Below are 413,682 nucleotides of genomic sequence, written 5' to 3'. Positions count from 1 at the left end.
TTATTTTCTTTGCCAGTTTTTCGACTATTTTCCCCAGTTAACGATATTTAGAAATTCTGAAAAAAATCTGACATATTTCGGATACTGAGCCATGTGTTAGGGATTTTTGTCAGATTTTTCCGTTGGAAACTCTGCTCGTGAAAAATGAAAAACCAACGAAGAAATCTACATTTTCTCGATTTTCTCGGGTTATTCATTTTTCACCGGCAGAATTTTCAAGTTAAAAATCTGAAAAAATTCATGAACGATACTGACAACAATCTATCGCTATTGTAAAAATATAAATGTGCTCGCTCCAGAACTTCCACGTGGTATCTGGATTTTCTTGAATTTTTCGAGGTTTTAGATTTTTTGCAAGCAAGATTTTCTATTTAAAAATCCGTAATAAATTGCGGAGGATGTGTGTGGGTGCTGGGGACGCGTCTCAGATTTTTCTCGGAATTTCTAAACACCGTTAACCAGGGGAAATCGGTGGAAAACTGGTTTTATTTGGTGAACACGTATATGTAGTTCGAAAGTAATTTCAGCTGAGGTTTTTGATTTTTCACCCGCAGGATTTTTCGGTTAAAACTCTGAAAAAATTCGTGAACGATACTGACAACGATATATAGTTACTATAAAAATATGAACGCGATCGCTCCAGAACTTCCATGCGAAATCTGATGCGATGTTGGCTGTACGATCAAAAATTGTCATATCGTATAATATATACATATATATTTTATAATGTGATCGCTACTTGTCTTCTTTACTTTGTATTTATTAATTAATATAACGTACAAGCAAATAACTGTCTATATATATATATTTATTATATAATAAATATATATATATATATATATATATTTATTAGAATTTTTTTCAAGCACCCGTGTAACAATTAAATATATATAGTGAGGTCTGAAAATTTAGTGTAGCAGTGGAGCAATCGATTGTTATATATTATTTGTCATTTTTATTGTCTTGTTGTTTTATTGTACTGACCAGGAACAGTCATATCTATTTGTAACCTTAATATATCAGTATATATATAATATATATATAAATATGTTATATATATACTTTTACCGCTTTCACTGTTCTTTTCGATTGAACATCGATTATAATAAACGATTATTGGTTTGTAGTACAAGTCCTTTATTCCCTTAATGAACCATTGTAAATTAAACATCGCTATCTGGTTTACACTACGCTTTATTTCTTCTGTTCTACTCAAGAAAAAATTCATGAACGTTCTACAGCGGGGAACAAACAACAGAGAATTATTTCAGAATTTTTCGTCGCGAAATGGAGTCTAGAAAAAATTCGCAAGTCTTCGGAGTACCGGAAAATCGGCAATTTGATGTTTCCGGATTTTTAAAAAATGCATTATGCAACAAAAAATTCTGAAATAATTGACTGTTGTGCATGCTATTAGGTAGAATGTTGATGAATTTTTTCGTAATTTTTGGTTGATCATTTCGCGTTCTGGGACGTGTGAATAACAGACACGTTCTTCTCTATCAATAATATCGTTTATTAATTAACATGAATTATGTACTAATCAATCTTTCGATGTTCCTAAAAATGTTGAACTTAGGCCATTTATCAATCGTGGGCTCGTACATCATCGAAGCGATAGTAATTTCTTTCGTTATAAAGACGTTCAGTTTTATTTACCGTTAGCGACTACATGTATCTGGAAAAAAGTAACAATGTCGTTTCTTAAACAATGAATGTTTAAGTGAATGTCAACGAGAGGAAACAAGAAGACGTTTTTCTTCGTTCAAATCACGATTACAATGAATAAGCGTATAACTGGCACTCTATGTATAAATTGATAACTTCTCGCTAAAAGGTATATATACATATACATATAACATATGCGTGTGTAAAAGATTATCATCCCTTGTCTCAGCGAATAAGTGAGCAATTTCGTTTTTGTTAATCGTTGATCGATTCGAGAATTTCATTTAAAATCTACCTATACATATATATATATATATTATACTCGAAATTATTAAGTACCCGTTTTCTTCTTCTTTATGCAAATCATGTTCCAGTAAATATATACATATATGTATGTATATACGCGTATATATATTATCACTAGGCTAAGGAATATGTTTATGCAATTTTCAATTTTCTTTCTCGATCTTTCCAGGCAAATTAATTTTTCAGCGGTGAAATAAATTAAATTAAATTTTCTGGTCTAATATAATACATACAGAGTGGTCCACGCAACTTGCACGCCTATAATAACTTCCAAACTATGCGTCGCACGAAAAAGTTTTGTATACAGAAGTTGCACGGTCTGAAGGGGTACATTATTTAGTATATTTATTCTTTTTACAGACGGACGCGTAAAGGACATATGAAGGTCAAATTCATTTTTTCAAATGCAATGAGGTATTTTTTAATACATCAATCAATGCAGCTGGACATTCATTATAAAAAAGTACTAACCTATGTATGTCGAAAAGTTAGTAGTTCAGGAGATATTTCAATTTAAAAAACTCTATAAATGGTAATGGTATTTTAGAGTTATTTAAATGGAAATATCTCCTGAACTACTAACTTTTCGACCTACATAGGTTGTACTTTTTTATAACGAATGTCCGGCTGCATCTATTGATGTATTAAAAAATACCTCACTCCATTTGAAAAAATGAACTTGACCTTCACATGTCCTTTACGCGTCCGTCTGTAAAAAAAATAAATACATTACATAATGTACCCTTTCAGACCATGCAACTTCTGTATAGAAAACTTTTTCGTGCAACGCATACTTTGGAAGTTGTTATAGGCGTGCAAGTTGTGTGGACCACCCTGTATACAACGGTTTTGAAATTTGTAAAAATATTCACAGTCGTCGTTTTCTTTTACGGTGGGAAAATACCGGGAAAGCTTGTCTCGCGTCGTGTCAATTGTTTTCGAGAGTTAGTTATTTTCATTTCGGAATTGTTAACGATATATCATTGTTACGAGCAAATACGTAACTGGAATCTCGTTGAAATTCTTATCCAGTCGAGAAGCAGTGTAGAGTGTACACTCTGCACTGTAGTATGTAGACGTAGACCATAAACGTTTAGTATCGTGAGCTTCGCATACCGCTGAAGACGAATTCGACTGAATTCGACATCGTCTTTTGGCACACACGTCTTTCTAGAAAAATCGATGTGATGTCGGTGATGGACAGAAACAAAACAATTGTTAACAGTTTAAGCATTGTACGAGGTTATTATATCAATTGAAAATTATTTAAAACAGCTCGGAGAGCAAACGGTGAGATTTCAGTAAACATTAAGTTTATTCAAAATTAAATAAAAATGTTCAGCAGCGATTGTGGGCAGCAGGAGTTCAATAAAAATTTATTTCATCCCCTAACAGTTTTCTTTTACAGCTGAAAACAACATAACACTGTTTTTAGATTTCTCGAATTTTTCACTGTTTAAATGCATCAAAATCCGCAGTCTAATTATAAGTATAATGAGTCACGGTTCTTTTCTGCAATTCAAAAAGAACGGTGACTATTACATAATAATTCTTTCGTTTTTTCACACTGAGAAAAACAGAAAAATGTCTTTTCGTTGGCAATGAAAATGTCGACCATCCCTTCCATCGAAGTCTCTCCTCCATTCTTTAATATCCTCCTGTTCGAGTCACTTCCGTTTTTTCGCGCCTCTCACATTCTCTTTCTAGTTTTTCGTGTTATTTATTTGTAATGAATGAACCGAATGAGCTACGTACAAGTATGCATACTAGACCGTTTACGATTAATGTAAATATATTGTCGGATATATCAGAAATCGGTATTGTTTATTCGTAATACGTTTGTGGTTGGCGAATCGATTGAATTCACTTCGATTAGCGAACTATTGGATTGGCAAGAAAGTAGTTTCGGTATTTTTGCAATTTGTTTATTCAAGCAATGAACTTTAACGATTAAGATATTTTCCATTTTGCTCGATGATATCTTTTGCCAAAAGGAATAAACAAGAAAATATTTTATCGATGAAAAGTTCATCGCTTGAATAAAGGAATTCGGTTTGATTTCATCTGAAAACAACGCAAAAAATCACTTTCTTGCCACAACCCAATATAAATTTTCAATTTTCGTTAACACAGGCAGAGAGAGAAAAATATTTTCCTCTAATAATTTAATAAAACTTTCCAATAATAATTGCAGGAAAAGGGAAGAAATTATTTATTCACATTAACTAGTAGAAACTGATCCTTCTAACATTTCCAGAGAACTGGAGGCTGTTGGATTGAGAATTTTCAGTACATACATTTCGTAAAAAAAAATTGTAAATATTCCTTCCGTCTTCCTGTAAATCAACCATGATAAAACTATAGCGAAGCAGCACCTGTCTCGACAATTATATAAATTATATAGGTACATTAACCGCTCTTAAAAACATTAAAAATGATTAAAAACTAGTATACAGCAGTTTGCAGTAGCTTCGTAATCGTGAAATGAACATAAAACGCTCTAATATGTTACAGAATCAACAGAAAATCACGTTACGGCGTCGAATCGCTTTATGCCTATAAAATGCAGCAATTTGCAATGCACAGGGTGTATAAAAAAGTAATGGTCGTTCGTCGTACGAGTGAATGCTACATCTCTGGATTGGAGGACATTTATAAAAGAAGCTTGATTGTTAGAAATTTTTCAGAATCTTCTGTTCCTCCGTTGGATCCACAGCGTACTGCCATTTATATAGCGAATACGTACCCGGCGCGGATGCAGATCGAAGTTTCGAACCTCTATGATCAATAGTTGAGGAGCTATGGTCGCTTAAAGTTGAGCATATTTCCAGTTTCCAGTTTCTTGACAGGTAAGGGCGCCGCCATATTGGTTTATAGTAACGGTCGCACGCCGCGCCGTCGTCACTACAAACCAATATGGCGGCGCCCTTACCTGTCAAGAAACTGGAAATATGCTCAACTTTAAGCGACCATAGCTCCTCAACTATTGATCATAGAGAATTGAAACTTCGATCTGCATCCGCGCCGGGTACAAATCTACTGGATTACATACCACATACATCATGATTCGTAGGAGAAAGGTACTAATTTTGAGTCTGGTAAAGTATTTAAAGTTTAACTTCAACTTCAAATTAACGATCTGAACAGGCAGGGACACGATAACGTGACACGGGCCAGGCGATAAATGTCCTTTTTCAATTTTCGTTTGTCTCGAGGCACGCAGACGATCATGTTCCGTCTCAACGACACGGTCAGGTGGACTGTAAATAGTGTATTTAGGCTTTCGTCTATACGTACAACTCCACGCAATGAAATTTTGCAAAAACTTCAGCAGCTTATACAATCTCGATAACTATTTGTTCGCGACATACGGTTTCTTTCAAACTTGTTGTATGCTAGATGAGTGAACAGTGTCGATATAAAAACAAACTTCGACAAGAATTTTCTTCGGTATAAACAATCCTGTGGAAAGTTTCTCTCACAAATGTCCACCTATTCAGAGATGTAGATTCACCCCTACGACGGATCACCATTATTATAAAACATGTACATAAAATATGTACTTATACATATATATGTATATAAAAAAAAAGCTTGGAATTAATTATTCAAACTATATGTTTCACTGTTCGGCAAAACAAGTAACGAGTAAAAAATAAGAAGAAACGAATACAATTTAATTGAATAATTCTAATGCTTCTTCGATTAATTTAATCGTTTCTTTTCTCGCGAACCACAAACATATATATGTATATATATGTATATTTCACGTTGGTAGCGCAGTCACTATATCTCGCGACACAGTGTTTCCGATGATCGTTCCTCTCCATTCAACATTTCGCCTAGCTACGTATATACAGGACTAGAGTCTTATTTTATTTATTATTCCGCGTGCCTGTTCCGTATACCTCCGGAAAACTCCGTCTGTTTCTCAGTTGTTCGTTCGCGTTATTCGAAACTAAGCGAATTCAACGCAACTTTCACGATATCGCGACAAAACGAACCGCGTTCGACGGTGCTTCTTATATTTCAACATTATACAACATGGAAATCATTTACTGGAATTGAATCTTCAAAATCAATGATCAACTTTCAGTTCGACAACTAGCTAAAAATGCTATCGGCGAAGCTAATTGATAAATCAAAAACGCAGTCGTTAAAGTTCTCCAGTTAGGTCGTTGATTGATTCACTGGTTAATTCACTAGTTCCGGTAATTATTATACAATATTCAATGATTCATTTACAAAACACAATTGAAAAACATTACGCAGTCACCGAGAGAGCAGGCAATGAAAATTCTGAGCATTATACGTGTCACCTTATTATTCTAGGAGTTTAAAGACTATGTCTAGTTCATTTTTACACGTCGATCTCGAGCACTATAGTAACCGCTTTCTTGGATATCCTGTAGTTTCACATTCTCTTCGATCCTGAAGTTTCATATTCTCTTCGCATGATTCACAACAGGATTGTACAGATCACTGTGTTCTCGCGTTGATCGTTTCTAAAAGGTTTGTTAATTAATTCGATGAATTCAGTGAATTCATTCGTTTCTCGTGTTCGAACACTCGGAACAGTAATTATTTAACAGTTGTCGTTCACGTTACCATAACCACTCCTCAAGAATGATGATTCGCGTGGTTCAGCCTATCCTTAAACGTTAGAACATTATTGTACCAATTTCAACGGTTGAAATTCTCTTGGTTCGACTAATCTAAGACAGTTACGGAGCGGTAACAATGGAATGAGCTTTGTAAATGTACAGATACACACTGCTGCGCGAAAGAAAGAAGCACCCGGTCGCCGGCAATATTGTAAACCTACCGAGCTCTAAATGTAAAGCCGATACATCGATATACATGGTGCCTTATTAAAATATTGTAACAAGATTCAATTTATTTGAACTTTGTGCGGCTCGTATTATAATATCACTGCTACTCAATGTATTTATTTAATCATTAACCACGAAAGCATCTTTATCATTTCAATAATTGTGAAATCAAGAATTTTGAGCCGTTCACGTGACCGGTGGTTAGGTTTAGCGTTAATAGAAAAGCGCGAAAAATCAAACAAGAGCGCGGCAAATTTCGAAAAAGGATTCCGCTAATCAGTGGCGCACCTAGGGTGGGGGGGAGCCAGGGGGCCAAGTCCCCCACCAAGAAAAAAATGTTCAGCTTCCAAAATTAAAATCACGGAATAGCCCTGGGTACCGTTGATAGATATTTTGGCTTAAAAAAAAGGTTATCACGCAAAACCTACGGCTGGGTTCAACTCGCCCCCCCCCCCCCCAAGATTACATCCTGGGTGCGCCACTGCCGCTAATTATCTAATACTTTAAATGCAACAAATCAATCATCGTACAATACAATGTCTACGTAAAGATATTGTTTGTCATTATCTATTATCTATATAAATAAAAATCAAATGCCGTTCGTTGGTAAGCGCATCACTTGAGAACGGCTGGACCGATTTGGCTAATTCTTTTTTTAAAATGTTCGTATTAGTCCGAACTAGGTTATAGGATAAGAAAATATCTTATAATTATGCTGGGGGTGCTTCTCTCATTCGCACAGCAGTGTATAACGAAATATAGCAGTCAATGTTATTCCGTGAAGTTTCTCCTATCGTTCTTCGCATCGGATGGAAAGAATTTAACGTAGGATTATATCCAGCATATTTTCTTCTTCGGAGTAGATTGATTGTCGTGTCTAAGATTCTGGCCAATAATTAATTAATTAATTCCTGCCAATGGTATCGAACAATCTGAATTCGCTATTCACCGGTCAGAGAAAGCTCTACGTTCGAAGGGATTTCTTTGCGAAACAAGAACACGCAAGGACTCGCAGGTATTCCTCTCGTACGCATTTACATTTTTATCGCTAGACTGCGGATCTTTATGCAATTGTGGCTCTTGAAAATTTTCAATTCAGTACGATTTCCACTTGTTTCAGTTCGAGAAAGGTTACTACTTCGGAAAATAAGGTTATATTTGATTTGAGTATTTTAAAGTTCGTCTAGAAGAATTGTAAACTACATAAACATCCGCAGTCTATTTATCGTAGACAGTTTGCTATAAGATGGCGAACAGAACCGAGGAAACAGAGGAACAAATTTTTCGTCATGGTAATGGTGTTTCGAACGATTACTTATTCCCTATCAACCTAAGAGAAGCGATCTTGAAGGTTTTGATCAATTATATACATTACTTATTACATATATATATTTATATATATATATATATATACATACATTAGGGTGGCTCTTATTTCCGATTTTTGAATTTCAGCGGCCACAGATAATAGGAAACGGATTAAACGTTAAAATAATGAATTTGATGCCGATAACAATCGTTTTTCGCGAATATCTTCCAAACTATTTACCACGTCGAAAAACATGTTAAACGAAACCTGTAGATCTGGCCAGGCTGCGTCTTTTATGTCCTATCACTTTTTTTCGTAGAACGAACGGTTTTCGAGAAAATTGAGAAAAACTTCAGCAACCTGTCACATACCTCGCCTGGCCGACCCGCAAATGATACGTGCCTGATATTTTTCTCGATTTTCTCGAAAACCGTTCGCTTCACGAAAAAAAGTGATACGACATAAAAGACGCAGCCTGTCCGGATCTATACATTTTGTCGGACATATTTTTCGATACAGTCAATAATTTAGGAGATATTCGAGAAAAACGATTTTACTTGCATTAATATTCATTATTTCAATATTTAATCCATTTGGTCCGACGTTCTTCTCGATTTTCTCGAAAACCGTTTGTTCTACGAGAAAAAGTGATAGGACATAAAAGACGCAACCTGGCCAGATCTACAGGTTTCGTTTAACATGTTTTTCGACGCGGTAAATCGTTTGGAAGATATTCGCGAAAGACGATTTTATCAGCATTAAATTCATGTTTTAATATTTCCATTAATTTTCAAGAGTAAATAAGAGCTACCCTAATATACATCGATCACACGTGAATGGAAAATGTCAACAAGTTGTCCATGAACGGACATTTTCGTAAGAAACTGTTTTCCCTAAGCGCACAGTTTCGCATGATCGACAGACTCTGTTTCTATACGCCCTCTTGGTTTCCATTTTTACAAAATTACAAACTCTCGTAACGAATGAATTCGAGAATATTGTTCGACACTGGGGCAACAGCAACGATATACGTCGGAACGAAAATGGTGCGCCATCTTGAAACGTTCCCTCGCGAAGGAATGAACGAACGAATGTCTTCCCTCGTATAGTGTCGTTATTTCTTCTGTTCTGCTCGAGAAAAACTTACGAAAAAATTCATAAACATTCTACCAAGTGGCACGCACCACTGTGAATTATTACAGAATTTTCGGTCGCGGCGTCGATTTTGAAAAAAATCCCGAAGCACAAGATCGCGATAGGATCCCCAACCTCGCTACCTGGGTAGACTACGCACGAATCATCCTCTGTTTCTTTTGTTCTGCTGGTCGAAAAATTACAAAATAATTCATGAACGTTCTACCTAATAACAGAGACGTCTGTGAATTTTTTCAGAATTTCCGGCCGCGGCGTCGACATTGAAAAAAATCCGGAACGTAAACTTGCGATAGGATCTCCAACCTCGCTATTCGGGTTAGACTATACACGAATTATGATTTATCTCTTCCGTTCTGCTCGACAAACAATTACGAAAAAATTCATGAACATTCTAGTTAATAGCGTACATAACGGTGAATTATTTCATAATTTTCGGTTGCGAAATGAATTTTTTTAAAAATCCGCGAGCGTGAAATTGAGACGGTAACACTATGCGAGGGAAGACTGCAAAGTCTAGGGTGTCTAATCGATCGTAAGGCAATTGCTTGACAAATTCATTAATTGAATCTCCGTTGACATCAGTGTAACGAGTAGACTGCGGACGTTTATGCGATTTTACAACTAGAATCAACTAAAACGTTATTCTCAGTGACAGATAGACGGTGAAACATCTTTAGATCAGAATCGAATAAAGCTAGTGCTGGATTTCATTAAATTAATTTGATATTCCGGTAATTAATTTGATATTCCAACAATGAATTTTTGATATTCATCGAACATTTTCGTAAAGATCCGCAGTCTAACAAAAGAATTTAACAGGACGATCTTTATTTTACTGCGCTGACGTGTCGCACTGGCTGTGATATATCGCCTAACCCGAAGTCCGGTTGCCATAATCGCGCGCGGGTTTCTTAACAGCTAGTTTTCCCCTTGGCAAGTACGCCATGACTGTTTTTCCCTTAAAAACTGAACGATTGATCGGCCGACGACGATTCTTCGAACCGAACTGTGTCTTTTTCTCGATCCTAGATTGATCCTAGATCAACTGAACTGTTTCTTTCCGATTCTAGATCGACTGGACTGTTTCTTTGTCGATCGTAGATTGATCCTAGATCGACACGACTGTTTTTTATCGACTCTAGATTGATCCTATATCGACTGAACTGTTTCTTTTTGATCCTAGATCGACCGGACTGTTTCTTTGTCGATCGTAGATTGATCCTAGATCGACCGAACTGTTTCTTTTCGATCGTAGATTGATCCTAGATCGACCAAACTGTTTCTATTCGACCCTAGATCAACTGAACTGTTTCTTTTTGATCCTAGATCGACCGGACTGTTTCCTTGTGGACCGTAGATTGATCCTAGATCGACCGAACTGCTTCTTTTCGACCCTAGATCGATCCTAGATCGACATGACTGTTTCTTTTCGACCCTAGATCGATCCTAGATCGACGTGACTGTTTCTTTTCGATCCTAGATTGATCTTACATCGACTGAATTCTTTCTTTTTCATTCTAGATCGACCAAACTGTTTCTTTTCGATCGTAGATCGATCCTAGATCGACCAAACTGTTTCTGTTCGATCGTAGATTTATCCTAGATCGATACGACTGTTTCTGTTCGATCGTAGATTGATCCTAGATCGACGGGGGCTCTTTGTCGCAACGATGCACGAATCCGTGTTGATGTTGGGGTCATCCGCTCGAGTGCTCCGGAAGCAGTATGCTAACTGATTTGCGATTCGCCGATCCGTTGGTGATCACGCTGGTCGCCGCGAGCGCCGACGGAGGCCGATGTGATGGAGCGACGACGCGCACTTCCGGTCTGGGCGACGCCTCCCTCAGAGGACTGCCTAAAGAGGTTAGGTCCTCTCCGTTCGCCAACGCGGACGCTCTGGAAATTTCAAGTTTAAATTAATTTTTAAAAATTAGGAGGAATTCTTATGATAATTTTATTTTTGGTTAACTTTTATAGAAAAGTAATTTAAGATTTAAATTGAAGGAAATTGCAAGTTTCATTATTACAGTATTCAAATTAAGGGGAATTGTTATAATGAATTTATTTTAAGTTAATTTTCATAGAAAATTAAGTGTTTAATTCAGAGAAATTTCAAGTTTAATTAGTAAAGTATTTAATTATTTCGAAATTCTCGAAAGTCAGTTGCAACTTAAGAGGAATATCTATAATGAATTCATTTCAAGTTAATTTTGATAGAAGATTTAGGAGGATAGTAAGATTTAAATATTGAGGGAAATTTCCAGTATAAATTGAAGGGAATTTCAAGTTTAATTAGTGAATTATTCAATTACTTCGTAACTCGAAATGCAGTCGCAAATTAAGTGGAGAATTCTTATAATGTATTTCTATTTGAAGTCAATTTTTATGGAGAATTAGTTTCAGACTTGAATTGAAGGAAATCGCAAGTTTTTAATTGAGGGAAATTTCAGTTTTTACTAGAAAATTCTCGCTGAATCCGATTTTTACCGACTCTCGGAAGAGTTTAGACTAATTCTTTTATAAAATTCACGTGTCTCGCGACGTTTCGCAAGAAAAATCATCCCACCTGTGTTGCGGAGGTGGCGTGGGCGTTCTCGACAGAGGGAAACTGGCGACTTCTCTCGTCACTGATAGCGAGCGAATCGATCCAAACGTTTGGTCCGGGGATAAATTCGCACCAACGCTTTGCACCATCCCGCTACTGAAACAGATCAATTCATTCGTCGTCTCAACTATTACTTAACTGTTCTCCATTACTAAACGTTCTTCCATTAAGAAGTTCCTGAGTTTTTCTCATTTGTGAAAATTAGAGTTACCATAAAACGTATTCAAATTGCGAACATTTACGTCGCATAAGTCGTGAAACAATCGCATGGTTAAATTTCAGCTTGGGGAGCTGGGAATTTTTAACTTTTTTTAATGTAATCCTGCAGATTTCACCAAGTTTCAGTGTTATTGTTAGTATTTTAATCCGAAAAGTCTACATGTCATATACAATTAAATATATGTGATTAAATTGGCATTACTCTGTTGCAAAATGAAAATTATGGAAAAATAATTGTACACGCGTCGACCAGGATACCAGGGAAGGAAGGCTCGGATCAATACCCTTGCCAAAGCAGGTAGGAGAGCTTCTATAGCGATTCCGTCTGGTCTCGATGGAAGGGAAAATACTTGGTCGAGGTATGTATAGTTATCGATATACAGGGTGTTCAAACTCGAACACTAGAACTAGAATATCTCTCAATCATCTCCTCAGATGCCAGAATATAGAATTCGACAGAAAATAAGATTTCGTTTGATTCCACTGTCTTAAAATTCCTCTACGAAAATTGTAAATTGAGGCTAGTCACAGGGTAAATTAGACTTCGCACTTTTCCGGGCATTTTCCGGTCTCCGATGCTTCCTAAAATTCGGAAAAAATTGTGACAGATTTAGGATCCCAAGGCGCATTTTCTAGAATTTTTTCCGATTTTTCCGTCGCGAACTGTGGTCGTGACAAATGAAAAACCAACAAGTCTAACTCGTCACTCCTCGCAGCAGAAAATTCGGTTTTTATTGTTTTTCACAAATGATCTCCCACAAGAAAAATTCGGGAAAAAATGTGACATGTTTAGGATCCCAAGGCGCATTTTCTAGAATTTTTTCCGATTTTTCCGTCGCAAATTGTGGTCGTGAAAAATGAAAAACCAACCATATTTTGAAAAATATGTATATTTATCGAATGCTCGGAAGAGTGTCACATGTATTTTTATAATAGAGAGTTAGGCGGTAGAGGCGGCCCTAAAAATCATTATCGCTAAAAATACATTCTCCGTTTCATTCATAGTGAATGTGCCGTGCTATATTCAGCAATGGGACAGACATAGCCTGGATAAAACAGACCATCGGATATCCCCTACTTAACTCTGCTAATCGTAGATATACATACATACTCTAGTTGTAATTCGTTAGTCCCTGGCCGGTGCTATTCTTGGTCTTACGTAAATCGTCATCGATCGTTGATTCCTCGATTACCTCCTCGATACAACCTTACAAGATTTTTCAAGGTGAAACGTATTTCATACAAACAGCGAAACGTTTTTTAAAATGACTTAACTTGAGAAATCTGTGTTTTTCCGATATTTTACGGAGTATGTATTTCATTTTTCACGACCACAGTTTGTGGCAGAAAAATCTGAAAAAATTCACAAAAGTGCGCCTTGGGACCCAAAATACGTGACATTTTTTTCCGAATTTTTCTTGTCGAAGATCATTATCAAAAAACAATACAAACCGATTTTTCTCGACGCTTCTGCTGCGAGGAGTGACAAGTTACACTTGTTGATTTTTCATTTCTCACGACGCACAGTTCGCGACAGAAAAATCGGAAAAAATTGTAGAAAATGCGCGGTGAAGATACCGCGAAGATTTGGTATAGCAATCTCACCTGACTGAACCCGACGTGACCAAAAACGGCATGGGCGTTGGGCAAGGACTCAGTGGTGAACTGCTCACTGAACTTCGTGTACTACTTAATACAGAGTGTGGACATTGAGGTGGTCCGACGTGTGTACCGCCAGCAGATGCACTTCCACCTTTACTCGAGGAACGTCCCTTCAGGCAGGGAATTTTAGACCATCCGCTTGCATCTTTGCCAGTCATACCTACGGAGAAACGTTCACAATTATACATTATCTCGTTACAGTACGATTCCGATCACGATTTCATGTTCGAAAACCGTCCAATTAAAAACAGAACTGGCCTCCCTCCTCCCTGTGTTCCAAGTGTTCTTCGCAAATATAATACGACGTCGTAAAGACGTCCATTTTGGGTCTGAAAGTCTTAATTATATGTATTAATGACGTCTTAAAGACTTGGAGACAACTTACAGGGTGACAAGAAATAACGGAGTTAAACATTTCTTGTGAAATCGACGAATTTTGAAAAACCAAATGATAACAACCATAACATAGACCTTTAGTATTCATATATTTAAGAAGTTTCGATGTGGCCACCCTTTGAGCCGATTCAGAGGCTCAAACGTGTTTTGAAATTTTCGGCTATGGGCCGCAGCTCTTCTGGCGTCATTCGGTCCCACACCCGGCGCAGAGATTTTTTCAGCGACTCGAAACTTTTATGGGGCTGAGCACAGGCCCTAGCCTCGAAAATCGACCAAACGCTGGAGTTCATAGAGTTGAGATCCGGTGAGTACGGCGGCTATTCCGCAGATGTGATGAAACCTGGAAAATGGGATTTGCTACGGTTTTCGTGGATCAAGGGGTCGAAAATCAACCAAGAAGTGTATCGACGGGACATTCTCGAAGCCGTGGTACTTCTGTGGGGCCCAACAGCACCTCGGCGATCCGGAATGGACGTTACTGCAGGATTCCGCGCCGGCCCACAGAGCGAAAACGACTCAGGAGTGGTGCAAAGCCCATTTTCCCGGTTTCATCACATCTGTGGAATGGCCGCCGTACTCGCCGAATCTCAACCCGATGGACTACAGCGTGTGGTCGATTTTGGAGGCCGGGGCCTGTGCTCGGCCCCATAAAAATTTGGAGTCATTGAAAAAATCTCTGTACCAGGAGTGGGACCGAATGACGCCAGAAGAGCTGCGGCCCATAGCCGAAAATTTCAAGACACGTTTGAGCCTCTGTATCGGCGCAAAGGGTGGCCATTTCGAAACTTCTTAAATATATGAATACTAAAGGTCCACATGTTATGGTTGTTATTATTTGGTTTTTCAAAATTCGTCAATTTGACAGAATTATGATAAGAAATGATTAACTCCGTTATTTCTTGTTACCCTGTGAAGACGTTTTCTTCAAGATGTCCAAGGACGTATCTTTCGAGATGATTTAAAGACGAATGTTTAACGTCGTTTTAACGTTTGAAATAAGACGTCTGATTTCAGAAGTCTTTTTCGAGACGATTTGCAGACGTTTTTGGAGACGTATTAAAGAACTTTTCTTCGAGACGTCGTTTTAACGTCGGGGACAACATCCTCTCCGGTCCATCCTCGGGCGAGTAAACGGGATCGATTGCAATGCTGTTTTGATCGTGTTGGGGGATGGAGAGGGTGGAAAATGGGTAGAGGAAAATTTGGAAAGCGACGGAAACGATAGGTTTCTACGAATGTTAGAGCGAGATATCGTAAGATCGAGGGCAACAGATGTCATGGACCCCAACGCAACGGTGCGGCGCGGCGCTCGGCACGGCGCATGTCCTAGTTTATCAAGCACGTAGAGCCAGTGCTACAGAACGGTCTCGTCCGTAGAGAATCCATTCTCTCGCGCAGGTCACGTTCAATCATTTCTAATTTCAATGTGACTTTGTCGAATCCCGCAGTCTTATCTAACGTAGTCTCGCGTAATCAATCTTCCATGCTGCTAAACGAAAAGCAGTACATTTCGTTCTTCAATTTCAATAGCCTGTACATATATCGTTCTCTCGGCAACAAATAGAAATATATAGGTCATTGATTTTGAATTTTCAAAAATTTCTTCATCAAATTTCTTCAGTCTACATATTATATTTCTTCATTTCGGAGGCATTGATACGGATTTTAGAGAAAACATTCACAATTTAGAAGTATAAGATATTACTTTATGCAGTTAAAACTGATGGGAACTGAAAAGGGACTTATTCAAGAATGAGAAACAACAAAATCACATAAGCTACCATTTATTATAACAAAGAAACCTTAATTTTTCCCCTAGACGCGCAGTCTTTGAGAAACTTGATTTTGAAAAAAAACATATTTTTCAACTTTAAACAAATATTGTGATAGTTGTTATAAAAGATATTGGATTGTTCTTTGCAGCAAAAGGTTCTGTAGACTTTCCCGAATACAGTGATATCCAATATTAATACATTATGAATGTTTAAACATGTTTGAACAATCGTTAAAGATGGAGAGACACCACTTTTGCACCAATTGTTGACGATATTTTTGAATTTATCTCAAAAAATAAGGGTCCAGTGGAAAATCGAACTATACCACTCGATAGAGCACACTTTTATCTTGAGAAACCACTCTTTAAAGTTTGCAATATCAACGTTTTTTCGAATCAAAAAGCAAAATATCTTCGCCCGACATGAGGCGCGGCGAACGGCCGTACTAATGGCGAGCGCCACTGGCGGCAACTCATGTCGAGCGAAGATATTTTGCGTTTTGCTTCGAAAAAACGTTGATGTTGCAAACTTTGAAGAGTGGTTTCTCAAGATAAAAGTCTGCCCTATCGCGTGATGCAGTTAGATTTTACGCCGGACCCTTATTTTTTAAGATAAACTGAAAAATATCCCCAACAATTGAGGCAAAAGTGGTGTCTCTCCATCTTCAACGATTGTTTCAACATGTTTAAACATTCACAATGTATTAATATTGGATATCACTGTATTCGGGAAAATCTACAGAATCTTTTGCTGCAAAGAACAATCCAATATCTTTTATAATAACATCACAATATTTGTTTAAAGTTGAAAACTTTCTTCCAACTGATCTATTAATCGGGAACTTTTTTCCGTGTAACATTTTGTTTATTTTCTCGTTTCTTTGTTATAATAGATGGAAGCTTATGCTATTTTGTTGTTTCTCATTCTTCGATAAGTCCCTTTTCAGTTCCCATCAGTTTTAACTCCATAAAGTAGTATTTTATACTTCTAAATTGCGAATGTTTTCTCTAAAATCCGTATCAATGCCTCCGATCGGAGACATTCTGCCAGGGGTTCTATGTATAAACTTTCTTCATTCTACATATAATATTTCTTCATAACATTTCTTCATTCTACATAGATACATATTTCTTCATTCTACATTGTATAATATTTCTTCATAAAATTTCTTCATTCTACATATAAGAAGGCTTCATAAAACTTCTTCATTCTACACATAAAATTTCTTCATTCTACATATGAAGTTTCTTCATTTTACATATAAAATTTCTCCATTACAATGTTCTTCTTCGTCATAATTGAACAGCGGATTTGACGCGTTTACGTGTCACTTAAAACAGTAAGAACATTGAGAGAAAAACGTGAAAACATGTGGACGTTCTTTTTAATCAATTGAAATTGTCTACGTAAAAATGAATGTTTATTCAATTTCGTTGCCATGCGAATGACGTATAAGCATCTTCTCGAAGACATTTTACAGTTTTCTAGTGCCAAACGTTGATCCAACGGTAGGAAGCCCATCGGAAACGTTTATTACGGAGTGCTCCAGTTCCCGTCAATTGCTTTGAATTCGGGACGAGGCTGGATCAGGGTTAGGGTAGCTAACTGGATTGTCGGAATTCGGGCTAATACAAGTCTATCAACTTATTCTGCCGATTTGTTCGACACGTTCGAACGCTTCTATGTGTATGTATCTGTAGAATGCATATTAGAAATATTTGCAATGAACGTAGAACTCGTGCGAACAACAGCTGTGTTTGAAAATTTATACGAAGCGATGATTTTTTCGCGAATGCACAAATTATAAAAATATTATATCAAAATGATTGGTCGACAATTAATTTTGTTCGAAATACGTTCTCGTTGAATTGTACAAGTTTATTCTTCAATGTAAAATGTTCATTTGTAGGTATTTCAATTGGGAAAAATATTTATATGACTACGAGATAAACAGTTGAAACATTTTACGAAAATATGATTATTAACGTTTCTCACGTTGCGCCTCGCGATCGGTCGATACGTAACAAGAGAAAGCAAGGTATAATCTGATAGTTCTTGTGTCGTGTAAATGTGTTGACGCCTGTAAACGTGTGTGACGTAAAAAGTAACTTTCTTGCTTGTCGTATACAGTTTTCATACGAAACTAACAGTTAAAGTTAAAACGCCCATATTTACTTCAATGTTGAATAACTCGAATAAAAAAGATCGCACAATATTCAACAACCACACAATTTACACAGGAAAGATAGCCCTTCCAAAAATTTGTTGCTCCCCATGGCAACAATTTGAAACAGGACATCTGAAACTAGAGGTTTCAGGCTTTCGAACCATTGTTCAACGATATCGATACGACAATTTTTGACGGAGTTATGATCACGTGAATGGGGAGCAATTGTTCGGGTTCGCACAAGTGATCCCTTAATTCTTTTGAGGGGTGTAGAAAAAATGTAGAATCACAATGCCTGCTGTTGCTAGGACATTCTACATTTTTACTACTATTTGTATACTGTGTAAATATAATTTAAAAAATGTAGAATCTCAATGCCTGCTGTTGCTAGTACATTTTACGTGTTATTAAGCGTAGGTAATTCTTTTATCTCGACGTACCCAGCATCTTGACGCCCTGGACAGGACTCAAGGGATAAAAGTCTCCGTGAAGCGGGCAATGGAAACCGACCCTTCGTTCCCTTCTTCTCGCCCTCCTGGTGAGCATGCACAGTAACACGCCTAACGCGAGCATAAGTGCGCCCACCACGATGCAAATCGGCCCGAGGATTCGCGAGTTTCCGGTGAACGCGATCCTGGCTGCGTACGAGTCTTTGTCTTCGTCCTCGCCGGGTCCGCGATAGGATGCAGCTGCAACAAAAAGAAAAAAAAGATTGTCCATTTTCCAATTTCTGTCGACTTTGAAGAAAGTGGAATGAAAATTGTACAATATTCGGTCGAATTCTATACCCTTAGGCCAGTAGCGCGTTATAACTGGTTGGGGCCTTGGGCAAAGTAGAATTTAGAAATTTTTTAGAATTAGAAAAACGTAGAATTTGGATTTTGGATCTTGGTTTGTGTTCGGAGCCCCGGGCATTCGCCCAAGTTGCCCACAGGGAAACACGCCACTGCCCTCAGCCTTCTTTGAACATTCTCGCAGCAATAAATGCATAAAGAATCGCAGTCTTCTCTTCGTTCAGCTTCTCAAGCTTCTCTCGAATTGTACGGAACAATCGAACACAGTGTAATCCAACCGCAAGCTTGTAATTTAATCGAACGAAGCGCGACTGAATCCCTTTAATTTCTAATTGGAATTCGTCGAGTAATTCAATTGTAATTCGGCGCGTTCTGATTCGAATAATTCAGAGATAGCGAGAATTCGTGCGATGTCGCAGAACGTTTGTAATGTTTGTATAGTGGTCGGATTCAACGGATTCAACGGATGACACGGAACGAAAGGGAAACAGGACCGGTCTTCTCCGATCGAGAACGCCGGCAGGCAACAAAAAGAATACAGAACGAAGCAGGTTGGGGAGGACTGACCGGTTTTAATAAATCGGTTGGTAACAAGACTCTCGTACTCTCGAGAAACTCCGGCTAATAAGTAAACGACCAGCTGTTGCCTACTGCTCAACACAGCCCAACCTTTCTCTTCATCTTCTTTCTTCATATCCTTTCCTTCGCGACGTAAACGCTACATTGCCATTCTAGGGTTCGATCACCTCAAAAGTGCTTCTCAAATTCTTGCACGGTGTCTAGGCAATTGATCGCTTAGCCTGACAGTTATTTATTTAGTGTGTTGTTCGAACAATCTGTGCAAAGTTTCAGCTCGATCGGATGACAGCACAACTTTGAAATTTTATAAGTGTTTTATTTGAAACAGTTTATTTACTTCGAAGGGAAGTTTCTCGACTGCTACTTACTTTAAACAATTTTGTTTACTAATTACAATAAACATAGCTCTCAAATGTTGTGATTTATATTTATGGAACTTATATTTGGTTTTACCTCTAAACAAGAAGAAATTTTAAAAACCCTTTGCACTTCGAATTATTTCTCAATTTTGTTGCCAAAACAACTCCCCACTGTTTTATTTGAAACAATTTATTTATTTCGAAGGACAGTTGCTCGACTGCTACTTATTTTTCAAACAATTTTGCTTACTAATTATTAAACTGCGGATCTTAGAATGCATTTATGATTTCTAAAAATGGTCGAAAAAATGCTGGAGTATTATATTTGACATTTTATTCATTTCGAATCTACAAATGCTGTTACCAGTGAATATAGAATTTTATTTTGTCCCACTTTTTTCAAGCTTGTCTAGAAAATTCAATAAATTCAATAAATATCCGCACTCCACTAACTATATTAGCTATAGCTCTCTCAAACTTTGTTGTAATTTATATTTGAAAACCGTTTCATTTACATTTAAACATTCTAATGATTAATTAAACGTTCGTAGAATCGTTCCTCTCGAACATTCACTTTAGTTAGTCGTTTATAATAATTTGTGTCGACGTTCCAAGGTCGTTCAAGGTTATTTATCGCTGTTCAAATATTACCTGTGCCCCCACTATCAATAACGCAGACGTTTCAAGCACCCAATCAACCGCTTACCACTCTAGACACGTTCATTGTCATTTTCATAGAACCATATCGAATTACTTTGCAACGGTACATGACGGTGGAACAGCGAGAGAATTATTCAAGCGGTATAACCTATTCGAAATGTTCTGTATTTATTGTTTGCTACATCTATATAGGAGACTCCCGTACAGAACGATAACAATTGACTGAAGTACTCAAGTCACTGTATAAAAATCATTATTGCAGAATCTTGTTAAATTTTCCAGCAATTTTCAATTTAGTCTACTCAATTTTTCTATAAACGCATCAAGGTCCGCAGTCTAATCATTAATGTCGTTAAACGATTGTTCGGTCATTGTGTTGCGTTCGAGGACGCCAATTACTTTTTCCAACGCGCACGTGCACCGATGTAGTGATTTTCGAGGAATCGATCGCGTCTTGTAACGTGTTCGACTTACTTAGATACATACAAGGTTTCCTATCCGATATTACTAATGAAATTCCGAGAATACGACAGAGGCTTCTGTCGGATCAGTGCTAACTGTCTATCTATGTATGGAAAATTATTCCCATCATCCCGGAGCACGTGTTCCTATCGTCGGCCGCTAAATATAGCAACGTCACGACGCGTTTCACATGTTCCGTAATTATCATGTAAGCTTCGACATTAATTATAAATTTTTCACGCGGTATTATTAACATTTATAAATCACCAAAAATTCTGAAATAATTCACTGTTGTGCGTGATATTAAATAGAATGTTCATGAATTTTTTCGTAATTATTTCTTCAGCATTAATATTTGAAAATTCACAAAATCATTGAAGCGACCGAGATATTTAATTCGAAGGAACAAAACATTTTACGTAACGACGAAACTTGAGCAGCGTATGCCGAAGGAGTTGAATAATACTTTCGCATGATCTTCTCGTGATGTAATACGTTACGGCTTCTGGGAATACTTCCTCCTATGTTATGTGTGTTCGCAACGCATTACTTAACTAAACTCAGATGTATACAGTATGCAAACACGTGAAAATAATTCGATTCTGAATGATTTCGCTATTCTATAAAATAACGAGAAATGAATACGTTAATAGGAGCAAGTAAATACTAGTATACATATGTACAGTGTATATGTATAGCATACGGTGGGTAGAAACAATAAGAAGGAAGTATACGAACCAGTGAGCACAGCGCCAACAAGCATGAAGAGAAACCCGAATGCCGGAAGAGCGATCTGGCAGTTCGCAGCTATTACGACTCCGGCTACCATCAGGCCACCTTCTATTTTCTCCACCCTTAACCGCGATATGGGGGTCGGACATTTTAATTTTGATCCGAGGCTACCACCCAGCGTACCCTCCTCAGCCGCCATCGCGCCGGGCCTGAAACAATTCATCGAAAAATATAGATGTAGAGACAAACAAATTCTCCACAAGCTGTTCTCCACAAGAAGTGTTTTCATTACTTTATCATTATTTTTTATCACCGGACGAACAATCGAACGAGCAAGATTTACAGAACGCATAAACTCTTAACGTTGATTCAAGGCCGCACTATAAAAATTATCTGCAAAGATTGCAAGAAATAGAAACGAAATATGTAATCCTCCCCTTTGATATTGAAAATTGTTGAACAACTTTAAAAATCGAACATGTCAATTTATTACTCCTCGATTCAAATAATTAAGGGAAGAATTTAAATTGTTGAGAAATAAGAATTGTCTGCATCGATTGCAAGAAGTAGAAACGAAATTGAACGTTATTTGTTTTATTTCTTCCGTTAATTATTTTAACAGAAGAGCAATATATTGACGTGTTGAATTTTTAAAAATTTTCCGACAATTTTCAATTTTGCTATAAATGCATCAAGATCCGCAGAGTCTAATAATAATCAATGGAAATTTTCAAACTGAAAATACAATATGCAAGTCTACGAAACCCTTTGAAATATATTAGATAACGAAGAACGATTTATAAATAATACATTTATAAATAATAAACATGTTTATATATTATATATCACGATTCCGAAAAAATAATTGTGAAAAAAGAATTGAAAAAAAAATTGGGCTCAGCCGGGATTTGAACCCGGGACCTCTCGCACCCAAAGCGAGAATCATACCCCTAGACCACTGAGCCGCTCACGACTGCTGTTCTTCTATAGTCGTAGTCACGACACTCTTTCACATTCGATTCTACACTATTTTATTATAACTAGACGCTAGAATTTTTATGCATTTATGGCTTACGAAAATGTTGAGAAAATACTGGAATATACAAATCGACGGGATTTAGTAAGATTTTGATTTGTTGTGGCTCTACAAAGGCACACAAATTCATATTCATAAAAACATTTATTGTCGATAACATGAATTAACTATTTTGAAAAACATTTGCAATATCATTTTTATGCACGTTGAAAGAAGGTTATTCTGTGAATGAATTTAAAAGATTTGTTATGTCACACAAAATATAGAGAAAGTGGTGAAAAAAAAATTTGGGCTCAGCCGGGATTTGAACCCGGGACCTCTCGCACCCAAAGCGAGAATCATACCCCTAGACCACTAAGCCAATCGATTTCGGTACTCCAAAATATTGTATATATCAGGAAAACGTGTACCACAAATAAATGAAACATTAAAATGATTAATTTAATGCTCTTACAATCGTTTTTCTCGAATATCTTCGAAACTATTTACCGCGTCGAAAAATATGTTAAATAGAACTTGTAGATCTGGACAGGCTGCGTCTTTTCTGTTCTATCACTTTTTTCCGTAGAACGAACGGTTTTCGAGAAAATTGAGAAAAACGTCAGCGACTTGTCACTTATCTCGCCCGGCCGACATGCAAGTGATACGTAGCTGACATTTTTCTAAATTTTCTCGAAAACCGTTCGTTCCACGAGAAAAAGTGATAGAACAGAAAAGACGCGGCCTTTCCAGATCTACGGGTTCTGTTTAACATATTTTTCGACGCGGTAAATAGTTTTGAAGATATTCGAGAAAAACGATTTTATCATGCATTCAATTAATCATTTTAATGCTTCATTAATTTCGTCCGTCGTTTTTCTCAATTTTCTCGAAAACCGTTCGTTTTACGAGAAAAAGTGATAGGACATAAAAGACGCAGCCTGGCCAGACCTACAAATTTTGTCTAACATACTTCTCCACGCGATAAATAGTTTCGAAGATATTCGAGAAAGACTGTGGGGGTGCCGTAAAAGAAATTCAAAAGTCTGAGTCTAATATTAATTCAGTTTGAACGTTTTCAAAGAGATTTTATATACGGCTGTTTCCAAGGGAAGGCCGTCCGTGAAACGGATAAATGGAAACATGTGTATGTGATTTCCGTGCGTAATTACAGAATTCTCGATTTTACAAATGCATTCATCCGCGCGTCACGCGACGCGCTGCGACACAAAGGCAACGCGACACGTCGAAAGAATAAACGCGGCATCATAACGAATGCAACAACAAGTAAAATGACCTTGCGCAAAGAGTGGCCACAGTATAAACGGGTCGACGACCGTTCGGCACGGCTCGCAAGATGCAACGAGGAACGCCTTTCTACAGCCTTGACTGCAACCTCCATTACGTTGCTGCCAGCTTCGTCGTCACGTGTAAACGTGCACCGAATGACGTATTCGTTGTCGTTGTTCAACGACGCACACTAAGCGAGCCTAACGCGTTAGTAGCGGTGGAGAACTATCGATAATTATCGGCATAACGCTATTACTAGGAAATAAGATGGATTTGTAATTTTACACAGAACATATTTCTTTCAATTTTATATATTTATACGTCAGAATCTCCAACAACCATGAGCTTCTGTTGAAAAAAATGAAAATATAACATCGTCTTCTTTAATTTCACACGATCTGTTTGAATTTTATATATTTATACATCAGAATCTCCAACAACCATGAGCTTCTGTCGGAAAAATTAAAATTTAACATTGTCATCTTCAATTGTATATATTATACATTGCTGCTTAAATTTTATTTATTACGTTTATTTATATAATTGGTGATTTGGCGAGAATTCTAAATGTGCTTGCAGAGGGGGAAATTCGTTTAGGAGATAAAATGGCCGGTTAGATGAATCGCGATCGACGTGACCCCGTTGCGAGGAATCTCGACGAGATAACCCGTGTACCCGCCTTTTGGCTCGCTCTTTGCCCCATTTACTCGGATGCGTCGCATCGCGACGTGTCGGTCAAGCGACAAGAACATTTTGTACAAATACATGTCTCGCCGATATCGACAACGACGAGCTTTTCATTTTGAATATAATTGAACAGGAAAGTCTAGGACGCTATAGGACAGTCTAGGATGCTATTGGAACGCTACGGAACGGTCTACGACGATCTAGGATGCAATTAGAACGCTGTACAGTATTTTATCGATATAAGTCTCCAACACGGGTCTGCCAAGGGACACTTATACGCCAGGCATACTATTATTTGACTTTTGCCGAACGTAGAGAAGGACAAGGTCAAGGATCGGCGTGTAGGGAGAGTGTTAGTGGGGTAGATCTCATGCGACCTGTGTATTGCACCACCACACACAGGCGCATCGACGGGCATTGCACATGCCACCTGACAGAGTTGGGCAAAAATTTAATCAACGATTGACGACTAAATTTCTACTTCAATCGTTAATCGTAATTTACAATTAATCTCCTCGTTAGTCGTTATAATTGTGGTTAACGATTGAACACTTATTAATCGTTAATTGCGATTAACGATTATGAATCGTCAATCGGATAATTGATTAATGATTAACTGATGAAATTTCGAAATGAAATACGTAATCAGAACTGTATGAATACTGAAAAAGATGTGAACTAAGTTTAGGTGTATTGTCGTTTGGTCCATAATACAGATTCTGTTTACGTGCTTTTATGTTTTTTTTCTCGTTGATCCCTTTTTTTAATCAACGATTGACGATTAAATCAATCGCCGATTTTTCGACGATTTCTTTTTTTAATCGTATACATTCATCAATCAATCATGATTAACATTTTAATCGATTAATGTCCAACTCTGGCTGTAGAATACTGTAGGTAGGATGCTGTAGAATGCTGTTAGGCTGCTGTAGGTAGGATGTTGTAGAATTTTGTAGGATGTTGTAGGTAGGATGTTATAGAATGCTGTTAGGATGCTGTATGATGTTGTATGATGCTGTAGGACGCTCTGCTGCGGGCTTTCCACCTGTTTATACGAAGTATACAAAGCCTCCGAACAAAATTCCCGTTCTATTTTTCAGTCTACCGTTTTGTCCTTTTTTTTTTTTATTTCGTTTCATACATCGTCGTGGAATTAACGAGGTACCCTTTCATTATGCGAAGGAAGAGGTCGGGTTCTTTGCTTAACGAAGAGCGGGTAGCTCGGTCGACGTTAATTGGGCGACGGAAAACCTCGAGAGCTTTAACTCTGTCGCGCAAAACCGACGTCCCCTGCTCTTTTCAACATCTTCCTAGCGAACGCCGCATAATAACTGGCGAAGATGGTGCCAGTTACCGAATATTTAGGAGAAAAAGCAATGAAATCACGCCATTATTTCTTTCGTTCTCACGCGTAGCTTCATTTGTTTCTCAAGTCTTCAACTATGTTTCACCGAACCCATCGTCTCGAAACTTTCAGGTACATTAGACTGTCAATAAGAACATTGTTCTTGAATTTTCTGGAGAAATTAATATTATTTTCCTACCCTTCATAATTTGCTTACAATTCTGAAAAAATATATATGAAATGCAACAGCTAAGCTCGAGTATTTTCGAATTTTTTCATCTCGATATGTTGATTAAAAACCGAGAAAATAAATGAAACTTTCAGATGTATTAGATTGGTAACAGAACACTGTTCTCGAATTTTTTGGTAAAAATAAATTTTTCTTTCCACCCTTCATAATTTGTTTACAATTCTGAAAAAAATATATGAAATGCAACAGCCAAGCTCGAGTATTGTCGAACTTTTTCAAACTAATATCTTAACTGACAACCGAGAAAAAAAAATGAAACTTTTTCAGATATGTTAGATAGGTAACAGAACACTGTTCTCGAATTTTTTGGTAAAAATAAATTTTTCTTTCCACCCCTCATAATTTGTTTACAATTCTGAAAAAAATATATGAAATGCAACAGCTAAGCTCGAGTATTCTCGAATTTTTTCATCCCAATATCTTGACTAACAACCAAGAAAAAAAATGACAAAGTTACTCAACTATTATCCTCAAATGAAGAGATAGCGACTTCGAATTCCGGTGGACCATTTTTCAAGCTAGAAGCATCGTTTTCATCCATCGGACCATGCTTGTCCAATAATTTATATCCTACGGATAAGTGTCTAGAAGTGTCCGATCACTTTGAACGTAGCCTAATCGGAACCGGTTCTATCTCGACCGCCGCGCAACCAGAAAAGAGAAACAAACATACCGAGCAGGGTTGTCGCTGGGAAAGTGCGACTTGTCAGTGTGGAATGGCGTGCCGAACGTCATCACCGAGCAGGTAGACAATCGTTGCGGTGTTATTCCAGAATCCTTCTCGTTCCCGGCCGACAGTCCACGGCCGCCGAACAGTTCGGCTAGTCAGCTGATCGCGCGATGCTTCATCGCTTCGCTGACTTTTCGCATAATCGGTGAAATCTTCTTCGTGGGAGCCTCCTCCTTTCCCGTGGCTCTAGCCTCCGCAGGACTGTTCAAGTTGCAGTAGACACGGTTATGTCTGTTTCACTTGGCACGCGACTAGGTATCAACCTCTTTGACTGGCTTGAAACCTGTTCCGAATCTTTTAGAACACCACTAGCCAGCCTACTTCTATCAGGCACACTCTGTTTCGTTGTTGTGTGTCACAGATTCGTGTATTTCTTGCACTTTCGCACGGGAATCCTGCCGAGACAGACTAAGATCGGGGCATACACACTCCGTTTCTCTGTTGCGTGTCACAGATTCATGTATTTCTTGCACTGTTGCACGGGAGTCCCGTGGAGATGGGGTTGGATCGGGTGCACACAAACAGATAAATGTATTTTTTCGCACGGGAATCCCGTGGGGATGGACTTAGATCGTGGAGATGGGCTTGGAAAATTTTTTCGCACGGGAATCCTGTGGGGATGGACTTGGATATCGGGTCGCAGAACTGCTTGGACCGATTAAACGGCACACAAAGACGTCACGGAAACCAGAAGAGACGCGCGTCACGGGTAACGGGATCGAGGCGCGGTCGTTAGGCACGGATCACACGCACTGGGATTTAACGAGGCGACACTGGATCAACGGGAGTGCAACGACCTGTCGATCCTTCCTTGTCTTCTCCATACGACCCGTCCGACATTTCGTGGCTGTTCCCCGAGGAAGCGGAACGGAAACGCGAGAGTGTTGGTGTGTGCAACGGCTGCGTGTGTGTGTATGTGTGTGTAAAAAAAAGGCAGGAGACCCGACGAAAGCCGATCGCTGCCGAGACGCGGCGGAAACGAGGAACCGACTCTCGTCGCGTTCAACATCCGACTGGCTTCGAGGAAAGTCGGCCTGCCGATCGCGTCACCTTCCCCTCTCCGCTCCTCTCCGCTGTTCCCCGCGAACCTCCCCCGCCTCTCGTGACCCCGCAACGACTACACCGGAGGCCGGACGCGCCATCGCGCTGCCTACCGACCGTGTCACTATCCTCGAACCCTGTAGGATCTACACCTGCGCTGTAAGCTGTGGATTGTTGTAGGCCAGGGGTGGGTATTTTCGTCGGAATTGAAAGAGAAAGAGATAGTGTCCCCACCATATTGGGAGCAGTGTCACCCCGCTAGGATCCGTCGTCGTTGCCATGGAGAAAGGACGCGATAAGTACGTTGGAAGTTAGTGCGCAACTGCGCAGGCCTCGCGAGCAGCGACCGAGAGGAGCGCCATGTGTACAGGACTAGTGATGGATGGAAAGGAGTGTTTTGGGCGGGGGACGGGAGTTTGAGAGGCCCCTATCGTGCCCACCCCTGATTTAGGACGAGGTAGGATGATCTAGGTTGGAGAAGGTAGGACGTTCTAGGATGATCTAGGGAGATGTAGGTAGGACGATCTAAGAGGAACTAGGTAGGACGATAGGGACACTCTAGGACGGTAGTATGTGAAACACGGGTCACATGTGATCCAACTCTCGGCACGCTAATGAGCTAAACAGGGACCAATAAAATCGGCTCCTGAACAGAGGTTGTTTTAGTGGATATGGGCAAGGATTTAGTCCTGTTTCCACCGTCTATCATCGTTGGCGGAGCCGAGGCCCACTCTGGAGTGACAATTACCTATAAAGACATATCTCTATGAAAGACAAGAACAGGCGTGGTAGTGGGCCTCGAGGGACGAAGAACTAAGGAGCTATACGAAAAGTGGAGGCCCTTGGTTCTTCGTAAGCTCGGGCATCAACTGCTTAGAAGAGGGGCGGTCCATTGAACGTCTCGGGGGTGAGTGTTTACGGGGGTTTGTCCTCGGTTTTAGCCTCCCCCTTAACAAAAAAAAAAATAAAAAGAAAAGGACTATTTAGGACGACCTAGAGGTAGGACAATCTAGGACACTTTAGGACTATTTAGGACGACCTAGATAGGGCGATCTAGGACAGTCTAGGACGCCTATAGGACGTTCTAAGACACTATAGGACGCTGTAGGACCCTATAAGGAATAATCTGGGACAGTCTAGGACGGTTTAGAACGCTGTAGGACGCTATAGGACAGTTTTAAGACTGTCTAGGGCGGTTTAGGATGCTATAGGACGTTCTAAAACGTTTTAACACCTTCTAAGACGCTACAGGACGTTCCAAGACGCTGTAGGACGTTATAGGACAGTTTTAAAACTGCCTAGAACGGTTTAGGATGCTATAGGACATTCTAAAACGTTTTAGCACCTTCTAAGACGAAACAGGACGTTCCAAGACGCTGTAGGACGTTCCAGGACACTATAAGAAGGTTCAGAACGATCTAGCACGATCTAGGTACCTCTATACTCTACACCAGGGGGTTCCTAAACTTTTACTCAGGTGGGCGAAACGTAATATTCTTATATGAAAAAAAAGTGTTATGGAAAATTACTTTCGAATCAAGAAAAAGTGTTCGACACAAGAGAAAGATTTGTACTACTTTCAGAGCAGAATCGTTGTGTATTTATCGTTGTGTATTAAAATTACATTTATATTACAATTCTTCAATCGACGACAGCTAACGATAACCACTTCGCTACCAAGGACGAGTTATCTCGCGACGCAGTACCGTTCGTACGGCGGCCACAGACGAATTATTTTTTTTTTATTGGTTATTTTACGTCGCTCTTAATTGCCAGGGTTTTTTCGCGACGGGACCTACAGTTTTTATAAGGTGGGTTCCGAACCACCTTGGACACCACAGTTGAAATGGCACATACACAGACGAATTATCTCGCGACGCAATGTCGCTTGCGCTACGCCACGGACGAGTTAACTCGCATGTGGCCATCGTACGAACGGTATTGCGTCGTGGGATAACTCGTCCGTGGTAGCGAAGTGGTTAAAAGGATACAGCATGACCCACCGATGAAGCACTTAGATGATTCTCGCCGATATACATACACGTAGAGTGAATCACCGAGCTTACACACCTCAAATATTTTCCGAAGTATGTATGTGTATTTTTTTTTAGACGTTACTCAACATTATTTGAATGTTGTTGAATCGCTGTGCTGTTCACGTTCGAACAGGAGAAGAATATTGTTGCGTTCCAACTAAAATTGTTGTCTCTCAAACCGCCAAGTTGTTGTCGCGACATTTTTACGTTTGTTTTACATTCGAACAATTATTATTCGACGACAGTCGATAACGATGTACACAATGTGTCAGTCGCTTAACACGTCAGAGTCGTAGCAATGAATACGCATAGCACTCTCAACAATAGTCGAGATTCACGAAGACAATCGCTATTATAATTTCTCATTGTTCTCGGTCCGAGTTACGTTTCTCCATAATACAAAAATCCAAGTGTTTCTTCAATCCTTCTCCTTATCGGTTCATAGCGAAAGATCCACCGCCGACTATGTTCCACACCTCTAGATTAATCCACTTGACGATCACGTAGAGGAAGACTAACCGATTGATCGTGCAGATAATATCGAGAAGATCTTTCTCGTCGACAAGGAAGTCGTTCGTTTCGACAATGTCTTCCGTTTTTTGGATCCTCTCCGAACTGTTCAGCTGTTGCATCCAGTGCTTGATCGTTTCGAAGATCGAATAGATCTCGCCCATGATTCTCGAAACTAGGCGAGGAACGAACGACCAACGGATCACTGAAGTCCATTCGGTGTACGTCGGTTCCTAGTCCCAATGCCAACGTTGCGTGTACATATACGTACCTTCAGTTACCTAACTGCTCTAGAATCGTCATCGGTCGGAAGAGTTTCGTTTGTTGCGACATCTCAGCGTATATCGATAGAACCAGTTGCATCGAACATTTAAGACGGTAGACTCGTTTCCAGGATTGTAAGGGTGCGGGATTTGCGTTCTCATTTCTCGGTAATAGAAAAGAGTGGGGTTTTTCTTACTTAGATCACAATCAAATCTTTAATTTCTCCAATCGAAGACATTGCCACAATCTCTCCTATTCCAACGACATTGAAATATGTTGTGAAGGTCGCCGTTCTGAACAACGTTTCCCTTTACAGTTTTTGTCTATCGGCTTTCGATTACGAGATATTCGCTAAACACTGTTTGACCTTCAATATGTTGTCAAGATCGAACAGTTTTTCACGAATATCTCGTAAACGAAAGTCAATAGCCGAAAACTGTAAAGGGAAATGTTGTTCAGAACTGCGAGCTTCACAACTATGGTTGTAAAAAATGAAAAACACGAAAAAATCGAAAAAATGCAGATTTCATGTAAAAATAGGTCTCGTACCATTTCGGAATTAATTTAGCAATGAGATATTGTCAAAAGTATTACGCTCAAATTTGTTCAGATTTTTGCGAGTGGTGCAACAATGTTGAACAAAATAAAAACCACTTTTTTCGGCGTTTTTCCTAAGCTATTAACCATGTTAAGAAAGAAAGTGAATGACTGTCCGCTTATGAGAGATTGCCTAGGACGTTGACACCGAATCATTCCTATAAATAAGGGCCACCGCGATGCATTCTGGGACCCGAGAACCTAAAAATAGCGGGAACGGCACGAGGGGACCAAATGCAACTGCTGCGATTCGTTCTCGCTTCTCTAACGCATTTTCTAAATATCCTTTTAGAAAAGAATCTACAGAAAAAAAACTAATTATTTTCTCATCGCGCGGTGGAATATTTATCCATTCAAGTATATTGAAAGTTTCAGAGAACACAGTTTCATTCTTTAAAGAAACTCATTTAAATCCATTCTTCGATCATTAGAAAACCTTGAGGTGCCTTCGAGATTGACGTTGCACACTCTTCCGAGTATCTTCCGCGGAGACCTTGACCTTCGCATTGAAATTTACAGCCGGTTCAAAAGAATATGAAATGTTAAGCCTTTCGAAGAGCGGCGAGCACTGTAGTGCAGGCAGGTGCATAACGCTTAGAGCTATTCTTTCTATGAATAGCGCAGACTTTCAATGCGTCCACGCTAGTTCATGGTTACTAGCGAAATCAGTATTCGTCAGCTGTTCTGTTCGGACTGTATCCGATCTTTAATCAGCTCTGGACTATTGTCTCTCTGATTTACTAGACTACGGAAAATATTCTCTTCATGCGAAATGAAAATGTTTCGCAACGATTCCGGGCAGTGGAAGTTAAATAAGAATTTATTTCGTAGCTTCGAAGACCTTTTACATTAGGAACGCTCTGGCAATATTCTTCGATTATTCGAATCTTTCTGTGCGAAGAACCGAGCAACACGCAGCTCTCCGTTCTATCGATCCGCAGCAGCCGGGAGTTGCCTTCCTCTTTTGTCTCTGTTCTCGTTCTCTTTTCGTCTTCCGTCTTGCACGTCTCACTCTCGCTCATCTATTCCAGCTACTGCTTCGTCTCGTTTCGTTTCAATGTCCCTTACTTTCTCTCTGTCTTCCCTCCGAGCTATCCAACTTCATTTCAACTCGTATTCCGTGCGTTTCGTTACTGTACACATGCTACAATTTTCAACAGTTTCGAATGGAACCAAGGAACGATTTCTTCAATTCTATAATTAATGGAGAAGGAGAGAAAACCAACATTTCTTTAGCGTGAATCGTAATGCTAAATTGAATATTTCACTGGTGATAATTCGACTGCGGATATCTATACGCAATTATGGCGTTTGGAAATGTTGAAAGAATTCTAGGATATGACATACGACGAAATTTAGTACGATTTTCATTTATTTCAGATCAACAAAGGATACTACCACCGGGAAATAAGATATTATTTGATTCGAGTTTCGCGCGAGTAAAATTCGTCTACAGGTATTGCAAATTGCATAAACATCCGCGGTCTAGTGATAATAATTCAATGGTCAATGATATTAATGTGAATCGAGTCTAATCGTTGATTTACTTAAATCAAACCTTTAATTTCTCCAATCGAAGACATTGCCACAATCTCTCCTATTCCAACGACATTGAAATATGTTGTGAAGGTCGCCGTTCTGAACAACATTTCCCTTTACAGTTTTCGTCTATCGGCTTTCGATTACGAGATATTCGCGAAAAACGGTTTGACCTTCAATATGTTGTCAAGGTCGAACAGTTTTTCACGAATATCTCGTAAACGAAAGCCGATAGACAAAAACTGTAAAGGGAAACGTTGTTCAGAACGGCTACCTTCACAACATATTTCAATGTCGTTGGAATAGGAGAGATTGTGGCAATGTCTTTGATTGGAGAAATTAAAGATTTGATTCAAGTAAATCGTCGATTAAACTCCTCCCCTCAAGCTCATCGTTCCGAACAACATTTCCCTTTGTGACAAAATTGTCAACTATTATTAAGATTTTTTCTGGATTTAAAATCTTTAATCTTACAAAAAAATGTTGGTTTTCTTTTGACCTTGTTTGTCAAGTTCAAGGTCAATTTTTCGGGCGGCTCATTATGTCATTTTCGACTAAAGCGGAGATGTAGAATCGCGCTATATGATGTCCGCGATATTTAATCTTGTAACACCCTGTACATATAGTTGCATATGCTCCGTGACGTAATTGAAACGTCATCAAGCGTCGAATAGGTTAGCGCGTCTGACGTAGTCGGTGCTCGATGAGACACACGCGACACTAAACCGAACGACGTAAATATAGTCGGAGACGCGAACCACCTCCCATGCGTTCGCGCAAAAATAAATTCTCCCCCATGGTGCCTGCAATCGATGACGTCACACTCGGTCAGAGTTCACCGGTCACCGACCTACGTCGTCGTTCCAGTCGCCTCTAGCTGCCATCACAAAAGGTTGGCTACTCGCGGAAAACGTTTCATACTATGTAAACAACCGTGCACGAAGACAGCCCCGACTTGCACTGCTTATCGAACGTTAGAGCGTCCACTTACACAAATTGTTCGGTATGAAGGGAACAATCGTATGGTGTCATTTTCTTCGGGGCTATGATGGTGGGCAGGGAGGATTTCAAAAACAAACTAAGTTTTGGTCCTTAGATCTTTTTTAGGTGGAATTGTGCATATGTGCAATTAACAATTGCAACATTTCTTTTAAGGATGATCTGGAGGTATATAAAAACGCAAGAAAATTCTTGAAAATTTGACAAGATATAATTCTGACTAAATTAATGCAATTACCAAAGTTTGGATTCGATTCACTGCACCGTTTAAGAATTATAGCTACTTAAAGTTTGCACATTTTAACACGTCTTCTTATGGAGAATTCGTAAAATTCCACTTCACACACGAACCCTATTTAAACCTTGAAAAAACGCAACTAGAAACTCCAGTTTTTTTAATATATAATAAAAATTATGTAATTAATTATGTTCAAAATTTATTAGGATTCACTAAACAGTTGCGGAGCAAAAAATTATAAACTATCGTGTTGTCCTTCTCGCCAGCATGGAAGACCACTGAATATAGCTACAATCAGAGGGTACACTTATTCGCAAAAGTCACTTACAATTTTTTATAATATGAAGACAATATGATTAACAAAATAAATATAACATGAAATTCACTAATTAAACGAAAGCTTTTTAAATTAATCTATTTTTTTAATGCAAAATATACTCATGAATGGCTTTCATTGCCAATATATTGATGTGGATTTCGAATTTCTTGTACTTTCGTCTCCCGTCGTACCTCCAGAACATCCTTAAATAGAAATGCATATTTTTTGTTGCATTATTCCTCTGTTCATTCTACGTAAAGACTTATTAGGGTAACATGCCAGAAAAATGATCAGTTCTCGAGATATTTTCAAAGCCTGTCTTGTTGTTTCCTCATTCGTTATTCACTATCCGGTAAATAACGCCTCCAGTCAAACTCCGACGGGTCCGATGAAGAAGTTTACCGAACAGCCTCCGACATATACAGTATATGTATGCCAATGGCCATAGACATAGGCATACAATACAATGTGTATATGTACAGTCGGAGACAATATTAAGTGGACACATACATATATTTTTTGAAGCTCGATTTCGCGGAGAAAAATTCTGAAATAATTTACTGTCGTGTGCGCCATTAGGCAGAACGTTCCTGAATTTTTTCAGAATTCTCCGCCGAGAAATGGCGTTTCAAAACAATCCGAAAATCTGCCGAGCGCCGGTAAATCGGAAATTTTGCGCTTCCGGATTTTCTGGAGGATCGATTTTGCGACGGAAAATTCTGAAATAATTCGCTGATGTGCGCGCCAATGGGCGAACGTCCACGCATTTTTTTAGTAATTTTTTATCAAGCGGAACAGAAGAAAAGACCATGATTCGTGTGCGGTCTACCCCGGATATCGAGGTCGGGGATCCCATCGCAATTTCGAGCTTGCGGATTTTTTAGGCTCTGTTGACAGTTTTTTAAATTGCCATGAATGTGCGGTGATGGCTGAAGGTGAACGGTGAGTCGATGACTGAGGAGTTGGTAACGAGTCGCGGTGAAGTTGTTCGACGAAAGAAAGTCGACTGGTTGGTGCACGCGAATGTGTTGCGCGGATAACGCAATGGGTAAGAGAGAGAGTGCGATGGACCGTGGAGCAACGACAGGAAGCGAGATGGGGGACGTGGGGAATATAATGAGGGTGTGTAGCGTTCGATGTTTACTTACTTACTTGCTGTCGACGTTCCCTAGCTGACAAGACGATGACGACACGTCGCTGTCATTGTCGTCGTCCTGGTCCGTCGGGGGTTGTGCTGCGGCATGGCTCCTGTCGCCGGTCTCCAGGTTAGCGACGAGGGTATACATCGACGGCGATTTTAAATGAATGGAAACCGCCCTGTCGCGCACAACATTGTCGGGGTAAATTGTCGTGCAACGATCGAAACACTTCGCGATTGTTGTCTCACGTTTCGCGAGCTGGAAACACGTAATTCGTTCGGTTTAAGAGCTGGGCCAATTTCCTGCAGAAACCCTTCTACAACACTGTCGCGAGTAGCGCCCTCGAGACATTAATGGAAACTCGTTGTGTACATAATAGAACGCCGTGGCGCCATCTCGATGTTCACTGTCGAAAACACTTGGCAGACTGGTTCTTCGGGTTCCGCTCGGTAAAAATTTACGGAAAAACTCGTGAATATTCTAGCTCAGGCCAGAGCACTGCAAATTGTTATTCAAGGGCTAAAAAAATTGGTGGGTGTATACTGGAGAATAATCCTCTGTGTCTGTATTGTACAACAGAGAGGATATGAGAGTGCTCACGCCCGGGTTTTGGCCGTGCCCATATAGTGCTGCCCCCTACTCTAGTACTTAGCCTGGATCAGCTCCTACATCATCTTTAGCATGGACAAGATCCTACATCATGTTTAGCCTGGATCAGATCCTACATCATCTTTAGCCTGGATCAGATCCTACATCATCTTTAGACTGGATCAGATCCTACATCATCTTTAGCCTGGATCAGATCCTACATCATCTTTAGCCTGGATCAGATCCTACATCATCTTTAGACTGGATCAGATCCTACATCATCATTGGCCAGGATTAGGATATACAGTTTATATTGTTTTATATAAAATATGTAACTCTAATATACAAATCTCTAATAATATAAATTATATTCATAGAAGTATTTTAATTTTTCCCGAGCTTTTGTTACAAACTCTAGTTGTAAAAAATAAAAAAGCCGGAAGATTTCGAAGAAACACAGATTTTATATCGAAGCTTAAAAGCGACCATCTTGGAAATTAATTTAATAATGAAGTACTTACATAGTTATATATACTGTCATCAATACTATCTCCAATTTTTTTCATATTTTTAGGCACAGTTAATATTATTGATTAAACCAAATTGAAAACCAATTTTTTCTACGAAAATTTAGAAGAATAACTTTAGGGTTACCCTGAAATTTTCAGAATATGTTTAACTGACACAAATCTATAAAACGTATTTTTTAAATTTTAAGTATAGATAGACCCACATTAAAAGTTGTAAAACGCAACTTATAGTATTTTTTTTCTACAATTCTGATCAATTGCAATTTTTGAAAAAATTTCTTTTCACATTCTGCAGTAAACTATGTACAGTATAAAAAATAAAATACAGTAGTAAGAAAATAAAGAAAATAAAGTGTACAGTAAGAAAATAAAGAGTACAGTGAGAAAAAATAAAGTACAGAGAAGTAAGAAAATAAAGTACAGTGAGAAAATAAAGTGTACAGTGAGAAAATAAAGAGTACAGTAAGGAAATAAAGTACAGTAAGGAAAGAAGGAGTACAGAGTAAGAATATACAGTAAAGTACGCAGTAATAAAATAAAGAACAGCAAGACTAATCGTAATTACGAGCGGAGGTGAGTTCACAAACACCGACAAATCTCATTACTCTCACTAGTTTATTATTCCATGTTCAGTGATTCGAGAAATTCAGTATAAAATGCAATATTACTTTATTGAAAACAAGATAGAAAAATGACATAGATTGAACAAACGGGGTTGGACTAAGATAATGAGTACACAATCAGCTTTATTACTCCACACAGTCAAGAACAGATTTTCATGAGCATCGTTCACCGAAGAAGAAACTGTCCCGATCGATATTTACAAAGAAAAGTACGTGTATACAGTTAAACTAAACAAATGATTGTCGAATGTATAAAAAAAAAGAAACTATCTTAACAGAAACTTGTATAGCACAGAGAGGAGGTATATATTTTCGATGCTTTTCTCTAGACTGCGGATGTTTACGCATTTTCCAATTTTTGTCGACAAATTCGAAGAAAGTGGAACGATATGAAATCATATTCTCAATGGGAACAGCCTTTGTAGATTCAAAGCAAATGGAAATTGTACAAAATTCTATCGAATTTTATGAAAATTCCACGCTTTTCCCAACTTTTTTGCAAGCCATAACTTTTCAAACTTTCATAGACGAATTCGAAGATGTGGTAGTCAAAATTCGATTAGATTCTGTCAATTTTATATTCCACGCTTTTTCCAACGCTTTCGGAAGCAATAAACGCGTAAAGATCCGCAGTATAATGATGTCGGAAACTGGTTCGGGAGAATTAGTACGCAAAGACGATTCATTTTATAGGACGAATATACAACGATGCTCTGGCGTATCGAGATACACGTTACTTACAACATTCGTACAAGTGCTTAAACGCTAATTTCCGGATTCCTTAGGAAATCCGTGTCCGGGGTATCGCTTAACCGATAAATTGACTATTAATATTTCCGTAGAGAATTTTACAAATCAGTCGAGACACGCGCACGGAAAAATGTTCTCGACGAGCCTAATCGTATTGAGCTCGCGCACAGTATGCATATAATGAGAAAGGGATTTTTTCGCAGTTTTCTTCTCTCTGTTTACAGTCTTCCCTCCCATAGTGTTACTATCTCAATTTTACGCGCTTGCGGATTTTTAAAAAAATTCATTTCGCAACCGAAAATTCTGAAATAATTTACTGTTGTGTATACTATTAAGTAGAATCTTCATGAATTTTTTCGTAATTGTTTATCGAGCAGAACAGAAGAAACAGAGGATAATTCGTGCGTAGTCTAACCCAGATAGCGAAGTTGGGAATCCTATCGCAAGTTTATATTCCGGATTTTTTTCAAAATCAATGCCGCGGCCGAAAATTCTGAAATAATTCACTGTTGTTTATTCCTCCTTGTAGAATGTTCTTGATTTTTTTAGCAATTTTTTGTTGAGTAGAACGGGAGAAATAAAAAGGTAACACTATGCGAGGGAAGACTGTATTCAACGGAACATCCTTCCATTCTAATAATTGCATTTGTCGGCCAAGTTCGTTTCACCGACGTAAAATAAATACAAACACTATGACAAATATCTTTAAACTTGGCGGCCGACTTTCCGTATTTTCTACTGTTTTTATTTTTCCTTTTTTTTCTCGTTTTTATTCTACGCTTCGGTCTCGTGTGTACCTCCTTAATTATTGTATAATATGTGTATATATTTATACATATTACAATAACGTTAATATGTATACATATATATACATATATATGTATATATTTATATTCTGTATAATATTAAATATAATATAATTACATATGCGGTAACTCTCTTTGTTACGTGGACAATAATTATCCGTGCGTTCCACGTTTGCTGTACCCTTTGTTTTTTTTTTGTTTCATTCTCTCTCTCTTTCTATATATTCTATATACTTTTATTTATAAATTCATATTTATAATATATATATATATATATATATATATATGTATATATATATATGCGTGTGTGTGTATATACATATATATATGTATTACATACATATACGTAATACATATATGTATATAGTGTCGATAATAATACTATTAATCGTTAATGAGGATGGTGGTGTGACAGTGACAACGATGAGGATGGTTTTAGTGTTCGTACAGCTTTTAAAAACGAATCACTTTTTCCAAATTCGACCCAACAGCTAGAGTTTTCTCTCAGACGTTAGAAGGATTGGTTTACCAGCTAATGTGTAAATAATTCTTTTTTGGAAATTGTTATCGGTCGCAATTGGGAAGGAGAAAGTGAAGATGACAATTTATAAATTTTTCATCTGTGCCCTGTGATGGAAATTTCAATTTTTTATTTTGTGAATCTAAGTCGGTTCTATAAGTGTACAAAGTTTCATCGAAATCGATCGAAGCTCCTATGAAATAGAATTGATTGGAAATAGGAGAAATTGTAAGAATCTGCGATTTCAATGAATCGAGAACTCTGAATTCAATTATTTTCAGATCTTACGATACCCGTAGCCTTATTCATTATTTAGAGTTACGAAATACATGTTTGAAATTTTCATTACGGGCACGGATAAAAAACATTTCAAAATCGAGATCTTCACTATTTCCTCCGCGATTGTGACCAATAAGAATTAAACAAAAAATTATTTACACATTAGCTATTAAACTAATCGTTCTAACGCCTGAAAGAAAACTGTAGCTGTTGGGTCGAATTTTGAAAAAGTGATTCGTTTTTGAAATCTGTATGAATACTTTGTACACCGACTGTAAAACGCGTCTTAAATAACTCGAGCACGACAGACCGCATTTACGGTAGGACCGTCCGCATTGTTGCGAACGAGGAAGGAGCCGCGAATGTTGCCGTCTCTCTCTTTCTCTCTCTCTCTCTCTCTCTCTCTCTCTCTCTCTCTCTCAGGATTCATTTTACAACTAACAATGATACGAGTCCGTGCACATGGGACCAGAATCGCCGGATTAACCCTTTGCCGTATTTTAACGAGTCAGACTCGTCATGGAGATTTTAACAAAGTCTAACAAATATGAATACCACGCGGTTTCTACTTAGATGAAATGAAATTTGTTTCGTTAGAAATATAACCTTTTTTTTCCCTTCTACGATATTTTTTGGGGATAAAGATGTTGCAAGGGGTTAAGAAATTAATCGTATTGAAAATTTCTTTTACGGGACCACCTAGAATTGCTGCAGATAATTCGAAAAAATCTGTGGAAGGTTGAACGAGATGGGGTAATGGGAAAACGTGCCCCAAATGTGGATTAAATATTAACATAATTAATTTAATAATCCTAAAATCATATGTATCTTCAAAACTATTCACCGGGTCGAAAAATATGATCCTGAATTTAAATCGTTAAACTTCATTCAATTGAAAACTTGAAATTTCCCTAAAGTTAATGTTGAAATTTCCCTAAAGTTAATGTTGAAATTTCCCTGAATTCAAAACTTGAAATTTCCCTGAATTAAATGTTGAAATTTTCCTCAACGTAAACTTCAAATTTGCCTCGACTTCAACTTGGTAAACAGTTTCGAAGATATTCGAGAAAAACGATATTATGAGCGTTAAATTAATTATTTCAATGTTTAATCCATTTGGGGGAACGTTTCGCCGTTTTAGCCACTCAAACTTCGCACAGATTTTTTTTTCAGTTATCTGAAAGAATTCTGGAGGGTGCCATGAAAGAAATTCAGTAGTTGAAAGATTTTCCCCTCGATTGACTCGTCAATTTTCTTCATCCGGCGACTCTGCATGGGACCGAGAGTCGGAACCAATTCGCTGGAAGAAATTGAAATAAAGATCGCGTCGAAATTCACTTATACCAATCATTGTATCATTAGTATAATGTGTGTCGTTCAATGGAGGTGTGTAGTAACAGTTGAAAAAAATGATAAATGCCCTTCAGAGTCAACAATGGCCTCAATCAACAATGGCCACCGATAAACAAAATCGAAATCGACGATATCGCACGCGCGTCAATGATACTGGCAGTAGTAAAACGTTTACGGTGTGTTCGATAATAAATAGACTGCGGATGTTTACGCATTTTCCAATTTTTATCGACGAATTCGAAGAAAGTGGAATCGAATGGAATCTAATTTCCGGCGGTGGTAGCCTTCGCAGATCCGAAATAAATAAACATTCTATTAGATTCCGTCCCATTTTATATTCCACGCTTTTCCCGACATTTTCACGAGCCGTAAACGCGTAAAGATCCGCAGTATAGTAATAAGTAGACTAAAAATAATGAACCATATGTATATGTATAATATTTATAATAAATCTATATATATATGTATATATATGTACGTATATATATATATATATATATATATATATATATATATATATATATATAGATTTACCGTGTTGCAATAGAAAAGTCCTCGCCGCGTGTAGGGACGCGCAAAAGTGCTATACAGATTAGGTGTGCACGTCCGACGCGTATGACGACGCGACGACGCGACGTCGCTCTCTTCGCTGTGACTCGACAGGATTGTTTCTTTGCAACGATCGTTGCGATTGGCTAAAAGAAAGCTCTTTTCTGAGATCACCATCGACAAACGGCTGCGCTTGTCGGCCGGAAAACCTTGTTCTTCTCTGTTCTTCTTTTTCTCGCGCACCTTTGTCCCTTTTCTTTGTCCCGACGTTTGCTCTTCTCGTGCGTAAGCCATTCCGAAACATTTTACATTCGTGAATCTCCGGTCGATGTTCGTTGAATGAAACGTAGATACAGTAACGTCGCGTTCTAAGTCAATTCTCCCGGTCTGTTGTTGCGAGTTACACAAGTAAGTAAACGCTAACGCGCGCGTTTTAGAACGACAGTAATGGTGTTTTACAGATATTTAAATCGAAATATATCTCCCGAACTACTAACTTTTCGACATACATAGGTTAGTACTTTTTTATAACGAATGTCTAGCTGCATCGATTGATGTATCGAAAAATACCTCATTCCATTTAAAAAAATATCTATGACCTTGAGATCTTGTTAAAAAATAACCTTGAGAAAAATTTTTTACCATCAACAAATTCGCCCCTTGAAACAGTACAAGTTTGTTCTGTGGAGATTTTTTGTACGACTAATAATAACCGAGATATTTAGGGTGTTCCCGTTTAAATGCCCCACCCCCTATATATAACATACGTTTACATAAACTATAGTTAATATATCGGAAATCATTTCAAGTGACATTTCAAGTTTAAATAGAGGTGAATTTCAACTTTAAATTTAGGGAAATTTCGAGGTTAACATAGTGGGATATACTGTCCACCGTTGAAACGGAACATTAGCGTCGAATTCAATGAAAATTGTCTAGAACAAGTGTTCTTCTCGAAAGATGAGTGGAGGTGACATAGATCGGTCACCTCCCTCGGACTTCGAACGGGACATTACTGTATCTCTCGTTGAAACGGAACATTTGCATCGAACACAATCAGAATTGTCTAGAACAACTGTTTTCCTCGAAAGTATGAAGGAAAGTGACATAGATCGTTCACCTCCCTCGGCCTAAGAACGGGGCATTACTGTATCTCTCGTTGAATTTGCGTCGAATACAATCAGAATAGTCTAGAACGTTCTTCCCGAAAGATATGGATGACATCGACGAGCCACCTCCTTCGGACTTAGAACGGGACATTACTGTATCTCTCTCCTCCTCCTCGTCAATTGTCCTGGTAAACTCGAACTCACACTCCTCGGCGGACAGTGTCTTTCTACAAGGGGTCACGAATCACTACTCCCTTCCCAGGGTCGCTCGATCTATTCCTCCTCCTCGCTCTCCTCCGTGGGCCCGTACATGTTCGCCAGCTTGTCGAATCTGGGTCCCCATGCCGTCAAGTACTCGTACTCGTGCTGCTCGTCATCCGTCCCTGAAGCCAGCGAAGACAAAGACCCAGCGATACTTCCACCGCCCTCGTACGCATAATTCCTCAGATCATCAAACGGCGGAGCGTTCGGATCACTGTCAGCCCTCTTTTTATGATCCTCAATGAAAATCCCAACATTCGGCTCGGGTCCCAAAGGATAGAGCACTTTACAAGCCGGCAGTTTCCCCATTTCGGGAATGGGTCCTCCGATGGGGATCTGAAGCGGCGTGATATCAAAAGCAGTCATGTCATCCTCTCCACCTCCCTCGTCGTCATAATTAATAATATTCTCCCTGACATCGTCGTCAGGGCCTGGGTACTTGATGTGCGCCTCTCTCCTCCTATTGTACACCACGAACACCAGAACGAGGACTAGAATGATCAGCAAACAGACCAGAATTGCTGCCAGAGCACCCATACTCAGTTTCAAAGTCTGTCCTTCTTGAACAAGCTCGCAATTCTCGCCCCAGAAGCCTTCCGGACAGATGCATCTGTATCTGAACCTGGGGTCCTGATTGATGCACCTTCCGCCGTTCAAGCAGGGGTAGTCGATGCACTCGTTCTTATCCATACAGCCCTTATTATCCGGCGTGGGGATCCTCCCTTCGCCGCAGGTGCACTCGTACTCGTTCCAGAGGTCGATGCACTCGTAAGGATCAGCGCAGATCACGTTGGCGCAGGGTTTATTCGAAGGACAGTTGCGCTCCAGATTCCTAGCCATGGTGGCCTGGCCCCATTGCGTTCCATTCATCGCCGGGGGCAGCGGAAGATGCTTCCCTTCGAGTCTGATATCATCTAAACAGCCTTTCTGATAATCAGCGTACACCTCGAAGGTCCTAACCCCAGTGTACTCCGCCTTTCCGCTGGCATAAACGCCTTCTTGCTTGTCCACTAACAGCCACTGGTGTCCCTCGAATGAGAAAGTCTCGTTGAACCTCCGTCCTTCCCCTCCGTCGAGCTCGAGGGTCGCTGCCGACCCGTATCTCGATACCCTGACCGTGTGCCACTGGCCGTCATCCACCGCGATAGCCGTCAGCCAGATGTCTCGCTCCTCGGTCCTCAGGCTGTTCAGATTGTACCTGAAGTGGAGCTTGCTGTCCTTGATCTCCAGGATCGCGTACTCCCTGTTGTGCTGGTCGCTGACTCTGAACAGTTCTCCGTGGACTTCCCTGGTCCGGAAGCGTAGCTGGACTTGGGTCGAGTATTTGTCCGGTTCGAAGGACAAAGCGTACTTCACGTAGCTCTGTGGCTTGAACATCGTTGGGATTGTCGGCGTCATGCAGCCTGGACCGGTCCAGCCAGGGTTGCACTGGCACCTGGCTTCGGTGAAGTTGCCCACGCAGGTCCCGTGCTCCCAGCAGCGGAAGGTGGACTCCTGGTTGTTGCAGATCTCCTCGGTTTGGGGGCACCCTGCCACGCTGTTCCTCGACAGACCCGGGTGAGCCAGATCGTAAAGCTTGCTGTTGTGGAACAGATTCTTGATGCAACCGTCGAATCCCTTGCCGACCGGCATGTGCTTCCACTTGTAATGCGTAGGATCGAACTGCTCGACGTATAAACCTCCGATTTGCAAGGGCGCATTCACGTTGAGGTACTCGTTGAAGGGCGGAATGGTCCCCTGAGCCTGGCAACTGGTGTCGTTGAACTCCGGCGGGGTGCCGTCTTCGGGCTCCGAGATATCGGCGGATTTACAATAATCGATGATCAATTTCACCGTCTCGGTGTTCCAGAAGATGTCCAGCCTGTGCCACTCGCCGTCGTCCAGCGTCTTCTTGGGCTTGACCTTTAGCTCCAGAGTTCCCGACCCGAAATCAATTAGCAATCTGGGAATTCCTCGTTCCAGCTCCACGGAGATGAAGTCGGAGACCATGATCTCGTCGGTTTCCGGAGGAACAATGGGTCCGTTATATAACAGGAGCCCGTCAGGCTTCTTGGTGATGAACTCGAAGCTCAAGTGACTGTTGTCGCACATTTCTAGGGCCGGATACCAGGCCCAGCCGTTCCCGCGGAAGCTCCTAGCGGTCTGCTGGCACCTTGGGCCGTTGTATCCTGCTGGACACTGGCAGGATAGTCCGAATCGTCCTTCCACGCACCTGCCGCCGTTGTAACAAGGGCTGCTGCGACAGGACTCCCCTTTGCTGAAGTTTCTAGCCCCGCAAGTGCACTCCGCGATCACGTCTACCCTCACGCTGACCAACGCTGTCTTGTTAGCGTTCACCATGTAAGGCAGACTGCTGATGTCCAAGGTGTTCGTGCAGCTGCCTTCGCACATCTCGTTCTCGTAGTAGCACTCGTCGATCCCCACCATGGTTATATTGATCCCCACTTCCTTCTCTATCTCCTCCCGATGCATCAGAACGATCCCATTCAGCCTGACCGGTTTGTAATAAGGAGACCCATGAGCTGCGAACCTAACATCGGTCAGAGGAGGGTGCATTCTTCGCAGCTGGACGCTGAACACGTCCACGTTGTCCCTGTCGATGCTCAATAAATGCGCTAACTTCTCTCTAAACAACTCTGCCTTGCTCCTGGACAGCGTCTGCGACTTGTAGTCCCACACCCGGATGAAGTCCTCGTCCGTTATCCCCGAAATCCTCACCGACCCAGAGTTCAAAACCGCCTCGTGCGGAATAGTCTTCACAGTGACCGTCACGTTCGCCGGCACGTCCGTCTGCGTGTGCTTCCGGTCGTAAACTTTGAATCTCAAATGGTATTTCCCATCAGCTGTGCCGGAAATCATGTAGATCATCCCGGTATCCTCGTCCAGTTTGAACTGATCGTGCTCCAGATTCTCCCAGTAGAATTTCTTGTCGGGTAGATCCCAGTCGTCCAGGTCGTAAACGTAGACTCTGCCTATCTCGGTGTCCGGAGACTGTCCTGCATAGTTGTAGACGAAGATGTCCTTGGATCCTGGCTGCATCTTGTTGTCGTTAGTGTCCCCGATGATCACGGTTAGCGTACTGGTCCCGGACATTGACGGAGCGCCGTCGTCTTTGATGACTATCGGGATCAGGTACTCCTTTTGTTGTTCCCTGTCGAAGGTTCTCAGGGACGAGACGATCGCCATGCCGTCTCCGTTCGCTCCTTTTATGTCGCTCTCGACCTTGAAACTGGCTCTGATCACGTCGTCCGCTTTCGTGTCCATTCTGAAGGTGAAAGGAGACCCGTTGCTCTTCGAGCGGTCGTCGTCGTCGGTTGCCGAGATCTCTACGACCTTTTTAGGCTGCAGGTGCTCCTGGAGAACCGGCCGGTAGTCTTTTAAGAAGCGAGGTGGGTTGTCGTTTATGTCCTGCACGATCACTGTCAGGGTGGCTGTGGCGGTTTTTGGGGGAATCCCGTCGTCTATCGCTAGGATTTTCACTTGGTGGCGGGGCGTCTCTTCGCGGTCCAGGCTACGCTGGATGGAGACCGTGCCGTTCTCGTTTATTGAGAATTGACGCTTGCGGTCCGAGGACCTGTCGATCGAGTAGTAGACCTTGCTCTTGCCGCCCTGGTCTGGGTCTGTTGCTGTGAAGGTTTCTAGACTGTTTCCGATAGGGGTGTTCTCCAAGACTGTGGTTTCGATGTTGGCTCTGTCGAATTGGGGCTGATTGTCGTTTATGTCGCGCAGTTTCACCACCACCCAGGAATAGGCGACGTGGTACTTGTCGTTGTCGTTGTCTTCACCCTGGAAAAACCAACGTTGGTGATACGGTGAAACGCCCTGTGCCTTTAGGAGTTTTTTTTCCATTGTTTATTATATCGGCACACTGTGCCGATACGTCCGAACTCAAATACAAAACGCAATTACAAACTTGTACATAATAAACTAAACCGCAAAAGCTAAACCTTATTCTAGGGCACAGCCTAGCTGGAACCGCTTTAACATCCAAACAAATATAATACCATGAATCTAACCTAAAAATGAGCCTCCTCTCTCACTCTCAAGCTAGCGCGTAAAACGCCCTGTGCCTGGACACATCTTTTGCTACCTTTAATTTGATCAGCTTAGATAAAGAAAAATAATCTTTTCAAGAGTTCTAACATAAAATCCCCGATTTCGTAAAGTAATTTGAAATCCCCAAGTTAATTTTTTAGACGAAGTCTAGTTTAGAAACATGGGTTCACTTTGAATGTTTTACCTTGTCGTTCACTTGTATCCTAAATCTGAAACCATTGCTTTGCAGTTGGTCCTCGTAATCCAACGATTGGACGATTTTTAGGGAGCCCGTGCCGTCGTTGTTTCTCACCATGGTGAACTTGTCGGCACCATAACCGCTGCTCTCGATCACCTATTAGAATTGGAAGCAATTACTATCGCTGTAACGTATCAAATAGTTGTTCTTTATTATTTAGAGTATTTTTAGGGGACATTATAGAGAGGGAACCTTGTATTGGAACTTGTTGGTTTCGTCTTCGTCGTGAACGGTGACCGTGAGGATTGGCATTTCAGGCAAATCTGGACCTTCCGTTTCGTCCACTTCGGTCAACCATTCCTCCTTTGTAAATTGCGGAGGCATATCGTTTATATCTTTCACTCGTATCGACGCTGTCCCCGTCCCTGAAAACGAGAGAGAAACATTTTCATTCGTTATCTTTTTAAGTGTAAAAACTGATGGCTATCTCTGGACCGGTGGACTTTTCTAAAAGAAACTTGATTGTTGTACATAAGAGTACCAATCTAAATACTAAGTACTAAGTACTAGTTCCGCGACGGAACACAGATGATTCTCGAAAAATCATAATAAACAATGTATACGTACCCTTTAACCCCCCTCCATCCACCGCGACAACCTGTATAGAATAATCCGGTGTACGTTCTCTGTCCAAACAGCACACCGCAGTCTTTATCACTCCAGTTTCCGGTTCTATTTCGAAAATCGGTGAACCAGTCTCTTCCTCGATAACATTCTTCTCGATCGAGTAAACTAGCTTAGCATTCGTACTTTCGTTCGGATCATCATAGTCTACTGCTGTCATTGTCATCACAACCATTCCTGAAACAAATATCAATGAAAAGAGATCGTAAAAGTTGTTCCTTACCAAACAAAGGGAGACATCAGTCCTGGTAGATTTATTAAATAAAGATTTCATAACGTTTTCTTCATATTTTTACATGGTACTGGTTACTGTGAGGCTGGTATTTATCTATCTATATAAATAAAAATCAAATGCTGTTCGTTGGTAAGCGCATCACTTGAGAACGGCTGGACCGATTTGGCTAATTCTTTTTTTAAAATGTTCGTATTAGTCCGAACTAGGTTATAGGAATAGGAAAAATTGGATAAGTATCACGGAAAAATGGAAAATTCGGGAAAAACTAAAAGTGCTTTTAGAATCATATTTCAATACAACAACAAAAACGAACGTCGCAGCTTTTAATCAATATTTCAATAGAACGTCGCAGCTTTTAATCAAATTTCGATGAAATTTACATTATCGACGTCTGTTTGGATTATCGACATTATAAACATACCACTAACCCTCTCGCGAACGAGCTACAACAACGCTACTCGGGAAGCGAGCGAGCAACAACTCCCCTCTAGTTATTTTATAAATTGAAATAACTTAAAAGTTGCAATAACCAGCCACAATGTCTATAAACTACTCTCATACATTCTATTAAGACAAATTGGAATTATTTTTCTTTTGCTTGTCCTGTAAAATTTCAATTTCAAATTTGTTGTCTACAGTTTGACCAATTTTCTAGTGTTCTGTTTCCTTGTTTTCGTGCGCCACTGGTGTGTTCGCAGCCTAAATGTTCTCCAAAATGTGTTCAGTTAGTATGAATCGATAAAACGGTATACCTGCTGTGCCATTTTCCGTCACATTGCCGAAGTAAACTCCTTGAGGGAACGTTGGAGCGTTGTCGTTGATATCTTTCAAGTTCACTTGAACATCGGCATATCCGACCAGACCTTCGCCTCCTTCGTCTTGAGCAAACACAGTAAATCGCCACTGAGGTCTTCCGTTCGGTTGATCCCTATCCAATGGCTGAAAAAATACAATAACAAATTGTATGTTTGTACGGAACTAACACTATTCAGAGTATCTAATAAAAACAGAGCTGTTCAACATGAATTTTTCGTTTTGATAACCAATATAGGCGATTCTTATAGAATTTGATGTGCTTTAATTCGCATTTGAAGTGTTCGCAAAGAACATTTAACAAAATAAATGTAATACGAACCTGTAGAACATAAATTTCTCCGCTGGTACGGTTGATATCGAACTTGCTATTCGCTGGATTGTCAGGATCGATTCCCTGACCCGTTAAGAAGTAAACAATACTTTGTACTCTGTCCTTGTCGCCGTCGGAAGCAGTGACCTGTTTGGAAAACAAGAAAATCAAAATATATTTTGGTATGTTATTATGTTTAATGTATTGTAATAGCGACTATATACAGGAGGGTGTCCGAAAATTCCTTCAACAGCCGGGAATGGGAGGTTCCTGACGTCATTTGAAGCGACATTTTCCTCAGCAAAAAGAAAAACCCGGACCAATCAGAGCGCTACCTAGACGCGAGTCGGCACAGTCGACCCAACTGTCTATCGGCCGACCTGATTGGTCCGTGTTGTTCGGCAATAACTCCTAAAAAAAGAAAATGTTGCTTCAGGAACTAAAATGACCTGAGGAACGTCCGATTTCCGGCTGTTGAAGGAATTTTGGGACACCCTGTATATGAAATTATATGGGAATTGTTTGGTTTTACCCCTAGGACACGTTTCGGCAACATCCTATCGTCTTCCTCGGTGATCTGCGCCCCGTAATTTGGTCGTTCGAAGACAGGTGGATTGTCGTTTACGTCCTTCACGTGTATCACGACCGTTGTATGATTTTCTTTCAAGTTATCCGAAGCGGTAAGACGAAGCTCGTACTGTAAGATTAAATAGATATAAGTAGACTCATGCGTTTATAGGGAAATTCGCCAATATGACGAAAAACACTGCAGACTGCCCAACTTTAAGCAAGTATAACTTCTGAACCATTGATCCTACAGGATCGAAACTTCGAGAAAGGCACAAATTTTGATTCCGGTAAAGAGCAGCCCCAACTTTGTTTGTAAATAATAACAAGAAATAAAATAGTTTCTCCTCTATTAACTCTTTGCACTCGGAGCAATTTTAACTCGAAAATTTTACATTTCTTTCGACCTAGAATATCCTCATTCTCTATGATTTTTTAAATTTTGTGGATATGAAATTGGAATAATACTTCATGCAATACCTAAATGTTTAGTAATTGATTAGACACCGACATATTTAATAATGTAAACAATATTTTGACTAAGACTACAGCAATTTTTAGCGGCGCCTCAGAGTCGCCATTCGAGAGTGCTAAGGGTTAAAATCATTAAGGGAAGGAATAACATTCGTTCTAGTTTCTATTCCTTTGCATCGATGCAGACTATGTATATTTATTTTGTATAAAGATCCGCAGTGCAAAGCGTACAATAGCTGTCAAGTTGTAACAGATAGAATTGATAATTATTTTTAAACGTATACAGAGGATTATACAGAAAATGGTTATATAAAACAATTTAATTGTCTAGGTATCTCGAAAGTTCGTCGGTTAAAAAGGATTAACCAACGGAGAGTGTGTCCTTAATTCTTTTTGTCAGTGTTACAGTCAGTATTTCTGTTCGCGTTTCTATCTTTTACTTCAGTCACACACCAATACATATGTATTAAAGTACTAACCCGTTTTCTCGTCTCGTAATCCAATGCACCTGCGACGTAAATGGCGCCGGTCATATTCTTCACAGCGAAAGCTCCGCCTACGTTACCGCTTGTAATCTCGTATCGAATACGCGAGGCTGTAAAACGCAGAAAAACATTTCAGTGTTTTTGCAATTTCAATTCTTCCATTTCTATCCTTAGCGGTGAAAGAAGCCTGTTAATGGAACATTATTGTTTGAACAGTTGTTCAAATTCTTACGTGAAAAACAAGGAATGTTACTCTATCGATACATAAACAACTTTGCTCAACTTTTTAGCCAGCCATTAGAAAAAGAGAGAAGTATTCTCTATTATTACTACACAGCGGATTTTATGCATTTACAAGAACATTAAAATGATTAGAAGATTACGAGAATATTAGATTAGAATAACAGGAGAAGAATTTAAAAATACAAATAGTTCTATTATTTTCAATCTATTAAAAACATACCGAGGAAGAAAATAAATTTCCATTTCACTCGAGTTTGGTGCAATTCAGGCATAAAATTCTGGACTGCGGATTTTATGCATTTATAACAAAAATGGGCACGTACAATTTGAAGCGCAGTGGTTATGTTAAAAATATTTAAGAACATCAACGTATTAGTTTCAAGTTAATAAGATAACGAAAAGAAGAAAACAATTTTTATTTGGCTCCTGTGCCCTGCAATCGATACGAACATTTTTTTATTTTGCATAAAGATCTCCTGTCTAATTATTACTGGACTGCGGATTTTATGCATTTATAACAAAAATGGGCACGTACAATTTGAAGCGCAGTGGTTATGTTAAAAATATTTTAGAACATCAACGTATTAGTTTCAGCTTAATGAGATAACGAAAAGAAGAAAACAATTTTTATTTGGCTCCTGTGCCCTGCAATCGATACGAACATTTTTTTATTTTGTATAAAGAGCTCCTGTCTAATTATTACTGGACTGCGGATTTTATGCATTTATAACAAAAATGGGCACGTACAATTTGAAGCGCAGTGGTTATGTTAAAAATATTTGAGAACATCAATGTGTATTAGTTTCAGTTTAACAGGATAACGAAAAGAAGAATAGAATTTTTATTTGGCTCCTGTGCCCTGCAATCGATACGAACATTTTTTTATTTTGCATAAAGATCCGCTGTCTAATCATTACATATGTAACATTGGATCTTGACTTACACTCGTCGTGATCCTTGGCGGTGACAGTGAGAACAGTGTGCTGAATGTCCTCATTCTCGTCTACTTCAGCCTCGTAGAGGCCTTTGTCAAAGTAAGGCGGATTGTCGTTCTTGTCAGCTATTCCAATTCGGATGAATTTCGTAACTGTAACAAACGGAAAAAATCATTGTGTTAGAACAACTTTTCAATTTGGGAAATGTCTGTCGTAACATACAATGTCGTAGAGAAATCAGTGGAATGTAGGTTCCGCGAAATTCTTTTGGAACTGGTGAAACTAGAGAAAGCTAGATTTCATTCCGATTTCTTTCTCCAAACCCTGTTGCAGCTTTGCATTTTGTTACACACGTAACATTTTAGTATATTTCAATTATACTGGGTCATCCGTTTTAAACGGTCAAACGTTAACCAGCCGTAGAGGACTCCAAATGGAACAACTTTTACCCCTATCACTTTTTTTGTTTCGGCCTTGATTTCCAGATAATTGCAAAAAACCATCATTTTTTGAGTTTACATAAAATTAAATATCTCAGGACTCCAATAATGAATTTCGATGGTTTTTGCTTTGTTTAGTTGAAAATAAGTAGGGGCATCTTTTTTATTGAATAAACTTTTTTGTATGGCCTTCGGATCATGGTTTTTTGGCGTGGGGCACGCCGTGGAGCCTGAAAGAAATAAGTTGGAAAATGGCGGTGTGCCCCATGCCAAAAAAACCATGATCCGAAGGTCATACAAAAAAGTTTAATCAATAAAAAAGATGCCCCTACTTATTTTCAACTAAACAAAGGAAAAACCATCGAAATTCATCATTGGAGTCCTGAGATATTTAATTTTATGTAAACTCAAAAAATGATGGTTTTTTGCAATTATCTGGAAATCAAGGCCGAAACAAAAAAAGTGATAGCGGTAAAAGTTATTCCATTTGGGGTCCTGTACAGCTGGTTAACGTTTGGCCGTTTAAAAACGGATGACCCTGTATAATTATGATTATAATTATAAGTATAGTAGAGTATATTTCAATTTTATATTTGTATAACGTCGCACATTGTTTCTTGCTACTTTCTTCTTCTTCTTCTTCCTACTTCTTCGACTTTTAGAATTCTTTATAGACGACGATTATCCTAGATTTATAATATAGAAATAATGATTATTGACAATTGACGTTTAGAGTTAAAAGGAAGAGAGCTGTGCAGAGCGCAGTATGCTCCGTCGACAGAGAATGTCGGTTGAATCTCCATTTTCAGGGAATTAGGATTCACGCGGACTTGGCTAGAACTAGCAGAACTGGCGAGACGCTTTGTTAGAAATTGCTATGTACCGTTAATAGGCGGATTATTAAGATGGATTCCCGCGTCAATGTAACGGAAGTAGGAATGCTTACTGCTTGCAGGCAATTTGCCACGGTTTGAGTTAGGGTAGCGGCGCAGTGTCTTCAGAGAATCCCGAACGTTTAATTTCCCTGATTTTCTCTTTCCGCGATATAAATACTTGGCATACTTGAGTCCAAATAAGAATGTACTTGTTCTGAAATTTCGCAATGAAAGGGACTATCACATCGTAGATGTTTAAAAAAGTGTGGTTCCATTTTCAAAAATGAAGGTGACCTTGATATCTCTAAAAAGAATGACAAAAACAAACATTTTATGGAGCCCCATTTTACTATTCAACTTTGTCTTGAAGACATTTAATGTATCCTTGAAAACAACAAAAATATTTGAGGTGATAACGTCACATGAGTCACCCTGTATGTGTGTATAATGCTATAGGTACGTATAATTTAAAATTTTAACGATGTTGCGTGGGACAGAGAGATAAATTTTCACAGAAACCAGCGTTAACTTTTAACGGGGCGGCAATCCATATGGGGTATATCTAAATGGCCGGCGTGCGTCATGACTATCTATCTATTCAGAGTGGTAGATGTTTAAAAAGAGTTACGGCCAACCGTTCGCTAAATTTACAGTGTATGCGAGTCGCTTCGTTACCAACAAAATAAATACCAGTCGATATATACGTCTGCAATATACATTTATATTTATTCCTTATTGTGTATTTTATATATACATTTATTCTTTATTGTCAAAGAAAGAAAAGGATTGTATAGGATCTAAGAAACAGTACGGAACCGAGCGTTTTTCTTAGATTAAACCGGCGTTATTGTTTTTCTATAATTATAATTGGTAATTATGAAAACACAAGAGCGAGCGGCAGAGAATAACGGTGTTATTTACGATCATAGTGCATCATAATGTACAGTGAAAATTAATGACAGAGCAGGTGCATATTATGTATGTATCTTGAAGTATTAAGCGCGCATCTTAAGAGACCATGTTCCCTTCATGGGGTATTTAACGAGCGCCGTAATTCTGTTACGTTTATTTATTTTGAAACGACGACAGATTTTCTTGGAGTAAACAAATATATTAATAAGGTTCGGGAACGCGGGGTGACAACGGAAAATTCTGGAATAATTCACTGTTATGTATGCTATTAAGTAGAATGTTCATGAATTTTTTCGTAATTGTTTGTCGAGCAGAACAGAAGAAATAACGCATAATTCGTGTGTAGTCTAATCCAGATGGCAAGGTTGGGGATCCTATCGCAAGGTTTACGTTTCGGATTTTATATATCATACAGACGTCTGTGTTATTAGGTAGAACGTTCATGAATTGTTTTGTAATTTTTCGCCTAGGAGAACAGAAGAAAGGGAGAATAATTCGTATGTAGTCTAACCCAGGTAGCGAGGTTGGGGATCCTATCGAAATTTTATGCTTCGGGATTTTTTTCAAAATCGACGCCGCGGCCGAAAATTCTGAAAAAATTCACAGACTTCTGTGTTATTAGGTAGAACGTTCATGAATTGTTTTGTAATTTTTCGCCGAGGAGAACAGAAGAAACGGAGAATAATTCGTATGTAGTCTAACCCAGGTAGTGAGGTTGGGGATCCTATCGAAATCTTATGCTTCGGGATTTTTTTCAAAACCGACGCTGCGTCCGAAAATTCTGAAATAATTTACTGTTGTTTGCTCCCCCTTGTAGAACATTCATGAATTTTTTCGTCACTTTTTCTTAAGCAGAACAGGAGAAATAAAGGGTAGTGTAACCCACAGACACTGAGGTCGTGCACTTATTGTGTATCGTCATCGGGCGTGGCCTTTCATCGGCCCCGTTACGAGAAAACAATCCCAACTTCTTTTCGATTATCGCCGATGGCCCTTCCAACTCGTTAAACTTTTCTCTCTCGCCGTTCTTTCGCGAATCTAATGGTCGATACGAGAGATACCGCTTTTAGTTTAACGACATTTCGAAGTTTGCAAAAGTAGACTGGTGCTAATTGTGAGTTCCCGGATTTTCCAGTTTCCTAGAACTAACTAAAGAAATAGAAATCTCATCGCGGCTCCTCTAACAAAGCTTTACGGATCGGATAATATTTATGCAAAAAGAGAGTCGTGTATGAACCTAATTCATATCAGAATCGATCCAGACATACGAAATTTGCCGAGCAAATCGAGCACAAAAGTCGTCAACAATTTAGCTCGTTCTCTTCGAATTTCTCATTCAGTCATCAGGGTCTCTCTCTCTCTCTCTCTCTCTCTCTCTCTCTCTCTCTCTCGAAATCCACTTTCGCAAGTTGAGCGTCAGAGCTTCGACTCTCTCGAAACTTCCCCCAACATTTCCTATCTCCGGCGCGAGTCTTTCAAACAGATCCGGGTCAGGGAACTCCAAACTTGACGACTCATCTTCTTGCATAATGCCGCCTAATTACGGCCGCATTGATCGAATGAATTAGGACACTGTAAAAGTGTCACCGGCTGCCGACGCGTGCTATAGTAAAGCCATGAGCAGCCCTCTCTAAGGGTGAAGAATCGACTACCCGGCGCACCTCTTACGAGCAAACTTTTTAACGGGACCAATTTGGAATTTTAAACGCTTCTCCACGGCGCCCGCTGGTTTGCTGATTCTGTTAACGTCTAAGTTTTTTTTTTGTTGAAAACTGTGCTCGTAAAAAGTGAAGAAAAGACAAACAAATCGGAAATATTCAGATTTATCGAAAAAATGCTATTCTACTGTCTAGTTCCCTAATAAAGCACTATAACGGGCAGTGTCGTACAATTTTCTCAGATTTTTTGCTGAGAGATCATCGTGAAAAACAATAAAAAACGAAGTTCTTCGAAGCTGTTCCTGCTCACAGCAGCAACAATGAAGGAGATTGTCTCATTTTTAATATTTAAGTTGCCCTCCATTTAAATAGTCAATTTTCTCCCAATTTAAATCTTTAAATTTCCCTCAGTTTAAACTTGAAATTTCTCTGCATTCAAACTTGAAATTTCTCTCGATTTAAACTCGAAACTCCCACAATTCAAAACTTCAAATATCCCTAAATTTAATATTGAAATTTCCCAAGTATTCAAACTTGAAATTTTCCCTTAATTTAAACTTGAAATTTCCTCCGTAATCCGTCCCCGCAAAGTGAATTGCGAACACGCGAATTTGTTTTAAATATTTATAGTGTAATAAGAAGAAAATGTTTCACATTTTACGACATGTGAAATTCTTTTCCTCCATGACTGCAAATTACGTTCTGCCACATGTATCCGCAGTAATGGATGTAAACACGTGTCTCCTGTAATATCGCTGTGTGAAGTAAAATTAATGTCGTGTCGCATAAAGGTTGAAAATTCAGAATTCTTCGCGCGCTAGTGGTGGACACGTTTCCATATTGTAGAGAGCAATGAATCCTTCGTTGTCGCACATTTTTCTTTTCTTTAACACCGAACCTACCACGTGGGGTCAAATGACCCTCGGTTCTTGAATCTTGTAACTGACGAAGAAAATGTTTATTTTGCATAGAGATATCCGCAGACTGCTAATTATACAATATTTTATTACTTGAGAAATGTTGTACAGTGGGTGTAGAAAATATTCGTACACTGATAAATTTCAAACAAAACTGTGAAATTGTTGTTTATTAACTATTTTTTCTGTAAACAATGAATACGTACATATTCTGAGAAGTCTATAGAATAGATACAATGCAAAAAACAATTAATTTCTTGATTAACTTGCCAATGTAATAAGGAAAAACAAAAAATCGACGGAAATACACCAGCAAATAGTATTCGTACACTCTTTAATTCGAACTACGTAGGGAACAGTTCTTAACGCGAACATACCATGTAAACATAAACAAATTGCGGTGTAAGTATGATTGATCTCCTCAGTATATTTAGAAACGTTGTTGGCATCAATAGCATTTCAAAATCCCGAAATATTAAAAGTTATCGTTGAAAAATGGGACGGAAACGTGCGGAAACAACGATAGAAGAAAGAAAAATTATTATTAACTTGCACAATCAGTGTAAAAGTTTAGCAGAAATTTCGCGTATTGTAAGTAGACCTCGATCTACTATACAAAGTTTAATTGACAGGTATGGGCTACGAAAAAGACTACAAAATAAATCAAGAAGTGGACGTCCACGAAAAATCAATGAATACACTGGTAGAGTTATTATTAGAATGGTAAAGACAAATCCAAGAATAAGTGCAATAAAAATAGTTGAACACATTAAAAATAATTTAAACATTGACGTATCTGCTAGTTCTGTGCGCAGTTTTATACGAAATTCAGGATGTCGCGGACGGGTGGCCCCATAAAAAAGTTTTCGTAAGTGAAACGAATAAGAAGAGAAGACTGGAATTCGCAAATAATAATGCAACAACACCAGTGGAGTACTGGAATAAAGTGATCTTCACAGATGAAAGTAAGTTCAACATTTTTGGGTCTGATGGACACTGTACCGTTTGGAGAAAAAAAAATACAGAATTGAAATCACAAAACTTAAAACCTACAGTCAAACACGGTGGAGGTTCAGTACTTGTTTGGGCTGCATGAGTGCAGCTGGTGTTGGCGCATTAGAATTTATTGACGGAATAATGAACCACAGGGTCTATATTGACATTTTGAGACGCAATCTTGATCCTAGTGCAGAGAAAATGAATATTAAAGATGATTTCGTTTTTATGCACGATAATGATCCGATGCATACTGCGTATAATACCAGAATGTGGATACTACATAACACACCGGCGTATCTGAAAACTCTGCCACAATCTCCCGATATCAATGTTATAGAACACCTGTGGGATTATTTAGAACGACAGATATCAGAAAACATGAAATGTCTTCAAAAGAGAGCTTAAAAAATGCACTGAAGGAAGAGTGGAACAAGATCCCACAACACGTGACCTCAAATTTAGTAAATTCAATGCCGAGAAGAATTGCAGCGGTTATAAAGGCCAAAGGCTATCCAACCAAATATTAATTAACTATTTTTTAATGTCACATTAATTTACATTACGTTTTTTTTCTCAAATTGTAAAAAGTTAGAAACTGTACGAATACTTTTTATTGGTGTATTTCAGTCGATTTTTTGTTTTTCCTTATTATATTCGCAAGTTAATCCAGAAATTAATTTTTTTTTGCATTGTATCTATTCTATAGACTTCTCAGAATATGTACGTATTCATTGTTTACAAAAAAAGTAGTTAATAAGCAACAATTTCACAGTTTTGTTTGAAATTTATTAGTGTACGAATATTTTCTACACCCACTGTATACCCACGGTAGATATCATAGCATGACCGCTACTTGTTATACTGCTAGACGCGTTTCAACGAATTAGGTTCATGTAGCCCAGCTTGCTATACGGAAACAACCGGAACTTCCGGCGCGCGAATTCTGCGATCCTAGCGAAACAGCAACACAGAGAAAATACAGACCGAATTTTAGACATGGCGTTTAATTAAACTCCCAAACAGAAAATCCCAACATCCAATTATTGTTACAAAAAGCGTGACGAAATTGTTGAGGTTTCTCAATGAAAAATGTATGTTGGTCATTAATTTTCTCATCTTAGATAAAAAACGAGAGAAAGTGATATTTTTTGTCCAATGAAACAATCATGGAAATAGATTCTAGCACGATTCTACAATTTTACAACTTTAAAACTTTACAATTCCAACTTTTTACAACTTTAGAATTTTACAATGTAACAATTTCACAATTCTACAATTGTGCTTCAACTTTGCAACTTTAGAATTTTTCCAATTTCACAATTTTACAACTTTAAAAGTTTACAATTCCAACTTTTTACAACTTTAGAGTTTTACAATGTAACAATTTCACAATTCTACAATTGTAAAACTTTGCAACTTTTGAATTTTCCAATTTCACAATTTTACAGCTTTAAAACTTTACAATTTCATCTTTTTACAACTATAGAATTTTCCAATGTAACAATTTCACAATTCTACAATTGTAAAACTTTGCAATTTTACAATTTTCCTATTTTACAATTTTGCAACGTTCTGAAAATTTCATTGGAATTAGTTAATTGGTTTACGAATTCTAAACGATGAAAAGTGGAAGAAATTGGAATTTTTCATGATTTTTTCTACAACTGCCATTTTCACCACTCCCAGTGGCGGAGTCAGAGTTGGAGCCCCGGGCAAAGTTGAATGCAAAGCACGGAGAAAGGAAAGAGACGCGCGCGGTCGCTTCTCGCCAGGAAAATTAAATGTCGGGTAAACGCGTTTCACGCTACAAAATCCTGTCTCGGAACAGTGGGGTATACTCTTTTTGTTCCCACTTCATTTGTTTATGTCTCACGTAGAGCGAACTCTACGCACGAAAAAGAGAGAGAGAGAAGGTCACAATTCCTGCAGATGCAAGAAATCGAGCAGCGGGAACACGCTCTAAGGATTACTGTATGTACTTCCATTTTTTTTCGTTTTTCATTTATTCGGAAAGATTTATGCATATAACATGATGAAAAATATCAAAAGAATACCGAGCCCCGAAAGGAAGGGTCTAGCTCTCTGTCGAATTACCTTGAATGAAGAAAAATTACAGTAAATCAATCGAGGTTTGGAAATACGTGTTTAAACCATCCGTGTTTTAATTAATTTAAACTTGAAAAATTTTCCTCAAATCAAAACTTGAAATTTCCCTCAATTCAAAACTTGATAGTTATCTCGATTTAAACTTGAAATTTCCTTCAAGTAAAAACTTGAAATTTCTCTCGATTTAAACTGGAAATTTCCTTCAATTCAAAACTTGTAATTTCTCTCGATTTAAACTTGAAATTTCCCTTCATTCAAAACTTGATAGTTATCTCGATTTAAACTTGAAATTTCCCTTCATTCAAAACTTGATAGTTATCTCGATTTAAACTTGAAATTTCCCTTCATTCAAAACATGATAGTTATCTTGATTTAAACTTGAAATTTCCTTCAAGTAAAAACTTGAAATTTCTCTCGATTTAAACTTGAATTTTCCCTCAATTCAAAACTTGATAGTTATCTCGATTTAAACTTGAAATTTCCCTTCATTCAAAACATGATAGTTATCTCGATTTAAACTTGAAATTTCCTTCAAGTAAAAACTTGAAATTTCTCTCGATTTAAACTTGAATTTTCCCTCAATTCAAAACTTGATAGTTATCTCGATTTAAACTTGAAATTTCCTTCAATTAAAAACTTGAAATTTCTCTCGATTTAAACTGGAAATTTTCCTCAATTCAAAACTTGAAATTTCTCTCGATTTCTAACTTGAAAAATTTCCCTCAATTCAAAACTTGAAATTTCTCTCGATTTAAACTTGAAATTTCCCTTACTTCTAACTTTAAATTTTCTTTTCCTTCCAATTTACGCTTATTGTAATATAAACGTAATAAAAATATATTATAGCATTTCTGTTTCTTCGTCTATAAAGCCCGTAAAAATATTTTTTTTTTTCTATAACATATTTAAATTTTATCAAAATCGGAGAGGAAGTCCAACTTACAAATAATTACCAAAATTTCTTTTCACATCGTGTAGTAAACCAACTGTGCTAACTTTCCGCAAAATAGTCCGAATCGTATAGCCCAATATTAAAAAACTTACCGTGTTTTTTAGAGCGTTCGAATATTAGTGAGAGTCACTGTATATCAGAGGAAAGAAAGGCTAAATTGATTATCAAGTCATAACTTGATGAACGAACAGCCGCGAAGACCGCAGAAAGTATGAGGAAACTAAACGGGTCGCAGAAGTTTCCGCTAGTCTCGCTCCATCTTCGTCGCCGGAAGATTAATTTCTCAGGAGGATCGAAACTTTAACCTTTACCGTGTTTACTCAACTTAACGGTAATTAAAGTTTACTTCATATTAACTTAAGCTGCGACGCTTTCGAATTCAAACTAATTACCCGCCAGCGGAGGTTATTATGTACTCCGCGTCTCTCCGTTTACTTGTTTAAATCTAAACAGCAATATTGTCGCACCAGCTGCCGATATATTTCGAAATTGATTATATTAGACTGTGATCTTCGCGCAATTATGGCTCCTGGAAATTTTCAATAAATGCCAGGATATGAAACGCAACAAAATTTAACACGATTTTCATTTATTTCAGATCTAAGAAGGCTGCTGATTTTCTTCGAATTGATTATATGTATTTGTAATCATTCAAAATGTCGGAGTGAAATTTCGGTACACGGGATCGTTCCCAGGAGAATTGTCGCTCGTAGCTGATTGTTCATTTATTATTTTAGATGAATGACCAAGGCTCCGAGCGGAAGAAACTTTGTAATTCAAGCCACGGCTTCCCCGTCCTCGCATAAACAACGGTTCTTTGGTTCCTTTATGGCTGTCTGCGAAGAGCTGTATCGTCTCCCGTAATTTCTGCCGTTACCGCGAAACTCCGTGTAAACGCAGGGCACGTCGTAAAGTTAATTAATATAAGCTACGTATAACGCTCGTAAACGCTTAAGCACGGCGATAAACCGGCGGAAACTATTCCTGAATAGATTGTTCTCCATTAGCTATTGGTTGCGTCGAAAAATATGTCAAACAAAACCTGTAGATCTGGCCAGGCTGCGTCTTTTACGTCGTATTACTTTTTCTCGTAGAACAAACAGTTTTTGAGAAAACTTGAGAAAAACGTCGGACCAAACGAATGAGACAGTAAAATAATTTAATGCCAGTAAAATCGTTTTTCTCGAATATCTCCTAAACTATTGACTGTATCGAAAAATGTGTTAGACGAAACTTGTAGATCTGGCCAGGCTGCATCTTTCACGTCCTATTACCTTTTTTCGTAGAACGAACGGTTTTCGAGAAAATTGATAAAAATGTCAGCCACGTGTTACTTGCGGGTCGGCCGTGCGAGATGAGTGACGCGTCGCTGACTTTTATCTCAATTTTTTCTCGAAAACCGTCCGTTCTACGGAAAAAGGTGATAGGACATAAAAACTGTGGCCTGTCCTAATCTACAGGTTTCGTTGAACGTATTTTTCGACACGATGAATAGTTTAGAAGATATTCGAGACAAAACGATTCTATAGGCATTCAATTGACACTAACATAAAGTTATCAAAAATTAGCTGTTGTTTTATAGGGTTTCACTTCGCTAAATAATTCAGTCAGGATCAAAACGAATATCCCTAGAAAGTACGGAACGATTTACTACGTTTCGTTCGCGCGCGTCGAGAAGTGGTCTGGCGTTGAGTTTTCTGGTCGGTTTTCAAATAGAGCTCGAGCTCAAGCTCGTAAAGCACTGGCACACGCAATTCAGTGCACCTGATTTTAACGATCTCGTCTAAAAGACAAGCCCGAGAGTTTGTCTCTCGAATGATTATCTAGACTTTGGCGAATTGCAAACGGGCGTGGCCTCAGACTACGTCTCGAATTTATGAGCATCTCGGTAGCGCTAGCAACAAGGTTTAACAAATACGCAGGGATTTCGATGACGCTGCCCCCTGACCTCGATACCATTTCAGCATTGGTGTATTAATTAGGGTGGCTCTTATTTTCGACTTTCGAGTTGGCCCATATGATCAAAAACAAATCTGTGCAATGTTTCTGCGAGATCGGGTAATGGATTAAACATTGAAAGAATCAATTGAATTCTGATAAAATCGTTTTTACTCTCGAATATCTTCGAATTTCTATTGAACGCGTCGAAAAATCTGTTAAACAACTTGAAATTTCCCTCAGTTTAAATTTGAAAATATAAATTTCTATAAAAATTAACTAATCAAACTTTTTATAAGAATTCTTCTTAAATTTTCCTTAATACAACCTTGAAATTTCCCTCAATTCGAAACTTAAAAGTTCCCTCGATTTAAATTTGAAATTTTCCTAAATTTACACTCGAAATTTCCCCTTAATTTGAACTTGAAATTTCCCTCGATTTAAACTTGAAATTTCCCTCAATTCGAAACTTGAAATTTCCCTCGATTTAAATTTGAAATTTTCCTAAATTTACACTTGAAATTTCCCCTTAATTTGAACTTGAAATTTCCCTCGATTTAAACTTGAAATTTCCTTGAATTTAAACTTGAAATTTTGCTAATGAAGGTTCTATTAAAAAGTCAAGGTGACCTCACCTTGGAATGTCTATCGGGAAAAATAAAAATCCCACCACATGATATCCCCGTCGGTACTGAACAACTTTCATCTCAAACATTTTTGCGTATAATCAATATTTTTGGAGATATTCGTCTGTAACGCTTTATAATGTTCACCCTGTATAATAGTACACGTAACGCAAGCAACGTGCTGTATATTCTCTATTGTTATTTGTGGAGAAAATTGTGTGAAGTTGCCCCCTCTATCAGCTCGAGTTTTTTAGGTCGGTTCGTCATGAATCGCGGCATACACAACGAGAACAAAAGATTATTGTTGCGTGTTGTTGCTCTCTGCCATTATTTTTAACTTGGACTGTTGCTCGAACGATGTTCGTTTTTTGTTTTATTGAAAAATAGCTTCTACGATGTCATATATTGTATCTCGCGACGAGATACATAGAGATATAATACAGGGTCAACCGTTTTTAAACGGCCAAACGTTAACCAGCTGTAGAGGACCCCAAATGGAACAACTTTTACCCCTATCATTTTTTGAAATTATCATTTTTTGAGTTTACATAAAATTAAATATCTCAGGACTCCAATGATGAATCTTGATGGTTTTTCCTTTGTTTAGTTGAAAATAAGTAGGGGCATCTTTTTTATTGAATAAACTTTTTTGTATGACCTTCGGATCATGGTTTTTTGGCGTGGGGCACGCCGTGGAGCCTGAAAGAAATAAGTTGGAAAGTGGCGGTGTGCCCCATGCCAAAAAAACCATGATCCGAAGGTCATACTTATTTTCAACTAAACAAAGGAAAAACCATCAAGATTCATCATTGGAGTCCTGAGATATTTAATTTTATGTAAACTCAAAAAATGATGGTTTTTTGCAATTATCTGGAAATCAAGGCCGAAACAAAAAAAGTGATAGGGGTAAAAGTTGTTCCATTTGGGGTCCTCTACAGCTGGTTAACGTTTGGCCGTTTAAAAACGGATGACCCCCCCTGTAGAATACATAGAATATATTTATTTATTTATTATTTGTGTTTTTTTAACGTCGCATCAACTGCTATGGCCATTAGCGACGGCATAGAATATATTCTAGAGGTAGAATATAAAGAGTTATTGACCGCTATGTTAATTGTATTTCGTTCTTTCCTTTTTAAATATCTTCCGTGTGTGATAATTTATGATAAAGCGGTGTATGGTGTGCGGCTTGAAAAATAATATATGAATATTTCGAACGAAATGCGACGAATGCAATGCACAGAATCATTTCGAACAATTATCATCGTACCGATTGAATTGTCGTTGATATTCCGTGATAATCTTGTTTCAGAGAGTGGTGAAATATCCTGAACAAGGTATTACGTTTATAACGTGCGCGTAATATTATAACGATTTATCCCGCAGCAACCACGAAACGTGGCAAAAGACTGGTACAAAAGCTATTACGGCAAGTGCGCGTCCTGCTAATTACACTAATTACCGGCATTGTGAAATCCTCCCCTTTGACCGACAGGGTAAGCAAACCGAGTGTTAATTAAACATAGGCAAATTATGAGACCACCTCCGCGTCAAACGTGATTATCAATTGGCCATTAATATCGGGTAAAATATCAAATGAACAGCTCACGCACGGATAATGCGGTGAAGATACATCGCGACCCACAGCCGTTCAGAAATTTCTCTCAATACGTACAGACTAATTGTAAGTTTTATCAGAAATGTAAATTGCTATGAGCCAAGCTTAAATTCAGGGAAATTTCAAGATTAAATTGAAGAAAATTTTTAATTTAAATCCAGGTAAATTTCAAGGTTAAAATAATTTTCAAGTTAATCTTTATAGAAAATTATTTTGAGGCTTAGATCGAGGGAAATTTCAAGTTTAAATTCAGGGAAATTTCAAGTTTTGATTGAGGGAAATTTCAAGTTTTGATTGAGGGAAATTTCAAGTTTTGATTGAGGGAAATTTCAAGGTTAAAATTATTTTTGAGTTAATGTTTATAGAAAATTAATTTGAGATTTAGATCGAGGGAAATTACAAGTTTAAATTCAGGGAAATTTCAGGTTTAAATTCAGGGAAATTTCAAGTTTAAATTGAGGGAAATTTGAAGTGTTTAAAGAATATTGGTCAAGAAGAAACTGAATTTACTGATAAGTAGACAGCGGATTCTATGTACATATTTACGGCAAAAGTGGGTAGATGCAATTTGAAATAGCAAAAGCTTTAGAAAAATGTCAAGTTACTGTTCCCATATTTTGGTAGGAAGCACACGACATTACTACTACATAATGCGCAACTGTCACATTTCACAGAATTCACAGAACATATCACGGAATTCTCATAGCAGACTATGATAATCAGATGCATTAACGGAACAGAGGGTTGTGGGCCCTGTTCCTTTACCTTCACCGGATAGTTAAGATGCTGTCAAACTTGCCCGACCCGTTGTCCCTGGCAGGCGAAACCTACTATATGTAATACTGGTTTGCAGAGATGCGGGATTCCTTGTAAACATGAAACATTTCTCGACCGCGCGATCGTCAGAGGAACATCCACCGAACTGACACGCAACATTTAATTGCATTAAATACTAAACACTCGACGAGTATGATTTGCTCTCGAAGTACACATCGTGTGAATATTAATGCTCAGAGATACAAAAATAATTGAAAAATTACTGTACGACAAACCACACCACGCTGAACGGTTACAAACGTCTTTCTGATTATTGAAATTACGATATTTATACATAGAGAGATTTCTGCAATAACATATTTTCCATTCTCTTCTATTGCTTTTTGCCAATTTTTAGGCGACTTGCCATGTTATTCAATAAGCCTATGAATAAATATCTGAATTTTATCTTTGAATTTTCATTTCAAAACGCTACGAACTTTCGTTCCAACCTAATATAATACAATTCTAACGTGTTCTGTATTCGTACAGCAATGTAACATTGTTTTGTGACCGAAATCATTGAGATTATTTCTGCTGAATGCAGTGAAACAATATAACATTGTCAATTATATGTATGTATATGAATAGAATGAATTTAAGGACAAAAGTAAGAGACTTTTTAAGGATTCCACAGACAGAATGTGTACAAACACGTTTTTATATTTATAGTCTAATCTCGATGCTGCACTCAATTACTGCTGAGCTTTTGTGTTTCGAAGTGTTTCGTGTTTCGATATCGATGTATATATATATGGAATATATGCGTGCTCGCGTTTCCCGCGTGATCGTTTGATCACTTTATTGACAGCTGTGCGACACACAGACCGCTGGTGAATCGAAGCTCTGTAATCAGGATTGAAACCTTTACTTAATGACTGTTGATTCGTAGCTACGTTGCACAACAACGTGTACGGGTACGTCGGAAACTAAATTGCTTTGAGGTTCACTCGCCAAGATTTGTTTAATAAACGATTTACCGTTCTATTGTCGCTTGAAATCAATCTACTCTACTCCAAGCTGAAAGCTCGCATCGAAAGATAGCATAATCAAAGAGAGTTCGGTATCGAATTCATAGATGTCTCATTATACAGGGTAACAAGAAATAACGGAGTTAAATATTTCTTATTATAATTCTGTGAAATCGACGAATTTTGAAAAACCAAATGATAACAACCATAACATGGACCTTTAGTATTCATATATTTAAGAAGTTTCGAAGTGGCCACCCTTTGAGCCGATTCAGAGGCTCAAACGTGTTTTGAAATTTTCGGCTATGGGCCGCAGCTCTTCCAGCGTCATTCGGTTCCACACCCGGCGCAGAGATTTTTTCAGCGACCCGAAACTTTTATGGGGCTGAGCACAGGCCCTGGCCTCGAAAATCGACCAAACGCTGGAGTTCATAGAGTTGAGATCCGGTGAGTACGGCGGCCATTCCGCAGATGTGATGAAACCTGGAAAATGGGATTTGCTACGGTTTTCGTGGATCAAGGGGTCGAAAATCAACCAAGAAGTGTATCGACGGGACATTCTCGAAGCCGTGGTACTTCTGTGGGGCCCAACAGCACCTCGGCGATCCGGAATGGACGTTACTGCAGGATTCCGCGCCGGCCCACAGGGCGAAAACGACTCGGGAGTGGTGCAAAGCCCATTTTCCAGGTTTCATCACATCTGTGGAATGGCCGCCGTACTCACCGAATCTCAACCCGAAGGACTACAGCGTGTGGTCGATTTTGGAGGCCGGGGCCTGTGCTCGGCCCCATAAAAATTTGGAGTCATTGAAAAAATCTCTGTACCAGGAGTGGGACCGAATGACACCAGAAGAGCTGCGGCCCATTGCCGAAAATTTCAAGACACGTTTGAGCCTCTGTATCGGCGCAAAGGGTGGCCATTTCGAAACTTCTTAAATATATGAATACTAAAGGTCCATGTTATGGTTGTTATCATTTGGTTTTTCAAAATTCGTCAATTTGACAGAATTATAATAAGAAATGATTAACTCCGTTATTTCTTGTCACCCTGTATAATCGAGCGTTTAAAAGAATTAACCCTTTTTGCACTCGAATGGCGACTGTAAGGCACCAAGTAAAAATGGCCACACCATTATTCAAAACAGTTTCAATATTATTAAATTCGTTTGTTTTCAAAATTGTGAAAAGCTCAACTGTTACATGTGAGAAAACTGGTTAAATTGCCTGTGCACAACGTAAAAAAGATTACATAGAAGAAAAATGTTCTGGGTTGAAAGAAATGATTTTGATTTTCGAATTAAAATTGCTTCGAGTGCAAAGGGTGAACAAAAGATGCAGATGGGCAAAAGCGAATTTTTCAACAAGTCACACATCTGCAGCATTGAATTCGCCGTTGTTTTCTGATGTTTTTAAGACAGATTTATAATCAGCGATCCGAAAACCCGTCGGAATACCGATTTTCAACAAAGTTCGAGTTTCTCTTCGATTTTTGTCCACGTTTTCGCGATTCTGAACCACTGTGCCGACGCGTTCTCAACAATTTACGGCTGCGCTGCTATTCTCCCACTTTCCGGTAAAAACGTGAAAACCATGAACGTACCTATACACATTTCAACGCCCGCGCTTTTTTAAGCTAAAACACATGCACTTGCTATTTTTAGTTAATGTTCGACCCAGAGTTCTGGAAATTTTCCATTTTATTTCGAGCGGTGCGTGGCGAATACGGGAAACGCATATTTCATCTGATAAACCGAAAAAGGGTAGAATATGCCAGCGAAAACTGAAAAGCTATATGCACACCATGCGCATTAAAGTGCATCAGCGTTGTAACATCCACGTAAAAGGGAATGTGTGCGTTCGCAGTTTTTACAGTTCTCGGCTGGCTCAAGTTTTGCTCGCGATAAAACTGGAAATGTAGTAATTAGATATTGTTTGTTTCGAGAAAGTTTCGACAAGTCAGATTCCAGTAACATTATTTTACATCCACTTGAAATATGATTCAAGCGAAACGAAAATAAATTAAATATTTATTGCGTCTCATTTATTGAACATTTGCGTAATCGAGTATTCCATTTTAACATTTATTTATATATTTTTAAAACTATTTGAAATATTACTTGAAACGTAGCGAAAATAAATTAAATATTTATTGTGTCTCTCTCATTTATAGAAAAATTGCGTAATCGAGAATTGCGTAATCGAGTATTCCATTTTAACATTTATTTATATATTTTTAAATCTACTAGAAACATTCATATAGAAAAATTGTGTAATCGAGTATTCCATTTTAATATTATTTTACGTCTACTTGAAATATTAATTGAAACGAAACAAAAATAAATGAAATATTTATTGTGTCTCTCTGTCTCATTTATAGAAAAATTGCGTAATCGAGTATTCCATTTTAACATGTATTTATATATTTTTAAATCTATTATACTAGAAATATTTATAGAAAAATTGTGTAATCGAGAATTCCATTTCATATAATATTATTTTACGTCTACTTGAAATATTAATTGAAGCAAAGCGAAAATAAATGAAATGTTTCTTGTGTCTTGAAAACATATTAGATTTGGAATAATAAAGTCACGATAAATATTGTTGCATATCCGAGTTTAATCGGACGCGTCAGTTGGACGGCATTATTGCACATTCATTCGTGAAATCCGATTTGTTCCGGCAAAACTGATGCGCTTAATTCAACGAAATCCTAAATTCATGATCGTAGATCCTGCAGATATCTACATATACTGTTTATTTCACGAGAAATTGGCCGTTTCAGCATGAATTTGCCGCAGCTAGTTTCAATCCTAACGTTTAACGTTGGAAATATTCGTGGGTTTCCCGTTGCATTTCTAGTTTCAGGAAATCATAGCGGACAGCGGATTCTATGCATTTATGAGTAAAATGAGTACAATAGGTGCAATTTGAAATAGTACAAACATTGGAGGAATTGAAAAATACTGTTTCATTATTTTAGAAAATAAATGTCTGTTTTAGTCGAGTTTGTTGCAATTCAGGTCTCATCACATCCCTCAATTTAAACTTGAAATTTAGCTGAATTTATTCTTCAAATTTCCCTCAATTTAAACCTCAAATTAATTTCGTGTAAAAATTAACTTAAAAATTATTTCAACTTTGAAAATTCCCTCAATTTAGATTCTTAGATAATATATCAGTCTCTAATATATTCTATTTTAATTTCTAAAAGTCATTTTCAACTTGAAATTTCCCTAATTTTTAACTTAAAATTTCCCTAATTTTCAACTTAAAATTTCCCTAATTTTCAACTTGAAATTTCCCTCAATTCAAGACTTGAAATTTCCTTAAATTTAAAGTTGAAAAAATTTCCCTAAATTTAAACTTGAAATTTCCCTCAATTTATTCTTGAAATTTCTTTAACTAAAACTTGAAATTTTCCTCAATGTATTCTTGAAATTTCCTTAAACTTAAACTTGACATTTCCCTCAATTTAGACTGAAAAAGAACTTCCCTCAATTATACTTGAAATTTCCCTCAATACAGTATCTAATCTATTCTATTTCAATTTCCAAAAATTATTTTCAACTTGAAATTTCCCTCAATTTAAAACTAACCGTACAAACCGGTCAAATGGCCGGTTTTACCTTTCCTATTTCTTAATTATTGAAATGATAAAGATGCTTCCATCAGACGTACTTCTATGTCAGTCACGATCAACGAACTTCTATATATGTATAATCACATATTATTATAAAAATTGTGAAACATCTCTAAATAAATTCAGTCTTGTTCTTTTCATAAAATAATGCGTATCCGACAGATTTCGTAGCCGGAACGGTTAGTGTTAAGTTAGTTAGTAAGAACGGTTAGTTGCTTTTCATGTTTCTTTTCACATAGATAGAAGATAGTCTGACGAGAAAGACGATAAATGGTGGACACGTTACCGCTGTCGTGGAATTAAACTTTCCGTTCGTTCCGTCTCGCGTCGGTGACTCTGTAGATTTGAAATGCATAAAATTTTACGCGCCTCGAGGAGAACGGAATGGAGAATATCTTGAGCGTGTGGCACCACTCCTCCGTCGAATTTTGAAATTTTATTAGGGACGTTGGATCGACAGTCCGGACCGTAAAATGGAAATGGATTCCATACTTGCGTTATCATGGGATTTGTGTTATGGAACTTCTTGGTTCATTCTGCGAAATTGAAGAAACGAATATATATTTCTGTTTCAACTGTTACGGGGATAGACTCCTTTTTTGCAGGATTGCAAAGGTGCGGGATTCGCCTTCTCATTTCTCGATAATACGAACACGGGGTTTTTCAGTACTCAAAAACGCTAGATAAAAGATCGATTTAGGGCGCTGTCTCCCACCAAAGTCCTATTTTTTCGTGTACGAGGCGTAACTTGCATTATTCAGCAGCGTACTTTGCATTATTCGGAAGCATACAACTACGCATGCAGCTATTTTCATAGCTACGTGCTGCCGAATAATGCAAATTACGCCTCGTAAACGAAAGAATAGGATTTTTCAGGGAGATAACACCCTGGATCGATCTTTTATCTAGCTTTTTCGCCTACCGAAAAACCCCATTTTCGTGTTATCGAGAAATGAGGAGGCGAACCCCGCACCCTTGCAATCCTGGAATAAAGAGTCAGAGAAATGTTCAGAACAATACTTTTAATTTTGAAGTCGCTCACATCTGATTTAAGTGTAATATGGGGATAAACAGCCTAAACTTTGTCAATCTTTTTATAACACACAAAATAAACATTTACCAAGTGAATTGAAAGAAATAGGAGCTGCATAAACAATTTGTTCCCCCTCTGAATCATTTTACAGGGTGACATGAAATAACGGAGTTAATCATTTCTTATTACAACTCTGTCAAATTGACGAATTCTGAAAAACCAAATAATAACAACCATAACATGGACCTTTAGTATTCATATATTTAAGAAGTTTCGAAATGGCCACCCTTTGCGCCGATACAGAGGCTCAAACGTGTCTTGAAATTTTCGGCAATGGGCCGCAGCTCTTCTGGTGTCATTCGGTCCCACTCCTGGTACAGAGATTTTTTCAATGACTCCAAATTTTTATGGGGCCGAGCACAGGCCCCGGCCTCCAAAATCGACCACACGCTGTAGTCCATCGGGTTGAGATTCGGTGAGTACGGCGGCCATTCCACAGATGTGATGAAACCTGGAAAATGGGCTTTGCACCACTCCCGAGTCGTTTTCGCCCTGTGGGCCGGCGCGGAATCCTGCAGTAACGTCCATTCCGGATCGCCGAGATGCTGTTGGGCCCCACAGAAGTACCACGGCTTCGAGAATGTCCCGTCGATACACTTCTTGGTTGATTTTCGACCCCTTGATCCACGAAAACCGTAGCAAATCCCATTTTCCAGGTTTCATCACATCTGCGGAATAGCCGCCGTACTCACCGGATCTCAACTCTATGAACTCCAGCGTTTAGTCGATTTTCGAGGCCAGGGCCTGTGCTCAGCCCCATAAAAGTTTCGAGTCGCTGAAAAAATCTCTGCGCCGGGTGTGGGACCGAATGACGCCGGAAGAGCTGCGGCCCATAGCCGAAAATTTCAAAACACGTTTCAGCCTCTGAATCGGCTCAAAGGGTGGCCACTTCGAAACTTCTTAAATATATGAATACTAAAGGTCCATGTTATGGTTGTTATCATTTGGTTTTTCAAAATTCGTCGATTTCACAGAATTATAATAAGAAATGTTTAACTCCGTTTATTTTGTCACCCTGTATAATCGTCTTTTTTAAAGTCGTCAGATATTTTCACAGTTTTGTGTTGCATATGTTCATTTTTCTAATACAGTGCATAAGTGCATAAAGATCATCCGCAGTCTAATCATGAATCTTGCGAAGTAAGACTATAATTTCTGGAAGTAAACACATTCCGACGTAGATTTTCTCGAATAGAGTTTCGGAATCGACCGTGAAACGTTAATCGACACAGAACACGAGATTGCACGAGCGTTCTAATTACCTTCGAAACGAGCTAGCGAATACGAATCGACCGGAGTTACGTTTATGGTTAATATCCCGCCGTCACTTTCGAGTAGAGTTCGCAAAGTTCTTCGGGCCGGGTTGCACCTTCGCCGCGAGCATAAATATAATAGCATTGAAATTATACGGTAGAGCAAGGAGAAGCATTTCACAAGTGGTTCAGAATCGCGAAAACGTGGGCAAAAGTGAATTTTTCAAACTTGCTCGAAAATGAATGAAATCTCCGCGAATAGGTTCTTACACGTACAGACTAAGTTTTAGCATAAATATAAATTGCTATAGGTCGCACGTTATCTTTTAGAGAAGTTCGAAGACAAGAAAAAACGCAAGTCCAAGAATGATCGATCTTCAAGTTTAAATTGAGGAAAATTTTTTTTCAAGTTTAATTTGAGGGAAATTTCAAGTTGAAAATAATTTTTAAAAATTAAAATAGAATAGATTAGATACTGATATATTTACGAATCTATATTGAATGAAATTTTAAGAATAAACAGAGGGAAATTTCAAGGTTAAAATAATTTTCAAGTTAATTTTTATATGTAGATAAAACGTGAGATCTAAATTGAGGAAAATGCAAGAATAAATTGAGGGAAATTTCAAGTTTAAATCGAGGGATATGTTGAGAAATGTAAAAGTTACAACAATAAATAGACGCGACATTTTTCGCGAGGCAGAACCTTTCCTCCTACGATTTTAAGCGTTGTTCTTAAGGATCCACTTGTTCGACTCTTCTGTTCTATCTTCCACCATTTTCTTTTACTACCTCTCAGCTACGATGATCGCGGACTTACTACTTGTGAGTTTCAGAAAAAGATCCCCCTGCTTCCCTGCGAGGACCAACTTCATCTGAAAAATTCTTCTTAACTCTTTTATCTAACTGTCCTCGTCGAAGAGCTTCGGTCATCGAACGCTGAAGATCAGCCCCTTGGACTGGATCGTAGCTCGTTGTTTGTAATAGCTTCTCAGAGATCGATAGAATCCTATTAGGTAATGGGATATCGAAACGTTTTCAGTTTGAATACTACTGCAAGTAGCATTGTCGTGATTGCAATATTGAGCGAATCGAAATCATTCCGAATATATATCTGGAATGATTATTTTTCTAGTATGGGCGATTCCACGCGAAAACCGACACTTTTTCGAGTAAAATTTAGGGTTTTGTTGAAAATTAATTATGCTGTAGTAAATTGAAGGAAATTTCAATTTGAAATTCAGGGAAATTTTAAGTTTAAGTTGAGAGAAATATCAAGTCTTAAATTCTGGGAAATTTCAAGTTTTGAACTTAGGAAAATTTCAACTTTAAAAGGGAAATTTCAAGTTTTGAATTGAGGGAAATTTCAAGTTCAAATTGAGAGGAATTGCAACTTTGAAATGAGGGAAATTTCATGTTTTGAATTAAGGGAAATTTCAAGTTATTAATTAAGGGATATTTCAAATTTAAATTGAGGCAAATTTCACCTTTAAATTGAGGGAAATTTAAAGTTTTGTATTGAGAAAAATTTCAAGTTTTGAATTCAGGAAAATGTGAAGATTAAATTAAGGAAAATTTGAAGTTTTGAATTAAGGGAAATTTCAAGTTATTAATTAAGGGATATTTCAAATTTAAATTGAGGCAAATTTCACCTTTAAATTGAGGGAAATTTAAAGTTTTGTATTGAGAAAAATTTCAAGTTTTGAATTCAGGAAAATGTGAAGATTAAATTAAGGAAAATTTGAAGTTTCGAATTCAGGGAAATTTGCCAGATAAGGATCGAAGGAGGCCGTTGAAAACGTTTCTGGTCATTTAGAGTCCACCGCGGAATTCTATCAGGCTAATTAAATAACAGCAATTTATGCGGTAATGTTTCAACAACAGTAATTGAATTAATCCTACAATTACCCCGTCAAAAGCAATACTCACTTTACTACACTTATCTGAATGATTAATTCGCCGTTGAACTACGTGTTTGTTAATCATCCGTGAATTTGTGGCGCGATGGCCAACGACGACTAATTGCACGCCCTGATTCATTTATAATCGTAGGAAAATGAAATGAGAAAGTGGACGGTGCGATTAAAAGTTACGAACGATAAATAGTGCGGGAGTCGGTCACAATTAAAAGTTTCGGACGCACGATGTTACACGATTTAGGTACTCATTGCCGTCACTCTCGTTTACAAAAACTGAAGAACATTTTTCACTATAATTTATGAAATTATTAATAGCTTCTACGCTTTGAACATTAACACTGTAAAAGCGTAATAGATTATATTACTTGTTGAAGAGCATATCGGGTTTTTCGTGAAGCGACTCTCAACAACGCTAATCGTCGCGAATAATTGATTATTTCAATTGATTGTTTACGATTATTATGGCGTATACACATTTTCGAAAAATATTAGAACACAAAATTCAATCGAATTTGGTGAGATTTTAATTAACTTTCTATCTGCGAAGGTCGTTGGCACTAACAATAATAATCTATTTGATTCCGCTTTCTTGAAGATTATAACTATAAATATTAAAAATTGCACGAACATCCGGAGTCTACAGAGGAGGGAAATTTCAAGATTGAATTGAGGGAAATTTCAAGTTTTGGATTCAGAGAAATATCAAGTTTAAATTGAGAGAAACGTCAACTTTAAATTGTGGGAAATTTCAAGTTTAAATTGAAGGAGATTTCAACTTTAAATTGAGGGAAATTTCACCTTTAAAATATGGGAAATTTCCAGTTGGAATGTGGGAAATTTCAACTTTAAATTGTGGAAATTGCAAGTGTTTAAAGAGCAATTATTGGTCAAGAAGAGACTTAATTTCCTGATAAGTAGACAGCGGGTTCTAAATAAAAAAGGTGCATTATTTCAATAAACCGTAAAACCAGTGGCTGCGGCCGATTTTACCCATGCTTATCGGGCTATAGACTTTACGATTAAATCTTTACCTTCCCGTTCGATCGATATTTACGAGCGTTTCCCCTATTTTACGAAAAAACGTTAATGTTCCTCTGGTAAAGCCGCTCATAAATAATAGGTCGTTAGCTGTCTAGCCGTATCGCATGCGCAAACACACAAGATCCCAGACGTTGAAGAATTATCTACCTTCCAGCTGACCGATTTACGAAGATGCTGAGATAACGATATTATCCAAAAAGCAATAGACAAAGAAATTGACAATATGATGAATCTAGTATATACACTAACGTTGAAAAGTATCTGGACACTTGCGAAATGTGTAACAGCAACGCATAAAAGTGCTGAAGCATCTAAAACAGTAACTAAAATCATAAATTAATTTTTGGGAATTAAGCGGAGAACCACGTTTTTTTCCCTCATTAATTATAAAAAGAAAATTAAGAGGAATTCTGTTATAATAAATTTATTTCAATATAATTCCTCTATAGAAAGTTAATTGAAATTCAGGGGAATTTCAAGTTTAAACTAGAGGGGTGTTGTTGCTCGCGAGAGGGTTAATGGTACGGATGTTATTTGGTGTGTGACTCTCCAAGAGTCACACAAAGAACTTCCCGATTAGTTAGTTGTAGTATATTATTATCATTATTAAGTGTACATTTTAAGAAGATTATACGTTTTCAGGGAAATTCAATAGTTTCCTACTTAACAAAATGTTTGCTATATGGCGTCGCATTAAACGAACATCGTAGGCTCGTTGCTCGCTTGGTTCCTTGTTATAGCATACTAATGTTGCAAAATAAATTGTCTCAATTAGTTTTTCGCAAACGATACAACTCATCATTATCCGAGTTTGCAGTATTGATCTTGGTTTTCTTCGATACTGTTAATTTAAATTGTCTCAAAATATATAAACCGCGTTCAATTTTGAAACTCTGCACAGTGCTACATACAACATTTGTAAAGTTCGCCTTTCTGATTTTTTAAAATCCAAACATACTTTCTCGTATGTTTGTCCCTGACTTTTATGAATCGTAATCGCTTCAGCTGGAACCACTGGAAATTGACTACGTGTGATTTGATATTTTTCCTCACTCGACATATTTACTTGATTCGACATTTTTATTATTGGTGTTAAATTTTGATCAATATTTGCATTTTTCATATAATCACGATAAGGCAGGGGTCGGCAACCTGCGGCTCGCGAGCCACATGCGGCTCTTTGGATGTGAAGCTGCGGCTCTTTAGTTCCATACGCAAATATTATTTATTTTATAAAAAAAAAACATTTAAACATCGTTCTGAACTGATTAACGAGGATTAGGCACCGATTCTATCTCTCAGCCACTTGTACTCGCTTTTCACCGCACCCCTCCCCCGTAACACGCGTCGTCACTGTCGTCAGTCCGTCGGAAGCTCTCGAATGACGCCGTCGTCGCATGTTTCTATGTAGGTTTTAATTCGCTTTCGACGCAAGACAATTTGGCGTCTTCACCAGTGCTTTGGCTGAGACGTATAGTTTGTTGTTTCAAGTAAAAGAGTTAGAAGCGAATTATCTTCTCAAAGTTGTGTATGTACATACATACAATATACATATATATTATCTAATTTGTTGTGAAAAACACTACTTATATTTGAATAAACAGATATTTTTTCTTATGAATAAATATGAATAAATTATTTATGCGAGTACTATTTATTGTTGGCAAGAAAAAATTTTGTGTCTCTTTAAAAACTTTGAAATTTTGTAAATTGTAATTTTTGACTCATCCGACTCAAAAGGTTGCCGACCCCTGCGATAAGGGGTTCTTACTTTCACTCCTACTCTGGCCAATTGAACATCTAACCACAATATAGACGGAATTTTAGTATTTTCTTGAAAAGTAATAAATTTTAATATTCCGCTTGTGTGCTCCATTAACCAATCCGTTTTTAACATCAATGTTATTAATAATTATCATATAGTTTATATTAATTTTCAATTTAATCTCAGTTAATAATTCGTTTTGAACTGATTGTTTTTTTAAAGATTGTAACATAAATTTTTTTTTGTACTTTCATCGATATTCTTTGAAAATGTATTCTCGGGAGTAGAGATGATTAACTCACTCTTGCATTGGGATAATTTTCGATTATTGTATGCGGAATTTTTGTGTAATTACGTTTGTTTCTTCGGTGGAAACTTTCCGTTCTCTCGTATAAATTGCATTGTTGAATGAACTTCTTTCGAAAAAAAACCAAAAAAACTAAAAAACTACATGACCAAAATGCACCAAAATCTAATCAGCTCTAATTTACAGCGGGCACATCGATTGCATCATTCATCATCCTGATCGCGTTGTTACTTTTTCTGAGAACGTTAACGAAAAATTTGATAACATACAAACGGACATACGCACACACACACACGCACACACATACGAACATTTTGCTGAAAATAGTCTAAAATGACTGCAATGACCATGAACCGTGAAGATCTGCTAAAAAATCGATTTTCGATTTTTGGGGTCATTACAATAACTTCCCTATAAAATCGGGAAGTTAATTAATTGTAAAAAGAATTAAGAGAAATTCTAATAGAAAATGAAATTCAAGCGACAAAATTCTCCCACATATTGTTCCTACTAACTTAAATTACGTTTCGTAGAGGAAACGGAAGTGTCCGGATACTTTTGATACGGAATGAAATTCTTTTCAATTACGGATATAACTGGGTGAACACTATCCACGTTCGCAAACATTAATGCTAGGAGAAATAACAACGAAACAGAGAAAAAGTCGTATTTTATTCAGTTGCCGGAGGACTTGGCCGTTGCTGAAAATCGATTCTCTCAAAAATGGAACACGTACTGCGAAAGAATGAAATTTTTCACGATATATATCCCATGAATTTCCATCCTAAACTTTATCTGTATATTTCCCGAATAAAACTAAGAAAACAGAGTTGGAAAAATACGCGCTGTGTTCGAAATTTAAAAGTCGTTCTACGAAATGTCGAATAGAAAAACGATATATCGAATCGATCCTTAATTTAATGTGTCGATGATAGAAAAATTATTGAAAAGTTTTCTTCGTTGCAACATCCTTTTCTACCAGGAAAATTGAATCGGTAAATGATTTGGGAGAAGAAAGCAGAGAGAGGAGAAGAATGAAACACACGAGCGCCGACATGACAGCTTGATGACACTTGTGCAAATTACCCGGGTCCAGAAAAACTGAATTGAAAATGCTAAAAACGCACGGAACTTGGCGGAAAGATGTAACACACGGATTCTAAGGCAGGTCTTGTAGCAGGTGAAACCAGGATGGATGCTAATTAGCGTAGAGGGTGGACGGAAAAGCGTAAGTGTCATAATCCGGAAGAGTTTAAGGGGATTAAATAATAAAACACGCTCGTTACACGAACAACCTTTGCCTCTGGTTTTGCTGTACACTATTTCTACGTACATAGAAAAATTGCTCATGAAATAGTTTCTCTCGAATATCATCTAAACTATTTACCGCGTCCAAAAATCTGTTTAACAAAAAATGTAGATCTGGACGGGGTGCGTCTTTTATGTCCTATTACTCTTTTTCGTGGAACGAATGGTTTTCGAGAAAATTGAGAAAAACGTAAGACCAAATGAATGAGACGGTAAAATAATTCAACGCGAGTAAAATCGTTTTTCTCGAATATCTCCTAAATTATTGATTGTATCAAAAAATATGTTAGACGAAACCTGTAGATCTAGACAGGCTGCGTCTTTTATGCCGTATTAATTTTTTTCGTAAAGCAAACGGTTTTCGAGAAAATTGAGAAAAACGTCAGCCACGTATCACTTGCGGCTCGGCCGGGCGAGATAAGTTACGCATCGCTGACGTTTTTGACAATTTTCTCGAAAACCGTTTGTTCTACGAGAAGAAGTAATACAACATAAAAGACGCAGCCTGTCCAGCTCTACAGGTTTCGTTTCGCATATTTTTCGACGCGGTGAAATGGTATAGAAGATATTCGAGAAAAACGTCAACAACGATTTGTTCATTGTGCAAGGGACACGGCGTTCATATTTTTCTCAATTTTCTCGAAAACCGATTGTTCTACGAGAAAAAGTAATAGGACGTAAAAGACGCAGCCTGTCCAGATCTACAGGTTTCGTTTAACATAGTTTTCGACGCGGTGAATAGTTTAGAAGATATTCGAGAAAACCGTCAACGATGATTTGTCCATTGTGCAAGGGACACGTCGTTCATATTCTTCTAAATTTTCTCGAAAACCGTTTGTTCTACGAGAAAAAGTAATAAAACGTAAAAGACGCAGCCTGTCCAGATCTACAGGTTTCGTTTAACATACTTTTCGACGCGGTGAATAGTATAGAAGATATTCGAGAAAAACCATTTTATCATGCATTCAATTAATCATTTAACGTTTTCCCGTTATCTGTGGCCGCTGAAACTTTGCACAGATTCTTTTCGAATTGTATTTGTAACAACTCTGGGAGGTTGCCATAATAGAAATTCGAAAGTCGAAAATAAGAGCCACTCTAATGTATATATACATATGACGAAACATTCGAGAACTTTTATCGACGACCTGATATAACTCTCTCATGAATGAGTGGTCGTTGATTTAGTTATCCGAAGCCCGGGCACCGAATCGATTTGGTTCGCGTGTGCTCGTTTTTCCAAAGAAAGATAAAAACGAGAAACGGAACATCGTAAATATCAACCGGAAATGTTTCGTTTCATCAATCGCTAATTAAATTCGCTGCACGGTACTCTTCCATTACACGCGTACCGTTCCGGCGAGTGTTTCTTCTCGGAATTATTCGCGTGCATAATATACACAGATATTCGATAAAAACTGTTCATTAAAATGACTCGTTATTCGGTGATTTTGTGAAAAATAACACAAATAACATACGGTATCGCCTATTTATTTCAGGCTGATTTTATATCTAGAAAAAACAGCGGATCTTTATGCAAAATAAAAATTTTCCCCCTGAATTGCAGTAAATCAGAGCGACGTAGAAATTTATTTTCGCTCTTAATATATTCCCATTGGTTAAAAATAATACGACGGTATTTTTAAATTCGTTTACAATTATACAAATTAATGCTTCGATAGAAAAAATGGTTAATCCAGCAGTAAAGTAGTGCCTCAACAAAACACGAGAATGCGTTAACCCCGTTACGATAAGTTTCCCTTGAAAGAAGGTGAATTATTGCAAGTGCGCCAAAGAAAAGAGTTTTAAGTGGGTCATTAAATTATTTCGGGAATCTATAAAAGATGAAAGTCGTTTGGTTGCTCGCGTTTCGTGCGCGAACCATTGTTCGCGATTGTTTTATCGAAACTTTCAATGGTAGTTTTGGAAAATTAGTTGGCCATAACGTTCCTCGTTATGCTCTGTATAGCGGAGCATTGAATTACTCGAGTATCGGCAGTTGTACACGATGGTTGCATGTCTAGACCAGGCCTGGCCAAAACGAATGGTTTCACGGGCCAATTTGATGATGCGTAACGTTACAGCGGGCCGCACTCTAGTAAACAAAACATGCTTTTGAAAAATGTATTACAAATTCAAAATGAACAAAACTTTATTTTTACACGTCGCATTTGCGCATTGTAACAAGGACACATGGAAATTTTCGTTATTCGCCCAGCTAAAAAAGAAAAGATGTGAAAAGTTTAAATTTAGGGAGAAACTACAAGTTAAAATCGAGGGAAATTTCGAGATTTAAATTGAGGGACGTTTCAAGTTTAAATCGAGAGAAATTTCAAGCTTTGAATAATGAGAAATTTCAAGTTTATGTTAAGAGAAAATTTCAAGTTTAAATTCAGGGGAAATTTTAAGTTTAAATTAATAGGAAATTACAAGCTTACATTAAGGGGAAATTTCAAGTTTAAATGAAAGGAAATTTCAAGTTTAAATTGAGGAAAATTTCAAGTTTAAAGGAAGGGAAATTTCAGATTTAAATTGAGGAAAATATGTTAAAATCGAGGGAAATTTGAAGTTTAAATGAAAGGAAATTTGAAGTTTAAATGAAAGGAAATTTGAAGTTTAAATGAAGGGAAATTTCGGGTTTAAATTGAGGAAAATATCATGTTAAGATCGAGGGAAATTTTAAGATTAATTTGAGGGAAATTTCAAGATTAAAGTGAGAGTAATTTCAAGATTAAATGAAAAGTGGTAAAAACGGCAGTTGCATGCCGAAAATCCTGAAAAATTGTAATTTTTACCACTTTCGATCGTTTTATTTTTGTTTTATTTCAATCCCAATGAAATTTTCAGAACGTATATAATTTATACGATTTTACAAAACGCATCTTTGAAATTCTCGTTATTGTCGCAGCTAAAAGTCAATTTTTACTATTGTTCTTCACAATGCATTTTTGCAAGATATTTATTATACATCGTTTATTAAACTAATCCTTCTATCCTTACAGAGAAATTGAAGTCGTTTGGTCGCGATTCATAAAAATGTTATTATTTATACGTGGTAGCTAGTTGAATCCACGGCTTGATTCGCGAAAAGTCAAATATAACGAAGGCTGGAATATTAACATCTGGGACTCTCATACGCGGAGTGTCAATAACGTTTATCTGGGTCACTTTTGAATGGACCGAACAACGAGTTTGCGACGTATACATTCTGCACGTACATACGTAATGCGCGTACGAAACAGGACAGCGATGGCTAACATTTCAACCGAACTAGAATATGTTGCTTATGCGCACGATGCAGTGACCAAATTTTCTGTTATTGTGCAACGGCACACATCCTGGCCAAATATGTACACGTTCCGTGGCAACTACGGAAATAACTGTCTCCGAGAACACGAGAGAGAGCTTAGAGCGACGTTCGAAAGACGGATTCTGACAGCAAATGCTCGATATTTTGGGAGACGCGAAATTTTTCAAAGTTGATGCATTATGAATTTATGACTGGACTGCGGATTTGATGTATATTTATGACTGGACTGCGGATTTTATGCATTTATGCCGAAAATGGATTGATCATATACGAAATTGCAAGGACAATAGACTTCTTCTTCAAATTATACATTAGAAGAGGAAAAACATATTTTTTATTCACACTCCACTTTCTACATTCTTCTACAGCAATTTTTATTTAGCATGAAGATCCGTAGTCTATTTATGAGTCTCCTATATACCGACTGGGTTAGTTATCGGAAAAAATAAATCAATAAAGAAGCAGGGTGGATTATTTTATCGAAAGTTTTGAACAGATTCAGACCTTAAACGATCGATATGTTATGGTAAATGTAATACCCGCATCGAAACTTCTGAACATGTTTGACACCTCTAGTAAAGTATTGGTATTTTAACTTTAAAACACGTAGTTTAGCATAATGTCTTGATAACTCGCAAAGTTTCCCGAACTATAAAGTTACGTGCCATTGAAGGTCCCGAAGAATTTAAATCAGGTAGACTGACATTTTCCAGCCCACGCGTTTCCATTCCAGTGACTTCGGACAAATATTTGCTTAATATTTGTTTGAAATAATGGAGAAATTTCTATTATTCGTATTTGGGTACTATATGTCGTTCTACGATTATACATATACATATACCCCTACAGATTGAAAGTTCTAACTTGAGAGCTTCAAGCTTCACACATTTTGGTTGAATCTTTTCAATCATTTAGCTATTCGCAGAGATCGTTTCCCCTGTATTCGCTTACACGTTGCACGTGTTTCTGTTTTGACAACACCGATTTGCTACTTCGGTTTAACGTTAATTCCCTCTGACGGCAACGGTAAACATTTTCGCTATCTCTACACGCTCCTGCGGAATTCTTTAACGGACTAAAGACCGTAATTTCAACTTATCTTTCCGCCTCGATCAAGTGACGCGCCGTATTCGTCTATTTTCGCCCCTGCATTTAGGTTTCAACCCTCCACCATTAGTTTCAGAGGAGAAAGAACAATGCGGGAAGAACCTCCAGAGCCAACGAAAAATAAAGTAGACGGTAAATCACTGTGTTGGACTGTAAAACGTTCCGCAGCTTATTTTACCGTGTTGGTTCTGAATCGAATGCGATGGATTTCTGTGTTTATTTATTTATATGCGTCATTGTTACATATTTATCACTCAAACTTAAATTAGAATCACTTTATCATGAATGAACCAAACGTCTTCAATTTCTCTGTAATCTAGAAGGATAAGTTTCGTTAATGACGTCTAATAAATATGTTGAAACAATGTATTTGATCGGAATTGTGAGAAACAATAGTGAAATTGATTTTTACTACTTTTTAAGCTGGGACAATAACGAGAATTGAAAATATGTGTTTTGTGAATTCGTATAAATTACATGCGTTCTGAACATTTCATTGGGATTGGTTAATTGGTTTGTTTCCCTGAATTAAAAACTTCAAATTTCTCTCAATTCAAAACTTCAGACCTCCCCAAACTTCATCTCGAAATTCTCCTTAATTCAAACCTTGAAATTTTCTTCAATTTAAACTTGAAATTTCCCTGAATTTAAACTTGAAACTTCCCTCATTTTAAACTTGAAATTTCCTTCAATTTAAACTTGAAACTTCCCTCTATTTAAACTTGAAATTTCCCTGAATTTAAACTTGAAACTTCCCTCATTTTCAACTTGAAATTTCCCTCAATTTAAACTGATACCTCCCTCTATTTAAACTTGAAATTTCCCTCAATTTAAACTTGAAACTTCCCTCATTTTCAACTTGAAATTTCCCTCAATTTAAACTGATACCTCCCTCTATTTAAACTTGAAATATTCCATAATTTACATTCTTAAATATATCAGTATCTAATATGTATATTCTCTATATATCCAAATTTTAAAAAATTATTTTGAACTTGAAATTTCCTTCAATTAAAACTGCTGTGAGAAGGAAAAACGTCGGAAAAATTCCATTTTTATTGTTTTTCAAGGTGATCTTCTGCAACAATAAATCTGAAAGAAATTGTTGACACTGCCCGTTATAATACTTTAACACGGAAGTAAACAGTAGAACAGTATCTTTTCTTATTTTCGGGAAATCTGCATTTTTCCGATTTTTTTTTTGAGGTTTTTCATTTATCGAGTGGTTAAAAAACTTCTACGGTAATTTCTTCCTCTCGTCTCGTCCCGTCGCCATGTATATAACATACATATAACTTCATCGAATTGAAATAATGCTTCGTACCCTAATTCTTATCGCGATTACGTACAAGACGCGGCGAAAATCTATGCAAATCTGAGGGAATTCCGGGGGAACATATAGTAGAAGGAATAAGCCCTGAAGGAATATACCCTTGATAAAAGCTTTTAATTCGCAAGGGACGAAACTCGGGAACGATGCCACTGCGAAAAGGCGATCGAACAAGTTACTAGTTGCCAGCAAATTCAATTGCTAACATTTCAAAGACATTCTCTATCGAGGAAACCTGCATAGGTATATCGATAAATTCCTCGAAATTGAGAAACATGGACAACTTTCGATATGTAATTGTTAGACGGCGGATCTTTGTGCAAATTAAAAATGTTCTGTATTGATCGTGGGAAGCAGAAGTAAAATAAAAATGGACTTTTCCCTCTAATAACTTTGTTACATTTGAAAACATTATTACAATGTCCATAATAATTCATCGTTCGAATACTTTTGTGACATTCATTTAGCCGATGTTACTACGAAATGTTTCACGAGTATTGTTTATGTTATCAAAGACACTTTAAACTTAACATGTATAATCATGATACTTATACGTTACTATAGGAATAAAAGTATTTTATTCGTGAACCTCTTCATTGCGTCCTAGATCGATCTTTTATCTAGCGTTTTTGACTATGTACCGCGAAACCCCCCAATTTTGTATAATCGAGAAATGAGAACCCGAATCCCGCACCCTTGCAATCCTGGAAAAAGGAGTCTACTCCCTTGACGTCCTGATATTATTGAGGAGAAGCAGAATCGATTGTTCGGCCTCGTAGAAATAGCGAATTTCTCTCGATCGATACTGGATACAAGAATTTCACTTACAATTAGAGGCAGTGCGTGCGAACCTTGTGTTCTGCAGAGACTAGACGACGAGAAACTGGACATTCATGGGCGGAATCGCTCAGTGTTTACTGTGAACGTTGACTGCAGGCATCGAGATCAAAGTAGCTAGATTATTGGCTCGAGTGTCACAGTCAAAACGTTTGTCGCTACTGGAACGCGTTGGACGAACGCAGAGATATTAGTAGAGATCTAGCAGGATAAGCATGGCACACGACATTTTTTATTAAAACCGTGTGCAAAACAATGCTTCTAGGTTGAAAGATAATCCCCCGAAAATATGAAGTCGCTAACCCCTTATTTAAGGGTAATATGAGGGTAAACAGGCTAAACTTTATCAATTTTTTTTCTCAGTTGTTAATCAAGATATTAAGATGAAAAAATAACGGAAGTACTCGAACTTGCCTCTTGCATTTCATATATTTTTTCAGAATTGTGAGCATATCATGAAGGGTAGGAAAGAAATATTTATTTTCTTAGGGGTGGGGGTTTGTGCAAGCAACCCTTTGAGTAAGACTTACCAGAAAATTCAAGAACAGTGTTCTGTCAGCTATCTAATATATCTGAAAGTTTCAAGATGATCGAATTGGCGGAACATAGTTAAAGAATTGAAAAACAAATGATATTATGACATTATATTTAATACTAGAATATACCTATACAGCGCAGTAGACAGTGGAACTTGATGCAAAATCAAAATTGTCTACCCGAATTACAACAAACTGGAATGAAATAGACATTTATTTTCTTTCTCGATACGTTTCACAGGTTGAAAATAATGAAACAGTATTTTTCAATTCATCTGATGTTTTTACTATTTCAAATTGCACCTCGTTTTTCTTGTAAATGCATAGAATCCGCTGGCTACTTATCGGGAAATTAAAACTCTTCGTGACCAATGATCACTCTTTATAATTTCCTTCAATTTAAACGTGACATTTCCTTCAATTTAAACTTGAAATTTCCCACAATTTAAATCTTAAATTAATTTTCTACAAAGTTCACTTAGATCAACTTTATCAGAAGAATTCCTCTTAATTTAAAAAAATTAATTTGTATTTGAATTTCCCTCAGTTTAAACTTGAAATTTTCTCTCAATTCAAAACTTAAAAATTTCCCTCTATTTAAACTTGAAATTTCCTCATTTTATATCTTAAATTAATTTTCTACAAAGTTCACTTAGACCAGAAGAATTTCTCTTAATTCAAAAAAATTAATTTGTATTTGAATTTCCCTCAGTTTAAACTTGAAATTTTCTCTCAATTCAAAACTTAAAAATTTCCTTCAATTTAAACTTGAAATTTCCCACAATTGAAATCTTAAATTAATTTTCTACAAAGTTCACTTAGATCAAATTTATCAGAAGAATTTCTCTTAATTTAAAAAAATTAATTTGTATTTGAATTTCCCTCAGTTTAAACTTGAAATTTTCTCTCAATTCAAAACTTAAAAATTTCCTTCAATTTAAACTTGAAATTTCCCACAATTTAAATCTTAACTTAATTTTCTACAAAGTTCACTTAGATTAAATTTATCAGAAGAATTTCTCTTAATTTAAAAAAATTAATTTGTATTTGAATTTCCCTCAGTTTAAACTTTAAATTTTCTCTCAATTCAAAACTTAAAAATTTCCCTCAGTTTAAACTTTAAATTTTCTCTCAATTCAAAACTTAAAAATTTCCCTCTATTTAAACTTGAAATTTCCCACAATTTCAATCTTAAATTAATTTTCTACAAAGTTCACTTAGATCAAATTTATCAGAAGAATTTCTCTTAATTTAAAAAAATTAATTTGTATTTGAATTTCCCTCAGTTTAAACTTGAAATTTTCTGTCAATTCAAAACTTAAAAATTTCCCTCTATTTAAACTTGAAATTTCCCACAATTTAAATCTTAAATTAATTTTCTACAAAGTTCACTTAGATCAAATTTATCAGAAGAATTTCTCTTAATTTAAAAAAATTAATTTGTATTTGAATTTCCCCACGATTTTGTTTCGCACACGGTTTCAATAAGAAATGTCGTGGGAGCCGCTGGACTACTTTCCAATCCAGAATAAGCTGTCCAATGAAAATTGTCTACAAATATATACATAAAAATGTGCGAACGAAGAATACAGGAGAAGATTTTGCACCGTTCGAAAGTTTCAAAGGTAGTATACTATGTATGTACTATAGCAGCGTTGTTATAGATACAATATTTACATATACGGTCGCAAACACGTGAACGATCCCGTAGCTATCGCGAGGAATACGAGTGCCGGAAAGGAAAAATGGATCGACCGACCAACAAACTGATCCCTCCTCGAGATCGTTGTCCCACTCGTATCCGGACAAACGTGAACATATGAATGATTTATCTCGCCGTTTGAAAGTCGTCCAACGGATCTTCGGAGAGCATTTCACGTCGATTTATCGCCACGTTGCGCTGCGAGAGCATTACTGCACATTTTTTCAAAATGGTTCGCATGGCAACCATGAAGTTCGAAGCAACTCAATTCCATTTTGAACTCGATCCCCATTCAATATTTATTCGCTTATTAGTTACCAGTGTTGGGCAATAAATAAATAATTATTTAAATAAAAATTTAAATAACAAGTTATTTGTTATTTGGATATTCAAATGGTTTAATGGCTTATGGACTGCGGGTCATTATGCATTTATGGCTTATAAAAATGTTCAAAAAGTGCTGGACGATTAAATTCAACAGAATGCAGCACAATTTTTATTTGTTTCGGATCTCCAAAGGTAAAAAGTGAAAATTGCAGCAACATCCGCAGTCTATAATGACTAGTATCGACCAAATCAAAATCTAATTTGAATTACTTCAACAGTACTTTCTTCTTATAAAATCTTCAAAGCGTGTCTACTTCTTTCGTAATAAGCCAGCATTTAATATCGGACGCTATCAAATAAGTTTCTTAATGAGCTACTTTAAATGCGTGAAGCACTGCGGGAGATTTCTTTGTAATAGTTAGTCTGCGAATACCTCTATTTAAATATAGATTTCTCGTCCATTGTTTTACGAAAACGAAACTTACCGAGAAATAAGGATCCTTTATTTTCAAAATTATACTGAGAAATAAAGATCATTTATTTTTAAAATTACACTGAGAAATAAAAATCCTTTATTTTCAAAATTACGCTGAGAAATACAGATTCTTTATTTTCAGAATTACCGAGAAATAAAGATTCTTTATATTTAGAATTTTACTGACAAATAAAGATTCTTTATTTTTAGAATTTTACTGACAAATTCTTTACTTTCAGAATTACTGAGAAATAAATGCTAATGCTTGTTGATTTTCTATTTTATCTTCTGTCGATGATACTTAAATTTGAGAGAGAGAGAGAGTTGCACTAAATATTTCCACGGTAGTTGATAAAATGAAATTCAGTTTCAGACTGAAGATCAGCTTCGATGAAGACGCCACTTAGGCAACGGACTCGATACACAACAACCCACTTCGTTGCTTAAGCATGCCATATATCTTTCAGCTACTTGAAAGACACCGCGATAAACCGAGTATCTAGCCCATTCTGTTTACGAGAAGTGCACTTTTATCGCTGCATCGTCAAATTAAATCTCGAAATTCTCGTTTAAGAAACCTACCTCACTATCTGGGTTACACTATGCTTCATTTCTTCCGTTCTGCTCAAGAAAAAGTGACGAAAAAATTCATGATCATTATACAAGGGGGAACGAACAACAGTGAATTATTTCAGAATTTTCGGTCGCAGCGTCGATTTTGAAAAAAATCACTAAGCATGAGATTGCGATAGGATCCCCAACCTCGCTACCTGGGTTAGACTACACGCGAATAATTCTCTGTTTCTTCGATTCTGCTCAGCGACAAATTACGAAAAAATTCATGAACGTTCTACTTAATGGCATACATTACAGTGAATTTTTTCCGAATTTTCGGTTGCGAAATGAATTTTTAAAAAAATCCGGAAGCGTAAAATTGAGATAGAATCCTCAACCTCATTATCCGAGTTAAACTACACATGAATTATGCTATATCTCTTCTGTTTTGCTGAACAAAAAATTATGAAAAATTCATGAACATGCTGCTAGTGGCGCGCACAACAGTGAATTATTTCAGAATTTTTGGCTGCATACTCGATTTTTTAAAAAAACCGGAAGCATAACATTGTGATAGGACCCCTGACATCGCTATCTACGTTACACTATGCTTTATTTCTACTGTTCTGCTGGACACAAAATTACGAAAAAATTCCTGAACATTCTACTGAATGGCATACATAACAGTGAATTATCTCAGAATTTTTGGTTGCGAAATGAATTTTTAAAAAAATCCGGAAGCATAACATTGTGATAGGACCCCGGACATCGCTATCTGGGGTACACTATGCTTTATTTCTACTGTTCTGCTGAACACAAAATTACGAAAAAATTCCTGAACATTCTACTGAATGGCATACATAACAGTGAATTATCTCATAATTTTCGGTTGCGAAATGAATTTTTAAAAAAATCCGGAAGCGTAAAATTGAGATGGTAACACTATGCGAGGGAAAACTGTATAGCGAACGACAAGCAAAGCAACGAAAATCAAAGGCCTGCACATCTACAACGTACACTCAAAATGTATGGCAGTGCCTTCGCCGGCGGCGTGCATCGTAATTACCAAGCAGAATTGATTTTCCGTCGGTTGAATGGAACGATATCCCAATTGTGCGCGTACACCGAAGCTAGCCGGCCGAGGTGTCGTTGTACACGTACAATGTATACACCCAGCGCCTTTTCAAAATAACGTCGGGACGTCGATCGATGCCACACGCGGGAACTACGGATTCCACTTGCGTCGCGTCGGTTCATGTTCAACGAGTGTCCTGTTTTCGGCGGATAAACAACCTAACGAGAATCTCATCGTTTACGCCATTTTACGTACACATTTTACGAACACAAGGCGCATTTTAGAGAATTTTTTCGGATATTTCTGTTGCACTCTGTGGTCGTGAAAAATGAAAAACCAACAAGTGTAAATTTCGTCCTCGCGGCAGAAACATTGAAATAATTCGGTTTTTATTGTTTTTTGACGATGATCTCCCACAAAAAAAATGGAAAACCAACTAGTGTATCTTTGTCACTTCCTACAGCAGAAACGTCGAGAAAGATTCGGTTTTTAGTGTTTTTTTTTTTTGGACAATGCACTCTAACAAGAAAAATTCGGAAATATGTGACGTATTTTGGATCCTAAAGTGCATTGTACGGAATTTTTTCAGATTTTTCTGTTGCAAACTGTGATCGTAAGAAATGGAAAAGCAACAAGTGTAACTTTGTCACTCTTCACAGCAGCAACGTCGAGAAAATTCGGCTTTTATTGTTTTTCACAATGATCTCCCGCAACAGAAAAATCTGAAAAAATTCCGTAAAATGCACTTTAGGATCCAAAATACGTCACAATTTTTTTGAGAATTTTTCTTGATGGAGATCATTGTCCAAAAAAAAAACACTGAAAACCGAATTTTTTCGTGTATGCTGCGAGGAAAATGCTGAACGGTCGCCGAGGAAAAACGGCTTGAGAAATACTCAAAGCGCATGTATCGACGGCCTCATATGAAAATTGCCTACTTCCAGAAAAGTATGAGAAGTACTCAAAGCGCATATATCTTCGGCCTCGTATGAAAATTGCATAATTCCAGAAAAGCATGAGAAATACTCAAAGTGCATAGTGGATACATTATATCTTCTCTACAGAGAGATTGTATCTTACAATCTCGTCGCGAAGAACGTTGATTCGTTTCCTCTGGAGTGGCACTATACAGATTGCAAGCTACATAGCCTGGAGTTCAGATTTTATTAAAAGCGCGGAAAATCGGCGAAGAACAAGCTCGTTAATTACGACACGATCTTATCTCCCAAATGGCTCGAAAAGTCCCGGACCATTTTCCGGCGACCGAACCCGAGATCGTGACATGAAAACTCAACAACTCCGACGCGACGCGACGGGTAGTAGTTGTTTCTTGTGCTCAGACTAAAAAGGCACACCGTGTTTCCACCTAATCCTGCAGGAATACGCCTAAAACCGTGACACGTGACCGTTCAACAAGGCTGTATCGCGACAAGTATGCGTCAATATCGTACATCACGATGGTTTCTCCACCTACCTAGGTAAGTGCTGTTGGTGATAACCCAGAAGAGTTTTAGCGGATCAACCATTAAACCACTTTCATCACATAAACAGCTCGCTGCAATGAGGAACCGTAGCTGTTGTGCGGTGCCAGAAGGACGCGCCGATTCGACCGCGAAATGCCGTACAAATCGTGAACCGTGAACTGCGGATCGTCGTAAATCGTGATCCTTGAACCGTGAATCGTTGTAAATCGTGAACCGTGAACTGCGAATCCAGAAGTCACTGCTGGCAACGACACTGTAACGATTCTTCCACTGGCGAAGCGTCAATCCTTTTCGACGGAATCACTGACACGCGTTCACAATCTCACATCACCCACGATCATCGGTTCGCACCGAACTCGAAGGAGAGCCGGATCATCCGGTGCACTGCGACTATCCAGCAGAAAGGGAGAGAGAGACAGAAAGAAAGGCGGTAGATAGGAGGTCAGAGAGAAAGAAGGTACAATCGCACGTGCGAATATGGTTCCGACACGCAGAGTATTCCAAAGTGTTGCAGGGAGTCCCTTGAAGGAAGTACGGTACTCGCGTACTCTTTGCGTTACATCGTCCACTGTGCACTAGCAGTGTGTCCGCACTGTAACAGTAACAGTAACGATACTGGAGCGCGTTGTATTTCTTCAATAACGTTAAATAATGTTGTGTCGCAGTTTATTCTTTGATGGATTCCTGAATCGCAGAATGTTGTTTTGCAATTTATTCCACGGTAGATTTTCCCGTATCACAAAATGTTGTTTTGCAGTTTATTCTTTGGTGAATTCCTGAATCGCCGAATGTTGTCTCGCAGTTTATTCCACGGTGGATTTTCCTGTATCACAAAATGTTGTCTCGCAGTTTATCCCGCGGTGAATTTTGCTCTGTCACAAAATGTTGTCTCGCAGTCTATTTCGCGGTGGATTTTACTGTATCACAAACTGTTGTGTCGCAGGTTAGTCCACGACGGATTACTGTATCGCAGAATGTAGTCTCTCGCTTTGCGTCACGTCGTTCACCGTACACTAGCAGTGTGTCACCACAGTGTGTAACAGTAACAGTAACGGAGCTCGTTGTATCTGTTGAACAATGTTGAACAATGTTGAATAATGCTGTGTCGCAGAACGTAGTCTCGTAGTTTATTCCGCGGTGGACTCCCGCAACTGAAAATGTTGTCCAAGTAACCAGTAACGGCAATGGAACTCGTTGTATTTGTTGAACAATCTTGCTGGATTTTTGTATCACAAAATGTTGCGTTGTTCCGCGGTTTATTCCTGTATCGCAGAATGTTGTCTCTTCGCATTCACTGTCATCGTCCACTGTGCGCTAGCAGTGTCACCACAATAACAGTAACAGTAACGACAACGTAGCTCGTTGTATTTCTTGAATGAAGATTAACAACTTGAATAATGTTGTCTCACAAAATGCTGTCCCGCGCAGTTTATTCCGCGACGGATTCCAGTGTCGCAGAATGTTGTCTCTTCGCATTAACTGTCATCGTCCACTCTACACTAGCAATGTGTCACCACTGTAACAGTAACGACAAAGCAGCTCGTTGTATTTCTTGAATGAAGATTAACAACTTGAATAACGTTGTCTCACAAAATGTTGTCCCTCGCAGTTTATTCCGCGACGGATTCCAGTGTCGCAGAATGTTGTCTCTTTGCATTCACTGTCATCGTCCACTCTACACTAGCAATGTGTCACCACTGTAACAGTAACGGCAATACAGCCCGTTGCATTTCTGGAATAATGTTCAATAATGTTGTCTCACAGACTGTTGTCTCGCAGTTTATTCCGCGATGGATTTTCCTGTATCACAAAATGTTGTTTTGCAGTTTATTACGCGGTGGATCTTCCTGTATCACAAAATACTGTCCCTCGCAGTAGTTTATTCCGTGGCGGATTTTCCTGTATCACAAAATGTTGTCTCGCGGTTCATTTCGCGGCGGATTTCTGTCTTACAAAATGTTGTTTTGAAGCTTATTCCACGGCGGATTTTCCTGTATCACAAAATATTGTCTCGGGGTTCATTCCGCGGCGGATTCCTGTCTTACAAAATGTCACAAAATTGTCTCTTTCACCACAACAAGAGTAACAGTAACAATACTGGATCTCGTCGTATTTCTTGAGCAATGTAGAATAACTTGAATAATGTTGTTTCGCAGTTTATTAGGCGGCGGATTCCACTATCGCAGAATGCAGTCTCGCGACGGGCCGGTGCCGACGAATCAGTGCACCCTGCACGGCGCCTGTCATCGACATGTTTTTATCGCGGTAGATTTTCCACGGTGAACGAACGAACGAACGAACGGACGAGCGAGTCAGTGTGCGCGCCAGTGAATGTCCAAACTGAGAGAAAGTGGAAAGAGCAAGGGAAGGGTGAAGAGGAGGAGGTGGAGTTAAGGGTGGGGGTGGAGGCAGCGACGCTGAGCGTCGGCGTCGACGTTAGCGTCGGCGTAAGCCCGCTGTGCGTGGACCACTGAGAACTGGCACTGGAAGTAAGGGAACGAGTATAAGGGTACGAGTATAAGGGTACCGTACCCTTGTACGGTTTATATTGGTACCGGGGGTGGACACTGCTAAGGGTACGAAACGAGCCACGAGGGGTACGAATGTACGACTAGGCCAGCGGGTATACTGAAGTTGCAGGTCGAGCCCCAGATTTGCGCAGCCGCGCAAATCAGTCGGGGCGCACAGTCCACCCTCTCTCAGTCGATATACCGTGTCACCACAGTGGTTCGGAATCGCTAGAACGTGGACAAAAATCGAAGACATACTCGAATTTTGTGGGTAATTGGTGTTCCAAGGGTTTTCGGGTCGCTGATTATAGATCTGACTTGAAAATATCAGAAAACAACGGCGGATTCAATATTTCAGATGTGTTACTCGAAAAATTGAGTGAAATTTCAAGTTTAAATTGACGGAAATTTCAAGTTCAAAATAAGGGAAATTTCAAGTTCAAAATGAGGGAAATTTCAAGTTCAAAATGAGGGAAATTTTAAGTTAAAAATGAGGGAAATTTCAAGTTGAAAACAATTAAAACTAGAGGGGTGTTGTTGCTCGCTCGCTTCGCGAGCTTCGCAAGTAGGGTTGTTGTAGCTCGCTCGCTTTGCGAGCTCGCGAGAGGGTTAGTGGTACGGATGTTATTTATATATAAAGAACTTCCCGATTAGTTAGTTGTAGTATATTATTATCATTATTAAGTGTACATTTTAAGTAGATTATACGTTTTCAGGGAAATTCAATAGTTTTCTACTTATCAAAATGTTTGCTATATGGCGTCGCATTAAACCAACATCGTAGGCTCGTTGCTCGCTTGGTTCCTTGTTATAGCATACTAATGTTGCAAAATAAATTGTCTTAATTAGTTTTTCGCAAACGATACAACTCATCATTATCCGGGTTTGCAGTATTGATCTTGGTTTTCTTCGATACTGTTAATTTAAATTGTCCCAAAATATGTATATAAACCGCGCTCAATTTTGAAACTCTGCTCAGTGCTACATACAACATTTGTAAAGTTCGCCTTTCTGATTTTTTAAAATCCAAACATACTTTCTCGTATGTTTGTCCCTCACTTTTATGAATCGTAATCGCTTCAGCAGTAACCACTGGAAATTGACTACGTGTGATTTGATATTTTTCCTCACTCGACATATTTACTTGATGTGATATTTTTATTATTGGTGTTAAATTTTGATCAATATTTGCATTTTTCATATAATTACGATAACGAGTTCTTACTTTCACTCCTACTCTGGCCAATTGAAAATCTAACCACAATATAGACGGAATTTTAGTATTTTCTTGAAAAGTAATAAATTTTAATATTCCGCATGTGTGTGCTCCATTAACCAATCCGTTTTCAACATCAATGTTAGTAATAGTTATCATATAGTTTATATTAATTTTCAATTTAAAATTTTAAAAAATCGAAAAAAAATTTTTTGTGTAATTACGTTTGTTTCTACGGTGGAAACTTTCCGTTCTCTCGTATAAATTGCATTGTTGAATGAACTTCTTTCGAAAAAAACTAAAAAAACTAAAAAACTACTTGACCAAAATGGACCAAAATCTAATCAGCTCTAAGTTATAGCGGGGCACATCGATTGCATCATTCATCATCCAGATCGCGTTGTTACTTTTTCTGAAAACGTTAACGAAAAATTTGATTACATAGAAACGGCCATACGCACACACACACACACACACACACACACACACATACGAACATTTTGCTGAAAATAGTCTAAAATGACTGCAATGACCATGAAACGTGAAGATCTGCTAAAAAATCGATTTTCGATTTTCGGGGTCATTACAATAACTTCCCTATAAAATCGGGAAGTTAAAAAATTAAGATAAAATAGATGACATACTGATATATTTAAGAATCTAAATCATGGAAAATTTCAAGTTTAAATTGAGGGAAATTTCAGGATTAAATTGATGGGAATTTCAAGTTGAAAATGAGGGAAAATTCAGAAAACAACGGCCGATTCAATATTGCAGAAGTGTTACTCGAATAATTGTCAGGTTACCTCGAAACACTAGCATCCCCATATTTTTTGGGTCGCTGAATATGAATTTGACTTGGAAATTTCAGAAAACAACGGCGGATTCAGTATTGCAGAAGTGTTACTCGAAAAATTGTCAGGTTACCTCGAAACTCTAGCATCTCCATATTTTTTTGGGTCGTTGAATATGAATTTGACTTGGAAATTTCAGAAAACTGAATGGCGGATTCAATATTCAGCGACACGAAATCGCCGGAGTGTTAATTTTTAAATAAATTACAGTACTAAACAAGAGACAGGAAAACGGGTGTTTCGCGAAAGACTATTTTCAAAGTTTTAAAATATTTCTATGCTATTAATTATTATATATACACGCAGCGGAAAGAACGCTCTTCAACGCTATATGTCTAGTTTCGCTGAAATGATTACTCATAAAAAAGTATTATGAGCCAAACATCGTTAATTTCAGGAAGGATTCTTCGCTTTCATTTTTCGCTTGTCTTCAAATTTCGCTCAAAAGATAATGGGCGACTTAGAGCAATTTATATTTATACTAAAACTTAGTCTGCACGTGTAAAAACCTATTGCCAGTAATTTCATTCGTTTTTGAGAAAGTTGAAAAATGCACTGTGTTAACTAACGCGACACCCGGTACAGAGGGTCGTGTCGATGAACGTTGACCGCCCCCGCACGCTTTTCATCCGCCTGTCACCCTGCTGAAAGTCGGCGTTCGACTCGCAACATTGAAATTGTCGAATTTTTCAACTCGTGGTGCCACGCGGACGTGTTTGTCTTCCGGCGAAAAACTTTCGGTCGGTCACCCGATCCGCAATTGTTAACGTACGAGCTCCTACAAGTATGTACGTCAACAGTTGTTTCAGAGTATCAGTGCATTTTCCGTAACTAACTACAAAATTTTGCAAGATAAAATCTGTTGTTGTAAAGAAAAACGCTGCACGTGTCACAGTACAATTTCAAAACATGTCAGTTTACGCAATAGAGTATATAGGATTTATGTATTTACGTATTTACCAGGAAAAATGTCGTGAAAACGAATTCGAAAGGCTCGGAAAATAATAATGTAATTTAACCAATTTCCTATGTCGAAGAATTAATAATCAATAGACTGCAGATCCTTATGCATTTATGGGTACATTAAATAGATGAAATTGTAAAAATGGTTAGAAAATTGAGGAAATTGATAAAATTGAAGATTGTTGGAATATTGAAAATAGAAAGACAAAAATTAAAAAATTGAAAATGCAATTTTTATACTGCATAAAAATTCGCAGTCTAGTAATCAAAACTCTAAATAGCAATATCTCGAAATCGAAAGTATATGCGACATTAAAAGAAATTAAATGAAATTATAATTCGCGATGTTACAAAATATTGCAACGCTGAGAAAATATTTGGCGATAGATTTGAAACTGAGAATATCACCCATGAAACTAAATGAATGAATGAATAGTTAATACCCCATGATAGTGTACTCTCCCGTGAATAATAATGCATGGAGAATGTAATTTTCCGATGCAAATCGCCCTAAATCCTCGGAGAAGAAGCTGGCCAAAAATTAACGTGCATTCCAAGTTTGAACGACATCTTATTCCTCGTCGCCGGATCGTTCCAGTTTCCGAGAAACTAGAAAATCGACGAGAAAGGTATTATGGTCAGCATTGTTACCCCAGCTGTATCGTTCTCTGCGATACGATTGAAAATCGATCGCAGGTCGTTGAGTAAACGTTGCGAAAAAGCCCCAAGAGTCTATCCATCCATCTCAAGCCATCGCGAAAGTCAACCATGCTTTACTACGATACTCCCGTCTCTTGTTTACCTTCAATTCAATTTTAGTTAAAAAATTGTACGTACACTACCGCGGAAAACTATCCGGACACTTGCGAAATGTGTAACAGCAACGCATACAAGTGACTGAGGCATCTAAAACAGTGACTAAAATCGATCTTCATCACTTTCTCATGGAACATCTAACGTTTCATGTGAAAAACTACCTGCGTGAAAACTCACCAATATTGTGGACTAAGAAATATTAAATTTAGGGAAATTTCAAGTATATTGAAGTCAGGAAATTTCAAGTTTTGAATTCAGGAGATTTCAAGTTCAAAGCGAGGGAAATTTCAAGTTGTGAATTCCGGAGATTTCAAGTTCAAAGCGAGGAAAATTTCAAGTTGTGAATTCCGGAGATTTCTAGTTTAAATTGAGGGAAATTTCAAGTTTTTAATTCCGGAGATTTCTAGTTTAAATCGAGGGAGATTTCATGTATTGTATTCAGGAAATTTTAAGTTTAAATTGACGGAAATTTCAAGTTTAAATTGAGGGTAATTTCAAGTTTTGAATTCCGGAAAATTTAAAGTTTAAACTGAGGGAAATTTCGAGTATTGAATTGAGGAAATTTTAAGTTTAAATTGACGGAAATTTCAAGTTTTGAATTCAGGAGACTTTCAAGTATAAATTGAGGGAAATTTCAAGTTTAGAATTCCGGAAAGTTTCAAGTTTAAATTGAGGGAAATGATGAATTGAAGGCGATGAATTGTACTACGGTTTGTAGAGGAAAAGGAAGTGTCCGGGTACTTTTGAGGGGTAGTGTACGTAAACAACGTTATGTTGTTGGACTATGGCGTGGAAGCTGACAACAGGGACACGACAACGCTGTGACAGGCAAGACGTCCCTATAGTCGGATGTCCCGTTACGCGGTCCGAGAACAATTTCATACACGACCACGAACCACGATCTACTGGAGCCGAGACACAGAATGGTTCTAGACAGTGCCCAGTGATTATCACATAAATCGCGGTGAAATGGATTGACTGGCGTATTTCCTGCGCACAGATTATGTCGAGTGTTGTTTCGCATTCTACGCTGCGTCGCGACGCCCAACGCCGCGACACGGTCCAATAGGAGATTGACCGGCCCAGATATATTATACGTATTATATCTATGAATGTATGTATGTATGCAAGATGTGTGTGTATATATGGAATGTATGAATATTGTGTATGTATGTATATATGTAGAATATTCTACATCGATGAAATTCGGACCAATTTTGATGGTGAAAGAAGATGGTGAAAACTGCCCTTACAGATTTTTCTTAAACTTGAAATTTCCCTCAATTTAACCTTGAAATTTCCCTCAATTTAAAATTGAAATTCCCGTCAATTGAAACTTGAAATTTCCCTCGATTTAAACTTGAAATTTCCCTCAATTTAACCTTGAAATTTCCCTCAATTTAAAATTGAAATTCCCGTCAATTGAAACTTGAAATTTCCCTCGATTTAAACTTGAAATTTCCCTCGATTTAAACTTGAAATTTCCCTCGATTTAAACTTGAAATTTCCCTCGATTTAAACTTGAAATTTCCCAATAATTTAAACTTCAAATTTCTCAAAAATTAAACTTGAAACTTTTCAAAAATTAGACTTGAAACTCCTCAAAAATTAAACTCAATTTAAACTTGAAACAATTGTTAAACATTTATGTATTGCATGCGGTATTATATGTCAATTTAAAATTATTCTAGGTGGGAAGAAATGTTTGCCCAACAAAAAGCCCAATTAGTATTTAAGAAATCCTCGAATGCAGGTCGGTTCAAAAACTGCGTTTTATCCTCGAACTAAATCTCCAAAATAAAATTACCTCTTTAAAATGTACACCTTGGGATGTAACAGTTGTCTTCTTCGGAGAGTTAAATGATTTTCACGTTGAACGTAATTATACTTATCGATTTAGTTCTGCTTGTTATAACAGCAGAAGGAATGATATAACTTTCCAACTGAATCAAAGTAGTAAAAGTTCGATTTGAACATAACAAGATTGCGATCAGCGGCGGACCGTTAATTCTCGGGCCCTTCTTATGTTGTTAATTTGATTGAAAAAGTTAAATTTCTTCGATATTGTAGCGTTCGAAAGATTCTTTGGTAGGAACGTTCATGGTAATCGTTGACTTTTGGCGCTCTACGAAAAATACTTCTCTCTATTCTACATATACGGGTATGGTGCTTCCGAGATTTTACAAGGAAAGCGTTTCTCTTTGTAAAAGCGTAATACTTTTGATACTTTTGCGATGGGCACGTCTTACGATACCACTTTCGACACTTTATGAAGGGTTCTTATGAAGGTAAGTATGCTCGAACTACTTTTCTATTCTTCAAAAGTTCCAACTCGTGATAATGTATTCCTAAAACTCCAATACTTCGCGTCTCTCGTCGTAAGCGATTCTATTCATTGTCATATATGACAGAGGGTTCTATCATCCGTGATACCGTTATATGTATTAATCCTGTAACGAGTTACCATAAAAAATTAATAAAAATGAAGTTGCTCGATGTTTCTTTCCGTGAAGAAGTCACGTTGCACTTTGTTTTGTTTTCGTGGAACAAGTAGATAGTATTTAATACTTTTTTATTTATACATTCGGAGAAGTAACGTGTAAATATCTGAAACATTTAATAACTTCGAAATAAACGGGAATTATATTCCAAGTTTAAATTGAGGGAAATTTCAAGGTGAAAATGAGGGAAATTTCAAGGTGAAAATGAGGGAAATTCCAAGTTGAAAATGAGGGAAATTTCAAGTTGAAAAATGAGGGAAATTTCAAGTTTAAATTGAGGGAAATTTCAAGTTGAAAATGAGGGAAATTTCAATCAGATTCGTAATCATCGACTCGAAAGCCCTCGGAATACGGATTTCCAACAAAATTCGAGTATATGTCTTCGATTGTAGGCCACGTTTTGGCGATTCTGAACCACTGTGCGTCGGAAATGCGGTTTTCACGTCTGACGACGTTGACGGGAACAACTGCCGACACAATCCGGGCCAACTGATCGAAAACTCCATTACGCAACCAGCCCCCAGACAATTTCGGCTGCCTCTCTGTGTTCGGCACTCTCTCTCCGATTCGTTGCGAGCAGATATACACGAAGAGCAGAGAATTAGCCCTGCACGGTGATCATCGGACAAATGGTAATCGGATATCGTCCGTAGGATACGATCGCTCGAATAATTGTTCCCTATTTAATCCGAGAATCTCCGGTCTGGTATTTGTCTGAACGATTTCATTGCAGTTAACTAGCACTTAGGCAAATGGTGTCCCGTTGCCAAGTACAAATTACTTTTCGAGACACTAATCCTGGCCACAGTGTCCAGCAGTTTCTACGCTGAACACTAAGGAGGCTCTCACACGTTGCCGACGTTTTTCTCGAATGTCTTCTAAACTATTCACCGCACCGAAAAATATGTTCAACAAAAAAAGGAGATCTGGACAGAGTGCGTCTTTTCTGCTCTATTACTTTTTTTCATAGAACGAACGGTTTTCGTTCGAACGGAGACAGTAAAATTACTTATGTGCGAGTAAAATTGTTTTTCTCAAATATCTCCTGAATTATTGATTGTATCAAAAAATATGTTAGACCAAACCTGTAAATATGGACGGGCTGCGTCTTTTATGACGTATTAATTTTTCTCGTAGAACAAACTGTTTTCGAGAAAATTGAGAAAAACATCGGACCAAATGAATGAGACAGTAAAATTACTTCAATGCGAGTACAATTGTTTTTCTCGAATATCTCCTAAATTATTGATTGTATCGTATAAAGAAATATGTTAGACGAAACCTGTAGATCTGGACGGCCTGCGTCTTTTATGTTGCATTAATTTTTTTTCGTGGAACAAACTGTTTTCGAGAAAATTGAGAAAAACATCGGACCAAATGAATGAGACAGTAAAATTACTTCAATGCGAGTACAATTGTTTTTCTCGAATATCTCCTAAATTATTGATTGTATCGTATAAAGAAATATGTTAGACGAAACCTGTAGATCTGGACGGCCTGCGTCTTTTATGTTGCATTAATTTTTTTTCGTGGAACGAACGGTTTTCAAGAAAATTGAGAAAAACGTCGGGCCAAATGAATGAGACAGTAAAATAATTAATTCAATGCGAGTAAAATGGTTTTTCTCGAATATCTCCTAAATTATTGATTGTATCAAAAAATATGTTAGACGAAACCTGTAGAACTGGACGGGCTGCGTCTTTTATGTCGTATTAATTTTTTTCATAGAACAAACGATTTTCGAGAAAATTGAGAAAAACGTCAGACCAAAATCCAAATCATAGCGCCACACGATCTATGTCCAAGAGCGGACCCAAGGCTTAAATCAAGTCTTGACTGCTTTATCTACATTTTTGCGATGAATTCGGGAATGTGTGATATGCGATATCAATGAAACGATGAATAATAGACTTGGTGTGAACGTTACCGTTTCGTTTCGGCCCCGAAAAGTAATGGTAGCGTGGTTGCGAATCGGAGAACAGCACGTTTTCTTACCTGCAACAAAAAAAGAACGCGATTACTGTAGATTATGTCGCTCGATCCGATGGAGGGTAATAAATAACTTACTGGACAAAAGGGCTTTAATTTAATACTCCTAAAATCGTTTTTCTCGAATATCTCGAAAACGATTTATCGCGTTGAAAAATATGTTAGACAAAACCCGTAGATCCGGACAGGCTGCGTCTTTTATGTCGTATTACTTTATCTCGTAGAACGAACAGTTTTTGAGAAAATTGAGAAAAATGTCGACCACGTGTCGACCGGGAAGATAAGTGACTGACGTTTTTCTTAATTTTCTCGAAAACCGTTCGTCCTACGAAAAAGTGTGATAGAATATAAAAGACGCGGCCTGTCCAGGTCTACACATTTTGTTTAACATATTTTTCGACGCGGTGAATATGTTAGAACATATTCGAGAAAAACGTCAACGACGGGTCGTATAGTACAAGCGACACGTCGTTGACATTTTTCTTAATTTTTTCGAAAACCGTTTGTTCTGCGAAAAAAAGTGATAGGACATAAAAGACGGAGTTTGTCCGGACCTACAGGTTTTGTTTAACATATTTTTCGACGCGGTTAACAGTTTCGAAGATATTCGAGAAAAACGGATTATCTCCATTTGATTATTTTAATCCATTCGGGGCACGCTTCCCCGTTATCTGTGTGCGCTGAAACTTTGCATAGATTTTATTTCGAGGAAAAACGAAGCGACGAGATGGGACGATCGATTTAATCCGTTTCAAGATCTCTTATTCGCGTCCACCACTAATGAAGCATCAGGATTCGGGGTCATTGAGATAATTTAATTGTTCCGTGACATTTCTTCAAGCCGGTTGACGTTTACGAAGAGGCTGATTACGAAGAGTTAATTTCTCGATGGAGTCGGATTGCTCGCCGGTAGAAAGGCGGTTCTTGTTAATCGGAAGGTAAGAAGACTCGAATCGTCCGAAGAGAAACGTTTATCGTGGATTAACGTAATACAGTTGGGGCTAAAGAGGCTTCTTACGAAGGGAACGATCGTCGATTTGTACATCGTTAATCCTGGAGCCATTAGGGAACAGCAAGATGAAATAATCTATCTTTTCAAGATTTCGATCAACGTTTAATTCGCTTCCGTTTATCGGGATTAACATAATTTTCCTCCCAGAAATTCCTTCTTTAGGTTTGGGTTTCACAAAACGTTTTTCTCGAATATCTTCGAAAATGTTTACTGCGTCGAAAAATGTGTTAAACAAAACCTGTAGATCAAGACAGGCTGCGTCTTTTATGTCGTATCACTTTTTCTCGTAGAACAAACGGTTTTCGAGAAAATTGAGAAAAACGTCGAACATAATGAATGAAATATGGAAATAATTAAATTAATGCTGATAAATTAGTCTTTGTCGATTTTCTCGAAAACCGTTGTTTTACGGAAAAAAGTACAACGACACGAAAGACGCAGCCCATTCAAATCTACAGGTTTTGTCTAACATATTTTTCGACGCGGTAAATAGTTTCGAAGATATTCGAGAAAAACGATTTCAGGAGTACATTAAATAGATTAATATAATATTTGATCCATTTAGTCCGACGTTTTTTTCGCTTTTCTCGAAAACCGTTCGTTTTACGGAAAAAAGTGATAGGATATAAAAGACGCAGTCTGTCCAGATCTACAGATTTTATTTAACATATTTTTCGATGCGGTAAATAGTTTAGGAGATATTCAACCTTCCTTGAATGAAAGTGAAAAATGTGAACGCTATACGTATCATAAAGATTCACTTCATTATACGTAGCTACACTAACTGCGTACGTGTCACATATTACCTAAATCTAATTGGACACACCTGCAAACAGAATTAACCGGATACCCTGGTCCTATGTCCATTTAACTGATTATATTCACCCGATACAATCGGTACAAACAGGTAAATTGCAAACCTGTAACTATAATAATAATGCAAAATAAAAATTTCCTGCATCGATTGCAACAAATAGAAATCAAATTGCATGTTATTTCTTCCCTTAATGATTTTAATAGAGGAGAAACAATTTTCCTATAAATGCATGAAAATCCGCAGTCTAATCATTAGACTGCATTTGTAGGAAAATTTGGTTCGTTTCCAGAGTATTCTCTGATACAATATAGGTAGAAATAGAATTACTTCGAAAACTTCGTGAAACGAGGAAAAGGAATGAAATAAAAGTATGCGAATAATAATAATGGTGGATAAGCAAGAATTTTCCGCGACACAAATGAAAACAGTAGTCTTCCGTGTACACAAAGTGAAAGGATAATTAAATACCAATCTAATATTCATTACCATATTGTTCTTCTATACATATAACTATGTCACGTGTTCCACAGTTCGACTCGTCCTGTTGTATAATAAATGAAATATTATGAATTCAACGCTTTCAGAGAAATGCAAGGAGATTACATATTAAACGCAGCCATATTAAAATTTTCTCGTTAAATAATATTCTCTTTATACTTCATTGGCGCCCGGACCTCGTTTCAATTTATCATCCTGAACGTTTTTTTCAAGGCTCAAGGTGTCAACAAAATATGCAAAAAGTTTCAAAAAGAACAGTTCAAAGTTTCCGCGCCCCCAGATAAAGGGAAAACGTGCCCCAAATGGATTAAACATTAAAATAATTAGTTGAATGCCTATAAATCGTTTATCTCGAATATCTTCGAAAGTATTCTCCGCGTCGAAAAATATGTTAAACAAAATCTGTAGATCTGGACACGCCGCGTCTTTTATATTCTATTACTTTTTTTCGTAGATCAAACAGTTTTCGAAAAAAATTGAGAGAAATGTGAACGACGTGTCGTTTGCACAATACGACCCGTCGTTCAGGTTTATCTCGAATATGTTCTAACATATTCACCGCGTCGAAAAATATGTTAAACAAAATGTGTAGACCTGGACAGGCCGCGTCTTTTATATTCTATCACACTTTTTCGTAGGACGAACGGTTTTCGAGAAAATTAAGAAAAACGTCAGTCACTTATCTTCCCGGTCGACCCGCGTGTGATACGTGGTCAATATTTTTCCCAATTTTCTTAAAAACTGTTTGTTCTACGAAAATAAGTAATAGGACATAAAAGATGCAGCCTGCCCAGGACTACAGGTTTCGTTTAACATATTTTTCGACGCAGTAAATAGTTCGGAAGATATTCGAGAAGTGTGTTTCATAGAAATTCCAAAACGTTCGACAACCGCTCGAGCCGAGGGGGTGGTCGCCAATTCCCGGAACGTTTTCATGAATTTCGAACAATTTCCACAACCGGCGCATAGAAACGCGACCGTAGCCACGTGTTCGAACACCGTGAAACGACCCGTATAAACGAAACATTTTTCCACATTTCCATCTGGCCGAACGCCGAGGGATTTGCGGCGCCCACCCGAAAACTCTACGGATACGATAATATGAGCATCGCATATATGATGATAATACCTTCCTCGAGCGTTTGCACGTGCTTGGAATACGATGCCTTGCCGTCAGACGGCTGTCTAGTCGATCAGTTTCTAGGTAATCGAACGCGCAATTGCGAATACTGTGTTACATCGTAACACAAAACAATGATATATTACACTACCGCTCAAAAATATCCGGACACTTCCTGTTTCTCTAATAACCGTAGTTTAAGTTAGTAGGAAAAATATTTAGAAGAATTTTGTCGCTTGTAATTGTTATTATTATGTATATTGTGGTGTCATAGCACAATAGAATTGATTTCTATGTACAAATCATGTAATGAAAATGAGAATTTACCTCAATTTAAACTAGGAATCTCCTGAATTCAAAACTTGAAGAGTTGAACTTGAAATCTCCTCAATTTAAAACTTGAAATTTCAATGGATTTAAACTTGAAATCTCCTGAAGTCAAAACTTGAAATTTCCCTCAATTGAAACTTGAAATCTCCTGAATTAAAAACTCGAAATTTCCTTCAGTTTAAACTTGAAATCTCCTGAAGTCAAAACTTGAAATTTCCCTCAATTGAAACTTGAAATCTCCTGAATTAAAATCTCGAAATTTCCTTCAGTTTAAACTTGAAATCTCCTGAAGTCAAAACTTGAAATTTCCCTCAATTTAAACTTGAAATCTCCTGAATTAAAAACTCGAAATTTCCTTCAGTTTAAACTTGAAATCTCCTGAAGTCAAAACTTGAAATTTCCCTCAATTGAAACTTGAAATCTCCTGAATTAAAAACTCGAAATTTCCTTCAGTTTAAACTTGAAATCTCCTGAAGTCAAAACTTGAAATTTCCCTAAATTTAAACTTGAAATCTCCTGAAGTCAAAACTTGAAATTTTCCTCAATTGAAACTTGAAATCTCCCGAATTCAAAACTTGAAATTTCCCTCAATTTGAGCTTGAAATCTCCTGAATTAAAAAAACTTGAAGTTTCCCTCAATTTAAACTTGAAATGTCCTGAATTAAAATGGAGGGAAATGATGAATTGAAAGCTTAAAGAGCTCCAACGACATTACTATATGAAAATTGTCTCGTCGAATTGAAACATTATCGTATAAATCATTATCTAAATCTTTTTGTTTCACCTCCTGTCAAATTTACTTTCCTGGATTTACTCAATTTTCGTATGAGGCCTAGGAAATGGATTATGTTGTTGATTAAATTGGATACGCTCGTGTATACGCGATGCTCTTCGGGAAGTTGAAAAGCTACTTAGAAGATTCCTGTTGGAAAATTCGATATCGGTTCCAAGTAAATCAGTTCTGTCGCCGACCGGATGCAGTTGGGTAATCTATACAATAATCTCGATACTCGCGAGATCGCATGGTCCAGTTTTCGGTATAGCGAAAGTTAGTTGAGGAGATTTTTGTCAGTTGGCCGCCAGCAACGAAGTATTGAACGAAGTTTCTGTGCTGTTCCGTTAATCCGACGTCCGAATTTCATCCTACACAAACTATCCTACATAAATATCCGCAGTCTAACCATTAATTTAATTTTCGATGTTTTCCATTCTCTACCACAATATAAACAAATTAAAATCTACACACACTGTGTTGACAGAATACAATGTATAAAAGCAACGGGTTTTCCAGACAAACGCTCTCGCAACGATACAATAAATAAAATAATGAGATGCAGATGGAAACGAAGAATAAATAATGAAACATAAAACAGTTAATTACTATTAATATTTGTTGCATACAGCGCAACCTTAAAACGAGTGAAATCATGTTAACATAGATATAAATGTTATATAATATGTTAAAAATGTTATACAAAGAACGTTCGAAACATTGAAAAATATTTGTCATTCCAGTTATTATTAATAATTCCTGAATCTATGTATTGTGCAATATTTTTCACATACTGCAGAATTATCGTCGACAGTAACGTGTCTGACATTATTTTTCCAATTAAATTACCCACATTTATTTCCCGAATGTAACGATACATTTTTATCATTTATTTGTTGCTCGTATTAATATTCGATGATAATAAATTTTCGTGTTTTTCTTGTGAAACGATATTTGTGCAAAATAACGCGTAACGCATTTTCATATCGAAACGGTTTCTGATTAAATTACATTGAAAAACAAAATTTTATAAATCTTTCACAGAGGATTACGCGGAGCGAGATACCTGACGTAATTTTTATTTAATTGTTAATAAATCTTAAGCTGCGTTAAGAAATGTTTGAAACAGATTAATCCCACGCTATGGGGGAGATGATGCGATTATTTCATATCCGATTACTTCATTGTTTCAAATATCCAGTCGATGGAGAATTCGAATAATAAAATAGAAAGAATTAAATAGTGAAACTAATTGTTAGATGGAATATAATAAAATAAAAATGTTAAAATTGAAAGATTTAGGTAATAAAACCAATTATAACATTTCATTGTTTCAAATATCCAGTCGACGGAGAGTTCGAATAATAAAATAAAAGGATTTCGATAATAAAACTAATCATATAGAGGAAAATAGATGAAATATACTACTATGAAAAATTATGAATTATTTATTACTACGATTCGATTTATTACTACAGTCGATAATTTATGAAATGGTGCGTCGAGAGATGGTCTTTTTAACAAATTGAATTCGATTGGCTTACCATAAATTTAGTTTATCCTCGCGTCGGAATTGATTTTTATCATTGATAGCCGAATCGATTGCGTGGCGCGCCCCATTTTGTTTCTGTGTCCGATCTAATACAATGTCATTTGATTAATGGACATCATTTACATACTGATACATCACCGCGCGGATCTCGATTGAATTATCTGCTACACTCGACACGTGAATTGAACAAGGAGATCGGACGTATCCTTCCAAATCAAATTTCATGGAAATTAATTGATCAGCAGCGTTAATGAAACATTTATACCAAAATTAACTCACCTCTTATTTCTATTCGTGACGCGCTAAACTCTGCTAATTCTACGCCTCTGGATCGGTGGACTTTTGTCAGAGAAATTTGTTCGCGATGCACGGTTTCTTCTAAAAATAAGCTTTAACAAGAATTCTCTTTGGTATAAACAATTTCGCGGCAAGTTTCTCTAACAAATGTCCACCGATCGAGAGGTGGACACCTCTACGACGGATCACCGATACTTTTTATACACCCTGCACATTCATGATAGTAAATGATTTTCTGGATGAGGAGCCGGAGTGATTTCAATTTTGAAAAAAAATATGGTTATATTCCTTGAAGTTTCCCCTTTAAAACGAGCCCTTGAAAAAGATGGTGTTCAAGGAATATAACCATATTTTTTTCAAAATTGAAATCACTCCGGCTCCTCATCCAAATAGACGTAAAAAAAGAATTTGTTTCCATTTTTTGACATAATAAAGTTGATTTTCGAGGTCAAAAAAATTATTTTGTAGTAGCCCAATGCTTCCCGAATAAAACAAAAAAAAAATGTAGCTTAATCGGACAAACAGTTCCCGAGATAAAAATTCGTAAGCGAGGCTCGTTTTCGCCGAAATGGTAAAAAATTGAAAACTTTGAAGGCCTGCCATTTCTAAAAAAATTCGAAACCGGCAAAATGATGACTTAAACCCCCCTTAATTTCTCATGGACCATATTGTAGTCCATCATTTAGCCGGTTTCGAATTTTTTTAGAAATGGCAAGCCTTCAAAGTTTTCAATTTTTGCCCATTTCGGCGAAACGGGCCTCGCTTACGAATTTTTCTCTCGGGAACTGTTTGTCCGATTAAGCTACATTTCTTTTTGTTTTATTCGGGAAGGATTGGGCTATTACAAAATAATTTTTTCAACCTCGAACAACATATGTATTTCATTTAGAACAAAATCGACGATGGTGCCTGCAAAAAGTGATCGATTCGGCATGGAATGAGCCTCGCACGTTAAAGTCCGGTGAAGTTTGTCTACCGGTTACATTTTATGGTTGCCAGAGGCAACGTAATTCCGACGGATACATTATAATACATACATACATGCATTTCTAAACGCTGCTCCCGGATTGAGCAGATTGTGTTCTTCCAAGCCGTGTGCCATCGAATCGCGAGAATCACGGAGAGAGGCGCCCGATTGCGTTTCACAAATGCCACCGCCGCCCCACCATCAGAAATGTTCGATCAACCGAACTAATTACTCGAGTTCGAGTATAGCCGAGCAAACGCGGTCCGTTTAGATGCAGAATTCGATACGCGTGCGTTATTTTCGCGCTGGGTACCATTCTAATTTCGAATACTGATGAAACCTTAGCCTCCTCGAATGTCTCACCGATGAACTATGGAATTTCTTCCATTTTCATACCTAGAAGTTAAACTTGTGAAATTGTAAAATGGTGAAATTCTGAAGTTATAAAATACGAAAGTTGTATAGTTGTAGAATTGCAAAATTCTAATTTATTTTATATTTATATGAATTTTTTACGAGTTCCGTCCAATTTTATGCGGTTTATATATAGTTTATACAGTTAATATTAATTCATTAGACCGCGGATCTTTATAGATTTATGGCTTACGAAAACGTTCAAGAAAGGCTGGGATATAGAATTTTGTAGAATTTCTATTTGTTTTTAATCTACAAAGTCTGTTCCCATTAAAAATAAGATTTCACTTGATTCCACTTTCTCTCTTGAAATTCGTCTAGAAAAATTGTAAAATGCATGAATTATCTTGAGAAGGCGGATCAAGTAAAAGACGGATCAAATTCAAGCCGAATCTCGATTAGAAGATCGATTAAATTGTACAATTTTGCACAATTAGAATAAGTTATACTTGCAACAAAGTGTCCACATACGTCTGAGCGAACACGATGAGCGTGTATGCTCGCGAAATAATTTCGCAGAGTAATGCAGCAGAGTTGGAGAGCAAAAACGAAATAATAATCGTATTCGTTTCCAATTAAATATAGTTTTTCCATATCCGTAATCAAGCTTACATTATTTACACGAATGGTGTATATGTACGCATACTTTTTTTTTCTTTCTTCAAGTTTTCCTGTATTCTCGTTTCTACGTCGGAGATGAGAAATAATTAAACTCTTCCAGTTATTGCCCTGAAAGAAACGGAACGAGGGTGGGGAATAACACTCGCTCTATTCCCAAGGACACTATACATTCACAATAATACACAAGCTTTAATTATTATCTCTGGGCAACGGTTTTCCGAGTTGTTTATACCAAGCTTGAGAGATGAAGTTTAAAAAAAAAAAGAAGGCGACGAGCTACCGGTGTACTAACGTAAGAATGCGACCTTAATTGCGGTGAAAATCCGCTCGAACCCAGATTCGAAAGGTTCTTACATGTACAGACTAAGTTTTAGTCTGCATATTTTCTATTTTAAATCAATAACTTAGGAATTAATCGAAAGTATATATCACATGTATGTTATTTAACATAGTACAAACTACAAACTAGTATGTGTAGCACCAAAGATGACATCCAGTTTATAGTAACGACAGAATAACTAACTAGATGTACTAGATAACAAAACTAGATATACAGCGTCGAAGAGCGTTCTTTCCGCTGTGTGTACATATAATAATTAATAGCATAGAAATATTTTAAACCTTTGAAACTTGTCTCTCGCGAAACACCTGTTTCCCTGTCTCTTTTTTCTTTAATGACGACTACAAAGCGGAGTTCCCGAGAGTTCACGATGAATTTTGCGTAGAAATATTCGTCAAAGCCTCCTTAAGATGGCTGCGTAAAAACTTCTTGCGAATACTTGCAAACATAAAAGTTGCAATAATTTAACAATTGTTTCAAGTTTAAATTGTGGAAAATTTCAAGTTTAAATTGATGAAAATTTCAAGTTTAAAACAATGGAAGTTTCAAGTTTAAATCGAGGGAAGTTTCAAGTTCAATTTGAGGGAAATTACAAGTTGAAAATCATTTTTAAAAATTCAGATAGAATAGATTAGATACTGATATATTTAATAATCTAAATTGAGGGAAATTTCAAGTTTAAGGTGGGGGTAATTTCAAGTTTAAATTGAGGCAAGTTTCAAGTCGAAAATAATTTTTACAAATTAAGATAGAGTAGATTAGATACTGATATATTTAATAAGCTCATTGAGGGAAATTTCAAGGCTAAAATAATTTTTAAGTTAATTTTTATACAAGGTTAGTTTGAAGTTTAAGTTGGAGAAAATCTCAAGAATAAATTGAGGAGAATTTCAAGTTTAAAAATTGAGGGATGTGATGAGAAATGTAAAAGTCACAACAATAAATAGGCAACACGTGGGTAACGCCCGAAATCGTGAAAACATGGCGAAAACACAAGGAGCACTCAAATTTATTTATAAATTAACACTCCGGCGATTTCGTGTCGCTGAATATAGAATCCGCCATTTAGTTTCTTCAAATTTTCAAATCGAATTCATATTCAGCGACCGAGAAAATATGGGAATACTAGATTCCAAGGTAATCTGACAATTTTTCGAGTAACACCTCTGCAATATTGAATTCACCATTTAGTTTTTTCAAATTTTCGAGTCAGATTTATAATCAGCGACTCGAAAACCCGCGGAATGCCGTATTTCCAACAAGATTCGAGCATGTCTTCGATTTTTGTCCACGTTTTCGCGATTCCGAACCACACTGTGCGTCGCGTTGCCGGAGTTCGAAAAGAAAAGCGACGAGTCGTCGGACCATGGCGATCGGGATCGAAGGTTTCTCGCTTCGGAACTGAGTTCCATCGCTATAAAAGCGGAAAAGTTACTTGGCTTAAAAGCCGCCGCCGTTGCCGCTGCCCGGAAAAACGAATGACAAACCGATCCGATGGTAAAAATCGCAGGGGATAACTTTCTCAGTACATAATTCACCGCATAAGTTCCCGGGCCATCAAACTCTCCGAAAAATAGGTCGCGGGAACAAATATCCAAAAACACTTCCATCTTTTACGATGGCCGGTCGCTGGTCGCGGCGTTCCCGTAAACAGGAGAGACCAAAGGTTGCGGAGATTGTTATGCAAATTCATGCTCACACCCATACACGCGCGGCCATGTCCGGATAAAATAATTTCAAAGCTTGAAAAGGAATTAAAGAGCGAGTCACGACAAAGCGTTTCCCGTTGAAAACGTTGATCCTCGGAAAAAACGACAGACAAGAGTTTTCTCTTCTCCGCGACGACGCAGCTGCCAAGCTAGAATGTTTTTTATCTATCCTTTCTCGTCCTTTCTGCCTTCTTTCTTGTTATTAACTGCGGACAGTTGCTTCAATTTTCATTTACCGTCCTTTGTCGGTTTCTTGCGAGCGACTCGTCGCGATAACTGAAGTTCTCTTTGCAACAAGTTTTATTCGGAAATCAGGAAAAATATTGTTTTTCCTGGCTCGAGCGCTGTCGTAGGAGCCTACATCAAATTTTTCATTTTGAGATTATTTTTGATCCTTTGTTAAAGAGATCCGAAATGAAGCGACGAATAATATTAAATATTCTATATAATTATTTTCATAGTAATTCAATTAATAAATGTATCATAGTATTATGTTGAATAAATCAATGCGTGCGGATGTTCATGGTTTAAAAATTATTCTCAATCTCGAGTTTTATTGTCTATTTTTACGAAAAAATTAGATGGCGAGGTGGTCTAGGGAGTGCTCGTTAACACCGTTAGCAAAAGGAATTGTTATAAACATTAAACAGCCAGAAATAATAAGTTTATCTGTGAATTGTATCGAATAAATGAATGCGTGCGAATGTTCATGGTTGAAAAGTTATTCCGTATCACGAAAACTATTAGCCACTTTTACTAAAAAATTAGGTGGTCAGATAGACAAGGGATTGCTTGTGAACATCGCTGTAAAATAGAATTGTTATAAACATTAACCAGCTGGAAATAATAAATTTATCAATAATTGTCACGGCGATCGACATCGATCGATATTCGGCGGAGTGGGGGGCGCCGCTCGAGCTCGGCGGCTCGGCGAGAGCTCTCCGTCAGTCATTCACTCAGTCGGGGCGGGGGGACCGCACTGATGCCACGGCTGTGGTACTGTGGTACTAAACCATACCCCCACCATAGCCTACTATTGCCCCTCCGTTGTTTTCCAACGCGCCCGCGCGCTACACTCACCAACTCACCAGCGTACCTTTACGGATACAGTAGAGTGATACGCTGATGAGTGTAGCGCGCGGGCGCGTTGGAAAACAACGTAGGGGCAATAGTAGGCTATGGTGTGGGGGTATGGTTTAGTACCACAGTACCACAGCCTTGGCATCAGTGGGGGACCGGCGTGAGCGGACGTGCTGCGGGACCAGGAGCAACCAGGAGGGACCAGAGGTGGACCAGAGGTCATCGACAATTACCCTGGCCTACCTTCAACTGTTCATTCAAGGAACAACGGTAAGTTTGATTACTAATAGTATTTTTCAAACCTTCCTTTGTCTTTTCAAACTTGTCCTTCATACTTTTGAAATTTTCATCGAGACTTTCGATGAAGACTATTGAGTCTTCTTCAAATTTATCAATTTTATTCTTTATAAAAATTACATTTTGAGCGCCCCACTCGTATGCAGGATTATAATTGCTCTTGTGAGCTGCCTCGTTGGTTGTTTTCGCACTCGTGTGCGGGGTTATAGTTATTCACACGAGCTGTTTCGCTGGTTGTATTCGCACTTCTGTGCGGAGTTACAATTGCTCTCATGAGCTGGTTCTCTGATTGTATTCGTACTCATGTACAGGATTACAATTGTTCTTGTGAATTGGTTCGCTGGTTGTATTCGCACTCATGTGCAGGTTTATAATTGCTCTTGTGAGCTGCTTCGTTGGTTGTATTCGCACTTCTGTGCGGGGTTACAGTTGCTCTCATGAGCTGGTTCTCTGATTGTGTGTGTATTCGCACTCATGTGCGGGGTTATAGTTATTCTCAAGAGCTGGTTCTCTGATTGTGTTCGCACTCATGTGCAGGTTTATAATTGCTCTTGTGAGCTGCTTCGTTGGTTGTATTCGCACTTCTGTGCGGGGTTACAATTGCTCTCATGAGCTGATTCTCTGATTGTATTCGCACTCACGTGCAGGATTACAATTGTTCTTATGAATTGGTTCGCTGGTTGTGTGTGTATTCGCACTCATGTGCGGGGTTATAGTTACTCTCAAGAGCTGGTTCTCTGATTGTATTCGCACTCGTGTGCAGGATTACAATTGTTCTTGTGAACTGGTTCGCTGGTTACATTCGCACTCGCGTGCATGATTTAATTCCGTATTCAAGTGCATTGTTTCTAAATACGATTAGTGTGTTTCAGCTAGATTACAACAGCCGGCTGCCAACGAAGACGACACACCAACGAAGAGGAAGAAGACTGCAGTGTATTTTTAAGTTGGTTATATTATATATTATTTGATCTACATTATTATTAAGATTGTATATCTTCGTTGTAAATATGTCGAGTAATTATTGCCGTAACTTCACTTTGCACGACTCGTATTTTTGACTCCGCCACAGCCTTCTGCTGTGTCGGACCTTGCTTGCATGTACCAGACCGGTTGGAGCCGGTATTCGGCGTCGATACATTGAGAGGAGTGGCTCAGTGAGACCTGTTCACTCGTGTAGCCATGCTACAGTGTCCTCTCTATTCGTCATCCTACCCCAGTTCACCTCAACTTGTGTTGCTTGGTGACAGGTAGTTGGTAGAGAAGTGGGATATCGTTTGAACACTTCTCACTGTCCATTTCTCTTGGTGAAGACACATCGGGTATCGGCTCTGGCCGGGGCTGGGCTGCAAGCATTGTACGCGCCGCGTCACCTTCGAACCAGAGCCTTCTGCTCTGGTTCGCTCTTGTTTCTCACTTTGAAAGAATCAGAGCCTTCTGCCTGATTCGCCTTTGATCCCCCGTGGATCAGAGACTTCTTCTCCGATTCACACCTTTTGCCCCGCGATAATTACTCGGCATTCTTGCGTAATTTAGTATTAAGTCTGTCGTTGTAAGAAAGGGAGCCAGAAGGAATATTGCATTCGTTCTGATTCCCTTTCGGGTCTCTCGTGCAGCAACCTCCTCGTGGTGAGACCTGGGCAATCGGTATTATCCTTTATTTGTAAGAACTTCTAGTCTCTTATGAATAAAGGATAATACCGAGTTAATAGCTGCACATTGCACATGTACAATTTTCGATTGTATTGTGTACTAGAATTTAAGACTTGCGAGATATAGAAACATATGTATTTCATTAAATTGTACATATGTGAATTTACTTTGAGGTAGCTTGCTGTCGGCCAAGGGTACATCAATGCTTTCTTCGTTTACCCTTGGCCGGCCTTGAGTTCGTTATTTCAATCAGTGATCTCGACAATTTGTATTTCTCAATTTCCAATTGTTTGCATCGGAACTTTCACAAGTCCCGCTTCGAAACATTTTCATATCTTGTCTGAAATTGGTATTCCTCCGATCGGAGGTCCCCCAGGGGCTCACTAACGGATGGTGCCGTGAGTGAGTACGGGGTGTCGCGTCTCCGGGGCTACCCGAATCGCCTATAGGCCGCACCCGTGTGCGGGGTTAGTTTGGCTCTCGTGAGCTGGTTAGATTTGCACTCGTGTGCGGGGTTAGTTTGGCTCTCGTGAGCTGGTCTTAGGTTTGCTCTCGTGAGCGGATATTAGGCTTGCACTCGTGTGCGGGGTTTGTACATATGTAGTGATATGTATGTCTAATCATTATTAGTCTGTTTTAGTTAGAATATACCAAGAAGAGAGGTCACACCTAGAAGAGGGGACACCCCGAGACGAGGCCAAACTAAGAAGAGGCCACCCCGAGATGACGGCAAACCAAGAAGAGGACTTCCCAACAAAAGGACATACCAAGAAGAGGATACATCGAGAAGACTGCATCATATTATTAAGTTAGTTTTATTTGCCGAGCAATTATTGTCTTAGCGTCACCCCCGAACCTGAGCCTTCTGCTCAGGCTCATGTTTCTTCTTTGCGAATCAAACCTTCTGCTTTGATTCTTCCCTCTTGTGCGATTTAGTTTTTTGGTCCACAATAATTGCTCGGCTTGCGTGCGTTAGCTATTAAGATTGTATATCGTCGTTGTAAATATGTCAAGTAATTATTGCCGTAACGTCACTTTACTCGACTCGTTTTCTTGATTCCGACACAGCAGAAGGCTGTATGCACCAAACCGGTTGGAGCCGGTATTCGGCGTCGATACATTGAGAGGGGTGGTTCATTGAGACCTGTTCACTCGTATTGCCATTCTCTCTGTTCGTAATCCTACCCGAGTCACCTCAACGCTTTGCGTTGCCTGGTGGCAGGTAAATAGTTGGCAGAGAAATTCTCTGTTCGTCATCCTACCCGAGTCACCTCAACGCATTGCGTTGCCTGGTGGCAGGTAGTTGGCAGAGAGAGATGGTACATATTACGTTTGAACACTTCTCACTGTCCATTTCTCTTGGTGAGGACACCAGACCCTTCTGCTCTGGTTCGCTCTTGTTTCTCACTTTGAAAGAATCAGGGCCTTCTGCCTGATTCGCTTTTGATCCCCCGTGGATCGGAGACTTCTTCTCCGATTCACACCTTTTGTCCCGCAATAATTACTCGACATACTTGCGTTATTTAGTATTAAGTCTGTCGTTGTAAGAAAGGGAGCCAGAAGGAATATTGCATTCGTTCTGACTCCCTTTCGGGTCTCTCGTGCAGCAACCTCCTCGTGGCGAGACCTGGGAAATCGGTATTATCCTTTATTTGTAAGAACTTCTAGTGTCTTATGAATAAAGGATAATATCGAGCTAATAGCTGCACATTTAATGAATATGTTGATTTTCAGTAAATTCTATTCCTATACCTATTGTCTTCCATATCGTTTCAACGAAAAAATCATTTTGTTAGTATTCTTCATAAAAATCGAGTCTCTGCAAAATTCTCAGGTGGTAAACAAATTTTACGGGCGGACTTGAAATCAGCGAGATGAAATCTACAGGAAACGATGTACAGCATGTCGAGAAAAAAATCTATCCGGACATGGCAGCGGATAAACCACAATTCTCTGAAAATTCTGCAAGTTTATCATAGATTTTCAAGGTGCGAAAACGCGTTCGTACAATATTGTCTCTATTTTTCTCCATATTCTGCAGTATTTCAGCAAGAAAATGGTCGCTCTATCTAATTTCTATGACAAGTTCTTTAACTTTCAGACAGAATTCATCGGTTTGTCCCAGTGTGCATCGCGTCGAAAGATGACTCGTTCCACAAGCAGCGTAACAGCGAGATAATATTATCCTTGAACATTGCACGAGGGAAGAAGTTAAAGTTTCCCATGGATCTTTTTTCTCTCGAGCGTACTCTGCCATTCTTCGTACGGAAATTCACCGGGCATGTTCGACTGCAATAACCTCGCGACTGCACTCTAAAAGTTATTACGCTGAATTACATGTTACACTCGTAATCTCGGGGATAATGTAGGGAAGTAGCGTGAAAAGCAAATAGAAAAAGACCGGACAGACAACCAGAAGAAATAATGCGCTGCATTTTCCTCGTTAAATTTGAATTTCTAATCGAAACGAGCATTGTTAACATGGACCTATAGAATCTTTTAACAAGCTTGTAGCACTTTTGAATTCGAGTTGAATTTTAAAAAAGCTTTTAACAAGCTTCTAAGTTTCGTGAGTAGAAAGAGCAGCACTCTCTAGTTCACGACACTTCTGTGATCAGATTAAATTCTTATCGGTTAATTCGTTCATTCTGAAATGAACGTGTATCTAAATACACGAACGAGCAGGACAAAAATCTTGATTATTAGATATACTAGAGTAATGAATGTGATTTTAACAAAATTTGTAATGAAGTAATAGAAACGTTTTGGACTTCAAAAAGTAACAGAGACTTTCCACTGTTTCGCGAAAGGAACGCGAACATCGTTGGCAGGAAAACATTGTTTACCTTGTTAACGGCGCGGCGGTGTGATACAAGTTTTTTTCTTCGCCCGGGTTACCTGTTAATCCGGTTACCCGATTCTATTCTCGATAAACGCGTTGCAAGTGCTAACACGCCATTGGGATAAGCCAAGGTTGGTCACGTATACAAAAGTTCCGCGCGCGCAAGGAAATTTTCAAAGCTACATTTTCAGAGGATTCTTCGCCCAGCGGAGATTACGCTACCTGGTAATATCATTGCCGGCTTTGCAACCGCAATTTAGAAGTCTGGACGTGCGATTATTTGTTTAAGGTAGGACGCGGAACTTTTTACCGTATAATTTACTAGTTTCTTCTAACTATTTTTCACTTTTTTACCAACAGTTTTAAAGCTTTCTCTATTATACATATGTAATTAAACTATTCCGTGGCGAATGAATCTTGTGGGATGGGAATGACACGATACTTCATTTTTTATGAGCACAGTTTGCAACAGAAAAATCTCAAAAAATTCTGTAAAATGCACCTTACGATCCACACATTGCCATATTTTTTTCAGAAATTTTCCTTGTGCCAGATCATTGTGACAAAACAATAGAAATCGAATTTTCTCGACGTTTCTGCTGTGAGGACTGACAACTTATATTTGATGGTTTTTCATTTTCCACGACCACAGTTTGCAACAGAAAAATCTCAAAAAATTCTGTGAAACGCGCCTTGGGATCCAAAATACGTCACATTTTTTTCAGAATTTTTCCTGTGGAAGATCATTTTCAAAAAACACTAAAAACCGAATGGACGTCTCTGCTGAGAGGAGTTGTCACTCCCAAGTTACACTTGTTGGTCTTTCATTTTTCACGACCACATGTTGCAACAGAAAAATCTCAAAAAATTCTGTGAAACGCGCCTTGGGATCCAAAATACGTCACATTTTTTTCAGAATTTTAGAGAGCATGGGAGACCGCAAGCTATAAGGCTGACATTTTTCTCAGATGAGTTTTCCTTGGTCGTCTTTCGAATCGTTCAATATTCATTGAAAAACCTTTAAAGGCAGTTTACACCATCTAAATCAGCTAAGCCATTTTGTGTGTATCTTTAGCGGGAAGGAAGAGCTCCTCGGAGTAAAGTTCTAAGGTGGGAGCACACGGTTCGAAACCAATTCCAATAATGTCGAATGGAACACGGAAGGCGAAGTTGATCGGAGAAGCCAAGGGCCGTAGAATGTCATCAAGTTACAGCGTACACCTTAACTCAGGCGAGAGGACAGGGAATGAAACCGCCATTCTCTATTTTAACAAGTTGTTTCCAGTATTACACGATAACGTAGAGCCCGTTACGAGGAAACATACGATCGGCAACTCGTTGTCTCCGGAAACTGGCCTTAAGCCACTTTTATCTCGATCGATTTTTCCATCCTCCGTGTAATCAATACGATTGAGAACTGTATTCAAAGAAGAATTTAGTGACATTTAGCGAAAGAGTCGACATTCTCTAAATGTCCATCAAACATCGAAGCTGGAAAGATGAGAATGTTTGTCCATAAAAACTATTATATAATGAATACGAAGCCATAACGATAGACATTTGGATTGTAAAATTTTTCAGCGAAAAATTTCTTGTTTCCTCCGAGGTATCACGTTTACGCTATTTAATATTTCTTCTGCCCCGTTTTCTGCAAATGAAACACGAACGAGTAAAAAGTGATGTTGATTTTTCCATTTTACAGTCACTTCTTAATAACTTGGCTTTATCCAATGAAGCGAGTTTTCGCACAAATTTATGTTTTAATAAGGGAACAACGTATGTTAATGTGATCTCTTCGTAACGAAACACCCGAATTAATTAATTAGAAAGTGTTAGTTATAATTTATATATTTTACACACCTTTGCTGTTGCGTCTGATGTAAGTAGAGCAGGATGAATTTCTGAGATATAATACTAATTCAAATATTATTAATTGTAATTCAATATGATTATGTTGAATTATTAATATAGTTGAAATTAATGTCGTAATTGTAATTACATGAAACGATACTGAATACCACATTAGCATAATTAGTTCTGATCCATACATTCATGTCACTCGATTTGGCGGACCGCAATATTTTTAAACTGGATTTAGGTGTATGTATACATTTATTAACTGAATATTGGTTTGCCATTAGTCAATACGGATTAAAATTAATTATCTAGTTCTAGCAGGATAAGCATGGTTTAACAACCCCACGACATTTTTTATTGAAATAAATTTGATTTAAGTTAACTCTTATAGAGAATTACAGTTCAAGATTAAATTAAGGGAAACTTCAAGTTTATGTTCAGGGAAATTTCAAGTTTAAATTGTTGGCAATTTCAAGCTTTGAATTCAGGGAAATTTGAAGTTTAAATCGAGGGAAATTTCAAGTTTTGAATTCAGGGAAATTTCAAGTTTAAATTGAGGGAAATTTCAAGTTTTGAATTGAGGGAAATTTCAAGTTTAAATTCAGGTATATTTTAAGATTAAATTGAGTATAATTTCAAGTGTGGAATTTAGGGAAATTTCAAGTGTGGAATTTAGGGAAATTTCAAGTGTGGAATTTAGGGAAGTTTCAACTTTTGAATTCAGGGAAATTTCAACTTTTGAATTCAGGGAAATTTCAAGTTTAAATCGAGGGAAATTTCAAGTTCTTAATTCAGGGAAATTTCAACATTAAATTCAGGTATATTTCAAGTTTTTAATTGAGGGAAATTTCAAGTTTAAATTGAGGGAAATTTCAAATTTAAATTGAGGGAAATTTCAAGTGTGGAATTTAGGGAAATTTCAAGTGTGGAATTTAGGGAAGTTTCAACTTTTGAATTCAGGGAAATTTTAAGTGTAGAATTGAGGGAAATTTCAAGTTTAAATCGAGGGAAATTTCAAGTTTTTAATTCAGGGAAATTTCAACATTAAATTCAGGTATATTTCAACTTTTTAATTCAGGGAAATTTCAAGTTTTTAATTGAGGGAAATTTCAAGTTTAAATTGAGGGAAATTTCAAGTTTTTAATTCAGGGAAGTTCAAGTTTAAATTCAGGGAAGTTCAAGTTTAAGTTGAGGGAAGTTTCAAGTTTTGAATTCAGGGAAATTTCAACTTTTCAATTCAGGTATATTTCAACTTTTCAATTCAGGGAAATTTCAACTTTTCAATTCAGGGAAATTTCAAGTTTAAATTGAGGGAAATTTCAAGTTTTTAATTCAGGGAAGTTCAAGTTTAAATTCAGGGAAGTTCAAGTTTAAGTTGACGGAAATTTCAAGTTTTGAATTCAGGGAAATTTCAAGTTTTTAATTCAGGGAAGTTCAAGTTTAAGTTGAGGGATATTTTAAAATTAAATTAAGCGTATTTATCGCATATGTCAGGCATTCGAATTAATAGTAAACATTTATAAGTAACGTTCGCAAATATGCACAAAAGATGCTACCGTGCTGTCTACAAAAAACAAAGATCCGGCCGGCAGTAATCCACAAAAACGTACTAATGAAAAACAAGATTTTAATCCGCTGTTGCTGGACTGCGGAAGAAGCACGTTGACGCGACAGAAAGACAAGCCAGCCTCAATCTCTGGGAACGATCGCAGGGTAATATTTTTCTAGCTGTATCCGCATCCCCGGAATTAAATTTACTATCTCTTTACATGTTGTTCGTCGGATTCGTCCGTATTTAATCATTTTCCACCGTATACAACGAAACGACGTTTATCGCGCGTTAAAAATCAAGAGGGAAATACTCGACAAAAACCGACTGGTGATTATTGCATAATTTTGAAATATCTATGGTACATGTGGCTAAACACTTCCTAATGGAACCTTCAATAGCAAATACTTAAGTATAAATTGAAGATAATTTAAGTTTAAATTAATTTTTGAATCGAGTTTGGTCCAAATTTTCCACTGTGGGCCGGCATGGCGCGCCAATTTCTGCAAAGTACTAACTTCAAACACAGCTGCCATAGGTAAAAAATTGTCGCAGCGAGTTCGTGGGGTACTTAATCGAATCGGCAGAATCTCTGCTTCAATCTGACGTTCGGATCATGGTATTACGATCATTTCTCGCCGAGATATAGCGAGTTAAAGGAAAAATGAAAATGGTGCATTTTTTAAGCATATTTTCAGAAACACCTGGCACATCGAAATGTTAATGAAATTGAAAAAACAAAAGGAGTGTCTTGAAGAGAAAGAAACGCTCTTTCTATTGCTCTTTTGCGCAAGATTCTACGATAATTTTTTCGCTTTCTGGAGCCAGTTAGAATTAAAAAGCCCATACTTACTTCAATGTTGAATAACTCGAATAAAAAAAATCGCACAATATTCAACAACCACACAATTTACACAGGAAAGATAGCCCTTCCGAATGATATTAACGCGATTTATCAAAAAAATTTGTTGCTCCCTGTGTGATGTTCCAAAGTTACGGAAAATTTTTGTTAACCGTCAATGTTGTCTTCATCTCGCTATAACTTTGTAAAAAACCAACATAGCAACAATTTGAAACAGAGCATGTGAAACTAGAGGTTTCAGGCTTTCGAAGCATTGTTCAACGATATCGATACGGCAATTTTTCACGGAGTTATGACGGAGAATGATGAAAAACTCAGTCGACAATGATCAAAAACAGGACAATTTTTCGTGAAATTATGGAAATTTCGACCACTGGAGTTTCCCATTAGCGTGCATTTCTCTTATCCCAACAAAACGTATCCGACCGGCGCTCTCCACAATTTTCCGATATACGTAGGTATGTATGTATTCAACGCGGAAGCGAGAGTATAATCGGCTTTGAACTCTCTTTAATCTGCGGCAGCTCGCGTCTCTGAATATGAACCAGCGAAGAATCGAAAAAGCCTTGTAGAGAGAGGATCGCCGTAGACAGACGCGAGAATTCATCGATTTCGAAATAGCAGGATAAACGTTACACCCGATAGGGTAGCAATCCGCGCATTATCCGGAAGCATGCGAGAGTAGTATGCGCATGTATCTCTGTGCAGCCATCTATCGCCCTCTTTTCTTCGTCTGTCACTCCCCAGTGATCGGCATCGATATTGTCGCCGGAATTTATGGATTTCTAGGTCAATACACGGTGACAGGAAGTACGTGCAATAAGAGGAATAGTGCCCGCGGCCCATCTCCCCGGAAATCAGTGAAACCGGAGAGAGAACGTCGCTCCGCAATTGCTTCGCTTCGCGTCGACAGACAACGCCGGAGCTCGGTAATCGCGGGCTGAATTAATTCCTGATTTTCTGTGCCGATCGAAAACTGGGCCACAGCCTTGTTGTACCGCGTGTAACACGTTGTTCTGATTCGCTGCTTATGCGATTCATACGATCACTGACAAACCAATGCTTTCTGTTATGTACAGATGTATAAAAAGTAATGGAGATCCGTCGCATTGTGGGCCAAACCGACGAAATCTGTGTCAAAATCAAAGAACTTTCGATAGAAATGAGATAGAGCGATGTAATTTTTTTAAAAATGAAAGCTGGGACTTTGCAGAATATGGGATAATTATGGAGATTGGGGTACCAACGTTTTTTAACCTTGAAAGAATATGCTATACTTGCACAATTTCAAGAAGATTGTGGTTTTTTTTAACGTGCGACACATCATTTCCCGTAGATTTTCTCGCGTTGTAAAACGTTAAAATTTGGAAATTCCAAAGTCGCAAAGTTGTAATATTATGAAATTGCAAAATGATGAAACTGGAAAATTCTAAAATTGTAAAATAGCGAAATTGTAAAGTTCTAAAGTCGCAAAGTTGTAAAAATGTAATTTTTCAAGTTCAAATTCAGGGAAATTTCAACATTAAATTCAGGTATATTTCAACTTTTTAATTCAGGGAAATTTCAAGCATAAATTGAGGGAAATATCAACTTTAAATTCAGACAAATTTCGAGCTTAAATTAAGGGTAATTTCAACTATTGAATTGAGGGAGATTTCAAGTTTAAATCGAGAGAAATTTCAAGTTTTGAATTTAGGGAAATTTCAAGTTTAAATGTAGTTTAATGTCATTTCCATCGGTTTGATAGTTCTACACTTACGATTCAATGAAATGACGTTTCTTCACACGTCTGTAAAATCAACACTTTTTAAGATATCAGAAGACCCCAACATATTTAAATTTCAAGAAAACCCGAATAACCCAGTAGCGTTCCATCGTTTAAATGTTGAAAATAAATTTCCCCAACTCCGGACACGTTGTGATTTATCAATTTTTTAAGTTCTGCCGTTTCCGGGAAGGAACTAGTGGCGTTTTAGACTTGTCCGCGTCATCTGTTAAAGATTGCGGACAAAATTGCGGGAAGAGACCTCAACGACAGACTTTCCGAATGGACCACCGAGTCGAGGATATATTTTGGGATGTTCTCTGTGAAGGCTTCAACGTAGAAAAGCCGGAAGCAAATCGACTGCACGCCCGAGTTCATTTCTGTTTAGCTGCTTCGGAGGCTAGAATCGAATTCACCAGCCGGTGCCTTCGAGTTTCATTTTATTTATTCGTGTCGCGAACGCGCGTGACTCGACGCTGGGAATTCTCTGCGATTTTAGCGAACGAGGAATTCAATCTTGGAACACGTGAAACAGTGGGAATCAGTGAGGTGTGTCCAGTACCCCAGGTGCTTTATTTACAATTCTATCAACACTTTGAATTAAACGGACCGAAGATCTTTCTTTCGGGAACGGAATTGTGGTAAACGTAACCGATTGACGCGTTCGCCGGATTAAGACGGTCATTCCTGCGTTTGGAGTGCATTTAATATTTCTTCAAATTCCGAAAATTGGTTTTTCTATTAGGCGAATACGATGGCGCGCGAGGTAGCAGAAAAACTCAGTAGTATAAGTGAACGATAAGCCAGACGCCTGAGAACTTCTCGAAAATTCAGTAGTACAACTCAACAAGAAGTCGGACGGTCGAAAATTTTTCTAAAAACGAGATTATAATTGTTAATACTATAATAATAATAATAATAATTGAAATTTCCCTTGATTTAAATTTGAAATTAATTTTCTATACGAATTTCTTTTAATTCTTTTTAAAATTAATTTACATTTGAAATTCCTCTGAATTAGAAATTAATTTTCTTTAAGAAAATTCCTCGTAATTCTTTTTAAAATTAATTTAACCTTTGAAATTTCCCCCAGTTTTTCAACTTGCAATTAATGTTCTATAATAATTCCTCTTAATTCGTCTTAAAATTGAATTAAATTGCAAAAAAGTTTCCCTCAATTCATATATATAAACTTGAAATTTCGTTAAAAATTGAAAATAAAAAAGTTTTTATATCTTTTGAAATCATTTTTCAATTACTGTTTAATTTCTGTTGTCTTAAAATAAAATGTAAAATTGTTCATTTGTTACTTGTTTAGTGGTTTCTCAGATAACTTAAATCACCGATGTGTTTGGTTAATTTCTCTGTATTTCCTGAAACGTTCATAATGTGAAGAATAAATGTGATTACGTAGTATTACTCTGCTGGCAGGCCTGGCGAAGAATGAACGTTCAACTCGAAAATTCATTATCGTCGGTTCATACCGTCGCGTCGGCTGTTTATATGGATTTCGTCGTAAATTGCAACAAATGAACCGTGCGCGGTAGGAAAGTCGGCGACCCGCGTGATCACTCAACTATTTAACTCATTTTGACCGCGATTGGTAGGTAATGAGTTTCGTCGGTGCAATAACAGGACAAAGTGTGACATCCCTGCATTCGTTGCTTAACGAGAGTAATTGTTTCCGAGCGTCGTTACTCGAATCCGCTTCATAAAATATCACCACGTTCCCGTCGCCACAGTGGTTTAGAATCGCCAAAACATGGGCAAAAACGGATGAAATTTCTGCCAATAGGTTCTTACATCTGCAGACTAAGTTTTAGCATAAATATAAATTGCTATAAGTCGCCCATTATCTTTTAAAAGAAGTTCGAAGACAAGTAAAAACGCAAGTCCTGTAATGACCGCGCTTCTTCCTGAAATTAACGTTGTTCGCCTCATCATACTTTTTTAGAAGTAATGATTTCAGCAAAACTAGATTTGTATACAGCGTCGAAGAGCGTTCTTTCAGCTGTATGTATATATAATAATTAATAACATAGAAAAATATTTCAAAACTTATAAAATTGTCTTTCGCGAAACACCTGTTTTCCTGTCTGTTTTCTTCATTAACGGTGATTACAAAGCGGAGTTCGCGAGAGTTCGCGATGAATTTTGCGTTGAAGTATTTGTCAGGGCCTCCTTAAGATGGCGGCGTAAAAATGTCTTGCAAACGTAAAAGTTACAACAACAAATAGGCGACGCGTTGGCAACCACCGAAATCGTGAAAACGTGGCGAAAACACAAGGAGCACTCCAATTTATTTAAAAATTAACACTCCTTCGATTTCGTGTCACTGAATATTGAATCCGCGATTTAGTTTTCTGAAATTTACGAAGCACATTCATATTCAGGGACTGAAAAAAATATGGGATTACTTGATTTTAAGGTAATCCGACAATATTTCGAGTAAAACGCATCTGCAATATTGAATCCATTTGGTTTTTAGAAATTTTCAAGTCGGAATCATATTCAGCGACCGAAAAAAATATGGGAATACTATATTTCAAGGTAATCCGACAATATTTCGAGTAAAACGCATCTGCAATATTGCATCCATTTAGTTTTTAGAAATTTTCAAGTCAGAATCATATTCAGCGACTCGAATACCCTCGGAATACCGATTTTCAACAAAATTCGCGTATGTCTTCGATTTTTGGCCACATTTTGGCAATTTTGAGCCACTGTGCGTCGTTTTCTGTGAGACATCGATAAAATCGAATCAAATCGATCGCAATAGACTTTCTCCACCTTGAATTACACAGGATTTCGCATAAACGCGTGCGAATACCCCGGGAAAACTGAGTGTCCTAACGAGAAACGTTCGAGTTCGCGTTTTATCGATCGCGAGTATGATTTATAGTGGCGGCTGGCGATAGAAAATCCGAAAACGTCGACAACAGCGGAAAGAATTTGCTCGGAACGAAACGTCGCCGGAGTACATCGTACTTTCTACATTCTCCCTTTTCTATCGGTAATATTTATCGCAACGATAAATTCGATTTTGAGACGTTCCACGCTCGAGCTGGAGCGTGTAATAAACTGGAGAGCGAACGACGTTCGTCGTTTCCACGTATGTACATAATATGTCAGACCTTATACATACACTACCGACCAAAAGTTCGGAATCACTTGCATAAAAGTATACAACCATCCCAATAGTGATTTTATATAAATGATTACTCGACTGCGGATCTTTATGCGAAATAAAAAATGTTTGCATTCCTTGATGAAAAAAGAAATAACACAAAATGTTAAATATATTGCTCGTAAGTTTTTCGACAAGTTCATCTTTCTTGGTTGTTCTAAAGGCATTAGGTTCTTCTTAGAAACCTTCTGTTCCTCTGAATTTACGCATTGAATCCGAACTTTTGGCCGGCAGTGTATGTACACGCTGGATTTCGGGAAATCATACAGTCGGTACTTCTCGGGAATTGAACCGAGAGCCTTGACTGCTCTCCAACTCATTAGGCCTAATCCACAGCTAACGCAAACTTACACGGGTACACACCAAGCATTGTCAATAACGTGATACATCAGCGAAGAACCGATCGATATAATCAAAGCTTATCCTTTCTTAGAGAAATCAATCAATTCCTAGAACTCTCTAGTACAATTCTATTTCTGAATTTATGTTGATCGTGAATTGTTGTACACAATTGTATGTATCGAATAATATACATCTTAAATAGAGCAGGAAATCTAGCAGGATAAGCATTGTATTGAAGCAGTGTGCAGAGCAATGCTTCTTGATCAATGACACTTGACATTTTTCTCAATTTAAGCTTGAAATTTCCGTCAATTTAAGCTTGAAATGTCCCTCAATTCAAACTTAAAATTTCTTCCCGCAATATAAACTTATTATTTCCCTCAATTTAAACTTGAAATTTTCATCAGTTTAAACTTGAAACCTCTCTCACATTAAACTTGAAATTTTTCTCAATTCAAACTTGCTGTTTCCCTCAATTTAAACTTGAAGTATTCCTCAACTTAGACTTGAAATTTCTCTCAATTTAAAGTTGAAATTTTCCTCAATTTAAGCTCTAAATTTCTCTGAATTTGAACTTGTAATTGCCCTAAATTTAAAGTTGAAATTTTCCTCAATTTAAGCACTAAATTTCTCTGAATGAAAACTTGTAATTCCCCTTTTAAACTTGAAATTTCCCTCAATTTAAAGTTCTCTGAATTTAAAGTTGAAATTTTCCTCAATTTAAGCTCTAAATTTCTCTGAATGTAAACTTGTAATTCCCCTAAATTTAAACTTGAAATTTCCCTCGATGTAAACTTGAAATTTCCCTCAATTTAAACTTGAAGTATTCCTCAACTTAGACTTGAAATTTCTCTCAATTTAAAGTTGAAATTTTCCTCAATTTAAGCTCTAAATTTCTCTGAATTTAAACTTGTAATTCCCCTAAATTTAAACTTGAAATTTTCCTCAATTTAAGCTCTAAATTTCTCTGAATGTAAACTTGTAATTCCCCTAAATTTAAACTTGAAATTTCCCTCAATGTAAACTTGAAATTTCCCTCAATTTAAAGTTGAAATTTCCCTGAATTCAAAACTTGAAATTTCTTTCAAAAATGTCGTAATTTTCGAGGTGACAGTGTACATAAACTGAAAGCGCTAATTGCTATGTGTAACGGGGCCTTTCGCGCATGCTTCGATGCTCGGTAGAAAAATTTCTTCCTTCTGGTTTCGCATGCTTCCTCTCATCGGTGATCCTGTGACCTAAATTTTTTGCTAGCGTCGCGTCCGGAAAACGACGTTAAAAAAAACCCTGAATAAAACTAGAGAAGACTCCAAAAAGTCCAAAGATTCAAACGATTGGCTGCAATGAGACTTTGCTACGGTGAGAGCCATTTCAATTGCAATTAGGAACGTGTGGAAGCAATTAAATCGAAGGAGGAAATTATAGATTCATTAGAGAAACCAAGTAAGTTCTCCATTTTCCTCGAAGTCAATCTATAGTTTGAAAGTGCCACAGCTTTTCTTAGCGTCTTATGGTTCTACTTTATACTTTTCATATACGTGTTTAATAGTTTCTTAAATAATCATTATTAGACTGCGGATGTTTAATGGAATTTTTCATTTTTCCTGACAAATTTTAATCAAGTGGAATCTTGTGAAATGTTATTTTCAGTGGCAGTTGTCTAGCGTTGTTTTCTAGCGTTTTTTTCAACATTCTTTCAAGCCATTAATAAATAAAGATCCACAGTCTAATCATTATGGATCTGTGTTTACTCGAATGCAAGCACAGAACTATCAATTTGAATGTTCATCTCTTTCCAACCACTCAATAGCTGAATAATTTCGAATCAGGAATTTTCTTTTGTTGATTCATTCGTTCTTCCAGGCTCCTTTGCCGTTCGATCGTACAAATTGCATATTAATTGTAATATGAATATTAATGCCGAATCTTCCAGGTTAACTTCGATTTATGTAACTCGGTGGGAAAGTATATGCAAGCCTATACAGGTTGATTCAAAAAGTATGGAGAACACTGAACTTCCCCCAGAATTGTTCCAAATAATAAAAAAAGATCATTGCAAAATTTCAACGCCCACAGATAACGGGAAAACGTGCTTCGAATGGATTAAACATTAAAATAATTAAATGAATGCGGATAGAAACGATTTACTTGGAAATTCAATGAATTTGTTCTTTCTGTTACAGAGCCGTAACTATACTAAGTGTATAAAGACGACTTTCTTCATTTTTATCGACTATTTCCTGAAAAACGTTCGGAAAAGCCTGCGTCACCTATTCGCATAACGTAGAAAATCATGTCGAAATGTAATCTGAACGTGCAAATGGAAAGATTATGCCGCGAGCTAAAACACCGAACGAGCTATACGTATTTCTCCGTGAAGCCTTCAACGCTTTATGCAAAGTAATCTCTATTAATTTTTTCCTTTTAATGGAAAGTGAAACGGGGCTGGTGAATTTTAATGAAAATCTGCGATGAAATATTCGCCCCTGAATTTAATGAAAGCCTCGGCGCCGTATTATTTGCCATATAAGGTAAAATGAAACGTTGATTGACTAAAAGGAAGCTGTCGTTTCTATAAAACCAATTATACACTATACAGCAAACTAAATGCACGTTTTCATATGTTTCATAAAAGTGACGTTTAAAAATATTCACCTCAAGGTATAATAAACAGCACAATGTACATTCATTTTCAATTTTGCTACTTAATTTCTATTTCCTCCATAATGTGTACTTCAACGCTATAAATTCGTCATATTTTTCACTCTAATAATTTTTTCGTTTCGAATCCTTTCACACGTTTTTCGGAGCGACACCTTTTTTATCGTACAAGTCAAGTACAGTCTTCCCTCGCTATGCTTCATTTCTTCTATTCGGCTCAAGAAAAAGTGACGAAAAAATTCATGAACATTCTACAAGGGGGAACAAAACAACAGTGAATTTTTTTAGAATTTTCGGTCGCAGCGTCACTTTTGAAAAAAATCCAGAACATAAACTTGCGATAGGATCCCCAACCTCGCTATCTGGATTAGACTACGCACGAATTATGCTTTATTTCTTCCGTCCTGCTCGACAAACAATTACGAAAAAATTCATGAACGTTCTACTTAATAGCATGCATAACAGCGAATTATTTCGAAATTTTTGGTTGCAAATTCGATTTCTAAGAAATCTAGAAACATAAGATTGTACATAATAGGATTCCCAACCTTGCTATCTGGGTTACACTATGATTTATTTCTTCTGTTCGATTGAACAAAAAATTACGAAAAAATTCATGCACATTCTGCATATTGGCATGCATAACAGTGAATTATTTCAGAATTTTTCGTTGCAAAACCGAGTTTCGAGTTTCGAAAAATCCGTAAGTCTTCGGAGTACCGGAAAATCGGCAATCTTATGCTTCTGGACTTTTGAAAAGCAGATTTTGCAACAAAAAATTCTGAAATAATTCACGGTTATGCGTTCTACTAGGTAGAATGTTCATGAATTTTTTCGTAATTTTTTCTCGAGCAAATAACTCGTAAACAGATGTGTTTACTACGTCGAAGTAGTTACAACTCGAGTATAAAGAGCGTCGTTATTAGAACAGGATACGCGTGCAACGCGCATTCGAACTTCAAACAGCGACAGCCGCGCTGGGTTTCATGTTGTTCGCGTTGCCTTGCGTGTATCACAATGACAATTAATAACAGCAACTGGACAAGTACCATTAAGCCGTAACGTTACGAGCTTTCACGGGGAAGTCGGCGTTTCCATGTGCATGCACGACTGCAGAGAGCCGTTACGGTCAGCCGTTCAACATAAGCACACATATAGCATCACCTTTTGCGTTCCGGCACAGCAAATGAACATCCAGGATCAAACCGACCTTCTCGTCCCTACTGTCCAGATACACTACCGCTGAAAAGTATCAGGACACTTCCTTTTTCTCTCCAAAACGTAGTTCAAGTTAGCAGGAAAAATATTTAGAAGAAATTCGTCGCTTCTAATTATTATTATTATGTATATTGTGGTATAGACACGACTATAGCACGATAGGATTGATTTTTCTGTATAAATGATATAATGAAAATGCGATAATATAATTTCTGTCCGCAAATACGAAACCTAGTGGAACGGTCTCGGTGCTCGGAAGGATTTCAAGTTTCGCTTTGTTCCGTTTCTAAGGTGCGTAGCGAGTTCAGAGAATTTTTGAGATACTAATAGGATAAAAAATTGATAGAAAGATTACGTCGACGAGTCTCGTATTTAATCTTAGTCCATATCGGTGAGTTTTCACGCAGGTAGCTTTTCACTTGAAACGTTAGACGTACCATGAGAAAGTGATAAAGATCGATTTTAGTCGGTGTTTTAGATGCTTGAGTGACATTTATGCGTCGCTGTTACACATTTCGCAAGTGTCCGGATACTTCTCAGCGGTAGTGAAGGATGGATTGAAAGCAATTGATGATAGAAAGCACCGTTTCTGTCCGTAATAATTAATTTACTGAGATTTACGGGTAAATGATTTAAGGGTAGCGAGAGTATCGCAATATTAATTTCATGGAACTCGTATCGACTCTCCTGGGCATCCGCCAACTCAAGTGCAATTAGCGAGTTTCTCTGGATATATTCCGGTCAGTTATGCGGTGTTACGCTGCTCTTCCGGTACGTCGAACGCCATCGTTGCAATCCTTTCCGTTGCAACGTATCTTCGAGATGGGATCCATTTAACCCACTCGTTACTTACTCTTATTTAAGCTAATGACGTGTACAAATTCTGCAGCTAATTACTCTGTTCAACTGTTGATTCCTGTTTGATCGCGACACCGCGATCAATTATCAGAATTCGATAAACTACGGATTTCGTAGTTTATCAGCATTCGATTAATTATTTTAATATTTCATTTATATTCGCTCCGACGTTTATCGCAATTTTCTCGAAAACCGTTTGTTGTACGAGAAAAAGTAATACGACATGAAAGATGCAGCCGGTCCAGGTCTACAGGTTTTGTATAACATATTTTTCGACGCGGTAAATAGTTTCGAAGATATTCGAAAAGAAACGATTTTATGAGCATTAAATTGATTATTGCAATGTTTAATCCATTTGGTGCGACTTTTTCTAAATTTTCTCGAAAACCGTTTGTTGTACGAGAAAAAGTAATACGACATGAAAGATGCAGGCTGTCCAGATGTACAGGTTTTGTATAACATATTTTTCGACGTAGTAAATAGTTTCGAAGATATTCGAAAAGAAACGGTTTTATGAGCGTTAAATTGATTATTGCAATGTTTAATCCATTTGGTGCGACTTTTTCGCAATTTTCTCGAAAACCGTTGGTGCACGAGAAAAAGTAATACGACATGAAAGATGCAGCCGGTCCAGGTCTACATGTTTTGTTTAACATATTTTTGAACGCGGTAAATAGTTTCGAAGATATTCGAAAAGAAACGATTTTATGAGCATTAAATTGATTATTGCAATGTTTAATCCATTTGGTCCGATTTTTTCTCAATTTTCTCGAAAACCGTTTGTTGTACGAGAAAAAGTAATACGACATGAAAGATGCAGGCTGTCCAGGTCTACAGGTTTTGTTTAACATCTTTTTCGATGCGGTAAATAGTTTCGGGGATATTCGCGAAAAACGATTCTATTCGCATTATACGGTTATTACTGGGGTGTCGTTGCAGTAATTCTTTGGTCGACAGGAGCAAGAGAAAACACGCGGCTAGAAATGCACTCGACGACGCTTGCGGTACGCGCGTTGCTCGTGTTCAAAACGCTAGGTTCCGGCACACTTACGCGGCTTACGAGCCGGAAACCGCAAGGTGCTGCAGACAGCCAGCCTAGTTCCTACCTTCTTGAATTCTACTCCGCGATCAATAATTTCCTAACTGTCTCGCCTTCTTGTAAATAATCGAAACATCCACACGATAAACATATAGATTGTTCCTTCTTTCATCCTATAAAGTAAAGTCCTTTCTTATTGTAAACTTCAAGTTCATCGATTAACCGACAATTTTCATTTCTTTGAAATATCTTTCGATCGGTGTTACAAATTCTCTTTTAATTGATATAGAAAATATTGCGAGTAGCCAATATTCTATTTTGCAGACCGAAACTCTGGTTCGGACCGAAGCAACGAATGTGTCGTGTTATAACATGATTGCGAACTATGTGGGTAATTGCAATTTTATCAACGCGATTGATTTTCCTGGAACATGCACGCGCACGTTCCAATTATCCAATATTTACTACGGACTGGACATTTCTGCAATGGAATCAATTAATAAATCACTGTTCCGTTAATACATTAGTTCTAGTCAAACTGGCAATCAATCAATTTCGTCGCTCCATTGATATACTGCTGCTATGAATTACTTAGAAGTTCGTACACACGAACACAAATTCATTTTCAACATTTTATTGGGACAATAGACGTTCGTGGTCCATTCTGAATTTTGCAACTTCCGCAATTAAAACGCAGAGTTTGCAACGAAAAATTTTGAAATAATTCACTGGTATGCATGCCAATAAGTAGAATGTGCATGAATTTTTTCGTAATTTTTTGTTCAACCGAACAGAAGAAATAAATCATAGTGTAACCCTCTAGATAGCAAGGTTGGGGATCCTATCACAATCTTATGTTTCTAGATTTTTTTAAAAATCGGATTTGGAACCAAAAATTTTGAAATAATTCGCTGTTATGCATGCTATTAAGTAGAATGTTCATGAATTTTTTCGTAATTGTGTGTCGAGCAGAACGGAAGAAATAAAGCATAATTCGTGCGTAGTCTAACCCAGATAGCGAGGTTGGAGATCCTACCGCAAGTTTATGTTCCGGATTTTTTTCAAAAGCGACGCCGTGGTCGAAAATTCTAAAAAAATTCTCGGACATCAGTGTTATTAGGTAGAACGTTCATGAATTTTTTTGTAATTTTTTGCCGAGAAGAACAGAAGAAACAGAGGATAATTCGTGCGTAGTCTAGCCCAGGTAGCGAGCTTGGGGATCCTATCACAATCTAATGCTTCGGGGTTTTTTTGAAAATCGACGCTGCGCCCGAATATTCTGAAATAATTCACTGTTGTTTGTTCCCCCTTGTAGAATGTTCATGAATTTTTTCGTCACTTTTTGTTCAGCAGAACCGAAGAAATAAAGGATAGTATGAAAGAGTGTATCAACAACAGGTATGCTGGGAATGGGCAAATAACAGCCATATTGGTCAGTGCGGATATTGAGAAAATTTCCCCGCTAACACGTCCCAGGACTCGTTCGTTGGCTGCGATTTTATCGGCTTGGAAACCTCGGACCGTGCAATGGTTCGTTAAATTCATATCCTTCCTGCCTATAGCTAGTTTTGCCCTTTTATTCAGACCGGCTCGCAGGCGCATGTGGGCTCGCCTTTATTCGAGCACACGATGATACTTGGTCGCCCCGATATAGGTCACCGGATATAATCCGGATTTTTTTTTAATATCTCGTTTTCCGTTCCCAAATATTCATATCCGCGCCGGATAAAATGCGATTGTTTGGATTTGACACTGGAAATATTCGGATCGATGGTTATCGGTTTATGCACGGCCATTATACGGATTTAAAAGGATGTACCTAGAACTTCTAAAAATGACTAATAGCCTTTTTGAATGTTGGTCAATTGAATGTTAGTAATTTGCCCAGGCGATTCAAGAAATGGAATCTACGGGAAATTTCCACATAAAAAGAGCCCCCACTCGGCACATGGAAAAACAACTTTAAAAATTTCAAAACTTTTCTGCGAAATTTGAAAAGCACTGTAGCTATACTTCCTGTTTCTCTACGCTTCTCGTACCCATGCTTTCAGTCGAGGAAGATTTCTCTTTCTAAAACTTACTTGGGCTGATGAAGGTAGATTTCTGTTTCTTAGCCTTTTTTGAATTTGATTAAAACTACAACTAGGTTCAATCAAAGCGATTTTCAAAATTAAATCTGTATGCCTTGGTCAATGTACAAACATTTGGTGTTCAACAGGTCAGGAAAATACTAACGGTTCAGTGGTAAAAATTAAATATATTAACAGTTAGTCAACTAACCCCGGTCTCCCCTACCCGTCCAAATGATGGGTTCTCATATATTTTTACATTTGCGATTACATACCACCATTTTCAGTATTTTCAGTACCATAATTTAGCTCCATATCTTTTGGTGATTGTTCGAGTTTTTGTTGATCGCTTGTTAAAATGCAAACGAGTAGCAGGAAAGAGGAAAAGCTGACGAAGGAGATCGTATCACGTCACCGCGCCACCTCATAAAGAAACTGCCGTCGAAGACATGCCGTAAAGACCTTCCATTTGAAACCGGGACTTCCATATTCGCCCGATCTAGATTTCGACGATTATTATCTGTCCCTGAATCGAAGACATACTCGAATTTAGGTGAAAATCGAGAGGATTCAATTGCAGATGTGTTACTCGAAAAATTGTCAGATTACCTTGAAATCTAGTCTTCCCATAATTCTTCAATAAGCCCCTTTTCATTTCCCATCAGTTTTAACTCCATAAAGTGATATTTTATACTTCTAAATTGTGAATGTTTTCTCTAAATGCAAGGGGGTTGTATCGGCAGAAATTTCATTAGTTTTTGAGAACGTTTAAAAATTCACTTTTGCCCTAAACGAACGCATTTAAGCATTTAACACTGCAAAAGATCATCTTTCTGTTAGCGAACCACGCCGAGCACTTCTTTTATGCAGATCGTCCTGAATTTAGAAAATGGTGTTCATTATACTCGGCTCTTTGTTCCTACGCCCCATTTGTTCGATTTGAATGAACGCCTGACCTACCGCTACTTAGTTTGCATAGACTAACCGTGCATTTCGATTTCACGATATGCGAACAGTTCCTCCGATAGACGTTCCTTCGAATTCGAATTCGAATTCTCTAATCTTTGGAACATTCGACTAACTAATATACGAGACGCTGTTACATTTTGTATTTCTTAATTATCGAAATTATAAAGACGAATTAGAAGTGATTAAATGAATTTCTTCATTCAAGCACGTGTCGTTATAAAAATTGCAAGAAATTCCAATAAATTCAGTGTTGTCATTATTATAAAACAATGTATTGCAGTGGCATTTTGTGCTCGGTACGGTTAGTGTTAATCGAGTGGTGATACAATCGTTTTTCTCGAATATCTTTTAAACAATTCACCTCATCGAAAAGCATGTTAAACAAAACCTGTAGACCTGGACAGGCTGCATCTTTTGTGTCGTATGACTTTTTCTCGTAGAACAAACGGTTTTCGAAAAAATTGAGAAAAACTTCAGACCAAATGAATTAAACATTGAAATAATGAATTTAGTGTTCATAAAATCGTTTTTCTCGAATATCTTCTAAACAATTCACCTCATCGAAAAGCATGTTAAACAAAACCTGTAGACCTGGACAGGCTGCATCTTTCACGTCGTATGATTTTTTCTCGTAGAACAAATGGTTTTCGAGAAAATTGAGAAAAACGTCGGACCAAATGGATGAAATATTGAAAATGACCGGTGTCGCATTTTTTACTTTATAATTATTGAAGTTGTAAGGATATAACTCCATTAGAAATGACTGAAAATGAATTTCTCCAATCAAGCACATATGTATCGTTATAAAAATTGAGAAATATTTCAGTAAAGTCAGTCTTTTCATTTTTATAAAGCAACGTATAGCAGTGACATTTTGTGCTCCGGTACGGTGTTAAAAATTGCAAAAATATTTGCTGTCGGATAATTACTTTACGCGAACCTATGATATATGACATGATGTAATTTGCACGTCCCTGGAACGAGGTAATTTGCGGTTGTCCGAATAACGAAAATGTAATTAACACGAGAAAATTATGCAAACCCGGATAAATATTCGGCATACCTCGAATAGCTGGAACGCTAATATGAAAATCGGTCAGCGAATTAACTGTTATAGGCTATAGAAATTCCCCGGAATATTCTCAATATCACTGTGGTTCGTGCAGAAGGTCTATGTGATACTAATTAGTAGACTGCGGGTCTTTATGCATTTATGGCTTCTGAACATTCTCAAAAAATGCTAGAGAAAACAAGATTCCACGGCATTTAATTGGATTTCTATTTATATTCAAATCTATAAAGGCTACTACCACTGAAAATAACATTTTGTTTGTCCCCTCTTTCTTAAAATTTGTCTGAAAAAATTAAAAATTGCTTTGGCATCCGGAGTCTACTTATTATAATCGATATATTATACTTTTTTACTAAAAATCTATCGAGGTTCGCAATCGACAAAAATTAATGGAATCGAGACGAACGTTGGGAGTCAAAAAATGATTATTTTTCTACCGAAAATCATCGTTTCATAGCAAACTTTGTTAATAACAAGATTTCTTTCATCTCGCACGTATCGGGTTGGCAAGAAAGTAGTTTCGGTATTTTTAGGTGAAGTAAAAACCAATATTTTTAATCAACCAATGAACCTCAATCAATCAAATTTTCTTATTTATTCTTTTTGGCAAAAGATTATCGAACAAAATCGAAAATATTTTATTTATTAAAGTTTATTGCTTGAATAAGAAAATTGGTCTACGTTTCACCTTAAAATATGTACCCCGAAATTCCATACAAATTTTCTTATTTATTCTTTTTGGCAAAAGATTATCGAACAAAATGGAAAATATTTTATTCATTAAAGTTTATTGCTTGAATAAGAAAATTGGTCTACATTTCACCTTAAAATATCCCGAAATTACATACAAATTTTCTTATTTATTCTTTTTGGCAAAAGATTATCGAACAAAATCGAAAATATTTTATTTATTAAAGTTTATTGCTTGAATAAGAAAATTAGTCTACATTTCACCTTAAAATATGTACCCCGAAATTACATACAAATTTTCTTATTTATTCTTTTTGGCAAAAGATTAATCGAACAAAATCGAAAATATTTTATTCATTAAAGTTTATTGCTTGAATAAGAAAATTGGTCTACATTTCACCTTAAAATATGTACCCCGAAATTACATACAAATTTTCTTATTTATTCTTGTTGGCAAAAGATTATCGAACAAAATGGAAAATATTTTATTCATTAAAGTTTATTGCTTGAATAAGAAAATTGGTCTACATTTCACCTTAAAATATCCCGAAATTACATATTTGCCGACCAAATACTTTCGCAACGACAATTACAGTCGCGATTCGATTGCAGTTCCGCGCATTCGGCTATAAATTTTCGATAAATGATCCTGAATTGTTCCTAATTGAACGGTGCAATTTCAATGACAACGGGGCCTCGGATAACAATGAAATTGGGTTCGAATTTTGCAACGGAATGCCGATTACAAGCTTCAACGAAATTGTACGAACTGGCACGAGAATAGTCATCAATTGCGTCAGCTCGCGACGCAAATAGCCTATCAAATTTTCCATATATTTGTCACGTGCTATACACTTTGGCAAATTAGTGTCACCGATTCCGCCCCGGCGCTGTTTATAGACTTGTATCGAAACGAGAGGAATAGTTAACATAAACCACCGGCCAAAAGTTTGGAATCACGGCGTAAATTCAGAGAAACAGAAGGTGTTTCTAAGAATAACCGAATGCATTTAGAACAACCACGAAAGATAAACTTGTCGAAAAACTTACGAGCAATATATTTTACATTTTGTATTATTTCTTTTTCCATCAAGAAATGCGTATTTTCCTTCGAATTGCTCTTTCATTAAAGTCTTGGCAGTCCTGGTAATTATTACAGTTCTTCGAATGCTTCTAATTTGATATTTTTCCAGGCTTCTTTTAGAAGCTGCCAAAGATGTCCCTTTGGAAAAGTGCATTCCGAACATTGTCTTACACTGGATGTAAAAACTATACAAGAGCATTGTGGACATGAAGAAATGCTGAAATCTGTTTAGAAATATTCTTCAACTAGTTAATATTTCATATTATAACGTTGGATCGTTTCAAAATTGATCGATATATTCGATTTCTACAAAAATCAGCAAGTGATTCCTTTTGGCCGGTAGTGTAAAAACAAACAATTAACTTGGTTGATTGTTGATGATCGATCGGTCCCGGTGGAATAGTACTACGGAAAGATAATTAATAATCATTAGACTGCGGATTCGATGCATTTCTAACAAAAATGAGCAATTGCGATTTAAAACAGTGAAAATATTAAAAGATTTTGAGAGTATTAATATATTATTTTCATCAGATTAAAGAGATTCATGAAGAATATAGATTTATATTTAGCTCCTGCATCTTGCAATTGATGCGGAAACTTTTAATTTTTGCATGAAGATCCGGAGTCTAATCATTAGACTGCGGATTTGATACGTTTATGACAAAAATGGGTACGTACAATTTAAAAGAGCGGACGTATTAAAAAGATTTAAGGATATCAGTGTATTAGTTTCACCTTAATAAGGAAATTAAGCTTGATAACAATTTTTAATTTGCTTTATGTGTCTTGCAATCAGTGCAAACTTATTTTATTTCGCATGAAGATCCGCAGTCGAATAATCGTTTAGGTACAGTCACTATTGGGATGGTTCTCCTTTTATATTTTTTTCGAAATTCATACTCGAGCGTCTCGCTGTTCTCTTTATCTGTTTTACCGATAACTGCCGCAATCCTGGTTCGTAAACTGGTACATAATTCGAAAATCGATATAACACAATGCAGCCTATTGTGTTGCACCGATTCACGCAGCGTTGCTACCTATCGATTTTTAACGATTGTTTCATGCAAATTCAGGATTGTTAAGGCAGCTGAGAGTTTGATTGTACAAACGACCGAAAAAAGTAAAGTTTCGAGTAACACCTCTTCTGCAATATTGAATCCGCCATTTAGTTTATTGAAATATTCAAATCAGATTGATAATCAGCGATTTTTATGAAAAATCTTTGATTTTTGGCCACGGTTCCGCGATTCTGAACCACTGTGCGTCGTTTAACGTCAGCGAGCTCTATCAGTTATTATGAGAATTCGTTGTCAGCCGCACAATGACCTACCAGAATCAAATAATTGTCCGTAGCACAAAGGGGCGCCGCGCTGGCCGGGGGATATTGAGTACAGTATAATCGTAAACCCTCTGTCACGACCATAAAGTGGAATGCTGTGTAAGGTGACGAAATATAAAAGATGAAAATGAAATAGCCTTGCGAAGGGAAAATGAAAAAGATTTCCGCAAAAGTGTCGCTTTAACACTAGCCGTATCTCGACCGTTGATATGAACGGTTTAACATTTTTTATTTTTTAATTATTGAAATTATAAAGGTGCACCCCCATCAGAAATTATTCAATAAATCTCTTTACTTGATCACGTATTACTATAAAAGTTGGGAAAAATCTAAATAAGTACAGTCTTGTCATTTTGATAAAACAATATACATATGTATATCCAACACATCTTCTTGCTGGTACGGTTAGTGTTAAACTTGAAATTTCTCTGAACTGGAAACTTGAAATTTCCCTCAATTTAAACTGGAAAATTGCCGCAATTTAAACTTGAAATTTCCCTCAACTTAAACTTAATTTAAACTTGAAATTTCCTTCTTGAAATTTCAAATGACAGGTTTCAGATCTTCTATTTTTTAATTATTGAATACATATATGAAGGTGTTTCCATCAGAAATTATTCCATAAAATTCTTTATTCAATCACGTATTATTATACAAATTCTGAACAATCTAAATAAGTTCAGTCGTGTCATCATTATAAAACAATGCGTATCCGACACATTCTGTAGCCGGTACGGTTAGTGTTAAAACGTATCGAATCTTGTTCATTTAGGAATGAAATGCTGTTGTAATCGTAAGTCTAGAATAATTCTAGTACAAGCAATCATGTTCTTCCTTAACTTTACGCTCTCTTCATCGAGTTCGTATGCATTAATAGGATAAAGTGCGCGGAGTCAAATGTAATTACTAGTAAGAAGTAGTTCGGTTGAAACAGGATGTTGTTAAACACTTAAGTTTAAGTAGTTGAGCTTAAGAAAGTTAGCTTTCCGGTGAGAAACAACTCGTGTCCAACAAATTCGCCAACTAAAATATGGACTAGCATATGTGATAGTCAATTCAAATACAATATCTTAAGAAATCATTTGAACAATCTCCTTTGTAATATTTCAATTGAATTCAAATAACTCCTAAACTAGTTAAACCAACTAAAAAAAAAGAAACTAACTAAAAACAGCGTGTACCACGTTGCACACAAATTTTACACAAGTAAAATTGTTGTAGAATTGGCTCGCGTAGATCGAATACATATTCCCTCGTTAGTTCGTGAAAGCGAAACCGGAGAACAGTTCGTTACGATTGCATCGATGAAACTTCTGGGTACAAACATAAACATCAGTCTCTGCTTTCTTTCTTGTTAACTGTGAATCATAAAATGTAGATGCATGCGTTCATTAAACGCAGAGAATGTTGTTCGAACTACCGACAAGTAATACAATGTATTATTTATCACAGTTTTTCCAACACGCTCTCGGGAACAACGACCGAAGTTTGTTCGCCGATAAAGCTATTCAAATATAATATGTATTCGCTTCCAAGCGAGAGAGAGAGAGAGAGAGAGAGAGAGGGGGGGGGGAAAGGATAAAACAAGGCGAGAGTCTGTAAATTGCATTTTTTATGCATTTACGAAAGCAGGAACCAGTGAAAATTTTCAGTTCCACGCTGTCAAAGTTCGCTATGCTTCCATTTCCGAATACTCGACCTCCATTCGAACGATTGGGACTACGTTCAACGATTCAACCGGATAATCTGAAACGCATCAGGCTACTACTACGTACAGGGTGACAAGAAATAACGGAGTTAACCATTTCTTATTAGAATTCTGTCAAATCGACGAAAATTTTAAGAAACCAAATGATAACAACCATAACATAGACCTTCAGTATTCATATATTTAAGAAGTTTCGAAGTGGCCACCCTTTGAGCCGATTCAGAGGCTCGAACGTGTTCTGAAATTTTCGGCTATGGGCCGCAGCTCTTCTGGCGTCATTCGGTCCCACATCCGGCGCAGAGATTTTTTCAGCGACTCGAAACTTTTATGGGGCTGAGCACAGGCCCTGGCCTCGAAAATCGACCAAACGCTGGAGTTCATAGAGTTGAGATCCGGCGAGTACGGCGGCCATTCCGCAGATGTGATGAAACCTGGAAAATGGGATTTGCTACGGTTTTCGTGGATCAAGGGGTGAAAATCAACCAAGAAGTGTATCGACGGGACATTCTCGAAGCCGTCGTACTTCTGTGGGCCCAACAGCACCTAGGCGATCCGGAATGGACGTTACAGCAGGATTCCGCGCCGGCCCACAGGGCGAAAACGACTCAGGAGTGGTGCAAAGCCCATTTTCCAGGTTTCATCACATCTGTGGAATGCCCGCCGTACTCACCGAATCTCAACCCGATGGATTACAGCGTGTGGTCGATTTTGGAGGCCGGGGCCTGTGCTCGGCCCCATAAAAATTTGGAGTCATTGAAAAAATCTCTGTGCCAGGAATGGAACCGAATGACGCCAGAAGAGCTGCGGCCCATTGCCGAAAATTTCAAGACACGTTTGAGCCTCTGTATCGGCGCAAAGGGTGGCCATTTCGAAACTTCTTAAATATATGAATACTAAAGGTCCATGTTATGGTTGTTATCATTTGGTTTTTCAAAATTCGGCGATTTGACAGAATTATATTATAATAAGAAATGATTAACTCCGTTATTTCTTGTCACCTCTACACCTCTGGATCGCGGTATTTGTAAGAGAAACTTGCCGCGAAATTGTTTATACCAAAGAAAATTCTTTTCTTTTCTCCATTACTGCGTTAGTATACACCCTGTACGTAGCGATTTTGATTGTTGAGCGTTGCGTTGCATCGCGGAGCAGATTTTCTCGAAATTGTCTCGGGAAAGAGATAATATAGCTGACATATATAATGCCGAAATTATCTGATATAACCATTTCCGAGTTCGTGGCCGTCGGCGATCGAACGCCGGAAAGCTATCGCTGCTGACGCCAGGATTTTAGTTCGATGTAAAAGATCTCTTCGTACCGCTCTTTCGGATCGTTCGTTCCTTTTATACAAAGAGACCCGACTACGACTTCCACAAAATTACTTCTCGATTCGTTCGCTAATGTCGCCAATAATAGTCGAAAATTAGACAGCTGGTCTTTATGCAAAGTAAACATTTTTTACCTGAATTTCAACAAACTAAGGTGGAACAGGAGTTCACTTTCATTCTTGGTATGTTTAATGTACAGTCGGTCACGAAAATATTCGGACACCACTATAGTTTTCACTATTATAGTCCGTGCTTCATAAATTTATGCAATAAGAACAAAAAGAGGTTTCACGTATGTTACTATGCAGTGTGTAGTTAACATATACATAAGAGGTATTTATTTACGATAATTGATTACATAAATATTAAAAGAAAAATGGAAAGTATGCTTTTCATGTCACAAAAAATATTCGGACATGTAGGTTGACAAGAATGTAATAGAATTTAAGAATTCTTCTGATATTTTTACTCTTTCAAATTGCACCTATTCAGTTTTGGCATAAATGAATCAAATCCGCTCTTTGGTTATAATTATCATGAACGTCCATATGATTTTATGGTTCATATATTTCCTTGTTGCAGGAAAATTAACGTTGCTTAATGCAAGCATTCTGGTTTGTTCATTAATATATAAATATTTCGCTATGACAAATAGTTAATTCAAAATTCAAATATTTCACTATTTCAAATATTCAAATATTCCCAAATATTTAATTCAAAATTCGAATAATTTGCTATTTTAATTCGAAGAAATATTTTCAAAGGTTTAACTCTAAATTCGAATATTTCACCACTTTAAAAATATATAATTATTTTTAAAATTATCGTGAGCCTCATTTTCATTTTTTGATCGATATATTTCCTTGTTGGAGGCAAATTAACGTATAGTTCTTTTATATATACATATGTAAATACGATAATTAAACATAGATTTTCTATTATGCGTTATGTTATAACGAACCCTCTTCAGAATTTCGTTAATTCCATTTATACATAGTTACATTCACAACGAGTAACGATCGCGGCGATTGCAATAAAATTGGACCATTTTTTTCATACGATTTATGTATGGGGTTTCGAGATATAATATTTCACCGGGAAACTTTCAAATATTAATTAGCTGCGGTGGTCGTTTCGCAGAGTATTCTCTCCACGTGGATGAACGAGATTTTCATACTGAAATACTAAAAGCATCTAAAAATTCCTACCTTGCTTGAATTATAAAAATGTCGGGATATTAACGGCCGCCATTTCGGACGCGTTCTTTAATATTCCATCTCTATACGTTTGATCGTACAAATTAAATAAGCATTGCGGTTTCCTGGACAACATATGCATTAACAAACGCTGAACCTACCGACCATCAAAAGTGACTAATGTGTATACGTATTATTATTAATAGACTGCGGATTTTATGCATTTATGACAAAAATGAATGGGTGCTAATTCGAAACAGTGGAAAGGTAATTAACCTTATTTCAAGTCATTTAGACTTGAACAGTGTCGATATTACTATTTTTAACGTATACAAAATATTAACGTGAAAAATAAACTGTTACTCAGCTTCCGTAGATCGTAATTAATGTACAAAAATTTTATTCACATATAAAGATCCGCGGTCTAATTATAAAAACTAAGCAGATTAACTTTACGTACATTTTGTGCGATTTTTACTTTACTTTTTTTAATCCTTTCTTATTTTTGTAAATTATACCCTTGTAAATTTTAACCTTGATTTTAACCCCCATGAATTTTATAACCCCCAAATTTATCTAATTAAATTATAACCTTGTAAATTATAATTTTTGTATAATACGAAGCAGATTTGTTATTTGTAAATTGGAACCTTCTACTAAACCAAAGAATAATTCTTTCCCGTTACAGAATCTGTCTGAATCTCCAAAAAATAAATTAGTAAATTATGTTCACATTCTCTCTGTGCATAATTAAAAATGACGTCTTCTTCAATCATATCTGCTACTTGTTAAATCATTTTGTGCTGCATAGGTCCATTACTAACTTAAAATATATTTTTTAATCAACAAAAACCAACTGAAAATAAGAAGAAGAAAAATAGGCGATTTAGTATTTTGTCCAGCTGAAATGGCGTTCGAATACTTTCGTGGCTCGCTGTGAATAGTTGGCGAATAGCGTCGCGTCGAATCGACACGGAAAAGTTTAAAAAACAATATATTGGTTATACAGTATCCGCAGGATTTGTTTTAAAAGTATCATTTCCGAGGAAAACTCGAAACGGAGTTACATTTCGCGTGATTCGCCTCGAAGTTTCGAAGAAACGATTACACGTTCGTACAATTGTAAAAGCTGGATCGTGCGGATATCGTTGAAAGCTTGTAGGAATTTCAAGCGAGAGCCAAAAGAGTGTCGGCGTAGAAACGGACGTGCGACAAGAGAATCGGGAATTCGGAAATCCGGCCTGCGCGACGCGGAACATCGAGTCCGTAATGTAACGCTCTCGAGGACGTCGAGGATCAATTTCAAGATAGCGCATACCAGACATTTTTTTCCAACTTCTTTAGCTGTACGCCGGCAGAAGCGAGACGGCATTAAACTAGACGACGAAAGTTATCGCGTTCCAAAGCGCTATAGCGACGGCGGGAACAAGAAAGGAGAAGAAAAGTATAAAGGAACGAGTGAACTCTGGCTACGAAAGCTCACATACGTCCGAAGCAGCAGCCTCTCGCTTCGACTTCTCTGAAACTTATGACGGAAACTCGGTTTACTCGCGAAACGTTCGAAAATGAAAGTTTTCCCCTATTCATTTTGAAAGAAACATGGAGAATTATCTCGACGAATAAGTGAAACATCGAGCTGTACCGTGTACCTATTCCCGAAGTAGGCGTAATTTCACGAAAATTATACTCGTCTCGGCTATATTGGATCGCTCGATTACTCTGAATGCCGATTGTTAGCTTCTCCTCGTATATCTCAAAAGGAGAAAGCATTTCTGGAGAACGTACTTTTGCATTTTTATCGTAAGATACTGTACCCGATAGCCAATCTCACCGGCTAAGAATCTACGCCCTCGACCGAGATTCGCAGCCATAAATACCAGAACTACGGACAATGCTGAGCAGATAATGTCGTACGTTATCGCGTCGCACCGGAAGTCGCAAAGGGTCGCGCGGTATGGTGACCATCAGAATTCAGACATTGTGGCTCCTGCCACGAAATTCTGTTTCCTCTTACGCTCCTGCTCGTTTACTCAGCCTTTGCTTCAGTTCTCCAAACAATTCCGTTCGCTTCACCCTTTCCTCTCAACTCTGGTTCGCTATTAACCAGAGCTGAGCTAAAATTTCGGTTTTAAAGCCATCTTATTAGAAATTTTTATTTAAATAGACTTTTTTAACCAACTCTGCTATTAACCCTCGGACGACAGAACCTTTTCGCACTTTTACAATTGAGGTTCTTAATGTATTATCATTCTCAGCTTTATTCAGGTGGAGTGGGGCACGTCCGTCTACGGGGCAAGTAAAAGAATTCGACGATTTTTAAATTTTACGATCTAACAATTGTACAACTTTAGAATATTACAACTTTACAAATTTAGAACTTTACGATTTTATGATTTCACAATCTCACAATTATTAACTCAGCAATTTTACAATTAAAATTAAATAGATTGGACAACGAAGGAGCTTTTACTGTATATTGATATAATATTGATATACACGGTGTCCCAAAATTCATTCAACAGCCGGAAATGGGATGATGTTCCTGAGATCATTTGAAGCAACATTTTCCTTTGCAAAAATGTTATCCGCGGCTTTGTTTAGGAGTTATCAACGAAAAACACGGACCAATCAGAGCGCGAGTTAGCACAGTCGGCCCAAATCGGAGACAAAATCAAAGAACTTTCGATAGAAATGAGGTGGAGCGATGAAATTTTTTTTAAATTAAAGCCGAAACATTGCAAAATATGGGAAAAATAGGGAGATTATGGTAAGAACGTTTTTTAACGTTGAGAAAATTCGTTAAACTTGCACAATTTCGAGAAAATTATGGTTTTTCCAATACCACGCGCGGAAAAAATTTTTTTTGAACATGCCGTACTTCATTTCCCGTAGATTTTTTCACGCTGATTTCAAATCTGGTCTCAAAATTTGTCTGCGACCTCAGGATATTGCAAAATCGATTGCTTGAAATTCTACATGTTTAACGAATTTTCTCAAGGTTAAAAAACGTTCGTACCATAATCTCCCTATTTTTCCCATATTCTGTAAAGTTTCAGCTTTAATTTAGAAAAAATTTCATCGCTCTACCTCATTTCTATCGAAAGTTCTTCGATTTTGAATCGAGTCTGGCCCAAATTTACCACTGTGCGCCGACGCGACGAACAGTGGGCCAAACCGACGAAATCTGTGTCAAAATCAAACATGTAGAATTTCAAGAAATCGATTTTGCAATATCCTGAGGTCGTAGACAAATTTTGAGACCAGATTTGAAATCAACGTGAAAAAATCTACGGGAAATAAAGTAAAGCATGTTAAAAAAAAAGTTTTCCCGCGCGTGGTATTGGAATAACCACAATTTTCGCGAAATTGTGCAAGTTTAACGAATTTTCGCAAGGTTAAAAAACGTTCTTACCATAATCTCTCTATTTTTCCCATATTCTGCCAAGTTCCAGCTGTAATTTTAAAAAAATTTCATCGCTCTATCTCATTTCTATCGAAAGTTCTTTGATTTTGTCTCCGATTTGGACGAAAGGTCCCACTGTGCGGCACGCCAACTGTCTATTGGCCGACTGTGCCAACTCGCGTCTAAAAGTCGCGCTCTGATTGGTCCGTGTTTTTCGTTAATAAATTCTAAACAAAGCCGCAGACAACATTTTTACAAAGGAAAATGTTGCTTCAAATGATCTCAGGAACCTCCCATTTCCGGCTGTTGAAGGAATTTTGGGACACCCTGTATTGATACATATTGTTGATAAATTGATGTGACATCGATATTGATATTGATTTTCATATTGACATTGACATTAATATTGATATAAAAAATATTGTAACTAAAGACGAAACCCAAGTATTATATATTCAATATCCTTAAACTGAAATACTATGTTGAAATACTATTTCCAACAATTCCTGCATCAAATGAAATATTTTTTTTCTTGAGCGTTGTACGCATACTTTGAAATAAATGGGATTATTTATCATTTACTATATCAAATACTGTTTTATCCAGCTCTGACCCTTGAAAGCATGGTGATTCCCCGTCCTTGTCTCTTGTCCCGGGCTCGGAGTGGCGCGGTAGCTTCTAAAGCCGATGCTGCGTAACTTCGTCGCCTTCCAGGCGACGAGATAAACATGAAATTGTATGCGCAACCCCGGGCCGAAAGTTTCCTGGCAAATCGTGCTCTGGGCACGTCGACGTAACCCTTTCGTTACCCTTTGTATTCGAGCGCTATGCCGGACAATCGTGTCCGGGCAAACACAGTTCTACCGAGCAATCTCCAGGATCTTTCCCCGCGGACGAGATCAAATCAGAAACCCCAGAGACGTTGAATTTAGTGATATTTCGCGCGAAAAAGGCGATTTCTAATTAGTTTCTATTGCTCCCTTAAAGTTCCATCAACGTCGAGGTTGAACAAAATTAATTGTTTCTCCATGAAAACTAAAATTAATACGAAGCCAAAAATCGCTTGTTTTGCTTCCAGTTTTCTCCTGATTACCCTAATTTAATATTTCTTCTGCTTCTCTTCTTCTATAAATGGAAAACAGTCCTTTGGGTTAAAAATGAACATTTAACGAAATTAATGCTATCTATATACGTTCGTAGAATTGCTCTACGTTAATTATTATACAGAGTGTCCCAAAATTTCTGTTACACTAAATTTCTATTTATCTCGGATCGAAAAAGGCTACTACCATGGAAAATAAGATCCTGTTTGATCCGAGTTTCTTAAAACTCGTCTAGAAAAATTGAACGAAAAATTGCATAAACATCCGCAGCCCGACTATAACCTTACTGGGACGCGTAACAGTTATCGTAACAGTTATTTTGAAAACTGTTTCAACCCCTTGTGTTTGACAGATGAAAGCGCATTTGGAGCATAACTCGGCGAAAGGAGGTAGATCTAGCTTTAAAGAGATTGGAAAGGCAGTGGTTTAGAGAACGGTCGAGCTGCTCCAGTAAAAACATTGTTTCCGCCCACAAAGCTTGCGGGCCTTCAGCCAAAGACGGAACGTGTAGTTTCCCTCCCTCCCTCCCGTGTTCCCTTTTTGTTTACCTTTCTATCGGTAAGAATGTGCTAAATAGAACGAACGCGGGGAAACAAAGACCAAGAACAACGAATTAGGACAGACTCTCTCTTTCTTTGCCCTAGCTGGATTCACTGGATTCTCGTTAGAGGAGCGGATTCGACTTTTCCCCACGGTACTGTACTGGAATTATTCGGAAAAAACCCCTATCGTTTCCCATGAAAAGGTAATTTCGCTAATTTTGTCAGTTTTAAATTCGAAAACGACGCGAGAACACGGAAAAAATTGCATATTGCGCGAAGTTGATCATTGATTTCCTTCGATAATCCTTCGGTCATCGCTTTCCTTCGATAATTTTGCTGTACCAGGAGAAAGCATGGACATTTTCTTCTATGTTGCAATTTTAAATGAAAGTATTAGATGACGTAATTGAGGGTGACTTGTTAGTTTACAATGATAATTGTAATTAAAAAGCGTTTAGCCATGTGCCATAGATATTTCCACACAAGCCTCGATTCAAACCTGAAATTTCCCTCTATTTAAACTTGAAATTTCCCACAATCGAATCTTGAAATTTCCCCGAGTTCAAAACTTGAAATTTCCCTCTATTTAAACTTGAAATTTCCCACAATCGAACCTTGAAATTTCCCCGAGTACAAAACTTGAAATTTCCCTTAATTTAAACTTGGAATTGCCTACAATTCCTACTTGAAATTACCCTCCATTTAAACTTGACATATCCTTCAATTTAATCTTGAACATTCCCTCAATTTAAACTTGAAATAATTGTTAATTCTTGCAATTGTTAAACCTCAGTTGAAGTCTTGAAATTTCCCTCAATTTAAACTCGAACTTTTGCTATTATAGGTTCCATTAAATAGTGTTTAGCTATGCACCGTAGATTTTTCAAAATTACGCAATAATTACCGGTCGGTAATGTGTTAAGAAGCTAATTTGAACTAGTTTTAAATTTGAGATCATGGAAAATCTGCATATTGCTGTGTTGATCGGTATTTTCGTTAGTTCTGCTTTTGATATTTCGGTTCCATTCACGCCCTATCGGAATGATCTCGAATCCATCGGTTTCCATCGAGTACCATGAATGGCTGTATGCGGCGCGCGAGCACAATCTTTCGCGTCAGCTGCAGACCACAGAGCCATTTTTTGGCGTTGGTTTACAGTTTACACCGCAGCGCAGACCAGAAAGTCCTGTGCGTGATGCGGGACGAAGCGCGCGATTAGAATCACTGGCTGCCTCGCCGTTACGGCTGCACACACGGTTTCGAGAGCAGGTCTCGTGAAAACAGCTACGAGATATCGATTCCATCCGCCGCAACTTCCGCGCAGCAGCCGTGTGTGCAACTCTCTCCCAACACACAGTGGTTTAGAATCGCCAAAACGTAGGCAGAAATTAAGCAAACTTCTGTCAATAGGTTCTTACACGTACAGACTAAGTTTTTTAGCATAAATAGAAATTGCTATAAGTCGCAGATTATCTTTTGAGAGAAGTCTCAAGACGAGCAACAACGCGAGTCCTGGAATGATCGCGCTTCTTCCTGAAATTAACTTTGTTCGCCTCATTATATTATACTTTTTTATGAGTAATCATTTCAGCGAAACCAGATATACAGCGTCGAAGAGTGTTCTTTCGGCTACGTGATAATATAAAAATTAATAGCATACAAATATTTTAAAACTTTGAAAATTGTCTTTCGCGAAACACCTGTTTTCCTGTCTCTTTTTTTCTTTAACGATGATTACAAAGCGGAGTTTGCGAGAGCTCGCGATGAATTTGCGTAGAAGTATTTGCCAGAGTCTCCTTAAGATGACCGCGTAAAAATTTCTTGCAAATACTCGCGAACATAAAAGTTGCAATAGATTTAACAATTGTTTCAAGTTTAAATTGTGGGAAATTTCAAGTTTAAATTGATGAAAATTTCAAGTTTAAATCGAGGGAAGTTTCAAGTTCAATTTGAGGGAAATTACAAGTTGAAAATAATTTTTTAAAATTCAGATAGAATATATAGATTCGAGATACTGATATATTTAATAATCTAAATTGAGGGAACTTTCAAGTTTACATTGAGAGAAGTTTCAAGTTCAATTTGAGGGAAATTACAAGTTGAAAATAATTTTTAAAAATTCAGATAGAATAGGTTAGAGATACTGATATATTTAATAATCTAAATCGAGGGAAATTTCAAAGCTAAAATAATTTTTAAGTTAATTTTTATGCAAAGTTAGTTTGAAGTTTCAGTTGGAGGAAATCTCAAGAATAAATCGAGGAGAATTTCAAGTTTAAATTGAGGGATGTGATGAGAAATGTAAAAGTTACAACAATAAATAGGCGACGCGTTGGTAACGCCCGAACTCGTGAAACCATGTCGAAAAAACACAAGGGGCACTCCAATTTATTTAAAAATTAACACTCCGGTGATTTCGTGTCGCTGAATATTGAATCGGCGATTTAGTTTTTTGAAATTTTCGAATCGAATTCATATTCAGCAACCCGAAAAATATGGGAATACTAGATATTCCAAGGTAATCCGACAATGTTTCGAGTAACACATCTGCGATATTGAATCCACCATTTAGTTTCTAGAAAGTTTCAAATCAGATTCATAATCAGCGACTCGTAGACCCTCGGAATACCGATTTCCAACAAAATTCGAGTATATCTTCGATTTGTTGGCCACGTTTTCGCGATTCCGAACCGCTGCGCGATGTTCGCGCACCGCTACGATGCTCTGCTGTGCACGGCATCGAACCAACGATACTTCTTTTGTATCTCGGTGTGTCGTTTCACGGTTTGATTGGCAGGCTTGTTTCAGAGACAAAGATTTCGGAACGGAGGCTCGCGGCGTATTATTAACCCGTGGATGACGTGTTCCCATTCGAAGTAACTTCGCTTTAAAAGTGAGCGCATCGAATGTACTGAAATTTCTGCGACCTTTTCTACGTGTACATTGCTTTCCCTTTTTCTTTTTCTCCTCTCCACAACATTCAAACACGCTGCAACGGTGCGTTCTTATTTTTCGCGTCGCTGTCTGCTCCGAGATAGAAGCCGCTCCTTTTTTTAATTCTATAGATTCGAATGAATACAAGCTTACTCGCATGGAATAGAGCGCTGCGACGACACGCTCGAGCAACGGAGGAGACGGGGGTTGAACGCGTTGTTCCTTCTGGTAACTAATTAGGAGAATGTCCTTGCCTGGCCAATGAAATGTCTGGCGATACGGTGAGTTTTAACAACGGATTTTCTATGCATTTATAAGAAAAATTAGTAGGCACCATTTAAAATAGTGAAAACATCGGAGGAATTGAAAAATACTGGTACTGAACTTCCGAAGATGCCCGTGATCTAAAATGATGATTGTCGCAAGGATTTTTGGCGACTTGATATGCATTTTAGGAAAAAATGTCATTTAAATATGTTTAAACCATGAAAAAATATTGTTAAAATCATATAGAGGGAGTTCCCCTAGCCCCAGACGGCACCTAGTATCGGACATTAGCTGTATCTCAATAATCTGAAATGCAACAAAGTCGTTTTAACCGTCAAAACAAAGGAAAGGCTAAAACAAACGACGTGCGGAAATTGCACGTTTCTGTAGCGTGAACAAAGCCATTAAAATCATTCGACTGTTAGCGTTCGACGTGAAAGCAGTGTATCGTATAAATTATAAAGTGTTATATCTATCAAATTGTCGTGAATAAAAGACATCTGATCAGTGTTATTGTAAATTCTGGAAAGTACTTTTTCATTTACTTTTTGTTTTTTCTATAAAGTGAACTGCTTTTCAGAAAAATATTATTTTTCAGTGCGTTCACTGTCCCCTAGTATCGGACAAAATATTGTCCCCTATTATAATTATCGGACAGTAACAAACTCATTATTGTATGTTCGTATTTATAATAATGTTTATTATCTTACTTTCAGTCGTTAAAAATACACCTAAGCAACGACATGGACATCAAAAAACGAGGTTTATGGAATGAAAAGAAACTTCAACATTCGAAGTTCGTAGTGAGAAAAGTCCAAAAGCATTAGACGTGCATCCACCTAGTACCCCTGCTGCTGATATTTATAAATCTATTGTTGAAAATACGATAGTAATTTTAAATGTGGCGGGCCTGTTTCTGGTGAGTCGGAAAGGTGGCCAATCGGAGTTCGCGCACAAACCGTTGCAAATCGTCGGCCGTTCGAAATACTGACTCACGTAAAAACGCTCTATATGAAAAGACGTAACCGCGACCACGTTTACAAAAGGTTTAATGAAAGTAAAAGTAATTAAGCAATATTATTATATAAAAGAATATTTTTAAGTTAAAAGTGTTTTGATTAAAAGTACTGTAAAGATACAGTTGTTTGATTTATTAATGTACATCAACAAAAATATAAAGCAGTGAAATTAAGCACGTGGCGTCTATCTCTCACCTCCACGCAAATAGAATAATTTAACATCTATTTTAAAATTGTCTCCGTTGCCTGATGCAACAAAAAAGTGATCAGAATCAAGAAAAAGAAAATCAGAAAAGAGTGAAGTTCTTACTTCACAATCTCATAAATTATTGGTCGAAGAAAAAGAAAATAAAAAACGGATAAGAGAAGAAAAGAAGAATTTAAAAAGTAACTTTAAAACAACGAATAGAAAAAATAAAATAAAGAAAACTCGAGCAGTGAAACCGGAAAATACAAACGAGGAGACAGTTTGTGTGGTTTGTTTGGAAACCAATAATGAGGACTGGATACAGTGCTCAAAATGTCAAGAATGGGCTCACGAAGCTTGTGCCGACATCCCTGAATGTTTCGACGACTATATTTGTGATCATTGTAAATTATTTTAAAAGTATTATGCGTTAATTTACACATGTTTACTATGTCCGATATTAGGGGCCATTCTAGACTCACTCTAAATCAATGACCTATATTAATGTTAATGTAATTTAAATATTATAATAATGTTGGTTTATTTGATAGTTTACTTTGATTTCTATTACTGTTATCTTGTAATTAATGCAAAAGAAATAAAAATAAATCAATATTCCTTTTATTTATTTAAGAAAAACCTTAGGTGTCCGGTACTAGGGGAACTCCCCCTATGTATGTAAACCATACAATAAGAAATTGAGAAAATAAAAAATAATGCATGGAAAAAAACTTCGTGATGGGTAGGAGATTTGAACCCTACTATTACGTCAACCTTTCCTTTTCATAGACCGAACGAGCTAGCGAAAAATTAACGCGCGAGTTAATTTCCCCGTTCGAAACGAGACCGAACCGTTTCGCGAAAGATTGTACCGCGCGCCCCGTTCTTCTCGAAACATCGAAAAGTCCGGAGAAGAATTGCATTTCGAAAAATTTGCCCAGACCGAAAGTTATGGTTGAATGAAAGAGCCGCAAAACGCGTTCAATTGCTCGCAATCTTCCACGCGAAGGGCCACACAAAGGGCGCGGCGGCCTACGCTTTATTCTGGTCTGGAAACGCGATTTTAAATTGGCACTTTCCCTATTTCAACGGGCTCCTATTTATCATTCCCGGTTGAATAGGATCGAAATAGCGATTCAGATTCAGCGCGACGTCGTGCTACAGCAGAATTGCATTTTCGTAGCTCGAAACGTGTCGCGAAATCGTAGCCAATTCAAACCGACGACGGATCCTCGTTCGCAGAAATATTACACACTTCATCAGCTTCCATTATTTACCCGAAAATTACTCCATCAAATCTGCTGAACGTAGTTCTGTCGAGACGATTCAGATTCTACACTTTTCTCTCGGCAGAACAAAGTGGTTGTTGTTTCATCTCATCTCGCAATCAAATGTGGCAACTTGGTTTCGATATCTGTTTTACTGTAATTTCAATCATTACTGATGTTTCCTTGACTCCCCTTTGTAGAAATCGCAATGAAAAACGCATCGTAATTATGTATTGAAGAATACAAAGAAAAAATATATCGGGAAGCAAGTTGTCACAATACTCACAATCCAGATGAAACAGGCACACTATCGGCAACTTTGTTTTGCCGAGAAAACTGGAGAATCGTGGAAGCGGAAAACCACCGTAACGCATCGGTTACAGCGGAAGAAAACTTTAATAGAAAAGTTTGCCCGATTCTCGGTGAAAATTGAAATATAGACCTTGAAGAATTCCGAGGTTGCATGAAATGCACCGTCGCGCGTTGGTGCACGTTTTTCTGATCGAATGGCTCCGTTTCTGTATTCCGTTAACGTCGCTCGCAGAGCTCTTGATGCCGACGTTTCAGCTTTCCGTTTCGTTTCGCCTATTTTAACAATTTCAGTGCGTTTTCGAATTTCGATAGACCTACGATTTTCCACAGAAATTCACTGTTATTAGTAATACGCGTTATTAAGTATAACATCATAAATATTAAATATGTCGGCGTCTAATTTAAACTTGGAATTCCCTCAGTTTATTCTTCCAATTTCCCTCAATTCAAGCTTGAAATTTCCTACAATTTATATAGAAAATTAACTTAAATCAAAAAAGTAATTTAAACTTGAAATTTCCCTCAATTTTTCTTCCAATATCCCTCAATTTAAACTTGAAATCGCCTTCAATTTATATAGAAAATTAACTTAAATCAAATTTATTATAAGAATTCCTCTTAATTTCAAAATTAATTTAAACTTGAAATTTTCCGCAATTGAAACTTGATATTTCCCTGAATTTATACTTGAAATTTCCCTGAATTCATACTTGAAATTTCCCTGAATTTATACTTGAAATTTCCCTAAATTCATACTTGAAATTTCCCTGAATTTATACTTGAAATTTCCCTGAATTTAAACTTGAAATTTCCCTAAATTCAAACTTGACATTTCACTAAACTCAAACTTGAAACTCCTTTCAATTTAAAGTTGACATTTGCCTCAATTTACCCTTAAGATTTCTTTGCGTTTTGAAATTTGATAAATCTACGATTTTCCGCGGAAATTCACTGTTATTAATAATACGCGTTATTAAGTATAACATTATAAATATTAAATATGTCGGCGTCTAATTTAAACTTGGAATTCCCTCAGTTTATTCTTCCAATTTCCCTCAATTCAAACTCGAAATTTCCTACAATTTATATACAAAATCAACTTAAATCAAAAAAGTAATTTAAACTTGAAATTTCCCTCAATTTATTCTTCCAATTTCCCTCAATTCAAACTTGAAATTTCCTACAATTTATATAGAAGAATCAACTTAAATCAAAAAAGTAATTGAAACTTGAAATTTCCCTCAATTTATTCTTCCAATTCCCTTCAATTTAAACTTGAAATCGCCTTCAATTTATGTAGAAAATTAACTTAAGTCAAATTTATTGTAAGAATTCCTCTTAATTTCAAAATTAATTTAATCTTGAAATTTCCCTCAATTGAAACTTGATATTTCCCTGAATTTATACTTGAAATTTCCCTGAATTTAAACTTGAAATTTCCCTAAATTCAAACTTGACATTTCACTAAACTCAAACTTGAAACTCCTTTCAATTTAAGGTTGACATTTCCCTCAATTTACCCTTAAGATTTCTTTGCGTTTTGAAATTTGATAAATCTACGATTTCGCACGGAAATTCACTGCGCAAATGTTTAATCTTTAATCAACCACTTCGCGAACATTTTGTGTACATATATCTACAATAGATTTTACACATATTTTAATTATTAGTGTAATGCATTCATTTTCGATTACCGAATACGTTCCAGAAGAATTTGAATGCAATATTTGGAGCTTCATGCACGTTCAATGCAGCTCGTTTGAATTCCCAAATCACTAAACCTATCCCATATACTTGCTGCTATTAATTAAACATATTATTTCTGGTTCTGTCTTTCATGAAATACATCCGCGATTTAATTATATGTATTATATTTTTACATTCACGTGAAATTGTATTGTGTAGTGATTATATCATTTCATACGAATAGAATAATAATGTAAATCGGGGCACGGTGAATGGAAAATTCGAATAAATTCGATTCTTTTCCTATTTTGCAACTTCAAATTGATTATCTGAAATTGAAAAATTGTATAATTCTGAAGTTGTAGTGTTGTGAAATTGCAAACAATTGTAAGATTCTAAAGTTGTAAAGTTGTAGAATCGAAGTATAAACAATTTCGCGGCAAATTTCTCTTAGAAATGTCCGCGGCGATCCAGAGGTGCAGATTCATCCTGTACATCCTTTCGCAATAAAATGATTTCCAACGCGCGGAGATGAATTTCCGGGATTTCCTTTCTCGCGAAATTTCCATAAAGTCGAATCGGTAAATCGAACGGGTGAAAGCTTCGAGAAGAATAACGTTTTCACACCGTGTTCGTGTATGCATTTCGAGCATGGTTTGCGTTCTAGTGAAACGAGATCCGCGCGAGCAGACTTAATGGATCGGTCGTCGACAATTGGATCACGAACAGAGGTTACGTCGCGCCGGATATCATTGGCTGCAACTTAAACTAGCGTCCCGCGACGTAACCACACCCGACATGAAAAACAAAGAGATTGGACGTGAGATGCTCGCGCGAACCTCTCTCCCTGAAACGAGGAATTACTTTATGTGGTGTCGACCCGAATCGGCCGACTAGTCCCCAGCCCCCGATGCGTATCCCATTAAGCTTAAGCTTTAAGATGAATTCTGTGCGAAAATCAAAGAGCTTTTCATAGAAATCAGATGGAGCGCGATGATTTTTTTCTCTATTAAAGCTGAAATATTTCAGAATATAGGAAAACTAGACAGACACGAACGTGTACGGTACGAACGTGTTAAACTCGCAGAATTTCAAGAAAATTCTGGTTTATCCGATGCCATTAAAATTTTAATCAAGATTCATTGATTAATGTGTACGAGTAACAAAGGTAATCATTGAAAAATCGACGATTGGTTCAATCGATTGATGAAGTTAATCGTCAATCGTTGATTAAAAAAATAGATCATCTAGTGAAATGATTTGTTCGTTGAAATAATATGGAACGCAATAAGAATAAAAATGAACAAGTGCAATTTGAATAAGTAAAAATATTCAGAGACTTTGACAGTACTAATGTATTAATTTTACCAGATTATAAAATGATTAATGCAGAATATAAATTTATATTTAGTATTCAGATGAATTCAGATTTTGACCGACTTCTATCAATCTTCCTTTTCGGAAAACTGCAAGGAATTCGTGGGGGAATTATGTTCGGCTGAATTAAACTCATTTCTCTGCTAGATTTGAGAGACACATGAGGTAAAATGTAACTCGAACTATGTCTCTATCTTTGCCACACAACATTTTCAAGTACCCAACATACTCGCAGCACAGAGTACAAACAACTTCAAAGCTGCCGCGCGAGGTTGCCACTGAAAATGCAATCTACAGAAATATGGAAAGTTATTTTCGCTATATTCTGCTTTCATTTCGTTAGTAATGTAAAACAAACGAAAACATATGGAATTGGATGTGGAGAAACGAATATTAATGGTCGTACCATTTATTTTACACATAAGAACGTTGTATCCTTTGTCGAAATTAACCCTTAGCACTCGAATTGTGACTCTGTGCCCTGTGCCGCCATTAAGAATTGCTGTACCATTATTCGAAATATTGTTCACGTTATTAAATATGTCGGTTCTAATTTAAACTTGAAATTTCCTTTGATTTATATAGAACAAGCCTCTAGCTCATCGGGAAGTTAGTTTAAAATCAATTGCAAAATTTGCCACCGAACAAACAGACAAACAAACAAGAAAGCGAGCTAATAAAAACGTGGTACAATTAACTTAAATCAAATTTATTATAAGAATTCTTCTTAATTGTCAAAAATTAATTCAAACTCGTGAAATTTTTCCTAATCTAAAGTTGAAACAATAATGCATATATCAAACTCAAATTATGATGTATAAAATTACATTAAAATGTTGTATTCTTTGTACCAATTTCAAACCCATACAATTGAAAAAATCATAGGGAATGGAAATATTCTAGCGAGGAAGAAATGTCTAATTTTCGAGTAAAAATAGCTCCGCGTGCAAAGGGTTAAAGAAGATGTAATATTTATAATGTATAAAAGCAAGTCGAGAGACGATATCCTAAGTAAGTCTTCTAAGTATATCTAATTATGCAGGAAAAACGAAAACACGCTCTAACATGAATTTAGCTCCGGGTATCATCCGGGTGGAGAGCATAAGCGACAGCCTCGGCCGTTTAATTACTGTTCATCCGGAAGAACCAATTAATTACAAACTCTACTACTTGTTTGATATCACATCGAAAACTCTAATTACGTTCGAAACATGGACCGTGTAAATTTTACAACACCTCTAAATCGTCGTACTATATTTCTCTTCGCGCGACTCCAAGGCACGATTTAACATTATTGTATTTTATCAGTTGTTAACAAGTGTCTCAGTTTTTTCGGAAACCGTTTTACGAGCTATTTCATGTTTTGAATTAAGGGAAATTTCAAGTTCAAATTAAGGGAAAATTTCAAGTTTTTAATGCAGGGAAATTTCAAGATTAAATTTAGGGAAATTTCACGTTTTGAATTCAGGGAAATTACAAGTTTAAATCGAAGTAAAATTTCAGGTTTAAATAGAGGGAGATTTCAAATTGAAATTGAGAGAAATTTCAAGTTTTTTTAAATTTTAAATTGAGAGGAAGTTCAAGTATAAATCGAGAGAAATTTCTAGTTTGAATCGAGGGAAATTTCAAGTTCAAACTGATGGGGAAATTTCAAGTTTTGAACTCGGGAAAATTTCAAGTTCACATTGAGAGAAAAACGATTGAATTTTTAAAATCTTGCAAGTAATTACAAACTGCAGCGAACTGTGGAAATTTTACAACGCCTCTCTTACAACGTATCTCTTCTAAATCGTCGTATCGTATTTCTCTTCGCGCAACTGGAGGACACGATTTAACATAATTGCATTTTACCCACTTGTCATGAGGCAAGGAGCGATACGGGACGAGAGAGGGAGAGAGAATATTCCAAATTTAACCACAATTCTCGACGTCAGTCTTCGCGTCGACGTGTGCACCACCTTAAAACTTCGGGACTGCATTTACATGAAACCGATATCACATTCATACGATTAGAATTCACCGCGTCAAAAGACGTTATTACTACCGCGAGTTCGCACGAGGAGAGTTTAATTATTGCTGGCAGATTGCTTTATGGAAATTCTATTTCGTTGCTGCGGGGAGAGCTTAATTAGGAGAGGAGAGATAAATTTTCTCTTATGTATCTTTAGTGACCTATCAACGATACTTAAAGAATTTTTCAATATCTTAAAAATTGTAGATTTTACAGACGTGTAAAAAAACGTATCACTCTTTTTTCATTGAATCATAAGTCTGGAACTATCAAACCGATGGAAATGAGTTTTTGGGAGCTTGTAGTGGAAACATAAGAGCGCTACTAACAATGTTGTTATTTGAGAAAAATGTTTTTGTCACCATTTACTTGGTAATTGTTTGAAACGAATGCCGTATTTTCATAGCGGGCGACTTTTTAAAAGATTCAACAAAAATGAGGATACAGCCCCGAGCGTCCCCTTTGTGGAGCTGTTTTTAAAAAGATGGACATTTGAAAATTGGCGAAATGAAAATGATTTGAAGCGAACGCTGCAAAGCGATATACAGCCTCTGACGGCCGAACACAGCTGACTGGATCGTGACATTTTACTGGAACTCTTTAACCATAAGAGATATTAGGAGGAAATCTCCACTAAAATTCATTATAAAATGATTCTTATCCGCTGATAATTCTCGTAATAAATATGTATTTTTCGTAATCATGTTTCTAATTAATTGTTTAAATTTTGCTGTCGAATTTCAAGATTTAAATTGAGGGAAATTTCAAGATTTAAATTGAGAGAAATTTCAAGTTTTAAATTGAGGGAAATTTTCAAGTTTTGAATTAAGGGAAATTTCAAGTTTAAATCGTAGGACATTTCAAGTTCTGAATGCAGAGAAATTTCAAGTTTAAATTGAGGGAAATATACAGTTTAAATTGAGGAAAATTTCAAGTTGAAATCAAGGGGAAATTTCAAGTTTAAATAAAAGGAAATTTCAAGTTTTGAATTCAGGGAAATTTCAAGTTTAAATTGAGGGAAATTCCAAGTTTTAAATCGAGGGAAATTTCAAGTTTAATGTGTGTAATGTGTTTCAAGTTTTATTGTTTCATACAAATCTGTCTCCATCTAAGATATGCTACATCACGTTTCCGCATTATGAAAATAATTCCACAATCGTATAAAGCTTTGCGAGAGAGCGATCGAATTCTATTGGAAATAAACGACGCTGTTTCCTCGAGCTGTTTTAAGATTCTGTTCCTGGTTACACATTTATCGGTTCGCTGTAATACAGTATTCAGTTCCCTCGATAACAGCGCTGTACTTTGCCGTAGAATTTTCAATCGCGCATGTCATTTGCCAGCGAAATTATCCGCACACGTGTGTTCAAGCATCGAGAGCTGATTGGTCACGATTATCTAACTTTTCTCTGGAAACAACATTTATACCGTAGTCCGCGGTGTAAACCAATTGTTCCCTGTTTCGCGTTAAATCGCCCGTATAATTTGCAACTTCCAATTTCGCGTAACTCACATTTCCTACTAATTAGAATTGCCAGAGTTGAACCGCGCGCAATTTTAAGCCCGCTGATATTTCGAAACTACAACCTACGGAATTTATCATCATTATACTTTTAGGGGGAGAAGTAATAATGTAATATTCGAAACTCTACGTTCCATAAACATCCGTAGACCGTTTCAAACGAAATTCGTGTTTCTACTTCTAGTAAAATTATTTTACGCCCAGCGCACGTTGTTGAAACTGTCATTTTTATACATCAGGGAAATAAACAGACGTTATCCAAAAAATTCTGGTCGAAGTTGTAAAGCTTCGCTCAACGAAATATGTAGTATATCCGTTTCTTTGGAATTTTTACGAGAAGAATTGTCACAGCTTTACGGATGCTGGAAAACCGATTACCCAATTTTTGAAGAAAAGAATTGTTACAGTTTTTCGATTCTGAAGAACAATTCTACTTTCCAATTTTTGAAGAAAAGAATTGTCGCAGCTTTCCGGAAGCTTCTCAGAAAGTATTTCATTTTCAAATTTTAGAATTGTTGTGAACCTTTACGGATTCTGAAGAACTTTTATTTTCCAATTGTTTAAAAAAGTATCACGGGTAATCAATTCCAATGTAGCCGATGAAAAAGTTCCCGAGAAACTTTTTCGAGCCATGATTTATGCTCGACATTATTTACGTGCGTTATTTTGTAGGAAGCGTTACAAATTATACAATATAAATTGCAATAATAAGGTTATATTAGACTTGAAGTGAAGATAAAACAACTATTTTTAAAAAAATGACTCTGTCAACGGGTTGACGTATTTTCACTGTACAAGCAACATGAAAACTGATGAAGTTGTAAATTCAACCATCCGTGCAAAAATGATTGATAGATGTCGGTATTCGGTGAATTGACAAATATACTTCGACCGTGTATGCGCATTGATTTTTTGTTACAAATATTTTCATGTACCCACTATTTTCATAGTCTTTCGATGTCTGTATATGTAGACATATACATACACACGCATAAACATAGAATATCTACATTAAAGATATATTTTCTACATATTTCGCTCTATCAAAGTTACGAATAGACTGCGGATTTTTATGCAAAATAAAAATGGCCTATATTGATGCAACAAACAGAAACCAAATAGGATGTTACTTCTTCCCTCAATGATTATTAGACTGCGGATTTTTATGCAAAACAAAAATTATCTGCATCGATTTGCAAAAAATTTAATGTTTTCATCATTACGAAAATTATTTAAAGCCTGCAAATATTCATTTGAATCACTGTAGGCTTTAGAAACCAGAATTGCATCGATTAGAAACTAAATTGAACGTTATATCTTCCCTTAATGATTATTAGACTGCAGATTATTTATGCAAAATTAAGATTGTCTGCATCGATTTGAAAAATTGAATGTTTTCATCATTAAGAATATTATTTAAAGCTTGTAAATATTCATTTAAATCACTGTAGGCTTTAGAAACCAAAATGGCATCGATTAGAAACTAAATTGAATGCTATATCTTGCCTCAATGATTATTAGATCGCGGATCTTTATGCAAAATAAAAATTATCTGCATCGATTTGCAAAATTTAATGTTTTCATCATTACGAAAATTATTTAAAGCCTGCAAATATTCATTTGAATCACTGTAGGCTTTAGAAACCAGAATTGCATCGATTAGAAACTAAATTGAACGTTATATCTTCCCTTAATGATTATTAGACTGCAGATTATTTATGCAAAATTAAGATTGTCTGCATCGATTTGCAAAATTGAATGTTTTCATCATTAAGAATATTATTTAAAGCTTGTAAATATTCATTTGAATCACTGTAGGCTTTAGAAACCAAAATGGCATCGATTAGAAACTAAATTGAATGTTATATCTTCTCTCAATGATTATTATACCACGGATCTTTATGCAAAATAAAAATTATCTGCATCGATTTGCAAAATTGAATGTTTTCATCATCACGAAAATTATTTAAAGCTTGTAAATATTCATTTAAAACGCCATAGGCTTTAGACTGCTGTAACGACGTTGGTATGGAATTACGCCATAAGATTGCACCATCGACAAAATAATCGACGCGAACTAAAACTCATTCAACTTCTAGCTTTGTGCTCTAAAACGCAACGAAAATTCAGTGGAACAGCCTTCGGAAGAGAGAGAGAGAGCGTTGCAACTTTCCTTTGAGTTCGTACCGTAAGCGGATTGCAAAGTGCGCAAAACTGCAGTTAATTTGCGATTCTCTCTCTCTACATGTTATCCCTGTTACCGAATTCCTGAGGCTCCGCGCAACTATTTTTTTCTCGTTGTTTTCCCTCGTTTAATAATCCCTTCAAAAGCTGCACGCAAAACATTAACCCGACTACATAAAAGATCTTGTTTTTTAAATTCGTGAACGCGTGGAACTTACTTAAAGTCTAAAAAACTTGCAATTCTGTTCAATTCCAGTTCTTGAATTTTCCTCGATTTCAGCTTGAAATTACCCTAAATTTAAACTTGAAATTTTCTTCAATTCAAAACTTAAACTTTCTCTCAATTTAAACTTGAAATTTCCTGAAATATCCCTCAATTTAAATCTTAAATTAATTTTCCATACAAATTAACCTAAAATAAATTTAATATAAGAATTCCTCTCAATTTCTTCGACTGAATTTCGAATTCCAAAATAATCGAATACAATATAATTGAATTATCATACTTCCGACGAAACCACGCATTTTAACTACGAAAATTATCCCTTTTTCTGATCTTCTTGATTTTCGGATGGTTCGTATTTCTCCGCAATAAATAGGAGAATTTCCTAGCAAGTTTCTGAGACAATATCTGGCCGTATACACAAATTCGAGAGAGCAACTTACTTAACACATAACTGCTGAAAGTCAACGGTCCATGGCTGAGGATTTTTTTAAAGATAAACAATCATAAATCAACAACTCATCCTCAATAATATAATCCAATAATGTCCTTCAAGATTTTCAAGCTTCCATTTGGTACAGCACAATTGTTGAAAATCCTATAACCTAATTTTTCTTTGCACACACAGTCGCTATACATATACCTTGATAGTTTTATTTCATTCGTTTTGTTTCTGCCATATTTTTTCCCTTATATCTCGTCGGCGCTATTGGTCTAGTTTTGTTTCTATAGAGTTGTCGCTATGCGGCGCTGTGTGTCTGTAATTTTTCTTTGCACACACGCTATTGTATATCTTGACAGTGTTGACAGTTTTATTTCATTAGTTTTGTTTCTGCCATATTGTAATTATTGTATTCATACGCTAAGCTAATAAGTCTATTGTCACTTAACACATCCTGGAGAGTTATTCACTGCTGAATGCTGCTGAACTATAAATTCATCACCATTAATAGGCCACCGGTAGGTGAAGTGTTTTCCCTTTCGTTCATAATCATTCAGAATTCAGAAAATCTGGTTTCTCCGTTCCGGAGATATCTAAATTTTCAATATCTCAAACACATCAGGAATTCTGATCTTCTTGATTTTCGAATGATTCGCATTTCTCCGCAATAAATCGGAGAATTTCCGACTAGTTTCAAAGAGAATACCTGGTTTAACTACGCGTTCAAGTTCGAACAATTAAATCCGACTTGTCGGACGGAAGTCAAGCATTGAACTAGCATTAGAGGAAAACTCTCGTCCGTAATACACAGTCTTAAATCGTGCCGGGACGCGTGAAAACCGTGAAATGATACGGGCAGACGTAAGTTTCGGTAAATACGGTGCAGAATTCGAAAGCGGATTCCGTAGGTTAACCGTATTTATTGGAACGCTGGTCCAAGTTGGACAATCTGGTCTCTCGTTGCATTATGAGGAGGGAAACGTGGTTAGATTTCGGGTTGCGTTTCTATTGCTGCGACGGCCTCGGAGGACTCGCAGCCGGTTAATTAATTAACAACCACCGACACGGGATTATTCTGTATTTTACTGGCTGATTCTCCTACGATATCGGCAGCTCTTCAAATGTTGACGAATCTCTTCGACGCAGAACATTGAAGAGACGAAACACTTCTTTCGCCGTTTTCATCGATGATTTGACCGACAGAAACTTTCGTCGACGCTATGTTTTTATCTATACGGTCATATCGTCGACAAATGTCTTCATCGACACGGTTTGACCGACACCAACACGGTCAAATCGTCGATGAAAGCTGTGTCGACGAAATGAGTTGTCGACCAACCAAGGCACAGTGGGGTATTTCGCTGAAAAACGGGAATAAAATATTGTAGCGTTATTTATGGGCTCACGGTCCCAAATAAGTAGGTCGTTGGATTCGTCTTGACGCCAGCTATAAGATTATGAAATAAAAATTGTACTTTAACATTTAAAAAATCAAAATAATTCTTATTTTTTGGCGAAAAAAATTTTTTTTTGAAATTTTAAATATATAATTTTGTACATGTTTCAATACTGTTCAACTTTTATTGGAACCATTTTCTCGTCAGATTATCAGAACTCTTGAAAAGTAGTGATAACGGAATGCTTTGATTACTATGTACCGAGTTGAGATAGGTGTACAAACTCTTCACAGATTTTATTCTGTTATCATCTAAATTAGTATTGTTATTAATATTTCAACATTACCAATCATTCTGTAAGTTTTTTTTCAATTTCAAAACTTTATTGACGATTTTGGTATACAATTGAGCTGAATTGAGCACTCCTTCTGGTACCATTACATTCTATAAAGCTTTGCGATCATAGTCCAACAAAAAAATCTTCCGAATTCGAGAGTTATAACTAATTTAAGTAGAAATGAGCATGGAAAGTCGCAGCGTACGCGTAGTACACCTGCACCGCAAACTCTCGCGGTCGAACGCGTTCGCCCGATTCTCTTGTTTACATTGTTGCTGCAAAGAAGCCTTCGATTGCCTGTTCTCAAGAACAGCTTGTAATACGGACGTCATCAATAGACTTCTTCTTACTTCTGACCCTCTCATATCAAGCATGAGACCAAGTCAAAGAAAAAAAACATTACCGTTTTTAAAAGAGTCTCTGGATGTGCATACATCTCGAGCAGATGAAACCGAAGAGGAGATATCATCGTCTGAAGAAGAAACTTAGGATATGTTTACTGAAGAAAATTAATAGTAAGAGTTTAAAAATTTCTTAAAACATATATTTACTTATTAAAAAGTTACGTGATCAACATATTTGATATTATTAAAATAAAAAATTACACCATTTCAACGTAATTATCGGTGGAAGCGTTCCAAACCATTTTGACTGAATACTGCAAGGAAACGATTGAATCGAAGGCTTCTTTGCAGCAACAATGTAAACAAGAGAATCGGGCGAACGCGTTCGACCGCGAGAGTTTGCGGTGCAGGTGTACTACGCGTACGCTGCGACTTTCCATGCTCATTTCTACTTAAATTAGTTATAACTCTCGAATTCGGAAGATTTTTTTGTTGGACTATGATCGCAAAGCTTTATAGAATGTAATGGTACCAGAAAGAGTGCTCAATTCAGCTCAATTGTATACCAAAATCGTCAATAAAGTTTTGAAATTGAAAAAAAACTTACAGAATGATTGGTAATGTTGAAATATTAATAACAATACTAATTTAGATGATAACAGAATAAAATCTGTGAAGAGTTTGTACACCTATCTCAACTCGGTACATAGTAATCAAAGCATTCCGTTATCACTACTTTTCAAGAGTTCTGATAATCTGACGAGAAAATGGTTCCAATAAAAGTTGAACAGTATTGAAACATGTACAAAATTATATATTTAAAATTTCAAAAAAAAAATTTTTTCGCCAAAAAATAAGAATTATTTTGATTTTTTAAATGTTAAAGTACAATTTTTATTTCATAATCTTATAGCTGGCGTCAAGACGAATCCAACGACCTACTTATTTGTGACCGTGAGCCCATAAATAACGCTACAATATTTTATTCCCGTTTTTCAGCGAAATACCCCACTGTGCGAGGGTAACCCCCGAAATTCTATTAACTAGTTACGAGGTAAACATACTAAAAGTCCCTACTCCTAGAAGGTGAGCAAGGGGGCACGTAGAAGGTCCCCTTTTTCGGTTTTCCGCTTATATCTCGGAGACTATGTGTCCTAGCTATAAGACCATTCTATGTATACAAAATTAAAGCTGACAAAACGTGCCACAAGATTGATTCTATTCAGTTTTCCGCTATCTCGCATAGATTCCGAGATATCTGCACTGAAAGTTCACCAATTGTGAAAAAGAAATTTTTGCCTGATTTACCTAGCTAACTCTTTAGCACAATTAGTGAACTTTGAGCGCGGATATCTCGGAAATTATGCGAGATAGTGAAAAACTGAATTCAATCAATCTCGTGGCACATTTTGTCAGCTTTAATTTTGTATAGAATGGTCTTATCGCTAGGACACATAGTTTCCGAGATATGCGCGGAAAACCGAAAAAGGGGACCTTCTACGTGCATTTGAAGTTGAAATTGAAGTTGAATTTGAGAAATTGATGTTGAAACTGAAAAATTGAAGTTGAATTTGAGAAATTGATGTTGAAACTGAAAAATTGAAGTTGAGATTGAAAAATTGAAGTTGAATTTGAAAAATTGACGTTGGAATTGAAGTTGAAGCAAAAACACTAACTCGAACAAATAATAATACCAAAGTGAACTTTGAGCGCGGATATCTCGGAAACTATGCCAGATAGCGAAAAACTGAATCCAATCAATCTTGTGGTACATTTTGTCAGCTTTAATTTTGTATAGAATGGTCTTATCTCTAGGACACATAGTTTCTGAGATATAAGCGGAAAACCGAAAAAGGGGATCTTCTACGTGCCCGCCTGCACCCCACTCACCCTCCTAGGAGTGGGGACTTTTAATATGTTTAGGAGGATAGGGCCCAAAGCCCTGGATGAATGGTTATTTTCAGTGGGTGTGGGCGGAACCGAACACCTGTTCTCTCGTGTCCCACACTACCCCCATACGGGGGTATACATAAATGTATTTTCTTCCACTCATCTTTAAATTAAAAAAAAGCTGTGTAGACCCATTTAGGGGTCTGGGTAAGCTTAAATAAAGATAATAATAATAATAATTGATAAGTCACTTACCTGAATTGGGCTGTCCATTGCTGTTGGGTCGCGCCGAGGGTGCACCGTCTCTAGCTTCCACCTCCAAAGCGTACGCCCCCTGTTTCTCTCGATCGAACACCACTTTGGTAAAAATGTCGCCAGATTCCTGGTTGATCTCAAAATAATTCAACCCCTCGTTCCTGTCGCTATCCACCACGTAGTACGTCACCTAAGACACAAATCAATCCAACGAATATAATTTTTCTGATCTCTTCTACCACAAAAATCTTCGTTGTTTTCAGAGATACGTTAACCCTTTGCAATCGGAATTAACTAATTCCATTCTATTGATAATTTCTGTTTATTTCGTGGGTATGAAATTGATAGCACACCTCATACAATACTTAAATGTTCCGTAATTGGTAATGATGAATCGAGAATTGATCGAATAATGGTACAGTAATTTTTGTGGTGACTCTGAGTCACCACAAAGAGTGCTAAGGGTTAAATGTCTCGAGGACCAAATGTTACAGTCCTTGATTAAGTAATCGATTAATTTATACATATTAATTTTAGTGACTAAAGGCTTCGAGTTTTACGAACTGGTTCGGGCGGTAATAATAACAGCGAATAAATATATCTTCAAATGTCTTTGCATTGAATAATTGATGAATTTTTCCATATTAATTTTAATGATTAAAACGTTCGGCTTCGAGTTTTACGAAGTTGTTCGAGTGATAATAACAGCCAATAAATATATATATATACATATATTATATTCCCGCAAACAGCGATTAATATTCACCCACGATGCATTATTTCCAAAACGAGATTGCAGAACATTTTAAATTACACTAGAAGCACGGGTCGCGCGATTAAATTTAATTGTGGAATTTTGCAGTATAATGGGATTACGCGTCGCAAGAAACTTACACGATATTTCCATCGCAGCCGTGTTATTGACAAATACAATTTCGGAGAGCTGAAATTGACAAAGTTTTGGCCCGGTATAATTATATATCCAACTACCCAATCGCAACTATGATACTTATTAGGAGAAACTGTGTAATTACCACTCGTATTCAAATCGATTCCAATTAGGAATTTCAACACAAACTACAACTTTCCAAATGGATTAAACATTAAAACAATTAATCTAATGCTAATAAAATCTCGTTTTTCTCGAATATCATCGAAACTCTTCACCGCGTCGGAAAATATGTTAAACAAAATGTGTAGATCTGGACAGGCCGCGTCTTATATATTGTATCACTTTTTCTCGTAGAACGAACGGTTTTCGAGAAAATTCAGGAAAATGTCAGAGATACATCACTTTATATCACTTTAGATATTTTTCTCAATTTTCTCGAAAACCGTTTGTTCTACGAAAAAAAGTAATTCGACATAAAAGACGCGGCCTGTCCAGATGTACAGATTTTGTTTAACATACTTTTCGACAGGGTAAATAGTTTAGAAGATATTCGAGAAATACGATTCTATCTGCATTCAATTAATTATTTCAATGTTCAATCCATTTGGTCCGACGTTTTTCTCAATTTTCTCGAAAACCCTTTGTTCTACGAGAAAAAGTAATAGGACATAAAAGATGCAGCCTGTCCAGCTCTACAGGTTTTGTTTGACGTATTTTTCGACGCGGTAAATAGTTTAGGAGATATTTTATGAGCGCTTACCTTATTGTTCGGGTGAGTGCCATCCTTGTCGATGGCGTTCACTTGTGTCACTTTAGTGCCGATTACTTCGCCTTCGAGCACGGTTTCTTGCTCGCGTTCGGTGAACAACGGAATTTCGTCGTTAACGTCTTCCAGAATAATGTAGATGGTCGCTTCGGATGCAAGTTGCTGGGCGCCATTGTTCTACGAGAGACAATCGTGTTTATCAGTAGATTAAACTCTACTTTGTATCACTAATTACTAGACTGCGGATGTTTATGCATTTTGTTCCTTCCTCGACACCATTTAAATGACGCCATAAATATTTTTTGTGCCATTCAAAATAAAAGAGATATTTATCGTAGCCTACAAAAAGGTGGGTTTAATTTAAAACAGTAAAGAAGCATTAAGACGATATAAAATTGTTAAAGCAGAAATTTCATTGATTTCTGAGAAAGTTGAAAAATTCACTTTTGCCCACGTTTTAGCGATTCTGAATCACTTAAGCCAGTCAAATGAAAACCACATAGTAGAATCGAAGATATTAATTACGTACAAAACTGCAGTAAATCGCGTTAACGGGTTTTTGCTTTTGCGAAGCACCAGCAAAACGTAATATTAGACACAGCCATGAAATTTCACAGTGGACGCATCTCCCGGGGAAATTTTTGTCTGGATGCTCCTGGTTAAATAACCAACCTTCTTTAATCCCTTTAGAAACTGGGAAGGTAGCAACTTGAAAATCCGCTTACGAATCGTGGTATTATTTATATTCTAGACTGTATCTTATACTTTCGAGGCACTAAACACCACTGCGCCACGATGGTGCACAGTCTTTTAAGATTTCCGTATTAACGTCGCTTCTTAAGAAAAACGCATCCTTCTCTTCTAATTGCGAGTTTCAATTATTCATAATAAATTCCGGTCTACGAAAAAGTTCCTAGCGAAAGAGAACACGAAGTAACTCTTTTTTTTTAGTTCAAACTCTATACAGATCAAATTTTAATGTATTTTTAACGCGTTAATATTGGAAATACCACGATTTTCTTGAAATTGTGCAAGTTTAACAAATTCTTTCAAGGTTAAAAAGCGTTCGTACCACAATCTCCATAATTATCCCATATACTGCAAAGTTTCAGCTTTTATTTAAAAAAAATTTCATCGCTCTATCACATTTCTATCGAAAGTTCTTTGATTTTTATACAGATTTCGTCAGTTTGGCCCATAGTGCGGCGGCGCGGCGCAAAATTGAAAATTTTCCGAATGACAGATGTTGCTGATTATGATTTCATTGGGATATGATGTACTTGGAAATCAGTAGGTGTGGGAAGGGAAGGTACATTAATATGTGAAAGTATGTAGAAGAATTTACGGATTTTCGTAATTTCCAGTGTTGAAAATTTTCAATTTTGCCCCGCCTCCAAAAAGTTTGTATTGTATTTAAGTTCGTGTGTATTCACGTAAATTAAAGGGAAGTTATTTCATACTTTTTAGTGCGTTTTATTCGAAGTCGGTTTAATTTGTTTTTATAAAATTTTTTTCACAATTCCGACCAAATGCATTTGTTCAACATATTTATCACAGACGTCGTTTTTACTAAACTAGTTCTTCTAGCCTTACAGAGAAATTGAGACCGTTCTGTCCATTCATAAAAAAGTTATTCTGATTTGGATTGTGCGTGGTCCAATTTAAAATAGACTCGAGGCGAAGAGAATTCAGAAACACCAGTGTGCATATTACTTTCAGCTCGCTAAAATGATTACAAAAAGAAAGAGTAAACATTTTCCTTGGCCTGTGATTTTTGAAATCGCTGCAGGAGAGAAAAGTGTTTATTTTGCATAAACATTCGCCGTCCGGTGATCAATAACGTGCGTAGATGTATTCTCCGGAATTTCGTGTGCGGTTTGACAGAGACAGAGAGAGAGAGAAATAATATGGAACCATAGAGAACGAACGCTTTTCCTCGAATAAACCGCAAAATCCAGGCATTAAATAGGCGTACATACCTCGACTCGCACGGTTAAGTTGTACTCCTTTATGCTCTCATAATCCAGGGGATGGTTAACCTTGATGTCTGCCCACGTGACGGACTGCTCGCTGCGTTGCTGCAGGTAAAACGTGTGAAACTTGTTCGTCTGTGCCGTGGAGCCGGGCATTAGCCGGTAAAACACCGTCGGATTATTTTCGATCCCCGAGCTGTCGACACACACCAGAGTCACGTGTTACAAAATCCCATCCGGTCGTTGATCCAGGCTCCATCTGCGTGTGGAGTCGACTTAACGAACGGAAACGGGAAAACGGAAACAGAAACGAGAACGGAAATCTCCTAGGGTAGACGTTGTGTATGTATAAATCGGAAAATACATCTGTCTAGGAACAAATTTACCGACTAGAAGAGATATAACTAGATAATATGGAATTGTGATATATCAGTACACCGTCTCGGGAAACGAAACGTATCACCATGCGATTCGCCGACTACGTGTCGTCCATTTTGTATACTGCGCCCTTTCCTCTGTATCTTTTCTACTTTTTCTTTTCCCCTCGCTCGCGAAATACCTTCTAACGCTCGCCTAATGCTCAACTACACTTCCCGTCGACGGAGCCTGCCTTTTTTCTTTCGAAAATACAGTCGAGTTTCGATCTAAGTCGCTGGGGGGTGCGCGATCTTAGACGCTTAACGAACGGAAACGGAAACGAGAACGGAAATCTGCTAGGGTAGACACTGTGTATGTATAAATCGGAAAATACATCTGTCTAGGAACAAATTTACCGACTAGAAGAGATATAACTAGATAATATGGAATTGTGATATATCAGTACACCGTCTCGGGAAACGAAACGTATCACCATGCGATTCGCCGACTACATGTCGTCGATTTTGTATACTGCCCCCTTTCCTCTGTATCTTTTATACTTTTTCTTTTCCCCTCGCTCGCGAAATACCTTCTAACGATCGCCTAATGGTCATCTACACTTCCTCGACGTCGGAGCCTGCCTTTTTCCTTTGGAAAATACAGAGTTTCGATCTAAGTCGCTAGGGGGTGCGCGATCTTTGTCCCTTCGTTTACTCCTTCCAGTTTACATCTATTTTATTCGACCGAATCGAAGGATACTAATTCTCTTAAGAACCTAGGCGTACTATAAGCTCGAGAAGTGTTCGAATTTTTAATTAATTACTCGATTATTTACTAGTTTTATTACTTTCTTTTTTGTAAGCCGACCAATGGATTAAACGTTAAAATATTTATTGCTGATAATAATCGTTTTTCTCGAATATCTTCTAAACTATTCACCGTGTCGAAATGTATATTAAACGAAACCTGTAGATCTGGACAGGCTGCGTCTTTTATCTCCTATCACTTTTTCTCGTAGAACAAACGGTTTTCGAAAAATTTGAGAAAAAGTTGGACCAAATGGATTAAACATTGAAATAATGAATTTAGTGCTCATAAAATCGTTTTTCTCGAATATCTTCTAAACAATTCACCTCATCGAAAAGTATGTCGGACAAAACTTGTAGATCCGGATAAGCTTCGTCTTTTATGCCGTACGACTTTTTCTCGTAGAACAAACGGTTCCCGAGAGAATTGAGAAAACGTCGGACCAAATGAATGAAATATTGAAATAATTAATTGAATGCTCATAACACCGTTTTTCTCGAATATCTTCTAAACTATTCACTGTGTCGAAAAATATGTCAGACGATACCTGTCGATCTCAACCGGCTGCGTTTTTTCTGTCCGATCACTTTTTCTCGTAGAACGCATAGTTTTCAAAGAAATTGAACTACAAGCCCGAGAAGTGTTCAAGTCTACAAGTCTTGTCGCGTTAAGCTCGAGAGTGTCTCTGCGTGTCCCATTGTATTCTACATCCGAACAGAAGATTTAACACCCCATTGAGAATTTCCATTAGATTTAACAACCCATTTAGAATTTCCAAATTCGAAATATTTCAATCAAAATATTTTTAGAACTTTTTTAATAATTCCGAAAAGAGTTTGAAAATGCACGACGCGTAGTTTGAATTCCTGGGCCCAATAAATGAAATACATCGAAGAATATCGTGTGAAAGATTATATGACTAGACTCCGGATGTTTATGCAAAATAAAAAGTTTGTATAAATAAACAAAATAAAAATTGCAAGATACGGAGCCAAATATAAATTTATATTCTTCGTTAATAATTAAGATATAGGAGCTGAATATAAAAATTTATATTCTTCATTAATAATTAATATACAGGAGAGCTAAATATAAAAAATTTATGTTTTTCGTTAATAATCTTATAATGTGTGGTGGAATTAATATATTACCACTCTTAAAGTCTGAATATTTTCGCTGTTTTAAATTGCACCAGCTCGTTTTTGTTATAAATGCATAAAATCCGGAGTCTACTGCTAACGACATAAATTCTGTTGAAGCAGAGAATAATTCTAACAAATGACATCGATCCGCATATCCTCAGCGCTGCAACCTCTCTCTGTGTAAAGTCGGCGATTTTTCGGTGTAATCTTGCAGCGACCAGAGAAATCGGTCGAGGAGATTCATACACGAGGAACCCACGGTCAGCTTAGCGAAAGTAAATCCAGCTTTGCATTAATTTTTCGACGATTAATATACCATTTGATGTCGACTCCCGAACGAGAATGTTTGCAGCCTCGGAACGAGTCCAAGAGATATTAAACGTTTTCTCACTAAAGAAAATCCTAAAGGTCGAGAAGGAAAGGGAATTTCTATTCTCCTATTTCCCATTCGTCAACTGTCCGATTTGTTCTTTAAATATGTTTCATTAATTTGTATACAATTGTAGCGTACTACATTAGGGTGGCTCTACTTTATTCTTGACAAAAATGTTTTTAATGCTCATAAAATCGTTTTGTCTCGAATATCAACGAAACAATTTGCCGCGCCGAAATATATGTTAAACCAAATTTGTAGATCTGGACAGGCTGTGTTTTTTTATATTCTATCACTCTTTTTCATAAAACAAACGGTTTTTGAGAAAACGTCAGCAATGTAAATAATTGAATGAATTATTTCAATATTTCATTCATTTGGTCCGACGTTTTTCTCAATTTTCTCGAAAATTGTTTGTTTTACGAGCAAATTCGAGTGTTGAATCGAGGGAATTTTAAAGTTTAAAATTTGAGGAAATTTCAAGTTTTGAATTAAGGGAAATTTCAAGTTTTAATTGAGGAATATTTCAAGTTTAAATTGTAGGAAATTTCAAGTTTAAATTGAGAGAATCTTCAAATTTTTGAATCGAGGAAAATATCATGTTTAAATTGGGGAAAAGGTTTTGTGTAACATATTTTTCGGCGCGGTAAATTGGGGCTTGTCTTCCCGTTATCTGTTGGCGCTGAAACTCTACACAGATATTTGTTTTTTAATTATTTAGAACAACTCTATTGATATTGCCACAAAAGAAATTTAAAACTCCAGTTTAGAATTCCAATCTAATAGTGAGATACGTCCAAAAAGATTCTCAAATATTTACAAAATCCATGTAATCGCACTTTAGTCGGTAAACGATATTTTCTAATCAAATAATCCAAACAAATATTTTTCACGCAGGTAAATATCGGGAAACTAAACTGAAGAGTAATTTTAAGGTTTGCTAGAGAATCTTTTGAAGCAGAATAATTGTTTGGAGAGAAAACAAAGTTAGAGCGAACTACGGAGATTGAACTGGAAACAGAAAAATTTTACGTTTGAATCCTTGATTCCTGTTTAATATTGGATTTTAGGAAAAATTTCTCTCGTCAACTTTCCTACTGTACACATACGATATGTGCAGTATGTATGTACATATAATACATATGTAGTAACGAGTCGATGTTTCGCGTCACTATGTTTGCACAATGACTAAAATATACAAAAAATCCCGTGACAGAAAAAAAGATTGGCAAACACTCCGCGTTTCAATGATTCCAATTGTACACATTGGAGAGAGATCAGGAATTTTGGATTTACCGGCGATATAGCAAAGATGTAATTGTTATTGTTAGAACTAGACTGCGGATCTTTATGCAAAATAAGAAATTTCTACATCAATTACAAAAAACAGTTGCCACCTAGAAAATTTTTGTTCTCTAATTATTTTCTACAGTTGAAACTAACACACTGATGTCCTCAAATCTATTCAAATCCTTTTAAACAATCCCTTTAAATAATTCTTTTAACAAATTCATAAAATCCGCGGTCTAGCTATAATTTTGCTGATACGAGAGTCCACATCAAGTGTCGAATATACATCGTTTTGTAGAACTGACAAGAACTTACTTAAATTTTTCACAATTTCTATAGATTGAATAATTTCTGATGGAGGCATCTCTATAATTTCAATAATTAAAAAACAGAAAAACGTGAAAAAAACTGGTCGTTTGACCGGTTAGTGTTAACGTTTCCAGAATCGCGGAACACATTTACGATTTGACAAGATTTTCTCGCGGAACAAAGTCGCAAGATAAAACAGTAGAGAATTAAAATGAATCTCCATAGAATATCGGAAAGTTCGAATTGAATTTACAATTGGGAAACGTGCGAGAGACACTCTTGTAACTCTTGTAGAGTTACAGGTAGAAACACGTGTACTTATTGCTAATTAGCCTGCGGATCTTTACGCAGTTTGACGTATTCCAAAAATGTTCAAAGAATGCCAGAGTATAAAATTCCACACAAAATTGAACACGATTTTCATTTATCCCAGACGTGTACAACATTTTAAGTATGCCTGGTTTCTTGAAAATTGCCTGCGGAAATTCAAAATAGCACAAACATCCGCAGTCCACTGACACTATTAATACGAAAGGACAAATTCCGACGATTTTTTCCTAAACACGTCCGGTCGCGAATCGACCTCTCGAGCTGCTGCGTAAATATTGATCAATAGGTTTCAAACGAGAAACTGTTCCGCACTGTTTGCACGCTAAATCCTTTGAAGAGTATATTGCAATAGAGAGATTCGGTAAACAACGTCCCAACAGATAGCACTCGACCGAAAAGGAGATACAGAGAGTAGAAGAAGGACGATACGTTCGGTGTACATCGGATTAGTATCGGTTAGTGAGCGTGACCTTTCACCTCGTATCCCCACACACAATTTCTGCAACGTACACGTGTGATTTAATGTAATATTTACCCTCGATTGCACACTAAGAAAGCGAGAAAACGCTATCGAATAATTCCCATAACAACGGAACCAGATCGGATTAATTACGACAGAAACGAGCAACGTGAACCTGCTGCAACCCGCAATCTGTGCTTCAACTGTCCCTGAACCATGGTGCGTGGTGTTTGGTAGCCGTGTATGAGCGCGATCATCCTTAATTCATCTTAATAATCATCGTCTTGACTCGACGAATCAAACGAGACGGAAAATCTCCGTCGTTGTTTTCGTTTGTTGCACCGCTCGGATTCACTTACTCGCGACGGCCGAGTTTCGAAGGCTGCGCCCCCTCCACCAGGGTTTCCATCTGCTATGTAGTCCCGCCGGGCCCCTTACCCTTCCGCCCCTCTGCCAGCTGTGCTGCGGAGCCGGCCTTTGCTTCCCCCACTCTTTCCACTAACGCGTACCACGTGGAGCAAGCTAACGTGTGTTCCAAAAAGGAGTTATCCTGGGTTCGTCGACAACTCAATTGCCCGACACTGTTTTCATCAACGTTTGGACCGACAGTAACTTTCGTCGACGCTATGTTCTCATCTACACGGTCAAATCGTCGACAAATGTCTTCATCGACACGGTTTGGCCGACACTAACACGGTCAAATCGTCAATGAGAACAGTGTCGGTCGAATGAATTGTCGACCAACCCAGGGTAACCCTCCAAAAAGACCGTTTTTTTTTTTGCGTGACCCAAGCCAAGCCGTCCGTGGCGTCGCGTGGTTCAGAAGAACACCCGTTATTTCCCCTACCAGCTCCCACAGGCGGAAGAGTGGGGGAAGTAAAGGCGGGCTCCGCAGCACAGCTGGGTGAGGGGCCCGGTGGGACTTGCAGATAGCAACCCTGCTCTCGACCCAGCAGTTCGTCCTAGTTCGGAGCCCTCAGGCGCGTTCTATACTCATTAGATAAGAACATGAGTGGAGCTAGCTCGCATAATAAACCAGACGGGAGAAATGCGAAAAGCGAGGCCCCGCCTGGCCCTCCATCGAGCCAGAAGTTGAGGGAGGAAAGGGCGTAAGTCTTGGACGTGTGGTTTTCTAAGTGGGTACATATTGGGTTATTGGGGAAACCGAAGACCTGTTTTCCCCCAGGTCCCACACTACCCCCTCCGGGGGCCCTTAAACTAAAATGAAAGCGCGTTGCATACTAGCTAATCGTGGCGCCTAGGAGAACTATGGCCATGAGCCAAGAACAGGGGTGGACAGAGCCCGAGAAGCGAGACGGTCAAGAGAAATGCTGATAGTTGAGCCTTCAGTGCTCTTAAAGGGTGGGAATTACGTCTCGCTAATGCACGTTTGGGGCCCCTACGTAGTCACAATCGTTAGATGAAAGATCAATGTAGCGCGCATGGTCCCCAGGGTGGCCTAATTTTGGGTTTTCGAGGCGTAATTTGCATTAGTCGGTAGTATGACACCGCCCATCTGTATCCCCCCGAGTCCCACACTACCCCCCTGGGTTTTACGTATTTTTTCCGCACGTCTTCGAAGAAAGAAAGGATAACTACGGCTGCCACAAGGAGCGAGACGCGCGGCCGGGTCGAGGGGGCGTAGCCTTCGAAACTCGGCCGTCGCGAGTAAGTAAATCCGAGCGTTGATTTATTGCATGACGCAGAGCCGAAGAACTGGCGGCCCCCATGGTCCCTATGAAAGAAATACTTTCCCCCCCACCACGTTCGATTGGTAGCCAATGATATTTCCCGCCTCTGAAAATAAAATCAATGGTGGGGGTCGTGCAGTCACGGTGGGGAGCAAGTTCCCCATCTCCGGAAATTTAAAAGTTAGGACTGCTGCTCTGAAAGAGTGGGCAGCAAGTTCTCCGGCTCTGCCATAATGTATCTCTTGGAAAAAACACCGTTTTCAAGATTTCAACTTACTCTTTTGTTACCTGATCTTCGATTTACTAATCGTGTGACAACAGTTACACCGTCGAAGTCAGTTTTCTATAGCAACGCGACAAAACATTTATAGTATATAACACTAATGGAGCATTCACTTTTTACTTAACCTCTGAGACTTTTGGTCTGCTAATCAACCTTCCCAAGACGTTCTAGCTAACTGTTGAATGTCTATTTTATACCAGGGTGGCTCTTATTTACTCTTTTCAACAATTTTTCAGTTGTTCCAAATAATTGAAAGAAATCTGTGCGAAGTTTGGGCATGATCGAGTAATAAGAAAACATGTCCCAAATCGATTAAAGATTAAAATAATTAATTTAATACTTAAATATCATCTAAACTATTTACCCCGTCGAAAAGTATGTTAAACAAAACCTGTAGATCTGGACAGCCTACGACTATTATGTTGTATGACTTTTTATCGTAGAACGAACGGTTTTCGAAAAAATTGAGAAAAACGTCAGACCAAATGGATTATGAAATAATGAATTGAATACTCATAAAATCGTTTCTTCCGAATATCTTCGGAACTATTTACCGTGTCGAAAAGTATGTTAAACAAAACTTGTAGATCTGCACATTCTGCGTCTTTTATGTCCTATTACGTTTCTTCGTAGAATAAACGGTTTTCGAAAAAATTGAGAAAAACACCGGACCAAAATCCAAACATTTGTTCTGAAATTTGGAAATTGAAGTGTGGTTTCATTTTGTTTTATCATTCATTAATGAACGTTAAATTGCCATCAATTGAAACTTGATGATTCTCTGAACTCAGAACTTGACATTTCCCTCGATCAAAACTGAAAATTTTCCTCAATTTAATTTAGAGTTAATTTCCTGTAAAAATTAAGTCGAATCAAATTTTTTATAAGATTTCCTCTTAATTTTCAAAAATTAATTTATAATCGAAATTCCCCTCGACTTAAACTCGTAATTTTGATCAGTTTAAACTTGAAATTTCGCTCAAATTAAATCGTAAATTGATTTTCTATAAAAATGAACTTAAATCAAATTTTTTATGAAGATTCGTCTTAATTTTCAAACATTAATTTATAATTGAAATTTTCCTCTATTCAAACTTCCATTTCATTCTTTTTCTTTTCTTCTTAGAAGTTGCACTTGAACTTTTCACAGATATTTCTTGAATTATTTGGAACAACTCCGGGTTGTGCCACGAAAAAGAGAAATTCAAAAATCCAAAATAAGAACCACCCTAACGTTATACAGAGCTTGCCGCTGATTAGCGCAAAAAATGTCCGACCGGCAAAAAACCACTACGAGTAATTATATATGATACTACTCTCCCGAATGTAAGGCGAAATAGAAAAAAAAAAATATTTCGTGGTCGAACGGAAAAAATGTTCGATTACAATCGGGAGAAAAATGAAAAATCAAACGATAAAAACGAAAATGATTGCTCTCAGTAAACAGTATACGGTAATCTACCGCAGATATAAGCAACTGACAAAACATGCCCAAAAATTAATACGGCATTCACGTAATGTACAATATACGTATGTATGATGTATTTCATTTACACACATACATATACACATATACATATATCTGTATATATATATAAATATATAAATATATATGTATTGTGTTGGCACGAAAGTTTTCGAAGCGTTTTTAGATTTAAAAATTCAAAGATTACATGATTTTCCAATATAACATGGTTCTATTCTGTTTTCTATTACTTTTTGCTACATATTTTTCATGTATCTTCTTACCATGTCACTGAATAAACCTATGAATAAGTATCTTAATTTTATCATTGGACGTTTATTTAAAAACGCCATGAACTTTCGCTCCGTCCCAATATATAATATAAATATATATGTATATGTATAGTTATATAACCATGATCTATTTCTTATATGCAATATACATATACATATATATCTGTGTATATGTATATATAAATATATAATACTTAAATAATACATATATAAATATGTATGTATATGTATATGTATATTATATATATATCCATGATATCTCTATACTCGATGCAAAAATCTCGCAACGAATTGGAAACGAAAAATGTTCGGAGAACGGAAAACGTGGCGGACAAAGCTTGTGTGACAACGCGACGCAAAGCATTTTCAAAGGGAAACCGTGTTTATAAACTGTATCTGATATAACTCGAAAAATGCTGAGTTTCAAAGAAATTCAAAGTTTTCAAAATATTGCGTAGGTCGAAACAAATTGTTACTCGATGCGAATGCTCGGCGAACTGATTCCAATTAAAATGTTCGAAGGATTCTATGATATGGAATTCAACAGAATTGAATAAGATTTTTATTTGCTTTGGACCTGTGCAAAAGCTGTAACTATTAAAAATAGGATTGTATCTCATGACTAGACTGCGGATCTTTATGCATTTATGGGAAAATTGAGTAGATGAAATTCAAAATTGTAGGAACATTTTTCAGATTGTTGGAAAATTTTTAAGAATGTTGGAAAAAGTTTAAGATTGTTGGAAAAGTTTTAAGATTGTTGGAAAACGTTCAAAATTGTTGGAAAATTTTTAAGGTTGTTGCAAAATGTTCAAAATTGTTGGAAAACTTTTAAGATTGTTATAAAAAGTTCGTTGGAAAATGTCTAAAATTGTTGGAAAGTTTTTAAGATTCTTATAAAATGTTTAAAATTGTTGGACAATTTTCAAGATTGCTATAAAATGTTTAAAATTGTTGGAAAATTTTTCAGATTGTTGCAAAATGTTTAAAATTGTTGGAAAACTTTTAAGATTGTTATAAAAAGTTCGTTGGAAAATGTTTAAAATAGTTGGAAAATTTCGAAGACTGTTGTAAAAATTGTAATATTGAAGATGTCAATATATGAGAGAGAGATTTCTCATATATGTATTAAAATTATTAATGGAAGAAATAACATTGAATTTCGTTTCTATTTCTTGCAGTCGATGAACAATTTCTATTTCGCATAAAGATCCGCAGTCCAATCACGTATCGCGAGAAAAACGAAAAGATTTTCAGGGAAAAGCTTTGATTCGCGTGTCACAGCGTCGTCGCTGCCTCTTGCGGTGACCATGGACCACACCAAAACGAGGACGGAAACAATGAGAGATAAAGAATTTTGAAAAAAGCCAATCCGGTGCAAGAAACGTACAAAACAGAAGAAAAATTCATGGAGAAGAAACGGAAAATATGGGGTGTCGCGCTCAAAAATTCGACAAATTCAGGGATTAACGTATTATGTATAATAATCGGTTCGAGTACCGTGTTTAAGGGAAGCATCTATTTGTAAAACATGCCCAAAAAATTGTTTACGGCACACACACACTAACGGTATGAATTCCGCGGCTAATTGCGACTTTCGCAGTCATCCACGTGATCGCTAAAATGAATGTAGTTCTGTATTGTCCGCATATTTTTCTGCGTTTTGCGCGCGCGACCGATTACATTCAACCGCCATTCGATTCCCGATAAGATGATCGCATAAAACTAATCAGAAATGGGACGTACCCCGCGAAAATGGACACTTTCTGGAGTAAAATTTAGGGTTTTGTTGAAATTGAATATGTCGTAGTCTTTAGTAAGCTATGAACGTATCTTAAAGGATTTTTTGATATATTAAAAATTGTTGATTTTACAGACGTGTAAAAAATACGTCAAGTTCCGTTCAATCTAAAATTGAAATTTTCCGAAATTTAACGTTGAAATTTCCCTACATTTAAACTTGGAATTTCCCTCAATATAACTTGAATTATCCCCAATTGAAACTTGAATTAATTAAAAAGGTATAACAATCAATTGGCGCTTCTCGCGTTTAAAACAATTGCAAAATAAATGGTGAAAAAAATTTTTTTTCAAATAACAACATTGTTAGTAGATACTCTTATGTTTTCGCTACAAGCTCCCAAAACCTCATTTCCATCGGTGAGATAGTTCTAGGCTTATGATTCAATGAAAAAAGGGGGTGACACGTTTTTTCACACGTCTGTAAAATCAACAATTTTTAAGATATCGAAAAATCCTTTGAGATCCGTTCATAGGCCACTAAAGACTATAACATAGCGCGGCGTTTTTTTCGGCATTCAAATGAGCGAAAAACGCATCGGTTCGGCGCGCAATTGACGCATCCTGTGTGAAAATGAACGAGCTCTCACAATTGATTCGCTCGTCGTACTCCCCCATATTTTCTTCTTTCATTCTTCGTCCCTTCAAATGAATACTCGTGCTCACCACCCGACGTGTATGCGTGTCCATCTGTGCGAGTGTGTTCGTTGTGTTGTCACGGTGTAGTAATGGGCGTTTGTTTATTCAGCTTGGAAAATCGTATTAGTTAGTGCAACTATGTTAAGTATAAAAGGTTTCAAATAATCCATACATTTTCATTGGCTACATAAGGATTCATACAATCGCATCCTATAACAATCCAGAAATAATTTCGCGTGCGCGCGCGAGCACGAATTTTTCGAGAAAATTTCTAGTTTAAGGGGGTAGTTTAAGCAGAGTGGATTTTTTCAAAAGTCAAAAACGCTGGATAAAAGATCAATCTAGGCCGCGACCGCTGGGAAAGTCCTATTTTTACGTTTACCAAGCATAATTATCTACTATTCGCCAGCGTAATTTGCATTAATCGGAAGCACGCAGCTGCGCTTATAGAGCTTTGTATTACAAATTTCAAGATGGGACTCGATGGGACTCTTTGGGATTTTCTAGTTCCGCATTGTTAAAGTCGATGCATTGGACTTCAAATTACAAATTTAAATCGCGGAAGTTTCAATAGTAAATTAATTTTTGAAAGTTAAGACGAATTCTCTTATAAAAAATTTGATTCCAGTTAATTTTTATAGAAAATTAATTTAAGATTTAAGCTGAAGGAAATTTCAAGTTTCAATTGAAGACAATTTCAGGTATAAATTGAAGGAATTTTTTTTAAGTTTAAATTAGAAGAAAATTTCAAGATTAAATTGAGGGTAATATCAAGTTTAAATTGAGGGTAATTTCAAGTTTAAATTGTAGGAAATTTCCAGTTTAAATTGAAGGAAATTTCAAGATTAAATTGTAGGAAATTTCAAGATTAAATTGAGGGTAATATCAAGTTTAAATTGTAGGAAATTTCAAGTTTAAATTGAGGGTAATTTCAACTTTAAATTGTAGGAAATTTCCAGTTTAAATTGAAGGAAATTTCAAGTTTAAATTGTAGGAAATTTCAAGATTAAATTGAGGGTAATATCAAGTTTAAATTGTAGGAAATTTCAAGTTTAAATTGAGAGTAATTTCAAGTTTAAATTGAGGGTAATTTCAAGTTTAAATTGAAGGAAATTTCAAGTTTAATATATGGAAATTTCACGTTTAAATTGAGGGAAATTTCAAATGATGAATTCAGGGTAATTTGAACTATAAATTGGGGTGAAATTTTCTAGTTTTAAATCGAGGGGAACTTGAATTCTAAATGTAAATTTCAAACGGTACTTCATTAGAGTGGGTCTTTACTGTAGCTGTTTCGATAAAGCTGGCACAAGTAAACGTAAAAAAAGAACTTCCGAAGGCTACAGCGACTTAGATTGATCTTTTATCCTATCGCTTTTATTACTAAAAACCCCATTGCAATCCTGGAAACGAATCTACCCCCGTAAAGCCCATTACTACCACCAGGATCAACACGTTCACCTCTCGAACGTCCGCCGTGTATCAATGTATATAACTCTGTACGTATAATAAACGCTTGAACGTGTGCGTGTACATGTGTATATGTGTGAACGTGTCTGAGAAACCGGTACACAATATCAATTAACGTGCACAAGAACAATACTGCCACGAGATTGCGTGCAGGGCGGGTTCGTGCAGAGCCGCACGGAGCGTTAACACAGTGTGACAGACCTGGCTTTAACAGACACAACTTTAGCCCCAATGGACACGTTCTCTTTACAGAAGGTTGGGCCATAGACTATGTGGTCCCATACGGGCGGATTATTCGCACGGTCCACAACGTCAATCTGAACCTCCACCGTTCGCGTCAAGGGCGGGTAACCCTTGTCTTGGGCCGTTGCTTCCAGCTTGTACATCTCGCGCTACACCGCGTGTACAAACAAACAGGAACAAAAAACAATGGCGTTAGTGTCAGTCGTTACGACTTATGGCAGTTGTTTTGTTTTGATTTTTTTTTTTTTGTTTGTTTTCATTTTCTTCGGAGAAGCACTGTTCTTCTCTCTCTCTCTCATTCTGTATTTTTGTTTATTCTTCGTTGTAAAACTTCCGTTGTTTCCGTTCTTCTCGCCCGTTTTACAAATCTGCCAGCCATTGCTTTGCACCCTGGTGTTGTAGCTTTTCTTTATTAGAGACAGTTTTGTGTCAATTGATTTATGAAATTGATAAACCCCGGAGCCTCTCTGTCCGCCTTAGCTGCTGCTTTCTCTCGGTCTCTGTCAGGCTGATTTGCATGATTCACGGCTCTAAGAGTCTTAGAGGATAAGCAAAGCACGACTAGGGATCGCTCTCGCCGCTTCTGCACCTGCTTATATTGCTCGTGAAAGAGAAAATAACAACCCAAATAACACCAGCTCGAGCTATCATCCTCGCCTAACCTATACGGATCATCGCGCTAAGGATAATCCGGCGTCTCTCTCTCTGGGCTTTCCGAAATCTCGTACGTATCTGAAGATGTTTTCCGCTAGAATCGTCGGAGCCGATTCGCTTCAGGACACTTTGAGACAATCCTTTCTTTTCTATCGGGCTCCTGAATGAATAATACTCCGGGAGAAGAAGATAATACATGTTTTGTCTCTCGTTTGGTAGAATGAACTGAAGAGCATGAGCATTTTCATGTGTTGACATCTTCTGACGTGCCTGTTTGCAGAATTTACCGAGTATCGTCGATAATATTTACTCCAACTGAATTTTAGGAATGAAAATGATAGCACAAATGGCAGATTTACGCTTCTCAGTTGTTTACAAGTGACTGAAGACTGCAAACGTTCATTGGAGAACGTAATTGATCAAGTGGGAGCAAGCTTGTTTCGTGCTTATTTAAGAAAAGAACAGTCTCAGTTGCAAATAGTTAATGTAATGCTGATAGAATCGTTTTTTCCGGATATCTTCTGAACTGTTTACCGCGTTGGAAAATTTGTTAAATGAAAACTGTGGATCTGGACAGGCTGCGTCCTTTATGTCCTATGACTTCTGCTCATAGAACAAACGGTTTTCGAGAAAATTGAGAAAAACGACGGACCAAATAAATGAAATATTGAAATAGTTAATAGAATGCTCATAAAACAGTTTCTCCCGAATATCTTCTAAACTATTCGCTTCGTCGAAAAGTATGTTAGACAAAACTTGTAGATCTGGACAAGCTGCGTCTTTTATGCCGTATCACTTTTTCTCGAAGAACAAACGGTTTCCGAGAAAATGGAGAAAAACTTCGGAACAAATAAATGAAATATTGAAATAATTCACAGAATGCTCATAAAATTGTTTTTCTCGAATATTTTCTAAACGATTTGCTTAGTCGAAAAGTATGTCAAATAAAATCTGTAGATCTGGACAAACTGCGACTATTCTGCAGTATGACTTTTTGTCGTAGAACGAGCGGTTTTCGAAATTGATAAAGTGGGAGCTAGCTTGTTTCGTGCTTGTTTAAGAAGAGAACAGGCTGCTCTTTACTTTACCGAACTCAAAGTTTGTGCCTTTCTCCTACGAATTATGATGTATTTCGTATGTAATCCGGTAGATTTGTACCCGGCGCGGATGCAGATCCAAGTTTCGATCCTCTAGGATCAATAGTTGAGGAGCTATGGTCGATTAAAGTTGAGCAATCTGCAGTGTTTTTGACAGGCCCCCTTACCTGCCAAAAATCCTCAACTTTAAGCGGCCATAGCTTCTCAACTATTGATCCTAGAGGGCGGAAACTTCATCTGCAGCTGCCCCTGGTACAAATCTACCGGATTACGTACCAAATACATCATAATTTGTAGGGGAAAGGTACTAATTTTGAGTCGAGTAAAGTAAAGTTTACCCAAAGAACATACTAAAGTATGGGTCCTGGAAAGAAACTATTGAAGAACAATATTGAATTACGCGAACATCATAAGTTGTAAATAGAAGCCGAAAAGTTATGAACTTGTTAAGAAATCCTGAGAATTGCGGGGAATAGAAGAGTTCTGCGCGCCCACAAAAGTTAACTGCCCGTGAGAAACGTGCAATATTGAGAGCAGCATCAAATACGAGGACAGCTGCGAGACAAATCGCTGAAAGTGTTGGCGTAAACGCTAACGGAAAGAATGTACGTCGTGTTTTACAAAAATGCGAATGCAGAGAATAAGAATTGAAGAAGAAAGCTTGGTCAAAGAAGTAGCGGACATTTTCAACATTATTGAAAATTGTCGGGGACAGGTTGCCAGAGCTGGACACCAAAATGGCAGACAATTCCAAAATATTAACGACTGAAAACAGTGCATTTCGGACGAATGGGAGAATATTATCCAAAAATAGTATTCAAAATCGTATAAATCTTGACCAAACCGAATAATCGAAGTGATTAGATGTGAAGGAGCTCCTGCAAAATATTATTGAGCATTGATCTTTATCGATTAATTCTGTGTGCTATCATTTTGTCCCTCTATATTTCGTTAATAATTTTACTTCTTTAAATCAAAATAGAAAACGCATTTTTGTTTGATTTCATTCGTGTATGTTAAGACAGGCACACCGAAAATATCTGTATAAGAGAAATAGAATTTCTAACGTTTAATAAACAGAAATTACATTCATTTCAAAGTCTGCTATCTTTTTCCATCCCGGAGATACAAACTCGTGTGTATCGGATACTCTCAAACGTTCGCTGGAAAATCGACTCCGACGAGTGGTAACAATTATATAACATAAGTAAGGGATAGAACAGTAGTGGTAAATAGCATAGTAAATGATGGTAGTAGTTGTAGTAGTAGGTAGTAGTAGGTAGGAGTGTCCGACCAATCAGCGATCTACCGCGCCGCGCATAACCATGCATGCTTTAGCTCCCATGGAAAATACATCATGTATGCGTAGAAACAAACAAAATGTACGAACAAATGACGCATATAAGCAAACAGGGTTATTAACGATACAAAGAAACCCAATTACGAAGAGAAACTGGATAAGGAAAGGACGAGAAGGAATAAAGAAAAGAGCAAAAATGAAAAATTATATGGAAGAGAGACAGGAAACTTGAAATATAAATTAGGAATTTATAATTTATTCGTTAATATTTACTCAATTTAAACTTGAAGTTTCCATGAACTCGGAACTTGAAATTTCATTCGATTAAAAACTTGAAATTTCCCACAATTTAAACTTGTAATTTCCCTCACTTTAATATTGAAATTTTCCTCAATTTAAACTTGATACTTCCCTAAACTCAAAACTTGAAATTTCCTTCGATTTAAAACTTGAAATTCCCCTGACTCGAAACTTGAAATTTTCCTCAATTTAATACTTGCTGTAAACTTGAAATTTCCCTGAACTCAAAACTTGAAATTTCCTTGGATTTAGAACTTGAAATTCCCCTGACTCGAAACTTGAAATTTTCCTCGATTTAAACTTGAAATTTCCTTCGATTTAAAACTTGAAATTCCCCTGACTCGAAACTTGAAATTTTCCTCAATTTAATACCTGAAATTTTCCTCGATTTAAACTTGAAATTTCCCTGAACACAAAACTTGAAATTTCCTTCAAGTTAAACTATTTACCACGTCGAAAAATATGTCAAACAAAACCTGCCCTATTACTTCTTCTCCACAGTCCTACAAAATAAGTCTCACTATTCTCAATATATCTCGAATAAAAGTCTACTCTTGATTAGTATTTCAAAAACTTTATCTTACAAATGGAAGAATTTATTCGCATGATGAGGTATGCTTTAAAAATAAAATAAAACCATTTACTATTTTCTATTTCGAATACTATTTTGCCCAGCACTGATGTAAAAGAGTCAGAGAAGAAGTTTGGAGGGGGGGGGGGGAAGAGAAAAGACGATACAAGGAAACCGAATTACGACGAAAAACTGGATTAAGAAAAGGACAAGAAAGGGAGGAGCAAAGAGAAAAATTAGAACGAGAAGGAGAGAGAGAAAGAGAGAGAGAGTGAAAGAGTGGGGGAAAGAGAAGTGACAAAGAGGGAGTAGCACTGCATGGCACGGCACGGCATGTCACGTGTCTTGTCTCGGTCATGTCGTGGCATACAAACCTGGCTTTCACCGACGTCACTACAGTACCCACTGTGACATTTTCTTTGATGTGAATGGGGCCGTATACATTCTGATCCCACACAGGTGGTTTATTGTTTCTGTCTACGACGTCTAACTCAACGTCCACGTCTGCGGACAAGACTTGCATCCCTCTGTCGGAGGCCCGTACTCGCAGGCGATAGCTGTCACGCTAGTGGCAAAACATTCGGCCGTCAACTCACAGGACACTTTTTCGGGACTTTGTTGTTGGCGGATGAATTTCATTGTTTCTTTTTGATTCTTTTTTTGTTTCTTTCCGTTACTTTTTTTTTTGTTTCGATTGTTTTTGCTTTTTCTTTTTCGTTACCGACGTTCTTTTTTTTTATCGAGGAGATATAAGTCACTCAGTGAACAAGCGCGGTTACCAACGTCGCGTTCGCTGATTCACCTCCGAGGGAGGTTTATTCTTTTGTTTCTCTTTGATCGCGACAACGAAACGAAAGACATAGAAGAGAGTGAAGGACCGTACAGTCTCGTGTGTATCCGCTTTAACGTTCCAGACCTCTTTTTTTTTTACTCGGGATTGATATCTGTCTACTGGTTTTTAACATTTAACTGGGTCTTTTTCCAATGTAACATTGGTCTTCGACGACACGTCTGTCAATTTCTGAAAGATTCCCGTCGTGCTGTTGGGATCTCTGGATATCTGGATCGATTCTTTTTTATGGAAAGATCGTGTTTGATTTTTCGATGATGATACGTGGTCCTATAAAGCTTCATACTTACCAACGGATTATCTTTTTTGAGTATCTACGCGTATGGAGAATGGCAATGTTCATTAGGGTGGCTCTTATTTGTTGCAAATAATTCTAAACTAATCTGTGCAAAGTGTCTCAGTTGCAAATAATTAATCTAATGCTGATAGAATCGTTTTTTCCGAATATCTTCTGAACTATTCACTTCGTCAAAAAGTATGTCAGACAAAACTTGTAGATCTGGACAAGCTGCGTCTTTTATGCCGTATCAGTTTTTCTCGAAGAACAAACGGTTTCCGAGAAAATTGAGAAAAACGTCGAACAAAATAAGTGAAATATTGAAATAATTAACAGAATGCTCATAAAATCGTTTTTCTCGAATATTTTCTAAAATATTTACTTAGTCGAAAAGTATGTTAAATGAAGCCTGTAGATCTGCACAGACCGCGACTTTTACGCAGTATGATTTTTTGTCGTAGAACGAACGGTCTTCGAAAAAAAATTGAGAAAAACGTCGGACCAAAAGGATTATACATTGAAATAATGAGTTTAATGCTTATAAAATCGTTTTTCCCGAATACCTTCGTAACTATTCACTTCGTCGAAAAGTGTGTCAGACAAAACCTGTAGATCCGGACAGGCTGCATTTTTTATGTCGTATCACTTTTTCTCGTAGAACAAACGGTTTTTGAAAAAATTGAGAAAAATGTGAACGACGTCACTAATCTTGCTCGGCCGACCAGCAAGTGATACGTGGCCAACATTTTTCTCGATTTTCTCGAAAACCGTTAATTCTACGAGAAAAACTGATAGGGCCTAAAAGTCGCAGCTTGTCCGGATCTACAAATTTTGTCTAACATACTTTCCAACACGGGAAATATTTTCGAAGATATTCGAGAAAAACGATTTTATCAACATTCAATTAGTTATTTCAATGCTTAATCTGTTTGGAGCACTCAAACTTTGCACAGATTTTTTATCAATTATTTTGAACAACTCTGGGGGATGCTATCAAAGAAATTCAAAGGTCGAGAATAAGAGCCACTCTAACATACATACCTACAGAGATTTAAAACTTTCGAAATGGGGAGAGACAATATTACGTTACACGTTTTCGAAGCGAGGAATGGAAAAGCCTAATAAAATTGATTAATCTTGTGTGTGCCGATAACGTTTCATTTTTACTTAGTAAGAAGTCGATGTTAATAATTATCTAGCGAAAAGATTTCGAAAAAGATCTGTTCTTTTCCTGAACACCTTGCCCTACGATTTATTCTTCGATTTCAGTGATTAGAACTTTTCTTGTAGATCGTAATTCAATATTTCTACTTTAAAATTGAAATTTTCAAGTTTTAAATTCAAATACTTTATTACATTTTTTAATTGAAATTTTCGAATTTCAAATTCGGAGTCAATATTTTTACTTTTTCGAATTCAAATTTTCAAATAGTCAAATAAGATAATAATAAGATTTATTGCAGTTTAGAGGGCGAAACGTCGACCGATTTTCACGAAATTTTCTGGATATGTTTAATTCACACAGATTTACAAAACGTATATCTTCAATTTTTAATGTAGGCCCACAGAAAAAAATTGTAATATGCAGCTTTTTGTATTTTTTCCACAATTCCGATCAATTGCAATTTCGGAAAAAATTTTTCTTCTTATCCTATAATATAAACTAATTGCTCTAGCTTCCCAAAAAAGTTCAAATCGCACAGTACAATATTAAATTAAAGCTATCGTCTTTTTCAGAGTAAATTATATCACGAACATATTGTAATCCAAGGGGTTAAAGTTGGAAATCGTTATCGGCAAACGTTATCGGCATAATTGTCGTCCCGACGTCAAAAAGAGGTCCTTCACCTGCGGATACGCCTCAAGACCAGGACAAGAGAACGAACAAAAAATCGCGGTGACGCGAGTGTACAATTATCAACGAAACAAACGAAGTTTTTATCTTTCTCGATAAAAAAGGAAACAAAACAACAATATAGAGCATAGACATAAAAAAGAGAACCGAATAGAAACCCGTTTTCGAGAGAACGCGCATGGTAAAAATCAAGACAGAACACATATACAGTCGGTGCACAAAGTATTCGTACAGATTTCAAAAAAACGAATCACTTAATCAAAATTCGATCCAACAGCTAGAAGAATTTTTCAGACGGTAGTTAATGCATAAATAATTGTTTCAAAAAATTCTTATTGGTCGCAATCGCGGAGGAAAAAGTAAAGGTCCGGATTTTAAAATTGTTTAACCGTGCCTGTAATGAAAATAAGAAGAAAAAAGACGTATTTCGTACGTCTGAGTCAGTTTTCGATACACGTAGAAAGTTTCACCGAAATCGGTGAATCAGATTCTTACAATTTCTCCCATTTTGAATTGGCTGCTGTTTATGAGTTATGAATTATGATGTGTTTGGTATGTAATCCGGTAGATTTGTACCCGGCACGGATGCGGATGGAGTTTCAACCCTGTAGAATCAATAGTTGAGGAGTTATGGTCGATTAAAGTTGAGCAATCTGCAGTGTTTTTGACAGGCCCTTACATGTCAAAAATGCTCAACTTTAATCGATCATAGCTTCTCAACTATTGATCGCAGAGGTTCGAAACTTCATCTGCAGCCGCCCCTGGCTCAAATCGACTGAATTACATACCAAATACATCATAATCCGTCGGAGAAAGGTATCAATTTTGAGTCCGAAAAGTAAAGAGTTTACCCTTCCATTTCATACGAACCTCGATCGATTTCGATGAAACTTTCTACACCCGTAGAACCGACTGGGATTCACAAAATACATTTTTTAACATTTTCATCACAGGAACGAATGAGAAATCTTGAAATCGTCGTCTTCGCTTTCTCCTCGGCAAAAATTGCGACCGATAAGAATTTAAACAAGAAAATTATTAAGTAAACCAATTCTTCTAAACGTCTGAAAGGAAGCTTAAGCTGTTGGGTCGAATTTTGGGAAAGAGTGATTCGTTTTCGAAAGAATACTTTGTATACCGACTGTGAACTTAAAGAAGAAAAGTAATCGTTCTCAGAAAGAGATAGAGATAGATAGAGAAAGATAGAGAAAGAGATAGAAAGAGAGAGAGAGATAGAAAGAGAGATAAAGAGAGAGAGAGAGCATTATGTACACAAAAAAGAAAAAAAACAAGAGTGACGTTTCCGAGTGACAAGTAATAATTGAAAACAAGTTCGAATTAGAACAACAACAAACAGAGGCGAGAACAAACAAACGAATTCGAAAATATCCATAATGAACGTAAAATTGAATTGTTTTTACACATAGTTGATCAATTTTGATGAATTAGTCAATCAGTCAATCGAACGAGAAAAAATTGCGCTCTGTATGATATTAATTATAAATGACAACGAACGAGAGAATATTTATTATACGCGTATGATTTGTTTCTTTATCTTTTTCTTTCTTTTCTGTAGATTTGTTTTCCTTACAATATAATATTTACAATATAATTTAACGAGAATATATTATAGATTCGTTGTTACGGTTAATTTTTGCATAACCTATATTTATCGAATCGGAATATACAATATGTATACTATATCATACGCGTATGATCTGTTTGATTGAATTTTCTTTTCTTTTTCCTTTTTTCTGTTCTTTTTTTTGTCTCTGTTGCGCCCGTATACAACATTCGTATTTCTATTCATTTATCATTACATTGATAATATGTTATATTATAATACCCGTGTTTTCTCGATGCGAAGTGTCGGAAAACGCAAAGAACGAGTAGCGAGTTTTTCCTACTTACTGGAAAACAGCCCTTTACATTTTTGTCATCGTGAAATCCGAAGAAAGTAAATGGTGCAATGAACACAAACATAAACAATAAGAAAATCTGAAATTAGTTCTCCTTTTTTATATACGAACAAATCAACCAATGCAGGCAATTGATTTTGATTCATGCAAGGCGAGAAGAATGCGTTTATAAAAAAAGTATAGATTTTTCTTTAGGCGTCGGGGATCATTATGGAATTTTGTCGGGGTTTTCGACGTGAGAAAGAAAGAAACAGAATAGACATAGATATACAGATAGAAACTAGTAGAGAATAGCGGAAAAGAGAAAGAGAGAGAGAGTTAAATTAGAAAGCTCAGTGGCCATAGGGATACATAGAGAGAGAGAGAGAGAGAGAGAGAGAGAGAGAGAGAGAGAGAGAGAAAGAGAGAGAAAGAGATAGAGAGAGAGAGGAGAGAGCTGCTGAGATTTTGCGGATTTTGGAATAAAGGAATCGGGTTTTTATTAACCGGAGTTTTTTGTTTACAGAGAGAAGGAAAAAAAATGATGACGACCCTTCGTCTGATTCTTTCGTTTTAACGACACTCAAAAACCGATGGACGTTTACTTTTTTTTTCGTTTCATTTGTACGGTTTTTCTCATCGTTTTGTGTTTATTTATGGATCCGCTTTTTATTTCGCTTTTTTCTGTCCCAAAACGACACTGGTATGCCGCCCCAATCACAGAAGAAAAAATGTCACACCACGGACAGATTTCTTATTTATTGCGCCCTCGGCAAAAAATTCTTGTTCATTATTTTTTTTTTTTTGGATTATTGTCAGTCACGTCGTGGTTTGAATTGGATAAAAGAGGAGGAAAGTGGGGAAATGTGTTTTTTTTAGAAGGACGAGAAAAGAACAGAGGAGATTACAAAATGCAAAAAAGGAAAGAGAGAAAAATAGTTGACTCGGAAAAATCGAAAAGGAAAAGCTCAAAATGTTTTAGTCACCGTTCAGCTTTACTGGAACAAAATGCAAACTTTTTTTAGCTTTTTTTCATCGGCTCAAAAGATCATTTCCTTCCTGAACGTCCGCAAAAATCAAAGGAAAATATTTTGCGGGGAGAGCGGTCGGTAGACAGCGGATTTGATGCGGAAAACGTTTATGACGAAAATGAATAGGTGCAATTTAATGGTGAAAGTCTTTTCGGGACATTCTAGTTCCGCATTGTTAAAGTCGAGACTTGAAATTTCAAATTACAATCGGAGAAATTTCAATTTCAAATTAATTTTTGTAAATTAAGGGTATTTATTATAAAAAAATTGACTCAAGGTGATTTTTATAGAAAATTAATTTAAGATTTAAATCGAGGGAAATTACAAGTTGAAATTTAGGGGCATTTCAAGTTTAAATCGAGGGAAATTCCAAGTTTAAATTTAGGGAAATTCCAGGTTTAAATTGAGAGAAACTCCAAGTTTAAATTGAGGGAAATTTCATGTTTTGAATTGAGGCAAATTTCAAGTTTAAATTGAAGAAATTTCAAGTTTATATTGAAGAAATTTCAAGTTTAAGTTGTGGTTTTCAAGTTTAAATTGAGATTAATTGCAAGTATATGTATATTCAGGGACATTTGAAGATTAAAATAATTTTTCAGTTAAATTTCAAGTTTAAATTTAGGTAAATATCAACTTTAAATTGATGGAAATTTCAAGTTTAAATTTAGGGAAATTTTTCAACTTTAAATTGAAGAAAATTTCAAGTTTACATTAAGGAAATTTCAAGTTTAAATTGAAGGAAATTTCAAGTTTATATTGAAGAAATTTTAAGTTTAAATTTAGAAAATTTAAAGTTTAAATTGAAGGAAATTTGAAGATTAAATTGAGGGAAATTACAAGTTTAAATTGAAGAAAAATTACATGGTTAAATTGAGGGAAATTTCAAGTTTTAATCGAAGGAAATTTCAACTTTAAATTGAAGGGAAATTTCAAGTATTAGATCGAGGAAAACTTTTCAATTTTAAATTAAAGTTTTAAATGGGACTTTGTTAAATCTGTGACAGCTGCATGCTGCCGAATAATGAAAATTGCATTGATTTATCTAAAATGTTTATTCCGCATGAAGATCCGCTGTCGAATCATTAGTCACGATGCAAAGTAGAATGAAAATTGAGAACGAACGAAAAATACTGAATGGAGAAGAGAAAAATTCAAAGTAAAAATAGAGAGAGAGAGGGGAGAGAGGAGGACGTGACATAAACAGAGTAGATAGAGAAAGAGAAAGAAAGAGAGAGAGAAAGAGAGAGAAAGTGAATGATAGAGAAAGAAAGAAAGACAGAGAGAAAGAGAGAGAGAGAGAGAGAGAGAGAGCATGAAGGATAGGAATGAGAGCGAGATCCGTTCCTGTAAAGGAATCAAAAACACATTCATATAAAATATGCAAGCATTTTCAAAAATTGTTTATGTCTGATGCACCACAAAATGCGTAGAGGTTGAAGTACACCGTACGTGGGGCTCAAAAAATGTCGTTCCCACCTGCTCCTGGAAGTTCAAAAAACATCACTTCCCTTTTGAAAAACATTCACATTAGTATTTCAGTTTTAAAAGGAGAACAATATGAAAAATAGGTGAGATTGATTAGTTTCTTTTTTTCGAGAGAGAGGGGTGGTAAAAGTCGACCGTTTCCCTTCCTTTTGCTCTGTTATTCGTTTTGTTCGTTCCTTCCCGTTGTTTCTCTCGGTTGTGACACGTGTGTCCAAAAACAGGTGAACAAAAAGATTCTTTTTCATTTTGCGCAGACGTCGTTCTCCTCTTTTGGCTAGGTTTGTTGGAAAATGAGAAAAAGTGCACACACTCGCGAACCGTTTCTTTTCAGTTTTTTTGGTGAATCCGTGGACAAAAAAAAGGAGAAACCAAACGATTTCGAACGGTCGACGAATCGAATCGAAGCTCAGTGCGGACAAACAGTATAACAAATCATTTTTATCCATAAATATTGCTAATTTTCATTCATTTTATAAAGAAATTTCAATTTTTGTCAAAAATTTTCGGAATTTACTAGAAAAATTCAATATTCGTTTGTATCACGATACGAAATATATTTCTTTTGTAAAAAAAAATGCGTATTAAGATGGAAAATAAATTTTTTATACCAAAATTGTTAATTTCTTGTCGAATTTCTGAAATTTATTGTTCAACTTCATTTTTAGCGAATAATTTTGCGGATAAACAGTGTTTCTAATCATTTTTATGCAGAAGTATTGTTAATTTTTTTTTTTAATTTGTTGATTATATTGATACATTTAATTTCTAGCGAATAATTACCATTGCATATACATTAGTAAAGAAATTTAGATTTTTCGACAAAATTTGGCCACCTGAATTCAAATAATATTAATCAATTAATTGTAGAGCAGTGTTGCAATAATAATTCTGTATAATGGAAGGTGCTGGCCAAGGTATACGCATTCTTTTTACAATTAAAAAAGTAGATTTATTTTTAGTATACATATTCAACGGTGGTTTTATTTATTATAATTGCATATAAAACTTCTAAATATTGTTAAGCGGGTAGACTGGTTTCCAGGGTTGCGATGGGCTTTCTCAATAGTCAAAATCGCTAGATAAAAAAGATCCATCTAGACCGCCGTCGACTTCGAAAATCCTATTTTTGAAATTAAAGTTTCCTCCGATTTAGAACTTCAAATTTTCCTCAATTAAAAATTTGCAATTTCCCCTCAATTTATTCTTGAAATTTCCCTAAATTTAAACTTGAAATTTCCATCAATTTAAAGTTGCTATTTCCCCAAATTTAAATTTGAAATTTCCCTCAATTTAAACTGATGTTTTCCCTTAATTTAAACATGAAATTTCCCTCAATCATTTAAATTTCAAATCAATTTTCTATAAAAATTAGCTTGAATCAAATTTAGTACAAGAATTCCTCTAAATCTTCGTAATTCTGAAATTTGATGTCCAAAATGCATCGACTTCAACAACGCGTAACTACAAACTCCCGAAGAGTCTCATCTTGAAATTTTTAATAGCTACACGCGCAGCAGTGTGCTTCCGAATAATGCAAATTACGCTGGCGAATTTGGAAACTGTTAGATTGATCTTTCATCTAGCGGTTTTGCAAGCGCATTATCGTTTGTCCGTACTGCGCGAAGGAGCAACAGAAGAATAACGGAGAAATGATCGGTAATGAAAAGAGGGGAAACGAGAGAGACGTTCGTCGGCGACCGACCGCGGATACATTTCAAACGAAAAAACATTGGAGAGAGAGAGAGGTGTGTTTGTTATTCGAAAAATATTGGAAAACTTTGTTATAAAAAACAGGTACTCGCGCCGCGAGTATGTATACTCGATAGAAAAAGAATGAGAAAGACAGAGAGAGAAGTGTTCTGTTGCAAAAATAGCCCGAACGGTCGATCGATTCAGGTACATGAAAGCGTTTGATAGGAAATCAGGCATAGCTAAGTATTTACCATAGTGAACACATTGTGCATATCAATGGGAATTAAAAAGTTACTATACATGTGCCGTAAAAAGGTAACTCATTGTCGTTGCAAATATATGTTAGTGATATATATATATAATCAGACGAAATAATTGCCGAGACCAATAACGTATACATATATATATATATATATGATTAGTAGAAGAGAATTAATTTATATATGTATATATCCGATCAGCAACAAAAACGGAGTCGTGGTAAAGAACGTAAGTCAAAAGTAAAAACGTACAATATTTATCGGCAGAAGGTGTACACTTAAGTTTTTGTATTTATATGTATAGCAAAGTATCATAGTATTATAGTATATGGTATAAATATCAATAAATATATATATATTCTATCGTATAGAGTATATAGACGCACACATACATATTTTTGCCAAGGAGAATTCCATTCTCCCGGTTTTATATGTGTGAGTGCGTACGGGCGTAACATTAGCGGTTAATGGAACAACGTGTGTTCTCGGTTAATATTAATATTGTGCTGTGTCGATTTATAAGAGTTTCTGTTGTCGATTAATATTAATTAATATCGTTTAATAATTATTTTGTTTAATAGACTGCAGATCTTTATTCATTTATAGGAAAATTGAGTAGACGAAATTGAATATTGTTGGGAAAGTTTGAAAATTGAATAAAATTGTTGGAAAATTTGCCAAATTGATTAAAATTGTTGGAAAACTTTTCGAAATTGAATGAAATTGCTGGAAAAGTTTTAAAATTGAATAAAATTGTTGCAGAATTTTTCAGATCGAAGGTCAATTCAGATCAATTTAGTTTCTACTTCTTTGAATCGATGCAGGCAATGTTTATTTTGCATTAAGATCCACAGTCTATTGATTAATATTAATCAATATTGCTACTTTCAGTATGAATTTTCATTTCAAGCCTCAATAAATTGCAGAATCACGAAAAATGATCGAGAACACACGGCGATCCATCGGAGAGTAATTTGAATCTTTTGTTACTGTTTGATAAAGATATATTGTATTGTAGTGAATGAGTGATAATAGAAATACTCACGTCTAAAGGCTTCTTTAAAACGATCCAACCAGATTCTGGTTGAATCTCAAAGTACTCCAAGCCTTGATCATTGTTAGGCGAGCTCAATGAGTACGTTATGGCCCCGTTATTGTCGGCATCTTCGTCCGATGCCGACACTCTTAGAATATTTGTACCAATGCTCGCATCTTGTTTCACGTTCTCAATGTATCGCTGCAAGCATATCAAAGTTTTAGTTATACAATCAACTTGAATTTTAGTTATATATAGTGACAATGGAAATAAGTAATTCGAAATGTTAACACTGCAATAGATGGAAATTTTAGTTATACAATCAATTTGAAAAGGGAGATTCGAAATGTTAACACTGCAATTTTCTTTCGAATTTAGGGTTTTCATTCAATGAAACCTGTACGTACACAGTGAAACTGATGGAATACATATTTTAAGGTGGCTTCCCTAAATTCAACCTTGAAATTTTTGCCTCAATTTAAACTTGAAATGTCTCAATTCAAACTTGAAAGCTCCCCAATTGTAACTTTAAACTTGAAATTTCCTTCGATTCAAAACTTGAAATTTCCCACCATTTAGACCTTGTAATTTCTCTCAATTTAAAATTGAAATTTCCCTCAATTTAGCTATTTTTCAACATGATAAATAGTTTCGAAGATACTCGAGGAAAACGATTTTATATACGATTTTAATTATTTTAATGTCTAATCCATTTGAAAAACATGTTCTCTTTATCTGTGACCGCTCAAACTTTGCGCAGACTCTTCGTGAATTATTTGGAACAACTCTAGAAGATGCCGTAAAAGAAATCCAGGAACAAATAAGTATTCTACAATATTTATTAGCATTCTCTCAGTTATTATATGTTTACTCACCTGACGGTCGAACAATGGCGGGTTGTCATTGACATCAGTGATCTCAACAGTGAAAGAGCAAACTCCTTCCAAAGAAGGTTCACCTTGATCCGTCGCTTTTACAGTAACGGATACAAATTTCCCATCGTCTCCTTCGCGATCAAAAACCTGAAATAATCAGCTCATGATTTAACATTTTCACGTTTCGATTGGAAATCTATTCACACCATTCTAATTAGACTTAACGACTTTCTTACATTGAAAGCAACGTTGCAACGTTCTTGAATTTTTTCAATCTTACACTTTTATCAATATAGGCCGCGATCGCCCTGAAAAATCCTATTTTTTACGTTTCCACTATTCGCCAGCGTAATTTGCATTATTCGGAGAAGCCCACAGCTGCGCGTGCAGCTATTAAAAACTTCAAGATGGCACTCTTCGGAACTTTCTAGTTCCGCATTGTTAAAGTCGGGTAAACTTTACTTTACCGGACTCAAAATTTTTGCCTTTCTCCTACAAATTTAGTATGTATTTGGTATGTAATCCGGTATATTTGTACCGAAGTTTCGATCCTCTAGGATCAATAGTTGAGAAGCTATGGTCGCTTAAAGTTGAGCATTTTTCACAGGTAAGGGCCTGTCAAAAACACTGCAGATTGCTCAACTTTAATCGACCATAGCTCCTCAACTATTGATCCTAGGGGATCGAAACTTCGATAGCATAACAAATCTACTGGATTACATACCAAATACAGCAGGCGTGGGCACGGGTGGAGCCCCTCAAACGCCTGCTTCCCCCACCAAGCTTTCTTTCGGTGGCGCTCCTCGTGGCTCCGATGCACGAGGCCTGCGCACTGCTTGCGACAAGCGAAACGCGTCCTTCTTACATAGTAACGACGGGTCTTGGTGGGGGACAGTGGGCGCTACGGTGGGGACAGTTTTGCCTCAATTGAGGCAAAATTGCCCACGCCTGAAATACAGCATAAGTTATTGAAGATAGGCACAAATTTTGAGTCCGGTAAAGTAAAGACCAGCCTTAAAAGTCAACTAAACGGCATAGAAAACTGTGTCGATTATATGCGTAGCGAAAGTTTCATCGTAACTTTAAAAAATTGCGGCGGGCAGGGTAGCGCATAGTCGCAGCTGATTCTTGTCGGAGTTCCTTCTAAATAGTTTGAACTTGATGCAATGAAAATTTCCAGATGGGACTCTTCGGGACTTTCCAGTTCAGCGTTGTCGAAGTCGATGCATGGGACTTCATTAGAATGGGACTTTACTGTAGCTATTTTCATATAGCTGCGACAGCTACGTGCTGCCGAATAATGGAAATTGCGCCTGGTAAACGTAAAAATAGGACTTTCGAAGGCAACAGCTGTCTAGGTTGATCCTTTATCTATCGTCTACCCTTTAAATGCATAAATGGTACCTTATTTGTCAAAACTTGGCCGGTCTCCTCGTCCACAGTGAACTTAGTTCCCTTCTGATTAGGCTGCTGAACAATAGAATACTTGACTTGGCCGTTCACGCCTTTATCTTCATCGGTAGCTTGCACTTTAATCACAGTGCTACCATTCGGCGCTCCTTCTTCAACTTTCGGATTGTACATTCTGCAATCTTTGAAAACCGGCTTGTTGTCGTTCACATCAGTGATAAAAACCACAACTACAGCCGTGCTGGTGTGCGTGGTCGATGGTCCATTTAAGCAACAAGCTCCATCATCTAGAGCTGTTACATTTAATTCATATTTATCCCTGTCCAAAGAGATATTGTTCCCGTGAAGTCGAATCACACCGGTGATTTCTTCGATCACGAATTGACCTGAAGTCGTGTTTCCACCGACGAATCGAAATCGCACGTTATCACCGTCCTTATCAGACGCGACTACAGTTGTTACGAGAGTGTTCGGTCCAGCGTTTTCATCCACGTTTGGCGTGTACACTTGCTGAGAGAATTTTGGCTCCTCGTCGTTTTTGTTCTTCGTGTAAATTCGCACTGTCGCCGTGCCTGTCTTCGGCGGCTCACCTGTTTTTAATTAGAAAAAGGAAATTAGTGTATTGCGAGGAGAGATTGTGTAGTATTAGGGTGGTAGGTCCACTAAGAGAAATTTTGACAAAAATTTGTCACAAGATTAAATAGGAACCACCCTAGTGTAGTATATTCGCAACTGGAGACAAGAGTTATCAACTATACTATTTGTATATTTACTTTTATATATTAAATAATGATAAAGAACGGTGTTGTTACATACGGTTCATTTTGCCTCAATACAAGTAAACTATAATTAAAAGTAGCACTTGATTTAAAAAAATTATAATCATGAAACGATCGCAATTTTATGAGTTTCAGTGCATTCATGTTTCTCTCAGAATGCTTTTTTTACTTATGAATTATGTTGTGCTATTTCTTCGATGAAATTTTTACATAACATATTAAAATATGTAAATTCTCTACAATACGCTGGAAAATGTCAGAGGAGCGTGTGATCTGTGTTGAAATATTTTGATAAACAGTGAAAATACCTTTGTCTTTGGCGGTGACAACGAATTCGTAGTAAGCGTTGTTGTTATCCGCGTCGAGTTGTTTATTGTTAACAATGATCCCCTTCGAGTCGACGCTAAAGTGATCGTCCGACACCAGATACTCTATTTCCGCGTTTGTACCGGAATCCGCGTCGGTTGCTTTCACTTTTAATATGTTTGTTCCCAACGATATGTCCTCGTCCACGTTGTGCGCTTGATAATCCGGCAATTCGAATTTCGGAGCGTTGTCGTTCACATCCGACACTCGGATAGTCAACTAAAAATCACGCAAGCATTGTACAATTCGAACCGATATTTAGACTGCGGATGTTTATGGAATTTTCAATTTTTGTTGACAAACTTTCAGAAAGTGTCATGAGATGAAATCTTATTTTTAATAGGAATAGCCTTTGTAAATCGAAAACAAATAAAAATCTTATTAGATTATGTTGAATTCTATATTGTAGAATTTTTTGAACATTTTCATAAGCCATAAATGCATAAAGATCCGCTGAGTACTGATATTATACTCACACGCTTAGATTTTGATTACTATTGGATTGGAAGAAAAGCTCGAAGGATTTATAAATGAAAATTCGAAGGTAACATTAAGATATATTTTATAATAATTATTATATTTTATATTGTATTTTATATAAGATATTCGTAAGTTTATTCAATAACATATTTTCCATTCTGTTTGCCGTCTCTGAGGTAACTCAAAATTAGATTACGGAGTTGATGCATTTGTCATAAAAATCAGTGTATGTAATTTGAAACAGTATAAACATTAAGACAATTTAAGAACGGCCATATTATGTTATGGAAAATGTTTAAAACTGGTGGAAAAATGTTTAAAATTGGTGGAAAAGTGTTTAAGAGAAACAAAAAAGCTAAGAATACCTCAACTGCCGTAGAAAAACCGCCGGAATCTTCCGTAGCCGTGACCGTAAGAGTGTAAATATGAAGTTGTCGAAGATCTTCGAAGTCCAATTCCTTAGCTAGCTTCACTATACCGGAAGTGGGACCAATATTGAATGTTCCTGCTGCACCTTGACCCTGAGCCTTCAGCGTGTACCGAATCTCTCGATCAGCGAATGATTTCGCTTTCACCGATATGATGCTGAAATAGAGAACTCGGCAATATAACATAAATATATGTATTATACACAAATGGGTTTTACGTAAAAGAATTTAGTTTGGCGAGAAAATCATTCTAATTGGATTAGAATAGAAGGACAGTGAAAATGTAACTTACTCGGAGTCTTTCTTCTGATTCTCCGGAATTTCAGCTTCGTACGCAGTCATATAAAACTGCGGTGCACGCTTTCCACCTACGATCGATAGTCGCTCCTCAGGAGTCGACTGGTAACGCTTCTCGTCTAGACGGCCGTTTTGATCCTCTGCTTTTACGTAGAGAACGTATTCCATGTCCAACTGAAACAAATCGGTCCCACGGGTGCGTACGACGCCGGATCTTTCGTCCACCTCGAAACGGCCTCCAGCTGCAACATATAATTCATTTGATGTTTTACTAGGAAATTATCTTTTACATACAGGAAATATCAATTTTAAATTCAGGGAAAATTTAAATTTACATTGAGGTAAATTTCAACTTTAAATTGAGGGAAATTGCAAAGTTTAAATTGTGGGAAATTTCAAGTTTTGAATCGAAGGAAATTTCAAGATTAAATTGAAAGGAAATTTCAAGTTTTTAATCGAGGGACATTTCAAGTTTAAATTGAGGGAAATTTCACGTTTAAATTGAGGGTAATTTCAAGATTAAATCGAAAGGAAATTTCAAGTTTTTAATTGAGGGAAATTTCAAGTTTAAACCGAGGGAGATTTCAAGTTTAAACTGAGGGAAATTTCAAGTTTAAGTTGAAAGAAATTTCAAGTTCAAATGGATAGAAACTTGGAGTTTTGAATGGAGGAAAATATCAAGTTTTGTATCGAGGGAAATTTCAAGTTTAAATCGAGGCAAGTTTCCAATCAAATTTCAAGTTTAGGTTGAGTCAAAGGTCAAGTTGAAGGAAAATTCATTTCCATCGGTTTGGTAGTTCCAGACTTCCTTCAATAAGAAACGAGTGACACGTTTTTTCACACGTCTGTAAAATCAGCAATCTGTTAAATCATATAATACTTGTAGATGAAAGATCGTTACGTACTCCGATCTCGAACAATGAAGTAGTGAATATTGCTGTCCGTGTCAGGATCTCGTGCTTGAAGAGTAAACACGTGAGTATTCGGCGGTGCATTCAGCTGCACCACTGTTTGCATAGGTAGAGGCCGATTTATGAAGTACGGCGGCTCGTCGTTAACGTCCTTCATGTTGATAATGACACGCTGATTGTCCGTGTCTGCAATTGTCCATCGATTATTGATATGCATTCGCAACGTGCGCGCACAATTTCACAGAAAGTGCTGGATAGACGGATAATACTCAGAGGCGGTCACCCCCAACTGTGTTATTTTTTATGTTCATCTGTCCTCGCAATTATTTTGTTATTATACTGCGAATGTCTATGGAATGTCTATGGAAACGAGACGTGTTATATGTATTTTCAGGATGTACGTGAGGAAAAACAAAATTTCCTTTTTCGTCGCCGCCTCTAAACACTATCGCTCCGGAAAACAGCACACAAGGTTGCAAGCTCTACACCGAATAAGCATTCTAATCTACATGGTGTCCGAAAATTCCTTCAACATATCCGGAAATGGGAGAAATGGGTTCCTGAGACTATTTGAGGCGACGAAAACGTTGCTTCAAATGATGTCAGGAACCTCCCGTTTCCGGAAATGTTGAAGGAATTTTCAGACACCCTGTATAATATCTAATTGCTTCGATCTACGTTAACTGCTCAGTTACCAAACCAAATGTAATACATACAGGGTGGTCCACGCAACTTGCACACCTATAATAAATAAAACAAAAATTTTTTTGGTATCGTATGAGCCCCATTTTACCATTCAACTTTAACCTCAAAACATTTAATGTATCTTTGAAAACAACAAAGACATTTGAGGTGATAACGTTAGGTGGCTCACCCTGTATGTATTGTCAATGATTCTAAAACTACGGTGTCGTAAAATCTTGATTATCTAAACTTTGAAGTATTTCATAAACAGTTACATGTTTTACGTTAAACCATAAGCGTTTAAACACAAACATGGTCCTCGTTCGTCGGCCTTTATGCGTACAATTTTACCTGTAAATAAATTAGCATCGTGCTTAACTTATTTTCTCTAGGCTGTTCGTACTAGATCGACAAGTTTTCTCTTGTTTTATCGATCGGTATTGCAATAATCAAGATTCTACTGCAGAGATATTATGTATTAATATACGAGCAACTCGTTGGCCAAGTCTATAAAATTTGTTCGATATCATATGAATGAATCACATGTCATTCCGATTTGGCAAGAAAAATTGAAAAAATCATTTTGACCAGCGAACGGCTCACATAGAAACTGTACAAATGGTTAGATATACATATATATGAAAAATGAATATGGAAGATGTCTACTAACATTGAAAACCTGTGGAAGCCGACGGAAATGCGGAAAAAGAAAACATTCGTTATTAGCATATGACTGATATGTTGAAGCATAAGTAATCATGAGTTGCAAGATAGCGCAGATTCGAGGTCCGCCTAAAAAGTTTACATATTTTCCGAACTACTTTTGTACACCTTTAGATAATATACAGGGTCATCCGTTTTTAAACGGCCAAATGTTAACCAGCTGTAGAGGACCCCAAATGGAACAACTTTTACCCCTATCACTTTTTTTTGTTTCGGCCTTGATTTCCAGATAATTGCAAAAAACCATCATTTTTTGAGGTTACATAAAATTAAATATCTCAGGACTCCAATGATGAATCTTGATGGTTTTTCCTTTGTTTAGTTGAAAATAAGTAGGGGCATCTTTTTTATTCAATAAACTTTTTTGTATGACCTTCGGATCATGTTTTTTTTGGCGTAGGGTACACCGCCACTTTCCAACTTATTTCTTTCAGGCTTCACGGTGTGCCCCACGCCAAAAAGACCATGATCCCAAGGTCATACAAAAAAGTTTATTTAATAAAAAAAGATGCCCCTACTTATTTGCAACTAAACAAAGGAAAAACCATCAAGATTCATCATTGGAGTCCTGAGATATTTCATTTTATGTAAACCCAAAAAATGATGGTTTTTGCAATTATCTGGAAATCAAGGCCGTAACAAAAAAAAGTGATAGGAGTAAAAGTTGTTCCATTTGGGGTCCTCTACAGCTGGTTAACGATTGGCCGTTTAAAAACGCATGACCCTGTATACAGGGTGTTCATTTTAAGACAGAACATGATCGTGGATTAGTACTCCTATGTATAGTAATAACTAGAGTTAATGATTTGAATAGGCAGGGATAATTGTTGAAATTATTCAATTTTCTACGTTCACGTACGTTTGTAAGAGGAACTAGCCGTAAAATGTAAAACGGCGAAATTGTTAATTGTATAGTTGTATAGTTGTATAGTTGTAAAGTTGTAAAGTCGTAAAGTTGTAATGTCGTAAAATTGCGAAATTGTAGAATTGTAAAATTCTATAGTTATAGAACGTTGAAATTGTAGATTTGTAAAATTTTAGAGTTGTAAAGTTGTAGAATCGTGAAATTGTAAAATTCTAAAGTTGTAAAGTTGTAGAGTCGTACAATTGTGAAATTGTAGAATTGTAAAATTCTAAAGTTGTAAAACGTTGAAATTGTAAAATTCTAGAGTTGTAAAGTTGTAAAATTGTAAAATTCTAGAGTTATAAAATTGTGAAGTTGTAATATTGTAAAATTGGAAAATGGAAAATTCTAAAGTTGTAAAAGTAGAGTCGTAAAATTGCAAAATTGTGGAATTGAAAAATTCTAAAGTTGTAAAACGTTGAAATTGGAAAATTCTAGAGTTGTAAAATTGTAAAGTTCCAAAGTTGTTAAGTTGTGAATTGGAAAATTTCTTACGTTTTTAGTTCATACTTTCGTACTTGAAATGAATTCACGTTCGTTTTTTTCGTTCGTTCTTGCTTTCTTACGTAAAATGAACAGCCTGCACACCTTATGAATTTGATTTTGTGATTTGAGCAGAGCAATATACATTTCATTGTATTAATACTTATTTAATGGAAAATAGAAATCAATGACGTACGAATACTTGTTCTCCCAGCGAACTATGTGGAACTAGGATCGAAAAATAAAACGGAATTTGAACAGGAATTTCAACAGAAGTAATTACGATAGAATGTGATTGCGAACTAACATTTTTCGAGTAGCGCGGAGAGTACATGTATACATGTAATTGAATGCTTCCGGCCCCTTCGTGCGGAACGTGCGCGTCCTTTTTTCATTCTACCCGCCGAAACTGTAATTAGCGTGGAACTGACGATACGAAGGGAATGCTCGAATACAGTCGACCATTTCAAAAGGAAATTGTATCCACGTGCGAGCCCGCACCGCGCCGGAAGTGATCGTTGCATATTTCTTGCCGCGCCACGTTTCCCTACACCCGGCTCCCCTTTCGGCACGATTCTTGTTCGTTAATTCATTTAATGCTCATAAAATCGTTTCTCTTTCCGAATATCTTCCGAACTATTTACCGCGTCGAAAAATATGTTCAACAAAACCTGTAGATCTGGACAGACTGCGTCTTTTATGTCCTATTCCTTTTTTTCGTAGAACGAACGGTTTTCGAGAAAATTGAGAAAAATTTCCGCGACGTATTACTTAACTCGCCCATAATTCATTTAATACTCATAAAATCGTTTTTCTCGAATATCTCCTAAACTATTGACTGTATCAAAAAATGTGTTAGACAAAACCTGTAGATCTGGACAGGCTGCGTCTTTCATGTCCCATTACTTTTTCTTGTAGTACAAACGGTTTTCGAGAAAATTGAGAAAAGTATCAGCCACGTTTTACTTGCGGGTCGGCCGAGCGAGATAAGTGACACGTCGCTGACGTTTTCTCAATTTTCTCGAAAACCGTTCGTTCTATGAAAAAAAGTAATACTACATAAAAGACGCGGTCTATTTAGACCTGCAGGTTTTGTTTAACATATTTTTCGACGCGGTGCATAGTTTAGACGATATTCGAGAAAAACGTGAACGACGGGTCGTATTGTGCAAGCAACATGACGTTGACATTTTTCTCAATTTTCTCGAAAACCGTTCGTTTTACGGAAGAAAGTAATACGACATAAAAGACGCAGCCTGCACAGATGTACAGGTTTCGTTTGACATATTTTTCGACACGGTGTATTAATTACTTTTAATGCGACTCTTTTTGAAGTATTTAGAACAAAACTTTGGGGTGGCGTACAAGAAATTCAGAAGTCGAAAATAAGAGCCACCCTGATGATTATGGTACAATAGAAATGTAAAAGTATTCGATTGCAGCGTGCATGAGAGTTTTGTAAGAAGAGTTTAGATTAATTATTATACCTCCTAAGAAACACAGTTTAGAAGAAAAAGAATAGAACCCAGCCATAGCATACGTGACTGTACAGATGTATCGTATGAACGATCGGATTTATGTATGTACATATGTAGTATATGTGAAAATAATAATAGAAATAAAATAAAAAATGTGTACCGTAAAATGGACACCGAGTATACGGCGGGTACCGTAAACACCTATCTTCGGCCACGGAACGAACATCAAAAGAAAAATTAATCAACAATTTTGTTCAATATTTGCTATACTATCCGTTTAAAAGAACAGTCGTTTAACTAACATAACAATTTAAATATAAGCACTGGGTTGTCTTACGTGGTCTATTTACTGTAATTATTAGACTGCGGATGATTATGCAATTTGCACTGTTTGTAGAAATACTAATTAAGTTGATTTCATTTTTCAATTACGTCTGTACAATGCTCAAGGTTTATCAGTGTCTGATAGACTTACAGAATCAATAGAACGTAATAATTTTAAGGTTAGCTTAGTTCTTCGCGGAAAAGACGTCGAAAAAATCGGTTTTTATTTTTTTTTAACAACGGCGCACCAAACCAAAAATCTGAAAAATTCATGAACAATACTTATAACAATGTACCGCTACTGTAAAAATATAAATGTTGACGCTCTAGAACTTTCGCGTGAAATCTGCATTTTTTCGATTTTTTTGAGGTTTTCGATTCTAAATTTATATTCAGCTCCTGTATGTCTTGCAAATGATGCACAAATTTATCATTTTTCATAAAGATCCTCAGTCTAGTAATAGAGACGAGAGAATTATCTGTTTTACTTTACAATTTGTATATCATTAAATAAATTGCTTTGATTTGATCTATTATGCGAAATAAGAAATGTTCGCATTGATTGCAGAACACAGGAGCCGATTAAAAATTTAATTATCCTTTGAAAATTATTCTACCAAACTGAAACTAATACATAGTCGTATCTTGAAATATCTTCAACATGTCCACTGCTTTAAATTGTACTTTTTCCTCATCAAATCCGCAGTGTAATCATTAAACAATCTACCTTGATTTTACGGAATTTTCGAGGTTGCTGTTTCGAATTACAGAACAACCCAATGCAGAAAATATTCACAACGCCTTCCCGATCAAAACAAATTCTTCTGTCATTGATTTCCGTGATGAAAACGTCCATACCTAAATTCGTAATAGTCACCCAAAAATCAATGGTCTTTTCCGACCCCAATTCCTCGTAGTCCCACTTCTGTTTCACAGTAACGGACCCATTAGGCCCAACGCTGACCCATTTATTCTCGTCCCTGATCTTATACGTTTCATTTTCGTTCTCCTTCTCCAAGTAGAACGCGATTTTCCCTTCGATGTTTCCATCCGCCTCGGTGAAGTCTACTTTCTTGGTTGGTCTGACTGCTCTGGTGACTCTTCGCTTCTCTATTCGGTGAGTTTGCACCTCTTCCGGCTCGAAGGTGACGAATCTGACGATAACCTTCGCGTGTTTCTCTGTGGATCGACTTGGACTTCGAACATCGTGAGCTTCGACGATCACCACGTGCTCGGCGTCCTGGTCCATGTTGATTTCCGGCTCGTCGGCTAACAGAAGTTCCCCGGTTTGGGGAACGATCACCAGAAGGCGGCTGGGCGTCAGCAATTTGTAGGCGACCTTGTCAGAAAATACATTTTTTAAATAAACAGATAGCACACTTTGAAATTAATGTAATTTCTGTTTATGATATTTTCAACGTGCCTATCTTAACATGTAATGAACGAGATGAAACGAAGCTTCGTTAACTTATCTATTTTGATTTAAAGAAGTAGAACTATTAACGAAATACAGGGAGACAAGAAATGAAGGAGTTAATCATTTCTTATTATAATTCTGTCAAATCGACGAATTTTGAAAAACCAAATGATAACAACCATAACATAGACCTTTAGTATTCATATGTTTAAGAAGTTTCGAAGTGGCCACCCTTTGAGCCGATTCAGAGGCTCGAATGTGTTTTGAAATTTTCGGCTATGGGCCGCAGCTCTTCTGGCGTCATTGTTGGAAAACAAAAAAAAAACACAGTTGGAAAATCTTTCAAATTAAATAAAATTGTTGGAAAATTCTTCAAATTGAATAAAATTGATGGAAAATTCTTCAAATTGAATAAAATTGATGGAAAATTCTTCAAATTGAATAAAATTGATGGAAAATTCTTCAAATTGAATAAAATTGTTGGAAGATGTTCAAAATTGAATAAAATTGTTGGAAGATTTTCAAAATTGAATAAAATCGTTGGGAAATTTTCCAAATTGAATAAAATCGTTTGAAAATTCTTCAAATTGAATAAAATTGTTGGAAAATCTTTCAAATTGAAGATGTTAATATATGATTTCTCATCCATTCAAATCATTAAGCAATCGATGAAGACAATTTTCATTTTGCATTGATCGCAAGACACAGGAGCCAAATAAAAATTTCATTCCACTTTCGATTATCTTATACAGTTGAAACTTATAATCCGAGATGTCCATAAATCTGTTTAAAACCTCCACTGTTTAGAATTGTACGTACCAATTTTTATCATAAATGCATAAAGATCCTCAGTCTAGCAATAAAACTTCTGAACAAAAATGAATAACCAATTTACTATTATTTAAACAAACCTTATCCCCATCGGCGTCCTTCGCAGCGACTTTCCCCACTGTCGAAAACCGTTTCCACCCCGTTAAAGAGTTCTTCTCTTCATCGTCCCCAACAGTTGGCCTGATCTCGAACGTATACAATTCCTTCTCAAACACCGGACTGTTATCATTCTCATCCACCACGTACACAACACCATTGATCCTCGAATTGCTAACATAATTCCCATCAGAAGCGTAAATCGCCACCGTGTACAACTTCTTCGCTTCCCTGTCCAGAGGCTTCGCAGTCACAACCCTAACTCCAACTTTTGGACTGTTCAAGATCATGTTGAACCCCGTGTCTTCCGAATCCTCCTTTTTCAAAGCGAACGCTATTTCCCCGGCCTCGTCGGGGAGAATAGCGTAGTGCACCGGGAAAACTCCTTGCGCTCTCAAAACGGGAAATCCGGAGACCAAAGTTCCCGGCGCGGAGTTTTCCGAGACTTCTCCTTCGCCCAGGTGATCGTGAGAAAAGGTGAGTAGATTTTTCCGATCGATCACGTGCAAACCCAGGAAATGTGTCTCTGTTCCGTTTGCCATGTCCTCGAAAACGAGCAGGGTTAAGGATTGGTCCACCAATGGAGATAAACTGGATGTCGTCATCACCAATCCGTTCCGAAGAACTGTGAAATATTTTGAGTAATCGCTTTCCAGAAGACGGAACGAAGATGGACGTTTCGTGTGGAATTGTGTGATTTCGTAGCCTGGGTAGACATCGTGAGGTAGGACCACCGCAGCATCGCTCAGACCAGTTGATTTGGCCAATAGCAAGAGGGTTGTGAGTAGTAGGCGAAACATCTTCGGCCGATTGTCCTCGCCCCTCGCACTAATTGGTTTCTTGTCGGACTACAGCATTACTGGAGAATTCTGGAAATAGAAAGACGAGGATTCTGTTAGTATGATGAGGTTTCAATTCAATTTGTATTAGGGTCATTCTAAGTTCGATATACAAATTAAGTTAAATCAAATTTTAATCCAAATTCCCCTCGATTTAAACTTGAAATGTCCTTAATTAAAAACTTGAAATTTCTCCGTATTTAAACTTGAAATTTCCCTGAATTAAAAACTTGATATTTCTCGGTATTTAAACTTGAAATTTCCCTAATTTTTAATCATAAGTCATAATTTCCTATAAAAACTGAGTTAAATTAAATTTTAATTCTTTCCCTCGATTTAAACTTGAAATGTCCTCAATTTAAACTTGAAACTTCCCCTTCATTTAAACTTGAAATTTCCCTCAATTAAAAACTTGAAATTTCTCCGTATTTAAACTTGAAATTTCCCTCGATTTAAACTTGAAATTTCCCTGAATTAAAAATTTCTCGGTATTCAAACTTGAAATTTCCCTAATTTTTAATCATAAATCACAATTTCCTATGAAAACTAAGATTAGTCTTTTACCCTCGATTTAAACTTGAAATTTCCCTAATTTTTAATCATAAATCACAATTTCCTATGAAAACTAAGATTAGTCTTTTACCCTCGATTTAAACTTGAAATTTCCCTCAATTTAAACTTGAAATATATGATAAATTCTATAATTTTGCACTGAAATTCATTATAAAATGTTTCTTATCCACTGATAATTCTCGTAACATTTATTGTATAACCATATAAACATTTTTTAATTAATTGTTTTAATTTTGTTGTCTTAAAAAAACTGTTAAATTGTTCACATTTGTTACTTATAGACACCTATAAATACGCAGGGTAATTGAGCTAAGTGTGCCACCTGGATTATTTTTTAATTATTTGGTACGCGTAAAAATTGATTGAAGCTGTGAGGTTTCGAGAGTAATGCCTAATTCTGAAGAAGTAATCTGCCACGTTCCCAGGCTAATCGTTCTGCAAAACTGCAGCACAGACACTGGTAGCATTGAACTGGCGATGAATTATTTCGACAAGTGTAATTTGTGTCCCTGATTCGAATTTATGTCTCCCTTTAAACAGAGCGCGCGTACACAATGCAACCCACACACACACACACACACACACACACACACACACACACACACACAGACACACACACACACATACATATGTGTATGCCACAAGTATTTGAACGTATTTTTCTCAAATATCTTTGAAACCATTCACCGTGTCGAAAAATATTGTAGACAAAATTTATATGTATATCTGGAGGGGCTGCGTCTTTTATATCCTATCACTTTTTCTCGTAGAACAAATGGTTTTCGATAAAATTGAGAAAAACGTCCAATGAAATGGATCAAACATCAAAATAATTCATATAATGATTTTTCTCGAATATTTTCAAAACTATTCGCCACGTCGAAAAATGTGTTAGCCAAAACCTGTAGATCTGGATATTCTGCGTCTTTTATGTTGTATTACTTTTTCTCGTAAAACAAACGGTTTTCCAAAAAATTGAAGAAAACGTCGACAGTGAATGAAACATCAAAATAATTAATTTAATGCTTGTAAAACACCGTTTTTCTCAAATATCTTTGAAACCATTCACCGTGTCGAGAAATGTGGTAGACAAAATCTGTAGATCTGGACAAGCTAAGTGTTTCATGTCGTATCACTTTTTCTCGTAGAACGAATGGTTTTCGATAAAATTGAGAAAAACGTCGACCAAAGTGCAAACATTTCTTCAGAAAGTTCGTATAAAGATAATTGAAAAATCATTTCGGTCAGAGTGACTAACGCAGAACAGCTTAATTACGTCTGACTTCTAGAAATCGAAAGGCCGTAGAAAAAGTATGAATGCAGCTCGAATGCGAAACAACGCAACGTTGCGTGGCGTCGCGAAAAAGTTTGGTCCGTTCGTGGGTCTTTTTTTTTCGTTGTGGTAGTTTTGAACTTAAACGAGCCGCGGCTGACCTCACGTCCGGTTCTCCCGAGGCGTGAATAGAATCAAATGGAACAGGGGGGGTTACTAAATGACAATGGTCAACTCGTACGCGCCGGTTCTTATTTCCGGTGCAACGTAGTGGACATTGTTCATTGCGTCGCGTCGTTCCTCTGGATAAATCTCTCCGTGCAGAAAAGATGCTTGTACTCCCTTGCCCGTCTGATCATTATACTACGGATTTGATACACTCATGGGAAAAATCAGTAGGTGCCGTTTAAAACAGTGAAAAAATTACAATGATCTGATAATGCCAATCAATAATGTTTTCAGCTTGTTAAAATTATTGCGGTAAGAATTAAACGCCTATCTGGCTCCAGTCTCTTGCAAATGGTGCAGACAACTTTGATTTAATCAATTTTAACTATAGACAAATAAATATTAATTGTAATACTATTATATCAATATTAAAATCGTAATATTATAAAGATTTATGCAAAATAAACGTTTCGTGCATTAATTTTAAGAAGGAGGGGCCACGTAAAAAGTTCTTTGATCCTTTAATCATTTTACATACGTTGAAAATAGTAATTTCATGATATTAAATTCTCTTAATCTTTGTTCTATTTGAAATTGTACGCACCCATTTTTGTCATAATTGGATAAAATCCGCAGTCTAATGATAAACGTATGATCCTGGCCCAGGAAGAGAATCGTACACGGTTAAGTCCGTTTGAAATGTGACACCCAATCCCTCTTTGGAACGTATTAAATGACTTCCTTTCGCTTGGACTAGTACCAGTGGGTCTCGAGCAAGAAAAACGATACATTGGGCTGTAGCCCCACGTCCTCTAAAAAAAACTCAGCTCACTCTACAGTAGCGGGAGCGTGAGACTCGAATTCGATATGGGCTAACGTCGAAGAAGGGGCCGAAAGGGTTAGCTGGTGTCACGGAAAGTGTACCGTACGTCTTAGAAGGGGTGTGGAGAGGTTTCAAGATGCTCGGGGGATCTTGAAAAGTCTAGACTTCGGATAGTCTCGGAATTCGTCGAGACATTATGATTGATACATGATACGGTAGCTAAAAGAAAGTCATATTCAAAATTGAAGATGAAGATCTTTCGAACTATTTACCGCGTCGAAAAATTTGTCAAACGAAACCTGTAGATCTGGACAGACTGCGTCTTTTATGCCCTATCACTTTTCTTCGTGAAACAAATGGTTTTCGAGAAAGTTGAGAAAAACGTCGGACCAAATGAATGCAATGTTGAAATCGTTTTTCTCGAATATCTTTGAAATTATTTACCGCGTCAAAAAATGTGTTAGACAAAAGTTGTAGATCCGGACAGACTGCGTCTTTCATGTACTATCACTTTTCTTCGTGGAACGAACGGTTTTCCAAAAGAAACGAAAAAAACGTCGACACAATGAATGAAACATCAAAATTTAATGCTGGTAAAAAATCGTTTTCCTCAAATATCTTTGAAACCATTCACCGTGTAGAAAAATATGTTAGACCAAATCTGTAGATCTGAACAAGCTAAGTCTTTTATGTCGTATCACTTCTTCCCGTAGAACGAACGGTTTTCGAGAAAATTGACAAAATGTCAGCCACGTATCACTCGCGGGTCGGTCGGGCGAGACGAGTGACGCGTCGCTGACGATTTTCTCAATTTTCTCGGCAACCGTTCGTTCTACGAAAAAAAGCGATACGTCATAAAAGACGTGGCCTGTCCAGATCTACAGGTTTCGTCTAACATATTTTTCGATACGATCAATAATTTAGAAAATATTCGAGAAAGAAATTTTAATATTTAATCTTTGCACAGACTCTTTTTGAATTATATGGAACAACTCTTGATTGCCGTAAAAGAAATTCAGAAGTCGAAAATAAGAGCCCGATTGATTTTCCCGTTGCGGTGCGGCACGATAGTGTTCCGCGTCGGATATCCAATATTCGATATCCGGTTGAAATTCTTAATTACGAAATAATCAGAGCCCGCGACTGGCTCTCTTGAATTCTATCACATTTAAACCGCGACGATGATGGGTTGGTTCGTCGTGCTTGTGCATCGGTGAACGAGCCTGTTCCAATAGTTTTCGTAACGTGGCTGCCGCCGTTGTATGTATGTATAACCGGCAGCGCTCGGCGTTCAATCTGAAAATTGATACTGACGCTAACGAACGATCTGTCGATTCCTGCTGCACGACCAGCTCCGCCAGCCATACATGTATATCGTGGCAATTTGCCGGCAACTCATTCCGCGTATATCCTTCGAATTCGCTGATAACCCTTTTTCGATATCGTTGTTACCGATTTTCGACGATTTAATTGCCGGATCTGTATCGTTAAGCGGACTGTTTTGGCTGTTACGTCACGTCACGTATTAATTTAATGCTGCACCGGCTGGGGAAACGATATCGATTAATCAACAAGCCTCGAGGAAACGCAAGGGTGATTTAAAAATATTTAGAAAACACGAGGGGTGCGTCGGCGTTAACAATCGAGGAAGAGTCTGGATAAAAATAGACGGCGATTCACCCTTTTAGAATGACTTATTGAATATGCTACGCCAAGAGAGAATGACTCCGTGCCTTTCGACATTTAGAAAATCATTCGGGTTTAGGCGCCGTGAAATCGCGTGTGGGTGTACAAGCCCCCCCGTGGAGTATACTTGTTCGATGATAAATCTTCTTCGGTTAATAGGCTTATGTCACGGTTTAATATGAGGAACTCGCATTCGGGACGATGCCGTCGAAGAAACAGGCTACAGGCCAGGTCTCGTAATGCCCCGTGTAAGAGGATTACTTCGTCGTGAGAAACCAGTCTCTCTCGCCATTGTCTTCCGTGTTGAACATTTTTCGATGGCTTCGGACGATTGACCGGTCGCGGTTTCCCTTGATACACCGCTATTTATATTATGTGTCTTCGTGGAACGTAAAAAGCCCGCTTCTATCGACTTAACGATGATTTGTACATGTGCATTTGGGTGACTCTTATTCTCGACTTTTGAATTTCTTTTGCGGCGCCCGTCAGGGTTGTCCCAAATAATTAAAAGAAAGTTTAGGCATATAAAATCGTTCTTCTTGAATATCTTCGAAATTATTGACAGTATCGAAAAATGTGTTCAACGAAATCTGTAGATGTGGACAGGCCGCGTCTTTTATGCCGAATTACTTTTTTTCGTAGAACAGACGGTTTTCGAGAAAATTGAGAAAAACGTTGAACCAAATGAATGAAATATTGAAATACTTAATTTAATGCTGATGAAATCGTTTTTCTCGAATATCTTCTAAATTACTGACCGTATCGAAAAATATGTTGCATGAAACTTGTAGATCTGGATATCCTGCGTCTTTTATGTCCTATTCCATTTTCTCGTGAAACGGACGATTTTCGAGAAAATTGAGAAAAGCGTCAGCCACGCGTCACTTATCTCGCCTGGCCGACCGGCAAGTGATACGTGGCTGTCATTTCTCTCAAATTTCTCGTGAACCGTTCGTCTCGCGAAGAAAAGTGATAGGGCATAAAAGACCCAGTCTGTCCGGATCTACAACTTTTGTCTAACCCATTTTGCGACGTGGTGAATAATTTCGAAGATATTTGAGGAAAACGATTTTTTACAAGCATGAATTATTTTGATGTGTTCATTGTATTGACGTTTTTTTCGGTTTTTTGGAAAACCGTCCGTTTTACGAAGAAAAGTGATAGGACATAAAAGACGCAGTCTGTCCGGATCTACAACTTTTGTCTAACACATTTTGCGACGTGGTGAATAATTTCGAAGATACACGAGAAAAACGATTCTACCAGCACTAAATTGATTATTTCAATATTTTATTAAATTTGTCCGACGTTTTACTCAAGTTTCTCGAAAACCGCTTGTTTCACGAAAAGAAGTGATAAGACATAAAAGATGCAGCCTATCGAGATCCACAGGTTTCGTTTAATATATTTTTCGACACGGTAAATAGTTTCGAAGATATTCGAGTAAAACGTGATACGTGAAGTTGTTGCACGCTTCGGGAAGTCCCCGGGAAAGTGTAGAAACTGAAGGGGGCGTGAAGTGGCGGCGTGTCGGTGATTAGCAATAAAAACTGCCCGTTTAATTAAGCCAATTAGAAGGATGTAGCTTCGCATACTAACGAGTGGTGCCGAATGTTTTCTAAGAAAGTGACGTGGCCGTGTCTGGTCGGCAAAATTGCCCGTTTAACGAACAACCGAGAAGGAAGGGCGAGAAAAAACCGGTAATAACAGAGGGGTTATTACTCGAATCGTTGAAAGGGGTTAATGAGGGGTTGCGGCGCAGGTCGCAACGTTCACCGAACGAGGGAGACAAGGATCATCGGAGCAGGCACGCGCGATCGATTCCTTCCTCCTGAAATAACAGCCGAGTGCCTATACTATAGGTATCCTGCACAATATTGACGTTTCGAGTTCGTTGGCCTGGCAAATATTGTATTTCACTATAGCCGCTGTTGCTGCACGTAATCGATCAAATCTTATAACATCACAAGACGCGCTAGATAAAAGACCAATCTAGGCTGCGATCGCCCTCGAAAGTTCTATTTCTGCGTTAACCAGTCGTAATTTCCACTATCCGCCAGCGTAATTTCTATTATTCGCAAGCACGCACAGCTGCGCGTTTAGCTATCGAAAATTTTAAGATTGGACTAAACGACTTCATATCTTTCTTCTATCTTCTTTCTCCTTCCTAATTTTTTCGTTCACTTTCTTGCTCGTTCGTATTCTGTTTCTAGCTGAGGCTGCCTTCCTTCTTCTTCCTTCTTTCTTCGTTCTCTTTCTCACTCATGCATATTCTGTCTCTATCTGTGGCTGGAGTTTCCCCATCCGGCCTTATATATGTATATATTTCCACCATTCACCCTCCCCCTTAGCTCTTCTTTCTTCGTTCTCTTTCTTGCTCGTCCGTATCTGTCTCTAGTTGTGGCTGGAGCTTCCCTACACCCTTCGCTTTAGATTCTAGAGTCTGGGACGTCTGCAGCGTCTCCTTCCTCGTTCTCTTCCGCGGTGAAATTCCACGACGATATTCTCTGCTCCCCTCTTTCCGTACTCTCCCGTGTTCTTTCAGCTCTCTTCCTTTCTTCTATGTCTTTTTTATTCCGTCTTTGAACGTGTCTCCTGTACAGTACTGTTTAACTGTCTCCCCCATCCGACTCTTTCTTGCTCCAACGTCACCAGAGTGGTTCGGAATCGTCAAAACGTGGCCAGAAATCGGAGATAAACTCGGATTTTGATTGGAAATCGATATTCCGAGGGTTTCCGAGTCGCTAATTATGAATCTGATTGGAAAATTTCAAAGAACTAAACGGTGGATTCGATATATTCAGTCAAATTAGAGTGCTTTGCATATTTATTGTTGTAACTTTTACATTTGCAAGAAATATTTACGCAGCCATCTTAAGGAGGCTCTGACAAATACTTCTATGCAACAATTCATCGTGAACTGTCGCAAACTCCGTTTTCTAATCGTCATTAAAGAAAACAAGAGACAGAAAAACAGGTGTTTCGCGAAAGACAATTTCCGAAGTTTTAAAATATTTCTATGCTATATTAATTATTATATGTACACGCAGAGCTGAAAGAACGCTCTTCAACGCTGTATGTCTAGATTCGCTGAAATGATTACTCATGAAAAAGTATGATGAGGCGAACAACGTTAATTTCAGGAAGACGCGCGATCATTCTAGGACTCGCGCGTTTGTGCTTGTCTTGAAACTTCTCTCGAAAGATAATTCGCGACTTACAGTAATTTATATTTACGCTAAAACCTAGTCTGCACATGTAAGAACCTATGGGCAGAAATTTCGGCGATTCTGAACCACACAGTGATCGTCGCAGCCTTCGCACTCAGCGTTTTCCTAGCGTTGCCAAAGAACCTCCTTCAATCATTCCCCCGAAACGAAGCCTCTTTTCCTCTCACCGCAACTTCCTCTCTCGCTCTCCCTTCCTCCCCTAACCCTAGATCTCTCTCTTTTTCGACGTTCACCCCCTTCCTGGCTCAAGAGTTTGTCGTCCTCCGCGTCTCGCTCGGCTCTTCGCTGCGGGATTTCTTCCGTGAACCCCGACACGAGGGCTCCCCTTACGTCGAGAGGCGACACACAGACGTAGAAACAAGATGGGGGAGACACATAATCGAGCAAGGAACGTCGCGTCGCGCGACGCGAAAGAAGGAGGAAGAGCAACGGGGGAAAAAAGAAGACGGACAAATAGCGGCGGCGTCCTCCAATCGGGATCCTCCGAAATATTTCACGAGCTAAACTGCACCGGCGGCGGATTCTCCACGTCTGACAGCGTCGCGATCAATGCAAATTAGCTGGACAAAATGTAATTCCGTAAAAACTACATAGATGCTAGTCGTATGAACCAATGTCTAAATAGTGAGAATATCGACATTTCTCTATCGGTGACACAGCCGAAAGTCTTTTTTGTCGACAGAACGGTGTGCAAGCATTTTCAGTTGATATTTTCCTACATTTTGTAAGGAGGTGCGTAAAAGCTCTTATATTTGTTTAAACTATATCAATCGATATCTTTCAAATACGTTTTATATTGGGTCAGACAGAAAGTTCGTAGCGTTTTCAAATTAACCTTCCGGCGAGCGCGCGTGTGCACGGAGTGCACGTCTTTCTCCTATAAATTATCATGTGTTTGGTATGTAATCCAGTAGATTTGTATCCGTGGAATAAAGTACAATCATATTTTTAATGGGAACTGCCTTTGTAGATTGAAAACAAATGGAAATTCTACAAAATTCGATCTAATTTTCTAGTCTAGCCTTCTTTGAACATTTTAATGTGCCGTAAGAATGCATAAACACCCGGAGTCTAGTAAACACAAAGAATGTTTTGTCCAGCTAACATCTCGAATCGCAGCACTGTGCGTCCATGTCGGTGTGATTCCCCAGCATTGCTCGTTCGATAGCCTGTTACCGGAGAAAGTGCAGCCTCTTGACCGTAAGCCGGGAAAAGGGAATTTTCGATTTCCGATTATCTCGAAAGCGCAAGCCTGTGGGCCGCTGTCGCGTCGCGTCGCGTCGCGTCGACCCCGTTACACCTTCCGGCAGCTCGCGACCGGAACTCTAGCCGATCGTGAAAGAGGCCGTCTAACGAGGCGTGTCTCTCGTCGAGAAACTGGGTTAAGCAGCGAGAAAACCAGGCGGAGGCGGAAAAACGTAATTTTCGGTAGCTCTTTCTCTGAAAATATTCTTCCTTCGCGGTTGCAGACATTTATTTTCTTTCTGAACACTTTATACATATATCTACCGGTAGCCTATCAATAGGCTTTTCGATAATTCTGCTGCACCTAATGGAAATTTGAAAATCTTCTTTTACAGTATTTTACACAATAATCCCGGAATGAAATTATTGGATTTTGTTATTGAGGCTGAGTTGTTGGTTTATAATTACAATTGCTGTTGCCATTCAAGGATTCTTTAAAAATCCAAAGACTTTCGTTCATAGTAATTTGATCAACGCGATCTCTCTCTCTCTCTCTCTCTCTCTCTCTGAACTCTTGAACTCCTATGTCGCAATGTTCTATTTCTGATCCTCGCTGTCACTGAAAATTAGCGTCCTGTATGCAAAACGAGTCCGACGGAATTGAGCGGTGCGATGGAAATGTCACTTAGAATAAATTGAGCGCCTCTGCTGTTAAGAGCGGACAGGCGAATTACGTTTGTTTCAACTTAAACGCGGAAGATTAAAACAGCTAAAGCCGCGAGACAGCTAAATTGCTTTCGACCAGAATCGAGTGCCCATCGCTATCCTTGGCTGTCTGATTTACTATCAACGGTTCTCGCGGACGCAGAGCGGCGAACTCGGCCGAAATCCTGGCCAAAATTCACATCTTCAAATCTATGATGTATGTGAATCGCGTATTGAAATAAATGACAATGGTATGACTTTGTGAAGGACAATACTGTACCTACTTTTTTTATGAAAAATATTGAATTTGTATATATACAACTTGTTGAAAAGTAATATACCAATATTTAAGGAAAAGAGAACGATTACAATTGAAAACTAGAGGGTTATTGTTGCTCGCTCGCTTCGCTCGCTCGCGAGTAGGGTTGTTTTTGCTCGCGAGTAGGGTTGTTTTTGCTCGCTCGCTTCGCTCGCTCGCGGATAGGACTGCTCTTGCGAAAGGGTTAGTGGTACGCATGGCTAGTAGTACCTATAGCTATTAATGTTTTTTTTTTATTTGGTGTGTGACTCTCCACGAGCCACACAAAGAACTACCCGATTCGTTAGTTGCAGTATATTATTATCATTATTAAGTGTACGTTTTAAGAAGATTATACGTTTTCAGGGAAATTTAATAGTTTTCTACTTATCAAAATGTTTGCTATATGGCGTCGCATTAAACGAACATCGCAGGCTCGTTGCTCGCTTGGTTCCTTGTTATAGCATACTAATGTTGCTAAATAAATTGTCTTAATTAGTTTTTCGCAAACGATACAACTCCTCATTATCCGGGTTTGCAGTATTGATCTTGGTTTTCTGCGATACTGTTAATTTAAATTGTCCCAAAATATATAAACCGCGCTCAATTTTGAAACTCTGCTCAGTGCTACATACAACATTTGTAAAGTTCGTTTTTCTGATGTTTTAAAATTCAAACATACTTTTCTCGTATGTTTGTCCCTGATTTTTATGAATCGTAATCGCTTCAGAAGGAACCACTGGAAATTGACTACGTGTGATTTGATATTTTTCCTCACTCGACATATTTACTTGATTCGATATTTTTATTATTGGTGTAAAATTTTGATCAATATTTGCATTTTTCATATAATCACGATAACGAGTTCTTACTTTCACTCCTACTCTAGCCAATTGAAAATCTAACCACAATATAGACGGAATTTTAGTATTTTCTTGAAAAGTAATAAATTTTAATATTCCGCATGTGTGTGTGCTCCATTAACCAATCCGTTTTCAACATCAATGTTATTAATAATATTATCATATAGTTTATATTAATTTTCAATTTAATCTCAGTTAATAATTCGTTTTGAACTGATTGTTTTTTTAAAGATTGTAATATAAATTTTTTTTTGTACTTTCATCGATATTCTTTGAAAATGTATTCTCGGGAGTAGAGATGATTAACTCACTCTTGCATTGGGATAATTTTCGATTATTGTAAGCGGAAACATCATCGTAAGGTACAAAAAAAATTTTTTTTTTAAATTTTAAAAAATCGAAAAACAAATTTTTTATGTAATTACGTTTGTTTCTTCGGTGGAAACTTTCCGTTCTCTCGGTTAAATTGCATTGTTGAATGAACTTCTTTCGAAAAAACTAAAAAAACTAAAAAACTACTTGACCAAAATGGACCAAAATCTAATCAGCTCTAAGTTACAGCGGGGCACATCGATTGCATCATTCATCATCCTGATCGCGTTGTTACTTTTTCTGAAAACGTTAACGAAAAATTTGATTACATAGAAACGGCCATACGCACACACACACACATACGAACATTTTGCTGAAAATAGTCTAAAATGACTGCAATGACCATGAAACGTGAAGATCTGCTAAAAAATCGATTTTCGATTTTCGGGGTCATTACAATAACTTCCCTATAACATCGGGAAGTTAATAATGTTATGCTCCTTGTGGAGGAGTGTAGAACTTTATATTCTAGCATTCTTTTCAATATTTTCATAAGCTGTAAATGCATAAAGATCCGCAGTCTATACATAGGCATATGTATATCTCGATAGAAGAGCGATAAAATATTGCCTCGCAAACATTATCGGAATTCTTTAATTAGACAAAAGTGAACGACACTATTTCTATTAATACCGCGATCTTCCTCGAAATAGTTCCTTTGTGCAATTACGTACTTTGATTGAGCTATTTTCGCGTATCAATTTCTTCGTCCGTTTTCTCGCAGATAAACAACAATTACGTAGATAGACGCGATCGAACGTTGTAGAACAATTTTTCAGCTTTGAATATTCAAGCTGCGATGTAACGCATGCAATGAAATGTTGAAATGAACTAGAAGATTCTCTCAACTTAACCTTGAAATTTCCCTGAATTCAGAACTTGAAATTTCCCTTAATTTAAACTTGAAATTTATCAGAATTCAAAGCTTGAAATGTTGCTTATTTAAACTTTAAATTTCCCTGAATTCAGAACTTGAAATCTCCCTTCATTTAAACTTGAAATTTATCAGTATTCAAAGCTTGAAATTTTGCTCATTTAAACTTGAAATTTCCCTTAATTTAAACTTGAAATTTATCAGAATTCAAAGCTTGAAATTTTGCTTATTTAAACTTGAAATTTCCCTGAATTTAAACTTGAAATTTATCAGAACTCAAAGCTTGAAATTTTGCTTATTTAAAATTGAAATTTCCCTGAATTCAGAACTTGAAATTTCCCTGAATTCAGAACTTGAAATTTCCCTTAATTTAAAATTGAAATTTATCAGAATTCAAAACTTGAAATTTTGCTTATTTAAACTTGAAATTTCCCTGGATTCAGAACTTGAAATTTATCAGAATTCAAAGCTTGAAATTTTGCTTATTTAAACTTGAAATTTCCCTGAATTTAAACTTGAAATTTATCAGAATTCAAAGCTTGAAATTTTGCTTATTTAAAATTGAAATTTCCCTGAATTCAGAACTTGAAATTTCCCTGAATTCAGAACTTGAAATTTCCCTTAATTTAAAATTGAAATTTATCAGAATTCAAAACTTGAAATTTTGCTTATTTAAACTTGAAATTTCCCTGGATTCAGAACTTGAAATTTATCAGTATTCAAAGCTTGAAATTTTGCTCATTTAAACTTGAAATTTCCCTTAATTTAAACTTGAAATTTATCAGAATTCAAAGCTTGAAATTTTGCTTATTTAAAATTGAAATTTCCCTGAATTCAGAACTTGAAATTTCCCTGAATTCAGAACTTGAAATTTCCCTTAATTTAAAATTGAAATTTATCAGAATTCAAAACTTGAAATTTTGCTTATTTAAACTTGAAATTTCCCTGGATTCAGAACTTGAAATTTATCAGAATTCAAAGCTTGAAATTTTGCTTATTTAAACTTGAAATTTCGCCTTGATTTAAACTTGAAATTTCTCTAGATATAAACTATAAACTAAATTCGCTCTTAATTTAAACTTGAAATTACTGTCAATTCAAATTCAATTCAAGAAATGAGAACGAAGGAAAAAAAAAGAAGGCAGCCTCAGCAAGAGACAGAATACGAACGAGTAAGAAAGAGAACGAAGAAAGAAGAAGGAAGGCAGCCTCAGCTAGTGACAGACACGAACGAGATAGAAAGAAGAGCGAGACACTCGAATTGATTGAGAGAAAGGGCGAGAGTGGCTGGTGCGCGCTGGTTCCGACTCCGACTACTACTACATACTACGGGAACTACTATAGCGGTCTGGCGGGCGGGACGAAGCGTGCTTGTCAATCGATAACGGCTCTATGCGCCTAAAGCCACTCTCGCCGTCTCCTCCTACCTCCACCGTTACTATTCTAGCAGTTATTGTTAGGGGCAGTTAATCTACAAAGTTTCCGGATGTTGTTGTGCACCTGGCACCTCTGTCGCGTTCAAACTTTCGGGTTGCCGGACGTTGGACGTCCGACGTCCGACGCTGGACGCACATGCGACGAACAGCTGAAACGTGATTACGCTGTCTATAATTAGACGAAGTAGACTCGCTGAAGTCTAAAATATGCTGCATATTGGGTTGGCAAGAAAGTAATTTCGGTATTTTAAGGTGAAATAAACCCGAATTTCTTTATTCAAGCAATGAGCTTTAACCCTTTGCGCTCGAAGCAATTTGAACTCCAAAATCAAGATATTTGTTTCAACCCAGATCATTTTTGTTCCATGTAATCTTTTTTACATTGTGCACATGAAATTGAACCTGTTTTCTTATATAACAGTTGAGCATTTTACAATTTATAGAATTCAGACAAATTGAAGAACGTTAAAACTGTTTTGAATAATGGTATGAACAATTTTTAGTGGCGCCTTAGACTCGCCATTCGAGTGCAAAGGGTTAATCAATAAAATATTTTCTTGTTTATTCTTTTTGGCAAAAGATCATCAAACAAAAGTACAAATAAAAGTAAAAATACCGAAAAATATTGTACTCCCTTGAAAGACGAAAATAGTACAGGTTGCTTGGTTAATTATTAGTAGGTCTGAATTATTTAAAAAACAATTGACAAATATTGGACTTGGGACACTTTCAAAATGAACGGCTCATGTATACAAGATTAAAAGTTCATTGCTGTCTTGTAAATTTCTATTTACTCAAATGGAACACAATCTACGTACAGCGAAACACATGAAAATTGTCGGACGCGGTTAAAAAATGTTCCGTATTTAATAATTGCGTTTGTTCGTTCGCAAAGGATTTCCAAGCCGGCATTCTCGGGTTTTCAACATAACGTAAATTGGTTCTTTTAATAATTAACCTTCCTAGTCGGGGATCAAAGGAAAACAATATCGAAGCAGAGCCAAGCAGAGCTGAGTCCACTGCGTCATTGTGTCTGACGCCTTTTACGTCGCGTATTCGTCGTTGATTGCGTTCACGTCCTGTTATTCTGCCGTTCAACCCTTTGAAGGGTCAGCTTTGAGACTGGTCTTTGTCGCAGTGAATATTTTCCACGCTAGAGAAACTCCTACATTTATTGGCGAGAACATTCGCGGAGGATAAGGATAAATAAAAACTTGCTTTTCATTTCTCAACTCTTTTTTTTTTACTTTCTAGCACATCAAAGTATAATTTAGCATGGTTTATTAATTATTCCATTTTCACTTGTCAGATGACACATCTAATATTCGAAGCAAGTCTTTAAGCTAATAGTATTTGAACAAAAGATCGAGAGTAAGTACATATGTACAGTAATGCCCCATTCTAAGTCCAGTCGAGGAGACAGATCTAAGTTACTTCGCCCACCCCATTCCACTGGAGAATATCCTATAAAAAGCGAATTTTTTATACATTTATCGCGCGTATATTTCAAGTTCATTGAGGGGAATTTCAAGTTTAATTGAAGGAAATTTCAAGGTTAAAATAAATTTTAGAAATTAACAGGTATTCTCTTACAATAAATTTGTGTTTTAAGTTAACTTTGATAGAAAATTAATTTAAGATTTAAATTGAAGGATGAATTTCAGGTTTAAATTGAGGTAAATTTCAAGTTTTAATTCATGGAAATTTGAAGTTTAAATTTTGGCAAATTTCAAGTTTGAATTCATGGAAATTTCAAGTTTAAATTGATTATTGAATTTTTGTAATTATTATATTTTTCTGTGAGATCTAAATATTACCTCTCTGGAAATCACTTTTATTAAAAATAAAATACATTTTTTTCCCAAACAAATCGCTAGGTCCGTTTGTCAGTTCCAGAACTGACCCGCATTGAACATGTTAATCGAGGTCCTACTATAATAAATGGAATAATGGAAGATGGGATTTTTGAAGAATCGGCGAAACGTTGTGTTTCTTTGCTTGTCGGCGTGGCAAGAAGCGCGAGAAGGGTCACGTGGTCGATATTTCCCGCAGTAGCCGGTCGTTTACCGTTCATTTACATGAACCCTTCGGCGGAGCGTTAGGGAGAAAAGCGTTAATTGCCCAGGGGAGCGAGGACGAGGTTGAAGATCTTTCGACGCGTCGCGAGAGCACGTATGCGCAAAATGAGAATGCGCGCGAAACACACCGCACCGGAGCGATGTGGCTGGAACAAAAGGGCGGGATCTCCTTGTATATAATGGCGACCTCTCTCTCTCTTCAGAGGGAGAGCCAAGGTGAAGGACTGGTAAGCGAACTGCTTTCAGGAGAGCTTGAGGACCGGCGACCCTTTACGCTCTATCGACGCCATATGGCGTGACCAATATTATAGTAGTAGTAGCCGTGACACGAGCATGCGTGATGCTTGCAGCTCGTGCGCCCTGTTCCGTGATTATGCGAACGCGTGCTGCGATACAAAATACCTGTACATACGTATTTACATACTTTGTAATGATTAGGGATGGGATCAGGTACCTCGCAAACAGGTTCGAACCTCGAAACAGGTTTTGATTGATTGAATTCGAACTCTCTATAAGTACTTCGTGTTTAGGAGGCTGGTAAGCGGATGTTGGATTCGTTGAGAAGGATCGAATGGTCTTATGTACAGGTCGGTTGTAGATCGCGTTATAGGCGGATAAATGAACAGTTCAAGGCAACTGTTGTTCACTAACACTATTTATTAGCTAATTTCTAGGTGAACTAGGATATAATGGTCGCGAACTCGTTAAACTCGGCGTGAATGTAACAGCGATCTTGGAGGTTCAAATTGAACTGGTTCGATCGACACCGTTCGTCACATTCGTGCTCGCATACACGAGGTTCAAAGAAAGGAGAGGGGGAACGCTCGCTGTGTGGTTTGATCGTTATTTACCTTTTTTGAACTAACGCGGCCACGCGGTGGCGGATTCCCGAACACTTCGAAAAACAGAAATACATAGTACTCCTAAGTATACTCGAACCTATGCCAGACAGTTTCGAACCTTTTACAAGTATTTTAGTAGACGAGAAATAATACTTGCAAGTATATTCGAATCTTGGTCGAACAGATTCGAAACTTTCATGAATATCGTACCGGAAATTCGGAAAAATGATTTCATTAGTTTTCTTCACAAAAATCGACTTTTTGCAAAATCGTAGACAAATTTTGAGACCAGATTTGAAATCAGCGTGAAAAATTCTACGGGGAAATGATGTATACCATGTTAAAAAAAAATTTTTCCGCGCGTGGTATTGGAAAACCACAATTTTCTTGAACTTGTGCAATTTTAACGAATTCTTTGAAGGTTAAAAAACGTTCGTACCACAATCTCTATAATTATCCCATATTCTGCAAAGTTTTAGCTTTCATTCTTTGATTTTCACACAGATTTCGTCGGTTTGGCCCGTAGTGGCGCCGTATGTCGGGGCGAAGATATTTTGTTTCCTGGTTCGAAAAAAACGTCGACGTTCCAAACTTGAAACAGTGGTTTTTCAAGATAAAAGTCTGCTCTATCGTGTGGTATAGTTCGATTTTCCGCTGGACCCTTATTTTTGAGATACATTGAAAAATATCCTCAAAAGTTGGTGCAAAAGTGCTGTATCTCCGTCTTTAATCATTGTTTAAACATGTTTAAACAATCATAATGTATTAATATTGGATATCACTGTATTCGGGAAAGTCTACAGAATCTTATGCTGCAAAGAACAATTAAATATCTTTTATAATAACATCACGATATTTGTTTAAAGTTGAAAAATATGTTTTTGTCAAAGCTATGTTCCTCAAAAACTGTAATTAGGGAACATAAAAAAAGTTGAAATTTGTTGGACAGTGTTCATTATATGTACACGCAGCTGAAAGAACGCTCTTCATGGCTGTGTATCTAGATTCGCTGAAATGATTACTCATAAAAAAGTATGATGAGAAAAACAATGTTAATTTCAGGAAGAAGCGCGATCATTCCAAGATTTGCGTTGTTGCTTGTCTTGAAACTTCTCTCAAAAGCTAATGCGCGACTTATAGCAATTTATATTTATGCTAAAACTTAGTCTACAGATGTAAGAACCTATTGACAGAAATTTCGTTCGTTTTCAAGTTGAAAAATTCACTTTTGCCCATGTTTTGGCGATTCTGAACCACCGTGGGGCGTCGTCGCGCCGGCGCGACATTTCTCTTTGAAAATTCAGTATTCGCGTCTCGTCGCGACACAAGTTACCCTTTCTTTCGTTGCGACGCGACGACATGAATACACGGAAAGAAAGAGTCCCCTCTCAATAAGACGTTTTAGAGTTATTCAGACTATTCAGCGTATTTCATGCGGCACAAATATATGTACGTATTTATAATCTCGAGGTCGTCGCACCGCAATATTCTCCAAATAGACGCGGTCCGTTTGTACCCGTGGTCCGGGTTTTCTGATATAGCTGATTTTTATCTACATTGGTGGACAAAATGATAAGGCACCGTTCTACACACACACAAAATTTCATATACATATACATATCGCACCCCGCAAGAAAAGTGACAACTCAAAAATGCAGCATTTGAGAAAAATCGACTTAAAGAATAGTAACACTTATATTGAAATAGATATAACATACTTAAAATAATGAAGGTAACCTTGTGGTATCTCTAAAAAAGATTACATAAAAACGAACCTCATTTTACCATTCAATTTTGTCTTCAGACATTTAATGTATCTTTGAAAACAACAAAGATATTTGTGGTGATAACGTTAGGTGACTCACCCTGTATGTTACTATTGGAAACAATAAAAACGTGGCAAAATGGCCAAAACATTTGGATAGATACATTCTTGTTTATCAAATACGTAATGTGAAATAGTTATTTCTAGACCTCCGTGAACCTAGTGTTCAAAATGCTATAAAAAAGGGGGAAGTACGTTCGAGGGATTGAGAGAAGGGGATGAGAAAGATTGTCTCTCTCACGATGGTTGATCGCACGGACCCGCATGATCCAATGATAAATGATCAGTTTATGGAATGTCCATGTCGAACGTATTATACTAACAACCCAATGGTTTCGGATGATGCGTAACTTTAACCCCAACAGAACGGCGCAGCTGCCAGGCTGCCCAGAATTGAATCATCGTTGCTTAGAATAATCCGACTATTCCCTATTTACGAAATTGCAACGGCACCCTCGCGAGTAACAATTCCCAGTTCGACTCTTCGACTCATTGTCCGCCACCCCTGCTGTCCATTGTTGTTGATCGCGCGTACCACAGATCGGTGCAGGAAACGTCCCCCATAAATCTCCGTTGCACCCTTCGACGCGTGTGGACGCGTACCCTAATTTGTTTCAATGTCTAGCCAGTCAAAAATTCTGAAATAATTCACTGTCGTTTGTGCAACTAGGTAGAATATTCGTTAATTTTTTCGTAATTGTTCCTCTCACAGAACAGAAGAAATAAAACATAATTCAAGGAACCGTACTCACTCTGTAGCTACTTCGAAGTCGTTCGAAGTAGTAAACACATCTGTTTACGAGCTATTTGCTCGAGAAAAAATAACGAAAAAATTCACTAACATTCTACCTAACAGCACATATATCAGTGAATTATTTCAGAATTTTTCGTCGCAAAATCCATTTTTCAAAAATCCAGAAGCATAGAATTGCCAATTTTCCGGGGTACCCCGAAGACTTACGGATTTTTCGAAAACACGTTTTCGCAACGAAAAATTCTGAAATAATTCACTGTTATCTATGCTATTAAGTAGAATGTTCATGAATTTTTTCGTAATTGTTTGTCGACTAGAACGGAAAAAATAAAGCATAATTCGTGCGTAGTCTAACCCAGATAGTGACGTTGGGGATCCTATCGCAATCTTATGCTTCGGGATTTTTTTCAAAATCGACGCTGCGACCGAAAATTCTGAAATAATTCACCGTTGTTTGTTCCCCGTGGTAGAACGTCCATGAATTTTTTCGTCACTTTTTCTCGAGCAGAACAGAAGAAATAAATCATAGTGTAACCCAGATAAAAACGAAAGAATTCCGCAAAAATGGCAACCGTTTAAAGTAAATGCAATTGCGACCACGTAAAAACCTAACGATCCGAAAGTTGCGGCTTCTTTATTCGCCCCACAAGATTTTATTCCGCCCCTTCACGACCGTAGGAGGCAGCGAAAGAGCTATCAGATGATTGTATAAAAAGAAATTGGTTCTTGGGCGAACGGTAATGAGAGTTCTTCCCGTGGTAATCGTTTAGATGATTGTTATCGCGATAAGTATCGTAATTTCCTTCCATCCTGACGAAAAAAAGGGTAAGATAACACCACCATTTCCTGATTATTTAAATAAACCTCTCCTTTTCTCTGAAAACGGTTATACTCCTCGATAGTCCGTACTTTTTAGAAAATTTCATCGTGAAAAACTGATTCAAGAGCAAAGGAATTCAATTCGATTGATTCAAGCGTTACGAAACTTGCATTTACACCGTCGAATGAAATTTCTCAGCAACAAGAACGACGCTCCGAGCACATTAAACTTTCTAATTAGTAGCTCGAGTCGATAGCACTCACAGTAAATTGCATTCACTTACAGTACTCGAGTTAAACGTTACATGGAAAACCTATAGCATCGCTAAATAGCTCTTAGGCGCTTGCTGTTTGCTCGTCTTCGCGTGTATTACATTGCTAAGGAACATCCAACTCGGATCAAAAGCCTCGGTGAGATTTGTTTGCATTTATCGTAGACATCGAAAATCGTAGACATCGAAAACATCGATGACCTTGAAAACTATTACGGGATACTGACCACGTGGTACCATTCAAATTACACTTAAAAAATTGTGTTTACTTGTTACATACTATGTATAGGTATTTAAATTAAGGAAAATTTTGATTTTGCATAGAGATCTATTGTCTACTGATAAGAGTCATTAATCGTTAGAAGTTTCAAGGTTACATTGAGGGAAGTTTCAAGTTTACATTGAGGAAAAGTTGAAGTTTAAATTGAGGGAAGTTTCAAGTTTACATTGAGGGAAAGTTGAATTTTAAACTGAGGGAAGTTTCAAGTTTAAATTGAGGGAAGTTTCAAGTTTACATTGAGGGAAATTTGAAGTTTAAATTGAGGGAAATTTGAAGTTTAAATTGAGAGAAATTTCAAGTTTACATCGGGAAAAATTTCAATTTTGAATTAATTAATTCCTCTTTAAAATTAAGAGGAATTCCTTGAATAAATTCGATCTAAGTGAATTTTTATAGAAAATTAATTTATGATTTAAATTCAGGGCAATTTCAAGTTTAAATTTAGGGAAAATTCAAGTTTAAATCGAAGGAAAAACGATTTCACTCGCATTAATTAACATATTTTAATGTTTAATACATTTGGGGCTCGTGTTCCCGTTACCCGATCGTGCTCAAACTCTGTCAAGATTATTTTTCAATTATTTGTAACACAATTCCGAGGGGTGCCATCAAAGAAATTCAGAAGTCGAAAACAAAAGATCCGCCGTAATACGCACTTGGCACGAAGTTATTATTTACGGTATTCTTTGAATGACGACCAGCAGAGACACAGAGTGACTCATTCATTCACTCAATCGATTCGCGTGCCGTCCCAGTTAAGAGATGAATAAGCAATTAAATGCAAGACGGCGGCAATTAATTTATCGCGTCACTTGTGGCAATGTCTCTTTACACGTAAACTTTAACTTTCATAATCGTGTTTCTTCAAACGAAACGAAATATAAAAATTTCCTGTATTAGTCAAAGTCGCATAGAAATGGTAGAACCACAGGATCTAAGAAACAGCACGGATCCGAGGGTTTTCCTTAAATCAAGGCTTTCCTCTGGTATTTCAACTGAAAGTCCAGAATATGATTTAGATCAAGGACACTTGTTTGAACTGCTCCTCAATCGTAAATACAACCCTCCCTACATTATTAATTTATTTCTAAGCGTGAGAGACGCTAATATTTGTTTATTTATTGTGCACAGCGCTAATACTTACTTTTAACTACATATTAATTTGATATTTAGACTAATGTATGCTATATAAACCAAACATGGTTTACAGCATCAATAAATAAATAGAATATTTCAACTGAAATTTGTTGTGGGTTTCTCTCTCTCTCTCCGGAAGGATAAATAATACAACAGCACCGCGCCGAAGTTGAAGCAAAACTCCCGAAGTTCCATTTCCTCAAACGTAACCATTTAATAGTGTAGTTTTACTCGAACGCGAGAGGCGAGCAACTTAAAAGGATTACTTCTTAATTTACCTCGAGCAGCTTCGCCGAACTATTAATTACGCCTTGGAAAGACAAGTTTCCCCCGGTTTCCTCGTTTTCATTTCGTTCTAATTACTTCAGAATAAACGACGAAATATTTCCGCGAGATATGCAAAACGCGCCTTCATAAATTCGCTAATGGAACAAAGGGAAAACGCGGTCAACGTAGCGCGGACGCCCAACTCAACCATAATTTTCAGGTTTTGAAACTTAAATTCTAGCGTTTCAGTCCGAATGTATGTACGATTCGGACTAGTTATACTAAATGTGTATAACAACCGTTTTTCTGTGAAGAAAGACATTATTACACTTTTTATTTATTAATTATTGAAATTATTCCATCAGAAATCGTTCAATAAACTTCGTTATTTAATCACGCATTATTACACCAATATTTAATTATTGAAATTATACAGATACTTCCTTCAGAAATTGTTCTTACAGATTGAAAGAATTGAATAGCGTCAATATACAGTAAATCCTGTACAAACGCAAAAAATATGTAAAAAGAAACTTTTTAAAAACCGCGCTTATATTAAAATGCACTAAAAAGCAGAAAATAATTTTTTTAGACATTAATGACTATAAATAAAAACGTGGATCGCTAAACTATATTGACGTAATCTTCGTCGGCGCTCCCCGTTTTTATTTATAGTTACTAATGTCTAAAAAAATTATTTTCTCCTTTTTCAGTGCATTTTAATATAAGCGTGGTTTTTAAAAACTTTCGTTTTATATATATTTTCATGTTACTTTAACAATGGGTTGATATTCAACTGAAATGAGACAATTGATTTCGATCACAGCGGATGAAATTAGAAAAATAGTTATAATTCGTAATAATTAGGTTAACCTAAAAATTGAAAGATGTGTCGAAACAAATTACAGATGTAATGAAACATTGATTTTGATTGAAGGCTTCGCAATTTTGCGCTACAACATAATTTACAGCTGCAGTCGCCAATAATTCCCATTTAAATATTCAGTTGCTACTATTATTATGGGACAGAGGGAGTATTATTTTCAACCTAATAAAATTATTGACGGAAGTGAAATGTTCCTAAGTGGCTCCTGTAATTAATTTTGCATAAAGATCCGCAGTCTAATTATTATTAGTAGAATTATTATAAAAATTGTGAACTATTTAAATAAGTTCAGGCTTGTCATTATTATAAAACAACGTGTATCCGACACATTTTGTCGCCGGTACGGTTAGTGTTAATGAACACGAAGCAGGAAGAACGTCTTTCTAAGCATATAAAGTAGGGGACGTTTTGGTCCCGTGTGTGCATAAATAATAATAAACATTAATTTGCGAGAGCATAGAGAATAATCGGCTATTCCAAAGGTCCTCGAAGTTTGCGCTTCCATTCCGGGGCGACGGAGATATCTAGACGCGTCCCTGCGGAGAAACTACACTCTGTGTCTCGGAAAGTGCCCTCCGTGGCTCGTTTATGGGACAGCATGACAGATAGCCGAAATATTTAGCGAAACTATGGAAATTTCGTTCTTCATTTTCCGAGGGTTTTCGCAAGTCGCTGATAATATATCTGATTTGAAAATCTCAAAAAACCAAATGGTGGATTTAATATTGCACAGATGCGTTACTTTGATCTGAAAATTTCAAAAAACTTAATGGCGGATTCAATATCCAGCGACTCAAAATCGCCGGAGTATTAATTTTTAAATAGATTAGAGTGCTCTCCTTGTGCTTCCGCCATGTTTTCACGCCATTTCGGTGGTCGTTACCAACGCGTTGTCTATTTATTGTTGTAACTTTTACATTTTCGAGTATTTGCAAGAAATTTTGACGCAGCCATCTCAAGGAGGCTCTGACAAATACTTCAATGCATAAATTCGTCGTGAACTCTCTCGCGAACTCCGCTTTGTAATCGTCATTAAAGAAGAAACAGACAGGAAAACAGGTGTTTCGCGGAAGACAATTTTCAAAGTTTTAAAATATATTTTTATGCTATTAATTATATGTACACCCAGCTGGGAGAACGCTCTACAACGCTGTATATCTAGTTTCGCCGAAATGATTACTCATAAAAAAGTATGATGAGGAAAACAACGTTAATTTCAGGAAGAAGCGCGATCATTCTAGGACTTGCGTTTCTGCTTGTCTTCAAATTTCTCTCAAAAGATAATGTGCCACTTGTAGCAATTTATATTTATGCTAAAACTTAGTCTGTACATGTAAGAACATGTATGTATTGTGGCAGAAGTTTCATTCATTTTTAAGAAGGTTGAAAAATTCACTTTTGCCCACGTTTTGGCGATTCTGAACCGCCGTGCGCCGTGCCGCGCCGCGCCGGATCGATAAGCTGAACGCGAGACTGCTTCGCGTGCGTCTCCTTTCCCGCCCGACGACGGAACAGAATGATTAGCGCCGGTCATTCTGATAGGTCTCGTTGTGTCATTGTCGTCGACGTCGTTCCCTATGCACAGTGAACCGAGTGCTAACTATGTCAGCTCGTGCGGTGTCATTTTCGATCTTCAGGTTTACGGTATTTTATTTTTGGTCGCGAAAGAACTATTTGAATTACTTGCAATTTTTTGAAGATGAAGTATTATTTGCGAATTATTGTTATTGAAATATTTGAACAGAGATTGTTCTGGGGCGTTTCGAAATCGTGCGATCGTAGAGATTAACACGAGCAAGCTCGGTCACTGGACTGTCTCCTTAAGCATTGTATTATGTATTGCGAATTTACCACTCGAAGGAGATTTTAAGAAACTTGAACTTCCGGGTGCTACAGTCATCCTATATCGCCGATAAGAGATAAGAGATAATAGATATAATATTTCTCATAACTAGACTGCAAAATTATAAATGTCTTTTCTTATTTTAAATAGTTTGGTAGGAGGTGATCTAGTCCATTCTTCATTCCAACTATTTTGGATTCTTAGCTTGAGCTCCCTAATTAGGTCATTGGGAGAGATCGGAAAATTTTGAGGTGAGGACTTTATGGCTTCTTTAACAGCTGTGTCGGCTTTTTCATTGCCGGCGATTCCTATATGGGAGGGTATACATATACATAATACTTATGTATTATTGCGATAACAAAAGAATGTACTTATAACTGTATACCAAAAGTGGTCGCTAATGACCTCGATGTTAATGCGACCTTTATAAATAAACAATTCTTTTCTTCTAGACTGCAAAATTCTATGCAATTTGCAATTTCTCGAGACGATTTTTAAGAGAAGGGTGAACCAAATAAAATATTATTTTCAGTGGTACATAGTAGCCTTAGTCGATCTGAAAAAACTCTGTCGAAGGATATACATGTATTCTGGAATTTATTGAACATTTTCGGAAGCCATAAATGCATAATGATCCACAGTCTAATGACGAATTCATTCTTTGAAGCGAACATAAACGTACGATTTTGCAGATTTACGATTTCTACGCTTGTATCGCTATTAAATGAATTATTTCGTGGCTATAATTATGCAATTTTCAATTTCTTTAGGGAAATCTTTAAAAAAGTGAAATTATATGTATAAAATCTCATTTTTAGTGGTAGAAGTCTTTATAGTTCTGAAATAAATAAAAATCGCACTAAATTCTGTGGAATTTTGTACCCTTTTTTTGTACCATTTTTAAAAAATTTATAGAAGCCATAAATGCATCTAATAATTAGGATTAACATTGTAGAATATATTAGATATACATATATATATATACATAATTAGGTTATGTCTATTTTCTCACATGACTTTTCTCGGTGCGACGGTAACGTCATTGATTCGGTCGACTCCTGTGTGCCGGTGTGCGCTCGTCAATTATGTAAGATTCGCCGAATTTCTGTCTATCGATCGACTGGAACCCCGACGTTCTTAAATTCTTTATCTGTCCCTGCCCAGAGACGGGATTCTCGTATTTTTGGAAAAGTTCATCGGTTCATCGGCCGCCGAGTATCGAACTCTTGTCTCGATTCTAATTGACTCTGACACGCGAACGTAAATCTCACGCTTTCCATTTATCACGAGCATTGATTTCTGCGGATCGTGAACTATTTATTCCTCGCCGTTGGCGTGCCTTTTAGTACGTCCAGCGCTTCAACATTATTGGACGACGTTATATCACACAGAATCTTGCTATAATCGGGTAGAAAATTTGAAGAATTTCAAACTTGCTCAGAGCGGCGAGATTTCTGAAACTGTGTCGGAGCTTCCTCTTTCTTCAAAATAGGGCCGCCTTCAAGTCCTTCAAACTACTTCAAAGTAGGCGAATTTTAATTAATCATTATTTGAATAAATTAATTAATGTTATTAGAATTTGTGATAGATTATCGATCGATACGATCGAGCGTACCATAACCTAGAAGTCCGCATGGTTACGCATGGCAAATAGAAGATGCGTTGTGTCACAGTGTTATTATATTATCATATTGTTTAATCAAATATATATACATATATATATATATATATTTATATCGTTAATCGTTGAAGGTGCTTCTACTAATTTCTGGACCCACAGAATGAATATTCGAATAAATGAAGATTCTATCGGATCAGATTGACACGTGGTTCGTATGTAATTGTTTGAATGATTTTTCTCGAGAAGGAAAAATGCTCGCCCCATTTTAATTGACGAACAGAAATACACTGCGAAAGAAAGAAGCACCCAGTATAATTATAAGACATAAAGACAAACAATATATCTTTATGTAGAAATTGTATTGTAGAATGATTGGTTTATTGCATTTAAAGTATTAGATAATCCGCAACAACACGTATCGCACCCCCGCAAGAAAAGTGACACGACTCGAAAATGCAGCATTTGAGAAAAATCGCCTAAAAGAATACTATAAAACTTGTATTCAAATAGTTTAAGCTTCTTTTCTATTAGCCGGGTAATTTACTCTACAGACGTTTTTATTCTCAGGCCGAGAACTTATTTGTACACCTAATACTTGCCAACTGTGGATGTGTTGGTGGACATTGGAAATATCGAGAAATATAATGTGAAGTAATTTTTGAAAATGGCAATGAAACGGTTCTCGAGTCTCGCGTGTTGAAACCGAATAACAGACGTTACTTTCACGGTAGCAGATGGCACAATACGGCCAATGACCAAGCGACGCAGCGTGCTGTGGTCGGTGGAAGCCCGCCAGTCTCGAAATACGACGACGGAAGTAACGCTACGGGGGAAGGGTGTTTTCTGAGCAGTTCGAAGCCGTAGCCCGTGATGCAGAACCGCCAAAACGTGGGCAAAAGTGAATTTTTCAACCTTCTCAAACCTTCTAAAAAATTCTCTGCCAATATGTAGGTTCTTACATGTACAAACTAAGTTTTAGCATAAATATAAATTGCTATAAGTCGCACATTATCTTTTGAGAGAGAAGTTTAAAGACAAGCAAAAACGCAGGTCCAATAATGATCGCGCTTCTTCCTGAAATTAACGTTGTTTGCCTCATCATACTTTTTTATGAGTAATCATTTCAGCGAAACTAGATACACAGCGTTGAAGAGCGTTCTTTCATCTGCGTGAATATATAATAAATAGACTGCGGATCTTTATGCAAAATAAAAAATGTTTCCATGCATTGCAGGACACAGGAGCCAAATAAAAATTGTATTCTTCTTTTAATTATCCTATTAAGCTGAAACTAATACACTGATGTCCTTAAATATTTTTCACATGTCCACTGCTGTAAATTATATGTACCCATTTTTGTCATAAATGCATAAAATCCGCAGTCTGATAATAATTAATAGCATAGAAAATATTTCAAAACTTTGAAAATTGTCTTTCGCGAAACACCTGTTTTCCCGACTGTTTCTTCTTTAATGACGATTACAAAGCAGAGTTTGCGACGAATCTATGCATTCAAGTATTTGTCAGAGCCTTCTCAAAATGGCTGCGTAAAAATTTCTTGCAAACACTTGCAAATGTAAAAGTTGCAACAATAAAACAGGCAACTCGTTGGCAACGACCGAAATCGTGAAAACATGGCGAAAACACGAGGAGCACTCTAATTTATTTAAAAATTAATACTCCGGCGATTTCGTGTCGCTGAATATTGAGTTCGCCAGTTAGTTTTTTGAAATTTTCAAATCAAATTCATATTCAGCCACCCGAAAATACTAGATTCCAAAGTACTCTGACAATTTTTCGAGTAACACATCAGCAGTATTGAATCTATCATTTAGTTTTTTGAAATTTTCAAATCAGTTTCATAATCAGCGACCCGAAAAATATGGGAATACTAGATTCCAAGGTACATACTCTGACAATTTTTCGAGTAACGCAACAGCAGTATTGAATCTATCATTTAGTTTTTTGAAATTTTCAAATCAGTTTCATAATCAGCGACCCGAAAAATATGGGAATACTAGATTCCAAGGTAATCCGACAATTTTTCGAGTAACACATCAGCAGTATTGAATCTACCATTTAGTTTTTTGAAATTTTCAAATCAGTTTCATAATCAGCGACCCGAAAAATATGGGAATACTAGATTTCGAGGTACATACTCTGACAATTTTTCGAGTAACGCATCAGCAGTATTGAATCTATCATTTAGTTTTTTGAAATTTTCAAATCAGTTTCACATTCAGCGACTCGAAAACCCTCGGAATACCGATTTTCAACAAAATTAGAGTTTGTTATAGAGTTTTAGCCACGTTATCACGATTCTGAACCACTGTGCGGCGGTGTCTGGCTCGAGAAAATTCGCGAAACGTGCGAATCATTTGGTCGGAGGAGCAAAAGGAAAGCAAGAGGGGGAAGGGAGGGACGAAGGGGATGATCCGTAGGAAAGAGAAAGGGAGAGTAGGAGTAAGAGAGTGTGAGAGAATGAGAAAGAGGGAATGAGAGAGCGCGGGCGCCGATCTTTCGTCCTGCTTCACGTGGTTTCTATTGATCTACTACGAGACGCGAAAGCTTATGCGAAAGAACGGTCGTCGTAGCGAAAAGTTCAGCGATCGATCGATCCGCTGTCAGTCGGAATCTCGTTGTCTCGTGTATAGTCACGTTGCCACACTCTGCAACAGTCTACTGCTCGGCCAGTTCAGTGACACTATACGATGTGATATACAACACAATGACGATGTACGGCTTTAACCCTTATGTAGCCAACGAAAATGTTTACGATTATTTAGAACCTTTTGTGCTTAACACATTACCGACCGGTGATTATTGCATAATTTTGAAAAATCTATGCTACATGCCTGAACACATTTTACTGGAACGTTGGATAGCAACAGCAATTTTCATTTTGAACTAACAAACCCCCGCAAAATTGATCTTGAACGTGACGAACAAGGTAAAAACACCAAATTTTTGTTTAAGGATTAAGATTTTTTAAATTTTTATACCAAAATTTTCTTTTAACCCTTTGCACTCGGAGCTATTTTAACTGGAAAATTAAACATTTCTTCCGGTCTAGAAATATTTCCATTGCCTATGATTTTTGAAATTTTATGGATATCAAATTGGTATAAAACCTCATGCAATACCTAAATGTTTAGCAATTGATTAGGTACCGATACATTTAATAATGTAAATAATATTTCGAATAATGGTACAGCAATTTTCAGTGGTGCCTCAGAGAGGACAACGGAGTGCAAAGGGTTAAGATTTGCGATTTTAGATTTTAAAAGAAAATTTTGGTATAAAAATTTAAAAAATTCTTATTCCTTAAAAAAAGTTTTGGTGTGCTTTTACCTTATTTGTCACGTTCAAGGTAAAGCGGGGGGTTTCTTACGTCATTTTCGACCAAATCGGAGGTGTAGAGTCGGGCTATGGTGTCCACGACGTATAATTTTCTGACACCCTGTACAATATCCTATCAGAATTATATAATTTTCAAGCACAATATTAGAATCCTACATAATACTAATTCATCAGTAATAACTGTGGCAAGAGTTTGACACCACGAGCATTAAGTTTTTACATACCAGACTGAAAATACATCAGTTTAAAGTCGAACTTTGCAAAAACTAGGGCGCAGTTACCCCACTCCACCTTAATAATGCATATAATTAATGACTAAGTAAATACTTGAGCGTGACTAATAAGTAATATTGAATACTGATTATAATGGGATAACTAATGATTGTAATAAATACGCAATCAGAATTTCACCATGACTAATGACTAAAAATGGTTATAAGTTAAAATAAGACATAATAGTAACAAAAAAATATCCTACTACTTTATAAACATATAAAATACAGATTATGACACGTTTGGTCACTGCATGTAGAGTAAGTATACATATTATAATGTATTAGGTTATCCCAAAAGTTTCTTCCGGAACGTGATCCTTTAATATTGCTAAATAAATATTAGGTTGTCCCAAAAGTTGGTTTTCGATGCATGCACATAATGCAAATTCATATTAAGAAGTACTAAAATATTAACATAAACATTATCGTATTGTTTGTATTTATTTAGCGACATTAAAGGAACACATTCCGGAAGAAACTATTTTGGAACAACCTAATATGTTAATCGAACAATAGTGAATGATGACTAACGATTGATGACTGATCATTTAAACGAACTAATCATAACTAATAAGCACTAACTAACGATTACTTAGAGCAGTGACTAACTAGTGCCATGTAGTTATGACTAACTGATTAAAAAGTTTTAACCAATGACTATTTTGCTATGACTAACAATCAATCAGACTATTAGTCATTTTTAATTATTGGTTGTTTGTGCCCTACTCTGGACACCGAGGGACACATTCAGTCCGTGAAATGAGGGACAGATGAAGGTTAATGTTCAGTGTTCATTGATAAAAGATAAAGAAAAGACACTTCAATGTTCAAGGGCCCGCCGATTAAGATGGTGGCAACTGCCCTTAGAGGTTTGTTCAATGACTACCGAACCATTCGAAAGCTGACAAAGAAAAACCACTCTGAGGAGAATTTCAGCAATCTAGCTTGCCCGTGAGGGTAGCCACAGGGGTAAATTAGATATTTCGTGCTTTTCTAAAATTCTGAAAAACAGTGTAACATATTTTGGATCCTAAGTCGCATTTTACAGGGTTCTTTTTCAGATTTGTTTGTTGCAAACTGTGGTCGTGAAAAATGAAATGAAAACCCGCAAAATAAATCGGAAAAATGTAGATTTCTCTAAATCTTCTGATAAAGTACTGTAACAGGCAGTGTGTGGACAATTTTTTCAGATTTTTTGCTGTCGAAGATTATTGGGAAAAACAATGAAAAGCGAATTGTCAGGAGGAAAGTTACACTTGCTGGTTTTACTGCGGGGGTATATTGAAACAAGCAATTCTCACTTACATCGTACTAACACTTTCTCTATTTCTCTTGGAAGGAGAAACAACTCGACGTTCATCAAAACTGTGTCGAAAAACTGTATTTCTCTTGCAAAAAGAAAGCGAGAGAAACAACCCAACCAACGTTTATTATTGGACTGCGAATCTTTATGCAAAATAAGAATTGTCTGCATCGTTTGCAAGGAATAGAAACAAATTGAATGTTAATTCTTTCCTTAATGATTTTAATGAAGGAGAAATTATATATTGACATCATTAATTTTTAAAATTGTCCAACAATTTCGAATTTCATCTACTCAATTTTCCTTTGAATGCATAAAAAGATCCGCAGTGTATTTATTATAAACTGTGTCCAAAAACTGCATTTCTCTTGGAAAAAGAATGAGAAACAATTCAACCAACGTTTATTATAAACTATGTCCAAAAACTCAATTTCTCTTGGAAAATTGCAAGGAATAGAAACTAAATTGAATGCTAATTCTTCCCTTAATGATTTTAATCGAGGATAAATCATATATTGACATCTTTGATAATTAAAATTTTCCGACACACAATCTTCACAATTTCATCTACTCAAGTTTCCTATAAGTGCTTAAAGATCCGCAGCCTATTCATTATAAACTGTATCAAAAAACTGCATTTCTCTTGCAAAGAGGAAGAAAGAGAAACAACCCAATCAACGTTTGTTATAAACTGTGTCAAAAAAGATCGTGCAAAAATCGTGTAAATCTCGAGTCACGGCGAGAGGGGGTGGCTTTGCACCAAGGACACGACACGCGAGTGCGACAAGGAAAAATGGTAAAATAAAAAGAAAAGAAGAGAGAAAGAGAGACGGGGGAAGAGAGAGAGGAGAGGCGAAGGGGTGGAAAAATGAGCAGGTCGCAGGCCGCAGGGCGTACGGGCTACATCCGTGGCTCCTTACTTCGGCAAAATCAATAACCTGTTTGGGGGTGTAGGAGAGAACCTAAGGAGAGAGGCCATAGCATGGCACCGCCGCACTAGGTACCACGAGAACCAGGTGTGCAATTTTATAACTCGCATATTTCATATTTATTTCACATTTACAACAAATTATACCGAGGATCTCTATCCCTCCAGAAAAAGAAGAACTAAACTGTCAGTTTATCAACCCTCGAAACACATAAAACTAGAAACTGCGAATTTGATGCATTTATATCCGATTTGTGACAGAAATAAGTGTGGACAGCATATAAAACAATACGAACATACAAAGAACTTAGAAAGACCATTACATTTTCCGTTTTCAACCCCCATTAAAACCAATAAAAAAAAAGTAATATAAACATCTATATACTTTATATATCTCACCCAATGAATTATAAAACAATTTTCATCTCGTCTACTTTCTCTAATAACTTTCTTTCCGTCTACCAAGATCTAAATGTTAACTCGTCAAACTTTGAACCAGAAAAACACAGAAAAACAAACTCTCTCTCTTTCGATTTTATCTCGCGAGATCCAAGACGTCTCTCCGAACGTCCAGAATTAAAGACAACCCGTTTGTTTATATAAAAAAAACACGTACGCGTAGTTCAATAATTAACACGTATTTGAACAATTAATAAATTTAATACGTACACGTTCCAGGTATCCAAGATGTCTCTCCGTGCAGGAAAATAACCAGTGACGTCGGAACAGGGGTGTGCAAATACAAACTAACCAGAGAACCACTCCCGAAAACTGCGGAAGGAAACTGCGGACACCCGTAATACTATTTGTTTAACGAGAATACTCGTTCTACAACTGGTTCGATCGGTTCAGATCGATTGGAACCAGAAGAACCACGACACACGACGGACATTCGTCGTCCAATCGCCTGGTTGACGTTGGAAACCAGCCCTGTCACGGGCTCACTACGGCACCGGCACGTCGACGACCTTTCATCGAGCGTGGAAAACTCGAAATCCAACGTCAAAGTCGAACAAGAAGCACTGTGGTCGGTGATTTATGTTCCTTATTCTCTTCTGTCCTCCGGAAACTCCTAAGGGTTGGTATCCGAACGTGTTCCTCTCCGTTTCTAGCAAGTAGACGGCGGATTTTACGAATTTACAACGAAGACAAATAGCCAATGATAATATCCGATACTGTACAATTTCAAAGAGTAAATTGACTCGCAAGGAAAAATTATAAATTAAATACTTCATACACTAAAACTCGACTGAAGGAAATACATGGACACTAATTGAAGAATTCGAAAGTAATGCTTTTATATTATATTGTTTTCCACCTATCGAATATATCGAGGAAGAAGATCAATTTCTATTTCACTGTTCCAATTGGGCTTCCAGTTCGTTCAAGGAAGAAGATCAATTCTCTGTTTTTCACCGTTCCAGTTGAATTTCTTGCGATTCAGCTGGAAAGTATTGTCTATTTTATTGTGCAGGCTGAAGTTCCAGTTGCAATTCGGGGTGGAGAATGTTTAATTCGCATAAAGATCCGCCGTCTACTAGCAAGGCTGCGCCACCCCAACCCCCGGGGTGGTTGGTGTTTTCGAGAGAACTGTGACCGATCCGGTCGGTGAATCGCGATTTCGAGGAAACGGGGGGGTTGATTCGCGACTTTTCAGTGAAACTGACGCGACAGATCAACGGTGAAAGATGAGGGAAAGACAGCACACACGAGAACGACACGCGTTTCAAGTTGTCGCGGCTGTGGGGCGCGGACCACTACCTCGACGAGCCTCCCGGATCGTTGGATAAAACTTGGTGGGGCCGTTCCGGTCGGCGTGCGAACTCCCCACTCTCTCTCTCTCTTCGCCCCTTCATGTCATATAGCTTCTATTCCCCTCTCCTTCTTCGTCTTTCATCTCTTTCTGTCCAATACACCCTCGTTCGGACGCCCCCCCACCCAATGTTTTACGAGAGACGCCGCGACGCGGCGTGGCGCGTCGTCCTCAACCCCTTGGCCCTGCGGGGTGCGCGAGCGCATGTCCCGAGCGCGCTTCGGTCGCGCACTTGGCTCCGTGTTCGTCGGTAATGTTGATGGTCCTATTTTTACGTCTGCCAAGCGTAATTTCCATTATTCTACTACTTCTCTAGTTTCATTAATAGCTTGAAACAAAACGATATTCAACAACACAGTTTAATTCGAGGGTAATTGGTGCTCACTAGGGGTGTGCGCGTATTCGAAATACCGGGTCGGGTCGGGAACACAAAATTTTTTCGGGGTCGGGACGGGTACCCGAAAATTTCAAGATTCTCGAATTCATCCGGATTTCTGAAAATTCCGAAAACCCAGTATAATCATTTATATTCGACCGCGTCGAGAAATGTGTTAAACGAAAGTTGTGGATCTAGACAATCTGCGTCTTTTACGTCATATTACTTTTCCTCGTAGAACGAACGGTTTTCGAAAAAATTGAGAAAAACTTTGGACCAAATGAACGAAATATTGAAATAATTAATTCAATGCTGATAAAATAGTTTTTCTCGTATATATCCTAAATTATTGACCGCATCGAAAAATATGTTAGACAAGACCTGTAGATCCGGACATTCTGCGTCTTTTATCTCCTATTACTTTTTCTCTTAAAACAGACGGTTCTCGAAATAATTGCGAAAAACGTCAAATCAAATGAATGAAACATTAAAATAATTAATTGAATGCTAATAAAATCGTTTTCCTGAAATATCTTCGACACTATTGACCGCGTCGAGAAATGTGTTAGATAAAAGTTGTGGATCTGGACAATCTGCGTCTTTTACGTCATATTACTTTTCTTCGTAGAACGAACGGTTTTCGAAAAAATTGAGGAAAACGTTGGACCAAATGAATAAAATATTGATAATAATGAAACACATTCGAATTATCGAATAGCGATAAATAAGAATGAAATTCCGAGAACCCAGTAGTCATTTATATTCGTTGTAATGAATACATTCATGTGGTTTCGGATTTTTTATTCTAGATGTTTTCGAAATTGACAGCATGTTGTCCATCACGAATTCTTTTCAAGAGTGTCTCTTATGTCATATTCTCGAAATTTTCGGGAATCCGATCCGATCCGAACTCTTCCCGACTCGTCCTGAGCATCGGGTTGCCGATATTTGGCGTTCTCGCACACCCCTAGTACTCACGCTCACGTCCTCTCCTGTTTGAAGAACGCACGACACGGGGTCCCATGGAAATCACCGACACTTTCACCGACAACATTTCACCAACTCCAGATTTGACCGACGATTACTTCGGCCGACAACGCTTTTAACCGAAAACGAATTTGATCCACAACGACTTGAGACGACCACAGTATGATAATACATATACTATTTATAGTGAATATTTGAGACAGTCGTACGCTGTATGCGAAACTCGATGCCGAAGCGTTGTTTACAATTCGAAAGAAAGGCTCGACGTTTGACGAAGGTTTCCGATGACCAGCGACAAGGGCCGATCAACAGAAGAAGACGCAGTCGTTTAGTTTACAGTCGTACAATCGTATACACATTGGTTTATGAAAATGACAACACTGAATTTATTGAAATTTCTTGCAATTTTCATCACAATACTTGAATATGAAGAAATACATTTAATTAAATTTCTAATGGAATTATCCTTGCAACTTCAATAATCATAAAATACAATTGTAAAAAGTAATTTCTACTGAAGGATTCTATTAAATTCTTTGCTAAGAATTTCCGCGTCCTCGGCGGTTTTGTAATGGTGTTTTTCGCAAAAATCCTGGATCCTGTGACAAGCTTCCTCGATCATATCCACGGGCACCGTGATCACCAGCCTCATGTAGGATGGATAATCGAAGCACTGTTTTAAATAAACAAAAAGGGTTGAGAACCGTGTAATCAGCGGGGAACATCGAACGAGTTGATACAGGATTTAAACGGCGTACCTGGCCCGGAAGGCAAAACACGGACTCCTCCATTAGTAGTCGCTGCACGAATTCCAGATCCGAATGAAATTCCGGAAAAGAGGGTAGATCTATGTAAACCTGGAAACCGATAGGATAATTTATAGCCGGTAAATTGCGACCAGCTTTAAGCGGCACCCATGTTCACGACTACGTATAAATTGCACGGTTAATTATATGAAATTTTGCGCGGAAGATTCTCGCTTCTGATTGACTTATCAAGTTGTATAGGGTGTATAAGAAGTAATGGTGATCCGTCCTACGGGTCAATCTACAGCTCTGGATCGCGCGGTGGACATTTGTCAGAGAAACTTTCCGCGACATTGTTTATACCAAAGAACAACTTTATAACTTTGCAACTCTCGAAATTTACAACTGTAGAATTTTCCAATTTTCCAATTTAACAATTTTACAACTCTACAACTTCAGGATTTTTCAATTTCGCAATTTTACAATTTCAACGTTTCCCAACTTTAGAATTTTCCAATTCTACAATTTCGCAATTCTAAAACTCTACATCTTTAGAATTTTACAATTTTACAACTTTACAACTTTACAACTCTAGAATTTTCAAATTTTACAACTGTATTTTCTAATTTTCCAATTTAGCAATTTTAGAAATCTACAACTGTAGAATTTTCCAATTTTCCAATTTAGCAATTTTACAACTCTACAACTGTAGAATTTTCCAATTCTCCAATTTAGCAATTTTACAACTCTACAACTGTAGAATTTTCCAATTCTCCAATTTAGCAATTTTACAACTCTACAACTACAGGATTTTTCAATTTCGCAATTTTACAACTTTACAACTTTAGAATTTTCCAATTTCGCTATTTTAAAACTACAACGTTACAACTTGCATAACATAAAGTAATGGAAATACATAACCAAATAAAAAAAAAAGAATAACTGTGAAAACGATACTGAAACGCGAGACTTTTAATCAATTTCAAAGTAATGAAAATACCGCGACAGAAATCAGCGAGATGGAAAACGTATGCAATTAATTGAAAAACGAGACATTCGATTATTTAATATTCTACAGAAACAGAAACAGAAGTGAAAATGGAGATAAAAATAAATGTAGAAATATGTTCTAAACATTACATACACTCGGAAAAATAAGTCTCCGTACCAAATGACCTGATGTTTTGTAAGCAATTAGAAGGTTTACTGAATGATGTGCAAAAAATATTTTCTAAAAATTACAATTTAGTAATGAGAAACAATGAGTGTATATTACCATCATGTACATTGCTCCCGTTGGTATAATTGGTTTTAATCCAGGAATTTTCACTACACAATCGTACGCCAGCTTCGAGTGACTCTGAAAACACAAATATATCCAATAATAAAATAAATCAAATCTTATGTAATAAAAACGTATATACAATACTTAATTGGACAAATTAATACTGACGTATAAAGTGTTCATGACGTCGTCGTAGAACGTTTGCGGAGTATTCCTTAAAATCGCAGGCAAAGCGCCTTGAATAAGTGTGTTGCTACCGATAATTCTCTGGCTGAGACAGTGTATAGCTTTACGTATCTACGATAAAGAAGCAACACATAACAAATGTGTATTTAATTTATAAATGTGTCGTTTTTTTTTTGTTTTTATCAGAATTCGTCCAGAAGTATAAGAGGATATGGAACGGTGCCAAGAAGCGAACCTTAACGATGGGATAAAGTTTAATCAACGGAATTTAATCGAATCGTGGAGAAGCAGGAAACTCGTTACGGAAACAATACGAGCGAAGAAGCAATTATTTTCAAGCTGTTGCGTAGGTATACGTATAAACTTGCCATTTTGTTACCCACCTCTTTCTCTAGAATGTTTAGACGATCGTGGATGATTATCCAGCCCATTCGCCAACCAGGTACCAAAAATCTATAACATATTTCATTTCAACGTCGATTTTAACTTCAATTTCAATTTTTTAATTTGAACTCTTCAATTTCAATTTTCCAACTTCAATTTCCTTTTCAACTTCAACTCTTCAACTTCTACTTCTACGTCAATTTCAATTTTTCAACTTCAATTTCCTTTTCAACTTCAACTTCAACTCTTCAACTTCTACTTCTACGTCAATTTCAATTTCCTTTTCAACTTCAACTTCAACTCTTCAACTTCAATTTCTTTTTCAATTTAATTTCATCTCTTCAATTTCAATTCCAACGCCGATGTAATACAATTAAATGTGACATTACCTCTTTGTTAGACCGCTGCACGACAATATAGGAACTTCTGTCGACAAGGACGCGAACGAGTAGAAACTCCGCCCTGGAAAAACCTGATGGAAACAGAAAACGAGAACCTGTTATAGAAGCTTTTCAACATACTTGAAAACACGAGGGTTCTACTAAAGACACCACAAGATTAGGACAGTCGAATTGTAATTACTAGACTGCGGATCTCTTTGCAAAATAAAAATGTTGTGCATTAATTTTAAGACGAAGGGGCCAGGTAAAAAATGCTTTCATCCTTTAATAGCTTTAACACATTGTACAAAGTGAATCGATGTTTCTAAATTCTCTTAATCTTTATTCTATTTGAAATTGTACCTACCTATTGTATTTTTGTCACAATTACATAAAATCCGCAGTATAGTAATTACACTCTAACTTGAAGAGTATGAAGAGAAGCAATTGTAAGTATCAAACGCGATCTCCATCAATATCTAAACTCGTCGGCAAAGTTTCTAGCTACCAGGACTAAGAGATCAAGGTCTTGATGAACCTTATAGACATGGCGCAAGCTCATGGGCCTCTGTACTTCTTTAGTATAGGTTTAGCAGTTCGAAAGCCCGAGCTTAGGCGCTCCCAGATCCCGGGAACCAAGTCTGAAGTTCTTCGAACTAACCGTAACACCAAATTCGGGATCCCCGACTTTCCTTGGACCTAAATTGGTTCTATTCCTGGGAGAGTGAAGTAGAAACTCACAAAATAGTAGAATCACTAATTCTGCGAGTTTCCAGTTTTCGAGCATCGGTTTTCACGAGAAAGAAAATGTTTTAATAATGATTAGACAGCGGATTTGATGCAAAATGATACTAGGTGTAATTTAAAACAGTAAAAATATTTGAAAGATTTAAATTTACTGTTATACTTTTTTTTATTTCCAACCTATCGAACATTAAGAAAGGAAATAAACTTCTGCTGCAATCTAATTTGTTGTAATTCACATACAGAATGATTATTTTGCATAAAAATTCGCTGTTTAATAATGATTGAACACATACCATGTATTCGTAGATTTCATCAGCTATAATTGGGACATAGTAACGAGCAGCCACGTCGAGAATGTCAAGTATATGATCCCTGCTGAATACCGATCCGCACGGATTGGAAGGATTGTTTATAATGATGGCCGCTGTCGATTCGTCAATTCGCGATTCCAAATCATCTAGGTCAATCTCCCAGTTAAGCTCCGGCTGAAAATTAATAATCACCTTATCTGTAAAATCCTAATTACGCTGGCCTGCTGTTCCTACAGTGGCTACAATATGTATTCAACGTAGATTACGTTCTACAGTTTACAGTTCTTCGAAACTATTTATCGCGTTGAAAAATATGTTAGACAAAGCCTGTAGATCTTTACAGGCTGCGTCTTTTGTGTCGTATCACTTCTTCTCGTAGAACGAACGGTTTTCGAGAAAATTGAGCGGAAGTCGAACCAAATGGATTAGACATTGAAATGATTAATTTAATGCTCACAAAATCGTCTTTCCCAAATATCTTCTAAACTACTGACCATATCGAAAAATATGTTAGACGAAACCTATAGATTTGGACAGACTGCGTCTTTAATGTTCTATTACTTTTTTTCATAAAACAAACGGTTTTCGAAAAAATTGAGAAAAACGTTGGACCAAATGAATGAAATATTGAAGTAGTTAATTTAATGCTCATAAGATAGTCTTTCTCGAATATCTTCTAAATTATTGACCGCGTCTAGAAACGTGTTAGACAAAAGTTGTGGATCTGGACAATCTGCGTCTTTTATGTCCTATTACTTTTCTTCGTAGAACGAACAGTTTTCGAAAAACTTGAGAAAAACGTTGGACCAAATGAATAAAATATTGAAAATAATGAAACACATTCGAATTATCGAATAGCGATAAATAAGAATGAAAATTGTTTAATACAAAGCATAGTTTGTAGGGAAAAAGCGAGATCTAAGCTCCGGTATTCCGAGTGTATATTCCTTGCAGCGTACGTTTCTACTTACGCGTAAATCGTATGATTTTACGGTGATCCCGAGACCTTCCGCCAGCGTTCGATAGATCGAAAATCCAGGTCGTGGTATCAAGATATTCTGGCCTTCCCGTGCCAAAGCTGTTATGCAGAGATCCAACGCGCAGGAACATCCGCTGCAAAGGATTACGTCCTTCGAAGACAAAGAACGAACAAATGTGAGCGTTACAAATACGAATATTAAATTCGACTGCGAATCTTTATGCATTAATGGCTTATGAAAATTTTCAAAAAAGGTTCGAATACAAAATTTGATAGTGTTTTGTACAATTTTGATTTGTTTTAGATCTACAAAGGCTGTTCCCATTAAAAATAGGATTTTATATCGTTCCACTTTCTTCAAACTCTACAAAAATTGGAAAATGCATAAACATCCGCGGTCTAGTTATGTTAACTAAACTAACCTCGGCCTTCACTTTTACAAATTCGCTGGAACTGTACTCGGCGACGGCTTCTTTGGCGCTTTGATAACCTGAAGTTTCAAACCATTCGATAACACTGTTGGTTAATTAATAATAGAGCTCTGGACGACAAATTACTCGAGAATGAAGCGAAAACTCGTTTTGTGAACGTGTATGATCCGTCACGTTGTTCGGGTAAACTCGGGGGAGCTTGGATAGTTGTTATTTATTAATATTATTACTTATTGATACCTGTACTGGGAGCATATCCGTTATACAATTCAGAGACGAGACTCTCCTGAACGGCTGCAATCACTTCCTTTGGTGGTTTCAGGTTGCCAAATATTGTAGGATCGCCTGGAGCACAAAAAGTTGTAAACAAAACCTATAGATCTGGACAAGCTGCGTCTTTTATGTCGTATCACTTTTTCTCGTAGAACAAACGGTTTTCGAAAAAACTGAGAAAGACGTCGGACCAAATGAATGAAACATTGAATTAATTCAATGCTCATAAGATCGTCTTTCTCGAATATCTTCTAAATTATTGACCGTATCGAAAAATATGTTTGACAAAACCTGTAGATCCGAATATTCTGCGTCTTTTATGTTGTATTACTTTTTCTCGTAGAACGAACGGTTTCCGAGAAAATTGAGAATAACGTCAGCGAAGTGTCACTCATCTCGCCCAGTCAACCCCGCAAGTGATACGTGGCTGACATTTTTCTCAATTTTCTCGAAAACCGTTTGTCGTACGAAGAAAAGTAATAGGACACAAAAGACGCAGCCTGTCCGGATCTACAGGTTTTGTTTAACATATTTTTCGACGCGATAAATAGTTTAGAAGATATTCGACGAAAACAATTTTAAATCGAAAAAGGAAATCTCACCGATAGATAATGAGATCACGGATTTAGTAGAGTTTGGCTCGATCACGATGTTCTCCACGATGGATCGTATTGGATTATGCGTGTTCCTGCCAATATCTGACGCCAGGACATTCCATCGTTGACGAGAAATCGAGGCGGACATCTTCTAGGTTCAGAAATGTTAAATCTTGTTCAAAATTCCCGCCTTGAAATCTTGACACGATTCAAATGTGTAATCACGCCGAGTTTCGTCCGAACTTTCGTCGAGCCGAGTTAAATGATAATTAATTGAGTCGCGGTATCGAAAAATGATCGAAAGATCAAAGGACGACGGTTCTGCTTCAAATGGTACTCCATCACTGAGGCGAGATCGATTCAGGTTCGCCAATAATCGAAATGTTCCACAGGAGGCTGGAGGACGAACGAACCGGTCGGATTGGTCGACTAGATTCCACACCTTCTTTCATAATTAATTTGAACGGATTCCCTGCTTACGCGCAAACACAGCCTCGAGCTGTTTTCTATTTCGCTTGTCATGCGATCAACAAAATCATTGCGATTTCGATTAGTTGCCATCCGGGCCACATAATTGGCATTTTAAAGTTAAAGATATTAGCCTTACAAGCAGGCTGTAAATTAGGGAGGCTCTTACTTACCCTTGTCGAACATTTTCCACAGAATTTCTTTTACGGCACCTCCCAGGGTTCTTCCAAGTAATTAAAAGAAAGTTTGGGCATATAAAATAGTTTTTCTGGAATATCTCCCAAATTATTGACCGTATCGAAAAATATGTTAAACAAAACCTGTAGATCTCTACAGACTGCGTCTTTTATGTCATATCACTTTTTCTCGTAGAATAAACAGCTTTTCAGAAAATTGAGAAAAAGTCGGACCAAATGGATGAAACATTAAAATAATTAATTCAATGCTGATAAAATAGTTTTTATCGTATATCTCCGAAATTATTGACCTTATCGAAAAATATGTTAGACAAGACCTATAGATCCGGATATTCTGCGTCTTTTATCTCCCATTACTTTTTCTCGTAAAACAGACGGTTCTCGAAATAATTGCGAAAAACGTCAGACCATATGAATGAAACGTTAAAATAATTCATTTAATGCTGACAACATCGTTTGTCTCGAATATCTCCGAAATTATTGACCGTACCGAAAAATATGTCAGACAAAACCTGTAGATCTGTATATTCTCCGTCTTTTATCTCCTATTACTTTTTCTCGTAAAACAGACGGTTCTCGAAATAATCCTCTCTGTTCTTCTATTATATTCTAGTTCCCTGCTCTGATTATGATAAGTTGGCAAAATCAGTATGCAAATTTGATCTTACATAATCAATATTTTCAATGCGATATGGAACAGCGTCGTGGAAAACGATGTGGAGCATAATGTCACATGTTTCTGGAAAATACGCAACAAATAGGAATTATTGCGAAAACAGTGTCTGATTGGAGGATGGAGAACGGTTGAACCGGTCAGATTGGTCGAGCGAGCACCACACCTTCTTTCATCGTTTATTCAGATGAATTCGCTGCTTACGTAGATCAGCAGCTACGATCATTTACTAGCAGAACGGCCTTGCTGCATTTGTTCTCAAAAATGTCGCAACCGGTAAATATTTATCTCTCGCTAGGTTTCAGGTTTCATTTAGTTGTTTTCACATTTTTCAGCACGCGTTCACCTCGCTAAGTGTTTCGCTTAAATGCTAAAATAAGCATTTTTATAGTAGGCAGTCTCTCTTTTAGCTTTTTAGATATTTGTAAGAAAAACCGTCGACTCCTATTACCACCAAAAATGCCGAGTGTCGCTCAACTTTAAACACTCGTAACTTTCGAACCAGTGAATTGCTAACATTGAAACTCGGATTCTTCGTATTTCCTCGGCAAAATCTGCAGGATCCCGCAAGAAAAATCTAAAAATTCCTGGCTACGTAAGGTAGAGTTAATTCGAAACACCTGAAAAAAACTGTCTGGAAGGCTGGACAATGAGAGAGAAGAATATAAAACAGGTAAAGTTTGAAAATAGAATTTTATTAGCTACGTAGCAAAATACCTATTCACTTAAATATTTGGTTTGACACGATTATCAGGCTAGGTTCGTTTATATTAATATACAATGTGTGTAAAGTAATGCCATATTGTATATGGGCAGTGTCCGATGAGATAGTACGATAAACTTAATTTCCATACGACATTTAACGAGATATAAATATATATATATGATATATATATATTATATATTTTTTACATGCTAGAGAGAGAATAGTACGCTTGAGGCACTTTCCTTTGAATAATTATAGAAAAAGAAACGTCTTGCGGGAAGATTCGAAGGCAGGCAGTAAAAACGAGAGAGAAGTGATAAAAAAAAATGGAGAAAAGTGAAAAAGGTGAAAGAGAGTATGAAAAAAGAAATTATTTTCAAGTGAAAGCAATATAGAAAAGAGAGAGAGAGAGAAAGGAAGTATAGATAGAGAAACGAAGGAAGAAGCTACGCCGTTCTCTGTTTTATTATATTTATTTAGAGTCTAAATTTTAGACGTTTGGTTCGTTCCTTCGTTTCCATCGCGAGACTTCGGTCTGTTCCTCATTTCTTTTTCTTTTCGATGATCTGGCAAAATCGGCAGTAGTAATTTCTCTCGAGTACAAAAAAAAAAGAACACAAAATAAGGGTGGAAAAACGTGAATAGGGGAAAAGAGAGCAAGAGAGAATAAACGCGCGCGTGTATTCCGGGTCGTCTACGTGTCCTTTATACACACTTGACAGCGACTTATTCGCGACCTGAGGTTTCCTGCCTTCAAGGTCTGTTTCTCCGGCCTTTGGAATTGTTCTCTATCTTCGATAGTGGCCATCCAAAAACTGAACTCGTTCGTGTAATAGTGGCAGTGTCCTTTGGCGCCGTTGCACTCGATGAAAGGCGTCGCGCGGAAGTCCTCCAGACAGGATCCAGGACTCGACAGGGATTGACCGCCGCCTTGGGAACCGGCACCAGTATGCTGAAACAATTTGAACGATGCAACATTTGAAGAATATTCCATGAAATGCAGTAAACTCGCGTGGTAGCTAACGTTTTAAGTGGTTTTAACTGAATATCTTCTAAATTATTGATCGCGTCGAGAAATGTGTTAGACAAAAGTTGTGGATCTGGACAATCTGCGTCTTTTATGTCCTATTACTTTTTCTTCGTAGAACGAACGGTTTTCGAAAAAATTGAAAAAAACGTTGGACCAAATGAATGAAATATTGAAATAGTTAATTTAATGCTCATAAGATCGTCTTTCTCGAATATCTTCTAAATTATTGACCGCGTCGAGAAACGTGTTAGACAAAAGTTGTGGATCTGGACAACGTGCGTCTTTTACGTCCTATTACTTTTCTTGGTAAAACGAACGGTTTCTTAGTATTTAGAGAGTCTGACAGGACAGTGCGTTTTCATACCATGACGAAACTGTATCCGATCCAAAGGCCGGTCCATCCGTTCGGACAATCTGGAATGCTTAACGATTGGCTGTGTACGGCTAGCACATTCGCTGGAACTTCGCAAACTACGCATCTGTGGAAAAAACCGAGAATATTTCAATTACAAATTGAACATTTTAACGATTGATTTGAATGTTTTGTTCGTCGCTGAACCTACCTAGAGATGTATTCTTCTATGGCAGTTTCCTCCACTGGCATCATGGGAATTGGACTATTGGTAGACAGCCAGTAAGAACGATCGTTCCGGCTGGCATAATGGCAGACGTTGTTGACGTCACAGAATAGGAACGGCATCGTCGAGAACTTCCTCACGCAAGAACCAGCGTAACCTGTTTGTTTGATCATTTATTACTAGACCGCGGATCATTATGCATTCATAGCAAAATTGAGTGAATGACATTCGAAATTTTGTTGAACAATTTAAAAAATTGATGATACTCTACTTTAGTTTCTATTTATTTAGTTTCTATTTCTTGCAATCGATGCAGACAATTTTTATTTTGCATGAAGATGCATTTTTAAATGCATGAAGATATTACTAACGATTTTGACTGATGACTTGAATGTTTTTCTTTTTTTAAACTTGCCTAAATCTTGCGAGTGCGCTCTTTCATCGCCGTCCGTGTACAACAAACTGTAACCTTCCCACAATTTGATGTGTCCTCGCTCGCAAACCGGAACCGATTGGCTTTGGCTGTGTTTGACCAATAGGATACCAGTCAAATAATCAGGAGTAGCTTCGCAGTGCAAACCAGGTTCTCCCGCAGGACCTAAGCCTCCCGGAGGACCTTGCAGACCTGGTGTGCCTGGCAGACCAACTGGGCCAGGTAAACCGGGTAGACCAGTTGGTCCTAGAGGTCCTGGCAAGCCTTGAGAACCTTTCAATCCATCCAATCCGGGGAATCCGGGGGGTCCTGATAGTCCTTTCTCTCCTGGCGGCCCTGGTGACCCTGTGGGTCCTGTAAAATACGATTGCAATAATTGACGGCTTTAAATTATGTCCGGCATATTATGTCAACAGCATAATGCCCCTGCCATCCGCTCGCATCGTACGATTGCAGGCTACGCTCGATACTGGGAATGTATACGTACCAGGATATCCGCGGTCTCCCTTCGGTCCCATCGGTGGTTCGATGCAGTCTTCACCTTTGTCACCCTTATCGCCAAAGTAACCAGGGGCGCCCATTATTCCAGTAGGACCCGGATAACCTCTGTCTCCCTTCTCTCCAGGAGATCCAGTTGCTCCATGTGCACCGTCCCAACCTCTATCACCTTTCTCTCCAGCCAGTCCGTCCAATCCACTCGGTCCTACAAATTAATTGGAAAATTTTTAATTCACGTGAAATCCAGCAAGACCAATTTGTTCTTCAATTTATTCAATATAATTACCTCGAGGTCCTGGTTCTCCTTTCTGTCCTGGCAGACTAGCCAATCCTGGCATTCCTACGTCTCCCTTTGCACCTCTTTCGCCTGGTTGACCTGGCATTCCTTCCCGACCTGGGGCGCCATCTCTTCCAGGTGAGCCAGGAACTCCGCTGAGACCTGTATCACCTTTCTCACCCTGTGGACCAATGGGCCCATAAGGACCCTGATCTCCTTTGTGACCTGGGAGACCAGGCAAGCCCTGTTCGCCCTTATGTCCAGGTATTCCTGATAGTCCTTCTCGTCCATGCTTTCCAGGCAGTCCTGGTAAACCTTTCTCACCCTTCACCGTCGCTCCATGGAATCCTGGAGCTCCGGATGGTCCTTCATCACCTGAAGTAATTGATAAGTTAACAATATTCCGTAAAATAGTGAAGTAATTAATATAGCATCAACAATATTGCGTTAAATGATAGCGTAAAGTGTGCGTACCTTTAACACCCATGGGTCCTGGTGGTCCCGGATTTCCGACTGGACCTGGCAAACCTCTATCTCCCTTTTCTCCATCATATCCAGCCAAGCCATCCAAACCTCGATCACCCTTTTCTCCGTGTAAACCTTCTCGTCCAGGAATACCTGGCTCACCCTTTTCACCTTTAACTTGAATCGTTGGGCCAGGTGGTCCACGATCACCTTTCTCTCCGATTCCACCAGGTAATCCAGGATATCCAGTCGGACCTTGACGTAATTAATGTCATTTTTACAGGTTTATCAAACATTGCAAACCTTATTTATAGACGACGCGCGCGACGTACCAATCACATTTATTTATATTTGGTAAGCAGCGTGCTTATCGTGACATTAATCTCTAATTAATTAATCTATACTAAACAACACTTGTGTAGTATCATCGTAATATCATTAAATTCCCTTTCATTACCTGAAAGGCCGCGATCTCCTTTAGCGCCATTGAGTCCTGGATGACCCGGAGCTCCCATTTCGCCGTCTTCTCCTGGGAAACCAAGCGGACCAGGTAAACCGACGTCACCTGGTGCACCGGGTAACCCATCGATACCGGGCGTTCCTGGTTCTCCTGGCGCACCTGGCGGCCCCTGTTGCAATTAATTCCAAATATACAGTCAAATCAAGCGAGAACATTTATTTCGAGAAGCTCATCAAACATACTAGATCTCCTTTCAATCCAGGATACCCTCTAGATCCAGTGTCTCCTTTCGGTCCTGTCAATCCCGGTAAACCATCGCGACCTGGTAGACCAGCCTCTCCTTTCGGACCAGGCAATCCGTCTCGCCCGATGCCAGGCAGTCCGGACTCACCCTTAGCGCCATCTACACCGTCTCTTCCAGAGGATCCTGGAGGTCCACGAACTCCTGGCATTCCTGGTTCACCTTTCTGTCCTTTCTCGGACACCAGACCAGGTTCTCCTTTGCGGCCCTAGCAAAATCGAACGAATAATTACGGCAGTGTCCACGTGGAGTGCTCATAGACCTCCAGCGCAAAGTAATATTTCTACTTAATGTTTCATGTTTATCGTAACATTTTATTTATGATACTTTTGTTAAAATTAACAGTATAAAATACACCACACACAAACTAGTTATCAGACCAGTAATGGCTTTAAAGAAGAAACATTGTATCGCAAACCGGTAGCGAAAAACTATAAGAAATGGACAGCATATCTCAGCGGTAACCTCAACTAACGAAAAAACTAACCTAAACTTTAATACGTACCGGGTATCCGACTGGTCCTAGGTCACCTTTAGGTCCGTCAAATCCGACAGGACCTGGCGCGCCAGGTCCACCCGTAGGACCTGCGTCTCCTTTGGGACCTGGTTGTCCAGATCGTCCAGGTTTTCCGTCAAGTCCACGCAAACCAGGGAAACCTGGCGAGCCTTTCTCTCCGCGTTCACCTTTCATACCGAGTGAACCATCTAAACCAATTCGGCCTGATGATCCTGGCAGACCTCGCCGGCCAGGATATCCTTTCTGCCCGTCGATTCCTGGCTCTCCGCGATCTCCTTTCGTTCCTGGGAATCCGGGAAGACCGGATCTACCAGGCTCTCCTGTCAATCCTGGCTCACCTGTGTACAATCAATTTGATGTAAGTTTTTCTACTTTATATCATCTTTTGATCGTCATATCATCAATTTGATGTTGAAGTTGTTCTACTTTAGGTTCGTTCCACGCGAAATCGAACTGCTTTCTGTTTTGAATTACTTTCTAATTACAATTTAATTTACAAATATAATTTTTTCAATGAACTAGTTACGGTTCAATTCTTTAAAAAGTCGCCCGTCATAAAACACGACATTCGTTTCAAACAATTACAAATTCGTTATCGTTCATAGCTCACTAAAGACTGAAACATATTCAAATCTCAACAGAATCCGAAATTTTACTTCAAAAAGTGTTCGTTTTCGCGTGGAATAAGAAAAAATACACGCACCTTTGCTTCCGTCCATGCCAGGCGTTCCTGCTACACCAGGTGGACCTGGAGGACCAATTGGACCCGTGTCTCCCTTTTCTCCCGGCGCACCTGGCAAACCGCTTATGCCAGAAATTCCAAGATCACCCTTTTCTCCAGCGAATCCGGGTAAACCTGGGTAACCAACCAGACCGTCTTTTCCTGGTGGTCCTGGAAGACCTTTCTCTCCTTTTTCACCAGTTGGGCCAGTCAAACCGCGAGCTCCTTTCATCGATATTCCAGGTTCACCCTTATCTCCTTTCGGAGCTGGAGCTCCCGGGAATCCTCTAGGTCCTTCGCGACCAGGTTCGCCCGGGAATCCCATCGGTCCCATGTTGCCTTTGTCTCCTCGAGGGCCAGGCAATCCTCGTGGTCCTACTGGTCCTGGTGCTCCGATTCCACCCGAAGGTCCCGGAGGACCCTAATTTCATCAAATTTTGTTATCACTAGACTGCGGATCTTTAAGCATTTACGAAGAAGAGTTGAAGATACAGAATATGAAGAAGTTGAAGATACAGAATATGAAGAATATAAAACAGTAAAAGATTTTATAGATTCAAGACAAAGTCGCCAAGGGATGACACCACTTTTTCTGTTATTCATGCTTCCCACATCCCATGCAAAACATTTCTATTTTGCATGAAGATTTGCAGTCTGGTTATCTTTTCACATTACACTCGAGACCGATCTGAAAAGAGTTGATCTACTAACCGAGAAACCTTGTAATCCTTTATCGCCCTTTATTCCATCCCTTCCAGGAATTCCCGGCACTCCTCTTTCTCCTTGGTGTCCTCTGTTACCTTTGAAGCCCTCCGTGATGTTCAATGGCGGACACAAACCTATAGAAAACAGAAATTATGATGTATTCCTGGTGTTTAGCGAAAAACTGTGTAAATTATTACCACTTACCGGGTTCGCCTCTTTCTCCGTCTAAACCAGGTTCACCTTTATCCCCACGCTGTCCAGGCCAACCAGCTTCTCCAATCTCTCCTTTTATACTGAGACCACTTTCTCCCTTGCGACCTGGAACACCCGTCCTGCCAGGAACACCGTCCTGTCCGGGAAAACCGCGATCACCCTGGAAACAGCACATACAAAGTTCAAAGACGTCCAATCAAAAATCCACGGGGAAGATCATGTAGCTATATCGTCGGCCTCGTATGAAATTTGCCTAAGTCCAAAAAAGTAAAATTTACAGCAGCCGAGAAAAGCGATTTAAAGTGAAACTAATTTGCTTTACAGCGCAGTTTTCAAATTCTGATATTGTATCGCTACCTTATTGTTAGGTACCTTGTTAGTTCAACTTATCGCTGAACTATTATCGGCAAACCGTAGAAATTGAATAGCCAATTTTCTTTGAAAATGCATTTAGACAGTTTACATATGAGACTGACGATATTTTAATAGCACTTACAGCGGTACCCTTAAGTCCTGGGAACCCTTCGAATCCAATCGCACCCTTCTCTCCAGGCGGACCTTGTGGACCTAGAGGACCAGGTCGTCCTGGCTCACCTCGTACGCCTTTATCACCTTTCTCTAGCTTTATCATGCCCCAAGATATTTCGGCAGGTTGACCAGCTTCTCCTTGAGGTCCTGGAGAGCCCGGAATACCGTCTTTGCCCTGATGACAGAGGTGCATTGCTTAAATTCTGTTGAACTGGTTTCGTACGTGGTTTCTTCAATTTAAACTTGAAATTACCCTCAATTTAAAGTTGAAATATCCTTGAACTTAAATCTTTAAATTATCTTCAATTTAAACTTGAAATTTCCCTCAATTTGAATCTTGAAATTTCCTTCAATTTAAACTCGAAATTTCCCTCAATTTGAAACTTGAAATTACCCCCTATGTAAACTTGAAATTTTAATCAACTTAAACTTGAAACTTTATAGCTCACTCAAGTCTAAAAAAAAAGAATAACCCATGTGTTACTCTAATTAGTTCGTACCGGTGGTCCTGGCGGACCGATTGGTCCCGGTAAGCCGTCAGCTCCAGGTTCTCCAGGAAAACCTCGTTCTCCAGGTGTTCCTCTAGCTCCAGTAATTCCAGGACTTCCATCGTAACCATGATCGCCTTTAGGTCCTCGCAAACCAGGTAAACAGTCTATACACCGTCCTCCTAATTCTCCTTTTTCACCAGGCGCCCCCGGGCTCCCTGGAATACCATCTCTTCCAGCAGTTCCCGGTTCTCCTGGCAAACCGGATTCACCCGGCGCTCCTGGAATTCCATCGAGAGAATCTCCCGGGAATCCTCGCGGTCCAACGTAACCGCGTTCACCCTTCTGTCCCTTTTCTCCGTTCAAACCCGGTGCTCCATCCATTCCTTTCGGACCCTTCGCGAAGGACAGCATTTCAATTACAATTGGATGTTCAATCCTTTGAAGATTTTGATTAAATATGAACACGCGAATATATATATTATTAATAATTAAAGAATATAAAAAGAGAATGTGTCACGATGCCGTCAAAGTGACGACATTCATCCGCAAAGGCTTAAAAGAGGTTGTTCACTCTTTAATCAATGTCGAGCTTACAGCTATGGATAACCCCTTCTCTCCTGGTAAACCTCGTGGACCTGGAGGACCCTGAGGACCGTCGAAACCACGAAGTCCCGTCGGTCCTGGGAACCCTGTGACGCCGGGTTCTCCCTTTCCTCCTTTCTCCCCTGGCAATCCTTCAGGACCAGGGATACCTGCCGAACCTGGGCCTCCTGCAAGTCCCAATGGGCCTCTGGGACCTGGATCTCCTGGGTATCCGTCAGTACCTCGTGGACCAATTGGACCTGGGAATCCTTGAGGTCCTTTAGGTCCTGGTGGACCTGGTGTTCCCTTGCCGCCCTAATCATTCAAGGAAGATTAACGTAAACTTCCCTATGAATATACAGTCAGTTCAACAAGAGCGTGTCTTCCTTCTTTTTCTTCATAAAATATGACCACCACGCTCTTGTGGAACAAAATGTACATATTATGAAGAAGAATTAGAGCACTCACTCCCGGTGGACCAGGAGGTCCTCTCAATCCCGAAACACCCATGGGACCATCGCGCCCTGGTTCTCCTTTCATTCCAGGACGTCCAGGTAATCCGTCTAAGCCGTCGTAACCGCGATCACCTTTGCGTCCAGGTGGTCCTGGAGGCCCAGAAAACCCGTCTCGACCCTGGTTGTAACAACAGTTCACGATTTTATTGATGACGCGTTACATTAATGTAATCCAAGAATTACAAATAATGAGAATTCTCACGTCGCTAAACTTACTCGAACGCCAGGAGCTCCCGGCAAGCCTTTCTCTCCTTTTCCGCCAGAGCTACCAGGCAATCCGTAATCACCAAGTGGACCTGGCTCACCCTTTTGCCCATCGTATCCCATTTCACCCTGTATCGAACACAACGAATTCAGTTAATTAAATTATATAATTGATTAAACAGAAAAATGCGTGTCGCGTTTCATTTTGCAAATATTAGATGATTGCATAAGTTCGTGCCCGATTTTCGAAGATTTCGCAAGCTGTACTGTACAACGGAGAAGTATGAAGTATGTTCTTCTGCCGGCACAGCCTACTGTCCAAAATCGAGCATATTTGCTTTTACTGTTTACAACTTATGCAATCATCTGATACATACCTTGTCTCCTTTCTCTCCAGGTTCGCCCGGAGGTCCTGTGATTTCAGTTACTCCTACGAATGGCAACTCGGGCGCAGGTGTGCCCTGAGGTCCAATCTCACCCTTCTGCCCTTTGTCACCTTTCGGACCCTCGAATCGGAGACCCATGTTTCCTTTTTCTCCCTTGGGACCCGGATGTCCTTGTGGACCCTAAATAACAACGCAATTGTTCCCTAGTTACACTTTTCATTCAATTCGTTCGATTAATCATTACTGGACTGCGGAATTTTCTACAAAATAAACATTTTCTACCTGAATTGCAAGAATCTCGAGTGGAATGGAACTTTACTTTCTTCCCTAATATGTTTAATAGCTTGTATACATATAATATGACAATATTAAATTTCTCAATTTTCTACCAGAATTGCAACAAACTCGAGTAAAATGGAACTTTACTTTCTTTCCTGATATGTTGAATAGCTTGAAAATAATATGTAACTGTATTTTAAAATTCTACTAATGGTATTACTCATTTTTCTTATAAGTGCATAAAATCCGCTGCCTATTGATAATTAATTCACACTTACGAAAGGACCAAGTTCACCTTTGGGACCAGTGAACCCACGTTCTCCTTGAGGTCCAGGTGGTCCAGGAGGTCCTCTCACGCCATCGATACCTGGTTCACCTTTTTGACCAACAGGAAACATCCCAGCAAACGCAGGTTGACCCTTGTCTCCTTTGTGACCGGGAGGACCTTTGAAACCACGAGGACCTGGCTCACCAGGAAGACCTCGAAGACCGGATTCACCCTGATAGATGCAAGAACTTGTACAAATGCTAAACCATTCTCTTCAAACATCTTTGTGTCTTCAGACATGTACTGTCCAGTGAAAGAGTGTAAACAAGCGGGACGGGAACGGGGCAAGAAGGGCATTGCGGACGCTCCGCCCGATCCCCACTTTTGGACTCACGCGTAGCTCCCGCCGTTCATAGGCGTAGCAACAGATATTTCTACTATGCATTTCTACTATGATTATTTGTAAATAACTAATAACGCGCGCGCTATTTTATTCCGTGGCTCTTCCACTGGACAGTATATTAATCGTTAATTTACGCACATCCGTTCCATTGCAGCCGTCTCGACCAGGAAAACCAGGAGATCCGGGCGGTCCTTGAACTCCGGGGACACCATTTATACCAGGAAATCCAGGCATACCCATTTTTCCCTAAGGAGAAACAACACAATTAGAACAGCAATTATTCGTAAACACACTACCGGCGAAAAGTTTGGAATCACGACGTAAATTCAGAGGAACAGAAGGTTTATAAGAAGAACCGAATGCCTTTAGAACAACCAAGGACGATGAACTTGTCAAAAAACTTACGAGCACTGTGTTTTACGTTGTGTATTATTTCTTTTTTATCAAAAAATCAGCATGTGATTCGAAACTTTTGCTGCTTTCCAACGGGCTACGATGCTACGTACTCTGTCACCAGTGTTCCCGCGTGGACCCTGAGGACCAGGATCACCTTTCTCCCCTTTGGGACCTAGGAGACCTTCCGTTCCAGGAAATCCTCTTTGACCCTTGGGACCTTGCGGACCCATTATACCCGGTGGACCCTGTGCAAATCAATAGCGTTAACTCTGTTGTACCGTTTCACATCATGGTGTCTGAATAATGTTCATTTTTTATGGCCAGACTGCTGATCTTGATGCAAAATAAAAATTGTCTGCATCGATTGCAAGCAGTAGAAACCGGCGATTATTGCACAATTTTGAAAAATCTACGGTACATGCTGAACACTTCTCAATGGAACCTTTAATGGCAACAGCAATCTTCATTGTGAACTAACAAGTCGCCCTCGATAACGTCGTCTAACAGTTTCATTTAAGATTGAAATGTGAAAGAAGACAACCTGTTTTCAATTTCATCTACTCAATTTTCCTATAAATGCATCAAGATCCGCAGTCTATCGAGTACTCACTCTGGAACCTTTCTCAGCGAAACATTTCGGCACGCAGCAGGCTGATCCCGTGCAGTTTTTCGGGGCACGTCCTGGAATTGGAACCGCCGAGTAACTGCTCGGATAATTGTCCCCAGTGCCAGCCGCGCCGTATCCTCCTTGACGTTGTTGGTGTCCTGTGTAACCAGTCGAACCATGGCCGTAAGGACCTTGAACATTTTCATCAGGGTTCCCAGATCCACGGGTATCTCCGGGTGTCCTGTTATAAGAGTCTTGGTAGCCTCGAGATCGTCCATGAAAATCGCCGGCTCCTTGATTGTAAGGATCGTAGGAACCTCGATTTTGACCCTCGTTGTAGGCTCCTCGATCTCTGTCGCCTTAAAAAATGAAAAAGATTACTCTTCATGGATCTGGCATGGATCTGGCAAGGATCTGACATGGATCTGACAAGGATCTGGCATGGATCTGGCAAGGATCTGGCATGGATCTGACATGGATCTGGCATGGATCTGACAACGATCTGACATGGATCTGACAAGGATCTGGTATGGATCTGGCACGGATTTGTAGACAAGTTTTGCATTTAAAAAACTTATTTGAACATTTACATAGATGAATGCGATTATGATGTAATCTGGATAGATGAATGCGATTATGATGAAATTCTAGATAGATGAATAAGGTTATGATATAAGGAAATTGTTGGTATAGATCTAATGAAAACTGTCCCTCATTGAATTCTATGGAATACCATAATAAAGTTGCGCGCGCATTATAACTGGCTGTATTATCGATTAATAGCAAACTATTACACAATAATGGTGCAAAGGCAAAACATGAACGGTCCCATTAATTAGCAGACAGTACTCGACTCCGTAAATCACGGAATATTGCATTAACTAAGGCTGTTGCAAAACACGACAAACGCTTTTGTCGTTAAAAAGAATCGGTACAAATTTCAGCGCCCGCAGATAACGGGAAAACGTGTCCCAAATCGATTAAACATTAAAATAATTAATTTAATAGTACTGATAAAATCGTTATTCTCAAATATTTTCCCGTAACCCGATCGAGCTCAAACTTTGCACAGATTTTTTTTCAATTATTTCGAACAATTCTGGAGGAAAATTTTTTGATAAGAGTAAATAAGAGAGGTACCCTAGTGTGCGTCCTCTTTGTGCAGACCGATTCTCAATTTCGTTAGTATTTTAATTACCGTCGCCATACTGATGTCCTCCAGACCGACGACCATATTCGCCATCATCAGTTTGTCTATTGTACCCATCGTCGTCGATTCGATCGTCTTCGTAGGGGTCTACGTTCCGCCTGTCTTCTTCGGAACCTAAAATCCAAGAAACAGAAAATATTAGAACATTTTTTGACAAGCGTCAAAACATTAAACAAATATTTAAAATGTGGCTTCTTAAACCATGAATAATAACCGTATCACGACCGGCCAAATGACCGGTTTCGTATTTTCGATTTTTTTCAATTATTGAAACTATCGTATAAAGATGTTTACACATTGGATGTTTCTATTACATTTTATTTATTCAAGCACATATTCTTATCAAAATTGTGAGAAATCTATTCAAGTTCAGTCTTGTAATTTTAAAAGGCAACAAATACAATTATATTTGAGTTGACATCTGAATTACTAGACTGCGGATGATCTATAGCATTTATTTTACGGATTATAAAAATATTCAAAAAATGCTGGAATTATTAAATTCAACAGAATTTAGTACGGCTTTTATTTATTTTCGATCTACAAATGCTATTACCAATGAAAACAGAATTTTATCTGGAAAGACTTCCTTCAAATCTGTCTACAAAAGTTGACAATTGCATAAACTATATTTAATTACCTTCATTATTCGCCAGGAACGCTTTCCACCGTGGCGAAATATTGTATTCCTCATCGCTATTCGTTGGCTTTCCTATATCACCTCGTCCTAATGGCACTACCGGAGGAGGATTGTTCAACCATTGCTGAAACAAAAATTATACAGTAAAACGAAAAGTACCATGACTTTATTTTATAATATCTCCTAATACTCTGTATATACAGGGTGTCTCGAAATTCCTTCAATATCCGGAAATGGGAGGTTCCTGAGATCATTTGAAGCAACATTGTCCTTTGCAAAAATGGCGTCCGCGGCTTTGTTAAGGAGTTATCAACGAAAAACACGGACTTATTATTAGACTGCAGATCTTCCTGCATCTGTAGCTTATGAATTTTATAGAATTTCCATTTGTTTTCGATCTACGAAGGCTGTTCCCATTAAAAATAGTCCCATCAACTTTCTCGACAAAAATTGAAAGCTGCATAAACATGCGCAGTCTAATTATAATCACAAATTTGAATATTTCTCGGCGCGACGCCTCTAATCGCGCTCGACTGTTAGATTACGTCGACGGGTCGGAATAATCTTTCTCTTGTTTTCATTGAGTATTTCGAAGAAAAAAGAAGAAGTAGGCCCACTCTGTGCGCCATTAATCGCGGGCAGGAATGGTCCGGCCGTTCGGGAATCAAAGAGGAACACAGAGACTCGTGGAACGTCATTTCGAAACGATAACGAGCCGACTATCTCCCCGCGTTTCCTGTCAGTGCGTGCCATCCCGAAACGTAAAAAGGATAAAACGTGAAAACGGGGGCAAGACAATGACTTTCTGCGAACAGGATGACGCATCCACTGAATCGAGCCAATCTCTGTGTTATGCTCGCCGGACGTCGGATAGAAGCTAGACCAGAGGAGGTAGCAAGTGGTCCATCGTGTCCAGCTTGCGAAAAAGAAATTATTTATTCACGATATTCACGTTCGAAATACCAACGATTATGAACGCAAATCTGTAAACCGCGTTTTTTTATGTACGTGTATATGTTCAGCAGCGAAAAAGATATTATTTATTCATAATCAGACTGCGGATTCGATGCATTTATGACAGAAATGGGGGTACGTACATTTTAAAACGACAAACATATTTAAGACCACCAATGTTTTAATTTTATGTGTCTTGCAAGCAATGCATATATTTTTTATTTTGCATAAAGATCCGCAGTGTGTGTCTCTTCATAATAGTACACATAATTCGTGTCCCTTCCATTTAAAAAGATTGTTTAACTATTAACGTTCAAAATACCAACGATAATTGACACAAATCTGTATAACGCATTTTCTAAATCATATACCGAGTATTAGGGGATTTATTAACGATGTTACGCGCGTTAACTTCGCGTGTCTCTTCAAGAACGTTCAGTTTTTTACATATCAGACTGAAAATACATCAGTTTAAAGCCCAACATGGCAAAAACACCACTCCACCTTACTATGAAATTGTTCAATTGTTTTGCCGTTTTATATTTCGCCCAACCAGTTTCTCCATAAATGCATCTTATGCATTAAAAGCCGCAGTCTAGTTGCAACAATTGAGAACAATTAGAACTTGTTTTGCCTGAAAGAGCGAGATTGTTGCTGCCATTGCAGCAAGTGAACGATTTGTATATTACGGACGGAGTAACTGCGACAATTCCGTTTAAACGAAGTCAGCCTAATTTTCTTATTCCAGATAGGCAGATATCTTTTCGTGACGGCCGAAGACTTGTTTCCTTGTATCGCCGTATCTCGGCCGCCTTCGTGAATTCAGGATTGCGTAACCAGCGGAATCATCTTGGATCTCGGTCGATCCTTTTAACTTTCTTCGCCTCCTTCGTTCGTTTCTCCCCCTCAACCCAGCAGTCTTTTATTTTCGGTTCTCCGTCGCACATTCGGCCGATTTAACGATCAACGTTAACTGCAATGCGGGACCGGGCCACCTTAATTTGTTCGCCAGCGATTTTTACAATCCCGACCGACGCGTGATAATAAAATCCTCGTGCGTGTCTGATGAAAAGAATCACAACGACCAACCGTTGCTGTTTCAAAGCTGCCGCACTGCGCGAATGTTTCAGATCATGCTCGTGAGATTAGGGCACCGGTACCGATTCCTAATTTATCATGAAAAGAAAAATTAGAAGAGGAAGAAATTGACTGCGGATTAAAATTCGAAATATACGAGCGTACGGAAAAAAACTACGTACCTGGGCATTAATTTCAATAAATCCTGAGTGATAAATCAATTCTAACATCGTGTTAAATTAAATCAAGGAGAAATAGTAGGTATCGTATAACTTTTGTTTTGGCTGCTCTTTTCCTCGAGTAACCAGAAATTTTTACCTTTATTCCATAAATTTCTGCGCTTTTCCTATGTTGTCCACTAGATTTCGACGAGAAGATGCCAGAAATCCCAGTTTCTCGATCAGGAGAATCAATGGTTCAAAAGTTAGAAATGTTTAAAGTTGACCGATTTCTAGTGTTTTTCGCAGGTTAGCGCCGCCGCGCGAATGTTTTAGATCATGCTCGTGAGATTAGGACACCCGTACCGATTCCTAATTCATTATAAAATGATTGTACGAAGAACAACGTGGTCTGAATACGAAGAAGAAGTTGATTGCGGATTAATATTCGAAATATACGAGCGTACGGAGAAAGAGAAACAAATTACATACCTGGGTATTCATATAACCCTTGCGAGGAAAAATCAAGAAAAACAACCGCAGATATCAATGTATTTTTCTGTCTCAAAGAGACTTTTTTGACTGATGTGATGAGCGGAGCGCGCCGCGATGAACCTTCCTCTATCAAAATGAATCTTTGTGCAGCTCAAAATATGCTCGTGTGAGGACAAAAAACCGAGACGCGTGATTTCATTTACATAGCAGAGATTTCCCCACACGGTAAAAGCTCCTTCGTTGTCCTGGATCGTGGGCATGATCAGGCACAATCCCCTTGTCCGGTGCCTATCCACTCCACTTAAAATGACACCAAACACGATATAATTTCAACTGTATTTAGTGGTTTAATCGACGATGAAAGTTTCGAACGCAACGAAGAACAGCGTATGGGACATTCTTTGAACTGTGCCGGCGACGGCGACACGCTTCGGTCACGCGATCCGTATTTCATTGTGTCCTTCTCACGGTGTATTATAAATAGAGGTGTTACGACTAAGCACCTCTGTAAGGTTGACGTTTTGTGATAAATAGAGGTTAGTTCGCCGCCAGATGGAATACTAGTCATCATCACGGATTTCATGATGATCAAAAATAGTGTCCGAGCACGATCATTGTTCGCTCAAACCAGCTCAAACCTCGCGGCCTTTGGACAACGAATTTTTATGTATTACGTTCATGAAGACAAAGGCCCTCTCTCTGATGCAGAGCCAGTCTAGAGCTAATTTTAGTTCAGTTAGTTTACACGAGATGGCGCCTAGTCAGGAGGACTGCCAATCAGTGCTGCGATATGGTGCAACATTTCACTGCTGCACTGCTGTCAACGTGAAATCATAGCAAACTGACACAGACGAGGTATTCTCATCGGTGGCTCTAATATTAGTGCGATCCACGGTGCATTATACAGGTGTGCCGACTTAGCATCTCTGTAATGCTGAAAGGAGGCAGATGAGTCGTAATTCTCTGGCCGCCGCCAGACGGCGCATGGTTCCAGGTACCGCACGTGCGCGAATGAGTGTGATTGTGTGTATTCAGCAGCGCGCCCGCAATCCCCGCGATTCGCACATGTACAGTACCTGGGACCATGCGCCGTCTGGCGGCGGCCAGAGAATTACGACTCATCTGCCTCAGTTTTTTGAGGGAAGTCGGCACACCTGTATAATGCACTGTGGTGCGCTCTGCCCTGTATAACGGCATTCGCGACGAGTTGGTACAATCATAATTACATAATTAGTTTATTTATTATACTTGGTTGCTTGTGATGCCATGGCGGCGCTAACCTGTGAAGAACACTGGAAATCGCTCAACGTTGAACATTTACGTTTTATAACTTTGGAACCGTTGATCCTCCGAGATGGAAACTTGGATTTCTCTCATCTCCTTCTTCAAATCTACCGGACAACATAAGAGCAACGTAAGAACTTATAGGAGAAAGGTATAAATTTCTCGTTATACGCAAGGAAAAGTTTAGCCAAAAAATCTTTCAAATTTTCGGTTTCAAGTAGCCCCTGTCTCGCCATAAAATCTTTGTCGAACGCACTATTAACAATAAAACTATACGGGACCTTTCAAAATTATGAATTTCAAATGTTTTAATTGATAATCATTGTGGAAAAATTCTGAAATAATTCACTGTCGTGTGTGACACACGGTAGAACGTTCATGATTTTTTTCGTAATTGTTTCTCTCGCGGACCAGATACCGAGGTTGGGGATCGTATCCCAAGTTTATGTTCCGGATTTTTATAAAAATCGACGCTGCAGCCGAAAATTCTGAAAAAATTCACAGACGTCTGTGTCATTGGGTAGAACGTTCATGACTTTTTTTGTAATTTTTCGCCGAACAGAACAGAAGAAACAGAGGATAATTTGTGTGTACATAGCTTAACCCAGGTAGAGGGGATGGGACCCTATCACAATTTCATACTTCCGGATTTTAAAAAAAATCGAATTTGCAACGAAAAATTCTGAAATAATTCATTGTTATGTATGCTATTAAGTAGAATGTCCATGAATATTTTGGTAATTGTTTGCCAAGCAGAACACAAGAAATAAATCATAACTTGTGTGTAGTCTAACCCAGATAGCAAGGTTGGAGATCTCATGCTTCAATCTTATGCTTCGAGATTTTTTAAAAATCGAATTCACAACGAAAAATTCTGGAATAATTCACTGTTGTTTGTTCCACCTTGTAGAATGTTCATGAATTTTTTCGTCGCTTTTTCTTCAGCGGGACAGAATAAATAAATGGGAAACAAGGATGAATTTCGAGCATAACGCCATCCCCGTTAGAAAGTGAAAAACCACGTATTCGAAATTGTCCAGACGGCGCGGCGGGAGAATCGAGAGTTCGCAGCGAATTCTGAACTATTTTCGATAGTGACTAAGCTGGCTCGCGTGTCTGTACGCGTAAGTAAGTACTTATGCGTGTACATGGCGTAATAAAATTATAGTGCGCGCGGTTACGGTGCAGAGCGTGGGCGTGGGCGGACTGGTCGCTAACAGACGACTGGCCTATTTCGGATTTAACACCTTTCCGTTGTTCACGGACGACAAATCCGCCGGGACCTGTGTCCCTGTTATCGCTTCGACGATTGATCCTCGCTTTATCGATGTCCTGGCGTGCGATGCTCGAAAATAAGCTCGAAGAGGAACATGCCACGGGAAACGTACGTTTGCAGGACAGCCTGATACCACTTATCGGAACCATTTTTTCCAGCAGTTCGTCAAAATCGAGTGTTTCACGTCGACGAACGATACTTTTCATTCTTCTCGTTTTAGCAATTCGATCTCTATGCATTTATGAAGAAATTGGTTGGGCGGAATGTAAAACAGTAGAAGATTAGAAGAATTTAAGTATATTGTTACGTTGCTTTTTTAATATAACAAAGTCGTTGAGGGGTGACATCAATTTTCATTTTAATCCTGCTTCTCACAATCAATGCAAAACATTTTTATTTTGCATAGAGATCCAGAATTGTCCCGGAATTGAACTTGCTGTGCACAAAACGTTGGTTTCAAAATTTTACGAAAGTCGTACAATTTTTGTTGCCAATGCTGCTTCGAATTATTTAGATGTACAAATCGATAGACTTGTTTTCATATAATTGTAAAGTTTTTTATGCATTAATATTCCTGAATAAATTCCAGCGCATTCAAATGAGAGGAAGTATGTAAAGATATGTGAGACGAGATCTTACTTTTTCGCATTGTTACCGGTTGTTCACCTGCATCTCCATAAAAATGACTCGTAGAAATAACCTACTCTGACTGGAGATAAGCACCTCGCGACTTCCTATGTATATGGGCGCGGTGCTCTCACATAGTCGAAACTATCAGATGTTGGGACTTGTTTACAAAACTCTCTTTAACAAGCAGACGAAGCATGGCAATAGTTATTTACTGCAGTTACTGCAGTGTTGTTTATTATGTTGATATATGCTATTTCTTATTCAAACGATCTGATGCTGTTTTTTTTTATTTTTTATTTAATCTGTTCACAGGTTTCTTCGCGCCTACGAAAAATAAATCCTGTCCTCAAGCCCCAGTAAACACGGCCAATGCAACGGTATTCAATTTGAATATAGAAATTCGAAATCGTTGACAAATTTTCAAAATTGAAGATGTCGATATTTTATGATTTATCTGCTTTTAAAATCATTAAGGAGGTGAAATAATGTTCAATTTTCTTTATATTTCTTGCAATCGAAACAGACGATTTTTATTTCGCAGAAAGATCCGTTGTCTGATCGGAAGAAATGTTTAATTTTCTAGTTAGAATATGTTCAAGGAATCCTAAATTTTGTAGTTAGAATACGTTCAAATAATCCTGAATTTTATAGTTGGAATATGATCAAATAATTCTAAATCTTCTAGTTATAACATGTTCAAATAATCTTAAATGTTCTAGTTAGAATAAGTTCAAATAATCTTAAATTTTCTAGTCAGAACATGTTCAAATAATCCTAAATTTCTACTTAGAATATGTTCAAGTAATCCTAAACTTTTCTAGTTAGAATACATTTAAATAATCCTAAATTTTCTAGTCAAAACATGTTCAAATAATCCTAAATTTTCTAGTCAGAACATGTTCAAATAATTCAAAATCTTCTACTTAGAATATGTTCAAATAATCCTAAAATTTCATAGTTAGAATATGTTCAAATAAAATCCTAAAATCATGTCCACGGTATTCCAACGAACGCATTTTTATGGTAAAATGGTTTCGATTTTACTCCCGATAATCTCATTATTTGCAGAACGTATCGCAAGAGTAACTGTTCCCAACAATATTGTTATACATATTACTATACACATAGTTCTCGGAGTCTGTGTGAAGTTTGAACACTGATAGGCACGGAAAAATCGTTCGAAATCCTACGCACCTCGGAGATCACGATCCGGTCGTAACGCAGAAATAATGCCGACGTTCCAGATGATCTAATCGCGCGGACGATCGACAGCGTCGCGTTTAGTGGTGCTCTTTCAGCATCAGCGCGCTGACATAACGGCCTTCAACAGTTTTCTCGCCCTCGCTGTCCCACTATGACTATTAGGCGACTATGCGACTATGCTCGCGCGTGTTCTTCGCACAGTTCAAAAGAGGAAGGCCAGAACAGAATCGCAAGCGCCGCGGAATCGCACGACTCGATCCTATCGAAACGCGATCCTCTCGATCCAGACAAGTTCTTGGCCGGTACAACGCAATCATGCTGCGCTCTGCGCTGGCACGTGCGTGCACTCGCGCCGATCTATGAATGAATCGCGCGCACCGTTCGCTCACTATACCCTCGCACTATGATACCCTCGCACCCTATGATATTCCTCTCGTTCGATACTATTTAAACTGTGCCATAAATATTTTTTTGTGCCATTAAAAATAAAGGAGATATTTAGGTGGCCTCCTTTTCAGCTGAGACACCCTGTATAATTTACATATAATAGTAAAGTGATGATAAAATAACGTTTTAAAAAGCGTCAGAGTATAGTAAAACTAAACTGTACATACCCCATTGACAATCCCGGCCAGGAAAATTACGGATGCGACGAGTCTGTGGATAGAAACAATACGGAAAACCGTCATTTTATTCAGAATTGATTGCTTATAAAATATTTTAATGAATTTCAACCAATTTCGTTCTCCATGAAACATGTTAAATGTCAAAATTTCGGTTGCAGGGAAACCGAGGGTTAGTCGATTAATTGGCAAAGGAAGCGCTGTTTGAAGTTATCTGCTGTTCCGCCATGTTCTTTTATGAATGTCTTTCTCCGTTCTCGAGCATTTTACGATGGGAACGACTCATTCCACGCGAAAACGGACACTTTTCAGAGTAAAATTTCGGATTTTTATTAGACACAGTTTATGTTTTTTCTACAAGCTCCCAAAAACTCATTTTCATCGGCTTGACACATAGTTCCAGACTTATAATCCAATGAAAAAAGAGTGACACATTTTTTTACACGTCTGTAAATATACAGGGTGTCCCAAAGTTTCTGTTACACGGGATATCTCTCTATCCATCGTATTTAGGAAAAAATACTTCCAATGAAATTTGTATGGTTTTCAAATCTCTAAAAAATGGTGCATTTTTTAAATATTTTATTTGACGTGTTGAAGGTCATTTTAAGGTCAAGTTCACTTTTTTAAATGGAAACGTAATCTTTTCATTACGCCAACTTATCCTATGAGAAAAAGCAAGTTTTATTCGAAACGATTTTTAATTCGACAATAACTTTTTAAGTTATTCAATGATAAAGACACCGGAACTTCTTATGACTTTGTCATTGAATAACTTAAAAAGTCGTTGTCGAATTAAAAAACGTTTCCAATAAAACTCACTTGTTTCTCCTTATAGAACAAATCGGTGTAATAAAAAAATTGTTTCCATTTTAAAAAGTGAACGTGACGTTAAAGTGACCTTCAACGCGTCGAGTAAAATATTTAAAAAATGCACCTCTCTATAGAGCTTCGAAAACCATACAAATTTCATCGGAAGTATTTTTTTCTAAATGCGATGGATAGAGAGATATCCCGTGTAACAGAAATTTCGGGACAGCCTCTATAGATCATTAAAGACTGCAACATAAATTTCAAGAGAACCCGAAATTTCACTGCAAAAAGTGTCCGAATGTTTCGAACGAACCAGAGCAAAGACTTGAGCAACGTAAGTAGTCGGAAGCATCTATAAATAGAGGCGAGGATCTCGTAAGAAGAGTTTCATAATTCCCCGTGTTCGGTTATCCGGAGTCTCGCGATAAGTGTTTATCGAACGGGCAACACCGAAATCACGTGGCGAAGATCCCGCGATGAGAGAAAAAACGTAAACGTTTCTCGTTCACAGGATAGTCGGTCATAAACACTGGAGTCCGTCGCGTCGTCCTTGAAAGGGGAGCACTTGTGGCTCCGTCGGAACGTGTTATGGCCAGCCGGTGTGCAGGGGTTGAAAGAGCCCCCTCTCTCTTTCAACCCCCTCGTGGAAACACTTGTGGCGCGCGCAAACCGAGTCCCCGACCAAATGAAATCCCGATAAAAGAAGAGGCACACAAGCGAAACTAAAGAGACACGAAGAGAAAATCGCAACTGTACACTACCGGCCAACAGTTTGGGATCACAATTTGATATTTTGTAGTCGATATCTTGTAGAAGTTGCCAAAAATGTCCCTTTGGAAGGGAGCATTCCGAGCATTGTCTTACACTGGGTGTACAAACTATACAAGAGCGTTATGGACGTAAGAAAATGCTGAAATCTGTTTAGATACATTATTATTCAAATGCTGAGTAAAATGCTGTGAAATCTGTTTAGACATATTATTATTATTTCATAATTTTATTTGATTTTTTCAGAAAACACCAAGTGATTCCAAACTTTTAGCCGGTAGAGTGTATGCACATATCCCGGCCGGGTCGCGTCGGGTCGGGGATTATCGAAGGAATGTTGTTCCTGTAGCGCAAAGCGAGTTGCACAGAATTCTCCACGAGCGCACGTGTCACCGCAATAGATAATTGACGCAACACACAACAGGTCGAGGGACCACCAGCAAAGGAAGGAATCAAGGAAGAAGAAAAGCTCAAGCTCTTCTTTTAAAAGTGATCCTAACAGAATAGACAGACTGCAATGAACCCAAGCGCACGTGTCACTGCAATAGATGATTAACGCGACGCAAAACAGGTTGACGAGCCATCAGCAAGGAATCAAGGAAGAAGAGAAGCTGAATAGTCGAAAAGAAGAGTGATGCTAACAGAATAGACTCACCGCAATGATCAGAAGCGCAGAAAAGAGGTTGAGGAACCATCAGCAAGGAAGGAAGGAAGGAAAGAATCAAGTAAAGAAGAAGAAAATTTCAAGATCCGAAAAGAAGAGTGATCCTGACAGAATAGACTGACCGCAATGATCCCAAGCGCACGTGTCACAGCGCAATGGATAATTGTCGCAGCACAAAACAGGTTGAGGAACCAGCAAAGGAAAAAGAAAAGGAGCGAACACCCCAAAAGTCCCAAGCGCACGTGTCGCGCCGCGATAGATAATTGTCGCAACCCAGAACAGGTAGACGACGAACGATCAGCAAAGGAAGGAAGTAAAGAAGAAGAAGAAGAAGAAGAGGAAAAGGTGAATGGTGTAAAAGCAAGAAGAGTGATCGAAATTGAATCGGACTCACCGCAATCCCAACCGGGTCATGTCGTCCTCCCTGTCCCGCTTTCGGGAGTCTCTCGGCGAGGCCTAAGGAATCGCAGCGCGCGTACAGAGGCAGTCGGGAAATATCGCGGGGACCCGGGTACCGAGTAGACGTGGTGTGCGGACCATCCCATCCAGGGAGGGCTCTCTTCTGAATGAACGTTGGTGGAAGGGTAAAAGGAAGGTGGAGGCGGTTGAGCCACGCCAGTTAGAATTCCTCGATCGAGAGAGATTCCTCTCTATCCTCGCGCACTGCGGGCACGCGCGCGCACACACGGTTAGGTCCTGCCTCCCCCGCGCTGCTCTTTTACAGAGAATCGAACTCTCCAGCCTGTCTGCGCCAACTGCGGGACCAGAAGATACCATTAGGTCGCACAAGAAGGAAGGAAGGAATCGTCAGACTTTGGAGAGGGAAGAGGGGGACAGGAGAGGGGAAGAGAAGAGGGAGGAAAAAGGAAGAGGAGGAGGACTGGTGGTGACCGGGTCGAGGCGAGCTCTCGGTCGCGCGTCGCAAGAGGACTGTTTCACGATGTCGATCGCGCTGTAGAGAACAACCGCGCACGGAACTGCGAGAGGGGAGAGAGAGAGAATCCACAAGGATACGGGAGAGGAGAAGCGCCTCCACCAACTTTGGCTCGTACGCGGCTGTCTCTGGCCCTTCGGCTAGCGCTCCTCCGTCCGCCACAAGCCTGTCCAAGAGCCGCACAGCCGTTTCCAATCCATCTACACTAGTGTTACCGGTTCAAAGGAGCTAGGACTCCACAGGTAAAAAGGACTTCTATCTGGAAGAAAGAAGCTGGACGACCTGCTCCTGGAACTTTTGGCATCATGCGGCCTAGGGCCGCAGATACTGCACTCTGTAGGACGCTTCCGGTATACAGTGGTCTGAAAATCACCTGCGTCCTTGCGCTACTCATTGTCACGTGGACTACGCCAGCTGACGCTCAGGTGAGTGATTCTTTGTTTATTCGGCACTGTGAGCTTGCTCATCTCTGTAGACTGCGGATCTTTATGCATTTGTTTTGGAAAATTTTCGATATTCGAGATATAATTTCAGTTTCTATTTCTTGCAATCGATGCAGAGTTTTTTATTTTGCGTCGAGATACCCGCAGTCTATTAATCTACATTCACCACGCGAAATGACAGTTCTAGGAATGAAACGGTTCCGATAATAACTGTCTCGAACTGTTGTACAATCGAAACTGTCATGAAGAACCGAGATGTTATAACTGTTTTGGAGAACCGATATTATTTCGGTTCTACAACTGTTATTTTTCGATTTTTATCGTACAACGCTGTCAGGAAAATCGTCATCTATCGAGAAATGGATAAGTGTGTTTTATTTCCGCGTGTCGACTGAATTAAATTCGAATTTTTCTAGTTGCTTCGTTGATATACTAGTTTGAAGGATCTGTTACGCAATGCTGACACGTGTGTGCCTCAGCGATGGCGGAGACACGCTTAACCCCTTGACATTGCAGATGTGTAACTCGAAAAATTGTGAAATTACCTTGGATTCTAGTATTCTCGTGTTTTCTGGGTGGCTGAATATGAATTTGATTTGAAAATTTTAAAACACTACATCGGTCGATTTAATATTCGGCGACACGAAATCGCCGGAGTATTAATTTTTCAATAAATTAGAGTTACATTTCGAAATTTACATTCCGAAATTTAAAGTTGAAATTTCAGTCAATTATATTCTTGAAATTTAAATTCAATTTAAACCTCAAATTAATTTTCTATAAGAGTTAACTAGAAAATTATTTTAACCTTGAAATTCCCCGGAATTTAACCTTGAAGTTTCCCTTGATTTAAACTTGAAATTACCCTCAATTTAGATTATATATATGTATACTAAATATAGCAGTATCTAATCTATTTTATCTTAATTTTTAGAAATTATTTTCAACTTGATATTTCCGGCTAATTTAAACTTGAAATATTTATTAATTTAAACTTGAAACTTCCCTCGATTTAAACTTGAACTTGCCCTCAATTTACATTTGAAATTTTCCTCAATTTAAACATGAAACAATTGTTAAACATTTAAGTATTGTGTGTGAGGTATTATACAATATGAATTTAAAATTATCCTAGTTTTTATTTTTATGCTAAAACTTAGTTTGTACATGTAAGAACCTATTGGCAGAAATGTTATTCATTTTTGAGAAAGTTGAAAAATTGACTTTTGCCCACGTTTTGGCGATTCTGGACCACTGTGGCGTTGTTGTCAGACTGTCATTCTGAACAATGACGTGCTCTTGCGAACCCCCAGAAATCGATGATTGGACGGTCGCGTCGGGTGTGGGTACATTTTATGAACGTAGGTGAAGACAATTTACCAAAAGAGCAGATAATGTCGCGAGACATCTGGAGCAACGCTCATCGTTCCAACGCTTTCGGAAACGTAATGCGAACAGGGCAATTCGTGGCTCGTGCCCACACGACGCGCGTGGGAACGCCATACCGCGCCGACTATGCGTTCACCGTTGATCTACGTTCAATGTTTCGATCGTATCGCGCACCGGAAATCCAAGATCCAAACGTTTACAGCTTGTAACGCTGAATTTTCGACACGCTCGGAAATTTATCGTTCCCGAAATGAGCCTCATTATTCATTGAATCTCATTTTTATCGAACATTACGCGTTTTGAACAACACTGAATCTTATTTTAACACTGAATCTACCAACACCGGTCAAAATGACCGGTTCCAGGTTTTTTATTTTACACAATTAGAAAAATAATATACCTGATTTCATAAGAAATGATTGTATAGATGTAGTTAGTAGTGCACATATTACAATTGGGGCCGCACAAAGTCTAAATAAAATCAATCTTGTCATTTTTATAAGAGAACCAGAGTTAATTTGTAAGGGTCGGTAGGTTTAGTGTTAATCGAACATGACGCGTTTTCAACAACATGAATCTACATATAAATTATTAGACAGGGACATTTTTCTGTCATAAATGCATAAAATCATAACTCAACGCTATCTATTCACATTGATCTGAAAACATTAAACCGACTTTGTTCGTTTAGAACGTCGTTGAAAATTTAATTTGTCGGTTCAAAGCGAAAGCTATTTGTTGTGTTAAATGCTATACTACTTTCCAACACTCTGCAAACAACATGTGCCGGTGTGCAATCCATTGTTTGCCGAAGAAATTCAATATTTGTCTCTGAGAAATCGAAGATACGGACCTCCTTCAGCATTTATTCTAACAACAGCCTATGTTTGTACATTAGAGTAGCTCTTATTATCAAACTTTGAATTGCTTTGATAGCACTCCCCAGAGTTGTTCAAAATAATTAAAAAGAATCTTGACAAGAATAAATAAGAGCCAGCATAATACGTCACTGACTGACTGAGATCAGTTTCTGACGTCACAGACCACCCGTTATTTCTTGCCAATAAACAATAGGTGAAGTAACGATGACGCTCCGATGATGCGTATTCATTAACATTAACATTAACATGCCGTCACGTTCCATTACGCCTAACGTAACGGTTTTCTCAAATTTACAAATTAGCGGACTGCAAATATCATGCGCCGTGATCTCATAAATGTTTCGAGTGTTGCGGTCTAGTAATTGAACAATGTGCAATAGAAAAAGTTAGTCAATGAGAACCATAAACATGAAGAGGTTAATTACGGTCAATGACGTATTTGCATACAACCGTTCTAGAATATGATGTCATTCATGTATGTAACGCGTTTTACTACCAGTGACGTTATTAACGAGTTCTCGGCTAGTAGCACTAAAAGGTTTTCGCGTCGCGAAGGCCATAATCATTAGGTATAGCGATTTCAATTTGACAGTAAGGACGGATCGGAAAAATAACACGACACAGACAGATAACGTCATCCCTTATTAAACATATTTTTACATCGCCATAGACGATTATACAATAAAAATATAATTATACAGGTGAAGGAGGCCACCCCTAAATATCTCCTTTATTTTTAATGGCATAACAAAAATATTTCTGGCATAATTTAAATGGTGTCGAAGGAAGAATGTCGTAGAAGAATAATTCTTTTTTGTTCGGTTATGTTTTCGTAACTTCTTCAAGGTCATCGTTATTTTTTATCAGGAAAACTTATTTTTTTTTTATTCCATCTTGTTAATTACTTTAGCATATTTAAATGTATTTTTTCAGCCGCTATAAGATAGAATAGAAAAAAACAGATTTCTCGATAAAAAAATAACGATGACCTTGAAAAAACTATGAAAAAATAACAGGACAAACGAAATTGTTAGGCTATGATATTCCTCCTTCGATACCATTTAAATTATGCCATAAATATTTTTCGTAACATTAAAAATAAAGGAGATTATAGTTGATATAAACATATAGAAAATATAGTTACTGTGAATTCGACTAACTAAGAAGAAAAGTGTAATAATTGGCGGCCTATATATGCGATTATTTAAAAATATAAACATCACCCCTTCAAATCATATTTTTACATCGCCATAGACGATTACATAAAAATAGAAAAATCATCTCTTCAAAATGTAAAAATATAGAAAGGACATATATTGTAGTTACATTAAAATATAAAATTAGTTGACATAATTGTAGTTAAAATAAAGTTTATATAAAAATATACAAAATATAGTTGCTATGAATTCGACTAACTATGAAGGAAAGTGGAATAGTTGGCGGCTTCTATAGACGATTATATAAAAATTATAAAAATCATCCCTTCAAAATATATTTTTACATCGCTATAGACGCTTACATAAAAATAGAAAAATCATCTCTTCAAAATGTAAAAATATAAAAAGAACATATATTGTAGTTACATTAAAATATAAAATTAAAATTTAAAATTAGTTGACATAATCTTATAGTTTAAATATAGTTTATATAAAAATATAGAAAATATAGTTACTGTGAATTCGACTAACTATGAAGAAAAGTGGAATAGTTGGCGGCTTCTATAGACGATTATATAAAAATTATAAAAATCATCCCTTCAAAATATATTTTTACATCGCTGTAGACGATTATATAAAAATGTTACATAAAAATCATCTCTTCAAAATGTAAGGGTACAAGTAAAAAATATAGTTGCATTAAAATTTAAAATTAGTTAAAATAATTATAGTTCGAATATAGTTTATTTGAAAATATACAAAAAATATAGTTGCTATGAATTCGACTAACTAAGAAGAAAAGTGAAATAGCTGACGGCTTTTAATGTCTACTGCGCCCGCGACTTTTTCTAAAAAGAAAAGAGCAAAAGTAGTTCGAGAGACGCGTTGCAGCGAATGGTATTTCCAGGCTGGTAGACGGTGAAAGTACATACTATGTATCATGCTAGCCGCGTCCACGAGATCGTAGGACAGAACACTTCTTCCCTATTTTTACCCGACTTCCCCTGCAGCCACGTGGGTGGAGCAGGCTTACGTATTTAGCGATGTGAAATTCAGGTGAGAGCGTAAAATTGTAAATCAGGAAATCTATCGCAGGTCGTTCAATATGAAACGTGACAAATGTGTTTGAAATTTCTGTTTTATTTGTCAAGTTTCATACTTAACGATCTGATAGGTGGCGGCTACGAATACATTTTGGAAACACGGCAAACGTGAATGTAAATATGTATCGAGGGAGGATCATGTGAATTATGCATTTATAATTTACATTTACGTGGGTTTCACCCGGATATTTCCTGTTCCAGATCAATTCTACTCGTCGAAACCGATTGTTTATTGTTCCGTACGATTCATCATCGAGTACGCTCGGCTAAACTTTTTCCCTGAAAATTCCCCGTCGATAATTTATTGGCACTTCTCATTTAAATGAATTTTCCATGGTACACGCATCGTCGAAGTGTAAAACTTCGTTCCAAATTCGTACGGGACAAGTTTACAATGTGCTTTTGATAGGTTTACGATAAGCGGGAATGGGTCATTTTTTTCACGGCTTGTAGTAAACAGTCAATCGGAAAGTTCCGTCCGTTTTTTACAAAAAGTAGAGCTTAATATAAGAAACAAAATGAAAAAGTACATTGATCAAAATATTGTCCATCGTTAGCGATGACATTTTCCCATCTTTCGGGCAGCGAGCGAATTCCGCGGCGAAAGATTGAGTCATGTTTGGAGGTTATCCAGTCAGAGATATATTTTTCGACATCTTCATAAGTTCCTTCCATCATTGATCAAGTTCCTCAGCAAGTGGCGTGTGCCATCGACCGAAACAACTTTAAATCTGGGTTATATTCAATAAAATTAACACTAAACATACCACTGCCGGTCAAATGACCGGTCTTACATTTCCAATTTCATAATTATCGAAATTATGACGTTGCTTACACGGAAAATGATTCGATAAATTTCTTTATCCAAGCACATATTGCACTTAAAATTGCACGAAATCTAAATGTACATATAGAGCCTTGTCTTTTTTCTCAGCCAAAACATATTAATTGCTTTCAGTGCTCGGTAGTTTTAATGTTAACGTAGTTACAGTAAGCTAAACTACTAGGCAAACCCAGTCATAATTGCTTTAACTTCTCAAAACATTATTGCGTGAATATTTCCGTAATTCGCTGTGTACGTACATTGACAAGCAGAAAAATGTGTTCTCCTTGGACCCCTAGACCCGTATAAAAGCGTAACAAAATCCGAAAAGGTCCACCGCCTCTTACCTATCGCCATTTTATGTATACGTGCGCGTGTGTATGTGTGTTTCCTTTGTACTTTGTACATTTCTCGGGAAAGCATCTAACATTTCCGTCTACGTGTACACAATTGCGAGGTGGACAGATTTATACTGTTATATTGTGGTGCTGGTGAAAAACATTTCTTCGAAACGATTTCTCACGATTCTGAATGACTGCTGTACTATGTATGGATAGTATAGCATAGTAGACCACTGTCAGCGGCCGAGACGGAGCAAAAAAGGTGCCTAAACCTTTTGACCCAGTATTTATGTCGTCCCTATTCCAGCTACTATGCGAGAACCATTCCCGAAACAGTTCTTCTTTCATGTTTCCGCGAAGGGTGCGCGCTAGGGTGGCTCCTATTCACTAATGTCCGAAGATTTTTGTGAAAATTTCTTCTACGATCGAGAGCTCGATCGGGAAACGTTAAAACAATTAACACTTTACGTACCGGAAGCCTATATTAATAGGATTTTCAATAATTGTGCTGTGCCAAAAGAAAGCATAGAAATTTTCTTTTACATTGCAATCTTAAATATAACTATTAGATGACGTTATAGAGAGTGACATATTAGTTCACCATAAAAATCGCTGTTGCTATTGAAGGTATTCCATTAAAAAATGTTTAGTCATGTACCATAGATTTTTCGAAATCACAGGTCGGTAATGTGTTAATTAAGGCGGTAGACTCGTTTTCAGGATTGCAAGGGTGCGGGATACGTGTTCTCATTTCTCGATAATACAAAAATGGGGTTTTTTTTCACTAGTCAAAAACGCTAGATAAACTAATAGCCCTCAAAAGTCCTATTTTTTCGTTTACGAGGCGTAATTTGCATTGTTCGGCAGCATGTAACTATGAAAATACCTACATGCGCAGTTGTATGCTTCCGAACAATGCAAATTACGCCTCGTAAACGAAAAAATAGGACTTTTGAGGGCTATTAGATTGTCCAGTGTTTTTGATTACTGAAAAATCCCATTTGCATTCCTGGAAAAAGGAGTCTACTCCCTTAATTGCTGATAAAATCGGTGGATGTTGTGGAAGAAACTCGAAGAGCCACCCCAGTGCGCACCTCTCTTCTGTCCGGGCGTCGAAATCGCCAACTAAGCTGTTTACTAGGTGACTTCAACGGGGCAAGATGTTACGTGTTGATATCGTTGATTCGTAAGATAAAGGTGACGCAACTCGATTGACAATGCTGCAGTTGTAAAAACTGCACCACGATTTATATATTTATTTATTTTAGTAATATGTATATACAGTGGGTGCAAACAAAGTATTCGTACACCTTTTAATAACTTTTTTATAATTGTACCAAACGACCTGATTTTCTATAATCAATTAGAAGCATTGGTTTACGAAATGGTATGCGAAAAATATCTCCAAAATGTTATAATTTACAAGGTTACACGCAAAAATAAAAAATGTATTTTTTAAAACTTTTTTATTTGTTTTGTGGATCAATGTTAGTTATACACATGCTGAAAATTTTATCGATATCGGTTGACGCTGGAAAAAACTGTGCAAAGTTTGAGCTCGAAGCTCGATTAAACATTGAAATAATTAATTTAATCCTGATAAAATCGTATGACATTTTTCTCAATTTTTTCGGAAACCGTTTGCTCTACGAGAAAAAGGAATACCACATAAAAGACGCAGCCTGTACAGATGTACAAGTTTTGTCTGACATATTTTTCGATACGGTCAATAATTAAGGAGATATTCGAATGTTCAATCCATTTGGGTGAGGTTTTGTCAGAAATATTTCTACGAAGAATATTTATAAATGTCTACTACATTCGTTGACAGTTGACACAAGGCGTAGTTCAGGATACATAGGAGAGATTGACAATTATGTCCACTAAAATGTGGCGCGATATTGGTTTCATTGCGCGAAGGCTGCGCGTGACATCACGGTCTAAAATGATTTATTAACAAACGCGTCATTTACCGTTACCTCATATCTTTAGTTGCTCGATTATTACGGGCCAGATGCATCTTACGATAAGATTATCAATAGACTGCGGATCTTTATGCAAAATCTGCATCGATTGCAAGAAATGGAAACTAAATTCAATGTTATTTCTTCACATTTAATAAATCATATATTACATCTGCAATTCTGAAAATTTTCCAACGGTTTTCAATTTCATCTACACAATTTCCTATACATATTTATAGAGACAATTGACTGCATTGATTGCAAGGAATAGAAACTAAATTGTAAAATGTTGTATCTTCCCCCCCTCAATGATTTGAATAGAGAAGAAATCATACAAATATGTATTGACATCTTCAATTTGAAAAATTCTCGAGATTTTACCTAATTTGAACAATTTTCCAACAAATTTTACTCAATTTGGAGAATTTCCAAGAATTTTATTCAGTTTGAAAAATTTTCTAACAATTTTATTCAATTTTAAACAATTCTCCAACAATTTTATTCAATTTGAAAGATTTTCCAACAATTCAATTCAATTTGGAAAAGATTCTAACAATTTTATTCAATTTGGAAAGTTTTCCAACAATTTTGTTCAATTTTTAAAGTGTTCTAACTATTTTCAATTTAATCTACTCAATTTTACTATAAATGCATCGAGATCAGCAGTGTAATTATCAATTATCATGACGTTGTAAACAATTTGCGAGAGTTTGAAGTTGAATAGATGATGTTCAGTCACATTTTCGATTGCAACTTCATTAAATGAATCAAAAGAAATCATTTTGCCACTGCAAAATCGAAAGAAAGTGGATCAAAATGTTCTGAATAATTTTAAAACGATAAATGAAACACGCAGAGCTCCTGAAAATCGCATGAACGCAGAAACTGAATGAATAGGCATCGGATAAGTGTCTCACCGTTCAGCAATAATTGCCCTAATCGTCGGTGCGTACAACTGTTACCGCAAATGACATCACGTAGCAGCGAGCTATTTATTACGAACGTGAATGAAACAGTTCAGAATGACAATCGAAGATAACAAAGTGCCTCTTAGCAGGAGAATAGACGGTCTGTTTATAAGCGTACCGATATCTCACACTGTGTTCCGCTAATAGGCGCGCGCGTCTGTATCCCACCGCCACCGCGGCTCCCCTCCGCCCCCATTCCGAACCTAAATTCTCTGTTTCTCGGCAAACACGCGAGGGAAAAAGAAATTCCAAAATCAATGAACCGTGCAAAGAGTTTATCGCCACGAGCGTCTTCTTGATCAGTCGAGTCCGCTTATGTTTGTGTATGGAAATCACTGGAAGCTCGGAAGATAGTTCGTTTCGTGGAAATCGAGTAATCACAGCTAACTGTAGCAACGATGTCACCATAGTCAGACGGCTGAGCAAAGACTAGAACAGACATCACAGTGATTCGGAATGGCGAAAACAAAAATCGAAGACATACTCGCTAATTTTGTTAAAATTTGCCTCAATTTAAACATGAAATTTCCCTCAATCTAGATTATAAATCCATCAGTATCTAATGTATTCTATCTTAATTTTCAAAAATTATTTTACTTGAAATTTCCCTGAATTTTAACTTGAAACTTCTCTGGATTTAAACTTGAAATTTCCCTCAATTTATTCTCGGAAATTTAACTTCATTTAAATCTTAAATTAAAATTCTATAAAAGTTAACTTGAAAATTTTGTAACCATGAAATTTCCCTCAATTTAAACTTGAAATTACCCTCAATTTATTCTTGAAGTTTCCCGCAATTTATTCTTGAAATTTCTAGTTTTGCTGAAGTGATTACTCATAAAAAGGTACGAAGCAAACAACCTTAATTTCAGGAAGACGCGCGATCATTCTGGAACATGCGTTTTTGCTTGTTTTCAAACTCCTCTCAAAACATAATGGGCGACTTACAGCTATTTATATAATATTTACGCTAAATCTTAGTCTGTACATGTAGGAATCTATTTGCAGAAATTTAAATTACGTGTCAGATGAGTATTACAGCGGCACACACATGATCTGGATCTATGTAGGACGTTTAAGGGTGGACGCAATCACTTCTCTTACGAAATGCCTGACTTTGATTATACATTATCTCAGAAGCTCTCTGGAGTTCAAGGGGTCTTGGTATGTAACGTTCTCGCGGGATTCTAAACTGCTCGAGAATTCTCCAATTATTCAACATTTGAATAGAGTGAATCTTTTAATTTGATAAGATGCGAGTATTTGTGAAAAATTCTAACCGGTTAAGATGGCGAAAACTGCCTTTAGAAGTTTTTACAATGAATATTGAACCATTCGAAAGCAGACCAAGAAAAACCACTCTGAGGAAAATTTCAGCTCTTTAGCTTGCCCGTAGGGGTAGTTACAAGGTAAATTAGATTTCGCGCTTTTCCTTCAATCAAAAACTTGAAATTTCCCTGAATTCAAAACTTGAAATTTCCCTGAATTCAAAACTTGAAACTTCCCTCGATTTAAACTTGAAATTTCCCTCTTAAATCTTAAATTAATTTTCTATACAAATTAAGTAAAATCACAAATCTCTTTTTATAAGAATTCCTCTTAATTCTCAAAAATTAATTTAAAATTGATATTTCCCCCAATTTAAACTTGAAATTTCCCTCAATTTAAACTTGAAATTTTCCTAAATTTCAATTTTAAATTAATTTTCTATAAAAATTAAGTGACATCACAAATTTTTTAATAAGAATTCCTCTCTCTTAATTTTCAAAAATTAATTTAAAATTGAAATTTCCCTTAATTGAAACTTGAAATTTCCCTCAATTTAAACTTGAAATTTGCCTAAGTTTAAACTTGAAATTTACCTTAGAGTGGCTTTTTTGGCCAGCTTTTGAATGGTTCAATAGTCATTGACAAACCTCTAAGGGCAGTTTTCACCATCTTAATCGGCTACGATAAAAATGAAGATGACTAACACACATCAAGATCTCTGATCTTGAACGAAATGAATTAAAATGGCGCGAAGCTGGTGATGCAAACGATTTGGAAGTTACAGAAATAATTTTTAAAAACGGAAAAATTCTGAATAAAAGCTGTCAACGTTCCAGGAAAGACGATTGGACAAACGTCAATCGCTGACGGTTGCACTTACTGTTAGCATTGAACTCCGGTGTAACCCTAAACGTTCCAAGCCGACCATAATCGGTCGCGCGCGTTTCTAGCGCAAGGGTCGAGTGTCAAGTTTAACTCGATCGACTCTGACCGTGTAAGTGCAATGTTGGCGCCTATTCCGACATCAACAATTGCCATAAGCTCGGTTCACTATTCGATCAATCATCATTTATCATCGAATGTGTCGTAACACCTTCTTATAGCCAATAGCGTTCTTCCGTGTCGGAGACAATTGCAATTGCTCTCGTTTTTTATTCTCGAAATTCTGTAAACGCGCGCGCGTACATAGAAAATATATTATAATTATTACTACACGTTTTTGGATTTCGGTCCGATATTTTTCTCAATTTTCTCGAGAACTGTTCGTTCTACGAGAAAAAGTAATACAATGTAAAAGATTAAGAATTTGCAGATCTACAGGTTTTGTCTGACATACTTTTCGATACGGTCAATAATTTAGGAGATTAATAGCGTTAAATTAATAATTTCAATATTTCCTTCATTTGGCCCGACGTTTTTCTCAATTTTCTGGAAAACCGTTCGCTCTACGGGAAAAAGTGATAAGACATAAAAGTCGCAGTCTGTCCAGATCTACAGATTTTGTTTAACATATTTTTCGACGCGGCAAATAGCTTAGAAGATATTTCTGAAAAACGATTTTATGAGCATTGAATTAATTATTTCAATGCTTCATTCATTTGGCCCGACGTTTCTCTCAATTTTCTGGAAAACCGTTCGCTCTACGAGAAAAAGTGATAGGACATAAAAGTCGCAGTCTGTCCAGATCTACAGATTTCGTTTAACATATTTTTCGATGCGATGAATAGTCTTGAAGATATTCGATATTATTGATTCAGTTAATCGTCGTATTTCCAGCGAATCGTATAATCTGACGAAATTGCTATTTTTACGCGATACGGGAAATTATGTCACCCGTCGGATAGAGCGGTATTCATGGGGAAACGACACGAAGAAGATTTTAGTCAGCGTCGCTCCAGCCCATAATTCTCCGTGCAACGAAACCCGTGAACGCGTTGCGCTAGTTCTTCCTGGTTTAATTTATCGGCGACACGTGAGGAGAGAGGAAAAAATATCCAGCTTATATACACAGAGTTCCGAACGCATCCCGGCTGGATACGTGCGGAAATAGAAACGGATATGCGGCCGGTAGCGCACCCTATTTTTGGGGATTGATCCAGCGCAGCGGCCGCCGCACCCAGGAATTCCTTCTATCTCTTTTGTCATCGACCCTAATCGTCCATTTGTCTCGGAACGAAAATTTTTCTCTCACAATCAATGCAGAACATTTTCATTTCGCGTAAAGATCCGCAGTCTAAAAATTGATTTTTCAACCAAAAATTCTGAATTAATTCACAGACGTGTGTGCCGCCAGGTAGAATGTTCGTGAATTATTTCGTAATTTTTTGTTCCACAGAACCGAAGAAATAGAACATAGTATAACCGAGATAATGTGGTTGGGGATCTTATCACAATTCTATATACTTCTGGATTTTTTAAAAAATTCATTTCCCAACCAAAAATTCTGAAATAATTCACTGTTATGCTTGCTATTGGTTAGAACGTTCATGAATTTTTTCGCGATTTTTTATTGAGCAGAACAGAAGAAATACGGCATAATTCGTGCGCAATCTAATGCAGATAGTAAGGTTGAGGATCCTATCACAATTTTCAGTTTCTGAATTTTTTTGAAAATTTATTTTCCACCCCAAAATTCTGAAATAATTCACAGACGTGTGTGCCGCTAGGTAGAATGTTCGTGAATTTTTTCGACATGGTTTATTCAGCAGAACGGAAGAAAAGAGCATAATTCGTGTGCAGTAACCAGGTTCGGGATCCTATCACTTATTTACGCTTCCGGATTTTTTGAAAAATCGTCAGTCGCCTCACAGTGGTTCAAAAGGGTTTAATTAAAGCTAGCGTCCGCCGCACCCAGGAATTCCTTCTACATATCTCATTTGTCGTCGACCCTAATCGTCCATTTGTCCCAGAACGAAAATTTGTCTGACAATCAAAGCAAAACATCTTTATTTTGCATAAAGATCCGCAGTGTAGTAATAACGTTCGAGTGTGATTATATTATCGACGGCGAGATCGATGCCCGGAGCTCGTGTTTACCGCGCGATTACCGATCGATCAATCACCAACACAAACGAACCGATTTATCCGTGTGACGCGCAACGTGGTTTCTTCAGGGCTTTGCATTCTGCCGGCGGAATATAGCGATCGACGTATCAGATAGTCCGATTACAGCGATAGGCGTGACGGACTATTTTCTCAACCTCCTATCACTGTCCAACAAATTTCAACTTTTTAAAAGTATTTCGATTCCCACTATGCAATTTTTATACAGTTTTCCGCGCTGATTCCGAATCTGGTTTTAATTTTTTACCTATACGTCCAGTTTTTGAGAAAATGGAGTTTAAAAAAGGACATATTTTTCAACTTTAAACAAATATTGCGATGTTATTGTAAAAGATATTGAATTGTTCTTTACAGCAAAAGATTCTGTAGACTTTCCCGAATACAGTGATATCCAATATTAATACATTATGATTGTTTAAACATGTTTAAACAATGATTAAAGACGGAGATGCACCACTTTTGCACCAATTTTTACGGATATTTTCGAATTTATCTCAAAAAATAAGGATCCAGCGAAAAATTGAACTATACCACGCGAAAGAGCAGACTTTTATCTTGAGAAACCCCCCTGTGAAGTTTGCATGGTCGACGTTTTCTTCGAACCAGAAAGCAAAATATCTTCGCGCGACATGAGTTGTCACCAGTGGCGCTCACCACCAGAACGGTCGTTCGCCGCTCCGTATCCCGTCGCTGCGCCGTATCCCGTCACGAGCGCCACTGGCGGAAACTCATGTCGCGCGAAGATATTTTGCTTTCTGGTTCGAAAAAAACGCTAACCATGCAAACTTCACAGGGGGGTTTCTCAAGATAAAAGTCTGCTCTTTCGCGTGGTATAGTTCAATTTTTCGCTGGACCCTTATTTTTTGAAATAAATTCGAAAATATCCGCAAAAATTGGTGCAAAAGTGGTGCATCTCCGTCTTTAATCATTGTTTAAACATGTTTAAACAATCATAATGTATTAATATTGGATATCACTGTATTCGGGAAAGTCTACAGAATCTTTTGCTGTAAAGAACAATTCAATATCTTTTATAATAACATCGCAATATTTGTTTAAAGTTGAAAAATATGTCTTTTTTTTAAACTCCATTTTCTCAAAAACTGGACGTATAGGAAAAAAGTTAAAACCAGATTCGGAATCAGCGCGGAAAACTCTACAAGAATCGCATAGAGGGAATCGAAATACTTTTTGGCTGTTGGACACTGTTACCGCAAATTAACCTATTCGACAGATTTGATCATCTTTTGCAGCTCCGATAGCTAGCGGAATGGTTCTCGTTCTGAAATCTTCGATTTTATAGAAACTATTCTTCTTGAAATTGAGTTTACGGATTATTGAAGATTGAGGGAATCGAACGGAATGAAAAATAAAGAATTTGAGCGACGCCACAGATGTTCATACTCCAATTTTGTTGAAAATCGCTAATCCGAGGGTTTTCTAACTCACTCTTCGAAAAACTAAACGCTGGATTCAATATTGCAGATGTGTTACTCGAAAAATTGTCGGATTAACTTGAAATCTAGTATTCCCATTTTTTTTTCACGATTTTGGTCGTTACCAACGCGTTACCTATTTATTGTTGTAACTTTTTACATCATCTCACATCCCTCAATTTAAAAAAAAACTTGGAATTTTCTTCAATTTATTCTTGAGATTTCCTTCAATTTAAACCTCAAATTAATTTTATATAAAAATTAACTTGAAAATTATTTTGGCCTTGAAATTTTCCTGAATGTAAACTTGAAATTTCCCTCAATTTAGATGATTAAATATATCAGTATGTAATCTAATGTAGCTTAATTGTTAAAAACTATTTTTTACTTGAAATTCCCCTTAATATAACTTTAAACTTGAAATTTTCATCAGTTTAAACTATAGAAACTTCCCGCAATTTAAACTTGAAATTACCCCCTATTTAAACTTGAAATTTTCATCAGTTTAAGCTATAATAGAAACTTCCCTTCAATTTAAACTGGAAATTTCCCTCGATCTAAACTTGAAAATTTCAACAGTTTAAACTAGAAACTTCCCTCAATTTAAACTTGAAATTACCCCCTATTTAGACCTGAAATTTTCATCAGTTTAAACTAGAAACTTCCCTCAATTTAAACTTGAAATTACCCCCTATTTAGACTTGAAATTTTCATCAGTTTAAACTAGATACTTCCCTCAATTTAAACTTGGAATTACCCCCTATTTAGACTTGAAATTTTCATCAGTTTAAACTAAAAACTTCCCTCCAATTTAAACTAGAAATTTCCCTCGATTTAAACTTGAAATTTTCATCAGTTTAAACTAGAAACTTCCCTCAATGTAAACTTGAAATTACCCCCTATTTAAACTTGAAATTTTCATCAACTTAAACTTGAAACTTCCCTTCAATTTCAACTGGAAATTTCCCTGAATTTAAACTTGAAACAGAAGTTAAATTGTTGTAACTTTTACGTTTGCGAGTACATATTAGCAAGAAATTTTTATGCAGCCATCTTAAGAAACCTCTGACAAATACTTCTATGCAAAGTTCATCGTGAACTCTCGCGAACTCCGTTTTGTAATCGTCATTAAAGAAAAAGTAGACTGGAAAATAGGTGTATCGCAAAAGACAATTTTCAAAGTTTTAAAATATTTTTCTTATTGAGAGAACATGAGATTCATTCAAAAAACTAAATGGCGGATTCAATAATAGTATCGATTCTATTCCATTACCGCGGAACAGCTCCGCGTAGGGAAGGAATTGAACCTCGTAAAGCCGCGGACCGATAAGAGGAGTATGTGCGGGGCATGTTTAACAATACCTTAATTCCGCCTCGCCAACACGGCTATTGTTGGTTCACCTTTATCACGCGAACGTTCGAGATCGCGATTTTATGGCGGCGGCGGGAGGAACGCTGTTCTTACATACGAGAAGCGAACCAGTCCGTTCAACCCGCGCGTGCAATTTGCTCAACCATATTGTGCAATAGCTATTGAATTATATGTAGTTCATTCACCATATACATATAACCCCTTGTTATATGTGGCAAATAACATCAAATACTGCAATGTAACATACATAGTATTTCACTAGTTGAATGTTAAATAGTAAGCGTTCGAATACTTTCGCGTATGAGTGCATTTCATTCGATCCGTGTCTACAATGTATCGGTTTCCAGGAATTTCAGTAAAAAGAACTGCCGACAGTGTACAGTTCCAGTGGATCTGGTTCCGAAAAGAAGCTGTTTACACGGTTTTACACTAAATTCGACATCGTAGATCCAGGAACCTCGGCGCGGCGCACCGCTAGCATAAATATTTGGACCTGTGGGTCTCGTAAACGTCCGCCATTCGGTGGAAACGGCCGGCACATATGCTGAAACTTCGCTTCTCACGATTAGATTTACAAGATTACTTCAAAAGTTCCGTAGCATGAGGAATTGTGTCCCTGGGATACCGCTGTATTTCTTTCTCGGAAATTCCGGATTTTCTTAAGGAATCGATTCTGCGACCGAAAATTCTGAAATAATTCACAGACGTCTGTGCGATTAGTTAGAACGTTCGTGAATTTATTCGTAATTTTTTATTCGGCAGAACAGAATAAATACGGCATAATTCGTGTGTAGTCTAATGTAGATAGTAAGATTGGAGATCCTATCACAATTTTCAGCTTCTGAATTTTTTTGAAAATTCATTTTCCAACGAAAAATTCTGCAATAATTCACAGACGTCTATGCGATTAGTTAGAACGTTCGTGAATTATTTCGTAACTTTTTGCTGAACAGAACAGAATAAATAGAGCCATAGTATAACCCAGATAATGAGGTTGGGGATCTTATCACAATTCTATACTTCTGGATTTTTTTAAAACATTGATTCTGCAACCAAAAATTCTGAAATAATTCACTGTTATGCTTACTGTTAGTTAGAACGTTCCTGAATTTTTTCATAATTTTTTATTGAGCAGAACAGAAAAACGAGCATAATTCGTGTGCAGTAACGAGGTACAGGATACTATCACAATTTTACGCTTCCGGATTTTTTCTACGAGGCCTTGCAGCAATTCCAATTGCTAGTTCTCCATTGCAATTGCCAACGTTTGTGAACTTGTAATAGTTTGAGAATCTCACCCTGTAAATGCTTGTTGAAGGGGAATTATTGTAGTTTTTTTCACAGCAATATTTTAGTTATAATATTTTATAATCTTTTTGGGCCACACAGCCGAATAAATGGAGCATTGTGAAACGGTGCGCGTGACATTTAAGATTCTCGGGATTCGTTTAAGCTTAAGGTGTAGCGGAGAAAAAAAAATGACGAGATTACATGCACGATTAATTGTGACACTTGGTGCCAGACGTCGCTTTATGCAACCCGTTTCGGGACAGAGATTGGTTGGACCGGTCCAATTCGGTCTGGGACCGGTATCGAAGGTGTGCCGAAATTATCCGAACTTTCTCGCTGCAGTTTACCAGCATTAACCCATTTATGCTTGCGACTACAAGCGCCGAATCGAACTTTTATCGATAATTAAATGTAGTGAGAGAGGAGTACTGCGTTGTCGGCGGCTCTTTGTAATTCCGATCGCAATTATCCATCATTTATTATGCGTATAATAAATATGCAAATGTTGTCGTTAATGATCTATTTCACTTTAATGCGTCCAGTGGAAAGTAAGATATAATTCACTTAAGTTCGAAATAAGAAATACACTTTTTTGAATCCCGGTCCGACGTTTTTCACAATTTTCTCGTAAACCGTTCGTTCTACCAGAAAAAATGATACAACATAAAACATGCAGAATGTGCAGATCTACAGATTTTGTTCCACATATTATTCGACGCGGCGAATAGTTTCGAAAATATCCGAGAAAAACGATTTCACTAGCATTGAATTAATTATTTCAATATTTCATTCAGTTGGTTCGACGTTTCTCTCAATTTTTTCCAAAGCCGTTCGTTCTACGAGAATAAGTGATATGACATAAAAGATGCAGAATGTGCAGATCTACAGATTTTGTTTGACATATTTTTCGACGCGGCGAATAGTTTCAAAAATATCCGAGAAAAACGATTTCACTAGCATTGAATTAATTATTTCAATATTTCATTCAGTTGGTTCGACGTTTCTCTCAATTTTTTCCAAAGCCGTTCGTTCTACGAGAATAAGTGATATGACATAAAAGATGCAGAATGTGCAGATCTACAGATTTTGTTTGACATATTTTTCGATGAGGCGAATAGTTTCGAAAATATCCGAGAAAAACGATTTTACGAGCATTAAATAAATTATTTCAATATTTCATTCATTTGGTTCGACGTTTTTCTCAATTCTCTCGAAAACGATTCGTTTTACGAAAAAAAGTAATAGGACAGAAAAGATGCAGAATGTGCAGATCTACAGGTTTCGTCGGACATATTTTTCGCTGCGATCGATAATTCAGAAGATACGAAGATAAGAAAGGTGAAGGAGGAAGAAAAGGACGGAATCAGGGTGAAACCGTTGCAGGGACCACACGGCGTAGACTGCAGACGAAGAGGAGGTGGTCTATGGAATCTGCATAATGTGCGGTAATACTAAGCGACCTCGGCTCGACTAGATGACGCTGGTCAAGCGGATTCGTTGGCAAATTGTTGGTATATACAGGGTGTCCAACGTTACGGTGGAAGGACTGGTATTCTGCCCACGAAAATTACTCGACAAACTAGAAATAACATGTTCTTACTCCTGTGCTCTTCTGCCAACGAGATTTCACATTGTAGCGATGAGAACGCTGCTGCACAAAAGTAAAATTAAAAATGCGAAAGCTGTAAAGACATGAAAAAAATGGATTTTCACCAGTTTCGACTAGAAACCGACAAATACAGTTAATCGAATTGTAGAAAACCTGTACGTACGAGGTCAGCGAATGTGTTGAATCGAAAAGAACGAGCTGATCCGAGGAAATATTACGAGCAGTTAATTCGCGTTGTATAATACAAGTCTGCAAACGCAGACGGCCGGTGCCGGCTTGTTGTCTCGAACAGAAAACTCTCGGGTGTCGGATTACGAGGAGCTCCGTCGGCGAAGAAGCGGCTGAAAAAGGAAATCTGCTAAAAGTCCGCTGGCAAAAAGCGTGCACACGTATGCGATACGGAGCTTCGTAAGTGGATAAGCATCAAGAGGACACGGATTGTCCTTTCGTTATGCAAACTGACCGCGCGTCGCGTGGAAACGTGGAGATATTACCCTTCGGGACAAAAATAGTAGCACATCGTCGTATTTTTTCCCGATTTGGTAGAATAAACTGAAGAGAATTAATACTTTTAATGTGTCAACCTATTCTCTGACATGCCTGTATGTATAATTTACCGAGTATCATCGACGATATTTAATCTAACACGTCTAACAAGTTTAAGTCTAGGGAAATTTCAAGTTTAAATTGAGAGACATTTCAAGTTTAAATCGAGGGAAATTTCAAGTTTAAATTGAGGAAAATTTCAAGTTTAAATCGTGAGAAATTTCAAGTTCAAATTGGGGTTAATTTCAAGTTTAAATCGAGGGAAATTTCAAGTTTAGATTGGGGGGGAATTTCAAGTTTAAATTGAGGGAAATTTGAAGTTTATATCGTGAGAAATTTCAAGTTTATATCGTGAGAAATTTCAAGTTTAAATTGGGGGTAATTTTTTCAAGTTTAAATCGAGGGAAATTTCAAGTTTAAATCGAGTGAAATATCAAGTTTAAGTCTAGGGAAATTTCAAGTTTAAATTGAGAGACATTTCAAGTTTAAATCGAGGGAAATTTCAAGTTTAAATTGAGGAAAATTTCAAGTTTAAATCGTGAGAAATTTCAAGTTCAAATTGGGGTTAATTTCAAGTTTAAATTGAGGGAAATTTCAAGTTTATATCGTGAGAAATTTCAAGTTTAAATTGGGGGTAATTTTTTCAAGTTTAAATCGAGGGAAATTTCAAGTTTAAATCGAGTGAAATATCAAGTTTAAGTCTAGGGAAATTTCAAGTTTATATTGAGAGACATTTCAAGTTTAAATCGAGGGAAATTTCAAGTTTAAATTGAGGAAAATTTCAAGTTTAAATCGTGAGAAATTTCAAGTTTAAATTGAGGGAAATTTCAAGTTTATATCGTGAGAAATTTCAAGTTTAAATTGGGGGTAATTTTTTCAAGTTTAAATCGAGGGAAATTTCAAGTTTAAATCGAGTGAAATATCAAGTTTAAGTCTAGGGAAATTTCAAGTTTAAATAGAGGGAAATTTCAAGTTTAAGTTGAGAGAAATTTCAAGTTTAAGTCTAGGGAAATTTCAAGTTTAAATCGAGGGGAATTTCAAGTTTAAATTGAGGGAAATTTCAAGTTTAGAATTGAGGGACAAAAATAGTAGCACATCGTCGCATTTTTTCCCGATTTGGTAGAATAAACTGAAGAGAATTAATACTTTTAATGTGTCAACATATTCTGACATGCCTGTATGCATAATTTACCGAGTATCATCGACGATATTTAATCTAACACGTCGCGTCCCCTTACGCTTTATGAACTTCATTTTTTATTCGCCGACCAAACTTCGCAAAGCGACGCGGAGTTTTTCTTGTACGAATGACTGATTGTTTCACTCGTATGTTTAATTGTTATGTATGATTTTATCGATCTATGCGTTGCGTTAACGTTTTGTTAACAAATATACATTACTTTGAGGTTTTGTTAAATAAAAAGTTCCCCGCGAGCGAGCAACGGATGAACAATCATCCTTATTCATCATACTTGCATTCTCAACGAACTCTGTGGATTAGAGACACTTGAAATGTTTATGCCATGGTGCGGATAAGCTTTCAAATGAGTCTTCGACTTTCTGACTGCATTCAGTTGAAATAGAATCATTCGAGTTTCCACAGTGAGCCTGTCAGAGCATTTTTCCGGTGTTGAAAGTTACTGTTGACTTCTATTTCGTTTCAATCATTTAATGTTTTGTGTTAATGACTCGTAGTAATTCGTAGTAACATAATAATGCTGGACAAAATCATTTGAGAATGAAGACTGACAAAGCATAGTGAACGGCACATCGAAACGATAAATGAACAACTAAACACATACGCTGTAAGAATTGCTCCAAATAAATACATTTTACAACAAGATAATGTCGCAGTCGATGCGACGAAGGCGGTAAAGAACTACTTTTCTTCAAAAATTATCCGTGTTTTCGAGTGGCCAGCAAGATCTCAGAGCTGTGCACCAAAATGGCAGACAATTCCAAATCATTAACGATTGAAAACAGTGTATTTCGGACGATTGGCAGAATATTAGCCAAAAACAGTATTAAAAAATCGTATAAATCTTGACCAAAGCGAATGATCGAAGTGATTAGATGTAAAGTAGATCCTACAAGATATTGAGCATTGATCTTTATCGATTAATTCTGTGTGCTATCATTTTGTACTTTTTTAAATCATTTGTATATGGTAAAGAAGGCACACCCAAAATATCTGTATGAAAAGAATTGAATTTCTAATGAAAACAAACAGAAATTACTATCATTTCAAAGATGGCTATCTTTTCGTGCCAAGATATAGTATACCGTTCCGTGAACATCGGCTCTAACGTCTTTTGCTACCTTTTTTCTCCGGGCCACTTTCTTCGATGCCTGAGCGGCCATCGTCCGAAAGAAGCGTTCCGACCGGAACAAAAAAAATTGATTGACGGACATGCATAAAATATTGTGGCCCGTTCCGCGTACCTTCGCTCTCCTCTCTCGTTTTTTCGATCGGATAGTGATGTCGGCTCGTTTCGTCTTCTATCGATCCCTTCGATCGCCAACGCGCGCCGCCGTAATTCTTCAACTTCCTCAAAAACGAATGAAATTTCTGCCAATACGTTCTTGCACGTACAGACAAGTTTTAGCATAAATTGCTATAAGTCGCACATTATCTTTTGAGAGAAGTTTGAAAACAAGCAAAAACTCAAATTCAAGAATGATCGCGCTTCTTCCTGAAATTAACGCTGTTTGCCGTTAATTAACCGTTGATGCTGTTGAAATTAACGTTGTTTGAAGAGCGTTCTTTCAGCTGTGTGAATATATAACAATTAATAGCATAAAAAATATTTTCAAACTTCCAAAATTGTCTTTTGCGAGAAACACCTGTTTTTCTGTCTGTCTTTTCTTTAATGACGATTACAAAGCGGAGTTCGCGAGAGTTCACGATGAAATTTTGCATATAAATGTTTGTCAGAGCTTCCTCAAGATGGCTAATTAACAATGCTATTGCGGTGGTTGTCTTCGCAGATTGAAGTTGACGTTTGAACGATCACTCTGTGTCACATATATTCGTAACGCAGACTTCTGGCGAACAAGGACAGTCTTCTTAGCTTAAGTGGTGCACTTCGTTCGCGATGCAGATTACCAATCATAACGCGTAACATAGTACTCGCAATCAGTCGTCTCGTTTAACACGTCCTTTACAACTGATCGAATAGGCGAGTGTAATGCGTTTACTAACCGCCGTTGCCTCCGCACCCTTGCGCGAATTCAGTCACAGATCTTTCGCGTAGCGTTGTGACAAAATTCATGAACGTTCCGACTAATAGCACAGACGTCTGTGAATTTTTTCAGAATTTTTTTCGTTGGAAAATCGATTTTTTAAAAAATCCGGCAGCATTTTCGACTGGATCCTCGAGTCTACCTTGGTTATAATTATGTTTTATTTCTCTTGTTCTGCGCAACAAAAAATTTCGAAAAAATTCACGAACGTTCTACCTGGCAACACAGACGTCTGTGAATTTTTTCAGAATTTTTGGTTGGAAAATCAATTTTTTTTAAAATCCGAAAGTATAGAATTATAGAATTTTCGCGACGAAGTGGAACATAACTCGCGGCAGACTGTCTTATCGCGTAATCTTCTCGATCCTCGCCGCCATGTTACGTCATTTCGATGCCAGAAACCGAGACATTACATATTTGGAAGATGTTGTTGCCACTCGAGGTCGGCATGCGAAAATTAAAATCACTGGGTCAACACTGACGAAACTTGTCTGACTGTCTTATTGTAAGAAGACACATCAGTTATGGATTGCACAGATACATTGACACTGCACCCAAAAGTCAACGAATAGTGCGATCGTTAATTTAAATAAATTTCAATAATTGCTGAAGACGATAATAGAGGAAAATCGGCAAAGATTCTGCATGTCATTGTGAAAATGATGAAGACACCTTGAATATCTTCTAAGCTATTTGTCGCGTCGAAAAATATGTCAAACAAAATCTGCAGATCTGCACATTCTGCATCTTTTCTGCCCTATCACTTTTTTTCGTAAACCAGACGGTTCTGGAGAAAATTGAGAAAAACATCGGACCAAGATCCAAAAACGTGGATTTTCTGTTTCGAACCTGAAGGAATTATATCTTACTAAAAGTCGAAAAGATTCTTGAAATGATTCTGAAAATGATGAAGACACCTTGACATGCGATTGGAAACAAGGTGACTCGTCGCAGCCAATCACGTGGGAGGCGTTAAACTGATGCATTAATGCAAGAGGTGACCTTGATTCTACAATGTAATCCTGGATCGTGGGCGGATATGCAGAAGTGTAGTTTCGCTTATTGTCGTCGAGATTTTCAAAACGAAAGAAAAATATAAACATGCACATATTTCTATGTAGTTCTATTTTTTGTCGTGATTTTTTTCCATGTAAAATTCAGTATATTTTTTTTTCGGCACACAGTGTGTAGGAGGGTTGAGTAAACAATTTGGTTGGTGAACCCCGTCTGGTACCGCAAATATTTTTGCAAGCTATCTTGAAAGATTCCCAGGCACGGCGGCGATCCTATCGATCCGGTAATAAAGAAAGAAAAACAGATCTCCCTGATGTAATCGTTTCAGCTTCCTACTGGATATTTTTACTGCTGTGTTCCAACTTTGAACGGCCTTTTTTAACACTGGGTTTACGGAGCTCTGGAAATAACTATTTCATAATATTTTAACATAACAAGAATGTGACTACCCAAATTTTTGGCCATTTTTCCAATAATATAGTAGATACCCAAAGAAATAAATTTGGTAAATATCAGATGATTGAAATTCATAAAGAATACAGCTTTATGTATTCATCAATTAATTAGCCACCATTCTTTTCTAAAAAGAACCTAATCCGAACCATTCTTTGCTAAAGAATTGAGGGAAATTTCAAGTTTTGAATTGAGGGAAATTTGAAGTTTAAATCGAGGGAAATTTCAAGTTTACATGGAGGGAAATTTCAAGTTTAGAATTGAGGGAAATTTCAAGTTTAGAATTGAGGGAAATTTCAAGTTTAGAATTGAGGGAAATTTCAAGTTTACATCTAGGGAAATTTCAAGTTTAACTAGAAGGAAATTTCAATTTTAAATTAATTTTTGAAAATTAACAGGAATTCTTATATATAAAAAATTTGATTTAAGTTAATTTTTTGTAGAAAAGTAGTTTAAAAAATCTAAAAAAACGGGTCATTTGATCCTTTGTGGTAGGTTTAGTGTGAAAATATATGTATACATAACTGCACTCGTACTTGTGCGTGCAAACAGACATTTTCTATCGCTCGACCATTCTAGATAAAATGAATAATAGAAGATCCGACAAGATCGATAAACATTTTCTAACGTTTCCGTTTGATTTGTTGCAGGGCTGCAAGGATTCGTACAAATGCAATTGCACGGGGATAAAAGGTAATCCGGGTTATCCTGGAATTCCTGGACCACAAGGACCGGAAGGACTTCCGGGAGATATTGGTCCTGATGGTCCCGATGGTCCGAAGGGTGAGAAAGGGGCTGGTGGAGAATATGGCGGCACCGGAGAGAAGGGCTACAGGGTAAGTCAGCAATTTAATCTTCGATTCGTTTGCTAAATTTGTTTGAATTCAACAAATTCAACGATCTACTGTACCGTTTGTCGGAAATAAGTTCTGGACAAACAGTAAAATGTGGTAAAAATGGTATAGTATAATAGAATCGCGTCTATCTGTTCGTTTGTGACGGCATCAACTGAGAACTCACACCTGACCGAGCCACAGCAACGCGTGGCCGGGTGCAGCTAGTGATACAATGAAAGAATTACGAAACAATAGGCTAGAAAATGTTACTTGAAGTCACCTGAGGACCTTGGGACAGCCTGTACGTGGACATATATTCTGCTGGAACGATTAGGGTTGTTATTGCGTTACCCGGTCGAAGAAAAAGAGTTAAGCCTGCAACCAAACGGACCATTCGAACAGTTAACGAGGATACCAATCATTCGCGTTTCTCTTCTTCATTCTTCATACGATAACGTGCACGCACTCTCGTGCGAGTCGAAGTAAGAATAACAAAAAATAAAAAACACAGTTCCATGGCGTCACCGGCCGGAATCAGAACATTTCCAAATGCGGAGGAAGACGAACAGCAGCCCGGACGAGAGAGAATTACCAGCGGACTCCCACGAAGCCCGCCCGCACTATATCGCACCGAACTATACCGCGAATCCGTTCTTTCGCAACTCGATTCACAGCCCCTCGCCGAGGTGACGCGACGTGACTGGAGAGAATGATAGTCCTCAATAATAATAATAATAATCCTGTTTGAATTGCATCTTCGAAAATGTTTTTACTGATGGGAAATGTACTGATAACGGATTGAAACGAATCAAAACGTAAAAGTAAAACTCGTGCAGGTTCGCGACTCGCTAAGAAAGAAATTTCAGGTAGAATTAATACATATCGGAGACGGTGTCTCGCTAATTAAAATGCAACACTTTTAAATTGAGGGAAATTTCAAATTTAGAATTGAGGGAAATTTCAAGTTTAAATCGTGAGAAATTTCAAGTTCAAATTGGGGGGGAATTTCAAGTTTAAATTCAGGAAAATGTCAAGTTTAAATCGAGGGAAATTTGAAGTTTAAATCGTGAGAAATTTCAGAATTGAGGGAAATTTCAAGTTCAAATCGTGAGAAATTTCAAGTTCAAATTGGGGGGGAATTTCAAGTTTAAATTGAGGGAAAATTCAAGTTTAAATCGAGGGAAATTTCAAGTTTAGAATTGAGGGAAACAAGTTTCAAATGACAAATAGATGGGAAAGAAATTTCAGGTAGAATTAATACATATTGGGGACGGTGTCTCGCTAATTAAAATGCAACACTTTCGGACGCGTTTGCACGAAAGCTGAACGAGGTTACCGAGAGAAGAGAGAACGCGGAGTAACGAGATGATAAGAAACTTTATCGAAACGATGCGAAACGATGTTAAGAGCTCTCGCCGCTTGATGACCGGCCCGGCCCGGCCCGACCGGTCAACCTCCCTTAATGAACGTCTATCAGTTCTCGCGGCCAGATAAGAGTTTACGAGAGGACGTTTTTTTCTCCTTTTTTTTCCACGACACTTACGGATTGCATCTTTACATTAGGCCGCCTCAGCCAGGCGCGGAGATGACGTCGTGAGGATGACGTCACGGCCCTTTCTGGTACCGCTGCTGCATCCAGCGGAGAAAAGGTCTTTCAGAGCCGCTCTGCGCCCGTCGCAGCGTTGCCGGTTGCACGTAACGACGTAACCAATTTTCTTCGGTCAGATTGCCTTCTTTTTTTTCTCGCAGTCGGTTTTAAATATGGCGTGGCGATCTCTGATAACGAATGGAGCCGCCGCGCCGTGATCGGCTGGACGTCGTGACAATGACCGCCGGTTTGATCATTCCGCTTGTGTCGGTATCGAAAAGTTGACTTCTTATATGTCAAGTATATTATGGTGTGTTCTGGTACATTCTTGTATATTCTAGTATACATATTTAGGTTGTATATTCTAGTATATTTAGGTTGTATATTCTAGGATATTTAGGTACATACTTGGATATTTTTATATATTCCTGGTACATTCTTGTATATTTTATAGTATGTTCTCGTTTATTCTTGTATATTCTAGTACAATCTGGTATAATATACCTATATTCTGGTACATTCTTGTATATTTAGGTATATGTATTCTGGTACATTGTTGTATATTCTGGTACATTCTTGTATATTTTGATACATTCTTGTATATTGTAGTATATTTAGGTATATTCTAGTTTATTCTGGTACATTCTTGTATAGTCTGGTACATTCTTGTATATTCTAGTATATTTAGGTATATTCTGGTGCATTCTTGTTTTTTTCTGCTACATTTTACTTAGTACATGCTCGTACATTCTTGTATATTTAGGTACATTCTTGTATATTCTGGTACATTCTTGTCTATTCTGGTGCATTCTTGTTTATTCTGGTACATTCTTGTATATTCTGGTACATTCTTGTATATTCCGGTACATTCTTGTATATTATAGTATATTTAGGTATATTCTGGTGCATTCTTGTTTATTCTGGTACATTCTAGTATCTTCTGGTACATTCTTGTATATTTAGGTATATGTATTTTGGTACATTGTTGTATACTCTGGTACATTCTTGTATATTGTAGTATATTTAGGTATATTCTGGTGCATTCTAGTTTATTCTGGTACATTCTTGTATATTCTAGTATATTTAGGTATATTCTGGTGCATTCTTGTTTATTCTGCTACATTTTAGTATATGCTCGTACATTCTTGTATATTCTGGTACATTCTTGTCTATTCTGGTACATTCTTGTATATTCTAGTATATTTAGGTATATTCTGGTGCATTCTTGTTTATTCTGCTACATTTTAGTATATGCTCGTACATTCTTGTATATTTAGGTACTTTCTTGTATATTCTGGTACATTCTTGTCTATTCTGGTACATTCTTGTATGTTTTGGTATATTCTTGTATAGTGTAGTATATTTAGGTATATTCTGGTGCATTCTTGTTTATTCTGGTACATTCTTGTCTATTCTGGTGCATTCTTGTTTATTCTGGTACATTCTTGTATATTCTGGTACATTCTTGTATATTCTGGTACATTCTTGTATATTCTTGTACATTCTTGTATGTTCTAGTATATTTAGGTATATTCTGGTGCATTCTTGTTTATTCTGGTACATTCTTGTCTATTCTGGTGCATTCTTGTTTATTCTGGTACATTCTTGTATATTCTGGTACATTCTTGTATATTCTGGTACATTCTTGTATATTCTTGTACATTCTTGTATGTTCTAGTATATTTAGGTATATTCTGGTACATTCTAATATCTTCTGGTACATTCTTGCATATTCCAGTATATTTAGGTCGTATATTCCAGTGTATTTAGGTATATTCCGATACATTCTCGTGTGTTCTGTACGTGTCTACAATAAAATGTATACATACGATCGAATAGGAGAATAAGATGTCCCTATATCTTCGTACGTTTCGTAAAAATTCCTCGAGGCCAGGATCTCGATTCATATCGATGATATTGTTCTTCCTCTTGTCATCTCGCACGTTCCACCCACGTCCGCCGACATTTTCGACAGCAAAGACGCGAATTGTCCTCCCACGCTCGGTCTCTTATATTGACGCTGTTTTGATATAGGTTTCTGCGTGGATACGGAATAATCAGATGGTTTTACGAGGGCAACCGACTGCATTCGCTCTATAGCCTTCATTGTGAATTCAACGCGGCCCGAGAAATATTCGCATGTTACCTGGAACTCGAGAAATGAGGAGATTTAATAACTCGATTAACATTGTCGTATGAAGTTACTCATAGAAACAGCTGGCTCTCCATAATTCCCGAAGATCCTCTATAAGCATTCATCAATTCTCTGTTTTAAAACAATTAGAAACACCTTTAAATTCTTTCTTTACTCTAATTTTCCTCGCGGTTCAGAAATTGAAAGAAAAATCACACACATCTAGAAAGTACACAATGAAATTAATAGATAAACAGCATCCATTTCGCAAAAAGTTTTTAGCGAAAAGGTTCAAAAAGGGCCGTAACTTTTGAGAACAAACATCGACCTGACATTCCCGGTGAAAATGATAAAAAATCCAGCTTCACAAGCACTTTGCATACAATTTTTTTAAAAATCGATAAAAAAGAATGAACGTTTCTGCCCGAAAAACTAAAACTAAAAAGAAATTAAAGAAAAATCACCTAGAAAGTACTATTCCCATCGAAAATCATCAAAAATCAAGCTTCCGAACCCAACGATGCATCGTTTGCTGCATTTGGCATACAATTTTTCGGAAAATCGATGAAAGAAATTAAGGTTCCCGAAAAACAGAACACAACAGGATTAATCGAACCGGTGGAAAATGTGGAAAATCTATCCATGATTGCTGGGACAATCAGCGGGCAGACGCTGCGCTTGAAAATTGCACGGTAGGGGAGAGAGTAGTGGGAATATGGCACAGTTCTCTGCGCTTTGGGTTAATGATTCGGCCCGGTTCAGGACGTAGGCGTTAATGATAAATTACAGCATCTCACGTTCCTCTGGCATTTGGCATTGATCCCTATCTACGTAACGATTACCCAGATATAACATATTACGTGGATACCCACGTGCGACTCACTTTTTCCACTGGCCCGATGAGAGATCGTCTACGTCGTTGTCTCGTTATCAGGATTGGCACGAATTATCGCTGGAAGCGCGCGGCCCTTCCTGTTGCAATCATACTCCGAGATTGCTCGCCATCATCGACGTATCCCTGGAAAACCATAATTAAGTGGTCCAAGGCAAAACTCAAGTATGAATTGATTCAACGCAATTTTTACGAAATTTTCGAAGTAGTTTTCATTAATCGAAATCGAATTAATTTCAATCATCATCGACGTATCCCTGGAAAACCGTAATTAAGTGGTCCAAGTCAAAATTCAAGTCTAAATTAATTCAATGCAATTTTTATGAAATTTTCAAAATCGTTTTCATTATTCCATATCGAATTCATTTCAATCATCATCGACGTATTCCTGGAAACCCATAATTAAGTGGTCCAAGTCAAAATTCAAGTCTAAATTGATTCAATGCAATTTTTACAGAATTTTCAAAATCGTTTTCATTTCAATCATCATCGACGTATCCCTGAAAAACCATAATTAAGTGGTCCAAGGCAAAATTCAAGTCTAAATTGATTCAACGCAATTTTTATGGAATTTTCAAAATCGTTTTCATTAATCGAAATCGAATTAATTTCAATCATCATCGACGTATCCCTGGAAAACCGTAATTAAGTGGTCCAAGTCAAAATTCAAGTCTAAATTGATTCAATGCAATTTTTACGGAATTTTCAAAATCGTTTTCATTATTCCATATCGAATTCATTTTAATCATCATCGACGTATTCCTGGAAACCCATAATTAAGTGGTCCAAGGCAAAATTCAAGTCTAAATTGATTCAATGCAATTATTACGGAATTTTGTAAATCGTTTTCATTTCAATCATCATCGACGTATCCCTGAAAAACCATAATTAAGTGGTCCAAGGCAAAATTCAAGTCTAAATTGATTCAATGCAATTATTACGGAATTTTGTAAATCGTTTTCATTTCAATCATCATCGACGTATCCCTGAAAAACCATAATTAAGTGGTCCAAGGCAAAATTCAAGTCTAAATTGATTCAATGCAATTATTACGGAATTTTGTAAATCGTTTTCATTTCAATCATCATCGACGTATCCCTGAAAAACCATAATTAAGTGGTCCAGGGCAAAATTCAAGTCTAAATTGATTCAACGCAATTTTTATGGAATTTTCCAAATCGTTTTAATTATTCGAAATCGAATTCATTTCAATCATCGTCGACGTATCCCTGGAAAACCGTAATTAAGTGGTCCAAGTCAAAATTCAAGTCTAAATTAATTCAATGCAATTTTTACGGAATTTTCAAAATCGTTTTCGTTGGATAGAACTCGTTATTTCAACATTATATGGAATTCATTTCAACCAGCATCGACGTATCTCTGGAAACCATTACTTTATGGCTTCCACATGTGCCCATGATTAATTCAAATAATAAAATGAAGTCGAGACGACGCGTTATAAAGAAGGAAATAAGAAAAAGGCCACTTCCGACGGACAGAAGCATCTTACAAATTGGAATTTGTATATACAAAACGTGAAATCTTTGTTTTGTTCGTTCCGTTTCGTTTCGACGAAGTAGGGTATCTAAGCTCCGATAAAGAAATCTCTGTTTCACCGTCGATACGCCTCTCTTTGTCGCGTTTCAACCTATCCTCCTCCGATATACATACATAGACGTTACGTGCCATTAACCCTGCGTGACATTCGCACTTTGAACCACTCGCCTGGCCGGTTCGGAGACACAGAATATCTTCAAAACTATTCGCCGAGTCGAAAAATATGTTAAACAAAATATGCAGATCTGGACAGGCCGCGACTTTTATGTCTCATTACTTTTTCCCGTAGAACGAACGGTTTTCGAGAAAATTGAGAAAAATGTCGGCCCAAATGAATGAAACTTTAAAATAATTAATTTAATGCTCATAAAATTGTTTTTCTCGAATATCTTCGAAACTATCAGCCGCGTAGAAAAATATGTTTAACAAAATTTGTAGATCTGTACATTCTGCATGTTTTATGATGTATCACTTTTTCTCGTAAAATGAACGGTTTCCGAGAAAATTGAGAAATAGGTCGGACCAAATGAAGAAACATTAAAATGATCAATTTAATGTTGACAATAATAATTTTTCTCGTCTATCTCCTAAACTATCAGCCGCGTCGAAAAATATGTTCAACAAAATCTGTAGATCTGGGCAGACTGCGTATTTTATGTCCCATCACTATTTCTCATAGAATGAACAGTTCTTGAAAAAATTGAGAAAAATCTCTGCCTAATAGCGAAAATATTCGAGTTAGTGAAAGTTATTGAACCACCCGGCAAGTATAGACTGTAACAAAGTTTACGCGACGAACATAAGTAGCAAGGGTTGCGATAAGATGATTGAACTCTTGAGAGAAAGAGGGATGATACACAAAGTGTACTTCGGAGTACACATTCCTCCTACGATGACGTGTTTATGAAGCATCTTTATACACATGCTCATTTTACAGTGCGATCGTATGACACTCTTTAGTTCTTAGTAATGTCTCTACTCGAGTATCTTGGATTGAGAGTATACATACATACAATGTGCATATACGTGCATACAAATATCTACAATGTAAATGTAAACTGTTGATACGTGGAGAGGCTGGATGTTTTTTTATACGCTTCTGATTAGTTGATTACTCGAACTATAGCGAGTTACTAGCACCGTAGCACCAGTTAATGGTACACCTTTTTGAAGAATGCCTCGTTCATTTATTACTTCGATGTTTCATTCTTTTTATTTAATTATCGATGCCCCCTCGAAACCAAGCAAGTTCCATCTGATGCATTTTTTCCTAAAACCAATAGCAGCCGAGTTTTTTAGGTGCCTCACACGGTATATTACATGTTACGAGGAAGTTAAAAATAAATATTACCGCTGTAATGTCTCGCACGATTGGAAAAAAAATTCATAGTGTGGGGAGGGTAGTATCTCCATTGAAAAAGAATTGTTACTCGTTGAAAATGAAAACGATTATAATTAATTCGGAGAAAATGTTGGCTAAAACTCTGTCAGACGTTAAAGGAGGGAAGGGAGAGGGAGGAAGGGTGAGGGTGGGGGCAGGAGGCAGAGCGTATCGGAATATGAGATCAGTGGACATCCGGTTCCACGTTGCTGGGCGCATAGAATGATCTGTCAATGGGAAGTGCGTTATCGCAATACGCGTGGTATGCTATCCTCTCTTCTTCATTATTCTCCCACTTTCGGTTTTGTTCTACGCGTGCATTTAATGGGACGACCTAATTCCGCAAAACTGCAATCTTACTCGCGGCGAAATTGATCTGCCAGTTTCCATACCACTGACACATTGACTTAAACTTCTTAGTATCAATCTTTCTTGTTGGCAATGTTTTCTTTTCTTGGTTATCTCGAAACAGTACGAGAAAATGTTGCGTACGAAAGTTGTAGGGCTCGAGAAACGACATCATTTAATGTAAATGCCGTTCTTGCAAGTGGAGGATTGGAGGACTTACAGAGCTCAACTTTGTTTTTCAAGATGGAACTTGCTTAGGATTATTACGAGCGATCTGTGTAACAAAAGCTATAATGCATTTCCATTTAAAGAAACGATGCTATCGTTAATTGCACGTGTACCGTTGCACTTTTATAAAAAAAAAAAAACAGCGGAATGAAGACTCTTTCTCCTTTGGCATTTCTTCGTGAACGCATCAATAGCGAGCTATGGCCTGAAACAATTCTGCGCAACACCCTGTATAATATTGGGCTGGAACGAAAGTTTGTAGCGTTTGTAAATTAAAATTGAAAGCTGAAGTTCAAATATTTATTCATAGATTTATTCAATAACATACTTTCCATTCTCTTCTGTTGCTTTTTGCCATTTCGAGGGAAGTTTCAAGTCCAAATTATGGGAAATTTCAAGTTTAAATGAAGGGAAATTTCAAGTTTAATTTGAGGGAAATTTAAAGTTGAAAATAATTTTTAAAAATTAAGATAGAACAGATTAGATATTGATATATTTAATAATCTAAATTGAGGGAAAATTCAAGTTTAAATTGAGGGAAGTTTCAAGTTTAAACTGATGAAAATTTCAAGTATAAATAGAGGGAAATTTCAAGTTGAACATAATTTTTAAAAATTAAGATTTAAGATTAGAGATACATACATATTTAATAATCTAAACTGAGGGAAATTACAAGTTTAAATTAATTTTAGAAAACTAAGAGTAATTTTTATAATTTTGATTTATAAGAGCTGTTTTGACTGGAAAATGAAACATTCCTTCCGAGCTAGAATAATTTTAAATTGATATTGAAATTTTTAATATTTTGATAATTTTAAATTAAATTACATAAATCGAACATGTTCATTTTTAACGTGGTACGATTTTTGTTTACGGTCGAGATATTTTCTTGTAAAATATGTTCAACTCATTCTACCCGTTCTACCAACGATTCATGTCATTTTTATGAAAAACAGTATCGATTCAGTTTATTGTTATGGCTACTTGTTCAACGTTGAAGGTAACCGAAGAGAAATTGAGTACTATTTACGCTATTTCTATACATTGTGCACTACGAAATAGTGGTCAGAAACTGCGAAGTATTAGATTAAAATGATGCGCTGTTGATTGTAGAACGGAAACGTTTCTCACCCCCGCACTCGGCGATACGAGAGGACGAACGAGCGCGTAGGACTCCGCTGCGTGTATCCGTTTCATTCGCGTTATCAACTTTCGATGTCCCTTATCGCCCGTGAAATGTACCGGCAAATCAACAATACGTCGATAACGAATTGGAAATGATTACTTAGATTTTCGATAGATCCCGCTCTATGCACCAACAATTGCAGTTCACATTTTTCATTCCGTTTCGTTATCGGTCAGGGTGGTGCATAACATGCTGTGGTATTTTTACTTTAACGATTACATACTATGTAGTGTTCTTGTTGAATTTTACGAATCTCTTCAACTGAACTGAACAATCCAAACGAATCCAATCATATTAACGCAACCCTTGCTACTTATGTTAGTCACATAAACTTTATTACACATTTTACCGAATAACAATGTTTTTAAAGAAATTAGTTACAGATTGGCTAGTAAACTAATCCTCCTAGAATCTCCAAAAAATTCAAGCCGTTCGATCGACGTTCAAATAAATGGTTAATTAGATTAGTTGACGTTTCAATTTACGTGATGAAGTAACGCGCAACTATTTTCGTGTGTTACGGAATGTATCCTCAATCGGGCACGTTTCTTGGAAGTTGTGTAACAAGCGAGCTGATAAAGCTGCTCCTTTTTTATGCGTATTCTAAAGTTTATATTCGTGTGCGTAATCGCGCGCCAGATAAGTGCGTTCTGCGTAACGGAAGATCATCTCGCGAAGCCCAGAATTTTCCACTGTAGCTTCAACTTTAGACATCTAATGCGTTCGCACAAATATGCAATTTTTATTTCAGATCATAAGAAATGTAAAAGGCAAGACGATTTTCAATCTATGTTATTTAAATGAAAGAAATGCAGGGGCAAAATGCGACGCACGCAATTATGTTGCATTATATATCTTCGAAACTATTCACCGGGTCAAAAAATATGTTAAACAAAATCTGTAGATCTGCAAATTCTGCATCTTTTATGTTGTATCACTTTTTCTCGTAGAACGAACGGTTTCCGCAAATAATTGAGAGAAACGTCGGACCAAATAAATGAAACAGTAAAATGATCAATTTAATGCTGATAATAATAGTTTTTCTCGAGTATCTCCTAAACTATCAGCCGCGTCGAAAAATGTGTTAAACAAGATCTGTAGATATGTACATTCTGCATTTTTTATGTCCCATCACTTTTTCTCGTAGAACGAACGGTTTCCGAGATAATTCTGAATAACGTCGAACCAAGTGAATTAAACATTAAAATAATGAATTTAATGAATATCTTCGAAACTATTAGCCGCGTCGAAAAATATGTTAAACAAAATGTGTAGACCTGCAAATTCTGCATCTTTTATGTTGTATCACTTTTTGTTGTAAAACGAGCGGTTTTCGAGAAAATTGTAAAGAAATTTTAACGACGCACACTTTATTCTACCCGGAAGAAAATCGCAGTCTACTGATAGCCGGAATTTCGCAGTTTTCACAGATCAGGAAATGTTCGATTGTTGCGAGACTGATTAGATGGCCTCACAGCGAATCAAGGGTGCGATGTTATAATCGTTTCTGCTCAATTACAGATGCACCATGCTCGCACAAATGTGTTACAGTAGGCGGCAATCGCGCAACCATGAAGCCGATTCTTTTTATAAACGCGCCAGTCTGTCATTGAGGATATTAATGTAAATAATACACATTGTCGATGTATTTGCGGAACTCGTGAATGCGAAATCGCATGCGTACCAATGTTATATTGATTTTACGTTCAATTAAAATTTATTGGATTCCGTATCTCAACCCCTAACTGCTGTACTGGGGTCACGAGAGACCCAAACATAATTTCTGTGCCCTAACTTTCGGTACTTTGTTCTAAAAAAAATTGCAAATATTTGAAAATTGTAGATATCATTTTTTAAGAACATTTCGATTGTTTATATAAATGTAATATTTAATATTTAAATGTTTTATCAAATATTAGATATTCAGATATCAATTTGAAAATTGCAGATATCAATTTTTTTCGTTTCTTCAGGACATTTGGGTTATTTAGTCTGAAATAATACACTGAATAAAATATTAAATTTTGGAGAGGTTCTGGGATGATGATTTCTAATTTGATAAAACACTATACCACTCAAGGGTAATGAAATCTTAATAAATTTATTACGACCTTTGGAAGCAATCACTGGAAGTTATAAATGTCTTTTAAAAATTGCAAACTCGAAAATCTTGATTCTTTTTTACAGCCTGCTTTACAGTTAACGTTCGCGTAAGTCGTAAGTAGTCTGCACCTTCCAAAATTATAAAAGAAAGCAAAACCAGACGGATTGTACATTTTATATTGATAAAACGTGCAATATCGTTTCAAGTAATTAAATATTTTAGAACCACTGATTTTATATTTCACTATATTATTATATTATATTATATTATATTATATTATATTATATTATATTATATTATATTATATTATATTATATTATATTATATTGCAACTAATCTCTGTTTTCTTTTCAGGGCGATCAAGGTATACAAGGATTTCCCGGATCTCCCGGACTCTCGGTTCGTATAAAGCTTACATAGATGCTGATAAAATCGTTTTTCTCGAATATTTTATAAACGATTGACCGCGGCGGACAATGTGTTAAACGAAGTCTGTAGATCTCGACGAGCTGCGTCTTTGATGTCGTATCACTTTTCTTCGTGAATCGAACGATTTCCAAGAAAATTGAGAAAAACGCCGGACCAAATGAATGAAACATTAAAATAATGAATTTAATGCTCGTAAAAACTTTTTTCTCGAATATTTTCGAAACTATACGTCGCGTCGAAAAATATGTTAAACAAAATTTGTAGATCCGCAAATTCTGCATCTTTTCTGTTTTATTACTTTTTTCGTAAAACAGACGGTTTTCGAGAAAATTGAGGAAAACGTCGGACCAAATGAATGATTAATTTCAGGTTGATAAAATCGTTTTTTTCCGAATATCTTAGAAACTATTGACCGTATCGAAAAATTTGTTATACAAAACCTGTAGATCTGGACAGGCTGCGTCCTTGGTGTTCTATTACATTTTGTCGTAGAACGAACGGTTCCCGAAAAAATGGAGAGAAACGTCGGTCAAAATCGGAAAAACGATCTTATAGCATTAAATTAATTTATTAATAAGGGACTAATTAAATTATGGGGTGCAGGGGCACACTGGCCTATACGGTGTGATGGGACCTGACGGTCTGGATGGTTGCAACGGGACCGATGGACGTGCTGGTGCACCAGGAATGCCGGGAGTCTATGGTGCTCGTGGTCCTCCGGGTGCTGTAGGTGATTACGGACCAAGTGGAGAACCTGGAGACGGTGGTATCAACTCCGTCGGCGCGAAAGGTGTCCGCGGTACCCCGGGAATCAATGGACTCGAGGTAATCTAGCACTTGATTCTACCAAACCGAACCAATTTACCAGAAAACTGTTTCGAAGCAAAGACAGTAGACGTTTCATTAAATTTTGTTATACATGTACAATATATTTCGAGACAAGTTAATACGGATTATGATTAGACAGCGGATTTTATGTATTTGTGACAAAAATGAATAGGTGCAATTTAAGACAGTAAAAGCATTAGAGGAGTTTCAAAATATACTGTTGTATTATTTTCAACCTATTAAATGTATTAAGAGAGGAAATATATTTCCATTTCGCTCTAGTCTGTTGCAATTCAGGTAGAACATTTTTATTTCGCATTCAGATCCGCTGTCTAGTTATGATATTGTTTTAGACATTATTAAAATTTTAAATTGGCGAAATTGTAAAATTCTAAAGTTGTTAAATTGCGAAATTGTAAAATTCTAAAGTTGTAAAACGTTGAAATTGTAAAATTGTAAAATTCTAGAGTTGTAAAGTTCTAAAATCGTGAAATTCTAAAATTCTAAAGTTGTATAACTGCAAAATTGTAAAATTCTAAAGTTGTAAAACGTTGAAATTGTAAAATTGTAAAATTCTAGAGTTGTAAAGTTCTAAAATCGTGAAATTCTAAAATTCTAAAGTTGTTAAGTTGCGAAATTGTAAAATTCTAAAGTTGTAAAACTGCGAAATTGTAAAATTCTAAAGTTGTAAAACGTTGAAATTGTAAAATTGTGAAATTCTAGAGTTGGAAAGTTCTAAAATCGTGAAATTGTAAAATTCTAGAGTTGTAAAGTTCTAAAATCGTGAAATTCTAAAATTCTAGAGTTGTAAAGTTCTAAAATCGTGAAATTCTAAAATTCTAAAGTTGTTAAATCGCGAAATTGTAAAATTCTAGAGTTGTAAATTTGTAAAATCGTAAAATTCTAAAATTCTAAAGTCGTAAAGTACATTGCCTAAACGTCTGTCGCAATTCCGGTAGGAAATGTTTATTTTGCATTCAGATCCGCTGTGTCTACTGATAATATTATTTTATAATGAAGTTGATTGCATAAATCCGTTCACTGAAATGTTGTCCTCAGGGTTACCCGGGCTCGTACGGGATTCCAGGCGAGATGGGCCTACCAGGAGATACCGGGGACATGGTGAGTACTGAAACAACTCTCGTTGTTACCTCTGGTACCACCTCGGGTACCGTAACGACCGGACCGATCGGGCCAACCAGAGGTTCGTGAACCTCTCTTACGAGAGTTTAGGTTTGTCCCGCTGTACCACGCTTCCCTCAAGAGAAAGCAGGAGAAACGAACAAACCAACAAGAGCGACGGAGGTAGAACGCTTTCGGGCCCTGGGCACGTCTCGTTCCTTTTGGCGAAACGCCACCTGCTCGCATGAAATATCGTCTGGTCGACCGAGTATTCCTCGGTATAATATTTAACGGGCATGCCGGGAAGCAGACGAACAAGAAGGGAAAAGAATTCGAGATAAACCGCTCGCGGTGGAATTCCCTTACACGGTCTTCGTAAAAATTGCCGAGGAACAATCGTGTAATCAGTATTGTACAGGGTGTATAAAAAGTAAATGGTGATCATTTAGAATTGTAGAGAGATGTTTTAGTTTTAGGTGATTATTTAGAATTGTCAAGTTGTGTAATTGTAAAAGCTACAAATGCCCTTTTTTCGTTTGTCCACGATATCAGGTTGACTTACTGCTACAGGTATACAGTAGTAGGCTTTTGTCTGTACCCAGATAGCACAGAGACGTCTGCAGATGGACATTCTGACGTCTTAAAGATGTTCCGTATGTCCTACGAAATTGGAATTGAAATTGAATTGAAATTGAAATTGGAATTAAAATTGAAATTGAAGCAAAATACACTAACTCAAACAAATAATACCAATGCTAATAGAAAAACCACACTGTTTATGGTCTTAAAGAAGTCTTTTTAGGACTTTAAGAACTCATGTGCTATCTGGGTCGTACAACTCCACACAATGAAATTTTGCAAAAACTGTAGCAGCATATATCTCGATAACTATTTGTTCGCGACATGCGGTTTTCTTTCTTATTCTATTCTAGACGAGTCGATGTAAAAATAAACTTTAACAAGAAGTTTCTTTGGTGTAAACAATTTCGCGGCAAGTTTCTTTTACAAATGTCCACCGATCCAGAGGTGTACGTATTAGAAATAGCAAAAGGATGTGCCACGTGTCGATCGTTAATCACGAAACGAGCCAGCATCTGCTGAAATCCGATTCGTCTAACTGCTCTGGCTGGCATCCGCTGACGCGACTGTCACTGATAACGCGAGCTGTCGTCTCCCTCTCTCTCTTTCGAGAGAGAGAGAAGAAGAAGAAGAAGATTGGCAACTTCTAGGAAACACGAAACCTCTGCTCCAAACTGATGAATACACGCGTGTAGCTTTCACTTGCGATTAGTCCGGGAAAACATGAGAAATTGGATAGAATTTGGATCCTCTGTCAGACGAGATCTGTTGAATATCAACCAAACCCCTCGTATTTCGCTGTCTTCACTTCTGCTCTAATTATATAATATTATATTCGAAGATAACATGTATATTAAAAATGTAGTGGAAAATTTCAACTTTATACAGGGTGTCCCAAAATTCGTGAAAATCCCGAAAGGGGGTGGTTCCTGAGACCATTCTAAGAGACATTTTCCTTTGCACCAAAGTCAACTGCGGCTTTGTTTAGGAGTTATTAACGAAAAACACGGACCAATCAGAGCGCCCCCTGGGCCGCCGCGCCGTCACGATGCGATGTCACGGCGTACCGCGACACTCGCTTGCCGGCGCGGCTTGGCGCGCCGGGCCAGGGCGCGCTCTGATTGGTCCGTGTTTTTCGTTAATAACTCCTAAACAAAGCCGCGGATAACATTTTTGCAAAGGAAAATGTCGCTTGAAATGGTCTCAGGAACCACCCCCTTTCGGGATTTTCACGAATTTTGGGACACCCTGTATATCGATCTTCTCTGGTTAACGATGTTTAGAAATTCTGAGAAAAATCCGAGACTTGTCGAGCACCCGAACACATCCTCCGCGATTTATTTCAGATTTCTAACTTGAAAATCCTGCTTGCAAAAAATCAAAACCCGCAAAAAATTCGACAAAATGCAGATTCCACATGGAAATTCTAGAGCGACCACATTTATATTTTTACAGTACCGATATATTGTTCTAATTATTGTTCGTGAATTTTTACAGATTTTCCGGTTGGGTGCTCAATAGTTACAAAAAATAAAAACATGTTAATCTGCATAGAGTACTTGATCCCTTTCGAACGATTCTTATTGTTAAGTTGTAAGTTGGCTGTAGAACTCTGAATTCGGCACGTAGCGCTGTATTCTCAGGAGTAAAACCTCGCGATAACGGAGAGTAATAATAATGGGGAATTGTGCACTCGAGGCAATGCCAGCTAATGAACTTCTATGTATAATATAAATTCAAATCTCGAGAATCACGCATTCGTGTACAGCGTAGAATCCAATAAAAGCGGTCTAGTTAACCGCTGAAACTCGAATCGTTACAATATAGTCTTAATAAATGTGTTGTTTTTGAAGTGAAAACAGTGAATGAGTCTGACTCGTCACGCACCGAAGTGAAACGCTGTTTACGTTCAAACGTTGTTGTATTGTTTAATTATTATACTGCGGATCTTTATGCATTTACAGCAAAATTGAGTAGATCAAATTGAAAATTTGAAAAATTGAACACGTCAATTTCACAATGATTTCTTCTCTATTCAAATCATTAAGGAAAGAAATAACATTCAAGCTGGTTTCTATTTCTTTAAATCGATGCAGACAATTTTTCTTATGCAAACTAAAAAATGTCTGCATTGATCGCAAGATACAAGAGCCAAGCAGAAATGTCTTTTTTCTTTTAATAATCTTATCAAGCTGAAACGAATACACTGATGTCCATAAATCTTCGTAATTCGTCCACCGTTTTCGATTGCACGTGTTCATTTTTGTCATAAATGCGTAAAATCCGCAGTCTATTAATTGTTTCTGTTGACTCTGTACAAAATATGTGCGCGAATTATCGTTTGATCTTTGACCTTAGGGTTATCTGGGAGAACGAGGGTTGCCGGGGATGCAGGGTGAAACAGGTGACACAGTGTACGGCGTGAAGGGTGGGCCAGGTGATCAGGGAGACAGGGGTGATCCTGGGCCCTCTAGTACGACCGCGTACAACCAGAGACCCGGAACCACGCCTGTCAAGGGAATCAAGGGCTACAAAGGGATGCGAGGGGATTACGGCGAACGCGGACGGAGGGGTGAATTGGGTGCTAAAGGTCTTCTGGTAAGTGGTATATCTGATTTTATTATTATTACCACGCTCTTATATTAGCTTGCCGAGTTGTCGTTGTCGTATGCATCAAATCTTGAAATCGAATTTTAAATCACTTCCCGATGAGCTAGAGACTTGAAACTTTGAACATAGCACAGAACTGGGTGACAATGCAATATTTAAAAACAAATTTAAAAAAAAAAACTGTGCGTGTAGGAGAAAAAAGAAATTTTAATATTAACCGTGACACATCGCCGCGCGCCAGCGCTGAAAAATATCCTTCTTTCCAATTGATACAGAGAAATTCCTTAGAAATTGTTGTATTCAGAGATTGTAAAATCATTGTGCAGGGTCGTCCAGGGTTTCTGGGCGTGAAGGGCATGAAGGGAGAGCAAGGAGGCGACGGCCCGAGAGGAAAACAGGGTGCAGACGGTCCGACCGGCCCTCCGGGCGATAAGGGAGACAAAGGTGCTCCAGGTTATGCTGGTAATTCAGGAGGGCCCGGATCTGACGTAAGCATATCACCCTACTACTTGTAACCATGTATATATATCCTAAAGTTCGAAGTCATTGCAAATCGAATCATTGCGAATGTTTAGGGGGAGCCCGGAGAGCCGGGAAACCAAGGAGCTCCCGGTAAACAAGGAGCAGCCGGAGAGCCTGGAAAATACATACCGGAACTCGACGAGATAATCGAAGGAAACGTTGGAATTCAGGGAGATTTAGGTTTGTTAATATTTATTAGAGTACCCCTGATCCTGATGATCAGATTTTTCGAAATTTTTCGGTCAATCTATTCTGAAGAAGCAATTCAGATATTTTTAACAATGATTTCTTCCGATTTAGGTCCTCCTGGTCCAATGGGACATTCAGGAACGCCAGGCTCGCCAGGAAAAGTTGGCTACATCGGGCCACCTGGTCCTCCAGGACCTGCCGGTCCTCCTGGATCGCCTGGACCAAAGGGAACTTCCGTGAAAGGGGAGCCGGGGTCCGATGGTACGTGTTTAATAATTAGACAGCGGATTCTTATGCAAAATAAAAATTGTCCACCTAAATTGAAACAAGCTTAAGTGAAATAAAACAGTATGATAAAATTCTTGTAATATTTATACTGTTTCACTTTGTTTTCAAATTGTACACCTGCTCATTTTTGTCAGAAGTCCGCATCAAATCCGCTGTCCATTAATAATACGGTGAAGCCCTGATCTAATTGTAAGAGAAGGGGAACTGTGCGATCTAAGCAAATCGGGTAACCCCGCCACTGCAGTGCTCTTCTTTATTTTTCGCGATCTTTTTATGGGACCTACGCCAACTTGTTTGCGGCGTTTCTCTAATTAAAAGTACAGTGAACCGTTGAACACGGTATATGATTTAAATGTCCTATAATTTAGTCACGAAAACAAAAAATGTAAGATCTAAGAGAGTGCACGGTCCCGAGATTTTGCTTTAGATCAGCGCTTCAGTCTTTACATGTGTGAATTGCTGCGAATTATGGAAATGTTTGAATTTGTATTACGCTAGGTTTACCCGGCCAGATGGGCTCGCAAGGCCCCCCAGGTTTAGTTGGGCCCCCTGGAGATTTTGGGCCGAAAGGCTTCCCTGGCGTAACAATTATCGGGCCGCCAGGTATCGACGGAAAACATGGAACACATGGTCGCTTAGGAGCAGCTGGAGATCGCGGTGACCCTGGCATTGCTGGTAAATCATTGTTTTATAAACAATTACTAATACAAATGACCGTTAATTAATACAAAATCGATTTCTTGCAAAATTCTGAGGTCGTAGACAAATTTTTAGACTAGATTTAACATTTGCGTGAAAACATCTACGGGAAATGATATATAGCATGTTAAAAAAAAAATTTTCCGCGCGTGGTACTGGAGAAACCACATTTTCTTGAAATTCTACATGTTTAACGAATTTTCTCAACGCTAAAAAACGTTCGTACCATAATCTCCCTATTTTTCCCATGTTTTGCCAAGTTTCAGCTTTAATTTTGCTAACAATGGATGTGTAATAACAATATCTATATTTTTCTGTGACGAACAGGTCCGAAAGGTTTCCCTGGCAAAGGTGTTAGGATTCAAGGGCCACAAGGTGAAAGAGGACTGCCAGGATTACCAGGACTTCCCGGTCCGGACGGATCGCCCGGTACTCCCGGATTCCCAGGCCTGAGGGGCTTCAAGGGCGACGATTGTGGCGTCTGTACACCAGGTATATCGAATTCATCGACAATCTTGCAGATACCGACAATTTTGATTTTGCATAAAGATCCACAGTCTACTGATGTTACATACATTATCCGAAAGCTTCGCTCCATTTGCGATTGACGAGACAATATCGGTTTACTAGCGCGACTAATGACGACCTGGCATTTCTGCGCAGTCAGATTAGACTGCGGATCTTTATGCAAAATAAAAATATTCAGCATTGATTGTGCGGAGAGCAGGAATGCAATAAAAATTGATTTTCATCCCTTGATCGCTCTGTTACGTTAAAAAACAACATTACGATATTCTTGAATTTTTCTGATCTGTTTTATATTTCATCCAACCAGTTTCTTCACGAACGCTTTACGTCTTAATAATGATTTGTGCAAATTAGTGTAAATTCTTCGAATATTTTTACTATGTAATAAATTCACAAAATCCGCTGTCCAATAATGACATAATCATTAATTCGCACAGGATTGCCTGGTGAGAAGGGTGAACGCGGTGATTCCGGCCTGAACGGTTACCCAGGAGCACCTGGGTTCCCTGGACTAACAGGACCACGTGGACAGAAAGGAGCTTACGGGAAACCTGGCATAATTGGACCTAGGGGATTAGAAGGCGACAGTGGACGACCAGGAATCGCTGGGTCACAAGGACCCAAAGGAGAAAGAGGAAAGATCATACTTCCTCGAGGACAATTGAAAGGAATACTTGGCGATATTGGAGAGAAGGGTTATCCTGGTCCGGAAGGGCCTAGGGGGCCCAAAGGCGAATACGGTCTTTCTGGTGACACGGGCCCGCCGGGACCCAAGGGAGAAAAGGTTAAACAAATTGATTAATTTCAATTTTCAATAACTAGAAAGCACAGCAGTTCTAAAAGCGATTCTCTTTAGACTCAATCAGCCAATTATGCTTCCGGCAAACTTCAATTCTCAATACGATTCTTCAACGTTGATCATGTTTGTAATTGTACTTTGCGAGCAACGGCGACCATCTTGGTTGCAGGACCATGTAGGAGCAGAGATTCTGGTCCTTATTTGCTATGAATTTGCCATCAAAGTTTTCTTTAAATTTCTAAATTGTATTGTTTCAAGTTGCATGCATTTTCAATCATTTCAATATTTACAACTACAGTAAGGAGCAAAATTGAACCAATAACCGCAAGTTTTGTATAAATCATTATTTATTGCTAGAAATATAGAAGAGTAACGAAAAATCAACATTACAATTATTTTTATCATAGTTAGAGGTAACTTAAGAAATTTTATTCAATAATTAATGTCTCCTCGTTTAGCAATGACAACAAAAATAGATTGACTCGGTTTTGCTGGCAAATTCATAACAAACCGAGAGCAGAGTGCTTGCTGGATACTTCTCTGCTTTCTCTGCTTGTTGAAGTACTTAGAGAATTATATGTGTTACTTCAAGCAGCTTCTATATCCGCAGTATTTTTGGTTTAGGGTGATCATGGGCCTCCAGGACCGTCTGGTCGGGACGGTCTTCCAGGATGGGACGGAACTCCCGGCGAGAAAGGTGACGACGCACAGGTTCCGCGTGAATTCCTGCGAGGAGATCCAGGAATCGCAGGTCTCAAGGGGATGAAGGGTGCGATAGGTGAAAGAGGGAGGAAAGGAGATGAAGGAGAATCCTCCTCGCACGATGTGAAACTAGACGGGGAGAAGGGATTCAAGGGAGAAGTCGGACTTCCAGGTGAGAGGTTGCAGAAAACGCTGCCGCTTCTTTTAAACCGGAAACTCAAATGAGACGAGCAGGCGGGTCTCCCAGAGTTCTAACTTTCAGTTAAAAGACTTTCACCTTGGAATTACTTGTTTCGTTTGCACATTTGCGTTGCGGCCTGGTACATTTATGATTGGCCAAGGATACCGAACAGTTGGGACTTAGGGTATTTAAAGAACTGTAAGACTTGAATTGATGAATTCTTGCAGGAGACGACGGCGCGAAAGGTGCACAGGGGCGTACCGGCGACGAGGGATACCCGGGTGCACCAGGATTGTCTGGATCCCCGGGAATAGCGCGTCAAGGTGCCGTTGGACTAAAAGGATACCCGGGAATGCCGGGAGATCAAGGGCCACGTGGCGCGCCTGGCACTCCAGGAAACGAAGGACCCGTTGGTTACCCGGTAAGTGCAGAAACTATGAAAACTCGTCACAAAAATATATGATTGTCTCTCATCAACATTTCGGTTTTAGGGTCGCGGAGGCAACAAAGGTGAACGAGGTGACCTTGGAACCAATCAGACATACGGCGACATAGGAGAGCAAGGTTTATGGGGTGAGAAGGGAGACATTGGTGATGCTGGACCGATGGGATTGCGTGGGAGACCCGGAATCGACGGATCCAAAGGTGTCAGAGGTAGCAAGGGAGCCCCCGGTTTAGCCGGTCTGCCTGGTCTTCAGGTAATACGCGAATAGAAACGAACCAAACGGTGAAGCGTTTGAATCTAACGGATCAAATCGATCTACAGGGCGCCAAGGGCCAACGAGGCGACAGTGTGCAGGGTTCTCGAGGGTTCCCGGGGATCCCCGGTCAACCTGGAATGCCTGGAAGAATCGGAGAGGCTGGTATCCAAGGTACGTGACGTAATTTCAGGGAGTGGGGCTCTTTAATAGCGAAGAGCGCTAGATAAAAGATCAATCTAGGCCGCTATCGCCCTCGAAAGTCCTATTTTTACGTTTACCAGGCGTAATTTGCATTGTGCGGCAGCACATAGCTTTCGCAGCTTTATGAAAATAGCTACAGTAAAATCCCATTCTGATGAAGTCCCATGCATCGACTTTAACAACGCGGAGCTAGAAAGTCCCAAAGAGTCCCATCTTGAAATTTTTAATAGCTACAGCCGCAACTGTGCTTTTCCGAATAATGCAAATTACGCTGGCGAATACTGGAAATTGCGCCTGGTAAACGCCTGATAAATTTTTAGTCTTATTTTTTATACATATTATAGCTGTAATATTCGAGCACAATGTAGCACAAACTTAGCAACACTCAGCACATAACTGTTGAAATTATTTAATTTAACAAATGGGGGGCTAACTTCTAGGAGGCGTAAAAATAGGACTTTCGAGGGCAATCGCGGCCTAGATTAATCTTTTATCCAGCGCTTTCGAGTCGCTATTTCATCATCGTTACGTCTAGGTCCGGACGGTCCTCCGGGATTCGACGGCATGAAGGGTCTGAAAGGAGAGCTGGGTTTCATTGGACGGCGAGGTGACGATGGCGACGATGGACCAATGGGATATTTGGGACGAGACGGTTCTCCAGGTATGCCTGGTCCTCCAGGAGAAGATGGCGACGTTGGAGAGTTGGGCGACACTGGTCCTCCCGGCTGGCCTGGTGCGGAAGGTCTTCCCGGACTGGTTGGTGCTAAAGGAGAATTAGGAGATGCTGGATTGCCAGGTTTTCCTGGGATGATAGGTCGCATTGGATTCCAAGGTTTGACAGGAGACAGGGGTCCAGACGGGCTTGATGGACCCCCGGGAGAAAATTCGTTTAGCGGACCGCAAGGTGATCTTGGAGAGCCTGGTTACATGGGAGAACATGGGAACCCTGGATCTCCTGGTATGGATGGCAGACCTGGGCTTCCTGGTGAACCAGGGTCAGCGATCGACGGCTATGATGGTTTGCAAGGCCTGAAGGGAGAGCCTGGATATGACGGAGTCCATGGAACGCCAGGAGAAAAGGTACAAATGGAATATCTTCGGAGCTATTGACCGCATCGAAAAATGTGTTAATCGAAACCTGTAGATCTGGACAGGCTGCGCCATTTATGTCCTATTACCTTTTTCCGTAAGACAAACGATTTTCGAGAAAATTGAGAAAAATGTCAGCCACGTATCACTCGCGGGTGAGATAAGTGACACGTCGCCGATGTTTTTCTCAATTTTCTCGGAAACCGTTCGTTCTACAAGAAAAAGTGATACAACATAAAAGACGCATCCTGTCCAGATCTACAGATTTTGTTTAACATATTTTTCGACACGGTAAATAATTTCGAAGATTTTTGAGAAAAACGATTCTATCAGCATTCAATTAAATATTTTAATGTTTGATCCACTTGAGGCACATTTTCCCGTTATCTGTGGGCGCTGAAACTTCGCACATGGTTTTTTTTAATTATTTGAAACAAACCTAGAGCCACCTTAGGTGTGCAGGGCATAATTATTGCAGCGAAACGTTAATTGGACATACTTTTACATTGTTACAGGGAGAGATCGGTGATTTTGGGCCGGACGGATTGCTGGGGCCAATTGGGGATTGGGGATTCCCGGGAAGAAAGGGGGCGGCAGGTATCCACGGTAGATACGGCGTAAAAGGGGAACATGGTCCAATCGGAGCCCATGGATTGCAGGGTCTCAGGGGCAAGAAGGGATTGGACGGTGAACCTGGCCTAATGGGTTTACCAGGTGAGCTATAGCATTATACAATTGTGCAACACCAGCGAGACCAGAGTTGGGCATTAATCGATTAAAATTTTAATCATGATTGATTGATTAACGTGTACGATTAAAAAAAGAAATCGTCTAAAAATGGACGATTGATTCAATCGATTGATTTAATACTTAACGCGATTTCTTTGTAGGAATGCCTGGCGACCAAGGTCCTCGAGGTATGCCTGGTCTAACAGGCGTGCCAGGACCGAAGGGCTACATAGGAGAGCCAGGTTTACCATCCTACGCTGAAGCGGAGAAAGGCGACTTCGGAAATCCTGGTCTGAATGGTATCGAAGGTGAAAAAGGAGAACGAGGTGATGAAGGCTTCATAGGAGTACACGGTCGAAAGGTACTTCTATAATCTAATCTATTCTAATTTTCTAATCTAGTGACGGTAGATCTAATGGCGCTACGAGCGATCGTTCAGAAATAATGCAAATTTATGCGAATTATCTTAGGGCGAACAAGGTGACATAGGATTCTACGGACCTGACGGATTCCCAGGATTGCCAGGGCTGCCAGGTCTTCCTGGTAACCAAGGACCGCCCGGCCTATCAGGTGAAAATGACACGTTTACATTCCTGAATAAAATTACCGAGCAACTTACTGTACAGTGTACAGGGTGTCGCAAAATTCTATTAGGTCAATCGGAAAGTTCCGTCCGTTTTTTTACAAAAAGTAGAGCTTTATTTAAGAAACAAAATGAAAGGGTACATTAATCAAAATATTGTACATCGTTAGCGATGACTTTTCCCCATCTTTCGGGCAGCAAGCGAATTTCGCGACGAAAGAATGAGTCATCTTTGGAGGTCATCCAGTCAGAGACCCATTTTTCGACATCTTTGTGGGTAGTTATAAAGTGGCAACTCTATAATTAAATGTGCTGCTTCAGGAGCGCCTGGGGAGTTCGCTGAACCTGGCGAAGAGGGTCGCCCTGGATTAGACGGGATACCTGGAACGCCAGGAACTCCTGGACAGAAAGGCGCCCCTGGAGAATACGGACTGAATGGGCCGAAGGGAATTCGCGGAGAAGCTGGTCTGAGTTTCCACGGGCCGAAAGGACTTTCGGGAGATCAAGGTCCGTTTTCATCAGTTTCTCCTTTAATACTGTACTGCACCTTCATCTTCAAAAAGGCACATTTAGTCATTCATTAATGTGTGGGGGTGGTGTTCATTGTTGCTGTTAATGTGACTTGTTCGAACAGGTCCGAAGGGTTTCGTCGGTTACCCTGGAAATCCGGGACTAGAAGGGTTGCCAGGATTTCCGGGAGCACCCGGGCCGAAAGGTTACGCAGGCGAACCGGGATTCCCCGGTTTCAGCGTGAAAGGAGAGTCTGGAGAGGTAGGACTGCCTGGATTCGACGGAAGGTTCGGGCACAAAGGTGAGACGGGTGATTCCGGACTTCCTGGATTCAGAGGTCAACCTGGATTCAAAGGAGAACTTGGCGAACACGGGGAACCTGGTCTGCCAGGACTCGATGGGCCACCTGGTCCAAAAGTTAGTTAAACTTCATTTGAAGAAGCTTGTGATGAATTTTGCTGACTTCTTGATCTTCTCTGAACAATCTTATAATGTTTTTCAGGGACCTAAAGGAGATCGTGGGATGAATCCGTTCTCGTTGGTCCCGCGGAAGGGAATTCCCGGGGACATAGGATCCATAGGACTACCAGGTACAGTATTCCCTCCACTACACTGTCCTTTATTTCTTCTGTTCTGCTCGAGAAATAGCGACGAAAAAATTCATGAACGCTCTACATGGGGGAACGAACAACAGTGAATTATTTCAGAATTTTCAGTTACGGCGTCGATTTTGAAAAAAATCCCAAAGCATAATATTGTGATAGGATCCTCAACCTCGCTACCTGGGTCAGACTACATGCGGAATTAGCCTGTGTTTCTTTTGTTCCGCTCAGCGAAAAATTACGAAAAAATTCATGAACGTTCTAGCTAATAACACAGACGTCTGTGAATTTTTTCAGAATTTTCGGCTGCGGCGTCGATTTTGAAAAAAATCCGGAACATAAACTTGCGATAGGATCCCCAACCTCGCTATCAGGCTTAGACTACGCACAAATTATGCTTTATTTCTTCTGTTTTGCTCGACAAACAATTACGAAAAAGTTCAATGAACATTCTACTTAATAGCATGCATATAACACTGCATTATTTCAGAATTTTTCGTTGCAACAAAAATGTTTAAACATGTTCGTTGAGAATGACACGTTCTCGTAGGTTTCCCTGGACTGAAGGGTATGATGGGCGAGCCTGGACAAGACGGTTTTCCTGGACGACCAGGAGAGGATGGAATGATCGGTTTGCCAGGACCCCAAGGACCAGACGGTGAAGACGGCCCTGAGGGTTATCCTGGTCATCCTGGCGCCGTTGGTAGACAAGGACAACCAGGTACAACAATTACTAATTGATAATATGTGCTGCACCGCACTACATCTTCATTTAAAATATTTTTACGAAATCTCTCCAAATTTTTCTAGGATATCCTGGACCACCGGGACCTTCGGCGCCTCCAGGCCCCGGCCCGCGAAACAGAGGCTTCCATTTCGCGCGACACTCGCAATCTGAGATGATTCCTCTGTGCCCGAAGAACACGGTGAAACTCTGGGACGGTTTCTCGTTGCTGCACATCATGGGCAATGGACATCCTTACGGACAGGATCTCGGTACCAAAGATATAACCTTAATATTTCATATTTAATTACATTGAATTAGACAATATTTCGAGTTTCTTCAAATTCGTCTACAAAAATTGCAAATTGCATAAACATCGGCAGTCTATTCATTAGTCTCGCGAAGTTGTGGTGAGGTCACTAGGCTTCACTGTATTCTATAAATGTCTCTAATATTTGCGAATGAAATTAGGTGCGGCGGGCAGTTGCGTCAGGAAATTCTCCGCTATGCCATTCATGTTCTGCAACATCAACAACGTGTGCGACTACGCGAACCGCAACGACTACAGCTACTGGCTGAGCACAACGGAGCCAATGCCAATGGCGATGACGCCGATACCTTCGCCGGAAGTTGGTAGATACATCTCGAGATGCTCGGTCTGCGAAGCGCCAACCCGGCTGATCGCGGTGCACAGCCAGACTATGGCTATACCAACGTGCCCCGGAGGTTGGGAGGAGCTCTGGATCGGCTATAGTTTCCTCATGGTGGGTATAGTGCTCTCCAGTCGCGTTAGATTCGATCAGAAGTTGGGAGTATCCTCTAAATTTTTAATTGGTTCAGTCTCGTTCACTTTGAAATCGTACTGTCGACTGTGGGATTGCTAAATTGGTTCAGAAATGGGATACCCTCTTAAATAGTTCATTCGCGTTCACGTTGAAGTCTTACTTGTCAACTTTGAGGTTGCTAAATTGGTTCAGAAGAGGGGTATCCTCTTAATTGTACACGTTGAACTGGCACCGTCACCTGTGGCCTTTCTAAACTGGTTCAGAAATTATTCACATCAGAATTGCAACGCGTCTAAATGGTTATAACTTTCAGCACCGGGACGCAGGCGCGGGAGGCGGCGGCCAATCGCTAATCTCTCCAGGCTCCTGCCTCGAGGAGTTCCGCATCAGACCGTTCATCGAGTGCCGCGGTCTCGGCACCTGCAACTACTTCTCCACGGCCACGTCCTACTGGCTAGCGACCATCGAGGACTACGAGATGTTCCGGAAGCCGGTGCAGCAGACCTTAAAGGCAGACCACACGTCGAGAGTCAGCCGCTGCGCTGTCTGTCTTCGGCGTCGCGTTACCGAAGATCCTCGCGCCAGAACTCTGCATCCTTATTCGACAAACGGCCAGAGAGAGTCCGCAGGAAACATTCAGTATCAACCGCAACGCTATCCAGTCTACCCTGGACACCAGAGGCAACAACAACAGCAACAACAACAACAATCTAACAGAGGGAGGAACCAAAATAGAAACGTCGCGTACCACGTCAGAAGAAGAGGCAGAGTTCGCAAACCGGAAAGACCGACAGAAACTCCCTACGTGGGCTAAAAAATTTGAACATCATCGGGGTCAGGGATGAAGAGGTCATCGAGTTCTGAAATTATAGTTTAAAGTCGTGTACACACGTAGAACACTGTACCGAAGCGTCCGCATTTTAATTTATGCAATTTACGCCTACTTTCATCGATTTCTAGATGAATTTTAAATATCTCGTTGCTCCAGAAGTTGTACAGATATATCTATTCGATCAAATCATGAATGAATGTGTCGAATCGAATTAATTGAATAAAATTGCGTGGATTGAAATGTGATTAGGCCGAACACACACGAGATCTGCCTCTGGACCTCTACAGTGACGTAACGTACGTAGGAGGCAACGAACGACTCTCCGTGATGTATATAACATAACAAAATATTTCAAATACGTGTTCGATAAGTTATCACTAGACCGCGGATCCTTTATGTATTTATATAGCAAAATTGAGTAGATGAGACCACGGTGCATCCGTAGATGAGATTGAAAATTGTTGGAAAATTTAAAAAATTGAAGATGTCAATATATGATGATGTCAATTTGGTTTCTCTTTCTTGCAATCGATGTAGACAATGTTCATTTTGCATGGAAGATCCGTAGTCTAGTTTTATCACGCTCCCTCTTCGTAGCGAACACAAATACAACGGCTATCGTCCGAGACAATGCTCGAAACGATGCTCGATGCCAAAAAGGACTTATTTCGATCGATATTATCGTATTGTAACTGCCTATTGTAACTGCCTATGTATTTTGCATTAAATAAAGTCTTTTATAGAAGCCAGCGAACATTGTGTGCTGCAGACCCTGGCGAAGGTTCACCCGAGGGAACCAGATACTTTTGCATTTTTATTTTGCATAATCTTGTAGACTTTGCCGAGAGAATGCCGGAAATCCAAGTTTCAAGGAATTCACTGATTCAAAAGTTACGAATGTTTGAACTTTACGGATTTACACATCGGTGAATTGCACCATCAGTGAGTGTCCGTTCAGTCATGCTAGAAATGCGCAACATTTCACGCGCGTGCGCGGTGATTAGCCTCAGTATAATAAGATTCTCGATGAAATGGGGTACCTTGAGCACCCCGAAGAATATTCATTATCGCAGCAAATGATTCGTGCCGCTTTCCCCATAAGACGCAATGCAAATCCCAGCACGAATTATTTGCGCTTCGTATATGTACTTACAGCGCCATCTAGCGGCAATACGCTCAAACTCTTAGCCAAATGTTACCGACAGAGCACGTCAAGCTGGGAACAGCGCCATCTAACGGTAGACTTGGGAACTAACGATTTGATTTAGTTCAAAATGTGCCGCTAGATGGCGCTGCTACCGGCCTGGTGTAGGAGCTAGCATAGCCATGGGCAACTATGATACATAGCTCGACTACTTGGAAAGGAGAGGAGGAAAAAGGAAGGAGGCGTTTCGTCCCGACAGAGGACTCATCAGTAAGGCTGACTGGCGGACCTTGCCTTGTTAGACGTGGGGATGTCGGAAAGCTATTTGAGGACGGTATATATGCTAATCGTTGAGGAACGAGTACTTGCGGGAAAGGCCAGTCGAGTGCCTGTCCCTCTTGTGGCGCATGTCTGAAGTTCGGCCTCCACACGTCGTGTAGCACCGACGAGATACTATGTGCGTGTAGTCCTACACTGGTTTGCTCTGTCGGTAACATTTGGCTATCAGTTTGAGTGTTTTGCCGCTAGATGGCGCTGTAAGTGCGTGTATAATTCGTGCTGGAATTAACATTGCGTCTTATGAGGAAAGCGGCACGAATCATTTGCTCCCAGAAATGCGCAACATTTCAGGCGCATGCGCGGCGATTAGCTTCAGTACGATAAGATTCTCGATGAAATGGGGTACCTTGAGCACCCCGCAGAATTTAAAAAAATTCATATGATTTGATTCTAAAAAATGAATGTATAACAAGTGTATTTGTGTATATTTTGTAACTCGTAGTACACGTCCTGGAGTCTTTTTGTCCGGTACATATTGCTTCGGTACATTCCTGCCAATATAACTGCCTCAGGGCTCTGCTACCTTACGAGTTGATTTTGGCCGACGTGAAATAAAAGTACACGGTGAGATCTCGATATTATATTTATATTTATAAAATTATTCATCATTAGAAAGCACATATGATCTATCTATATGACGTAATTCACTACGCACACACGCGTACAAGCGTGCCTACGAGCGCACGCACGCACAAAGAGAAAAACACGCGGAGCCGCGCACTCACACCGTCGAATTTTCATTCACGCACGCACGCACACACATATCCGCACTTATACAGGCGTAAGCACACACATACACACACGCGCGGGCATACATACACGTGTACGTACGCGCACACGTGCGCGGGCGCGCCAGAAAGGGAGAGGATCAAAGATTTCTAAGGATCTAAAAAGGATAATCATTAAACTGCGGATCTTTATGCAATTTAATCGGTTTAATTAATTCATGAAGAAATTGAATATCTTTATGCAATTCAATTAATTCATGAAGAAATTAACCGGGTGAAATTATTTTACGAAACATTGAAATTGTTTTATAAAACAGTGAAAGATGTAATAAATCTAAGAATATTAAATTGTTATGTTGTTTTTCAACGTGGAAAGACTATTTTAAGGGATAAAATGAATTTTTATTTAATTACTGCTCCCAGAATCGACGCAGAATATATGAATATTTTGCATAAAGATCGGCAAAGTGTTATCACAACGGAAAAATAGCAACAAAGAGAGAAAATCAAAGACGCGCGCGCGCTCGTGCGCGCGTGTGCACGCACACGTATATCCGTGTGTGAACGGCGACGCGCGACACAACAAACGAGTATACGCGTCCTATGTATGCACGTGTACATATTCAGAGTACCTCACGAATGTGTTTTTACAGGTTTTCTTTATATATCGTCTTTTTTTTATAGATTTGTTTTTCCTCTTGGTTTTTCTTCACGCAACTTTGTAACACCGCTCGAATTGGAAGAAAGTGCGACAGAGATGATTTTTTTTCACACGTTTTACGGACCAGGCCAGTTTTTTTATCACTAGACAGCGGATTTGATGCATTTATGGTATAAATCAGCAGGTGTAATTTACAACAGTGAAAACATTGGAAGAATTTGAAAAAAATGCTGTTATATAATTAATAAATGAACCTTATTAAGAAAGAAGATCAATTTCTATCCGTGTACGGATTGTTGCAATTCAGTTTGAACGTTTTTATTTTGCATAAAGATCCGCTGTCTATTATTTATCACATTGTAATCAATAGGGTGGTTTTTATTCTTAATCTTGTTAGACATATTTTGGATAGATTCTTTTCTCTTACGGCACAACTCCAGAGTTGTTAGAAATAATGCAAAAAATATGTGTACAATGTTTAAGCGCGATTGGGTAACGGGAAAATGTGTCATATGAGAATTAGATATTAAAATGATTAGTTTAAGGCTCGTAAAAATTGTTTTTGTAGAATATTTTATAAACTGTTGACCCCGTTGGAAAATGTGTTAAAGGAAACCTGTTTCTCGATTAAACTATGAAATCTCCCTGAATACAAAACTAGAAATTTCCCTGAATACAAAACTTGAAATTTTCCTGAATTCATAACTTGAAATTTCCCTCGATTTAAACTTGAAATTGCACGTAGAACGGTTTTCCCCAATTTTATAAAAAATCGTTTGTTGTGCCTCGCTAAATAATTTCGAAGATATTCGAAAAAAACGATTTTATCAACCTGAAATTAATCATTTCAATATTTACTCCATTACTGGCATGTTTTCCCGTTATCTGTGTCCACTGAAACTTTGCACAGACCCTTCTCAAATTATTTATAACAAATCTGAGGTTGGTGCCATCAAAGAAATTCAAAAATTTACAATAAGAGCCACGCTAGTAATCAAACAATCAGTTCCCTCTCTCCTCCCACTTCCTCAAGATCCACAATATTCCCTCGAACACCTAAACGATCAAAGAAAGATAACAAAATTCGCGCCATCCAACTCGTCCAACGAGAAAGAAGATCGACTTTTCAAAAACAAACAAAAGTCATTACGCAATAATACAATATATATAAAAAACAGAAGAACAGAAATGTTCAAGAAAGAACACCGGAGATGTATAATAGGTAACAACAATTTAACAAATATAGTTCACACGTAGTTTTCTTGCAACAATTTCTTCCAATAATTCCTTGCAACAATTTCTTCCAAACAATAGGGGAAACGCGTTTCCTTTTCTCTCGCTTTTTTCTAGCAAATTTCTTCCAATAATTACTCCGTCACCTTTTTCACTTTAATTCATTTTTCATTCCTCTCTCTCGCTCTCTCTCTCTCTCTCTCGCTCTCTCTCCCTCTCTCTCTCGCTCGTTTAGTAAGTGGTAAACATCCTGGAAAAATAAGACACTTGCGTGAGATTTCTTTCATATGCATATACATATATATATATATATATATGTATATATATATATACGCCACACATTCCTGTTTTGTATCGCGTGGCGTGTGTATATACATATAAACCTGATTATAACACGTATTTTTTCTTCCTCTCTTTCCTCCTCCTCCTCCTCTATTTTTAAATATCGTTTTTCTCTCTCTCTTCGCTTTTGTGTTTCCTATTTTTTCTTCCCGATCCAACGTATATAACAACAGAGACATCGCGCGTTTCAACCCCTCGCCCTACGATTCATTACGGTTGGCAACTAAGTAAGTAACCTCCACATTTTCTCGAACAAAGTCATTTATATGTACATATATAATTTTAAGCACGAGTATTTTCTATCAAATTAAGGTCGGATTATATAAGCCAGTTCTGGTGATCGGACAGTATATCGTTACCCTGGTTTTATCGAATATTTTCGAACGGAAATGCCTGCCAGGCTTCGTCCCGAAAAGAAATATCGGAACGAAGCCTGGCATGCATTTCCGTTCGAAAATAGTCAACATAAACCTGGGTAACGATATAACAATATTCTGGCATGAACTGGCTTATATAACCCGACCTTTAATCGTAAAATTCAGAGCTTTCCAGCTTGACGTACAGTTCAAAAGGAATGGTCACTGAATCTCACATTAGAATGATACTACAAAAGAATCACGAAACAAAAGGTCGCGAATTTAGTTGCCAATCAATATTTTACGGTTTCAACGATTAGAACTTATAGTATACTACAATAGTATACTATATATTGTAGATCGCAATTTCCTAAGAAAGGAGAAAACTTGTATGTTCTCCGATAGCTGTACATCAACCAAACCAAAATGGAATTTAGTTTCGGTTGTAGGAAATCATTGACGTATATTTTTATTAGTATCTGTTCAGGACACGATATTATTGTAAGGCAAGGGGTTGAACAAAGTAATTCGTTTGTTTTTCCACTTTTTCAATGTGCAATCTCTAAGAGCCGAAAGGAGAATTTGCTTTCACCGAGCTATGCAAAATAGAATTGATTGATCTCTCTTTCGATTTCCTTATTTCTGTTTCTCTTTTATCCTCTCTTTCTCTCGCTCTCTCTCTCACACACACAGACATACACGCACAGCCACACACATGCACACACGTATACATATATATATAAATATACGTAAATCTATATACCGATTATATACAATTAATCAGGCGAATTATTCGTATATAACGCGCTATATAAACCGTCTATACATACATATATACACATATTACAGATTTTATATATATGTATATATATATAGGTATATAAAAAAGGTACTCTTACTATTGAATTAGAAATATATGCGTATTCCAAGTGTGTGTTTTTTTCATCAATAATATCAATTATTAATAATTATTATTATCGTAATAATAAAAATAATAATAATCCTTAATATTATATATATATATAATAATAATAATAATAATAATAATATATAGTAATTGCAACAAGAATAATTGGTAATAGTGTGATAATAATGATTGAGATGTCAATAATAATAATAAAATAAAATAATAATAATAATAGTTTATAATCATATTAACAACAACAAGTATTCTTTGTCACATTTTGGTTGCAGATTTCTTACAATCACAAATATATTATTCATAAATGTAATAGTCAAAAAGGATGTTAAATTAAAAAAAAAGAAAAAGAGAATACGTGGATAGTGCTCTATTATTTTATCTTCTTTTTTCGTTATTTCTAGAATTCTTCATCCCTCTCTCTCTCTCTCTCTCTCTCTCTCTCTCGTTTCCTCTCTCTCGCTCTCTCGCTCTCAATCTTGTGTACAATAATTAAACCTATAAATAGTTCTATGTTCAACAGCCAGTGGTATAGTAAAGTATACCTTTGAGGTACCTACGTAGTTTTCCTTCTTTTTTCCCAGTGATACCAAATACAACACTGACGGTCCGCATCGCGTCGTCGCTGTCACATACGCATATGAATATCCACATACATACACACGTATACACGTACGTATATATCGGCGAACATATATGTACGTACATAAACATATGCATACAATTTTATATTATCGGGTTCGAACGAAAATTCGTGGCGTTTTTAAATTAAAGCTCAAAGATAAAATTAGGATATTTGTACATATGTAGATTTGTTCGATAACATATTCTTCATTTTCTTCTATTACTTTTCCCCCATTTTTTCGGTGACTCGTCATGTTATTCGATAAACCTGTGCATAAATAACTTAATTTTATCTTTGAACTTCTTATTTAAAAACACTACGACCTTCCGTCCAACCTAATATTTATATATATATTTATTATATACTCGAGTATCGTTCGAAGCTGGCTTTTTGCTCCTTCTATATATATATACACACTAGGGTGCTCTTATTTGAGACTTTTGATTTTCTTTTTCGTGGCACCCCCACCAGAGTTTTGTGAGAAATGATTAGAAGAAAATCTGTGGGAAGTTTGAGCGAGATTAGGTGATGAGAAGAAATATGCCCACATGGATTAAATATTGAAATAATTGATTGAATGAACTGTTTTTTGGGATATCTTCTAAATTATTTGCAGCATCGAAAAATATGTTAGACGAAAACTGTAGATCTGGACGAGCTGCGTCTTTTATGTCCTATCAGTTTTTCTTGTAGAACAAACGGTTTCCGAGAAATCCGAGAAAATTAAGAAAAATGTCAGCGACGTATCGCTTATCTCGCCTTTAATAAAATCGTTTTTCCGGATATCTTCGAAACTATTGACCGTGTCAAGAAACGTGTTAGGTGAAAACTGTAGATTTGGACGAGCCGCGTCTTTTATGTCTTACTACTTTGTTTCGTGAAACGAACAGTTCCTGAGAAAATTCAAATTTAGTCGCTTATCTCACCCGGCCGACCCACGACATATTCTGCAAACTTCACATCGTAAGGTAAAATACTGTTTACATTATTAAATACGTTGGCATCTAATCAATTACTAAAATATCTACGTATTGTATGACGTATTATGTCAATTTCATACCCATAAAATTAAAAAAGTCGGGTTGGAAGTTGGAAGGTAGGTTGGAACGAGAGTTCGTAGCATTTTCAAATTAAAAATCGAAGATGAAATTAACGTATTTACTCATATATTTATTCAATAATACGAGAAGTTACTTAAAAAATGGCAAAAAGTACTAGAACGGAATAAATGAATGAAAATTTCAGCTTTCAAATTTTTATTTACAAACGTAACGAATTTTCGTTCCAACGCAAAATAGAATGGAATGATTTTAGGTCGGGAGAAAGTAATTACGGTATTTTAAGGTGAAATATAGCCCAATTTGTTATTCAAGCAATGAACTTTAATGAATAAGATATTTTTGGCTTTTGTTCGATGATTTTTCGCCAAAAAGAATAAATAAGAAAATATTTTATCGATTAAAAGTTCATCGCCCGAATAAAAAAATTCGGTTTTACTAACACCTTAAAATACCGAAATTACTTTCTTACCAGCCGAATAATTTCGGTCGGAAAGTATGTTTAATTTTCGAATTAAAACAGCTCCGAATACAAAAGATTAATCCATTTTTACAGACTTTTCTCCTACATTATTCCTCCCAATTCTGAGTTGATGACATAAAAGAAATTCAAGAGCCACTCTAATCCACACATACAATATTATCATCACATGTATATATATAAACCAAGGCCAGAACGTGGCCGATTCTTTCTTCTTCTTCTTCTTCCTCTGCGTCATAGCCGAACGGGAAACTTACGGTCCTCCAAATCCGCGTGAAATAAACAAACATAGTGGTTGAACACTTCTTCCGTTGACCTAACAGCCCGCGCAGCGGCGTACGACTTTCTCGCGTTGTATTTGGTGATACGTATCTGAATACTGACTTCGCGTGTCGCAGCGTTACATATAATACAATCGTATCCATTTTACGTACAATGTGTGTGAGACACGTGGGTGTAAACTGTTCTCTCTCTCTCTCTCTCTCTCCCGTGTGACTATGTGTATGCGTGTGAAACTTGAAGGAGTATTTTTGTTCTTCCTCGTTTCCCGTTTTTTATCGTTCATGCTCAAACATATATTACATAGATCCCGCTACCATGCATGGCATTGTTGGCCTGCAGTCACTCGGACAACAGCTTCTGCAACAGCGAAGACTGGTTCACCTTCGGATCACCTCGAGCCACTTCCTCCATAGAAGTCTGAAACATAGCGTCAGAGTTAATTAGACTGATCAAGCGTAAAAATTGTTTTTGTTGAATATTTTATAAACTATTGACCGTGTCAAAAAATATGTTAGACGAAACTTGTAGATCTGGACAGGCTGCGTCTTTTTTGTTGTATTACTTTTTCTTGGAAGACTAACGGTTTTCGAGGAAATTGAGGGAAACGTCGGACCAAATGAATGGATCTGAATTTTAATGAATGTCTGCTACATTTTGCTATATAAAAGACCAACAACACTGGCTATGGAGCCAATACGGTGGAACTGACACGTTTCTGCTTGTTGCATGTGCTCCATAATTGAAAATTAAAAGACGCGACACCGAACGATTGTCCATTTATCTTTGAAATATCAATAAAACAAACGATTTTTACGTATTATACATTTTCAAAGAATTTGAGTTGAATTTTTCAAATATATGAACACTTTATTGTATCGTACGAGTCCAATAAAGAGTATAAAGTTTCACATTTTACAAATACTCCACTACTATACTCAAGTATAAAGAGAAAAGAATATACTTTCGACAAAGACGCATCTACATAGGAGAATGCATAGCTAATGAATCCAACAGAAAATTGTACGAAAGCCAAATATATATGTTCTATACATCTAATGTTCTAATACATCCCATAGACCACTAATCTAGCGATGTTTGGAAAGAGTACATAAGGAAAGAAAAAGGAAAATGCTCTACACTATCGTGAATATAACCACACGACAAGCAACCAACGTAGAAAACAACAGCGCTTTTAATTTCTTTACTTGTTCGTACCGGTCGAAGTAGTTACATTGCAAAACGCTAAGAAGCAATGTCAAAGATCCATCGAATATACAAGGATCATGTGAAAGCGGATCGATGGATCCTTGATAAAATCAAATTAATTGAATTCAAATAAAATTTTCATAGAACGCTCCAAGAACTGCTGATAAATTCTAGCTAGATTGTTTGCGCCACCGTGAAGCTGAAATTCACTTCAAAATCTGTAGGAAAAAACCATCTTAAATGTTCTTCAAATATATTTCAGGTTACTGAAACAGTGTTTTTGAATTTGGCTCGATGCAACAATGTTTATCGGTTCACTGTGAAAAAGCATTACAATATTACAAATGTTACACGATGCAACAAGACGGCATTTAGATTCCTCTAACATCTCAATCTATCCAACGCTTCTAACTTCTCGTATGTACAAGAATACTCGTAAGTTGCCTAGATAAAAATTAGAAGATTAACAGAAACACAAAGTACATTCAAAGCTCTCGAGAGAAAACTGTGCTTCTATCGATGAAATTAGTTCTGCGCGTGATACAACAATAAATGCAATGTTATTTCTAGAGTTATCGTAACCGAAGTGTATACAGGGTGGGTCCGAAGAAACAGAACACCCAAATATCACTGTTACTTCTCGTTGTACAAAAAAACTTCTTAGGACAAAGTTACACTGTTTGAAGGGCCACATGTAACAGTGTTAGGGAAAATTTTTCGAGGTCATTTTTTACAAGATTTCAAGGTCATCGATATTTTTTTAAATGGAACGAGGTATTTTTTAATACATCAATCGAAGCAGCTGGACATTCGTTATAAGAAAGTACTAACCTATGTATGTCGAAAAGTTAATAGTTCACGAGATATTTCGATTTAAATAACTCTAAAACACCATTAACGTTTTAGTACGACAGTAATGGTGTTTTAGAGTTATTTAAATCGAAATATCTCGCGAACTACTAACTTTTCGACATACATAGGTTAGTACTTTTTTATAACGAATGTCCAGCTGCATCGATTGATATATTATAAAATACCTCGTTCCATTTAAAAAAATAACGATGACCTTGAAATCTTGTAAAAAAATGACCTTGAAAAATTTTCCCTAACACTGTTACATGTGGCCCTTCAAACAGTGTAACTTTGTCCTAAATAGTTTTTTTGTACAATGAAAAGTAACAGAGATATTTAGGTGTTCTGTTTCTTCGGACCCAGCCTGTATAAAAGTTCATTCTCTCTATTCATTCTATTTATAAATATAAATAATATATTACATTATTAGATTATTAAATAATATTCATCCACAAGTTCTCCGCAGACCGAAGAATCAAATGATGATTAGTAATACTCGACAATAATAAATACACTGCGTGGTGTGTTTAATCTTGCGATATATATATCCACTAAATCTATATATATAAATAAACAATAATAAAAGTAACGTCCAAGTGATAACATGCAAGAAAGAGCGCTAAAAAATACCCCCTACAAAAAGTTTTACGCTCGGTGCGTAGAGAGAGAAAAATCATTAAACATGTTTCGTGCAGAAAATAACTTTTGAGAAGCCAAGCGAAGAAGGGTAGACATAGCATACAAAATCAAAAAAAAAATATAAAAAGATAAAATATGTATATGTATATATGTGGATATATATATATATGTATATATATATACACATGTAAAAGTAATTGTCGGAAGGGTCTTACCCTGGAGGACGAGGGGGCACTTCCGGCACTCCCAATGGCCCAGCTCTTTGCAGGGCCATCGCTAACCACAGCCTCACCTAGTTAGGACATCGTAACAGCAGTCGTTACCACCAATCTTTATCATAAATCATTATTTAGACTTTTATTTAGCCTTTTTAAGAAGCGCAGAGGTTTCGTGTCGCAGTAAAGTAGACAACAAGTATCTTTCTAAAATAATATATTTGTCTATCTCTAGTATGGCGTAACAAACTTCAAGCATTTATCTCGTTAAAACTTTGCAAAGACAATTAAATAACAATACTTGAAGCTGGTTACACGGTTAAAAAGAGGTTTGAATCTATGCGTAACTTTTGTGGAATCCCTGTAATACTTCTTCACAGCTTCCGGGAGAAAATACTGCGCGAAAGAATACCACATCTAGTTAGATTTCAGAAGATGTCGATAGAGGTTTCACCATTTTTCGTGGCAGCGGAGGAGAATAAACAGTGTCGAACTGCTTTACGATGTGTAAACGAATGTCTTGTTCTCGAAGCAAAGTGAAAATTGCAGAATACATGTTCATCGTTGATCTTTCAACCCAGAGGAGAGTCACGTACGAGAAATATATATTCTACAATAACAGCTGGCTGTTCTGCGAGAGAATGTGTTTGATGTTCTAGTTCCCTGATCTCTACGTCTCTCCGTGGTGTGTAAAGGAAGAAGCAAAGTAGATGTGCGAAGAGACGTACCTGCGGATGACATTTCAAAGTTGAGACCAAGCGCGTCGAGATCATCCTGCGAGACTTGACCGGAGAGATTGTTCTGCAGGTTGTTTGGTACCCTCTGTTGCTGCTGTTGCTGCGTCCTTGCGCCAACTATCGCTCTTAATTCTTGCCTGACGAACTCTGAAGTGCTGCTGGCGTTTCCTGTGACAAAAGAACACATTCTCTGTTAGTTTATTGTTTACGGATTGGCTGAACGGAACAAGAAAGTCTCTCGGATTGTTGGTTTGTTATCTCTGCGGATGGTACCTTAATGTGCAAGCCGTAACGTAGAGTTAGTCAAAGGTACAGGATGAATGTTTTATTACAGAATGCGGTATTTACAATATATATTGCAGTAACATAGTTCGTAACACAACTTTATCCCGTGACAAGACGGTACACCTGTGTGCCTGCTGCCCTTCCGGGGGCCACTGTGATTGGTCAAGCGTAATGAGTAGGCTGCGGATGTTTATGCATTTGTAAAGAAGCTGGAAGAGTATTGTATCATTGTCTTTAATGCAACGAAGTCATTGAGCGATGAAATCAAATTTTATCCCGCTCCTGCTTCCCGCGTTCAATGCAGTGCATTTTTAGTTTGCAGAAAGATCCGCAGTCTAATTAATGAAATATATTCTTGGAGGATGAGAGATAGAGAGGTGAAACAAATGGAATAAAGAGAACGTAAATAAAAAATGGTAGAATGAGACGAAGCCGAGAATCGTTCGCTGGAGACACAACGGAAGCTTGTGCTGCCAAGCATGTCCATCTGAGAGATGAGTTTTAACATTTTACAATAATACTTCTTCGTACACTTAATCAAGAAGACTTTGCTTTAGACTTAGAAAATATATCTCTAAGACTTTAGAAGATATATTTCTCCTCGGTCAAGCATGCTATACTAAATAGTACGCATTCGTTCAGTTATATATAATATTTTAACAGACACGAGGAGATATTTAAATGTTTCTGTACAAATGTGAAAATGTTTCTATACATTTTACGTTCTAATCTTGAAATTAACTGTAGGTTGCTCTCACGTGGACACGTAGCAGCGAAATTACATAAAAAAAAGAAGACTGAGAGCTCAGAGGACCGTCGAACTGCTTAAATAATAATTGCATTTTAGTGACAATATATGATTAGTCACGAAAGCTCGATGAACTATACATGGAGATTCGTCGTTGTTAGTAAACCCTTTTCTTTCTCGTTGGTGTTTTTGAAAAATCGTTATAATCAACCGAACATTGACGCGACGATTGGAGAACGATCAATGTAAAACAATATATAACATTGTGAATTATTTAATACAAATCTAACGTGTTCTGTATTCGTACAGCAATGTGACATTGTTTTATGACCAAAATCCTTGATTATTTCTGAATACACCCAGTCAGGCAGGCCTGCCTCGAGCAGATATCGAGCATTACGCTGTCAGAACGCTGCTGGAAGCTGAGGATGCTCGGAATCTGCTCGATTTTGGACAGCACAGCCTGCCAGCAGAAAGCGATACTTCTGCGGACACAGATGCCCGTCCAAAATCGAGCAGATTGCTTACCGGGCAGCTAAACGTTTACTTCGATCGTGCTCCAATCGCAGAACATCCCTCTCGCAAACACAAAAACACGTACAAAAATCGTCATATGGTTGAACAACAAGGGATTAATGGTGGAGTACAACATAAAAACACAAAGAAAGTATGATAAGACGACAAGCACAACATACTTAAACATAAACTGAAAGAAACAGATGTGAGGAGGCGAGGGTGTCACACCGAATTGTACAGGTCGATGTGAATTCTATTTTACATTGTCTAAACGGTTTATAATAATAAATAAATCGAGTCTGAACGTGTTTCGACATTTCTTTGTATCGTGAAAGATAAAGAGAAAGATTGAAAATTCTACGATATACACATTTGCAGATATTTCAGTTCTACGGATGCCATTGTTTTTTCTGGACATTGTTAGTTAACAATGTACTATCATTGCTAGATCCTGATTTAGGCATATCGATACAAAAGGTTCAGTCTTACGATATATCGAGGCAGCAAATACGTATTATTAGTTTCCAGCACAGGCTTTTCACATATGGTGCAAGTGATAGTGACGCTAATAATTCATGTGTTCCGGAGGTGCCGGAGGCAGTCACTAATCGGTGCGTACATATTCCGAAGCGGAAATGGGCAAATTACCAATATAAATCATTATTTCATGCTTTGAAACATGTGACTTCTTGTAGAAATGTGTTTAAGCATCTTTCCTTCAGAAAGGAATATAATATAATTGATCGATAAAGACATCGCGTTGGAAATATGAATGATCAATAAAGACGATGATACAACAGACGAAGAAAGAATGATCTCGGACTGAATTTGCCCGCTTCCGTTTCCAGTCCACCTTAAAAAGTAGGTACAGTGATTTTGAACGCATACAGGGCACAAGAGAGGTACCTAAAAAAGATATATGGTACAGAGGACAGTTTCTCCTACGTGACTTATCTACTATGCCTGTTACATAAGTACATCGGTGTCTACAATCACCGTAGAAAAGTGTGATTTTTCTATATTTGCTAAAGAAAGAGATAGGGTGCAATTCTGGAACGTTGTATCGCTGGAATTAGTGTGGGGTGGATGTATGCACGTCATAGATGATGTACGTTATAAATGAGCTTGTCCGACTACGTAACAATTCTGTAGAAATCTTCCAGAGGCATTTCTATCCAACGATGATTTACCCCGATCGCATTGCATAATTCATTATCGTGCTATGAAGTAGCGAAGAAAGTACGTTTCTAACGGGTGTGGTCACAATAACAAAAATGCCATGCAGTAATCACTACTGGGTCATTCTACGCGAAAACGGACACTTTTTCGAGTAGAATTTAGGGTTTTGTTAAAATTTAAGTATGATTTGTAGTCTTTGGTGACCTATGAACGAATCTCAAAGGATTTTTCGATATCTTCAAATAATTTTTAGCCCTTAAATGCACGATATTTTGTTTACAGTTTCTATTTATCAAACATTACTAAAAAAAAGAGTGTATATTAAGGGGAAATATTTTTTATTACAAAATTATCATATGTTGCCATATTTCAGGTTAGAAAATCTACGACGTATGAATGGCGCGCATCGTATACAAATACATTCGAGCGGTTTGTTGCCTTGTGGCTACAAATTGTAGCCCACAATGCGTAAAAAGCATCCAAACGTTCCTGCAGTGAATGTAGCGCCAGAACAGAATGTGTAGCCAAACGGCAACACAATGCATTAAGCGTTAGGATATCAAAAGATCCTTTGAGATTCGGTCACTGAAGACTACCGCATATTTAAATTTCAACATAATCCGAAATTATACAATACTCCAGAAAGTCTGCGTTTCCGCGTGGAATCCTATTATCTTACGAGAATCAAAATTCAGAGAAAGATCGAGACGCGTAATGAAGATTCGACGATGAAAGTTCGTGGAACAGCGAAGTTACTGCACAAAACATTTCGTGGAGTTTCATTAATAAACACACACACCAATTCCCCAAAAACATAGCATGAGATAATGGAAGACTTGCGAGATGATTAGAAAATGATGATACACACAGGTACATTGAACCTCTGCGTTTGAACACAATTATCGTATTTACAAATTTCTGGTGTACATCGATGGGGGTGTGTCTGGTGATAGAATAATGTGGTCCGATGAACCGAAAAAAGATGTCGCATGCCTTTTACGACGAACAGGTGTACGAACAGTGTTTTTGATCGGACAAGTCGTACATGGGGTGGATGAGATGGTGAGAACAAGGGGGTGTAAATGATGAGACGAAGTGATGGTCACATGACATTAAATGGTCACATGACTTACCACCCAATTGGTGATTGACGGGATTACCGGGAGGTAGAGACCTGCCGTCCTGCGAATCCCCAGGCCCTGACGAATACAGCGGAACAGACGTCCTATCGTAACAGAACTGATTGTTCTGCATTTCTGCTGTGTTGATTGTATTGGCGGTTGTGTGGTATATCATAGAAGAATGTTGTTGGTTGGAGAAGTGTTGTTGGGTGTTCGTTACGTTGTGTTGATTGTGAGTCGGTGTTGCCGGGCAACCCGAATGTGGATGACTAGGTGAAAGAAGAGGTTGTTGTTGTTCCTTACTCACTCCTCCGTAGTGTCGGGGCGAACCGAGCCCACCTGCAACATCAATTCTTGTCTATCTTCTGGTTTCCTTCCTTCTTTAGCTAAACATTTAACACCTCTAGCTTTTCGCATCGCCCTCCATGCTCTCCGATACAATCTCTGATTACCAGCAGAATGCTCTCGCTGCTCTTTATTGTAATTATTAGACTGCGGATGTTCATGCAATTTTTCCAGACAAATTTGAAAAAAGTGGGAACAAATGTTATTTTCAGTGGTAGCAGCCTTTGTAGATCTGAAATATATAAGAATCGTGTTAAATTCTGTGGAGTTCTATATTTCTTAGCATTTTTTCAACATTTTCAGAAGCCATAAATGCATGAAGATTCGCAGTCTAGTAGAATCGAATGCAACAATAATAATAATCAATGCATGAATTTTACATGTATCATGAGAATCGAAATAAATCCAGTTAATTCAAAATTGAAAATACACTGTTGCGGAATATACGTTTAAAGTGTTCGTCACCTGCAATAAAATATATTTAACATTGATTAAAAGTCAGCACGCACTCATCGAATTTATTTTTGAAAATTAGTTGATCAAAATAGACTTAATCGTCTGTTCCCTTTCAGAAGAGTCGACGTATCTCGTCGTAATCATAGCAAAAAGTAAAGGAATAAAGACACGACCAACAACACATCTAGAACTCGTCTAATCTAAGAATGTATAATACTTCCACTATTTTGCAATACCGAGTAAAATAGAAATATATAATTTTAATCGATTGTGTGTACTTACCTACTCTTCGAACAAATACGTTTACATTCGAAAATTCACAAACGCTTCGAGTTTATCCGCACGTTTCAATCAATCGTTTCGTATGGAAAATAGACAATACAAAAATATACGAATATTTCGTTCGAATTGCGCGTTCAAAGACATCTAACACGAAAGAGTTGATCGGGTTCACATCGATACGCAACCATACACAAAAATCACATGTAGAGACTGGTGGTCACCGTCCTGACCAAAATCACCTAAATCCTAAAGGCTCACAATTAGCTAAATCCGCTCACAACAAAAAAAAAATACGATATCACAATATTAGAAGAGATCGAAGCGAAATTCCAAGAATCCTACAAAATTAGTCGCTTACGTAACTCGCAGAGCGTCCATAGAGTTCCTATTATTTATTATAGATTAAAGGTCAAGTTTAATCAACTTCCTTTAGCTATACAATTAATTTCACATCACCAAATAAGTGCGAACAGCTCTGGACAACATCAAATCTTCTCATATAGAATTGCTGCCACTGTAGAAAATCAGACTTCCATAATAAAGCTTACTGCGAAAGCTTTAGGAACTTTACGGACCCCTGTTTAATCCTCCAGAGAGAATCACACAATTGCATTATCGTAGAACTGTTATCAGAACTGCAAATGCAGCGTAAACCTACCTGGCAGCTGAGTGGTGGCCGAAGGCGTAGAGGTGGTCCTTTGCAACCGGTATTGCGCAGAGGGATTTGGTGCGCCAGGATTTGGACCAGGGGGAAATTGGCTAGCTGTGGGGGATGTGGGTGGCGGAAAGGTCTCCGCTGGAAATGGAGACTGCCTAGTAGATGCCGGAGTTCCTGGCGAAGACATCGATCTCTGTTGTTGCTGCAGTTGCTGCTGCGCAGTGGGTTGCTGCTGCGTTCTCACCTGATTAACGTTGAACAGTCTCGGGGTATTACCATAGTTGCCCTTATGATACAGGAAAAAAAAAGGTAAAAAAATTAAGCATTCTATGCAGCTATGAAGTAGGTATACAGTCTTTCCTCGCATAGTGTCACTTTCGTCTCTTTATTTCTTCCGACCCACTCGAGAAAAAGTGACGAAAAAATTCATGAAGGTTCTACCTAGTGTCACACACAACTGTGAATTATTTCAGAATTTTTGGTTGCGAAATTAATTTTTAAAAAATAAAATTGTGATAGGATCCCCACCCTCACTATCTGATTTAGATTGCTCACGTATTATGCTCTATATCTTCTGTTCTGCTAGACAAATATTACGAAAAAATTCATTCTACATTCTACCTCAAACATTCTATGTACCTAGTGGCACACACAACTGTGAATTATTTCAGAATTTTTGGTTGCGAAATCAATTTTTTTAAAAATCCGGAAGCGCGTAAAATTGAGACTGGATACCTCCGAGATAGTAACACTATGCGAGGGAAGACTGTAATGCGAACGATGTGTTATTATTAACACTTTGACGGCTGTAAACAATCGTTACGACAAAAGGTTTCGTTAAATATGAATCTAGAAATGTGTCTGGTACAATAGATATCGTATTGAAAATAATAGCGAGCAGTTAGAGCACGTGGAATGAAGTGAAGCGGTCGTCAAAGTGTTAGAAAAAGTCTACAGATTTGTTTAAACGGAAATAAACGCGACACCAGGCATCTGGGACACTTAGTATAATGAAATTAGACTCTTGAAAAAGAAAACGTACTTGCGTCACTCGCGGTGATAACGGCTGCGGATGGGAGAACGACAGAATACCGGCAGGAGAATGCGGCGAGAGTCGTGCTGCAGCGGACACTTGTTGCCCACTGTTGAAATTATTGTTTACGATCGGGCTAGAAATAAAAATGCTTCGATTATGTGATTGAGCGTGATGATTAAATTAGCACCGATTCGAACTGCTTACTGTTGTGGCAACGTAGATGGATGGGAGTACGAGTGCGCCAGTCGGTGACCGGAGGAAGGCATTTGGACGGATCCTCCGTAGCCTGGAGACACTTGCGAATCTGGAACGCTCGATCGCTGGAAATAGAATTTCGGATCTTGTTAAAATTTAAATATCTTGTAGCCTTTAATCTGAAAAGATTTTTCGTTATCTTAAAATTGGTTGGTTTACAGGCGTGTAGAACACCGTGTCACCCTTTTTCGTTGAATCATAAGTCTAGAACTATCAAACCGATGAAAATGAGTTTTTGGGAGCTTGTAGTGGATACAGAAGAGTATCTACTAACAACGTTGTTATTTGAGAAAAATGTTTTTTCCACCATTTACTTTGAGATTCTTTTAAACGAATGCCGAAAACAAGGGAAATTTCAAGTTTAAATCTACTAAAGATTAATATAAAGATTACCTGTAACGACACGTTGGGCGCAACAGTGTTGTTTAGAAGATTATCAATGTTCTGAATGCCGGTGGTGATTTGGTCCGTAGCTGTAGCGTTGGAAGGAATAAGTAACTGCTGCTGTTGCTGTTGCTGCAGCAACCTCTGTTTCAATTGTTGTTGTTGTTGTTGCTGATGCTGCATTAACTTCGCCCGTTGCTGATGCAGTTGCAACTGTTGTTGCTGCGTAAATTGAGCTGTATTCTGCCTGACTAGCTGCGTGGTACTCCTCATCCTTGTCTGTTGCTGATACATAGGCGGAGGTTGATAACTATGGCTCGTCGTCACTGGTGTAGTTACCAACTGAAAGTTACGCACGACAATCATTGATTTATAGAACATTCATGAATTTAAAAAAAAAATGATTTTCCAACGAAAAATTCTGAAATAATTCTCTGTCGTGTGTGCCACTAGGTAGAACGTTCATAAATTTTTTCGTAATTGTTTGTCGATCAGAACGGAAGAAACAGAGGATAATTCATGTGTAGTCTAACCCAGGTAGCGAGGTTGAGGATTCTATCACAATCTTATGCTTCGGGATTTTTTTTAATAATCGACGCTGCGACCGAGAATTCTGAAATAATTCACTGTTGTTCGTTCCCCCTTGTAGAGCGTTCGTGAATTTTTTCGTAACTTTTTCTTGAGAAGAACAGACGAGATTAACAAACTTACCGCAGTCGAGTAAGCTGGAGGCGTGCCAGGAATTGTTATGGTGGAAGACGTTGGATTTACAGCAGTCTCGCATAACATCAACGACTTCTGAATCGCGCTGATCGCCATTTTCTCGTTCAACACGTTGTTCTGCGGCGCTTCGATTACGTCTAGCAGATTCGCTATCGCAGACGAATCTATCAAATAAAAAGATTTTTTATTTCGACCATTATGCTTCTGAGAGCGTACGCCGTACGGTGTACCTGTAATAGCTTCGTCCGGCACGAACTCGATGACTTGATCCAATATATCGGACAGGTCAGGATCCGATGATTGGTTATCCCAACCGCTCGGATCAGTACTCGTTTGATGATGCTCTCCGCTGCCTGTGAATTCCGAATCCATCTGACCCAGTTGAGGTCTTTGTTGCTGTAAAAGAATAAACAATTTTAGATCTAGACACACACAAGAGCCCCGATGAAATTTCTAGATTATTATTAGCTGTAACTATATTGCGTATCTTTGTGCATTTATAAAAATTTTCTAGAAATGTTGGAGCATCGAATTCGACAGAATCTAGACGATTTTGATTCACTTTCGATCTACAAAACAATGTTAGATTCCGACACACAAGAGTTTTATTACCAATGAAAATAGGATTTTAGAAATTGTCTACAAAACTTGAAAACTACATAAATTGTTTACAAACACAATACACAATGTTCTCGAGGTGAATTGTATAGTTTACACTAATAAAATGATTTCGTATGTATGTTCGTTATAATCGAAGGAAATGTTCCGACACAATTACATCACGATGAACCGAGTTCGTTTTAATAATTTAATGTATAAAATGATTATATATATTACTACCTGACTTAGCATATGATTGAGGTAGGTATTGGTTGTTGTACGAGGTAGTTGTCTTGACTGGTTTTGGATAGGAGTCCGCGCGGATGTTGCAGTTGTCGTAATCGTATTATTACCGCCAACCGACTGCATGCTGCCACCGGTCCACGGTTGCTGTTGCTGCTGCTGTTGCTGCTGTTGTTGCTGCGTTTGTTGCTGCTGCTGGGATTGTGGTTGCGTCGGCTGTGACGTTTGCTGCTTTATGCGGAGGAGCTTATCCTGACAATATAAATAAATACTATACATATGCGTTAGGGTGGCTCTATTTCAAAGTTTCAGCGCCCACAGATAATGGGAAAACGTGCCCCAAATGGATTAAACATTAAAATAATTAATTGAATGCTAGTAAAATCGTTTTTCTCGATTTTCTCGGAAACCGTTTGTTCTACGAGAAAAACTTACACGACATAAAAGACGCAGCCTGCCCAGATCCACAAGTTTCGTCTAACATACTTTCCGACGCGGCTAATAGTTTAGAAAATATTAAAGAAAAACGATCTTATCACCATTCAATTAATTATTTCAATATTTCATTCATTTGATCCGACGTTTTCCTCAATTTTCTCGAAAACCGTTTGTTCTACCAAAAAAGGTAATAGGACATAAAAGACATGGCCTGTCCATATCTGCAGATTTTGTTTAACATATTTTTCGACGCGGTAAATAGTCCGGAAGATATTCGAAAAAAACGATTTTATGAGCATGAAATGAACTTAACCTGGGAGTCGAATCTAGTCTAAGTCCAGCCCAGCGAAAGATCACTTGCAAAAGCCAGTGTTCGATCGCTCTACCTTCCAAATTTTATAAAATGTTAACAGAGACCTAACTAATGTGAAGAAATTAATTAGAGCTAAAACAGTTGTTCCATTTGAATTGAAGCATTCATGCAAGCAATTTTGCAGAAATCGTGTGAATAACAGCTGCGAGCAATACTGCAGCAATGAATTGATTAAACTTCCAGCTACCTGTGGCGTAGCCGATATCACAGACGCAGGAATAGGTGGAATAGTGGTTGGCTGCGGTGGCTGCTTAGCCAGGAGCGAAGCCAACATTTTGTTCTTCTCCCATAGTTTGCTAGTCGCATTGGTAGGTGTGCCAGAAGACGACACTTGGTGCGTACCATCCATGGGTCGCTTCACAGCTATATTCAAATCGCCATCGTCACCGGGTCTCTTCTGTCCGACTTGACTCGAACCACCGAGTCCAATATTATCGCCTGATTGAGACGGAGACGGTGTGGTGTTTCGGAATCCAAGGCTTCGCAACAGTGGATCTTCCTCTCGAGTCTGCGGTTTGCACTATTAAACATGAACGTTGTACTACAGTCTGTTTATGAAAAAGAAGATACCAAATAGACTGCGGATTTTATGCATTTCTAGGAAGAACAAGGAGACGTAATCTAAAACAGTGAAACCATTAGAAGAATTTGAAAGTTCTGTATTATTTTCAGCTTATCAGATACATTGAAAAAGCAAATACCTCTCCATTTCACTCCAGGCTTCGTTGGAATTCGGATAGGAAAATTTGATTTCGCATAAAGATCCGCAGTTTAGTAATAAACATCCTACCTGCTGCTCCTGCACTTTCCTCTCGTCGTCCTGGTCCTTCAACAGTTGCTGTAGAAGTTCATTTCGCTTCTTAAAACCAGCACGAGCCTCTTCGTCTTCGTCATCGTTTTTCTCATTTAACAACTTCAAAAGATTCGGTAGGGGAAAACAATTAGGGACATCGCAAACGTACGAATTGCAGATTATAGTATCGCAACTCGCTGCTGTTCGGTGGAAAGAGATAAAAGGACCAATCGAAACGTTCACCTTCCGACAGAGAAAGTTCTAAATGTCTGTTTTTGATCGAAATAGTTGTGGAACAGAAAATAATGTCCTTTGTAGTGTTAATTCTGGTTGAAACTTTCGATTTTCTGTAACTTTACTGAATTTGTTTGGTTAATTTGAATATACAGGGTGATTCCTGTAGTGATTTGAAGTTGATATAAATGGTATTTGATCGTATTTGAACGAAAAGGATCACGTTTTGATTGATCGCAGGAAGAATTGAAAGAGAGAAGAGAGAAAGAAAGATGGCATTGCAAGATTGGTTCAGATCAAACTAATCGGTCATGAAAGTATTGGAACGCAATATCATTTCGGATTCTGAGCTGTGTATCAAAACTTTGAAGTTGAGTTGAACGCTGTTAAAAACAGTGGAAACATCAGAAGAAAATTTCCCTAAAATTAAACTTGAAATGTAGTACTATTTAAACTTGAAATTTCCCTCAATTTAAACTTGAGATTTCCTTCAATTCAAACTTGAGATTTCCTTCAATTCAAACTTGAGATTTCCTTCAATTTAAACTTAAAATTTCCCTCAATTTAAACTTGAAATTTCCTTCAATTTAATCTTGAAATTTCGCTCATTTCAAATCTTAAATTATAATTTTCTACAAAAATGAACTTAAAATAAATTTATTTGATGCATTTGCGATTTTATCGTTCGTAATCATTTTTAAATGAGGTGCAATTTCAAATAGTGAAAACGGAAGAATTTCAAAACACTGTTACATTATTCTCAACCTATTAAACAACACATTTCTCAATAAAATAAATTCCTATTTCACTTCATTTCCTTTCAACTCATCTCCAAAACCATCATTCCCCATAAACTTCCTCCACATCCAAATCTACAGCTCAGAACCCTAAGTATCCCACCAAACGTCACACGCCAAATCTCACATTACCTGTAGCAGCATATTATTCCCAAGAGTCGTTTTCGAATGTTCAACACTCGGCTTGGTCGCACTACTAGGACTGGTTCTCACTTTACTATGCTCCGTATGAAAATCATCCTCATCTTGCTGGTTCAACAAGTCCTTCAATATCCTATGTTTATTTTGGCTGTTTTTCTCTTGATTCTCTTGACAGTCTTCACTAGCACTAGCTCCCTTGGTCAACAAGTTCCTTAATCTACCAGAATCGGTGGACACAACACTATTCTGAGTTTCATTGTTAGCCGATGGATTGGAGGCAGAGGTAGAGGCAGAAGATTGTCCCGGAGTGGTGGCAGCAGCGACCGTAGGTACAACGTTGCTGGAATTATTTCTGGTTCCGCTATCCAAAGTAGTCGAACATCCTTTCGCTTCTTCCTGTCTCTTTGATGGTGGTCCATTGTTGGTCAAGGAGGTCTGCGATTCCTGAAGAGGACTGAATGGGAAGGAATTACTGAAGGTATGAGCCGCGTTGCCAGAAGTCGGGCTGAACGCGCGCAAAGGACTGCAATGTGGCGCCACCGCAGAGTTCGAAAACGTTCCCTGGGGACTCGGAGACGCAGGAGCTGGCTGGGAGGATGGTCGTGAGTTTGGTGGCCCGCTAGCTCTCGACTCCGGCCTATACTCGATGCTGCTATCCAAGTCCCATGGGGAACTGCGGAACAACTCGAACTCCAAGTCCATTTTCTCCAAAAAGTGGTTGAACGAGCTACTGCCACTCAAAGATGGCAGCGGGTTGTTGCAAGACTCCGCAGAGCTAAATATTATGGAGTTCGACGAGGTAGCAGCACTGTGCGAAGAGGTACTAACACCCAACCCACGACCACTGAGACCGACACTCACTTGACCGTTCAGATGTGTCATCGACGGGCCACTAGTGTTGTTACTTTTATTGTTATTGTTCGCCGTACCGGTATTGTTATTACTATTACTCGCACAACGGGCGCTAGAGTGTCCGGAGCACACTTTGCTGTTGGAAAGCTGACCACCCTCGAGAGGCGTTAGGTCATTGTCCCTATCGTGGACAACAAACAAAACAACACAGGTTTAGATTGACTGTTTACAGCTGAGAGGAGTCTTATGTAGAATATTAGGCTGTTCGCTAGGATTGGAAGGATATTGCGTAGATGTGGTTCTTAATAAAGAAGGAGACTGCGCAGATTTACGCATTTGTGGATCGTAAAAACTTTTTAACATCGCTGGAGTATTTGATTCGACAGAATTTTCTATGATTTTTATCTATTTTGGATTTGCAGATGGTATTATTAATGAAAATAGAATTTTATTTCGTATACAAACATTGAAAATTGCACCACTTAATTTGCTTAGTTAGTTTATGCAATTTGCAATTTTTTCAAGATGATTTTTATAAAGGGGAAAGCAAATAAAATATCATTTTCAGTGGTAGTAGCCTTTGTAGATCTAAAATATATCAAAATTTCGCTAAATTCTGTCGAAGGATATATTCTAGCATTTTTTTTTTCAACATTTCCAGAAGCCATAAATGCATAAAGATCTATTCGTCACAATAAATTAGTTAACACTTTATCTACCGAAAGCCTATTAAACCCTCACGTGCTCCTCAAGAATAGTAAAAACGAGACTAGGATAATAATTCACCCCTGTTCGTTCTAGATTTTATCTAAATTAAAGTTGAAAAATTTTAATTATAACGTCGCATTTTAAAGAAATACGTCTGACAACATAGACATAACGGGTTCGATCATTTTACAGTATGTGACAATAGTAAATCTCGGTGAATTTTTACCATGAGGAATATGTATAAGGGGGGTTAATAGATTTTCAATAGTTGTGCTGTACCAAAAGAAAGCATAGAAATATGTTCTTTTACATTACAATCTTAACTGAAACTATTAGATGACGTTATTCAGGGTGATTTGAAAGTTCGCAATGAAAATTGCTGTTGCCATTGAAGGTGGATATTTGAATATGATGCAATAATCACCGATCGGTATAACGTGTTAATTATCGAAGCGTTAAGAAGCACGAAGAACGCGACCTGAGCGACCTTTTTGTTTGTTGCAACAACGTCCAGAACGGAAAAATTATCGTTTTAGTGTCAAGAGTGGCCAGATCTCCAACACCGAGAAGAGAACCCCGTGTCATGCAAGCTTTTTTTCAAAGTCTGGAACCGTTCCAACGTGTTTTTGTAAATTGGTTCTGGATAATATCAATCATTTTCCGTTCAATTTCGATGATTAAAAGTGGATTTTCGAATGACATCGAAGTTGAACGAACATTTTAATTTATTTGTCAATTGGTTCCGGATTATTAGTTTCCAATTATTTTCCGTTCAATATTTCGATGATTAAAAGTGGATTTCCGAATGACATCGAAGTTGAAGGAACATTTTTGGGAGCTTAAATGAAACGTATGACGTTTTTAGGGAGCTCTCAACGTACCCAATGATGGAATTGGTGGCCATGATGAAGTCTGTGGAGTTCATCATACTAGCTTTGAACAGCTTCGAGTTGGTTTGAATGTTAAGGAACTTATCAGGACTAACGCGAAGCCGGTACACATCGCTGGTGCTTCGGCCGAGTTGAAGCGTATCGTTCAAGTGTGCAGTTAGCTTACTGAGATCATGGGGGTGGCACAAGTCCTTTATTGTTGTGCCGATCAGGTCCTGCAACAAAGAAGTATTTTAGTCATTCGCAGTATTTAACACTTTATCTACCGGTAGCCTATTAATAGGCTTTTCAATAATCCTGATGCACCAAATGGAAGCTTAAAAATCTTCTTTTACACAATAATCCCGAAAGAAATTATTGGATTTTGTTATTGAGGGTGAGTTGTTGGTTTATGATTAAAATTGCTGTTGCTATTAAAGGATTCTTTTTAAAGAAACCTCACCCATGAACCGCTTTCAACAATTGTGGAATAATCACCGGTAGGTAATGTGTTAACCCCTTGCCCTACGATTTATTTAACGATTTCAGTGATTAGAACTTTTTTGTAGATATTTTCCAATAGTTGTATAAAAATGAAATGAAAATAGAATTTGATTTCGGTTTAAAGGAAATTATTAACATACATTTTTATATTAGAATCTGTTCAGCACTCTATTGATGAAAAATCAAAGTAACAAAAATCTGATTGCCCCCTAGAAACCGTGCAATATTTATTTGAAACATTCTTCTTTATAACAAATAACTTCCGAGTTATTTGAGATTATAACATTTAATTTTTAATTTCTACTTGTTGCAATCGATGCAGATTAATGATTAATTTACTACTGATAAAATCGTTTCTCTCGAATATCTTTTGAAAAGAGAAGAAGAAAAAGAAACTTCAAGTTTAAGTTTCCCTCAATTTAAGTCTTTAAATTTCCCTAAATTTAAATTTGAAGTTTCCTTCAATTTAAACTTGAAATTTCCTTCAATTTAAACTTGAAATTTTCCTCGATTCAAAACTTGAAATTCCTCCTAGAACAAACGGGTTTCAATGTTTAATCCATTCGGAAACTTTGCACAGACTCTTCTTCAAGTATTTCTCACAACTCTACGGGCTCACAACTAATGCAGACAATTTTTATTTTTAATTATAAATCGCTGAGGGTTAAGCGTTTAAAAGAGAGAAAAGGTACCCTTACCTTGTTTAGGTACTTGGCGTAAGGATCCGAAAGCCCACTGATATCGACCGTAATAATTTTCCCTGCCGTGTCAAGTTTGACAGTGAACTGCTCGATCAGTGAACCAATGGGTTTCTCGTTCGGTGGTATCCTACGAGCCACGCACATTACGCTGGGACCGATGTCCGAGGATTCACAGGATACGTCACCGCTCTCTAAGCGGTCGCTATTACTTGGCAAAAGAGCTGAACAGATTTGCATCGACTCGTATTTCGATACTCGTTGCTGCTTCTCTTCCATAGTCTCTTCTGTATCATCGGGAGGCTTCACCAAGAAGCGGCAAATGAACGTGCGGTTCCTCTGGGGCTGCGGCTCGCTCGTCCAGCCTGAAAAAAATAACAATATTAATACCTTTTTCAGAATGCTGTTCCTGAATCTTTAACATCTTCATGCTTCCGGACTTTTTAGAAAATTCATTTTACGACCAAAAATTCTGAAAAAATTCACAGATGTTTGTGCTATTAGTTAGAACGTTCATGCATTTTTTCAGAATTTTTTGTCGGGCAGATCAGAAGAAATAAAGCATAGTGTAACCCAGATAGCGAGGTAGGGGATCCCATAACAATTGTATGCTTCCGGATTTTTTTAGAAATTTATTCTGCAACCTAAAATTCTGAAAAAATTCACAGTTGTGTGTGCCACTAGATAGAATGTTCATGAATTTTTTCAGAATTATTTGTCGGTCAGAACAGAAGAAATAATCCTTTTTATCGAACGGTGTATATTCGATCCGAGTCGAAAGATTTAAAATTGCTTCGAGTCCAAAGGGTGAATGTAAAAGGGAAAGTTTGAAGAAATGGCGACCGAGTGGTTCAGAACAGCAATGTAAACGCGTAGCTACGAGTACAATATAATGAACAACTTTCGACAGGCTGTGAATAACAACGTGACGGATTGCGAAACATCTTGCACAAGTCTTTTCTGTAATGAAAGGAGCATAGTGATAATATGTATATACATATACATATTTATATAATGTGAGGTACAAACCTAATGACATAGGCAACAAGTTCGGCATGAAGGTGTTGTGGTCTCCATGGTGAATAATGTTATAAATATCCTTGCCGAGTACATCATCCCTCGTATAATTTATATATTGTGTTATATTCTCCGTTACGTGCTCCACGAGCCCCTCCGTATTTACAATAAATAGAAAGCCATCTAACGCCTAGAACAGAAGATACACATATAATCATGTTAAACAATTATTCAATTGTACAGATTAAGCTTTAAAAATCAAGCTTGTCCAACTTCAGCTCATCATGCTTATTGCAAATTTGGACGAACAGCAGGTTCACAATTTTTAGAAAACGTGTTTTCTCTCTTAGATAAAAAAAACTTTAAAACTTGAAAAAAAAACTTGAAAAAAAGTGGTTTCTTAGATCGTGTGGTTCCGCTAGTTTTTTGTGACCTCGCACACAATTGCGGGGATATTAATTAAAAGAAAATTTCAACGAAATATATATAAAGCATAAGACAGCAATAAAAAATTCACGTCAATAATACTTGTAATTATACATACTTATTTTCTTATTTTATTTATTTACTATTTCTTGATTTGACTTACTCTCTCATAATGCATAATTGGAGATAGAATACTATTAGATCACTATAGAAGACTATGTAATTCTGCAAGAACCGTACAACTGGAGAGTTTACCATTGAACAATTAATTTTCATCGATGCGTGAAACGTTAAATAAATATATAATCGCGCGCCTATTCTACCTGTTCGGTGCGTAATTTTACGCGTTCGAGCAACTTCACTCGGCCTAGTACAATTTCTATTTAAAGGAGAATCGATTATTTACAGCACATTTCTTACACTATGCGATCCATTCTTCTACTCCTCGGTGATGTTCGTTTATGCTATATGCGGAGGCAAATTATCCACTTCATAGCTTTATCAGATTTATCGCAATTGAGATTGACCGTCATTTGTCGCTGTTTTGGAATTTTAATCGGTTCCAAATTTTTATTTTACAATTATTGAATAGATATCTCAATACAAGACAAGATTATGTACGTGTATGGTTGATTTGGGAAAAAATGATGATACTTCATACCTCAAGTACAATAGAGCCAACTTGATCGTTGGACAGTATGTTACGATTCGATGAAGACACTTCCCCCTGTTGAACGGCATGACTGTTCGAGCCTTCCTGTTGCCTAATGTGCCGAATCTGTGGAAAAAGAACAACAATTAATTTTTATCAACATTTCCAGTCGATAATTAATCGTTATTCTAGCGTTGGGCTACACTAAACTCTTTTCAGATTATTTTAGAATTATTGGAATTAGAATTATATTAAAATTATTAGAGAATTTAATTTAGAATTTTATTAGAATTATATTAGAATTATATTAGAATTTAATTTAGAGAATTATTAGAATTTAATTTAGAGAATTATTAGAATTTAATTTAGAATTATAGTTATTATAATTATTAGAATTTAATTTGGAATTATAGTTATTATAATTATATTAAAATTATTAGAGAATTTAATTTAGAATTTTACTAGAATTATATTAGAATTATATTAGAATTTAATTTAGAGAATTATTAGAATTTAATTTAGAATTATAGTTATTATAATTATTAGAATTTAATTTGAAATTATAGTTATTATAATTATTAGAATTTAATTTAGAATTATAGTTATTATAATTATTAGAATTTAATTTGGAATTATAGTTATTATAATTATTAGAATTTAATTTAGAATTATAGTTATTATAATTATTAGAATTTAATTCAGAATTATTTGTGAAGAATTATAAGTGAAAACTTCTTTAGGCGCACCGTGTGCACAATTACCAGAAGTGAACGAGTCTGATCCGTCACGCTCCGAGCTGAAACGCTATTCAGGCGTGCAGGACCACAGTTATAAATTTTTCTACCACTGAAGTGGTTTTTCCTCGAATAACAATTATATGCTAAATAATAATTAGAATATATAGAGACTATGTAGAGGCTACGCAGTTTGCATTTGTTTGTTTATTAATTGCAGTTTTGACGACTGAGTGTTTTTTATATTCTCAATTGGGAACTGTGGACAGCACATTTAAAAATATTAATAATAAACTTAAATTAATTTAAGCGTAGATTATAGTGTTTAAAAAATCCTTCTGTCATTAATTGTTTATTGTTATCTGAATTGTGACCGTAACAAGATTTTATTTTGTCAAATGTGACTGAATTTAAAATTTGAATGTCGCTTTCGTCAATAACTATACGTGCCCATAATCACAAAAGTGGTCTAAAGTCACGTATCTCTCGTTTCGAGATACGTAAAAGATTACATTTGAATAAATTAAAACATATTTCTACATTACGTAACATTTTAATCTACAATTTCACTAATCTTGACTCATCATGAACGTGAAACTCCTGCGAATCTCGTTCAAAAATATTCTTTTCAAATTTCAACTCGACTCGGGAAGATATTTTTGAATATTTTTGATAATTGCAAAATTGGGTTAAGTCGCATATTTCTCACTTCGAGATATTGAAAGAGAATTCCACATTTGAATAAGTTAAAAAATATTTCTATATTTCAATCTACAGTTTCATTAACCCTGATTAATTATAAATGTGAAATTTCGTTCGAAACTGTACTTTTCAAAGTTTGAATCGACTTAGGCCATTTTAGATCCATTTATTTTTGAATATTTTTGTTAATTTTTTACAAAAGTGATCTATATCACATATTTCTCGTTTCGAGATACTGAAAGAATTCCATTTCAGTAAGTTAAAAAATATTTCTAGATTATGTAACATTTTAATCTACAATTTCATTAGTCTAATGAGAAATTTTCTGCGAATCTCATTCGAAAAGGTTCTTTTCAAAGTTCGAAACGACTTAGTATGTCAATTTGATGACCATTTACTTCTCAAATTTTCGGGGAAGATATTTTTCTAAGCGTGCCAACAAGCACCGCGTTCGACGCGGATGTGAAAGGGAAAAAGCGTAAACTGTTCGTCGCGTTGCCATTCAAAGCGGCAAGGTTAGCCGTTGTAAGTGGGCCACGGTGTGTCGTAAATTAGATCTCTGCGTTACCGACCAAGCTACAGAATCACGGAGCAAGGAAATTTTGTCCTTGAGCGGTTATTTTCCGGCGCCGATAGATGGCGCAGCTAATAGAAATCCTACACAAGCGTAAACGCGCGAGCCGCCGCGTCGTGGCCTCGAAAAGTCGGTGACTCGATGCGGCTGAGTCCGACAAACGGTTTGCGGCGTTGCCGCTTTAAATCCTGTACGTATATGTATGTGTATATACATGTATAGATATTCCTCTGCCGCCCTAGCGCGCGCGTCGCACGCGATAAATTCTTTCCCGGTCGCTTTCGGAACCGTCAATGTCTTCATAGAAACGTGTCTTCATAGAAACATGCCAAACTTCATTGTAAACATTTAAAATTGAAAACTCGTTAAATCGTTGCAGATAATCTTGAATTTCTCCGATTCTGATGGACAATGTTATGTAAAATTGAGATAAATATGTTTCATGGCTTCATAGAAACGTGTCATCATAGAGACATGGCTTCGTTCAATGCTCAAACTTCATTGTCAACGTTTAAAACCAACACAGACAATCGTAAATGTCTCTGATTTTAATTTACAACATGTATAAAATTGAAATAAATGTGTTTCAGTGCAGACAATCGTAAATTACTCGGATTCTGACGTACACTATGTATAAAATTGAAATAAACATGTTTCTGTGCAATTCCAATTCGAAAGACATTGCACGCCATGTCTTCATAGAAACACAAACTCCATTGTGAACGATAAAATCAACGCAGACAAAACCGTAAATTTCTCAGATTATGATGTGCAATATACAGGGTGCGGCCGAATAACATGTATACTAGCGGGCACGAGGTGGTTCCTTATGAAAAAATAGGAACAAAATATGCAATACAATTTTTTCATTTAAAGCTTAGCTTTCGAGAAAATCGAATTTGATAATCCTATTTTAGGTTACGGTTCGTCGAGCCGTAACAGCATACGTACGGATAGGATTTTCAAACTCGATTTTCTCGAAAACTAAGCTTTAAACGAAAAAATTTTATTCCATATTTTGTTCTTGTTTTTTCATATGGAACCACCTCGTGCCCGGTAGTACATGTTCTTCGGCCGCACTCTGTAAATAAAATTGAAATAAACATGTTTCATACCTTCATAGAAACATGTCTTCATAGAAACGTTTCTTAATTTTTTTCATAGACCACGCGATTAAATTACAAGAGATTTCTGCAGAAACTTCAGTACAAAGCTCGAAAAAATAAATACACAATTAGAAAACTGTTTGGAAAAATGTTTTCAGACGATTACCGTAAACTGATCGAATAACGTTGTATATTTTCGTACAAAGAAATCGGTATCGATAGTCACCGACAAACAATCGATAGTCGAACTATGCCGACTAACGATAGTTCTGCACTCGAAGAAAGCGAGAGGGAGAGGGAGAGAGAGAGAGAGAGAGAGAGAGAGAGAGAGAGAGAGAGAGAGAGAGAGAGAGAGAGAGAGAGAGAGAGAGAGAGAGAGAGAGAGAGAGAGAGAGAGAGAGAGAGAGAGAGAGAGCAAACATACCGCACAGACGACAAAGGGAATCACGAAAAAGAAGAAAAAGAAAAACTATTTCTCAAGAGTTTGTCACGTGACCTTGAATGACGTCACCGAGGCCAATAGGAAACCTTCCAAACGGCACGGCGGCGTTATAACCCGAGCTACCGGAGCAAGAGTTCGTGTGACGTCATCTGCGCAATAGGGCCGCGCGCACCCTGTGTGTCGAGCGACGTGACCGAGGTAGAATCAATTGTAATTTCGCGAGAAAATCTCTCCTGCCGAACGTGTACACGGCTGAAGGATCGTCCACATGTAATCAGGACGATTGTATTCATTTTGTCATTTTTGTCCGTCCTGAAAATTCTACAAAAATCCCTTCTAATTACATCGCGTAGTCTATGGAAACAATTAAGACACGTTTCTATGAAGACATAGCGAAACATGTTTATTTCAATTTTATACGTATATTGTACATCAGAATCTGATAGGAAGATTATCTGCGTTGATTTTATCAAGATTTCAATTTTGAACGTTCACAATGAAGCTTGAGTTTGAATGAGGACATATTTCTATGAAGATATGGTCCACATGGAATCAGGACGATGCATGCAACGCATGGATTCGATCAGTTTACGGTAATCATAGACATATAGAGATAGACTGCGCCGTCTTATGGGCGAGTTGAAGCCCACAATGGCGGCGCGTGGTACAAAGTGTGAGAGAGAGCATTAGCCGGGGTCCATAGCGCTCTCTTTCTAATTGATGTATTTATTGATGTTTTATTTTTGTTTTTTGCCGCCATTGTGGGCTTCAGCGCTTCTTACAGGCCGCGCAGTCTATCTCTATATGTCTATGACGGTAATCGTCCTAAAAACATTGTTTTCTAATTGTGTATTCATTTGTTCAATGTCCGTCCTGAAAATTCTACGAAAATCCCTTCTAATTAAATCGCGTAGTCTATGGAAACAATTAAGACACGTTTCTATGAAGACATGATGAAACATGTTTATTTCAATTTTATATAATATTGTAATCAGAATCTGAGAAATTTGGGATTGTCTGCGTTGATTCTATCGAATTTTGAATTTTAAACGCGTTTAGAATGAAGTTTGAGTTTGAATTCGAGGAGACAACGATATACCGACATGTACAGTAAAACCATTGACGCTCGTCGAACGACTTTCGACATTATTGGTTAGAAAATTCAAGTTTAACATCATCTTCGTTAATTTGATATGATTTCATAAGTGTATCACGATATAAACAATGTGGAGTTTTGAATTTTGAATATTAACAATTAATGATGTTTTCGTCGTGAACGTTTAAAATGAAGATTGAGGTTGAATTCGAGATGACAATGATATATCGATATGTATAGTGTATAGTGTATAGTAAAGCCATTGACGTTTATCGAATGATTTTCAATATGTACTTTTGGTTAGAAAATTGAAATTCAACATTGTCTTCTGTAATTTTATACGATTTGATATTTTCCCATAGTCATCGATGGATGAAATAATAAATGATTTATGAAACATACCTGCGAGCCATTCGTTTTCGGAACTGTCACGGTTAATGTGGAATAGTAGAGCGTCGTCACAGAATGTAAACAGAGACCAGTGGTGGTGGAGAACTATCGATGTACTATCGATAGTTGTCAATAGTTATCCAAATTATAAATAGTATAAAGAAATATTGGTAAAATCCGAGGAAACGAATGAAAGATCAAGCGTGAAACATGCTTTTTATCCTAGTCTAAGTAACAATTTGTTACATATATATATATATCGATCATCAAATATGGACGACGAAAACATCGATATATCGATTCAAATTCAAACTTCATTGTAAACGTTTCAAATTGAAATTTCATCGTGAATGTTTCAAATCGACATTTCATTGTAAATGTTTAAAATTCAAAACTCGAAATTGTTTTATATCGTAATTACACTTATCAAATCATATAAAATTGAAGAAGACACAGTTAAATTTTACATACACTTTTCCAGGTCGTTAACGATAATGTAAATAGCATCTGGAAATATCTTTAATGACGACTTTAATCTTAACTACCAATTTTTTCAACGAACACGAACTAAACATGTTTTTGTATGCAATGTGTTTGTACAAAAACATGTTTATTTCAATTCTGTGTATTATACATCAGAATCTAACAACTAGACAGCGGATTTCACGCAGTTACGACAGAAACGAGTAGGTGTATTTTCAAACGGTAAAAACAGAAGAATTTAAAAATACACTGTGTCACACGTTACTTTCGATCTATTAAACATATTAAGACAGACAATAAATTTCTACTTCACTCAAGTTTGTTGCAATTCAAGCAAACTGAAATTTAACATTGTCTTCGTTAATTCTTATAGAATTTTTGATAAATTTTGAATTTCAAACATTTATTATACAATGAATGTTTAAATTTGAAACATTTATTATACAATGAATGTTTAAATTTGAAACATTTATTATACAATGAATGTTTAAATTTGAAACATTTATTATACAATGAATGTTTGGATTTGAATCGATATATCGATGTTTCCGTCGTCCATATTTGAAGATCGATATAATGAATTTTATATTGTTGATTAGTCTAGGATGAAAAGCATTTTTCAAGCTTGATCTTTCATTAGTTTACTCGGACTTTAGCAATATTTATTTATACGTACTATGTATTTATAATTCCTCGATTCTACATGAACCGTGACTGTTCCGAAAACATATTTGTCGCAGTCTGGATGTAATAAATTTTCTAATAGAGTTTCTAATCTAATTATATATGTAAATCATGAACGATTACGACTGTTCGATTATTATCGATAGTGAACGGGTGAATTATACATAGATACTTTTCGATAGTGGGATCCATCGATAGTTTTCCAGCGCTACTTTCTTCTCGCAAGCGCGATGTGTCGGGCAGAAAGAAGAAGAAGAAGAAGAAGAAGAAGAAGAAGAAGAACGAGCAATATTTCGCGACCCTGATGCAAGGAATCGACATGTGCTCGTTCGTGAACCAAAAACCTACGGAGGAACACAGACGGGAAGTCTCCCCCCCCCCCCTTCCACAGCCGTCCTCCTTCTTTCTCTACGGTTCTACAGTATATGTACATACATACAGGTAAGGTAAACACGCCGCTTGCAATTCGAGATGACAGCTCTCGCCCATTATCGTTTCACGTATTCGAACATTTGTAATGTAAATATATACTCACGTTCCAGATTTTTGAAAAAATTGATCCGCCAACGAAAAATTCTGAAAAAATTCACAGACGTCTGTGTTATCAGGTAGAATGTTCATGAATTTTTTCGTAATCTTTTACTACGCAGGACAAAAGAAATAGACCATAATTCGTACGCAGTTTAACGCGGATAATGAGAGATTGGGGATCCTATCAAGATGTTATAACTTCCGGATTTTTTTAATAATCGATTTTGCAACCAAAAATTCTGAAATAATTCACTGTTATTTATGCCATTAAGTGGAATGTTCATGAATTATTTCATAATTTTATATTAAGCAGAACAGAAGAAATACAGCATAGTGTGACCCAGATTGTAGTGAGATTGGGGATCCTACCACACAATTACATGCTTCCAGATTTTTTTAAAAATTGATCCTCCAACCAAAAATTCTGAAATAATTCACTGTCACGTATGCCACTATATAGAATTTATATGAATTATTTCGTAATTTTCAGTTGAACGTAACAGAAGAAATAAGCATAATTCGTATACAATCTAGCCCAGGTAGTGAGGCTTGGGGATCCTATCACAATTGTATGCTTCCAGATTTTTTTAAAAATTGATGCTCCAACCAAAAATTCTGAAAAAATTCACTGTCACGTATGCCACTATATAGAATTTATATGAATTATTTCGTAATTTTCAGTTGAACGTAACAGAAGAAATAAGCATAATTCGTATACAATCTAGCCCAGGTAGTGAGGCTTGGGGATCCTATCACAATTGTATGCTTCCAGATTTTTTTAAAAATTGATGCTCCAACCAAAAATTCTGAAAAAATTCTCAGACGTCCGTGTAGTAAAGTAGAATGTTCATGAATTTTTTCGTAACTTTTTGTCGGCCAGAACAGAAGAAATAATAATCTAAATCTAGTTTGAACGATACCCTTGACATTCGATTGTGCGAACAAAATCTCGTTCAGTTTGTTACCATAACGTTGAATACATTTTCCCCGGTATCACGGGACTCGGCGATAGCAATCCGGTCTAACCTGCTTAATATTTCAGTCAAGTTTGAACTTTCGCTCGCTATTAGGCGCAGTTACGACATGTCTCGCGAGTCCTCAGACTTCTAGGTCCGAAATCTCGAAGCCAGTTCGCTGGTACCAGTCGTATTCGTGATGAGTCTCAAGGGCTCAGCCTTAGCGAGCGTTGCCTAACTTGCGTAGATCACGTTAAACCAGATATGCCGATGCTCGGAACTTCTATATAATTCAATTTGCGATTGTTGTGGACAAACTTCGAGAAAGTGGAATCAAATAAAATCTCGTTTTCAGTGGCAGTACCGTTCGAATTTTCTATTTTAGAATTTTTCGAGAATTCTCAGCAGCCATAAACGCATAAAGATCCGCAGTCTAATGAACATTGACTCCATTTTATTAAATAGTAGGAATTAGTAATTATTGACTGGCATCCTTAATGAATCACAAATAAAATATAAATTTAATGGATGCTGAATTAAAATAAGTTATAGACCGTGACTCTGTTTTATCTTGAACAACGCGTTTGTGAAATTGATGGAGCTCTGAGAACGTTTTGCAAAATTGATATCGAACAATGTCGTCATCGGCGTTATCTTGAATTGGAGAAAATAATGAAAGAAATTCGTACGATGTACGTATTACGTAAAGTCCGATTCCGTCGCGTTAATCTTCGAAAAGAAAAGAAAAGTGTCACGTGAAATCATTATCCGCTGGAGTGTCGGAAGATCAATGCGAAGTGGGACGCATGCGTTAAAATTTTATTGCACTTAAACGATACGCGAGTAAATACCTTATCGATCGAACGGTTCAAGAATAAAACTCGGTGTTCGCCGGCCACAAAAACCGTTCCCCAAGATAATTCGTCGTCGAATAAACTCGCGAATAAGCTGCATAGAGGAACCGAGGCTATAAAAATAAATACTTGGAGCTTGTTTTAACAAAACTCGATTAATCATGTCGAAAAACAGACAACTGCAAGTAGAAGAATTGTGGAGAAAGTGAATTTTTTTAAATTTTGAGGGTACATAATTGTCTCGTATTCTTCGAAACACACTGTAGACTTGTAGAGTATAAGCGACGTTCTTCGATCGGATCTCGAAGGACTCTCGCCGGGTTTATCGATCGGCCATTTGAAAGGCAGAAACGCAGAAATCTGTCTTCTTACCTGATCGACGGTTCTCTGAAGGATCTGGCATTTGTCAGTCTTGCCAGAGCTCATGTCCGTGGGGAAAATCAGCTCGGTAAGCTCATCGATAAACAGGTTCTCCTGAGTCCGCCGTCTCTTTTCGTTAAGGCACTTGTTACTGTAAACAATCAGAGCGGAATATTACCGGTTGACCATCCACACATTTTTCAAAACAATTCTTTGATTCATATCAATACCAGTATCTCCTAAACTATTCACCGCGTCGAAAAATACGTTAAACAAAGCCTGTAGATCTGGACGGGCTGCGTCTTTTCTGTCCTATCACTTTCTTTCGTAAGTCGAACGGTTTCCGAGAAAATTGCGAAAAACGACGGAACAAATGAATAAATGCTGACAAAATCGTTTTCCTCGAATATCTCCTAAACTATTAGCCGCGTCGAAAAATATGTGAGACGAAACCTGTAGATTTGGACGAGCTGCGTCTTTTCTGTCCTATCACTTTCTTTCGTAAGTCGAACGGTTTCCGAGAAAATTGCGAAAAACGACGGAACAAATGAATAAATGCTGACAAAATCGTTTTCCTCGAATATCTCCTAAACTATTAGCCGCGTCGAAAAATATGTGAGACGAAACCTGTAGATTTGGACGAGCTGCGTCTTCTCTGTCCTATCACATTTCTTCGTAAATCGAACGGTTTCCGAGAAAATTGAGAAAAACGTCGGACCAAATGAATCAAAGATTCAAATAATCATTTTAATGTTCGTAAAATAGTTTTTCTCGATTTTCTCGGAAACCGTTTGTTCTACGAGAAAACTTACACGACATAAAAGACGCAGCCTATCCAGATCCACAAGTTTCGTCTCACATACTTTCCGACGCGGCTAATAGTTTAGAAAATATTAAAGAAAAACGATCTTATCAGCATTCAATTAATTGTTTCAATATTTCATTCATTTGATCCGACGTTTTCCTCAATTTTGTCGGAAACCGTTCGTTTTACGAGAAAAAGTAATAGGAGGTAAAAGACGCAGCCCGTCCAGATCCACAAGTTTCGTCTAACAAACTTTTCGACTTGATGAATAGTTTCGAAGATACTCGAGGAATTATTTGGAACAACCCTGGAACTCGAATGTTACGAAGACGAATCGTGTTTTCTTCCGGACCGGAATCCAGAAGCTACACGATTCTAAGCTACTCGAAGCGTGTTTGAAGCACTCTGAACTCGGCCAGAAGGCTATGCGAAGGAGCAGCAACCGGTGAAGCAACTTTATCGCATGAAAATATGGTCAGCCTTAACGAAGTGAGAGTCACTGTTCGGCGACGTGACGTCAGGCAAGGTCAACCGAGCGTTTCAACGGGACTGGAGTTGATTCAGCATCTAACAATTTTCTTTCTATAAAGTTCACTAGCCGAAACAAATGTTCGTTGAACTAGAATTATCTGTATTGAATGATAATTCTAATTGCACATGATCTAAACTTCGGTTTTAAATACTTAGGACACAACAAACAAATTTCTAAGCGTAGAACAATTAGTAAATAGTTCTCATACAGATGAAATTAATCCAAAAAGCTTTGATTCCGCAATATGGATCTCAACCGCTATCAGTTACGAAATAGTTTCTGTTGATCGAGAACAATTATCGAGGAGGATCCAAAGTTTTCGACACTAATGGAGTTTTTCCAATTTTCTCGCGAACCGTTCGTTCTACGAAAAAAAGTGATACGACATAAAAGACGCAGCCCGTCCAGATCTACAGGTTTCGTCTAACAAATTTTCCGACGCGGACAATAGTTTATGAAATATTTGAGAAAAACTATTTTATGAGCCTTAAATCAATTATTTCAAAATTTAATTCATTTGTTCCGACGTTTTTCTCAATTTTGTCGAAAACCGTTTGTTCCATGAGAAAAAGTGATACGACACAAAAGACGCAGCCTGTCCGGATCTACAGATTTTGTTGAACACATGTTCTGACGCGATCAATAGTTTATAAAATATTCGAGAAGAACCATCTTATGAATTATTTGGATGTTTAATCCATTTGATTCGGCGTTTTTCTCAATTTTCTTGGAAACCGTTCGATTTACGAAGGAAAGTGATACGACCAATAATTCTGCGGTTTCAAAGGAGACTCGGGAATTGCAAGTTTCAAAGCACGGAATTTGTTCGTTCGAAAGTTGTACGCTATTTATTATTCTTTACTTACATTTGCGACTGTGGCTTGGCATCGGATTTCTTTCTCTTCTTGGTGATGCTGCCAGTGATCGCACTCATTTTGACCCGCAGCGGGTCCTGTAGATCACACGGGCTAGGCCTGCAACAATAAACAAATTAAACTTTAATGTTTAGCTGATATCAATTGTAAATTGATAATTAGACAGCGGATCTTCACGCAAAATGAAAACTTTCCACCTGAGATTTGCAAGAAACGGCAGTGAAATAGAAAACACGTTTTCTTTCACGATGTTTTTTTTACTGTTTTAAATTACACTCATTTAAATTTACTTAAATGCATCCTTTAAATTACTACTCATTTTTGTCATAAATGTATTATTTAAATTTCTGTTTATTTTTGTCATAAATGCATTATTTAAATTTCTGTTTATTTTTGTCATAAATGCATTATTTAAATTTCTGTTCATGTTTATCATAAATGCATAAAATTCGCTGACTATTAATAATGTAAACAATATTTTCAATAAGGTACATCAATTTTCAGCAATTAATTATTATATTCCGAAACGTAACTGTTACATGTGCCAGCTTTTGAAGTCTCAGAATGATAAAAAAATCGTAAACATCATCCTATATCGCTGATAACGAATTCAAATGCAGTTCTAGACATCGGGATAGTTTTTATAAAAAATGGGACCATTGAAATAATTTTACATATATAATTACATGCGATTTTATTATCGCCGAGTTTTTGAAAACGAGAGAAAAAATGGGAAACATATTTAATACATTTAATATATAATTAAATGATAAATGAGATAAATGAAATGTATCATTTAATTATTTAAATGAAATTATTTCAATGATAAATGAAATGAATTATATCTATAACACACACACATACTAAATGATTATATCGAAATGATTATGTAGAACGATACATATTAAATGATATTATTGTATATTAAATGAATGGATTATGGCTGTAATTAACGCTCGATAAATATTGCCAAAGTGGAACGTGGACTTTTTTTTACCTAAAATGTGCATTCGGTACACTGTGAATCGTGTCGTCGTCTCGTTAATAAAACAAACATAAACGATAACACGATGAACGTCATAAAAAGGACGTGGTTCAGTCTCGTTAAATATAAACGAGCCGAGCCGTATTGTACTTTTTAATCTAAGACAAATATTCGACGATGATTAAGACGATCTTGACCGCGTCTCGGAAATCTTTGGAAACATTGAGTCCTCTACAGGCCGTTCCAAAAATGTTTCTACTGTGATTCAGAAAGAGGCGATTTGAAAAATTTGATCACGATATATAATATCTACTTTTTTCCCATCAATATCCATATAATATCCACGGTATAGTATCCATTGTTTCCCATTAATATTCATAAAATATCCACGGTATAATATCCATTGTTTCCATTGATCGTCTCGCCGATTTTCAACCATTTGCAGTTCGAGCTATTTTAGTTGAAAAATAAAATATTTCTTCCTAGCTCGAATAATTCGATCCTATTGGGTTGGCAAGAGAAAGTAATTTCGGTATTTTAAGGTGAAATAGAGCCCAATTTTTTCATTCAAGTAACGAACTTTAATGAACAAGATATTTTCCCTTTTGCTCGATGATCTTTTGCTAAAAGGAACAAATAAGAAAATATTTTATTGATTAAAGTTTATATCGCTTGAACAAAGAAATTCGGTTTTATTTCACCTTAAAATACCGAAATGACTTTCTTATATTTTAATTTACTCATTTTACGGATATCAAATTGATGTACATAACACCTCGTACAATACTTAAATGTGCAGCAATTGATTAGATACCGATACGTTTAACAGTGTCAACAGAGTACTGTGAACAATGGTACAGCAATTTTTAATATCGCAGCGCTGAATGCGAGAAAAATGCTTGCGTCCGCTGAATCCAAAAACATGGAAAACCTACATTGAAATAGAAGATTCGGGGTCAGGTCAGTCGCGAGCGATCCTAAAAATCAGCTGACGCCCTCCCCCCACCTCCACCACCGTCCGGTATGCACGTGACGACGAAGACGTATCGGCGAGTATCTTTCACCGGTGCTCCATTTCTCCCTTTCACGCGTCCGTCGGGCGAAAAGCGAAAGCAAGGCGCAACAAGCTCTCGCTCTGCTTACTCAACAACGAGAGAAACGAAAAGCAAAAGCGAAAAAACTGCTCAAGAGACGTCGATCCTTCTGAAAAGCGAGCGAAGGATCTTGACCTTGATATCAATCATGGAAGAATGATCGTTTCCGGGAGGATCTGAAATGCACGTGTCGTCAAAATGAATCTACTATTTATTTAGAACGTCTCCATCTTCAAATATTGCCTTTCGGCCACGAAAAATCGTTGTTTCCAACACCAGAATAGGAGAACGCGCGATCGAAGGCACTTGACCTTGATACCGATCCGGGGAAAATGATCGTTTCCGTTCGACCAGCAACGCGAGCTTTCGTCGATCCTTCTTCGAGGATCCAAAATCCACATTGTCTCTGTTGGAATTTATCTCGTAAATAAAGAACAGAATGAATCTACTGCATCTTCATCTTGAAAAATCGCCATTCGGCCACAAAAACCGGGTTTCCAGAGCACAGCGCGACGGAGCAAGAAGCACAGCACGGAGAAGTGAAGGGAGAAATGGGTCACAGCGCAGCGCGCGTATTGGAAACGGCGCGGCGCACAGACGCGACAGAATCGAAGGAGACGAGGTATAGATGGTATCAGAAGAGCTAGATCGCGATCCTGGACGATGTTCTATCGCTGCAGCGACGCTTACTTCTCTCCGAGACGCATCCTGGCGACTGCTGGGTGTCCGTGGCAGCGCGTCGTGCTGCTTAGGGGACAACGCAACTTCTACATCGGGTCGCAGGACACTCATCAGGAAGGTTCACGCGCGAAGAGGAAGATGCGCGCACAGAGAAACTCGATTATGAGATCCAAAACATGGGTGAGCTGCACAGGAAGAGGACAGGAGCTTGTGAGATTCAGCACGAAGGTGAGATGGGCACGTAGAAGAGCAGAAGCCTCCAAGATCAGAAGAAGGAAGAGGACAGAGAAGCTTGCGAGACCTAAAAAACGTTGGTGAGCTGGATAGAGAGAGGACAGAAGCCTGCGAGATCTAACAGAAAAGTGAGGTGGGCACGTGAAAGAGCAGAAGACTGCGAGATCCAACGCGTAGATGTGCTGCACAGGAAGAGGACAGAAGAAGCTTGCGAGATCCAAAACACAGGTGAGCTGGATAGAAAGAGGACAGAGTAAGCTTGCGAGATCCAAAACACAGGTGAGCTGGATAGAAAAGAGGACAGAAGCCACCTTCCAACACGAAGGTGGGCTGGACACGTGAGAAGAGCAGAAGCCTCCAAGATCCAACACGTTAATGAGCTGTACAGGAAGAGGACAGCTGGATAGAAAGAGGACAGAAGCCTGCGAGATCCAACACGAAGGTGAGCTTTGGACACGTGAAAGAGCAGAAGCTTGCACGATCCAGCACGTAGATGAGCTGCACAGGAAGAGGAATATCTGCGAGACTTAACAACACGTTGGTGCGCCGCACAGGAAGAGGACACAGCCGCGTGGACACGTAAAGGAGCCGGCGGCGCGGCTTTTGTCGACGTCACCACTTATCCTGGAGCAGCAGCTCGCATAGTGACGCAGCCGTCACCCGGTTGTCGCGAACCCAAACTCGACTACTCGCTCAATCCACTCCCCCCTATCATCGTCGTTTCCTCTATCCTCTGGACTCTCTGCTAGATCCACAGAACCTCCCTCCTCCTCTCGCGCTGTACATATATGTACTATTGTGTATGTATATATCGTCCCCTACCGCTTCCACTACACACGCCGATCCTCTCGGCCCTGCTCGGCTCCGCTCGTTTCTATCCGCGGCTTCCAGGTTCTAGTGTCGAACAACCGCGTGGGGATCTAGTTCTCGCTCACATGGATACGGAGGAAGAGGCGACGACGAAACTCTTTCTTCCCGTTCGACGGACGATCAGAACAGACTGTGAATCACTCATAAGTGTTCACCGACTCCTATCAAAACCTAGCTGATCTGGTCTGTTCTGGATTGGCGGAGTCGTTGCGTCCTTCGCGTTCATGGTCTACAGTCTACGCGCTCTACACTCTACACTGTAGACTCTACGGTCAGGTTAGGTTTCGTTCGCATGGATCTCGTGAAGACTCGTCTTAATGTCCTGTTGTTAGGCTACCTGTGCTGCGTTTCCCGTTCATTGGACACCATCGGAAGAGACTACTGAACCTCGCAGACAGCCATTCGCCGAATCACAAGAGTTTTCACTAACTCCTATCAAAACCTAGCTAATCTGGTCTGTTCTGGGTTGGCGGAGTCGTTGCGTCCTTCGTTCATGGTCTACAGTCTACGCTCTACACTCTACACTTTAGACTCTACGGTCAGGTTAGGTCTCGTTCGCATGGATCTCGTGACGACTCGTCTTAATGTCCTGTTGTTAGGCTACCTGTGCTGCTTTTCCCGTTCAATGGACACCATCGGAAGAGACTACTGAACCTCACAGACAGCCATTCGCTGAATTACAGCAATTCACACTGACTCCTATCAAAACCTAGCTAATCTGGCCTGATCTAGGTAGAGTCGTTGCTTCCTCTTTATTCATGGTTCACAGTGTAGACTCTACGGACAGGTTAGGTCTCGTTCACGTGGATCTTCGCGTTGCCAGGCGATAGTGTTCATCGACGGGAGAACCTAGCTGGTCTAGGATGGCAGAGTCACTGCTTCCTCGTTCATAATGTACACTGTAGACTTTACAAGGCAGGTTAGGTCTCGTTCACGTGGATCTTCGTGTTGCTAGGCGGTAGTGTTCATCGACAGGAGAATCTAACTGGTCTGGGATGGCAGAGTCGTTGTCGGGTCGCAGACAGGAAACGCGAGGCACCGCGGTGCTGTTCCGCAACGAAAGCGAAGAGGTTGAGAGACAGAGAAACAGCCACGGTGTTTCGTTTCGCCGCGGAACAGAAGCGACACGGCCGAGGTATTGGTTGTGGGTCGAGGCTCGCATATGCGGGACCTGTACCCGCGTGTAATATAGGTTAGTGGGCCAGGGCGATCATGGCAAGACGGACATGCGCGGCGTTGCGCGCACCCGTGGCCCGCCTATACACTATACACCTCTGTTTCTGCCTTCTAGGACTTTATCGCGGCGAATGGAACGCCGAACTTCTGCCGACTGACTTCTCCATGATTCTTGTTCAGATTGCTGGCGCTTATGGTGATATTCTACCACCAGTCGCTATTTTGCAACGCTACGAAGCGGGTATTATTTCGAGGAAAGTCGATTTCAACATTTAAGTACGATCTTGTGATAAATTCAATTTTATAGGGAATTCATTTGAGAATTACATCGAGGGAAAGCTTAAATTCATTTAATAGTTAAGAGGAGTTCTTATAATAGATTCAATATTATAGAAAATTCACTTGAGAAGCAAATCGGGGGAGATTTCAAGTTTAAATTGATTTAATAGTTAAGACGAGTTCTTACGATAAATTCAATGAAATGTTTGATTTTTAAAATCGTGTGCACACTTTGAAATAAATCGTTTACCATTTGAAATGCTATTTAAAATTGATATTCACGATTGAAATTGAACATAAAGACAAAATACAAATATTCTCAATATTGAAAAGTGGGATTTTTAAATTTGTTATTGGATCGCAATGTAAAGACAAAACGCAAATATTCTCGATATTAAAAAGTGGGATTTTTAAATTTGTTATTGGCTCGCGCAACGAGAATGGCGATCCGAGCACAATTGAATTCGTTTGAGAGGTTCGAAGGTACCGGTTGTTCCTCGCTCTGGGAAACGTAATTGCGCGCGCAATTACACTCGCATACAGCGTAATCGACAACGCATAATCACATACATACATATACTTTCATCTTCCCCGTTCGTTTTATTCGCTACTATGTATGTATATATATACATATATATAATTCCCGGCTTTTCCTTTCTCCGGCGGGGAGAGCTCGACGATTGCGGTGGTTATTCGAGCGTCGCGCCATGATGGAGCCTATTTACCTACCTCGCAACCGTTCGACATTAGGAAATTGTACATTTTCCTTATCTAGCACCGCAGATTACCATCTCGGCAATCAGATTCAACTTCGTCAGACGGTGCAACCGGCCGTGATTGAGTTATACAGAATTCGAGGATCCTACTGCGAGAAACAATATTACAGATTTCCTTTCCTTTCGTTTGAAATTCTTCCCTTACCCTTGCTTTCTTGCCGCACGCGCTCGAGAACTATACGGGCCGCTATTCCACATTCACAGAGACGAAAGTGACACTTCCGAGACGAACTGAACAGCGAATTATTATTTTAACGTTGACACTGTCCCCGGCGATAATTGTTTCAACGAACAAATCGTTGTTAATGTTCATAGTAAATGATTTATTTGAAAGTGTGCGCACGATTTTAAAAATCAAATATTTGACCCATTAATTTTCGAGATTAGCATTTACATACTGAGAATACTTGTATTTTGTCTTGATTTTCAATTTCAGTATTAAACATCAATTTGAAATACATTCCTCGAAAGAATTAAGGGATCACCTCTGCGAACCCGAAAAATTGCTCCCACTTTACGTGATCATAACTCCGTCAAAAATTGCCGTATCAATATCGTTAAACAATGGTTTGAAAGCCTGAAGCCTCTAGTTTCAAATGCTCTGTTTCAAATTGTTGCCATGTTGGTTTTTTACAAAGTTATAGCGCGATAAAGACAACATTGACGGTTAACAAAAATTTTGCGCAACTTTGGAACATCACACGGGGAGCAACAAATTTTTGTTGATAAATCTCGTTAATATCATTTGGAAGGGCTATCTTTCCTGTGTAAATTGTGTGGTTGTTGAATATTGTGCGATTTTTTTTATTCGCGTTATTCAACATCGAAGTAAATATGGGCTTTTTAACTTTAACTGGCTCCGGAAAGCGAAAAAATTATCGTAGAATCTCGTGCAAAAATGCAATAGAAAGAGCGTTTCTTTCTCTTCAAGGCACTCGTTTTGTTTTTTCAATTTCATTAACATTTCGATGTACCAGATGTTTCTGAAAATATGCTTAGAAAATGCACAATAAAGTAGTAAATGATTTATTTTAAAATGTGTATAGAACTTCAAAAATCAAATACATATCTGATCCAGGTAATTTTGAAAATAGTATATTCTGTTTTAAGAATGCTAAGGATATTTGTATTTTATCTTTATTTTCAATTTCAATTTTAAATAGTAAATGTTTTATTTTAAAATTTGTGGTCGACTCTAAAAATCAAATATCTGACACAGTAATTTTTTAGAAGAGTATTATAGGTAATTATTAAGCTGCGGATGTTTTATGCGAAGAAATTAGTTGGGTGAATAATACAGGGTGCCTCAAGGAGGCCATCTAAATATCTCCTTTATTTTTAATGGCACATAAAACTATTTATGGCATAATTTAAATAGTATCGAAGGAGGAATATCATAGAAGAACAATTATTATTTGTCCGGCTATTTTTTCATAGTTTCTTCAAGGACATCGTTATTTTTTATCGGGAAAACTTTCTTTTTTATTCCATCTTGTTAATGACTTAAGCATATCCAAATATATTTAAATAAAATATAAATTTTATAATTAAAATATCAGTTTTCTCGATAAAAAAATAACGATGACCTTCAAAAAACTACGAAAAAATAACCGGACAAAGGAAATTGTTCTTCTACGATATTCCTCCTTCGATACCATTTAAATTATGCCATAATTTACTTTTACACTTCCATAGTTTCATTATCTAGCTAAAGATATTGTAATATTTTTTTTACCGCGACAGAATCATTAAGGGACGAAATATCAATTTTAATTTCACTCCTGCCGCTCGCAATCAATGCAGGACAATATTTATTTTATTACGTATTTTCATTATCTAGCTAAAGATATTGCAATATTTTTTTTTACCGCGACAAAATCATTAAGGGACGAAATATCAATTTTAATTTCACTCCTGCCGCTCGCAATCAATGCAGGACAATATTTATTTTATATCGTATTTTCATTATCTAGCCAGGACGTGTCGCTAGTCAGCTTAATTTTGTTTGTCCGTCCAGATGTACGCTCGCTTATAATCGAACAACAACGCAGAAAGAGAAGTGGCCGTATCAGAGAGAGAGCATGCTTCACCGAGCATGTTTCATCGACGCGAAATTTTATCCGCTCGGTAGAAATACATAGTTTGATTGCCACGCGAAACTCTGCGGTTTCATCACACACTGGCAAATAACGTTTCTTCTTTATATTCCTTTTTTTTTTACTCTCCGCCCTCTCTTTATCTTCTCCTCTTGTTCCCCTCCCACCGCCCCCCTCTCTCTCACCGTTTTGTTGCTTCGATCTTGCGTTACACACGCGTCACGATCGGATTTCACTTTTAGATAATACCGAAGAAATGGCTGACGGGACGCGTATCAAATATTTTATCCGTTTCGTCATCGTACAACGCGCGTCGCAGTTAATTTCTCTTTTGTTTTCAGTATCAACGGCTCTCTCCCTCGCGCGACGTATGAAATTTTCCGTTACCGACAATGAGTAACAAACACGTTCTCCTAAATGTGCACATGTAAATACAAGCTTCGTATTTTTTTGTTAAACTTGTTGATTAGTTACTTTCATTCGATGGTCTCGATTACGGAGTTTAACGACAATTAAAGGAGTTTGCAAATACTGTTTCCAATCTATTAACTGTATTAAGAAGGAAAATCAATTTCCCATTTCACTGTAGTGGAATTCGATAAGAAAACCGTCCATAATAATGATTAGACTGCGGATTTTTAGACTGCAAAAAATGCTGGAATGCAAAATTCGTTAGAATTTAATAACGATTTTTATTTCGTTCCAGGTCTACAATCTTTTATTTTATTTCATTTGATTCCACTTTCTTAAAACTTGCCTACAAAAATTGAAGACTCCATAAACATCCGCTATTTAATTATGATTTCCTAATTGTGTTGAACTTGGACTTCCATATTCAACATAATTCCGAAATAAAATTCCCCGTTGGTGTTCTAATAAAGACGATCAACAGACACAAATTCCATTTTATTCCACTTTCATTAAAACTTGCCTACAAAAATTGAAAACTCCATAAACATCCGCTATTTAATCATGATTTCCTAATTGCGTCGATGCAGCATTCCATATTCAACATGATTCAGAAATAAAATTCCCCATAGGTGTTCTAACAAAGACGATCAGCAGACACAAATTCCATTTTATTCCACTTTCATTAAAACTTTCCCACAAAAATTGAAAATTGCATAAACATCCCTTATCTAATAATAATCTACTAATTGTGTTGAATGTGTAGTCTTCCATATTCAACATAGAGTGGAATGGGGTAAGTCCGTCTACGGGGCAAGTCCGTTAATTGGTTAATTTTATTATAATATGAACGAAATTTCTCTAGCTTGTATTTATTAATGTAGTATAGGTTATTATGAACTATTGTACATAGATGTCACCCAAGAATAAAGGTGTTTTCCTCGCTTAAATCAACCAATGCAAAACAATCACATGCGAAGTACACGTACAACTTTGAGGTTACCCTGAACGTGCAATAGTTCACAAGTTATCAATATATTCTGTGTTGTTATTTCAGGTAAGTACAACAAATATTGATGTAGGTTTACATTAAATAAACCGTTTTTATTGTATTTTTTAAAATTTATTGAGAAAAACACTAAGATGCACTAGCCCCGTAAATATTTCTACACGGGGCAAGTCCGTACTATCACGGTGGGGTAAGTGCGTACTGTATGGATAACTATAAAACTAAACAATATAATTTAATACAATATAAAGCATTTTGTAGCAGGCTTGATAATAATTCTTTTCTTGCCCCGTAGCACTTGAAACAAGGTTCGAAAGCACATTTTTAAACTTTGCTTTAATTATCACTGTATCACCTTTCATACTTCAGCATAAAAGTACATGTTTGTTTAAAAATGGAAAACTATAAAACTAAACAATATAATTTAATACAATAATAAGCATTTTATAGCAGGCTTGTTAATCATTCTTTTCTTTCCCATTTTCGGGGCAATATCCTATCAAAATGATAATTTTCAAGCAAAATTAGAATCCTGCATAATACTAATTCATCAGTATTAACTGTGGCAAGAGTTTGACACCGAGAACTTCAAGTTTTTACATACCAGACCGGGAATACATCAGTTTAAAGTCCAACTTTGCAAAAACTATAGGGCGGACTTATCCCACTCCACCTGAATTCACAAATAAAATTCGCAATGGCGTTCCAACATAAACGGAATTTCATTTTATAATAACGATCTTCTAATTGTGTCGAACGTAGACTTTCATATCCAAACCTAACCAACGGACTCGAGGTTGCGTAATTAGCCAACCACTATGAATACACGTGCATGTAAAATACCAGTAGCTCGCTAACAAAACAACGAATAAATTATTGCCACATTTAATAACGGCTGATTGTGCAATAATAATGTGCATAAACCTGCACTGCGCTTATTATTTCCTTGAAAGAAAAAACGAAACCGAGGCAGAAGTAGATAAAAAATGGGCATGGTCGAGATTAGTGTAACGAAGGGACCCGCAGACGCTGTTGCGTTTGTTGCCTAAGCGTGCAAACAATCCTAAAAACAAAGTGGACGGTCGTTAAAAGCGATTTAACGCGTTACGACGTTTCTTAATCGCAAATTTATTTCGTTCGGTGTCCACAAACACATAGATACACATATACAGAGAGAAGGCGAGGGCACATATACAGAGAGAGAGAGAGAGAGAGAGAGAGAGAGAGAACATAAGCACACATAATACCTCTGTCTAGCGGGAGAAAGAAAGGAAAAAAGTGGAGCGCGTTAAAAATCCGAGCCGTGGCCGCTTAACCGGCGTAAAGAGTGAAAGGTTAAGCACGGGGGAGCTTCGGGCCGAGCCGGGCCGGGCCAGTGGTTAAATGCATTTCCTGCGAGATCGAGTCAAGTTATACACCGCGGCGGTGTGCGAGCCTCTTCAATTTTGAAAGTGAATCCACAGTCGCGAGTGAAAGCCCGCCACAGGCAAACGAGACACGCTGGCCAAATTTAACAACAACAAGAACAAGTTGTGTGCACTCCACGTGAAGGGCCCCTCGAAACAGTATAACTTTTGTCTAAATCTAAAACATTTCTTTCTGTCTCGAAAAATGTAAAAGTTATTCAGGTGGATTGTCATCGTACAATAGATACACATCTAATCAAAATAAAACAATAGAATCAAGCTGGATTACCATTTTGTCGTGTACAATGAATTATGAAATAATTAGAAAAAATATCAGAAATTGTCTGCATATAGGAATAATTTTTTAACGAATTTTAGTGGACATTTCTTTCTATCTCGAAAAATGTAGAAGTTATTCAGGTGGATTGTCATCGTACAATAGATACACATCTAATAAAAATAAAACAATAGAATCAAGCTGGAGGTTTGCGCTCTTTAGTTGCCATTTTGTTGTGTACAATGAACTATAAAATTGTTAGAAAAAATATCAGAAATTGTCAGTACATAGGAATAATTTTTCAGTGAATTTTAGTGGAAATTTCATGGAGATGTTTCTTACGATTTAGTTAGACATAGTAAAACGTCACCGTACAAATTTCTCGATCCAGTGTGCGTCCCGGTGGCGTTCTGTTGTCATGATGACGTAACTTTGCGTCTTTGCGTCACGTTTGCCGGGGGTAACGAGGGTGTAGGTGGTGGCAGGAGAGGAGGGGAGTGGTGTAGGCGTAGCGAACGCCAGCATCGTGGTTCTAGGGCAGGGATGCGTTACGTAATGATCGTCAAGATCCGCGCCGCGTATCGATCGGTCGTTTTTCGCGCGCGCCACGCCAAAGCCACACCAAAACCACGCCAGAACGAACGATACGATATGTGACCGTCTAAGGCAAGGACTGAGTCGCTGACGTTTTTCTACATTTTCTCGGAAACCGTTGGTTTTACGGAAAAAAGCAATACGACATAAAAGACGCGGCATATTCAGATCTACAGTTTTCGTCTAACATATTTTCCGATGCGGCCACTAGTTTCGAAGATTATCGAGAAAAACGATTTTTATAGGCATTAAATTAATCATTTTAATGATTTAATTTCTCAATTTTCTCGGAAACCGTTCGATTTACGAGGACAAGTAATGCGACGTAATAGACGCAACCTGTCCGGATCTACAGGTTTCGTTTAACACATTTTTCGACCTGGTGAATAGTTTCGAAGATATTCGAGAAAAACCATTTTATAAATTGGTTAGATGTTTAAATCCGTTTGAAACGTTTTTCTCAATTTTCTCCGGACTCCGTTTCTGTTACAAGAAAAATAAAGAGGACATAACAGTCGCAGCTCATCCAGATCTACAGTTATCGTCTAACATATTTCTTGACACGGTCAATAGTTTCGGAGATATCCGAAAAAACGATTTTATTCGTATTAAATGAATTATGGTCGAGATAAGCGATACGTCGCTGACGTTTTTCTCAATTTTCTCGAAAACCGCTTGTTCTACGATAAAATTTAACAGGACATAAAAGACGCAGCCTATCCTAGTGCACAATTTTCATTGAACATATTTTTCGACGCGGTAAATAATTTATAAAATATTCGACAAAAACGATTTTTATGAGCTTCAAATGACTAATTTTAATCTTTAATCAATGTGTGTGTGTGTGTGTGTGTGTGTGTGTGTGTGTGTGTGTGTGTGTGTGGCACGTTTTCTCATTATCCTATCGAGCGGTAACTTTGCACAGATGTTTATTGAATAATTTGGAACAACCCTTGGAGCCACTCTAAAATAACAACCACCCTAATCCATACATTATAAAAAGTTTATTACACTAGCACTACGCACGTAATCTGTTACGGTCTCTGGCCCGCAACACCTGGCCCGTTTCTTCGATTGGGCCAAAGTGGGCGCACGGGAGAAAGTATTTCTGCATTCTTGCGCGCGGGCGCAGCCCTTAACGTCTTGCTGGTAACGGGATTTAAAGAGCAACGGGTATCGCAGGGAAACGCTCGGAACCTTGAATCCTGAGGCAACGAAAGGAAGTCGCTCTTGATTGCGTGTGTCCTTGAACCAGCATACGAAAAACGCTTTTCAATCGCGCTGTTATCGAGACCGACGAACAATTTACATATCTCGAAGGTGGCACGAGGTTGCGTCATCGCGCGTCGAACATATCGCCGACAGATTTTTATATTCTTTTACCCTATTTTTCCTGCTTAGTGACACGCGAAAATTCTGAAAAAACTGTAATAGATGTCAAATATCCAGACACATGTACTGTAATTAATTCAGATTTTTAAGTGGAACGGCCTGGCTATGAAAAATCGAAATCCTCGAGATTTTGACGGTCAAAATGTTGCGTACAACTTTAACCCTACGTCTCGACTATTTTCCCCGTTTAGTGATACGCGAAAATTCTGAAAAAACTGTAATAGATGTCAAATATCCAGACACATGTACTGTAATTAATTCAGATTTTTAAGTGGAACGGCCTGGCTGTGAAAAATCGAAATCCTCGGAAGAATCCTAATATATATATAACCTGAAATGCTGAATAAATAATCCTATTTATAAAATATGTATAAAATAATATATGCAGCAGTTTTGGAGAACAGTACTCCATTGTTAATTTCAATTCCATTGTACGTGATCTGCGGACATTTATGAATTTGTGGATGAGGAATATTTCGAAAAAATACTAGAATATAAAATTCGACAGAATTTAGTAAGACTTTCATTTGTTTTGGATCTAGAAAGGCTGTGCCCATTAAAAACTGGTTTTTAGTTCGTACGATTTACTCAAAATTTGTTTATAAAAATGGAAAATTGTATAAACATCCACAGTGTAATGATCACGGAGATTCCTATCGAAAACTGGAGGAACGGAGGAAAATTGACATCAAACGGTTTCGCGTTTGACGAGTAGCGAGGTACGGATCGATACCGGAGGACTGAAAGAGGGGAGGTTTCCCTCCTCCTTGCCGGTTACCGAGAAGACCGCAGAGTTTCGAGGGAACGAGAAGGCTGCGTGCTGTTGCGGGGAAGAGAAACAAAAAGAAAATGGAAGAAGGAGGGGCAAGAGCCATGGGGAAAGAGGAGAAAGAAAGAAAGAAAGAAGAAGCACGGCTGCGAGGGGGAGAGAAATTGCGACGAAGATGAGGAGACAAACAAGACAGAAAGAGAGAGAAGCAAGACAGACAGACAGAGAAGCAAGAGAGAGAGAGAGAGAGAGGCCCACCGTAGTTCTCCGAACCTCGACCGCTCCTTCCGACGCGACGTTAAAATTAAAACCCGGTCGGTTGCGTTGGACCGAACGATCCATAGATCCCCAAAAGGATCCATCTTGGTAGCAGGAGGCCGCCGATCTAGCGGATCGTTCGGATTTCAGCAATATGAAGCCAGAAATATTGAAATATTGAAGTTAATATCCCCACTGACAAAGGAAGGACCCCAAGTGTCCGACTTCATTTTAATAATTTTTTGTGAGACGATGGTATACGGATCCCTAATGATGCCTGAAAAATATTAGGCGTAGTTACTCAATAGTTTTAAAGATATAAACAATTGAACTTTTAAGTTTTCGAAGGTCCATTAGCTGTGTAACCAGGTTGCGTGAAATTCAATTGTTTATATCTTTGAAACTATTGAATAACTACACCTAATATTTCGCATACATAATTAGGGATCCGTATACCATTATCTCACAAAAAATTATCAAGATCGAAGTCGGACACTTGGGGTCCTGCCCTTGTAAGACAACTCATTGAACTAAAGTTCTGTTTACATATTCTGCGAATATATGTTTCACGCACGACACAGAGTTTCTACGCTAGCATAATTTTAACACGAGAAATTAAAGATAGCAGAGACGCGTACTATCTTTTTGTCTGGGAGTGTAATTGTTAAACAAGATAACGAAGCATTACACAGAGAAACGGCATATTCCACAAGTTCTACTCACTTTTTCCTGTGAATTCACCGCTCTCCGGGTTGTCGTTTACCATCGGTTCGATGATACCCTGTATGTACATCAATGCGATGTATAATAATCTAGTACTTGTCCAACACGCATCGACAGATTTTCATTAAACCGAGAACGGTAGCAATACGGACGGTCAGGAAACGTGTGCTAATTCATAAAAGGCCAATAAAATTGTTTCCATTAATTATTTCGTTTATCAGAGTTAATCTGTCTATACGTGGTTACGCATTAAATATTAATGAAACAAGCGTAACGCAATTGAAAATGGAATGATGCACGCCCGGGCAATTGTACGATGATTATACGTCATCGACTTTCCGAGCTCCAATTGGCCGGGCGGAACTGGCATGATTATGGAGAGAGACATCAGTTGTAAAAGTTACCGATAATAATTTGTAAGAATAATTAAGCAGTTGATCCAAAATGTGTTCTATACGATAAACATCATTGATAAAATGATAGAATCCTCTAAAGGCTTTTTGTTGAGACAAAATCCTTACGAGTCATTTGAATTACATTAAATCGTCCTGCTTTTCCTTTTTTGCTGGTTTTGATAATATTGTACCAATCATCTGCTGAAAAATGTTTTGGATTTTTCTCGCATTTGACTCGATTATTGTAACGATTTACATTAGAGTACGGTGCTAATCAGAATGCCTTCTGAAATAAATGATTCGGCGACCAAAAAAAATCTTGTCGTTTAATGGTGTTAATCTGTATTATTTGGGAGATTTATTATAAATAAAAAAAGTTATTACTGAACCAAGTACACTTTGACACTTCAATTTAAAATATTTCAAAAAGTGTATTTCAAAAATATACTAGTATTATAGTAGAGTTGGGCGAAAATTTTATTCAAATAATATTTAAATATATTTAAATACAAATTTTTATTTTAATTAATATTTATTTTATTTAAATGATATTTAAATATATTGGAATAAAAATGTCTGCCCAACTCTGCTATAATACTAGTATACAAGAACCGTTCACAAGTTTTTTCCAAGTGGGTTTTAAACCCACTTTATTCGAAATTTTTATTTAAATAAAATTTTTGCCCAACTCTGTATGTATTACAGTAAGAATCTTAATTGGAACGCACACTGAATTCTTTTTCCGACAAGCGCCGACACGCATGGATGAAATATCTCATTTGCTTCCCTCGAACTCTTAATTAAAATGTCGCCGGGTACACGTAAAATTCTCGAGTAGATTCACCCCGTCCCGGCATTAAGACGAGAACCTTTCGACACGGTTTGGAAGTCGTTCAATTATGAATCACGCGCTCAGAATCCAGGATTCTCTATATATCCGACACTCGTCTTCATTAAAACCTTAAGACGCCGTCAATTAAGCATTAACTTGCAAATTAATTCAACACTAAAATGTTTATTAAATGATTTTTAATCAAAAATATTTTATTTTCGAAATTCTGTATCTCATTTGAAATACTACATACTTTCTTTAAGCCTTAAGCTACAGAGTGCTGTTTAAAGCTTCCGAAAGGTGTGGACAGCAATTTGCGACTGCTGATCGCTCGTCCTACCCTAAAGGGTTGTACACAGCGAGACAATTTCGCTCCGCGCGCATCTTAAAACACTTTGCCTACCGAAAGCCTATTAATATAGGATTCTCAATAATTGTGCTGTACCAATCTTAACCCCTCTAACCCGTCATGAAGGGATTCTAACAAAGTGTAACAAATACGAATGTCACACGTCTCTTTTTAGATGAAATAAAATTTAACTCGTTTGTAATTAATATTCAAGCATTGAAATAAATGTAACCATAGAAAAAATATGAACTTTCCCTTCTACGACATTTCTGTGGATAAAGACGTTTTTTAATCACTGTAACTTTAAAGAAAATGCGGCAAGGGGTTAAATGAATACTAGATGACGTTATTGAGAGCGAAAATTGCTGTCATTGTTGAGGGTTCCTTTAAAAATACATTGATTTAGATACAATCTAGATATTTTAATAAAATAGAAATATTTAATATTTAATATTAGAAGATTTTTCAGAATTATGCAATAATCACCGGCGATGTGTTAAACTGTGAACATCTCGCGGCGTAGTGGTTCAAACGAAACAATTACCTTTAGTTTACCTCGAGGAAGAGAAGGGTAGGGAGTGGGGGGGGGGCGAAAGTTGGGAAAGGCGAGAGAGGAAGCTGTGTGCAAGAGGATCAGTTGGTTGAGGGGTGTGTATCGAGGGGATGGGGAGCGGCACATATCGACCAGACTGCGAACCAGCACCAGTTGTGGACGGGGGTCAAGGTCGCCGAATGTTCCACGCCTGCCTCCGTCATCCGACAACGACGCCAGCGTCGGCGTTCGCGGCGCCACGTATGTCAGCGTCTCTCTCTCTTTTCCTTTCCCTCCACCTTCTCTGACAACTCGCACTGTACCTTGTTATTATTATACAGTCGGGGACACTCTTAAAAATCGCATAACTTTTTACATACCACGTTTTTATTAGCTCGCTTTCTTGTCTGTCTGTCTGTTTGTTCGGTACAAATGTTGCAATTGATTCTAAACTAACTTCCCGATGAGCTAGAGACTTGTTTCAAGTTGGTTCAATGGACTTGAATTTTTTTAAGATTCTCGACCGACTACATATGTAGTTTGCCAGAGAACGGGTAAACAATTTTCTTTTAGATTGTAATTGGTAGGAATCATACAAAATTTTAAAAATGTTTTTTCAACTTTGTTCGTAGCTCATCGCAACGTTAACCAATTTCGATGAAATGTTCAGTACGCATATAAATTACCAAAAAGTGCAAAACGTATTTTTTAAATTAGCGTTACAGGCTCGGATAAGAAAGTTGACGAAACATCATTACACAAAAGGTTTTGTTTACTCATTCTCTAGCAAACTGGCCGCGATCTAGCATCTTAAAAATATTCTAGTCCTTTGGATTTTAAAGACTGCCCCCTTAATATTGTCCCCGACTGTATATTAGTAATAATAAAAGGCGAGTAGCATTCTCTGGTGTCTGAGGGACTTTAATTCGACGGGATATTACATACTACGAAAGGCATCCGGGGTATCAGTTTATCCGTCGCAGCAGTCTGGGGAGTCGGTAAACATTTTTCATTTCCATGCTAGTGCAACAGCGGCGCGGCGGTATGCCGTTGCACCAGCAGTTGAGTGTATCAGCGAAAGCTGCCGTGTTGACTATACTTTCGGAGCGAAGGATACCACTAATTAAATTCCTGGACGGCGGCGCCTTTAGGAACGTGCGTGTACGTTCTTTCCAACGTCTTTTAACGTCCCGAGGAGGTTAATCAAAAAACTAATCACTCCTTAACAATTCTCGGCTGCTGTTCAGTTTAGGGAACCACGAATTTTGCACTTTTTTTACTCAGTCCTGTAGATTTCGGCGAGAAGATGCCGAAAATCCACGCTTCGACGTTAGGAATCCACTGGTTCAAAAATTACAGCTATTTAAAACATTTTTAGTTTAGCGAACCAGAAATTTTTGCCTTTTTCTTGCGCAATCCCGTAGATTTCGGCGAGAAGATGCCGAAAATCCCAGTTTCGATGTTAGGAATCCACTGCTTCAAAAGTTACGAATGTTCAAAAGTTTAAACGCTCGTAACTTCTGAACTGCTGATCTCCCAGGATTGAAACTTAGATTTTCGGCATTGTCTCGGCAAAATCTACAGGATCGCGCAAGAAAGAGGCTAAAATTTCTGATTCCTCAAGGTGCAGTGCTAAAAGACGAGGTAAAGTTGCTAAAGAAATGAGGTGTCACGCGAGAACTAAATTAAACTGGTTCGGAAGTTATACTCGTGTGAAGTCGAGCGATTTCAAGTATGTTTTACAGATTTTACAGGAAAGGGCGCCGCCATATTGGTGTTCGCCATAAAATACACTTTCCAAGAAACGCGTACAAGTGAATGAGTCATAATGATTAATTTAACGATTAATTTTGTTTATTCTCCGATTCGCTGCTCTGTACGGTCCTTAATGCGAACTGCGAGAGACTGTATCGACGGTATAGTGATTCGGCGGAGCGACTATCGGCGCGAACCTTGACCCACAATGTCCGCGTGGATGCGTCAGTTTTGTTCGTGATGGACCTGCTCTCCGATAAAACTATTCTCCAACTTAGGGTTATCTGTTGACGACGCGAATTTATCTCCGGCGACTATGTCCGCCTTAAAAAGACGCCTCGCCGACTGTTTTCACATTATATTATGTTGTATCAACGCGCGCGGCAGCGCGCGCACCAAGTTCCCCTCCCGCCACCTCTAAGCTGCCGAGTAGTTATTCTCGTACGATAGTTTTGCGCTTTTTAGCCATATTGCCACCGCCGCTGCCGATCTCCCCGGTAACCTAGGTCAACCAAAATTTTTATTTGAGCTAGATATAATATCAACTAACTCTCATGTAAAAAGCAACTTTCTACCTAGCCTGGAACCTGAGATAAAAATACCCCAAAAACGCATAATTCTTGGAATATATATAGGAGGCTGATGATGATGATGATGATGATGATGATGATGATGATGATGATCATGTTAATTCTAACCCACTTCCAGACAAGCTAGAAACTTGAAATTTTGGAATCAGGTTTCTTTTATATCCAAACCAACAGGAAAAATCGAAAATCCCGAAAAAAAATTTTTTTTTTCGAAAAACCCGAAAAAAAAATTTTTTTTTCTTAAAATCAAAATACCACCTACGTCATGTGGTTGGGCATACCGTATATGCTTTGGGTTAAAGCCTTCCGAAAATTTCGTTATTTTTGCGATAGGACGCACCGTTCCTGAGATACAGCCATTTTTTAATTTTCAATTTTTTTTCTTTTTTTCGAAAAATCAGAAGACCACATACGTCATGTGGTTGGCCATACCGTATATGCTCCGCGTAATGTCTGTCGAAAATTTCGTTATTTTTGCGGTAGAACGCACCGTTCCCGAGATACAGCCATTTTTTAATTTTCATTTTTTTTTTTTTTTTTGAAAAACCAAAAGATCACATACGTCATGTGGTTGGGCATACCCCACACGCCCCGCGTATGGTCTCTCGAAAATTTCGTTATTTTTGCGATAGGACGCACCGTTCCCGAGATACAGCCACGTGCGTGTTTTAAGTGAGATGCATCATGCTATTTTCTGCAAATTAACTTCCGTCTATGAATCCTCCGAATATCTGGTCATTTCTTACAAAAATAACATGATATCCAAACCAAAACACTTCGTGTAAAGGTTGACCAAGTTCCCCGGCCCATCCACTTCAGTGATATGAAGGATGGACCAAGTTCCTCTCGCCTATCAAAGTTGTGATACGATGGATGGACCAAGTTCCTCTCGCCTATAAGGGCTGTGATATCGGGAAGGACCAATTCCCAGAGGCCAATGATTGTTGTATTCAAACTTTACAACCTACGGAACTTGGCGTCTGCGCTGGCAATAGTATTTTGAATTGCAAGAGAAAAATTTATATCCGGATTCCCAACTGCTCAAGCAAAAATCTTACGAATTTTTTTAAATCTGCCGTTGCTGCGTCTCCTGCAGTATCGTCTCCTTCTGCACCGTATCCGGATATAAATTTTTCTCATGCAAGTCAGAGTAGTAGTGCCAGCGCAGACGCCAAGTTCCGTAGGTTGTAAAGTTTGAATACAACAATCATTGGCCTCTGGGAATTGGTCCTTCCCGATATCACAGCCCTTATAGGCGAGAGGAACTTGGTCCATCCATCGTATCACAACTTTGATAGGCGAGAGGAACTTGGTCCATCCTTCATATCACTGAAGTGGATGGGCCGGGGAACTTGGTCAACCTTTACACGAAGTGTTTTGGTTTGGATTATGTTTATTAGGGTGGTTTCTAATTCACTCTTGTCAAAATTTCATTTACAAGCGCCCCGGACTTGTTCCAAATAATTCTAAGAAATGTATTTATTTAGTTATACATGTGCCGTAAATCATGTTTGGTTTCTATAGCATACATTAGTATAACACTTTACAAATAAGTGTTTCCTAGTCGAATATTCGAGCAGATCGGACCTTTTCCTTTTATTTTGCAAACAAGATCAATCGGGGGTGGATCGGCGCCGCTTGGACCGATGCCACGAAACTTATAAAAATATCATCCTCGCGTCATGGACTCGTAAAAGAAAATCTGTGCAAAGTTTTAGCTCGATCGGATAACAGGAAAACGAGTCTCAAATTGATTAAACATTAAAATTATCAATTTATGTTATATCTCCTAAACTATTAACCGCGTTGGAAAATATGTTAGACGAAATATGTAGATCTAAACAGACTGCATCTTTTATGTCGTATCAGTTTTCTTCGTAAAACGAACGGTTTTCGAGAAAATTGAGAAAAACGTCGGACCAAATCGATCACACATTAAAATGATTAATTTAAGGCTCATAAAAATCGTTTTTCTTGGATATCTTCGAAACTATTAGCCGCGTCGAAAAGTATGTCAAACGAAACCTGTGGATCTGGATTGACCATATGTTTTATGTCCTATCACTTTTTCTCGTAAAACTGACGGTTTCCGAGAAAATTGAGAAAAACGATGAACCAAAATCCAAATCGTAGCGCCACACGATCTATGTCCAAGCGCGGACCCAAGGCTTAGATCAGGACTTGAATTAAATAAATTAAATAATCAAGACTTGACTGCTTTATTTACATTTTTGCGATGAATTCGGGAATGTGTGATATGCGATATCAATGAAACGAAGAATAATAGACTTGGTGTGAACGTTACCGTTTCGTTTCGGTCCCGAAAAGTAATGGTAGCATGGTTGCGAATCGGAGAACAGCACGTTTTCTTACCTGCAACAAAAAAGAACGTGATTACTGTAAATTATGTCGCTCGATCCGATGGAGGGTAATAAATAACTTACTAGACAAAGGGCTTTAATTTTCCCTATTTAATGATACGCGCGAAAATTCTGAAAAAAATATAAAAGTCGTCGAACACCCAGACACATGTACTCTAATTAATTCAAATTTTTAAGTGGAATGTCCTGGCCGTAAAAAATCGAAATCCCAAAAATTTCAATATTAAATCGATGGTCATAATGTTGTGTAAAATTTCACCCTATTTTTCCTATTTAGTGATACACGAAAATTCTAAAAAAAATATAAAAGTCGTGGAACAACCAGACACGTGTACCCTAATTAATTCAGATTCTTAAGTGTAACGGCCTGGCCGTAAAAAATCGAAATCCTCGGAAAAATGCAGATTTTGTGTTTTGTTTCTCGGATAGTAAATTTGACACGGAGATAACGCGATTTAGGCAAACATTGATGTTTCTATTCGTACTGTGTAATCAGATTACATGTTACGTCTAATCAGAGATCACGTGTCGCCACGTGTCGGCGAGATACTTGCCAATTGGAACGGTTTTGTTCAGGATCATAAGGGGTGAGCATGCTAGTCAATGTGACTTGAGGATCAGCCAGAGCCGAATGATTTTATCGTTAATGAATAGATTATGGATGGTTACGTATCCCTCGGTGCTTACGTCGGAACACTTTCACAGAGGTCAACATTACAATAATGCATTGTCTACTTTTTTCCGAATTCAATTTGTCTGTTATTTGCACGTTCTTGTGCGGCTGGAGGGAGTTGTTACGAGATTATGCGAGTTTCTTCACGCGGAAAACTCTGAAATCGTTGCTGTTGTCAGCGGTGTGTGACACGGAATTGCGAGGTTGCCAATGTTGCAGCGACTCAAGGGCAGTTCCACAGCCTACTCTGGTACTCCCCGTGCTGAACAATGTGGCAACACCGCTGTGTATACAGATCGGGAGTCCTATTTTCAATAATGGGAGTCTTGTGTTTGGGATTATAATTAACGCTTTTTTCACAGAAATTTATGTTAAAATACACGATTCGTTGTTAATTATGCTTAAGCAATATGTAAATATTATAACTATGATAAGTAGAAGTGATATTAAAGCATACTAATATTTATATGTACATATGTATATTCTAAACTATTGACCGCGTCGAAAAATATGTTAGGCGAAAACTGTAGATCTGGGCATGCTGCGTCTTTTCTGTCCTATTAGTTTTCTTCGTAGAACAAACGGTTTTCAAAATAGCTGAGAGAAAACGTCGTACCAAAATCCAAAACGATGCACTACTAAAATAATGAATTGTTTTTCTACAATTCTTCTAAACTATTGACCGCGTCGGAAAATATGTTAGACGAAAACTATAGATCTGGACCGGCTGCGTCTTTTCTGTCCGATCAATTTTCTTCGTAGAACGAGCGTTGAAAAAAACGTCAGCGACGTATCGGATATCTCGCCCGGGTGTACCGCGATATACATATTGCGTAAAAAGAAATTCTCATTTTTTTCGGAAACCGTTCGTTTTACGGAAAAAAGTGATAGGGTAAAAAATTCGCAGCCTGCCCGGATCGATAGATTTCGTCTAACATACTTTTCGACATGGCTAATAGTTTCGAAGATATTCAAGAAAAACGATTTTTATTCCTTAAATTAATCATTTTAATGTTTGACCCATATGGTCCGACGTTTTCCTCAATTTCCTCGAAAACTGTTTGTTCTACGAAGAAAAGTGATAGGACATAAAAGACGCAGCCCTTCTAGATCTACAAATTTCGTCTAACATATTTTTCGACGCGGTTAATAGTTTCGAAGATATTCAAGAAAAACGATTTTGATGTTCCTTAAATTAATCATTTTAATGTTTGACCCATTTGGTCCGACGTTTTCCTCAATTTCCTCGAAAACTGTTTGTTTTATGAAGAAAAGTGATAGGACATAAACGACGCAGCCCTCCCAGATCTACAAATTTCGTCTAACATATTTTTCGACGTGGTTAATAGTTTAGAAGATACCGGGCTCGGGAAATATACTCGAAAGTACTGAAGTAACCAAGGCTACAGTGAGCCTGTTCGCGGCTCCAAATGAATTTGTATCGCTTTGTCCATGAGAACGGTACCTACCAATCTATATAAGTACAGATTAGACGCGACGCAAAGATTGAGATGTCGTTTTTTCTCTCCCGCTTCTCCTCGCTTTCCTCCAGAAGAATTACTAATTCACCGTGCATTATGCAACAAATGATTACGCGTACTAATGACGCGTTGTGCAAGTTTACGCATAATAAATATATGTATACTCGTACAAGATACGTAACGGTGTATTTTACACCGCGCTATTTTTGTCATGCGTTTAGAAAGACCTATCACAAACGTTACCACTCGAGATAACGAAAAGATATCGGCGAAGTTTCGAGAAAAACTTTCGAGAGCTAAAGTTCAAAGACACAAATGTTTTCATTCGATTTGTTGCCGCAAAAAATCGTTTCTCTCGAATATCTTTGAAACTATTCACCGTGGTGGAAAATATGTCGGATGAAATCTGTAGATCTGAATATGCTGCGTTTTTTATGTTCTATCACTTTTCTTCGTAGAACGAACTGTTTTCGAGAAAATCGAGGAAAACGTCTGCGACATGTCGGTTATATCTCGTCCGGCCGACCCACGAGATATATTTCGTAAAGGAAATTCCCAATTTTCTCGAAAACCGTCTGTTTTACGAAGAAAAGTGATACGACATAAAAGACGCGGCTCATCCAGATCCACAGGTTTCGTCTGACATATTTTTCGAGGCGGCTAATAATTTAGGAGATATTCGAGGAAAACGATTTTATCAGCATTTAATTAATTATTTCAATGTTTCATTCATCTGATCCGTCGTTTTTCGCAATTTTCTCGGAAACCGTTCGACTTACGAAAGAAAGTGATAGGACAGAAAAGACGCAGCCCGTCCAGATCTACAGGTTTTGTTTAACGCATTTTTTGACGCGGTTAATAGTTTAGGAGATATTCGACAAAAACTGAATTGGACGGGCACTAAGTAGCTAACTAGATAGGTAGCTAAGATAGGTAGGTAGATAGAGAAGCAAGCAAGCAAGCAAACAAACAAGCAGGCTGGCCAGGTAGCCGGCCGGCTCCGCGGCTGGGAATTGGCAACGTCGCATCGCGCACCGGAGGATCTATATCGCCGAGCTGGCGCTACGCACCGCACAGCGGCCACGTTTCGGTTAGGTTCGGCTCGTCTCGGTCCCTGGTCGCGCTCAACATCGACCACGTGACTCTAGCTACATGGTACCCGCTCCTCAGTATGTATACACATTGGACCGATATATGTATCGCCTGCCTTTCACACTCCCTTCAATATTTCGCAGAGGATCTTGGTCGCCTATCGTTCTCTGTGAATGCACTTGTCATTTCATAAAAGAAAGTCAACCTAATCTTTCATTGTCACTAATGGACTGCGGATTTTATGCATTTATGAAAGAGATGGGTACATGTAGTTTATAACAGTGGACATGTTAAAAATATTTAAGGACGTCAATGTATCAGTTTCGGCTTAATAGTATAATTAAAAGAAGAATACAATTTTTATTTGGCTCCTGTGCCTTGCAATCAATGCAAACATTTTTTATTTTATAACACAAAGATCCGCAGTCTAGTTATTAACGATCTCTTCCGTCCATTCTCTCCGCGACTAGGGGGGCGTTAATGGACGACGCAGATTTAATTACTGAGGCTCGTTCGCGCAGAACGTTAACGTCTCGCGATGGATACGTAAACCAGTCGGCCGATGATGAATCAGTTATAAAGGCGACCCCGCACGCGCGCGACAGTACGCACGCCCACACCGCAACGCTGCAAGCCGAGTTTCTATTTGGCTGCATGTGGTTCGCACGCGACTCTCACCTTCGTCTCAATTTCTCCCGTTCAGCTCGACAAAAAGTTACGAAAAAATTCGTGAACATTCTACAAGGGGAAACGAGCAACAGTGAATTATTTCAGAATTTTCGGCTGCAGCGTCGATTTTGAAAAAAAATCCGGAACATAAACTTGCGATAGAATCCCCAACCTCCCTAGTTCAGTTGGACGACACGAATTATGCTTTATTTCTTCCGTTTTGCTCGACAAACAATTACGAAAAAATTCATGAACGTTCTACTTAATAGCATACATACATGACAGTGAATTATTTCAGAATTTACGTTGCGAAATCAATTTTTTTTTAAATCTGAAAGTCTAAAATTGAGTATTTACTTGACATCGGCCCTCTATACGTTCGGCAAACTTCAGAAAACGTAGCACAAGGTTGTTTTTCGATAGGCGTACTGCGCGTCTCATTTAATACCAAAGAGAATTGATACGTAGGAGACACGCGAGAGAGGTTAGCGGCCGTGTCATTTATCCTTCGTCCGTTTAGCTTGAAAGCGAGTCAAGGAATTCACTCCGGAGAGGCTGTTATTTTCGAATGTACTGTTCCACGTAACCGTGCCGAGAGTCTCCAAGCTCTTATTTGCGAGCTAATAAAACATATCGTCGGTAGGAAGATACGAGGCTACGTAAACGCATATTACGTACACAAACTAGAAAGTACAAAACGTAAACAAAAATATCGTTGACTGTATGGACATACAGAAGAGTATGTCTCGTATGCCTCTACATATATGTCACAAAATCATCCATCTTCATGAAAATCAATGGTTCTCGATAAACTTTGCGCGATAAGACAATTTTAAATTACGAACTTCGGGCGAAACTTCAGTTTGGGGAACCAGAAATTTTTGCCTGTTTGTAATGTAACCTTGTAGATTTTTCCAAGACAATATATGCCAAAAATTTAAGTCTCGATCCTCGGAGATCAGTGGTTCAACAGTTATGAACGTTTGAACACTCGTAACTTTTGAACCTGTGAATTCCTAACGTTAAAACTTGGATTGTCGGAATTTCCTCGCCAAAGTCTACAAGATTGCATTAAAAAAAAGGCTAAAATTTCTGGTTCCCCAAAGTGCAGTTTCATCCAAATTTCGAATAAGGCTTCGCAAAGAATCGCGACATAATTCGATGTTTATGGCAGCGACGGACGAAACATTTTCAACTGATTTGAGCAATTTTCGAGGGAAAACGTGGGCGTGGGGGGAAGGGGAAAAACTGAAAATTGAAGCTCACCCTGCATTTTCAGCGACAGCAATGGGCATGTGCCTCCTCTCATCGAGGATAGCTGTGGCGTCGAGCTGCCGGGGGAGATCCGTGATAGTAAATTAAGAGTCACGGTCGTCTCTGTTTACACGATCTGCCACCAGCACAATCTCACCACCCTTCACTGCTTTTCACAGCACTTGCAAACACTAATATTCACCCACCACTTCCGAAATCCGTAACGATGCCGAACAAATCCTCGGTTTGTCGAAAACACATCCACAAGAAGAACCGAATACCAACTGAAAAATAATATCTCCTCTTAAACTATTACGTTCCACTTCCGGCGAACTTCGAATGAACTTAGACGAACGAATCAACTTAGGCGAATAGTTTCCTTTCCTCGAGCCACCCTCGATGGCTGAGCTCGCTTTCTCAATCGCATCGTTCTACGACACTTGCCTTCCTTTATCGACATTCGATCTCGAAATTTCACTGCCACTAAACTAATCACCGAATTATGATAGCTACACTTTTATCTCGTTCGCAGAAACCCTCCTTATCGACAGAGCATTCTTCCCCTCCGTGATCCTGGCGATCTTCTTGCTTCCACGGACTCCGCTCGTGACCTTGTCGATGATCCTGGCAATGAAAAAAAGAAAAATGTAATTAAATCATCGAACATCTTTTATTTATAAAACTGGAATCTCGTTCGAGTTTACTTTCTTTCTCAATGTGTTCAATGGATCTAAGTTGTCAGAAAAATCGTAGTTCGTTTACAAAACTGAGAATTTCGTTCTCGTGGATTAAAAGTATGAGTTTTGTGATAAACTCATAAAATCCGCGGACTCTACATAGTTATAATGCAGATGACGTCCCAGCATTTTCATAATTCACCGCGTCGGTCATGCAGGTTTCTATGATGTTCTAGGTAAATAATATTATACGTAAACACCATGTGTATTATGGGGATGTTAGATGTTAGAAACGCGAGCTAGATTTTTATGTATGAGAATCAGTCGCAGCTGTACCGTAACCCGAAACATCACATGGCGTTGCGATACTCGTATAACGCTGTTGTGTATAGACGCGCATGTCCACACCCCATTCTGCTCCTGAACATATGTAGACCGAAGCACGTTTAGCAAAAGTTGATCGATATTGTCGTCGACGTTTAAGGTCTCTACCCACGGGCATGGCTCTGCCACAGGAATTGAAAACTGACTAAGAACTAGGGACGATAACCATAAAATTCTGTCCACAAGCTGCGGAACAGTATCAATTCTCCCTGGAGAAGAATAAAGAAGCATCCGCAAAGATTGTAAACACGATTTCGCACGACCACATAGCGATGTATGTAGAGGGTGTCGCGGACACCATAGCGCGATTCTATACCCCCGATTCAGTCAAAAATGACATAAGGAATCCCCCGCAAAATTGTCCTTGAATGTGAAAAACAAGGGGTAAAAGAATTTTTTAAAGATTAAGAATCTCAAATCTTTTAAAAAAAATGGTTTTTTCAACCTTGTTTTTCATGTTCAATGTGCTATGGTGTCCGCGACAATTTATAATGTTCTGGTACCCGAAAGTCTTGGATTTTCGGGCCCCGGCCCGACCCAGTCAGAATCATCAAAAGTCGATTCCAAATGTCACAAATTTTCTGGTTCAGGCCTGACCCAGTCCGAATCATTAAAATCCGATCACAAACATCACAAATTTTCCGTTTCCGGCCCGACCAGACTTGAATCATTACAAACTTTCGGGTCCTGGCCCGACTAGACCCCAGTTATCACAAACTTTTGGATCTCGGCCAGACTAGGCCCGAGTCATCAAAAGTCGATTCCCAATACAACAAATTTTCGTGTTCCGACCCGAGTCATCACAAATGTTTGAATTCCGGCCCGATTTAACCCGAGTTATCACAAGTTTTTTGGTCCCAACCAGATGCGATCCGAGTTAACGCAAATTTTCGGGTTCCGGCCCAACTAGACCTGCGTTATTACAAATTTTTTGGTTCTGCCCGACCTGACCCGAATTATCAAAACCCGAGCTCTATAGTAACACGAATCCTCTAGTCCCGGCCCGACCTGACTCGAATGATCAAAAACCGAACTCTAGTACCACAAATTTTCTAGTCCCGATCCGACCAGGCCCGAGTCACCACAAATTTTCGAATTCCGGCTCGACCAGACCCGAATTATCAAAACTCAACTCCTAGAAACACAAATTTTCTCTTCCCAGCTCAACCTGATCCGACCCGTCAAAAACTGAAACCTAATATGTAGTATGTACCACAAATTTTCTACTCCCGACCTAAACCCAGGAAAAATATCCTATCCGAGTGTCTCTCGTCCCCACCCACCCCTACCGTATTCGCCCTACATCACCAAAACATTGAAACATCGAAACACAAACAAATACGTTGAGAAACTACAAAACCATATACAAAAAAAAACTACGGACAGTCTCACACAACCATCGACAGAAATCTCTCCCTTCCACAGATTTAAAAGAGAGGAAACGTTTCATCTCACTTCGCGGTATACATAGAAAGCCTTGTCGCGTAGTGCAACTGAAAGCGCGAGGAAGTATGCGCGCGCTAGACACGGGTGCGTACAGCGAAGCGCGACGAACTTGACTCTCAAATCAGTGGACCGTCATCCAAGCTAATAAAAACGGAACACAGTAATACCCCACTTTCTTATTATCCCCTGCAAGCAACTTAACCACTTCACAATTGTGTCACAAGTGCGCACTTTTTCCTCTCTCATGAAAATCCACGTAACAAAGATACATATACATATATAACAATCAAACGAACAAACAAACTCAGAATAACACAGAGAAAATGTTGATATTGACTGACCGGGTTTCGCAGCGGAACAAAACTCATCCATCCGTCGTTCCTCCAAGGTCCACAATATCCGAATCAATCTCTTTGGTAGTGTGCGCGTGCATGTAGTTACTCGGTTTTCTTCCACTGCGAAAGTCCACGCAGGTCCTCCAGCTTTCCGTAGAAAAACACACCGGGGCGCCACGAGATACGGCTACGTCCCTCTCTCGATATTCTATTTCTCCCGAGGTTCGACTTGCACGTGTTGCGATATCGTTTTCGAGAAAACTCGACGTCCGACTTATCTCGCGGACAAGAAACTTTCGCGACGTTCGAAGCAGTCGTTTTTCACGAAGATGGAAACGTCCTTTTACTTCTCGAACATCGTTTTCCGTTGTACACCGTGAAAATAACTATGTAAGTTTCTTATCTGTTCACTTCCGTTCGTTCGCGGTGTTTCATGTTGTTTCGCTGTTCTTTGTGTACGGTGCTTCGTATGTGTGCGGCGGCGCGCGCGCGCCCATGTTTGCGTTCGTGTGTGCACTTGATTAGCCGTGTGACGTCAGGGTACGGTTACATCGCGGACGATTGTCACTCGAATCGATGAATAACGATGCACAACGGGGTTTATACGGTGAGATTTGTTGAGGGGACACCCGGGGACCGCGGAACCACGGACGATCCGTCGCGAAACGGATTAAGGCGGCGGCCAGCATTCGCGCAAACCACCCGCGGTATTCGTGAAACGACTGACTCCATGCAACGATTGCAGTACTTACGATGAAATCAGGGTTGCCACGATAGGTGGCGACACTAGGCAGCGAGAGGGGGCTCCGGCGGCCGTACGATCCTCCGCGTACCGCAACTCATCGAGTCCTGTCGAAATCTCACGAAAATTACCGAGGTTTACCGGAGAACCTCGAGGGTAGACGAAGTATTCAATATCAAGTGCACGACCACCTCGATTGCCCGACCGCCGACTATCGATAGATATCGATCTTTGTCGATGGCGCTGGCGGGAAATTTGATTTGTAATGTATGCCAGCACTTTTTATTTTTATGATTGTATACGTTTTTTTTATGATGGTATCTTTTAATAAACATTGTTTAATTTCTAATCCCGGGAAGGCTGGATTATCAAATATGAAACGCTGAGTTTTCTTCTAGATTTTTTTAAAAATTCATTTTCCAACCAAAAATTTTGAAATAATTCATTGACGTGGGTGCCACTATATATAGGTAGAATGTGTATAAATTATTTCGTAATGTTCTGTTCAGCAGAACAGGAGAAATAGAGCATAGTATAATCCGAATAATGAGGTTGGGGATCTTATCACAATTCTATGCTTCTGGATTTTTAAAAAAATCGAATTTGCAACTAAAAATTCTGAAATAATTTACTGTGATGTATGCTATTAGGTAGAACGTTCATGAATTATTTCGTAATTTTATATTTATCAGAACAGAAGAAAAGATTATAATTCAATCCAGGTTCACCCTCTCACAGCAACTTATCCATCAAATATCTTATTTATTCATCAACTCCATAACAAATTTACAATATCATAAACCAAACTTACTTAACATACTTCGTATTTATACAATCTAAAAGCAAGGGAAACACCTCAGGACATTTCTCCTTCGCCAATTGCTCCACGCTCATCTGGCTATTTGTCACTATCCTCAAATCTGTATACTTTATCAATAATTTACACACAGGTGTGGAGCCTGCAGCAAGCGCTTTATGCAGCGCGGTGTATCCATCTGCATCTTTTATATCAGCATTCGCTCCAGATTGCAGTAAAAGTTGAACAACATCGACGTGACCCTGCATAGCTGCTCTGTGCAGCGGCGTAGCTCGTCCGCACCGAGTTTGTGCACTCACTTTCGCTCCATTCTCCAACAACGTTTTACAAACTTCGTAGTGTCCGTTCCGTGCTGCGTAATGCAGGGCTGTGTACCCAGCAGAATCTTCTGCGTTCGCTGCGACACCTTTATTCAGCAACGCCTTGACACGGTCCAGCTCGTTATACTGCGCTAGAAGTTATGCTACTTTTAATAGACGTACTGTAAAAGAATTTTATAAGTTGGATCATGATTTTGGTGGATACCTGCGCACCAAATTCCTCGCTCGAACTCCATTTCCACGAAGGATTGATGGACGTCGGCATATTTATTGGAGCTGCAGCATACGTTGTGGTTGTTCGGGTGGTGATTCTGCTCCATTTGTTATACTCTCTTTTTCTGTATAGCTATGAACTAGAGAATAATTAAATAAGAATAATTAAGTGTGGTATGTGTACATTTTATATTTTCTTAATTGGCATTCCTTAAGAAATGGAACAGATTTGTTCTGTTTGTGATAATGTATATGCATGATTTTATAATTTTATAAGCGTTTTAGAACGGCAGATTAACGGCAGATTGGCGACAGGTTTGGCGAACATAACCTACAATTCTTTAATGTCAGATTTTACCATGATTTTACCCAATGTTTGTTAGCTGTGGAGAGCTATCGAGATAATATCGATTGTTATCGATAGTTCACACCATCGCGGTACTATCGATTGTTATCGATAGTTCACACCATCGCGGTACTATCGATTGTTATCGATAGTTCACACCATCGCGGTACTATCGATTGTTATCGATAGTTCGCACTATCGATTGTTATCGATAGTTCGCACTATCGAGGTATTATCGATAGTTCCCACTATCGAGGTATTATCGATAGTTCCCACTATCGATAGTAATATTATCGAGATATTATCGATATTGTAAATACCCTGATAACCAAATTCTCGATTTTTGCCTGGGATTCTCCGCGCGTATTAGTAGCTATTTTTGCCGTCTAATAGCGGAGGGCAATAGCAGAAGGCAAATTGAAGGCAGCCAGCCGGCCGAAGCTGAATTTGTTTAAGAGGGCAGTACCGTCGCGTCTACTGATCTGATTGGCTAATATCGTTTTACAGGGCCGCATCGTCGGTGAGGGTAGTTCGCACTGATGTGGCAGATGTCAGCAGCGAAGTAATCGAGCGCACGAGGAAGAAGATCGATCGACACCAATCGATACGATCAGCGTGTCGTTCGGAATAACGCATACGGTCGTGCGCAGGCGCGGCAGCTCCCCACTACGCACAGATGCACATTTTGTGCATATGCAAATTTTACTTATTCTCATATTTATGTTATTTTTCTTAGACTGCGGATCTTTATGCGAAATAAAAATTGTCTGCATAGATTGCAAGAGATGGAAACTATAAAAATTGCATTGCCATACCATTTTCTCTACAGTTCAATTTCAATTCATTACATTTCGAAATTTATTGAAATGTGTTTATGGAAAAAAAGTGTCGTTCGACGGAAAAGAAAATTTATATTTTTTTTATGACTACTATACACTTATTTTAATGTTTAAATATTAATAATTTTAAATTCAGACTACTCAATATCAGAAGGGATAATAAATGAATGAAGTAGGAAATAATAAATATTATATTTTTTCATTTAGTTTGATTATTTTTCTTTATTAGTCAACTATTAGTCAAATTTTTACAAACCTTGACTTGCGCGAACACAGAAGATGATTTGCAGGACAAATCTGATAAACAGGTTCTGGATGATCAGCTTTTCTTCGTAACTCCTCCCGTGAATCGCTCGAGTACAGTGCTGCTCTCACCGCATTTCTTCTTGGTTGAAAATGGTTGAAAAGAGGATTGTCTTATTATACAGACCTGCACAGACCTGGGCGACGCTGGCTCGAAAAATACATGTTGCTGTTGCTGCTTCTCACCAAAGAGGACTGAAGAGGACTAATCCTGACTAATCCTCTTTGCTTCTCACCTTCTCTTGCTCAGTAACACTCAATTACACTCAGTAAGACATACAGTTCCAGTCCCCACGTCATCCACTCCGACAAAGGAGTTGCAGGCTGCAACAGGCTGCAAATGGCTGCAACTTGCAGCAACATGTGTTTTTCGAGCCAGCGTCGCCCAGATCTGTTATATATTCGCCAATCACATCATCACATCAGTACGACTCGACGGTACTGCCCTCTTAAACAAATTCAGCTTCGGCCGGCTGGCTGCCTTCAATTTGCCTTCAATTTGCCTTCTGCTATTGCCCTCCGCTATTAGACGGCAAAAATAGCTACTAATACGCGCGGAGAATCCCAGGCAAAAATCGAGTTAATCCCACCTTGAGCAACTCGAACAATAGCGCAGCTCGGAACGGGCCAATTCTTAGCTCTAGGCAGAGAGTATATGAGAGTGCTCACGCCCGGGTTTTGGCCGTGCCCATATAGTGCTGCCCCCTACTCTAGTACTTAGCCTGGATCAGCTCCTACATCATCTTTAGCATGGACAAGATCCTACATCATCTTTAGCATGGACAAGATCCTACATCATCTTTAGCATGGACAAGATCCTACATCATCTTTAGCATGGACAAGATCCTACATCATCTTTAGCATGGACAAGATCCTACATCATCTTTAGCCTGGATCAGATCCTACATCATCTTTAGCCTAGAACAGATCCTACATCATCTTTAGCCTGGATCAGATCCTACATCATCTTTAGACTGGATCAGATCGTACATCATCATTGGCCAGGATTAGGACATACAGTTTATATTGTTTTATATCAAATATGTAACTAATATACAAATCTCTAATAATATAAATTATATTCATAGAAGTATTTTAATTTTTCCCGAGCCTTTGTTGCAAACTCTAGTTTTAAAAAATAGAAAAGCCGGAAGATTTCGAAGAAACACAGATTTTATATCGATGTTTAAAAGCCACCATCTTGGAAATTAATTTAATGATGAAATACTTACTGTCATCAATATTGTCTCCAATTTTTTTCATATTTTTAGGCACAGTTATTATTAATTAAACCAAATTGAAAACCAATTCTTTCTACGAAAATTTAGAAGAATAACTTTAGGGTTACCCTGAAATTTTCAGAATATGTTTAATTGACACAAATCTATAAAACGTATTTTTTAAATTTTAATTATACAGGGTGATTCACGCAATTGTTACAAGTCATAACTCCGTTATTATTGCATTTACAAAAAAATGCCAAAGGAGAAAGATAAATGGTTCGAAGAGAACTACATCTGTAGGTCTTTAAATTTTTTTAGATGCAGCAGTGCATGTGCAATTAACAATTGCATCATTTCTTTAAATAGGAATGCATATTGTTTTTTACACAGATCGATTCTTCTGTTCATTCTACGTAAAAAATGATTAGGGTACACATGGCAAAAAATTATTAGATATCGAGATATTTTCAAAAAATGTCTTTATTGAAGAAGATGCTCAAACGCTTCTCCATTACATTCTAAACATTTCTTATAACGTATTTTTATTGTTTGCATAACTGCGTTTAAATTATCTGCAGTTATTGCTGAACATTCCACTATGATTCTTTCTCTCAGATTCTCTACAGAATCTATGGGGTTTGAATAAATTCTATCTTTCAAATAACCCCACAGAAAAAGTCAAGGGGACTTAAATCAGGTGCACGGGCTGGCCAACGTATTGATGTATAAACGCAGTTATGCAAACAATAAAAAAACGTTATAAGAAATGTTTAGAATGTAATGGAGAAGCGTTTGAGCATCTTCTTCAATAAAGACATTTTTTGAAAATATCTCGAGATCTAATAATTTTTTGCCGTGTGTACCCTAATCATTTTTTACGTAGGATGAACAGAAGAATCGATCTGTGTAAAAAACAATATGCATTTCTATTTAAAGAAATGATGCAATTGTTAATTGCACATGCACTGCTGCATCTAAAAAAAATCGAAAGGCCTACAGATGTAGTTCTCTTCGAACCATTTATCTTTCTCCTTTGGCATTTTTTTGTAAATGCAATAAAAACGGAGTTATGACTTGTAACAATTGCGCGAATCACCCTGTAGATAGACCCACATTAAAAAGTTGTAAAACGCAACTTTTAGTATTTTTTCTACAATTCTGATCAATTGCAATTTTTTAAAAAACTTCTTTTCACATCCTGCAGTAAACTAATTGCTCTAGTTTCCAAAAAAAGTTCAAATCGTATAGTATATTAAAATAGTGGTAAATCTACGCTACAGACAGGGATTGGAACGGTTATGAAAATAACTGTTTAAACTGTTATTTTTCGGTTCTGATTGAAATAGTTATTAAGAACCGAAATGATGTTATGTTATAACACTTATAACTGTTACGAGAATATCGGTACTGGCTGGCAGTTCTGGCTTATATCGGTTACGGTTACGATTTTGGAGAACCGATATTATGTATTTCGGTTCAGGATTTCGGTTCCGGATTTCGGTTCTCTGTCATTCTGTATTCTATATTGTGTTCGACCTAATATTTATTATTTAAACAATTTATAAATAAATAAATATTTATAATTTGTTTCTATATTTATTGTTTGAAATACCATTTCAATAATTTAAAACAATTGTTTAAATAAATAAATTTTTATAATTTGTTTCTATAGTAATTATTTGAATTGTTATTTCAATAATAATTTATTGTTAAAATAATTGTTTAAATAAATAAATTTTTATAATTTGTTTCTATATTAATTATTTGAATTGTTATTTCTCAATAATAATTTATTGTTAAAATAATTTAAATAAATAAATTTTTATAATTTGTTTCCATATTCATTATTTGAATTGTTATTTCAATAATTTATTGTTAAAATAAATAGATTTTTATAATCTATACAAATTTGTTATTTGTTTATTTATTTAAACAATTATTTTCACAATAAATTATTAGAATAATATAATTCACAAATAGAAAAATATATAAATTTATTTATTTAAACCAGTGAGATGAGCAACCCCCGCGGACTGCAGTGGGCCAAAAGTGAAAACATAAGAATACGCGCGGGCCGCAACCGGCAACGGACGCAATTGTTGAAAGTAACAATTGAAAATCGACGACGAAGGCCGCCTCGCCGCGCCACTGGTGGCTCATGTCGGGCGAAGTTATTTTGTTTTCTGGTTCGAAAAAAACGTCGACGTTACAAACTTGAAAGGTTGGTTTTTCAAGATAAAAGTCTGCTCTATCGCGTGGTATAGTTCGATTTTCCGCTGGACCCTAATTTTTTGAGATAAATTGAAAAATATCCTCAAAAATTGGTGCAAAAGTAGTGTCTCTTCGTCTTTAATCATTGTTTAAACATGTTTAAACAATCATAATGTATTAATATTGGATATCACTGTATTCGGGAAAGTCTACAGAATCTTTTGCTGTAAAGAACAATTCAATATCTTTTATAATAACCACAATATTTGTTTAAAGTTGAAAAATATGTTCTTTTTTCAAAGCCATGTTTTTCAAAAACTGTGCGTATAGGAGAAAAATTAAGGACAGATTCGGAATCAGCGCAAAAAACTCTATAAGAAGGACCCAACAGTATATTGAAAACAAATTTGGTGTTGGACAGTGTAATCGGTTCTCCAGAACCGTTAGGCCTGTTGCACAGTCGAGCGCAATTTTCCGGTCTCAAATACGTTCTAAAATTCTAAAAAAAATGTTACATATTTTGGATCCTAAGACGCATTTTATAGAATTTTTTCAGATTTTTTGGTTGCAAACTGTGGTCGTAAATAATGAAAAACCCCCCAAAAATCGGAAAAATATAGATTTCTAGAAAATATGAAAACATGCTTTTTACTGTTTGGTTCCTCGATAAAGTACTACAGCAGGCAGTGTCGTCAATTTTTTTCAGATTTTTTTATTGTGGGACATCATTGTAAAAATTTTTTCGACGTTTCTGCTGTGAGGAGGAAAGTTATACTTATTGATTTTACCGCGGGTGTATATTAAGTAATTTTTAACGTTATTACATGTTATTATACATTACAAAACGCAATTGTTTGACCTAAGAAATGCGATTTAATAGAAAGAAGAATTGTGTTCTGTGCGCGATATATGTACATACTGTGACTCGCAAAAATTTTCGGACGCTCTAAAAATGATAACTTTTTTAATATTATACTATACGATTTGAACTTTTTGGGAAGCTAGAACAATTAGTTTAGCACAGGATGTGAAAATAATTTTTTCAAAAATAGTAACTGATCGGAATTGTAGAAAAAATGAGAGACACTTGGGGAAACTAAAACACCTGGCAGAAGACTGTGAAGGGGTAGAAAGAATTAACATAGGTATAGAAAAGATAGTACAGGAGAAAAGAGTGGGAGAAATTGTAGAATGGGTTAGGAGTATAGAGAAAAAAAGGAAAGAATTAATCACAAGGGATAATCAAGAGAGAGGCAGGATTAGCGGGGAGACATTGGGATAGATCACATAGACAATAAGGTATTTGATGTGGCATGGGATATGGATGGATGGGTGGAGGAACGGATGAATGGATAAATAGAGGGATGAATGGCTTCGAGAATTATAATCCATGTCCAATTTCTGGGCCACGAGGCTGAAATAAATAAATAAATACGTATTTACTTACTTACAAAAAATTGCATTTTACAACATCTTTATATGGGCCGACATTGAAAATTTAAAAAATACGTTTTGTAAATCTGTGTCAATTAAACATATTCTGAAAATTTCGTCAAAATCGGTCGACGTTGCAATGAGCTACAAACGTTTTAATATAAAATAATAATTCTTAAAAAATATTCTGTTATTTTACACCGATATACCCGACCCGACCCGTATCATGTTACAATGTTTCACTCCACTCCACGGCGACCGAAACCCTCGAGCTTCACTTCCCTTTTCTCCGTTCGTCATCATAGAATAGTGTTTCCTGAAAATTGAATG

General features: G+C 37.8%; 7 protein-coding genes and 2 non-coding genes across 40 annotated transcripts; 1 reads left to right on the top strand and 8 right to left on the bottom strand.

Moving 5' to 3' along the window:
- Positions 1–10,526: 10,526 nt before the first annotated feature.
- On the bottom strand, positions 10,527–36,026 carry LOC143217177 (uncharacterized). Of its 4 annotated transcripts, none has more exons than XM_076441081.1 (6): positions 35,693–36,026; positions 21,687–21,889; positions 18,535–18,783; positions 13,700–13,916; positions 11,837–11,968; positions 10,527–11,166 (listed from the first exon to the last, which is right to left on the bottom strand). In XM_076441081.1, exons 1-6 carry the CDS (start codon positions 35,824–35,826, stop codon positions 10,968–10,970), a joined length of 1,134 nt encoding a protein of 377 aa, XP_076297196.1. In that variant the 5' UTR covers positions 35,827–36,026; the 3' UTR covers positions 10,527–10,967. The 4 variants fall into 4 exon arrangements, with proteins under 4 accessions (XP_076297196.1, XP_076297195.1, XP_076297198.1 ...); XM_076441080.1 differs by having other exon boundaries at positions 11,837–11,971; positions 35,693–36,025; XM_076441083.1 differs by having other exon boundaries at positions 11,837–11,971; positions 35,689–35,829.
- Positions 22,574–22,645, bottom strand: Trnap-ugg (transfer RNA proline (anticodon UGG)). Its single transcript has one exon. It is a non-coding gene; the product is annotated as a tRNA-Pro (tRNA).
- On the bottom strand, positions 23,006–23,077 carry Trnap-ugg (transfer RNA proline (anticodon UGG)). The gene has a single exon. It is a non-coding gene; the product is annotated as a tRNA-Pro (tRNA).
- A 1,423-nt stretch (positions 36,027–37,449) lies between the features above and the next one.
- Positions 37,450–248,578, bottom strand: LOC143217166 (neural-cadherin). 10 transcript variants are annotated; one of them, XM_076441042.1, is made up of 27 exons: positions 248,103–248,578; positions 247,454–247,892; positions 213,954–214,838; positions 212,484–212,964; positions 211,462–211,506; positions 207,024–207,215; positions 206,114–206,360; positions 205,759–205,978; positions 204,856–205,132; positions 203,763–204,358; positions 202,359–202,505; positions 201,493–201,684; positions 198,427–198,492; positions 195,993–196,004; positions 191,474–191,664; positions 174,232–174,421; positions 172,247–172,429; positions 170,595–170,784; positions 52,039–52,182; positions 50,847–50,962; positions 49,859–50,023; positions 49,336–49,473; positions 48,953–49,139; positions 47,909–48,142; positions 47,534–47,706; positions 47,288–47,437; positions 37,450–46,833 (listed from the first exon to the last, which is right to left on the bottom strand). In XM_076441042.1, the coding sequence occupies exons 3-27, from the start codon at positions 214,767–214,769 to the stop codon at positions 43,060–43,062; spliced, it is 9,126 nt and encodes a 3,041-aa protein (XP_076297157.1). In that variant the 5' UTR covers positions 214,770–214,838; positions 247,454–247,892; positions 248,103–248,578; the 3' UTR covers positions 37,450–43,059. The 10 variants fall into 10 exon arrangements, with proteins under 10 accessions (XP_076297157.1, XP_076297148.1, XP_076297147.1 ...); XM_076441033.1 differs by lacking the exons at positions 195,993–196,004; positions 198,427–198,492; XM_076441032.1 differs by lacking the exons at positions 191,474–191,664; positions 195,993–196,004; positions 198,427–198,492 and adding an exon at positions 187,136–187,326.
- Positions 248,579–250,316: 1,738 nt separating this feature from the next.
- Positions 250,317–256,652, bottom strand: Tat (Tyrosine aminotransferase). Of its 2 annotated transcripts, XM_076441077.1 has the most exons (11): positions 256,285–256,652; positions 255,650–255,754; positions 255,401–255,468; positions 254,971–255,129; positions 253,982–254,173; positions 252,951–253,033; positions 252,561–252,630; positions 252,160–252,288; positions 251,983–252,066; positions 250,719–250,817; positions 250,320–250,633 (listed from the first exon to the last, which is right to left on the bottom strand). In XM_076441077.1, exons 1-11 carry the CDS (start codon positions 256,424–256,426, stop codon positions 250,472–250,474), a joined length of 1,293 nt encoding a protein of 430 aa, XP_076297192.1. In that variant the 5' UTR covers positions 256,427–256,652; the 3' UTR covers positions 250,320–250,471. The 2 variants fall into 2 exon arrangements, with proteins under 2 accessions (XP_076297194.1, XP_076297192.1); XM_076441079.1 differs by lacking the exon at positions 252,160–252,288 and having other exon boundaries at positions 250,317–250,633.
- Positions 256,653–258,290: 1,638 nt separating this feature from the next.
- Col4a1 (Collagen type IV alpha 1) lies at positions 258,291–281,801 on the bottom strand. Its single transcript, XM_076441043.1, has 27 exons — positions 281,369–281,801; positions 278,721–278,763; positions 271,030–271,153; positions 270,378–270,503; positions 269,183–269,538; positions 268,683–268,817; positions 268,315–268,422; positions 267,784–268,005; positions 267,218–267,406; positions 266,853–266,969; positions 266,590–266,754; positions 266,134–266,436; positions 265,549–265,932; positions 265,017–265,223; positions 264,512–264,680; positions 264,314–264,441; positions 263,585–264,023; positions 262,870–263,219; positions 262,306–262,572; positions 262,061–262,232; positions 261,613–261,858; positions 261,148–261,513; positions 260,851–261,066; positions 260,346–260,717; positions 259,916–260,087; positions 259,717–259,831; positions 258,291–259,274 (listed from the first exon to the last, which is right to left on the bottom strand). The coding sequence occupies exons 1-27, from the start codon at positions 281,386–281,388 to the stop codon at positions 259,017–259,019; spliced, it is 5,769 nt and encodes a 1,922-aa protein (XP_076297158.1). The 5' UTR covers positions 281,389–281,801; the 3' UTR covers positions 258,291–259,016.
- An 83-nt stretch (positions 281,802–281,884) lies between these two features.
- On the top strand, positions 281,885–335,503 carry LOC143217169 (uncharacterized). The gene is made up of 27 exons (XM_076441044.1): positions 281,885–282,333; positions 306,923–307,108; positions 318,881–318,925; positions 319,559–319,780; positions 320,843–320,905; positions 323,843–324,082; positions 324,421–324,582; positions 324,670–324,796; positions 324,917–325,066; positions 325,592–325,768; positions 326,120–326,284; positions 326,758–327,104; positions 327,744–327,993; positions 328,230–328,423; positions 328,494–328,700; positions 328,769–328,874; positions 329,440–329,984; positions 330,509–330,707; positions 330,884–331,083; positions 331,193–331,292; positions 331,627–331,812; positions 331,940–332,232; positions 332,318–332,405; positions 332,968–333,138; positions 333,228–333,413; positions 333,613–333,905; positions 334,240–335,503. Exons 1-27 carry the CDS (start codon positions 282,214–282,216, stop codon positions 334,738–334,740), a joined length of 5,523 nt encoding a protein of 1,840 aa, XP_076297159.1. The 5' UTR covers positions 281,885–282,213; the 3' UTR covers positions 334,741–335,503.
- A 7,256-nt stretch (positions 335,504–342,759) lies between these two features.
- Positions 342,760–405,682, bottom strand: LOC143217170 (uncharacterized). 13 transcript variants are annotated; one of them, XM_076441053.1, is made up of 24 exons: positions 404,911–405,682; positions 402,075–402,686; positions 396,818–396,885; positions 390,060–390,117; positions 375,024–375,131; positions 372,833–372,971; positions 363,918–364,034; positions 362,843–363,020; positions 361,814–362,178; positions 360,624–360,847; positions 358,174–359,215; positions 357,008–357,130; positions 356,405–356,737; positions 355,404–355,658; positions 354,794–354,959; positions 354,552–354,727; positions 353,850–354,182; positions 353,406–353,521; positions 353,208–353,334; positions 352,166–352,451; positions 350,437–350,763; positions 346,567–346,743; positions 345,839–345,915; positions 342,760–343,343 (listed from the first exon to the last, which is right to left on the bottom strand). In XM_076441053.1, exons 5-24 carry the CDS (start codon positions 375,089–375,091, stop codon positions 343,266–343,268), a joined length of 4,707 nt encoding a protein of 1,568 aa, XP_076297168.1. In that variant the 5' UTR covers positions 375,092–375,131; positions 390,060–390,117; positions 396,818–396,885; positions 402,075–402,686; positions 404,911–405,682; the 3' UTR covers positions 342,760–343,265. The 13 variants fall into 13 exon arrangements, with proteins under 13 accessions (XP_076297168.1, XP_076297161.1, XP_076297166.1 ...); XM_076441046.1 differs by lacking the exon at positions 390,060–390,117; XM_076441051.1 differs by lacking the exon at positions 390,060–390,117 and having other exon boundaries at positions 352,166–352,409.
- Positions 405,683–406,248: 566 nt separating this feature from the next.
- LOC143217178 (uncharacterized) lies at positions 406,249–409,124 on the bottom strand. 7 transcript variants are annotated; one of them, XM_076441088.1, is made up of 4 exons: positions 408,438–409,124; positions 407,663–408,008; positions 406,989–407,136; positions 406,249–406,909 (listed from the first exon to the last, which is right to left on the bottom strand). In XM_076441088.1, exons 3-4 carry the CDS (start codon positions 407,046–407,048, stop codon positions 406,454–406,456), a joined length of 516 nt encoding a protein of 171 aa, XP_076297203.1. In that variant the 5' UTR covers positions 407,049–407,136; positions 407,663–408,008; positions 408,438–409,124; the 3' UTR covers positions 406,249–406,453. The 7 variants fall into 7 exon arrangements, with proteins under 7 accessions (XP_076297203.1, XP_076297205.1, XP_076297201.1 ...); XM_076441090.1 differs by lacking the exon at positions 407,663–408,008; XM_076441086.1 differs by lacking the exon at positions 407,663–408,008 and having other exon boundaries at positions 406,249–406,914; positions 408,438–409,119.
- Positions 409,125–413,682: the final 4,558 nt, after the last annotated feature.

The sequence above is a fragment of the Lasioglossum baleicum genome, chromosome 16, assembly GCF_051020765.1.
Source record: "Lasioglossum baleicum chromosome 16, iyLasBale1, whole genome shotgun sequence".
Classification (NCBI taxonomy): Eukaryota; Metazoa; Arthropoda; class Insecta; order Hymenoptera; family Halictidae; genus Lasioglossum; species Lasioglossum baleicum.
Note: the sequence above shows the minus strand (reverse complement) of the source record. Positions and strands in the feature narration are given on the sequence as shown.

Bases quoted from the DNA above. Each gene is read 5' to 3' on its own strand.
- Tat (XM_076441077.1), bottom strand. From the start codon at position 256,426: ATGTCCGCCTCGATTTCTCGTCAACGATGGAATGTCCTGGCGTCAGAT. The intron at 253,034-253,981 runs GTATGTGTTCAA...TGTTTCCATCAG, and splicing joins ATGAAATCTACGAATACATG to GTTTTTCCAGGGCGGAGTTT. The intron at 252,067-252,159 runs GTCAGTATTAAT...TTGTGTTTTCAG, and splicing joins ACGTCATGAACACTTTATAC to AGTCACTCGAAGCTGGCGTA.
- LOC143217178 (XM_076441086.1), bottom strand. From the start codon at position 407,103: ATGGAGCAGAATCACCACCCGAACAACCACAACGTATGCTGCAGCTCC. The intron at 406,915-406,988 runs GTATCCACCAAA...CATAACTTCTAG, and splicing joins GCGAGGAATTTGGTGCGCAG to CGCAGTATAACGAGCTGGAC.
- LOC143217169 (XM_076441044.1), top strand. From the start codon at position 282,214: ATGCGGCCTAGGGCCGCAGATACTGCACTCTGTAGGACGCTTCCGGTA. The intron at 324,797-324,916 runs GTTTGTTAATAT...CTTCCGATTTAG, and splicing joins TGGAATTCAGGGAGATTTAG to GTCCTCCTGGTCCAATGGGA. The intron at 328,424-328,493 runs GTAAGTGCAGAA...TTTCGGTTTTAG, and splicing joins AAGGACCCGTTGGTTACCCG to GGTCGCGGAGGCAACAAAGG.
- LOC143217166 (XM_076441042.1), bottom strand. From the start codon at position 214,769: ATGTTTCGCCTACTACTCACAACCCTCTTGCTATTGGCCAAATCAACT. The intron at 205,979-206,113 runs GTAAGTTACATT...TCTCTATTTCAG, and splicing joins AATCAGAAGAAAGACTCCGA to CATCATATCGGTGAAAGCGA. The intron at 198,493-201,492 runs GTGAGTATTTCT...TTGAACTTCCAG, and splicing joins TTTTAAAGAAGCCTTTAGAC to GAGCAGGTGGGAACGACATT.
- LOC143217170 (XM_076441046.1), bottom strand. From the start codon at position 396,852: ATGCTACCATTACTTTTCGGGACCGAAACGAAACG. The intron at 357,131-358,173 runs GTAATGTGAGAT...AATCTTTTGAAG, and splicing joins GGAATAATATGCTGCTACAG to TTGTTAAATGAGAAAAACGA. The intron at 346,744-350,436 runs GTAAGTCATGTG...CTTTTGTCACAG, and splicing joins CGTCAATCACCAATTGGGTG to GAAACGCCAGCAGCACTTCA.
- LOC143217177 (XM_076441080.1), bottom strand. From the start codon at position 35,826: ATGTATACCCTCGTCGCTAACCTGGAGACCGGCGACAGGAGCCATGCC. The intron at 13,917-18,534 runs GTACGTCGAGAT...GTTTCTCCGTAG, and splicing joins CCAGGGCGTCAAGATGCTGG to GTATGACTGGCAAAGATGCA. The intron at 11,972-13,699 runs GTGAGATTGCTA...GATCTGTTTCAG, and splicing joins GTCACGTCGGGTTCAGTCAG to TAGCGGGATGGTGCAAAGCG.
- Col4a1 (XM_076441043.1), bottom strand. From the start codon at position 281,388: ATGACCCGGTTGGGATTGCG. The intron at 268,423-268,682 runs GTACGTAGCATC...GTTTCTCCTTAG, and splicing joins GCGGGAACACTGGTGACAGA to GGAAAAATGGGTATGCCTGG. The intron at 266,970-267,217 runs GTATGTATCAGA...TGTTCGATACAG, and splicing joins CTGGAGAGAAAGGAGACAAG to GGTGAAATGGGATACGATGG.